This window comes from Mauremys reevesii, linkage group 1, assembly GCF_016161935.1.
Source record: "Mauremys reevesii isolate NIE-2019 linkage group 1, ASM1616193v1, whole genome shotgun sequence".
Taxonomy (NCBI): domain Eukaryota; kingdom Metazoa; phylum Chordata; order Testudines; family Geoemydidae; genus Mauremys; species Mauremys reevesii.
In genome coordinates, this window is record NC_052623.1 from 203,623,956 (window position 1) to 204,146,791 (window position 522,836).

The window sequence follows — 522,836 nt, forward strand, 5'->3', positions numbered from 1 at the left end:
GAATGTATGAAGAGAAGTGTTCTTACAAATGCCTTCAACCCCATTTTCAGTAGCAGCAATCACTTTGGAGTAAGCAATGGAAAGTTATTGACAGTGAAGAAACTGGACAGCCATAAAAGCAATGTCATAAACCCGTTCAACAGGTCACTGCGCTGGTAACTATAATCTGTTTATTTTAAACTGTATGACTGGAACAAATGTGTACTGGTGCATCATCCTAATAAGAGAAAAGCTGTTCTTCTGCAGAGCTCTCAGATTTCCTAAGTCTGCTTTTGCATCCAGAAACTGCCTTATTAGCAGCCAGGATTTGTGTATTCCTTTCTCTGCATATTGACTGAGGCAACATAGACTTATTTGGATTGAAATAAAGATTAAACTGGGGAAGGGGGGAACCTGTTGCTCTAAATCTCCTGGATATACTAGGAAGTAATCAAAGGTGCCCAAGGCACAGTCTGTGGAATCCCAAAGTGCAGCCACAGATAACCTTTCCATGTAACTGCTCTGGGAAGGCCAAACTGAATTATGGGACTGATCTCGCAAGAACCACCACAAGGCATAGTGCCAATAGAAGAGCTGGTTGAAAAACAGAACTCTCCTTCTGCAAAAATATTTGTGATTTCAGCAATTGTTTTCATTCCAAATTGATATAAAAACAAAAATCAATTTTCTGCAATATGGAATTTTCAAAAAAATGCAGTTTGATTGGAACATCATTCTATTTTGACCAAATCAAAACATTTGACTCCAGCTTTTCACTTTATATTTATAATGGAATTGCTTAAAATTTAAAATGCTTCATTTCAATTTTTTCCAAAGAAAATTTCCTCAAAAACAACACATTCCCACTGAAAGTTTTGATTTCAGTAAAATGGTATTTTGGGACATAAAGTTTCATCAAAAAAAATTTTGAACAGCTCTACCTATTACTGTGTGTTGGCTCAGGGAGACCATAATAGGTAGAAATTGCTGTTTGGCTGAATTCTCCAGAAATAAAAACCTACACGTGGGTGCACTGCTCAAGTCAGTGAGCCTACCTACAGTAGTAAGCACTGCATACAGTAGTGAGTGTGTTTTCAGGTTAGTGCTCCAACTTAGTACTATTTTCTCTCTCGTTGGTTGCTAGTTTGGTGCAGTGGGTAGAGCACTGGACTGGGGGTCAGGACTGGGCAGAAAATAAAGAGATGTAACTGATTACGTGATGCCTTCTCCCACCAATGAACTCTGTTTTGCAGAGTGTGATCTGGCCTAGAATAATTGAAAAGTCATAAAACTGGAGTTGGATAGAAAACTGGCTTACAAGCAGCACACAAAGATGGCCATGAATGGGTTCTGTACAAGTAGGAAAAAGATTACAACTGGAAAAAGTTTGGGAAGGGAATATCCTATGTTCTCACCCACTACACATAAATGCTTTATAGGAGGTTATTGGAAATAAGATTTCCAGGGTTACATTTGGAGTAATAGCGTTTGAGTCTTGAGACAGACAGAACTACGGGGTCCATCTGTGTCCTATAGCCACAATGAAGAGTGACTTTTGTATTCTGTAGAATTGTGTCCTGCCCCCTCTGTATGACCAGGGACACAATGAACTGACCACGTTAGTCAGAAGGTGACTTCATAATCTTACCTCTATCTAGAGGAGAAGGCTTGGAAGCAATGAGTTCTCTGGAAGTACCATCATCCTTTTAACTTCCCTAGCAGGGTGCTAATGGCTTGTCTTCACTGCCGTGCTACATCAGTGCCGATGTTGTGTGTCTGGTGAAGATGTGCTACATTGACAGGAGGGCACTCTCCCACCGACATAGCAGGGTGTGGACACCACTTTAAATCTCTGTAACTTGCATCATGCAGGGGTGTCATTTTCACACCCCTGAGTGACGTAAGTTACATCAACTTAAAGCAGCAGTGTAGACCAGCCCTAGGGCTGGTCGCTGTCCCAAAAGACGACTGTTACTGCATTGCAACTAGGGCAATAAAGATAAGTCTTTAATATTATTTGCATTCCAGTAGCAGGTAGAGGCCCTGACCAGCAGCAGGGCCCCCCTTGTAGTGGATGCTGAACTACACACAGATACTGATAGATGGTCCCTGCTCCCAACATAGCTTACAATATAAATAGACAAGACAATGGGTGGGGAAAAGGGGAGAATAGATGGGGAGCTGAGGCAGAGAGAAGTTAAGTGATTTATCCAAGGTCACACAGGAAGTTTGTGGCCGAGCTAAGACTTGAACTAGGGTCCCAGTTCAATGCCTTACCACCCAGACATTCATCCTTCCTGAGACTGAAGAGTCAACATGAAAGAGTTTAAAAATTTCTGCAGAGGAACCTTCAATGTGATTATTCCCCCCACCACCCATTTCTCTGATTCTTTTAGAAATGACTATTTATAAACCTACTCAGCTAAGTTGTTCACTGGGGTGAAGGAACTGAACCACTAGGGACACAAATTAGAAATTCAGCGTGAAGCAGGGAACTCAGGCAGATCTGCTTCAGTCAAAGGGTAATAAACATTTGGAACAACAGGGAAAGTATCTGAGATGTAATAAAGGAGATCAAGAGGAAGCAAGGTTGGCTGCTGGAGATAGAGGGGATTAAGGGGTCTGATGAAAAAAGTGGGAGGGAAGGATTAAGCTAGAGCATGTTAGACCAGATAGCAGGGTCCCCTGCCTCCAATTCTTCTCTTTCAACAAAATAAATGCTCATGTTGTGCATTTTTATTCCTCGTCCAAGCTGCCTTATTTTGGTGAAAGGGAGTACTATCCGGCCAGCTTGCTCCGAGGAACCATGTTGTGCCATTTGTGTGTAATGACATGTTATCTCTGTACAATGATCTCCCCTCCATGCATTTCATTTAAGGGCTGTTTGTAAGAACTTCACTAGTTAAACCCAAAGCCAGACTGCAATTGCTATAATGCATAATTTTGTGCTGACAAACTAAAGAATGGCGCAGTGTGCATCCCTCGAGAGGTGAAATGAGGACTTAAATCACTGTCCCGTATTGCACAATTCCTACTGCAACAATAGCACAGTTATTTCATAGCCCTACCTTAGTTTACCCCACCTATGCACTGCGGTAACAATCCAGATGCTACCTGACTATCTCAGCTGTTCTTGAGAACTGGAGAACAATCACAAACTAGTGTGCTATGACAAAAATCAGCCAGTTCCAAAGGGTTACATAAAGAATCAACAAAACTGCAGTTACCCACAAGGAGTTACATTCATGATGAGAAACAGAACCACATTGTCTGACAATCAGAGAAGAACAATGAGGTTCAATGAGAAACCAAGTCCTAAACCAGTTCTGCCAAGGGGCTGGCATGCGTCCACGCCATGTAACCTTACCTCTTTCCTCTCCCTGTGCACAGAACTGTACGCCTCATTGGAGCATATGAGCATCTAACAAAACTCATCCTTCCCCTCCCAGGCATTCTGTGCCAGGAGAGAAAAAGGAACTGCCATGACCGTGCCATTCTCTTTCCCATCCTGTCCTCCTTCATCAACCCAGCTAATACTTCATTAACCATCCTTGGGAGCTACATTAGGTTCCTTACCATCCAGTATTAGTAACCTTTTTATTGCAGTAATTCCTAGAATCCAGCCAGCCCTCGTTGTGCTAGGTGCTGTACAAACACCTAGTATATGATAGTCCCACCCAAAAGGAGTTTACAGTCTAAAGACATATCAGGTGGACGAACAAGCAGGCTGGAGCGAGGGGCGTGAGACAAGGTAACAACAATAAGAGGATATAGGCAATTCTTAGCCAATTGGGAGCCATACTTTTTCTATATACTTCTCCTGCATTTTAATTCCTAAGGACTCTGCAGCTTGGATGATAGGCATATTCCACCCCTTAGCATATCACAGGTCCATCTATATGATGTATGTAGTTAGATGTCGTCACAGAGTCAATACTGATTGTCCATTATAGTGCACATTTATGAATGCTATCAAGACACTCCAAACTTTCCAGTAGTAGGCTGTTTTATTCTTTTGAATGGATTGATGGCTTCAGAGGAAAGCAATAATAAAACCAACAAACTGGCTGACTGAGTGTTGCTAATGCGATCTGGTTTTTCATTAACAGAGGTCCTTGGGATTAACAGCTAATGCCTATTGCTAGGAGAGGGGGAGGGTGTGTGGAATAGCTTGGGGAAGGGAACTGCCCATAGAGTATTATAAGTAGAGAAGGGAAAATACTTTTAATTATTCAATATGCAAGTCTCTGAAGCTAGCCCATACATACTTACCACTGTTTCTGGAGAGAACCTGTTTCAGTTTGCTGCACTATGTGTCAGGTTCTGGTATTATCCCTCCAGATTTCTCACTAAGCCATTGGAATAACCAAAGAGCTAGCTCCCCACTTCCTTCAGGAATTGTTTCCAGATTTTGCACAGAGATCAGTGCAAGCTGGGATAGGACTTGGGTTGCCACAATGTGTGTGAATATCTATGCGGTGCAGACAAGGGGTGAAAACTTGGCCCTGTTCATGCCAATGAAAAAACTCCCATAGACTGCAGTGGGGCAAGCATTTCACCCAAGGTTAATAAGCTATTAACTTTATTAATACTTTATGTCCCTCGCTATTGAATCTCAGTGCCTTGATTTGTAGCAGGTCTCACCCTGAGGCATAACTTTATGTCAATATAAAACTAACAGCTGTAGCATATAAGGGTGTGATCTCATCACATCTCATCAACTAAACAGTTTTCAGATTGGTCAGTGCTTGGATGGGAGACCTCTGAAAATGTGGGTGTTGCAGCAGGAAGTGACACTGATTCAGCAAGTGTCACTTCCTCTCTGAGACAGTAATAAGCCAATACCTCAGCAGGGTATTAAGCTGCACTCTGCTGCTAGAGGTGCCATCTTTCTAATGAGCAAGAAAACTGAATACCATTGATTATTAAAGATCTGAAGACACTTTTCTCAAGAATAGCAACCCAAACCCTGGTCTCTTGGCCAAATTCCATTTTGAATAATTGCATTCTGTAGACCTAAATTCTCCTTGCAGTTACAATATTCTTCATTTACTGCACTAAACTGTTATGTAGTGTTATTAACAGCTGCCATGTTCTACCCCTAAGACAGCTGCATTTTTTGAAGGATGGTGGGGAAGTGATCCCTCAGTGAGGCCATTTGGGGAAGGGAGGCTTTTTCTGTGCAAAAAATCTAGCATCAGTGCAGCATTTAAGTTTGAAAAGCAAGCACTTGGAAGTCAAGAAACACTGTTAATAGTGAACGCTTAACCTTTCAATAACTCTGCCCTTTGTACCTGTGCCTTAAACATCTGATGTCTTTATGTACTGTTAAATTATTTGTCAGTTAATACAACCTGAAATTCCTTATACAACTTTATGTACACTCAAGTCCAATTTCATATTGGGCTGGATTAAACTCTCTGTGAGAGCTGCAAATCAAGCCAACTTTGAAGAAAATTGGGTCTGTGTTTTCAAAGCCATGAACGTTCTGAGTCAATGGCCCAGCAATTGTTTGAGACATCCTAACATTCAAGGCTTTTCTAGCTTTGAAACAAAATTTAAAAGCCAAACAGAAGTTTAAACTTGCTAATTTTAAGGAAGGCATTAATGATGTCCATCAAGTGGGATGATACTGGATCCACTGTTGTGTGGGGTTTTTTTGTTTGTTTGTTTTTCGGATTCAGGAGGATCATGAGTCTAACTAACACATAGGAGCCAGAAGCTCTCCAAACACCTCTCTCCCCACTCCACCTCATAGTGAGTGAAATGACTTGTAACTCAACCAGAAATGACGTGGTTTTCTTCCCTTGTAGATAACCAGTGCAATCTAAAGACTGTGATCAGTCTTATCTGTGAAGAATTGTTGATTAAAATGTATTCCTTTGACATTTATATAGTGCCTAGCACAATGGATCACTGGACGCTACTGAAGTACAGATAAATAATGACTTATGAGTTCAGTGTATCTATCTAAGATTCTTGCAAGGGCAAATCAAGGCCTTGAAAGAGATAGGCTTGGCAGGGAAAAAATAAACTTTTCCCCTTTCTTTAAAGGACACTGTCATAAGGTCAGTCTCAAACTAAGGCTTTAGGTTGGGACTTTTCAAGGAAGCCTATGAAAGTTTGGTACCCACCTGTCTTTGAATTTCAGTGGAAGATGAGCACCCACCTCCCTTAGGCTCCTGGAAAATCCCAACCTTAAATAATATGGCAAAGGAGGTTTAAAGAAACCAATCTCTCAAAAACCGCCATCGCATTTGAGAGTGATTTGGTCCCTGTGAGGGGTAATCTGTGAAAAGATTGTATGGGCCACGGAGAAGCAGCTCTCCACGTGGTTTGGGCAGGTTGCGAGGGAAATTCACAGTGGTGCTGTACTGGTTCTAAAGATAAGCAGAGAACTTTAGCTTCCAGCGCTGCCAGTCCAGACCCCCTTTCAATCACTGTTTACACACAAAATGCTGTTGGAGGTAAACACCCTGATAAGAATAGAAGTGTTTCACTATTTTAATTTCAATGAAAACTTTAAAAATCTTTCTTTCTTTCTGTCAGAAGCCCAGCAGCACTGAGCTAGGGCATGAGAACCAGGAAATGAAATCAACTAGAAACAAGTGAAACTGACCTGCCTATATTAACAGTCCAAGATGAGTGAGGACCAAAAAGAAGACAAAGAGCATACAGGTCAGCTAGACTCTTCTTAATTATCTAAGGGATGAATATCATGTATAAGGATTTTTTTAAAATATGTACCTTGTGGGCCTGACTCTGCTCTAACATTGGTTTTGCTGCAGTGTAAACAGCACTGATTTAGTAGAGTTACACCAGTGTAAATGAGAGCCCAGTGTGTTGTTTTGACATATTGCCTATATGTCACTCTTTGAGTTCCCATAGTTTTCCTCCCTCTGAAGCTAGTTGCTGACTGGGTTTGTATTTTTGTGTGCCAGTGCTTTTTTCAAAAAGATTTTGGACCTGGAGAGGTTCAGGTTCATAAACAGAAATGAGGAAGCCTGCGACTCTTCTCCAGAAAAGCCTTTGAGCTCACATGTTTAACTTCAAGCACTTGGGGCTCAGTGCTGAGCACATGGGACCCAGCCCAGCCAATCACTTCAGGCATGTGCATAGATAGTCCCGTTGACTGCAGTAGGGGAATGTTTGCATGGGTAAAGTTAAGCACATACCAGGAGATTTGCTAAATCAGAACCTATAGGAGTAGAGAAAGCCAATCTGATTCTGATCTTGTTTTTAGCCGTTTTAATTCCATTGACTTCAGAGGAATTGCTCTGATTTACACACATATAAGTGAAATCGGACTCAGGTCCATAAAGTCATTTCTCACTTTAGACTCTAGCCAGGAGAGCAATCTCCCTCTCACCTGGGATAGCAGCAATTAAATTAATAGCAGATACTTGGCCTCCAGTTTATTGCATTGAATAGCTCGCACAGCTGTACAAATTCCTACTTTTGATTTGACAAAATGAGATTAACATAGCTCTTCCAGTTAAGCTCATTGTGTACACTGCATGTCTAAAGTCTACAAGGGTGAAAAGAATTGGCTCAGTGGCACTTCTGTTGTTAAAGGCTGGGAACGATGGGCTGTGTCGCCTATTTGATATTAGTTTCGTGGGTCTCAATCCACTTCACAACCGCTATTTGGCCTTCTCACAACTGGCACTTGTTGGTGGGCATCCCAGAAAGGACCAAGGACTGAGTGGGCTGTAGAAGCTGCACTACCATCTCAATATTAGAGGCAGTCCCTTTTGCATAGAGTTGAAGCACATTTACCTGGGGGGAAACTACAGTTGCTGCTACCCCTGTTGTGCACTTGTTCTGTGCTGAAACAGAGGACTTGACTGGGATACAATAATCCCTTTTCATGTGACTCCTCAGCTGTTATCAGCTTTGCTCACTGTAGTCATAGAATCTAAAGCGGGAAAAGAGCAGTTGAGTCGTGTGGTCCGTTTCCCTGTCAATGCAGGAAAGGATCTTCCTCTGGGTTTAAAGGGCTAGCAGAGGATCACCGATAATACACTGCAGATCAGGCATTTGCTGAAGATAATTCATCTTGGTTCTGTCTTCGCCCCTTTCATACATCACAGTGATAGTGCAGCAAAAAGAAATATTGAAAACGAAGCCTTAAAGCAGGCTGTGACGCTGCACTCCCTCTGTTTTATGGAAATATGCCAATGAGTGTGAATATGATGTAACTAGAATATGCTTTATGCAAAAGGTCTCTTGTAAGGTATCATAACAAAGGTTATAACCTACTGAATATATTCCTCCTATTTGTATGCATGTATCATTCTTGTATCTGAAGCTAGAAATATGAAGTATAACTCTGAGGTCCTATTGTAATTATGCAAAGTGTGGGCCATTAATGGTGGTTTAGTATGTTGATGGCTCCCATTGACCCAGACAATTGGTTGTAAATGGTTTATTTGCCTGTAATCCTTCTTGTCTACATGTGGGCCAACCCAGGAAGAATGGAGACTAGGGGTCTTACAGTGATATGTGACCGTGTCACATGATACTGGAAGCCATCTTAATCCTTGTACTTTTCCATTGATGAGGTGGGGGTGGGGACAAGCACAGACAAAAGAGTCCCGCCTTGTGCCAGAGCTATAAAAGGGGATGAAGCGGGACAAAGGGGGCTGCCAGTCAAGAGAGAACCCCTGCTTACCACCTGAGATGTCTGCTGGAACTAACAAGGACTGTACCAGGGAAAGGATTTGGCCCAGATTAGGAAGGCATCTAGTCTGTGAAAGAAGCTGATTGGAACATCTCTGAAGGTGAGATATTACCTGTAATCAGTTTCTTAATGTATTAAACTTAGACTTGCATGTTTTGTTTTATTTTGCTTTTTGACTTACTTTGCCCTGGCTGTTATTACTTGAAACCACTTAAATCCTACTTTTTATACTTAATAAAATCACTTTCATTTATTAATAAACCCAGAGTAAGTGATTAATACCTGGGGGAGCAAACAGCTGTGCATCTCTCTCTATCAGTGATATAGAGGGCGAACAATTTACGAATTTACCCTGTATAAGCTTTATACAGAGTAAAACAGATTTATTTGGGGTTTGGATCCCATTGGGAGCTGGGTGCCTGGGTGCTGAAGACAGGTAACCCGCTGAGATGTTTTTAGGATAGCTCAGTGGTTTGAGCATTGGCCTGCTAAACCCAGGGTTGTGAGTTCAATCCTTGAGGGGGACATTTAGGGAACTGGGGTAAAAATCTGTCTGGGGATTGGTCCTCCTTTGAGCAGGGGGTTGGACTAGATGATCTTCTGAGGTCCCTTCCAACCCTAATCTTCTATGTTTCTATGACCAGACCCTGGGTCTGTGTTGCAGCAGGCTTGCATGTCTGGCTCAACAAGGCAGGATTCTGGACTCTCAAGCTGGCAGGGAAAACGGGCTCAGAGGTAATTTCAGCACATCAGGTGACAGTCCCAAGGGGATCTCTGTGACTGAACCCATCATACAGTGCCAAACGTCTTGGTTCAGAAAAGGGCCCACTGTTCTATTTCCTCCTGCCTCTCCCATGCGCTCAGATGCTAAGCTGCATTTCCTGGGTCCCATCTCTTGTCAGCCTGTCCAGATAGCAGCTTCCTGTAGTGATTAAACCTCTTTTTTAAAAAAAAAAGACATAATTTTCTGTAGTAGCTGAGGGCCACTGTCAGGAGTGACCTCAGTGGTGATTATTACACATGTTGGGATGCAGATATAAGTGACATGTCGGGGGGGAGGCATAGCAGGAATGACCATCAATATGAGGATGTGAGGTAGTGCAACATACATTTTGTTGGGAGGGGCACTTACTCTTTCATGCTCTCCTACGTTCTCCTGTTTGTTGCTTTTCCTGCTATCCGCTCTCTCTTGTGGCCCCTTGGCATGTAAGCTCACAATGCGTAACTCACACCAGCACTGACGTCGCTTTTGAATTGGGGGCTTACTCTTTGTTTTTAATTAGATGGAGTGATTATAACGTGAGCAGTGATTAGCGTCTCTTCTGGGTTAAACTGTAGCTTTCCTCTTACAAACTAAGTGCCTGCTTGCTTGCAGGTGGGATTTTCCTTGTATTGGTTAAATAATATGTGTGAGAGAGCTGTCGAAATTGGGAGGAGGAGGGAAAAACTGATCCGAGTTCTTAAAAAACACAAAAACCTGATCAAATGATTTAAGGCCTGCCAAGCTCCACTGAAGAGTTTTATGGCTATGGGAAATAAACAGCTTGGAGGAGAAACTAGCAAGGGTGGTAGAGGGCTCAGGGGATTGGTAATGGGATATGAAGCGTCTCAACTTCAACTCATTGATTCAGATTCATCCCAAGTCTTGGTAAAACTGCTCTTGCTGAGTGCTCTAAAGGCTAGTGCAGGTGGGCTCAGATTTTAATGCACAGTTTTCTCAAATTGGGGATTGCAAACAAGGCTCAAGGGGGTGATGCCCACTCTCCATTTCTTTATGGCTAGATGGGAGGGAGGTCCCAAAATTCTGTCCTGTTGTAAGAGGGGGCCATAGTATGGAAAAGGTTGACAAGCACTATTCTAAGGTGCACACACACACCATGGGCCTGATTCTTCTCTCCTTTATGCGGGTGAGAATCAGGAGTAACTCCACTGAAGATTGGGGCTACAGCCCCTCTGTGCACACTGGTCTTGCTCATTAAGTGTTGATTCCCTGAGCTCATTGTTGGATGGTGTTGGAGCCATTCACCATATGAAGAGCTCTCTGAAAAGGGTCAGCTTTCCCCTTTGCCTAAAAATAATGTCACCCACACCCACCCTTCTTTATGTCTCCTCGGTGGATTGGGGGAGGATGGCAACAGGGCCAGAGAAAGAATGGGAGGCTTTGTGACATGCAAGTGCCTGAAAATTCTTTATTGTGTCGATTTCTGGTGGTATGAGAACCACCCCCAGCAGCAAAGTGTCAGGATGCACTCGCATCATGTACAACGATTATGTCATTTTTAAGTTCACCCTAGATATCGTGCACAGTCACTTACTCACTCTTAATTATTTACTTTAATTTAGAACTGGCAGCCTTATAGGTGCCACACTGACAGTCCTCGGGGTGGACCAATTCTGTTTATCAGCAGACCAGGCAAAGCAGAGGCATTGCCAGTGTGAGTTTCTACCCACCATCCTAGCAATGGGTTTATCTACACAGGGGAATTTACCAGCATTGCTATTCCACAATAGCTCCCCGTGTGTACATTCTTAGGTTCTAGCTACACAAGGACACTCAGGAAACATAATCCAGGCAAACTAGAGGTGTGAATTCTAAGTGGATTAGTTAAGCCACATTGAACCTGTGTGAGGAGACTCTCATTCAGAATTAAAGTGGCCTTAATTTCGTTTTAGTTTAATTCATTTCCAAAGTGATTTAAACTAAATCAAAGTATGGTCACTTTAATTCTTAATAGAAGCATCCACACAGGGGGTTTAATGTGGTTTAACGAATGTACTTTAAAAACTAATTTGGATTTACTTTCCCAACTATCCCCAGATAAATAAGCTCTTATTCTGGAATAAGTGTGTCCATACAGGGAATTATTCCAGAATAGCTATAGCACTTTAAATTCATACCTACCTCAACCACACCATAGCTTCCCCATGTAGGCAAGCCCTTATCAGTTACCTAGAGGCAGGAGAAAAAATTCTGTCTCCATATTTGTTCCAGTCACAGCCTTTTTGCTAAGAGTGCCTTTTATGATGTGAACTTCTATGATGTGGCCTCTTGCCTACTAGAAAGTGGATTGAAACCTTAACACTTCTCGTATTGGCCACTAAACAACCTGAACCTCATAAGATTTTCAGTCTTTACTGATCTTGGTGTCATATTTGACTTGATGACTTGGAGGTGAGACACTCCACATCCTACTACCAATCTCTGAGCCATTCAAGGCATCTACTAGCATCTTCCTTAGCCTGAACATTTCCCATTGTTCTGCCTTAAGGCCTGAAGAAGAGACCTGAAGAAGAGCTCATCTCTCTCATCAACAGAAGTTGGTTCAACAAAAGATATTACCTCACTCACCTTGTCTCTTACGGCATTTCAGGCTTTTCAGAAACCAAATCATCTTTATTTTTCACCTGATAACTCTTCTATGAGTATTATTTAGCCAGCATAAGGGTAAGTGTGGGATGTGGATATATTTTTCTGACAGTCTAGTAAAAGGACAGTTTGCTATCAAATATACCTCTACCCCGATATAACGCGACCCGATATAACACAAATTTGGATACAACGTGGTAAAGCAGCACTCCGGGGGGCCGGGGCTGCGCACTCCAGTGGATCAAAGGAAGTTCGATAGAACGCAGTTTCACCTATAATGCGGTAAGATTTTTTGGCTCCCGAGGACAGCGGTATATCGGGGTAGAGGTGTAGTTCCTGTATCTTCATTTCTTTACACAGTGGGGAAGCTCTGAACAGAAAGAATTTGTAACACATGAACCATCTGCAATTTAAATCTCTGGGTCAAATTCAGCAGAATTATGACTTACACATCAAGTGTAAATTGGTCAGAATGCTTGCATAAATGGGTGTCTGAGGTAAAGCAGAGTTGCAGTGATTCAGTATTTAGTGAGGTATGTAAAAAGAATGTAAATTATATGCTGACAGAATGACATGGGGTGAAGTGGGGGAAAAGCAACAGAACACAGCATATAAGACCATGTTTCCACTACGTTATCTCTCACTCTTACAGTTGTTGCTTTTCCTTCTGGACCCACTTCTCCCCTCCAACCAGTATAACTCGACTGACCACAGTTAAGTTACTCCTGATTTGCATGTGAGTGAGAAGGAGAACTGGTCTCTCTGTGTTTAACATAATTCTTTCTAGACATCTACATGCTGAATTGGTGCAGGTTCCACTGCTTTTTCCCCCCACTTTCTGCAATTGCCATAGTCTATTTTCCATTGTTCACAGGAGGGTGCTTCCCCATACGTATAATAGTTATGGAATAAATTACGGATGCCCTTACTGTGTTTCCATTCAGACCAATAATCCTCACATGTTCGTGGAGGCCTCCACATGCCACGGTCAGCCATGCCGCTGCCCGGCACAGTGAGCTGTAGGCACAGACACCCACTGATACCTGCTTTTCTGACCAACTTAGCTCAGTGGGATAACTTATGTGACTATTATGACACAGATGACTCACCTATGCTTACCCATGACAAATGAGTGGGCCCACCCACAGAGTGTGTGTAAGCCCCAAATTCAGCATGGTGTAGGGGAATAGGCACTTGACTAGGAGTGAGGCGCTATAGGTTCTATTCCCAGGTGGCACTGACCTGTGTGACCTTGGGTAAGTCACTTACCTCTCCCATTCTTTGTCCACCTTGTCTGTCTGCTTAGACTGTAAACTCTTCAGGACAGGGACTCTGACTCTAACTCTGGGTAAGTCTGCACTTTGAGCTGGGGGTGAAATTCCCAGCTCAAGGCAACACACCTGTGCCAGCTGTGATAATGCTAGCACTCAAAAATCAGGTATAATTGCAGTGACACAAGCAGCAGAAGGGGCAGGTACGTGGGCATCTAGCTCCTCGTACGACTGCATCTACATTCTGTTTGTAGTGCACTAGCTTGATCAGAGCCAGTGTGGGTGTGTCTCATACAGCTCCAAGCACAATGGAGCCAGTAGTTGTATTGCAAATAATACATTCCCTGTGCACTTATCTGATGTGTGTCCATGCATGCCAGTTCATAAATCCAGCAGGTGCATGTTCACCTCTTTGGGAGACATAATCTAGGAGTTCAGATTTCAAAATAGGTCCCATTACACATTCTTTGTTCTTTGCCATTCACAGGTATTTTAATGTAGGGCACCCACAACTCACTTATCAAGTCAATTTCATTTGCCATTTTCTCCTCTCTTTCATCTAAAGAAGAAAACAAAATGCAAACAAAAAGGGCCAACATTTTTGAAAAGTCAGTAATTACAGGCAAAATGCAAAGCTTAAGGCTTAAGAAGAAAATTAGCCTGTTGAGCAATACAGCACTTAGAGTTTGACTCTGTTACGCAAGAAAGAAACTTTCCAGGCTGGTTGGCAACTGTTCCACTAGCGTCTACATAGTTATTGATTAATTTATCTATTGTCACACACTTCTTCCATTAATCAGCATGGTTCTCTACACTTCTCTGTCCCCGTGTAGCCTTTGTTTTAGTTTCTTTACAGCTGTTTCAGAATAGGCAGCTTTAAATATCAGGTTACTTTGTTAAAATACAATCTCTTCTGGTCCTGGCGTGGAAATTTCCAGGGTGTGGCATTGTGTATCTCGGAGAGAAATAAGAGTACAAGATTTATTTTTTGCCTGTTTAAAATTAGAGATGTGTCCATAGTTCAAATCCAGGGCTTTTTGTTCACCCCATGATAGTGACTAGGACACACAGAGCCAGATCCTGAGGTGGTCTCACTTCATTGACTTCAAGGGAGCTACGTCCATAGCATGTACAGGGCTCTCCACTAGGATCCATATTTTAGGGATGTTGAGAGCCAGTGTTCTAATTCAGAAATCTCTAGCGGAATCACATGCAGTACAGATTTGCTTTTTTGCCTTTACCTTAATGCATATTAAAATTTTTAGACAGCCCTGAAACTTACAGTCCTCTCTTCATGCTCACAAAAAGTGGGGCACAGACAGCAACGGGCCTCAGTAGTCACGTGAAGGGACTACACACAGAAGGCAAAATAATAGTTCAGCCTTTGCTAACCCATTCAGTCCCTGGTGCAGGGGTCCCCAATGCGGTGACCGCGGGTGCCTTGGTGCCCACCGGGGTGTCTAAGTGCGCCCGCCTACTGGCCAGCAGACGAGCATCCACTGAAATGCCGCCGACAAGCTACGTCATCCAGAGGCATCGCTGCTAAAATGCTGCCGATTTTCAGCAGTATTTCGGCAGCGACGTCTCTGGATGGCGCTGCTTGTTGGCGGCATTTCGGAGGAGGCGCCTATTGACATTGCCGCTTGTCGGCGGAATTTCGGCAGATGCTCGTCCGCCGCCACGGTCCTCCGTGGCTCGTCGTCTGGCGCCCACCAGACGAAAAAAGGTGGGGATCACTGCCCTGGTGCATCTGCTGAAATTGCCAGTTCGGATAGTGATTGTTGTACTGCAAGCACCTGGCCTGGACAGAAGCCACTGACTCACGTGGCTGGACTTTACAAAAACTAGACAAGCCATTTACAACACACATTTTGCATCTCTACAGAGGAAAAAGGTCAGTAAACTATCTAAACTCCTACATGCCACAAGGGGCCACAACAGTGTTTCCCTTAACTTACCTAACAATACTGTTAATCTATCCAGCTATACTCTTAGCCCAACAGAAGAGTCTGTCCTATCTCGGGGTCTCTCCTTCTGCCCCACCACCCCCACAAACATGATACAGTTCTGCGGTGACCTAGAATCCTACTTTCGACGTCTCCGACTCAAGGAATATTTCCAACACACCACTGAACAGCACACTAACCCACAGGAAGCTTCCTCCCAACACTACGGAAAGAAGGATTCTGCATGGACTCCTCCTGATGGTTGAAACAACAGACTGGACTTCTACATAGAGTGCTTCCATCAATGTGCATGAGCTGAAATTGTGGAAAAGCAGTATCACTTGCCCCATAACCTCAGCCGTGCAGAACACAACGCCATCCACAGCCTCAGAAACAACTCTGGCATCATAATAAAAAAGGCCGACAACAGAGGTGCTGTAGTCATCATTAATAGGTCGGAATATGAACAAGAGGCTGCTAGACAACTCTCTGACACCACATTCTACAGGCCATTACCCTCTGACCTCACTGAGGATTACCACAAGAAACTACACCATCTGCTCAAGAAACTCCCTAAAGAAGCACAGGAAAAAATCTACGCTGACACACCCTTAGAGCCCCGACCAGGGGTATTCTACCTGCTACCCAAAATCCATAAACTTGGGAATCCTGGACACCCCGTCATCTCAGGCATTGGCATCCTGACAGCAGGATTATCTGGCTATGTGGACTCTCTCCTCAGGCCCTATGCTACCAGCACACCCAGCTATCTTCGAGACACCACTGACTTCCTGAGGAAACTACAATCCATCGGTGATCTTCCAGAAAACACCATCCTGGCCACTATGGATGTATAAGCCCTCTACACCAACATTCCACACAAAGATGGACTACAAGCCATCAGGAATAGCATCCCCAATACCATCACAACAAACCTGGTGGCTGAAATTTGTGACTTTGACCTCATCCACAACTATTTCAGATTTGGGGACAATTTATACCTTCAAGTCAGCGGCATTGCTATGGGTACCCACATGGCCCCACAGTATGCCACCATTTTTATGGCTGACTTAGAACAACGCTTCCTCAGCTCTCATCCCCTTATGCCCCTACTCTACTTGCACTACATTGATGACATCTTCATCATCTGGACCCATGGTAAAGAGGCCCTTGAGGAATTCCACCAAGACTTCAACAATTTCCATCCCACCATCAGCCTCAGCCTGGACCAGTCCACACAAGAGGTCCACTTACTAAACACTACAGTGCTAATAAACGATGGTCACATAAACACCACCCTATACCGGAAACCTACTGACCGCTATACTTACCTACATGCCTCTAGCTTCCATCCAGACCACATCACACGATCCATTGTCTACAGCCAAGCTATAAGATACAACTGCATTTGCACCAATCCCTCAGACAGAGACAAACACCTACAGAAACTCTATCAAGCATTCTTAAAACTGCAATAGTGAAGTGAAGAAACAGATTGACAGAGCCAGAAGGGTACCGAGAAGTCACCTATTACAAGACAGGCCCAACAAAGAAAGTAACAGAACACCACTAGCCGTCACCTACAGCCCCCAACTAAAACCTCTCCCATGCATCATCAAGGATCTACAACCTATCCTGAAGGATGATCCCTCACTCTCCCAGACCTTGGGAGACAGGCCAGTCCTCGCTTACAGACAGCTCTCCAACCTGAAGCAAATACTCACCAGCACACAACAAAACACCAACCCAGGAACCAAACCCTGCTACAAACCCTGGTGCCAACTCTGTCCACATATCTATTCAAGGGACACCATCATAGGACCTAACCACATCAGCCACACCATCAGGGGCTTGTTCACCTGCACATCTACCAATGTGATATATGCCATTATGTGCCAGCAATGCCCCTTTGCCATGTACATTGGCCAAACTGGACAGTCTCTATGCAAAAGAATAAATGGACACAAATCTGACATCAGGAATCATAATATTTAAAAACCAGTAGGAGAAAACTTCAATCTCTCTGGTCACTCAATAACAGACCTCAAAGTGGCAATTCTTCAACATAAAAACTTCAAAAACAGACTCCAACATGAAGCTGCAGAACTGGAATTAATTTGCAAACTGGATACCATCAGATTAGTCCTGAATAAAGACTGGGAGTGGTTGGGTCATTACAAAACCTAAACTTAATTTCCCCAATATTAATTTCTCCCTACTGTTACTCACATCTTCTTGTCAACTGTCTGTAATGGCCCACTCTCTTACGACTTCAAAAGTTATTTCTCCTCCCTTGGTATCCTGCTGTTAATTGATTTATCTCATTAGACTGACTTAACACTTGGTAAAGCAACCCACATCCTTTCATGTATTTATACCTGCTCCTGTATCTTTTACTTCATACATCTGATGAAGTGGGTTCTAGCCCTTGAAAGCTTATGCCCAAATAAATTTGTTAGTCTCTAAGGTGCCACAAGGACTCCTCGTTTTTTTTCACATAGGATGTTGAACACATGTCAGAAGTAACAACTTCTGGTCACTATCTATAACAATCATTGGTGCTAGTGAACTAGAGGTCCTAATTTACAAACCCTTGCAAAGCTCACAGACCTCTGCCTTTGTGATCCTGCAAGACAATTACTGACGGCTCCGCAAGGACAGTGCATCAAGGAAGAGCCAAGTTTAGACAATCAAGGACTGAGAGCAAAGCATTCTATTCTGGGACTCTGATGGAGCCTTAACTAGTCTATGTTAAAACCCAAACCTAAGATACATCTTTGTTCATGGGTAACATTTTTATCAAAATGTCCACTAACAGACCCTCCAAGACACTGGGTCTGATTCACCACTGTTTTGCTCCTGTTTCACACCAGTGTTGCTCCATTGAAATAAAGGAATTACACTTGTGGAAAACTAGAATAATGCAATAGTGAATCAGATCAACAAAACACATTTGAACATCTCTTTAACCCAGGAGATAGAGAGGAAATGTCATTGTTTTGGACACATTTGTTACTTCATCATTTGGTTTAGCACCTAGATAGTGAAGTGGCAGGCCTCTTCTACTCCCACCCCAGTTAGATAGAAAGATGAAATTATCTGTATTATTCTTGACTTTTAAACAAACAAGCCAAAAATATAAATAAAGCCTTTGTTTGTTGCTTCCATGCTCACAGCTGTAAGTGTTGCAGATGAAATACCGAGCAAGTCCTTTCTTTCCTCAACCTTTGTTGTTGATGTTCTTTCTGCACAATCCTAAGCCACCTATAGCATGGTATCTAGGTGCATTTCATATGATTTAAACTGGGTCATTAACATTTTCTATCAGAAGGGCAAGGATGTTTCTTCCTGTACTTTAAAAGATAGTTGTATCCAAGAGAATGCTGGAACAGGGAGAGGTTTTATTAATATTCATTCTCACCCTATGCACAATGAGTTGAGATTTCTTAATGATAACGATTAACACAAACTCCAGGCATAGTTAAGTGTCAGTCTCAATTTCCAGTGGCAAATTCAGTGTGTCTGATGCTTGCGAGATTCTTCATTCAGGTTTTAATGGTGTGCATAACCCATGTGTGTGTTTGCCTTCCTATATAAACAGGACTGACACAACTCACTGTGAAACTGGGACTCTGGAAGTTAAAAATTCTTACCAGCATCTGAATGATGCTCTCAGTTATCTGTCATTTTAATGGATTGGATATCACTCAAGTCATCTTTGAAATATATCAGAGTTACTGAGAAGACAGGGAATGAAGCAGAAGGAGATACATTCATGTTACCTTTAAAACTGCCATTGAAGGAGGATAGACACTCTAATCAATATGGTAATGTAGGATCGCACATCATGCTTTAAAGTGACCAAAGAGTGTAACTGGGGGGCATCTCCTGAGAAGAGGAGGTGGCTGACATCAGAAGCTGGGAGATGCAGACTGACAACAACAGAAGGATGGGACTTGCACAGTTTGAAGAACAAATCCAGGTTCTCAAAGGACATGAACATTTGGTTCTCCAGTTTATTTCTTCTTAAATGTTTGGGGCCTACCTAGGTGAGGCTGGTAGGAGACCTAAGGATGTTTCACACAATTTATCTTTTTGGTTTTTTTCTCTCAATTTTTGAATAAACCTTTTTCTTCATGTTGGATATTTTCTTAGTCCTGGACTGCTCTTGGGAAATGTCACTGTCATTTATTCTTAAAAATGAGGAGAAATAAGTTCTGACTTCTAGTGAGGACAATGGCACCTGACCTGGGCCATTTGCTCAAAAGTACATACCAAAAGACTGCCCATCCCCCTGATGAGCTGCCAACATTCTGAGGCACCTAGTGAAATGCACTGGGGAAGCCTGAGGGCTGCTTGTTCCAGAAAGACCAGGAGGGACATCTGAGCCCACTCGGCCTTTCCTGCCACTCCCCAAAGAGAGTTCTCGGTATGGATTACTTCTGGACTAACATCAACTGCCTGTTCACTCTCCTCAAGACAGCTCCTTCATCCTAAGGAAGCAAGCAGGATAATAATATTCCATGGCACCTGCCCATTCAATTTCACAATTATCCAAGTTTCAAGCGATGCTTCCAAGTTACATTACAGAGCTGCTGCTTTTAGAATTACTAGAGTGCTGGTAACCTCGCCAAGTATACTTCATTCTTCCTTTGAAAAGGAGCAAATGTGCAGCCAAAACTGCACACTGGTCATTCATACTTCTAACTAATTGAGCTATGCAGTAAGGAGACTCAGATAACTGGAGAGCTAGTTCACTGATGAAGCCGTTTTTGAAAAGTCCTTTGCACATTCCCTTTAAAAAATGGGCCAGTCCAATAATTCAGCTGGTTGCTGTCTTGATCTTGTAAAGATATGGAAGTGCATTAGTTGCTGTCTCGTGGACCTACCTGCTTCTTTATTTTTTTAATTATAATTTGATTTCTTTTTAATACTGTTTTTCACCTGTTTGACACTTGGCTTTTGTGATCTTCACTGGAACATTAACTAGTGATACTGATTCTTTGGTACTAAAGGTGGCTGGACTGCTGAGTAACGGCAGCTCCTTCTGACCTCAGTTACAGTTGGGTACTCTCAATTCTTTTGAAAATCTGGCCCTATCTGATTCTGTTCCAGCGGGCATGTGATGTGAACAGCATAGTCTAATAGTACAACAGTTTATCGCTGATGTACTGGACAGTCTGCCTTTTTTGACCTGTAGGGGAGTTAATCAGACCTCTTGCCCCTGCTTTTGCCAGCTATCATGGCTTGATTTCCATTCAAAGACCTGTTGGTGGAAATCAATTCTAATATGAAGCACTATGAGCAAGGGACTGACTAAGCTGATGGAACGGATGTTGAGGAGGTGTTGTTTTGTTTGTGTGTTTTTTAAACAGTATAAGCATGTCGAACATTGGCCACAGTTAAAACTGAATATAAACAAAATAATGTATTTCATTATAATTAAGCTAATTATGATGGGAAGTTGGTTTTAACTAAACACCTGTTACCTTTCTCTGATTGAATTAAATAGTTGTAAATCTCAGGGGCTCTCCTTCTTTCTTGCTAAAATCTTTCTGTACCTGAGGATTTTGCAAAGTCTTTCTTCAATAGGACTAACCGTGTTTGTAATGTCTTGCTCTCTGGAGCCTTGAATATACAGGGGAATGTTGCCAGCAAATTCCAACTGATACACTTTACGTATGACCCTCATGACAGCCCCCCAGGTTTACCTACACTCTCCATAAACTTGGTGCCCTCTTCACTTGTATTGTTGTAAATGATTTACATTGAAAATAAAGATCAGCCCTGATTTTATTTCATCTGTCAGTAGAATCAGTTGATGTATTGCTGCCCATATCATGGTCTCTGTCTGGTATCTAAGGACCAGAACTCTCCTGGTTTAGGTCTTCTTTTTCTGATCATTCATTTTAAATGGCTTGTGGTTCCAGTGTTGTCTCTCGTGACTTAAAAATCCTGTGGAATGTTATTTTGTATTTTAGGTCCCCTTCTTTTTACCTCATCTCCATCCTCACCGTGCCTTTACTCATCAGAGCTGTTAATATGCAGATATGTATTTCCAATCCAAAATTTCAGACCACTTTTTATGGAAGTGGGAAGAAAATTTTTGGGGGAAAAAAGTGATCGTCAATATGGGCCTGATGGAAAGATTCCCATTTATTTCAGTGGGCTATGAATGTGCCCCTGCATCATAACTATAGCCCCATGCTGCCCTATCAATATTTATGTACTGCAGTCATTTTGCTATAAATAGATCAGCACATCTGAAAGAGACCAGATGTCTAAACTTAAAATTCTAAATAAGCAATCAGTTCTAACCTGGGAAAGCTCTTACCGCGTACAGTAGAGTAGCTTATAAATAGAACTTCAAATGCTGATGATGTCATGAACCAAGAGAGCTCTTGACTTGTAATTTATTATGTCAGAGCATGGCATATTCATAGCCTTGTAACTTATAGTCACTGCCCCTATTATTATTCCCAAGCCATTGTTGTTTCCAGCGGATACACATTGTAGTAAATACTGACCTGAATTGAAACTCTAAACAACCGGTCAGGTCAGACTCTTCATTTTAAATTCTTCTTTGTGAATAATAAATTAGCGTACTATTGACTTAATTAGGGGGTATGTAAAACATTCAGAATGAAATATGAGATTTTGTGTCAAGTCTGCAGCCACCAAATTTGCACATTTTTCAGACTCCTTGCTTAAAAAGCAATTTCCAAAGTTTGGGATGAAGATCAGATTTTTTTTCACTGCAGCACATGATGTTTCTCTTGTTTCATAGAATATAAACGTTGGAAGGGACCTTAGGAGGTCATCTAGGCCAACCCACTGCTCAAAGCAGGACCAATCCCCAGACAGATTTTTACCCCAGTTCCCTAAATGGCCCCCTCAAGGATTAAATTTATAACCCTGGGTTTAGCAGGCTAGTGCTCAAATCACTGAACTATCCCTCCCCCACATACAAACTGATTATTTTTCAAGCTTTCCTGGAACACAGTTGTGAATATTTATTTACAAAATTTAATAATAGAATAATTGTCATTTTTTGCTTAGCTCTCATCCCTGATTCTGCACACACATGTGTGTGAATCACTTTACACACATGCAACTCTTTGCAGAATCAGGCTCAGGGAGAGTAATCAGAAAGGTAAAAAGTTCAGTATACAGAAAACATAATAGCATTGGAATTTAAAACCACACACTTAGGGGAAAAAGTCTTTTTCATTTTAAATATGCTTTGGAATAGGAAGTTGCAGTTACGGACATAAAACTATTATGAACCATCATCAAAAATTCAAAGTGAAACAACTCTTTTTAAGATTTGTGAATTCTTTTAACTTCTAATTATTTGTCAGTTTCATGCCCCTCTGCACTTATGAGTTCCAGAAAGAGCTTTATTTCCCAGTACTCTCACCAGAGCAGGAAGTCCTAAGCCAGAAAACTCATGAAACAGCTTGTGCTTGCAGTCTGTTCCAGTCCAATATGCACATCTTAAGATGTTCAGAAAAGCCATTAAACTTTTGGGTGCTTATCTTCTGTCCATCTAAAAACTCATCTGAAATTGTCATGCGTGGCTGTATTATTCACAAATGGCAAAGCTGTAAATTATGTACATTTAAAGGAGTGACAATAAAACATGTACACTACACCATCATGTATTCTTCATAAATCACATATTTTATTTTAGAAATGTTTGAGAGAGCTCTCAAATATTTTATTTGGACTAATTTTTTGTAAAGCCAGGCTGTCTGAGATGAGTTCAATTCTAGCAATAATTTTTCCCCTCTAAGAGCCCTCTAAAATTGCTTTTACCATATCTGTCTGGCAGCTTTATGGTTTACTATCTTGGGACCTTCAAGGCTAAAACCAAGCATTGTGTATTCCACTGGGATGCTGGGAATCTACCATTTCTAATGGACATGAGCTTTGCTTGCTAGCCTCTCTCTATATAATGAGATAATGGTCCTTAAACCTGTTACTGGGGCCGGATCAAATGTTGCTAGTCGGTGTAATTTGAGGATAAAGGAATAATTTCTCTAACAAGTTGATTTTCTTTTGCGACAGCTAAGTAGCTTAATGTTAGTCCTTGCTGGATCAAAGACATTTAGGCACCTAATTCCTGTTGAAATAGGTGTCTAGATACCTTTTGAGGATGTGGGCCAGAATGCAGGTGAGGTGGTCAAAGGTAAGTGAGCAATCCAATTTATCACATACATAACCTACCAGGGGATGATATCTATGCATATACCTACCCACATTTAATAAATATTTATTTAACTATCTCAGGTACAGTGACTGCTATTTAAAGAGGCATCTACTGCACAGGAGTATTTACCTTCACTGTACTAACTGCACTATTCCTTGTACTTAACTTGGCTAAAATTTTCAAATGTGGCCACTTCTTTAGTGTGCCTCAATACTTGAGTGCCCAAATTATTAAATGGGCTGAACACCCACAAATCTAACTGAAGTCAATGGGCGCTGTGGGTGCTGGACACCTCCTGAAAATTAGAGTGAAGCTGTCTCAAATTGGTCACTCTACAGTCTAAATCAATCAAATGAATGCCTAGGAATGTGTGTGTATACGTGCAGAGGGAGTGTATTATGGATTCAGTATTGCCAGCCCCAGACATGCTAGGTCCCTCCACAATCCTGAGATTGGCTTGAAAACTCTGGGATTTTAAAAAGTAACAACAAATATTGGGTTCTTTTTATGAACCTTTTGGATATGTTCAGGACACATTTTTCAAGCTTTCCTCCACAATCATAAAAGCTAGAAATTTGCAGGGGGGTTTGTTCTGTTTTGTTTTAAAATGAAAGCAGAGAATCTTGTAACCATGTGGCCCCAGGAATTGGGACTTTAAAGAAAATATTGACTATCACCAGACTGGCAACACTTTATAGTTTCTAAAGCATTAATCATTTGATTTCCCACCTCCACTCCCTTCTTAATTTGATCAGTAAGGAAAAACTCAAAGAACCTCAACTGTTTCCTTGATCACACTGACAGTAGAAACCATTCCAGAACCTGAATATCTGTACGGGACCAATTAGCCCTGGACTGCCAATGAGAACCAGACTGCTAATTTGAATCCAGCTCAAGATGGCAGTGATTGACAGTTTTTACCAAGTGACAACTTTTAGGTGCCCTATACGAGGTGGTTAGCTGGTCTCAGTCAAGCTCCCACTGGCCAATACCTGTTTTATAAACTACCAATGCATCTTGCACCAGTGTTGATGCTCTCAGTAGAGAGGTCAAGGACCGATGATGAGCCATAGAGAGTGAAATACTGTCCCAGTTCCAGGAAAACCCACATTCCTCCAGGTGTGTGGGGTGGGGGGAAGAGTGTGTGGAGCACTGAACTGCTGTCACCCAGGTTATTCTATAGACAGAGGCCTTAATTTGCCAGCACTAAAAGCTCTTTTTAACCCTATATTCTTGTGTAAATAATAGCCACCTGATAAGTCCTGAGGTAGGCTTAAAGAGATAGTTGTCTATCCTTTGTGTGTTTAGGACTCTGTATCAACAGAACTAATATTTGAAACCATAATATAAACCCCACAAGCTCAGCTAACAGCAAAAATACAAACTGTGTCTTTACTCTGCAGATGTGGCTTTTATTTAGTAGCAAGCAAAGATCTTGTAAATTCAGACCAGGGGCTTCTCTGAGCACCCACAATTCTAACTGTAGTCAACCTCTGAGCATTATAAACTAAAATGTATGTGTACTCTGAGTTCATAACAATGACGGAGAGAAAATCTTGTTAAAAGCGTCCCAGATACACTGACCTAACCTCCCATCAGAGGCTGCAGAACCAGCGGCGGGGGCACCCGGGCCATAGCTTGAGCACTTTTTGGCTGGGCCAAACCTGCGTGGTGCTGTGACTCCATGTGCCTGGTCACACCACCACTCACTCAGATTTGGAGCAGGTGGATGTAAGGGCTCATGGGGTACCTGAGAGAGGAAGAAGAAGGTCAGGTGGGGGAGAGGGAGACCTATGGGACCTCCCCACTTTAAACTGTGCTCTGCAGCCCTTCTCTCTCATCACAGTATGACACTGCAGTGCTTTGAAGCTGCGAGGCTAAGCAGCCATAGGCGATATAAGCCCAGGAAAAAAGGTGAGGCAAGAGGGGCATTTATCATTCCTCTACCCCCACTCCCTCCCCATCATTGGGCCTTGACAAAACAAGAACGTATACTCAGTCCTGGATACTGAATCAATAGCCAAGTACTCCCTTTGCAGAAAACTGACTAGCCAAAAAGGAAAACAAAGAGGCTGCCACAAAATAATGAAAGAAAAATATTTAACATAATCAGAAGGAAAACTACTGTATCCAGTCATCTCCAGTTTAATACATTTTCTCCATCCCTTTGTTTCCTCTTTCAACGCAGGGACTTGTCTCCCACTGTCAACCTGATACATGGAAATTGAGCTTGTTACCTTGTTTTGTTGTTTTATGACTAGGGCTACGCAAGGTGGTCATGGAGGTCATGCATTCCGTGATTTTACGTGACCTCCGTGACTTCTGCCCCAGGCGGTGAGTTCAGGCTTCAGCCCAGCACCACAGAGCTCCATGATTTATTGTTTATTGCCCGCGTCCTGTCCGTGACTTTTACTAAAAATACCCGGGACAAAATCTTAGCTTTATTTTATGACCTATAAAGAGCACCTGAAAGTTTCTGTTTTTTCTATAGGGTTTTTTGGGGGAGGAGGTTCTTGCTTGTTTTTCTCTGCTTACTTTTTCTCTTAGAAGAATCAGGCATATCAAGTTTTGTTTTCCCTGTTTGGCTGGAGGACTCCTTTGGAGAACTCAGGTATGTGGAGTGAGAACTCTCTGAGCTTTAGAGTATGTCTACACAGCAATCGGGCAGGTGAGTGGCTTGAAGCTAATTAGCTCAGGCACCAGTAGAAGTGAAGCTATAGCAACACAGGCTTCAGCACTGACTGTACAAGCCCGCCCAGGACCTTAGATACTTACTTGGGCTGCCACCCTGCACTTGGATCTGTGCTACCACAGCTTCCACTGCTCTTGGTGTTCCTGCTCGCTAGATAATGATTAAAGTGATCTCGGGTATGTGAACTGCGCTCACATCTCCGATTGCAGTGTAGAATGGAAGGAGTTGGATTCCTTCCAACAGTTTGTTTAGGCATTTTGATCAAACAGATGTTAAACACCGTGGTGAAAATCTGCTTCTGAGCTACACTAGAGCTTCCTCCGTTGGTAGTTCAAGTGCAACTTTTCCTGTTTTTCAACAACAAAAAATATCTCATGTAGGTTTGGCCTTTGGTGCTCTTCTGCTCTGGTCTTGTCACAGCGATTGATTGCTGGTACGTGTGGTGCATAAACCATTCCTGCCTGACTCCTACATGCCCTGGTATGTCCTGGGAGACAGAAATCAACGAGCTCAAATAGATCAGGTCTACGCTAGAAAGTTTTATCAGCATAGCTATCGCAGTTAGGAGTGCGGAAAAAACCACATCCCAGCTGACATAGCTTTGCCAGTAAAAGGCCTAGTGTAGACATAGTTATACCAGCAAAAAACTGTTTGCTGATATAGTTTATTCTATTTGGAGAACTGGTTTAAGGTATACCGGCAAAAGAGTTCTTTTGGTAGTATAAGTTGTGTCTCTGCTAGGGGAGGTTGCCAGTGTAACTTTACCGTATATCTATGCTAGCAAACCCTTTTAAGTGTAGACAAAGCCAAATTAGATTTGCTAGAGCTGGAATGCCCAACTACTGGGATAGGGAAAGGGCTGTTTAAAAACGGCAGCATATTATCAGCAAAAGCGAGAATTACAGAAGATGAATTAGGTGCATGGTGGGAAGGCGCTAGTCAGTAATTTGGACTTTTATCTGTGGCCTGTACATGTGTTGGAGGTACATTAATGAATTAAGTCTCACATTCTCCCTCAGGTGTATGGACTTTTATCCCCATTTTCTTAGATTGGGAGACTGAAGCCTTGTTCCTGCCCTGGAAGCAACAAGGGTGGGAGGGTCATTCAGTCTCTGGGTATATCTACACAGCAGTTAAACACCCATGGCTTGTTCGCGTCGGCTGACTCAGGCTCGCTGGGCTCAGGACTGTAAAACTGCTGTATAGACATTCAGGCTTGGGCCCAGCCCTGAGGTCTGGGACACCACAAAGGGGAAGGGTCCCAGACCTAGAGCTCCAGACCAAGCCCAAATGTCTACACAGCAATTTTGAGCGCCTCAGCCTGAGCCCTGCGAGCCCGAGTCAGCTGACCTGGGGGTGCCAGGAGTGTTCAATTGCTGGGTAGACCTACCCTTTGTGACCCAATCAGCTCTTGACCTCTTAGCTGGGACTGTCACCAAATGCGGAGTATGATGGTGGTTTTGTAATGTGGGCATCTCCCCAGTCAAGCGCAGATTGAGGCACCAACTCACGTCTCGCAGGCCACAAACAGTCAACAGATGGGAATGACTTTGGGTCACTATTGACCTGAACTGAATTTGCAGTGTGTGAGAGGGTTCGTATCTCATGATCAATCCCCCTAAGCTCTCCAAAACTCCTGAAAGCACAGAGATTTAGTTTTATGCCACTGTTTCAAATGGTTAATGTTTTACAGCAGTCAGTGCTTGACTTCCCCTTAATACCACACTTCAAAGGGAAGCAAACAAAGCATTACTCTCAATCAGCAGACATCTGCCATCCATCCCCTTATCTCTTCTAGTGCAGTAACCTTCCCTGAGATAGCTTTGTCTTGTCTTGTAGCTTAGATTGTCTCATAGGGACAGCTCAGGGATTGAGGTTTGGCAGCTTGGTCTCCTCTCTGCAGGAGCTACGGGGGGCCAGTTCAGGTCCTGGCACAAGCTAGAACAGTTCTGAGGGCTTCCCTAAATCACACCCCAGCTTCAATGGTCCTGATGTGCCACTGCAGAATCACTAGAGTGCAGGTTGGCCCCAGCCATGTGCACACACTTCACTGGCCCGGCCTCTGCTCTGCCCCCTATTCTTGCTCTGGAATGCCCCTGCACCCAAAGCTGCTGCTGAGGTATCACACCTGGCTCTCTACTGTGTTAGGGGCCTTCTGTAATCCATGGGATATTCCCTGGGGAGGTTTATGCTGACTTACAGCTGGGTCCTAGTTTCTTCTTTCTTTAGAACCTCCTTTACAACGCAAGGCAGTATTGTTTGGTAGTTAGAGCAAAGGACTGGGACGTGGGAGATATGGGTTTTCACTTCAATTCTGGGCTTTAGAGAGCATGGCCCCTTTAAATCTTTTTCCTAGGGGAGAGGGGGAGAGTGAGAAAAAAGGAGGGAAACTCCAGGGGGTGGCTCTGGAGCTCCGAGGGAGAGAGAAGGGGAGCAGCCCGCAGGCCCTCGCAAGGTGAAGCAGCAGAGAACCTGCCTGAAGCCTGGGAAGGACAGGGCAGCCGATCGGGGACACCCCAGGACAGGAGCCAGGAGGAGCCCTGTGCCGGGGGGAATCGCCTGAGAAGGACAGGCCAGAGCTGGATCCAGTATCACGGCTGCCCAGAGTTGCATGGGGCTGTGAGTACTGGGGCTTGTGACTCTGCATTGGGAATGAGGAGGGAGGTTGTAGCTAGTTAAGTGGGGAGGGGGTCGTTCTGTGGGGCTTTGCACAGAGCGGCAGAAGAGGCACCGGAGGGGTTTGTTGGGGAAAGTTCACTGGTGCCAAAGACGACCAGGAGCACCCAAGACTCACCACTGGACTGGAACTTTGCTCAGGACTCCTGAACTCTGTGTGCAGACACACTGCTCGGTGTCTGCCCTGTCAGACTGTGCTACCACTGGGCCCATGGGGCCTTGGCTTGGATGCAACCCTGTTCTACAGCTCCCCCTATATTTCCCCTCGTTGTATTTCTCATCTCATCCCTCTGTAAATAAATATCTCCCTTTGTTATATCCATTGTACTTTTCGTGTGTGTGTGTGGGGGGGGGGTGTTCACTCTGGGGGGTTTGGAACAGGTGCCGCTGGGGTGGAAGGGATTTCTCCTGCTGCATTCCTGCACGCGCCTTCTCTTGGCCAGAGCTGCCTGCAGAGCAGACTCCATCTTGGCCATGAGGGCGCTAAAGTTACATCTGTGTGCCTCAATTACCTAATCAGTAAAATGGGCAGAATCCATACGTAGGGGGATGATCCTTGGCTAAAAGGTGCTAAATCATTGAGGGTGGTAGCTAGATCTTATCATATGTGTTACCCACCTGCTTTTCAGTAGCAGTGTTCAGCCTCGACTATGCCACTGCTGAATGGTGCCAGGGCAGGGCCTAGGTGGCATGCCACACAGACCTCTCAACCCACGTGGAAATGTATGATTCTATACCTTTTATTTTCTCTCCTTGGAGCAACACAATCCCATCCAAAGCACCGTTCCAGCTCCTAAGTAGTCACTTTAGTTGAAATGATAAATAGAATTATGAAGCACCCAGAGTACCATGATATGATGGGAATAAATTGGCCTGGCTTCTGTTAAGGAAAACTGTGCCTCATTAATGAGTTAGATCATCTCAGCAAAAGTGTGATTAAACAAGAACTAATTGATGCAATTTATTTGGACTTTAAAAAAGCTTTAACTAAATTAACTGAGGCTATTAGGGAAACTAAGAAGTTATGGGGCGAGAGGTAAAATACTGTCATGGATTAGAAACTGGCTAAGTGACAGAAAAAGGGAGTAAGAATAGATGATCCATTTGAGATCAATAAAAATTGATGTTGTTTGTTCAAGTCACATCACAGAAACGCATGCCACCAAATGCTGCAGCATTTAGCACCTTTTACAGGAACCCATTCTCTTTGTGAATGTAGACAGGACTTGGTAGAAAACGGAGCACAGGTGTTGCATGTCCTTTTGACCACCTAAAATATCTGATATTTTTGGACATTTTCTATGTTAACCCATCCTAGGTCAGTCTTTTGGATTATCAGGTGGGGATAGGTTGATCTTCCAGCACAAACATAACGGCTTCATTGAGATATTTTCAGAGACAGCCGTGATCCTCAGGCATGCAGATGACAGAAAATTAAAGGAGTGTGTTTTTCATTTAGCAGCTGGGAAGGAAAACAGTGCCTTGAACCAAAAACACATGCTTACATCTAGCCTGCATATGAGTCTAGCTACTGACTGCATGTTTCCCATGAGTGTTAAGCAATGCAGATCTGGAAATACTTCCCACATCCAGATCTCCCCAGTGAAAACCATCTTGAAGGCAGGTGAGGTTTTGATTGCTTTTATTGCCCTGCTCAAGGAAATCCCAATGGTAGAAGTTAGCCACCAGACTAATGGGGGCCTTATTAATAATGGGACTGCTTTCTTCTGTAGCAATGAATGGGCATTTAATGGCCTGCACTGCAGTCATACTGCCTCTGGCTGTGATCGTATCACATCTCATCAACTAAAGTGGAGCCTTGTCAGTAATTGGATGGGAGTGGAGAGTCCAAGGCAGAAAATCTAGGGTGCTGGACAGAGTAGGGTTGGTTGATCAGTAAGTGGCAATCTTACGTGTGAATCAGTAAAATCCCAGCATGGTGCTAGGGGCCTTGTACTGTTGAAGGAGCCATCTTCCAGATGATATGTAAATCTGAGGTTCTGATCACTGGTGTTTAGTAAAAACCTCATGGAATCTTTGGAAGGCGTGGTAACCTTGCATCCTGGCTGAATCCTAAATCCACTAACTGCATTTCCCCTTCCTAACTTCTCCCTGCAATTCTGATTGGATGTAAAGCATTCTCCTTTATAGTAGCATGGGGCCAGAAATGTAGCATTGCTCTGTGTTGTTAGACAGCTGCTGTGGGTGGGATGAAAGAGGCTGTGCAAATGTAAGTCACTAATTATCATTAACTGCATCTGCCATTCATAATTGTGAGCAGAGGTAACCTCAGTCAGTCCTCTCAGAAATGAATGGCTGACTGGTAGAGTTATTCAGACCCCATTCATCTCCACTAGAAGAGGAGACAGCAGCAGCTCTTCATTATACTAAACTTTTCAGCATAGGCAGGTTCCATCGCACCTTGCTGACTTGAGAAGTGCTGTCGTTTTTATATTTTTACTTAAGGAGAAACCCCCTAAACCATTTCCAGGGCATTTGACCCATTTTGCAGCACATCAAGGGAGAGTTGGGTCCCCAAGCTGATGGAAGGCGGAAGGGGCTGGGCAGAGAGCAGGGGTACCACTGAGAGGGAGATCAGGAGTCAGCTAGTCTTGCTAAAAGTAACAGAGGATGGGAGCACTGGGGGCAGCATGTTGCTGCCTTTCCTGCATACCCATTCTTTGGTTCCCACTGCTGGAGCTGAGGTAAGCCCTAAGTTCCCCCATTGTTTGTGTTTATTGTGGTGTTTTGAGGACTGTGGTGGAATTGCAAGCTATCACTTTGAATGTGTGTTGTGGGGGGGTGAGGGGGTCAGGTCCTGATCCTGCTTGCAGGCTCTGTCGGGAAATGTGCAATCCACCTGGGCCTAGATGGAGAGTCAGTCTGCAGACAGATAGCCAGCTTAGAGTCTGTAGGGTAAGTAGGTAGGGTAAGTTGTTCCTCTCTGTTTTAGGGAGCAGCCTGCTTTGTCTCCCTCTGTTGGTTCTTGTGTTTTATTGTTCTGATTTCTAAGAAATAAAGTAGTGCTACATTGCACCATTCCGACAAGAACATTTTATGTTTTTAGCTAACCCCTCTGTGTATATGCAATAACACTTATTGACCCAGCCATTTTATAACCTTTAGCAATCGGCCCCCTGGCTATAGCCAGAGAAGCTACAAGTAGCTCTGTGACTACTGGGGGCCATTAAGCTAGAGCAGCTAAAGACACTGGAGTTAACCTCAAGGAACAGAGGTCACCAGTAGGAAAGGAATGTCAAGGGGAGCAGGGAAAGAGGAAGCAGGTCAGGCTTGCAGAGGGAGCTTCCAGCTGGCTGGGGAGCATGTCCAAAGTAGAAAGGAAACAAGTATGGGGAGAGGTGGTGGTGATCACGTAGCAGACTAGCATGTAGATGGGAGCAGAGGGAGAAAAGCTGGTGTCTTCAGATTCCCACGGGCTAAGTCCTCACTTTGGGGAAATGGTGTTTGCAGGTGGCTTGCTCAAATGGCAGGATGGGGGCTGAGGGAGGGATCTGTCAGAATTGATCAGGTATCTGCTGGCTTTAGAACTTTGAGCTGAGACTAGGACCACATACAGTGACTGGTGGCATAGGGTGATACTGGAGACACGGCTATAGAAGGTCTGAATGAGGAAGGAGATAAACATGTGAGGAGTTTCCTTTATCACTATGGAAGTTCTACTCACTGTGGATACTGGTAAACCCACATGAGTGTACAGCTCAATAAGAAAAACTGGGGGCTGAGGGAGCTGTGTATGGCAATGCATATAGTCATGTAGGGGTGTGTGATCAAAATGAAAAATGTCTCTGAGATGCAGTACTGGGTATACTATGGCACCAATGGCACTGCCACACCAGGCCCACACTCGGAGCTCACAGTGACTACATAGGGGCCCACAAAAGGTTAATCCGGCTCTGGAGATGTTTCACTGCTAGAGGTAAACATGACTGAGGTTTTCTCTTGAGCATCTAAGCACCATGCTGCGACTAGACTGAGGCCTTTGCCTACCTTAGGATTTCGGCCACTAGTATAGCTGCACAGATGTAAATCATATCTACGCTAGCGGTGGTATGCAGATGGTGCAGCTACACAGGTGGCCAATTGGCCAAGCCCAAGCTTTCTCCAGCTATTGTGTCAGGAGGAAAGAGATGACCTTGTTATGCATAATTTGCAGCACTAAAATCACTTCCCAAATGGGAAAAAAATCTATATCCAAGAATGAAGACGCAGGAAAAAGCCAGATTTGCCTAAGTGTAAAGGCAACATTTAAAGGAGACAATAAATTCGAACAGTTAACTACCTTTGAAATCTGTAGGGCATGATTATTTGGAGAGACTAATGCCAGTATTTCTGTTCAGCAGGACTCCACCCTCTTACCTGGAGATGGGCTAAACTGGGGCTTGTTTTGATTTGACATAACCACATCAGTCAGGATTTGTCTTCATAAAACAACAAGCGGGTTTGATTGGATCCTGGTCCCAGTTTATCCAGACATCTAGAATTCAGACTAAACTGTCCCAGTATTGACCCATATCAGCTAAAGAGGGACAAGTTGGTCTGTATGGAAAACCTTAGTCCAGTTTCATCCTAGACTAGACAGAAAATGAGAATAAAGAGGCCAGGCTCAGGCTGGTAAAAGGCAGGGGTGGGAAGGGAGCAGAAAGCTTTGTTTGTTTAAATTAAGTGCCTTGATTCCATTTGGTTGTTTATTTTTTGATAGCTGAGTTTAATGGCCCAAGCTAGGTCTCTGAAGTAAACACCTCATTGCAGTGATTGGAGGCTGTGGGTAGGTCTAGGGATCACAGTTTAGTGCTGCTGTTTTCCATGGCCGGGTGATTAACTGGGCGGCAGCAGCATGGTGGCTACAATCTCAAAGCTCTTTTCAGGGAGACCAAACAGAAAATTAACTTTCTTTTAGTTTACACTGAAAACAAGGTAGCAGATTTTAGCCCTGTGCTTTGATTGTAAATGGAAAGTAAGTAAAGAATAGACAATATAACAAGAAGCGAGGGGGGAGCTAGGGACTAGAGCATGTGACCAAGAGTTGGGAATTCTGGGTTCTCTTCCTGGTTCTCCCATTGATTAACTGCATCTACTCAGACTTTTGGGGGCAATCTCCCAGCATTTCACTAGCACCACTAGTGAAGCTCCACTGGTCAAGAACCGTTGTGTCCACACAGCACTGCTGTTTTTAGCCATTGGGTAGGTCTACACTGCAATTAGAAGGTGACTGCAGCACAGGCTAGCTGCTCAAGTACATACTGAGGGTCCTAGGTGGGTTTGTACAACCCATGCTGCCATGGCATCACTGCTATTAAGTATCAGAGGGGTAGCCGTGTTAGTCTGGTTCTGTAGAAGCAGCAAAGGATTCTTTGCTGCTATCACTGCTATTGTTAGTCAGGCTAGCTAGATGAAAGCTAGCCTGGGTACATCTACAGGTCACACTTCTGATTGCAGTATAGCCATACTCTGTATCAGATTAAGTCTAGATAACACTTTGTTCAATATGCCAGTGGCCACCGGAGCCCTGTCTATACTAGCACTTCCATCATTGCTTGCACAGGGGGAGCTGCACTGGTGATACTGTAACTGCAGATTTCCCCAAACAAGCCTACTGTAGGCAGAACTACTGTGTGACCATGAACAAGTCGCTTAACTTCTGTGTCCACTCGCCCATTTGAATAAGGTGAGAATAATATTTGAATCTTGCAGAAGGGTCGTGAAGTTTAATTTTAATTATTTTGTCAAGTGAGACCCTTGGATGAAAGATGCATGACTAGACACACAATGTTATTACTTGCATTGTGGATTCTGTAAAAACCATGACAACCCTAAAATTACAGGATCTGAGGGGGGGGGGTTATGTATCCTTGATTTCCCGGCATCCTTTTCCATTAGTCCACCACCTTCTTTGTATAAGGACCATACAGTATAAAATACAATATGTAATTATGAAAGGAAATAGGATAAGTGTTAGCTTAACAAAGGCAGCCTTCTCTTAACTAACATTTCCTTCAGTAGGTTACGTCAGTGGATTCTTGGATACTTCAGTCACTAGAAAAAAAGACTTGAGGACACGTCTTTTAATGTGAATTTAGTGTTGGTGAAAGTGACATGTTCGCAGCCCCTAGAGACTTCATTTATCCACAGAGCAGGTATAGAATCAGTAGCCGTGGATCAAGCTTCCTTCATGCTGTTTTGCCACTGTGCCAGCCCTGTTCTAGAGAAACCCAGGGCTTGTCTGCATTAGGATTTTAGCTACTGATGTAAACTGTGATTTGTAGGAAATGCCTAGCTGTCAGTGTAAGAAGTAATCTATCTTCTATAGGTCCCATTACCACAATGTCTGAGCAGCTCATCGTCTCTAAGGGTCTGTCTACACTGCACTTAAACATCCGTGGCTGGCCTGTGTCAGCTGACCTGAGCTCAGGCTGTGGGGTCGTAAAACTGTGGTGCAGACATTCAGCCTTGAGACAAAGTACTGGGACGCTGTCTCCTCATGGCATCTCAGAGCCCAGCCTCCAGCCCATGTCTGAATGTGTACACTGTAATGTTATAGCCCCATGCTCCTGAGTCAGCTGTGGGAGTTTAATTTCTTTGTAGACACACACTAATGTATTTACCCTCACACACAGGTGCTGACTCTGTGGGTACTCCAGGGCTGGAGCACCCATGGAAGAAAATTAGTGGGTGCTTAGCGTCCACTGGCAGCAAGCTTTCCCCCTTCTCCCCAGTGCCTCCTGCCCACCGGCAGCCCCACTGATCAACTCCTCCCCCTCCCTCCCAACACCTCCTGCACGCTGCAGTCAGCTGTTTCAGGTCATGCAGGAGGTGCTGGGAGGGACCGGGGATGGGGCGTGCTCGGAGGAGGGGAAGGGGCGGGGGCCAGAGGCAGAGCAGGGGATTGAGCACCCCCAGGGCCTGGAAGAAGCTGGCACCTGAGCTCTCACAACACCCTTGTGAGCTAGGGAAGTGCTATTATCCCCATTTTGCAGCTGAGGCACAGAGAGGCTAAGTGGCTTGCCCACAGGAAGTTTTGGTGAAGCAGGGACCTGGACCCTGGTTTCGCTAGCCCTAGGCTAGCACCTTAATCACTGGGCTATGCTTCCTCTCAAGACCATGGAGTCTCAACAGCCTGTTCAAATCTTGGGGTCTATGACAAAGTAGCTAGGGATGGATTGTGAGGGTGGCTTTTGTGATGTGAACATTTGAGACCGAAAACTCACTTCATTTAGACCACCAAATTGACCATTGGATGCTAACGACAACCACACGTTAACAACCTGTGTTTGTAGCAGTCAACCTAGTTACAATCCAGGTCAATAAATATAGATGCTAGAGGGGACAGACTGCAGCCTACTACCATGCCCCAAAGCCATCTAGACACCATACCAGCTTGATTTTGAAATGCAGAACTATTTCCCTTCCCTCCATTCTGTCCGGTAAACCTGGGATCATCCCATCACATGGATGTCACAACACGCAACCATGGTTCTAGGTTAATACTGAAAGGAGTTCAACAAACCATTGCTTGGAATGCATCGCATCTGCAACATTTGTACAGTACCATTTGTCAATGCAGAGTTGGCTGCTGCAGGTCCTCTGCCAGCATTGGTTGTAATGTTTGGTGATGCACCAGTTCTTTAGCTCTGGACCAGCTGCAATCTAAAATAGTTTCTTCCCAATGTAGATTGTAAATTCTTCCGAGCAGATACCATGTCTCCTGGTGTGTTTGTCCAGAGCCTGTCACAAGGAAGCCCTGTTCCTGGGCCAAGGTAACTAATAACACTATGTGGATGGGAAACATCAACTGTCATGACTCTGGCTCAACGGATCCCTCTAGCCCCATCCCACAATGCAGTGCCTTACAGCTGGAAGCTACCCAAAGCCCCTGTTCCCAGCAGGTGCTGGGAGAGAAATGTTTCAGGATTTACTTGCACTACACCAGTTACTAGGTTAGCTGCATGCAGAGGAAAATGGGTTGCCAGGTACATTGTTGCAAGGACAAGCCAGCACCTACATATTTCATGTAACTCATGCCCTGGCAATGTTTTTCTTGCTTAGTACAAACACCATTTAAGAGAAGAGGTTTGCCCTGATGTTGCTAAGCAAAATATCCTGTGCCCTGCTGTGATGGGGTCCCGGGGGTGTAAACTGGACTGTGGGATCGCTGAGACCTCCAAACCCACTAGCCTGGGCTATCTCGATGCTAAAGTCAAGCTATAAGCCTCTGACAGGCACTGCACTTACACAGCCACCCACAGGTAGGGACACACTCAGAGGAGTTACATCGAAGGTCAGCTGTAGGCAGGGGGAGGGGGCGCTGAAGATGCTGTGCGTATGGGGTGTGTAAGGTGTAAATCCGTCCCTGACTCAGACCAGCCAGGCCAGTTATATCTGCATGGTTCTAGAGGTCCTGTCACTCACAGCAGCTGCACTAAAGTGTACAGTGAACCATGTGCCAGGCTAGGCCTTGGGCAGGGGTGAGACCCCCCACTAGTTGCCATGGTTACTGATGTACAGAGAAAAGCTGTGTTTAGAGCCAGCCATGCCAGCAACTGGTTAAAAACTGAGCTTATTAAAGTTGCAAAGTAGACAGGGCCCTAGAATGCTGGCATTGCACTGAATAATTAGCATAATTAAGCACAGGCAATCTAAGAAACCAGAGCTGGGGCTCTTTATAGAATGTCCTCTTTATGCTTCACCCGCCCCCCTTTCCCAAGATGAGCCTTTTGTTTACTCCTTGTTCACAACAACAGTAGCACTTAGCAATTCTCAGCTTCAGAATGCTTTCCAAACGCTCATCGATTCAGTCTCTCCCAACCTGGCTTTGTCAGAGGCTTTCTGTCCATCCATTTTCTCTCTCTGGTCCCTTTTCTCCATATTTCACTTTCTCTTTTCTGTATATTTTCCTCCGGGGAGCACTTTTTCTTGCTTCCCCTGTACATCTCAGAAATATTGCCTAGAAATGCTTGGGGGATCTCCGCTCAGGTTACAAAGGCTGGCGCAGGTCCACTTTCCTATGAAGAAGTGGTGAGCTAAGTAATGAGCTTACAGTGGCCAGGCCTCACTTCTGGTTCCCACCATGTGCCTGCTCTGTGCCTGATCCCTGCTTCTCCTCCAGTTCCTGCCATATGCCTCATTTCTAACCATCAGTAACCATTCCTGGCGCTGACCCCTGGCTCCAACTTCTGACGCTGGCTTGACCCTTGGCTCTGGAATTTGGTATCTGACCCCAGCTCTGAGCCTCAGCCTCAATCACTAGTTCAAGTCTTGTAATTGGCACTTGACTCTGATGCTGACCCTCGTCTCTGCCTACATCATGGTCCCTGACACAATGGTGGAAAGGCTAGTGTAGATGTGCCACTGGACTTTTTACCACTCTGTGTCTTGAACTTGCTCAGAGCAGCCCTCCATGACATAGTGGTAAACACACTGGCACTGGTTTCACTGGTGCTTTCACCATTACTAGCCCCTGCAGAGCTGCCATAGTGGGAGAACTTCACAAAGACCTGTGCGGACAGTGTCTATGTGTTACTGAAAACTGGGAATGTCCCTGTTTTCTGGCTCTGTCCCAGAGTTCCTGGGGGTGGTTTTGAAACCCTGCAGAAGCCACCAGGCAGCTGTGCTGCTGAAAAGGCCACCAAGTTGGCTGAGTGCATATCCAGGGATCACCCCCCACCAGGCCTGGCATGTGTTGTCACCCTCCACAGCCTCCTCGTGAGTTCCCTCTCTTCACAAGTCCTGGAGCCAGCCCTCTCCTCACACAGAGGGAAACCCATTAGGTGGCAGGCTACTGTCCCTACCTTTTCTCTCACTGCCCAAAGGCTCCTGAGCAGGGACCATCGTTCCAGTCTGTGTTTGTAAGGCGCCTCATACAAAGGGGTCCCAGTCCACAAGTAGGGCTCCTATGCACTATGGTAATACAAATAGTATATAATAGTGGAGAAAGACATTTTCTTTAGCAGAAAGCTTAAAATTGGGGAAATAGAAAAAAACTGGGGGGAGAGGAGCCTTAAAATCCTTTGAGAAGGGACTGCCTTTTTGTGGGCATGCGCCTCAGTCTGAGAATTTGTTTCAGGGCCATGAGCAGCAAAATGCAACACAGGAGACTTACGCTGTCTTTTTAGCTCTGCCATTGATTTGGCCTCTCTGTTGCTCAGTTTCCCCATCTGCTAAATGAAGATAATACTGACCCCTCCCCCCGCATGAGCATTGGGAGAGCCAATTAATGTTCATAAATGTTTGGATACAAATATGGCTTGTTGTTTCCTGAAAAATTTGGGTTTCAAACTCACAGCAACCATCTTCCTCGTTTGAAGGTAAAGCCTGTGTGGGATCAATTAGATGGTTACACCACCACAAAGTATAAGCCCATACAATTGTGGCCTTCTGCGAGGATTGAGAACATAGAGGACAGTTTGATTTCCCACAAAAGCTTTCAGATAAGTTTAATGCCCTGAAATAATTACATTAGTCCCCAAGACAGAACTGATCCTCAAGCAAGCGAAACTGAGAGGCTCTGCTTAAAATGATCATGGAGTCATTTATCTTTAGGTTGCTGCAACCATGTCAGTAACCATTGGCCTATATGAAATGAGGTGGTAGGAATTTCAGTCCAGTTCCTAATGGAGAAGCATCTGTCGCTTAAAACAATTATGATCACAGCTGGCAACAGCTGTCCCCTTTACTGTCTCAGCAAAGAGGTCAAATGTTGAGTGTGCCTGGAGCCTGAACTCATCTTTCACACACATCCCTAGAGGTGGCCCCTTGAATTCAGCAGGAGGTCAGCTGAGGTGGGAAAAGCCAGGGGAGAAGTCACTTTATGTGGCATGTTCCCCTTGCACTCCATCAGAAATGTTGATGCTATTGTAAGTTTAAGTTACCTTACCATTGCCTCAAGCTTCAGTAACAACGCTTTCCCTCCACCCCTCAGTTGTGAAGTAGGAGAGGAGAGCTACATATGTACAGTGGCTGAGTGTTTTGTGTGACAAAGATGTATAGTCAGGGCCAGCCCACAACATTTTGGCACCTGAGGCAGGGATCTCAAATGATGCCCCCATGCCCTCTTGCTCGGGACAAAACTTTGAAAGGTCTCAGTTCTGGGTCCTAGTGGCGCCCCCCCGCCTCCCAGTCTGGCACCTGAGGCAGCCACCTCAGTTTGCCTCATGGTAAGACCACCCCTGTGTATAGCCAGGGTTGAGGCCTAGTCCTGCCAGGCAGGAGGCCAGAGATCTGTGGTAGGGTTGCCAGGCATCTGGTTTTTTACCAGAACACCTGGTCGAAAAGGGACCCTGGTGGCTCCAGTCGGCAGCACAGTGGGGCTAAGGCAGGCTCCCTGCCTGCCCTGTCTCTGTGTGGCTCCTGGAAGTGGCTGGCATGTCCCTGTGGCCCCTAGGCAAAGGGGCAATCAGGGAAGCTCCACGTGCTGCCCCCACCTCAAGTGCTAGCTCCACAGCTCCCATTGGCCGGGAACCACAGTCAATGGGAGCTGTGGGGGCGGTGCCTCCGGGTGCAGGAAGTGCGCAGAGTCACCTGGCTGCGTCTCCGCCTAGGGGCCGGACATGCCAGCCGCTTCTGGGAGCAGTGCAGTACCAGGCAGGCAGGCAGGGAGCCTGCCATAGCCCTGCTGCACTGCTGACCGGGAGATGCCTGAGGTAAACACTGCCCAGCCGGAGCCCGAACCCCAAACCTCCTGCCCCGAGTTGGAACCCCCTCCTGTGCCATGAACCCCTGATTTCTGACCCCACCCAAGAGCCCATACCCACAGCTGAAGCCCTAACCTCTTCCTGCACCCCAACCCAGTGAAAGTGAGTGAGGTTGGGGGAGAGCAAGTGATGGAGGGAGAGGGGCTGGAATGAGTGAGGGTTGGGCCTCAGAGAAGGGGTGGGGCCTCGGGGAAGAGGCAGGGAAGGGCGGGGCAAGGGTGTTCGGTTTTGTGCAATTAGAAAGTTGGCAACCCTAATCTGTGGATGTGGCCTTTGTCCCTTCCTCCTCGTGCATCTGCTCTGCCAATAGCCCTGAAGCTGATGCAGGGCAGCAGCAGGCAGGGCTCAGGAGCAAGGGGTCTATCAGGGCTGGAAAGGGACAACTTGTGAATCCAGTTAAATGCTTCACAGAGATAAATAAGTAATAGAGGAGGGGGAGGGGAAATGCAGAGACAGAGAAGAATTAAGTTACCTTTTCATTTCTTACCAAGAGGGAAAATTCTACTAGGGATAAATGGGCAGGAAAAGGCCCCAATTTCCTTCCAGTCACGGTTGGCTGACAGGGGATTCCTGCTCTGAAGGCGAGGACTAAGCAAAGGGAGTCTGCTGGGGAAATGGGGTGGAAGAGGCACAATTGAAGACAATGTCAGAAGTGGAGCCTGGACTCCAGCCTAATTGTCCTGCCCCAACTATCTCAAACAAGTCAGTTAAAGATACGTTTTTAGTGGTCTCAGCTAGGTCTTATGGTTGGCACCTCATCAAGGTGAATGGGGTAGGTGGGCAGGTTTCTGTTGTGCTGTTTGGCTGGAGACCGTTTGCTGCAGGGCTCCGATTACATTGCTGAATAGTCTGCACAAGGGGTGAAACACAGAAGCTTCCTTTTTCCTTTGGGAAAGACCAAGCCACTGGGGGGAACAGCATAAATGCTGGCCTCAAAATCCCACTTTGTGCTTGTTCCCATGCTGCCTTTGCACCTGGGGGAGCCCCTTTCTCTTGCTCGTCCTTCAAAGCATTACATAAACCCACATCTTTTCGATGATACATTCCCAGGAGAGCTGCTTCTTTGTACTGCATTGTCTTATATTATTGTGCCCTGTACCAGCCAGTACCTGTGAGACGGAAGCCCTTTGGGGTGGGGAATCTGTTACTTGCTTGGCACAGCTCTCCTGCTGTATGGTGCTCTATACTCTTACAATACTGCATGCCTGTGCTTTTCCACTAGTCCTGCCTGTGAGCTCCTTCGTTCTGTGTGCTTTCGAAAGAGGATGTTGCTTCAGATGTCCCACCTGCACTGTGGGATCAACCATGTACGGGCAGCTGATTGCAACACTCACTGAACAAACGTGCCAACCAACCAAACAAACAAAAAATGGTTCTGTCTTGTACCATAGATGAGATCAAGCTTTGTATTAATCACAGGTTTGGATTGGGCTAAAGTGAAGCTCTGCAGCACATTTCCAGGGAAGTGGTTAAAACAAAGTTCAGTCATGTCTGTGCGACAAAATCAAACTGATGTCATATTTTTTTAATTAATTTTAAGTTACCATACCAGAAATAATATACTTGGTATACAGTTCATAGCAAATAATGGCACACAAATCACAGCTATAGAGATGTGAATTTGATCAGCTAAGACCAAAGTATATTTTATGGGCTTTATTATGTCTAAAATAAAACATTTTCTAATGGAAATGCCAACAGACCCATCATTACATTGTGGTTGCTGGATGACACTATAAATATGTCTTTGGGTGCTACAGCAAGAAGTATCACTATATTTTAAAATAATTCCTCTTTTACAATGAGAGGGGTTTTTTGTTATTACTCATTTATATTGTGGTAGCACGTAGGAGCTCCAGGCATGGACCAGGTTCCCGTTGTGTTAAGTGTTTATTTTCTGGAACATTTCTAGCTTTAAAAATAAAATAAAATAAGTAAGACAAATCTTTGTTGTCATATATCCTTTAGTTTATTTCCCATTTAAGATCCTCGATTTAGAACCTCAGAGCTTATCCTCGGTATTCAAAGAGCAGCATAGCTTTGGTTCCTATTGAATGTTCCTTGTCTAAATATACATAATAAAAGGCATTTATATGTCTAAATATTTAATCTTGTTTTTGTCTTCCTTCTTGGCATACCCTATTCTGATGAGTAAGCTTTCTCATAGCAAGGGTATCCCATACTCCAGTGCAGCATGCTCAGATGTTAGGGGGATTGACCATGTTTAAACCAGATCCTGACATGGCTGATTTTACAGGATCAAAGGAAAAGAAGAGATCATCTCATTAAAGAAGTTCCTCTTGTAATGCTGAACTAAATAAAAGCTGTCACTAAACTGAACTCAGAACATCAGAGAAGCAGTTGACTGTATCCCTATAACAAATAAGTGGGAGATGCTGCTCTATAGTGCTTAGAATAGGGGACTGGGAGTCAATACTCCAGAATTTCAGGGACAGAATCACTGAATTCCTTAGCAAATCACTTGACCACTCTGTAGCGTAGGGCTTGTCTGCACTAGAAAGTTTTGCCATACTACTATACCAGTATACTTAAATGTGATTGAGAGCTTTAGCGACTTCCTAAGGGAAAAAAACAGAGAATCAAATTCAGTATTGGTGTAATTCCATTTGATTTGGTTATTTATTTAATTCCTTAGGACAGCGATTCTCAAACTTTAGTATCTCGAAGACCCCCATTTTGATTTACAATTTTTCATAGACCCCCAAGTCCCCCGCTCAGCCCCAGGCCCTGCCCCCACTCCACCCTGCCCCTCCTTTTCCCTGCCTCTTTCCTCCCCTCCCCCGAGCATGCACCGTCCCCCGAATATGCCCCATCCCGCTCCTCACTCTCTCTCCCAGCACAGCACCTCATGCATGCCAGGAAACAGCTGTTCCCCAGTGTGCAGGAGGCGCTGAAAGGGATGAGGCAGAGTTAAGGGAGGGTGGATGGGGAGTTGATCAGTGAGGTCTGCGAACCCCTGTTTGAGAAACGCTGCCTTAGGAAGATTCTGAAGATTAAGGCTGGTATTTTTCAGGGTGCTTAAAGCCTGGCCTATGCTAGTCAATTTACCAGCATAGCTATATTGGTTAGAAGTATGAAGAAAATCCTACTCCTAACTGACATAGTTATGCCCGTAAAAGCCCTAGTGTACGTGAAGTTACACTGGCAAAAAAGTCCTTTTGCTGGTATAGTTTATTCTATTTGGGGGACTGGCTTAAGCTACGCTAGCAAAAGCACTCTTGCTGATATAAATTGTGTCTTCACTAAGAGGGTGTGCCAATATAGCTCTACTGGTATCTCTATATCAGCAAATCCTTTTAAATGTAGACAAGCTCTAGACCAATTAGGCACACAGCTCCCGATGAAGATTAGTGAAAACTAAGAGCCTAATTCTTTTAGATGTCTTTGAAAATCCAGCCTAAACCAATATCAGAGATAGAATCATAGATTATTAGGGTTGGAAAGGGCCTCAGGAGATCATCTAGTCCACCCCCCTGCTCAAAGCAGGGCCAATCCCCAAATGGCCCCCTCAAGGATTGAACTCACAACCCTGGTGGGCTGAATCTTTCCCTTTGATGTGCTGGGGAAAGAGGGTGGAAAGAGCTACTTCTTGCTTGTGAAGTATCCAAGCACAATACCCCCTTGTCTACTCTCCTCCTCCTTCCTCCCAAAGCCAAGATGGCCTGCTTCCCGCTCACCCCAGCTGCATATAAACATCAGCAGATCAGCACACACCTGGCAGCAAAATGTCCCAAATGGCAGTGCCCTGTGACAGCTCACCTTGAGCAGTCCTCTCCTGCCTTGGTAGGGTTCTTTTTGGAGAGGAAGTGCCCACTAGCTTCTGATTAGGGTAGCATTTGGCTTTTTAATTTCAGGCAGCAAAGCCCATGTTTTTAACTGCCACCTGGAGGAGCATCCCCTTGAGTGAAGGAACCTGTCCGTGCAATGCAAATGAAGTGGAGGCTTTACGATGTTATACCCGTTGGTGAGGATTTCATTCCTGTTTTAAGATGTATCTTTCTTAAGCTTTTTTCCTTCTGAGCAAATGGATTTGACTCTCAAAGAGCCAGCCAGCTGGTTGTTAGCTTCAGCTCATCTTGACGTTCATTTTCTTTTTGAATGAGTTTACATGTTATTCAAGCTTAATTATATCACTGTGCAGATAAATTTATTGGAAGCTTTCCCCCCCCATCTTTCTGCTAAGTTTTTAATGATTCCCCACTACCTCCCTTCAGCTCATATAGATCCACTTTTTATTTGAATTATAGGTGTCTTTTTAATTAAAGGCATCTTGATTGCTTATTCATATTTGCAAAGCTGGCTGGCAAGTGCAATAAATGGTGAATGATTGGCTGAACAAAGGGAACAATGTGGGGGTCTTATTAAAGCCTGGTCAAACAGCACAGTTAGAACTTCAACCATCACCCTTATGATAGTCTGGAGTTGGTGACTTTTTAGGTCCTAAGCTGTAATAGGAGACTAAACAGCCTTGCTGTGTCTGGTGATAGACTGGCTCCCCGGAGCTCAGAGGGGAATAAAATAACAGTGGTGGCTGGGGGTGAGCTGGCTGTTCTGCAATGCACAGTTATACTATCATTTGAAGACCTTTTGTGAGACAAAGTCTCTATTCCTGGTGAGGAAATGAAACCCTGCATGGATGCCAATAATCTTCACCATTATACTGCGTGTCTGATTCAGGGCTGCTCACAAGTTAGTTAAAATACTGAATGGTACAGAACTGGGAATGGGAGATGGACCCTCTAGATCAGCAGTTCCCAAACTGTGCTACAGGAGTTCAATGTTCCATCCATTCACTTCACAACAGTTTTTTAAGAAGGTGTTATGTGAACCAATAAAGCTTGGGACCCACTGCTCACTGGTTCAAATTATCCAGACTGGTAGTGGATTCAAGTGGCTATCATTGGGTGACTTCAGTATAGTTTCTAATGCACCGCCATAGCAAGGACTGAATGGGCCACAGAGACTCAACAGTCCTCTGACCCATAGAGGAGATATGATAGGACAGGGTGAGGAAAGCTTTGTCTGCTGTATGTATCAAGAGAGCAACTTGTTTCCAGAGCTGTAAATCAGGCATCTTGTCTAATGTCTTGTCTACACTGGCAGAGGAGTCTAGCGTACAGGCACTACATGTGTAGCTACATGCTGCAGTGGTAGTCAGGCTGTGTCCACACTTGTCACTGCAATGTGTAGCTACATGTGGCAGTGAAAGGCTGGCAGTGGAGAGCTTTCGGAGACTATCCCCGCTGCTGGAGCTTTTCACTGAGGCAGGGAAAGGCTCCGGCAGGGAACAGGCAGAGGGACACTACACTGGTAAAAATGGCAGTGTAGACATGGGAAGCACTACTTAGGCATGTAGAGACACATGTAAGGTATATATACCCTAAGGGTTCAGGCGTGTAGGGCACTCTACTCACCTAAACGGTGCCTTACCACCTGTGCTGCTATTTATACCCTTGCTAGCTGTGCTTGCATTGTATGTACTCTCCACTCCGCTATAAGTGTAGACGTACCTTCAGGTACTCGCATGGCCCCTGTGAGTGTAGTATCTGAGCACCTTACAATCTTTAATGTATTTATCCTTGTAACACCCCTGTGAAGGAGGGCGGTGCTATTACCTCCATTGTCCAGGTGGGGAACTGAGGCACAGAGAGACTAAGTGACTTGCCCAAAGTCACACAGAAAATCTGTGGCAGAGCTGGGAGTTAAACTCAGGTCTCCCAAATCCCAGGCTAGCGTCTTAACCACTAGATCATCCATCCTCTCTGTTTATAATACCAAAAGACCCATTCACACAGACATAGCTACAGTGCTGGGGGATCGTGTTACAGCAAAGTAGTCCCCTAACTGTGTTACAGTCCTAGGGCCAAATTCTCTGCTAAAACATGGTTGGGTCTCATGTGGTCAAGCCAAAACAAACCGTACTGTAACAGGCTCCCCAGCCAGGGTCAGGTTGCCTGTGCCGATGGACCTGCCAGGAGTGAAGAGGAAAGATGCTGAAATAGAGTGTGCATTGTAGGGTGTGATCTGGGGGATTATGTACTGAGACCTTTCTAGTATTCACTTTGTTAATGTCTGAATTATTTTTTGCCTATGGACTGCTTTACCATTCATCTCGTAATCGCTGCTCGAACTGAGAGGAAGGATATTCCAGTGTCACAGCACTAGCCAACGACTTGAGAGGCCTGGATCCAGTTCCTTGCTTTAACGTAGACTTCCTGTGTGAGTTTGAGCAAGTCACTCAGCCTCTCTGTGCCTCAATTCCCATCTGTAAAATGGGGATAACAGCACTGCCCTACTGCACAGGGGTGTCATGAGGATAAATATATTAAAGACTGTGAGGTGCTCAGATACTATGGGGATCATGTAAGTATGTAAGATAGATAGAATGTGCCATGACCATCTTTGATTTGCTACGGAAGGACCAGAGTCTGCCACCCTTCAATAGTACCTTACTCTGCAGGCAGCTCCACTGAAGTCAGTGGAGTAAGATATAACTCCGTATGAATCAGAATGGCAGACTCTGGCCCAAAGAGACAAGTCCCAGATTCCCACTAGCACAACTGGAGGTTTTGTCTGAGTAAGGACTGCAGGACTGAGCCCAAGGGGGGCCTTTTCTGGTGTCTCTCATGGGAGAGAAGTTAAATTAGTGTAGATAGGGGTGAGGTGGGGAATGGGGGTCTCCAAACATCTTTAGCTGAGAACGTGGAACAAAACTGTAGAAAATATTTTAAACGTGACATCATGTTTACAGTTGTCCATGAAATGACCCCTATTTTCATGCACTGTATAAAGGGTTCAGGTGGAGATTTTCAAAGGAGCCAAAGAGAGGTAGGCACCCACTTCTCAGTGAAAGTCAGTGGGAGTTGAGTGCCTAATTCCTTTTGAAAATCCCAGCCTCAATCTTGCAGTCATTACTCCCATGGGAGTTACAGAAAGCTGAGAGTGCTCAGTCCTTGCAGGCTTTGGGCATTCTGTGGCATGGGAGTGACAGTGGAACAGGGAATGGTAACACCAGAAGTTAGGTTAGCTGGGACAAGGCGAGTTGCTATTGTAAAGTTGACAATAAAATTTCCTTCCAGGATTTTTTCTTCAGATTTATTCTATTTTCACCATAATATCCTCTGTAAAAAAAATTAAAAGTTCAGGTAGACTTCCACTGGCTCTCTTGTTCTTATCATTTCTCTTGTCGTTTTTTTCCCTGGGATTCTTTTTGTCAGTCACTGTGTCTATGCGCGTCTCTTGTGTCCCACACACAATTTCTCCTTTTCTTCTGTTGCTGTCCCACCAAAATTCTTCCCACCCATTCACCATCTTTCCGTCCCCTCCATGCACACCATTCATCTTCCTTAATCCTCTCCAACCTTCCTCCAGACTTATCTCACCTTCTGACCAGCCTCACAATGTCCCATCTCTAATCTTCTCAAACCTTTTAGCAGTGTCAGACAATAATGCTGCAGAGACACAGAAAAGAGTGTTTCTTCTAACAGTGAACATGGAACTTTATTAGGTTAAGCCTTGGTCTACACACACTATAACTTTGTTGATTAGGGATGTGATTTTTTTTTAAACCAAAATAGTTATAGCAGTACAGCCTAGTGTGAATGCAGTTATACCAGTATAAAAGGGTCTTATACTGGTGCAGCTTATTCCAATTCCCACATAATAATAGCTATAGCAGTATAAGCACCCTTTACACCAGTATTACTGCATCCACTCTATGGGAGTTGTATTGGTTTAACTATACCAATATAGTCAAAGCAGTACAACTTTTGTGTGTAGACAAGCTGTAGTGGGATTTACTCCCCACACTGGCCCTGAGAGAGCTGAATTAAGCCAGGTGGGCCCAATGAGCCATTTAAGGACCAAGTGAGGGAGAGCCTTGATTAGAAAGAAGCTCAACTCTGAGAGAACAGGTGGGAAATTCTGTAAAGCCAAGAGGCTGGTAAATAGTGTAGGGGGTGGGGCAGAAGCTTGTAGTTTCTCCTCCTGGAGTAAGGGAGAAGGAAGTAATTGGGGATAGGACCTGCTGAGATCTAGTGGGTCTGAGAAAGGGGGCTGACTAGCAGGACTGGAGAAACACAGTAGCAAGGAGTCTAGGGACTAGAGCAGTAAGTGATGCAGCTGTGGACTTTAAGTGCTTGCTCCAGGGCCCTGGACTGGAACCCTGAGCAGAGGGTGGGCCTGGGTTCCCCTACCAGTCACTGCAGAGTGGTACTGCTTGGGGCAGTGAACTAGAAGACTGCCTGGGTCATGGCAGGAGTGACAGAGTCAGGGCAGCAGGCCTGAGGACTGCATGATGCTGCTTGAGCAGAAAGACTCTGAAGAGCTCCCACCTCTTGCTGGGAGGGGAATCACAGTGTGACCTGGTTGGAGGGCTGAGTCACAAAGCTGCTGTGCTGCAATGCTGTGAGAGGGAGGAGAGCCGCAGCTGATGGAAGAGGAGAAAGAGGGTGCTGAACTGGACCGAGCTAGTCCTCAGAATTGCCCAAGAGAAGTGCCACCCAGCGGTGAGTAGAGTGCCCTGTGACACAAGCCCAAGGGAAAGCAGGATTGTCCCTAAAGCTAAATATCTTCCCATGTAGGCGCTTTCCACATCAAGTGGAGTCACACTGGAGTAACTCCATTGATGTAGTTCTCGTGGCTCCAACAACTGATCTTGTCACAGTGCACTGGTGCAAAGTGGTGAGATGCCTTATGCAGCTTAATTCAATAACACAGAAGTATGCTGCACCTGGTAAGCCCTGTGTTGTGCCAGTGCATTGTGACTACATTAGGGTCTGCCCTGGCTGTCTACACTGGCATTGTTAACACTGGTGGAGCTGAACTGGAGTGAGCAATAGGGGGGACTGGTTGAGAGAAAAATACTAGTATAGATTAGGCCCATCAAACAATCTAGCTAGTACAGTGCATAGGGGATGCCTACACTGCCATCACAGGGTTTCACTGCAAGTCATGTAGACATACCTGAGCTAGCTTTAATCTAATCATCATGATACCACAGTACCATAGGCTTCAGTGTGGGTTAGCTGCCTGAGTAATTAGCCAGGGCTCAAGACCATGCTACTGTGGCTTTGTTGCTCTGGTACCCAAGCTAGTGTGGCTGTTTCTACACAGCCATGATTGCACCCTGAGACTGCAGTGTACACATACCCTTAGTCAAAGGAAAGGCGCATATACCTATATCCTTCTCCACAACGGTAAGGGAAACCACGTTAGAATCCTGCTACCAATCACTTAATCATGGGTGCTGCTAGAGCATTTCTGATCCCTGTGTGAAAAGAGATCATGAGGAAAGGGCACCTTGAATTGGTCCAACGTTTGGCTCATTGAAGGCTTGAGGCCAATATTTGCACACACAAAATGGTACCTAAAGTTAGGCTCCTAGGTCCATATTTAGGCACCTCAATAAATGACTTGACTTTGAAAAGTGCTGAGCTCTCATCCACACCCATTTAAAAACAATGGGAGATACTGGGTTGTTAAGGTTTTTGAAAGTCAGACTGCTTTTTTGGGAGCCTAAATATGGGCTTAGGACTCCATGACCTTTATCTTGGGTTGTTTTTTAAAAGCATATGTAATGGCTGGAAGAAAATTGCCACTTCAGTTATCTAACTAAAATAACAGTGACATATTTAAAGTGGAATTATCAAAGGGTCACAGACATGAACTGGAAACCTCCAGTCTGAAATCAGAAGTAGTAAGAATTACTGATCAGTTTTAATCATATCCTTGCTTTATCGCCTCCTGCTCTGCACTTTTCAGTCAGATCTGCAGACACATTGGCTCATATTTAATTAAAAACCGTGGCTTCACTGTGAAACCTGCCATTCTCAGTTCCAGTTTAAAAGAATTTAGTCTTGGGACATGCATCTGTTTAATGGAGGTGATGCTGAAGGAGGATAGATCAGTTGTACTTAGCTTAGTTTCATTAACACAATTCAGTGGATCCACAGATGCACATCTATGTTGAGTGGACTTGCTGTTTCGCCCACCCCCATGTTAGGTCAACATTCAGTTGAGTCAGCAGCACTGACTTCTGTCCATGTATCCCAATGTTGTGAGCACCACTCCATGTGGTGCACTGTGGATGATTCTGCTGAGTGGGAATGTACGGCTGTAACCTTCAACTAATGTTCCAAATGTTCTGACAACAGGTGCGGCACTCAAAGCTGTCTGTCCATGGAAAACTTTGACACCTCTTCCAACCACCAAGAACTGGTGCAAAATAAAATGTCGCAATCTATGAACACTGACCATTAGATGCTGTAATTTTGGTCAAATATGCTCATATACATAGGACTGGCGGGCTCAGAGGATTTTATAATGGGGTATACAACTGAAAGTTGTAACCATCTGATGGCTGTTTAGCCTATGTAAAAATAGTTTAGTGATCTCAGTCCAGTTCCCATTAGAAAAATACTTGTGTCACAAAATCCAGGCTTGGTTATATCCAAGTTTTTAGTCTACTCAGGGAATATAGTTAAGGCCCCACCTATGCTAACAAGATGGGTAACTGGATCACATGTGTATTGTGATTGAGATTGATGGGGCCATTCATTGGCGGCGGTGGAAGGAAGTCTTGATCAGGCTTGTTTTGGCTAGAGGTTGGCTACATTTAGTGCTCGTGGGGCCAGGGCCTGAGGTCTGGGCTTGTTTTCTTTATCAGGATCTCATGGCCACTATTTCTTCTGAATTTAAAAAAAAAATCTATCAAAAATACCTCTACCCCAATAAGCTTGACCTTCCATCTGGTATATTACATACATCTGATCTAGGCCTAACTTAGGCTGTAAACTTCTTGGGTCAGGGACTGTGTTGCCTTTTATGTTTGTAAAACCCTAAGCACATGATGGTGCGCAGCATTCCCATGGGAGTCAGCAGCAGTTAGCGATCTGGTGATTGGTGCTGTATAAATATCTTAGTCTCTTACTCTTTCAATAGAACAGGAAAAATATGATGCAAAGACAGAGAATGAAATAAAAGATTAAAAGAAATAGGACAGCATATTAAGGGCCTGATCAGAACTGCTCTGTGGTGGTTGCTTTAGCTTTTCCCATCACCCATCCTGCATGCCACCTGTGCACTGTTCCCCAATTCATTTCTAGCCTGGAGCTATGCAACAGAAGCAACCATAACATGCATAACAGTATCAGTTGTTTTACGTTAGATCACCCCCATCTCTCTAATGTCACAACTCCAGGTCAAAACAGCTCTCCCCTCCTCCCCTCAAACACTAGGGGAAAACTGATTTAACTCTGTAACTTGTGGATCAGGCCCATAGCTAGTGATAAGAGTTGTTTTTGAAGTTCTTCATATTCTAGTTCTATCAAGGCTGGTAGAAGCAGGTCTGAAACCTCTATTCTACCTCTGAGTGTAGCGCATGCACCCTCAAGCTTATTTTAGTATTTGGCTGTTTCAACTGAAGGCCCAGCTTTGCCAAGTGTCATCAGTATTTGTCAGAATCTCTGCTACCACCCTTCCTGCATGACAATGATTACAGACTAATGATATTTTACTTATCTAACAAAACCCAACCCTCTCCCTTGGCAAATGAGAGAATAGAACAATTGCAATATATTTGTCAGAGACTTGGGTTGAATTTCCTACTCTGCAACTTATTTTATTTGCCAGTCAAGATTCCCTGCATGTAGAGTGCTGTAGTAGAAGCATAGGATACTGATATATTAATGACTCCCTAAATTGTTTTTATGGGGCTTCTCAGATTCCTGCAGTGTTACCGCAGAGTGGAATGTAGCAGATTTTTTTGGGGGGGTGGGGGGAGTCTGGCCCCCAGGAATTCCTGCTGATCTAGTGACATTTATGGACACCTGCAAACATTAACAGAGTGGCCCTCATTACAGATCATATATGTCCAGCTAGGCCCGACTCCCACTGAAGTTGGGCTAGATATTAGGAAAAGCTTTTTCACTAGGAGGGTGATGAAGCACTGGAATGGGTTACCTAGGGAGGTGGTGGAATCTCCTTCCTTAGAGGTTTTTAAGGTCAGGCTTGACAAAGCCCTGGCTGGGATGATTTAGTGGAGATTGGTCCTGCTTTGAGCAGGGGATTGGACTAGATGACCTCCTGAGGTCCCTTCCAACTCTGATATTCTATGGTTCTAAGTTTCTTTGAGAGACCCCACACTAATTGTATGTTCTGTGATTAAGTTTTACCAACCCAGTAACAAATGGGAATTCCTGAAGCACTAGAACAGTCTTACCATGGAGTCACAGTTAGACTGGAATGCCCAAGGGGACTATCTTGTCACCCAGGCAAGCTGGATTTAGTGATAATTGGTTGCTATACGCCAAAGATCACAAAATAGTCACGTTACTCCCAGTTCCAGGAGACCAGTCACTTACCCCAGATCAGTTTGTACCTGGGATCTCACACCAAAGATAATGCTTGTAGTTAACTATAGGATTGGCTATCTACAGATCTATTAACTAAGAAAAGAAGTGAGGTATTACAAAGCTAAAGCAGGCAAGCATATATACACACAAATGAGTTAGTCTATGGGTTTTGAAAGGTCACAGAGTTGTAGTAATCTGTCGGCTCCGAATGCCTTTTAGGCCTAACTCAGGTTGACCCTGGGATCTCAGCTTCTGTTGCATAGCTCCTCGGCCCTGTGAGAATCCAAACAGCAAAAAAGATGAGAGAAATTTCTCGTTTTTTATTTCCTTCTTCCAGAACTCAAGCCTCTTCATGGGTACAAGGGGGCAATTAACCCAAGTCTTTGCATTGTGATGTCCCACAATGGCTCACTTAGTTTTAATAACCCTTCTTGATGGGCACGAGACAATCTCTCCTGACTGCGTTCACAATTTCAGAGCAAACATATTTTTTTTACAGTTATACAGCAAAACATTAAATATTACTGTATAGCCGGTGATAAAGACATTATAATTGAGATTAATACATGCAACAACGTAGAAGTATTTCATAAACTCTAAACACATTGTTATAAGTCCAATACCGTTTTAACTATCCTAACACACAGGTGAAATTGACTGGCTTCCAGCAACAAGTTTGTCAGACAGTGTTTGGCTGAGTCCTAAAGCCTTTGCAAGAGCTGTTCTCTAGTCTGCCAGAATCACAGCCATCTCTGTCCCTGACTGTGACCTTAGGTTAAGTGTCCATGTATTTTGGGTACCGATCTTGACCCTGATTTTCAGCAATGCTGAGCAGCCACAGCTCCAGGTAATGGCAGCAGGAGTTGTGTGTGCTCAGCACCTCTGTCAATCAAGTCCTCGGTGTCTCAAGTTAGACACTCCCAAACGAAGGCACCCCAAATCAGAGTCCTCTCTTTTGAAAATGTTAGTCTTGGTCTCTGTCCTAGTTCTCCCATTTAAAAAATGGGGAAACTAAATGGATAGGGGTCAAAACCCACACCCTTGATGTGAACATCTCTGGATTCCAGGGGTGTTTGACATTTAGTCCAAGATTTGGATTCAAATTTTGCAAATGGCTCCAATCTCTGTGTCAGACACTGGATCCAAACACTTCTAAACTTTGGCATCCAGACCCACATTTCACCGCCTTACCCTCTCTTAGAAGAAGAATAATTACTTTTCTTTCAGTTGGTTGTGAGATAAGAGCACAGGGGTGGGAATCAGAAGACTTGGATTCTAACCCTTTTTCTGCCATTGACTCTGACTTTAGCTTCTCTCTGACCTGCTAACACATGTTAAAATGACAACTGCCTTGGCCACACTAGAATTTTAACACATTAGCTAATACAAGGTGTGTGTTTAAAAAACAAACCAACTCTTTCCTCTCTTCACCCTCCACCCCCCCCACATGTGACCTTGGATGTTACTTCTCCTCTGGGACTCGGGTTCTACACTGGTAAAACGTAGTAAATATTTTTCCTTTGTAAAGTGTTTTGAGATCTACAGTCAAAAAAAACCCTGTATACATTCTAGGTATTACTGGTGTTCACAAGGAGTTCTGAAGATGCAAAGTGCTAAGTTTTCTCTGATAAAGGAGTAAAACATTTATAAGAATGAACTATCCATGGCATCCAACCCATTCTGTGTGCAGCTGTTAAACCAGCTGCTCTTAGATAACCCTTATCTGACTTGTTTAGTTTAAATTCTTCTGGTTGGTTGGTTTATGCTTAATTCCATGTTATTGTTTGACGGTCTCAGGACTCTCCAACACCAAACTCCCTATCCTGGGGAGAAAGGGGCCAAATTCCTTAATGATATAACAGCATTGAAGCTGTCCATCGGTTCATTGTTTTGACTCCACTCCAGTGATTGTTTCTCTGGTTCCCCTGTAATATTCCTGGGCTTTGAAGTTTCGGTTTCAATAACATTATTTGCAGGGCAAGGTAGACAAGCAGTGCCATAGTTAATACATCAAGTACCTAGATACCATGGTGATAGGGGATCAAAGTGTCTGTGTCTAGGAGCAATTTCGTATTTGCATTGTGATTGATATGCTAAAACCCGATGGGGAGAAATGGTGCTCATCATCTGCATCAAGAAACAAAGCAAAGGAGGTACGCATCTCCAAAGCTAGGTTAAAAAAGGCAGCAGTGCCTCTGTTTAAACAACAGTATCTGCCTGTACAAGGGGAAAAGGCTAGAAAAGGCAGCTTTATTAAACAAAAGCTTAGTATCTATAGAAGACACAAACAAATAACATGTTAAGGGCAATCAGATTGCAACAAATGCTTGATTATATGTTTTAGTCCCACTCAAGTTACTGAGCTCACTGCAGGAATAGCTGGGTGAAATTCTATGCCCTGTGTTACACAGGTCAGACTAGATGATCTAATGGTCCCTTCTGACTTTAAAATCTGCTTCTTCCAAAAGCTTTCCATGAAACTGTATTTGTGCTGGACAATACTCCTACTCGCCTCCCCTTCCTTCCCTGCCTCCATTTTTCAGATTTTCTTCTTTTCCCTGGCACACAAGTATCAGCTGGGGTGATCAGATGTAAAGAGGTTCATGACAATGGTGAATAGAATGTAGAGTACAATCCTGCACTGGCCAAAGGGGTGGTCTAGCTACTTTTTTTCCCCCTCTCTCTGATTAGGGATCTGGGGGGCTACTGTCACTCAGATACTCAGGCAAGCAGATCCCTGTTGTGGAGTGGGGAATGCACGGCAGGCAAGATGGCAACATAGGGTTTATAGTTAACTTCCAAGTTGTGGTGTTTTGGTTGATTGTGTTCAGTAGCTGATGCTTATTTTCATCCCCTTGTACAATACTCTTATTGTATCTGTTGCAAAGTGTGGTAGGACAGGGTGGATGAAGATTATAGTGAGGCTGCAGCCACAAAAAACAGTCACCACCCACAGAACCAAAAAAAAAAGTCTTCAGCTCTGAGTCCCTGTCCATGTGTGCTGTGAATGTAGGCTGAGGCCCTGTCTGCAGTGTAAATATAACAGTCAGAGGGCCTGGTTAAAAGCTATAGTCCACAACCCAGTTATAAGCAATAATGTAGTGTAGTGTTCCTCATTATGTCGTCCTAATCAGGTTAAGGCCATGGGCTCTCTGTATCATAAAGTCCACTTGCTTCGTTATAACTATAGTGTACATATGACTCCACTCCACCTCAGGTCCTGACACAATCTGAAGTATTTGGGAACTAAGATTCCCAGGGCCCATGGCACGTGAGGAGAAGGATGGTCTAAAGCACTACTGGGACCCAGGACTCTTGGGTTCTATTCCTGGCACTTCCACGATCTCAGAGGAGGTGGGAGGAAGACCAGTTGACAGTTTCTGGGTAAAAATAAAAGTGGCAAAAAATAGAAGTGATGTCATGGTAGAAGTTTACCACAGACCACCAAATCAGAAAAGGATGTGGATTTTGAGAATACACAACAGAAATACTGAAAACACAAGACCTGGTAGTAATGGGGGACTTTAACTACCCAGACATCTTTCAGGAAAATAATAAAGCAAAACACACAATTTCCAGTAAGTTCCTAGAATGTGACATATTGGGAACAACTTTGAGACAAAAAATGGATGAAGTAACCAGGGGGCCAGCCATTTTAGACTTGATTCTGACCAATAGGGAAGAATCAGCAGCAAATCTGAATGAAGGTGGAAGGCAAATTGGATGAAGAGATAATCATGAAATCTATCACTTCATTCTAAGAAAAGTAGGGTATGAGAGCAGCAGAATAAGGATAGTATTTTCTCTAAGGAAAAGGATAAATGGACACAAATCAGACATTAGGAATGGCAATATACATCAGTTTAGGACTAAACAAAGACTGTGAATGGCTTGCCAATTACAGAACCAGTTTCTCCTCAGCTGCTGGAACAGGGCCCCATCCTCCTGATTGATCTAACCTCGTTATCTCTAGCTTGCTTAGCTCATGCTGCAAAACATCTGTTAGTCTATAAGGTGCCACAGGATTCTTTGCTGCTTCTACAGAATAAGGATAATAGACTTCACAAAGGCAGACTTTAACAGATTCAGAATTGGTAGGTAAGGTCCAGTGGAAAGAAAATGGATGGGGGCGGGGGGAGAGGGGAAAGTAGTTCAGGAGAGCTGGCAGTTTCTCAAGGAGACGATATTAAAGGCACAACTGCAAACTAGCCTGATGTGAAAGAGAGATAGGAAGACTAGTATGAGGTCATTATGGCTCTTTCGTGACCAGAAAATCAAAAGGGAGCCCTACAAAAAATGGAAACATGGAAATTGCTAAGGAAGAGTGCAAAAGACTAGCACAAGCATTTAGGGACAAAATCAGAAAGACTAAGGCACCTTCCAAAGGATATAAAGGGTAATATGAAGATGCTCTCTAAATGTATGAGGGGCAAGAGAAAGATGGAGAATGCAGGTCCTGTACTTAGCTGGAAAGGAGAGCTAATAACCGATGACATTAAGGAGGCTGGGATGTTTAATGCATATTTTGCTTTAGTCTTCACTAAAAAGGTTAATGTGACTAGGTACCCCACACAATTAGGGTGACCAGATAGCAAGTGTAAAAAATCAGGATGGGAGTTGGGGGGGTAATAGGTGCCTATAAAATCGGGACATCTGGTCACCCTACACACAATTAATATTAACAAGGGGAAAGGAATGAAATCCAAAACAGGGAAAGAACAGATTAAAGAATATTTAGATAAGTTAGATGTATTCAGGTTCTCAGGGCCTGATGAAATTTATTTTAGGGTACTTCAGGAACTAGCTGGAATTATCCTGGAACTGTTACCAGTTATCTTTAATAACTTATGGAGGATGGAGGAAGTCCCAGAGGACTGGAGAAGGGCAAACGTATCTGTCATTAAAAAGGGGAACAGAGAGGACCTGGGGAATTAGACTGGTCAACCTAACTTCAATACATGGAAAGATACTGGAACAAATAATTAAATAATGAATTTGCAAGCACCTGGAGAATAATAGGGTTATAAGGAATAGCCAGGGTGGATTTTCCATAACAAATCATGCCAAACCAACCTAATTTCCTTCTTTGACAGGGTTATTGGCCTACTGGATGGAGGAGAAGTAGTAACCATGAGACATCGTGATTTTTAGTAAGGCTTTTGGTGCAGTCCCATGTGATGTTCTCATGAGCAAACTAGGGAAATGTGGTCTAAATGAAATTACTATAAGGTGTGTACACAACCGGTTGAAAGCCCATGCTCAGAGTAGTTGTCAATGGTTCGTTGTTAAACTGGGAGTGTGTATCTAGTGGGGTCCCACAGGGGTCGGTCCTGGGTGCAGTACTAGTCAATATTTTCATTAGTGACTTAGATAATGGAATGGAGAGTGCTTATAAAATCTGTAGATGTGACACCAAGCTGGGAGAGGTTGCCGGTACTTTGGAGGACAAAATTAGAATTCAAAATGACCTTGACCAATTGGAGAATTGGTCTGAAATCAACAAGATGAAATTAAATAAAGTAAAAATCTGTACTTAAAAAGAAAAAAATAAAATGCCCAACTACAAAATGGGGAGTAACTGGCTAGCTGGTAGTACTGCAGTAAAGTATCTGGGGGGTTATAGTGGATCACAGATTGTTGATTTGTATTCAATGTGGTGCAGCTGCAAAAAAGTCCAATATCATTCTGGGGGTGTATTAACAGGAGTGTCAGATGTCAGATACAGGAGGTAACTGTCCTACTCTACTTGGCACTGATGAGGTCTCCTCTGAATCATTGTGTCCAGTTCTGGGCACCACACTTTTAGGAGAGATGTGGACAAATTGGAGAGAGTCCAGAAGAGAGCAGCAAAAATGATAAAAGGTTTACAAACCTGACCTACGAGGAAAGGTTAAAATAAATGGGCATGTTTAGTCTTGAGGAAAGAAGATAATCGGGTGACCTGATAACAGTTGATAAATATATTAAAGAGGATGGGGATCAATTGTTCATGTCCACTGAAGATAGGAGAAGTATCTGTTTCAAAAAAGGTGGCAAAGCCCGCCCCATACCCGACCCCCCAGCCTAAGGGGAGGTACCACAGGGCCTCAGAAACCCACTAATTGCGGGGGACAACTAATAAAAGAGTAATGGACTTAACCTGCAGTAGGAGAGATTTTAGGTTACATATTAGGAAAACCTTTCTAAGGATGTAGGGTGTTTAAACTCTAGAATAGGCTTCCTGGGAGTTTGTGCGATCCTCATCATTGGAGGTTTTTTAAGAACAGGTTGGACAAACAGCGGTTGGGGATGGTCTAGGTTTACTTTGTCCTGTTTCAGCATTTGGGGTGGGGGGGGAAGTGTGTGTGGTGGTGCTGGACTTGATGACCTTTTGAGGTCCCTTCCAGACCTACATTCTATGATCTTGTTGTATGACCCTACATAAGTCATGCCTCTTTTGTGGGTCTGTGTCTCCCGCTGATAATGTGGAGATAAGTTAGCCTCCTAACCCTACCACTGTAACGTAGGGAGGTATTAGCTAATATTAAGTGCTTTGGTAACCTTGGATGGAAGGCACTAAAGAGGAACAAAACTATATACACCTCTACCCCGATATAACGTGACCTGATATAACATGGTAAAGCAGTGCTCCAGGTAAGCGGGGCTGCGCACTCCGGTGGATCAAAGCAAGTTCGATATAATGTGGTTTCACCTATAACATGGTAAGATTTATTTATTTATTTATTTATTTGTTTATTTATTTTGGCTCCTGAGGACAGGGTTATATCAAGGTAGAGGTGTATTTACCTCTCTTCTTCTCCTTCCTGCCGTTTCTGGGTCCTGTAGCAGCACCATTCAGCCAACTGCAGTCAGCTGTGTGTGGCTCTGGCTGAAGCTCTGTTTTCTGCTGCATCCCAAGAATCATGTGGCAATTCTCACCTTGTGACACGCTACCATGAACTGGCCTGTGAGTGAACTCTGGCTTCTGTTCCCATCGCTTTCATCATTTTGCTGTGTCCCTCAGTTCCCATATCCAATATCTCTTATCCACCTTTTTAAAAGCACTTTGAAATGTCTAAGTATATTGTGAACAGATCTGGGTGGCTTTCCAGTGTCAGTATAACCTCTGGGTGTAACAGGAACTGAAACAAACTTGGCAGATGCTTGGGAACTTGATCTCTGAGAGATAAGCACAGAACTGAACTAACAGTGATTTTTTCGGGTGCTCTAGATTTTTTTTTCAGTCAGAAGTGGTCAGAAGCTCCCTGCCCCTACGTGGTGCATATCTCTCAGTATAAACACATTTATTCTAAATCATAGACACCCAGTGGACTTGGGCCAGGGCAGGAGTGAGAAGCTATTTTAATAGCTAGACAGAGTGGAGTTAAAAAAGAGGGAGACCTGCTGAACATGCGTTTTCCAGGAGACTAACTAAAGTTAGTTGAGAGAACCACTTGAAAAAGTGTTAACTTCAATTTATATAGGAAATATGGCCAGCTACTCATCACAGGAATGCAGCGTCAAAAACCATCCAAGTGGTCAAACATTTACCAGGTCTTAAGTCTTCCCTCAAAAAGGGGGGGGAAATGCATCGTAATTTCTCAGTATTCTCTCACCAACAGAGCTGAGGAAAGTTCTTCTACAAAAGTGTTAGTTGGATTTTACTGAGCTCTCGCACTATGGATCACACCAGCCTGGTGGCAAAAGGGTCCTTTCTGTGTCATATGGGTGTCATGTATATGCCACAGTCTCTAGTAGACATCTAATGTTACATTGGTTATATGCATTATTTAATGTTGCTGTTAACACTGGGACAAGTGCTCAAATACCATGGTGATAGATGTGGTATTAAAGCCTAGATAGGTGCCACACCCATCAAATAAGGCATCCCAGCTAAGTGCTTGTTGTAGCTCTCAAAATGGAGATGGTAACATTCTGGATGAGTGCTGGCGCTCATAAAAGTGGGATACACGTTGCATTGGGTGCTTGAGTCGGTCACTAGCAGTGTGGCTCTGCCAGGAGAAGGAAAGGTGGAAGCTGTAGTGTAGACAAGGTGTAAAGGCTTTTAACACTCATCTCACTGCATGGTGATTTTAAAAAAACATCCGAGACCTGCTTACACTATCACCAGTGGAGATTCATGGGTCAAAGTCAGTAACTGTAGATAAATTTATTGCATAAATGTAGAAGTGTAGTCAGTGGTTATAGCAGAAGATTCTAATGTGCTCTGCCACTGACTTGCTAGGTAGCCTTGGGGAAAGTCACTTAATCTCTCAGTGCCTCCGTTTACCAACTACAAAATTAGTATTATAACGATTAGCCAGGGATATTTTGAAGTTGTTTGAAGTGCTCTGAGCTTCAGGTAGCAGTAGTAGCTTTGTAAGGACAAATAGTATCTGATTACGGATAACTGCTGCTTTCCCTAAAAGTATTTAGAAAAAAGTAAGGAATCCTCTCAAATCCCCCTGCCTGGAGTTGAGCAAGCCCTCAATTACGACTGTCCAGGCTCTGCTTCAAACTTTGGTAGTTCACCCCCAGCCTCCTTCCTGAAAGCAAAAGAACAGGCAAAATTCTCATTTAGTTCAATCCCAGTCTTGGTCCACACGCTACACCCTCCATTGCATAAATATAAGGAACCAAGTTTCAAATAGAAAAAGTTAAATACAAGAATAGAATTTGCCTAGCACAATGGGGCCGTGATCTGGCTGAGGCCTCCAGGTGTGACTGCAATCTAAATGACTGCAAGGCATGTCCCGTGTAAATGACGGCAGCAGGTTAATACCATTTGCTTGATTCCTCTGCTGCGTCCTCATTAAACTCACGACTGAAGGGTTTGTTAATAAGATCTAGTTCCTTCTGCTTCCAGGTTATTGGTTCTTCAGCTCTGGTTGGGAGTACCTGAAAGTCATCCCCATGGTGACTGCTGTGAAATGAAGTGGTCTCAGTCCAATTCATAGTGGGCAGGTATCCAGGTAAAGGAAAAACCCACCATCACGCAACTGGCACTAATCGGCTCTGTTGCTAGCTGTCTCAGCAGAGAGGCCAAGGAGGAAGTGAATGGACCACAGAGACTGTCTATGGGCCAAGTTTTCGAAGGTATTGAAGCACCTAAAGATAGTGCCAAGTGGGATTAGGTGCCTAACCTGCTTTGATGCTTTGGAAAATCCCACCAGGCACCAAGCTGTATCTCTAGGTGCCTCAGTATCTTTGAAAATCTGGCCCTATTTGCATATTCCATACAAACCACTCCTTCAGAACTGAGATGAGGCCACTTGTCAACAGGTGTTGTGTAGGGAAACAACCACTGCCTGAGCCATAGTGCATAGAGAACTTCAATCCCGTTGTGACAGGTTGGATCACAGAAACCCTCTTGGGAGCTGCCACCTGATGTGCCCAGACTACCTCTGCTCGTGCTTTCCCTGCCAGCTCCGGACCCCAGCACCCTGTCTTGCTGACCCTGACACGCCCGTCTGCTCCAACAGACCCAGGGTCTGAATTACTTGCCCCAAAGCTGGAGGTTTACCTGAAAGCAGCTAACAGAAGTGTGCTTGTCTCTAACACTCAGATGCCCAACTCCCAATGGGGTCTAAACCCAAATAAATCTGTTTTACCCTGTATAAAGCTTATTCAGGGTAAACTCATAAATTGTTTGCCCTCTATAACACTGATAGAGATGCACAGTTGTTTGCCCCCCCCCCAGGTATTAATACATACTCTGGGTTAATTAATAAGTAAAAAGTGATTTTATTAAATACAGAAAGTAGGATTTAAGAGGTTCCAAGTAATAACAAACAGAACAAAATAAGTCACCAAGCAAAATAAAATGAAATGTGTAAATCTATGTCTAATCAAACTGAATACAGATAATCTCACCCTCAGAGATGCTTCAGTAAGTTGTTTTTTTCCCCCTCAGACTGGACACCTTCCAGGCCTGGGCACAATTCTTTCCCCTGGTACAGCTCTTGTTCCAGCTCAGGTGGTAGCTAGGGGATTCTTCATGGGGGATTCTCTCTCCTCTTTGTTCTGTTCCACCCCTTTATATATCTTTTGCATAAGGCGGGAATCCTTTGTCCCTCTCAGGGTTCCCACCCCTCCTTCTCAATGGAAAGACACCAGGTTAAAGATGGATTCCAATTTAGGTACCATGATCACATGTCACTGCAAGACTTCAAGCCTTAATTCCTCCCAGCCTGACTCACAGGAAGGCCAGCCTGCAAACAGCCATCCAGTCAATTGTCCTGGTTAATGGGAGTCATCAAGATTTCAAACCATCATTAATGCATAAATACAATAGGCCCTCAGAGTTATATTTCACATTTCTAGTTTCAGATACAAGAGTTACATTTATACAAATAGGATGATCACACTCAGTAGATTATAAGCTTTGTAATGATACCTTACAAGAGACCTTTGGCATGAAGCATATTCCAGTTATATTATATTCACTCATTAGCATATTTTTATAAAATCATATAGATAGGGGTTCTCAAACTGGGGGTCGGGACCCCTCAGGGGGTCATGAGGGTATTACATGGGGGGTCATGAGCTGTCAGTCTCCACCCCAAACCCCGCTTTGCTTCCAGTATTTATAATGGTGTTATAAATTAAAAACACTTAATATATATATAAAAATAAAAGGGGGGTCGCACTCAGAGGCTTGCTATGTGAAAAGTGTCACCGGAACAAAAGTTTGAGAACTACTGATATAGACTGCAACGTCACACCCGTGACCTGTCAACTCATCACCTTCCATCAACACCAAATCTACTTCAGAGAAATGTAGCCAAGGCTACGAAGCAGACCTACCTGAGGTAGCTTTAATCTCCTTACTCAGGTCCCAGAATGGTGAAGCTGCAGCAACGCACACTTCTGTGCAGGCTGTACGAGCCCACCTAGAACCCTGGGTAATTACTTGCTGGCATAGCCTGAGCTGAAGTGCATGGTGCTGCGGCTTCACCAGTCTGGTACCTGAGCTAGTAAAATTTAAAGCTAGCTCGGGTATGTCTACATGAGCTGCAGTCAGACCCCATGCTTGCAGTCTAGACATGCTCCGAGATAGAATCCTCTTGGCGGCAGCATGAGATGATGTAAGACATGCTGCCCTATGGAAACTAGATTATGACATCTCAAGAGGCAGGTAGTCCAGTCAAATCTTACTGCCTTCTCTCTTTCTCCCCCCTGGCTCTTCCACTGGGGTGTCAAGCAACTCGGGTCATTAAAGAATGGCATGGGAATCAGGCTAATCAGACAGAGTCAAAGCCAGCTTTCTGTTCTGCCGCATTCTCAGAGTTCACAAGCTAAGAACTGGGCGCTCTTCTTTCTTACCATGGGTAGAACTGAAAATAAAGCTTTTTAACTATAATTGGCATTCTTTTTAACCTCCTGCTGGTGGTGACCAGCCTGGTGGGAGGGAAAAGTCTCTGAAAGGATTTGTAAATCACATTGCCCTCCTACTGTGCTCCTGACTGAACAATTACAGGAGGTTTAGAGACAAGTTGTGCCCTGATGGACCCCTCCCATCCCCAGTTGCTGTGTGGGCTGCTTGGATAAGTCAGCGCCTGATAGCTAATGACAGAAATCATTCCCCCCCTCCCATTTTTTTTAAACCTCTGTTAGATCAGATTTCAGAGGTTTATTAGTTTAGTTTTTTTGTTCCCAAATTTAAGTAGTTTAGTGCTGGTGAAAGGAGTCAGATTATTGGTCCCTGGAAACTGGAGTCTTCTGTACATAACAGCATAGGCAGCAGCAAGGCAGGCTTCGGCTAAGCTTTCTGCTGCTGGTGTGCATCACCACTGCACCCCTTTAGGAGTGAGCGGGGAGTTTAGTCTCTATGTGCCAGCCAGTCTTATTTGTCTCAGCAGCAAAAATCAAACATGGAGCCAGGGGTGCTGGACCAATTTGTATAGTGAGGGTGCTGAGAGCCATTGAGCCAAACTAAACCCTGTGTATATAAAGGAAACCACTTCAAGCCAGGGGGTGTGGCAGCATATATGCATGGAGGCTAGTTGGTGTCTGCAGTTTGGTTTGTGGTGAAGCATTTTGTCCTGTAGGAATTGAACTGAGATCCACCATTCATGCTACATAGACTTCAGATGGCACGGTTTCTACCAAATCTGGGATGAATTTGAACCAATGCACTAGAACTGAAAGACTCTTTCTTCAGCCTTCTTGCCATTACTTGTATAGTTCACATGGTGATTGCTTATTAATCAGTACGTTAGCTGCCATCCTCACAGAGGCTCCAGAATGCCAGCTGTAATGAAACACATTGTATTTTTCCCAGTTTCATACTTTATTCCTTGGGAGACATGCTTTTCCCTGAGGGATGTTCACTTTATGATGGGCCAAGCAAAATGGGGTGGGTTTCCTATATTTTTATCCAACTATTTTCATTGAGGAGGCAAAAATCCTATTTTCCTGCATTGTCAAAGAAAGACTGGATCTGGAGAAATGGCTTATTTACTACATCATAGTTTTCTATTGCGTTGATCAGAATGTTGTTTGGGTTTCTGCTACTAATGGTTGTGTGTGTTTAGCCAGAGGAACAATACTCAGTCCCAGTGACGTAGCCTGGTTATTTAACATCCAGCAGTGAATCTCTTTCCTGTTACATGCAGTCCTGTTGCATCCCCAAAATCCTGCCTGCCCACCCACAACACACTCATACCTTCCAGAGCTGTGAATCCTGCGCCCTACTGTTCTGTACTGAATTGGAAACTGAAGCCTGACCAGTTCTGCCCAGCTGAGCCAATACACCTGACTCTGCTGAGACTGGCATAAGCTAGGAGTAAGTCAACTGTATTACACAGGTGTGAAACTGGCATAAGCAAGAGGAGAACTGGGTTCCTTGATGGTTTTCTGCTGATCTGATTACTAGTTGTCACCTCCTAGAGATGGATAGGCACTTTTATTAAACCTACATAAATAAAATCTCTGTGCTCAGAGGACTAAATGCATGTCTGTAGGCCTCGTTCTCAGATACGCCATTCCTGTGCTTGGGACAGGAATGGGGAGCAAAGGTTGGTTGGTTGGTTGGTTGGTTTGTTTGTTTTTTAAGCCACTTTTGGATGCTCTGTATTCTGGGGCTATGCAGACCTGCCTGTACCCTGGTGTAATTTAGAGCAGCTTCTGTCCTGCTCCAAAACGTATGCTCTGCTTCTCATGGACCCTTATGGGTCCTGGAGGCAGAGAATCAGGGAACAGTCACAGTGCAGTGTGCTGCAGACATGATGCTCCTTACTTACAGCTAGGGCTGATGTAGAGCCCATATGCCAGCTTTACACTGACTGGGGTGCAAGGGACCAGGGGCGGCTCTAGACCCCAGCGCGCCAAGCAGGCGCTTGGGGCGGCCGTTTCCCGGGGGGGCGGCATTTGGCTCCGGTTGAGCTCCCGCCGGCATGCCTGCGGCAGGTCCACCGGAGCCCGGAACGAGCGGACCTGCCGCAGGCATGACTGCGGCGGGTCCCGTCTTCCCGCGGCTCCGGTTGAGCTCCCGCAGGCATGACTGCGGCAGGTCCGCTGGTCCCGGGCTCCGGTGGACCTGCCGCAGGCACGTCGGCAGGAGCTCAACCGGAGCCGCGGGAAGAGGGGACCCGCCGCGGGACCGGGGAAGGGCGGCACAGCGCTCCGCGCTGCTTGGGGCAGCGTCATTTCTAGAGCCGCCCCTGCAAGGGACATTCTCAGGGGCCATTCCTAGCCACTCTGAGGCTACTTTATGCTGCCGGTGTGGTGTGAAATGCCTCAGCGTCACTGAGAATCAGGCCCTGTGTCTCCTAGTTTTTCCTGGGACAATTAACACAGCACATGTGGCTTGTGACCTTTTGCACTATGGTGGCTGATTGCCCCCCTTTGTTTCTTTCTCTCACCTGCTTGGTGTGGGTATGGTGCCAGGCTTCTGAGCAGCTGCCCCTTCCTGCTCTAGGCCTGACAGACAGATGAGACCCAGCCCTGCCTGTTTGTAGCAGCAGCCCATGAATGGTAACTAACTAAGGGCATTTTACACACTTTCATCTTTTAAGTAGTGCTTGCTCTAGCAGTTTGAGGTTCCACCCTAGCCTGCTCCCCTCTCCCCTCCATCCTTCCAGACGTAGAGTGTAATGCAAGTTATTTGCAGACCTGGAGAAGGGCTCTGTAACAGGGCCGGCTCTAGGTTTTTTTGCCGCTCCAAGCAAAAAAAATTTTTGGCTGCCCCCCGTCCCAGCCCTGGGCTCCCCCCCCATGCCCCCCTGAAGCCCCCGCCCTGGGCTTCCCCCTTTTTCCCCCCCCCGGGCCCCCCCCCCCCCCCTGGGCTCCCCCCCCCCCCCCCGCCCACCTGCACCTAGGGGCAGCTCTAGACATTTCGCCGCCCCAAGCAGGAGCCGGAGGGACCAGTCCACCGGAGCCGCGGGACCAGCGGACCCTCCGCAGGCACGCCTGCGGGAGGGCCACCGGAGCCGCCTGCCGCCCTCCTGGCGACCAGTAGAGCGCCCCCCACGGCATGCCGCCCCAAGCACGCGCTTGGCGTGCTGGAGCCTGGAGCCGCCCCTGCCTGCACCCTCTTTCCACCGCAGCCGTGGGTCACTGGTAACTTGTTCCCAGGGCGGGTCATTCAGCAGGAATTTTGGATGTGCACAGAACACAGACAGGATTGGTTCTCATATGGTTACAGAGCTGCAGTAAAGTGGAACAATGTTCAGCTTGTGTGACTGGAGGATATCTGGATGCATGTTATAAGACTGTCCTCCATAAATGAGGAAAAGTTGAGGTGCCTTTATTCTTTTGTTCCACTCTTTCTTTGTATGGGGAATTTGCCAATGCAATATCACTGTCTTCCTTTCAAACAAACAAACAAAAAAAAGGCAATGGCTGTTGAAAATAGCAATTCCAGTCCTAATAACCACTGGGAAACATTTCTTGCTCAATTTTATCCTACTTTTTCTACAGGAAGTTACAGTGGATCAGTATACTTGATTTGAGAGAAATGAAGTAATAGCTGCCCAAACTGAGCTTGAGCACTCCTGAATTTTGAGGTGTTCAAATCTGGAAGGCAGGTGCTGTGTGTGTGTGTGTGGGGGGGGGGGGGGGCTGTGGGCTCCGCGGGGAAGCACAGCAGCGTGTCCGGAGCTGCGCGCAGCCAGACACGCTGGTCTGAGTGGCACGGTAAGGGGTTGGGGTTGGAGAAGGGGTAGGGGTTCTGGGGGCAGTCAGGGGACAGGCAGTGGTTGGATAGGCATGGGAGTCCCAGGGGTTTGTCAGGGGACAGGTAGGAGGTGGGGTCCTGGGGAAGTTGCGGGGGCAGTTCTCAGGAGGGGCAGTTGGGGACAAGGAGAAGGGAGGTTTAGATATGGTGTGGGGTCCTGGGGAGCAGTTAGGGGCCGGGGTCCGGGGAGAGAGTGATCGGGGGGCAGGGGGGGTGGGGTGGGTGGGGTTTCTGTGGGGCAGTCAGAGGGAGTGGATGGTGGCGGGGGGGGGGCTTCCCTTCCCCTGGAGTGTCCTGTTTTTTGAATATTAAAATATAGTATCCTTACCATTCACAGCATGCTGCTGCATGACGTCCCCCTCCTTCCTTTCCAGTTGGTAGTGGCCAAGGGAATGCTGGGAAATGTAGTTCTTTCCCTACTCCAAGGCTGGCTCTATAGGCAGGGAGCTAACGAAGGAACTACAGCTCCCAGAGCCCCCAGTTGCTTCTCAGCTCTCATGCCACCCCTGCAAATGGGCTGCCCCAAGCAGGTGCTTGCTTTGCTGGTGCCTAGAGCCGCCCCTGCTCTGTAAGCTCGAAAGCGTGTCCCTTTCACCAACAGAAGATGGGCCAATCAAAGAGATTACCTCACCAGCCTCACTTCAGTGCAAGTTACTTGGGTTTCTGTGGGTGGGAGTCAGCCAGGTGGCAAAACTACAGCTGGAGGAAATGGGGGTAAAATCCACATTGCTCCCTCACTGAGAGCACGGCACTTTCCCTGCCCAAAGGGCAGAATAATCACCTCCCTGGGCAAAACCCTGCTTCTCCCCACTCCCACCTCTCACTGCAGGACAACCTGTACCATCTCCTTAAGTGAGAACAACTCTTGAATCCCTTCTCCTCTCCCACTGCAAGAAGATGCTTCACCTCAGCCCTCTGCCTTCACCCCATTCAAATAAGAAACAAATTCTCATGAAACTGAGAGTAAATACCATCCTGCTAAATCATTCTTCCCTAGGCAGTGTGGAAGTGGGTTTCCAAAACTCCTTCCTCCTGCAGGTAAACTTGTAGACATGGTGGATATCTTTGCATGTTTTGTCCTCAGCATTTTCCAAGGTCATTGTAGGCTCTTACTGCTCTTTTGAAAATCCGATCATATAGTTGTGTGCTCAGACTGTCTGGGCAAAATCTGAATGGCCAGACGGGACGGGTGAATTTGTACCTAACTTGGGCCCCCATTCTGCAAACATGGAAGTAGCTGCTTAACTTTACACAACAGTAAAGTGGAACCATTCATGTAATAAACAGATATAAACATAAGCATGTGCATAAATGTTTGCAGGATTGGGGGGCCTTGGAGTGAAAGTTGGGTGTGTGCCCTTTGAAATTATGCAGTGTTGGTCCCAGGATATATATATGAGAGAGGCTTTTGAGCCACACAGTTCTTAAGGTTTGCTTGTCTCTTACCAACAGAAGTTGGTCCAATACAAGATTCCTGGCCTTTTGAAATGCATTTTTGGGTGGTTTTGTTTCCCTTTGGTTCTAGGTTTGGGATATGCTGTTATGGTTTCTACAGCCCTGCTTGATGCTGCTTAAACCAACAAAGGTTTTCTTTGTAATAAGGCCTTGCTCTTGTATAGCGTTTTTCAGCAGTAGAATTCAAAGTGCTTTACAGATAGGGAAACTGAGGCATGGGGAAGTGAAGTGACTTGTCCAAGGTCACTCAGCAGGCCAGTGGCTTAAGCTGGGAATGGAACCCAAGTATCCTGAATCCTACTCCAGTGCTCTAACCTGTAGGGCAGATATGTACAGGGATACTGTAATTACCCAAACCCAAGCATTACAAACACAGGAAATTCAGAGTTAAGGTTATTTAGAAGAAATCCAAACATGTTAAGGCATGAAATGTACATGTAAGGCACCCAAACCACCTTAACTCTGCCCCACAGTGACACCATGCAATAACCATCTTTATGATTAAGGGCTATTGATATTTGTGGTTCCATAATATTGATTTTTTTATGATATGTTTGATACTCTTTCCCCCCCCTCCACTCCCCCACGGCATCACTAGAGAGCAGAGTTAAAGTTGGTTGGAGCAGGTGTGGGTGCTATGTTATTGAGGCAACATGATATGATGCACAGAATGCTGACTTGAGACTCTGGGTCCCTGTGTCCTGTATCTGGGTCAGCCATTGGGTGAGTCACTTGACCTTTTTGTGCCTTTGTTTCCCCATCTATAAAATGGCCACAATGATACTGACCTCCTTTGTAAAGCATTTTGAGGCCTAAGGAGGAAAAGCTCTTATACAGAGCTAAGTTGTGGTGTTAGCTATCGGTAACACAGTAAAGGAGTGAGTACCCAGAGTGATGGGCCAGAAATTAATGCTTAGGTTTTGTAGGGGGCCTGTCAATATTGAATACTGGGCTACTTACCAAGGGAAGATGGGTGTCAGGAGAGTGGTGGTGTTCAGTAAATGGTGGGGTGGGGTAGGCTACGGGTGAGCCAATAGTTATTGCTGAGCATGGATACACAGGGCAATTGGCCTAGCACTGGGGTATGGGCAGTGATTGCTAGCCCCCACCTGCTCCATAGTGGTGGTTCATTGATGCAGTCTCGGCTTACAGGGACCCAGCAAGCTGAGATATGGCTTTGAAAAACAAACAAACAAAAAATCTAGTCAGTAGCTGTGGGCAGCTCATTCTTCTCCCTGGCTGTGCTTAGTTTGACCATGTGCTCTCCTCTTTCTTCCTCCTCAGGGAAACTAGAAAATAGTGCATATGTTCCTGAAGGTCAAACTGGGAGGAAATACTATGGCCTGGTCCTTGCTGCTTGCTCCCACCCCTCAGATGGCATCCCCCAATCTCTTCCCGATCACTATCACCCATTGGTCTGGTCTGTTCATTGCAGAACTCTACCCCCTGCAATGCCTACCATCCTGTTGCAGACATTGTAGCTGGCACAGCCCCTTTCTCTCCCCCCCTCCCCAAGCAGGGACCCATCCTTGCCCTGGGGCAGGCTCTGCCTTTCTCCTCCTCCTCCTAACAGGTGTTCCCAGCACAAACCCAGCATGGGGCATGTTATTTGCATTAAATATGCAATAGCTGTGTTTACCCTTGAGTGAGCTGGAGTGCAGTGTGATTTCAAATGGAGGGTAGGAATGACAGATGGGAGGAGAAACTGAAAAAGAAAAGTTACCCAGTGTATCTTTGCTCTACTATACATTTTACTCAGCAGTAGGGCTGCCGCACAAGTAGAGGCTCATGCAGAGGAGGCTGCATAGCAAAGAGAAAATGATTTTAAAGGGTGAGGCATTTCTCCTCCTGCTGTCAACTGATAACAGCCCTCTTCGGCCTTCTCCTAAACCCAGACCAGTCTGCAGCTGCTGCCAGAGACAAAGGATGCCCACTAGTCGTCACCCCCCACCTCTCATGAGTCATAACTTAAATACCCCAGTGACAGGCACTAAATAAAAACCTAAGCCTAGGAGTTCTTGGCATAGACTCAGGTAGGACCCATTTCTCATTCCAGCTAAGTGGGCTGCTATCCTGTGTTTGCATATTCATGGAAAGGGGGATTCCCAGGGCAGGGGAGGGAAGTTACAGTTGGGGCCAGAAACAAGGAAGGGACTTGGAGGGGAGGGAGGGGAATACTTTGTATGGGAGCTGTGGGCAGCCAGCAGGTGGGAGCCAAAAGCAGAAGTGGCTCCAGACCCCAGCACGCCAAGCGCGTGCTTGGGGCGGCATGCTGTGGGGGGGGCTCTGCCGGTCCCCGGGAGGGCGGCAGGTGGCTCCAGTGGACCTCCCGCAGGCGTGCCTGTGGAGGGTCTGCTGGTCCCGCGTGGCTTCGGTGGCTGCGCGGGACCAGCGCACCCTCTGTAGGCATGCCTGCAGGAGGTCCACCGGAGCCGCGGGACCAGCGACCGGCCAAGCACCTCCTGTGGCATGCCACCCTGCTTTGGGCTGCGAAATGTCTAGAGCTGCCCCTGCCCAAAAGGCTGTAAGAATGCGTTGGAGGCATGTAGGGCCCACAAAAAGGGGTGGGGAGGGGGGGTCAGGCTCTACTAGCCCATGGCAGGATTAGCTGCTGTCAAGTTTATGGAGGGTGGTGCTGGGGGAGGTGTGGAAATGGTACGAAAGGTATTTCTCCCTCTCCCCTCCCCCTTCGCAGCGAAGCTCCCGTCTGCAGCTGGACACGCCCTTGACCCCTTATCCCGCTCCCCAGCTCCTCCCCCTTTACGTACAAGGGCTCAGGTGTGCGGCTGGCGCCAGCTCTCACCCCCACCCCCCCCCCGCGCCGGCCTCCGCCTCCCTTTGTCTAGCAGCTTGTGCCACGCCGCCGCCTTAAATGGCCCGCACCCTGCTCTGAGCTTCTCTCCCCCCCCCCAATCCCCGGCCTCAGGGCTGCAGCCGCCCCGCCCCGCTGAGCTGCGGGGCCCCCGGGCGCGTTTTCTCTCCCCATCGCCTGCCCCTCCGCCCGCAGGGCTCAGCCTGGCGGCCACTGGCCTGGAGCCCCTCCCCCTCCCCCTCCCCCTCACAGGCGGGGTCTCCCCCAGCGCCCGCTCTCCCTCGCAGGTGCGCGGGGGGGGGAGCTACAACCCGAGACGCCCCGCAGCTCAGCCACGTGCTCCCCCCCGCCCTCCAAGCCACGCCCCCGCCCCAAATCCCGCTTTCATTGGCTGCCGGCGTTCGGTGGGCGGGGTCAGCCGCGGGAGCCGGCAATATAGCGCGCTGCGGTGCCCGGCTCTCGCCGAGCCCATGTCCCCGGCCGGTGCGGTTCTGTGAGCGGCCCCTCGCTGCGCCCGGGAGCCGCCGGCCCGTCTGCGTCCCACCCTCCATCCCGCCTGCAAAGCAGCCGCCGCTGCTGCTGCCGGGGCGTGCGCGGGAACCCGCTGGCAGGGCAGCCCGCGCTCCCCGCTCCGCTCCGCTCCCAGGGGGCCCGTAGGATTTTCCCGTGTCGCCCCTGCGCCCAGGCGGGGCCGCTCCCTCCTCCCGCCCCATGGCTCGCGGCAAGGCCAAGGAAGGCGATGGCAACTGGAAGAAATTCATCTGGAACTCGGAGAAGAAGGAGTTTCTGGGCAGGACCGGCGGCAGCTGGTGTAAGTGCGTCCGTGCGCGCCAGCCCCCGCCGCAGCCCCCCGCTCCCACGGCGGGCTGCGCGTCTCGGGTGGGTGGGTGCGTGGGGGGGCAGGGGGGCTGCGTCCCCTGCTCCCGGCAAAGGCTCGCGCGGACCCGCAACAACTCGAGTTAGGAAAGGTGGCGAAAGGCGGGTGGGGGCGGGGGCAAGGAATTGGATCCCTTGTTCATTGTAATCGGTTTAGCGCAAAGTGGAGACAATCCCTCTCGCATCAGGATTAAAAAAATACCCCCCGAACTTTCTTCGCTGGTCTCACATGCTGCTTCGATGGTGGTGGTGATTTGAGTAACACCCCCCCCCCCGACTTGGTTACGCTGGTGTGGATTTAATTTGTGGTTCCTTTCGGTGTTGCCTGGAGCGATTAGCTGATTTATGGGCGGCTGGTTCCCTTCCTTCCTTTCCGGAGGGGATGCGGTATCTATCGCCTGGGGAGAGAGAGTGCGTATTGTTCCGGGCGGAAAGCGGTTGTGTGGTGTCTGAGCTCGGAGGAGGAACCTTGCCTCGTCTTTGGGGCTTGCCCGTACCCCGTTGCCCAGCCTGTTGCCTAGATTTGTCAGCGATGCTTGAAATCGGAAAGGCCGAGCTCCTTCCCTGCTGGAGAAAGCTGCCTTGGTGTCTCTCTCTCTTTTTTTTTCTTCCCTCCCCCTGCAAAAGGTCACGCTGAAGGGCACTGATGTAGTTAAATCTGAGTCGTGACTGCGGTAGGGGTGGGGTGGGCGGCTGTGTGCGCGGGGGCGAACAACCCTACACATACCTCTCGCTGTTTCCCACCATCCTCCTCTGCATCAGACCCTTTGTAGAGGAGCCAATGCGGCTGGCATGGTGTCTTTGGAGGAGGGCGAATTGTGGAGAAAGCCAGGCAAAGGGCCTCTGTTTAAAGGTGTTACAGGGATGGCCTCTGAAATTGGTGTAAAGGCTTTTGTGTTACAAAGAGAGACACCCCCCGCCCCCCCTGGAATCCAGCAAGCTCGGTGGGGCTGCTTGGCTGGGGAAGCAAAGGGTTAATAATGCATCAGAGCTCAAGGTTAGTCAAGGTGACACCTGAAAGCAGGAGGTAACTGGAGGCACTAGGCTGTCTGGGCAAGGCCATCCGGTGGTAGGACATTAGGGTTTGGTTTTCCTGGATGTGTGGATGGTCCTCTTGGGGTTTTATTTATGTTTCCCTCCCGGTCTCCATTTGGAGGAATAACCTGCCTGAGCTCCGGGAGAGAGAGGAAAGGGCTGGGTCGGGAGGAAGCAGGGGAGACTCAGGAACGAGCAAGTCCTTGAAGCCAGTCTCCTAGCAACTAAATGTAACTTGAGTGAGACCATGAGGTGCACAATGGCTCTATAGCCCTCTCCTTCCCTTCTCCCTAGTGTGGTTCTCCCCACTCCTCCTCTGAAGTCAGAGGCAAGGAGGACCCCCACTTCTAGGTGCATCACAGCCTGCATTGCACTAACCAGATAAATACAAGGGGCATTGTGAAGATAGGGCATCACTTCCCAGTTTTTCCCCTCTCCATCTTTTTGGCTCGTCTCTCTCTCCCCCTCTCTGTTCTCTATACAGCCACATCTATTTGCTTTGGATTCTAATAGTCTGCAAGCTCTAGTTCATTTTGAGTTGACCCCGGGGAAAGCAGCTCTAGTTCTGTACAATAAAACAAACACGAAATACGCAGTGATCTATAATTTGAGAAATGGTGTCTCTGGTTCCAGCTTGCGTAGCATGTGGCTGTTAGTCACTGTGTTTCTTCTCCCCCACCTCCCAGTCAAAGTTACAAAAAGATACTGTTAAAATATTTCAGTTCACTGATTTTTTTTTTCTTTTAAACAACCAAGTATCAAGGATGGCGGTGACCCTCTTTTTGACTTAAACAAGGAATGCATCTCTCAGTGCTGAAGCGCTAGGCATGGTTGTCCTTGGGGAGAGGGCATTTTGCCCTTGGGCTCATTTTTGCCTAGCTGGGTTTTAACCTGCAAACATGAGCTCCGATTATGAATTGTGAAACTGTAGAATTGGGAAGACTTTTTATAAATCCTTTCCTTCTTCCTTTTTTGGGGAGTGGGGTGGGTGGGTGGTTAAAGGAAGCTGAGTTTACATCAGAACTTGGGAAACAAATGGGAAGAAGTATCACGTATAATGTACTGATTACATATTGTACTATTACAAATAGTACTTGGAAAGTTGTCTATTTATATATGAATTTTACAAGCCTTAGTCAGACTTCCACTTGCTGCCAGCCAAAGCTGGCCTGCCACCCTCATTGTTGAAGTCAGCCCCTGTTGACTGATCAACCGGATGTGGAGTTGCCATCTTCAAATTTGGCAGGCAGAAGCATTAGGACACACTGTAGGAGGCTCTCGCTATATATATTTGTGTGAGTAGAGAATTAAAATACGTTAACTGTTTTGGTTTTTTTTTCTAGCACCATGAATCTGTGTGGGGCTTCACAGGTGTACAGAATGTGGTCCCTGCCACAAAGAACTTGTGCCTAAATATCCAGGGCTAGATCCCCATTGGTGTAGCTCCCTTAAAGTCAGCCAAAGCTCTGACAACTGTACATTAACTAGAGTCTCTGGCCTAGGTATTATGCACCAACCTGTAGCAGGCACCTGTTTCTCACCTAAGCACTTGTGCTTTGTTGGTGGATTGCTGGATATTTTCTATAACCCAGGCTGTGTACCTTGTAGATGTCTTTTTTGTGCTGTTTAATGTATCTCCCAACCAGGATGTTGTCAATGCTACCTCCTGGTACTGCCCATTTGATGTGATCCAAAAAAAAATCAAAGGCAGCAAGCACATTGCAGACAGCAACCTTCTTGTTTGGTGTATTACAACAGCACCTCCTTTGACTGGTCTGGAAAAAATTTCCAAATCTCTTGTGACATCACAACCATTTGCCTAGAGCTGCCTGGATACCAAAGAGTGTGATTAACTCTGAGAGTGCCAAAACATAGTGCTGCTGAGTTTAACTTCATGAACTTCCTGCTGTCTCACCCCAGTGGGGAAGGAGAAAGTTTGAGGACAAAGGCCAGCTATCTTAGTTTTTTCTGTTGTCTGTCCCACCCCTTCCTGTTGCTCTTTCTTTCTTTAAGAGACTGAAAATAACTAAAACCAAGGAGAAGAGAATTGTATTTGAATTGGGCTGCTTTTCTGTGGTAGTAGAGCACAGGAAGAAAGTGCAAGAGGAAAAAAAGCTTTCTGTCCTTCCCTTCCCCCACATCTAATCTCACTCCAGATGGTTCAGAGAGTCTTTGTTTTAGGACTTGTCTACACTGGCACTTGCTTTCTCACTGGGGTGTGGGGAAAAACACCCATGGGGGGGGCCCCCAGCACTGCAAGTTTCAGTGCTGTAAAGTGGCAGTGTAGACTGTGCACCAGAGCAGCTGGTAGCTATTCCCCTCATGGAGGTGGGTTTTTTTTATAGCACTGGGCCAGCACTATGCCTGACTACACAAGCCACAGCACTGCAACCTGGTTTAAAGTGACATCAGATTAGGGCATTCTGAAGTCAGATAGTCTCTTCTCAAATCTGTTGCCTCTAATTCTAGTTCACTTGCTTGTGCTTGTTACTGTTCCCTTGATTAGCATATAAGTTGCTTGGCATAGGCTGGTTTATCCTTCCTGTAGGCTGCCTGGTGATGCCTAGTACAGCATGTTACTATGCAGTTAATCATCTGAGATAATCCTTGTAAACTAGTAACTGATATCCAGATTCTGAGTAGTGTTGTGTTTCTTTTTATTTTCTTGTGTGGTTATTCCAGTCCCCCCTTTCCTTTAGATCAAAAATCTGGTTATATAATTGGCTGCTTCAGCTGGATGATCTGGTAATGCTGTGTGGTTTTTCTTTATATAGGAATTGTCAAACTACAGTAATACAGGTGGCTTTCAGCACCTGGAATCAACTAGACAATAGCCAAGATGAAGCCTAACTTTGCTCCTAGCAACCTCTCATTGGCTTTCATGTGTGGGATTAGGTCCACAGTTGAAGATTGGGGTTGTCAAAAGATCCTAAAAGAATTAGACACCCAACTCCTAGTGGAATTCAGTTGGAATTGAACTGCTAATTCATTTGGAATTTCCAGCTCCAAGGCTCAATGCTAGTGAGTGGGTGTTGGGAAAGTGCTGAGCAGCCTAAGGACAGGCACTTTAAGGATGTCCTTTATTACCACGCAGGCTTGCTTCACTGAAAATCAGTCCCTTATAATGCAGCACAGAGTGATATTTCCTGGTGAATCCAGTAACAAGTCACAAGTATTAACCTTTATGTGTGTTGGTTTTTTTAAATGAAAAAGTTGGCTCATAGTATTTAATGTGTTAGAATGTGATGTGACTAAAATCAGAAAATTGCTTTGTGTTTGTACAGTGCCTAGCACAATAGGGTCCCAGTCCATGACCAGGACATCCAGACACTAATGTGATACAGATAACCATCTGCTACTTCCTAACTGTTGTAACCAAGATACCTAGCTCAGTCCTCTTGGGCAATTTCAGCGTCACACTTAAGCATGCTGGGTTTTCCTTCAGCGGTAGAAAAGGATGAAGTTTTGTGTTGAAACATGGCTGCTTCAAGGGCTTGATTATTTCTCTGTTCTCTTGCAGTTAAGATCCTTCTCTTCTACCTGATCTTCTATGGCTGCCTGGCAGGCATATTCATTGGGACCATTCAAGTGATGTTGCTCACTATCAGTGAATTTGAACCCAAATATCAGGATCGAGTGGCACCCCCAGGTAATTTAAATAACAGGCCCATGCCTGACTGTGCAAATCATTTCAAGAACAATCATTTTATTACTCACCTGGGAGTGATGATGGAATAGCATTCCATCGCGCTTCTAACAGGATTGGTGCCTTATCATGAATATCAGTCAAGCATGTTTAAAAGTTGTGGGTATGGTCTCAACCTATCTTTACAGCATTGTTTTTTTGCCGTTGAGTCTTAATGAGAATTAAATGTTACATCAGCTAGAACATTTTCTGAAGTGAGAGATCTGCATGTGCATGATTGGTTTTATATTAAAACCAATTAATGGAATGTGGTTTAGATGTTGCAGTAGGTAAGTGGGTGGAGTGAGGCTGTCAGGACTCTGGGTTCTATTTTTATCTCTGCCACCTGATATGGACAATTTTCTCCACCTTTGTCTCTTGTTTAACTCTCTTCTGTGAAATGGGGGAAAAAATACCAATATCTGAGGGTTTTTTTTAGACACTTCTATAAGTAATGCTCACAGTGTCTTGGAAAATTTGGGGGAGGAAAAGAAAGGGGTGTGTGTGTGACACATACATGCCTTTGTTGTTCTCTTGTTTGAATGAATGGTAGCAAATGAACAGCCTGTCCGTACTGGATGAAATACAGCAGCAGTGTAAAGAGAGAGATCAATTAGGCAGCATCTCTGACCAGTCTGCATGAAGTAAAAGCAGAGAGAATGCCTTGGCAATGCAGCAGATTCCCCTCTTTGTCATATCCAGTCTATTATGCTGTCTGGCTCTTGCTAAAAGTCAGTGACTGGTAGGCCATGAGAGTGTAGGGGGAGGAGTCTTGCAACTGCTGCTTTCCCACATTACAAATGACCTTGAGGCTGCTTGGCATTGGGGATGGTAACGATTTGTCTCTGTCTCTCACTGCTTGCTCTGAAAAACAGCTCAGAAGCTTTTAATAACAGTGGTATTTAAGTGACAATTGTGAGGTTGCCGGCAAGGCTCTGGTGTCAGAGCATGCTGCAGCCCCACCGGTTAGCAGTGCAGTAGTAAACTGTGTGGCTAAGGAAGGACTATTATTCTAGCCAAGGGGTACATGTACCCCAGGTCTTCCAGGGGGTACTTCAACTCCTCTAGATATTTGCCTAGTTTTACAACCGGCTACCTAAAAAGCACTAGCGAAGTCAGTACAAACTACAATTTCATACAGACAATGACTTGTTTATACTGCTCTATATACTGTACACTGTAATGTAAGTACAATATTTATATTCCCATTGATTTATTTTATAATCGTGTGGTAAAAATGAGTCAGCAATTTTTCAGTAATCGTGCTGTGACACTTCTGTATTTTTATGTCTGATTTTTGTAAGGAAGTAGTAGGTGAGGTGAAACTTGCGGGTATGCAAGACAAATCAGACTCCTGAAAGGGGTACAGTAGTCTGGAAAGGTTGAGCTACTGTTCTAGCCTGTACAATATCACCCCAAGCAAAAATCAAAAGGCAGATCTTCCAGAAAGCCTCACCACCACCATTTTAAAGGAAGTTGTTTCCAAAGGATGAAACTTGGAACGAACTGATGCTTCAGAAGGGGGTAAATGCTGCCCGAGGTGCTGTAACATTGGCCTGAACCCATCTGGCTTTGACATCTGCAAGAGAGAACTGATTGCTCTGGTCAACATCAGCAGCCCTTTTTTTGGTAGGGCACCAGAGGGGAAAATGGATGGTATAGCATTATCTAGCTACTAGGATAATTAAGCTAGAGCAGGCACTACATACTGTATGCATTACTTTTGGTGGAGCAACCTGCTTTTAAAGAAGAAAAAATATTTGCCCCATGAAACTACATTACATGGAAAAATACAAGGTGGAGAAATGTTGATGTGCAGAGTTTGATATTTTTTTTTCAGGTTACGTCCATATTGACTTGCTGCACGGTCTGATATCACATGATCTACTTGTTGTAGCTAAACTTTTGTCAGTGTCTTCACTTTAATAGTAATTTTGGAGGTCTACCTCTGAGTTGAGGTTGAGTTGAAATTTTTTCATAAAACCTTAATCTGTAGAGCATTGAGTATTTTTTTTTTAATGTTGACTGGATGTTGCACAAATTAACCTTCAAAAATAAAATAATTGGAAGGTGGATTCGTTTCAAGACACCATTTTAATGTGTCATTAAAAATAAATCTACTTTGATTCTATAAACACAACAGTTGCAGGCACTGATTTTTCTGAACATTTGGGAATTTGAGCATGCAGACTAGACTCCCTGGGCATGCAGTGGGACCAGCATGGCAACGTTTTGCTTCACAGTCGAAATGAACTGTCCTATAAATCTGTTTCTTCCTTCCCATCCCCTACTATGGATGTTCCAAGACTTTTAACCCATTCAGTGCACTAGTGTCAAAGCCCCTGAATTTGGGGCAAGCATCCTTCTGGCTCTTGGAACCAGTTGATATTTGCTCTTCCTTGACTGGACAGTAGAGGTCACTTGCACATTGGTAAGGAGTGAATGTACCTATGCCTGAAGCCTTTCCATCCTCATGCAAGCCCAGAGATAAAGTGTAGCTCTGTCTCAGACCTCCTCATACCATGGTGCAGTAGCCACTAGTTTGGCCTCTGAATATACCTTTTCAGTTATGGAAGTGAGAGGTTATCTCACATCAGCTTTCAAAATGGCCATGAAAGCTGACCAGCCCAGGCACAAAATTTCACTGGATCTTGTCGCAGTGGTGATGAATAAAATGTATTCCTGTCAAACAAGAAAATGGACAAGTAGAATTTTGTGTATTCGAGAGAGGGAGAATAGACAACGTAAATTGCCTCTCACTGGAACCACTGTAGACTATTGGCTACATAAAATACAAATCAATATGTGAACGGCATGTGCCCAGGAGTTTTTATGGTATATGTGGGGGGAGTGGTGCCAACTTTAACTATTAAATGTACTGGTAATCCAGGAATGACAGGGTTAAAGGACTGGGAGCTAGAAAAACTAGACTTCTGTCGCAGTCTCTGGCTGTGACCCCTTGGGCAAATCACTTAACCCCTTTGTGCCATTTTGCAGATTGCAGAGGGGAGAATAAAACGTGCCCTTGTAAAGCACTTCTTCAGAAGAAAATGCTATATAAATGTTGTGCATTAGCCTCATTGCTCTGTAAAAATGCTATTATGAAATGAGAAGTCATGCTGCCATTTACTGGGTGATACTGATGTGGGTATAGCTCCATTTCTTTACCAGATGGCATTAATATGCTAATTACTGCGTGCATTTAACACAACAGGGCTATTATGCTCACTTGAAGGCTAAATTACAATTTTGTACTTTTCCATCAAATATTGCTTTTCTAGGGGGTTGTGGTGGAATCAAAGGCATTCAGATGTCCCAACACTGCAACTACAGCAAACGCTGATTAACTTTAAAAGTACAAGAAGAAAAATGTCTGGAATTCTAAGCCCTATTTAAGTGCGGTATTTGGTTAAAAATTCAGATATCTGTGTGATGGAATAGAACGTTTTGTCTTACTACTTAGTGTAGAACATTGTAAAAACGTTTTTATTAAGATGTTTTAAAAAAATGTACGGTACAGAGTTTAGGCATAGAAGTTTCTGGTGATCAGGGAATAAAGTACAGATTATCGAGGGGGTGCGAAGTTCGGTTTAAATCAGATGGCGTAAGGAATACATAATCTGCAGTAGTCCCGATTGGGGGTAAAAGGTTAACGGGTCAAAGTACAGACACTGAGATAGGAGGGTATGTTGTTCATATGATGGCTATGTTTGGGTGTGGAGTATGAGTGGATATGAGGATTGATTGACCCTCATTTGGTGAGATTTAATGTTCAGTGAGTTTATGGTTCCGGTTCATATGGTCCAACAGGAAAAAGTCTCTCGATCGCTGTGATTCTATCTGCCAGCCGGGGTATGACCCAGCATTGTACCTGCTGCTTGGTCTGCCTCTACTATAAAAATATCATCAATTGGGCCGTGTATTTCTGTTCTTGCTGTTTGATCTTGGCTGCTGGGGTTGGGGGTGGGGGAAAGCCACTCCACACCTCACAGAGGAAAGACCCTCTTCAGAAACTGGCAGAAAGGACTCTTCTGTCAGATCATAGTGTTTAAAAATGGCTCCTACCCCTTTAAATGGCTTCCTCCTGTGCCTGTGAGGTGGTGTAATGGAAAAGGCTGTTCTGGTCCATAGTAACTACTTGGCTCACTTAGCTTACATAGCAGCAGCCAATGAAATAGAGGTCAGTGTATTTTAGCTGGCGAGTCTGCAACTGTCCTGGGGACAACGCTCCAACATCTTCTCCCTCTGCCTCTCACCTCTTAAGAGTGGAATCCGTTCAGCCCAAACTGCAGAGGGCACCTGGTCTCTCAGCCCTGCAGATATCCTATGTTGAGAAAGGGCACACGTTTTCCTCAGAGGGGGTGGCTAGAGTGACACCAGCACATCAGGCTTTTAAATTAGTTCCATCTTGGTGTGGATTTTTTTTAAGCTTACTAAACTAACAGGACCTTGAGGGTGGTAGCTTGCTCAGAATGACTGTAGGACTGTCTTGTGAATCTGTGTATGCCACATCCATCCGCACTTAGTGTGTCCCCTAAACCCAGGATTGTCTTTAACTGGAAATAACATGGTATTATGAAGCAACACTACTTACAGCCAAAGTTCCTCATTTTAAAGCCTTATTTCCAAACTACAGTGTTTCCTTCTTGAGTTGTTCTGCAGAGGAAAGGCCAGCACTTTAGACATGCTGCTTTTCTTCCCTTGCCCTTTAATTTTGCTTCCCATCCCAGGTGTGTACACTGCTCTCTTGCGGGGATGTTCATGAGGGCTGGGCTGCTGGCCATGCTGCCTGCTCTTTAAGAGGATTGAAGTATTTATTCTGGGTGGTTGTAGGTTCGCAAAAAGTAGCGGGATGGCACACAAAGTGGGAAATGGTAAATCTTAAGTTTGGGCCTCAACATTGTGTCAGTAAGATGGGGAAGGGGAAAACCAGTGACTTAAATAATTCTCACATTATCCCTGTGAAATTAACAGTAGTATTCCTATTCCTCAGATAGGTAAAATGAGGCACGAGAGAGATTAAGGTCCCGAGTGACAAAAGCACATAAGCCAGCCTTGGGGCAAGCTGGGGTCTGGCCCAGACACTTCCTCCTCGCCCCCCCCCCCCCCCCCCGCCCAGGTATCCAGAGGGAGAAATAGCCTGATGCTTGGCCCAGGCTTGCACGGGGTGTTCTGTGTGCCACTGCCTCCTTCCTTCAGGGTATGCTGGAAACTAGAGCTGCTGGGAACCCTGCAGTTCCTCCCCCCGGCCTTGTCTTCTGTTTGTGAACTGAGCTCTTCTGGCTCCTGTTGGTAGCCAATATCTCTGCAGCCCATTTCTGTGGAAGGGGAAAAGGGAAATTCTCTGCACACATCAATTTCCGCAAAATTCTGCGGTGTGCAGAATTCCCCCAGGAGTAAAAATGTGCTTAAGTGCTTTGCTGAACTGGGGCCTAAGTGACTGGGGCCACAGGATGAGCCAGTAGGAATAATTTCTGGTCTCCCATCCTATCCTCCCTAATGTACTAGCCACTCGGTGCCCATTAAATATTGGAAGTTGGACAGAAGAGCCAATGGTGTCTTTTTTTGATGTAGGGCAGCGGCTCTCAACCTTTCCAGACTACTGTGCCCCTTTCAGGAGTCTGATTCGTCTTGTGTACCAAACTTAAAAATCACTTGCTTACAAAATCCAACAGAAGTGTCATAGCACACTGTGTGACTGAAACATTGCTTACCTTTATTTTTGCTATATAATTATAAAAATAAATTTGGAATATAATATTGTGCTTACATTTCAGTGTATAGTATATAGAGCAGTATAAACAAGTCATTGTCTGTATGAAATTTGAGTTTGTACTGACTTCACTAGTTCTTTTTCTGTAGCCTGTAGTAAAACTAGGGAAATAGCTAGACAAGTTGATGTACCCCGGAAGATCTCTGCGTACTCCTGGTTGAGAACCACTGATGTAGGGCTTATAGGCTGCCCAATCTCATTCTCTTGGGGATTCTTCAGTGTGGGTGGTCAACAATGAAACAAATACAACTATTTTTCTCATGTGTGGGTGTCTTGTGGCCAAAAGTGAGCTCAAATGGTGGGCTTGACTGACCACTAGCGTGCAGCTACATTGCCATCCCTTTGTTCAGTGGCTTTAGCTTCATATTGGGTGGTGGGGGTTTTGTGTTGTGTGTCTTCTCTTTCCTCTTTTCTTTCCTTCAGCAGATGTACAAAAGGGGGGCAGGACTTTGCTGTGAGTCATGTGCCCTAAATAAAGTACATGGCTTAAATTGTCTGACAGACTGTAGCGTGTACTTTACAGCTTCTATACAAAGGCGTTTCACAATGTTCTGCTATTCTTCATGTGTTCTCAGCTCCCTGGGTTGGGGGAGAAAGGGAGAGGTGAGACTTTCTACAAGCTTAAATCTGAGAAACTAATGGTGTTGCCTGAAGCCCACATACAGAGGACCACCTTAAATAACTAGTGTTAACATTCACCAGCTGACAAGGAGGAGGACTGGGAGGGAGGGGGTTAAAAGCTACTTGCTATCGCACACTATATTTAGCAGTGAGGGTTTTGTGTGGAGAGCAAAGTTAAAGGTTCCTAGAAAACAAATGATTGTCAGACTCTTGTAGAAACAATTGTAATTTTGATAGGATTTAATTGTTAGTGGGGAAGGTAATTTAGTTCTCAATTTGCAACAAAACCCAGACCAGGGAAAAATATATGAAAGGGAGAACTAAGAGAAGGTTTGAACTGTTTCCTGAAATAAAACTTGAAACCATGAGCTCTACTGTTTGGCTGTCTAGCTATCTTTGGCTGCTGGGGACTGCCCTCAGGGAAACAAAGCAAATCTTTGTCTCCTAGGTTACAAATTCCAACTTTGGGAGGAGGTGGGGGGCGAAGAGGAGGAATGGGGGACCCTAAGCAGTAGTACTTAACTGGCTTTGAAAGACCTGATAGAATTGTGAGCCCATGTAGGCAGCTGAGTAGCTTCAGCCTGCACTGGAATAAATTGTTGTTGTTGGCAAAACAATTGTTTGAAAGTTGTCAAAGCAGATGCCACTCCGCTGCTATGCTGTGCTTGCTAAAGCGAAGGCAACAGACTGAATGCAACCTGGACCCCTAATGATCACACAGTTTGCAGCAGAGACCGCAGCAGAGACCACCGCAAAAGCAGCATGAACTCTAGTTCCCATTATTTTAAACTTCAGCATTAGTCATGCATCAAGGCATTCAATTAAAATGTGACCTGGACCTCATGCAAGTGCAACTATTTATTAGTTTTTTGTAATGACTAAGGGAATGCTTTTCCCTTTGACTGTACGGGTAACTTCCGTATATTAATTGTCTGCTCCCCGCCCCCCAAATATCCTTGCCTCTTGGGTAATAGACAGAATAGAGCTGGTTATGGAATCCAGAATTCTGGCCCCCAAGGCAGTGTTCTAACCAGGAGATGATTTTCCCATTTACCCCATTCAATGAAGTGTGTCTGATCAAAGAGGCAATCAGCGCTGATTCTGTGCACAAAGCCCAGAAGAGATGAGTAAGGGGGAAAGCACAATGCTTTCTAGAGAGCACAGATAACGATTTGACTCTGCTCTGAGCTCACAACGTAAGTAAATTTCACTTGGTGGCTAGCCTAGTAATTCCTGCACAGCATAGGAGGGGAGATGGAGGGAGGTGAGGGTTCTAAAGTGCAGAGGCCACGTGGGAGTGGAGAAGTGTCCTGGATGCCTGGCTGTCATCTGCCCTCTGATCCTACACTATGTGATCGTAGTGATGTTGCTGGGATCACAGCAGCCTTGCAGTGTGGCATAACCTAACTTCCAACTCAAGTGCTACAGTAGCACAGCTGGATCCCTGTGGCTGCAGCGCTACAATGTTGTTGCTTCTGTTAACCTGGCTGCCTCTACACTGAGGGTTGGTTCAACCTAACCTTGGTACTTGAGGTGCAAAAACTTCAAAGCCCTCAACGACACAGCCAGGTTGATCTTATTTTTAAGTGTAAACCAATGCTTAGTAGTGAAACATTACCATTTAAGGCTTGTAAAAATGAAATTTCTACTTACCCAAAGAATGGAACCTTATCTGGTACAGATTTTCCTTCTGTACGCCATCATTCACCATGGGAGGGAGATTTTTGTCCTGATGTCAAAATAGATCTTCCCAGTTTGGTTTAATTCAAGGCTGCAGTCCACATCTCCCTTCATGAATTAGGAGTGTGCCAGGGATGTGTGAAGCATTTTGAGCTGAAGTTTGAGAGCAGTTACACTGAGACCACTTTTTCTTGCTAGATGTGAGAGGACAATGATCAATCTTCTTTGTTCTACCTCTCCTTCTGGGCCAGTTTCCGAAGGCTGTAACCCAAAAGCCAAGTGTGTGTGTTTTTGAAAATGCGCCCATCTATCTCCAGGCTTGGGAGCTGTTCTTGAAGGGCAGAAACAGAGTAGTGGGTTCTTCAGTTCCCTCAGGTAGTGTCTGATTGACTCATGTCTCTGTCTGTTAGCATAGAGGCACCCCCAAATCACTAGCTGCATCTGAAAATCTTGGCTTTGGACTGCTAGCACTACCCACTAACCTGCCTTGTTTCCTAAGTCTGTGATTTTCTTAGAAACCTCACCGTCTTCCAAGCCTTGAATTGTTCTATCTGCTGGAGCATTGTAACTATTAAATAAAAATCTCAAGAGCACCTAAAGGACACTAAAACACAGTGGGACTTTGGCTCCTAGCTCATTTAGGCACTTTTGGGAACTTTACCCCATGTCTAGAATCCATTTGAGGTATCTCAGAGCCTAGGACAACTCTGCTCCGCACTGCCTTAGGGCCCAGTTCAGGAAAGCACGGAAGCACATGCTTAACTGGAATGCTTTCCTGAGTTGGCGTGTTTGGGAGGTGTCTTGAGCCAGCATGCTTGGGCCCTGCACCAGCTGCTCATGTTCGGCTGTACGCTAATCCACATCAGGCTGCTTCCAGCCTCCATCTTGTACAATTGACCCAGGTCTGTGCTGGATTAGAGCGTACACAACTGGTGGGCAAGTAACCATGCAGATACAAATGAAGCCTTAGTCCAGCAGGCTGTGTACTGCATGTTGGAATGTTGAGAGTATAGTTAAAAAAAACCAACCAAACTTGTGCAGTGACCCAAAACACTGCCCTTGCCACTAATGTGGGGACAGTGTTTTGGGCCATAATTAGAAGAATGGCTTAAGCACATCACCTCCAAGTGAGCTAAAATCCGAAGGAACTTAAGCGTGTGCGTGTGTTGGTTGTGCAGACTCTGAAATCTGAGTCACGTGGCAGTTTCTAGAAGAACAGACTGGTTCATGCATTATACATGGTGTCTTGAAATCATGTGACTTTTGGGTTTGTGTTAATCTATTCTCTCCCCCCCTCCCCCTTCTTCTTGCCCTTTTAGGACTGACCGTAATCCCCCAAGTACTAAAGACAGAAGTTTCCTTTAGTATTTCTGATCCCAAAACGTACGAAGAGTATGTGGCGGGCATTAACAAATTCTTGAACAACTACAACGACAGTCAACAAACCGATGAAATGACATTTGAGGATTGCCCTGGTAAGCAGACTCCTGGATATGAAGTTCTGACTGTTTTCACATAACTGGAGGCTGTATTAGCCACCCTTCTTCTAACTGCATCCATCAAGAACCAAGAGAATACTGGCCATCGTTGATAGTGTTGGTATAAGCCCCACATGATGGTTAGCTTTAGACTCTCAGGTTAATTAGCTGGTCCTGAAGTCACTCATGACTGCCTGTTGTCCAAGTACAATGCATTACACAGTGAGCTTCGCTGTCCAAGTCTGACAAGCTTCTGGGTGGGATTGTGAAAAGCACTGAGCATTGGCCTTCCTCTGTTCCCATCAGAGACAAAAGGGGGTTTTACTGTTGTCTTCAGTAGGAGCAGAATTAGGCCAGTGCTGAGCAAATTTGACAGTTCCACCCTATGTGCCCAAATCAAGTTAAGAATTCAAGTCTCCAAAAGCTGTTAGAGTGGGGAAGTGTCCCTTTCCATGGCCCCTGGGGTGTAATAATGAACTACAGAGGCACTGAAAGCACTGTTGAATCTCTTTGGAGAAGGAAAGGCAGGTCTGAAGGAAAATCTGTATTCAAAGCATTTCTTCTAGACTTGCTCCTTCTCCTCTGCTCCAACAGCCAGACGAGAAGAGGAGAGGTCGTTACCCGGAAGCCATTTAAATCACGACACCAGCTGAATATTTTCCTCCTAAGTGGAGACTGTGTGTGGGCTGCTCTGGGTCTGGACCCAAACCAGATCACTGGGCTCAGATGCATAGAAAGTAACACTAGTGTATTTGTTTCTGTAAGTCCAAAGGCCTAAAACTCCAGTCATTGTCTTTCCATTGGCATAAATGGAACAGGTGTCAAATGATCAACAGATGGTCAGTACGTTTGTTTTTAACGTGGGCTTGAAATGCTTGTAAGTTGTTTCAGATCCCCACCCTCCACTAGAACATCTCAATTACAGAATCCACATTTGTGTCCTTTGCAGTCTAATTTTAGGGGCCAGATCATGCATCTGGTGTAAATCTACACAGTTCCATGGACTTCAGTGGTATTATGCCAGTTTACACCTGCTGATCACCTCTCCCGCGGGTCAGAGTCAGAACGTTTTGAGATTCCTTCCCTTCTGCAGTTGATGGTTTCAGCTAACACCTAAAGCATTGCTCTAAATGCATCTCCCTGTTCTGATTTTAAGTGTGATATCCACTCTTGTAGGGGAGAAAGCCCTGACTTTTGGTCCTGACCACTTAGCGGCGACCCCTTCCCCCCCCTTTTTTTCTCCTTCTAATGTAATTCAGCAAAGCACCTATAATGGACTGCATGTAGTGTTGACTTGAAGGGAGATGCGTGTGTGTTGGAGGGAGAATACATTTCTGACAATCCCCACTGTGACCCAAAACATTACCAATAAAAATCAGAGAAGCAGCCCCCCCACACGCTTCCATTTGAGGAAAAAAGGCCCTGTAGAAAACAGACTTGCAGTGATCAGTAGAGCACTTGTCACTGAATGGCTTGGTGCAGATCCATGAAGTCAGTCTGTAGAAGGTGGTGTCTGTCTCTGTTTTGATTACTACTAGACCTGAGAAAAGGGATTCCAATCCCAGGGAAATGCTCACAGGAGTGTTGCTTTTCTTCTCAAAGCTTTTACATGCAGCATGAACTCACATTTGAGTTTTTTGGGTTTTTTTGCCCCCCCCCTCCCCCCAGATAAACCTTATGACTACATAACCCGAGGAGCATTTAATAATGGCCAAGGTCAGAAGAAAGTCTGCAGGTTCAGACGTGAATGGCTGGGAAACTGCTCTGGAATGCATGATTCCAGCTATGGATACAAAGATGGAAAACCATGTGTTGTTGTCAAGCTCAACAGAATTCTAGGCTTCAAACCAAAGGCAAGTGCTTCTTTTCCTTTCCTATTAATTTGGGGAAGTGATTTTTATAGCAGGAGCAGAGGACTGGTCTTGGAAAGTCCATTTACTCTGGACTCTTATCTGTAAAATGGGGATATTAATGTCTACCTTGCAGGGTAGACATGAGGCTTAAGTAATTCCTAGAAAGTGCTGTAAGAGCCTTCAGTGATAGGTGCTATGGAAGCACACTGTAAATCGAGTCTCTTGAGAACATCACCTTGGTTCATGACTGCCAGTTGCCTTCCCCAGTTCAACCATTCAAGTTCCAGGCTGACTCTCTGGGACTGTTCCTAGAAAGTAAACTCTCATGTCGGCTGTGCCACTCCTCCATTATGAGTGATGCATATGCTTTTCCAGAATACCTTTAGGAGACTTGCTTTGCCCTTTGACCACAAGCATTTATTTGGGGCGGGGGGTGTTCTATTGGGCTGTCAAGCCTTATCTTTTATTAAATTCACTAACAGGATGATGATTTTTTATTTATTAAAAAAAGTCCCCTGAACTGTATCTACTCTGCCCCTGTCAGGAAGTTGTCTGTAGAGCTTCTCTTGTTGGCAGATTCAGATTACTGCTGGTGAATTAGTGGCTTCCATGTCCACTTAACTTGCTGACAGTAATGACTGAAAATCATTGCCAACCTGAGCTGGCTTTGAAACTTTGACCTAGAAGCAAATCTGGCTCCTCCAATGAATCTGCCAATAGTCCACCTCCCTCCCCCACCCCCTGGGACTTTGACACACAAGGATGGGGCCACTTGTTGGCACAGTTCTGAACTTCAGGAAGACGTGCTGGAAACTAATCAATGTGCGTATTTTCAATGGCGTTAGTCTGAAGAGCAGAGACTGTCCAGTGTGAAATGTAACGCTTGTTCTGGGTTTCTTTTAGCCTCCACTAAATGACAGCCTCCCTCCTGAGATGATGGGAAAATACAATCAATATGTCCTCCCTGTTCATTGCTTTGCTAAGGTAAGTGGGAAAGCGTGTCCATGCCTTTTCTGACATGTGATCAGTCTTTCTTGTGAATCAGACTTCCTCAAAAGCTAACTGTTGTAAATGTGCAATGAACTCTGCCCATCAAAGGGCTGAGCAAGTCAAAACCATAACCTACACCATGCCAGTTTTGTATAAGCAGAGACTCAGGATTCTAAGCCATGGCTGTGGGAGGACATACATACATTCAGTGATGCTGTTTATTATCCAGGACCACCTTTCTCTGGCCCCAGTTCTCTTAGATTGGTGCAGATTGACTTTAAAAGGATATTTAAAAAAGTGAGCATGCTTCAATCCTGAGACAGGAGTCAAGTCTTGGTGCTCATTCACTCCTTGACCTTTCTGCTGACAAATGACACTACCCCCCCCCCCCTTGCCAATTCCTTTTGAGAAGGATATCTTCCCATTAGGAACAGGATTGAGGCAACTCATTTCACAAAGGTCAGTGAACTGATGACTGAATGTTGTCACTGACCCCATCTCTGGAATGGGTGAACTAAAAATAAGTAAAAGCCTCTCCTCCCCCTCCCCCCCGCCCCCCAAATCCTTTCAGACATCTATGCCTCAAAAGCAAGGTCTCTTCCAAGTAGCAGTATCGTCTTCCCTGGGTAATTCACTTACTCAGGCAGGAAATTTGTATAGATTAATGCTAACTGAAAAAGGCAGATTGATTATTGTTCAATTTAAAATTTTTGGACAGAGGCCCAGCAAGCTTTGTCAATTCTGGGGCCAGTTCTAAGAAGGAATAATTGTTAGAATTCAGGATTTTCCCATACCCTCTGCTGTAGATAACAATGAGTGGCCAGGGAACAATGATGCTGATCTTACCAAGCTGCTGGAAAACAACTGGAAGTTCTGTGGTGACCATAATTTGAGTGTTTTTGTGGAACCTGCTTCCCTAATCCATTGACATAATGCAGGATGATTTTCCTATTTACTTTTTAATTGCCCACATTCTACTACTGTGCACCTGTCCTCAGGGATCCTGAATTGGTTTGAATGAATGAAGATAACTTTATTGTACTGTCCAGCACAGAAGTCACATGGTGATGGCCAAGTATGGCTCAGATAATTAGGTTGAATGGGTATATAGTGGTGGTAATATTTACAATGGGGCTTGTCCAAGTGATTTTTTTTCTTTTTTTCTTGTTTAGAAAGAAGAAGATGTTGACAAAATTGGCACCGTTGAATATTATGGGATGAGTGGCTATGCTGGCTTCCCTCTACAATATTATCCATACTACGGCAAGCTACTTCACCCTAAATATCTCCAGCCTCTCATGGCAGTGCAGTTCACTAACCTGACCTATGACACAGAAGTGCGTGTGGAATGCAAGGTCTATGGTCAGAACATCGGTTACAGTGACAAAGACCGTTTTCAGGGACGTTTTGAAGTGAAATTTGACATAAAGAGCAGCTGATCATAAGCATGATTTTCTTTTCTCCCCTCCTAGCCATTTAAAAAGTAAAAAACAAAACAAAAAACTTACTAGTCTTGAACAAACTGTCATACGTATGGGACCTACACATAATCTATATGCTTTACACTAGCTTTCTGCATTACTAGGTTAGAATGTAAACTTAAAGTGTAGCAATAGTGACAAAATATTTATTCTACTGTAAATGACAAAAGAAAACAAAATTGAGCCTTGGGACATGCCCATTTTTACTGTAAATTATGATTCCATAACTGACTTGTAGTAAGCAGTGTTTCTGGCCCCTAAGTATTGCTGCCTTGTGTATTTTATTTAGTGTACAGTACTATAGGTACAAACTCTGGTCATTTTTCAAGCCATGTATTGTATCTGTTTTCTACTTTCTGTGAGCAAAGATTTTGCTGCCTGAGGTGTAAATACTCAATGGGACTAGAACTGGCATGGTACTTTAATTTTTTTTCCATTTAAAGATAAAGGCCCACCTGTGAGACTATTTAACAGCACTCCATAGATCCTTTTTATTTTCCTGTGGTGTAAGGGTATTTTATTTGGAGAGGTGGCAGGGGAAACTAATTTGAGTTTATGAATAAATAAAAAAAGGTGATTGTGTTCTGTGCTCTGTAGTGAATGCGCTCTTTCCACCCTCATCCTCCAGTATGTTGTGTGAGACCTGAGTCAGGCTATCCCTACCACTGATGACTGATAATTATTTGCTTTGTATATTTTTTTTTTCTGCTGGCAGCATCACACTGTGTGGTGCTAATGTCTTTACTGAATGTTTTAACCATTTTCATGGTGGAAGATTTTATATTTATGCAGTTGTACAATTTTATTTTTTCTGCAAGAAAAAGTGTAATGTATGGAAAAAAACCAAAGTCACTTGTTTGAAAATAAATCTTTATTTTGAACTTTATAAAAAGCAATGCAGTACCCCATAGGATGGTGTTAAATGTTGTCTAAAGTGCAAAACTCATGTTCTAACATATGTAATAAATAGCCAGGAGCACAGTGCTCTTGCTCTTGTACTTCAGTCAGGTTAAAACATTGGACAATAAATTTAATGAATACATCATCGCTCCTTGTCTGTCTTTTTCCTTTAGAACTGGAGATAGTTCCATGTTCTGCTGTCAGTTGTCCAGAATCTTGAAGAAGTACTGGACCTGTAAAAGACATATTACAGTGCATCTTCTAGGTAGTTAACCATTGCAAAGTGACTAAAAATAGCATCAGTGTGAATACAGCTGAACAACAAATCAACTGTATGGCACAAATAGAATCTGGCTGTATTGTGGGGGGGGGGAGAGAAGAGAACCTTGAGCGTTCCTGCAGTTAGCACTTTATAGAAGAGTACCTGACCTTTCTAGCTGTAAGTACTCTTTTTAGCACTCTTATTTTTACTGTTGCTGGGAATTATGGACAGTCAGACATTTTGAATATCAACATCTATTGTCAAAGTTAAAGCTTTAAAACCTAAATCAAAGCCAAGTTCTGAAGCAACACTTTGTCAAATGATGATGAAATCAACACTTAGAGAAATCTTAGCCTTCCAGGCCTATTTGTTTTACTTTGAAATGCAACTTAAAGATGGCACTGAGCTCCTCTAAGTGTCAGCCTGCATTTTAATTAGGTGAAGGGGGAGCCTTCAGCTTCCTCTCTAACAGGTCTCAGAAACCCTTGAGCTTAGGAAAGGCAAGGGTTACTACATATCGTAAGGTGTGGGTACATTGTGTTTCAGGGCTGGTCTACACTAAGGGGAAAAATCGATATAAGATACGCAACTTCAGCTACGTGAATAACGTAGCTGAAGTCGAAGTATCTTATATCGATAACTTACCCGTCCTCACGGCACGGGATCGATGTCCGGGGCTCTCCATGTCGACGCCGCCACCGCCGTTCGGGGCGGTGGAGTTACAGAATCGATAGAAGCGCGTTCAGGGATCGATATATCGCGTCTAGATGAGACGCGATATCGATCCCTGAAAAATCAATCGCTACCCGCCGATACGGCGGGTAGTGTAGACGTAGCCTCAGACAGTTAACACAGCTGTAGGAGTTGTGCACTAATCTAACTTCTGAGAGGAGTGGCTGAAATGAAAATGTTATGCTTACTGAATAACACACCTGTATGCGAACTTTTGTTAATCTGCTGATGTCTCAAATGCCCTTCTAAAAATGTGGCTGAAATCTTCTGTTTAAAAGTTGGACCACACTGGCTGCTTCAGCCACTCTGATCAGGGCTTCAGGTCAGATGCAAGAAGACAACAAACTGATTCACAAGCAATAACAGTTTATACAAAATTGAAGTACATTCCCATTAAATGGAGGTTTCTGGTGATTACAAAGACAGCAGTAACTGACTTATTCGTGGGTGTTCACACTAGTGAATGTCACTGTGATGCATGGTAGTACCAGTGATTTTCTTTTTTCCTTTGGCAGGAGGTTGGCATGCATTCATTTTAAAGGAGAGAATAGATTGCCTATGGCTCCTTCCATATACAGCAGCAGTTTGAAGAAATGCACGCCTGACTAGCACGGCTTTTTTTTCTGGGGGGGGTGGCCCCTTAGATGCAGAGGTGAAAGACTGGGTCTTGCTCCTACCAGTAACAGACATTTTTGTGAACCCCACCAGCTTGAGAACAAAGAAATGCATGCCTTTCACTTGCTTTATGCACACCTCAGGCCCTGCTTGAAGAATCTTACTGTGGTAAAATCTGAGCTCATACCACAGGCCTAATTAGGCTTGCATGCCATTTTGCAATTCATGACAGACTTTTAAAGGTACCTTAAGTGTTAATAGAACAGCACCTTAACATCACACACCACAGAACTTCTATACAATGGCTCCTGCTTTTCTATGCATTCACAAAGAAGTTTCATTCCCTGAGCCAAAGACATCAGCTGAGACCCACTACTGAGGCAAATCAGTAAAAAGGTAGCACAGTGAGACCTGACTCCGTTAGTCACAGGTGTTCTAAAGACTAATGGAGCTAAAGAAAATTGCAGTGATTAAAGTGGCATGTGGAAAGTGTTAGCAGAAAGAAGCCTCCCTAATCAATCTGCATTTTCACAGTGGGGTACCTGTCCCCCTCACAGCTAGCAAAGCAAGCCCCACAGACAGAATCCATGTCTCAGTTTAATTTCCTGTGTCACACTACTTATCTTGATGCACCTCTAAAATCAAATGTGAAGCCCCTCAAACCTAGACTGCACTGTCAAGTTACCACCACAAACATGCCCTTCCCCCAATATAAAGTATTTGCAACTGGCAGAAGCCAAGGGATTGAATTAGACTTTCATAACAGGGAAAGTACCTTTCTGTATATTTCATGTGTTGCATAGCAAAATGTGGGTCCCTTGAAAAGTGCCCAAAAAGCATTTAAGAAAGATGATATTGATGTACCTAAAACCATCCCAACAGCAAGCTCTTCTGCATCTAAACAATCATCTCTAATGGAGAGCCTAGACTTGCAACTAATGACAGGCCCTCATTTTGCATGGTATGAGCTGGTACTTAGATTACAGTGGTGTTGCCATATACTCAGCACAACAGTAAAACAATCATTTGTCAGAGACAATGCTCTTAGTCACAGAGTAAAATCTAGCCCCAGTGAAGTTAATTAATTTTGCCACTGACTTCAGTGAGGCCAGGATTTCCCCCCCAGGGCAATGAGCTGAGAAAGAAGCAGCATAGTTAAAAAAAATGAACTGTTCTTATGCTGTCACTTATAGACTCAGGGACACACTAAGGCCACCTTTTATCGATTTTAATGGCTTAAACTTAGAGAGTCTTGTCTCCTCCGCCAGTATAAAGTATTCGGGATTAGTTCAAGTGGTAACGTAGATTAGATATTAGTGTGGACGGCTGATCTTGATGTGGGCCACCATATCCCATCTGCACCAACTGGACCCTCATGGAGTGTGGTGGAACTTTCGGATGCAGTGGTCAGGTAAACAGGAAAAGCCCGCGAACTTTGGAGCTCCGCTCCGATCAGCGTCAGAGCTGTGCGAGACGCAATCAAAGCAAATCAATCGCATGCTAAAAATGAAGAGCATGGAATGGACCAGGCGGATCGCATCTGCCAGGCATATCCGCGCCCAAGAAGCAGGCATTCAGATTAAAGAAGATGAAATTCAGAACAGAAAGAAAAAATTCAGAGCCGCAGCACTGCAGGGAGAGAAAGCGCAGGAAAGAGCCAGACGAAAATGGAAATCAAAATGACGCAAAGGACGTGGGATCTCATGGATCCACAGAAGCTAATATCAGCCTCTTCCTGCCTGCATTGCTTGCTGGTCAAACACATCTTCCTCTTGGGGCAAAGGTCAAACCACAGTCTACTCACCCACCCATGGCCACCCCCCAGAAGCACCCACACCCAATCCCCCACTCGAAAGGTAAACTCACCTCTCTTCTTTTCTGACTCTTGCTATCTTTACTGAAGTGTTGCAGAGACGCGGTGCAGCAGTCCATGCTCACACATCCTGTCAACATCATGGAAATCCATGCTCAATATCATGATATATGATCAATATCAAAGATCAAATCCAGCCTCATGATCAAATTCAATGATCAGCATCAGCATGATCAGCTTCAGCTCATGACTGGGTACAATCCTCTTACATTTTTCTATTGGCCAATTTTTTGCTGGGATTTGGATTTGGATGGATGATGCAATCATGGGTGGTCATCAGCCCAACATCTTCAAGCTCCATCAGCCCAGCCCATCAGCCCCAAAAGTTCAGCAGCCCTGACTGGCTTCTGCCTGGGATGCTGGGCTCTCCTGTGGCTTCTCTCCTCCTACAGCTGCTATCCTGTCTCTTCTATGCTTCCAGTCCCACTCATTTTCCACATTCATTCATTCAAGTCAGTGTGTCATCTTTATTCATTTTTTCTACAATGTTCACAACAGAGTGGGGGGGACAATCACAAGTGGGGACAAGGGGGGGAGAACAGAGATCAACAGGTGGGGTTGTTACAGGAGCACCCCTGCTCTACAGCAGAGCAGGTGGTTCAGAGCATCTGGTTCTTCAGCACTTCTGTAGCACAGCCTATATTTAGCCTTACCAAAGCAAGAGAAATTTTAGAGGGATTGACTCAGGATTTGCTCAGGAGTCAAGCCCAATTTTGATTTAGCGGGCACTTGGCACTTATGCCAGCATGCAAGCTAACAGGAGCATGGCATGTGTAATAACAACTTGATATGGCTTTTGCTTTGGCTCCCTGGCTGATTTTTGCAATGGTACAAAGCAAATGGCACAAAAGGACATCACCTCAATTTCATTCCCTCAGTCCAATCCATGGAAGGGTTTTGAAGCAAATGTTGGATGGTGTCATGCTGTGCATGCAAAAAAGCAAGCAAAAGCAAAAAGTGCTGTGAGCTGAATCTGAATCGCATCTGCATCTAGTACACATACGTGAGAGTCACAACAACAACACAAGCTCCATGGTTGCCATCATGGCAGGCAATCCAGGGCAAAAGCCAAAAAAAAGAGCTGTCCTGCGTTGCTTTGACAGGCACTGAAGACAGACACTTACGACATTTACCCAGACGACAATGATTTTTGCCCCATCAGGCACTGGGGGATCTGGGATCTCAACCAAGAAGGGGGGGAGGCGGAGGACTATGGAACCATGGGAAGCTAGACCCACAGTGCAACCTCCCAGAAATCGACGCTAGCCTCGGACCATGGGGACCCACCACCGATTTGTGCTTAGTGTGTGTGTGCGGCGCACATTTTTTATAAAATCTGTTTTACAAAACCGGTTTATGCAAATTCGGAATAGTCCCGTAGTGTAGACGTACCCTCAGACTTTAAGGTCAGAAGGGATCATCCAGTCTGACCTCCTGCACATTGCAGACCAGACCCTCATCCCCTGCTCCTTTAATAGACCCCCTAACTTCTGGCTGAGTTACTGAAGTCCTCAAATCATGGTTTAAAGCCATCAAGTTAGAGACTCCACCACTTACACTAATTTAAACCTTTAAGTGACCTGTGCCCCTTGCTGCATTCAACCCACTTCTGAAGTCAGTGACACAATGGAACATGAGAAGTCTTTACAAACTTTCATGCCAAATTTGATGGTGTCATGTTTCCAAATTAATTCCAGTTCTGCAATTTCTCATTGATGGCAATTTTTCAACAACAAAAAACTTCAAAAACAAACTCTGAATAAAGACTGGGAGTGGATGGGTCACTACAAAAAAGAATTTTCCCTCTGCTGATACTTGCACCTTCTTGTCAATATCCACCTTGATTGCATTGGCCTCATTAGCACTACAAAAGTAATTTTCCTTCCCTTGGTATTCACCCCTTGTCAACTGTTGAGAATAGGCCACTTACTTCTACCTTAATTTAATTGGCTTATTAGAACTGACCCTCCCTCCCCCCACGTGGTAAGGCAACTCCCAACTTTTCATGTGCTGTACTATATATACCTGCCTACTGTATTTTCCACTCCATGCATCTGATGAAGTGGGTTTTAGCTCACAAAAGCTTATGCCCAAATAAATTTGTTAGTCTCTAAGGTGCCACAAGGACGACTCCTTGTTTTTTGCTGATATAGACTAACACGGCTGCTACTCTGAAACTTGTGAACCAGTGTTGCAAAGGAGACAGAGATGGAGAGATATTTTCTGCCCCACTGTCAGAAATACAAGGGAGCGGAGAAATGTTAAGTCCTCCAATCTATCATACACAACAGAGACTTTCCATTAAAAAATCCGGGGGGGGGAGGAAAGAGAGGAGAATGTTTGAGAGAAACATTGAGCTAATGAGAATAGCTGTGTAGCTGCAGTGCCAGTGAAAGCATGGCTGAGCTGTGCAAAATACAAAGCCACCAAACACTGATAGATATTGTGGTAGTGCGAGCATGTGTCCACAGGCATCACCTGCCCAGCTCAGACAGAGCCGGAGTCAGAGGTAAACAAGAATGACAATGGAGATGGGATACAAATCCAAAACATGACTATGAAGCCTGACGGGATACTTGATGCTTAAGCTGTTTGGGAACTGGAATTTCTGTTCCATGGGATGAACAACCAACATTTTGAAATGTCCCACAAAATTAAAATTCCAACATGTTTCAATTCAATAGCATCAGAAAATTTCAAAAGGCCATTTTGTTTGGACTTATTTCACTTTAACTTTTATATTAACTAGCTAACATTAAATCAACGCTGACTGGATATTTGATATCACATGTATAAGTAAAAACATTTCCATTGCTGTCAAAAAAGTTTACACTTTTTTCTATTGAAAAATCGGTACTTTTCCCATGCATTGTTTTGATGTTGACAAAGCTGCATATTTCAATGGGAAACTGTTTTGTCAATTTCTTTTGACCATCTCTAATTGTAAGCTCTTTGGGGGCAGGGACCATCTTACTGTTTATGTTTGTACAATGCCCAATAGCAGGTCCATCACTAGGGCTTTCATGTACTAGCCCTACTTTTCACAAATACCCAAGGGTTGTGTCTTTTTAAAATGTTAGCAGCATTATGTAACTTGTCACACTGATCAGAATTGTGAATTCAGCTCGACTTATGGAGAGGCCTATCTGCCATCAACTTCACATTTCAGGGTGGCTTGTGACTTTGTGAAAGCTTCCATTGCACGCAGGAGAGCTGCTACTTCCTTATTGCTTACATGGTATATTATCAGCTGTCTGTCTGAACACTCTGTTCGTGCTGCCAGATTGACTCAAGTGTAATTTTCTACATTAAAATGCTTTCTCTCTCTGCTCTGGGCGAGACAGGCTCTTAGATTCCAGAGTGAGATGCACATTAAAAACACCTAAGAAATACAGAGAGAAACACTTAAAGGCAAACTCGTAATAGTTGAATTTGAGAGCAAGCAAGCTTATGAATATACATAATGTCAATAAGGTGATGTAGACCCCTGATTAGAACAGAGGTTTAAGCCTTAGAATGTCGGGGTTCTTTTCCCACCACTGCCCAATCCTCCCAACGTGCGAAGATGTAAATGTGGAACACAACATGCGTCAGAGAACCAAGATGAGGGGGACAAAAAGCAGGAACGTGAAAATGCATGGAATCTATTCCTGCCGTGTAAATAACTCTGTTTAACCTTGGTCACATGATTATGCATTTCTCAATTAACTAATTTTCAACAATAAAAGGAAGGAGACACCAAATGGGGGTGGAATACAGATAACTTGGGGATTTTGAGAGGTATAGCTCTGCCACTGACTTGCTGTGACACCCTGGCCAAAGTCACTTAATCCTTCTGGTCCCGTTTCCCAATTCATTAAATGTGAATAATACTTCATTAATGATTGCAAAATGCTTTGATCTGTCTAGATGAATGGCACACTTGAAATCTACACGACTAGTACTAATCAAGAGTGCTAACTACAGCTGCCCTGTTTATTGCAGCCTGGGCCTCCCTCCACCTGCACAGCCTCTCTGGAAGGGAATTCTCTCTCACTAATGGCTCACCCCTGGTTTGGAGAATCTCTCTCTTTTAAAAATAGCTTTTATTGCATTGTCTAAACCCCATACAGAACGTACTGACAAACTTCAAAGGCAGAACAAGCACAATAAGTACTGTATAACCTACAAACTGTGTGCCATTGTGTTCTTTCCAAATACAATCATGAGGATTGGCTGCCACAGACTCACAGTAAAATCTGTTAACAATTTACATGTATATAGTACGGAGGAAGGATTTGCCTTTCTAAAGACTTACTCTCAGGAGCTGTGCATTGCTGGGCAAGATGCTACAATGATAAATGTGGCTCGTGTAATCAGTAGCAAACAGTGCCCATCTATTTCCCCAATTACAATAATCTATTTCAGGGGCCGGCAACCTTTCAGAAGTGATGTGCCAAGTCTTCATTTATTCACTCTAATTTAAGGTTTTGCGTGCCAGTAATACATTTTAATGTTTTTAGAAGGTCTCTTTCTATAAGTCTATAATATATAACTAAACTATTGTTGTATGTAAAGTAAATTTAGGTTTTTAAAATGTTTAAGAAGCTTCATTTAAAATTAAATTAAAATGCAGAGCCCCCCGGACCAGTGGCCAGGACCCGGGCAGTGTGAGTGCCACTGAAAATCAGCTCGCATGCCGCCTTTGGCACACGTGCCAGAGGTTGCCTACCCCGATCTATTTAATGAATTGGTGCTTGTGAAAGATGGTGCATTGCTAGCTGGAGAGTGAGGCCAAGGTTGTCAAAAGTAACTAGTGATTTTGGGTGCCTCTGTTCTAGGCCCTTTGAGGTGGCCCAATTTTCAGAAAGCGCTGACCCATGCCACTGGCGAAACAAGCCCCTTTAAGATACCTCTTATGGGGCATCCAAAGATGGAGTCAGACAGATCACTACTCACTTTGGAAAATCTCAGCCTGCAGTCACCCTTTACTCAGAATCCTGATACAGCACAAACAGCAGGAGAGAAAGCTTCCCCCACACAACACGAATGTGCCTCAATCTTGTCTCTATGGTCTATTCAAAACTTTCGCCCCTTTGCTATCAACAAGGGGGCCACTCAGTGCCAAAGACAGTGATGATTTTTTTCTGTGGACATTTGTCCTCCAGGGACAACAGTGAGACCAACCAACCAAACTCATTTAGCATAGGCCATCCAATAGCCTTCAATGTGTGGTAACTTTTAGTTACACTCACTCCTCCCTTGGGATGGGTTTGAAGGAGAAGATGAAAGGCTCTGTATGCCATTACTAATCCCAGCAGCCACCCAACCTCCAAGGAAAACTGGGTTATAACACGCAGATAAGCCCACTCTGCTTCCTGCTCCTATATAACATGGAAAAAGAACTGAGACCCTCTGAGTCCAACAAGACCAATGACCTCACCAGGGAAAGCTCTAAATCTGCGGCATTCCACAGTGGACACAAACTCACTGCAATCCTAGGACTAGCGAAGATGATAACGCCATCTCTTAAGCTTTCGAAGTGCACAATAAAATAGCTGTTTCCAAACTTTCTACTCCCGAGCAGCTTCAGTTTACACAGTCGTGCAGGCAATAATAAAATCCAACAACATCCCGATTGTCTGACTCATGCAAACACTTCTCTTTTCAACAGTGTTCATCCTAAAAACAAGGAGGGGGCAGACAGAAAATTAAAAAGGAAAGCGAGCCGACCAACCCAGCATCCCAAGGAAAGAGAAAGGTCTCAAGTGCAAGACACAGCAGAGGAGTGAAAAAGTAGAGAAATTCACAAGTGAGGATATTCCCAAGAAATGGAAACGCTCCTAAAAATAAAGAGGAGCTTACTGCTAATGCAAGGTGGCAGCTAGCTACCCAGCCTCAGAGAGCAGTGCTCTCTGTTTAACCGTGGAATAGGTACAGGATGGGCAGTAGTAGTACACCTTGGCACAGAGGCGGATGACGACTTATTGGGGCCCTGGGGCCCAACGAACATTTGGGCCCCTCATGTCCTGGGGGCCATGGGGCACTGGAACCAGAGGGGTCATGGCCCCCCTACTTTTTAACATGGGCATAGTAGCCTCAGGCAGGTGTGGAGCAGTGGTGGTGGCAGGGACTGCGCTTCACAGCGGGGGGGAGCTGGTAAGGTGATTAACTCCCCTGCCGTGAAGCATAGCCCCTGCCCAGGGCAGGTGGAGGGTCCAGGGCTGCCCACAGCGGCCTGGGCAGCTCTTACCATGGCCTGGCTTCTTGCCTGGCCAGAGGGCAGGGCCACAGTTCCAACGCCAGAGGTTCCCCCACTTCTACACAGCTTCCAGAGTTCCTGTGGGGGCCCCCAAATTGGCCAGGACCCCACAAGGCCCATGTGTTAATCTGCCACTGGCTTGGCAGAATGCCTCAACCCTGCCCTAGAGTTAAAAGGGTACTTTGTTATTCATGGGCCATTCATCCTTGGCCTCTCAATCTGAAACTGCTAAGCCCAGGGGACCTGCCAGTGTCAGTTTTGGTAGAGGTGGCTTTAGCAATGTAGACTCTTTCCCAATGGAAACTAGTCTAAGGCCCCTAACTCATTTCACAAGCGTCACCAAAAGGGTGATAGTAATGTTCAGTCATTTCTAACCAGTGCTGAATTAGCGAAGAGATGGAAGGCTCCATAGTCTGTTATTAATTCAGAGCCAGCCAGTCCTCCTCCAACTGGCTGAGAGAAGTGCATGCAATTCATCAATGCTGTCTCTCTGAAGCCATTCTGACACTGTACTCGCGCTGAACCAGTGACAGGGCTCCAGGAACACGGTCCAGGTGATAATGTGACTTCTACTGACCCATGGCACTGAGGTTTTATAACTCTAGGAATATCTCAATTTGAAATCACTAATGGGAACACAAATACCATTTTGGCCATTAAAACTGCTCTCTACATCAGTATAAACCTCGCTGAGACCTGACTGCACTTTTTGATGGCTAAGACTGAGTTCTGGTTTAGCTGCTGTTGATTCAGTGCAGTATTAATACAGCAGCATGGATTAAAACACTCAAAAAAAATCTTGCATTTTTACGACACCTTCCATCCCAAAGGGTTTCATAAACAAACTGATGTACAAACAAGGGAGTCATTTTATCCACCACTTACATGCAGTCACCTATGGGGTGACCCAGCAGCTATTTAACAGTTTACAGCAATACGCTCAACCAACAAGGAAGTGAGGAGTAGCTTTTCCAGTGAAACTGCAGAGAGAATTTAGTTCCCTGGTGGACTTTGGTCAGAACATCAAAGTTACACCCCTTTCCTTCTTACCAAAGTTCCAAGGAATCTGTAAGGAACAAAACTGATCAGGAAGGGCCAGTTTGAACTATTCACACATACTAGCAGGTTCTAAATCAACTTTAACCACCGACATAAAAGACCTGGGCTTCATGGCAGAGAGCTCATCGAACAGCTCTTTTCAATGCATGATCATGATGAAAAACAAACAAACGAGGGTACTCTGCTTTAAGCACTAGAGAATAACACTGAAAATATTGTAATGTTATAACATATGTTGGTGGCACGCTCTCATCACAAATGTGTGTTCAGCCAGGATTAGCCCATCTCAAAAAGTTATAGCTAAAGTAAAAAAAGAAGGACAATGGTAGTTTTTCCATGTCTTACTAATTTTAACACTAGGACAGATTAAAAAGATTAGGTCAACATCTTAGATGGGAAACACATAAGAACGGACATGATAGCAATACATGAAAATAATGAAGGCTACAGTAAAGGTAAATTGGGGCTGCTAATTTACTCTCTTAAATAGTACAACAACAAGGGGATATAGTCAATGAAATTAAAAAGTAAATTTAAAATGGATATAACAGTACATAGCTAACCAGTGGAATTCACTGACACAAGATATTGAATTCAAGAGGAGTTCAGACATTTACAAATGTAGAATTTTTTTTCCATAACTGCAATAAAAAAAACCCAAACAATGTAAAACTTTAGAGCAGGGATCGGCAACCTTTCAGAAGTGCTGTGCCGAGTCTTCATTTATTCACTCTAATGTAAGGTTTCGCGTGCCAGTAATGTTTTAGAAAGTCTCTTTCTACAAGTCTATAATATATAACTAAACTATTGTTGTATGTAAAGTAAATAAGGTTTTTAAAATGTTTAAGAAGCTTCATTTAAAATTAAATTAAAATGCCAGACCCCCCCCCCCCCCAGACCAATGGCCAGGACCTGGGCAGTGTGAGTGCCAATGAAAATCAGCTTGCGTGCCGCCGTTGGCATGCGTACCATAGGTTGCCTACCCCTGCTTTAGAGCTTACAAGTCCACTCAGTCCTACTTCTTGTTCAGCCAGTCGCTAAGCAAAAAAATTTGTTTACATTTACAGGAGATAGTGTTGTCCAGTTCTTATTTACAATGTCACATGAAAGTGAGAATGGGTGTTTGCATGGCACTTTTGTAGCCGGCATTGCCAGGTATTTATGTGCCAGACATGCTAAACATTCGTATGCCCCTTCATGCTTGTAGGCTCTAAAGTTTTACATTATTTTGTTTTCGAGTGAAGTTATGAAAAAAAATTCTACATTTGTAAGTTGCACTTTTACATTACATACAGTACTTGTATGAGTTGAATTGAAAAATACTATTTCTTTTGTCTTTTTACAGTGCAAATATTTGTAATAATAATATAAAGTGAGCACTGTACACTGTGCATTCTGTGTTGCAACTGAAATCAATATATTTGAAAATGTAGAAAAACATCCAAAATATTTATAATAAATGTAAATTGGTATTCTATTATTGTTTAACAGTGCGATTAAAGCACATTTTTTTTAATCGTTTGACAGCCCTAGAAGAAACTACTCCCATGAGCATGTTATTTCATAAAGGTCCAGCCTGGGTTTTACTTCTCTCTCTGAAGCCCCTGGTATTGGCCACTGTTAGAGATAGAACATTGGACTAGACAGGCCTTTGATCTGGCAACTCCTAAATTCACAACTCATTTTAAAGAGCACAGCACCCAGTTCCCAACATCACTCTGGGATATTGATTCAGTACCAACTCAAACCACCACTTCTTGCAACATCTAGGCATATTTTAAGAGGACTCATCCAAATACTGACTCAGTATGTCCCTGCTTAGTTTGCGCAAGCACTAAAGGAATCATAGCCCAAGGCTGCAGGCAAAAATAGTTTTAAGGCCCTTATTTGAATGGCTGTAAAATGGCTAGCAATAAAAAGCAAGGGCCAAATGTAGTTCTGGGTGCTCAGCACTTCCAAAAATCGAGTCGCAGAACTCCCTGCAGGTGAGAGACACGTGAGAAAGGAGACAAAGCCTGGAAGGTTTCCACACTGTAACTGACTGGGCTGCCAACAGCTCACGGGTGTATGCACAGGGGCAAATGAGAGCGTCACTGGAAAATGGAGAATGGGAGAGTCTGGCTCAGAGCGAAGTCACCACACCAGTGATTTAGGGATCTGCATACTGTTCGCTGTAGCAGGTAAACATCTATATTAAGTACCTGAGAAGGCAGAAGTTAGTAAAGGGCAGTAAGGTGAGATCACTCCCATTAGAAGTTAAAATGATACATCAAGAGGCAAATCAATTCACTGGGAGCTGTACAGCTCACAAGCTATCCCTGAGCAGCACGGCATAGGTGCGAAGTAACAGCTATCCAAAGGGCCCTGCTAGGGGACGATATATGCTACAGTTTGTGGCGCAAGAAGGATTATTTCACACACAAGAAAATGGTCGGTAACATTTTATTCATTGGAAGTAACCTCCTCTTTCAAGTGGGTTATTCAGAGATTTTGAGTGTCTGTGCTATTCAGCTCACTGCAGCCCAAGAGATCTCTCACGATATGATTATTTTACACATCTGTGGCACTCAAAGTGCTTTACAATCTAATTACACCTCGGGACTTCCACACCCCTGTGGAATGGGTCAGTGCTATCACCGCTATTTACATTAGTACATGGGGAAACCAAGGCACAGCAAGACGGAGAGACTTGCCCAAAGTCCCACAAGTCAATGGCAGTCTCCTGCACTAACCACTCAACAAGCTCTGCTTAAAATGAAAGAGGTTTGCCTAATACATATATATGGAGAAATAACGTCTTGTTTTATATTTAATTTATAAAAGTGCATCTATTCCACACTCACTCAGTATATATAAATGACTACCTACCCAGAGTTAGGAAGTGAATTCCTGTCCCCACTAATGTCAATAGTAAAATTTCTAATGATTTCAATGAGGTCAGGATTTCATTCAAGTTTCCTGTGCATTACCTAGATTGCAGGCTCTTTAGGTCAGACACCCTCATTGTGTTCTGTGTTTGTGCAGTGCCTAGCACAGAGGCATCCTGCCCCTGCCTGGGGCGTATATCTGGGAAATATTACACATGACAGGGGAAGCGATTTCTAAAGTTTGTGAACGAACCTTAGCTCAGGATTTCCTGTATTTGTAGTGATTGTGCTAGCTAGGAAGGGATGTCAGCAGCCTTCACTCCATGTTACCACAGTGTTTTGTGATGTGTGTGTGTGTGTGTGTGTGTGTGTGTGTGTGTGTACACACACACACACACACACACACACACGAAAACTTACTGACCTAATTCAGTCACACCAGTGTACATTAGGAGTAGCTCCAATGAAGTCAATGGAGTTAAACTGATAAGAGAAGAGTGAGGCCCTACACAGTACAGGTATACTTAATAATTTGCCTAGGGGAACTCTGGGAAGGATGCTATTTAGACAAGGGAATAGTAATATTTCAGTGTGTTCCTAAAGGTGTATTAGTGGACAGAAAACAGCCTTACAGTCACACAGCTCTATACACCACAGGGTATGTCTACACCAAAGCTGGGATGTGTCATTTTCAGCTTCAGTAGACATACGCATGCTAGTTCTGATTCAGCTAATGAGCTAAAAATAGAAGTGCAGTTGCTACGGCATGAGCAGCAGGAGGGACCAGCTGTCCCATGAGAACGTGCCCACTGTTTCAGATGGAATCTGAGACAGAAGCCAGGCCAAGAAAGCAGGCCACACAGGCTATTGAGAGGTCAAAATACACAAAAAAATAAAAAAATTCTGTAGCTCAGCAAAGCCTCTCTCTCTGTGTGTGTATATATGTATATATCTCAAAAGCCCATTTATCACATAAATCAATTACTCTCAACCATTCCAGACTACTGTACCCCTTTTCAGGAGTCTGATTTGTCTTGTGTACCCCCAAGTTTCACCTCAATTAAAAACTACTTGCTTACAAAATCAGACAAAAAATAAAAAGTATCACAGCACACGGTTACTGAAAAATTGTGGACTTTCTCATTTTTACTATATAATCATAAAATAAATCGATTGGAATATAAATACTGTACTTACATTTCAGTGTATAGTATATAGAGCAGTATAAACAAGTCATTGTCTGTATGAAATCTGAGTTTGTATTGACTCTGCTAGTGCTTTTTCTGTAGCCTGTTGTAAAACTAGGCAAATATCTAGATGAGCTGATGTACCCCCGGAAGACCTCTGTGTACCCCCAAGGGTACACGTCCCTCTGGTTGAGAACCAGTGACAGAGATGACCTCTGGGATATGGTGAAACGAACAGAGCTTGTTGTCTGATCCACTCCCAGCTTGTTAACCTCTCTCCTCTAGTGCTTAGAAATACCCAAACTTGGCAGAATAGGTATGGTGACGAGACAGGAAGTGTGAAAAATCAGGATGGGGCTGGGGGGTAATAGGGTTGTATATAAGAAAAAGCCTCAAATATTGGGACTCTCCCTATAAAAATCGGGACATCTGGTCACCCTAAGAATAGGTGGCATTTGGGTCTGATCTTCCCTGGCAGAGAAAGCATGTTAGCTGAACTGTTTCTAAAGACTGTTTAAACACAGTTTCAGCATGGTTTGTTTGGCCAGTCTAGAGCAGGCATAACCATTTTACTCACCATGTTCGAAGGTAGGCAACAAGTGAATCAACAATACCTCAGGCTTTACGGAGGAAAGATAAAGCCCCAACAGAACTAAAAGTAATCTATCTACATTAGGCCTCCTATTTTCTTTTTAAGTTCTTTTCCACACACAAAGTCCTCTTTTATTCTTTGTGCTGAGCCACCTCTTCGTACCAGATATGTACACAGCATCAGGAAACATTTTGAGACAAAATTCCAGTGCTAGCGCACATGTGCATAACTGCCACCGAATTAGATACAAAACATCGACCTGCACTCCAGATTCTTTCTATTCCGCTCCCACACCTCCTGGATATCCAAAAGTCAACATGGTAGAAGACTTAAATCACAATCTTTATCATCTCACAAATCTTTCTGAAAATTAATTTATATCAAGAGCGACAGTCAGATGCAAATTTCAGTCTTTCAAAATGCCTATTGTTTTCATGAAAAGTTCAAAACATTTTCCCCTTTTCATCTGAGATTATTAAAACCATCTTACTATGGATTACGCAGCTCAGTACAGGCCCCTAGTAAAAGACTTCATTGCAAAATTGCCATATGATTGGGAAACAATGGCTTCTTTATTAACAATTTAAAGACTCTTGAAAAGAAATGCTGTACGAATGAAACACCCTTACAGAAAGGTTCATTGCCACATTCTGCGCTTCTGCTGTGTAATGTTTTACAAATTGCATCACCTTGTGAATAGTAAGAGTTAGTTCTCAGAGGCTAGAGGCTGCTTGCATGCCAGAGAAGTTAATATGTAACAAACAATGCAGGAGACCTTTGTTCAGAATGTGACACACTGAAATTTCACACTAAGAAAATGTACTCTTTTTAGCATCTCTATGCTTTCCAGAGTTATTCATTCACATACTTAATTAGCATGTTTGTCATGCAAAGTTTGAGGCACCAAAAAGATTACTTTTAACATTTGCATCTTTTAACAAAGAACTCTAGTTTTACTACTTATTATTGCTTGGTGTACTGTTGCCAAATAGTATGAAATAATAAATCAAATCACTAATGTTTTACACTCATATAAGGTCTTTCATCCCGCACTGTTACACAAACCATACACAGCAATCAACTCATCCATCACTAAAATCAACCTCCTCTGGGGTGGAATGTGACAGCAATTTGACAGCACACCAGAATCCCTATGCAATGGTTTAAGATAGGAAGAGAAGTGTCACACTGAAATTTCAAGTTGGCATTCAACAAGACACTGCATCAAACATACTTCCCCTTGTGAAAATTGCCACTAGATATTTAATGACACCACATGGGCAGTGTTATGTTTTTCCACACTCAAAGAGCAACCACACACCGTTACTCTGAATGACTTATTTTAGATCAAGAGAAACAACAGAACAAGAAAGAACAAAAGTAACATTTCTATGAGAAAGCACAATGTGTGCTGCCTCCTCTGGACCCGGTGTGACAATTCTGCATCACAGATTGGCAGCAGCCCCTATGGACAGCAGACTCTTACGGAATTACAAGTGCAATACATCAAAAACTCAGCCAAACAATTATATGCATCACTGGCATGATCTCCAGCTGCACAGCAGCTCCAAAAACCATTGTGACACTAAGCACCCCTGTAGTCACACCCTACACACTATTGTAATTACTTTTGTACAAAATATGCCTTGTGAGGTACCATTTGAATACTAATAACTCACTGATCATTAATACTCTTGTGTGACGTATGTACGTGATGGGTACTAAGAGTTATGAATATATGCTGGAATTATAACTAAAATGTGTTCAAGCCAGGCATGCAGTGGGAGTTGGTAAACAAATCTGCCCAGGTTTTGAATAAAAATGAGGCAGGGTTGACCAGAGACAATAGGACTGCAATTTACATATATGGTAAACAGAACCAAAGCTCACAAGGTGGCTGGGGGTCAACATGTCTGCACCAGCTTGGCCATCAGGCAAAGACAATGAAGGTGCATTGGCATGCCAGATAACGGGGTGGGCGGGGGGGGAGAAGCATGTCTACAGCCAGTAGGAGAGAGAAGCTTGGTCTGGGTTTTACTTTTCAAAAGAATCCCTTTCAAAGGTTTACTGATCTATAAAGATGGAGGGTGGGGGGCTGAACTTCAAGCGATAAGCAACTGAATTCACTGATTGCGTACAATATTATTGTGTTATACAAGTGTATCGAGTGAGGTCTTTCCTGAAAGTTAATGACACATTGGTGATTAACATCATTGTGAAATGTATGTACTAACATTATATAAGGAATTATGACTACTCATTGATATGAGGCTGTACGGTCTGTCCAGACAGGAGGGGATGTCACAGCTATCTCCTATGTACCTGTCTCCTACGTAAATAAAGCCTGGTGGAATGAGAAACAATGGAAGCCCCATTTACATGGGAATCACACAGGGGGGATGGTCAGTGCACAGGAAGGGAAGAACAGAATGACATCATCATCCTGCCTCATGAAACAAAGTCATTGAGCTTTGGGAGATTGAAGTTTCTGGAATTAAATATAGGTGAGAAACCTGCAGAAGCAAACATCATTCCCCCTAAGACAACAAGGGAAACAGCACCTTGTAGTTTAGTGGAAGGTCCTGACTGACGGAAAGTCAGCCCTGGCTGGGAAGAAGAATGACTGGTGAAAGGAACCACCTTGAACAAAGCCTGTATCTTGCTAGATTAAGTTTTAGACGAGTGTTTTCACTTTTATTTGCTTGTAACTCTTTTCTAACTTTATTACTTTCACTTAGCATCACTTAACTTATGTCCTATTGTTAATAAATGTTTTATTTTGCTATAAACCAGGGGTAGGCAACCTATGGCATGGGTGCCAAAGGTGGCACGCGAGCTGATTTTCAGTGGCACTCACACTGCCCAGGTCCTGGCCACTGGTCTGAGGGGCTCTGCATTTTAATTTAATTTTAAATGAAGCTTCTTAAACATTTTAAAAACCTTGTTTACTTTACATACAACAATAGTTTAGTTATATATTATAGACTTATAGAAAGAGACCTTCTAAAAACGTTAAAATGTATTACTGGCACGCAAAACCTTAAATTAGAGTGAATAAATGAAGACTCAGCCCAGCACTTCTGAAAGGTTGCCAACTCCTGCTATAAACCAACTCAGTGTGGTGTTTAAAGGAAAGGATGTATTCACCACAGGTAAGTTAATAAGATGTGATGTGTTTTTGTCTCTTTAGAGGAACAGATGACCCTACTATTACCTCAGGGCACACAGTTCTGGGGTAATTTGGGACTGGCAGTCTGTTGGGATCACCCTGCAAGTAGTGACCAAGGCTGGTGGAAGCCAGAGCAGGGCTGGAGACAGGCTGCTGGGGTCAGAGCTGATGACTCAGGGCTGTCTAGCACACAAACACTTGGGGCATAACCTGCATATGTTGGTGGGCTGGTTGTGAGCGACCCAGTTTAGGAGCTACAACAGCAAAGCACTGTGAGGCAACCAAGGTTACAGAGCAAGTGATGACCCGACCCCTCACTGCTCTGGATTGCACCCCTGACTGTGACAACCATATTGCAGTATTAGTTTAAGTATTGACTCCGAGGGATCAATGCTTCCTTTGAATCTCCAACAACATGACCTGTAGGACCTACTTGATGAGAGTCATCTATGGAACGTCCACAACGTACCTGTCCAGCCCGACAGTGCTCAGCTTATGAGATGATCACGGTAAAAGGTGGTACCTTCAATTTCTATAAAGTTGGATCACAATTAGCTGAATTTCTGCTGTCTGAACCTTGATAACAATTGTATCTGTGTATCCCACTGTCTATCAAGCAATTGTAAGCAATTTGTATAACTAAATGGTGTTACTTATTGTTTCTAAGCCATTTAACCAAGTCATTTAGTTTCATTGCTGTGATGCTGGGCAAGAGAAAGAAAGGTTATTTGTCAGTAGCAAAGATTCATGTAGATTGTCAATACCCAGCCCCACAATTGGGGATCTCAGGGCATACTTGAAATTAAAGATAGAAAACACTGTAATAAATGGCTCTCTCAGTGGACAAATGAAGAACACCACTGTATGAAATCAAGGCATCCCACTTCAAGAGGTCATTTACATGCCTGCCAGAAACCTTAAGTATGGGGTGAGGACAGGGAGGAACAGAGGCACAGACAGGGATTGAGGAGGCTGTGTTCAAATCCAGGCTGAAAACCTGCTTGAGACAATGAAAAATCCCATGTCTTCCTACCCAAGCTCACCAACCAAAGAGAAACACAATTAACTCTCTGATGAGTCAACTGTGACTGGAGTGAGGTGGAGAGAGGGTGAATGGGAGGCTGTGGAGGAAGCCAGCACAATCCCCATTTTAGGCAGCTCTGAGGCTGGAAAAATGTACATTTGGAAAAATGTAAACTCAACATGGAGAGCAGGGGTAACTGTGATACTATTCAGCTAATGCTCCTACAAACTCTAACAAAGAGGCTGACAGGCTGCTTCAGATTATGTTGCCAAACCTGCAGCTACAGGAGATTATGGACAGTAGGGGCACTCATGCTAGTGTATTATTTACTGATCACACTCCAATACTGTGCGGTATGAGCTCTTTCATGTTGGCAGAGCTCTGAGATGCCTGGAACCCCATGATGAATAAGGACATCTCCCTTTTATAATCATGGCACTGGCTGCAGCATACCACAGATTCTACCCCTCTTCTTCTTGGTTAAACTGGAAATTTCCACCCACTGTCCTCCTAAACTTCCTTTACACTCAGATCACTTCTGAGCATACTCTCACCACCACCATGGTCCTGTCCACATGTCTACACTAGAAAAATTAGCAGCCTTATTACAGAAGCTGCACCCGCGGTAGCAAGAGCATATAAGCTAATTTTTTTACACAAGGTTGAGATGTTTTTACTCAGACCCAGACAACCTGCTCTGATGCATGTCTTAGCATGGACATACTTGCATCATTGCTACCAGCGTCTCTAATATGGCTAGTGATTTTCCTAGCATGGACAAGCCACGAGAAGCTGAATCCCTTCAGATGCCACAGATAGGAGTTTAGAGCAGGTGGTGGAGAGATGCTCTGACACAAAAGCGTGAGTCTCAATGGAATGGCCAACGGCCCCAGATTTGCATGAACTAGCTCCAGAGAGACGTACTTTACAAAAATCCCTTATGCAATTGTTCATAAAATACTAACTACTTGTACTATACCGGTTTGGTGACAGCCTGAGACATAAAAGCTGCAGTACTGGTCTGCGGGTCTAACACGGCAGTTTTTCAAAAAGACTGCTAATTATACAGACTCCTGAGCAAACCCCCTTTAGAAAGCTTGTCTCTTTACCCTTCTGACAAGAATCTGGGGAATATACGTTTTGGGAAAAGTTAGGTATTGAATAGTACTATTCATATCATAGTTATTCATGTAAGAGGATTTTACTCAAGTTGGGTTTGTGGCAAAAGCTTTAATGAATCTTAAAAATTACAAAATAACTCAAATGTCAGGGGTTCACTGAATATGAAAGCAGAATCTGGCCTTTTACGAAGTTGAAGATGTGTCTTAGTTATATACAAATATTAAATAGCAAGGTATTTTTGGATAATAGCTGTGTAACTTGACAACTAAGGGCCCTATTAAGCAAAGTGCTGAGCATCCCTGACACCCTCTGAAGTCAGTGGGAGCAGAGGACACTCAGAATCACCTTACAGGATCAGGACCAAAAATGCTAGTGTTTTTCAGATAGAATGTGCATGTAGAGTAGACTTCAAAGTGCACTGTTCATGTAGTTTGCTGTTACACATTCACTGATTATAGACAGACTAAGGGCCAGATTTTCAAAGGTATTTAGGCACTTATAGAAGCCGATAGATGCCTAGTGGGATTTTCAAAAGCACCTAGGCACCTAACTCCCAATGTTTTTAATAGGAGTTAGGCACCAAGGCCCTTTTGAAAATCCCACTAGGCACCTATCTGCTTCTTTAGGTGCCTAAATATGTTTGAAAATCTGGCTCTCCATAACTACATTTTTGAAAATGGGAGTTAAATGTTTTTGAAAATATTACTCAATGTGTGTAGAAGGGCTCAAACCCGAACTGTGAGTCTGAATGCTCTCAAAAGGCAGGCATGTGCTTTGCATTTCAATCCATATCAAGATCCAAACTTCCTATCTGAAGCCGAACCTTCACCAAGAAGCTAACTTTGCCCTGAACTTTTTGAAAGGTTGATCCCAGTCTGCATCTAGATCCTAGCGCAGTGGTTCTCAAACTTTTGTACTGGTGACCCCTTTCACATAGCAAGCCTCTGAGTCGACCCTCCCGTATAAATTAAAAACATTTTTATATATTAAACACCATTATAAATGCTGGATGCAAAGCGGGGTCTGGGGTAGTGGCTGACAGCTTGCGACCCCTCAGGTAATAACCTCATGACCCCCTGAGGGGTCCCGACCCCCAGTCCTAGCGCTTCTTCTCACTCCCACCTCAAACTAAAATACTTAATTCGTGAACTTTGTGTAACTCAAAGTTATGTGATATGTTTGTCAATGGCTCTCTCCTTCTCATCAGTGGGCAGAGTTAAGGGCTGTTGGATATTTCTGAATGCTTGATTGTTGGCATGTCTAGGTTTCTTTAAGACTGCATGAACCGTAAAAGTTACATTCTTATCTACATCACCTTAGCTGAGTATTAACATACATTTAAACACTTAGTTTTATTAGTCGTACAGTCTTGGTATGTATTTTTTGTAACTATTTTACAGTTCAGCAACCTTACTTTTAAAGAAGCTACGTTTTTTGTCTGGGAATGTACTCTAAGCTGTATATCACATAAGCTAACAAGCAAGTTGAGATACAAATTTAGATTATTACAGTATGGAAAACAAGATTTAGTTTCAGCTTTTTTACCTGTCAAAAAATTCCCTGGTTAGCACATTACCACATAAATGGCTCATGTCCCTCAGTTACATTGGTGCTACCCCTTGACTTCAAAGAGGTAATCGACAGCAAAATTGGGTCTAGTTTTTCTTTTTAGGTCAATCTTTGGAGCCACTCCTTGCTGTATGTTATCACCAGTAAATATATACTGATGCAAACGTGCAAAGATATAAACACATATACAGAGGAATAATTAAGGTCCTGAACCAGCAAGGTGAAGAGCACTTTAGACAGATTTAACTGCACCCCTCATCACCCAAATTATACCAGAAATAAAAACAGAAGTTATAATTTTATGAATGAAAGTGTGCTGACTCTCATTACGGCCAATGTTTCAGGCTAAATTGCAACTCCACCCTCCTGACTTAGTCACCAGAGTTAATCATTAACTCTGACGTGCTTAGTGACTGGCTAAAATGTGGAGTAGTTTGCAGAACGAAGCCAAGAGGTCAGGGTCAAACTACAGGGAGCCTGTGACAATGAACTTTTTTTTTTTTTTTTTTTTTTTTTTTTAAAGCTGCTTCCTCATTTTTCAGCCTCACAGACAGAGTACTACCAGGCAGCAATGAAAAGTTGGTGTGCAGAATTAAACTTGACTAAAAGTTATTTTATAATAATGTTTGTTGCAACACCTGGGATCTAGTTGGTCTCTCAGCTTTCCCTGTGTCTACAATTGTCCACACCTGTAACTCTGGGGTGCTATTTGTGGGAGGAAGGCCATAGTCTGCTCCACCCCAGTGGCCTTGGACTAAGTCAGGATCCTGCATCATCCAAGTCAGTGAGAGATTTGCTATCAACTTCAATGACCTGAGATCCGGCAGCCCTCAGTTACCTACTACCGTCTCTCTTTTAAAGAGGTTGAAGTACTTTGTTCTATCTCTGGCAAGCTGAACAGCAACTGCCCTAAATAACACTCTCCAAATCCAGTTCAGGTCACTCTTTAACCAGAGGTGATTAGTAATTTTGCAGAGGCTGGAAAGAGAGATCTTAAAATAACCAACACGTGGAAACAGGAATACCTAAATGAATCCTATTGAAATCAGGATAGCCTGCTACTAAAGAGCACTCAAATATCAGGTGAAGAGCCTGTCACAAGGCAGAAAAGTTCTTCCTCACTCTCACAGCCTAAAGCAGTCTCTTCCACTCAGCAAATACTGAACACATACGCCCAAGGACAAGGTGACAGGTAATCACATGCCCCTTCTCTGTCTCAGTTTGGCTATACAAGGGCAAATGTCACAAGTCTGTATTAGGATTTGGGGATTTGCAGTTTTCCCATCTGCAAAATGGGAACAATACTCCCTCTGACCGTCTTGTCTATTTAGAATGTAAGGTTTTTGGGGCATGGATTGTCTCTCATTATGTACCTGTACAATGCCTAGCACAATGGGGCCCCAATCTTGATTGGGACCCCTAGGTACCAGGGTAATACAACCAATGAGTAATCCTCCTCCTCCTGCTTTGGTCAATAACACATAGGATTAAAGTTGTCCTTTTACATACATACTGGGACAAATTTACTCTTCCCAGAGCAGAAGGCCACTTTCCGAGTCCCTTGTGCACACAGGATATTTGCAATAGAATCAAAGAATCATAGACTTTAAGGCCAGAAGGGATCATTATGATCATCTGGACTGACCTCCTGCACAATGCAGGCCACAGAATCTCACCCACCCACTTCTGTATCAAACCTGTGTCTGAGCCACTTAAGTCGTCAAATCATGGTTTAAAGACTTCAAGGTGCAGAGAATCTTCCAGCAAGTGATCCGTGCCCCATGCTGCAGAGGAAGGCAAAAAACCCCAGGGCTTCTGCCAGTCTACCCTGGAGAAAAATTCCTTCCCGACCCCAAATATGGCGATCAGCTAAACCCTGAGCATGTGGGCAAGACTCACCAGACAGACACCCAGGAAAGAATTCTCTGTAGTAACTCAAATCCCAACCCATCTAACATCCCATCACAAGCCACTGGGCATATTTACTGCTAGTAGTCAAAGACAAATTAATTGCCAAAATTAAGCTATCCCATTATACCATCCCCTCCATAAACTTATCAAGCTTAGTCTTGAAGACAGATATGTCTTTTGCCCCCAATACTCCTCTTGGAAGGCTGTTCCAGAATTTCACTCCTCTAATGGTTAGAAACCTTCGTCTAATTTCAAATCTAAACTTCCTAGTGTCCAGTTTATATCCATTTGTTCTTGTGTCCACATTGGTACTGAGTTTAAACAATTCCTCTCCCTCCCAGGTATTTATTCCTCTGATATATTTATAGAGAGCAATCATATCTCCCCTCAGCCTTCTTTTGGTTAGGCTAAACAAGCCAAGCTCGTTGAGTCTCCTTTCATATGACAGGTTTTCCATTCCCGGATCATCGTAGTAGCCCTTCTCTGTACCTGTTCCAGTTTGAATTCATCCTTCTTAAACATGGGAGACCAGAACTGCACACAGTATTCCAGATAAGGTCTCACCAGTGCCTTGTATAACGGTACTAACACCTCCTCATCTCTACTGGCAATATCTCGTCTGATGCATCCCGAGACCGCATTAGCTTTTTTCACAGCCATATCACATTGGCAGCTCATTGTCATCCTGTGATCAATCAATACTTCGAGGTCCTTCTCCTCCTCTGTTACTTCCAACTGATGCCTCCCCAGCTTATAACAATAGCTCTTGTTGTTAATCCCTAAATGCATGACCTTGCACTTTTCACTATTAAATTTCATCCTATTACTGTTACTCCAGTTTACAAGGTCACCCAGATCTTCCTGTAGCTTTCCTTGCTGATCACTCCCATCTTCCATTCCTTGTTGGCTTTCTGCTTTTCCTTAATCACCTCTCTGAAATGCTTGCTCATCCAGCTTGGTCTACAACCCCTCTCTATGAATTTCCCCCCCTTTCTTGGGATGCAGGCTTCTAATAGTTTCTGCAACTTTGACTTGAAGTAATTCCAGGCCTCCTCCTGGGATTCGTCAGGGAAGGGCACGTGAGATGTAACAAATACGACAGACTCTAAGCTAGGGCTCCTTGGCAGTCTGGGCTATGAGATGAATGAGCACATATGCTCTCAGTTTGGCCCTGCCTTCTTTTGGGACAGCAATAGCTGGCTCCAGACCACCCCTCGGACAGACCAAGGGCTACAGGTAACTCATTCCAGGCAGACTTACTGCCTCTGGGCTTGCAGCCTATGTTCCAACAGCAAAATCTGGCAGAACCCAGGAGGTGGAATGAGTCAGCACAAAACAAAATGCAGTTATATAAAGCAGGGCAAAAAAAATGAAATAAAAGCTCATAAATTTTTCCCACCATTATTTTTAACATTAGTTTTGTGGTTTGTTTTGCAAAGTCTTGGTTGCACTTAACATTTCACTTTTTGCCAAAAATGTAGCAGAAAACTTTGCTACAAGATTTTCACATTTTGATACACAACTTCTGGAAGTGACTCAGCCGAGAGATAGAGAGACAGACAGACACACGCAGGTCAGAGCTGGAGGTGAAACTCAGGAGTTCCTGTGTCTGTACCCAGATCACTTCAGCACACCTCTCTCAGCTGGATGGAGTGCAGGAATTTGCACACTGTCAGGTTATAGAAGCCAGGGCCTTGTTGGTGGCCAGAGTAGAGGGGCATGCATTTGGGGAGCTCATTTTCTAAACAAGGATCCCAGGGAGATGATGCAGTGCAGAAATAATTCTACACCAAAAGGTCTTGCTTTTATTCAGGTAGAAAAGTGACTGCTAGGGTCAAGTTTCTCCTCTGTTTGGAATTACAAGGGATTGTTCTCATATTGGATGGGAACACAATAGGCCAAATTTATCTCTGGCATAATTCCATAAAAGTTAATGGAGTTATACCAGTGATGAATTTAGTCCAGTCTCTCTCTCAACTAATCAAGTAGCCAGCAACGGCACACCAAGGTTTCATGGTAGCAACGTCTACAGCATCATAATAGTGGCAACGTAAGCAAATTTCCCATTGAAACGTATGAAACTGACTAGATCCTGCCAGCTTCACTATATAGTGACAGGGAACCATGAGTGGGACCCACAAATCTGTCTTCCTACTGGAGAGTGAATTCACTCTCTCTGAAGTTCACCTAGTCTGAGGCCCAAAATATTTGATATTATGTATTATTAAAATGCTAAATTATCCACACACAAAAAACCCATCACCATCGCACTTTTCATAAGATCAGTGGTTTGCCTCAGAGTCTTGACCAAAATTTCCCCCTGCTTGTGTTGTGTGTCATTTGGTTGCTACACTCCACTCCAGCAGTGGCTGCACAGTATATAGAGATTTAAAGCATTTTGAGATGAAAAGTGGTACATTAATATTATTATTACAGCAATAAAGGTCTAGTCTGTGCTATTCAAAGACAGAGACTTCGGGGATTTGCTATGAGGAAATTTGTACTAGCCCTCTCCATCTCATCCTCAATAAGCTTTTCAGTGCAGTCCTTCTCTAGGATCAAGCGAATGCGTATTACATCACTACTATTTCATCAGGTATGACAAGCGAAGTGGCTGTATGTATTAGGACCATAAAACCCTTCAGAGGTTCTTTTTTATTTCTGCTTAGCTGCGTTTTCAGTTAATTACAAAACGGAGATTAAAAAGAAGAGTTAGAAATGTACGCATTCTAGGAACCCAAAAGCTCTAGTAATTTATAAAACAATGTCCGCTTGCCAAGGAATCAGAATGCCGTATTCACTGTTTCATTACATTAATTGATGGTCTTCGTTATTGTTGCTTTAGCTTAAATTGTCATAGGAGAAACAATTGACAGCTGCAAAGCCATGTTGTGGGGCCAAATGCACCAATGATAAAAATGTAATTTAGAAAAAGAGGAATGTTTATGGACTGCAAAGCACATGCTCAAAAGAAGAATGAACATGCTATGAAAAAGCATGCACAAGTCTGTAAATGCACTGTGGATTGACATCATCAATCACGACAGTGGTGTTTGACTTCATGCAATTAGAACACTGAGATAGAACTTCAGCCTTAAAATTCATTGGGGAGAAGCAGGGCCAGATTCACTAGTATTGTCCAGCTTCTTTGTGCCACTTCTTTCATGAAAAGCAGCCAGGGTGCATTGGTGAATCTGGGCCATGTTGTTTAACAATGTACATGGAAGTCTGCTAGATATACTGAAATGCCTGTCAAGACTGGGTGGTTTATCCTCAGGGGTTAAACTCTTTCTCTGCTGATCATTTAAGGCTTTGGCCGCCCCCCAATCTTGGGGGGGGTGGGATGATACCCTACTCAGTCTCTGCTTGTTAAAAATTTCACTGATGTATGGCTGGGTGGTCCAGAGCATTAGTATTATCATGGAGACTTTCATTTCTAGTCACCGGTTCTAATCCAGCCCACATAAGCAGTGACCAACAGCTACCATTTGATAACTGACTGGTGCTTTATGACAAATTAGTTTGCTGTCTTAGGGCTGGTATACACTTGAAAGTTATAACAGTCAGTTACAGGTTTGATTTTTTTTATATTTTATTTCTTTTTTACAGATATACCAAGACAAAGCCATAGTATAGCAGTACAGTTATTCCCCTTCCCATATATAGGAAGAGTTCTATCAGTAAAAGCACTTTTATGCCGGCATAACTGGTATGTGTACTGTACGTGTACACACCACTTTAACTATACTGGAAGAGTTAATGCAGATGTCTCAAACTCAAATGACCACGAGGGCCACATGAGGGCTAGTTCATTGGCCTGAGGGCTGCATCACTGACACACACACCCTCGCTGCCCCCGGCCCTGCCCCCACTCTACCCCTTCCATGAGGCCCCGCATCTTCCCACCCCTTCCCTGCCCCGTTCCCCATTCCCGGTCAATGGGAGCTGCGGGGGGGGGAGGGGGAGGCGGTGCCTGGAAGCCAGGGCAACACACGAACGGAGCCCTCTGCTTCTCCCCCTCCCAGGCCACGGGGACATGATGCCAGTCGCTTCAGGGAGCAGCGCGAGGCTCGAGGGGGGCAATCCTGCAGCTGTAGTTTGCCCACCCCTGGCCTGGAGGTAGGCCGGGGGGGGGCGGGCACGGGCTGCTTAGCAGGCCGCAGGAAATAGCCCCGCGGGCCGCCACATGTTTGAGACCTCTGAGTTAATGGAGTACAACTTTCTAGGCCTTGCCTACACTACACATGCTTTGTCAGTATAGCTATACCAGCAAAACCTCCTAATGTAGATGCAGCTTTTATGCCAACAGAAGGCATTTTTCCATTAGCATAACACCACCACCTCCCTGAATGACACTCGCTATGCTGAGAGAAGCATTCTTCTGGTATAGCTGTGTCTACACAGGGGTTTTACCAGCATAGCTTGCCAGCATAGCTCCCCCGACCAACAGAGCTATGCTGACAAAACTCTAGCCAGGTGTAGACCTGGCTAGAACAATGCCTTAACCAACTCCCAGTGGATAGGTGTTGAAATCACAAAAACACCACTATGACTGATTGAATGAATCACTGAACTGTCCTCTCACCCCTGGACCTAGCCTTCACTAAAAAAAATGAGGTCATGTTAGAACATGACCGTGAGTCATGCTAACCAACATGATGTTAAAGCATGACTTCATAATCTGTGTAGACAAGAACAAATTGTGTTTAAAATTGTGTCAGCTGACCAAGTGTAAGCCCTACTGGATAAGTACTTTGCTACTTGCTGTACAAAACAAAATTCACCAAATAAATAAATCTAGTACAAAATTCACATGTACATAAAAAGAAAAGGCTTTAATTCTCCTGCTATGCTTGGTTGTATAGTTTGCTGTTTCATAGTGTTTGCTTTGGTTTCATACGTTGTCAGTTGTATTTTGTCTGAAGTGAGCTCTCTTTAATTCTAGCTTTTTAATTTTTATTGAATTTTAATGAAAATGTTAAAAGCTGAAACCAGACACTTATTACAGAATTAACATAAAGCACAGAATAGACCTATTGATACACATAGTCACCCCTTGAAAAGAGCCGCCCCAAGCCCGTGCTTGGAATGCTGGTGCCTAATGCTGGCCCTGGCTCCAGAAAGTGCTAGGTTTATTTTCTAATTTAAAAAAAACCAGCTATAAAAAGGGTTTACATTTGCTGAACCTTACCTCCAAAAGTCCATCCTCTGGTAGATCTGTACAGTGGACAGCATTCTGAATCTTGTTTTTACCAAAGATGGCACGCAGGGTTCCAGGTCGGAGGTGACGGGCTATTTCCTATTGAATATATTAAATATGAACCTTATAGCCATGTTACATCATAGACAGTACAAACACACATCAAGTAAAGAATTCATTGTATGTTGATTAATATATGTACAATATACCAAAAATGAAAATTAAGAGGTAAGTTCCAACTTGGACTTCATGTATGCATTGTGTGGCTGAAAAGCCATGACCAGGATGGGAACCGAAGGGTGAAAACAGTCTGACATGAATCTAGTGTAATTCATAGATTCCAAGACCAGAAAGGACCATCTAATCTGACCTCCTGTATAACACAAGTTACAGAACATTCAAAAAATAATTCCTAAATCATTTATTTTAGAAAAAACATCCAATCTTGATTAAAAAATGGTGACTGAGAATCCACCATGACCCAATGCTGAATTACTCTCACTGTTAAAATTATTCCTTATTCCCAATCTGAATTTGTCTAGCTTCAACTTCCAACCATTGGCTCATGTTATGCCTTTCTCTGCTAGACTGAAGAGTACATTATTAAATATCTGTTCCCTAGGTGGATACGTCTAGATTATAATCAAGTCACCCCATAACCTTCTGTTTGTTAAGCTAAATAGACTGAGCTCCTTGAGTCTATCACTATGAAACCACCAGGGATTGTCAGCAGGGATAGAACTCAGGACCTTTCACAATATGTGCCTAAGCACCTAACACTTGAACTAATGGAATTAGCTGTGCATATGTAGCAAGCTCTTATCCACTAGATGGACGAGTCACTAGAGATGAAACACGATCACACACACTTAGCTAATGCAGAGTGCTACACTAGCTCTCCTCCAACCTGAAGAAGCAGATTTTCACTTTAAATTTGACATGGTCAAAACTGAGCTCCTGATCCACCCTCAAGACCCTTCCTCTTTTCTCTGTCACTGTGGACACCATCATCTATATTCCTCCTTATCATTCAGCTCCATAACCCCAGACACCAACATATTCAGGCTATATCTAAATCTTGCCCTTTCTTCCTTCATAACATTTCAAAGATCCACCTTTCCTCTCAGTCCACACCCCCAAATTGCTTATTCAGGCGCTCATCTCACATCATGACTCCTGCAACCGTGCCCCACTCTAGTCCATTCAAAGCTTTGCTGCTGAGATCATCTACCTGTCCCATTGCTCTGACCATGTCAATCCCTCCGACCTCATATGAGTCCTGTCTCAACCATACCAAATAAAAGTTTCTTGCCCTTACCTTCAAGGCCTCTCACAATGTAGCCCAGCCATACCTACCTGCTCTATTATCTTATTGTGTTGTCATTTGTCCCCTTTGCTCTGCCAACAATGCAGGATTGACCACCCACTTGTCTGTCTCTCCCACAAACACCTTTGAGCTTCCTTCCATTCCATCCCGTAGGCATGGAATATCTTCCCTGAAAAAGCCACCATAATGCCACTGCCCTGTCCTCCACCTTGATGACTACAGAACACCACCAGCTGAGAGGGGTCACGTAGGTGATGAGCTGAGACTATTGCTACTGAATGGCTGATTTGTCTTAACAACAAAATATACACATACCAATCAACTGTGCACACAGCTAGTCTCTGGAAAAAACATGCTCATGCTACTCTTACCCTGGCTTTTCACACTCCAGTTTCATCCACCTGTTATGTCTTGTCTTGAACTAAGATTGAAGGAGGGACGGCATTCAGCCCAACCACCCCCAATCTGACTGAGGCCTGCACATACTTCTGTAATATTAATGGTAATTTAGTTAACATGTACCCATCTGAAAAGCAATTAAGCCATATTATGGCTGGATTGAATCTGGCCCAAACCACTTTCTTATGCGAAGCTTCATGTTCCCATTGTTACTGTGTGTATGCCAGGGTTAGGTTATTGTTTACTTGTCGTTATTGCTTTACTCTTTAGTTGTGGACACAGGAGAACACATGATGAAGACACTCTTCATCTCAATGGTATTTACAAGGATTTGCTTCCTAGTAAAGTCATGGGAGTAGTTGAGAGTAGGCATTGCCCCCCCTCCCAACTGCAAGCCATGGGCAGATGCAGAATTTGCCCCCTCTCTCCCCCACACAGCCCCATTGGCCTGACTGGAGCTGCCCCCCCAAATATAGAAGTCAAACTACACCTATGAGTAAAGTCCTAGAGATTCTCTTAAGAAATAAAAACCTCCTATACCAGATCATGTATTGGGATCGCCAATAACCTGAGATTGAGGAGGGTACAAAAATCACATGCGAGTTTACTGCATCTGCTTTGTACTTAAGTGAAGCCTGGCTTGAAATGACTGCTGATCCCAGTTGGCAGAGAGCGATAACAATTTGGCTGCTAGAAGCTTGAAGAGAGCTCCAGGCTTTCTGTCTTTTCAAGTAAAATTTAAAAAGACATTACAAATATTTCTGTAGCCATAAAATGTTAGCTACCACTTCAGCAAGAATTAGCTTAGAGGCAGACTTGAAAGTCAAAGTTTCATGTTCACACCTTTTCCCCTCCAGCTTATCTAAAATGCTGCTTTTAAAATCATTTTCCCCTCCCACTGTTCCAAACACATCCCTTCTTTCTCTGAATTCCTTCAGCACTTTCCCCTCACTTTTTTCATAAAATTCAATCTCCTTGTCCTCACTTTTACATCCCTGCAGAGTCTTGCTGTAGCCTACATCTCAGCTTTCTTTTCTTCCTACTCCACTTCCCAAGCCTCCCTTCTAAGTGCCTCGCATCTGTCCTTCTCCCATACTGCCTCTTATACTTGGAAGTCTGGTTTTCCTTTAGCATCCTGAGACCTCCCAATCCTTCTCCAAACTTCCTCCAGGAAGCTTTCCACAGTGGCTGCTTGCAACACATCTCTCATCTCATCTCTTTCACAAACTCATGGCACCTATTGTACTAAGTCTGATTTTCCTGTGCCTGCATTAGATCATAGTTCACTGAGTCAAGTTTTGTGTCACCTTGTATGTTTAGTATAAAATAAAAAGAATACTTCTTGAGCAATCTAAATAGATTCCTATTGCCTTCAGTTACTATATGTGACCAGAGATAAGACAATTTGCACTAAGTAGCCAAACAAGGGACCAACAAAGAATCAGTTCCCTTTTAATTATTAGTTCTTCAGTCTATTGCAGAAACACCAAAAAACCCACCTCTGGGATCAGAGACCCAGTATACTAGGCACAGTATAAAGAACCAACACAAAAACAGTTGATCTTTAGTTAAACATTTAAAAAAAGTATTGGAAATCCTGAGGATACTTCCTAAGTGTCATTTCAGACGGGTCATTGTCTGTAGAACTCAAGCTACAGCTCCGCTACAGAGCTTACAGCGGCAGGGCAGCACTGCTAGTGCAGACGTTCCAAGCCAATGGGAGAGAGTTCTCCTGTCAGCTTTGTTACCCCAGCTCCTGCAAGGGGTGGTAGCTCTGTCAGTGGGAGAAGCTCTCCCACCAACATAGCATGGTCCACACCGGCACTTATGTCGGTGTAAATTACATTGCTCAGGGGGGTGGATTATTCACACTCCTGTACGACACAGGTTATGTCAACATAAGCTGTAGTGTAGACATAGCCACAGTCCTTAGTGCAGATCTTAAGGTATATGCTTATTGCTTCCTATGTTTGTTGTTATACAATACATTTCTATTGCCTCTTTAGTACCAAGAGAGACACTCAAGTATATGGTCCTCTTATTTTTAATTAAGAAAACCAAAAAGCATTCTATTTATTTCAGTTCTCAGAGTTTATATTTTACACGCTATATATGCCTATTTTCATATTCTCTCCATTATATACATATATATGTCTTTTCACTGTGCAGGAGTAACCTTGCCCATGTGGAATAATTTGCAAATTCTATGGACTCATTTCTCCTTGATGAGCATTGGGCATTACGGAAGGCAGATTTTGCATTTTTCCTCTTGCCTTTAGTAGTGATAATTGTCAAAAACAGACTGAAAACAATAAAAATCTTTATGATGAGAGGGCTGGTTACTTTTGCTTCAACACTTCAGGTTAAATGGCTTTGTAGTTAAGAATGGAGGAAGCATTTTTTTAAAAATTCAGAATTGTAACAAGTGTCAGACAAAGTGTTCCAGCCATAATGCAGATTCCAAGCAGATTAAGCATTCAGTACAGATGAGCTAGCCCAATGTAGCCAGAAAGGCAGGTGGTTAAAAGGATTGTTAAACGTGCATGTGTACTGCCATTTGTTGTGGACATGAGATGGTCCTTAAGTGTAATTCTAGAGGCAGCCACTGACATCAGGCACTTATCTTTTCCTTCTCATTCAAGATCTGTATAAAGTGGTCTATCCATAAAGGGTCCTTTTTTAAAATAATCAGGCCATCATGCGGTTTCACTCCTGGCGAATGGTGGTTCCAATACCCTGGTGAACCAAGCACCAATTTGTTCAATCTCAATGTCAGGTTTACAGATAAGATGGGCAGAATTCAATTTGAATTTTTTAAAATGCGTTGACAGATATAAATGTTTCTTTAAGCATTTTTTCTGTTTTGATTGTTTTAAAATTTCACAGTTATAGGAAATTATGGGGGGGGGTCAAACAATTATTTAACATCAAGATTCAAAACATTAAAGCTTTATAACCATTAAAAGACAAATTGCCAACATCATACGCAAAATATACAAAACAAATACTCGAAATCAAACTCTAAGTTCTCAAGCAGCATTTATCCTACTTTGCCTATCTGTCATTGATAGAAATAGTTGTCATTGGTTTGTATGTGTACAGTGAAATTAACATTTACCAACATTGACTAAAAAATCTAATCCTTCCAAGCCTAGTTGTAGATCTAATTTTTCACCGCTTTGCCCCTAATGATATGGAAATGGTTGCCCCTTCAACTTTGCCACCCACAAGGATAATTAAGAAGACACAATGACCACAATTGTCTTTCAATGCCATGAGCTCCAGAATAGACTTTCTAGCTTTTGTAAAGTTTAAAAACTCAGGAGATCATCTCCTTGAAAAGCAAGTGACTTCAGTATCAATGGTGATTAAGTCCATCATGAAAAACACCATGCCCACAAATATGCCTGTCTTGATCTCTTTAAGAATGGCCCTATCTCAAGTGGCAACATCCTGACTTAGTTTCTGCAATATATTCCAAATGATAATTTTTGACCATAGTCTTCATTGCTCTAGACACCACTCCTTGTTGCCTCAAAAGTCTCAGCAAGGAATAGAATTAATTCATGTATTATACTTCAGGTCAGACTAGATGATCAGTGGTCTCTTTTGGCCTCATAATCTTTGAAAGAGCTTGAAGTTCCTGTCATCTTTTGGGACTTAAATAGATCAACTTGAAATGTCTTTGAAAATAAGGTCACATTTTAAGATAAAGATAACCCTTTCCAAGTCACAGAATACCAAGTTAATGCTTACGACTGATGCAATGCACGACACCATGAGGAGTAGTTTGTCTGAACTCGCCCTGCATGCCATTTGAGCAGCCCATATCCACCTCTGCTCCTTCTAAATTCAGGTCAACCAGTTTTGAGATATGCTCTTCTATTGTGATCACTATCATGCCTAAACTGGTTTTTATTCCACAGGGTTATACCATCTGCTACGTAAGCAGAGCCTAAGGTTTCCCAATCTGCACAGATCTGACGTCAATTTAGCCATCAGCAACTGTAAGCGATAAGCTTTCTGTTTGTATTCCTGAGATACTTCCCAAGGAGACTAATTTGTTGTCTTTATAAAGTCTTTCATTTGTTTGGGTGTTAGCGTAGTTGCTCCAAGATGCTTCAGCTCTGGCCTGTCAGTTGAAGAATATTTCAGAAGTCCGAAAACCTGAAATCAGGCTCCATGTTAAACACTTGGTTCTCTTCCTTTATTTTATGAAGTAATTAGTAATAAGAGCTTGTTGACAAAGTGACGCATTTTCTGTTTACATGCACTCCACGTGAGCAGCAGAGAGGTCAAATACAGATAGGGAATCAATACTAAAGGTCTAATACCCACTTCCAAGTCTTACCAGAAAATTTCCTGTGCTTTCTGAAAATTGCAGTAAAAACTTTTAATTGTTTTGACATGTAGCCAACTGATATGTAGATTATCATAAATGGAATGAGAGTTTATATCTAAGTTCCTTATATTCTTTAGCATAATCTCCTATCCCGTGCATATTAAACTTACTTGGCTTTAGGCCCTCAGTATTGCCCTCCACTGATTCAAGTTAATTTTTTTAAGCTCCAAAACACCCAGCCGAGGTGGTTTGACATGTTCCAGACATTTTTCATTTTTTTTTAAATCAACCAACTCTGTGCACATATAGTTGTGTGTTTAAAGCAATGTGTGAGTCAAGGATTGATTTGCAAATTAAATTGCCTGGCCCAGGGAGCAGCAGCCAAGTATGCAATTGCAAGGCAGTAAAAAATGTATCAGATCGTGTTTGGCAGCAGTAGCAGCAAGTAATCAAACTGGAGTTTATTTTACTACGAAGTCTGCTCTGACTTGGTTGACAAATTCAACTATTGCTTGCCTTGCTGGTTAAAAAAAAAGGCAGCGTTTGAACTCGGATTGAAGCCACGTCCCTTTTGCGAGCTATATTCACCCACTTAAAATCAAACCATGCTCTGTATTGTAACCTCAGCAGCTGCTGCCTAAGCTTGCAAAGTCTCTGAAAAATTGCTACACAGCCTATTCTCTTCAGCTCGGCCTTTTCTTTTTCCTCTTCCCTGAGGCAGTTCAATTCTCATTGCTTCACTCCCACTCATTCCCTCTAGCCAACCTTCCCTCTGACTGGCAGCCGAATGGTGCTGCAGGCTTGATATCACTCAATCCGCCCACAGACTTCCTATTCTGTGGGCAGGAAACTTGACACACTTACTAGCCCAGACAGCATTTCTACTTGTCCTGGACTTTTCTGGTCTACACTTGAGCACAATGCTGGTGCCTAAATGACTTCTCACAGAAAGTTATTCCATTGCATTATTTAGGAATGCATCTGCCATAAACAATGGCCAAATTCAGATCTGGGGTAAACAGGTGTCATTCGTATGCAAGTTTCTGGGCTAGATTCAGTGGTGATGTAAATGAAAAGTTACGTATGAGGTGTAAGTTGGTCAGAAAATGCATGTAAATGGTAAAATAACTCGATTTGGAATTCAGTAGGTCTGCAAAACGTGTGTAAATTACATGCTGACAGGTGGAAGGGGAGTGTGCAGCAAAGAGCAATTAATATGAGAGTGTAAAAAAAAAAAAAAGAGGTAGCCAAGCTTCGTGTACTCACAGTCTTCAAAAAATAGATTAGTTGCTTTATTTGAGTTCCATTCCCAGATCTGTTTTGACTCAATGTATGACTGTAAGCAAGACAAGATGGGTGAGGTAATCTCTTTTATTCTGTTGGTGAGAGAGAGAAGCTTTTGAGCTGAAAAGGAGCTCTTCTTCAGGTCTGGGTCCTGAGATCTGACAAAGAGCTCTGTGTCAGCTCAAAAGCTTGTCTCTCTGACCAACGGAGGTTAGTCCAATAAAAGATATTATCTCACCCACCTTGTCTCTCTAACATCGTAGGATCAACATGGCTACAACCTTGCATACAATGATGACTTTAAGCAAGTCACTTAAACTCTATCGCTGAAATCTGGCCCCAGTGAAAGTCAGTGGCATTTTTGCCATTTACTTCAATGGACCCAGGATTTCACCCTGTGTGTTTATTTATCCACCTGTAAAACGTGGACAACAATACTTGCCTATGTATCAGGGGACATTATGGGGTTTTACTGATTAATGCTTGTACAGCACTTGGAGGTCCTCAGATAAAAGGAGCTATACCGGTGAAACACAACATTACTCTGCAAGCATTCTGACTGAATATTACCCCAGCAGAACAAATGGGGCAGGTATTTCTTCCTCCTGAATTTTAGGAGAAAGAGAAAAGCAATTTACACTCACAAAAACAGTTCAGATAAAACTGCTTCATTGTACACACATGCGTGCGCACGTACAGTTAAGTTCAAAGACGCTGTTCCTGAAATCACCACAAACTTTACTCATGCTGGGAAAATTCAGAGTTTGCCCAGTGTACAAAGATAGCAGGGTCCAAGATGATGAAAGTTACGTCTGGTCATTTCTGGCTTCGATTCTCCCATCACACACATGAACAAAGAAAGAAAGAAATGCAGAAGAGGAAAGAACTACCACAAAATTCTACAAGATTTACCTAGCTAAGCCACCTTACTCCCTTCAAAGGGAGTTTGCAGCCTTGCTGAGGTGCGCAATGTACATATCCTGGGGATGATGCCAGAGATCCATCTCACTGATTCTGGGCCACCCCCAGAGATACCCTTCTTCTCTTATCTAGCAATAAGTCTTCCTTTGGAATAACGAAGGTATTGGCTGCTTTCCACATGGCAGTGCACTGCTCCTTTCTGAAAGGGGTGCAGAAGCCATGGGGTGGAAACATTACTATTTGTATTACAGTAGTTCTTTAAAAGCCTCAACTGAGATCAGGATCCCATTGTGTTAGGTGCTGTACATGTATATTAAGAGACAGTCCTTGCCCTACGAGCTTACAACCCATCTTGACACAACAGACAGAGTGGGAGAAAAGAGCATCATCTCCATTTTCAGAGCGAGAACTGAGGCACAGGGAGATTAAGTAACTTGCCTAAGGTTACCCAGGGATGTGTGACAAAACTGGAAAATGAGCCTAGGTCTCCTAAATCCCTACCCAGTTCCTCAACTGTCCTTGCTCTCTGGGTTAATGTTGCTTTAATTCCTGAGCAGATTTCAGATCAGGTGTCTGCCCAGTCCCCTCCCTGGCACAGAGAGCCCCTCAATTCCATCTGGGCATCTCCCAAAACCATTCCATCCAGAGTCTGCACAGAGGGGCTTCGTGTGGGCTTTCCCTCCCTTGCTCCCTATCACAGTGCTGTTCTGTGCACTCAACCATTTCAGTTTTTAAAAAACAATCCAGTGTTTGGTTACCGTACATCTTCTCAGACTATAAGTAAACGAAACTGCTAAAAATTCTGCTCAGGTTGCCTTGCAGTAGAAAGGAGAATGTGAGCATATGCTGAGCAGAGCAGTGAGAAACACCCTAAATTATTCATCGACAGCGTGTTTATTGAGTCACTCATTTCATATCCAGCTTTTTAAATGTCTTTGTTTAATTGATGGTTTCAGAGATAATGAGACTGATGCTACAGAGTGAAACCTGGTATTGCAGCTGCTCGTGCTTGCTGCCGTCAGCTACAGCAGAGGTGAAAGGATGGAAAACCAGAGATCACCTGCTTCTTTCTGATACAGAAGGGTAGCTGGCTCAGCTTGCGACATATTTCTGCCCTTCTAAGCCACTGACAATGTAACCTAAGCAGAAGAGACTGGAGAGACTCTCAGACAGCAGTAGTATGCATTTCTTGTGTTATTACAATGGCACAGTATGTGATGTGGTATGCAAACCCCACTAGGGAAACTCAGCCCATATGTACTCTGTCCCAATTCTTCCACTGGGAACAATCCCATCACGCCCTTAAACAATGCAAGCATATAGCTAGGTCACAAGCAGTTGTCTAGGAAGCCAGCTGCAGCTTCCAAGGAACCTGTGTAGATTGGTTTTAAATCACATTCCATATCCTAGCCAGTTCTTGTGGTTCCACTGCAGCTGGGAGTCCTATACAGAGTGGGTGAGCTTCCCCCAGAGCGGTCTACAGCACGAGTGACAGTTCCTCACAGACCTGCCTCTTCGGGGTATTTCAAATCCACACTAATAAAGGGTATATGAAGAAGGCTGTGATCTGCAACCCCTCTTCTGCGTGGCTATCAACTGCTCTATCACTCACTCATTAAATTTTCAAACAAGCACCTTTGTGCTTTTTCCCATACCGCCCCTCAAACTTGCGAGGTGCTCCACAGAAACATCTGCAAAGCTACCTCATTATCCTCCTTCAAATCCCTCTGTACAGCTCTTGTTTTCTGTGATGCTTGTAAAAAAAAACTTGACAATGGCTAGGCTGCTGGTTGCAGAGACGACTGCCTATCATGCTGACCAGTATTGTCTCATTGTTTACTTGTACTTTTGTCTGTCTGTATCCATCTGTTATCTCTCGCTTATACTTTGACTGCAAGCTCTTTGGGGCAGGGACTGTTTTTTTGTTTTGTGTTTGTACAGCACCTAGCACAATGGGATCCTAGTCCATGGCTGGGGTGCTTACAAACTACACATATACATAACAACAGTCAAACAGTATTCCTCACTGGCAACAGACATTCTGAGCGTTAACTACAACTCAGCATCTTACAGTAACCAGGGCACTGTTCTGGAAACCCGCCCCCAACAGATTCTGAGCAACACAAATGACAAACGCGGAAGGTGCTATATGCACCTGATCATGCCACTCTCTAGTCCTATTGATTTCAAGGGTGTTGGAAAATGCTCAGTACAGCCCAGCACTGAGCCCTATACAAGCAAATAATTATCATAGAATGTCAGGGTTGGAAGGGACCTCAGGAGGTCATTTAGTCCAACCCCCTGCTCAAAGCAGGACCAATCCCCAGGCAGATTTTTACCCCAGTTCCCTAAGTGACCCCCTCAAGGATTGAACTCAAACCACTGAGCTATCCCTCCCCCACCTCTGAGTGACTGACAGAGGTAAACCACTGTATGAAACTTTTTGGGGCAATCATAATTGACTCTTACCCACAGCCACTGCTGACCCTTACTACAGATCTCCTGTGGCACTTATGGAAAGATAAGGCAGCTAGCCCTACAGTCCTAACAGAGTTAATTACATTCTGCTTTCTTACACTCTCCTTGCACTTTCAGCTAGATATTCCTCTTCACTTCCTGACCTAAACACCACCAACACTGCACATCTGCGGTGTTCCAACTCAGAGCAGGGAGCATTTCAGTGATGGATAAAGCCATTTCTGTTTGTAAACAAATTACAGAATCAGAAGATTGTGAGGTGCTTTGGAATCTATTTAGATGAAAGTTGCTATGTAAATACAAGGTCATTGTGACCAGCCATCTATCTTTAGCTGAGGAACTGAAGAGAAGGGAGACAGTAGTTCACTGCTTTGCAATATCTTTTCCCCTTCTAGACACTGTGACTGCAGCACTTCCCTTATCTTCTGAAAAAACACTGCTCCCTTTCTCTGTGGGAGGACTGGTATCACAAGAGACTTTATTTTGGTAAAACGCTCTCTCAGGGTTCGGGCTTTTAATCATTCAAAAAATATCCCTGTCTCAACTCATAGAGCATAGCCTCCCCATTTTTCCAAAATTCAACACAAGCCAAGCAAAGAAACAAACATCTTAGACAGAAATTAACCCAGATACCGAGTGCACTTCTAAAGCACATTCTATAAATGGATCTCACATAATGCTGTATAGACACTAATGAATTTAACCTCAAAAACACCACTGATAGGCAGGGAAGTCCTATTTTACAGATGGGGAAATCTAGGATAGAGAGATTGATATATTTGTCCAAATCAAACAATGAGTCTGTAGGTAGAGCCAGGAACAGAATAGAACACAGATCTCCTGACTCCTAGTCCTGTGCCTTACTCACGAAAGCCATGTCTTTGCTGGGGAAAAAAAGTGTGGCTTTAAAGCGTGTTAAAACCCCAGCATAGACAGGGAAAGCAGTATTTTTAACATGTGAGCTGGCAGGGGTCAAGCCTAGAAGGAGCTAGCACCAACAAGTTTTAAACTACAACTTGCTTTGTCTACTCTAGGATGTTAACATGCATTTAGCTAATGTGCCAAAAACACTACTTTTCCCCTATTGGAGATGTGGCCAAAAAGAAAAAAGCTTCTCTGATCTTACCAAGACCATGTTTACACTAGTAAAAAGACATTGTGTTTCAAAATGTGTTAGCTAACATGGTTTTTAAAAAGACTTTGCACCAAGATTAGACAAAGCAAGTGGTGTTAAAAAAATCATTAGTTGGTTGTCATCATCTAGTAGGGGAAGCAAAGGGGTGACCACAACTATTCGCCACATTTTTTAAATATAATTTGCCGTGTCTACACAAAATGCATAATATTGTTTAACATCATCTCAGCTAGCACACTGTGAAACATGACCTAATCTTCCCAGTCTAGAAAAACCCATTTATGCATAGTAAGCTCTGGAGCTGCAGAGTTAAAGATCAAGACAGGCTACCAAAAATATTTAACCTTTTTGAGGCCGAGCACTCAAACCATACAATTCTATACAAATGATTCAATTTTAGAAAGATCTATATTAGCTACAGAGAGCTTAACACATTGTGTATTTCATTCCACACAGGTAAAGAATGTGCTGCTTTTGTATCATTATCATTTTGAGTGTAAAGAGAGTTATCTATGATATGGTTCATCCCAGCCAACCTGTTTGGGTATGTCTACATTACAATCAGAGGTGCGACTGCCGCACATGTAGACATACCCATGCTAGTTTAGACCTAGCTAGCTTGGATTACAAAAGCAGTGAACCCATGGCAGCACGGGCACCAGAGCAACCTGTACAAGCCTGCCCAGGACAGGCAGTGGCTAGTCCTGCTGTCATGGCATCCAGTGATGTGGAGATGGGGGAGAAAGGCCAGCAGTTGAGACAGACAGGTAGGAATCATGAGCTTTTCTACCTGTTGGCACAGTCAGCTTCCCGAGGTGATGCTAGGTTTTTGAGGGGGCTTGTGAGACCTCAGGCAGACTTCTATAACCTACTTAAATGTATTCAACATTAGGAGTGCTTGGAAGCTGGATGGATCAGGGCCCTTATTATGGGGATGCTACAATGCCCATCATGGTGATGGACGGTATAGGAAAAATAAATAAATAGACTAGGTAGGTGTTTCAGCAACTGGGGGGGAGGATGAAAAAGAATTCTAGCAGCAAAAAGGGGGATGGACCCCAGTTCCAGTCTCCCCGCACAAGTCACCAGAGACTCTGAAGGGAGACAAGGAAGCAGAGTTTTCTGAGCTCTCATCCCTCACTGCAGACAATATGCTTAATATCAGCTCTTCTCAGTTAGGTTTAACACTTAGCTCAATGCAATACCTTTTTATACCTAATTGCGGCAGTTTTATGACTACTGAACCTAGTTCAATGACTATCCCACGCAAGACTGATTTATGTAGAGGATTTAGTGCTCCTGAAAGGTTCTGGCCTGAATGTTCTGGAGAATATAAATCTCTATGCATGAGACAAGCACAGCACAGAAAGAGGCAGTGCCAGCTGTCTCTACGCTGTGGCCTTGTCAACGTGCCTTAGCCATGACTTGGAAGATCCACCTCTAGGATTTAAGTATCAGAGGGGTAGCCGTGTTAGTCTGGTTCTGTAGAAGCAGCAAAGAATCCTGTGGCACCTTATAGACTAACAGACGTTTTGCAGCATGAGCTTTCGTGGGTGAATACCCACTTCTTCGGTATTGCTGCTTGCATCCGAAGAAATGGGTATTCACCCACAAAAGCTCATGCTGCAAAACGTCTGTTAGTCTATAAGGTGCCACAGGATTCTTTGCTGCTTCTCTAGGATTTAGAGTAGAATTTGATGTCCATGACCAGTCTTTGGCCTCTCTGCTGGGACTGCCAACAAATCCCGATTGATTTTGCACGTGTGCACATCTGTCTATTAGAAACAGGACTGAGTCAACCAACTCATTTCACCGAACAGATAACACATGGCAAAATCTTTTGGGCGCTGCCAAGCTATGGCAGAGCACATTCAAACCAGCAGTTGAAATTGAAAGGATCTATATCCCATCACTAATTCCCTAACTGTTCTAATCTGCACAAGAAGATATTTTCAAGTGACAGTGGTTGCTATAGAGACCTCTTAATTAAAAGCACTTTGTTCTAATATAGTAAACTCTGTTGTCTGTCCAGGATGATTTTCATATGAAAAAAAAAAGATATCTGAGCAGGTCATCCCCAGATGGTGGAGGTCTGCATTTATGAGCTTCATATCCATAAGGTAAAAAACAATGTACTTATCTTTCATTGTTTGGTTGGCTGGGTTTTATGAAGATACCTTCAGAAGCATGTAGAATATGTCACAGAATTAACATTATGAACACTGAATACATGCCTATTAGACTTAGACATTGGGGGTCTAGATTCTCAGCTGCACCCAATACACACTGGACGCAGTTTTGGCAGGGGGCACAAAGGAGGTAGTTCTGCACCACACTGGTGACTATGTAGTTTAGAGCAAACTCAGGGAGCACAATGGAGCGCTGGTCATATCCTGTTCCTTTTGGGTACATCCCCTAATGAGCCCGCTACACTAGGGGCCAGGCAGAGAGTGGCATAGGGAGGTGTTTAAGGTAGAAGGGAATCCTGAACTGGCTAAATCTGTTGGCTTTATGGTTCTACTATTGTATTATCAGATCAGCACAAAGAGGCAATATCATAGAGAAGAATCTGACTCTGGAAGTTTACCCTTATAAGGAAATCATTAAACCACCTAGCTAATAGGCCTTGGCACAGTCTGTACCAGATTTTTCATTAGATCTGCAATAGCTGATATGCACAATTAAAACTGAAAGGACAGAGTCAGATGTTTGACCCTAAATAACATTTAAGCAATTCAATCATGTCCTTTCCATTACAGGCCTCCACAGACAGCATGACATAGTAACTGCTGCCTGTTATTGATCTGTTTGCTACTCTAGCCGACAATGGTCTGTGGCTGAATGAATTTTTTTTTTTTAATTTAACTTGTGCTGCTTCAAGGGGTAACTGATGATATAAATTTCTTCTTCATCAAAAAGTTATAATTGCCCTTCCTAGATGTTAATGTGTCTCTCTGTAGATGTGTAAGCAGTGATCATTAGGCAAATCAATACTAAACAAGGAAGACAACAAGCTTAGTTGCTTGAAAGAGTCGTACATTCTATGATTATATATTCTAATATTTTATATGGTCATCTTTCACATCACATAAAAATGTCACATATGTAGTTTTATACTGTCTTATAACTGCACTGCCTAAGTATTTAGCCTTCAAATAGATCTAATAATTCTTTGCACTTTCATAGTATCTGCTACAGACATGCTCCCAGCCCTGGCAGGTGGGTCATGTCATTGTTCCCATTCAACAGATGTGGAAACTGAGGCACAGACTAAGCAATTTGCCCAAGGCTACATGAAGGTCAGAGACAGAACTGAAAATAGAAGTCAAATCTCCTTGCTCCCAATCCTGTATTTTAAACCATAAGGACTATCCTCCCTTTCAGTTGTTAAGAGTAATAGAGTTTAAGAGCAGAAGGGACCATTATATCATCTAGCCTGACCTGACCTCCTGTATAACCCAGGCCACTAATACCCACACACTAAACCCAATGACCAAAATGAGAGCAAAGTAAATGAGCCCTGTAGTGGGGCGGCTGCCCCACTCCTGAGGAACAGGGGGTTAAAAGCAGCCCTGGAGAGGGCTGCGGCTGTGAAGAAAGCCTCGGCTGATTGGGGAACCAGCCACAAATGCGGCCATGCACCAATCAGGGCCCAGCTGGCCCTTATAAGAGGGCAGTGGGCCAGGAGCACACAGAGTCTCTCTCTAGCGGTAGAGAAGGAAGGGCCTGGCTGCCTGGAAGCTGAGAGGGTACCAAGACTGGAGCAGGGCTGGGAGAAGGCCAGAGGAGCTGGGGAGCTCCAGCCTAGAAACCCCCCAGGCTGCAGGCCTTGTTAAAGGCCAAAGATGGTACTGGGGTTGCAGAGGACAGCCCAAGGGCAGGCAGAGGCAGCAGGTCCAAAACCCCCCTTGCCAGTGATGAGTGGCAATTATACTGCAGTCCGCCCCAGTGAACAGGGGCTAGATGGTGACTGGCAGTAGCCACTGAGGTGAGGAGGGGCTAGAGGGTGGGGATTCCCCGGGAAGGAGAGATCCAGATCTGTGGGGGTACTGCCAGGGGGAAGCACCCCAGCCTGAAAGGGGCACCAGGATCCAGGAGGGACTCGGGCCCAGCAGCAAGTGGGATACCGGCCCGCAGAGCGGCCAGGTCCTGGCAAGTGACCTGCACAACCACGTTGCAGAGGAAGGCAAAAAAACCCCAAGGTCCCTGGCAATCTGACCTGGGGGAGAATTCCTTTCGAACCGCACATATGGTGATAAGTTAGACCCTGAGCATGTGAACAAGAATCAGCCAGCCAAGCACCTGAGAGAGAGAATACTTGGTGCCACCTCAGAGCACCAGCCCACACTGCCTCATCTCCAGTTGTGGCCATGCCTGATGCTTGAAAGGAGAGGGAAAAAAGCCTCCTTGAATACATGGTGGGGGGTGTCCCCTTCCTGAGTCCTGCCACTGACTCACTGAAACTCTGAAGCACAAGGTTTAGGAAAATAAGAGATAAACAAGAAGTGAGCTCCAGGGCTGTTGAGCCTTGTCCCCTAGCATTACAAGCAATCCTGTCATACAATTGCACTCATACTAGATGATCATAATGGTCCCTTCTGATCTCGAATTCTATGATTCTATGATTTGTCCAGCTCTCTCTTAAAACTAATTAAGTTGTTTTCCCCCACAACTCCTACTGGGTGGCTGTTCCAGAATCTCACCCTTCCGATGGCTAGAAACCTTCTAATTTTCAGCCTGAATTTGTTCATAGCCAGTTTGCATTCATTTGTTCTTATGAAAATATTGTCCGTTAAGCTTAAATACTCTTCACCCTCCCTGGTATTTACCACCCTAATGTATTTACAGAGAGCAATCATATCCCTCCGGGTCTTCTCCCCCACCCCCGAGACTAAACAAGCCAAGCTCTTCCAATCTAATCTCATAAAATAGGCCCTTCATTTCCTTGATCATCCTAGTAGTGCTTCTCTGCACCTGTAGTACCAGTTTCAATTCATCTTTCTTGAACATGGGAATTGCACACACCAGTGGCTCTCAACCTTTCCAGACTACTTTCAGGAGACTAATTTGTCTTGTGTATCCCAAGTTTCACCTCATTTAGAAACCACTTGCTTACAAAATCAGACATAAAAATACAAAAAAGTGTCACAGCACACTATTTTTGAAAAATTGCTCACTTTCTCATTTTTACTATATAGTCATAAAATAAATTGATTGGAATGTAAATATTGTACTTGCATTTCAGTGTATAGTATATAGAGCAGTATAAACAAGTCATTGTCTGTATGAAATTTTAGTTTGTACTGACTTTGCTAGAGCTTTTTATGTAGCCTGTTGTAAAACTAAGCAAACAACAAGATGAGTTGATGTATCCCTGGGAGACCTCTGCTTACCCTCAGGGGTACACGTACTCCTGGTTGAGAACCACTGGCATATAGTATTCCAAATAAGGTCTTACTAGTGCCTTGTACAAGGGCATTAATGCTTCTTCTCTCTACTGGTAATGCCTCGCCTAATACATTCTAGGATCACATTTGCCTTTTTCATAGCCACATCTCACTGGTCATCTGTGACCAACCCACATACCCAGGACTTTCTCCTCCTCTGTCACTTCCAACTGATAAAGCCACAGCTTGTAGCAGACATTCTTATCAGACTAAGTACATGACCTTACAATTCGTAATATTAAATTTCATCTGATATCTGTCGCTCTAGTCTTCAAGGCCACCCAGATCTTCCAGTAAAATATTCTGATCCTCCTCTCTTCAGGGGCGGCTCCAGGCCCTAGCACGCCAAGCGTGTGCTTGGGGCGGCATGCTGCGGGGGGCGCTCTGCCAGTCGCTGGGAGGGCGGCAGGCGGCTCTGGTGGACCTCCCGCAGGCGTGCCTGCGGAGGGTCCACTGGTCCCGTGGCTTTGGTGGAGCAACTGCAGACACGCCTGCGAGAGGTCCACCGGAGCCGCGGGACCATCCGACTGTCCGCAGGCACGTCTGCGGGAGGTCTACTGGAGCTGCGGGACCAGTGACTGGCAGACCGCCCTCCGCGGCATGCTGCCATGCTTGGGGCTAGAGCCGCCCCTGCCTCTATTGATGCCTCCCACCTTTGTACCATTAGCAAATTTCATTAGCACACTGCTACTTGTTGTGCCAAGGTCATTCATAAAAATATTGACTAAGATTGGTCCCAAGACAGATCCTTGAGTAACTTTGCTAGTAACCTCTCTCTAGTCCGATAATTCACCTTTCAGCACAACCTGTTCCTCCTTTTCCCTTTAGCCAATTCCCAACTGTTACCCATCTCTGTGAAAACACAAACTGTTAATGCAAAATTAAGGTTGAGATTTTAAATTCTGAAAGTAAAGGAATTTAGATTACAATTTCCCACAGCTATCTTAAATTCCTCTTAAACCTGCTGCACACTGGCATTCTACCAGGGTCTATCACTGAAACAATATTCCATAAGAGGGTGTGCATTGGCACACACCACTTCAAGTGCATTGTGAAGCACAAACTGAAAAGCTTTCAGCCACTAAGCAGTATGCAGGAAGCGAGAAACACAGGCCTGATCTAGGCTACTTGATAGTATATGCTATACCAAATTTTTTGTTTTTTTTATGCATATGAGAAGACTGTTCGAGAAGGATAAGAGAAAAGAACAATAAAGCCTGGTACTTCTGTAGCATTTTACATCTTAGAAATGTTGTAAAAATATTAACTAATCACCACAACACCCACGTGTAAGCAGTGACTATTTTACGGATGGGGAAACTGAGGCACAAAGAGGATAAAAGTGAAGTGACAGCCTTAGGCCTACCTAGCAACAAAAGGCCCTACTCTTCTAGAGGCCATATATAAACAGCCAAACAGCCAGCAGGGAAATCTAACTCCAGTCCCAGCGCAGAGTTCAAATTCCCCAGCTGCCATCCACCAGCTCCAAAACCGAGTTTTTGTTCTAGCCCCTTGCTTCCCTAGTCACTGAAAACGCACACCACCACTGAAAACTTCCTTTTGCTCTCACCCCCTTTGCTCCTTTCCCCTCCCCAAACTCTCTGTGAAAAGGTTTTCTGGATGGCACTTAAACAGAACAACTTTACTGAGAAAATATCAAGTACCTTCTCAAAGTACTATAATTTCTCATGAGCAAATGTGTACATTTTTTTTTTAATTTGGGTGATAGAAACTATACTGCTAACCTCTTTCCTTTCTAGGTGATATCGAGGCTGTAGATCCATGCTTTGTGTTCTGTATAAATCAGCATTTTAATTAACATTTTAACCCATCCTTCTAACTCTGTAGAGTAGCTACCTCTTTGCTGCTGTTACATTTCATTGATTTTGTTCACAGATTCATAGATTCTAAGGCCACAAAGAACCATCATGATCATCTAGTCCGACCTCCGGTATAACACAGATCATAGAACTTCCCCAAAATAATTCTCAGACCCTCTCTCTTAGAAAAGCACGCTATCTTGATTTAAAAATGTGTCAGTTATGGAGAATGGTTAATTACTCCCAACATTAAACATTCATGCCTTATTTCCATTCTGAATTTGTCTAGCTTCGACTTCTAGCCATTAGATCGTGTTAGACCTTTCTCTGCTAAACTGAAGAGCCCATTATTAAATTTCTGTTCCCTATGTAGATACTTATTAGGGATGTAAAATACTAAAGGGTGAACTGGTTAACCGGTAAGCATTAATCTTACCGGTTAACCAGCCGTAACCGTTAGCTCCCAGCCCAGACTGGCTGGCCGGAGCAGCCCCAGCCCAGCTGACCGGAGCAGCCCCAGCTATGCAGGCCCCAGCCCCGTCTCCCTTTCATTGGTTAACCATTTAAATGACATAATTTTAATCATTTAAACAGTTAACTTTTTTAATGGATATTTACATCCCTAATACTTATAAAATACAATCAAGTCATCCCTTAACCTTCTCTTTGTTAAACTAAATAGATTGAGCTCTTTGATTGGGGTTTTGTGGGGCCCCTCCCCACCCCTTCCGCCTGCAGTCCCCCCCACACTCCTGCTGGGAAAATGGGGTCAGGGCATGGGGCCGTGTCCCGCTGAACAGGGTTGGGGAGCAGGGCCTTGTCCCCCTCTGCCCGCCTGGCACTCTTGCCGTGGAGCAGGGTCAGGGCGCGGGCGCTTGTCCTGCTCTGCCCGCCTGGTACTACTTCCCCCGCATCCCGACCCTGCTTCCTGGCTAGAGCGCCGCGCAGGCAGGCAGAGCCGGGCAAGCCCCCTGTGCCCTGACCCCAATCCCCAGCTGGAGTGCCGGGTGGGCAGGCAGAGCAGGGCAAGACCAGTAAGCCTCCAAGCCCCAACCCCGCTCCCTGGAAAGGGTGGGCAGAGCATGTCGGGTGTGGGGGTGCCCATTGTTCCAGGGCCCCCCAGTTGGCTGGAGCCCCTGGGCACGGGCCCCGTTGACCCAGTGGCTAATCCGCCACTGGCTATAAGGCATGCTTTCTAATCCTTTAACCAGGCCTTCTTGAACAGTCATGGGCCTCTTCCTACTTTTCTGAAATACGAATGTTAAATTTCTTTTTAAACTTCACTCAATTTATGAATATCTTCCTAATACATATTTTTTAAATGATACAATAAAGCCTAAATTTTTATATCAGAGTTTAAAAAACAAAACAAAACATTTCTTGCTTTGGAAAATGGAACCAAGTAACTGACATTCTATTGTGGAAAACAAGTCCTTTTAAGAAGTAACTACACTTCCTGATTTTGGAACGTGCTCATATACACTGAAATTTATTTTTTTTCCTGGTATAGATCTTCCTCTGAATGTTTTCCTCTTGTAGACAATGAGGCCTAATCATTTCACAAATGTCCTTTTAGAAGGCATTGCTGTACCGTAATTATAGTCAGTCTGATTCTCTTCTATGATAACTCAGTTGTACAACAAAGCAGTCAGAAAACCACTGGACCATAGGCCCATTGGCCTAGGGTGACCAGCTGTCCCGATTTTATAGGGACAGTCCTGATTTTGGGGGCTTTTTCTTATATAGGCTTCTATTACCCTCCATCCCCATCCTGATTTTTCACATTTGCTGTCTGGTCACCCTACACTGGCCACCCACTACCAGATCAAATCCTCAGCAGTGACTCGTTTAGGCACAAAAGGATTGGTTACATGAGTGCTCCCTGTAGTGTGCCCTGAAGCCTTCCAAACTCAGGTGCTGAAAAAAGGCAGGAAGTAGGAAGTTTCACAGATGTGGGCATTCAGCTAAATATGCTGGCTGTCCTCTAGAGTTTACACTCAGGGGCCAAAAGTAAGAATTCCCCAGCCATTCTTAACCATTCACGATGGGACATGAGAGGAGATGCAGACTCTCAGGAAGCCGTCCCCCTGACCATTTAGGGCTTTAGAGAACACAACCGGCACCTTGAATTGCACTGAGAAACCACATGACCAGTGCAAAGCACAAGTGTTATACGCTCATGGTGACCCACCACACGTAGGAAACAGGCAGCAACGTCCTGCACAAGCTGAAGCTTCCAGGTGGTTTTCAAGGGCCGTTCTAAGCGTAACATATACAGTAGTCCAGGCTGGAGGAGACAAAAGCATGGATACCTATGGATATTAAAGAGAAAAGATGGTCTTGTGGTTAAGACACACTGGACAGAGACTTGAGAGATGTGGGTTCACGTCCCAGCCCTACCACAGACCTCCTGTGCAACCTTAGACAAGTCACTTCATCTCTCGATGACTCAGTTTCCCATCTGTAAAATGGAAATAATATTTCCTTTCTCCCACCATTTGTTGGTATTGTCTATTTAGACTGTAAACTCTTTGGGGGCAGGAACCATTTCTTACTACATGTACGTACAGTACTCCGTTTAACAGAGTCCTGATCTTCACTGAGGCATCTTGACAATACCACAGTACAATTAATAAATCTGTGGTAAGCAAGGGCACCAGAAGGACTGCAAAAGGAGAGGTGGAGGAGAAGGGAAAGAAACCCACACGGGCCAAATTTGTCCATGTTTCCACTTTTTGTAGGATTCCTTTATGATGTTCAGGTAATTAAAGAGCTCCTGATGGAGCCATATTGGCCTCATACTATTCTTCATATCTTTCCTTTATGCTTATGACCAGCAAAAAAGCTATAGAGGTTTGTGCTCCTTGGGGTTGAACTACCAGTGTTTGCCTGACATGGACAAACCAAAACTAGCGAGGGGAAACTGTTGCTTTTGAAGAGCAAAGGGTTACAAAGGGTCAAGAGCAGGGTGACAGTGGGAATTTTCTGACATTTTTATGACTCCTAGGCATGCCACAGTTTCCCTCCGTACAGCGCATTGCTACCCAGTGGGTACAAAAAGGTTAGCGCTGCTCTTGGAACAGGGCAGGAAACCAGAGGTGTCGTCTGTGTCACCCAGCTGCCGGAGGAGGGGGGTAGAGGAATGAGTAGAGTCATTAAAAAACTGGCTCAAAACAGAGGGTCCAGCAAGACAAAGATGCCCCAACCACTGAACAATCAACACCTAACAGTGGGAAACCCCAGCAAGCAGGATTTGCTAACTGAGCTGGAGAACAAGGTGTCAGGTGACTGGAAGAAGGGGGGTATTTTTGGAGGGACGCAGGAGCCCAGACCAGAGGAGACAAAAGGAGGCAGGGGGAAGAGCTGGAGTTGTAGTCCATTAAAAGATGTCCGGCTCATCATGGCACTCGCTTGGCCAGGATGGACTATGACTTCATTTCCGCCTCTCTGTGCTAACCTAAGGCCTTTCAGATTCTGTTCCCAAGTGACTAATAAATTGTTACCTTGTTCTGAACAGACTGCCTGTGTCATTGCAAATACTCACTGAGAACATTGCGCCCTGAAGGGATACAGTCCTAGCCTCCCGCAGAACTCTGAGTCAGCTGGATTCACTGCAGGGAGCCATGGTGAGAAACAGGGATTGGTCCTGGAGTCTTGGAGGCCAGGGACCTGCCTCTGTGGAACTGTGTAGGTCTGTGAGGCCTGGAACACTAAAGGGGTCATTCCCAGGAGATTGAGTATAGATTGGGGCATAGACCAGCTCCTGGGACTTCATGACAAGCAGAAATTAAGAACTATGTATCTGTTAAATTCCTGTGGTTGGCAACGTCTCTTTAGCTGCTTCCTGTTACAGTTCCATCCCCATGTTCTGGGGTTATTTATTCTCAGTCTGGGAGAATTTTCATGCTATCAAAGCAAGGAAATGAGTCAGGTAATCTGGGGTTCTACTCCCAGCTCTGTCATGGACTTGCTGTCACTTAACTCCTCTGTGATGTACTGTCTCTATTCACGACGTTTTTCCATACACGAAGGACAGCCATGTATGGTACTTTCAGCACAAATGGCTTATTTTAGATTAAGAAAAACAGGAAAAAAGATCAAAATGAAAGCCTCCCTGAAAGCCTGGTATGTATCTTTGGTGCAATATGTTACATCAACTCAGTATTCTAGAGTGGCAGCTGTCTTGCATGACAAATATTTAAAGGTGTAGTACATGGGAAACAAAATCGTAAGTTACACAGTTATATGCACCACAGTCACAAAGCCTGCTCTCATTTATATAACTTTTTGAGCACTTCCCACTATAGGTGCTGGTAATACTGCTGAAAAGGATCTATGGGCTATAGCAGACCACTAAGTAATTGTGAGCCAACAATGTGATGTGGCTGCAAAAAAGGGTAATATCATTCTTGATGTATTAATAAGAGTTTTGCATGTAAGATATGGGAGGTAATTGTCCCTCTCTACTCAGCACTGGTGAGGCCTCAGCTAGAGTACTGTGTCTAGTTCTGGGCGCCATGCTGTAGGAAAGATGTGGACAAATTTTAACAGCATGAAGAAAAAATATTAAAATTGGCATTGTAATGAACTTGCTGGCCTCTGATTGGGCAACTCACTAGTCTCCTAGACCAAGCAGAAGGGAAAAGATTGGGCTGTCTGTCATTCTAAGAGCTGTAGAAACACATTTCAGTATCCATAGATGGCAATCTGTTACCTAGCGTGACCAAGAAGTGACAGAAGATCAGACTCAAGGAGACAGACAGAGGGTTGGACTGTGACAGCAGCTGGTTGTAGGCAACAGCCTGGCAATTGACTGTGAAGGAAAACCCAAAGTAGAGCAGTCCAAGCAGACAATGAGAGGCAACCACTGTAGCTGGCTGGCAGGAGAACAAGGAAAGGCCCCTAATGAGACAACTGATGAGGGAGCTGAACCCTGACTGTTGTATCACAGCACTCCCAGTGATCCCTACAGTTAGGTCAGTTACAGTGGGTTGGTTTTAGCCCCGTTCCTTGTAGACAAATACCTATATCACAAAATCCACTAAAATCTTTGGCAACGCTGTCCCAGCATACAGACTACGCCAGTATACAACAATAAAACAGCTCAAAATAGCAAGTTTTCTGTCTGAAATCTTCCCCTATGGCAACAAGAAATTCCTTTTACAATGAGAGAGTGTCTTTCCTTTGCAGAAGTTTACTCACTTGAAGTGTCACCAAAAATAATCCAGTCACAGCAAATGGCACACACTTCATTCCGGTTTTAGCACTGTGCACTAATCACTGGTTTTGTGCATTTAGAGCTCTTCCTACCTTTTCCATGTTGGGGACCAAGGAAAGTTAATCACTTGTCCTCACTCCTCCTCACTCCCAGAGTTTGGGGGCTCAGACAAAATGAGACTCAGTTCCCAACAACAATCTCATTTTGATTTTGTGAAACCCAGGCCACATGTGTTTTTGTCCACCACTGCTGACATCATAGAATTCAAAGGCCAGTAGTCTGACCTCCTGATATCACCAGCCACTTGACACCACCCAGCACCTGCATGCTAAACCCAGCAACCAAAATGAGACCGAAATATTACAGCCCAAAGACGACTAGACTATTATATGCCACAGGCAGAGAATGTGCATGACTGGCCACCATTCTGGATGCCTACGCCAGGCTCAGGGAGATGTTATCATTAGAGTCTTTAAGACCCACTTTAAAAATGTGAATTGCCACATTTGTAGTAATTATTACATTCGTTACATACCAGAGAGAGAATTTGCCATGTATAAACTAAGGCAACATCCATATGAGTCACAGTCCAATGCCTTTACTCACCTTGAGTAGCACCTTACTTCAAGAGCTGTCTCATTGACTTCAAATGAGACAACTAGTGGAGTAAGGGACTATTCAACACGAGCAAGGGTGGCACAATCTGGCCCTTTGTGTTTTGTGCCATAATTCCAGACTTTGCCCTAGTCTTGGTTTATAGCAGGCTGTATTTTTATATCAGGAGGCAGTGCATTAGATATGAACATGTGTGCACAGCATGCCACAGCGCATTGTTAACATCAGTAGTTAAGAACATGCTGCATAAAATGCTTGATTGGCTGTTCTCAAATGCCTTTAAACTTTGGTATTTATATACCAAACTTCTTCACACATGTTAAGGTCACTAGACAACATAAATCAGAGTCAATTTAGGTCCTCCTGTCCCGAGTCTGTCAAAGGACATTGGCACTATCCCAGGATTTTAGAATTGCTCCAGGACTTTATCTCCTGAACAGCAGTGCTGATTGAAAGTTACCACAGTAAGTTTAAACAAAAAACATCTCATTGATCAGAAACATAACAACTAAATGGGAAAGGTGCATTTATATGAGAGAATAAGAAAAACACTTAAATCTTTCCCAGTCAACAAATGTTAAAATTAAAAAAAAAGCTATTTTTACATCAAAACTGAAACACCACATTGAGCAGAAAACTAAATATAAAGTAATGAAGCTTGAAACTAACTCTTCAAGATAATTGAACCGTATAGGACAAAAAGATTTTTTTTATATATATACACACACACACACACACACACACACCTCTGAATGACAATGTACGATTTATGGGACAGTTTAAATATTTACCCTCTCTTTAAGCACTAAAATATCAGCTCATGAATCTCTAAGACTCTGTACATAACCTTGTTAGACAGGAAATTGCTTTTCTGGTTTCTACTACCACTACCCGAGGCAGATATTGCAACCACAATGTTTAGTCGTTAGCTTCCCTGACTATGTAGATTGGGGATGATAAAAAATGTGATACTTTAACCACGTTTTGTCAAGGACAAGCTGCACACATCGTCTAACTAGTCAGATAAATTGCAAGCAAAGACACTCCTGAAAGCAGCTCTGTCCCTGTGCATTTATACTGTATGTGGATAAGGAATTGATTTAAGGTGATTCTTATAACAAACAGTGGAGATGGAAGTACACAACATATCTAACATACCATTAAAGCAAGTAATATGAAGCCCATGTCCAAAACCTAAGACATTTGTTTCTAATACATGTAGAATCATGCTTATTTTCACTCTACACATAGTGTTGCTACCAGGTGAAAAAGAACCACACAAACAAATATGCGAGATGATCCAATGGTTAGAGCACTAGCTTGGGACTCAGGAGATTAGGGTTCAATTCCCTGCTCATCTACAGGTTTCTGGTGTGTCTTTGGGGAAATCAACTGGTCTCTGTGCCTCACTTCCCTGTCTGTAAAACGGGGATAATGACACTTCCCTACCTCACAGGAGTGTTGTGAGGATGAATACATTAAAGCTTGTGACTCACTCAGGTACTATGGTAATGGAAGCTATGTGAAGACCTTAGATAAATAGTTTCATAGAGCTTCAGGCCAGAAGAAATCATTAGATCATCTAGTCTGACCTCCTGTATATCACATGCCATTAAATTCCACCTGAATTGAGCCTAATGACTGCAGTTAAACCAAAACATTTTACTCCTCAGGAGAGTATACAGATGTGTACCACAGGCAGATAATAGGAAAGACTGAGGCACAACCAATGCCCGGAGCCCTATGATGGCAAGGAATTGAGTAGATGAAATATACCCAGATGATCCTAGCAGGCAATTCACAACCCATGTTGTAGAGGAAGATGAAACATAGCCAAGGTTCCTGACAATCTAACCTGGGAAAATTCCTTTCTGATCCTAAATCTGGCAACCAGTTAGATCCTGAGCATGTGAGCAAGAGACACCAGCCAGCCATCTAAAACAGAGGATTTTCTGTACCGCCTTATACCACTGGTCTAGCCCACCCTCACTAGCCATGGCAGATCTCTGATGCTTCAGAGGAAGGAGGATAAAAAAAACCCCCAACAAAACTCAAAAACAGAGATTATAATTGTGCACTGGGGCAAAAAATTCCTTCCTAACCTCTGCTGGAAGCCCAGAAACAGGAGATTACATTATAACCATTATCATCATACAGAACTACAAGTGTTATGAGCACGTTGGATTTATCTTTAATAACTTTAAGACTGCTAGTTTGTGGATACCTTCCAGTATCAGCAGTATCATGCCAAGGGTTAAACAAAACCAGCATAAAAATGAAAAAATAAAAACAAAATAAAATGACCACCCCTATCTTTCAAAGAGTTCAAGTGATTAGAAACCTGCCATTAATGGCATTTGGGACAACCATAGGAGCAGTATACTGTGTGAACTGCTATTGAGAGACATGACTGACCTGCATTTAAATATAGGTCAAATAACTGGGGTTATGCTCTGCTCATACTAGAGTAACAGAGTACAAGAAATGGAACATTTAACAAAGCCAAATGGAAACATAAATTAGAAATTAGCAAAAATATTTGAATAATTCCCCAATATTTGCCTTCTCTAATGTTAAATGTGACTCTACAGAGCAATAAACTCTAAAGAACTTGTTCTCTTCTTCAGGTGTAAATCTATAAAATACTGAGCATTGGAAACTGCCAAATTACAACGAAAACATCATACCATAATACACCTCTACCCCGATATAACGCGACCCGATACAACACGAATTTGGATATAACGCGGTAAAGCAGCGCTCCGGGTGGGGGCTGGGGGGCTGCACACTCCGGTGGATCAAAGCAAGTTCGATATAATGCAGTTTCACCTATAACACAGTAAGATTTTTTGGCTCCCGAGGACAGCGTTCTATTGGGGTAGAGGTGTATTAAAATACAAAGCCCTGATTGCATTGCCTAGGGACTGTCATTTTGTCTTCTGGATGCTATCTGGTGTATTTTTGTCTGCACCTTATTGTCTGGTTAGTCAAAAACGGCAAGATCTTGGGGATAGGGACTATCTCTACCTCTCTGTTCTGTACAGCATCATGTACATTGATGGCACTCAAACAAATATATAATAAAGCCTATAACAATAATCATATTACAAGCAGGGCTACGGAATGCAAGCTTTTTGTTTCCTACAATGAGCATGGGGACTGGGAGTATGTCTACACTGCAATGAAAGCCCAGGCATAGACGAGACAGACCTCCTGATACTGAGGGGAACAATCTAAAGGGGGAGGACATGTGATTGTCCCATGCATCTCCTCTGCCCAGTGACCTGCCCCGCCCCGGCCCTATGCCCAGCCGGGGGTCAACATGCTCTTCCTACTCCCCCCGGTTACCTGTGGGTGGGAGGGGCTCTGTCCTCCTCCTGCTGCACCTCCACCCCAGCACATTTGGCTGCTCTCCCTGGCAGTCGGGCCCAGGCAGGGAATGGGACAGAGCCGCTCACTCTCTGCAGCTCAGTGGCTCCCTGAGAGAGAGCCTGGTTGGGGAGGTGGCAGCAGTGAGCCACCCTGCCCGCCCAGGCCTGGTTGCCGGGGACAAGGGCCAAGCAAGCCAGAGTCCCCACTCCCCGGGGCATGTTTCCAGCTCGCTCGGCCTCTGTTCCCGGCAGCCTAGCCTGGGCGGGCAGGGTGGCTCACTGCTGCCACCTCCCCAGCCAGGCTCTCAGGCAGCTGCTGCGCTGCACAAAGCAGCGACCCAGAGCAGCTGGTGTGAGAAGTGGCTGGTCCTGCCCCTTCCGCTCCCCGCCTGGCCCTGACTGTCAGGGACACAGGCTGAGCGTGCTGAGGGGCAGGCGCAGTGGGAGGAGGACAAAGCTCCTCTCCCTCCACCCCTCTGCCCTCCAGGCCAAGCAGAAATCGGGCAGGGGCACTTGACCCCCGCATGGCCCCCCTACTCATCTCTATGAGCCCAGGATTAGTGGGACTTGAGTCAGCTGATCTGTATTAGGGAACTCTGTGCTTAAGCATCTACATTGTATTTTAACCCTATGTTAAGACTTTTCTAACCTGTGCTACAACCTTGGGCTCTGACATCCACACTGCAGTGTACAGACCCAAGACAAAGTGACCACATCCCAGCACCCTCCCTTCCCCCCAAAATGTGGTTACTCTAGCCCTAGGACTGTTGTGCACTGTGGAAAAACTTTATGGCTCAGACTCGGGTCCCAGCTTAACTCAAGCTCGGGCCTTCCAGCCCCTCCTGGGACCCTGGGTCCAAGCCCTGGATTAGTGCAATTGCAGTGTAGACACATGGAGGGTTAGGCTTGAGCCCAGGCTCAGGCATGGGCTTACATTGCAGTGTAGACATACCCCAAGAGTTTCCTCTCACCAGTTAAGATACCAGGGGATTGCCACAGACTTCAGTGGAGTAACACTGATTTACTCTGGCCTGAAAGGAAAATCAGCCCATTTTTTTTTTGTTAACTATTGTAGTGCTTTGCCGTCCAGTGAAAATTGATGAAAACAATTACCAAGATGCCTTTTATCTTGACACTGTATTTTCACATAAGTATTCTTTTGGTAATTGTATTACTTTGTTTACCTAGGATCGGTGGATTACCTACAGTTTGAGACCACTGATCTACCTAGTCTAGTATTCGGCCTCAAGCAGTGGCCAACGGCTAAATGTTTCAAAGAAAAGTGAAAAACACATACAGTAAACAGAGCAATGCTGCAATGTTTCAGTTTGACATATAGAATATCACCTTTCAAATATTTCTCTTTAAATAAGTAACTTACAGGATCAGAAGGCCCGCAGAAGTCTCTGAATACTTTTTGAGGATCAAGCTGCCTGATCTCTAGTGCTATACAAGGCCCTGAGCACAGTTCTGTAACCATCTCCTGGAAGAGGAAAAGATTAAAACAAATTTCAGTTTGTTAGTGTGTTATTGAGAGTTGTATTTCACATCAAAGTTGGATCCAAACACAAAAAAGAAGAAATTATTAGGAAATGTTGGGGGAAACAGCAGGAAGAAATGGCAGAGGGTATAACCAGCACCCTTAGTTGAGAGAATTTACCCATATTTTGTTATTCAGGTTCACAACATGGAGGATAAGTTGGATCTCTAATTTCTTCAGGATGCCCAAGTACCAGCAGTTGCCAAAGTACGTTTATTTCTCTGCATTTAGCCTGAGGTTGCAACCTTTTCATTCCTCACATGGATCTTTCTACAGAGAGCCATAGTTTTGTCACCTTCAGACTAAGTTCCTGCATCTTGCTGTACTTGGGTTTAAACCTGAAGAAGATTTAGGCTATGTCTACAATGGCACTTTCGTTGCTAAAAAATTGTTGCTTAGGGGTGTGAAAAAAACATTCTCCACACGACAAAAGTTTTAGTGACGAAAAGCGCTGGCGTGGACAGCGCTTCGTCGGTGAAAAGCCGTGCTCCCGGCGACAAAGCTACCACCCCTCATTGGAGGTGGTTTTATTTTGTAGCTGGAAGAGTGCTCTGCCGGTGATAAAGAGTGACCACACAGCGCACCTCACCGTTGTAAGGTGCGTAGTGTAGAAATAGCCTTAGAATCTTCAGCTGGTTCAGAATGGAGCAACCTATTTATTTAGCAGCATTTCCCACAGGGGACACGTTAAACCTGACCTATGTAGTCTGTATAAACTAAGTTGTCAGTTTTAGCTGACAAAAGCTTACATCATGCTTTAGGTCCTACCTCCCTTAGACACTGCCTCTTTCTATACGGAGAGTTTTAACTATAGACACTGGTGCCAATTTCTAGTTTGCTAACAAGATTAATAGGGGTTCTTGTGATCATTTAGTCTGACCTCCCTCATAACACAGACTAGAGATTGTGTGTGCACCTAGAGCTCTGAGCAGACACTTTTTAAACAAATCAAATGAAAGGACTTGAAACTGATGGGGAAAAGGGAAGACAGGAATAGGAAATGGGCGAAGGTGGTGAGAACAGGCTAAGATGTCACCATTCTGGCACTCAGCAATTAGCTGCTCATAGGTCAACCCAGAGGCAAGCAAAGAACAAGAAAGAAAAGGGTAACAAGGAGATGAAGCAGGTGGCAGAAAAACCTGGATCATGCCTATCCCAGCATGTAAGAATTAAGATTAAATGCGAAGAGAATTAAATTCAAATGCTATGTTTCCAGAATGAGAGCAACTTCCCAATGAGATCCCTTTTGAGATCACTGATGAAATCCTGCCCCACTGAAGTCACTAGCAGGCTCCCTTTGACATTAATGGAGCCAGGATTTCACACCAGAACTTTTATTATTGGGTGTTCACAGGAAGACAAGCACTCAACAAGGAGTGAGATTATTCCAGATTACTAGGTTGCGTTATGAGGCACAAGGTTGAAGACCAGATGCCTTCAGCTATAGTGCAATGCTAGATGGTATTACTACTATGAAACAAGCTCTAGTGCAGCTGCTTCCAAAGTTCATTGGTTCATATACCACCTTCTTAAACAATGGCTGTCAAGTGAATGGATGGAACATCAAGCTCACCTATCACGGTTTGGGAATCCCTGCTCTAGCAGTACACAGCATAATGGCACATCCCAAAACGTGTAACTGTGTTTACAAAGTGATCATTTGTGGTTTGTTTTTTTCTAACAGTTATCTAAGGACTCCTGCCCTAGGCAGTTAGAGGAAACACCAGCAAAGCTGGAATCTTTGGCAACTATTTCAATTTCTCCTTTCATGAAGGACCATTTTATAGTTGTATGCCAAGCTCACTTCTGAATGACTGATGATGATTCCTAGGAAATGAGGACAAGACCTTTGAAAAGGAAGCTGGGATTTGTATATGAAACAACTTCTGCCCTGATATTTCACCAGTCATGATGATTAATTTTTAAGTCATTAAAAATTTAAAATAAAAAAAAACCCCAAACACCACAACAGGATGGAAAGCCTTAGAGACTGGAGTCACATATATAGAGGTCATATCCTGACTTAGGTCCTCCTCCTTCTTCCCTCCTTGCTCCTTTCAGTTGCCTAGCACTGGCACTACCTCACTGCTCTTGGTGGAAGTGCCTTCTCTTACCATCTGGACTAGATTTCCTGTATCTCTCTACCTCAGAGAAGACCAGACCTCCAGCTGGGGAAATCCTGTTTCCTTCACTTGAGTGCTCCAGGCACAGAGGGCTTGTAGGAGGTCTTGACTCAAAATTTTAGCTTCAAATCAGGGTGGATTAAAAAAAATAAAAAAAATCGGACTTTTTTTTAATTTAAGTTGGATTTTTTTGATAAAATGCTTTTTTTGACGGAAAAACCTATCTAAAGATAAAGAAGGGTCCGGTGGCACCTTTAAGACTAACAGATTTATTTGGGCATAAGCTTTCGTGAGTTAAAAAACCCCACTTTTTCAGATGCATGGAGTGAAAATTACAGATACAGGCATAAATATACTGGCACATGATCCACTCCCAATAAGTGATGAGGAGGTGTCAATACCCAGAGAGGGAAAATTGCTTTTGTAGTGAGCCAGCCACATAAACACCACCTTATACTGGAAACCTACTGACCACTACACTTACCTACATGCCTCCAGCTTCCATCCAGGACACATCACACAATCCATTGTCTACAGCCAAGCCGTAAGATACAACCGCATTTGCTCCAATCCCTCAGACAGAGACAAACACCTACAAGATCTTTATCAAGCATTCTTAAAACTACAATACCCACCTGGGGAAGTGAGGAAACAGATTGATGATCCCTCACTCTCACAGACCTTGGGAGGCAGGCCAGTCCCCACTTACAGACAGCGCCCCAACCTGAAGCAACTACTCACCAGCAACTACACACCACACCACAGAAACACTAACCCAGGAACTAATCCCTGTGACAAACCCTGTTGCCTTCTCTGTCCGCATATCTACCCTAGCGACACCATCAGAGGACCCAACCACGTCAGCCACACCATCAGGGGCTCATTCATCTGCACATCTACTACTGTGATATATGCCAACATGTGCCAGCAATGCCTCTCCGCCATGTACATTGGCCAAACTGGACTGTCTCTACATAAAAGAATAAATGGACACAAATCAGACATTAGGAATGGTAACATACAGAAGCCAGTAGGAGAACACTTCAACCTCCCTGGACATTTAATAACAGATTTAAACGTAGCCATCCTTCAACAAAAAAACTTCAAAAACAGACTTCAAAGAGAAACTGCAGAGCTACAATTCATTTGCAAACTTAACACCATCATTTTGGGCTTGAATAGGGACTGGGAGTGGCTGGCTCACTACAAAAGTAATTTTCCCTCTCTGGGTATTGACCCTTCCTCATCAGTTATTGGGAGTGGACCACATCCACCCTGAGTGAATTGGCCCTGTCAAGACTGGTTCTCCACTTGTAAGGTAACTCCCTTCTCTTCATGTGCCAGTATATTTATGCCTGTATCTGTAATTTTCACTCCATGCATCTGAAGAAGTGGGGTTTCTTACCCACGAAAGCTTATGCCCAAATAAATCTGTTAGTCTTTAAGGTGCCACCGGACTTCTCGTTGTTTTTGTGGATACAGACTAACACGGCTACCCCTCTGATATCTAAAGATAGTTTTAATTAAGATACATTATAGCTCAAAGCTATCTCATCATGGAATAGGGATTATAAATTCTAATTCTAGAGTATGAGACAATATATTTATGTAATGGTTAAGAAAAGTTTTGTCAATGAGTTCCAATGGTTCATGGATTAGGGACCCAATCTTATGGGGTTCCAGGGGCTTCTGTATAGATTATTTAGATTAATCTTTCTATCTACCCAATGGGTCTCAGTGCTCAGTCTAGAAGATACCATCAGAGATGCTTAGTTTTGCAGTTCTCAAACTGTGGATGCGTGTCTCCAGAGATAACATGCCTGTTAACAGCAAAAATGTTTTTAAAATAAATAAATAAATAATATCCAGAGGTGAGAAATAACAGACCTCAGTCCTATTGTCCCTCTACAAATGTGCACACAGAGTCAATCCCTTTCCTCTCTCTAAAAGTGCAAAGTTTCAAAAAGTTCAATGAATAGAATGTTGGGGGCAGAATAGATCTGGACAAGGAGAAGTCTGGAGATAAATGTGAGAAGGGAAGGACAGACAATAGAAACAAAAGTGAAACTGTTTGAGCAGCATATTCCAGAACTCTTGAGGTCTTTCTGAGTGTAGCCTTCATTGATTTGAGATCTACCACATCACTCTCTCACTAGAAAGGAAAATCAATAATGTCAGCAGGCCATAAAAGAGACCCATTTTGGGAATATTTTAATGAAGTTCCTCTACCTGTGAGTAAGACAGGCATGTGTGCAAAATGCAAACAGTGCAACAAAGAAATGCAAGACCTGGTTGCCCGAATGAAACAACATCATGAGAAGTGTCCTTCTCAGGAGGAAGCTGCGTTGAAGATGATGAAAGGAACATGTCTGAATATGCAGGATCTTCAGGTTGGTAAACTTTTTTATGTCATACTTCTTTCTTAAGGACTGCCTGTCTTCTTCCTAGACCATTCTTGAATTCTCATGTTTGATCAAAAAATATAATTGTTACTCTATGGTACTATCATTTTAGATGCAGTTGTGATAAAAGATAAATAGCTGAAATAGGCAGATCTTCCTTTTACAATTTCACCTTTAAAGTAGTACTGAGTGTCAGTGAATGCAATGAGTAATACTAAATGAGCAGTATGGTAATAATAACAACAACTGCATTGACTTATTTTGTTTAGGAGAAACCATCCTCAACATACAGGATTCTGAAGACTCTCCACCTTCAAGATCACCATCATTTTATATAGTTTAAGAGTTATCTGTCAATGATAGTGTTTCAGTCACATCATGTATGTCACAGTCACAGTATATCACCTGTAGCAAAAAGAAAAGAAAAATCTCCATCATCCAAAAACAACCATAGATAAGTTTGTGATAAGAACCAGGAGATTACAAAAAGAGGTAATTGATGAAAAAAATTCCCGGTTTATTTATGCAACAAACTCTCCTTTCCGTATGATTGAGAACTCACACTTCATTAACATGGTTCAGTCATTAAGACCAGGATACAGTCCACCCAACAGAGCAGATGTCACAGGCAAACAGCTGGATAAAGTATATGAAAGAGAAATTGAGCAGTGTGAAAAAGGTCTAGAGGATAAAATTGTTAACCTGAGTCTTGATGGGTGGAGCAATGTCCACAATGATCCTGTTGTATTGTGCTGGTGTGACAACAGAAGAAGGGAATGTCTTCCTTACAGAAACAATTGATACATCAGGAAATGCACACACAGCAGAATACTTACAAGAAGTAGCTGTAAAAGCTATAACAAACTGTGAAAAAAAATTCAAACGTCTAGTATGCAGCTTGGTTACAGACAATGCTGCAAATGTATCTAAGATGAGAAGAAATTATTTAGAAGAGAGTCCCAAGCTAATAACATACAGTTGCAGTGGTCATTTGATGCACCTCCTAGCCAAAGATTTCAGTATTCCAGAAATAAAGGCTAATGTTGTTGAAATTGCAAAATACTTCCGTAACAACCACTTTGCAGCAGCTGTTCTGAAAAAAGTGGGAAGAACCAAGCTAACTCTCCCAAAAGACATGCGATGGAACGCAGTAGTGGACTGTTTTGAGCACTAGATCAAGAATTGGCCTAATCTGATGACATTTTGTGAACAAAATCATGAAAAAATAGATAGCACTATCACAGCCAAAGTTCTCAACATTGGGCTTAAGAGAAATGTTGAACACATGCTGAGTACTCTGAAGCCTATATCTGTAGCCTTGAACAAAATGCAGGGAAATTGCTGTTTTATTGCTGACTGTTGAAATTTGGAAGGAACTGAGTGAGATCTTAAAAAGAGAAATATGCAACGACAGAGTTAAATTACAAGCATTAAAAAAAACGAATGGCACAAGCACTATCGCCAGCTCATTTTCCTGCAAATATTCTCAATACTCGGTACCAGGGTCAAACCTTAACTGCTGAAGAAAGAGTCGGTTATGACATATGGACATCCAGCAATCATCCCTCCATAATGCCAACTATAATAAACTTCAGAGCTAAGGGTGAACCATTCAAGAAATATGTTTGCTGATGATGATTTAAAGAGAGTCTCACCAGTGAACTGGTGAAAGTCACTTAAGCACTTGGATTCAGAGACGGAAGTGATAATCTCACTTTTAACAGCAGTAGCACTCCCTGAGGCATAAAAGTCAAATGGCCAGGTCCCTTTGGAGTGCTGGTACCTTAATCCATATAACTTACATACTTCACAGGGACATTGTAAGACTCTTTGCATTACTGTTTGCACAGTGCACTGAAATCCTCAGAGGGAGGGTGTTGCAGAAATACAAAGTCACCTTATTATATTCCCATTGGTCCACAAGCACCCAGGAAGCCTTCAGTGCCAGTGCTCAAAGGCATTACAATGTACACAGACATCAAACCCCACTGAGGTTACAATATGCCTATTGGACCACAGTGATTTCACAGAAATTCAAAAGACAGATCAACTTACATATGACGTTAACCATCCGACCATCATAAAAATACTCAAACACACCAGGACCCACTGAGGAGAAAGGAATAAATACATACAGAGTTTCTAGGCCAAACCACTTTTGAAATAGGACATTCAACAACAATATAAAACTAGACATTACACCAGCTCTGCTAAAGTGAAATAGCTCAGTTCTGTTTTTCCAACCTGTTCTATTTCATAAATATCTTGGCCCAATGGTCCTTCACTTTTCCCACAAAAAATTCTCCTGTCTCAGAGTATACATGAGGAATTTCAGATGGATTAGTTCATTCTGGACCAACTCAGGGAGTATTCAAAATCAGACTCTTGATATAACTCTAGGTCACAATCCTAAGTACAGAGAGAAATGACCACCTCTCTTTAATTGCGATCTTATTTTTTAGTAGATTCTTTTCTAGTTTATACTTACAGCGTATTCAGCAACAACACCTTTGTAAATCTCATAGAATTCTTCCACATTCGCACGTTCCATGTTGAACTATGCAAAGGAAAAGGGTGAAAATGTTAGCCCAGGGGTTCTCAGACTTTTGTACTGGTGACCCCTTTCACAAAGCAAGCCTCTGAGGGTGACCCCCCTTATATATTAAAAACATCTTTTTATATATTTAACACCATTATAAATAGTGGAGGCAAAGCAGGGTTTGGGGTGGAGGCTGACAGCTCGCGACCCCCCATGTAATAACCTCACGACCCCCTGAGGGGTCCTGACCCCCAGTTTGAGAACCCCTGTGTTAGCCAGGAGAAAACTCAGGAGAAAAATCCAGCAAGCATTTAGTATACTCTTTATTTACCCCATAAAGTATTTTGATGGGTTCCCCTGTAATAGGAAGGAAGGCTTTGAAGAATTCTTTTGCTGATGGTGCACGGGGCAGATAGGTTCCAGATCATTCTTCAATAGCCCAGCAAGCCCATACAGCTAAGCAGTAAATATTGTATTTTCTCCATGAAGTTGGCAGATGCCACTTAAAGATAAATCAGGAGCAGGATGGATTCAATAAAACCATTTTTACACAGTTCCTTTGCTGACCATAACTGTACTCTACATTCCAAATTTGATTAGAAAGCCCAGAATGTCAGCTTGCACTAATTGATTCCATTAATGGAGTCTCAATGAGCAAGCAAATAGGCCAAGGACGCTGAATGACCTTCTGAATTCTAGTGTGTCCCCTTCCAGGTCAGAATTGAGGCATATTAGCAGGGGGTTATGTGGAGGAAACGTTTCCTTTGCTTCTTCCCATGTTGAAACTGCTCTGTGGCCAAATAGATGATTTCGGTCTCAAAGGCTTTCACAGGTATTAAGGGTGGGATTTTCAAAATCCCTTAGGCAACTTTGAAAATCCTATCTTAAATTCACACTAAATGTTATATAAAAAAACTCTAAGCAGATTATTATTAATACCTAGCACTTTTCATGAGTAGATCTCAAAGTGCTTTATAAAAGACATCAGTATTATTACTGCCATTTTACAGATGAAGAAACTGAGGCACAGAGAGGCAAAGTGACTTGCACTTGTCCAAGATCCTCCATCAGCGATACACCAGCCATAAATTTAAAAGAAAAAAATCCCAATGTTGACAACCTTGACAACACATCTACAAAAATAACTGTCCCCTCAAAAAAATGAAAACACAAAATGAAAACAATCCTCCCTCAAAATCCAGCAACAACCATATCGCCCAATCAAACAGAAACAAAAACATAGTCCCAAACAGTTCTGATCCTAAACAAGGGAGAGGCACCAGAGACTCCATGAAGTCCACTAGGGACTCTGTTATTGCTGTTGATTTTATGTGGAAGGCACTCACATACTACGATGAAAGGCAGCAGTATAAAATCTTAAGACAGAGACTCATTCTGCATCACAGATGTACATAGAAGTGCCAGGCTTCAAACATTCTTCCCAATAAATCTTTAATTTGATAGTCCACATTCCTATGTTGAGATTTTTTTTTAATTAAAAGAAAGTGGCAATCATGCAACTTTGCTCTAGATCCAGTTAAAATGGGAAACGGAAACATATGAAATGCAAGAACATACTTACCAACTGCAAAGCCGAGATTTCAAAACCCCCATCGAGGATGGCTTTTATGATCTTTCCAGTTAGCCCTTTGGAGATACAAACACACACATTCATAAATGAATTAATGAAATTTACAGTATATAAGTATAGCAGGTATTTCATATACTACCTGTTTTCTTGTCAAAACACAGCATTTATGTTATCTCTATAAAGCTGAAATATGCAGCAGAGCAGAATTCAGATATCCTAACCTTTCTGAGATCCTTTGGAAGTGATTCTCCGAGTTTTCATTCAGTTGTTGAAATAACTTTTTGCAGCAATGTATGAATAATGTGATTGGTGAAATCCTGGCCATATTGAAGTCAATGACAAAACTCCCATTGACTTCACCCTATATTTGCACCCAAAACTCCATTTATATAAACATCTATTTACAATATTTAGATTGCAAGCTCCTCAGGATAGGGACTGTCTACTACTCTGTGTGAGTACAGCACAGTGGGGCCCCACTCTTGGTTAGTCTCTAGGCACAACTGTAACAAACGTGATCAATTAAATGTGTACAAAAGGTCATCCCTGATGTACCTTCATGGAAGTCCATGAAGGTACAACAGAGAAAAATTTGGTCCCATACCTTTTAGGAGCTCGTTCTTGAAAACACTTACTATTCAGTATACCTACCCATCAACAAACCCACTGAAGTGGAGTGGGATGGGACTTGTGTTCACAGGATCAGGCCCCTTAAGAAACTATGTCAGTCTAGCATACAATACAACAGTAGGCAGAACTTAGTAGAAACACCGTATCCACAGGATAACCCAGCCTGTGCTCCAGAACTTCCTGCAACTCTCAGGAGCACTTCATATAGTTCTTGGGGTTTCCAGACATTTGTTCAAGAGCAAGCAGAGATGATCATAGAGATGTCCCCATACTGAAGACCAAATGATGTACTGGGAACTTGAAGTAAATGAACTGGTGCTCCCAGGATTTCTTCTTGTTCCAGGAAGGCATAGGGAATGGGAAAGAAGAGAGAGGGGAGAATGCCTCCCATTCTCTTCTAATAGCCTGTCTTAGGGGCAGGGGAGGGAGAGGATAAGGTGTATAGCCACAGAATAACCATACTGAGACATCTTGCCATTGTGTGTGATGTTTGTACTGAGGTATTGTTATTTCTTTAGATGAGTATACTGTGGCACACTATGGTGATGGATGCAATATAAACACCTAGACAGTCAATAAGACAAAGAGATGGGGCTTACGTTTTGTCATTCAAAGTCCAAGAAAGATATTTGGTAAAAAGTTTACCAAAAAGCAGAAAGCGCATGGAGTACAATGGATGAGAGTTACTGAGCAGAAACCATCACTCAATCTATAGGCATTCAATGTAAAGTATTTGCTCAACAATTGCAGATATGGGATGAAGTCCTGCTCCTATTGAAGTCAATGGCAAAACTTCCATTGACTTCAACGGAGCAAGGATTGACTTGGTCATTAAATACCTTAATTAACAATTCTCTAATATGAAAGGGGTTTTTTTTAGCACTGTACAGAATAAGCTCAGTAACTAAGACTATGACTGAAAACTAATACTCAAGTTTCCTAAATGCTCAGGACCTGAATTCTGCAGGACCCACAGATTTCTCCAGCATAGGGGCACTGAATTCTGAATCACATTAACATATTGACGGCAGCTTCAGCTAAATTCAAGAAGAGGGGCAAGTTCTTTAATTGATTTAGTGCAGTACCTCCAATATTGTCTTCTGTTGTTTTCATGTTAAAGTCAATACAAATTGCAATTTGAGGAAGCATTTCAATTTATGCTTTCCCCCAAAATTTCCCATTTTCAAAATGTGACCTATTTTTGTTATTGAGGGAAATCTGGAGGTTTTGGCATCTGGCTGGGGGCCAGCTGTTTGGAATTTTGGCATTTAGAAATGAGTGGAGACCGAGTTTTTGGTGTCAAGGTATGTTTTGATATGGTGCCTCACAAACATTAATAAATGTATCGTCACAATACTCCTGTGAGATTAGTAAAATGGGATAACATCTACTCTATGAGGACTGTTTTCAGAGTAGCAGCCGCATTAGTCTGTATCCACAAACAGAACAGGGGTACCTGTGGCACCTTAGAGACTAACAAATTTATCTGAGCATAAGCTTTCGTGGGCTACAGCCCACTTCTTCGGATGGGCTGTAGCCCACGAAAGCTTATGCTCAAATAAATTTGTTAGTCTCTAAGGTGCCACAAGTACTCCTGTTCTTCTTCCTATGGGGACTGAGGCACAGACAGATGAATGTGCCCAAGGTCACACAAGAAACCTGAGGTAGAATCTATCTTAATTAGTCATATGGCCCCTCCCTTACCACAGTATCTAAGCAGCTCCTAATTTTTAATGTATTTAACCTCACAACACCCCTGTAGGTAGGTAGATATTATCCCCATTATACAGAGAGCTGACCGAGGCACAGAGATATAATGGGTATGTCTACACTGCAATGTAAGCTCAGGCTCAGATTCAGGTTTGAGCTCAAACCCCCTTTCCATCTACAAACAAATCTCTCAGATTGACTTGGACCTAGGATCCCAGGACTGAGTCAAGACCAGACCCAGGGTTCGAGCCCTATTGCTTTGCAGTGTAGACTCAGCCTAACTGACTTGCCCAAGGTCACTCAGGAAATCTGTGGCAGAGAAGGGAATTGTCACTGTGACATTGCACCCCATAATGCTTTATGGAAATATGCTTATGAAAGTAAATATGACATAACTGGAATGTTACCTGGCCTATCTAGCATAAAATATATGTCTGCAAAGGTTATGATCTACTGAATATCTTCCGCTAGCCTCTCCACCCCCAAAGGATACCCGAAAGAAACTGGAACAAAGGACAGTAACCACGGGGGTGTGAGCGATTGCTGGACCCAGACTAGAAAGAGGCTAGTCTGTAAAAGAAGTTTACTGGAACATCTCTGAGGGTGAGGTTTCATCTGTATTACTGTATTAGGCATAGACTTGCGTATTTTATTTTATTTTGTTTGGTAATTTACTTTGTTCTGTCTGTTACTAGTTGGAACCACTTAAAACCTACTTTTTGTATTTAATAAAATCACTTTTTACTTATTAATTAACCCAGAGTATGTATTAATACCTGTGCGGGCAAACAGCTGTGCATCTCTCTCTATCAGTGTTCTAGAGGGTGAACAATTTATGAGTTTACCCTGTATAAAGCTTATACAGGGTAAAACAGATTTATTTGGGGTTTGGACCCCACTGGGAGTTGGGCATTTGAATGCTGGAGACAGGAACACTTCTTAAGTTGTTTTCAGTTAAGCCTGCAGCTTTTGGGGGACGTGGTTCAGACCTGGGTCTGGGTTTGCAGCAGGCTAGCGTGTCTGGCTCAAACCAGGCAGGGCACTGGAGTCCCAAGCTGGCAGGGAAAACAGGTTAGAAGTAGTCTCAGCACATCAGTTGGCAGTTCCCAAGAGGGTTTCTGTGATCCAACCCATCACAGTCACCATTCTACATTCAACAATTAAGGGATTATTAGTACAGTTGCAGAGAGAAAAGAGGAAGGGATCCTCCATCCCCTAAATTCCTGCAACCAACAGCCACATTTTTTGGGGGAGCCAAGGAAGAAAGAGAAGAAGCAAAGGAATAGCAAAGGCTGAACTACTTGTTGTGAAATGGCTGCTATACCATTGGCTGAAGAGCTCTGTTTTTAAACTTTATCATAAATAACGGTTAGCCATTCACCAGTCTATCTGGTTGGCACACGCACACTGATTAAAATATTCATCATGTATCTGGGCCTGTGGGTAATAAAGACTTGCTCTCTACTGGACTTTTATACTCACCAGTTTTAAATGCGGTTAGTAAAATCTATGTTGTAGAGGAATAAAGGATACCGGAATTCTACCATTCAACTTTTTGTGTTTCTTCTTTACTAAGGTTATTAAGATTTTGCTCATCTGGGGGAGAGAAGACAGACTACTCTGTGAGAGGGGATCAGATGTGTTTGGGACACTTTAACCCAGTTCCTTTGGCACCAAGTTCTTTAAATAATGAACCACGATAGATCTATCAATATGTACTTTTCTCCCATGGAACTTTCTGATTTCATCCTAGCTGCAGAATCTCTTGTGCTTCCAGAAAGATCACTCAGTACTACAGCGATTCAAAAGCTGAACCAATGGAATTCATTTCACTGGCCCATGTCATCCTCTCCCATAGCAAAATGTCTGGGAGAAGAATTCCCCCCCCCAAAATCTCCTCATGATAATCCTCCTCAACTATTCAGAGTAAGAGGGTTAGAACTGCCCCCCCACTGAAAAGGCCACTGGGCAAATTTATAAATCTGGCTAGGCAGGCCAGTCATCCAGTTCTAAGTTGGATAGTCCTGTTTTTTCAAGGTCTATCCTGTCCGGTACGGATATAAAACCGGTCATGTTTTGTCCGATATCACGCTGCACAGGATGGAGGATGCTATTTTGAAGAGTTCGCTACTCCGCCCCCGCATGCATGCCAGACAAGGCCAGTTTAAAATCTCAACAGAATAATCTACTGTTAACACCACCACCCCCGTGCTTATATAGCAACTCATCTCATCAGAGTACTTCACAAACAGATATCAAGCCACACGCCACATCTTTGCTGGGGGGATTATCATCTCTACTTCCCAGGAGTGGAAACCGAGGCCCAGAGAGGATAAGTGATTTGCCAAAAGCCTGATAGCAAATCAGTGGCAGAGCGGAGACTAGAACCCTAGAGTGCTGGCTCCCACTGCCCCGCTTTAACCAATAGACAGGTGCCCTTTTCCTAATAACAATGCACTTGCAGAATATAAATGGAGCAATACAGAAAAAAAAACCCAAACAGATGGCAACCCTAGAGCAATAGAGTGGCAAACTCCCATAGTCCAGGTCCACGGTTTCAGCCAATTGCAGTAGTGGAAGGGGTTATGTGCTCACATTTCTGAGTATATAGGGATGGGAAGGAAGAATTAATTAGACAGAGTCATTTCAGCAGCTTACAATAATTTATGACTTAAAAAAAAAAAAAAGAGTAACCACTTTAAAATCCAGGTGAATAGTATAACGAGCTACTTCTTAAAGACCCTCCAAACAGGGATAGTACATATTTAAGTGCAGTAAGAAGCCAAAGCAAATCAAAGCTGCAGATTAGGGGCTAGTTAGGATTAATTTTCAGTGACAACGTACAAAAGAAATCGCAGGCATTACTAAATACAACTGGAGGAATTTAACGCTAATCCTAGCAAATATGCATAACAAATAACCTTCGGCATAAAAACGGAGAGAGAAAGCTTTGTGTCTCCTAGACAGCATTAGGTTACTAGGCACTAACACTGGACAGATAATCTTCAAGCATATTTTAATCAGATGAACAGATGAGGCATTAGATCTCACTGGCTGCAGTGCTTTTCAGCAATTTGCTACCTTGTAATATGCACAAATAATTTTTCAATCATATATAATAAGAGTAGTGAAGAACATCAGGCTTCACAAGATGATACAAATGCTTGCAAAACAATTGACTGGAGTGACATGCCTGGTTTACAGATTCCACATGTTCATTTAATAATTGATTTATCAATTCCCAGCTCTATTAGCCAGTAGCCCAACTCTGGACAGTAATGGGTAGAGATGCTATGTTCCCTTCACTTCTCCTGGGATTTGCCATCCTACTTGAGCTTTTCAGAGAGTACTAAGTCATCAGTTGGGGGCAGTGTGTCATCTAGATAAATCAGAACACTGGCTTCCCTTCTCCCTCCTGCATTAATTCATCTGCATAATGCTCTGCCCCTAGTTAAACACATTTCACTCCTGCAGTGTGTCTTTTAAAGGGGAAAAAATAGTTTCTGCACAGGAACATGAAAATTGCCAAATTGGTTCAAACAATGATCCATCTAACACAGTGGTTTTCAAACTTTTTTTTCTGGCGACCCAGATGAAGAAAATTGTTAATGTCCACGACCCAACAGAGCCAGGGATAGAATCATAGACTTTAAGGTCAGAAGGGACCATTATGATCATCTAGTCTGACCTCCTGCACAATGCAGGCCACAGAATCTCACCCACCCACTCCTGTATCAAACCTGTGTCTGAGCCACTGAAGTCCTCAAATCATGGTTTAAAGAGTTCAAGGTGCAGAGAATCCTCCAGCAAGTGACCCGTGCCCCACGCTGCAGAGGAAGGTGAAAAACCTCCACGGCTTCTGCAAATCTGCCCCAGAGGAAAATTCCTTCCCGACCCCAAATATGGCCATCAGCTAAACCCTGAGCATATGGGCAAGACTCACCAGCCAGGAATTCTCTGTAGTAATTCAGATCCCACCCCATCTAGTGTCCCATCACAGGCCATTGGGCATATTTACCACTAATAGTCAAAGATCAATTAATTGCCAAAATTAGGCTATCCCATTATACCATCCCTTCCATAAACTTATCAAGTTTAGTCTTGAAGCCAGGTATGTCTTTTGCCCCCACTAAACCCCTTGGAAGGCTGTTCCAGAACTTCACTCCTCTGATGGTTAGAATGAGGGGTTTGGGGTGTGGGAGGGGGCTCAGGGCTAGGACAGAGGGTTGGGGTGCAGGAGAGAGTCAGGGCTCTGGGCTGGGGCCATGGATGAGGAGTTTGGGGTGCAGGAAAGGACTTTGGGTTTGAGGGGGCTCATGGCTGGGGTAGAGGGTTAGGGTATGGGATTGGGGCGTGGGCTTACCTTGGGCGGCTCCCAGTCAGCAGTGCAGCAGGGGTGCTAAAGCAGGCTTCCTGCCTGTCCCGGAACTGTGGACCGTGCTGCGCCCTGGAAGCAACCAGCAGCAGGTCTGGCTCCTAGGCGGAGGCCCGCAGGCACCAACCCCCCCAACCGGCCAATGGGAATGCAGAGCCCGTGCTCGGGGCAGGAGCAGCACCTAGAGCCCCGTTGCCTCCCTGCCTAGGAGCCAGACCGCCTGCTGGCCATTTCCGGGGTGCAGCGTGGTGTCAGAACAGGTAGGAACTAGCCTGCCTTAGCTGGGCAGTACCACCGACAGGACTTTTAATGGCCCGGTTGGCGGTGCTGACCAGAGCCGCTGCGACCCAGTGCCTTCCATTCCACGACCCAGAACTGGGTCACAACCTGCAGTTTGAAACCACTATTCTAATCCAATCTCCAGTATTGGAGGATATGGAGAAATGATTGGAGGACAACAATTCCATTTCACTGCAACTTTTGAGGTTCTGCTTGTTTTGTTTTCATTAGGCAGTGGAATGAAATCAAAACCTTTTGAATGTTTTTGTGCAAACAGAATTGTGTTAGAAAAGAGGAGGTGGGTGTACATCTCTCTCTCTCTTTCACCTGGCAGTTAGGGTGCTCACCTGGGATGTGGGAGACCCAGGTTCAAGCCCCTGCTTTACCTGATTCAGAGCAGCACTTTTCATCCCACCACTTCAGGCAAAGCAGGGCCTAAAACTGGATCTCCCAAAAACAATACATCTTCAACAAAACTGAACATTTTCCTGAAGATGTTCCAACCAGCTCTATGCTTCAGAGCAAGGTACAAGAAACCCTGCAGTAGGAAGGGAGTTATGGGCTAACATGCTCATGGGGACTGTGATGGGGTGTAGTCTTCACACTGGCTCTGAGCAGGCTCAAGTAGGCCCAATCAATCAATTAGGCTCTAAACTGGGGGAATGAAGGGTGGGAAGAAAACCCTCATTAGGAGGAAGCTCACCTGAGCTGAGGGGGGGCTGGGCTAGTATAAACCCAGGAAGCTGGCAGCCAGAAAGAAGTTTGCAGTCACCCTCTGTTTAGTACAGAGGGAAGGAAGGAACCTGGGGAAAGCGTAGGACCCTGGAGGCCTGGCCCAGAGGGAAGGGTGTACCCTGAAGAGAGCCGGGTGAAGAAGAGAGCCTGTGGCATGTGGGGTATGAAGCAGCCCAGAGATAAGCAGCAAGGTTGGGGACTACACAGACATTGGCTGTGTGTTGTAGGGTCCCTGGGCTGGAACCCGGAGGAGAGGGCAGGCCCAGGTTCCCCTCCCTGCCACTGAGGAAGTGGCACTAGCGGGGCAGTGAACCAGAAGAGTGCCTGGGTCACTGTGGGAGTGATGGAGACTTGGATGGACTATACCTCAAAAGGGGCGAAATGCTGAGTGACCAGACAAGAGGGCAGAGTCACAAAAAGAAGGCTGCATTTCCTGGAGCGAGAGGATAACAGGGAAGACACCACCAGAGGAGGGCACAGGCCTGGCAGAGCTAATCCCCAGAACTGCCAGGAGGCAGTGACACCTGCAGCGGGCGGACCCCATGACAGGGACATTTCTTCCCAACTCATATTAGCTGTGGTCAGTTTCTATCCTGAAGACTGAGGTTTTCTATCCCTTCCAAACTTCTGGATGTTTCCTTAATTCTTACTAATACAACTGCAGAGTCTTATCAGTCATATAAATATATACTTTTTTCTTACTCTTGCTAAGATCTTGGCCTCAATGCATACCTGAGGCTATGAATTCCACAGGCTAATTGTCTATTGTATGAATATTGCTGTAGCGCCTAGAAGCCCCACTTATGGATCAGGATTCCACCGTGCTCACTGTGCAAACACAAAACAAGGATTGTCCCTGCACCAAAGAGCTTACAATGTAAAGTATAAGACTAGACACAACAGATAGATACAGACTTACAGATGATGGAGTCCAAGGAAACAAACAATGAGACAATACTGGCCAGGATGAATGCCAGTGATCTCAACACACCAGCGGCCTAACCATTGTCAAGTTTTTTTGTAAGCATCATAAAAAGGAAAGTTTGGAGGAGGGATCTGAAGGAGGATAATGACGTAGCTTTGCAGTTGTGTGTGTAGAAGATGCTCAGGTTATGGGCCTGAATGACAGGCAGGATGGTGATGTTGTCCACATTGATTGAGAAAGGAGATGGGAGGACGCTTGAGGGGAAAAACTGAGCTGTGTTTTAGCCATGTTGAACTTGCGCTGACAACTACAGACACCCACAAGGAAATATTAGAGAGACAGGCTGAGATTTCGGTTTCATTTTCACTGAACATGCCCTTGCTCTTGTATTAGGAGAAAGTGGGACAGAAACCTCTGGTCTACCTTCCCTGTGCCATTCATTATTATGTGTACCTTTATTATGTCCCTTCTTACTCCTCTCTAAAGTAAATAGTCCCGTTCTTTTCAATCTCTTTTGTGATAACTTTTTTTAGTTAGGGTGAACAGAACTGAACACAGTATTCAAGGTGAGGGTACACTATTGGTGTATATAATGGTATTCAAATATATTCAATATTATAATATATATTATTTTTCATCCTATTCTCTATGCATCCTAACATTTTATTTGCAGATTTGAATGCTACTGCACACTGAACAGAGAACTTCATTGAGCTGTGCACAAAATGAAACCCAAGTATCTTCCCACAGATAACATATTGGAAGGAACAATTTGAATTATTCATTGACCTTACTTTATTAAATGTATTACCTTGCATTTGTCAATAATGACTCTCATCAGCTGTTGTGCTGTCAATTAACCTAGCTTTGTTAGGTCTCGCTGAAGTTCCTCACAGTTTTCTCTGGTCTTCACTGCCCTAAATACTTTTGCATCCTCTGCAAATTTTGCCATCTCATTGTTCACCCACTTTTCCAGATAATTAATAAATATATTATAAACACTGATCTTAGTAGTGATCCTTGTGACACCCCTGTTCGTTTCTTGGTATGGTAAAAATTAACAATTTATTCATAGTCTCTGCTTTCTGTCTCAGACAATTTCTGATCCAGTATTTTGCCTCTCACCCTGTAATTTTGGCCCATTTAAAGCAGATACTTAAACACACACTTGAGTCCATTCTTTTCCAGCAAAGCAGTTAAACTAAGCACATGCGTAGATTTAAGCACATGCCATGCTTCGCTAAATGAAGGCCTTAGCTGCCTAATAGCCTCTTGAGAAGGACTTTGTCCCAGGGTTTTTGGAAGTGCAGATGAATTATGTCTGCTGGTTCTGTTTTATCCACCCTCACAAAAGACATATTTAAAGGATTTAATAGATTAATGAAGCATAATTTTCCTTAGCAGAAGTCACAGTGGTTAGTCTTGATCATTTTCTGATTAGCTAGGTGTTTGTTTGTCTTTTAAATTGTTTCAATCAGTTTTGCTAGTAATGAACTAAGGCTCACTAGTCTGTAATTCCCAGGATCACTCTTGGCACCTTTGTTTAAAAAGAGCTACATGCTCTCTTCTCTAATGTCTTGCACCTGAAAATCCCAAAGTGCTATATAAACATTAATTCGTTCTCAATGTCCCGGCTTAAAAGATTTTTATTTTAAGACCTTCTCCCTCACATATACTAAAAACATTAATCTTCACTGAGGATGCAACCAGTATTCTCAGGGCCGGCTCCAGACCCCAGCGCGCCAAGCACACGCTTGGGGCGGCATTTTGCCGGCAGGGCGGCAGCCGGCTCCGGCGGACCTTCCGCAGTCATGCCTGCGGGAGGTCCACCGGAGCCGCGGCTTTGGGGGATCTCCCGCAGGCATGCCTGCGGAGGGTTCGCTGGTCCCGCGGCTTGGGTGGACCTCCCGCAGACGTGCCTGCGGAAGCTCCAACGGAGCCGCGGGACCAGCAGAACCTCCGCAGGCACGTCTGCAAGAGGTCCCCCGGAGCTGCGGGACCGGCACCGCCAGAGCGCACCCAGCGGCGCGCTGCCCTGCTTGGGGCGGCGGGATTCCTAGAGCCGCCCCTGAGTATTCTCTATATTACATTAGGCCAATTATAATAAAAAAACGGGAGATAAATGGCATCTTATTGTGCCACAGTATGACAGAATATGGATATTTTGAGTTTCAGCAAGGAGTGGCTAAGGCCACAAGATCAGTTACAATCCTCGGAGGTATGTCTGCCTTTCAAATGCCTCCTCCCTCCGCCCACTCATGAAAGCTGTCAAAAGTTAGAGAGAAGAGCAGATTGAATTCTTTGCTCTGATGTCTGGGTCACTTAGTATTCAGAAAAAGAAGAGAAGGGTTACTCATCAGTAACTGTTGTCCTTCAGAACCAACCTAATCATGAACATCTACCCAGAGCTAGTAAGACTAAATTACTAAAACAAGTAATCTAGAAACAACATAGGTTTGGCCTAAAAACCAAACAAAATACTTCAAGCATAGAGCAATGGATCCTCATGTCCACAGGTAACCGCAGAAAAAAGGGACTGAAGCGGTTGAGACAGCTCATCTATTTCACAGACTTGGATAGAAATGTTCAGATCTGTGAGGGGTCACTTACATGGTCTGAAAGAGCATGGCTTTTCTAGATGGCTTTGAAAACTCAGCAGCACTCTACTGTCTTGAAAGTGGAAATATCAATTACCTGAGGTACTGATTTACAACACCTGCACAGATTTGTATTAATCCCACTTCCATTTTCTTTTGGCTGCTATTTTCCAACAAATATTTATTGATTTTTAAATTGCTGAATACTTTGAGTTCCTCACTGACCTTTCCATAACCTCACATCTGTATAGCTTTAGTCACACAGTACAGGAATTCTGACTCTTATTATTATTATTATTAATATTATCATAGAACCTAGGTTTCTAGGATTAGATCAGTTCACAATGTAGTTGCCACTGACCTATTCATAATGCACACTTATCATTTGTGGAAAATATCTTTTGGGCACAAAATTTCTTGCACTTAGTCTGAATCCAGAAATGACTTTTTTTCTTGGGTGGGAGAGAAAATTTCAGAACAAGCCAGTTTTGAGTTATCTGAATATTTTTTTTAAAAGTGTCTATTTAAAAATATTTTCCAGACACATTTTCTCACACTGAAAACTGAAAAAGATTTTTTAATTTGGCATGTACCTAGTCCTGAATGAGAACTGCATGGTTTTCAGTCTTTGAAGAAAAACAGTTTTGAAATAATATACAATGCTCTCACATTATTGCAGCGTTTTTTCCTTTGGCGAAAACATATTGAGGTTTGGTGCTCTGTATAGTCATGGGAATATCCTTTCCAATTGCATCTTCATTTTATTTTGTCCAATTACACAAACCATTTTATTTTTACTATGTTAATAAAGGCAGAATTGTCACAAACCAATGAAAATTGGCTATTTTTGCAGTGGTGGCTTATCTCTTTTTCAATACATGACACATCTATGTAATATGCCAGTCAAGTGTACAATCTTGCTCTCATTTTGATACAGCACTGTTAACAGATTAAGTGCCCCTCTCATCCTCCAAAATCCTCTTTAAAAACCTACTTTATTTGCAAACCCCTCTCTACGCTTCCTCCACAGACCATATTTCTGCACATGCTTGAGATTCAATTGTTGTCCTCTGTATTGTTTCTATCTGAGTTAGACTTGTCTTTGGAGTAGCGAACTACTCAAAATAAAAATAGAATAAAATAAAATAAAATACACTTTCTGCTTAAGTTTGCCCATCTATTAAATGAAGATAATACTGATGTTTACCTGCCTCACTGTGTTAGGAAGATTACTTAATATACAGTTCTATAAATGTGTAAGGCATTAAATAATTATTTAATCCATAAAATTAAGCAAGAAGGTTTTGTTGATGTTCCTCTTACGATTTATTGTCTATTCAAAATAGGCCAAAGGTGAACTGATGTCACCTTATTACAGAGCATCTTCTTCAATGTGTGAGAGAGATTCTGCTCCCTTTGTTTTCCATTAGATTGCATTCTTAGTTGAAGACTATCTCATAGATTATAAGGCCAGAAGGAACCATTGTGATCATCTAGTCTGACCTCCTCTATAACACAAGCCATAGACTTCCCGGAATTAATTATTGCTTCAAGTCTAATAGCTGATGTTGAACTAAAGCATATATGTTTGAAAAACAGATTTTAAAATGGATTTTAAAATTGCCACTGATGGAGAATCCACTACTTCCTGTAAGTTATTCCAATGGTTTATTATCCACACTGTTAAAAAACTTGCACTTTATTTCTACTCTGAATAAGTCTAGGTTCAACTTCTAACCATTGGATCTTTAGACCTTTGTCTTCTAGACTAAAAAGTTCTTTATTATCCATCTTTTGTTCTGCATTTAGATACTTTTAGACTGATCGAGTCACCTCTTAACTGTCATTTTGTTAAACTCAAAAAGCTCAATCTGTTAAATTTAACACTATAAGGCATATTTTCCAATCCTTTAATCATTCTTGCAGCTCTCCTCTGAATCCTCTCTTATTTATCAACATCATTTGTGAATTGCAGACACCAGAACTAGACAAAGTATTCTAGGAGTTGTCGCACCAGTGCCAAATACAGAGGTAATATAATCTCCCTACCACTACTCAAGATTCCCCCATTTGTACATCCAAAGATTGCATTATCTTTTTGGGCCACACATTCACACTGAGAACTCATGTCAGCTGATTATCAAGCATGACGCCAAGTCTTTTTCAGAGTCTCTGCTTCCCAGGATAGGGTCCGAGATCCTGTAAGTATGGCCTGCATTTTTGCTCCTACACATCACTTTACATTTAGTCATATTAAAATGTATATTGCTTTCTTCCACCCAGCTTATCAAGTCATAGAATCACAGAATATCAGGGTTGGAAGAGACCTCAGGAGGTCATCTAGTCCAACTCCCTGCTCAAAGCAGGACCAACCCCCAGACAGATTTTTGCCCCAGACCCCTAAATGGCCCCCTCAAGGATTAAACTCACAACCCTAGGTTTAGCAGGCCAATGCTCAAACCCCTGAGCTATCCCTCCCCCCAGATCATTCCCTTGCCCAGCGAAGCATAATCATGCTATAAAAGACCTATTGTTATGCACACAGACAAAGGACAGGGGTTAATTATTATAGGAAACAAACAAGAATTTCCTGCTCTTTTTCTTTTATTCTTAAGAACAAAATTTCAAAATCTGACGTAAGCATGGGAGCTCAGCTCTGTGTGGCTTCCCACTCAAATATCAGATAGTCCTTTAGAGCTCTGAATCTACGGGGTGAAAGCCTTCACTACTCTATGGCTTTCACCCCTGGAGATTCACCCCTTATTCAAGCCATTCATCCAGGTAAGTCCCATGAAATCCCTAGTTCCATCAGGAAATGAGCTGGTTTGATGATCTATCGAGTTTTGTTCAATAAACAAATATTTAATATTTCATTAAATATTTGGATAATGGTATAGAGCAGGGATTCTCAAGCTTTTTCTTTCCAAGGCTTCCCCACCCAACAAGCTATAAAAACTTCACTGCCCACCTGTGCCACAACTGTTTTTTTTTTGCATATAAAAGCCAGGGCCAGCATTACAGGGTAGGAAGCAGGGCAACTGCTCAGTGCGCCATGCCACAGGGAGTCCTGCGAAGCTAAGGTGCTCAGGCTTCGGCTTCAGCCCCGAGTGGCAGGACTTAGAGCCCTAGGCTTCAGCCCCAAGTGGTGGGGGCTTCGGCTTTCTGCCCTAGGCCCGAGCAGGTCTAATGACAGCCCTGCTTGACAGACTCCCTGAAACCTGCTTGCGGTCCCCCAAGTGGACTCCAGACTCCTGGCTGAGAACCACTGGTATAGAGAGTACACTTATAAAGTTTGCAGATGATACCAAGCTGGGAGGGGGTAGCAAGTGCTTTGGAGAACAGGGTTAGAATTCAAAATGATGTTGATAAACTGGAGAAATGGCTGAAATAAATAGGATGAAATTCAATAAGGACAAATGCAAAATACTACATATAGGAAGGAATAATCAATTGCACAAATACAAAATGGTAAGTGACTGCCTAGAAAGAAGTACGGCAGAAAACGATCTGGGGGTTACAGAGGATCACAAACTAAATAGGAGTCAAAATGAGATACCATTATGAAAAAAGCAAACATCATTTTGGGATGTATTAGCAGTTGTGTTGTAAGCAAGACATGAGAAGTAAATTCTTCCACTCTACTCAGCACTGATAAGACCTCAGCTGGAATACTATGTCCAGTTCTGAGCAGCACACTTCATGTGGACATACTCGAGAAGCTCCAGAGAGCAAGAAAAATTAGTAAAGGTCTAGAAAACATGACCTACCAAGAAAGACTGGGGAAAAAAATGGGTTTGTTTAGTTTGGAGAAGAGAAGACTGAGGGGGGAACATGATAACAATCTTTAAGTATGTAAAGGTTGTTATAAAAAGGAAGATGATTGTGACACTGCACACCATATTCTTCATAGTAATATTATTACGATATGGTTATGGCATAATTATGATGAATTTTGTACAAGAGGGGTAATTGGAAAAGTTATGATTTGTTGAATATGATGATCCTATTTGTATGCATGAATCTTTTTTTATCTGAAGTTATGAATATTGACTATGTATCTGTATTTCACATGTAGTCATACGTGGGTGAGACCCACTAGATAAAATGCTTCCAGTCTAGATAGTGGGCTGTATAGGGCCTATTCAAGGTAATGGGCCATTAGGAAAAACAATAGGCCTTAGGAGAAGCTTATCCCCCACCTGGTGAACATTCCTTGTTGGTTCATGCAGTGGCGGGCCAAAGCCTGCATATAATTGCAGCTGGGTGTGTCTGTGTCTGTGTGAATGCTGTTGAAAGTGCAAGCTTGGAGGGCTTTGCAGCTTGTCACAGCAACACAGTGTGAGAGAGAGCCCAGGCTGGACAGACCGAGGGCTTAGTGGCACCCTAGCTCCATGTTGCACCCCTGGGGAATCCCTCACATTGATAAACTGTTCTCCTTAACCACTGAGGGCAGGACAAGAAGTAATGGGCTTAAATTGCAGCAAGAGAGATTTAGGTCAGATGTTGGGAAAAACTTCCAAACTGTCAGGGTAGTTAAGTACTCGAACAAATTACATAGGGAGACTGTGGAATCTCAGTCGCTGGAGGCTTTTAAGAACAGGTTGAACAAATACCTGTCAAGGATGGTGTAGACCAGTAGTTCTCAACCAGGGATACATGTATCCCTGGGGGTACTCAGAAGTCTTCTGGGGGTACATTAACTCATCTAGATATTTGCCTGGTTTTACAACAGGCTACATAAAACGCAATAGCAAACTAAAATTTCATAGGCAATGATTTGTTTATACTTCTCTATATACTGAAATGCAAGTACAATATTTATATTCCAATTGATTTATTTTACAATTATATGGTAAAAATGAGAAAGCAAGCATTTTTTCAGTAATGTGCGCTGTGACACTTTTGTATTTTTATGTCTGATTTTGTAAGTTTTTAAGTGAGGTGAAACTTGGGGGTACACAAGACAAATCAGACCCTTGAAAGGGATACAGTAGTCTGGAAAGGTTGAGACACACTGGTGTAGACAATACTTAGTCCTGCCTTAGTGCTGGGGACTGGACTAGATGATCTATCAAAGTCCTTTCCAGTCCTACATTTGTATGATTCTACGATTTTCTAAACCCTTGGCACTTCTGGGTTTAAAGTTCTGGGCTGAAATCCTAACCCCAAAGAAGTCAAAGACAAAACAACCATTGACTTCAATGGAGCCATGGTTTGACTTCAAGGGGGCAGGATTTCTCCTTGGTGCCTGTTAGACACTGCACTCTGAAGCATCGCGCAAGTGGTTCCCTCTGGCCTTGGAATCTGAGGCCATGTCTACACTACTGGCTAAATTGGCACTGCTACGATCAATGCAGCGGTGTCGATGTAGCGGGTCTGGTGAAGACATGCTAAGCTGATGGGTGAGCACTCCCACCGATGTCTGTACTCCACCTCCCTGAGAGGTGGAAGCTATGTTGACGGGAGATCGTCAACCATCAACATAGCGAGGGTTAGACACCACTATAAGTCAACCTAAAGTACATCGACTTAAGTTACGTAATTTACTGAAGTAGCGTAACTTAGATTGACATAGTGTTAGTATAGACCAGCCCTGAGTATGCAAAACTTGAATTGACTCACATAGTCAAATAAAATACACCGGCAACATTTTAACCACCAAATTTAAGTTTTTATTTTCTCACTATCTTTTTTTCTTGTCCCCTTGCAAAGAAATTAGATTAAAAATATTGTGTTCATGAAATAATAAGATTTTAACAAGGACAGTCAGAAAATTCCAAATTCTGGTTCTTACAGCAAAATATAACTAGGCTACATTGCACAAATACATGAAAAAATTCAAGTCTACCCTATTATATAGTAATACACAAGATACGATTTCTATGATAAATATGGCTAAGTTACAGTAGCTATAAAACCCTGATCTTTCATAGACTCATAGACTTTAAGGTCAGAAGGGACCATTTTGATAGTCTATTCTGACCTCCTGCACAACGCAGGCCACAGAATTTCACCCACCCACTCCTGTAATAAACTCCTAACCTATGTCTGAGCTATTGAAGTCCTCAAATCATGGTTTAAAGATTTCAAGGTGCAGAGAATCCTTTCAATTCACTCCCTTTCTCTTCACCCCATTCAGAACAGCAACATTCAGGATCCTGCTTTTTACTGATTGCACTGGCTTAGGTGCTGCTGTTACAACTTTTTGGCCAAAGTTCAAGACTATATATTTCCTTGAAAGTCGACATCATGGCACTACAAAGACCAAAGCTCTTAGTTGGGGCATTAATTGATTTTTCTAGTAGGACTTATTTGCTCTTCCCCCTAACCTTTACCTATTCTATCCATGCTTAGCTTGAGAGCTTCTTGAAGCAAGGACCATTCTTCTTGGATGATTGGAAAGTGCATAGAAGATAGTGAATATTACAATAAGTGAATACAAAGTATTAATAATACAACTTTATAGTGATCAGAATCGAATTTAACAATTCTTTGAAGAACCTGGCCATGCATTTTCATCCAGTTTTGTTCCTGGAACATCATGAAATATCTATCATTTATGCAACATTTCCAGGCTTTGATCCCAATTGTCTTGGCCTCTACTTAAATGGTGATTAATGTTAGACAGAACTGTGGCAGTGTCTGGAAGTAACTCACTTCCTGGTGGATCCCTGCACAGATTGTTATTTGTACACCATTCCATAGAACAGAGAAAGTATTTTTAACACAATATTTTTCCCTTGCTTCTCAGCCCTGACTGACTCCTGATTAAATTTTATATTTCTTAATAACTTATTCCTTAATTATAGGAAGACATTGTACAAATTTGGTCTCTTATCTTTATGAACTTTTCATTTTTAATTTTCCAGAAAAAAGCTGATGCATCAACAGCTCTGGAAACTGAAGGCCTCTTCCATCACTGCTGAAGTACAGCATGGCCAGTAATAGTGAATCTTCCCACACACTATCTCCTGCCAATGTGTCTCAAGCCAGAACTAGAGGAACCCACTTTGGCACAAGGTGGAACCTGAAACTTACTCTGTGCAATAAAAAACTGCCACCAGGAAATGATCTTCCATATAAGAAATCTGAGCTCACTCAGAACATCCAGTGGTTCAGAAGGAACTTTCATCAGCTTTGTCAGGACCCACACTGATATCTCATGACCCTGGGGAACTCCTGAACAGGAGAAACTTGGGGTAGTGTTTGTCACTTGTTCTCTCATGCCTGAACTAGCAGAGGCTCCAAACACAGAGTGGAGACAGGAGAAAGACACATGCACTAAGCACCTTATCATTAAACAGTGCCCCATAATGCTAACCAGGAGATTGAAGAACTAATACTAATTACCATCCTTCTGGCTGAGGAGGACATCTGGGGAGAAGGTAGGACAGATTTAAAAGAACAGAGACATCTTTGGGACTCTTAGAGGAAGGTGAATCTCTATGACTCCCTATTCCCTCATTGAAATGGTTATTTCCTATGCTGGCACAATCACAAACAACATAGCTTCCTAGAAAAACCACGTACTCTGTCCTTCCTCTAGCCTCACTTCTATGAAGAGAAAATGGGATGCTTCTATAAGCCCCCTGCAGAATACAAAACCACAAACACCTCACCACCTTTCTCAAAACACTGAATCATGGTGACGTTTCTTCCAACCCTCCAGTTCACCCCATTAGCCAAAGCAGTTCTTTGCTTCAGCCAGAGGTAGAAGGTTGCTAGAATGATGCAAGGCACTCTCTATCCTCCAAGGCCAGAATAATTGCCTTCAAGGCACTCCCAAACTGGGAGCCAAGGACCCGAGCTCTGATCCTATAGCAGGCAGAGTATTATGTGGACAGTAGACTAAAACTAGTGAGTATTTTGCTTTTTTAAAAAACATCTCATGATACACTCTCCTTTTGTGGATCATGACACTATCCCCCAAGGCCACATCTCTATCCCCACTCCAAGTGTTATATGTTACTATCGCTCTTGGCGCTGAAGTTAAACTTCAGCTAGCTCCCAATCATCCCTTTATCTGGCCCCTAGGGTTTCTCTGCATCCTGGCAGACATTTACAGAGCTCTCACTCGCACTACATATCACATGCCTTTGATCACTGCGTCATGTTTCTGCTGCAGGTACTACCGTTGCTAAGTTCTGGTGCTTTGGCTGCCTAGCAACAGATGTTTCTTTATTCCAGTCAGGAGTGGATCAGTGAGTCCAGAGATAAAAGCAACAGTGATTTTCCACTGCTTTGTCATAGGATAGGAGCCCTATAAATGATCTACTGTAATCAGAGTCAGCTTCTAAAAAAGGACTCTGTCCTAAAATTAACTGGGTGCAAACTAGAGATTAGATTCAGGACTCTGATAGCCACTCAGCTCACAGAAAAGCTCCCTGACTCAGTTATGGTTAAACTGTGCTGTGTCTTGCAGCACAGGGCTAAGTGTGCCATTTTTCTGCAATGATCTATTATGATATGGAGTTTGCAGAAAAAAAATCAATTGGAAATAGGATCAGAAAGCATATCTTAAATCATAAATTCAGTCAAAGATCACGGGGGAAGGGAAGATGGAAAGCTCTCTGTAAGCTCAAGCACTTAACTGCGCATAATTGTACACATGTAATGAGCTGATTATGTTCATGGAAATTAGATAATCATGTTCAAAGCCTGGAAACTGGAAAGGGTTATTTTTAGTTGCTCTAGATTAAAAACTTGTACAACTCAAAATCCAATCTTTCACTGCTGTTTGAAAGCTTCTGCTGTTCTGATACCCCATCAATTCCTCTCCAAGCTCCTCTGTCCATGCCACCTCTCACACTGACTGATGGCTCTACAATATTTCATTTTTTTCTAACTGTCATATTTCTACTCTCACTCTCCCTGACTCATTAGAAATGTTAGGGGGGTTTGACAGATATAATTTATAGGCATTGATTTTTCTGCTAAAAAGCAAACTGCTCACTTGAAAAGTATCACACCCTCTCACACATGCAACTTCACCAATCAGACCACATTCTATTTAGTTTCCCATGTTATCTGCTTCCACTAGTAAATGATGAGAGATGCTGCTGGCCTACCCATAATTTCTCAGGTTACTAGCAGTGTTACATGAGGAAGGGGTGAGCCTCTTACTGCCGATCGTCGACACCTCCCCAGCCAGGCTCTCTCAGGGAGCCACTGCACTGCACAGAGTCAGCAACCCAGAGCAGCCAGCTCCAGCATGTGAGAAGTGGCTCCGTCTCGTTCCCCGCCCAGGCCCAACTGCCAGGGAGAGCAGCCAGATGGGCCAGTGTGGAGGCACAGCGGGAGGAGGACAGAGCACCTCCCCCCACAAGTAACTGTGGTGGGGTAGGGAGAGTGCAGTGGCCCCGGGCTGGGCGCAGGGGGTCGTTGGGCAGACACATGTGGGGCAGTCACATGTCCTCCTCTTTAAATTGTGTCCCCCGCTATCAGGAGTCACGAGTCATGTATGGGCTCAGTTAAGTGGGCTGAGCACAGGTGAGTTCCCGTGGGGCATTTGAGGAAAGATTCCTTCCTTCTCAGGCTGCACAATAGAAGTAGAGTTGCTTTGCCTCAGCTATTCCAAACTAAAGGTATAAGGCGACTCCATCATGGCACGAGCAACTCATCCCTCAGCCGCGTCCAAATTCCTGCCTAATCCTAAACTTCTGGATGGTTTCCCAAACCTCCCTCTAAAATCTCATGACTTTCTAGGTTGTAGTATCTATGGTTTTTGCACCACTATAACTGACATTGGAGAGAACAGAGAGGAAATGGAGAGCCTAGTTAGGCTCCAAAGGAGATAGTTACTGAATCCCACCATTCTCATATGTTTTCCTAGTTTAAAATAAAGTAATTCCATTTATCTAATCCAGGGCATAGGAATGGGTGAGAAGTCACAGAGAAGATATTCGTAGGCTGTTCAATTTAGCTGTGTAGCAGCTGTGCTCCTGCCTTACCAACCACTCATGGTGGGAAGGAAAGGACTAGAGAAGTTGAATGGATCTTCTAGCTCAATCCTAGCCTAATCCTTGTATCTTTCTGGCTGCAAAGGTGGATTCCACCTCACACCAAAGTGCACACACATTCTGTGCAACCCCAAAAATACCTCCCTGCCACCCACACCCAGTGGAACCACCCCAATTCTAGTGCTTATGGAGCCCTGTAAATTGGCGAAAATGGGGGCAAGATGTGTCCAGTAGTGACAGAGAAAGGCCTGGAGGAGAATAAGAAAGAAGGCAAAAGGACCTGGGCGGGGATTTATGAAAAAGATGCAGAAAGTCAGAAGAGGACTGAAAAGGGGAAAGGGACTCCTGATGTCTCATTAAAAGATAGTTTCGAACCACTTTAGGTAATAACAGTTGTGCATTAAAGTTAAAAAAAAGTCCAGCTCAGGATCTTCATTTTGTAATTTCAAACTCAATTTCGGGTGTCTGACAATTTTGCCATCTACTTTTTTCATCCTCATCAAAACATTTACCATAGTAAATGCACCAACTTGTCTATGATCAAATCCCAGGCTGCTGCTGGTGCCAAATCACTCTGTCTTGGCTGCACAGCAAAGCTTTCAACAGCAGATATTATGCAAGGCCTCACAGAGATAAAGAGCAAGAAGTTAGCAGCAGTAAGTTCAAGAGCTTTCCATGGGAAAGCCATTGTTTGAAGCAAGCTCTCCAGCTATCCCACTTGAGGAGTGAGAGACCTGGAGACCACTACTGCCCCTCCTCTGCTTCCACTTCAACTTTCACAAAGGAGGTACCTAAAACGCTGCAGTGCCCTACAGACTGCTTGGGAAAAATCTCTGCTATATCCCACATATTAGTTCTTCATACAAATATATTTTAGACTTTAGAGCCAAAACACTGCATTATTATACTATAAACAGTGCTCCTATTTGTGCTCTTGCATCTGAAGGCTAGGGAATGATGTGGAATTGTCTATCTGTGGTTATGTGTGGATATCAAGCTTTTCTAATAAGCATACGATGAAAGGACACAGCATTCCACAACACAGATGGGGCAATGTGCTTGCATTGAGCTACAAAGAACAACAACGTAAAGTATTTTTTGTTCAACAGGGGCTACATCTTCTGCCATAGGATTCAAATTTCCTAACTACTGCAATTAAAGTATAAAAAAGAAACAGTGGAAGAACTGTAGACATAACTATGGTATATGTAGATAAGTAGATATAGGAGAAATGTTGTAAGTCTGTTTCCTGTGTAATGCACCTTTCTCCTCTGGTGAAGACTTTTAGGCAATTTGAGATGGCTGTTACAGAGTAAGTGACACTCTTTCATGGAGATTTGTATTTGGTTTTTGTTTTCCTTATTCTGAAATATAATTTAGTCAAACAAAGTACATGATTTTCTCTTTGATGGAAATCACAGCAGTAAACCATCTAAAAGGCCGCGATTGTGCTATACAGCACTTCCGAGTCAGTAGTGAAATATACATCCTGACCCTGCAAACTTTTATTCCCCCAAATTAGTAATGTCAGTGTGATGAGACTCATGTTACTCACCTTCATTAACAGCATGAGGCTTAATAATGCAACAAGTACAGTTTGTAAATTTTGCACTATTGGCTGGACCACGACCTCCACTTGAGGGAAAGAACAACTCCAGCTCCTGGGGGTATAATTTAAATTGAAAATATTTTAGTGTGAAACAGTTGCACATCTCAGATCGTTAGCACACACAGTATTGTTCTGTGATAGCCACAGCCTCATTTATTTAGATACTGCTATATGAACACCTATATTTATACTTCTCTCTCTAGCACCATTGATACAATGATTAGCCATGGCCTGGGTATCTCCGACCTTGGCTGCTGTAAGCATTTCTTTTTCACTTTACTTCCATCTATTCACATTCAGTCTGTTCAAAATGTTGCTGCCATAATCTCTTCCCTCAAATTGGCTCTTCCTAGTTTTCTGCATTCAGGTCAAGCTTTTTTACTCTCATCGTAAAATTGCTCCATAAATCCTCTCCCTTATTTATATCGCTGATCTCCTCCCCTCGCCTCCCACAGTCCATCCCTTTGCCTGTGGGAATGGTTGTAATCCCCACTCAGTTCTCAATACGGCACGCACAGACACAAGGCTAGAGTCCAAACAGACCTCCTTCCCACTCATCTTGGGATCATCCTTAACAACAAACAACGAGCTTGAGCCTGAACTTCTTGTTTGCCTTCTCTAAGCTCTTTTCTTGCCTTAAAGACACCAACTTTTATGTTCCTGAATGTGAGCTAATGAGACCCATCTGCTCTGGCTGCCAGAGTGAGTAAGCAGAATAGATCTGCACCAAAATGCAGTGCCCTACAAACCTGACATTTTGTCACACATGTTCTGATCAAGCCTCTTTTCCAATTGCTCCTTTTGTTTCCTTTGCTCACTGTCAACTCCATGCCTTCCTTCCATGCTATTCATTCACTGTGCTCAGAACAGCCTGCCAATGAACATTAGCCAATCACCCTGAACATGGCCTCCAATAAGATGCGTTATTCAACTTAAAAAAGGGAATTTGATTAATTTCTTTTTAAAAGGAAATAATAACCTGGAGATGTTACCACTAAATTCATCTGATTTTTCCTTGTATAACAGTATCAGGGGTAACGCTCATCTCCTTGAGTTCCCTCTCAGAGCTTGTCTACACTTACCGGGGGATCGATGTGCAGCGATTGATGCATCAGTGGTCGATTTAGCAGGTCTAGTGAAGACCCGCCAAATCGACGGCAGATCACTCTCCCGTCGATTCCTGTACTCCACCTGAACGAGAAGCGCAAGGGGAGTCAACGGGAGAGTGGCTCTCCTGTTGACTCAGGGATTGCTCAGTGGTTTGAGCATTGGCCTGCTAAACTCAGGGTTGAGAGTTCAATCCTTGAAGGGGCCCTTTAGGGATCTGGGGCAAAAATCTGTCTGGGGGTTGGTCCTGCTTTGAACAGGGGGTTGGACTAGATGACCTCCTGAGGTCCCTTCCAACCCTGATATTCTATGACATAGCTTAGTGTGGACCCCACAGTAAGTAGGTCTAAGTACATCAACTTCAGCTATATTATTCACATAGCTGAAGTTGCATAACTATGATCGATTCCCCCCACCCCACCCCCATAATGTAGACAAGGCCCCAGTTATTTAGTACTGTGTTTCAGAAGAAATTAAGCTGAACTTAGATTTTCCCACTCCATAGCTCTTGTCCCTGTAATGACTTGTAATCCCTATCTAAACAATGCAATTTAGGGGCTCTTTCAATAGAAAAGAAGAAATTACTTCTGGTTTTGCTGCTACCAAATGTACCCTTATTTTAAGTATTTACACCTATCTGAGGCAAAGGGTCAACTTCTTGGATCTTTTTATAGATAATGAAGAGCATGTTTTAAAGACTCTATTCTGGTCTGTTGCCATTGACTTTAAATAAATAAAGCAGTCCCACAACACCAGGAAAAAACAAAATAAGAAAATATTTACAAGTGTAGCACTTGTAACTGGCTATATACAAAACAGATTCCTGAAAGAACAATAAGAAAAATGACTAAAAGAACCAACACTTCAGATACAGGAATATCAAACTAAAACTATGTGGAATTCTAAAAATGAGAACCGCGTCCCTACCTATATGCTTAAACTAAGATTACCCCAACTTTGGCCTGTAAAAATGGAGATGTTATCCCTGGATAGCCTAGTAGACAAACCCTCAACTTGATCTGCAATTCATTCTGTGAGAAGGACAATTCAACCATCATCAAACGAGCCCAGGACTTTGTTTCCCTTTCAAAAGATTTTTCCCCATATGCTTTAACTGACTTTTCTTTCTTCCCAGGAAAGTTTCTAAAAGCTTCACCCTACTAATTTTGTTGGCATCTGGTATGTAGCCACCTACCATTGTATGGCACCTGCCCATTAAATTCATAATCCCAAATGCTGTGTCAGAGATAAACTCCAGTACTCACAAGGTAAAGAGACACCGCCCCCTGTGGGAATTTGGCAGATGGGTATGTTAGAAGCTAAGTGTTTAGATTTCTAGGACGGGCTAATTAGGCTGTGAACTGTGTTGTGAGATGCTGGCCTTGGGCTGGTTCTCAATCTGCCAGTAGGCAGTAAACAGGATAATAAATCAGAAAGCTGTACAGGATGACAATTACCCAATGAAGTTATAGCTGTGCCTGTGTGTATTTTATTAACCAATTAGCAATTGCTTGATTGCCTGCCATAATTGTATATAAGAGCATGCTGGAGAGAAATAAATGACTTTGCTACCAATCACATTGATTGTTGGGCTCTGTCCATGCCCGCCTGAGAGGCACTGCGACGCAACAGCCCCCCACCCCCACACACACAGAGAAATAAATTTATATGCAAGTCTACCAAAATAGTGAGCTAAACATTTACAGTCATAGGATCAGTAAAAATTAGCTAGACTTTCAAAAGTAATTGCCATAATATTACAAAAACCAGCATTTTTAAAATAATTAAATGCAAGTATAGTAAAGCAACAATCTTATCAATAGAAAGCGCACACTTTTTGCTCTAACTAAAATCCTGCGTTAACAGATTTTTTTTTCCCCACAGCCCCTTTCTTCCGAAGCTGCTGTTCAGATATGCTGGCAGTATGCCAGAGCAGAAATACAGGGTATAGTTACAGTACAAGGGCTACAGCAGCACAGCTACGCCATTATAACGGACACTTGCTACGGAGGTGGAAGGGGTTTTTCCGTCACAGTCATAAATTCTTCCATCAACCTAGTGGTGTCTACACCACGGCTTAGGTTGACCTAACTACATCTCTCAGGAGAGTGAATTTTTCACCCCCCCAAGTGACATAGCTAGGTCAACCTAGGTTTTAGGCAGAGACCAGACCACACTTTGACTCTTACCTTTCCAAGTGAAGACATCTGTATCTTTCAATCTTACAGACTCAGCCCATGAGCATGAATAACCACTGTGACCCTAACAGCATCCCAATGCAAGAGGACAAGGGGCTTATTAGTATCTGGTAGTGAGTTTCAGCTGGCCTGACCTATTCGGTGTATCCACCTCACTAATATCATAACCTGTACCGAAAAAGTGTCATGAAAGATATCAATAGAAAGCTAACAACATACTGATCATTAATATTATTGTGTGGTGTATATGTGGCAGACTAATGCAAAATTATAAACATATTGGAAGTTACATTCTTAAAGTGTGTCTACCAGGCAAGGTTGAAGTTACCCCCACCCTAGACAGAGGAATGTGGTTTCATCACCTAAGAACAGTGGTCCCCAACATTTTTGGCTGTAGGGCGCCAGCTGAAGGACCACTGCGGCAGTGGAGCACCCGCCAAAATGCCGCCGAATTTCGGCGGCGACGCCACTTGATGACGTCACTTGCCATCGACAAGCAACATCATCGAGAGGTATCCCCGCTAAAATTCAGGAGCGATGTCATCGAAAGGTGTCGCCGCCGAAATTCGGGGGCGACACCTCTCGATGACATCACTTGTCGGCGACAAGAGTCATCATCGAGAGGCGTCCCTGCTGAAATGCCGCTGAAATTCGGCGGCATTTCGGCGGGTGCTCTCCCAGGGGCTAGGACGAGGGCGCATTAAGATGCCCCCCGCGGGCGCCACTGCGTTGGGGACCACTGCCTTAGAAGTACTTCCAAGGTACATTAAGAAACAAAGGGAATGCATTTACATAAGAGGTAAACAGAAGCATCAAAAGGGAAAAGATAACGACTCAGCATCATGGCAGGGGAAAGAGATTGCAGGAAGTAGATCGGTTTGCATTGTAGATAACACCTGTCAGGACCCTTCTCCATCAGACACTATGACCCCTTTCCTCACAGCAGGGGCAATTAACTTTAAGAAAGATTCATTTTCAAAGGTTTAATAAAAGAGAAGGGCAAAGAACCCTCAAGTGATCTTTCATCTAAGACGACAAAGGAGCTGAGCACTTTGTCTTTGTGGGAGATCCTGACCAACAGGGTGATCAGCCATCTTGCTGGAAGGTAGTGTGGTAAGTATCTGACCTTGAACGAAGATGGTAGGTTTCTTAAGTCGTAGCCTCTAGAAAGCGTTTTTCATTTTGATTTGCCTGTAACCATTTCCAGCTCTATCCTTCATACCTGGACTTACTAACAAAAGGAGATAGGGTTTTAAATCAACTTGTTTTACTTTTAATCTAAGCCACCACAGTGCTGCATCTGGATTGAAGTGATTGTTAATGCAAATTAAAGGGATAAGCTGTGCACTCTGTCTCCTTAGAGGAGCAAACAAATCTTCTTATTCCTCTGAAAGGTCAGGGAAAGAGCTGGACATTGCAGAGCATAGAGATTTGGGACTGGGAGTGTGTTGGGTCACTTGGCTAGTAGTAACCACGGCTGGTGGATTCCAGAGTGTGGCTGGTGTATAACAAACAGGCTGCTGAAATCAGAGTTGCTGAACCAGAGCTGCTTAACACAGAGACACTCAGTGAATGCTTGTCTGCTGGTGTCCAGGCTGTGAACCACAGCAGCAGAACGTCTAAGGCACCCAGGGCTAGAGGGCAAGTGGTGCCAAAACCCCTGACTCGTCTGGATTGGACCACGGAACACGACACGCAGCCTCACTACTCCCTTTCCTAGGCCCCTTCCAGCCCAAATTCCACTTCTCCTCTAAACGTATCATATGCAACCCAATTTTCCCTGTGCCCTCAACAGTCTCACTCACCATGACTCCTTACAGTGCCACTATCCCACAGATTTTCCCCATGTCCCCTGTGATGTTGCATTCAATATGTTCCATGGAAATATGCTTATGAATATGACATAACTGGAATATGCTTTATGCTAAATACCCCTTGTACGGTATCATTAGAAAGCTTGTAATCTACTAAGTGTGTTCATCCTATTTGTTTGCATGTATTAAAAAAATCAAAAAATAATTTATTTTTAGTTAGAAAAATATGATATAAACTTGTATTACTGATGTAAACATATTAAGTGGAAGCCATTAACGGTGCTTCAGAATCAATGAACTGTGAATGGGCTTATTTACCTGCAAGCCTTCCTGTGTATATGTGGGGCAGCCCATGGGTAATGAACAATGAGGTCTCATAGGGACATGTGACTTGTCACCCGATACTGAAATCCATCTTAAATCTTGTACTTTTCCATTCAGAAGGAGGTGTGGGGGCCAAGCACAGACAAAAGATTCCCGCCTTGGACCAAAGCTATAAAAGGGTGTGGAGCAGGACAAAGGGGGCTCCCAGACATGAGAAAACCCCTGCTTACCACCTGAGATGTCTGCTGGAACTAACAAGGACTGTACCGGGGAAAGGATTGGGCCCAGACTAGGAAAGAATCTAGTCTGTGAAAGAAACTTATTGGAACATAATATCTCTGAAGGTGAGATATTACCTGTAATCAGTTTCTTACTGTATTAGGCTTAGACTTGAGTGTTTTGTTTTATTTTGCGTTGTGACCTACTTTGTTCTGTCTGTTACTTGAAACCACTTAAATCCTACTTTTTATACTTAATAAAATCACTTGTTTATTAATAAACTAAGAGTAAGAGATTAATACTTGGGGGGGAGCAAACGGCTGTGCATATCTCTCTCTCAGTGTTAATTTATGAGTTTACCCCGTATAAGCTTTATACAGACTAAAACAGATTTATCTGGGGTTTGGATCCCATTGGGAACTGGGTGTCTGGGTGCTGGAGACAGGTAACCTGCTGAGCTGTTTTCAGTTAAGCCTGCAGCTTTAGGAGCATGGACCAGACCCTGAGTCTGCAGCAGGCTAGTGTGTCTGGCTCAACAAGACAGGATTCTGGAAGTCCCAAGCTGGCAGAGAAAACAGGCTCAGAGGTAATTTCAGCACATCAGGTGACAATCCCAAGGGGATCTCTGTGACCGAACCCATCATCCCCGCCACAAGTTCCCACTCAGACCCCACCTCAGACACTTGCTCCCCCATAGCACCCAAAGCTCTCAACATGTCACTTATCAGAGCCCTGCTCCTTAAGCATGCCCCTATACTCCCCTAACACATGCACATCAATATTTTTAAGCTTTGGCAATGTTTACATCTGCCAGTGATAATATGTAGCAATATGTATATATTGATACATATAAACTTTTAAAAGCTGAGCATGGTAGGAATGAAGAGGGGCATGTTAGGGAACAAAGTATGGGGGAGCATGTGGTGAAGCTGGCAGTGAGGATGGTTAAGGGCGAGCAGGGTTATGCAAGGTGAAGCCTGGGGCAATTCAGGATATGCACAGAAGAGTAACAATCTGGGAATTTGTAGGGGATATAAAGGGGAGAGAGCCATCTACATGATTAACTGCTAACATTGATACAAGCTTATTAAAACATGGGAAATGTCCACACGGAACCTCTGTTAACTTTGAGTTAAGGTTGTTCAGCTACAACTATTTATTGCCGTATTTCAGTTTGTGTTAAGTCATTCAAACACCCCATTTATTTCACTTCACAGCACACACTCATTCTGATCAATATGCAACCACATATCTGTAACACCAACATGCATTCACAAATTTCAACTCTAACTTCAATGTAAATATTTATAAGAGATCACCCAATCCTACAGCTTTTCCTAAATATTACAGAAAAACAGGATTGCAAACAGTGATTGCAAAATGACATTTTACCTCACTTACACACACCAGTCCAAAGCCACATACGATGATATTTATGAAAGCTCTTACATTCATATTAACCATCAAAACACAGGACTATAAGCTCTAAACATGGTTGGAATTCCAGGGTGCCTGCTGATTGTTCAGGATGACGGTTGAGATATGTGGGCTGTGGGTAGCGGAAAGGAAGTAATTATGGTTGGGAAGGGATGAGTGGAACATTGATGGGGCGTTGAATGATTTAACTGCTTATTTCCTTGCTTTTTAGAATTTGCATTTCTAAGCCATGCAGTCTACATAATTAACTCAAAGTTAAAGCATCTGTATTATACATAGGCTTGGAAGGATTACATTTTAATTGGCAAATGTTGATTTTAGCGCACACACACAAACCGACAAAAATATTTTCTTTGGTAATAATCAAAATTTACACATATACATAAAGTAAGACTTTAGGGTCAAATCCAGTGATTCAGATTTTTGAATCAGGCTTGTTACAAATGGACTAACGAATGAATAGTAAGAGCAGGTATTAGTTCATTTAAGGATATTTTACTCTATCTATTTTGACATGTGATGTTGACAGTGAGTGTTTGCAGTTTATAAAGCTTTAATCTTTTGAATCTCAACGTCTTCTGTCATTAAAGAATTACCTGACTGCCTCTCCATAATTTCCTGCAGCTGTGAACATTAAAATAGATTAAAATCTTAAAAAAAAAAAATCTTACAAATCTCAATATCTGCTGAAATTATAAAAAAAATCATCAAATTCTGCCAGAAAGTGGTATAGAATGTGGCAGATGGGTTAGTCTCACTGTCCTTGGCCACATTTTTTAAGGTTAGTCCCTCCAGGCCGGGGTGGAAGTATATAGGCAGTATAGCTTGCACAGTCACTATTTGCACTGTGGATAAAGACTCTGTCTCCAAACGTGTCACTGTAGAACATTTAAATCAGCACTAAATTCAAATGAAAAAAATAAATGGGATTTCTGTACTGATTGCAGTCTGATCATCAGATTAAGTAAAAATACAGCTTAGCAAATGAACAAATGAATAAATATATTTAAAAACTTACTCTAGCAGCAGAAGCAAAGGAGTCAGGGCCATGAGCTGCATTTCTTATGCCATCTGTTCCAAACATTGCTCTGATGCTGCCCGGGGCATCACAACGAGCCACGCCAGAGTTTGCAGGTCCCAGTAACTTTTTCCATTCAGACACAGCATCATCTCCTAAAATCTCCATGGCAACAGCAGGACCACTTGTAATAAAGTGGAGAAGCTCACTGTAAAACAGACAGAGCAGGCAGGGAATTCATTATACAGAAAACAACAAAATCTATGGACCGGTTCTTAACTCTCACTAGTGTCACAGGAAAGGATAGCAGTCCACAGCACAAGTTATCACACATGATGGTCATAGGCGGCAGGTTTGTATAATTTTTGGTGGGGCCCAAAATGGTGGTGCCCCCCTACTCCCGCCCTGTAAGCCGATATAAAATGAAGCTACAACGCGTCAGTGCCACAAGATTACAAGGGTCAATTAAAAGTGGAAAGTCAGAAGCAGCACTTGCCTACTTCAATATACAGTATTGTATTTTGTTGCACCTGTTGTGATGAAGTGGGAATGTTCTTAAGATTTTCTCTGAATACTGTGTGGGTGCCTCAGTTTCCCCTGCAAGATGCCAACTGAAGGTGTTGGGGACAAAGAGATCAGGTGGCCTCCTTGTCCGGAAGAGACACAGAGGCCAGAGGAGGGAGTGTCAGTTTGGAGCTGGCTGGGGAAATGGGGACAGACCTCCCCACCCCCCAAGATGGACCTGACAGAGGGGTTCTGTTTTCTGTACCAACAAGCTCTGTTTAAACTGTGTTCCCGTCATCTAATAAACCTTCTGTTTTACTGTCTGGCTGAGAGTCACATCTGACTGCGGAGTTGGGGTGCAGGGCCCTCTGGTTGCCCCAGGACCAGCCTGGGCAGACTCGCTGTGGAAAGTGCATGATGTGGAAGGGCATGCTGAATGCTCCGAGGTCAGACCCAGGAAGGTGTAAGCTTCTTGCCCTGGAGACAGTCTGCTCCGAGAGAGGAGGCTCCCCCAGAGTCCTGACTGGCTTTGTATGGAGTTGTTCCAAAGCATCACAGCATCCCCTTCCACACTGTGCACTTCCCAGAAGTCCGCACAAGCACTGACACTCCCTCCTCCGGCCTTTGTCTCTTTTCCAGGCATTAGGAGGCCACCCGATCTCTCTGTTCTCCAACACCTTCAGTTGGTACCTTGCAGGGGAAACTGATTTGGGAGAAATGAAGTAAAAGCTGCCCAAACCGAGCTTGAGCACTCCTGAATTTTGAGGTGTTCAAATCCGGAAGGCAGGTGCTGGGGGCTCCATGGGGGAGCATGGCAGCAACTGTCTGGAGCTGCACGGAGCCAGACACTCTGGTCTGAGTGGCACAGTAAGCGGTTTGGGGGTTGGAGAAGAGGTAGTGAGTTCCGGGGGGCAGTCAAGGGACAAGGAGCAGGGGGGGTTGGATGGGGCAGAGGTTCGAAGGGGCAGTCAGGGGACAGGCAGCAATTGGATAGGCATGGGAGTCCAGGAGGTTTATCAGGGGACAGGTTGGGGGTGGGGTCCTGAGGGGAAGTTGGGTGGGGTCTCAGGAGGGGGCAGTTGGGGACAAGGAGAAGGGAGGCTTAGATAGGGGCTGAGGTCCTAAGGGGCAGTTAGGGGCAGGGGTCTCGGGAGGGGGTAATCGGGGAACAAGGACCAGTGGTGCTTATATAGGGGGTGGAGGTCCTGGGGGTCAGTTGGGGCAAGAGTCTGGGGAGGAGGCAATCAGCGGCCAGGGGCTGGGATTCAAAGGGCTCTGGGCTTCTGGCAGCCACGGGGATCCCAGAGCCCTTTAAATCCCGCAGCGGGCAGCCCAGAGCCTCCCTGCCCGCTGCGGTGGGGAGCCCAGAGCCTTTTAAATCCCAGCTGCGGCCGGGAATCAGAGGGCTCTGGGCTGCCCGCTGCGGCGGGGAGCCCAGAGCCTTTTAAATCCCAGCCGCGGCCGGGAATCAGAGGGCTATGGGCTGCCCGCTGCGGCGGGGAGCCCAGAGCATTTTAAATCCCAGCAGCGGCTAAGATTTAAAGGGCTCTGGGCTCCCCGCGGTTGCAGGCAGCCCAGAGCCCTCTGATTCCCAGCCACGGCTGGGATTTAAAAGGCTCTGGGCTCCCCGCCCCAGCGGGCAGCCCAGAGCCCTCTGACTCCTGGCCGCGGCTGGGATTTAAAGGGCTCTAGGCTGCCAGCAGCGCAGAGCAGGGGAGAAACCTAGCTCCAAATATTGCTGGAGCAGAGCCCCTGTCTGTGAATATTCCTGGGGCTAAAGCCCCAGGAGCCCATATAAGTTGGCGCCCATGATGATGGTGTGTAACACCAGGCTCTTGAGGAATACTGGGTGGGATAAGGCAGGGAAAATGGAGGCAAAAGACCACGGGTCAGCCATTCCTTCTTTCCAGTTGTGCTCCTTCGACACTGGAGACACATTGGTGCCCATCTAACAGACTCTATTCAGCCTGTAAATTTTTCCTCATTAAGGCAACATGAACACTCCTATTAGAGACCTCTGCCTCCTTCATCCACCTCTAAATCCTCTTATCCAGTACTTGCCATCCTCTCCTTAATTCTGCTCCAGTGAACATATTCATCATGATATAGCTTTCAGTTACACAGTCACATACTATCATCTCTGCAGCAACCCACCTCATTCAGTTTGAAGGCTGGATGCTGCACAATGAATGAAAAAGTTGTGCGAGATTTTTTTTTTATTCAGTTATTGTTAAGGTTATCTTTTTTATGGCTTATAGATAAATACAGACACACAGAGACAAAAATAATTTCTGGAAAGCTCCTTATTTCTTAAAAATAACTGCTGCGCAAACTATTTACGTTAATGCATATGTAAAATATGAAATTTAACATTCTGAACATTTAATCCCCAAAAAGTTAATAGCTACTTTTTCCTGCTATTCAGTAAACTTTCATTAACTACTGATCTTGCCAATTAAATCTGTAAGTCCTGTTTATGAAAAACCATAATAAACCTCTAATAAAATGCTATATATAACTGAGTGTGAGAATTTAAATTTTATCAGCGTGAGGATACTTTTTCGGTTCACTTACTATAGCAAAATCTCATACTACAGGTATCAGGTACTGCTGGATGGCAGACAGAGTACATCATAGTGAATAGAGGGTTTACAGTTTCTCAGCCGGCCATTAGTTTAGCAATCCATGAAATAACACTGCAGACGGAACTCTTGTTCATTTATAAATTTATTCAAGCAGACTTACTCAGCAAAGAAAAAATGACAACTCTTTGTTTTCCTATAGTTTTCTATACTATGGTCTGACATTTCCTAGGGTCATTTCTCTACAGTGGACAGAAGGAAACAACCTGCACCTACACAAACCAATTGCTGGTCCTAGAATTAGGTGGCGATTACTATATTCGCAATGCTCAGGAACCTCACAACAGCGCTCCACTTGGCTCTCTGTCAGTTGCAATTTCTTGTTCTGCATGACCAAAAACGTAAGTATCTCTACACAGCTGACGTTAAAGCGCTGCCACGGCAGTACTTTAAGTAGCTGTGTAGTCACGGTTCCAGCACTGGAAGAGAGCTGTCCCAGTGCTGTAAAAAAAACACACAAAAAAAAACAACACACCTCCGTGAGAGGAATAGCTCCCAGCACTGGTGCACCATTTACACTGCCACTTCACACCCCTGAGCGAGGAAAGTTTCAGCACTGTAAGTGGCAGTGTAGACAACCCCTAACTAGAGTTGTCCTCGACCAACTACGCTGTGCTAAGAGCTGTTAGCCTGGGTCCAGACTCAGGAATAGATTAGCTTCCCCACCTTCTTTGCTAATCAGATAAAGCCTACATATAAACAACAAATAGCATTTATCCATTATGCACCCTAATTAAACTTGATGCATGAGTGTGAGGTTATTGACATAATCTGTGACTATATAGAACATGGTTGCAACTAAAGTCCTGTAGTGGCACCAAATCTTGTATAAAGGGGGTCAAATGAGGTGTCTAAGACAAGGTTATGGTTTGCTGGTTATAATTATGGTGTCTATATGTGTGTATCATGTTTGTAGTTGAAGTTATGAATATTGGCTCTATACTGTCTGTACTTCAAACTTATGCTACGCTTCTAGGTAACATCCCAGACAAGTTGGTGTTAGGTCTGCCTAGCCTGCTTGATGGCCCATTAAGGACCATCAGCTATACAACTGACCCAATGAGAGAAGGCAGATATGCCTTGTAACTCAGCAAAGTATGCAGGAACTTGCCCATGTGACTCCAGACTCCTTTTTGCTGTAATTTTCCACAGTAAGAACAAAGAGGTGTTCTTACACCTGCAAAAGACTATAAAAGGCTGACGCCTCATCTCCATCTGGTCTTCAATCCTGCTTCTTACCTCTGGAGGGACTTTGCTACAAATGGAAGCTCTATACAAAGGACTGAATGACCCATCCCAACGGGGGATGTACTCCAGAGACTTGATTTGAACCTGCAGTTTATTCTATCACTGCTACAAGCCTGAACCAAGAACTTTGCCATTACTGTATGTAATTGATTCCATTTAACCAATTCTAGCTCTCATCTATATCTTTTTCCTTTTATGAATAAACCTTTAGATTCTAAAGGATTGACAACAGTGTGATTTGTGGGTAAGATCTGATTTGTATATTGACCTGGGTCTGGGGCTTGGTTCTTTAGGATCGAGAGAACCTTTTTTTCTTTTACTGGGGTGTTGGTTTTCATAACCATTCATCCCCATGACGAGTGGCACTGCTGGTGATACTGGGAAACTGAAGTGTCTAAGGGAATTGCTTGTGTGACTTATGGTTAACCAGTGGGGTGAGACCAAAGTCCTCTTTGTCTGGCTGGTTTGGTTTGTCTTAGAGGTGGAAAAACCCCAGCCTTGGGCTGTAACTGCCCTGTTTTAAGCAATTTGTCCTGAATTGGCACTCTCAGTTGGGTCCCGCCAGAACCAGCATCATTACAATGAGGAAACTGAAAAAGATTTTATACAGCTACATACACAAATATATAAATATTTTCATCCAGTGTTTCTGAAGAGATCAAGTATTTCATAGTTTCATGCAATACGAAACAGCAGAGCCACACACAGGTTTTAGCCCACCAAAGCTTATGCTCAAATAAATTTGTTAGTCTCTAAGGTGCCACAAATACTCCTGTTCTTTTTACACAGAGTTCTGTATCTTGTCCAGGACCAGCCATACATAAGACATGTGCCACAATTTTTTAAATACTTGTGCTTTTGTGTATTTGCTACCAGAAGAGTATCCAGGACTAGATGGTACTCTGCAATTCTCACTGATTGCAAACCATATTCTGTATCTGGAGAGTCTCCCTCTCATGCTTCTTTTTAGCTAGGGTCCTTTTCATATCTCAAAGGGTGGATGCATTCATTAGGACTTGATGGGGCATAATTGTGGAACTAGGCACCAGACAGCTAGGTCCATCTTAGAAGGAAGTTGGATGGGGTCCCCACACAAAACTTTGCATAGGCTCCCTTGAAACTTAAGCTCAGTTCTGGGTTTGCCACATTCTTGTAGTGTCACAGGCATGTGAAATGAATGCCATGCACTGTAAAGAAAGTTCTCCAGGACAATCTTTTCCTGTATAGTAAATGAACATAACCTCAAAAGTATGTACTTACTTGTAAAAGGGCTTTGACTGATGGTCTACATGGAGATCCATTGCTTCTTTCCTAGAAAAGATTTTAAAAAAATCCTTTCATGAATAATTAATGTATAATTGTTCATTAATGTGCCTAAGTGGGAAGTTTCTCCCAATATCAGGTAGTTTGTGTTTATGCCCTAAAGCATCAGGGTTAATATACCTCATACATTTTTATCATAACAAGTGCAATTCTGAATACTCCTTTTACCCAGAAAAAATGATAATACTCTGAGTCCTCTTTTGAATTCTACTAAGCTCATGGCTTCTATGGAATCCTGTAGGCAGGGGCGGCTCTAGAAAGTAGGCTGCCCCAAGCAGCGCGGAGCGCTGCGCCGCTCTCGGTCCTTGGCGGGTCCCCTCTTCCGCGGCTCGGTTGAGCTCCTGCCGGCATGCCTGCGGCAGGTCCACGAGCCCGGGACCAGCGGACCTGCCGCAGTCATGCCTGCGGGAGCTCAACCGGAGCCGCGGGAAGACGGGACCCGCCGCAGTCATGCCTGTGGCAGGTCCGCTCGTTCCGGGCTCCGGTGGACCTGCCGCAGGCATGCCGGCGGGAGCTCAACCAGAGCCAAATGCCGCCCCCCCCGGGAAACGGCCGCCCCAAGCGCCTGCTTGGCGCGCTGGGGTCTAGAGCCGCCCCTGCCTGTAGGAATGAGTTCTACAGATTAATTACATGTTGTGTAAGAGTATATCCTTCCAGTAGTTCTAAATGTGTTGCTTTTCAACTGCAAGTATCTGACATTCAAAATTTGAGCCATTTTAATTGGATAGGTCTTGTGGTATGTTTCTGTTTATTGATTGGAGGAGTGATGCTTTCAGAAGGAAGCTTTTCATGTGAATACTCATTATGTCAAATCAAAAACTACTTTCCATAAATATTCTAAATATTTGCTTAAAATTCCCTATTTCAGCAATAATTCCTACCAATAACCTAATTCACTAGAATATTCATGGAAAGTGTACAGAAAGGGGGCATGAACCCAGTCTAAGCTGCATAATGCATAAATCTGAACAAATATTTGTGGATATTTCTTCAAAATATTTGCTCAGCCCTACTGCTTAGTCAAAAATCTCCTATGGCATTAGATATAAAGACAATCTTGCTAGTTCCCATTCTCTGTCAGCAGATCCCCACTTGTAGAACATAGAAAGTTGCATTCATCTTGGACAATGAGCTGATTTGAGAAGTGATTAGCTGACGAGACTGGAGAACTGACCTATGAAAGCAGGCATCTGCCCTTGCTTTCATATGTAAGCAATGGGTTTTACAAAAGGTGTGAATCAAGTTAACAGGGTCTGCCAGGCAAATGTCAGCAGAAAAAACAAACAAACAAATAAATAAATAAAAGCAGAAGCTGATCTGGACAAGCCAACCTAAAGGGATATTTTGGATTAGGACTTTGGCATTACTATATGCTATCACTAAAAATATGGTGCAAGTCCAAGGGACAAAAGTAGAGGTTACCGTGAAAACCACAGATACCCAGCCACCATTTTAGATTCATCCCACATCACTGTCCAATATGGGTTCGTTAATAATAATCTTTCATTTTGCAGGGCAGGCAAGGGACTTTTCTGAACAGAAGGTAATAAAAATTTACATCTTATATAAACTGTTTGGATTTATTTTCCTCAGGGTAAACAAAATCCAAAATATATAAAGTGATTTAACAGAGATTCAGTTATCATCAGACAAACTGACATATAAAACCAAGGACGCACCCAGAGCTCCAGGAGCAACGCGCCAAGACAGCAGACCTCGTGCTCCTTTTGGCCTGGGCATCTGTGGGAGGTGGTGATGGAGCAGGGTGGCTGGGAAAGGGATTCTCCACATACAGTTTCAGAAGGGACACATGGAACTCTTCGAACTGTCTCATTACGGAGGTAGAAGTCTCCAGGAGGGGAGATGCCCAGACCAGGCCTCCCTGGTTAGCAGACTAATAATAAGTCCTACTTGGGTCTGGCCAGTGGAGAATGACTGGGGCCAATGTAGGAACAGGAGCCAGCACTAGCTCATGAAATCACGGAATTTGTTATGGTCCCCCATCAAACTTATCCTGAATTAAAATCTCCAACTCCCTAGAAGCCAGGGCAGCAGATATGGGTGGGACAGCTTCAGCCTGTAGCTCTGCGGTTTGTACTGCATAACCTGAGACCGTAGGGTCTGCAGGATTCCCAAAATGTCCTGCAGGGACATGGTTGCCTCTGAGGAAGCCATCTAAAGGGCAGTCCAGCCACTTACCCACCCTTGTTCAATCTTTTGGGTTCCTCAAACTATCAGTGACCGAGTTGTGGGCAGTCTTGCCTAATGGTTGGAGCATGACTCTGGCATACCAGTTTGAGCTGACTCCAGACGTGAAGTCAAGGATCACAGCCAGGTGTCAGAGTTCAAAGCCTAAGGGTCAATCGGATTTACAGACAGAAGGTGGAGTCGAGGATATGAGCTGGGAATCAGAAGTGAAGAAGGAGTTGGGGGGGTGGAACAGGAGCAGCCTGAGGCTGGAGCAAGAACCAGGCTAGAGGAAGTGGAGGCAAGGGCAGCACCAAACACAGCTATGGGCTAAGAATGCATTGAGCAGCAACTGAACTGCTACTGAGCATTAAGTATCGGCCTGTTCACTCCTTCAGTCAATCAGATGGCTCAGTCAGACAGCTTCTATCAGAGCCAGCTGCATTCACTGGATTGCCAGGAGACATGCTCTGCTGCAGGCTAAGTCCAACAAACATCCTGAATTATGCATCATATGAGAAACCTAGATTTGATTATGAAACAGATTATTCTCTTTGCTACTCAGTGGAATAGCTCTAATGTTCTGAATGACATGGAATAACTGTGAGGATACTCTTCAGTTCAAAATAATCAAATCCTACAGGAAACGTTAATAGAGCCTTACCGTGAAAGTACCATCATTTTGGCTTTAGTTATTGTAAACCCAGCATTAATGATGATATCAACTAGTTCGCCAATCTTGGGTACTGCATCAGGTTTAACCAAAGCCAGTGTTCTGAAAAGGCAGGGGGGGGGAAATTTTGAATGTTCATTCTTTAGGAAAAGACAAAGTTAAAGTTACACTTAAAGAAAAAAGTCTCACACAAGGAAATACAGAAATGCAGGTACAGTCATCCAACAATTTTACCTCAGTCTTTTACTGACCTTCCAACCAGCACATGCATATCTTTCATGTATGATGGAGGCATTAAAACCTTAAAAAAACGGTTACCTACCTTTTTGTAATGGCTGTTTTGAGATGTGTTGCTCATGTCCATTCCATTCTAGGTGTATGCGTGTCCACATGCACAGTCATTGGAGATTTTTGCCTTAGCGATACCCATACGGTTGACTGTAGCACCCTCTTGAGTGCCGTGATCATGCGCTAGTATATTAGGTGCTGCTGACCCTACATCCTCTCAGTTCCTTCTTACCGGCAACTCCGACAGAAGAGCAGAAGGGCAGGTAATGGAATAGACATGAGCAACACATCTCGAAGAACAGTTACGAAAGTGTAGGTAACCATTTTTAATTTGAGTGCTTGCTCATGTCAATTCCATTCTAGCTGACTCAGAAGCAGTATCCTCGGAGGTGGGCTTGGAGTTCACAATTTAGCAGCTTGCAGTACTGCATCGTTCCAGGCCTGCTGGGTAAGTGCATAATGGGACGTGAACATGTGGACGGACAGAGGGCCAGCTGGCCGCCCTACAGATGTCCTGGATAGGCACTTGGGCTAGGAAAACTGCCAAAGAGGCTTGCACCCTGGTTGAGTGTGTGGTGACAATCGCCCAAGGTGGCACCTTCTCCTGATCGTAACAGCAGCAAATGCAGGCAGTGATCCAAGAAGAAATTCTTCGAGGGGACACTGGACGACCTTTCATCACGTCAGCCACTGCGATGAATTGCGTCAATTTGCAGAATGGCTTGGTCCTTTCAATGTAGAAGACTAGCACTCTCCTGTCATCTAGGGAATGCAATCTACACTCCTCCTCCAACTTATGTGGCTTTGGGAAAGACAGGTAAGTAAATGTCCTGGCCCATATGAAACTGCAAGACCACCTTGGGCAGGAAAGCCGGGTGTGGCCGCAGCTGGACCTTGTCTTTGTAGAAGACTATATAGGGTGGTTCCAAGGTAAGCACTCTAATCTCAGAGACCCGGAAGATGGATGTTATCACAACTGGGAACGTGATCTTCCAGGACAGAAGGAGGAGAGAGCAGGAAGCCAGAGGCCTGAAGGGGGTGTCCCATGAGCCATGACAGCACAAGATTCAGGTCCCATGGCAGAACAGGGTCCCTGACATGTGGGTAGAGGCACTTGAGACCCTTGAGGAACCTGGCAGTCATATCCCGGGCAAAAACGGACCTACTCTCAAGCACCAGACAGAAGGCCAAAACAGCAGCCAAGTGGACCTTGACAGGTGAAAGGGACAGACCTTGGCACTTGAGATGCAGAAGGTAGTCCATGATCAAATGCAGCGAGACCCACTTCCATTTGGCCAGGTAAGTCACTTTGGTGGAGGGCTTTCTGCTGCCAAACAGGACCTGCTGGACAGAGGCCGAGCAATCTGGCTCCTCTGCATTTAACCATGCAGCAGCCAAGCCATCAGGTGCAGCACCACCAGGTTCAGATGGGGAAGACTGCCATAGTTTTGAGACAGCAGGTCCGGCCTGAGTAGCAGCCATAATGGACCAGCCAACGAGAGGTCTAGCTGCGTGTCCAGTGCTGGTCAAACCGGAGCTATGAGGATCACCTTCACCCTGTCCTGCTTGATTTTGACGAGGACTCTGAATCAGCAGACTGGAGGGAAGGCGTATAACAGAGCCCCCAAACATGGCAGCAGAAAAGCGTCCGACAAGGAGCCTCTGTTGATCCCCAAATCTAGCAGAAAACATGGCATTTCCTGTTCTGCCTGGACGCGAACAGGTCCACCTGGGGCATTCCCCACCTCTGGAAGATGAAGCTGGCCACTTCCGGATGGAGGGACCACTCGTGGCGAGACGAGAAAGTCCTGCTGAGGCGATCTGTCAAAGCATTCCTGGGCCTCGGGGAGGTGTGAGGCTACAAGATGGATGTCATGTTATACACAGAAGTCCCAGAGCCTGAGGGCTTCCTGGCAAAGGGCAGACAACCTGTCCCTGCCTTGCTTGTTGATATAGAAAATAGTCGCTGTATTGTCCATTAGGACCTGGACCACCCTGCTTTTTATGTGAGGTAGGAAGGCTTGACAGGCCAGGCAAACCGCTCTGAGCTCCCTGAGGCTGATGAGCAGGGAGCGATCGTGATTCGACCAATAACCTTGCGTGCTGAGATCGCCCAGGTGGGTTTCTCACCCCAGGTCTGAGGCATCAGAGATGAGGGTCACGGATGGGGATGGAGCCACAAAGGGAACCTCCTCGAACACCAATGCAGGATTCCGCCACCATGTGAGTGATGACAGTACATGGTCCGGGACCCAAACCACATGATCCACACTGTGTCTGTTGGGGATGTAGACCGACACCAGCCATGCCTGCAGGGGCCTGAAGCGGAGCCGTATATGCTAGACCACGTAAGTGCAGACCGCCATGTGGCCCAACAATTGTAGCCACATGTGAGCGGTGGTGAGAGGGTGGGCTTGCATGCATGAGATCAGGTCCACCATGACTTGGAACTGAGCTTCGGGAGGAAGGCTCTGGCCTGAGCAGAGTCAAGACCGCTCCAATGAACTCTATGAACTCCAATGAACTCTATGTGATAGAGATCTGCACCATGGCGAACTCTGGTGAGAAGCCAGACAGTACCATGGGTACAGGGATCGGCGTCGTGACTCAGGTGTTCCATGCCTTGCAGGCAGAGACCTTGGCGGCAGGGACCTGTGTCTTCTAATTGGGGACCAAGGCCGCGGTGATGGGGATTGACGCCTGCGGAGAAGGGATGCGCTGCTGCTTTAGGGAGCAGTCCCATAACCAGCTTGCCCGTAGATGCTGAGGCCTTGGCCGGTTCCGTCACCTGGCTTGGTGTCTGTGGTGCTGGCCAGCCTACTTGCTCTTTGGCCGCCAGGCTGGCTTCAGGCACAGATGATCCTACTAGGGGACAGGACCCCCTGCTGCTCCCAGGAGTCGGACGCGGGTCCCTGGCTGGACTAGGGGGTCTGACCGTAGCAGTACCCCCGAGCAGCTCCGGTGCAGGCACGTGGTCTGACAAAGGTCCTTTGCCCGAAGCCAGCTTTTTCTGCGGTGCCAGCAGGCTTGTTGAATTCAACTACTTAGGCACCGGGGAGGGGGCATGGTGCTGGTAGGGTTCCAGTGCCAGTGGTGTGCTGCATGCGGGCACCAAGGTGCTGGGCATGGAGTCCGATCGGGAGGGCTCCAAGGTAGGGCAAAGTGCAGCCTCCATGAGGAGGGCCCTCAAGTGGATATCCTGCTCCATTCGAGTTCGAAGGCAAAATTTTTGCAAATCCTCTACTTGTCCTTTCTGTGGAACTGCCCCAAACACTTTAAACAGCTCTCATGGGGCTCACTAGTGGGCATCGGCTGGCTACATACCGAGCATGGCTTAAAGCCTGGGGAATGGGGCATGCCCTGCTCTGATGGGAAGTCCCAGCCAAGATTTAACACCTAAACAACTACTCGAGCACTTAACTTAAAGGTCTAACTAAGTACCTAACAACTAACAACAAAGGAGAGAGAACAAGGGACTGTAAAGAACTGCTAATGTTCTTGCAACCGACCAACTCTCATGGGCTGTAAGAACGAACTGAGAGGGTGTAGGGTCAGCAGTGCCTAATATACCAGTGCATGAGCATGGCACTCAAGAGGGCGCTACAGTCGACTCTATGGGTACTGCTAAGGCAAAAATCTCTGATGACTGCACATGGGCGCGCTCACACCTAGAATGGAATCTACATGAGCAAGCACTCGAAGAAGAAGAAGATGATTTGCCTGTGGCATGGTCAGCAGTACGTATGGAATCTCTGTGTCATCTAAAATGTCTGCAACTCCAGATATGGTAGCATGTATCTATGCTAAGTCTCACAATCGGGCAATCCTTTATAAAAAAAGGCCATGTATCTTTGTGAGGCTGTCCTGAATGTGGTTACTGCTGAGAATGTGAAAGCCTAATTTTCTGGTGAACGCACAGCACGTTGAGATCCTTAGATAGAAGGGGCTACAGAAGTGCAAATAGTATATTTGATTTATAAAGTGAAACTATTTCATGCTGGAGGTTGAGATATTTTTCCATCATGTCCTCCCACCCCCATCACACTCCAGCAAAGCAAACCTTAACATCCCATTTGTTCCCTTTTCCCTCTTCCATTTCTGCCCGTTTATTCACACTGCTCTTTATGCACAAAGTGGCCTCCTGATCAACAAGCAGCTATGCTCTTCCTATTCAAATCCTTCCATAAAAATTGTGCTTCTTCCACAAAGCTTGTAAATAAATAAATAAATAAATAAATAAATAAATAAAAAGAGAGATCCTTATTTGTATTCTAGTACTGCCTAGAGGTCCCATCATGCTAGGTACTGTACAAACACAGGAGCTCTCTTCCAAAGAGCTAATAATCTAAAAAGGCAGGATAAAGGAAGCATTATCTCTATTTTAATGGATAAGAACTATATTATGAGAGAAATCAAAACAAAAACCTCTACGCTATCCAGTTCATCTTGTCTTCTCTGCAATTATCTTTTATACTCTAAGCACTTGGGAGCCAGGATTCTTTTTATCATTCTGTTTTGTACAGCACCAAGTGCACGGTCAGTACTAAATTCATTATTAGTCATAAATAGTAAGCAGCATAACAGGAACTCTGTAAAACGACACTGTGTGCTTCCATTATTTATTCTCACAGTGAGTCAGCATCAAATGTGCTCAAGCTTACAAATCAACAGATTTAACCACCTGTACCACAAACTCTGCCTGGAATCTGAAAATCCAGTGGGGCTCTTCTGTCTTTTACATCATCCCCAGCAATGGAAGATTTTCAAGACTGAATGTTTCCTTTAGAGCAGTACATCTATATAGAGAAGGCAGATGCTGCCAGTTTGCTCGTTTTATTTCCCAGCATACTGGAGAAGACAGCTTCTGTGTACTACAATTTGTTCTAACTGGAAGTAACATGCTGAAATTAGGGGAAATTGACAAAGTGCCATTCCATTTGCTCTGATCACTAAAAGATGTCAAAGTTGCAGATGCTGTGGAGAAAACCATAACACTCCAGCCATCACCCAAGGCTTTTACAGAGAATGGACACAGGAAATGTTAGAAGGGAGGTGGAAATGAATCTGATACTCCTGGTGGGGCAGAGGAAGGGAGAGACCAGGAGTCGGCAACCGTTCAGAAGTGATGTGCCGAGTCTTCATTTATTCACTCTAATTTAAGGTTTCGTGTGCCAGTAATACATTTGAACGTTTTTAGAAGGTCTCTTTCTATAAGTCTATAATATATAACTAAACTATTGTTGTATGTAAAGTACATCAGGTTTTTTAAATGTTTAAGAAGCTTCATTTAAAATTAAATTAAAATGCAGACCCCCCCAGCCCAGTGGCCAGGACCTGGGCAGTGTGAGTGCCACTGAAAATCAGCTTGCGTGCCGCCTTCAGCACGCATGCCATAGGTTGCCTACCCCTGGGATAGACCTAAGCTGCAAAATTCACAGTCGAATGTGAACTTCCCCAAAGATCAGGATGCTCAGATCTGTGGATCTGATTAAGGTGCATGTCTACTGGAAACAGTGCAATGATGCAAACAAGATTGATTGGTTAAGACGCTAGAAAGAATCAAGTTCTTTGACCAGGAATTTCAATTCAGTTTGAAGCTAGCATTTCCCTTCAGAATGTTTGTCTAGAGGTTGTTTTTTGTTTGTGTTGTTGTAGTTATAGACTATCAGAGAGGAGGGGTTTAACCCTAGAATAATCTGTTGTTTACTTTGCCAATTTCAGACTTTGATAGTAGATCCTCAATTGCTAGAAACATGCAGTGAAATACTATATGGTGAACCCATTATCTTCAGTACTAGCTGAAATAAGCATCTGTCAGGGGTGGTTTGTAATAGTATTTTCAGTGTGTTTTTCATGGAGGTGTGCAGGGTAGAAAGTGCTATCATCCAGCATGCTGAGGGCTGTTCCTGAGATTGGATTTTGGATCCATGTGATCTATTTGTAGTTTTAATTAGCAATATGTTTTAGGGTTCTGACAGGTGAGTCCACACAAGTGCATTAGGGAGCAGTTACATCTGGGAACAAAGGAAAAGGAATTAAAAACTAGACTTAGCTACTTTGTGTCACACAGTAAATCTGAATGCGAATCTCTTGTGCAGGGCCGCCCAGAGGGGGGGGCAAAGGGGGCAATTTGCCCCGGGCCCCGGGCTCCGCAGGGGCCCCCAAGAGAACAGCGGGGGCTCCCGCCTCCGCCCCTCTCCTGGAGCCTCAGCGCATCAAACGCCGAGTCTCCGCCGGGGCCCCTGAGCCCCGCCCCGAGTCGCGTCGTCAGGGGGAGGGGCTGGGAGCTCTGGGCTGAGCTCGGCTCCCTCCGCTCGGCGTGGAGCTCCAAGCCCCGCTCCCTCCCCACGCGGCTCTGAGCGGGACGGAGCTCAGGCCCCGCCGGCCACACGCTGCGGCTGTTCCGGCGAGGCGCTGAGACTCCGGGTGAGGAGGGAGCCGGGGGTAAGAGGTTGGGGGCGGGGCGGAAGCGGGGGCCGCCGCCAAAGCACAGCCCGGTCTTCGGCGTTAATTCGGCGGCGGGGGGCCCTTCCGTTCCGGGACCCGCCGCCGAAGTGCCCCGAAGACCCGCGGTGGGGGCCCCCCGCCGCCGAATTACCGCCGAAGACCAGGCTGCACTTCGGCGGTGGGTCCCGCCGGCGTGGGCGGCGGGGGTCCCCGGCGGTCTTCGGGCACTTCGCGCGGGTCCCGGAACGGAAGGGCCCCCCGCCGCCGAAGACCCCGGGCCCCCGGAATCCTCTGGGCGGCCCTGCTCTTGTGGTTATTGAAAAGAGAGATTGTAAGTGATCATAAGAACGGTATCTGGTGCATAAAACAATGTATGTTGTGGCTAAGGCTGGTGTTTATTTTTAATAGAAGGCCTATTACAAGTACAAAATCTTATGCTGTGGAGGGGAGGAAATGTTAAATATGGTAAATAATTGGAAGCACATTAATGATTTACTAAATCAATAAAATAATCTGGTATTTCTGGTTTGTCGTGAGCATTCTAATAATTTTTGTAAACCAGTTATGGTAACTGAATACACTGAAAGGCTCACGGTCCTCTTAAAAAAAAAAAGTGTCTGAAAAACGTTTAGCTAGTGTTAAGCGCCATCTAAGATCAATACAAGTGAAAGATTGGGGGGGGGGGGGGATTCTCTATTTTTTCCAATTTTATTTACTTTGTGCATTTGACAGCACTGTGTGTTTAGTTAAGTTCCCTAGTGACTAGTCAGTTTCCTTGTTTGCCTGGGTCTTTCAGTTAACAGTGGAAAGGGGGAAAAGAAAAAAAAAGCATTTAAATAAACAAACATGGCTGTAAAGCTAATAAATAAATTGGCTGGGGGACTCAGAGGCAAGTGTAGAACCTGAAATTACTTTAAAGTCACTTTTTGGAACTGGATAGATTTTAAGTTGACTCAGGGCCGCCCAGAGAATTCAGGGGGCCTGGGGCAAAGAAATTTTGGGGGCCCCTTCTATAAAAAAATTGCAATACTATATTCTCCTGGGGGCCCTTGCGGGGCCCACGGCAAATTGCCCCACTTGCTCCCCCCCATGGGCACCCCTGGGAAAAATAAACCTTCCGCATTTCGACACAAACCCAGTCTTGAGAAAACTTCTTTACAAGGTATCACTGGTTCTCAGCATCAGCTAGTGCTAAAAGGCACTAAAGCTCATTAAAAGGGTTGGACAAATATTTTCCATCAAAACTTTTTCTGGATCGAAAACTAGGGGGTTTTAAAAAGCAGAAAAAAAATCACAGAATGTCTGCTTTCCTTCAAAATTTGTTGTGGTTTTTTTAATTGAAAAGCTGAAATTAGTCTGCCAAAACCTGAACATGGTTTGAGGTTTCAGAAGTGTGTGGCCAAATATTTGCTGCTTGCTGTGTTTGATTGTTTAAAGAAACAATAAAAAAATTCTGCTTAAAAAAATCCAAAACTTTTGAACCACCTCAGCTTGTAACCAAACACCTGAGCCCATCCAGGCAGAGATTTTTCCAAGTTTCTGATACTCTGCTGGCTTCCTTGACTCATATCTGTCTCCATAACTTTGGGTTCATTTAGGTTAGAACATAAGAACAGCCATACTGGGTCAAACCAAAGGCCATCTTGCCAAGTATCCTGTCTACTGACAATGGCCAATGCCAAGTGCCCCAGAGGGAGTAAACCTAACAGGTAATGATCAAGTGATCTCGCTCCTGCCACCCATCTCCACTCTCTGAGAAACAGAGGCTAGGGACACCATTCCTTACCCATCCTGGCTAATAGCCATTAATAGACTTAATCTCCATGCATTTATCTGTTTCCTAGAGACTGGCTCCATGTGGTCCCTCACAAACTGGAGACGGTTACTGTGGGTTTGTCTTTAGTATAGCTTATGTACATACTCCACGAACCGAGCATTTGAGCTTGTTCCAGAATCTGGGATGAGCCTATGTTGTCAAAACTGAAATGCTCAAAATAGCACATGCATGTGAATGGACACAGGGTGCTAAAATTAAATTAATCCAGGGGTTCTCAAACTGGAGGTCAGGACCCCTCGGGGGGGTCACGAGGTTATTACTGGGGGTCGCGAGCTGTCAGCCTCCACCTCAAACCCCACTTTGCCTCCAGCACTTATAATAGTGTTAAATATATAAAAAAGTGTTTTCAATTTATAGGGGGGAGGGGTCACACTCAGAGGTTTGCTATGTGAAAGGGTCACCAGGACAAAAGTTTGAGAACCACTGAATTAACCCCTCTGAAGCCTCAGGGAATGCAGGGGAGAGGGGTCTCCCTTGGTAGGGTTGGGAAGGATATTGCTCTTCTCATGTGATCCCTCCCCCCAGTGGCTAATTTTAAATGAAGCTACCCTCCCCTGACATGAATCTCCCTATGGCACTGAAATTACATATAGACTATAATTTGGCATTTGAGAAGTGAAAGCTTTTCCATTAGGGCTACCATCCCTAACAGCTTGGCTCTTCTGCAAGCCTCAAACTGCTGAATGAGCTTTAGGGTAGGGAAGGCTGTGCCTCCCCAAACAGCCTGGCCCTGCCCCCATCCAACCCCCACCCACTTCCTGCCCCCGACTGCCCCTCTTAGAATCTCCGACCCATCCTGCTCCTTGTCCCCTCACCGTCCCCCAGAGACCCACCACTACCACCACCACCACGGGACCCCACCCCTGCTCCCTGTCCACCCCCCCTCGCTGAGTCCTGACAGACCCCCCCGGAACGCCCCCAATCCAACCCCCCCATGCCCTGCCCCCTGACCGCCCCCCCAAACTCTGCCCCCTCCCTGTGCCCTGACTGTCCCTGGGACTCCCTGCCCCTTAGCCAACCCCCCTGGCCCCAGCCTCTTACCCCCGGCTCCCTCCTCACCCGGCGCCTCAGCGCCTCGCTGAACAGCTGCAGCGAGTCTCTGGCGGGGCCTGAGCTCCGCCCTGCTCAGAGCCGCGTGGGGAGGGGGCGGGGCTGTGAGCTCCCCGCCGAGCAGAGGGAGCTGAGCTCAGCCTGGAGCTCGCAGCCCCGCCCCCTCACCACACGACTCTGAGCGAGGCGGGGCTCAGGGGCCCCGCCCGAGACACGCTGCGGCGCTGTCTGAGGACGCCGCTTGATGCGCTAAGGCTCTAGGAGAGAGGCAGAGGCAGGAGCCTCAGCTGTTCTCTTGGGGGCCCCTGCGGAGCCCGGTGCCCAGGGCAAATTGCCCCACTTGCCCCCCCCCCCTCTGGGCGGCCCTGAGTTGACTGTTCATACAGGAAAGTTTTAACTTAAAGTGCAATTATAATTAGAAAAAGGACTATGTAAAAAATCAGCCTTTTCTTCCCCCCACCCCAGATCAATTCCCTGTAGGTGTCTGGAGTCATACTGGCTCATTTTACTGACAAAAACAAAGGCCCCAGTTTCAGAAAGTGCAAGATGCTTGATGTGCAGATGCCAGTCTAGCCTGGAGTACTCACTGAGCATTTTGCACATGCTTCTCTAGTGACCAAAGTATGCGTAAGTTTTACAAACTTGAGCCTATTTTTCCTTCTGCTAGCTGCATGGGCTATGCAGGACTATTACAGAACAAGGTGAAGATTATTCTGCCTCGTGCATCAGCAACAAAATTGTCCAGTTGCACATTCTTTATCTTTGGTGATGCTCATTTCATTCTCTGTTGCAAAACTCCTCTTTTTCCCCTTCTGTTACTGTCATGAAATCTACACTAAGGACTATCCCTAACAGGCAACTCCCCATAACCAGCCACTTGCCCTCGTGCAATATAATCTTGTTTAACCATCGAAAGCCAACCTCTGCTTGAACTTGGATTTTGCTGATCCCTTTGATGATTGCCTAAGGTAGATTTCAATGGAAGTCATTTGGTCATTCTGAATAAATTATAACACTGTCTGTTCTACAGCTAAAGATGGGCATGGTAAGTATTATTAACCTCATTTTACAGATGGGGAAAATGAGAGATTAAGGGCTTGTGTAGGCACAAAATGTGTACTGTTTTAAAATATGAGAGTATAAAGCAGTACAATACTCCTAGTATAAACAGCATCCACGTTGGTATAAAGCTGTTTTATACCAGTGTAGTGTGGCAAAGTACCTGCTTCTCCTCGGCTGGCTCAGTCCCTTTTAGCCTTGGAGACACAGGCTTGGGCAAAGCAAAGTCTTTCTTGGTCACGCAGAGTCTGGCTGATCCTTTTCTCAGTCAGTCCCTTGCTGTTTTTCTCCCCTTCTGGGGACAGAGTGCAGTCTTCCTTGCTGGAAGAGGTCAGAGTCTTGCTGCACCTACTCGCTGGCAGCTTCTCTGCTTCTCTCATCTCACCCCACCCCACCCCACCCCACCCCCCCGTTTCCCTGCCAGGGAGGGTTTAAAAAGGTCTCCAGCAATTGGGGCCAGCTGAACCTAATTAGCTCCCTGGTAACCCCTGTTCCAGCTGAACCTAATTTCTCCATGGCTATCTCTCCTCAATGGATAGGGAGAGGCCTTTTAACCCCCTTGGGACTAATTCCTACCCCTCCCTTTGTAGCCATTTGTCCTGGGTTTGCCACAGTAGCTATTCCTATATGAGAAGTGGAATAAACAATTCCCATGTAAGGCACCTTTATACTGCTGTAATTGCACCCACGCTAGGGCTTATTCAGTAAAAATTTACCCCCTAAGGCCTGGTCTACACTATGATTTTAGGTCAAATTTAGCAGCGTTACCTCGACTTAAGCCTGGACCCGTCCACACGACGAAGCCCTTTTTTTCAACTTAAAGGGCTTTTTAAATAGATTTCTTTACTCCACCTCCGATGAGAGGATTAGCGCTGAAAACGGCTTTGCAGGGTCAAATTTGGGGTAGTGTGGACACAATTTGACGGTATTGGCCTCCAGGAGCTATCCCAGAGTACTCCATTGTGACCGTTCTGGACAGCGCTCTCAACTCAGATGCACTGGCCAGGTAGACAGGAAAAGGCCGGCGAACTTTTGAATCTCATTTCCTGTTTGGCCAGCATGGCAAGGTGCAGGTGAGTGCAGATCTTATCAGCACAGGTAACCATGATGGAGTCCCAGGATCACAAAAGAGCTCAAGCATGGACCGAACGGGAGGTACAGAATCTGCTCGCCATATGGGGAGACGAATCCGTGCTAGCTGAACTCCGTTCCAGTAAATGAAATGCCAAAACATTAGAAAAAGTCTCAAAGGGCATGAAGGACAGAGACCATAACAGGGACGCATGGCAGTGCCGCATGAAAATTAAGGAGCTAAGGCAAGCCTACCACAAAACCAGAGAGGCAAACAGAAGGTCCGGGGCAGAGCCGCAGACATGCTGCTTCTACGCTGAGCTGCATGCCATGCTAGGAAGGTGCAGCCACCACTACCCCAACCCTATGCTTTGACTCCGTCAATGAAGAATCACGCAACAAGGAAGCGGGTTTTGGGGACGAGGAAGATGATGACGAAGAGATTGAAGATAGCTCACAGCAAGGAAGCGGAGAAACCGGTTTCCCCCAAAGCCAAGACATGTTTCTCACCCTGGACCTGGAGCCAGTACCCCCCGAACCTACCCAAGGCATGATCATGGACCCTGTAGGCGGAGAAGGGACCTCTGTTGAGTGTACCTTTGTAAATATTACACATGGTTTAAATGCAAGCGTGTTTAATGATTAATCTGCCCTGGCATTCACGGCCAGTACAGCTACTGCAAAAGTCTGTTAACATATGGGGATCGAGCGGAAATCCCGGTGTTTGCTGGCATTCAGACAACATCCATTCCTTATCTCTCTCTGTGTTATCCTCAGGAGAGTGATATCATTCACGGTCACCTGGTTGAAATAGGGTGCTTTTATTAAGGGGACATTCAGAGGTGCCCATTCCTGCTCTGCTGTTTGCAGGTGGCTGAACAGAAATGTTCCCCGCTGTTAGCCACGCGGTGCGGGGAGAGGTGAAGTGATCATCCCAGAGAATAGCGTGTGTGGGGGTGTTATTTGGGTTTGTGCTGCATGCTAACCCGCAAACCGCAGCCCCTCCTTTTAAATTGCAAACCCCTTTTAAATGGCCAACCCAACGGCTGCTTGGTATGGGAAATGAGGGCGCTGCTGTTTGAAACCATTCCCACATGTTATGAAGGTTAAAGAAGCCAAAAGACTGTGGCTTACCATGGCTGCCTGCAAGCCGAATTCTGTTGCCTGGCACTGCGTGAGTGCTCTCACACCACACCGGCAGTCCCTCAATATAAGAGGCAAAATACTACTTGTAACAAAAGCACATGTGCTGTGTAATGTGAACAGCAAGGTTTAACGAGAAAGAGTGATCCTATTGTTCTCTAAAATGTGTCTTTTTCACCACCAATCTCCCTTTTCCCCCAGCAGCTGCAAATGTTTCTCCTTCGCAGAGGCTAGCGAAGATTAGAAGGCGAAAAAAATGCTCTCGGGATGAAATGGTCTCAGAGCTACTGCTGTCCTCCCACACTGACAGAGCACACCAGAATGCGTGGAGGCAGACGATGTCACAGTGCAGGAAATCACAACAGGAATGCGAGTAGAGGTGGGGGGCTGAAGATGACAGGTGACATCAGCTTGCTGACAGAAGGCAAGAGTTGATGCTCTGACTGCTGGAACATCAAACTGATATGCTCCAGCGTATGGCTGAGCTGCAGGAAAGACAGCAGGAGCACAGACTGCTGCTACAGCCCCAGTGTAACCATCCGCCCTCCTCCCCAAGTTCCATAGCTTCCTCACCCAGACGCCCAAGAACGCGGTGGGAGGGCCTCTGGCCACCCAGCCACTCCGCCCCAGAGGATTGCCCAAGCAACAGAAGGCTGGCATTCAAATTTTAAAGTGTGGTGTGGCCTTGTCCTTCCCTTCTCTCCCACCCCACCCTGCGGTTCCCTCTGCCCCAACCCCTCCCGGGCTACCTTGGCAGTTATCCCCCTATTTGTGTGATGAATTAATAAAGAATGCATGAATGTGAAGCAACAATGACTTTATTGCCTCTGCAAGCGGTGATCGAAGGGGGGAGGGGAGGGGAGGGTGTTTAGCTTACAGAGAAGTAGAATGAACCGGGGGGGTGGTGTTCATCACGGAGAAACAAACAGAACTTTCACACCGTAGCCTGGCCAGTCATGAAACTGGTTTTCAAAGCTTCTCTGATGCACGGCGTGTCCTGCTGTGCTCTTCTAACTGCCCTGGTGTCTGGCTGCGCGTAATCAGTGGCCAGGCGATTTGCCTCAACCTCTCACCCCGCCATAAACGTCTCCCCCTTACTCTCACAGATATTGTGGAGCACACAGCAAGCAGTAATAACAACAGGAATATTGGTTTTGCGGAGGTCTATCCGAGTCAGTAAACTTCGCCAGCGTTCTTTTAAACATCCAAATGCACTTTCTACCACTATTCTGCATTTGCTCAGCTTATAGTTGAACAGCTCCTTACTACTGTCCAGGCTGCCTGTGTATGGCTTCATGAGCCATGGCATTAAGGGGTAGGCTGGGTCCCCAAGGATAACTATAGGCATTTCAACATCCCCAATGGTTATTTTCTGGTCTGGGAAGAAAGTCCCTTCCTGCAGCTTTTGAAACAGACCAGAGTTCCTGAAGACGCGAGCGTCATGTACCTTTCCCAGCCATCCCACATTGATGTTGATGAAACGTCCCTTGTGATCCACCAGTGTTTGCAGCATCATTGAAAAGTACCCCTTTCAGTTTATGTACTCGCTGGCTTGGTGCTCCGGTGCCAAGATAGGGATATGGGTTCCATCTATCGCCTCACCACAGTTAGGGAATCCCATTGCAGCAAAGCCATCCACTATGACCTGCACGTTTCCCAGAGTCACTACACTTGATATCAGCAGATCTTTTATTGCGTGGGCTACTTGGATCACAGCAGCCCCCACAGTACATTTGCCCACTCCAAATTGATGCCCCACTGACCGGTAGCTGTCTGGCATTGCAAGCTTCCACAGGGCTATGGCCACTCCTCAGCTGTGAGGGCTGCTCTCATCTTGGTATTCTGGTGCTTCAGGGCAGGGGAAAGCAAGTCACAAAGTTCCATGAAAGTGCCCTTATGCATGCGAAAGTTTCGCAGCCACTGAGAATCGTCCCAGACCTGCAACACTATGCGGTCCCACCAGTCTGTGCTTGTTTCCCGGGCCCAGAATTGGCCTTCCATGGCATGAACCTGCCCCATTAACACCATGATGTGCACATTGCCGGGGCCCATTCTTTGTAAGAAGTCTATGTCCATGTCTATGTCCTCATCAGTCTCGTCAGCGCACGGTCGTTGCCTCCTCGCCTGGTTTTGCTTTGGCAGGTTCTGGTTCTGCATATACTGCAGGATACTGTGCGTGGTGTTTACAGTGCTCATAATTGCCGTGGTGATCTCAGCAGGTTCCATGATCCCAGTGCTATGGCATCTGGGCTGAAAAAGGGCGTGAAACAATTGTCTGCTCTGACGGAGGGAGGGGCGATTGACGACACGGCTTACAGAGAATTACAGTCCACAAAGGGGGTGGCTTTGCATCAAGCAGAAACACAAACAACTGTCACACACAGAATGGCCCCCTCAAGGATCGAACTCAAAACCCTGGGTTTAGCAGGCCATTGATTTCACGGAGGGAGGGGGGAGCACATGAATACAAAACAAATCGAGTCTATTTCTTGTTTTGATCCACTCCATCTATCTTTTACATCTTTAGGGTGGCAGCAGATGGTGCAGTTTGACTGCTAGCCATTGTCGTCTCCTGGGTGCTGGGCAGAAGGAGTCTGCCCAGGCGCCCATGACTGACCTCACCAAGGTCGGTTAAAAGAGCACCCAGGAATACGACGGCTACCAGTCATAATGCACCATCTACTGCCAAAGGGCAAGGAGCTGCTGCTGTGTAGCAATGCAGTCCCACGTCTGCCAGCACCCAGGAGACTTACAGTGACGGTCAGCTGTGCGGGTTCCATGCTTGCCGTGCTATGGCGTCTGCACAGGTAATCCAGGAAAAAAGGCGCGAAACCATTGTCTGCCATTGCTTTCATGGAGGGAGGGAGGGAGAGGGGGCCTGACGACATTTACCCAGAACCAACCGCGACACTGTTTTTGCCCCATCAGCCATTGGGATCTGAACCCAGAATCCCAATGGGCAGCAGAGACTGCGGGAACTGTGGGATAGCTACTCACAGCTACCCACAGTGCAACACTTCGGAAGTCGATGCTAGTCTCAGTACTGTGGACGCAGTCTGCCGACTTAATGCACTTAGAGTATTTTTTGTGGGGACACACACAATCGACTGTATAGAAACGATTTCTGAAAAAACGAGTTCTATAAATTTGACCTAACTTCGTAGTGTAGACATACCCTAACCAAAAAAATTATACTAGTATAAAAGTTGTATGTAGGCCAGGCCTAAGTGACTTGCCCAAGGTCACAGAGTCGATTCATAAAACCAGGAACATAATAGAGCTTCATGTTTTTTGCAAATGCAAAACAACACAAATACCAAAAAACAATGTATAAAATGAAATAAAGTGCCACTCACTCAACTCCGGCCCAGCCGTCCCTCCATCATGATGACAGAAAGGTAATTGGGCCAAGCCTGAACTGTGCTGTGACCCCATGTGCCAGGTCGCAACACCTGCAGTGGGGAGCCCGGCCAGGCCCTGCAGCAAAGCAGCTGCCACTATGGGGTGAGTGCAAGGGGCGGGAGTTCACTCTGCAGACTTCCTCCCCAAGCCTTCCACCTGCCCCAGTGGGAGGATTCCCTCTCCCCGAGCCTTTTCCCCCAGACCAGGGCAGGACCCGACCCTCCTCCACCCCCAGAATGGATAAAACAAACACAACACAAAATTCCTGAAAAATAAAACAAAAAAGGAATGTCATAGGGCTCTAAATATAACCCAAGAGTCCTGAAACACAATCTTTCTCTTTCATACCCTCTCTCCCACTACTCCAGTTCCAACCACTAGGCAACATGCCCAGAGACCTTATTTTGGAAGGCTGTAACTGTAGTCATCTCAGTGGCAATATTTTTTAGGGGGTGAGGGAATGGTAAATGTTCAACTTTTCAATCTTATCAGTGTCTTTTTAGTGTTATTTTGATTAAAATATAAGTTTTAAAATCCTGCTTATAGCTCTTTAAAAACAACACACAAAAACAGAGCTAGTAGAGGGCTTACTGGTGTTAAGAACAGCAATCTAGAAAGGGTACTGAGTGTTTTTCTTAACAATACTGGGCTAAACTCTGATCTCAGTGATACTGATGCACATTCAGAGAGTAACTCCACTGAAGTCAATCCAGGTATGTAGCAACATAACTAAGAGCAGAATTTGGTCCTTATGGTTTTTTCAGGTGTGTTCCCCAAAGCAAACCTCTCCTGTCATGCTGCCTCAACTGGAATGAGCTTATGAGCCTGATCCTTAGGGTATGGCTACACTTACAGTTTGCAGCGCTGGTCATCCAGCTGTGTAGGAGCAGCGCTGGTGTGTGGCCACACTCACAGCTACCAGCGCTGGTGTGTGGCTACATTTGCAGCATTAGCAGCGCTGCTGAGAGTGATGCATTATGGGCAGCTATCCCAGCATTCAAGTGGCCGCAACGTGCTTTTCAAAAGAGGGGGGTGGAGTGGGGTCTAGTGTGACAGGGAGCGGGGGGAGAGAGAGAGTGGATTTTTGGAGCCAACACTGTGTGTTTAGCTTCCTGACTTGAAAAATCAGAACATGTTTCCAACTTCTTAGTCTTAACTCTTAATTGCAAACAGCCTGCAGCCAACACGACTCCCCGCTGTTTCATTCCCTCCCTGCCTGCAATCTCATTTGATTGTTTACAGCCAGGTACAGATGATCACAGCAAACAGGAGCTCTGTTTGTTTTTTAGATAAGCGGCAACTGCAATGGCAACGGAGCTCCGCACGGAGCTCGTTCACAACAAAACAAAGAGAGGCTGCATAACAAAACAAAGAGTAATTTATAAACGCATTCTGGGATACACCTTATACCCTGGAGGCCAATCACAGCGCTGGTGTGTGGCCACACTTGATGACCAGCGCTGCAGCACTAGCGCTGGAATCCTTATTCCCCATGCCGAGTGAGGTGTACGGCCAGCGCTGCAGCCAGGGAGTTGCAGCGCTGGAAGTGCCCTGCAGGTGTGGCCACTTACTAATTGCAGTGCTGGTGGAGGCTTTCCAGCGCTGCAAATCGCCAGTGTAGCCATACCCTCAGATAGTGTAAATTAGCATAGCTCCAATTTTCACCGTAAGTCTTCTTGCCCCCACCACCACCCAGCCTTGGAATTTTTCTTTGAAATGTTTCAGTATCTCCTTTACTGCAGGAAAAGCAGTGGACGATGGATAACAACAATAAAAAGAGAGATGCTTGTAATTGCTACTACAAATTGATGTATAAAAAACATCACTTGGTAAAGAGTTGCTGCTGGATCACAAGGCCTGTGTTTTGTCCCCGAAAGACACAGGGCTTGGCTACACTGGAGAGTTGCAGCACTGGTGGCGGCTTTACAGCGCTGCAACTCACTCACCGTCCGCACTTGCAAGGCACATACAGCGCTGTATCTCCCTGGCTACAGCGCTGGCTGTACTTCACCTCTGCCTGGGGAATAACGACTGCAGCGCTGGTGCTGCAGCGCTGGAGTGCCAGTGTAAACAGTGATTAATCTTACTACGCTGTACCTGACCTCTGGAATTTTCCCATAATGCTTTTAACTAAAGAACTCTCTTTGTTTTGTTGTGAACTCGGGGCTCCCGGAGCTGCTTATCTAAAAAACAAACACAGCTACTGTTTGCTGTGAATGAGGCAGGCAGAGGGATGAATGTGCACAGCTAGTGTTTGCTTGAGGAGAGAAACAGCACGGCGGGGGAGGGGGGGAGGGAGTCCGTCGGAGCAGCTGCTTATCTGGTCTGCAGGCTATTTGCATTTAAGAGTGTGGGGGAAGTGGTAGGAATTTGCAAGGCAGGGAGCTGACACAGTTTCGGCTCCAAAAATCCACTCTCTCTCTCTCTCTCTCCCCCACGCTCCCTGTCACACTCCACCCCACCCCCCTCTTTTGAAAAGCACGTTGTAGCCACTTGAACACTGGGATAGCTGCCCATAATGCACCACTCCCAACACCGCTGCAAATGCTGCAAATGTGGCCACACTGCAGCGCTGGTAGTTGTCAGTGTGGCCACACTCCAGCGCTTTCCCTACACAGCTGTACGAAGACAGCTGTAACTCCCAGCGCTGCACACCTGCAAGTGTAGCCAAACCCACAGTCAATGACTTTTCCGAGGTTCATTCCCTGTAAGCCCGGCACATACTAAGGTTGAAATTCTGCCCCAAGCCACACCCATTCAGCTCCACTGAAATAACATTAGTGCACATCACTGGGGTTACACAGCTGTAACAAAGCTTAACTGTGCTCCAGAATTGGAGTGGGGAGCAGTTTACATCTATGGGAAGGTATGATCTGGAGGATGTAACAAAAAACAGGAAAGATCATAGGTTTGACGACAGGGGGATAGACGGCTTTTTCTTGCTTCCAGTGATCAAACCAGCCAAATCCCCTTGCCCAAAATGCAAACCAGCAGATATACCCTCCCATCATCCCACCTCATCAGCCATAGAAGCCCTCTCTGATCACTCCCGAGAAAGACAATTAGTTTGAAAAACTCACTTGCATAAACAGTTTTGTGGATAGCAAATACCAAAGGAACTTCAGAGACCACATCATCTTACCTTTCTTTGCGGCTACCCAACTTGCGGGCTGTGTATTGATCCCCATAGTCTACTAGGGAAAGGTGACGTGAAAAGACAGTAATTTTGTTGCCTACAAACAAATCTTCTAGGTGTAGGTCATCATATTTTGTGCGTTTCAGAAAGGTGCGATGGTTCTTCACATCATACTGCAGAGAGAAGGAAGATCACCAAGAAGCTAAAGAGGGTGATTAAATGATGAGCAAATTCAAAATAAATTCTATTCTATTTTAGAACAGCCTCAAAGTATTATGGGATCCAGTGAGGTTGATAGATTCACTGAATTTCTAACCCTTTGAGTTTGCATGTACAATAGAGAAGGTCATGAGATGAAACCAACTATTATAAATTTGTTCCATTTTAACTATCAGTCGCTGACACTGGGAGCCCCTCAATACCAGTTGGAAGGAGGCACAATATACTATAAATCATATCAGGACTGACATGCTCATTGCCCCCAAAATACTGGTGTCAAAGTGTCATGTAAGGTACCATGTACACGCCAGTAACACTCTGGTCCCAAAAATCATTCTGTGGTGTGTACACAGGGTGTATACAAAGAGTTATAAATGTGTCCTGGAAATATGTTCTTAAAATATGTTTGGGAGGCAGCATATAAGCCCACCCTGTCCTAGACAAAGGAATGTGTATTTACTTGTCTGATCAGCTTGATAACAGACAGAGGCAATTACATGTACATTTACATATAAGGTAAACAAAGACATCAAGCTAACAAGCAGGGGACCAGACCACTTAATCACAACAAGGGATGTAATCTGAACCCCAGGAAGCATTCCTGGCTCTTGAAACAGAGTCAAGGAACTTGGGGGAATATAAAGACAAGCAAAAAGCCATTTTGGTTGTCCATCATTGAGGATATTTAGGGTTCAGTGCCTTCAGAGCCTATGAAAGCTGGATCCTCTTGGCCTGGAGGCAGGGGTGAAAGTAACTTACAGAACTTACCGGTACTGCTGGAGTCCTGAGGGGGGCGTGGCCTCAGCCAGAAGAGGCATGGCCTTTCAAGATTTAAAGGCCCTGGGGAACCAGCTGTGGCTGGGAGACCCAGAGCCTTTAAATCAACCAGGGGCTCCCAGCTGCAGAGGTGGCTGGGAGAAGGGCCCAGGGCTCTTGCCACCAGGGGAAACCCCGAGCTTTGCGGGGAGGGGGCAGGGATTTAAAGGGCCCAGAGCTCCTGCCACTGAGGGAAGCCCAGAGCCCTTTAAATCCTGGCCCCAGCCCGGCCGCCAGAGCCGTGGCCAGGATTCAAAGGGCTCTGGGCTAGCCCTTTAAATCTCCGCCCCAGCCCAGCCGCTGGAGCCGCGGGCAGCCCAGAGCCCTTTCAATCCCCGCCGTGGAAGTCGATGCGGTCCAGCATGGCGTACTGGCTCTTGCCAGTATGCCGTACCGGACCGGCTTACTTTCACCTCTGACTGTATGTATGTGTATGTGTATGAATGTGTCACAAACAATGCAGCTGCAGCCTGCCACCGACCAGCAGCAACCCCAGGAACCGGTCCCTATGGGCTGCTGCCTGCAGAGAGCCAGCAGGTGCCGCTGGGCTGGGTCTGCCAAGGAGTAAGTAACCAAGGCAAAAACCACAGCAGCCAGCCATGGAGGGAGCCGGGGGGGAGGGGGGCAGGGGAAGTCAGGGGTGAATGAAGGACAACTGGAATAGCCTTCATGAAATATACAAGATATTTAGAGAAAGTTTTGTCAATTTCAGCCTCTGCACTCTGCAGGCAGTACAAAACAAAAAGAGATCTGAGATTGCACTCGATGTCCTAAGGACATTTCAGGTGTTTAAATCAATATATAAAGAGGGTGGATTGGAATGAAAACTACTATTTCTTTCAAAGGAGGCACAATAATTTCCCTGAATATTCAGTTTTCCCCTCCAATCCCTTTGTGGTTTTGTCTATGGGGGCTATTTGCTTTCCCTGTGAATCTTTAGTTGCTTTAGTAAAATTGCTTTGCCCAAAATAAACCCTAATCATCATGACACATCTTTCCACCATGTTCTCCATGTTTTTTGTGTTGTTTTTTTTAAACAGTAACATTTCAAAGAGGATCTGCAAGCAGTTTGGACATCACAACCATGATCCTCTGCTGGGGAGGGAATGGGATAGATTTGAACTTGGAAATGGTTCCTGATTTTGATTGTGTTTAGGAGATCCCCTCATCCTGGGGGCAGAAAAGAACTGCCCCTGCCATGGTCACACACACCCAACAACAACTGGGAGTGAAATTAACAAGGATGCCAGAAACGGCTCCTAACTCTGGGCACTGAACTGCACAGGGAACAGCTGAGTTTAAACTGTTCTTTTGCAGGCAGCAGCAGCAGCAGGCATCTCAGCCAGTGTCCCTACTGCAAGCTAGAGCCTAGAGGAGAACCACTGCTGGGGAGGGAGGGGGGGCGAAGGGGTGGAGGAATGCAGAGCCTTGTCTGCAGCCTGGCTGGAGGAGGGGGAGGGAGGAGCCGAGAAACCAATGTGATAGTGAGTTTTCCCCTTCCACCTGCTTTTATTAGCTCTGGATTTAAGCTGTGCAGCCAAATGCTTGTATTTGTTGTGCATATTAGTATTGGACAGATCCCCTCATCCCGGGGGCAGAAAAGGACTGCCCCTGCCATGGTCAAACACACTTTCCCCTCGACCCCCTCCCCCCAGCTACTGTGAGTGAAATTAACAAGGATGCCAGAAACCTAGCCCTGGGGGCTGAATCATCAGGGAACAGCTGAGTTTAAACTATTCTTATGCAGGGAGCAGGCTTCTCTCTCCCTCCCTCAGTCAGTCTCCTTTTCTTACCGGTCCTCTGTACCGGCCCGTACCAGCTTACTTTCACCTCTGCCTGGAAGACAAGAGTATCTGGAAACTGACTATAGGCAAGAAACCTGCTTACACAAAGATTAATTTAATTTTAGTCACTAGAAAGCATATTTTGTTTTACTTATAACCATGCTTATTTCTTGTATGTTTTCTTATGATCACTTAAATTTCTGTTCTTTCTTAATAAACTTATTCTTGTTTTATTACAAAAATTATGTGAATGCTGTGTAAGAGTCTTCAGCTAAACTGACAGACTGGTGAGTGTTCTGTCTCTTTGGAGCTAGTGAACTTAACTTCTGTGAGTATCCAGTGAGAGGGACTGGCCCCTGCAGAGAGATGTTTCTGGGGACCTCAGAAACTGGGGTTCACTGATTGTTAACTGCAAGGCAAGGTTTGGAGTGGCAGAGTCCTGAAAAGTTTGCTGGCAAGGCAGATGAGCTGGTATGTCAGGGAGCTGACCGCATAGCTTAGCTGCAGCAAGGGTCTCACTTGCTGAGTCTGAGAGGGATAGCACAGTAGCTCACAGTTCTGGGTACCCCAAGCAAGACATCACTCAGCACAAGGGAAAGATGTCTTAGAATTTGCCAATTTTTAACTTGCTTGTGTTATTCTGAGTTGCAGTAAGTGGCTCTGGTACCCTGTGTGTATCTCTTGTCCAGTCTGAATTATAGGGAGTCTCAATGACAGTTGGCCCAGGAGAACTACACTCTGCCACAGTTCTATAACCCAAACTACAACTGCTCATGTCACCTGCTGTAACACGTATCTTCAGAGCATCATCTCAGTGATGTTACACTATCAGTTTGTATAGTACAAGACTCAAAGAGGGGAGGGGGCAGAAGAGTGGATTAAGGACCTTAGAAGTGGGTTCGAAACATTCTGACTCACTAAAAGCACAGTTGAAAAATCCTAGTAATGTTAACTCAGCACTTCATCTTTCTGAGGAAAATGCAGTAAGTTCCATGAAGTTAATTGGCTGAGCTGTCAAAGCATCAGAGGACATCTTAAAAGCAACAGCTTCCTTTCAGCTGCGTGTGGATATTAACAATCCCAAGGCACTTCTGTAACAGTAGGAGTCTGGCCTGCTGTTCTCAGCCAAAACTTCCCCTTCCCACCCTTATATATCATGTGCCACCCTCCACCACAAAGCTATATTATATGAACCATCAGATTTTGTGAAAATACAAAACTTTTGCCCATTTTTAGAACCAAAGTGAATCTTTTTTATTTTCTGAAGTGTTTGGATACATTTTTCTCCCATTTCCAGATTCTGACTGGACTCAATAGAAGTCTCACAGGACAGCCTGCTCTTGTGAAATTCACAACCCAATTCTGCATACTGAAAAGGTCAGAATAGTTCTGATAAGCACCCATTTTGGGAAGGATTGGGTGGACTATCTCATTCTGAACTTTTTGAGGTTCCTCATCACTATTCAGAATGAAACCCCTCTTTGAGCTTTGCATTAGTTGACATCCTATATTCTAACAGTTGATGAGATGGTAAAATAATAAAATAGTCCCTTGAATTCTGCTGTATATTATTGCCTGACTCGTTCAAGACTTGTATTTTCAGATGTAACTAAATCAATAATCTTCAAAACCCTGACACTTACATATTTCCTAGCTCAGTTCAACCCTAGCAGAGAAAAAAAAACGTGTTCCGGTTATTTTGCACTCATTACCATGTAGTAGAAGTGACATGGATGAAAAAAGCCTGAAGACGATATTTCCTCATCCACCTGTTAGGGGGTTATTTTTTGGCATGAATGCCTGGATATATTTATAAACCCTATTTAAAACATAATGATGAGCTACAAAGTGGGTAAACAATAGATCAACGTTACTTAGATTTGGTAAATACAGCTTGCAGTTTTATTTCTCCCCGTCTCTCACACTTTGCCTGAAGAAGCAAGTTTAGCGAAAATGAAATAATGTCTGCTAACAATCTATGTTTTCTTCTGAGTTTTTTAAAAAAAAATAAGCCTTCTCTTATTAAGGCAATCATCTACATAACTCCTATTCCAAGCAATACATTCTTAAGGATTAACCTGTAAGGTTTCAAATGATGTCAAATTCTGAGAACCAAGCATGAATATTTGCCAACAGATCCAATTTGCTCACAGCACTCCCCGGTATCCTTTTCTGTTGTGGGCTACTGGGACAAAAAACCCTGCCAAACTCTTCCACAGCCAATACAGGCCACTCCTCCTGCTATGTAGCTAGAATCTGCCTCTCCAATATTTTCACTGCTTCCTCTACCAGTTTCTCCTTTTTCCCCAGGAACAGCCAAGAAGCATAGCATAGTAAGGAAAAGGAGGAAAGAAAAGCTGAGAACTAGAAGGCCTCATTTACACACAAACTCTCAGCAGTTTCAGCCCCATACATGACATAGGGGTGGTTAAGGAGAGGTATCGGTGGTGGTGGGGATCCTTACAAGCAGGGATGAAGAGATCAAATAATTCATTACCTCCAAAAGGAAATTTGCCTACCGGCTGCCACCTATCCTCTCTCCAGATATGCCCAAGGGAATAACAAGCAACCATCCATTTCCTCAGAAAGACAACAATAGGTAGAGATGAGGCAGAGCCCATTGACAGAAGAGGTGATTCAGTGGGGATTGGTTACCGGACATAGTAGGGACTTATATAAATTCAGAAGAGCATCCAAATGTTAAGACACTTGTAAAGGAGTCCCCTGAGGTTTCTCTCTCCAATGGTGAGAGAACCTGTCCACACCCAGTTACTTGCACTGTGTGGCTCCGGCACAGATCCTAGTTCCTTGCTTCTTACAAGAGGCCTCTATCCCTTGTAGCCTTCTTAAGTCTCTCCCTGGCAGCTTGCGGCACTCCCTGTAGAGCTCCAGGATGAGAGTTTCCCCTGTGGCTCCAGGAGTCAGGCCAGCTGTCTACTGCTTGGCAAACAAGCTCCGTCCCCTCATCCGACTGCAGTTTCCTCTCTTTTACAGGCCTTCTGCCTATCATATGTAATTGACAAAGCCAGAGGGGCGGGAAAGCCCTGCCCCCAGGGTCTATCTGGCACCTTCCTCATGAGTGAGAAGTCCATACACCGTAACACAACACCTGTCCAAATTGATCCCAAAATCTGAACAGCAGAGTGTGACGCATGGCCATAAAGGGTTAAACATCCTGCAAAACAAAATGATTCAAATTCAACCCTTAAAGATGTGGGGGAGATAATGTTTGTGGTTTTGTGTATTTACATATATATATGGATAGTGGTTAACAATGTAATCAACAGTCCCTGTCTATGCTGTATTCTGATAATTCAGAGATGAAAAGAACATCCTAGTATTTAAATGAATTGTAAATAAGGGATATCATTGTATTAATCTCTCTTTGAAATGTATAGCAAATTATCTGTGAATGGTGGAAAAACAGGCAGTTGCCTTATGTTAATTCGTATAGCTAAGTACCGGTGATGGACCTGCTTCAAAGTCGCCCTAATTACCTATTGTTCCCCAAGGGACTCCGACTTATCAATGGTGGCTTGAAATTGTATAAAAGATCCCCGGGTCCTGATCCTATTTCATCTCAGATCTGCTTAAGTTTCATCAGGGGAAGTCTGAGTTGCAAGATGAGATCCTAGTTAAGCTGGTACACCCTGGATATGATATTGGACTAGAACCTATGGACTAAATTCTTTGCAACTACAAAGCTCACCATCTCTGCTATGAATCTGAACCTCAAGAATTGAACTCTATATCTGTGCGTATATTGATCTTTTAACCATACTCTCGCCCTTTTCTTTTTAAATAAATTTTAGTTTAGTTAATAAAAATTAGCTGTAGCGTGTATCTGGGTAAGATCTGGAATATTCACTAACCTGGGAGGTAATGTGTCCGATCCTTTGGGATTGATAGAACCTTTTCTTTTATATGATGAAATAAGATTTTCAGAAATCTTCATCATATTTGACTTGGGTACCTGGATGGAGGCCTGAGGCTGGGTTACTTTAAGGGAACTGTGTTGTTGGTTTCTGGGCAACCGGTGAGGTAATAAAGAAGCTGTTTTGTGCTGGCTTGGTAAATCTAAGTATTGAAATATCCACCAGCTTTGGGGATTGACTGCCCCATTCTTTGCAATTCACCCTAATTGAGTGACCTCAGCTGGCCTCCACTGGGATCCCGGTCACACAGAGCTTCTCCCACCACAGGTTATATATGGGCATTTTTGCTTCCCCAGTTCCCATATGGATGGCGAGTTGAGCACCCACTCTGACATTTGTGTCTGTGTCAAGTTATCATCAAGTATTGACAAGCTGTCAAAATGCAGAACTGTGTGGCTGTTGGGTGTGCTAAGAGCTAAGATGATTAAAAACACTTTGGAAATTTTCAGTTTAGAGACCAAATATTCCTATACAGTTAACCTAATTTCACCAGCATCTGCAGGAAAGGTTATTGTCACCCCGGGCCAATTAGGACAATTCTCTCTGGATACATTTTCAAATGTTGGCAACTGTGCAAACTTTACAAAATAAATCAATAAATAAGGAGATTACTCCCTAGCTTCCCCTGAGTTTGTTTAATTTTAGAAACAGAGCAAACAAATTAAAAAAAATCTCTTAAAATTTACCATTTCCAAATTAAAACCAACTTCCAAACTGTGTAGCTGAAAAGTATGCTTATGATAATATTAAAAAGTTTTTACCATTTCAACTGAACCATCTTTCGGATAATACAAGAGTTCGTAACGTCGAAAGAGTGAAGCATTCGGGTCATACCATTCTGCAATGAAAGCAAATCTGTCGTCTTGACTCTGGAAAAGAAGGGTTAGAAGGCTATGATAGGAGTCGTACACAGAACCATTGCATTATATTTATTTCCCAAATGAAAACACACTAGTGAACATGCTTCAGCACTACTATCTGCTCACCAAGGGTGACAGCATCCTTTAACTTCTGAATTCACTTTGATCTCAAAGGAAGCCTCTTAGAAATGTGGAGTTGGCCTTTTAAATAAGTATGATCAAAACATATTGTTCTCGTCTTGCCTAAACTACAAAAATCAATCATGTTGAGGGGTCCAGTTAAAACACAGCTACTGTTATAATTCAGTTCAGTCCCACCTAAAATGCATGATGAACAGTTAGGGAGGCAGCTTCAGCCTCTCAATTTTCTGAGGTCAAACTCATCTGGGCCTGCTACCTTGCCCACTTTCAATTGCTATAAAATGTTGATCTGCTCATAGCTAACCACAAAACCTTTCCAAATTTCACATGTCCCAAAGGAAAACATATCCCTCTCTTGGTGGTGGTGACAATGAATGACATATTTTAATACAAAGATAAATTCACTCAGGCTGGGGCAATATGAATGTAATCTGTAAATTAATCTCCTACTAGTTGTAAAAGGCCTGTGCACCTCAGCCTCATCTATAACTAATTTCCTGTGAGTGGGCAAGGATAGCCAGGTTGCAACATTTCTGAAATTAACCAAATTTAGCTGGATGTGCGGGACTTCATCACTGCTCACAATCTTACCCATTTGAGCCCTTGGATCCAAAGCACTGGAGAAAGGAAGAGAGTCCTGAAGGTTTTCCAGAACATAGGTAGACCCTCAGCTTTGAGATGTTAGCACTAGATGATTTTCAGAGATGGCAATGACTGTCCCTCTAGCACCTATGGCATCTGACTGGCTCGAGGCAGCCTCACCAAAAGTGGGTCCAGAAGGATGCCTTAGGTTGGATCTGGCATTGAAGGTTTGATTTGCTCACTGAGGAGTAGGGTGACCAGATAGCAAGTGTAAAAAATCGGGACGGGGTTAGGGGTAATAGGTGCCTATATAAGAAAAAGCCCCCAAAATCGGGACTGTCCCTATAAAATCGGGACATCTGGTCATCCTACTGAGGAGGTTTAGAAGTGAAAGACTCTCCTTCATTAAGAAGGCTTGGAGCCAGGTTTGTATATCTATACTGACTCAGGGTGTGAAAAGTCTGACAGCAAATCGGGAGAATGGGCAAGAAGAATGGCATTGCCAGGCACATGAGGCACTAGCTGTGCACAGACTCCAGAAAAAAGGAAGGACACAATACACATCTCAAACCTTGGCCTGTGGGTTTGCTGTAAAGCCCAGAACAAAGCCAATGCCAGTTTGAGATTCAAACTGTACAATGATGTGGGCAGAGTCTCAAAAGAACCCAAACTACCTAAAAACCTAACTACCAAGAACTATTCAGAGAAAAAATTGGCAAGAAGTCTGGCTGAAAACCAAATTCCAGAGACAGAAAGGTTCCTATGCCTATTGCTGGCTGCCAAAAAGAAGAAACGGAGGTGCTTTGGATTGCACAGACATTTTATAACCTCAGCTCTGAATGTTTAGTACTGTGAAAGGGCAATGGGGCAATACCAAAGGGTGCTGCTTTCTAAAAGTTTCAGAGTTCTGGTGCTGGTGGACACATGCTGCAAGTGGAAATATGCACAGGCCACCCTAAAGTAAGTGGTATCACTTCACCACAACTGTTTACCAGTTCTGTAGTAGAACAATGGTAATAAGATGAACAGTTTGCTACTACCGGGGGCATTAAAGGAAACAACAGAGAAATCTGCAGGCATTTCATATGCTTCTTCAAATGATTATTTTATTTTTACTTCACAAATAAAGTATTTTTAACAAACATTTAGAATTGTAGGGGGTGACGGATGCTGTTTGATTAGTTATACAGCTTCCATTCACCACTGCTAGAGACAGGCCTCAATTAAAACCCTGAGAGCTATACACCACTGATCTTTGGGGAAATTCAGGTCTAGATTCTGGGGCTCAGCCATGGCTCTCTAACATGATTAATCAAAACCCTGGACCCAAATGCTTCCAAACTCTGTGCATAATTGGATAAGAACATTGTAACTCAGTCCAATCTCTGAACAGTGCAAACATTTACAATAAACAGAAATTCAGAACTACAATAAACTGATTTCCCTCCCCCCCCCCCAAGTACTCATCCCCATCCCCACCCTGATCCCAACCTTATTGAGCTTTCTACATCAATAAGAAGCTACAGGTTTACTGTTGCTCAGTTAGTTGATACTGGTAAAAGAACATGTCCTTTAAATAGTCAGCACACTGAAACAGCTGATGGTAGTCATTTCCCAGTGCTGCAGAATGTGTTCTGTATTGTGTCATTGTGTCTCAGATTACATCCAGCCTCCGGAGGAAAGCTCTTCCTAGTCAACTGGTTTAACAAAAAAACAAGTGCTTCTAAACTGCTAATATAAGAGGAAGGGTAACTGAATGTCATTACCATCTGATGTGTGTCAGTTGTCCCTGTGAAATAAGTGGTCAGTCTTACTCTGGTTCCAAGTGGACAGATGTCCATTAACTGCCTCCCTAATTTGCATTCTCAGTAGAAAAGACAAGACCTGCACTCCTCTCTCACCCTTAAGAGTAGCCTCTCTACTTTGAGGCTGAGCCATGTTAGCAGGACAATGGATAGAGGACAGCTTGCACACACTGCCACTGCTATGTGATTCTCGCTCCATGGGACAGAGGTCTCCAACTCCAAGGCTGTCCACCCTGCACTTCTCACTCCCCCACAGGCACATTTGTGTTTTCCTTTTGACGGCCCTACACCTTTGTTTTTAATGTCTCTCATTTAGTTCATCACTATTCCTTTTTGGCCTCTACTTCTAGGAAGGGGGGGCATGTTTCAAGGATCCCACCCCCCTAGAAAGCTCAAACAGGCCATCTCCTTTCGCTTTTATACACCTTTTGAAGTCTAGCCTACATATATATCAGATAAAAGATTAAGATTAAGATTTTCAAGTTAGCACAAAGTAGGACTTAACTTTCAAATTTTGGAAAACAGTGGCACTTCAGTTGTGTCAATCACTGCAGTGGAACAGAACAAATGCACATCAGCTTCTAGAGCAGTGCAGAAGCATGAAGGGTCTGGTCCTGCTCCTACTTAAGTCAAGGATAAATTGTCCCAAGAGGAAGGTGATTAGACTGGTGCATGTGGGCCAGAAACTATCAGCACTGAATAAAATGGTCACTGGTAGGCAATTTGCTGCATTATCCTTTCCCCTCCTTCTCCCAAGACAGCATGATGTGATGTCCCTGCTGGGACATCACTGCGAAAGCTACTAAGTGTAGATTCTGAAAATACAATCCAGACAACAAAGCTAGCACTTTAGAAGCTGGCCAGTGGCAGCATATGTACAGCTAGACACAAAAAAACATTACTAGGATCTAAGGCAGCGTCTCTCATATGCGGCCACTGTGGCCGCATGAGGCCACCAGGGGACTTTTTTTTGTGGCCACAGCCTCCTGGGCTGTGATTGTGGGGGGAGGAGGCAAAGTAGCAGCCATTCCTGCTCCCTGTTGCTCTTGGATGCACTGCCTTGGTGTGGACACCTGGGGTACAATGAGGAAGGACCAGGCAGCTGGTGAGTTCCCACCTTCCCAGGTGTGGTAGGGCTCAGCCTTTGGCTTCAGCCTAGGGGTGGCAGGCTCTGGCCGAGGGGTGGCAGGCTCTGGCAGAGGTGCTGCAGGCTCGATCCCTGAGCTCCAGCTGTGCAGTGGCAGGCCCCAGGCTCCAGACCCCCACTTGTCACCCTACCCCCACCCAGGGCTTAAATTTGTCCCCAGGCTTGGCAGGGCTGAGTAAATATGCTGTAAAAGTGATACTTGTATGTTTGTTAATATCACTTTTCACAGCAGACTTCCTAGCAATAAATAAATTACAATGATTTGGACATGTGTATGTGCATATTTTTGTTTTTCCTAAAGCTAATTAACTAGTTTAGGAAAAAGTGTGAGAGTGGCCACCAGCAAGAGTTGGCGGCCGCATTCTGAGGCCACCAAAAATTTTGTCCTGAGAACCCCTGATTTAAGGCCTCAATTCAGCAAGCCATTTAAGCAGAGGTTTAAATCCCAGGGAATTCAATGGGATTTAAGGACAAACCTCAGCACTTTACTGAACCAGGTCCTAATATGAGAAGCAATGGGAAAGAATGAGATAATGAAGAGTAATTCCACAATTTAAGTACAATATTGAACTTTGCAGCTTTGTTTCCAAAAACATATGGAGTGTAGTATTGTAGATCATAGTATTGTAGACCAAGTTGTCTAACAGATAGAGCCCTGGACTGGGACTCAGGAGACCTGAATTCTGTTCCCAGCTCTGACACTGGCTGCTGAGTGACCTTGAGCACTCATCTCACCTCTCTATGGCTCAGTTTCCCTATCCGGAAAATGAGGTTAATGATACAGATCTCCCTCGTAAAGTACTTTTTGCTCTACTGCTGAAAAGTGCCATAAGAACTAGGTATTATCTATTAACCCTTTAACACTCTGTAGTGATGCTGGAAAGAAAACAAATGAAATTGCTTGAGTTATTTGCCTAGCAGTGACTAATATGGCAAAGCACGACAAGTCACTTTATAGTTTAGGTTGCAGTGAATTTCCATGTGGCCTTCTTTGAACGTCTTTTACCATGTTGTTTTGATTCTTAAACAAACAGTGCCAGTTTTAACAGCTGAATAATTATCTATGAATAAGAACAAATAGTAAAGTCACATGGTTGTTAATCAGATCCTTCTTTGTATTAATACTGCACATAGTTGTATTTTTCATTGCTGCACGTTTGTAAAATAAATTAGTCACTAGAGATATGCTGCCAATTTTCATTTTAATACAACCCTGAAAATTTCCACCTCAAGTTTCCTCAGGCAAATGAATTTTTAACGATAAAAAAAACATTTTTCATTAGAGTCATCAGCATCTTCATGTAAAAGTTGAGCAAATAAACTTTTTGCCTGGACTGGTCAACTTAAATGAGGCTTCTGCAAGCCATTTCAACATGATATTGATTTTAAAGTGCCTCAAGTAAATTGTATAAGATTTCACACAAGTTGTCTATTATTTATATTTATTATTCAGCAGATATTGTAGGCCATCATTGGTTGTTCAGCTGAATGGCAAAAATGACTATTCCTCAGCATGCACCTTTAACACAGTGCCCATGGCAAGGTAAAAAATGCAATTTTGGTTTGAAAAAAAATCATGAGCACTCCCTCACAAAAGAGACTCATTTACAAGTTTAGGAAGCACAGGGTAAAGAACAATTTGAAAGAATTAACATTATTTTAAGGATAGGAAACAGTAAGAGCTAACAGCTCCTGAAAATAACAAAATGGAAATAACTAAGCTTTATCAGCGGTGAGGATTACAATTGCTTCTGTGCATTCTACACATAAAATTGTCATGAAGAGCTATTTTAAAAAGGCTAAGGACCCAAACCAGGAGACGACAATAGTTCATACAAAACAAACAGTCAAACCTAATTTAAAACAGATTAAGTTTATGGGCAGATAAAAATGTTTCAGGACAATTTATTGTAAAGTTAAGAAATGAGGTATCAGAAATAACCAAGGAAGTTTAGGAAATGAGCACAATGCACATACAAACTGAAAATCAGCACACGACAGACTGTAGCTATATGAAAATCATTTGCATAATATCAGCTGTACAATGGCAAATAAGATTGAGTACAGTCATGACAGGAATTAATTTATGTAATGTGATTGATGTAATGGTAGCTACTTTCAGTTGTAATTGTAGTATTGCCAAATCCAAGCATTCAAAAAATCATGAGCCAAGCCCCAAAAATTATAAGATTATTAAAATACATTTTGGGTTATTTTTCTTTGCCTTCTGGTTTTTAAGTCTTGAGGGTTTGTGTTTTCAAGCTTCTCTCTCTGCAACCAGGAGGGCTAGAATTTTTTTTAAAATGAAAGCTAAGAATCTCATGTAATCCCCTGACTCCAGGAACAAGGTCTTTTAGAAAAAAAACAAATATTACAATACTTGCAAATAACATCATGACAGTTGGCAAGTTTACCGCTGTTCCCTAGAATATTCATTTATTTTTGCAGTTAACTGCGGGCTGGTGTAGTATCTTCATTGATTTAGATAATGGCATAGAGTACACTTCTAAAGTTTGCAGACGATACCTAGCTCAGAGGGGTTACAAGTGCTTTTGAGGATAGGATTAAAATTCAAAATGATCTGGACTAACTGGAGAAATGCTCTAAAGTAAATAGGATGAAATTCAATAAGGACAAATGCAAAGGACTCCACTTAGGAAAGAACAATCAGTTGCATACATACAAAATGGGAAATAACTGCCTAGGAAGGAGTACTGCAGAAAGGGATCTGGGGTGATAGTGAATTACAAGCTAAATATGAGTCAATAGCGTAACACTGTTGCAAAAAAATAAGCAAACATCATTCTCCCGGATGTATTAGCAGGAGAGTTGTATGCCAGACATGAAAAGTAATTCTTTCGCTCTACTCCGGGCATCGCGCTTATTAGGCCTCAACTGGAATATTGAGTCCAGTTCTGGGCATCACATTTCAGGAAAGATGTGGACAAACTGGAGGAAGTCCAGAGTAGAGCAACAAAAATGATTAAATGTCTAGAAACCATGATCTATGAAGAAAATTGGGTTTGTTTAGTCTGGAGCAGAGAAGAGAAGATATGATAAAAGTTTTCAAGTACATAATAGGCTATTACAAGGAGGAGGGACCAAAATTGTTCTCCTTAACTTCTGAGGATAGGACAAGAAGCAAGGGCTTAAAGTGCAGCAAGGACAGTTTAGGTTGGACATTAGGAAAAAAAACCTTGCTGTCAGGGTGGTTAAGTACTGGAATAAATTGCCTAGGAAGGTTGTGGAATCTCCATCACTGGAGTTTTTCAAGATTAGACAAACACCTGTCAGGGATGGTTCAGATCACTGGTTCTCAACCTTTGCAGACTGCTGTACCCCGTTCAGGAGTCTGATTTGTCTTGCATACCTCCAAGTTTCACCTCACCCAAAAACTACTTGCTTACAAAATCAGACAAAAATACAGAAGTGTCACAGCACACTATTACTGAAATATTGCTTACTTTCTCATTTTCACCATATAATTATAAAATAAGTCAATTGGAATATACATATTGTGCTTACATTTCAGTGTACAGACGCTCCCTGACTTACGCAAGCGTTCCGTTCCAGAACACCTTGAGTAAGTCGAATTTTGTGCAAGTCAGGAACATGCACCAGACAATTACGCCAAAAAAAAAAAAAAAAGCGTGCATAACCCGGGGAGTGTCTGTATAGTGTAGAGAGTAATACAAACAAGTCTTTGTCCGTATGCAATTTTAGTTTGTACTGATTTCACTAGTGCATTTTCTGGAGTTTGTTATAAAACTAGGCAAACATCAGTTGATGTACCCCCCTGGAAGAGATCTGTGTACCCCCAGGGATTTGTGTACCTCTGATTGAAAATCACTGGTCTACAGAATACTTAGTCCTGCCATGAGTGCAGGGGACTGGACTACATGACGTCTTGAGGTCCATTCCGATTCTGTGATTGTTCTGAAGACTGAAAATCCTCTATCTACAGAGCAAGTATAGCATGGGCAATCTGCTCCGCATCAGTCCTATCAGTGTGCTTCATACCCTTACCTGGATGAGACCCGGTAGAGATGAGAGGAGTGTTCATTATTCATAGCCAATCCTTGGCTTCTGTCAGGAGTCCCAAAAAGGGGGTTAACTGTTATGTGAACACTTGTACCAAAGGGATTAGACAGAGACAACCATCAATTTATTTCACATAGGCCTCCAAACTTTTAACAGCTAGCAGTAACTTTAAATCATTACTGATGGGTTAGATTTGACTCGTGTCCTATACACGAAAGGCTTCACAGCTCTTACCCAATCCCCAAAGTCATGTAGTCTTCCTATGAAATATTTTAAATTATTTAGGCAAAAGGTGACATCAATTAGTTGTGAACAGTTCAGGTAAAAACTATTCAGGTAACCCTAAATATTTCTCTCTACTTCTCAAAACAAATCCTCACTTTTTTTTAGCCCTTTCAATAATTCCTACTCCACATTCCACACACCCCACTGCAACAATATATATATATATATTTATAACATCTGCTACCACCCTTTTCTAATTCACCAGTGAAAACCAATGGTACAATAATGACTAGTACTCATGATTTTTCCATCAGTGAAACCCTGTTATAGTTATGACAACAAAATCGTGTAGGTGCTTTACAATCGCATACTAATAGTTTTAGGTTCTCTATATCTATTAAGGTACTTATATTGCCCTCTCCCCATAATATCCAAGGCCTTCCAAAGGAAAAATCCTGGCCCTATTGAAGTCAATGGAAGTTTTGCCAGTGGCCTCAATGGTGCCAGGATTTCACCCATAGTATTTAAAGACAAAGAAAAAGATTTCTTTCTTCCCAGTCTGTAGGATACATAACTTGGTTAGTTGATAGGTTTTGCTTGTTTATATTTATGTACGTGTATGTGTGAGTGAGTGGATGGGTTTGGTGTGCGACTGTGTGCACACATGTTGAATTTAGTGAGGGAAAGCTAAATTAAAAATATGAATCTTGTACTTAGTTCTCAAAGTGGTGAAACCAATGGTCATTGTTAGCTTGAGTGGGACTAACTTTCATAGTCTAGGTTCAGGTCTTGTGATAGTTCTGTTTCTTGCACTGACTGGTTGAAAGTCTCATTGTCTCAGTGAAACGCAATTATCATGGAAGGTCACAGACAGAAAGGTAGTGAGGACCAATCCCAAAGAGGGCTTTCCAGATTAGGATAGGGCTCTGCATTCACTGTGAAGCCAATACAGAGAGTTGAGGTTATGTTCACAATGGGCCACAATCTTGTAGCCAGTCAGGGGGAAAGATACGTTCCTTGCCATCATGGCCATTTGGGTATCCAGCAGCACTGATGTGTCCAAACTGATGCCATGGCTGTGGATTGTTATTTTGCTCCAAGAGCACATACGATCCATAATGGGGGACATTACATCGGAGGCAGGTTTCACAAAGCACTTAATTCTTTATACCAGCATCACCTCAGTATTTCTTGGGTTCCTCTTTAGGAGTAACACTACTTTGCAGATCCTATTCACCTTGTCTTGTGCCCTGTTATTGCATGGGACAGATTGTGGTTTCAAAAACATCAGTGCAAATACAGAATAACTTAATTGGCCCAACAGGTATTACTTTGCCTTTGCAAATGCAATATTAACAAATTCATTACCACTGTATGTCATTTTTATTATACATTGTCTGTCTATAATACCTGAAAAACAAGTATTTTTTTACAACATTAATACATTATCCCTCACAACACCTCTGGGATGTATTATACCCATTTTATAGATGCAGAAACTGAGGCCGAATGAGGTTGGTCCAACTCTCATTGGGAATAGTATCAGGCCTTAAGTGACCTATACAGGGTCAAACAGCAAGTCAGTGGTAGAGCTGGGAACAGAAATCAGGTCTCCTGATTCATAATCTCCTGCATTCCTTGGAGACCCTTATTAAAATTTCACCACCAAACTGAGTAGAAAGGAGGGGTGATTTTTCCAACCTGTGACTGAATTGATCCCCCTCAGACTAGTATTAAATCATCTCTGGGAGGAATGATTTATCCCTGGGGCTCTCAAACCCACTGACAAAGAGCATTTTTTTGCCTTTGGAATGTGCCACAATGCCCCAAGTAATAGATAATTTCCCACATGAAGATACCTCAAACCACCACATGCACTTCAAGTTACAAAAGCTGAGCTCTGAGCTATACCATCAACATAGTATATTTTTCAGGCACCATATAAAAACATTTCTAAGTGTGCTTACTAGATGCTATTGCTCCTCTCCTTTATTAGGTTGTAGCAATAAGAAATGTTCTTTCAAAATGTGAAAAACAAAATACTGGATTCCCCAGTCCCTGATCCCTGTTTCCTGAAGGCACATGCACTCCTGGGCTTATCACAGGCTAACAGGGGAAAAATGCGTACAATCCCCTTCTTATAATATTGACAATACATCATTGCTTCTAAGATCTTATCTTTACATCCCTTGCTCTTTGTCCATTGAACAGACAATTCTGTCCCATCAGCAAATGTAAGGTTACTGTTTCTTGTCCTGATGGTTTATAGATCACACACAATATAATGCTCTGAGCAGTAACCTTCGTGATATACAACTGCATTGGTGGGAACAGTTATCTCTACTTTCGCTACTTATCAGCCTCCGTGTACTATGACCCCTTCAATTCTGGCTTAGGCAACTATCTCATGTGGGACGCTATCAGTAGGTTTCTCAATATTGGAAAAGTGTGCAGTACTATATAACACTGCAGTGAGTGTATCTTACAGTTTTATTACATTTCCAGTCTCTTTTCAGTTCATATTGGTCACCAGGAACTTCACCTTGTGTGAAATATTTGACACCAGTCTATCATCTCTTCTTCCTATATTTACCAGTTTGGCAGTCAAGAGAATACTATTAGGTTATAAGAGAGTAATTTTTGTCTGTTGCTCCCCGTACCCCCTTATCCAGTTATCTTCAAATAGGGGCAACGTTAAAAGGAATCAAAAGGCTTGATTTAACTCTCATTGAAGCAATGGAAAGATTCCTACAGACTTCAGTGGAAAGTGGATTAGGTCCAAAATCTCCATTTTAATGTTCTGATGGCTGTATTTCTTTTACTCTCTGCTGTGGGAAAGCCCTGAGCATAAAAGCACAGACATAGAAACCAACTGCTTCTTGGAAATTGCTATGTGCAGCAGCAGCACCAGAAGAGCAGGGAACAAGTCTCCCACTGGAGAAGTGTTTTATTTTTTAAATGAAGAGAAATTCAATTCCCAAATGCAAAGTTTCATACCTTTATAAATAGTATAAACAATTTGCAACTAAGGGAATGCTCCCTTTTGCAATTACCTTACCATGACATATCATCATCAATACAGTATTTCACACTTGACTTGAAGAATGTGTCAGTGGAGCCTGACCTTTTCAGAATGTATACTGCCTAAATAAGTGATGAGATGAGAAGCAACCAGGATGTGGAATTTTGCCCGTAGTACACCCAAACAGATTTTAAAAATATTTGGCACAGACACATGCAGTCTCAAATTGCTCATTCACACTGGTATATCCTTGCTGCTGTTATTAATTTAATGGTCAATCTTGACTGATCTTGGAACATGGCTAATACACACAGAAAAAACTGCTGAAGGGGGCTTCCTGGAATCCACTTGTTAAAATTCTTCCAACAAACTGAAGGGAAGGTTTCCTCGCCTCTGATGGAATTCCTACCCTAGTCCCCAAGCCATGCCAGAGAACTTGTTCTTGGGGCAAAATAAAAATACTGCATAAGAGCAGTACTATTGCCTTTGAAATAGATGAGATTGTATCTTTGCCTTTTGATACTTTTCTTCCTCCTTTAATTTCCCCTGGGAAGATACCTCTAGGCTCCTCTAAAAGGTCTCCACTCACTTCCTCCCTGTCAACGTACACAAAGTAAGGATCATGCTACATATACACTAAGTACACCGTTACCTCGATATAACGCCACCCGATATAACACAATCTTGGATATAACGCGGTAAAGCAGTGCTCCGGGGCGGGGGGGAGGGGGCCTGCGCACTCCAGTGGATCAAAACTGGTTCAACATAACATGGTAAGATTTTTTGGCTCCCAAGGACAGCGTTATATCGAGGTAGAGGTGTATATATTGATAGTGTATTTCAGGAACAAAACAAACACTTCCAGAAAATATAAGTCTGTCATGTCCTGTTGCCTCCTTCCTCGGCAATAGTTAAAGAGTATTTGTTTAAATAGGATAATAAAGTAATAGATTCCTCAGCTCATCACCATTCTGTCTACAGGATCAGACCCTGTATCAGGCTTGGAAGGATTTATTTTTTTTATTGGCAGATGTTGGTAAACATAAATTTCACTGCACATACTCAAACCAACAAAAAATATTTCCATCAACAATCTAAATATACAGACAGGCACAGTAAGGAAAATGCTGCTTGAGAACGTTGAGTAAAAATCCAGTGATTTATACTTTTGAATTAGGCTAGTTAAAAATAGATTAGCAAACAAATAGTGCAACCAGGTATGATTTGTTGATTTACAGATATTTACTTTGTATATTTTTACCTGTGAAATTGACAATTTGTATTTTAATGGATTATACAGCTTTAGCATTTTAAATCTCAGCATCTACTATCATTAAATAATTGTCTGCCACCCCCCATAATTTCCAGCAACTGTGAAAACTTAAATCGATAAAAATAGAAACAATGCTTAAAAGTAAAAATTGGTATTACAAATCAAAATCAAACAAAAATAAAAATTGAATGCTGCCAAGCCTACCTATAACAGATTAAAACAGAGAACATAACCACTTCGTAATAAAATAAAATAATCATAAAAAAGAATGTGGTGTTGTTTTGAACAGAGATGCTTTAGGCTGAGCATATTATACTGCTCTCCAGATAGAAGGCTGAAGTGAAGGACCCTTCCTTGGAAGCATTATTACTCAGTATCAGATTAAATGGATCTTTCTGTGGATGTGTTTTCAGCCTCTAAAAGATGACTAAGTCTTCCTAGTAGAGAGACAAGGCGGATGAGGTAATATATTTTATTGCAGTGGCTCTCAACCTTTCCAGACTACTGTACCCTTTTCAGGAGCTTGATTTGCCTTGTGTACCCCCAAGTTTCACCTTATAAAATCAGACAAAAACAACAGTGTTACAGCACATTATTACTGAAAAATTGATCACTTTCTCATTTTTACCATATAATTATAAAATAAATCAACTGGACTATAAATAATGTATTTACATTTCAGTGTACGGTATATAGAGCAGTATAAACAAGTGATTGTCTGTATGAAATCTGAGTTTGTATTGACCTCACCAGTGCTTTTTCTGTAGCGTGTTGTAAAACTAGCCATATAGCTAGATGAGTTGATGTACCCCCTGGAAAACCTCTGCATACCTCCAGGGGTATACGTACCTCTGGTTGAGAACCACTGCTTTACTGGACCAATTTCTGTTGGTGAGAGAGACAAGCTTTCGAGCTTACAAAGAGCTCTGAAGAACCTTGAAAGCTTGTCTCTCTCACCAACAGAAGCTGGTCCAATAAAAAAAAAAATTACCTCACCTTCCTTTTCTCTCCAAAATCCTGTGACCAACACAGCTACAACACTACTGCCTATAAGCCTTCCTGTGAATGACAAAGAACCATTCCTCCAACTGGGAAATCACAAAGTGTTAATTTCTAAAAACGCCCAGTATATTAATCAACTGAAATTGCATCACCTAATGAAACATCTATGAGTCAACTACCAATTCCAATCAGGCCCCTCTTACTATGGTGCTTCAGTGCCAGGAAGAGGAGAAGGTTGCTGACAGACTGCCTACAGCCTCTTGAAGAATGCTCATGACCCAAAGGCAGAGCTAAAACCACCTCCCCCAAACGCAGCTTCATTCATGCATACTCTTCCCAAGTATGCCCCAGGAGTAAAGCTCATCCTTCCCCCAATGGGGCCACGATCACCCTTCTAGCAAGACCCACAAGTAATAGCCTTGGACCACTGGAAGCAGAGGTGTTACTAGCCTTTCTCCATTGCTCTTCTCCAGCAGGGTGCCATCTGCCTTGCCTTTTCAGAATATTGAGCAGGCCAGTCCCATAGTCCCAGCAACAGTAAGCTCAACAGCCTTCTGCCCTCTTGCAGCCAGGTGAAGTGAACTCAAAGGAGACGTGCAACAAGTCAGTGGGAAAGCAAAGGAATAAAACCTAGGAGTGCTAATTCCACTCATTCCCGGCCCTCACTGTTAGACCACACTGACTCTTGACATGCATACAAAAGAAATATGAATAAAATATTCGTCACATCCCTAGTTCTCACTGCAAAGCCTGAAGTTAAATCTCAACTTTGGATCGTCTAATAATTTTTAGAGCAACGCATTACGCCATCATAAACACCATCTCTCTATCAGCAGTATTGCAGGCCCAACACACATGTTACTTGCTTCATTATTTTGTTGCGTGTAAGAATTTAGGACACTGGACTAAAATATAGGTTTTTAATTGTCTATTAAAGGTGGTCACATTTAACCATAGGTATAGGAACATTTCCCCCTGTTTAATGACAAACAGACAAAATAGGACATGAACTTCCCCCTCCCCTCAGCCTGCCCTCCATTCACCTCTCACAATTCTTGCTGTCTCCTCCTGTCACCGATGGAAAAGTTTCTTATCTGCTCTCCTCTTCTAGCCTCCCACTGGCACCAATGATTCCATCCCATCTCCTGATCTCCCCAGCACCCACACTCATTCCCTCTCCAACTCTTCTCCTTAACCTCTCACTCTCTTCTGGCTCCTTCCCTTCACAATACAAGAATGCTTTAAATCTCTCCCGTCTTAAAAATACCCATCCTTGACCCCACTTGCGTCTCTAACTACCACCTCATCTCCCCGCTCCCTTGCATCTCTAAGCTCATTAAATGTGCTGTTTGGAGCTCCTCTCCTCCAATTCCATCCTATACCTTCTCCAATGACACTTCCAGCCCCTTGCATTCAACTGAAACCACTCTTGCCAAAGTCTCTAATGTCCTTCTCCTAGTTAAAGCTCACACCAGTACTCCATCTTCACCCTCCTTAACTTGTCATCTGCTTTTGACACCATCAACCATTCTTCAAATGTTGTCCTCCCTTGGCTTCTGAGACTCTGTCCTCTCCTGGTTCTCCTACCTCTCTAATTGCTCCTTCATCATGTGCTTTGGCGGATCGTCGTCAGCCACCTTCCAATCTTCTCTGCATGTTCCATAGGACTCTGTCCTTGATCCCCTTCTTTTCTCATGCTACACCTTGTCTCTGGGTAATCTCATCCAGAAACACAGTCAGACACCATCTCTATGCTTATGATTCACAGATCTACCAATGTCTTCTCTAGACCTGTCTTTTTGGTCCAAACTAAACTCTCGGCCAGTCTCTGACATCTAGTGATGTCTAGCCATTACTGCACACTCAACACAGCTAAAATAGCTCATTCTTCCCCCCTAAACCACCCCACTACCTTTGTTCCCAATCACTGTGGACACCACCATTTTACCTGTCCCAGCCAGCCCAAACCGGGGGAACTAATGATCCAGCCAGTGGACCAAATTTGGTGATGAATCTTGATCACATGCCACCTGAGGCACATTGCACATATGCTAAGAAGACAGGCCCATAACCTGGATATTGTCTTTGACTCAGACCTCTCTTTCGAGAGTCTCATATTCAAGGTATGCCAATTCTTTTTGCATAACATTTCTAAGATACCACCTTTCGTATCCATCCACACAGCTAAAACTCTCATCATCCCACAACTCAATTACTGCAACATCCTTCTCTCTGGCCTTGACATACACCATCTTGCCCTGCTCATATCCATTCACAATGCTGCTACAAAGATCATTCTCCTAACCCATTGCTTTGACCATGTCACCCCTTATTTGAATCTGTCCAGTCTCCCCCTTCTCTATTGCGTCAAAAACAAGCCGATCGTGTTCACTTTCACATTCTCTCCCCACTCAACCTGTCATCTTTCACTGGCTACTGAACTGTTGACTTCCACCTCCAGTCGGCCTTTGATACCAGCCTCCATCACCCACTTGTTAGATTTTTTTCATTGTTTCCTTGTACTCCCCTATCTGTCTGTATCCATCTGTAGTCTCATCTTATGGTAAGGACTTGTCTATACAGAGAGTTTGTGCAAGTTGGGGTGGAAATGTATAGCACACTAGCTCCCACACAGTAACTGGCCATGCGGCCCTTGATACCACACATTAAAAGTTCCGCTGCATGATTTGATCTACTGCTGTTTCAAACAATAGCAAGGTGTGCATGGGCGACTTAGTGCATGGAAGGCTAAAGAGCTGTAGATTTACACCCCAGCTTGCCATACATTAAGTCTCCATACAGACATGCTCTTACATTTCAAACTCTTTGGGACAGGAACTGTCTCTCTGTTCTGTGTTTGTACAGTGTCTAGCACAATGAGTCCTGGTCTATGACTTGGAGTCCTAGGCACTATAGTAATGCAAATAATAATAATAATAATAATAATGAATCAAAATAAATAAGGCAATCAGAATCCCAGGTGGCTATCCTACAGAGTTGAAGAGATAGCAAGATTATATAAAATACCAGCACTTGGAATCTTTACAAAATGGTATGGAAAATAATAAAGCAAAGAATGGAGACAGAACATGTCAAGCAAAGTTACATTAGAAAATGCCAATGCACCATCTGGGAATAAGTGTTCCTCTTCTACCCCTGTAGTCAATTTTCAGCAAAAACAGAAAAGAAAGTTAGATTAGTCTTCTGTTAAACATCCTGGTTTGCTAAATAAAATGATTAATCAAAGACAGGAAGTGGGTGTGGGGCCAGGACTCCTGAAGTCTGTTTTCAGCTATTTCACTGATTTGCTGATCAACTGTGGACCAGTCACTTAACATCCCTATGCCACAGTTTCCCCACCTAAAAGTAGAGATAGTACCTAATCTGTTGGGGTTCTGTACAAACACTTATCCTAGCTCCCTGAGATGAAAGGCACTACAGATGTGCACAGCCCAATATTTGCTACATCTGCTCATTGTTCAACCATATTTGTGCTCTGTTTGGCTGAGGGAGAAGAGGGAAAATAAAGTCTCAGAGAAGAGATACTGCACATATACAGCAAGACTGCCAATAGTCAAAAACATTCCTGCCTCCAAGACCAATAAGTTTCTTAGAAAGACACAATCAGATGCTTGCTCCATAAAACAGAGAGGGGCTCTTCTGAGTAAGGCCTGTGTCTTCCTGTGTCTACATAGTGCCTACTGTTAGGATATAGATATTCAGGCCTGTCTGCAAAGGCCTATGCTTTAAGAATGTAGGTGTATTCTTATCACTTAGCTCGTTATAGAGGTATAAAAGAAAGAATCAAAATCACTGTCTGTCTGTGTAAGGGCCTTCTCTTACTGTGACAGTCTGAGGCCTTGTTCTTAGGCTAAGGCCTTCAGCTAAGTAGCAGAGGCCAGCCATAAAGTGGGAAGTTTATGGTCACATCCTTACATTCCAAACTAGTCACACTGAAATAAGGTGCTATGGGCTGTTAGGAATACAATCCTGTCCTGATAGGACTATCACCTCCAGAGAAAGCGAAGAGACTAGAAGATGTAAAAAGGATGCTATCAAACTAAGTTTCCATCTGGCAAGAATCAGAGGGGTAGCCGTGTTAGTCTGGTTCTGTAGAAGCAGCAAAGAATCCTGTGGCAGCACTAGACTACAGATGTTTTTTTAGCATGAGCAGCATGGTGAAATACCCCTTCTTCTGATGATGCAAGCAAAATTTCAGGGGCAGGTGTGTATATATAAGCAGCAAAAAGCAGGCATAAGAGAGATAGTTTAGATCATCAGGGAGGGGGGGGCCTGTTTCAGCAGCTGAGGTGAAAAAAAAGGGAGGGAGAAACTGGTTCTGTAATTGGCAAGCCATTCACAGTCTTTGTTTAGTCCTAAACTGTAATAAATTTGATGCAATGTTAATTTAGCAGTTTCTCTCTGTTTTTTTGCTTTTCTTTTTTTCTGGTGGAAAGTTTTTTTTGGAGGATGGCCACTATTGTGTGGCCAAGTGTTTGCCAGTGGGTTGTTTTGTTGTTTTTACAGGTTTTTTTTTATTGCCATCTTTTCCTGTCCTTTTATCTGTTTATCTTTTCCTTGAGACTGTCCAGCGATGGCATTGCAGAGGGCATATGGCAGCATATATGGCATATATTACATTGTGTGGATTGCAGGTGAATGGTGGTGTGATGGTGTGGCTGGTCTGGGTGTGGTGTGGATGGGTGTGATGGGTGTGATGTGTTGTGTGGTTGCAGTTGGCAGGTTTGTTTGTTGGGTTGGTTGGTTCCTGAGAGAGAGTGGTGCAGTGTGTGTGCAGTTGCTGGAGAATATGCTTCAGGTTGGCAGGTTTGCTGTGGCGAGGACTGGCCTGCCACCACCTGCTGGGTGTAGTGTGGGATCATTGTCCAGGATGGGGAGATCCTCTGATGATGATTGGTGGGAGGGGGGCTGGGGACTGGATGGATGGTGCAGTGAGAGTGGTGTGTTTTTCTTTCTTGGGCTTGTCTTGCAGGGGCTTCTGGGTACACACATCTGGCTCTGTTGATCTGTTTCTTATTTCCTCATGTGGGTACTGTAGTCTTGAGAATGTGTTGGTCTCTCTCGGGGGGTTAGAGCAGACAGGTTGTACCCTCAGTCAGTGGCTGTAGACAATGGATCTTTGTGGTGTGCCGGGATGGAAGCTGGAGGCAGAAGAGTAGGCATAGGGGTCTGGGTAGTTTTCGGTATAGGTGGGTGTGTGGTGTGACCACCACCTGCACACTGGTGGTCTAGGAGTGGGACCTCCCTGTAGATAGGTCCAGCAGGCTGTTGTTGATGAGGTGGAAGCTGTTGAAAATCATGGTGGAATTTTTCAGAGTCTCCTTCCCATGGGTCCAGATGATGAAGATGTCATCAATGTAGTAGGAGAGAGAGAGGCGTGAGTGGGGAGGAGAGCTGAGTTTGTTCAGGTCGCCCCAAAAAAAATATGCATATATTTGGGGGGGCCATGGTGCCCATAGCGGTGCCACTGATCTGGAGATATATATTGTCATTAAATTTGAAATAGTTGCAAGAACTCACTTATCAATAGCTGGGATGTGAAATCCTCATTTCTGTATTGTTCTATCACTGTAGTCTCCACTTCCCTATTGTTTGTCTGTATAATCTGTCTGGTTCTGTGATTGTTTCTGTCTGCTGTATAATTAATTTTGTGGTGGGATTAAGGTGGTGGGATATAATTGGTTAAATAATCATGTTACAATATGTTAGGATTGGTTAGTTAAATTTCAGTAAAATGATTGGCTAAGCAGAACTCAAGTTTTACTATATAGTCTGCAGTCAATCAGGAAGTAAGGAGAGGGGACAGGGAATGGGGGGGAATTGGAATCATGTTTTGCTAAGGGGGGAGATGGGAACAGGGAATGGGAACAGGGACACAGGCAATGCTCTGTGGTGTCAGAGCTGAGAAGGGGGACACTGAGGAAGGAAACTGGAATCATGCTTGCTGGAAGTTCACCCCAATAAACACTGAATTGTTTGCACCTTCGGACTTCGGGTATTGTTGCTCTCTATTCATGCGAGAAGGACCAGGAAACTGAGAGGGTAAAGGAATAAGCCCCCTAACACCTACTACACTCTGCTTGTTAATAAATAAGAAGGGCAATTACATTATTGCAATTCTAATACGAGTTTAGTCTATAAAAAATAAAGAGAGTGTTTACTTTTCCTTTTATAAAGCCTATGTCTGACCTTCCACAAAGATGCACCTTGAGCAATGGAGGCACCTATTTGGAAAGGTTAGGACATAGATAGCATCATTTTATCATAGAATACAATTATTGCTACCTTATTTTATAATATGCCCATCACTGCGGTTTCTAAGTGTCACCTACTTTCCATTCACATTGAGCAGAGTCTATTTGCATGATTATAATGGTCAATAAGCCTAAGTAAATGCACTGCTAAGAGACTTTACTCCACCTTTCTTTATAACTTTTATTTGATAAAGACAGCTATATAAAAAAAATCTACTTACCCACTGCAAGTAATTTTCCATTCTTTTTCATTTGCTTAAGGGCAAGGAAAATTTCATTCATATTTCTCTGAATGCTGAGGCTGTTCAAAAGCCATGGGCCTGGGTTCTGAATTCTGCACCAACCCCACCTGAATCCAATTCCATACAAATTCTAGAACAGGGGTCGTCAACCTTTCAGAAGTGGTGTGCCTAGTCTTCATTTAATCACTCTGATTTAAGGTTTCGTGTGCCAGTAATACATTTTAACGTTTTTAGAAGGTCTCTTTCTATAAGTCTATAATATATACCTAAACTATTGTTGTATGTAAAGTAAATAAGGTTTTTAAAATGTTTAAGAAACTTCATTTAAAATTAAATTAAAATGCAGAGCCTCCTGGACCGGTGGCCAGGACCCAGGCAGCGTGAGTGCCACTGAAAATCAGCTTGCGTGCCGCCTTCGGCACACGTGCCATAGGTTGCCTACCCCTGTTCTAGAAAGTCATTTGAAACTAAACAAATATTGGCAGACCAGGTAATAAAAGGTAATAATTGGAGATATACCAATCTCCTAGAACTGGACGGGACCTTGAAAGGTCATTGAGTCCAGCCCCCTGCCTTCACTAGCAGGACCAATTTTTGCCCCAGATCCCTAAATGGCCTCCTCAAGGATTGAACTCTCAAGCCTGGGTTTAGCAGGCCAATGCTCAAACCACTGAGCTATCCCTCCCCCCTTTGTTAACAGATTAAAATCCTAATCATGGGAGTTCAATTAAACAGGCCAAATTCAGTCCTGGCATAAGTAGGTGTAACTCCATTGAAGTCAATGGTTTTACACTAGAACCAAATTTGGCTCAGTAAAATTTGGCCTCAATGTTGCTTGTGCATGAACTTTTTTATTTCTACTAGATTAAACAGGCACACCACCATCTGCACTGTCTATTGCCAGTTACATGAGGATACTGCAGTTTTTGTGTTATTGACCAAACAGGTCATGCTTCCTAACAAAGGATTTAAGCACATAGTTGGGTGTTTTTACTTCTTTGGGGTCTAGGAAGCTTGAAGCCTACAACTTTCTCCACAACTCTCAGGACATGTAGTCCCAATCTATTTTAAACAAGTTACCCATTTTTTTGTGTCAATCTGCTATAGGTAAGAAAATATGTTTGTAAAATTTACATCAAAGAGAACTTCCTATATGAAACATTTATGAACGGTCTCTACAATACATTATTTCATTTTTTAAAAATCTCATTTTAAAAGAGCATTCGGTTTGGGCAGTTAGACACGCAGAGGTCAGGAAACCTCAAAGTTGTATGCAGAACCTTACCTCTGCCCTTTGTATGCATGCTTTACAATGAAGTCTAGTTATAGTATCACACACTATAAAGTCAACATGGTTTCTGTAAAGGGAAATCATGTCTTACTAATCTATTAGAGTTCTTTGAAGGGGTCAACAAACATGTGGACAAGGGGGATCCAGTGGATATAGTGTACTTAGATTTCCAGAAAGCCTTTGACAAGGTCCCTCATCAGAGGTTCTTATGTAAATTAAGTTGTCATGGGATAAGAGGGAAGATCCTTTCATAGATTGAAAACTGGTTGAAAGACAGGGAACAAAGGGTAGGAATAAATGGTAAATTTTCAGAATGGAGAGAGGTAACTAGTGGCGTTCCCCAAGGGTCAGTCCTAGGATCAATCCTATTCAACTTATTCATACATGATCTGGAGAGAGGGGTAAACAGTGAGGTGGCAAAGTTTGCAGATGATACTAAACTGCTCAAAATAGTTAAGACCAGTGTTTCCCAAACTTGGGACACCGCTTGTTTAGGGAAAGTCCCTAGTGGGCCGGGCCGGTTTGTTTACCTGCCGCATTCGCAGGTCTGGCCGATCGTGGCTCCCACTGGCCGTGGTTCGCTGCTCCAGGCCAATGGGAGCTGCTGGAAGCGGCGGCCAGTACGTCCCTTGGCCCGCGCCGCTTCCAGCAGCTCCCATTGGCCTGGAGCAGCGAAGTGGAGGCAATAGGATTTTCGACTGTAGAGTGCTGCTCACCGCTCCTCTTCCCTACCTTTAACCAATCTTTTCTTTAATGAGTTTTTCTTGTATCATGTAGAGAGACATGATCTCTTGCTCAGAAATGAAATGTCTTTGCTCCAGTCCTTCTATTAAATTTGTTGCCAATTGAATATACAAATTTTTTCTGCGACATCCTCATCATCTTCATCACCATCACTGGCTTCTTCGTTATCTTCGTTTTTTCCCTGCTGTACCATTTGCACATTTCTTCATCCGTCATTTGACTAGCATTTGGTGCATCTTTGTCGACTTCCAACCAGTCTAGAAATTTTCCTCTCCCAAATCCTTGCTCAGCTCAAGCACTACAGGGTGGGACATAACGCTGGCATACTCCATTAACTCACTAACAATTTTTTTTGGTTTTCAGACACTTGAAATCCAATGAACTCAGACTCATCATTGATGTCAGGACTGTCCTCAAACATTAGGGCTGGTCACAATTTGTGCCTTCCATTCTTCAGAGTAGATGGAGTTACTCTTTCCCAGGCTCTAACTAGTGTCCAAATCATATCCTTGAGGTTAAATTCTTTCCTAAATGTTGTCAAACTCTTCCCATCATTAAACGATACTAGCAATTGGTAAATAAACTCAGACTTGTACATATACTTAAGATATTCTGATCACAAGGCTGAATCAGTGAGGTACAGTTTGGGGCTAAATACAATCCCATCACATTATCTTTGACAAGCAGCTCTGCTTTAGGGTAGGCAGAGCAATTGTCAAGCACAATTTGGCACTTTGGATCCAGACCTACTGAGGTGCAATGGGCTCTTGCCTACCGTACAAAATATTTCTCAAAATACTTGAGACATAGATTAGTAATTATCCAACTCTTTTTGTTGCTATGGTACAATCACTGGGAATATTTTCACCCCTTTGAATGCCCTTGGGTTCACTCTTTCCCCAATAACCATGAGCTTGCATTTGTGCATGCCTTCTGCGTTGCTACAGCCAAGGACAGTTACCCTGTCCTTCAACTCCTTTGTACCAGCTGGTGGCCCTCTGCATCAGTAGCCAACATTTTTTTAGGCGTACAATGCCAAGAGAGCAATTTCATCAGCATTGTATACCTGCTCTGGGGATAACTTTTCATTTGTAACTAACTGTGCAAATACATCAATGTACTTAGTGGCAGCTTCCATATCTGCACTTTTTTTTTTTCCACCGCACACACGACGTAGACTAATGCCATGCCTGTTTTTAAATTTCTGTAGCCATCCTTGCGAATAGTCACACTCATGCTGCAGGTTAAGTTCTTTGTGGAATATTTTTGCTTGTGCCATCATCATCTCGCCTGAAATGCCAACACCTTCGTTCCTACAAAGACTGAACCAATGTATAAGCACACTATCTAAATGTCTGCTTTTCCCCTCCTTCAATGTCTTACGAACACTCGTACTTTTTTTTACCGTCACTTTTGGCAAAAAAAGTTAAGGATTTGATTCTTTTTGCTTCTTCAAATCATACACTGTAGATGACCCTACCTTGTAAAACTCACACAAGGCACGTACAAATGTGCCCTTTTCCAATTTCTGCAACAATTACACCTTTTGTACACCTTACGCTTAGCAGCATTACCAACACTTCCACTGCTTGCTGGTTTCTTAGAAGACATATTTAGGGGTAAATTAGAGCTAAATAACAGCACAGAGCCCTGAGAGCCAGGATTGGCAGAACTTTGCTGGATGGCAGGAAACTTGCCCCCGCCCCGTGATAAGCGGACATCCGGATGACGGATGTTGTGGACCAGAGTGTGCCGGACTAGAGAAGTTTAGCCTGTACTAGTGCACTGCTCTGTATACACCACTGAAGCAAGGTCTTCACAGGAGCCCTACCTCATTTACTGCACACATTACAAGACGCATCTTACTAAGGCTGTAGAAAAAAATTAACTATAATGTATCACTTGAAAAACTAAATTTGATGATATAATTAAAGACTATAGGGAGATTTCCAAAAGTGCTCAGGATTGGCCTAACTCTGCTCCAACTGAAGTCAAGTAGAGTTTTGCCATTAATTTCAGTGGAAGCAGAGCTAAGCTCTGATCCAGCAAAGCACTTTAAACATGAGTCATCCTGTGACTTAGGCTACTCACATGATTAAAGTTGAGCGCATGGCTTTTGTGTTTTGCAAAATCAGAGTCAAAGGGGCAGAGTTAAAAATACTGCTGTCATTCAGTGTTAAACATTTAGGCCCTGATCCTGGAATGGGATGATTGCAGGCAGACCCTCAAGCTTATGTGGCACCCCTGTGAACGGGGCTCTGCACAGGGTGTTGCTTGCACGCATTTCATTGAGGGATCATGCACTTACTATGCATGTAACTATTTCCAAAGCTCAAAACTTGGCCAAATCAAAACGAGTGTTCATGGTAACCCTCAAAGGAACTCGTCTTCTATAAATTCTCGGTCAAATTTCAGCATTCAGCCTCCAACCTTTTCAGCACTAAAGCTGTTCAAAACAACACTGAAAGACTTTCTTTTTTTAATGCTGGCAACTGTGCATTTTCTCCCCACTATCCTTACTTTCAAAAGTAACAGCCCCATATTTACTCAAATTTGCCACTAAATATTCACCCTCCAGTAAAGGACAAGTTTGGAAAATTTCAGAAAGTTACCAACAACTGAAAACAGAGTCTTTGAAAGGAAACAGTCTCAAATCCTGAACTATAGCTGTCAACAGTGTTCCAAGCTATAATTAAAGTCTAATATGATATTTAAAGTTTCTTCAATTTATCCCAGCTCTTAATAATCTTTTGCAAGATATTTTAGCAAGAATTGCCCTGCTTGGAACCAGAGTCAAGACAAACAGTGACCTTCAGCCAGCTGATTCCAGAGAGTGCTACTACCAAGTAGTTTGCATGAAGGTTCCAAGGAGCACACATTCTGCATTTACCTTGAACATTCTGAGTATATAATGGCCTATTAAAGATTTATTACCCTATTTATTACCCAGACAACGCTGCCAACACTTCTCTTACTCACCACAGTGGGCATATTGAGCAAGCACTTATTCTGCACTACTGTTTAACCACATGGGCTCCTCCCAAAGCTTAAGTTAAAAATACTCATTTTACCTCGAGTTGTGGTAAACATTAACTTAAGTGTAGTTTAACTAAATCCAGATTTTAACCAGCACAGACCACATTCTGTGGACTACTCTGCAGCCATAAATCTTTTCTCAACCTCTTTAGTGCTGGCAACCCCCCCCCCCCCTTTGGACTTTAAAATAATTGAGACCCCACCCCCCACCCTCACTAAGACCTGAAAAAATTGGGACCCCCTACCTTAAATATCATTAAGTAAATTATGAATAATATTCAGGGCCGGCATTAAGGGGTGGCAAGCAGGGCAATTGCCGGGGGCTTCACACCACAAGGGGCCCTGCAAAGCTAAGTTACGTGCTTCAGCCTCAAGCTCACCACCCAGGGCTCAAGCGCGAGCCCCACCACCTCAGGCTGAGGCATGTAATTTAGCTTTGCAGGGCCCCCTGTGGTGTGGGGCCCTAGGCGACTGCCATGTTTGCCACCCCTCAACACCAGTCCTACATTTGCGACCCCCCTAAACCTGTCCCACGACTCCCCTGACGGTCACAACCACCAGCTTGAGAAATACTGCTCTATTATAAAGACAGATGAACCACAAGTTAAATTTGAAATGGATTTCTTATGATGAAACCTGTTCAGCATTTTCCCATTATCACGTTATAAGATAAGTAAATTACTTCAGAGGAAAAAAGAAGGAAGTTAAGTGGAATTACAAAAACACTATTAAACCTTGCTAATCCTAATCAGCTCAAAGGCTAATTTTATTAAGATTTCTTTTTTAAAATGATTTAATACAGTCACTTGCCTCCTAGAACTTAAGACAGTTTATACTAGACTGTTTTCCCTCTCAATTAAGGCAGGGTGTTTTCTAGTGGTTATCAGAGGAGACTGGGCAACAGAACTCTGCCATCAACTTCCTGGGTGACCTTGAGCAAGTTGCACGGGTGATTTTCAGAAGAACTGAACACCCACAGCTCCCTCTGAATTCAAACGGAGATTTAATGCTCAGCACCTCTGGGGGAAAAAAATCAGTTTATTTGTACCTCAGTGTCTCAATGTGTAAAATGGGGGTACTAATATTGACCTACTTCAGAGGGATTGTAAGGCTTAATTAGTGAATATTTATGAAGTACTTAGAGATCCTAAGATCCTGTTGTGGCCATACATAAATCCTCCCAAAGCCCTCCCCACAACCTCCTCTCTCAGGCAGGGCAGGGATCTTGTTCTGAGTGACTGTCACTCAGGCCCATCACCTGGGCATCATCTTTGACCCAGAACTCTCGAGAATCTCATATTAAGTCTACGTTTAAATGGTGCCAATTCTTTCTGCATAACATTTCTAAGATACAGCTTTTCCTAGCCATCCACTGCTAAAGGTTTTATCCAGCCTCTCATTGTCTCGCATCTCAATCACTGTAACATCCTTCTCTCTGGCCTTGACAAATGCCATCTTGACCTGCTCATATCCACTCACAATGCTGCTCCAAAGATCATTCTCCTAGGCCAGGGGTCAGCAACCTGCGGCTCTTTGGCTGCCCCCTTGCGGGCAGCTGTATTTTGAGGGAGTGTGAGGTACAGGCTCTGGCCGGGAGGCGCTTACCAAAGACAGCTGCCAGCCGGCAGCGCAGCACGGTTCTGGCTCCACGCAGCTCCTGGAAGCAGCTGGCTGCTGACACATCTTTGTGTTCCCCTTGTGGGGAGGAGGGCAGTGGGTTGCCATGCACTGCCCGCGCCCACAAGCACCGCCCCCGCAGCTCCCATTGGCCGGGAACCATGAGGAGGGCGCTGGGGGCAGCGTGCGGAGCCACCTCCCCACCACCAGGGGCATACAGAGACGTGCCAGCAGCCAGCTGTTTCCAGTAGTGGCATGGGGCCAGAGCCCTGCTGCCCTGCCGGCCGGCAGCCGCCTGTGGTAAGCGCCTCCCGGCCAGAGTCAAAACCCCCTCCTGCAACCAAACTCCCTCCCAGACCCCGTGCCCCCTCCTGCACCAGAACAGAGCCCCCTGCTGTTTATATTCAAAATCAATTTCCACTGAATGTCAGGCTCACTCAAAAATCCAATTACCCACAATTTAATAACTCACCCACCCAAATAAAACCTCATATATGCCCACTCTCAAACTCTAGGGAAGTTAGACTCTGGAACCAACCTTTGCAGCTTTCACCCATCATTTCTAGTCTCCAACCTCTTCTTTAGAAAAAGGTTTCTCCCTCACTTCTGAGCAACAGCAACTAACTGGCCCTGTCCTCAATGGAGGCAGAACCATGCTACCTTCAGCCTAGCAAAAATGCACGATAACCCTGTTCGACAAGGTTGCACCCAGTACTGTTTTTACACAATGTCATAGTACTTAGCGGAAAGTGGATTCTTTCAAAATGAAGTGGTTAAAATTAATAGAGACACTGTACACAGAACTCATAATACGCCACTGGACAACAGACCTGTATCTTGAACAAACCTATCAAAGCCATATCTCAGCAAATAAAGGAGCGCCATCTAGTGTTCATAGTGGGGCTGAATGCTTCATTTAAATATTGTCAAATTAGAGGCGTTATCCAATTTCTTATTACTTTAAGACATTATATTTAGCATGTGGGTAGTAGCAAATATTGTATAATAAACTATACTTAACTTGTTGTTTTCTAATAGGAGAAAATCAAAGATAAAGGCTTTATAAAGCCAACATTTAGACATGTAATGTACACAAGCATTCTAGAAATTATAAGTGGCATGGACTGGGGTGTGTGCCCTAGCAGTCAAGTCCTCTTTACCCAGAAAATGTTTGAAACACTGGGGATGTGGTTGATTACATCCTGTCTCCAAAAGTGCCAGTACCACATGCTTCAGAGGAAAATGTGAGAAATCCTATGATAGTCACGTTTGGAGTAACCAACCGATCACGGAAATTTCTTTCTTACTCCAGGCACACAACAGTTACCATGAGTTCTGGAACAGAAGGATTTTTACTTTTTGTATACATTTATCCTGTGTAAGGAAACTGTGGATGTTCTTATTATCCAAATTGATATCTGCTAAGCTCCCAGACTTAATTATGTCATGTGACCATGAGTCCCATGTGTCAATTATACTTTCTTTTAAAACTATTTCCTTTTGTCAGTTTTTAATTTGCCACCTTTCAATTTCATTGACTATGCCTGGACTACTGGATTTCATTCCTGGATCTTCCATGAACTTTCTGGGTTACCTTGGGCAAGTCACTTAAACATTTAATAAACAAAAGCACTACTGAGAGGTGCTTGTACTCCAGAAGTAATCACGGAAGTTCAAGGTATTATTAGCACTACCATATAAAAGTAAAAAATGTGTTATTCCAAAAGGAAACTTTTAAAAAGGTGCTAACCAGCATGGCATCTAGGCACAAGTGTTAAAAAGACAGATGAGCTTGAACATCCTCAAGTTCTAGAGTGTTTAAAAGACAGAATATACTTAGACTTATACATGCATCCATTTAAAAGGAGCATGTATATCTCATGTTTTTGATGCTCCTTAACAGTTTTTAAGCACACAATCATAACAGAGACCATTCCTGTAACCAATGTTTTGAGGCCTGTGCCCATCTCTAATTAAACACAAAATATTAAACAGCCCACAGTACACAACCCAAAGGGATCACTTTCAGCACAGCCTTTTTTAGAGCTACCATTCAAGGGACTTTAGTTAGTTTATCTGGGAGCCATATGGTATTGCACTGTTTGTAGGTGAGGGTTGTTTTATTTTCAAGTTCCTTTAAGCTGCAGGTCCAATTATGTGCATATGATTTTAAAGTTTGTAAACATGCAGAGAGTTGATAGCCACAGTGCATAATGAAAGGCATAAAATTAGGATAACATTGCTCTTTCCTCTTTGATTTGGGACATCCCACTCACTGGTTTCCTAAATCTTCATACCACACACACACAACTGCTATTTCTGAAGGTCTTTCATCCAAGAAAGAACACAAGCCAACATATTTTAAACACCATACATTAATATGGGGATAAGGAAGGATGACTAAAACAACTGAGAAGTTTTGGAGGTAGGGGACAGCTAGGGGAACGCAGCTGTATAAAATATAGAAAGGATCTCAAGTCACATAACTCCAATCAGGATATCAAAAATTGCCTCTCAAGTAGTGGAGTGTTTGGATCACTTATACCGTGATCACTAAAACAAAACCAGACAATCACAGAACCCACTCCTGCAAATACCACTAGGTACAACACTTATTTCCATGAGTAGGCACATTTGTACAAAAGGAGCCTAATTAAACAGAAATTTAAGTTAGTACCCTCCTGAGTAGGCTCAGTTAGCAGAAATATTTCCATTCAGTTCTTCCAGGGTTGCTCCCTCCTTCTCTTCAGCCCTTTATATCTCCTAACGAGGGTAATAAAGTCCAGATGCTTAAGCTGACTGGGGCAAAAATACAGCTGTCTTCCCTCAGTCCACGAAAGCTGTAAAGGGAAGGAAGAGCTGCATCTCCTTGACCACTGTGGCCTGTATCTGTGCCTGACCTATTTACATACCTGCTTGGGTTTTCTCTAGTGTAAATAAGGGGCAGGGTGTTTCCGGTCCACAAGGATCTCCTTCAATGAGCCCCAAAGGGTTTGTACAATCCTTCAGAAACGAAAGGAGAGAAGTCACTTTCAGCACAATGAACATAGTGTGAAAGGCTACTGTGGAGGCAACATGTTAGGAGACTGCTTTGGGAAAGAGTTGATTTTTGTGTAAAGATAATCAGATCTTAAGAAGGGAAGTAAACAAGAGAGTGGATTGCTCAGGGGGGTTGATAATTTCAGGGTATAGAGCAGTAATTAAAAAGTTGTTACCACCTGATTGTCATTTGGCAGCCTACATGAAATAAATTAATGGTCTCACTCCAATCCCTAATGGACAAGTTTCCCCATGACAACTGATACAAACTAGCCCTCTTGTTGGCACGCTCAGCAGAAACTCTAAGAACTGAATAGACTATGGAGACTGAACTCTCTTCTTCTCTTCCCTAGGTCAATCTTGGAGAAACATGGCCAGGGATTGTTCATTAAAGCTGGAAGTGTGCACTCATACGCCCACACAGCACCTGTTCTGTGACTAAATAGAGGATTTCAGACTCCTAGGCTGTCAACCTAGCATCTTGCAAAAGTACCACATTCACCACAAATAAAAAGGAAAAGGAAAAGTTAATCACTACAGTTGCTGAAGCTATGAAGTATGTTGGTAACAGACATTATCTTCCCCAATATCCAGAGGGAATGCAATCACATCCTTCACAACACTTTCAAAAGACTAGTGATTTAGGTTCCCTACTTTTCATATACCCATCTTGAGATACCTTGGACACACAAAAATTAAGGCACACAATATAACTAGCTACTAAAGAAAATTTTGTCTCAATAGTCTGTTCTTGTGAGGTCCTATATGCCCTCAACTGATGTCCATGGCACATTGCAGGAGGTTCTTAGTACCTCAGTTTCAGCCTCCAGACCACATTTGTGCTATTTTTAATTCCTATAGCAGCTGACTAGTATTGTTAGCTGCCTATTACCCCACTGTGCAATATCACTTGGGGATTAACAGGATAGTGATCTCATTTCAAATACACCATCTGCATAAAGTATGTTATTGTCATTCTTTGGCAACTAATATTTTAAACTATCAATTATACATCTAATCACTTTTATGGACTCAATAGTTCTCTTCCCTGTATAAAATTGGATGCCTTCAATCTACTATTTCACCAGTCTCTTCTTATCGGCTAGGCAGCCCTTCACCCAAAGGTAATTGACCGTCTTCGTTTCTCCAGAGCTGACAGTAGATTTATTGAAACCTATACAATTGCAGTGTCCAGATCCTGCTTTTGACAAACAAGAAATAGCTCTGTGATAAGACAGCCTTAAGTACAAATATTACCCACACAAAATCTGCTGGGACAATTTCTCTGTAAAACCACTGACTTTGGCATCAGACCTTAGGTTAAAATAACTAGTCAGTCTAGACTTTGCACTGCCAATTAAACTCCATAAGCTTCTTTTACTTTCAGTGATGGCTCACCCAGCAAATCCTGGATCTCTTTCACTTTATCACAACACTTGAAATGGATTTAAAGTAATAAAAATGATCTGACAAAGTTATTACAAATAAAGAACTGCACCAGGAGTCTGAGAACTCCCAAGAGACAACTTATAGGTGACGCAATGGGAATTTATTAATACAGGATTTAACCTTAGCAGATGTCTACTTTGTCTCCTGTGCTGGCAATTACTTTACACACATCACTCAAACGAACCATAACTTTGGATGTATTAAAAAGATTTTTTGGAGGGCATCAACTTCTGCAAAGCTGAGCTATGATTTGGCCCATCCGGTAAGTTATTTGCATGTCACACAGGATCTTGATTTTGTCAACTTTACATAGGCAGAGTAGTACTTTACTTGACGTGTACTATAGTCCCATAAGGGTGGCAGTATGGACCCAAAATGAGTAATTGGAACAAGTTTTCTGTGGGTCAATCAGACAAACATAATGGGAAAGGTTGTTTTATTTTGCATTACTGCACCTGTCTTTTTATCTGATTGGATGCCAAGGGCAGAAGCCTGTATCTTTGTATCAGTTTATTTTCTAATTACACAGCCCAAAAATTCCAGGATATTATTAGCCATATCGTCTACAGAGTACAAGGCCTGTCTGCCCAAAGGGTAACTTAGCAATAGTGGAGCACATTAGTTCAGCAAGGATCCCAATAAATTCTCCTAGGTTCTTCATCTGAAGATTTACCAGCCAATGAGCTAGATAAGGCCCACAATTATGACATTTTCTTTGTCTGTAATGGCTTTTTTTAGAATATTGCACATATCACTTTATTTTCATTTGCACTGAAATGCTGCAGACAGGAGTAGTCATGAAGCCAATGAGTTAGGAAACTCCTCTTTGTGGCTCATTTAGTCACAGAGGTTTCTAACTGAGAACTGGAGGAGTCAGCGGCCATGGCTCACATATCTACACTCCTGTTAGTATTGAGATCCTGCTCTGGTACATCAGTTGTGCTGAGCCCATGGATGCAAACCATGATCAGGCAATAGAAAAGCACCTTTTCTTTTTATACCTTTTTAAAGAGGCCTCTTTGAGAAAGGAAATGCCATCCTTTTAAATTACAGCTGGCTGTTCCACAACAAAAGCACATAGAGCTGAGAACAATGTTGAGTCAAGTCTATTATAGAAAAGCTGGCCCTTGTCATACAAAGAGTTTTTACAGGTTCTATAGGATGGAAATAACCTTAGATGCTTTTAAAGATGCAAACAAATGGCCAGATCCTCAGTAGATCTATGCCAATTTATACCATCTGGAGACTCCTGCAATGGCGGGAATTCCAAGTTTACTGCTGCTGTAACACATTGCCATCTAGCTTTAGAAATTTTCAAGAACACTGCAGTTAAAATCAAGTCAGAACTACAATGGTGGAAAAAGCAAGATGGCAATCAGAATGACAAGACAGTAAACTCTGACATCTCTATGCCATACAGAGCTAGGTTGTGATATTTAAAGGAACCTAAGGAAGTTGGCACCCAACTTCCATTGAACGTAATGAGACTACTCATAGGCTTAATATTAAGCATGTGACTAAGTGCTAGCAGGATGGAGGGCTTGCTGTGTAATATTGGACAAGTCACTTTGTCTCTGTGTGTCTCAGTTTCCTCATTTATCAAATGGGGATAATATCTGCCTACCTGAGTGTTGCTAAGATTGTTTGCAATGAACTTTGAAATTGACAAGCACTAAGAACTATTATTTTAAGGAGTAAAGAAAATGAAGGCCCCAGTCCTCCAAGTGACTGCACGCAAGCAGACTACTGCACCCATCCAGAGGTCCATTGATGTCAAAAGACTGTGTGTATACACCAGAGCACTTGCACGCAGTCACTTGCAGGATCAGGGAGTAAACCAGTTACTCCTACCAAATGGCATGCTACTGCATCTGGATTTGCTTTCTAGATTCACACAGAGTGTGACAGAGACATTGTTAAAAAGACATTTATATTTTAAGAGGCATATAATGTTCCTACCCATCCTTGTGTGAGATTATATCAAAGCGTATAATTTTTATTAAAAACAGTCAAGTAAACACCACACTTGACACCTTCTGCTGATACACGAGACGATTCCTTTAGGGTGTTCACCACTGTATAATCTACAGCAGGTGCAGATCACACATGTAGACAATGAAATCCACAAATGTAATTGAGTTACTTCTCTTTGCCACTGGAGGGCAATGTTTCAAACTGTTTATTAATATTAGCTGATCTCTAAACCAATGCACTAGCACAGAAAGGCAAGAATTTAAAGAATATTTCAGAGATCCTCCGCTTTCCTTCGTTCACATCAAAATTATGGGCCCAATTCTACAATTTATAAAGACACAAATCCTAATGTACTGCCAGAAAGGACTGCATCACTGGTCCCAATATAATTATACTCTGAATATTTTTGCATCATAAATAAGACCAGTGTGAAACTGATTCAGTTAGAAGAACAGGAGTACTTGTGGCACCTTAGAGACTAACAAATTTATCTGAGCATAATTTGTTAGCCTCTAAGGTGCCACAAGTACTCCTATTCTTTTTGCAGACTAACACAGCCGCTACTCTGAAACCTGTGATTCAGTTAAGATTTTAATTTTCATGGTTCCACAGCGACAGTGTGATTTGTAATAGTTTCTCTTCAAGGAGTTCTATAAATGTTTTAATGAATGTCATCATAATTCTTATATACAGTGTTGTTGCAGCTATGTTGGTCCCAGGATATTAGAGAGACAAGCTGGGTGAGGTAATGTCTTTTATTGGGCCAACTTCTGTTGATGAGCGAGACAAGCTTTTGAGCTTACAAGAGCTCTTCTTCAGAAGTTGGTCCAATAAAAGCTATTACCTCACTCACCTTGTCTCGATCATAATTCTTTGTTTATACTGCTGTCTGGGAGCAATACTGTAGCAAAGGGTCTGTCCGACTTTCTGTCCGATTTTCAGGATACAATAATTACCTTCAGGATGAATTTTGGTTTAGAGTATAAGGTCTGAATCTACAGGAAGGAACATTTTATTTTTAATTCAATATTCTTGAGACAAGCTGTTTTTGAAATGAAAGTTGCAGTTATTAACACCCTTCTGATGTTCAGACAGAACATTCACTTTTTAAGCAGGACCAGGTGTATAATGAGTTACAAGGTGTACAATGGCCACATAATTTACCTTTCTGCTAAAATGCTGCATGAATTTCAAATAATCCAGATACATTCCTAAAATGGCTATTTTCACATCATCTAGTTTCTTAGCTTGTCCTCACACTATTTCATGACCACTGCAGGAGGAGGCTATGTATGTAAGTGGCTGGGGCAGCTGGTAACATACAGAAGTATGAGGGACAGAAAGAATTTAAATATGCTCCTGGAAAGGGTTGTGGGAGGCTTGTATAAGCCAGGGGCTGCCATCCTGAAGCTTCTACCTATTTATACAGCCTTCATCACAATAGTATCTGAGCACCACACAATCATTAATGGATTTTTTGTCCTCACAACACTCCACCGAGGTAGGCAAGTATTACCCCCAATTTATAGATGGGGAACTGAGGTACAGATTAAATTAAGTGCCTAGCCCAAGGTTGCACAGGAAGTCTGACTGAGTGGGGAACTGAACCACTAGCCCGGTGCCCTATCCATTAGAACATCCCTCCTTCTACACAGTGGAGTTCTGCTCATAGAGGGATTAGGAGTTCACCACAGCAGGCACCTTCCTCAGATGCATAGCTATTAAACTCTTCTCCCACAGAGTTTAGGAGCTCAGCATGACAGACATCTCCCCTGCTGTATATCTTCTAAGACTCACAAGAGTACAACTCTGCACTGGCACTGCTTAGGAGCCTCTTTCCTCCTTTTCCCCCTATACAGCGCTCTACCTCCTTCTGCCACTGCCTATCCGATGACACCTTCATTTTAGCAGTCACACAATTTAACAAAATTGTTTTGTAATTAATATTGTCACATAATTCCATGGAATTCAGTGCCGTTCTCCCACATAACTTGACACAAAATCTAGGGTTAATGTCACACATAATACAAGGGCCTTGCTTATAAGCATTACGATGTAAACAGAGTAACTCTGCTTCTCGTAACAAATATGGACTGCAGTGAGAAACTGGTCTTTTGTTAGAGGAAACAGTAAAAAAAAATCCCACGTTTCTTAAAAACAATTTGTGTGTAACTGATTCCACCTTACAGATAAAGGGATGCTTGGAAGCACATCACAGTCATAACAATTACAGATTGCTACAAAAGGGTGGGTTTCACTAAAATACTTTCTACGCTGATTGGTGCAACAGGACTGCTGCTGACACAACTTGTTTATCCATATTTCTCCTGGGATGATCCAACAGAATTTCAAGATTTGAAGATTGACAATGACTTTGCCACTGAGGTGGGGAAAACTGATCCTACATTATGTTCTGAATTTTAGTTTATAAACAAAGCTTCTGACTAGGATGGGGAACCACAAGAGAAATTGGAGCTGTTTTAAGCAGGCATTAAAGTCCAAATTATGCCTAGAATACATAAACAGGGCTCTCATTAACAGAAATAGGAATTTTGCATTTAATCATACATATTAGAGGACAAAATTGGGTCTAAAGTTTCTTATCAGTATCAGTCTTGTGTTCTCTTTTAGACAGTGAGATTCAGCATTTTATAATCTTCAGGTGCTTGTTCATCAAAGTCCCTCAAAAAGCATTCTATAGTTTTGTTTGCATTATTAAACATGAGCCAGGCACTAATGGAATCAAACTGCAATTGTTTCTTTTTTTAATCCATTAATTGCCTCCACCTTAGGCCTGGTCTACACTGGGGGGGGAAGGAGCGGGGAGGAGAATCGATCTAAGATACACAACTTCAGCTATGAGAATAGCGTAGCTGATGTCAACGTATCTTAGACTGACTTACCTCCCATCCTCACGGTGCAGGATCGACGCCCGCGGCTCCCCTGTCGCCTCTTGCCCTGGTGGAGCTCCGGAGTTGATGGGGAGCACGTTCGGGGGATCGATTTATCGCGTCTAGACAAGATGCGGTAAATCAATCCCTGATAGATAGATTGCTACCCGCCAATGCGGACATACCCTTAGAGAGGGGGTTTACACTGTCTCTTGAGTTTCTGTATGAAACTCCAACTACTTGTGCTTAAGGTCAGCCCTGCATTAAAAGGCCAATAAAGCATTAACAACAGATCTGCTCACAACCTCAAGAAACTTACCCAGTTAGGTACCCAATAATATTTTGCAATTTCCTAGTACCATTTATTGGACAGTTTGAACATAATTTATAACCATTAACAGATTAAGCTTCACAACATCCCTGGGAGGAGGTAAGAAAGACCAATGGAGAAATTAGCCACAGAGAAGAGAAAGGAATTTGTCTAAGGTCACGGAGCAAGGTATACAGGAGGACTGACTAAATGATCACAATGGCCTTGGAATCTACTAAATCCAAGATTAGCAATAGAAATAACAGATCTCAGTGGAGTTACACCAGGATCAAATTGGTTCACTAACTGCACACTATTTCTTGCTTTCTCCTCTTCTTTATTTTGTAGCATACCCAACACCACACATTCTAAAGGCTAAAATTGGGCCTTAATTACTTTGTCAACACCAGGAAAATCAGTGCTTATATTAGAGCAAGGGTGGGCAAACTTTTTGGCCTGAGAGCCACATCTCGGTATGTAAATTGTATGGAGGGTCAGCATGGGATTGGGGTACACGGGGCGGGGATGAGGGCTCCAGCTGGGGGTGCAGACTCTGGGGTAGGGTTGGGGATGAGGGGTTTGATGTGCAGGAGGGTGCTCTGGGCTGGGATCAAAGGGTTTTGAGGGTGATCAAGGCTGGGGCAGGGGGGTGGGGCACGGGGGGGGCTCAGGGGTGCAGGATCTAGGCAGCACTTATCTGAAGCGGCTCCTGGAAACAGCAGCCTGTCCCACCTCCAGAGGCTGGGCCACGCCGCTCTGCGCACTGCCCCCGCAGCTTCCATTGGCCAAGGTTCCTAGCCAATGGGAGCTGCAGAGCTGGCGCTTGGGGCAGGGCAGTATGCAGAGCCCCTTGGCTGCTCCTGCTTCTGTGAGCCACACAGAGTGGAGCAAGGCAAGCCCCGAACCCTGCTCCCCTGCGGGACCTCGAGGGCCAGATTAAAAAGTCCAACGGGCCAGAAGCGGCCCGCGGACTATAGTTTGTCCACCCCTGTATTAGAGCAACTGACACCAAGAGTGCAGCAGCAACAGTCATTGCAACAATGTCAACTCTGCTGTAGAAAGGGCTGGAACATTTTTACTACCATGCCATGCTAACAGCTTAACACAGGGACAGCTGCCTGGTGGCTGGCAATTATTGAACTACAGGTACTAACTTTACCAATCCAGATGCACTTTATGTCACAACACAACTCTTCTGCCTTGGAAGAGGATGCTTGAGAGGTGGCAAACCAAAGCTCAAGCCGGGGCTGGATGCCAAGGCTCCTGCTTCACCCAAGGTGGTGGAAGGATGGAGACAGGGGTGGGGCCTGCCCAGCACCCATTAGCCACACATGTTCTCCCTGGGAGTGGTTTGCAGTGGGCTGGTTCTGCTGCCAACACCCCGCCGGGGCCCCTCACCCCACGTCTGCTGCCAGGCAGAGGGAGAAGGGGGCTCGGCCACAGGGTCAGCGGTCTGGGGCCGGCGTGTCCTTCTGCCCTGAGTTTGTACAGCGCCTAGCACCACGGGGCCGGGGGCCGCTGCTGGGCGCTACGGCAAGAGAGGATGCGCCCAAAACGAGAGCAGCCCCCGGGAGCCGCAGGGCGCGCGCTGACCAGCCGCCCCGCAGGGCAGAGACACACACACCCCGCCGCCACCGCCCAGCCGGGTCCCAGGGAGCGGAGCGGAGCGGAGCCAGCCCCCCCCATCATCAGTGGCGGTGCCGGGGGCCGCGGGGGCAGAGGACTCCCCCGCTCCATGGGGTCGGGGCGGACCATGCGCCAGGAAGGAGGGCGGGGGAGGGTTGCAACGTCCATCCCGAGTACAGCCCCCCCCGGGCCCTTGCCCCTCACTCACCATGGTACCGTCCGCCCCCTCCGCCTCCGGGCTCGGGCGCAGCTGCCGCCTAAACTCAGCGAGACACCGCCTCTCACCAAGCCGCTTCCTGGCAACCGAAGCCCCACCCCCGCGCATGCGCGCGCGCCCTGACTAACCCGGAAGTGCCTCGGAGGAGGTGGCGGAAGTGCGGGGGCGGGGGGAGGGAGCGTTGGTGGGCTGGGGGCCCGCGAAGCCCTGACTGGGGGGTGACAGGCGGACCCGGCGCGCGGCGGCCCGGTGAGTGTGTCACGCGCCTCGCGGGGAGGGCGGGGCCGGTCGCGCTGCGTGTTGCGGGCTCGCACCGCCCGAGCGGCCCCTAGGTGACGCCGCAGCCGGGGACCCTGCGCGCGGGGCTTGTTTTTAACCCCCCGCCCGGCCGGCCGCGGCCGCTCGGGCGACGGTAGGAGACTCGCGGCCCCGCAGGATGGGCGCAGTTACCGGCGGAGCCTGCTGGGCCTCGCCGGGGCCGCTCCGGGACCTTCGCTCTGCCAGAGCCCAGACCCCCCGGGCGCGGCCTAGCAGCCCCCCGGTGCCCTCCGCCCGTAGCGCGTGGGCGTGACGCGCCGGCTGGCGGGGCCAGTTTTGGTTGGCGGTTTTCCTGGAGAGCTAATCAGGTGACTTAATCTTTAATTCCTGGAGACTCCCGGCCAACCCTGGAGGGTTGGCAACCGTGATACCGGCCTGTGCCCAGCTGCTGCCGGGAGTGGGGAGTTTGGCCCGGGCCAGGCTCCCCCGGAGTAGCGGGGTCACATCTCTGCTGGCCTTGCGGAGCAGACAGCGTGAGAAACAAACCCAAACTGCCTCAAAACACAACGTAGCCTTGGCCTTCTCGTCAGGTTAGTGGTGTCATGGAGAGGGTGATAGCTCCCAAAACGTGCTAGCCCCTTTCCAGACACAGTGGAGTTACTGCGCCATGTCCTAGAGGGACAAAATAGAGTTCAGAAGAAACATTAGCAAAATTCGCAGGCACGTTTTAGAGGACTAATTATTGTTTCACCCTGGGCGTTTTCTTTTTCTTTAGATTTGGTGGTTCTCTCTCCCATCCAGCTCCATCAGCCAAAGGGGAACAATGACATCTCTGGGGAAGAAAGGTAAGTGTTCTTCCTTTACTAAAGATATACATTCTGGTAATTCTGTATTCACTTGGGAGGTGTTTAATTACAGAACAGTATAACTTTAGGGGGGAAAGATTGTGGGAATCTTCATTGTTGCAGTGAAAAGCAGAGATATAGTAAAGAACCTGGGTGGAGGTGGTAATGAAATGTTTTCTTTTACATTTGGATCCCTAGTTCAGATCAGGCCAGGACAGTAACAACTGAAAGTTATTACTCTTTGATGGCTCTTTGGTAGCCTGAGATGATGGTCTTCACCTAGTTCCTAGCAGATAGGTGTCTAGCATTTATTTGGCTCCCTTACTTTTATTACAGTAGAATAAAGACTTAAGCATTAAGACCCCACTTCTGCAAACAGACCTGCACAAGTAGACTTTTGTGCTGGCATAGATCAATTTGTAGGCAAAGTACCTAAATCTGCAAAAACTAGGAAATTCAAAATTAAGGATTCTCTCTGTCCTTACCTCACACTGTAGTGGTGAGGCACAGCAAAATGTATATGGTCTGTTCTTGGACCTGCCTATTGTGCAACAATGGTAAGAAGTCAATCTCTTTTACACCTTAATGGACATGGTTTGCTGGGAATATGCTAACCCCCTACGAATTTTATTCTCTGAAGATACTCTTTTCTTAGTCCCACCTTTTCTCAATGTTGGTTTAGGCTGGCATAATGTGTTACTTCAGGTGGGATGTGACAAAGGCCTTAATAACCAGGGAGAGATTGGCATTGGCAAGGAAGAACACAACAGACCCTGTTTTACTAACTGTGAGGCAATTGAAGTTATTGAAGATATTGTTTTACATTAGCAAGAAATCAATTTTCTAACAAAGATTTCTTGACTAGACTTGAAAACTAAATTCTAAAAAGCTCTTCTCTATTATCTGTTAACTAGTTGAGCTCTTGAGTTATTTCTGGGTTTACATATGTGACAGATGTAGCAATTTCCTGCAATATCTTTGGGAGATCTTACTGTATTAAATTTATTTATCATTGTGGGCCAAGGATTGTATGTCATCCTCCCCCATGGAATTACCACAGCTCCTCCAGGAATTGTGGGGTGTGTGTGTGTGTGAGAATTACCACAGCTCCTCCAGGAATTAGGGGGGATGTGTGTGTGTGTGTGTGTGAGAGAGAGAGAGAGAGAGAGTAGGCAAATTCACTCAGGTTGTAACACTGCTAGAGAGGTACCACCACCTGGAGAGGCTCACATATGCTGGTTCAAACTGGATTCTCCAGAGACCAACAAAGAAAGGTCCTATGGATAAATAGCCTGATTGTAAATGGACTCAAGGCCTTCTTTCTGATCCAGCAAATGGACAGGACCTTCTGACCAAGGGAGGCCTGGGAAGGTTGGAAGGACTTTGGCCACCTGAGGCCCCATAAGATAGATGGATGACCTAGTAAGCTTTTAGCAGGCATACAGGAACTCATTGTTCTTTACGGTTTTTTCTGTAATGCTTTCATCTTAGGAATAAATGTGTTTGCTTATAAAAGGCTGTGCGGTAACTTTTAACTGCTGGCAATTAAACTGTTCATAAGCCTTCAGAGAGAAAGCAATGCACAGACGCTGGCCAGCTTAGGCAGGTCTGATTTACTGGGAATACCATAGTGTAGGCAGAGAATTGTGAGCCTGGAAAAGCCTTGGTCAGAAGGGAGAGAAAAACAGGTTTTCGCCCAACCAAGGTAATGGTTGAGAGGTGGAAGCCTAAAAGTGGGTGCCCTTGGTGGACCAGCGACAGGGTGCAGTTCCTCTGAAGTGTGACAACATAAATTGGGTCATATGATTAGAAGGTCAAACATCAGTCTTCGGGATTCTGGAGCATCTTTCACCAATTTAGACTCATACACGTTAGAAATGGAAAAATATCATTGAAGATCAACCATTCCATGTCCCTGCAGTGTGGTAGTACTTGGAAATTCTTGTTTTCTAGGCAGGAAGTGTGACACAGTGACAATTTTACAACCAGTTTAGGGTTGTGTGCAATTTAATAAAACCCAGCATCAACAGAAATGTTTGTTAAATGTTTGTGTTTAGATTTTTTTTTTTTTTTTTATTAAACATTGCTCTGCAGTGGTAGAAACCCAAACATGCCAGCACAGGGGGAGAGGATTGCAGGAGAACCAGAAACAGGAAGTGATTAGTTAATTCCTCTTTCCATTCTCCTCTCTCCCTCTCCCCCCCCTTTTTGGACAATGAAGTAAAACAGCACAAATAGTGAAAAGTTAATTTTTTTTTTTAATTTTTCAGGATTTACAACTAAGTTATTACTAGACACAGTTAAGGAAAAAAACTTATGAATGTATTGTATTGACAGTATCTCTTTAAAGTTGTTGTGAAGCAGTCTAATGCTTTTCAGCAGGGAAGGAGTGAAATCCTCTTGGCTTTAAAGTCAAGGTTCAGTGGCCAATGTAGTGAGTTCATATAGATTTCCTTCAAAGTGGCTGCTGTTGACATTTTTATCTATATAGTCTTGTTTGTGCAATGAACATGTAAATATAAATAAAACTAAAAAAAAAAAAGTCCTGATGAGATAGATGGCTGGATTTTGTATTACTGACCTTACTGATTAACGAACACACTTATTTGAGTGCACTTTCCCTTTTGAGTCCTAACTGAATCAGTGCCCTAGCACTGTGCTGCTTTGCAGATGCATTGTAAAACCAAGTTCCTCCCAGAGTTTTGTTGCCATTCTCTTTGAATTTCTGCAACTCCCAATGGTGTAATAAAACACATATATGTTCTTCCCATTGTCTCCAAATTAGCCGACTATGCCTCGTCACCCATCCGTGGACCTGGAGATGGCATGGAAACTGAGCAGCCACCTAAAACTGTGGAAGTAGTTGCTGGAGCCCACAATACAAGTCGTCATGCCCATCACAGTCCACACAAGAAAGCTATCTCTTCCCTGAGTCCTGGAGTTCTCCAGCTAGGGAAAATACACAGTGATAAGTCAGTGGAGATTGAAGCTGTTCGAATACTGGTTCCGAAAGCTGCTATAACTCATGTTGTTCCTACCAAAAATGCTAAGGTGGCTAAATCCCTGGGACACCATAAAGGAGAGGACTTCAGCCCGTCAGATGGAGTCACAGAACCCAATAAAGAGCTGTTGGAGCTAAAAAATGCAGTAGAAAAGCTCAAAAATTCAGAAAGGAGATTGCTACAGGATAAAGAAGGTCTTTCCAACCAGTTACGTGTACAGACAGAGGTAAGACATTGAGGACTGTTTTTGTGACAGTAGATTTGTAGCTTTATTTTGTTTGGGAAGCCTGAGGAGACCAGTATGATGGTATGTATAGTCTGACCTTCTACATAAGAGAGGCCAGAGAAACTTGCCAAGTAATCTCTGAATCAAACCCATAATTTCTGTTTTGAGCTATAGAATATATCATAGAAAGATATCCAGCCTTGATTTAAAGACGTCAAATGATGGAGAATCCACCACTTCTCTAGGTAAATTGTTCCACTGGTTCGTTACACTTGTTCAAAAAAATCCACCTTTTTCTGAATTTGTCTAGCTTTAGCTTCCAACCATTTGTTCTCTCTAAAACCTACTACATTTTGTTTCTGTGGTGTTATGACTGCAGAAACACTCATTACTTTAAAAATGTAATCACAAGGGGAGTCTTGATATCATTAACAAAGACAGTGGGAGCATGCAAATATAGAAAAATTGGCCTGCTGCACTGTATAAAGTACTCTGCAAAGGGCAACACCATAAACTCAGCTACAAAAATAATTTTTCCCTACTGAACATAGAAATTGCTATACAGAGAATACCAGTGTTCTATCTGGTCTAGTATCCTTTCTAAGACAATGGCTTGATGCATCTGTCAAATGCTTCAGAGGAAGGTGGAAGAAGCCCCATAGTGGATAACTATCAAATAAATCACCCGTAGGGCAAGTTTCTTCATAACCCCTTTTAGCTAGTGGTTGGGTTATGCCCCGACACAGATGACTGGATGTCCTGCCTAATATAAACTGCAGATATCTAAATGGCTACTCCTTCTGTAAATTAAGCCTGCATGCTTCCCTCTGTTCACTTCTCAGTGTAGTAGACAAATGTGCTTATTCTTTCAGACATTAGTTATACAGGCTTATTTAAGCAACTACAGTTATAGCAAATAAGTTGCATGCCTTGAACCTTTTAGTAATCATGAGGCTTAAAACACTTGTCCTTCAAATTCCCCAAAGGACATGTATCTGCCCTAGTTGCAGTTCAAGTGTCTTGTAATTATTTCCATACAAAAGCCTGACATATTGGGAAATCAGTCTGAATCTTTGTTAGCTAATGTGCTTTCTAGAAGCACACTGCGATTAGAGAGATGATTTATAATAGGTGTTCTATCCTTGGCCTATTCTAGGTGAATCGAGAGCTGAAGAAGTTACTTATTGCTTCGGTTGGGGACGACCTGCAATATCACTTTGAACGCATGGCGCGTGAGAAAAATCAGTTGATCCTAGAAAATGAGGCCCTAGGCCGGAATATGTCTCAGTTGTCTGAACAGTTAGAGCGGATGTCTATACAGTGTGATGTGTGGCGCAGCAAATTCCTAGCAAGCAGGTATGGTTTTACAGTAGTCTGTGTCACTATTGTCTTAGGGCTCCCTTGGTAAATTAGTATAATGAAAGACCCTTTTGAAATACATACACCTCTACCCTGATAGAACGTGACCCGATATAACACGATAAAGCAGCAGGGAGCCCCGGGCCCTTTAAAGCGCCACCTGAGCCCCGGTGCTTTACCGCATTATATCCAAATTTGTGTGGAGCCCCGGACCCTTTAAATCACCACCTGAGCCCAGCGGTGATCTAAAGGGCCAGAGGCTCTGGCCGCTGCAAGGAGCCCCAAGCCCTTTAAATCCCCACCTGAGCCCCGCTGACAGAGCTCTGGCGGTGATTTAAAGGGAGCCGGGCTCTCCACAGCAGCTGGAGCACCGGGCCCTTTAAATCACCGGGGAAGCCGGTCCAGTCCGGCACAGCATACCAGACCGAACCTGATATAACTCAGTCTCACCTATAAGGCAGTGAGATTTTTTGGCTCCCGAGGACCATGTTCTGTTGTGGTAGAGGTCTATATGCAAGGGAATAGCTGTAGGAATCCCTACTCTGAACTGGAAATCTACCATGAGATCTGGAAAACTTCAACCAACGCAGCTCTACTTTCTTATGTTTCCAGCCCGTCTGCACAGTTTTGAATAATTATTCAAAATTATTCATCCCTCTGTACACTTGTGTATCTTCAGTGTCCTTATTGAAAATTGTAATACCATAAACTTTACCTTTTTTTATATAAACAGCTGTGCAGATGACAAGCTGAAAAGGGGTTCATGCTGCTAGTAAAGCAGGGTTCCAGCGTGTATGACGATAACATTTATTGGCACAGAAAAGGATTTAAAAAAAGATAGTTTGCTGAGCTTTTGAGCATGGTGCCAGGCACCTTTTATCTATCAAGCATTTGTAATGGAGCATTGCTGGAGAGGGTGTTTGTTTGTTTTTACATTGGGTTGATGCTCCAGTGAAGGGGAGGCTATCTATTTTGGAGATTTTAATTAAGACATGTTGCTTTTTGTTTGTCAAGATCCCAGATGTACAGTAAAATACACAGGAGCAGGCCTGTTGAATACAATTTTCACAAATGGGACTTCGACTTAAGAATAGAGTAGACAGAGGATCTGTGGTATACCTGGTATGACCAAATTAAAGACTTTACAAATGCGGTGCTCTACAATTTATATTTAATCTACTCTTGAATGCAGAATATATATATATGACTAAACACAAGTTGGCTACATTTAACAAAGCACATTCAACAGAGGCTCGGCGGATCGGCGATGGAATATAGAGCCTCTTACCTGAGGTTGCCAGTTTGAATCCAGCCCAGGTCATTAGTAACTGAAAGGTGCTACTATAAACTTAAGTGGTGGGGACTTATGTACCATGAATTCTATATTCTTAGTTCAGTTATGTCAAATAACCACTACCACCACAGTTGGTACCTTTGTTGGCAATCCCAGCAGTGAGGCCAATGATTGGATTCCAAAAACACCCTCTCTCTCCTACAGCGACTGTAAGGTAAGGGTTGGAGTACCTTGGCACGATAGTATTTGAGAGGCTTACGTTGCTGATTCCTATACTGTTCCTTATTTTTGGATGGCTAGGCCTCTCAATCTGGCAATTGCCATCTCTCCCTCCTCATTTCAAGTCACACAAAGTAAGTCACATTAAGATAACTGTACCCTTAATTGGTATTTAGACAGTGATATAGCAACGTGTATTAATGCACGTGGCCATAATGGTAGAAAAAAATGTCCAATTTAAAATAACCTGTCAAAAAGAACTGCCACTTGCAAGTGCAAAATGAATAAACCAACTCAGATTACTTGCACATGAACTCAAAATAAACTACTGGATTTATAATGTTTCCTTTCCCTTCATCCAGTATTTAATGATTGATGGCAGAGGGACCTACTCTAACATGAACCTGAGACTCAGATCAAGATATACATATTAGAGAACACCAACTACTAATGACAATTTAGAAACTTTCTTCTCAAATTTTAATGTGATTGCAGGATTTGACAGGCCATAGCCCTTAAAGTGTGAGCCATGTTGATAATGCAATGACAGGACCACACAGTATGATGGTGAATGCTGACTTTGGTTTTAGTGTTCGTTTTTTACTAGGTGAATTTTCTGATTCAGCCAGTGAAGAAGAATGTGAAATTTTTTTATGTTCCTACAACTAGAGAATGAGGAATTCCATAGTTTGTGTAGTATGTGTCTGTGAGTGATGGTCGGATAAGTGTTTTGCATTTTCTGAGGACTGGAAATCGAATCCTCCTGGGCTCTATTCCAACTCTTCCTGTGTGACCTTCAGTAAATCACCTGTAACTGAAATGCAGGGTTAAGAGAACTGATCAGATTATCCCTTCCCTAATTCATAGGCATGTTGTGAAGCTTAGTTTAATACTTCTTCATCAGAATATTTTACAAACAAGCTTCTCATTAATATTGAAACCTATAGTATATGCTTCCTGCATTGGCTTTGTAAATAAATATTTAATATATGAGGGACTGTCTCTGAAATATGGGTTTAGTCAGTCAGGTGTCACCATTCCTAATTAATTTGGCTCTTCAGCATGATTGGTGTGCCTGTGTCATGGGCTAAGAGTAACACTTGTGGGGACATCATGTGACAATGGATTGGTACTTGCTGAGTTGTCTGTAACCCACTGCTCTGAGTCTTTTGGTTTGTCCTTTTTTGAAAGAGGCAATGAGGTGATATTTTGAGAGATGTGTATATTTACATGTTGTATCTCCTCTCTTGTAATGTTTTTTAAAGGAAAATCTCCAATGGAATCAGCTGTCTGGGGGATTAGAGACAATCTCTTTCCTCTAAATTGGTAATTGAGAGTGACCAAAAGTGGTTGGGATCTGATAGCTATTAGTTTGTTTCTAAGGGATCTTTGTCTAGATCATCTAACCATACATTTGTTAGTCTCAACAGAGAGGCAAATAAATGAGCAAGAAACTGAATGGACTTGCTATTCCCCTTGATTTATTTCCCAGAGATGACTTCCCATAGGCCATTCTTGAGGCATATTAGTGGGGCAGCCTGTGCAGTCAATGGTCCTTGCTTCACCTTGCTCTTTGGTAAAAGAGGACTTTATGCTCCAGTGCTTTTACTTACGACATTTGTCAATGGCATTAACTTGTCCCAAAACATTTTTTAAAAATTTTGAGAGAGACTTCCTGTTGATTTTTTTTCTTAATCAAACACCACATACTGGGCATTTTGTTTAAACTCAAAGTCTCAATCACTTATTACGAAGCTGCCTGTTTTGTATTAGAGACCTATAAGCAGCCCAAGGGTTGTGCCAAACAATAGAGACTAGAAACAATCTGCACTGGCTAACACAAGAATCCCTCTTCCTGGATTGCATTTTTTCAGATTGGTCTGTAACAAATTTTGATAAAATAAAGTCTCAGCTGCCTGAAATGCCCTTTTTTCAGGCAACAATCAAATGTATATCCAACCCAAAATAACAAATGAATTTCTGCAACAACAAAAAAGTCCAAAAAACTCCTCCTTTTTAGCTTAGTCTTTGGGAGTCACTCAGGGAACCATTTTCCACAGTGCCTTCCATAGCTCCCCCTCTCCTAAAAAAAGTCACTTTTTTTAAGACTATTAGGGAGCATAGATAATAAAATATCATAATGCCACTATATAAATCCATGGTAAACATACTTGAATAGTGTTTGCTGTTCTGGTCACTCCATCTTAAAAAAAATATTTTTATATATATATATATATATATATATATATATATATATATAGAATTGGAAAAGGTAAAGAGAGGGGCAATAAAAATGATTAGGGGGATGGAACAGCTGCCATACAAGAAGAGATTCAAAAAGTTGGGACTGTTCAGCTTAGAAGAGATGACTATGGCAGATACGATAGAGGTCTAAAATCATGGATGGTGAGGAGAGAGTGAGTAAAGAAGTGTTATTTACCCCTTCACATAACACAACCACCAGGGGCCACCTGATGAAATTAATAGGCAGCAGGCCTTGTTAAAACAAACAAAAGCAAGTACTTTTTCACACAACACACAGTCAACCAGTGGAATTTGTTGCCATGGGGCATTGTGAAAGCCAAAAGTATAAATGTGTTTTAAAAAAATTAGATAAGTTCATGGAGGATAGGTCCACCAATGGTTATTAGCCAGTATCATCAGGGATGCAAAAGCGTGTTCCTCAACCTCCTATTGCTGGAAGCATCTAGCACTGGGCACTGTCAGACAGGATATTGGGCTAGATGGACCATTGCTCTGACCTGGTATGACCATTCTTATCTTCATCTCCTCTTCCCGGCTAAGTCCTGGTACGAAAACAACTGCATTTCTTGATTCCACAGTTGAGAATGGAGGAAAGGAAGCAACTGTGCCTTGCTAATAGTCCTGTCTTTCTGCTATTTGTGTTAGTTTGGTCCTTACAACCTTGCTCACATCATCTAGTGTGCCATGCGGCTTCCCCTGTGAGCCCCAAAAGGCCTCCTTATTACAAAACATTTCCTATTCCTCAGTTTTAAAAAAAAATAAGCCAGGCAAACATCAGTTTTAATTGACTGCTCTTAATCCTTGAAATATTTGATCTGCTAAAACTATCTGCAACAGAACCAAAAGTGAAAACTAATTCTATTTCTAACTTGCCTGTTAAAAGTAGCTGATTTATTGGGGATTTCCTCTTTTGCAGAGTCATGGCTGATGAGCTAACCAACGCCAGAGCAATTCTTCAGCGCCAAACCCGGGATGCACAAAGTGCACTTCAGGATCTGTTGAGTGAACGTGACCAGTTCCGTCAAGAAATGATTGATACACAGAAGTATGATTGCTCTTTACATTCTTTTCATCCTTTATATTGGTTTTATTTTCCTGCCCTAAATGTTACTCTGTGCATTTTTTATTACTGTGGTCTCAGTTTAGGTAGTCTTCTGACCTAGAATCAAATCTCAACACTATTTCTGATATTTACAAAAAACATTGTTGTGATCGCTGTGCCTGGCGCCCTCTTGTTGGCGGTCTCTCAGCAGAAGGGTTGAGGATTGAAGGAGTCATATCAGTTGAACTTCTTCTCTTTTCACCCAAAAGAGTTGTTAGTCCTAGGTGAGGGTTGAGATTCATCGATTAGCAAAAGATAAATGTATGGGACCTCAGTCTTCCTGACTCTTAATCACCCTCTAATCATGATGGGCTCCTCAAGCCTTGTATTTTATTACTGGGCTACAGTCTCTGGCCATATGTCCTAATCTTGTTTAAATATTTCTTATTTGTATGTTTCCTTGAATGTTTTTATATCCCTTGTCCAACTTGAATTGTAAGTTCCTTGGGGCAAGATGGCCTCTATTTGTACCGCACCATGCATACTGATTGCACTGAATAATGATTTACACATCATTATTGTAACAATTCAATTTTTCCCTGAACAGATTGTTAGAAGAGCTGCTGGTTTCTCTACAGTGGGGGAGGCAGCAGACTTATTATCCTAGTGCTCAACCCCACACTACAGCAGAGCTAGCAGCAGTGAACCATAAACTGGCTAAAGCAGTGAGCTCCCACCTTCTTGGAAATGTTGGCACTAACACTCTAAAAAAGACTTCCCCACCGACAGAGTTCTGCAACACTCCTGCTGAGAAAATGGCTGAAATGGTAAAACCCTTACTAGAGCTCCAAGTTTGTGTCCCGATTAGCACTGCATAGGTCCAGCTTCCAGTTCACTTCCAGGAAAGGCAACTTTCTGGTGCATGAGAACTAATTACAATCTAGAGTGAGTAAAGTGTATAGGCAATAGAGAGCTTTTTCAGTACATCTAATCTAAAAGACCACTCCCTAAGCAAATATTTAAAAACTGGAAAAACTCTTTCCCCGAGGCACCAGGAGGTAGCCTACATCACCACTGTATGTCTTTTCAGTAGCACCCCTTAGTATAGTGTCTAATCTCTGTACTGCTAATTTAGATCTGCACAGTGATCATGCATAGAGGCTCTGTTCTTGTGTCTTCCTCATGTTCCAGGAAACTGCAGTAGGATTTTTTTCTACCTCCTTTTCTCTTAGACTTTGGCTCTAATAGATTTTCCCCCCCCCTCCCCCCCAAATATATAGTCTGGACTTGAGACTGTATCCCTGCCAGCTATAATTTTGGGGCATACCTGAGGACTGGGGGTTCCATTTCAAAATAAATGGCTTTATATTAGGACAAGGAGATCATTAGAACATTAAGACTGAAACAATGACCTAATGAAGATGTAGATGAGCAAATTCTCCAGAGACCATGAGCAGCTGGGCTAGAATAACAAGCAGGAAGACTAATGGGAAAGTACTGCTTCCCCTCCCAGCCTAGCTGCTGCACTCCAGAAGTGATTGGGACAGCATTTCATTTTAGGCTAGGGAACTAACCAGGGAGCCTCAACTTGAGAAGTAGGACAGAGAGGGGAAAAGATGAGGAAGAAAAGGGAGGTGGGGCAGAGAGGCAAAACCCATACCATTTTCAAAGTAAGCTCCCCTACCCCCAAAAAAATCCAGTTACTGTAAGTCCAGGTGGAAGGAAATTTGGGGAAGATAAGTAGTGGAGAAAGTGTTTAGCTTTTCTCTTTAGTATTTGGTCATCATTGTAGTATGAACCATTTCCAGAGGAGTAGTATCCCATGCATAAAACTGCCAAAAAACATATTTTAAAACTAACAAGCTATCCTCTACTAGAACTGAACCCCGCCAGGAGTGTACTAGGTGACTGTCAGTACACTTCTCAAGCAGCTGAAGGCATAAAGCACTGTGCACATAGTTGTGGTACAATGTTAAGAATTACAATTCAAGGTAAAAACTGACCAAAGTATGAGGATTGATAAAATTTACATTCACCTCAACAGCGGCCACCAGCTGCTGTATGTAAATGGAAGTCACAGATAAAGCATCTTGAATTAAATAACATCCAGTCCATGTCTGATACTGAAATTCTCTTTTAGGTGCTGCGAGTGTTGGATCCAGTTGCCTGTACTGAAGCATCACCAGAAGTTCCCTTTTCTGAGCCTTCCTCACCCTCCTTCTTTTCCACAAAGAAGAACATTGGTCGGTTTCACCCATACACCAGATATGAAAATATAACTTTCAACTGCTGCAATCACTGCCAGGGAGAACTGATAGCCCTTTAAAATCATTGTGCTGAAGACAAAATAAAGCTAATGTATCTGTGGATATGCTAACTTTTCCCTGAATGACACTAGTGATTTATCCATTCTGATTTCCTTCTTTGCTATTATCTTCTTGGGGGTTTGTTATGCTAGAAAATGTACTTTTTACTTCCTATAACTCATGCTTAGGGACCATCTACAATAATCTGTGGTGGGATCATAGCTTCTACAGGGCTGGAATATGGTTAATGCTCCCATTTACAAGGGCAAGACCAAAATGTTACAACAGTACAATTTGTAGTGTAAATAGCGCCTTAGATATGTAGGATTTGTAATTATATTATGAAATCTTAATGAATTTCTGCTCAGGGAAGACAAAACCATGAAACTATTTATTTAGGTACATAGACAAGTGATGCATCCACTTGAAACCTCTGAATAGCGCTTCCTTTAAAAGAGAGTTGAAATAAATGCAAAAGTGAGAAACATTGAGTTATTTAAGTTTTCATTTTAAAAAGGGCAATAGAATGCACAATCATTTCTATGTGGTTTAATTTTTCTCTAATGTTACTCAGTTTGCTGTGGTGCTATGGTCAAGTATTTATAGTCCTAATTAAGTTACAGGATCAGGTGCAATTAATGTTATGGGTCTTCAAGTTCAGAAGGGGGCAGCAGGGCACTGTTCAGAATTCTTACCTTGATGAAAAGGGGTAGAGAAGCCTCTTTAAGAAGACACTTGAATGAAATTGAAAGGTGTTTAAGTAGGAGTTGGTGCTGAATGGATTCTGGAAGCTAGTGTGCATGAGGTTGAAACAAGTGAATTGGAAGCATTTTAACTCCTAGAACCAAGCTGCTGCTCAGCAAAGATTGATGTAGCTCCTTTAGTGCATAGTTTTAAAAACTGAAACGTACCTTATGCTTAGAGGCAAGATACTACACATGAAAATCTTTCATAGGTATTATACCCATGGAGGGGCGTACATCATCAAATACTAGGTATGCATAGGCAGTGACAAAGCATACTATATTTCTACTCATCTGGCTTTACTAGGTTAATGAGATAAGTTCAAAGTATGTACTAGTAACCAGTCTGCCAAATACAGCCTGAAAAGACAGCTTGCAGGGTTCTTCTCTGCTTGCTTATTTACAAGTTAGACAGGATACAAGTCTTCTACCATATGTTAGGGAGCTTATGAGCTCTTTTTGAACAAAAGTCATTCATAGAAAAATCATGCTAATATCTTACAGCACTCTGGCATCCTGCCACCCCCAACAGATACAGTATACATAGGCTTGGTATGTAATTAAGGAAAAGGTCTCTAAACCAGTCACTAACATTTTTGTTTGGTAAATCTAATACTGTATACAGGGTATAAAAGGCATACGTTTTTGACTGCTACTTTTGGCCATGCTTTGGCCTGTGCAATTAATATGCTATAATAAACATTCTCTACCTACTTTTATCATGAAAGAAGGTTTGGATTTTGTATACTTGTGACAGTCTTTGATTCCACACATTCTTTGCAGAATCTAATTCTTCAGCGCCAAACCCGGGATGCACAAAGTGCACTTCAGGATCTGTTGAGTGAACGTGACCAGTTCCGTCAAGAAATGATTGATACACAGAAGTATGATTGCTCTTTACATTCTTTTCATCCTTTATATTGGCTTTATTTTCCTGCCCTAAATGTTACTCTGTGCATTTTTTATTACTGTAGTCTCAGTTTAGGTAGTCTTCTGACCTAGAATCAAATCTCAACACTATTTCTGATATTTACAAAAAACATTGTTGTGATCGCTGTGCCTGGCGCCCTCTTGTTGGCGGTCTCTCAGCAGAAGGGTTGAGGATTGAAGGAGTCATATCAGTTGAACTTCTTCTCTTTTCACCCAAAAGAGTTGTTAGTCCTAGGTGAGGGTTGAGATTCATCGATTAGCAAAAGATAAATGTATGGGACCTCAATCTTCCTGACTCTTAATCACCACTTGTCACCAAATTCTCTAATCATGATGGGCTCCTCAAGCCTTGTATTTTATTACTGGGCTACAGTCTCTGGCCATATGTCCTAATCTTGTTTAAATATTTCTTATTTGTATGTTTCCTTGAATGTTTTTATATCCCTTGTCCAACTTGAATTGTAAGTTCCTTGGGGCAAGATGGCCTCTATTTGTACCGCACCATGCATACTGATTGCACTGAATAATGATTTACACATCATTATTGTAACAATTCAATTTTTCCCTGAACAGATTGTTAGAAGAGCTGCTGGTTTCTCTACAGTGGGGGAGGCAGCAGACTTATTATCCTAGTGCTCAACCCCACACTACAGCAGAGCTAGCAGCAGTGAACCATAAACTGGCTAAAGCAGTGAGCTCCCACCTTCTTGGAAATGTTGGCACTAACACTCTAAAAAAGACTTCCCCACCGACAGAGTTCTGCAACACTCCTGCTGAGAAAATGGCTGAAATGGTAAAACCCTTACTAGAGCTCCAAGTTTGTGTCCCGATTAGCACTGCATAGGTCCAGCTTCCAGTTCACTTCCAGGAAAGGCAACTTTCTGGTGCATGAGAACTAATTACAATCTAGAGTGAGTAAAGTGTATAGGCAATAGAGAGCTTTTTCAGTACATCTAATCTAAAAGACCACTCCCTAAGCAAATATTTAAAAACTGGAAAAACTCTTTCCCCGAGGCACCAGGAGGTAGCCTACATCACCACTGTATGTCTTTTCAGTAGCACCCCTTAGTATAGTGTCTAATCTCTGTACTGCTAATTTAGATCTGCACAGTGATCATGCATAGAGGCTCTGTTCTTGTGTCTTCCTCATGTTCCAGGAAACTGCAGTAGGATTTTTTTCTACCTCCTTTTCTCTTAGACTTTGGCTCTAATAGATTTCCTCCCCCCTCCCCCCCAAATATATAGTCTGGACTTGAGACTGTATCCCTGCCAGCTATAATTTTGGGGCATACCTGAGGACTGGGGGTTCCATTTCAAAATAAATGGCTTTATATTAGGACAAGGAGATCATTAGAACATTAAGACTGAAACAATGACCTAATGAAGATGTAGATGAGCAAATTCTCCAGAGACCATGAGCAGCTGGGCTAGAATAACAAGCAGGAAGACTAACGGGAAAGTACTGCTTCCCCTCCCAGCCTAGCTGCTGCACTCCAGAAGTGATTGGGACAGCATTTCATTTTAGGCTAGGGAACTAACCAGGGAGCCTCAACTTGAGAAGTAGGACAGAGAGGGGAAAAGATGAGGAAGAAAAGGGAGGTGGGGCAGAGGGGCAAAACCCATACCATTTTCAAAGTAAGCTCCCCTACCCCCAAAAAAATCCAGTTACTGTAAGTCCAGGTGGAAGGAAATTTGGGGAAGATAAGTAGTGGAGAAAGTGTTTAGCTTTTCTCTTTAGTATTTGGTCATCATTGTAGTATGAACCATTTCCAGAGGAGTAGTATCCCATGCATAAAACTGCCAAAAAACATATTTTAAAACTAACAAGCTATCCTCTACTAGAACTGAACCCCGCCAGGAGTGTACTAGGTGACTGTCAGTACACTTCTCAAGCAGCTGAAGGCATAAAGCACTGTGCACATAGTTGTGGTACAATGTTAAGAATTACAATTCAAGGTAAAAACTGACCAAAGTATGAGGATTGATAAAATTTACATTCACCTCAACAGCGGCCACCAGCTGCTGTATGTAAATGGAAGTCACAGATAAAGCATCTTGAATTAAATAACATCCAGTCCATGTCTGATACTGAAATTCTCTTTTAGGTGCTGCGAGTGTTGGATCCAGTTGCCTGTACTGAAGCATCACCAGAAGTTCCCTTTTCTGAGCCTTCCTCACCCTCCTTCTTTTCCACAAAGAAGAACATTGGTCGGTTTCACCCATACACCAGATATGAAAATATAACTTTCAACTGCTGCAATCACTGCCAGGGAGAACTGATAGCCCTTTAAAATCATTGTGCTGAAGACAAAATAAAGCTAATGTATCTGTGGATATGCTAACTTTTCCCTGAATGACACTAGTGATTTATCCATTCTGATTTCCTTCTTTGCTATTATCTTCTTGGGGGTTTGTTATGCTAGAAAATGTACTTTTTACTTCCTATAACTCATGCTTAGGGACCATCTACAATAATCTGTGGTGGGATCATAGCTTCTACAGGGCTGGAATATGGTTAATGCTCCCATTTACAAGGGCAAGACCAAAATGTTACAACAGTACAATTTGTAGTGTAAATAGCGCCTTAGATATGTAGGATTTGTAATTATATTATGAAATCTTAATGAATTTCTGCTCAGGGGAAGACAAAACCATGAAACTATTTATTTAGGTACATAGACAAGTGATGCATCCACTTGAAACCTCTGAATAGCGCTTCCTTTAAAAGAGAGTTGAAATAAATGCAAAAGTGAGAAACATTGAGTTATTTAAGTTTTCATTTTAAAAAGGGCAATAGAATGCACAATCATTTCTATGTGGTTTAATTTTTCTCTAATGTTACTCAGTTTGCTGTGGTGCTATGGTCAAGTATTTATAGTCCTAATTAAGTTACAGGATCAGGTGCAATTAATGTTATGGGTCTTCAAGTTCAGAAGGGGGCAGCAGGGCACTGTTCAGAATTCTTACCTTGATGAAAAGGGGTAGAGAAGCCTCTTTAAGAAGACACTTGAATGAAATTGAAAGGTGTTTAAGTAGGAGTTGGTGCTGAATGGATTCTGGAAGCTAGTGTGCATGAGGTTGAAACAAGTGAATTGGAAGCATTTTAACTCCTAGAACCAAGCTGCTGCTCAGCAAAGATTGATGTAGCTCCTTTAGTGCATAGTTTTAAAAACTGAAACGTACCTTATGCTTAGAGGCAAGATACTACACATGAAAATCTTTCATAGGTATTATACCCATGGAGGGGCGTACATCATCAAATACTAGGTATGCATAGGCAGTGACAAAGCATACTATATTTCTACTCATCTGGCTTTACTAGGTTAATGAGATAAGTTCAAAGTATGTACTAGTAACCAGTCTGCCAAATACAGCCTGAAAAGACAGCTTGCAGGGTTCTTCTCTGCTTGCTTATTTACAAGTTAGACAGGATACAAGTCTTCTACCATATGTTAGGGAGCTTATGAGCTCTTTTTGAACAAAAGTCATTCATAGAAAAATCATGCTAATATCTTACAGCACTCTGGCATCCTGCCACCCCCAACAGATACAGTATACATAGGCTTGGTATGTAATTAAGGAAAAGGTCTCTAAACCAGTCACTAACATTTTTGTTTGGTAAATCTAATACTGTATACAGGGTATAAAAGGCATACGTTTTTGACTGCTACTTTTGGCCATGCTTTGGCCTGTGCAATTAATATGCTATAATAAACATTCTCTACCTACTTTTATCATGAAAGAAGGTTTGGATTTTGTATACTTGTGACAGTCTTTGATTCCACACATTCTTTGCAGAATCTAAGGGCAGGTCTACACTACAGCTGGGATCGACGGTCTGCGATCGATTTAGCAGAGTGGGTCTCACACTTTTTTACTGGTGACCCCTTTCACATAGCAAGCCTCTGAGTGCTGCCACACACACCGCCCCCCAATAAAACCAACACATTTAAATATATTTAACACCATTATAAATGCTGGAGGCAAGCAGGGGTTGAGGTGGAGGCTGACACCTCATGACCCAGCGAGGGGTCCCGATCCCCAGTTTGAGAACCCCTGATTTAGCAGGTCTAGTAAAGACCCACCAAATTGACTACAGATCACTTTGCAGTCAACCCCTGTACTCTACCCCTGCCGAGAAGAGTAAGGTAAGTCAACAGGACATTTTCTCCCACTGGCCCCCTGCAGTGTAGACCACACGGTAACTCGATCTAAGGTACGTCGACTCCAGCTACATTATTCATATAGCTGGAGTTGCATAGAGTAGGTCAACTTACCTCAGTAGTGTGGACATAGTTTTCTTTTCACTCGTGTGGAGTTCAATCTTTTATTTCTTAGGCTAACTGATGGGCATTAGTTATTGTGCCCTGGTGTACCTCATAGGGACAGAGATTCCTCTCTCCACCCCTTGCAGGCTGGGAAAACACTCAAACAGATATTAAATTGATGGATTTGTCAGCGTATCACAGTGGGGAGAATAAATAAAGGTTGGTCACCTGTAACCAGAGTTCAAGATGACCTCTGCCCAGTCATGCGTTTGATGTGCCAGTGTTGCAGCTTGGAACAGCAGAACCTTCTACTAGCAGTGCCCATTGGAATGCTCTTGTGCCCTGTTCTCCTCCTTCCCTCTCACCCCTCTCCCCCCAATAAAAAGGAAGCATGGTATGCAGACTGCCTCTGTTCCTTCCACTAGCTCCTCAGGTCCAAGTCTGTCACTAAGACTGAGAAGGAAGGGAAGGTGGACAGGGAGCGTGAATTACCTTTGTGAAAGTAGAACAAGTTCTAGTTCTGTCACTATGGCATTTTTCACGATTGTTAAACTCTTCCCCTACCACTTAAACAATTTTAAAGCTGCAAAAGTCAGTTATACTTTGAAGCCTCGCATTTTAAGCAGGAAAAGAATAAGCCTAATTTTTTCCAATGGAATAATCAACTCCCATTTAGTCTTAGCTAGTGTAGCAAACTAAGTGGTGCTTTAGGAACTTTTCCTGTACTATGGTAGACACACCTAAAGGTTTTAACAATAACTTTTTAAAAAAATATATAATTAGTTAACACACAGGTGAGCTGTATCTACTAAACAGGTCTTTTCCCAACACATCTGTCTCAAACCTACTATACTTCCTAGCCACACTTGCAGCAGTGCATTTTTTGGAAATCTACATGATTATCCCATAATGCCTTACTGAGAGCACCCAACTGCACTCTAGGTAGCTGAAAGGAAGGCAGACCAGCAAAACAGGTTACAAAGGCACAGTTAATGTGTATAGAGGAACCCCTCTACGCAACAGGACAGCTATGACTTAGTTGCAGAAAGACCCATGTTCCATGTATGCAAGGCTTGAAACACTGTTAGTAAGAGTTAACTATATTGGGTATGGATACACACCATGTTTAGAGCCAGCCAGTTAATAGTAGGTTAAATTATTAAATAGCGTAGTGTAGACCAAGCTGAAGAACTGTAAAGCCAATATCACTTGTTAGCATGCATGCTTATGTGCTCACTAAAGGTGTGGGCAGGGAACTAGAATGAAAATCAGTTGAAACTGTTAGTGTAAATATGAACCATTTTTCACTTTAAAAACAAACAAATACAGCCATTCCTACATCTGTGGTGGAATAAACAGCATGACTTAGATTATCAAGACAGGGACACAGAAATTAGAGCCAAAGTTGTTCCAGCTTGGTCTGCTTCAACAATTAGATTAATAGATTCTAAAGGTAGAAGGGAAAGAACACTGATTTGAACCTCTTGCATGACCAGCCATGGAACAAATTAAAGCACCCTTGCAAAACTGTTGAACTAACGAGCCCTGACACAGAATGTTCTCCCCTGCCCTTACCAGGATGGGTGGCAAGGAAAGAACTCATCTTTTACTTCCTGTCAGTAAGTACAATTTGGAAGGGTTAATTAGGAAGGTAGTTCAGAATGTAATCTGTGCTATATGAGTGAGGTGTTAATCAGCCCAGAAATGGAAGAATGAAATAGAGTGAATCTTCTGTGAGATAATGTCACTTTGTCCACTGTGGTCTCTTCAAAGATAAATATAGATTACACTGCCCCCTGCATGAACATGCCAAACACAACTGAAGCAAAGCAAACTTGCCACAGCTATATGGATATTTATTCTCACTTTGGCTCAGTGGGACCGAGAGCACCACTGAGTCATACACACAACAGAATCAGGTTTGTCATTTCAAATTCTAAATAAATAAATAAATAAATAAAAGGTAAGTAATAAACACATTGTCAGTTAAGAGAAATTTTTTAAACCATTATTTAAAGATTTTCAAATACCACAAAAGGGCAGCGTCTGTAAAGAGCTGCAGCTCAAGCCATATAAGGTATGGCAGCTGACACTAATATTCAAGACACATCAAACCTTCAGCTGTAATGGTCCGTGAAGCGGAAGGATTTCGGTTCAGAAATGGTGCAGAGGATATTCTGGATTTGTTTTGCTCTTCTGGCTTCTAGCCTAAGTTGCCGGGATCGCTCTTTGGCAGCCAGTTCCTCTGCTCGCTTTTCCTCTCTCTTTCTTTTTAGCCATCTGTGGAGAAACAAACAAGTTTGGAAGCACTGATAGTGAGTGGTCAGAAGCTCTTTCTTTAATCACTGGCCATCACTTCTGGCTTACTCAAAGCAGGCAACTGTTCTCTTCACAGGGACTCAATCTAACTAGTTAACTAAAGCCACTTCATCACTTAGCAAAGAGGCTACATCTGGGAATTAATTGTTTTTTAGGGTCCAAGCACATGGGGGAAACTAGTGGGACAGATCTACGAGAGCGTCAGCAGTGAGAAGGGAGACTGGGACCTTTGCCTGAAGCAAATGCAGTCCCTTTTCCAGAAACCCTTACTGATCTACAACCTATGTTCCCAATACAACTTCCTACTCTGGAGTTGCACCTTGATCAGCAGGCTGGGAACCAGCAGGAGTTGGTGATGTTGAGAGGGGGCGGGGGAGGGCATTAGCTGAAAGCTTCAGTTGGATGAGTACAATAAGGTTGGGAGGCGGGTCAGAGGAACTGAAAGTGAGTTCACCAGACTCTAGTCAGGGCTGGCCCTGGGCATCTGTGGATCCATCTTCAGACTGCTGAAAGATACAACATTCAGATTTCCTTGCTCCGTAGGAAATAAGAGCCATAGACCTACTGTTTAAAGGCTCTGTCACGTTCTTCTGTTCTTGGAAGGAAGTACAGGCACTCTTCCTGGCGTCTAAGGATTTCCATTTGTTTTTCTTTCATTTGATCTTGGTGCTTTTTTTTAAGCCATAACCTGAAAGCTTCCTCTGGATCTCTGTTCTCCTGCTATATAAAGCACACACACATGTAATTAAATATGCTGTTTGTCTTTGAAATTAATATAACAGTACTACTTTGAACTTCTCCAGAACTTTCCATCCCAGTTTATGAAACATACTTTATAAATAATGCTGATTTTAGCCTCACAACGTTACTAAGTATTATTGCCCCCATTTTAGAACTTGAGACAAAGTCCTGGTCCTAAGACTAGAGTTTTTGCCTGCATTGTAATGTGTAAATCGCTTGATAACACAAGTGTAAATAAATGCTAGTGGAGACACTTCACAAACATTAGTTCCTAGTTGTGGTTCACCATAAGGCAACACTAAATCATCATCATATTAAAATGCAATATAGTAACCATTTCTCATAAGTGATCCTAGGACCATAAAGGTCACATGAGCATAGCTTGTTGCACTGTGCAAGTTCATCCTGTTAAAACTGGAAAATTCTGATATGTGAGCAGCTGTAGCACTTTTAAGAGAAAACAGTGTGGCAAACATGGAATATTCCTTGCTATGTTCATTTTTATAATGCTGAGCAAAATGGATGTAAATTTCAATTTTTCTGAATACCTAGAGCACCCTTAACATGTATGGGATGGAGAGGTCTTAACTTACTCTACTATGTGAGCCTTCTAGTTCCTTTGCACGCTGAATTCGCTTCTCTTCCTGCACTTGTTCTTTTTTCTTCTGCAACCAAGCTCTAAAGACCATGTCATTCTCTCTCTTCTTTTCTTCTTCCTGTTGTTTTTTCTGTGCTGCTTCCTTGTGTGAAATTGAGGATTAAGTAATATCTTACAAGAAAGGTATTAGTCTGACACATGCAAAGGGCTTCAGCATCAGAGCAAGCAATACAAATAGTCTGAATAACACATCCGCCTTGCCCTAAAACGTACCGAGAGAACTGGGAATAATCAACAGACACATCAAGTCAATACTATCTTGAGGAGAAAACTAGGCTTGACCACCTCTATGATTAAGGTTATATTTGGAGGCTTTCATTCTAACCATTATTATTACAACTTCAATTTCCAGAAGCCTTCCATGCTTTGTCTCAAATCACTGGAGGTTCAGTAGAAATGGGTCAGGACACTTTAAACCAGATCTACCCCATGGTTCTAAGTGGTTTAAAATGAGTTTCACTGACCTGTTTCAAAACTCGTTACAAGATTTCTCCTGCCTAGACAGACACTAAAAATCAAAAGTATGTGTGACTGCAGGCATTGGCCTATAACAGAGGTTTCTGGAGTGTGACCATGCATTGGGGTTGAGGAGAATGTCATTTAATTATGGAGGCACTGATAGCTTAACACTTCTCTGAAGCTAACATGGTGGATTGCTTTTTTTAAAAAGTAGAAAATAATCTTTGAGAGGTCTTTAAACATTTGAGGATATTTTGGTCATTGCCAAGCATTCCAATAAACTACACTATTCAGAAATTTTGTCTCATGAAATTTTGTTCCTCTTTGCACAAAAGCCATGCACCCATCAAATTCAAAATACCAACATGCACCTCCTTTGAAGTCCAAGTATCTTTTTCCCTGAAATATTTTAGCAATTGTCTTCAAAAACTGACAATTATTACACATTTTTGAGGTCTCTGCTACACACTTAATCTTTCAGAAACTTACTTTTCCTACTATTTTCCTGAGGGCTAAGAGGAATCGTAGTACAGTTTCTTCTCTTTAGTATATGATTATAAAATAAAGGCACAGATCTGGCCTTCTAAAATAGGTCTAAGGCCTCTCTACATGATGAAATTCGATCAGTAGAACTACGTCTCTCAGGGGTGTGAAAAATCCACACCCCCAAAAGATGCAGTTAAACCGACCTAACCCCCAATGTAGACAACACTAGGTCAACGGGAGAATTAGCTCCCGCTTCTCGGGGAGGTGGATTAATTATGACAATAGGAGAAGCCCTCCTGTCAGTGTAGGCGGTATCACTGAAACATTTCAAGTGTAGTCAAGCCCTATGTCTTGTTTGAAATTGCTGTCCTACATAATGGTGTTGAGAGTTGAGTACCTGAGTTGTTTTCCATTTAACCCTTACATAAAAACCCAGGTAATTCCCACAAAGGAAACTTTTGAGGTTGCTTGAGGGTAACACTCACCCACACAAACCTTTAAAACAAGGAAATGTCCAGTTACAGTAGCCTTCTTTAACATACTTTCATCTCCACACACCGCATTCACCAAAATACTCTGCCGCTCTTTAAATCAGTTCCATATACTGCCAACATATACATCAACCACTACACACACATTCCTTACAATCACACTTCAATGCAAACCTTTAACTCCCAAACACTTCCCCATGGGAAAACCATATAGCACATACTTATTCAGCATACAGATTCTAACAACATCACAGAGGTCAGAGTTAAGGTTTTGGATTGTAATGTGATGGTGTGTGGGGCATGTGTGTGTACTCTGTTATTGTACATGTTGGAGGTGTATGGGACTTATGAGCAGAAAGGAAGAGTCTGTCAGTGAAAATGGTGAATGTGATGGGGGTAGGCATGTTTATGGATATATTAAAATGGAGGTTTCCTTGCTTTCCATGCATGAGTGTTGCCTTAACTAGTTTTTAAATAAAAGAGTATCAGAGGGGTAGCCGTGTTAGTCTGGATCTGTAAAAGCAACAAAGAATCCTGTGGCACCTTATAGACTAACAGACGTTTTGCAGCATGAGCTTTCGGGGTGAATACCCACTTCTTCGGATGCAAGTCTTGCATCCGAAGAAGTGGGTATTCACCCATGAAAGCTCATGCTGCAAAACGTCTGTTAGTCTATAAGGTGCCACAGGATTCTTTGTTGCTTTTAAATAAAAGAGGGTTTTTTTGTGGATTTGGTTTATAAGTGCAAAGTATTATTATACCATTGGGGCAATGAAAGAAATGATCGACTGAATGGCTTTTGAGAAGCAATATTTCCCAGTAAGTTTGAGAAACACAGAAGGTCTGGTGGTCACTATGTTCTAGTTATTTCCTTTGTACTCTCACCTCTTTCCTTAGTTTCTCTTTCCTTTGTTGCATCTGTTTTTGCATTTCTTTTTGTTTGGGTGAAAGACCGTAGGTGGAGCTTCTCAAAGGAACATTTGCAGACTGCACCCTGCGGGGAGTTCTTCCTATTCCCACACTTCTTGCAAGGTTGATGGCTGAGTTTGGGCGATACTTAGGGTTAGGTGGAGGCTTAGGGAAACAGACAAACTCTTCTCCAATGGGAAAGAAAGCATTTACCCCTGGCTGCACTAGAGGCTCTTCCGTTGTTAGACTGGGAGTGCCAAAAATAATAGAATGGGAAAATTTAGGAGAAATAGGCTGAGCTTCAATGTCAGTGAAAGAAACACTTATCGGGGGCAAAAAGCCATGGCTTTCAATATCACGTAAACTCAAGAGTTCAAATTTCCCATCTCTCTCTACTAGGATCTTGCCATCCTTGTGTTCCTCATCCTTCCCACCATTAAGTGAAAAAGACATGCTTTGAAGTCCTGCCTCATTAGAAATATGCAGTTGAGACAGCCTACTTGAAACATCCTCTTCACTTTCAGGATCATTTTTATAAGCTTCCGTATCTTCTAGAGGGGGGACTTCCAAATCTACCAATTTATCTTTGAATTTTAGTTTCCTTTCTCTATTCTCATCCAGAGGTTCTTGGTTCTCCAGCAGCTTGTTGGCTTCTTCGATCTTTTCCAAAATATAACGTTTTATTTCTTCATCATCTTCCTCATCCAGTTCCTGCTGGTTTTCCAGCTTGGACTCCTGGATGGAGCTTTCACTGTCAGTATCAGATGTATGATCCAATGGTTTAACTTTGGGTATGGATACAGATTTTTCTTCATTTGGTGGACTCTCCTTCAGATCTGCATCAGGCTGAGGAAGCTGATCTACACATTCTTTTGTTTCCTCATTGTCTTCGTCAGTATTTGCTTCAACATCCTCTTCATTCTAATCAGGATTTTAAAAAGAACATCAGTCCCCCTTTTAAAATTGTATAAGAAATAACCTCTCTAATAAGTTAAAAATTAACACAATGTAGTTTATACATACATAATATATAATTGATGTTGAGACTTTAAAACCACAGAAATCAGGAAATTTACAGTTTAGGCTCCCATGGCAAACAACTGAATATGCCCCTTTCAGGGGTGAAAGTAACTCACAGGACTTACCGGTATGGCCGGAGTCCGGGGGGGGGGGGTGGAAAGGCGGTTAATCCGGAAGAGGCGTGGCCTCAACCGGAAGAGGCCGGGCCTCAAAATTTAAAGGCCCTGGGGCACCAGCTGTGGCTGGGAGTCCCAGGGCCTTTAAATCACCCAGGGGGCTCCCAGCTGCAGAAGCCAGAAGGGACCATCATGATCATCTAGTCTGACCGCCTGAGCATTGCAGACTACACCAACTCCTGTAAAAGACCCATAACCTCTGGCTGAGTTACTGAAGTCCTCACATTATGATAAAGGCTTCAAGTTACAAAGAATCCACCATTTACAGTAGCTGAAGCCTGCAAGTCACCAGTGCCCTATCCTGCAGAGAAAGGTGAAAAACTCCAGAGGCTCTGCCAACCTGACCCAGAGGAAAACATTTTCCTGACCCCAAATATGGCAATCAATTAGACCCCGAGCATGTGGGCAAGACCTAACAGCGAGATACCTGGGAAATAATTCTCTGTAGTAACTCAGACCCCTCCCCCAGTGGTTTCCGATCACCGGCCGTTGGAGATATTTGTTGCTAGCAGTCACAGATCAGTTACATGACATTGTAGGCAGTCTCGTCATACCATCCCCTCCATAAACTTATCAAGTTCAGTCTAGATAAAAGTTAGGTTTGTTGCCCTCACTACTTCCCTTGGAAGGCTGTTCCAGAACTTCACTCCTCTGATGGTTAGAAATCTGTCTAATTTCAAACCTAAACTTATTGATGGCCAGTTCATATCCATTTGTTCTTGTATCAACATTGGTGCTTAACTTAAATAACAACTCTCTCTGTGATATTTATCCCTCTGATGTATTTATACACAGCAATCATCTCTCCCCTCAGCCTTTGTTTGGTTAGGCTAAACAAGCCAAGCTCCCATAAGGCAGGTTACTCTTCTGATCATTCTAGTAGCCCTTCTCTAAACCTGTTCCAGTTTGAAGTCATCTTTCTTAAATGTAGGAGACCAGAATTGCACATAGTATTCCAGATGCAGTCTCACCAGTGCATTGTAAAATGGTACTAACACTTCCCCATCTCTACTGGAAATACCTTGCCTGATGCATCCTAGGATTGCATTAGCTTTTTTCACAGACACATCATATCATCCTGTGATCAACCAATACACCCAGCTCTTTCTCCTCTGTTGCTTCCAACTGATAAGTCCCCACTTTATAGTTTTATATATATAATTCTTGTTAGTCCCTAAGTGCATGACTTTGCACTTTGCACTATTAAATTTCATCCAATTTTTATTACTCCAGTTTACAAGGTCATACAGATCTTCTTGCATGATATTCCGGTTCACCTCCATATTGGCAATATCTCCCAACTTTGTGTCATCCGCAAATTTTATTAGCACACTCCCACTTTTAGTGCCAAAGTCATTAATAAAAATGTTAAATAAGATAGGTCCCAAGACCAGTCCCTGAGGAGCTCCACTAGTAACCTCCCCCCTCCAGCTTGACAGTTCACCTTTCAATAAGATCCCCATTGTAGTTAGCCAGTTCCTTATCCACCTTTCAATTCTCATATTAATCCCCATCTTCTCCAATTTAACTAAATTTCCCATGTGGAACTGTATTAAATGCCTTGCTGAAATCTAGATAGATCAGATCTACTACATTTCCTTTGTCTAAAAAATCAGTTATCTTCTCAAAGGAGAGCAGGTTCGTCTGGCACAATCTACCTTTTGTAAAACCATGTTGTATTTTATCCCAATTACTGTTTACCTCTATATCCTTTACTTTCTCTTTCTACATTTGTTCTAAGACCTTGCATACAACTGAGGTCAAACTAATAGGCCTGTAGTTTACTAGGTCACTTTTTTCCTTTCTTAAAAATAGGTACTATAGCAGCAATTCTTCAGTCATAAGTTTACAGATTGATTAAAAGCCTTGCAATTTCATATGCCAGTTCCTTTAATATTCTTGGATGGCCCCCCGATTGTTTGAGTTTGACTTTCACCTTCCATATCCTCATTTCTACTTCCATATCCTCATTTCCATTAGCCACCCTGCATTGTCCCTAAGCTTCTCATTGCCTCAGTTTTTAATAAGGGTAAAGTATTTGTTTAGATGTTGGGCCATGCCTAGGTTATCTTTAATCTCCACCCCATCCTCAGTGTTTACCGTTCCCACTTCTTGGTTTCTTTCTTTTTATTTATATGGCTATAGAACCTTTTACTATTAGTTTTAATCGCCTTTGCAAGATACAACTCTACTTGGCTTTTGGTAGTTTTCACTTTTTCCCTACACTTTCTGACCTTCAAGACGTAGCTTTCCTTGCTGATCCATCCCCTTGCTTATAGGCTGTTTTCTCTTAACCATGTTTGCTCATCCAGATTGGTCTGCAACCCTTCCCTACAATTTTTTTCCCCTTACTTGGGATACAGGCTTCAGATAGTTTGTGCAACTTTGACTTCAGTAATTCCAAGTGTCCTCCACATTCAGTTCCTTGAGTTCTTCAGTCCAGTCCACTTCCCTAACTACTTCCCTTAATTTTTTAAGGTTTGCCCATTTGAAATCAAGGACCCTAGTTGCAGATCTATTTTTGTTCAAACTGAATTAGCTCATGAACACTTGAACCAAGGCTGCCTCCTACAACCAGATCTTCTATGAGGTCCTCACTACTCATTAATACCAAATCTAAAATGGCCTCACCTCTTCTTGGTTCAGTAACTATTTGGTGAAGAAAAATGTCAGCTATCACATGCAGAAAAATCTGGGCCCTACTATTAGTAGTAGCACTTGTCCTCCAATCTATATCTGGAAAGCTAAAGTCTCCCCTAATTATACAATTGCCGGTAGTCTTTATTTCATTAAAAACATTAAAGAGGTCTCTATCCATACCTAAATCAGATCCAGGGTGTCCATAGCATACCCCAAGAACTATCTCGGAGAACCTCTAATAGTTTTCTTCCTGAAAGTAATATTGACACAGACTGTTTTATCCATTCCATTACTTCTAATTTCTTTACAGTCTACCTCATCATTAATATACAATGCTACTCCACCACCTTTACTTCTGTCTTTCCTGAACAGCACATACCCTTCAATACCTGGACTCCAGTCATGATTACTATTCCATCATGTTTGTTATCCCTATAATATCTGGTTTCACTTCCTTCACCAGTAGTTCTAGTTCCTCCATTTTGTTACCTTAGTTGTTTCTGCTTGACTTTGCCCAGATTCTTCACCCAATTGGTTACAGTCATTCTACTGCTAGTATCGCCTACCTGACTGTTGACTTCATTGGCACTGACACTACTGTACTCCTTGCTGGAGCCGTAGACATAACTAGCAGTGTGAGCCAAAGGCTATGAACCAGAGTAGGCCTGGCCTTGGCAAAATAACACACTAGGTATCAGCTAACACCAAGTAAGCACATTCCTGACTGGAGAGAATGGTACAAAAAACCCACAGATCTCTCAAATAGCTACATAAACACATCCCTAAGATACAGTACAAGAACACACTGACCCTTCATAAGATAAGGATGTGATGAACAGGATAATGGGATAAGGATGTTTTGGTCAAACTAGCAGGCACAAGGATAAGGGTGGAAACTAACAAGGTCTGGAGTATAATACGTAACATGTTTGTATTAATGTATAAAAGGAGGAGAAGTCATAGAAGGGGCAACTTTGTACTCACCAAGGCAACAGCATCCTGGTGTATTGACTGAGGGGGTACCTTGTCATTGGCATATGTGCATTAGTATACCTGTAGCTCCTATGAGGTGCTAGTACCATGCTTTGTCGACAATAAGCCTGGCCACGGGCCTTTGCCACTAAACTGAGCCTGTGGTCTTTCTTATGAACAACATTGAGGTCTGCTGAATTAATATGCTGCACTGTGTGCTAGTGCAGCTGACATTGGAGCTCCAAGAACAGCAACACTTGCAGAAGCAACAACATGCCACAGCACTAACAACAATGATCTTTCCTCTTAATGTCCATTCTCCTACCCACTGCTGTTACTTTCTCCACTGATGTATTCTCTTTCTTGATTTTCCTCCCAGTCATTAGAATCAGGCATGGAGATTACATAAGCGTCTTCCTCAAGTTCCAAGTTTAAAGCTCTTTCAATCAGTTGTGCCAACCTCCATCCCAGGAGTCTATTTCTCTCCCTACTCGGGTGGAGTCCATCCCATGAGAACAGCCCTCTGTCTGTGAATGCCTCCCAATGGTCAAACATCCCAAAGCTTTCCACCACTTCCTGAAACAGCTGTTGATTATCATAATCTTGTCTCGTCTTCATTCTCATCCTCTAGGAACAGTCAGAATCCCACTGAAGATCACCTGACCCTCTATTTCTTTAAGCATCTTCCCCAGCCTAGCAGAGTCTCCCTTAATGCATTCCAGCAAGAATCTAGCAATATCATTTGTTCCCACATGAAGGACAAATCAGTGGATTCTTTCCTGCTCCTAGCATCCTCTTCAGCCTCAGGTCCACATCCACTATCTTTGTTCCCAGCAGACAGCACACCCCTCTGGTTCTCCAGATCATCTCTGGCAACACACCTGTCTGTTGTTCTTATTAGGGAGTCACCAGTCACATAGACCTGCCTCTTCCTGGTGTTGAAGTGAATCTCTGGCCCACCTCCTGTTCTTTCCGGCCGCAAGTCCTCTTGTCTTTTGTTCTCCCTTGCAACCTTCTGCAAGTCCTCCTGTATCCTCCCGAGGCTCTGAACTCAGGCTTTCTTACAGGATTAGCCGATCTTTTCTTCCTTGCCCTCCCACCTTGTTACTGCCTGCTGTGCCCCTTCTTCATTTTCCAACTCAGCAAACCTGTTCCTGAGCTCTATTTTTCCTTCACTGGCCTCTTCCTCTGCCTAGTTCTCATAGTCACATGCTTCCACTAACCACTTTCCAAACCCAGTCTACCACTTCAGCTTGCATCCGTGACTCCTGACTTTTCCCTTAAGCCTCAAGCCTTCCCTCAATCATCTGCTCGAATCCCCTTCAAAACTCAACCATAGTTTCCACCTGCATCTCCAAACCTCAGATCTTCTCTTCCATCACCTCTATTAGCAAGCACTTCATACAAAGCAAGCTCTTTTTGGGTACCTGCTCTAGAACAATGTACATCCCATAGCATCCAGTCATCTTCATTGTTTCTTCCATTCCTTGGGTCATTACCACTGCTTCCTCTGTATTTGTCATAGCATTCCCTCCTAAGGTTCTGTCAAGGAGCAGAAAAAAACCCAAACACCACACCCCCACTTCCACAAACTTCCCTTACAAACTCCCCTGTTTTCAGCTGGGTGTGCCAGCCTGTGCCACTGGCTGGCTTGCTCATTCGCTGCCTTTATACGCCCTCTCTCAGGGAAGCCCCGCTCCCTAATCAGAGTCTCTCACAGCACACTCTCCCCTACCAGCCTCCACAATTTGAAAAACATGCACATGCGCGCACACACCCAAAAAAACACAAGAACTCACTCATAGTCCCTAAGTAACAGGGGCTTGTCCCCTCCCACTGAACTCCCACTCAGACTCCACTGTTTTCAGTTCTGTTTGCTGGCTCCTGCGCCTCTGTCTGGCTCCTTTGTTGCCTTAACAGGCCCCCTAATCAGAGAAGCCTCACCCCCTAATCAGGGCTTTGCTTCTCTCACAGCCTCTGCAAATATTCATTAGAAGAGGACCTTTTAGTACATGATGACATAATAAGGTTGTAACTCAGTTTTCATGGCATGCTTATTTTGCTCCCTCATTAAAAAAATCTAATGTCATCAGCTTCAGAACTGGTATATGAAGTATGTGCCCAAGGCACAATTTTTTGACCATGCTTAAACAGGACAGCACTCAGAAGTGAGTCATTAAAAATACAGGTGTTAGTAGTGTCCAAAAAGTTCATTTTTGTCACTATGTAGCATAAAAATAGAAAGAGATAAAACTGTTTAGATCTGGACAGATAAATCCAGTAATGTACAGGATTAAATATGAAGGAATACAAAGTACTGTATGTGCATTCATAGTTATCAAGAAAAATGTGATTTATCAGCACTATTAAGCCAGGTTCATGGCTCGGCTTTTAAAGTTGCAATCAGCTCTCCATTACAAGCCCTTATTTTTGACCCCCATGTATATTTGTTAAAAATAGTCCATTTTGTCTGAAAAGTCCAAGTTGTAAGGATAAATATTTGAGGATTTGAACACAAATGCTTTTTTTGAACTCCAAGTTTATTGACATGTCCCATTCTGCAGATTTCTCTAAGCCTTTTCGGATTCCTATAGCTCAGAAAAGAATTGTTATCTTACAGTAACTGGAATTCTTTGAGATGCATTGTCCCTATGTATATTCTACTGTTAATGCACGTGTTCCATGTCCCCGAGATCAGACAAATCTTGCTAGCAGTGTCTTTCTGACCCATGTATGTGCCCTGTCTATCCTAGTGCCCAGTACCAGCGATATATAGGTTAGTGCAGGACTAACTAACATTCTAATTCCTTCTCCACATAGTTTAAAAGTAATCTGAAGCAGACAAAGAAGGGTGAGTACTGGAATACACATAGGGACAACACGCCTCAAAGAATGACATTTACTGTACGGTAAGTAACTTCTTTTTTGAGTGCTTGTCCCTATGTGCATTCCACTGTAGGTGACTCCCAAACTGCAGGTAAAGCAAGGAAGGGGAGGCCTGGAGCCCCTACACAACTACAGACCCTGAAGGACTGATCTACCAAAAAGAGGTGTCTGAAGCAGAAGCCTCTACTAAAACATCATGTTCCAAAAGTATGTACAGAACTCCATGTAGCCACCTTACAGATGTCAACAATATGAACATTTCTAATGGAAGCTATTGTTGCCTGACCCCTGGCTAAGTGCCCTCTAATATGAGATGGCACCAGTGGTTTGGATAATTCATAACAAGGTTATACAGCCAGATATCCACTTCGATAATCTGAGTGGAAATCGCATAATTTTTCATTTTTTTAGTGAACAAAATGAATAGTTGGAATGTTGGAAAGGTTTTACACTCTGAAGATAGAAGGCTAATGCTCTCCACACATCTAGGATAGGGTAATTTCATCTCTCCCAATTAGCATTTGGTTTAGGATAAAACACAGGTAAGTGAATTGTTTGATTAATGTGAAATTCCAAAACAATTGTAGGCCTCACCCTAAATTCATACCTAAGAGATACTCTATCATGGTGAAAAGCTGTATAAAATAAAAGGAATCTTACATGAGTGCTCCCAATTCTCCCACTTTCCTAATTGATATTATTGCCATAAAACAGTCTTCATGGAAAGGTGAAGCTAACCAGGCGAACAGTGGTCTCATTAAGATTGACAAAATTAGGTTGAGGTCCCACATAAGCATAGGATTAAACACTGGAAGAAATACTCTCCCTAGCCCATTCAGTCATCTAGATGTGGTAAGGTGAAAAAATATAGAAGAACTGTCTATAGATGGATAGAATGCCCTAATGGCTGCTAGGTGCACCCTAAGAGAACTGAGTGAAATATCCCAGGTTTTTAAACTATCAAATGTAATCCAAAATCTCTGATATACTAGATTAAAGGGGTAAGAGTTGACATCAGTCAGATACAAACCTCTTCCACTGTGCATCATAAAATTTTCTTGTAGAATATTTCCTACTACTGATTAGGATTACTTGGATTTCAGACAAATATGATCTCTCTAACTCAGACATCTGTCTAAATACCAAACTGTTAGGTGAAGGGTGGATGGATCAGGATGGCCAACTGTTCCTTTGTCTAGAGAGTTAAAAGGTCAGATGTTAGAGGCAGATAAATCAGAGGACGGATGGAAAAATGAAGCAGCTCTGAAAGCCAAGATAACCGTGGCCATCTCAAAGCCACCAAAACAACTTTTGCTTTGATTGTTCTCAGTACCCTTGGAAGAAGAGGAATTGGCAGGAATGTGTACATTAGGGTTTCCGACCATTGAAACTGAAAGGCAATCCATCAGACAACCTGGACTCTGTCCTTTCCTTGCACAGAACTTCTGACATTTCTTGTTTGTGTCCATTATAAACAGATTTACTACTGGCTGACCTCCACAGCTAAAAACAGCTTCTATTGCCTAGTCAAAAAGCATTAATTCATGATCCCTGAAAAAATGCCTGCTGAGATCATCTGCTAGTGTTTTGTACACCCAGTAAGTGAACTGCTGACAGAGTGAGCTGATGGCATGTGCACCAATTCCAGAGTCTTATTACTTCTTCTCACAGCAGGGAAGAATATCCTTCTCCCTGTTTGCTTATGTAAACTGTTGTGTTGTCTGACATAATTTAAATGGACTGATTTGGAATAATTGGCAGAAATTGATTGCATGCATTGTAAACTGCTCTGAGTTCAAGTATGTTGATGTAACCCAGATCCTTGTGGAATCCAAGTTCCTTGCACTAGGGGTCCATCTAGATGGGCTTCCCATCCAAACAACAAAGATGGAGTTTGTCATGTGGTGTTACATAGGTGCATAATGCAATGTGACCTGGCAGACAGCTACAATATCCTACGGCTGACTGCAGTTGATTTATTCGATGGACATGGTCTGAAACCTCTCACAAGGCAAATGAACTTTGACTACCTTGGAGTCCAATCTCACTCCTACAAACTCTGTACTTTGCATTGTTCTTATTCTAAACCCTGTATTTTGGAAGAGAAGAGGTAGTATAGACATACCCTTAGTCATTAAACTCAGGTCCATGGATGAAAGTAAAATTACCATATTTGGTATTACCGGTTACTCTATCACAAACAAAATAGATTTTTGCCATGTTTGTGCAATAATTAAAAAAGGAAAAAAATGTCACATTACTGATATTTGAAAACCAGTTATGTAACTGTTACTTTAGCAACTTCTGTGTCATGCTCAGGAGCTTAGGTCTTGAGGGACCTCTCTACCATCCCTTCCCAGGAGCCCCTGCCACCCCCATTCCTTATCCTTTCTGGCTGGCCCTGAGAAGCAGGAAATGAGATGTGCTGTCCTGCTGGGGATAGGGGTGGAGAAGCCCATCTGTCAACTATATCCAGTGGTGAGCTAGAGCCAGTTCGCACGAACCAGTTGTTAAATTTAGAAGCCAGTTTAGAACCAGTTGTTAAAGTGGTGGGCAAACTCCGGCCTGCAGGACCGTCCTGTCTGGCCCGCCTGAGCTCCCAGCTGGGGAGGCTCCCCTGACCCCTCCCCCGCCTTCCCCCCTCTCGCAGAGCCTCAGCGTGCCACGCCACCGGCGCTAGCACTCTGGACTGCTCCTGGGCAGCTCTGCAGCTCCTGCCACTTTGAGCGGCATGGTAAGGGGGTGGGGCTGCGAGCTCCAGCGGGCTGCGCAGCATCCATTCACGCTGCCCTGAACAGCATGGTAAGGGGGCCGGGCCAGGGCTGGGAGGAAGGGTTGGATGGGGGCAGGGGGCGGTTGGAGAGGGAGGAGGTTCTGGGGGGGGTGGTGATCAGGGATGAGGGGAGTTGGGTAGGTGTGGGTGTTCCGGGGGTCTGTCTGGGTAGTGGTGGGTGGAGTCGGGGCAGTCAAGGGACAGGGAGCGGGGCAAGTTGGATAGGGGGTGGGATCCTGGGGGACAGTTAGGGTGGGAGGGGTCTCGGGACGGGGTGGTTAGGAGACAAGGAACAGGGGGGTTGATGGGTTGCGGGTTCTGAGGGAGGGCAGTCGGGGGCAGGATGTGGGTGGCGGTCAGATGGGGAGGGGGACAGGCTGTTCTGGGAGGCACAGCCTTCCCTACCCGGCTCCCGATACAATTTTCAACCCCAGTGTTCAGGACCAGCTTTAAGAAGTGTGGGGCCCGATTCGAACAGTTTTGACAAGGCCCTGGCAGGGATGACTTAAAAAAAAAAAAAAACACACATGTAAAAAACACACGTGGGACTTGTAGTCACCAGGCGGCGCTCCGAGTCTTCGGCAGCACTTCAGCAGCGGGTCCTTCACTTGCTCCAGGTCTTTGGCGGCACTGAAGGACCACTGCCGATGTGCCTCCAAAGACTTGGAGCAAGTGAAGGACCCGCAGCCGAAGTGCCACTGAAGAACCGTTTGTTAACTTTTTGGCAGCTCATCACTGACTATATCCTAATTCTGCAAACACTGCTCACCCCATTTGGGGTAACTTTCATCCTCTCTGCCCCTCACTATGCTGGTGGCTTCCCCTTCTGCCATGTTTGGCAGTGCCTCTACCCCTTTCTTAACCTCGATTCTACCCCATCCCTGATTTTGCCTATCTGCCCCTCTCCCTCCCCTGTCTGTTTGACCTCCCTGTGTATACAGTTTTTCCCCCTGCACAAATTCAGCCCATTGATCCTGTCCAGTGTGCCCCCTCTGCACCTTTTTAGCCCTTATGAACAGAAGGCAGCACACATCATGATTCCAAATGAGAGCAGAGTAAGGGCAGAGGCTTCAGCAGATGTTACTGAACATGCTCAGATTTCTTAAACAAGTTCAGGAACAGAAAAGTAGCAAATTGCGCCAGAGAGCAGTTTGTGCTACACTCCCAGCTCCTGGCTGCACTCCCAGCCATGTATCGTGGGTAGTGGATACAGGACAGATGCACAGCTATGTGGCCACACAGCCCTCAGGGAATGTTGATGTAGCATAGCTATGTTTGCTACCAAAGGGCCAAGAGGAGGGCAGCTCAAACCTGTTTTCCATACACAAAAAGCAGCCATTTACTCTGTCTGATCTGTTTACTTTCATTCTCTCTTTTTTTGTTTAAGTCTCTATGAGAGAGCACAGTGTGTTGCCTCCCCCACCTATTACAGTCTGCACTGAACTGAACACAAAATAGCCCTCCTTCGAGATTTAAAGGTGCCGTATATAGAAAACAGTCACATAGCTAAAATATACCACACAGATGAGATGCAAGCTACAGGAAAAGGCCCTACTCTTATGAGCTCAGCCTTCTATTAGAGCTGATGGCCATGCTTCCAGAGGTGACGATGTGAATGAGCTGTGGTCTCCAAAAGGCCCAGCAATAGTAGGACTTGAGTTCTATCCCATATGGTTTCACATTTGAATAGGCGGATGTGGCTCTCATTTCTGTTGTCAGAGTCCCACTCACCCTCCACCTTTCAGTCCCTCCACCCAACGGAGGCCAGAAAGAGAGCAAAAGGAAGGAGAGAAGAATAGCAAGAGTGGTAGGAGGGCAGTATCAAACATAGCCTGTCTCAGGCAGGCTATCAAATAGTGAATTTCATAATCAGCTTCCATTTTGGCACTAACTCCTCTCTCACCGTGTCCCTCTATATTCCCATCTTCACGTAATTTGGAACAAACCAAAGCTTGAGTAGCAAAGTGGTATGAGGCAAGATAAAAAAAATCATAATGGGAGTTGCACAAATGCTTAAAGACACCACCTTGGAAATGGAAGAAGTACTTTTTATCCAAGCGCATTCTCTTTGTTCCTATAGGGAATATTGACTTTTATATTTTAAAAGACAGGAATGATCTGAGTAACTGGAAAAAGCCATGGTGAACTGCATCTCTTTTCACTAGAATCCCAAATACCTTTTTCCTAGTTAAATATCAGCACGTTTACAATTACATACATATTCCAAACCAAACTTTGCATTGATTGTATCTGGGGTTCAAGTTGTTAAATCTCCAAGACTACTGTAAAATAACTAGCATTTTCCTAATCAAATACCTCTGTTTCCCCAAGGTCGTCGTCATCATCTTCTTTTTCTTCATTAATAAACCACTCAAGATCCTTTTCAAAATCATCCTCATATTCTGCACTTTCTGTTGAGTCACCAGCCTCTCTTAAGTCATTAGTATCTTTCTTGTCACTCATTTTGGCTTTGTGTTACAGCAATGCTACAAGAGGGGAAAATATTCTTATTTTCATAAGACTTTTATTGACACACAACAATATACTGTTGATACCTGTGGCATATAGGTAACGTGGTGAACAATACCACTGCCTGGCTATTTCTATAGCACCTTACAAGAGAGGATCCCGGGGGGGAGAGGGGGGGGGTGTTCCATCGTGAATGGATGTAGCCTTTCAACCCCTGTAAAGTAGAGAGGTATTTTCATTCCTACCTGTAAAATGGGTATCTGAGGCACTGAGAAGCAAGCTGACTCATCCAGTCTTAAAGAAAGTCATTGGCAGAGGTAGGAACAGAACCCATGATCTCCTAACTTCTAGTCCCTATTCTTTAACCATTAGACCATTTTTCCATGTGTACCTACAGCACTGGTACCAGATAACATCTCTCCTACTGCTTTGTTGTTTTCTCTCTCTCTCAATAGCTATAAAAACAGCAGGGGAGATGTTTCATTTATTATAACAATACCGGGGAGGGCAATCCTGCCTGTGGCAGTGGCAATGGCAATATATTTATTCCCTTAACATGTTAGCAGCATAGGCACCACCAGTTCATTCAAAAAAAGGTCTATCCTCTACTGAAACAGTTCCCACAGGTTAAAGCCAACACAGCAAAGAACTGGGGCCCACAAGTCCTAGAAGAGCCCTTTCATAGCTTTCCATAGAGCAGAGTATTCAAAACAAGAAGAGCCTGATGCATCAGACACTTGACTGGAGCCATTAGAGTCCTAAATCCAAAGCAGCTGTAGAATCAAACTCTAAATAACTGGTTCCCATTTAAAATATGTATTTAAAAATGCCTGTTTCCTGTGTAAACAACAGGATTTAGGTGTGGGGGTAAAAACGTCTTTCAAAGAGCTGAGTGTGAGGTAATTTTAAAATTAGATCACCAAACTATCAAAATCGATAAATCAGAGAAACAACAATTGCACGGAATTATTAACTAATCGTTTCTCATCTGAGTAGTTCAGGGAATACAATAGCCAAAAATAGAGTTATTGATAGCTATTAATTTGTTAGACTAGGGAGGTGGTCCCATATTCTACCACCAAGAATTCTTTTCTAATGCATTAGGGGATGCCAACCAACCAAAGAAACAACTCTAAAATAAATGAAAAGTTTTTATTAAAATTAGTTATGGAAGTAAATTAAAAACAAAAGAAAACATTATTATTCAAAAATAATTAGCAGGTAAGGATTACATAAAGGTAAATAAATGAGTGATACAATACATTGACTGTGCAAAAGAAACCATATTAAAATAGAGTATACATTCTAGAACTACATCAAAAATCAAAGCATCAACTAGGTCAAAGGAAACAATACCACAAAGCAAGTATAAGTTAAACAAATAACCACAATTAAACATCTATGTCACTCCATTAGTCATTCAGGATACAATACCACTTTGAAAAATCAACTAAAAGAGTACAGCATGACTGAAAAAGGCAGCACTACAAATCCTTAATATAACACAAAAATCATACTTAAACAAACATTACTTTATGGGTAAATACAGATTTGAATGAGGCAACTGAGTCACAAAATAAATGCAGGCAAATCCACTTCACATCACCAGGTTTCTATGAACTAACATACTTGAGCTATATCACAGTCTAAACTGAATTAGGACTTGAATAAAACAAGGCAATACAATTTTAGCATTTTAAACTAAACAAGCTTTAAAAAAGCCAAGTAGCAACTTCTTTTGAATACTCTCAGGAAAATGCTTTTAAAAAAAACTTACTGGGAGAGTCAAGAGAATAACTTCAAATGATGTGACCACTGTAAGTTCAATACTAATGTTTAGTGTACACACATGCATAATTATTGTTACAATTTTCACAAGACATTTCAATAGCAAAATAGAATAGCTACAATAGCATAAGGATTAAGCTGAGTTAATTAGGAGATGAAAGATGTGAAAGGTATAGTTACTATGAAATGCAGCAGTGTAAAGTTAAGGCTTAAGTCAAGAACGGTGAAGTAAGGTGTCTTTAAGAAGCAATGTTGGATGCAAAAATTCAGTCCCAGTTAATTTATCTAGAGAAAGAGCATGTTGTGAAAATGTTTAAGTCTAGAGTGAATGCTGGAAATTTAAGACACAAAAGGAATATCAAAATTCAACTTGCTCTCAGAGCTTGAGTTAGACAAAAATTTCATTCAAAGTTGGAGGTTTCTCTCAAACTAAAAGACAGACAGCAATTGGTAGGTTTTCATAATTTTAGAATTTTAGATAGGGCCTTTTTTAAATAGGATAAGTATAGACAAAGGTGTTCCAGACTACACTACAGTTGAAATGAAATGAAGAGTATGAAAAGTTATTCTCTCTCTCTCTGCACACACAGCAGCATGAACAGCAGATTTTGGAGCGGGAGGGTGAAATAGAAATTACCTGTCACCTGCTCTCTCACACAGACACAGCCAAGAGCAGTGACTGTTAGTTTGGCAAAGTAGGCATGAAAGGGAAATAGACAGAAAGGCAGTCAGAGTATGGGTTTAAGGCGTTAAGCCTTTAAAGCAATTTAAATTGGAATAAAAGGCAGCAGACTAGTAACACTAATTCTAAAAGGTACAACACCACAGGAAAGGCTCAGTTTAAAGCATATAGCATATAACCAGATGAAATTATAAGCATTTGGTTAGCATCTTTAAAGAGTTGCCAACATATTTTTAATAAGCATGGGCAATAATGAAATAAGCCTTAAAAGCATATGAATACAACCGTATCTGTGCATAAACACAGTGCTAGTTAAAACAGTACTTTAGGTGCTACAGCAAAACTTATTTCTCACAATTCTAAGAACCTAATTTTTGGTTGTTATCATGGAAAGGAATTTAGGTTTCTATTATGCTGACCGCAGTAAGCTTCTTGTTCTTTGGACTTATTCACAATCTGTCTTTCAGTTATTGGAACACAATAGTTTGGCAATATTCCGATGGAAGTTATAAACCTGGAATTATGTAACACAGGGATTTGGTCCAATTGGTTGATTATATGGGAAAGCAACATAGTTCTTTCCCCAAGGAACTTCTGGTCTTCCTTCAGAGTCCAGAGTTCACCTATGGGTTTGCTGAGGGGAAAAACAGTGATTGCTCAACTCTCTATACTGAAGCAGGACTGTTTTATCTCACCATTCAGTTTAGAGACTGATAGCTCTTGAGCAAGATAGATTTTCGTGATGTCGCCATTTCTTTAGGAAGACAACCTCCTTCCTAACCTGGTTTCTGGTAGGAATGTATGCCTGGGACCTAATATTCCCCAAGGATGTTATCCCTGAAGGACTCAATTAAAAAGAGTACCTCTCTCTCAGGAGATGAAATGTTAGACTTACGCTAAGGTGACTCACTTCAGCTAGAGGTGACAACAGTTCATGGGATCAGGCAGCTTCTTTGTAGTAGGAGCATTAAGCTTTGGAAGGTCCAATTATTTCATAGGTATTGTTCCCCATTGAAATATACAGATGGAGGTGGTTCCTATCCAAAAACGGTCAGATCTGACGGTTCACCCTCCCACTGAATAGTTGCAAGTTTTGGGGGAGCAATGTGCTGATCACATTGTTGGAAATCTGTCTTTTCAATGACAGGTTAGGAAGAGCTGCCCTATATGTGTGCGCCCAGGAGAGCGCGCTGTGGTCTGGCAAAAGTCTATCTTTCAGTCACAGAATCAATTTAAACCAGGGGTGGGCAAAGTTTTTGGGCCGAGGGCTACATCAGGATGGGGAAATTGTATGCAGGGCCGGGGCAGGGGGTTGGGGTGCGGGAAGGAGTGTGGGAGGGGGTTAGGTGTGCAGGAAGGGGCTCACGGCAAGGGATTGGGGCAGAGGAGAGGTGTGGGTTTTATGAGGGGGCTCAGGGAAGGGGGTTGGGGTGCGGGCAGGGAGTTGGGAGGCAGGGTGCAGGAGGGGTTTGGGATCCGAGATGGCAGCGGCATGCACCAGGACCAGGGCAGGCTCCCTGCATGCCTGCCCTGACCCGCGCCACTCCAGGAAGCGCTGTGGCCCAGGGTGGGGGGGGAAGGGGAGAAATGCCACACCTCCTGTTACCTCCCCCAAAGCTCCCTTGGCCGTGGTTTCCCATTCCCAGCCAATAGGAGCTGTGGGGGGTGGTGCCTGGGGGGCTGGCTGCTGCTGAAAGCGGTGCAGGGCCTGTGGTACCTGTGGGGCTGGCTGCTGCTGAAAGCGGTGCGGGGCCTGCGATGCCACGGGGGGCAATCCCGCAGGCCGGATCCAAAGCCCCAAGGGGTCAGATCCAGCCCGCAGGCCATAGTTTTCCCATCCCTCATTAATGTATTTTTAGTAATTGTACCGTTTATTCTTCTCATAAAGTTCTACATAGTTATAATAGTCCTTTCACATTCTGTGATATGTTGGTGCAGCTTTCTTAAAATTTTAATTCTGGAGTTCAATATTCATTCTTTACTCAAAAATTTTCCAAAAGGAATTTATCTATTTCTGCTTTAAATATAGGAATGTTATCACACAAAATTTGATTATATACTTAATCAACTTCAATAATTTATTATTAAGTTCAACTTTCTATTCCTAATAATCAGAAATACTGCTTTAATACTTCATATTTTATTCTGGATAATTTTACATTTACTAGGTAAGTACAACCAAGTAAATCAAACCACAATCTAGTAAGATGAAGTAATAATATTCAACTATAAGTTAATTCTTAGTCACAATCTCATACTTAAGAACATAAGAACGGCCATACTGGGTTAGACCAAAGGTCCATCTAGCCCAGTATCCTGTCTTCTGACAGTTGCCAATCCCAGGTGCCCCATGGGGGGGATGAATAAACAGGTAATCATTAAGTGATCCATTCCCTGTCGCTCATTCACAGTTTCTGGCAAACAGAGGCTAGGGACACCATCCCTGCCCCTCCTGGCTTTACCATTAAACTTCTAACCCAATATTTCATGTTAACATCTTATTACAAATTGCAAACTACTGAGTTATGGACCCCAACATAGAGTAGAGATACTTTGTAAACTAGCTGGTACATATGAAAAGAGCATAGAACTAGGATATCAGAGACATCCCATTCATTCTTTCCTTCCCATCCTGTTTCCCTCCATCCTCATTTCCATCTGGTACTACCGCCTTGTGAATAACATAGCTCATTGCTGAGGGTTGGTGTTTTGACAATGGAGCTAATTGAATAACAGTGAATAAGATGGTGACACACAGATATGTTACCCTCTGGTTAGAAAGAAGCAGATTAAGATTACTATTTGAATTTATTAAAACACTTTGCACACAAGGCCTTACTGCACATTTACACATTTGTTGCTAGCTTTCAGATAACACCACCCACATCAGTATTAGAGGAGAAATGACATCATTTGGATATCAATTCAGAGAAACTGAGGCTATGTCTCTACCACCCGCCCGGGTCGGCGGGAAGCGTTCGACTTTTCGGAGTTCGATATATCGTGTCTCATCTAGACGCGATATATCGAACTCCGAACGCGCTCCTGTCGACTCCGGAACTCCACCACCGCGAACGGCGGTGGCGGAGTCGACAGGGGAGCCGCGGACTTCGATCCCGCGGCATCTGGACGGGTGAGTAGTTCGAACTAAGGTAGTTCGAGTTCAGCTACGCTATTCGTGTAGCTGAACTTGCATACCTTAGTTCGAAACCCCCCCCCCCCGTGTAGACCAGGCCTGAGGAAAGGGTTGAGAGCCAAAGTTACAATTTTTCTGAGGAGAGGCAAGAATCACTCATATGGTGGGAGTTACCAGACTGTCAGCAAAGCACAGAGTAAACAATTTATTAATGACAAGATTGGGCCATCCCTTTGAGGCTGCACATGTTGCAGTATCCCTTCACCAGCTACTGGGCAGCTGCTGACAATGCAAGAAAAACAGTCTTTTTACGGTTTTGCCTACACATTCTAGCTCTTCAGTTCCTTGTTCCTTATTCCTAATGATATCTGTATAAATGCAGGATATTGTGATTGTTTAAAAGTTTCTTTTCTGCACCTTGTGGCTTCTGCTACAACCTGGAGGTTGCCCCTGAGTGTCTCATGGTATTGCAATCCATTAACAGATCTCTAAGTAGCAAAATTTTGCAATGCAATGTAGGCTACAAGAATTAGCTGTGACCCTTTCATGCCCCAAGAAGATCCTGGAAATAGTGAGATGGCTATTACTTCCTCCTCACGTTCAGTCAAAATCCTCAGTTTCTAATATCAAAATTTGTTGCGCTGGTGATTATGTCAAAGGATTATGATTAACTGAAGAAAAAAAAAAGGGCAAGACAATCATTATCCTGCTTACTCGTGTATACATGTCTCTAGTTCAATGCAAATAAAATAAGAATGTAATTTTCACCTTGAGATATTAACAAACATTAGGGATTTCAGGGTTATGCTGTATTCATATCCCCCTACGCACAGCACATTACAACAGGACTTTTCACAACATGACCATACATCTCAGGCACAGAAGTATGCACACACATTGGCCTTGGTTGGTTCACATTTGAATGCTGGAGTTCAAATGAAGTCCAAAACTCAAAGTGGAGCTCAGCCAAAATAAACAGAGTTTTTTCGAGTTTCACCCAAATGGGCACTAGGCTTGTGTGAAACTTGCAGTGAACCTGGCCCAAGTTTCCAGCTTGTACAATTCTGCATAATCACAGTACAAAATGCTGCATATGTTCACTTTAATGAGAGGTGTCACTCACAATACTGTGCAAAATTCAGCTTATTTATACAGTGCCTTTCGAGAGGAACAAAATGTATTCTATTAGAAAGGAGCACAGCATTGATCCTACATTCACGATTGAGAGGGCACTTTCAATCTAAGGACCTGATCTCGCAAGAACAGATTTAAAAATTTTATTAAAAAGCTAATGTTTAAAATTAAATATTCACAAGTTAAGAGGGAAAGTATTGTACATTTGGGGCCAGGCTTAATTTATGAGGGATTACAGGTATCAGTTACAAGGATCATGAGATACACACATATCACATAACCAGCAGAGACCCAGATTGGGGTGTGGGAGTTTTTAAAGCAGTGGATAAGTGGGCTCAGGTATGCCACCCATGGACTGTATTACTACATGTTCTCAACTCCTATTCAAGTTCTTACTCCACACCCATTGCCATAGTATCCAAGTGTCTTGGCTTTAATGGGACTTGAAAGTACTCAACAGATCCTAAATCCTTATTTTCATCTCTTTAGACTAATTTTCTGGAGAAGTTACCTTGGGCCGAAATATCTTATGCTTGCTCTCTGACCAAAGATGAATTATTCTGCACTGTTTAGTAAAATTGCATTAGGCTATTTGAGTTATCCAAGCCTGGGTGAAGAAGCTGTAATTATTAAGAAATTATTTGGCTGCGTCTTTTGTACTTGTCTACATTGCCATTCTATAGAACCATATGAGAGACACTCAAAATGCTTTATAAACAGGAATGAAACCTTTCGAGTCTAATGTTCAGAAGGCAAATTTTACCTCTATTTTACAGATGAAGCCACAAGGCAATGAGTCAGGAATAGCACCTGAACTCCCATCCTCTGCTAACCACTAGATGTTGCTTCTGATCAAAAAACAATTTTACTTTAAAAATTAAATTTGAGAGCTAAGCGGTCCCAAATTATGTATGGTGCTTTATTCTTGGACAAAAAGAACTGATTGAGAAATTAAGAAATAGAACAAATGAAAACAGTGCACTACTCATTCAATATGTTCTATTCTTCTCCATCACCTGATGTAAATCGGCATAACTCCACTAACTTTCACTAGAACTAGGCTGACTTACACCAGCTAAGGATCTTGCCTTCAAGTACAGTTAGCTAGCACCTTGCCCTGCAGAAGGGTGAACTGGATTATCTAGTGAGACTTCTCTGTCTCTATTGTACTGTAATTCTCAAACAACACAGTAAAGTAAAAAAACAAACAGTTTTCATTTAGTTGGATAATAATCATTAACAAAAAAGTTACACACAGACCACCACATTCAGCTGTAAAATCTCACCATTTAGGCCAGGTCTTTATTTAAAAGTTTTGCTCGCTTAGTTATGCCTGTTACAGGTGTGATTTTTTTATGATTCAGTATATAAGCAAAACTGTGCTTCTGCCAGTATATTTTATTCTTCTCACCAATATAGACGTACTGGCAAAATTTTCATGCATAGACAAGCCTCTACATGGTAATGTCTTCAGATTACTGGCTGTCTTTGTTATATGTTTGTACAGTGCTTAGCACCATAATACAATTAAGTAATAAAAATAAAATCATACTAGGGACTTGACATGCATAAAAAAAGGGAATTCAACATTTATAAAGTTGCAAAGTTCTAAGCAAGACCTAAACGCTATCACACTGCACACAGAGTACACAAAACAAAAAAGTTATTGTCTTAACAAAAAAATTACTATGTATGAATGAACTAAGGGGCATAGAGGGGAGAGTAATCATTACCATAATTTTGCATTAAGTTCATGAGACTAACCCTTTAGTAGACTTTGCAAGTTATTTGCCTCACTAATACAAAGCAGCTGTAACGTCTGTAATGCTCTGGACAGTTTTAAGAACATTTCCAGTCTGCCTCTCACACATTTTTTCTTCTGGCTCCTAGAAATGAAATCACAAGACACTATATGTTTATAACACCTTCCTACCAAGCTATTGCAATGTGCAACAAAATCATTATCAAATTAAGAGCATCCCCCTGCGAAGTAGATTAATACTATTAACTCCATTTTACCTATGTGGGGAAACTGAGGCACGGAGCGCTGACAGTGGCTTGCCCAGCACATGAGCTGCAATGCAAAGCCAAGCACGGACCCCTGTCACCTCCTCCAGCCTTGTGCTGGGACTGGCAGCACCCGGCCGCGGCGGGGATCTCCGATTTACCTTTCTCCACCGTATGAATGTTCACACTGCAAAGCAGCCAGTCGCCACCCCGCAGCCGGAGACAAGCCGCCTAGTTCTGCCCTGCGGCTAAGCGCATTAGCGGACAGGGCTGTACCGCGCAGCCGGGGCACGGCGGCGGCCCGGAGCGAAGCCCCCCGGCGCCTCCAGGCCGCCCCGCCCCGCCCAGCTCAGCTCAGCTCAGCTCAGCTCAGTGAGCGGCGCGGGGCCGGGGGAGGGAGGTTCCCCGCGCAAAGGGACCCGGGCCGAGGGACGCGCTGGGAGCCGGGACTCCGCGGTTCTGCGCCCGGCTCCGGCGCGCGCTCGCCGGCTGCCGGTCCCATCAGCTCCCTGCGCTCTGACCCCGCCCCGGCCCCCCCCTGACGCCCCGGCCCCGGCCCCTCTCTCGCCTGCGCTGCGCACTGTGCCGGGAGCCCTCCGGGACTGCCGTTGCCATGGTAGCAGCGACCAGCCCCAGCTCCCCTCACTCACCTGTAGCGCCCCGCGCTGAAACGGCGGGTCAAAAGGGCCAAACTTCTCTCTCTGTTCCGTTGCCTAAGCAACAAGGAGAGGACGGGGGAAGTCTCGTGAGAAAATAGACGAGAATTCTGCTTGTCCCGGTTTCCACGGAGACCTAGATCACTTCTCACCTGGGGAGAGGCTGGAGTGCCGCCATCTTGGATGCTGGCCAGGGCCACCCAGAGCAGGTGTGTTAGCGCTATCGCTAACACAGGCTGTGACCTCCCCTCCAGCTGCCCAGTGCTGGGGCGCTGCACCTTCTGCCCGTGTTCCCTGCTCTCCTAGGGAAGCCCCCATCCAGCCCGACATGCAGCCACAGGCTGACGTCTCACACCACACGCTACATGTGGCACTTGAGGCCTTTGCCTCAAGACATGAGGTGACCAAGCCCCATTGACCATTTGTAGACGGTCTCCAGCACAGCCCACACAAATCAAGAGTCAGGGCCCAGAAATCATGAGATTTAAAGTATAACCAGCACTAGTATCCCCCCCCCCTCAGGTTTCTGAGCTGTTGTTGGGTTCCACGGTGGGCATGGTTTCACGCCTCTCTTCAGGCAAGGGGCACAGAAAATTACTTTTTCAAAGAAAAAGAGAAAAGCAAGCCGAATCTCCCAAAATTGCAGAAGCTGGGGCTTTAAGGAAACCTCAAATGTTACAAGACTGGTGATAAAATCCTGTGACTTGGTAACTGGCCTAGCAGCCTTCCCTCTGCTTCTGGACTCCTTTGCTAAGGCCCAGCCCACACAGCAATTTAATTGACCTGAAGAAGAGCTCTGTGAGCCTCCAAAGCTTGCGTCTTTCACCAACAGAAGTTGGTCCAATAAAATATATACCTCATCCACCGTGCCTCTCTCATATCCTGGGACCGAGATAGCAACACCACCACAAACAGCAGTTTAATTTAATATACATACATATATACAAAGATGGGATGGAACGTAAGGGAGAAGGACAACAATGCAGAAGTTCCATTAAATATTTCTACCACCTACACTATCACGTCATTATTTATAAATCAAATCACTTCACAGCTGTCTACACACTGAGTTAATTTCAGAGCACGTTTTTAAAATGACAGTTTTTGGCAGCATGCTTCATAGATCAGTGGTTCTGAACATTGTGGTTTATGCAATTCGGCCACTCAGACAATGGCCCAGAATCCCACAATCTGTTGGGGGTCATATGAAGAAACAATTAGAGGCTTCTGGGTACTGCAGGGGGCTAGGACTTCTAATGGAAGTGCCTCTCCTCACCGTGCCCACACAGCTCTGGATAAGATCACCCCAAAAGGTGGTGAGGTTATCTCCACAGGCCCTGATGTGCTACTTACATTGCCCTGAATCTGATACTTGTCAAGTGGGGAAAAAAAAAAAAAAAGAGGTGTGAAGATCTGCAGTAGGATTGAGAGAAGGGCTGTAGAGACTGCAGGAACAGAAGGAGGGGGAGCTATTCCTTCCCTCCCTTGCCCAGGTTCTTTCTGGGCCCCAGTAGCTAAAAGGTTTTTCTGCTTTCTCATCAATGAGATGTGTTCCTGTTCCACCAACCACCCTCTTCCAATCTACTTCTAGGTCACATTCCAGCCCTTGAGAAGTACTTATCTAAAGAATTCCATGTGCCTTTGGGAGCCTGGAGTTCCTGAGTTCTAACCCTGGCACTAACACCAACTCACGATGGTACCCTGGGCAAGTTCCTCCCCCGCCCCCAACTCTTTCCCCACCTGTAAAATAGGGGAGCTTAGCTGCTTCAGAAAGTGTGTGTAAGGCATCTCATTGTTTGCGAAGGCTGTTGAGCTCATCAGATGTAAGGTGCTCAAGCAGGGCACAAAAAGCACACTGAAAACGCTTAAATGGAGGAAAATAACACTTTCCCATTCACACATCTAAACAAACGACCAAAAAAAAATATATAATGACTCAAAAAATTCTCCTTTCAGCCACTACTACTAAACATGATAAAATGCCTTATGGGCTGAAGTTTATGCAAAATTTTGAAAAACAGTACCATGTAGTGAGAGTGCTCTCTATTATTGGCAATACTATAATGTTTAAACTGCCACTGCAATGTAATAGTTCTTAAATAAACTATGAATATTATCTAAAGTAGGGTTTGAAAGTTAGACAGCAAGGATTCACATTTCTGTCACTGTCTTCTTGCTGTGTGATTTTGGGCATGTCACTGAGCCATTCTGTGTCTCATTTGGAAAAACACTGTAATTCATAGATTCAAGGACTGGAAGGGACCTCGAGAGGTCATCGAGTCCAGTCCCCTGCCCTCATGGCAGGACCAAGCACTTATATGGTCTAGACAGTATTAAGTCTAAGTGCTAAGTATTCTTAAAAGTGAGGTACTTATTTACCCGCTTTAAACACTTATAGCTAGGATCTTATCTTCCACTGCTTTAGTCATTTTAAACCATTGCAACATGGATTTGCATAATTGCTACAAGTGCAGGGCAGTGAAAAAATCAGGTAAAGATGAAAACTGTTGAATGCTAAGTATAAGTATTCCAACCCAACCAACTGGGTTAACATGAAGTGAGTTTTTGATGTCCATTTCTAAATTGCACTAACAAAAAGTCCTGAGTTAAGATTTTGAGAAACTTTAGAAATCACTTCCTTTTTCATACACAATATTCCAATAATTATGTTCATAAGTACAAATAAGCCAACTGAAATAAGTTCTTGGTTAGATAGTTACTTTTTTATGAGATATCCCTTAATAGACCTCTGACTGAATTTCAGTGTAGTAAGTTTTGTTATAACTGTATGACTTACTGTGGAAGTACACATATTAAGAGAAGACCATTAGGGTATACATTTAAATAGTTTTAAGAAATAGTATTAAATGATTTATGATTACATCTGTGTTTGAGGTTATGAAGGTTACATTTGTCAGATTGTGTATTAAACATGTTTTGTTTAGCAATGAACACTGATCAAATTCAAATGAAGTTAGGAGTAGAATGTTGACGTTAACACAAATTAATAACTTCCACAAATTTTAAGGAGCTTCATATCTCATTTATGACTAGGGGTAGAATGGAAAGAATTCAAAGAGATCTTTAAGTATAAAAACATCTTACAGTTAAATCCTGGATTGTCTGATGTTTATAGAGTGTAAAACAAATAATACCTGTAGCTTGTAGAACAGTGTATCTTTGTGCTTAGCAGGCTCTAGTAGCAGTTGCATGGCAATGAACCCAGCCTTAAAATGTATAAATAGAAACAGGTTATTATGAACTAGAAACCCTTTTGTTTGAAATGGTGGCTATCAGCAGCATTCTTAGATGGCTGGGAGCCTGTCACTGTTACTAAGCACCTGTCAACACCTTGCAAATAACGTAGGGCTCCACTACTAATTCTGACAAATGTTATAGTAACATTTAAATAGCCAATTTAACTTACTGTATTACTTCTTTTCTGAAAGTCTCCTAGCACTTATGGTAAACATGCCATTAGTTTTCAAAACACAGTTTTAATGGGCAAGTGATGACAGCACAGAGAACCGTTGGTTAGATATGTCACCTTTAGCTAGACTGAAATAGATGCTTATTGACCAGAACACTTAAGACAGACTCTGTTTTCACATGACAACTCACATTACAGACTTTTCATCAAGCCTGCTCTAATTTCCACAGGCAATACTAGACATACCAAAAAAGAAAGGAGAAGCTTGGGATTATAAAGCCTTAGCAAAGAATCCATAGCAAGTAATAGGTGGCATAGGTGGTGCAGAGAAGTTCATGTTGTACCTCCAGATTTACTTCAAGGGAGGTGTTTCCACTCCATCCCCCTGCCCACTAGGGTTGGTCCATTGGAGATGTTAGTTTTAAGTTCTGCTGGGGGCTTCTAAGAATGCCCTCACTGGCTGCTGGCTCATTGCAAACCTAGCCACCCCCATGCACTTTTGGAGCTTCACTATCTCCAGGGCACTCTACCAATGGATAGTTGTGGCTGCAATTATGACCTCCTGCCTAGCAAACTGCCTTCTACTGGGAGTCTTGTGCCAAGTAGAGACACATCACTGAGTGAATCTCATCTTTATAATTCACCATCACAGCTGAATCTTGCTGTAAGCATCAGGTTTTAATCCCCTGGATTGCCTGGAAATCCAGCTAAATCAGCTCATCTAGTCATCCAGGTAAGGCAGAAGGGTGATCTATTGTCATCAATTTTCAGATTAAAGATAAGGAATTAAGTTCTGCCACTGGCCTGCTGGGTGATCCTGCACATCACTTCATCTCTGCACCTGAGTTTCCCCCTTTGGAAAATGGGGGTAATGATACTGACCTTCTTTGTAAAGTACTTTTAAGATCTCGGATGAGAAGCACTTTGTAAAAGTGAAGTACTAGAAAATGTGTTTCAACCTTCCCTTATTATTGGCCCAAACTTGCATATACTTGCTACCAAGCATAGTGCCCACTGCCATGTGTATTCCGAGAGCAATAAGTGTTCCGGGATCTTTTTTTTTTTTTTTTTTTCCCACTTTGTAGGTGTTGTTTGATGTCTCAGTAATTTGGTTGGTGCTCTAGGTGGCACTAGGATACAACAAATCAATACAGTCCCAGACCAAAGCAACCCTTTTCCAAATTAGAGGGACACCACCAATTTGGGGCAAAACATCCACACACGATTTAAAAAAAGCATACTATTCTGCATTATATAGATTTCTTGCTTTTAATGGCACTGTGTGTGCTGTCAATTTCACCATTTTGCTTGTATAGTGGAAGTTTGCCTTGTTTGTTCAGCTCTTCCATACATTAAATATGAGAGAGGAGACTTTCTGAAACGAGATAGCATCTGTAAAGCCAGAAGCCTTGGCAGGGCGAGGTGTAGTACATAAAACTAATTAAAAATACTCTAGATCCCAAGGCAATTATCTTTAAGAGTTGGTTATAGAGAAGACACTGTGGTAGCATTACTCCTTTTTGCTTGCTGGTGGATGTAGTGGTGGTGGCATCAGCAGCACTATTTTTGTCTCCCTACCCCTTTAACCTAATTTTCAGATGTGGACCCAGAAATCCTATTTTAAAGTATTTCCCCTTCATGGCTGTCCTCTACTTCTTACCTGGGATATTTGCTGTTTGATTCTCAGGCCTGTGGCTCATGTCTTCAGTACTTACATCGATGCAAGAGTCCTTCTGTGTGACCATTGCTGTATAATGGCCACATGAGCAACAGCTACTCTTCGAGCGCCTACATTCTCTCTCAAACCTCACTCTACTGGATCAGGTTTCGCAAAAGCCAAGCCAAACCAAGCCATACTGACATCTACAAAGCTACCAAGAACAGTAAATAGTTAATTGCCATCCACCAAGATTTGTTGTAGCTGTGGTTCCTTTTTAATTAATTATGCCCCTCCCCCCGCATTTCCTGTTACATAAGAACTATTAGAAAAAGCCATGTCCATTGCTGTAGCAATGCTCAAGATAAGCAAGGTGTTGAAATACAGATAAGATCATTTTAGGAAATACTTTGTAAAATACTTTATTTGATAAAATTGCTGTAATATCAGAACAAAACCAAATAAAAAAGTCCTATCCATGATTATGTCTTGTTTGCAATATTTCATATGTATGTACCTTTGCTTCCACAAACATCACTCCCTCCACAACAAAATCTCCATCTAGGTTCTTATACTACTCTATCACTGCAGCATTTGGATACCACAGTCATGGCATAACATAAGAACTTGAAAAGGACTTCCAGGCTTAAGATACCTACATTCATTGGTTTAAATAAATACAGTGTCAAGTGACCATATATTTAAAACAGACATGGCAATAACTTTTTTACTACAGACATTTTGATCTTGCCACAATCCATTAGTAACATCACTCTGTAACAGAGGTCCCCAAACTGTGGGGCAAACACTCACGGGACAAGGGGAGGGCATGGTGGGGCCCAGGCCATCCCCCATGGGAGTGGGGACGGAGCACCACCCAGGCCTTTCGCTCCCACCTCTGCTCCAGCCCCAGCCCCAGCTTCAGCCCCCTTATCCCTGACCATGTCTCTTCTCCCACCTCCCCACCCTGAAGTCACAGCTAGAGGTTCAGCTTCCTCTTTTGGTTATTCATCCCCATGCTCCTGTATCATCTACAACCAGGCTGAGGTTATATCACAAGGGGCTGCATATGAAATGGCCATCCGTTTTCCAAGAACAGTTATCAAATTATGTTTAATCACTATTTCTCCTAGCCTAAAACCTACCCTCTAATACTGCTTGAGAAGTTTTCTTAAAACACACACTTAAATGTTCCTTTCAAGTTTCTTTTTCAGGATATGGCAGCTAAGTTACATACAAATAGATGTCAGCAAAAAATGGCCCCAGGAAACATTAAGAAACCAGATTTCAAACATCAGGAAGTTTGGGGAAGTCCAGATCCTGGGATTTTTGCCTGAAGTCCATCTATACTTGTTGGGCTTGTTAAAGTAACTCAAACCTGAGATGGATCAGGTCCTGGACAGCAGGAGAATAATGAGCTTACACACACAATTCTGTGGCTCACTTTGTAAGAAAAGCATTCTCTCATGGAACTATCTCCCTTCCCAACATCCCCCCATGGACAATTCTCAGATCTCAGCAGGAAAAAAAAAAATCTTTGGCCCTGTGAAACCGCAGTTGCATTTAAAAATAAATAAATAAAGGTAGAATCAGCTGGATAGGAAGCATACAGCATAGCAACTGACCCTCCCCAAAGGGCCAATTTAGATACAGCAGTGCAATCTTTTGTGTATTTCCTTTTCCAAATTACTCAGGCGAGTCCCAAGTGGTCCAAACTGCAAAACAAAGGCAGGATTTAGGATGCATTGAGTTTTCTTGTCCAGTTAGAAAGGGGGAAGGGTTTCAGAATGGACAGATCTGATCAAAATAGGATGTCACCAAGTGTTTTAAAAGAAAAAATGCCAAAGAAATGAGTATTTAAATGAAAAAACTGCAGTAACTGCAGTCAGTCAACTTCATTCCCAGTACTAGTGTACTACAGTAACAGCATTCAGGGTCAGTGGCCTTTGCATCACAGGAGTCGAGTCCTAAAAGGACATCCATGATCCCACAGACCAGTATTCTGGACAAATAGATAGCTTCTTCGGTGCTCTCCAGCATTATAGCCCTTTTTAAGCAAAGGGCAGCATGGACTTTCCCAGAACAAGATGTATTTGCCAACAGCCAACTCACTGGTGTCAGAAGGCTAATCCAGAACACATTTTAGCTTTCAGGGGAGAGAACCAAGGAAAGGTACATCTGATATTCTGACAGACGGGATGGCAGACCAGGTAGAAATAGTACAAGCGATATGAAGAAACGTGCAGACATACAAACCTCAAATTTAAAATATATTCAGAACTCAGAAGTGTGCGTCTAACAGCATGGGTAAGGCACAATGCCAGCTACAACATAGCTCAGCCAATGCACCTCCATTCTGACCTACAGCATGCCCCCTGCTATTCCAGCCCCAGATCTCCCCCTCCCCACAGCTCTGCTAGTGAACCTCACATTGACCTGCAGTAGCTCCAGGCTTTTCATGCTCAAACACTGACAGGTGGACAGAGGGCGCATTTATACACACAAAGCCTTATTTGCATTAATGATCTTCAGAGCCCCAGGTTTCACTAGCCTTTCACCTTTTGAGCAAACTTGTGATAACTCAGTGCACCTCCGTACACATGGAACTGAACAATAAAAAAAAGGCATTTGAGAAGGAATGTCTATTCTTACTTACATAAGATCTAATTAAATAATTTCCCCTCTGATGTGTGCTACTAATATAGTATAAATTACACTTCAGATGACTGCCTTTGAAAACAAGTGGCAAAGACACTAATAAATACTTCATCTTCATACATGACAGCTGAACATGTCCTCATTCGCTGCACTAAGAAGAGCTTGTAGTAGATCTGATGACAGGAAGAGATGCCATTCTGTAATTCTTCATAACACTGTATATGCCACTGACCAAGAACACCAGCGATATGGCTGCAAAGTAACTAGCGTAGATCATGAACTGCAGAGTGGGAGAGAAAATTGGTAAGTTAAAGGTTAGCAAATCCACTCCTCTCCATCCTTATATGAAAGGAAAAATATTCAAGGTTTTTAAAAAATAAGATTGGTGAATAAAGTGTGCAGCATCTAGTTCATCATCTGGATTTCATCATTAGAACTGATGAAAGACTCTAGACAAATGGAGTTTAGTCTCCAAGACTGCTTACCTAAAAGGGACCAATGCCACAGTGTGCACACAGAAAAACCTCTCACTGAACTAAACAGGAGCTTCACTTGCACAGGGCTACAGGAACAGGTCTATAATGAACAGTGGCAGCCCAGCTCTCCCATACACCTGTGACTCAAACCCTGCCTCAATGGGGTAAGATGGGAGCTCAGCCTCCATCCATGACTACTCAGAGAAAATTAACAAGGCAGCCAACTGGTGCTAAGTGTGGTTGTGGTTGTGGACATAACTGTCAGTTAGCAACAGAACTGAAACACTTTCTTCTTCTTCCCTCTCCACACACAAGGTCACAGCAGGCCACTGAACACCCTCTGAACAGCAACAACCTGGACCAGAATCACACACAGATGACAGAGGCAGGAGAGAGGCTCCACATCCTGATTTACATCCCTTCCTTCTTCCCCAGTTAGTAAAGATAAAGCAGTGATCTTGCCTGTGTGAATATGTTTAGCCCAAGACCACTGGAGTCGACAACAATCAAGGTGAGCAAAGTCTGCAGAGCCAAGGCAATGAAAGTGTTGATACCAAACACCAGGGCGTACCGCTCCATGCTTAGATTGGTAGCAATCTGGAACCTAAGCAGAAAAACAAAGGGAGAAATGTGAATACAGGAGGAAAAGGGAAGAAGGAACTTTTCAGGGTAAAACAACGTTTAGATAAGCAAGCTATGTAGGGTGAAAAGTTAATTCATAAACTGGCTAAATATTTCCACAGCCATATCATTTGGCACTGTGATCTTACACATCTCACAAGATAAGCAGGGTCAAAGCTGGCTAGCACTGGGGAAAATGTCACAGGGAAACCCAAACTGCTGCAGAAAATAGTTTCAGAAGTTCAGTAAGTTGCACTCTTTATCTGAGTCAGTACTGAAATACTCTCTCCTGGTACCTGCGTGGCACTGTGCCATTGGAAGGGGCCATCTTTCAGCAGAGATACAGAAGACCCACCAGCACGGGGTGTATGTACTCCACACTGGCCCAGCAACTAAAGGGTTAATACAGGCACTGCCAACCACTGTTGACTGGAGGTCTCTCAGCAGCTGGGGGGATACAAGGGCTGGGAAGCAGGGGCTATCAGAAGAGTAAGCAGGCTGGAGAAAGGAGTTCCTGTCAGCAAAGTTCTAAAGAGTTGCCCAGGGATGAAGGGACCAACCCCCTGTGGTACCTGAAAACAAAGAGGGTATTCAGATTCCTGGACACTAGAAACAGACTGACCGCCCCGCTGAGTGAGCTGGGCCCATGCCCTGCTTGGCAGAAGGGGGCACGCTTGCACTGACTCACACCCTCCTCCTTTAAGGAGAAGACTTGTTATTGGAATCTGGCCAAGACAACGAATTTGTCTTACCGAGGAAAACTCCCTCGGCAGTTTACAGTGGATTATAGTATTTCCTTCACTTCCTAGCTAACCTGTGCTGTAGTGTTTGATTAAACAGTTGCTGCATTCCACTCCCGGGGCACTACCCAATATTTATAAACAATGACTTTAGTATCACAAAACCTCTGTTCTATTCCCAGGTCTGCCACTGAACTGCAGGCAATTTGTCAAAGCTCAAGTGTAAAGAAATGTAAGATCCTGGCACAAATGGTACTGCGTACATGCAAAGCATTAAGCCAGTTTTGAGACAGACAGCTATAATCTTGTCAAGTTTTTTTTATTACTTTTTTTTTTATTAAAATACCTACGTTGCTATTGTGATGAGCAGCATGTAGACAATTCTGAAGATTACATATGAGGCGTAACACAGCCAGATGTTACGAACAGTGTCCATGACATATACAGCAGCAGCAATGAGGAGGGAGAACAGGGCCAATGCCACCTCACCCCAGGTAGCCCAGGACACTTTTATGTAACCCACAGCAAATACAGCAACAGCTCCTGTAAGTAGAAAGGAAAACAAAATACAATTTGATAGCTGCTCAGACATTCAGCTTAAGTCTTCTGTGCATTAGATTAAGAGAAACCAATGTCTAAATATATGAGATGTGTACGAGGGGAGCTCCACTACTGTGTACATTTGAAAAACAGAAATTGTAGGGCCGCAAAGAACCTACAAGGCCATCAAGTCCAAACCCTTGCCGGAGGCATCCTTGACAGGTGTTTGTCTAATCAGTTCCTAAAAACCTCCAATGATGGGCATTCCATAACCTCCCTTGGAAGCCTATTCCAGTGCTTAACTACCCTTAGAGTTAGAAAGTTTCTCCTAATATCTAACCTAAATCTCTCTTGCTGCAGACTAGGCCTATTACTTCTTGTTCTATCTTCACTGGACTTGGAGAACAATTGATCACTGTCCTCTTTATAACAGATCCTAATAGATTTGAGGCTGATAAGACTTTTCGCGAGACTAAACATGCCCAGTTTGTTTAACCTTTACTCATAGAAGGTTTAGAAAACCCAGTCTATCATTTTTGTTGCTCTTCTCTTGACTCCTTCCAGTTTGTCCACATCTTTCCTGAAGTATGGTGCCTAGAACCAAATGCAGTATTTCAGCTGAGGCCTCCCCAGTGTCAAGTAGAGCAGGACAGTTACTTCCCCATGTCTTACATACAGCACTCTTGTTAAAATACCACAGAATGTTAGATTTTTTTGCAACTGCATCACATAGTTGACTCATATTCCATTTGTGATCCACTATCACCTCCAGGATCTTTTCAGCAGTACTCCCACCTAGTCAGTATTCTTTAATTTTGTAGTTGTGCATTTGAGATTTTCTTTCCTATGCTAAGTATTTGTCTTTAATTAATTTAATCTTGTTCATTTCAGACAAGTTCCCCAATTTATCAAGGTCATTCTGAATTTTAATCCTGTCCCCCAGAGTGCTAGCAATCTCTCTGTTTGGTGTCATCTGCAAATTTTATAAGGACACTCGCCACTCCATTAGCCAAGTCATTAATGAAAATATTGACGAGTACCAAACCACAAGAGTGGCCCTCATGGGATACCCTCTCAGTTTGGCAGTGAACCGTTAATAACTACTTGGAGTATGGTCTTTTCAACCGGCTGTGCACCCACCCTACAATAATTTCACCCAGACCACATTTTCCCTAGTTTGCTTATGAAAACGTCACGTGGGACTGTGTCAAAACCCTTATTAAAATCAAGAGAGAGTAGGATTCTCAACAGTACTCAACATTGGCCTAACTCATCTCTAGTTGAAGTCTATGGTAACCGCCTACTAGACTTCAATGGGAATAAAATCAAGTTAATACCAAGTGTTTTTGAAAATCCCACCCTAGGTCTGCAAGAGAGCAACCTGGTGCCTCAGACTGTAGCTGTTTCACTCGTTCTCATACAATCTTCCGGCTCAGACCTGAATGAGCTATTCTGACCCCATCATCGGGAGGTACTGTACTCGAGCAGTCAGGTTTGTTCTGTTACTGATTTAAACTTGTCCGAGCACTATGGAGGCAGGTGGTCTAATGGTTAAGACAGAGAGGTGGGAATTAAACCTGCTGGGTTCTGTGCTTAGAACATGATGGTCTGTACAGCGCCAAGTCTCTTATGATCTAGTCCTCACAGGTGCTGAGCAACCCTTTCCCACTGAACCCCACACAAGTGCTCAGCACCTCTGGGGAAGGGAAGGAATACAAGGCCATGCATATTTATTGCCTCAGTTTCCCCAACTAGGCTAGGAGGGCAATACTGCATTAGGCTCCATAGCTGTGTATCATTTAGTGCTCCTCTGAGTCAGCACATTAGAGCAGTATTAAAAGTATCCCCACAGCTGTGACAAATAATGTCCAGTAGACTTCTCCTATTACACAAAAGTTTTTCACTTATGCCTTACCTGACCCTTTCAGTCAAGCAAGACCTTTGGCAACTGAGGTTACAGGTCAGACTACTTTGAGGCTCACAAGTTTCTTCCAATACTTCCAACTAAAAATGGTGGCAGCTCTTTCTGCTTGATCAATAAAGCCATATATTTTAAACTGGCAGTCATGTTAACACCTAATAGTACACAGGGAGTCTGTCATACACCTGGAGAGTTTTGTTAAACATTCCAGAGCTGCAGCTGCTTTGGGAGGGTTATGTAACACTGCACATCGCAGGTAGAAAGACCAGGTATTTCAACATTTCAATACCTACCTCTTGGATTACAAAATCAGTGCAGTGCAGCTGAGTCACCCTTAGACATTTCACATGAAACTCACCCAATGAAAATCTGATTCAGTGCCATTCTCTCGCCTATACATGGTAGGAAGCACTTCAACCACAGACCTGTTTTGGCAATACTGAGTTTGAAGGATGTAACATGCTATTTCTATGGTTTGTTATACTGTTTAGATGCCTTGTGACATGCACCCTTTGAAACTGGAGTTAAGTAGATAGCTTACCTAGTAGTGTGGAAACTGCCTCCACGCCACCATTATAGATCTCGAACCTCTGAGAAGGCAGCACCATTTCCCACAAGCCTTGTGTGTAGTTTATTACCTGGAAGTAGCCACAAGTTGAGAATGCCCACCACACAGACCAGCAGAGCATAGGCCGGGAGGAATAGCACTGCAGGAAGTCCCGCCATAGCTCTCTGAGCACCTTTGAGATATCCACTTTCTCCTCCTGCACAGATTTAAAAAACAAACAAAAACAAAAAAATTCAAAATCCCACTTCTGAATGATTCACCTTACTCCACAAGTGCACTTACCACTGGCAGGAAGTGCCAAAGCAATAGCCCTGGATACTCCACAACTGAGTCTGTCACAGAGCAGGCAATAAAGCATCCCCACCAGGCTGTCCCAGCAACACGCTTTCCCACCCTAACCCTGCACAGGTGAAGAAATAGTTCATTCTCCATGATCTATGTAAACCTTGGCCTCTGTGCTCTAAGGGCACAGTTGTGGTGGAGAAGAGATTGATTTCCCCACCCTATTCACTGGAACTGGACAGAAGCGACCACCTTACTTCACACAGGCCACAGAGCCATCAAATAACAGCTTCAAGTCATTGCCAACCTGACCTGGATTTGAGCCAGAGACCAAGTAGTAAGAGTTTGAGAGCAACCACGGAAGTTGTTTCCCACAAAATCAGTTTTCAGAGATTACAGTTATTCAAATTAGTGGTCCTATTACATAGCTTCATACCCCATTTATCAAGAGATGCAATACAATTACATAAGTCAAAAGGCTCAGACAATCAGATATGTTGTCTGGAGAAGATCTGAAGAGCGATGGAGAGTCTGTGAGCAAAGATAGAAGAAGATTGTTTCAACAGACATAGGAGCTGCAAAGCAGAAGTTTTGTGCAACCACAGTTGCTGCACCATATGAAGAAAAAGAAACTTAAGTTCTCTTCTCATGCAGCTCACCTAGAATGAGGTTGGGTAGAGACAGATTTTTTTAAGTGTTTGCCTTGGGTGGGGAGAACAGAAATTAATTATCCATCAGAGAGGCTGGTTACTTTAGTATCTAATATGGAATTATATTCCCTACTGCTTTATGTGAACAGCACTAGAGAAAATTAAAACTGGTTTGCTTTGTAATAGAGATGCTAGATTTCAGACTCCTTTGGTTCACTAGCAGATCGAGCAACTCCTCACACCAAATGAAAATAACAGTATGCAGGAGCTGTACAGAGTAATTTGTATTGTACCAAGACACTGCAGGGTTCTTCCCAAAACCATTAAGGGTCATATAAGCACCATTAGGATTTCTCCTTCCCAAACCCCCTGCAATGAACATCAGCAGCCCCTTATGCATGGAATGCCCTTCCTGAACTAGTTTGTGAAGCTCCTGCCTTGTCCTTCAAATCAGTCCTCAAAACCCAGTTCTACTGTGATGCCTATTAGCAACTGGAGGCTTTATATGCAAGTTACATTTATTTAAAAAAAATGTTGAGAATGTTAAGGTTGAGAAGTTAAGCCCCTGAAAGTCAGGAAAAGCCATATTTATGGTGGCCTGTGCAATCTTAATTTTACCCCAGTATACACCCATTCTGTACACTGAATGAAGCAGGGGTCCTGTGGGGGAAAAAGCAGTATATGATCATGCAATTAGACATCATCATAATGTGTCAACACACGAGGGCCAAATTAAGGTTACCCAGGCAATTGTAAAACTGGCATTTCCCTACTTTCGAGTGCTGGACTCTGCAACCTAAATAATATTATTTTCATTTAATTTGAGTTTTTTTGTTTAAAAAGATAACCAAGTTCTACTGTGGACAGCCCTCCTCCCTGAATCATGCTATGCTGAATGTGAACGAGACTAGGTGTGGGAGGGGGATGTTAGCTTTCTGACGCAAAAAATACCTCACCGATGCCAGCTTAATGTTTACTGTAAAAGGAGAGAGTAGCTGCTCAGTAATGACCAGCTTCTCTCACTTTTCAGGAATGACCAGGCCAGGATTCTCAGACCCACATGAATCAGAGCCCCTGAAGACAAGAGTTTTACAGACTACCAGCCCTTCCAGCCACTCTCTTGAGCCTCCAATACTACAAAGTGAATGGCAACTGGCATGCTTGGTTTCACTCAGTCAATAGGACAGTAAATAACACCGGTCATCCAAGGATCACAGAGCATTTACCAGTGGACATTATGGTTAGGTTAAGTGACTTGCCCATGGTTCAATTCATGGCAAGGGCCCTACTAAATTCAAGGCTGTGAAAAATGTGTCACGAACCATGACATCAGATCCCCACCATGAATTGTAGCTATTGTAGGGGAGAAGGAGGGGCATGGCTCTTACTGTGCATCAGGGTCCTGCTGATAGCTCCAGTGGGGCTGAGCAGGGACAACACTTCCTCTTCCCTTGCACGACTGTTCTCAGGGGGAGATCAGACCCACCATTGGACATCTCCCAAAGCTGCAGGAAGCTCCGTGGCTACGCTGCCTTCAGAGCGTGGCTGTGAAGGCAGCAGCCATGGAGCTTCCTCCAGCTGGGGGAGGCTCCTGGAGGTGGGTCTGATTTCCTCCGTGCTGCTAGGAGGGCCCCAGCCGGGCTGAGGAAGGACGGAACTTCCTCATGGGGGGGAGGGAGAGAACGGGGAACTGCAGTGAATGGGAGCTGCAGGGGCAATGCCTGTGGGCAGGTGCAGTGTGCAGGGCCACCTTCCCTTCCCCACACCAGGAGCCGCTGCCAGACATGCCAGCTGCTTCCAGGAGCAGCGCAGGGCCAGGGCAGGCAGGCAGCCTGCCTTAGTCCCACCGCGCCACCACTCGGGAGCTGCCTCAGATAAGCGGCGCCTGTAGGAGTGTGCACCCCAAACTCTTCTTGCACCCCACACCCTCTCCTATATCCCTAACCTCTGCCCCAGCCCCCTCCCAGAACCCACACCTTGCACCCCAACCCTCTGAGCCCCCTCCCTGAGCCAGCACCCCATATCCCCACCTGCACTCCAATCTCCTGCCCCAGCCCTGAGAGTTCTTCTGCACCCAAACTCCTGCCCAGAGCCTGCACCCTAACCCCCTCCTGCACCCCCAATCTCAGCTCAGAGCCCCTCCCACACTCTGAACCCATCGGCCCCAGCCCAGAGCCTGCACACCCTCCCAACCCAGTGAAAGTGAGGGAGGGTGGGGGAGAGTGAGCAACAGAGAGGGGATGGAGTGATTGGAGCGGGGCTTCAGAGAAGGGGGAGGTCAAAGGTGTTTGAGTGTGTGTAATTACTGTTATTTCTACATTTTCTTTATGGTAGATTCTGGGTTGCACTTAAATTCAAAAAGTGATTTTGTGCTTAAAAAGGTTGGAGACCACTGCTCTAGTAGCTATCAGACACTCCCTATGGAATGATTTCTTGGTGCTCGGCCAGTTGCAGTGAGTTCAGTAATTGTCTAGATCCTTGTTCTCTGGGTGGGTGCAAACAAATGTAATTTTCTAATGACAAAACACAACCAGTTTGAGGACATATCAGCACGAAACAGTGGATGCTGTTTCTATTCTTGCTCTGAGCAGAGGATTTCAGGTAGAGCATGGATTTAGGCGTAGGAAAGTTAGGGAACAGATTTGCTATGTAGGAAGCAGCCACTGATTTTTCAGGTCCAAAGTGGCAGGTGTTGGATGCTTCAGAAGGCAGGATCCCCTAAACATTTTTTTAAATTGTACAATGCTGCACGTGGAGATATAAAACTCTTCCCTAAACCCTGTAGCCATCAGTTTATGCTCCTGAGATTCAACTGCCATTATCTTAACATGCAAACCATTATAGAGCAATGTTATTCAGCTCTACTTTGGTTTTAAAAAGTTATAATAATGGAGCCTCAGTATTTAAGTATCTGGTGTAATTTAACTTCTTAGATGACTGTAGTTGATCTCAGAGAGCATTCCCTTTATTTTAGATTCTCCATCAAGGTCTCCTTGTTCTTGTATTACAGGACTTTTTTTTTTTTTCTAAACTAACTGGTATTTTTTTCAGTAAATCCCTCAAACAGCACAGAATGACATGTTTTTATTACTGAGTGTTTTCAGCATATTGAGTATGCTGCAATGGAAGACAGGATCCTTGCCTCAGGTAGCCCACACTCAACTGCCTCAACATATCCTTTCCCCCCAAGTAGAAGAATTCTGAAGGTGTTTACAGCTATTGCTAGATGAAATGATCAGTGAAACTGACAAGGAAAGTGCTATCCTATTGCTGATGCCACTGTGGACAAATAGTCCAGATACTGGTGGGACTGACTGAACAAATCCCTGGGCTGAAGGTCAGAAAGGAGGAAGGCTTTTGATCAAGATCACTTGTTCAACAGTCCATTACATATACTTGAGTGATCCAGGAACTCTCCCACCCCATCCCACTAAAAGCAGTAAAATAAAAGAAAGACTTCCCTTCATCTATGCTCAGCGGTTCCTCCAGTTCTCTCAGTAAAGGGGCCTTGCAAAACTGTTAGATTGGGTAAGATTAATTCCCTGGAATGTTAATAGGTTTAATTCTCAGCGGTAGCCTATGAAAGGATAAACCTTTCTGGTTAAAATGAAGCCCAACATTGTTGCCCTCCTTCCACTCATTGCTAGGGATAATATTTGAAGAGAAACCTGGTTGGGGAGACTGACACATTATATAGCCACACTGGCTCTAGCTCTGTTGAAATTCTCATGCAGGATTTTATTTTACCTTGCAACTCCCTTTTGCAGGGACTTCTCACGTCGCAGCTTTCCAGCATGTGCAAGAGTGATACGGTCCAAGTTCTTGTGCTTGCTTGTACTACTGTGAATCTTGCCCCAAACTTAACTTCACTGACTCTCCATTCACTTCAGGATCCAGCTAGTGAGTGATTTATTTGTATTAAAACTCTCCATGGACTTACTCTAACCCATCTTATGGACCTGGTCTCTCCATACTCCCCTCAAATTCAGCATCAGCCTCTGCCCGATCAAAGTTGTGACCAAATGCACCCCTGTATTCACACCCTAGTGCAGGGGTCTCAAACTCAAATGACCACGAGGGCCACATGAGGACTAGTGCATTGACCCAAGGGACGCATCACTGACACACACCCCTCCCTGCCTCTGGCCCCGCCTCTTCCCACCCCTTCCCCATCCCATTCCAACCCCTTCCCCGAAGTCCCCAACCCAACGCTGCCCCAGGGGGTGCAGAAAAGGTGCAGGGTGCACCAGGGGCTCAGGGCAGGGAGTTGAGGTGCAGGAGGTGACGGTGTGGCAGGGGGCTCAGGGCAGGGATTTGGTGTGTGGGGTGCAAGAGGGTGAGGGGTGCGGCACAGGGTCAGGGTGCAGCAGGTGGCTCAGGGCAGGGAGTTCAGGAGGGGTGCGGGATATGGCAGGGGGCTCAGGGCAGGGAGTTCAGGAGGGGTGCGGGATGTGGCAGGGGGCTCAGGGCAGGGAGTTGAGGTGCAGGAGGTGATGGTGTGGCAGGGTGCTCAGGGCAGGGAGTTGGTGTGTGGGGTGCAAGAGGGTGAAGCACGGGGTCAGGGTGCAGCAAGGGGCTCAGGGCAGGGAGTTGGGGTGAGGGATGCGAGCTCCAGCCTGGCGCCGCTTACCTAGAGTGGCTCTGGGGTCGCAGCGGCACACACCGGGGCCAGGGCAGGCTCCCTGCCTGCCTGCCCTGGCCCCCGGCCCCACGCTGCTCCGTTCCAGGAAGCAGCTGGAACCGTGTCCCTGCAGCCCCTGGGGGAGGGGCTCAGGGTTCTGTGCCCGTCTGCTGGTCTTGCCGCTCCTCCAGGTACCTCCCACGAAGCTCCCATTGGCCGCGGTTCCCTGTTCCTGGCCAATGGGAGCTGCGGGGGGCAATGCAGGAACCCTCTGCCCGCCCGCCCTCCCCCTCCTCCCCCCTCCCGGACCGAAGGGGCGTGCTGCCAGCTGCTTCAGAGATCTGCTCGGGACTCACAACGCTGCAGGGGGCAATCCCGCGGGTAGGCAGAGGGGCGGCGGGGGGGTTGGGAGGGAACTTGGCGGGCCACACGCAAGAGCCCCGCGGGCCTTATGCAGCCTGCGTGTTTGAGACCCCTGTCCTAGTGTAATCATTTTTGTACAAAATATGCTTTTTGAGGTATCACATGAAAACTAAAAACTCACTGATCAATAATATCATGGTAAAGTGTACGGAGCTACATTATATGTCAAGTTACCAATTCCCCCTGTATGATGTTGGTAGCACATTATCAAACCCATGCCGCTGTGACTAGAAAGCAATGGTCATCAGGTCTGTCCTAAACAAAGGAATGTGTTTACCTCCATTTACATTTACCATTGAGATGGTGCAAGGCTGCATTTCAGCATACACAAGAGAGAAGAAAGAGGATGGGAACACCTTCACCCCCAGACTCCACGTATCCACATTTACTGTTTGCATAAACTTTGCTTTGAAGGCTAATCCTCAGAAGAATCTACTTCAAAGAGGGACTGGACTATAAAAGTGAGAGGCAAATACACACTTGGATCTCTCTCTCTCTCTCTCTTTCACCTAAGACAACAAAGGAACAAACCTTTGGACTTTTGGGAGGGGTTTTTACCTTGAGCCAAGTCTAGCTTGTTTAGTTTTAATTAAAGAATAGAAAGTTTCTTTACATACAAAGTGATTTTGAGTACAAATATAAGGCATTAAACTCAGAAACGGTTAAAAGAGAAACAAAGATAAGTCTTAGTTCCCAAAAAGCATTTTATCTAATATGGCGTTTAAACTGAATTGTTTGGTAACTCCAAGTAGCAAACCGTTGTACATTGACCCCTTACTTGGGCAACAGACCTATAATATCTGGAGTGTCCAGGAGAGGGCTGGGCAGCGAAGAACATATTTTTGGGGAAAATTTGGGAGTGGGAGCGTGTTGGGGTCAACCTGCAAGTAATAATGAAGGCTGCTGGAAGCAAGAGTGTGACTGCAATGTTCCTGACAGGCTCCTGGGGTCAGAATTGCTGGACCAGGGTTGTGACTACACAGACACTCGGGGTGTGATCTGCATGCTGGCAGGCTGATTGTGAGCGACCCAAGATTGAAGAGCAAGCAGTGACATCCCCTCACTGGTTTGGATTGCCCCTCAGAATGTGATACAAATAGCACCAGCAACAGTGCAAGAGTTTTCTCCTCTATAGCTCCTAATATCTTTTCATTAAGCTGACTCTCCATCTCATATCAAGTCCCTCCTGAAGGACTTCTTTATCGATGAGTCCTTTGTCACTTACTGATCTTATACCTGTACCACAGTGTATACACACAAGCATTTGCTGTGATTTATTGTCACTCGTTAAAGAATTTCAGCAGAGTTAGTACAAAAGGTACTCTAAGATACTTCTGAGATCAAAAAATAGGACTAAGTTTGTTGTAATCCAGTTACAGCAACTACATATGCCAAGTGGTAATAAGTTAATTATATAACTGGGCAACTGGACAAATGTAAAATACTCCCACAGGCTTGCGTCAGAACTTAGTGCACACAACCCTAAATTCTTGTACTGACTCAGTATCTTCCTGGCCAGATTAAATGATTAGCAAATTCACCCGCAATGAAACTCTATAGTTCCTCAGTTTTTCCCCCCTCACTCAGTTATTGAGGTGGCAGCTGCAAGCTGCATATTGTGATGCCATGGGGGTATATTAACTGTACTTTGGGCACCCATAAGGTTCTTACCCCCCGCCCCAAAGTGTTTCATTTCTTAAATAACTAAATAGGAATTTATGAATTTCCTCTTTGATAATATAAAGCACTAGAGAATTTTAAATAAAGTGACCAGGTACCTGCAGGAATAATGCACTACATGTGTTTTTCAAAGTTCGGGTCGTGAGCCAGTACTGGATCGTGGCATGTAAGGCACTGAGTCGCCTTGCTCAGCACCCTGGGACATCAGTGGTGCTGCTCAGGTAAGGCAGGCTAATGCCTACCTGCTCCGACACCGCCCAGGAGCCGGGCCTGCTGATGGCTTTTTCCGGGGCACAGCACGGTCCGTGGTGCCAGGACAGGCGAGAAGCCTGCCTTAGCAACCCCACTGTGCCGCTGACCAGGAGCTGCCGGAGGTAAGTCCGCGCCCAATCCCCTGCCCCAGCCTTGAGCCCCCTCCAAACCTGGGACCTCTTCATGCACACCAAACCCCTCACCCCCTGCCCCACCTCAGAGCCCGCACCCCCAGCCCAGAGACCTCACCCCCCTCCCACACTCCAACCCCCTTCCCCAGCCCAGAGCCCTCGCTCACATCCTGAACCCCTCATTCCTGGCCCCACCCTACAGCACTCACCCCCATCCCACACCCTTCATCCCCAGGCATCAACAGTTTTCTTCAATTGGGTCCCCAGAAAAAAAGTTTGAAAACCACTTCACTACAATACTGTGTGATCAAAAGGAAACCAGGAAAGCACTTTCCTGTGCCATGCATAGGTGAGGAGGTGGAGAGGGATACTTTTTGCTGTCAGGTAATTGAGACACACAGTTCACTACATATACAAGGTGGTCATGATAGTGACACATTCCAGGGAAATGGAAGACAACAGGATGGCTTACCTGTGTCTCTGCAGAATGCTCTTCTACATTTAAGGGAACTTTCGATTCAATATCTTCCCACCCAGGGACCCTTTTTAAGGCAGGATCATCTTGGATGACAGCTCCATTTTTACAATCTAGAACTTTCATCTCCCTACTGACCTGGCTTCTCAAGACGTGGTGAAAGAAAAGACTTTTCTGTGGCATTGGCAGAAACCAAGCTGTGGCAAAAGCCACAGACACAGAGGTCAGGGAGAGGACATTCAAGCTGAACAGAGACCAATTGGCAACCGATACCAGAACCTGTCCACAGATGGAACCCACAGTGTAACCCACCAGGGTGGCACTTCGACAGTAGCTGGTGACTTTCTGGTACAAGTTCAAATCCACAATGCTATAGATGTAGGAATAATAGGCAATCTCTGTAGCTGTCACCAATCCATAGAAGAACTCGAGGAACTGAATAGCTAGCAATCCTTGGGCGTAGAGCAGCATGAACCACGTCACTATAAGGCTCAGTCCCTGGAGAAGGATTACAGGTTTATACCTGAGATAGTCTGTTGCAAGGAATACAGGAAACAGCAACACCAAATAAGAGTAGGTCCATACCGGATAAATTTCATTGAAAACCTGTAAGAAGAAAAGCAAGCCATTAACCAATCACCTGGGAAAGTAAACTCTGTGTATTTGAAAGTTCAAAGAAAAAGATTCCTAAACACACACATTTAAGAAACAGCAGGTTAAACCATTTCTCAGCAATGCCAACAAATGATCTCTACAATATACTGAATCAAATGCAACATCACTCCCTTCTACTTCTAGTTAGTGCTGTACAGGGAGCTAGAGGTAACAGTGGAATTGAGTTTGGTTACTTAGAATAAAAATCTTAAATGTATACATGTTCTTCCATCCCCAGAATTCCCAGAGTGCTTTACAAATATGGTAGTTTTCATCCACTAGTGAAATGCAACACCTGTTTACCAGAACATCAGACTACTATGTAGATGCTTAAGTACTTGCATAAGGCTTTCCAGGTGTAGATCACAGAGTACTTTACAGAAATGGGTAAGTTACTTTATAATATATTTATAAATCACTATACATTTTACATCCATGGAAACTGACTTGTCCAAAGTCACACAACAGATCAGTGGCAGAACCAGAACCCAGGAGGTCCTGCAACTAGTACATTTGTTCATTCCTCCAATGAAGAGGAACATTATTATTATTATTAATGTTATTAACCAAAAAGTGATCATGCTTTACTGCTCATTTGTTAGTGAAGAGATAGTAGTAGCTGTTGCTTCTCTACTTTGCTTCTCTTACTACTTTGCCATGTCACCAACTGACATTTACTTTAAATCAGTAACAAATTCACTACCAGTTATAGTGGTCGGTATCTACATGAAACAGTTGACATACAATTTTTTTTTTTTAAATAGATTCTGGATCAGTGCATCAGTTAAAAAGCCTGCCCTGAAGTTAGTCTTTAGAAAATTCCTTTTAAGATTATTTGTATGGGTTTTTCTGGTTCCCTGGTGGGAATATCTTTATAAACACCAACAAAGGGGAAATTGACTAAACACCAAGTGCTGTCAAACACTCAAACTATTTTATGTTTATACATTATGACATTCTCCTAAGCAAACCAAGGAAATGTGGTCTAGATGAAATCACTATAAGGTGCGTGCATAACTGGTTAAAAGACTGCACTAAAAGAATAATTATCAATGGTTCACAGTACAACTGGGCAGGATTTATCTAGTGGAGTCCCACTGGAGGCTCCATGGGGGCTATTACTATTCAACATTTTAATTAATGACTTAGTTAATGGAGTGGAGTGTATCCTTATAAAATTTGCAGATGACACCAAGGCAGGCAGGGTTGCAAACACTTTGGAGCCCAAGTTCAGAATTCAAAACAACCTTGACAAATTAGAGCAGTGGTCCCCAACCTTTTTCGTCTGGCACATGCCAGACAACGAGCCACGGAGGCCAATGCTGGCGGATGAGCATCCGCCGAAATGCTGCCAAGCAGCAACGTCAATAGGCGTCGCCGCCGAAATGCTGCGGAGAAGCAACGTCATCCAGAGAGGCATTGCTGCCGAAATGCTGCCGACGCCTCTGGACGACGCTGCTTCTCGGCAGCATTTCAGCGGATGCTCGTCCACCGGCCAGTACGCGGGTGCACTTAGACGCCCCGGCGGACGCCATGGCGCCTGCGGGCACCACGTTGGGGACCCCTGAATTAGAGAATCGGTCTGAAATCAACAAGATGAAATTCAATGAAGACATGCACTACACTTTGGAAGGAAAAATCAGTTACACAAACACAAAATGGGGAATAAATAATTAAGCAGTAGAACTGGAGGAAAAGATCTGGGGGATACAGCAATCACAAATAAGGGTCACTGACCTTGAATAGATTACCACAGATTTGTGGAATCCCTGTCACTAGAGGTCTTTAAGAACAGGCTAAAGAAGAATGGACTAGGAATACTTGTTCCTGCCCCAGCGTAGGGCAGGGGTAGCTAATAGGCAGACCACGTGCCAAATTCAGATCACCAGATGCTTTTGAACAGACCGCTAAATCTTATTTATCTATCATGATCATTGTTATTATTTTTGTATTATTTTCTCTAGAGTCTGGACCTCAACTATATTTTGACCAAGAAATTTGGACCTTGACAAAAAATTACCACCCCTGGCATAGGGGGATGGACTACTAGATTACCTCTCTAGGTTTCTTCCTGCCCTACATTGCAATAATTCCCTGTAAATATTTATAGCAATCTTAAGTGTAATTTAGAATTATAGTGCATACATTTTCAGACACAAGTGTGACATGTGACGGTGTCCCTTTAAACTGCTAATTTTTAGGCCATGGACATTAGGATTTTGGGAGAGCAGGTCCTCCCATGAAGATTTTCTTCCCAATAACAGCTACTCTCAATTTGTACTCTGGCACTTCCAATTGTGGGGGGTGGCCAAGGTTAGATAAAACCAAAATCCACCAGGAATACAGGCATTTCCTACAAATCAGTGACAGCTATCTCACTGCTTATAAAACCCACCTGGGGGGTAGAGAAAGACCTAGCCATACTCTCTCCAGCTTCAAGTTGAGGCATGTTAGGAGGGTAACATAGGACAAGCTTACGCTACTAACCCCTGCCATCCCCATCCTGCAGAACAATGATACATTGAATGTATACAATGCTCTTAACAGGATGATATGAAGCATTTTACAAAAGCTATTACCCCAATTTACAGAAAGGGAAGGGGAGGCATACATTTAAGGGATTTTCCCAAGTTCATAGAAAGATTCAGTGGCAGAGCTGAAGTCCTGACTCTTGCTGCCCCAAGCGAATATGTAGGCACCACTGCCTCCCTGAAGCCTAGCTTAAAAAAATTAACAAGGAGTCACATTGCAGCAGAGGGTGCAATAGCCAAACTCCACCGGGCTGATTCCATTTCGTCTCCCTACAACCCCCCGCCCTCAGACAGTCACCGCCTGAGCGGTGCCATGGGTGGGGGCGGCTGCTGTGCACAGCTGCCCTCACGCACCCCCGCAGGGGGATACTCTGTGGGGGGGGGTGCAGTTCCGGGAGCTCTGCGTGAATCCGGAGTTTGGGGGATCCCCGCATGGGGCGCAGAGAGCCCCAAACACCCGCCCCCCCCAGCAGCCCCGCGCCCCCGGCGGGCCGGTACCTGGGTCTCGGTGAGGTTCTTGTCCGGCCCCAGCAGGTAGCGGGTGAGGAAGGGCTCCGAGGGCCGCAGGCTGGCGAAGAAGCCGTACAGGCAGAGCAGCGCGGTGGGCAGCACCCAGCAGCGGCCCCGGGGAGCCCGCGCTTCCATCCGCCGGGGGGCGGCTCGCGGCTCAGCGCGGGGCGCCCCAGGGACTCGCGCGCAGAGGAACCGCCATGGGCCCGCACGTGCCGTCAAAGGCACCTCCAGCCCAGCGCCGCCGATCGAACTTACCTCCCATTGGCCAGGGGCGGGAAGGGCGCGCGGGCGGGCAGGCTTGCAACCGGCCCTCCCCTTGGACAAGCCAATGACGGCGGGCAGAATGCTGTGACGTGCGAGAGGAGGGGGGGGCGGGGGGAAGGGAGATGGAGCGCGCGCTGGCTGTGGGGACTGGGGAGGGTCCTTCAGGAGCCTGGCTGGAGAGGCCTGTGAGCGGAAACAGACTCAGTCCCGGGGTCCGTTTATTTGTTCTCTGCGGTTTGAGCCTCAGGATCAGATTTTCCAGGTTTTTTTCCTCCAGGGCCACAAGTGCTAGAAACTTGCTGTTTTTAAATGGCAGGAGCTGAACTTCTCACCTAGTCAAATGAGAAGCGGGTCACATAGTTCCAATAAAATCACAAGGGTTGGTAATGTTGCAAACCCTGCGTCTGACACATCACCCCATGACGTAGCCCATGCACATCCCCAACAGCAGCCTGCGCTATGCCACACCCAGCCAGGCACTGGCCTGTAACATAACCCGCAGTACATCTTGTGCTTACTGTAGAGTGGCCGTTCACGTGTTCCCTGAATACCAGACATTCCAGCACGTTAGGTAACAGCATGGGCCCACCTCTGCCTGCATGATGCTCCCATCCCCCCACCAGCATGACCTTGTCATAGTAATCCTCCAGCATTGTCCTGGAGTCTCAAGGAATTAAAGAATAATCTTTAATTAAAGAATAAGTCATGTGATGAAACCTCCAAGAATACATCCAACGAAAATTGACAACCCTACCTTGTATGCACGGTGCGTGCAAGGTCATGCTGCATGGGGGATGCCATTTCCAAGAGCATGCCTCCATGCCCTTCCAGCGTGACCTTATATGTACCATGAGCACAAGGTCATGCCAACAGGAACAGAGAAGAGGACTGTTCAAAATGGCATTCCCCATCCAGTACCAGACAAAGCCACACCCTGTTTTGTCTCAGTAGCAGACAGGGCACAAACCAGATAAAAAAGAGGATTGTTCAGTATAAAACTGGATTACTAGCTGCACCAGTGGCAATTTGCAGTGAAATACCCCCATCCTCACTAGCAGCACTCAGTGTAATATCATCACTTGCTAACAATGAGCTGTACAATTATATGCAATGTGCCCCATTCACTGGCAGCATACAGTGTAAAGTCTTTGCACCACCAGTATTGTGCACTGCAATATTTACTTATATTATTGTTTATTATATTGTGGTAGTGCCTACCAGACCCAATGATGGCCCATGACTAAAGTGACCATACGTACTGGTTTTACCAGTACAGTACTGGTTTTTTGAACATTGGTCTGGTTAGTCGTGAGATGTAACCAGTACAGTTTAGGACTACAAAATCAAAAATTATTAATTTATCAAAAGATTGAGTACATCAAATCAATCCTTGATAAACCAGCCTAAATCAATTTTATTAATTTATCCTAGTTTTAGTTTTATTTTACACGACGGTTCTCGTCGTTGGATCTCAGCAATATTCGGCATTCAGCACACGCACTCTCACTATATTGTGGCCGCGGCGACTCTTCGATAATACTCCCGCGCATTACGTACAGCCCGACCGTGGGAACTCGATGATGACGTCATCACACAGAGCCCGCCAAAATCGACCAATTTTAAATGTCCTGATTTTATATTTGAAAAAAATGGTCACCTTACCCATGACCCCATTGTGCTAGACGCTATATGAACACAAAACAAAAAGATAGTCCCAAAGAGACTACAAGCTAAGTATAAGATAAGAGACAATAGGTGGGGGAGCACAAGGGAACAATGAGACAATACTGTTCTGCATGATGGGCAGTGGTCCCAGCATACCAGCAGCCTAACCCTTGTCAAGACTTTTGTGGGTGACTTTGCAGAGGAGAGTTTTAAGCAGGGATTTCCAGGAGGATAATGAGGTAGCTTTGTGGAGGTTTCTTCCAAGTGGGAGGGACAGCATGGGAGAAAACACAAAGGTGCTTGTTTGAAATTTGGATGGAAGCTGGCATCATTGGCAGAGCTGAAGCAAGAGCTGACATCTCGGTAACATATGAGACATGATCAATGGGTGGGGTGGGAGTAGAGTGTGAAAGTCCTTGCAAGTGCAGACAAGCAGCTTATGTTTCAATAGAAAAGGGGGAGCCGGTGGAGGGATGCAAAGAAAGGAGTAACAGGGTCCAAGTGATGAGCTAGGAGAAGGATCTCTGCAGCATCATTCTGAATGGATATGAGCAGGGCGAGACTGAATTTGTCAAGGTCAAAGAAGAGGCTGTTGTAATCAGGAAGTGAGATGATGAGAGCCTAGGTGAGTTTTAGCTGTGTGGGTAAATAGGAGAGGCCATGTCTTAGAGAGGTTATGCACAGGGGCGGCTCTAGACACCAGCGCGCCAAGCAGGCGCTTGGGGCGGCCGTTTCCCGGGGGGCGGCATTTGGCTCCGGTGGAGCTCCCGCCGGCATGCCTGCGGCAGGTCCACCGGAGCCCGGGACGAGCGGACCTGCCGCAGGCATGACTGCGGCGGGTCCCGTCTTCCCGCGGCTCCGGTTGAGCTCCCGCAGGCATGACTGCGGCAGGTCTGCTCGTCCCGGGCTCCGGTGGACCTGCCGCAGGCATGCCGGCAGGAGCTCAACCGGAGCCGCGGGAAGAGGGGACCCGCCGCGGGACCGGGGAAGGGCGGCGCAGCGCTCCGCACTGCTTGGGCCAGCCCGATTTCTAGAGCCGCCCCTGGTTATGCAGAGAAAGAATCAGCCACATTTTGACACAGTCTGGATGTGAGGATCTAGAGAAAGGGCTGAGTCAAAGATAGCACTCAGGTTATGGGCCTGAATGACAGGGAGGATGGTGGTGTTGTCCCCAGTGATCAAGAAAGGAGGGCAGAGGGAGAGCTGGGGGGGCGGATAATTAGGAGTTCTGTTTAAGCTGTTGTCTGGACATCCATGAGAAGATGTCAGAGAGACAGAGGCTGAGATTTTAGTTAGGACAGAAGGAGAAGAGTATGGAGTAGAGAGGTAGATTGGTGAGTTGTCAGCATGGCAACACGGTACAGCAGCCATGTTGTGCAGTAATTGTACAAAGAACTTGTTAGGGCAATTACTGCACATCCAGAACAATATCAGGCATTATTGATGTCAAACACCTAATCTGTGGGTTGGATCTAGCCAATCTGATGTATTTTTGTGGCCTTGATGGCATATCAAGATTGCACAGCTTTGGGGGTTTTTTAAAGTAAGTTTCTAGGCCTCCTGATTACAAAACTAGCCTTCCGAATGTGACCTGCGTGTAAACCAATGATGTGGTGGTGTTCTCCTGATTCTGCAGGCAGTCTGAGTGTCTGAACTACCTGCACCTCATTAATCTTATTGCACATGTTACTCTGAAGCATAGTAACGACACTTCAGTGTCAGCATTGACTATGTCATTGCACGTTATTTTAGCAGGTCAGTTGCAATAGAGAGTGGGAATGAAGCCCACAGTGTGGAAACAGGAAATTACTAACAGAAGGGAAGGTAGCAGGAAGAAAGGAGGTGAGCTACAAGGATAGAGAAGAGGCTGAAAAACAGGAAGGAGAATGGGGACGGAGGAATAACTGTCCAGAGATAGTGGTCATCCTAAAGGTGAACATATTTGCCCCTGGAGTGATGTGGATCGTGACAATAAGTTGTTGCAAATAATTATAATAACTAAAAATTTAATTACTGTATAAAGATTGTGTTCCACCCTTGAAAGTTGTGGACTAAGGGGACTATGTAGGTTGCTGGTGTGCAGAGACCACTGCCTGTCATGCTGACCAACTTTATCTCATTGTTTCCTTGTATGCTCATACCTGTGTATATCTATCTGCTGTCTCTTGTCTTATACCTAGATTGTAAGCTCCTTGGGGCAGGGACTGTCTTTTTGTTCTGTGTAAAGCACCTAAGAGACAGTGTGATAGTTACCACCTCTCATAGAGGTGGTTTTAATATGCTGATGGGAGAGCTCTCTCCCTGTCTCCCGTCAGCATAGAGCGTCTTCACCAGATGCACCATAGAAGCCAGCTTGAGCTTCTAGTGTAGACCTGCCCTGAGTCACAAGGCTTCAACAAAGGGATCTTTTATCTTCCATTGTGTCCTCATTCTTTTCCAGCAGGGTGCAACCTGAACTTCAGAGTGTGGGTTCCAGCAATTTTTCCCCCCAGGCAAGATCAGAGCTGGCAGCATTCCTTAAATTCAGTAAAAATAGCTCCTCACTATCTTATTAGAACAAGAAAATATTATGCAGAGAATGAAATAATGTTCACATGAAACAATATTTCAGAGAGAGAAGAAAGGAGGAAAGAGAACAATTCATTCTAAGCATTAATTGGAGCTATTCTATAAAATGTATACATTCTATAAAACTTACACATATTTCCTAGATAATTTGCTGTTCTCTACTCTTGATTCAGATCCATCCTGCAGTATAGCAGGCAGGGGCGGCTCTACCTTTTTGGCCGCCCCAAGCAGTCATGCGCGGGAGGCGCCCCGGAGCCGCGGGAGCAGCGGACCTCCCGCGGGCATGACTGCAGAGGGACCGCTGGTCCCGCGCGGCTCGGCTGGACCTCCCGCGGTTCGCAGGTCCGGCGGCTCCGCTTGAGCTGCCGCAGTCATGCCTGCGGGAGGACCAGCCGAGCCGCGGGACGAGCGCCCCCTCCGCAGTCATGACGTCCCGGGGCTCCGGTGGACCTCCCGCAGGCATGACTGCGGCAGGCCGGCCCAGCCTGCGGCCCCCCCGGGAAAGGGCCGCCCCACGCGCGTGCTTGCCGCGCTGGGGTCTGGAGCCGGCCCTGATAGCAGGAACTCCCTGTTTTTTCCATCTCCCCTTGTGCTCTGCTTCCTAGCTCACACCTGCATTGCTGCAGCTCCTCTACTGTGTTACTTTTCATCCACGCTTTGCTCCCCAAAGAGGGAGCTGCAATGTAATAGGATGATTTAATAGGCTTTACCAGTCTGAGTCATACCATTCATCCAGGCAATCAAGTATTCTGCTTCTAGCTAGGGTTAATACCTGACACGTGAAAGGGAAGTAGCAGAATAAACCTCCATAATGAACCTACTGTATCTTGATGACTCCTGTAATAAGTTATTTTCTTATGCCTAGAAGCATGGTTTTTTCTCACCCTCTCCATCATTATATCTTAACTTGCATAGCTGCAAAAGTTATTAGTGTCATAATATTAGCCAGCTCTTTATAGCGCCCAGCCAAACATTTTGTCACCATCCACATCCTCCTATGGCAGTGATTTTTGCAGGCTGTCCGTCTTCTGTGAGCGGCAGAACTTTTTTCAGAAGAATTTTTTTCTATTGCCTCTCGATATCATCGCATCCCCTTGTTCCTGTGTATGAGACATGGGAACAAGGAGGGAGCGATCCCTTTTCACCAGGCCATTCTTTAATTTGGAATAATTCCCTCAAGCCCCAAATAGATGGAATGAGCTCACAGGTCCATTAAAATAGGCACTTATCCCCTCTGTTTTTAAGAAACCTTTGATCTCTTAAGGCTCATCAGTGTGAAACAAAGTGAAATTGTGACTGAAGCATGAGCTGTAATACGAGAAATGAACAAAAATGTGTCCTCACTGTCACAAAGCCATAAACGCCCTCTCTGCACCCTGTACACATGGTCTGAGTAGCAGGTGGCATAGAGGCCTGCCCTGCTGGAATGAGGAAGGGTTGAGGATGTAGGTGCTGGCTGGGATCATCTCCTCATACAGAAATCAGCAGACTGGAGGTAGGAGTTTGAACTTCGTGAGCCTCACACCCTTACCCAGCAAGTGAATAGCAGTTCTATCACAGATCCCACAGGACCTGTGCCCCCACTGATAACCCCTGCTGCTCCCCACAGCTCCCTCACTGGGTTACTTCATTGAAGCCAGACTACAAGGGATCCACTCAGCTGCTGTTCCCCAGTGCTTCCCTTTAGAGGGGTTTGACTAGAGTGTAGGGGCCTGTTGAAGAGTTAATTAAGCCCCATACTACATCATCTGGCTGGCAGCTTTTCTGCAGGGTTTTGGAGGGGACTATATGCATCTCCCTCTTTTCCGGCCACCCCAGACTGCCCCTCCAGAGCTATGGATCCCTCACCCTCTGAAGGGGCCTCTGGGAGGACCAAGGTAGGAGGGACTAATGCAACAGATACAGCTGAGACCCTCTATGCTAGGAGGAGGAGGTGGATCCAGGAGGAGACCCTCTGTGACCCTAACACTAGGCAGGCATTTGGCCTAGTACATTTCCCTCTCAAACCAGCCACAGGAACTTAATGCTCCTCTGATCAGCACTGACATTTCCTGTACATGATTCAAATCCCACCATAGCAGCCTCATTGACAGTAATTTTTCTCAGCACTCTTTAAATACAATATATTGTTACTTCACACACAATAGATTTAAAGGTACTGACATTTTGGGGAACATTTGAGAATGGGAAGCTAAACTGATCCAAAGAAATGTAGAGCTAGCAGGTTTTATTAGGAGTCAGAAATGAATTCAGAAGAGTAATTGAAGCTGCAGAAGGAAGGTGGTGAGAAGGTGAATTCCCATTCTGTCTGGGTCTACAGAAACTCCACCTACCAAACCACTTTAGTTTGGTTAGAGGTTTATCTATCAGGTTAGAATCATTACATCATGACTTTTCTGGATTTTTGTTCCCACTGTATTTTTCTCCCTTTTTAATTTTTTTCCTTCTTTCCCTGGAAAAAGGAGGGTAAAGGTTAAAAAGTGTCAGAAAGTAGGGAAAAAACACAATATTCTCACTTTTGTTTTTTTTACCCTTTTTTCCAGTTGGAAAATAGAAACAATCTTGTGCCAATGGAGGGAAGCCCCCACTTTTCACACATATTTACTAATTTTTCAGTCAGAAATTTGACTGCTCTATTGGTTGATCCTATTATGAGCACCGAACACTATTACAGATGCCCCCCGAGTTATGTAAACCCGCCGTATGCAAATCCGAGCTTACAGAAAAAGTTCCGTAAGCTAGAAATAGGCGGGGGGAGGGGGTTGTTTTGTTTTGTTTTGTTTGCAGAATGATCAGAGAGACATTTCCAACTTATGCAAAATTTGAGTTACACAAGGCATTCCGGAACGGAATGCTTGCGTAAGTCGGGCATTTCTGTGGATGTAGTAGCTCTGCACAAATGAACCCTGTAATAAATGAAGTGTGATGGGGGGACTCCCTTTTATGGACACCCAGCCGGCCAGTTATCTACAAAATCCCTGTTAGTAGCTGTTCGTTACTTGCTTTACCTGTAAAGGGTTAAAAAGCCCATAGGTAAAAGGAAGGGAGTGGGCACCTGTCCAAAAAAGCCAATGGGAGAGCTTTTTAAAATTGGGAAAAAACTTTTGCTTTGTCTGTCTGTTGTTCTGTGTACAGCATCAATGCTGTAAGAAGCTTTAAACCAGGTATGAAAATCATCAAATCATACCTAGGAATTACTTATCCAAAACCTCAGATATGTAAGTAGATCAGGGAATGGCTAGGAAGACGCGATTAGGTTTCTCTCTTTTATTTCTGTAAGGCTTGTGGACTCCGCTCTGCTAACTCCCAAATGCTTTTTTGTTTTCCTTGTAACCATTAAACTGGACCTCAAGAAAGCCATTCTTGATGCTTATTATTTATATTTGCTCTTTTTAAATCTAGCAATAGTCTAAGTTCCAAAAGTATTTTCTTTCTTTTTGTTTTTAATAAAATTTACCTTTTTTAAGAACAGGATTGGGTTTTTGTGTCCAAAGAGGTTTGTGTATATGTTGTTTCATTAGCTGGTGGCAACAGCTGATTTCCTTTGTTTTCTTTCTCAGCTCTTCCCCCCTCTGGGGGGTGGGGAAGGGGTGAAAGGGCTTGAGTGTACCCAACAGGGAGGAATTCCCAAGTGCGCCTTCCTGGGTCCAAAGGGTTGGGTTTTTTTGCACTTCGGTGGTGGCAGCATCTACCCATCCAAGGTCAGAGAGAAGCGGTAATGTTGGGAGTTTAATACAAGCCTGGATTGGCCAGTATTCATTTTTAGAATCCTTGCGGGCCCCCGCCTTCTGCACTCAAAGTGCCAGAGTGGGGAATCAGCCTTGACAAACCCTTTCCTAACATTCTAACATGTAGCATGAGGCTTACCAGGGAGACTGTTTCTACATTGTGTCATATGAATCCTGGCTGTCACACCGAGCTAGCATAATGAATGTGTGATGCTGTCTATTGGGATCCACCTAAAGTGTATGCTGGTAATCTCCTGAGCATATCCTTGTGAATAATATTTTATATAAACAAATACATCATATAACATAAAGAGGATATGACAGGATACATCACCTGGTTCAACATGGAAATGGGAGGAAAGTTGCCAAGTGTAAATGGATGTGATTTTGAAGATAAGAACTTCAGTACAGGTGGAAATCCAAGGGTATTCAGTATTCTGGCCATAACCCTTTAAGAGTGTAGGGCTCAGTTGTGATCTCAATTACACCCATGTAGTTCACACTGAAGTCATGGGGAATTGAGTGGACATAAAGCACAACCAGGTCCTTGAATTTCAAATGTGAAATTCACTTCACCCATATATAGTGCAAATAATTGGGTGGGGAAGGTCACAGACTTAGGGAGGCAAAAATCTGCCTCCAAGCCTGAAGCCTGGTGAATGTAGTGTAGCTCTCCCCCACTTGCTACTGTGCCAGGCCCTCTCAAATGGATCTACATAGATGTTGGATCCCATGGCCCCATCCCTATCTCACCTCTGTGCTGGGCTATGTGGCTGCACAGAGGAACCCAGGGCCGGTGCAACCATTTAGGCGACCTAGGCAGTCGCCTAGGGCGCTGGGATTTGGGGGGTGCCATTTTCTTCGACAGCGACAGCGGCGGCCAGATCTTTGGCTGCCCCGGTCGCTGCCGGCATTTAGGTGGAGGGAGCTGGGGCAGGGGAGCGCGGGGAGGGCCGCCTGCAGCAAGTAAGGGTGGGGGGGCGGCACGCAGGGGAACTCCCTGCCCCAGCTCACCCCTGCCCTGCCTCCTCCCCGAGCACACTGTGGCTGCTTCACTTCTGCCGCCTCCCAGGCTTGCGGCGCCTAAGCTGATTGGCGCTGCAAGCCTGGGAGGCGGGAGAAGTGAAGCAGCCACAGCGTGCTCAGGGTGCTCGTGCGCGGAGCAGGGGTGAGCTGGGGCGGGGTGAGCTGCTGCAAGGGGGGCACCTCAGGGCGGAGTGGGGGAGCTGCCACGGGGGAGGAGGGCGCCTCAGGGTGGGGGCACAAGGTGGAAGTTTCACCTAGGACGCGAAACATCCTTGCACCAGCCCTGGAGAAACCTCCACACTCCCCCTCCTCCCTCTTCCCCCCGCAAGTGCAGGGGCTGCCTAAACTTCCCCATGCCACCCCACCAGCACCTTGACATAGGGCTTCAGTGCTGCAGAAGGCCTTCGGGTGACCCTGCACACCAGGGTGAATTTAATCTTAGCTGTGTGAGATGTTGAACTAGGTCAGCCCAGAACTTGGCAGAGCTTGTTCAGCACTCACATGGTTTTAAACAATTCTCAGAAATTGCTGCAGGCCTATTGGAAGGCAAAATCACATCAGCCCATTCTGGTTCCATCTTGTCTAGTGCTCTTAGTAACTAAGCAGCATTTCTTGTCTGACATCCAGGGTGCAATCACCCCTAGGGGATGTTCTTAGTTAGCATGAAACCTGAATAACTCATATGAAAGCACAACGCTGCAAGAGGGACAACAACAACATAGTTGTAATTTGCATCTTACCCAGTTCATGAACTGCTTCTGGGTTCATTGAGAAGTACATTAAAGGGGAGGCTGTCAAGTTTAGGTCTGTGGTTTACAGCAAGGATTTACAACAAAATCTCACATGTGCTGACACGTTCTCCTGAAATGTCTCTCTAGAAGTTGTCACTACAAAGATTTTTGTATTTAAAGCGTCCTGTGCACCGTTGTGAACCAGTACACAACAAAACTCAGCTAAAAAAGTGAAATGAACTATAAACAGAAAGACAATGTGGGTGAGGTAATAGCTCTTTATTGGATCAACTTCTGCTGGTGGTAGGTACAAGCTTGCGAGTTACACAGAGCTCCTTGTCAGGTCAGGGGAAGGGAACAGAGGGTCTGAGCTAAACAGAAGTTAGAAGAGATTGTTAAGCAGAAGGGGTAACACATGTTGGAGGTGATCACTTGAAAAGAATGAGCAGTTAGGAGCTAGATCAGGGGTAGGCAACCTATGGCACGCATGCCAAAGGAGGCACTCGAGCTGATTTTCAGTGGCACTCACACTGGCCGGGTCCTGGCCACCAGTCTGGGGGGCTCTGCATTTGAATTTAATTTTAAATGAAGCTTCTTAAACATTTTAAAAACCTTATTTACTTTACATACAACAATAGTTTAGTTATATATTATAGACATATAGAAAGGGACCTTCTAAAATGTTAAAATGTATTACTGGCACGCGAAACCTTAAATTAGAGTGAATAAATGAAGACTAGGCACACCACTTCTGAAATGCTGCCGGCCCCTGGGCTAGATTGTTATGCATAAAGTGTTTGAAATGGGCAATTAAGGAGAGCAGGCAGTGAGGTGTGTCACAAATTGTTGCAATGCGCCATAAAACCAGTGTCTATGTTAAGCCCAGGGTTTTGAAGGTATTGTGCAACTTTCCTTTGAGGACAAGTATTGAAAGATCAGCTGTGGCGTGATCGCTTTGTGAAAAGTGTTCACCACAGGTGATGTGATGTTTGTGTCTTTTGTCATTGTTCTGTGTGAGTTCATTTGAGAGCATAGTGATTGTCTGGTTTCATCCACATAGTTGTTGTTGGGGCATTTGATGCACTGTATGAGGGGCACCACGTGTGTTGATAAGCATGTGTGGGGCCCAGGGATCTTGAAAGGTTTGTTGAGGAGGTGCTGATCATTGTAGCAGTGGAGATACATCTACAGGTTTTACATCTGTTGTTCAGGCAGGGCCTGGTGCCCCTCTGAGTTGATGTATCCTAGCCTGTGGGGAATTTGCTTCTGATGATGAGCTTGCCAAGGGTAGGGAGTTGTTTGAACGCCAGAAGAGAGGGTTCAAAAGAAGATTTTTCAGGATATCAAAATGCTTAATAATCTGTCTCAACTTGTATTTAGTTCACTTTGCTTCCTGGCCTGGTGTCCTGGCCAAATTTACCTAATTATTTTCTGCCTACCCAAAATTCCCCCTGCAGTGCCGTGTTGCTTAAGGTTATGTCATGTGAAGTGCCCCAGGGCTTTCTCAGCTTTGCTTCTATTTAAAGTGCATATGAGGAGGCTTCTGGGAGGGTTAGTAAGGAGACATGGCCAACATTGTCTCTACTACACTGGTCATACCTAGCTCTATGTCTCCATAACATTCATTTCTTGCTTTTGTAGTAAATAGTAACATACATAAGGCAGCAGGAGAACACTTCAATCTCCCTGGACATTCTATAACAGATTTAAAAGTAGCCATACTTCAACAAAAGAACTTCAGAAACAGACTTCGAAGAGAAACTGCAGAACTACAATTCATTTGCAAATTTAACACCATTAATTTGGGCTTGAATAAGGACTGGCTCACTACAAAAGCAACTTTCCCTCTCTTGGTATTGTCACCTCCTCATCAATTATTGGGAGTGGACTACATCCACCCTGACTGAATTGACTCTGTCAACACTGGTTCTCCACTTGTAAGGTAACGCGCTCTTCTCTTCATGTATAATAATGCCTGCATCTGTAATTTTCACTCATGCATCTGAAGAAGTGGGGTTTTTACTCAGGAAAGCTTATGCCCAAATAAATCTGTTAGTCTTTAAGGTGCCACCGGACTCCTCGCTGTTTTTGTGGATACAGACTAACACGGCTACCCTCGGATATAAAATGATGTGGTCTAAATTAGCTATTGCCACTCAGGAAGGATCATTGTGCATAGTTGTCTCAAAAACATCCACTCACTGTGCAGCGGCAGTCAAAAAAGCGAACAGAATGTTAGGAATCATTAAGAAAGGGATAGATAAGACAGAAAATATCAAATTGCCTCTATATAAATCCATGGTATGTATGCCCACATTTTGAATCTTGCTTGCAGATGTGGTTGCCCATCTCTAAAAAAATGTATTGGAATTGGAAAAGGTCAGAAAAGGGCAACAAAAAATGATTAGGGGTATGGAACAGCTTCCATATGAGGAGAGATTAAGAAGGCTGGGACTTTTCAGCTTGGAAAAGAGATGACTAAGAGGGAATATGATAGAGGTCTATAAAATCGTGACTGGTGTGGAGAAAGTAAATAAGGAAGTATTATTTACTCCTCATAACACAAAAATGAGGAGTCACCAAATGAAATTAATAGGCAGCAGCTTTAAAACAAACAAAAGGAAGTATTTCTTCACACAACCTGTGGACCTCTTTGCCAGAGCATGTTGTAAAGATCAAAACTAACAGGGCTCAAAAAAGAACTAGATAAATTCATGGAGGATAGGTCCATCAGTGGCTATTAGCCAGGATGGGCAGGGATGGTGTCCCTAGCCTCTGTTTGCCAGAAGCTGGGAATGGATGACAGGATGGATGACTTGATGATTACCTGTTCTGTTCATTCCCTCTGGGGCACCTGGCATTGGCCACTGTTGGTAGACAGGATACTGGGCTAGATGGACCTTTGGTCTGACCTAGTATGGCCGTACTTATGTTCTTGAGACAGGTTCATCATATAGAAGCCTTGTTAAATCTCAGGGCACTTCTGGATACCCAGGTAGAAGCTGTGTGGCCAAAAGTGTTTTTTTTCCCCCACCAGTGTCTGGCAAGAAAAGCGTGACCCTTGCTACACAGTAATCCATGCCATCACCTTGGGCTCTACAAAATGTGAAAAAAGAGATCACCCCGAATCTGGAGCTGGTATAAAGTGTAGCTGCTCGATTATTAAGTATTTTCATGACAAGAGCATGTCACACGGGTGCTCTGCTTTATCAACAGACAATAGGTGTGGCGCACCCTACAGATTTCCATGGAAAGAGGCTATTGAGAGGGCTACAAAGAGAGCAAATCTGGGCTCAGGATTAAGCCCAAGGTCCCTGCCCTCAGGAGATTTAATCTAAAATTAGGCCAGGACCAGGACAAAAGGAGAACAGACCATTGACGGTGAATGGGGGAAGAAGACAGCGATAGAGAAATGGAGGGAATGCATTCAGGTGCACAGATTCCCATGAAAAAGGGCATGTCAAAGTTGCACGCTTTGTGGATTTGATGTTTGTTGCTTTCTCTTTTTAAGGGTGGGGCTGCACTGCAGCAGGGACGGTGCAGGTGAACAGACATGTGCTAGCTCTGCTCCAGCCTGCGTGCTAAAAATAGCAGTATGGCTATGGCGGCTTGGGCTAGCCACCTGAGAACAATCCCACCTCTGCATCCATACGTGGTTGGCCAGCCAGAGCTGCTGCCCACACTGCTGCTGGAGCACGCAAGATCAAGTGGAGCAAGCAGCGCCAGCTCTAGGTTTTCTGCCGCCCCAAGCGGTGGGGGGGAAAGCCCATTGGCGGAGCGGGACTTTGGCCAGGAGTTCAAAGAGGAAAAGGAGGACCTGCTGCCGAATTCCTGAAGACCTGGATGTGCCACCCGAATAGCGGACAGAGTGCCACCTCTTTCTACTGTCCACCCCAAGCACCTGCTTCCTTAGCTGGTGCCTGGATCTGGCCCTGGGAGCAAGCATGTCTCTACCCACCCGCTCTGGGAAGCGCCCTCCCCGCTGCTGTGCAGCTGTATCCTTAATGTACATTTATATGAATGAAATGTCTGCCACTGAAATTCTCTTTTAATTCACGTTGGCAGAACACTAAGATCCTTGGAGGAAAGGCACTTCAGAAGGACTAAAAATGACTACAAAATGCACTTCTGCATAGTGACTACTGAAAGGTGTAAGGCTCCCAGACTTGGGAATCCTTTGTTCATGTGTACTCTGTGTATCCAGCACCTAGGAAGGATCACAGCCAAAGAGTTCTACCCGAAGAGCAATGCTTCGATTCCAGGTTTTAGGAACAATGCGGATGAACCTGGAAAATATGGGTGGATTTAAGAAATGTTTGACGTGTCCGCTGCTGTCCTCATTCCCCACAAATACCTGAAAGTAAACAAAACAATGAATTAGTGGGGAAAAAAATTACCTTACAAAAAAAAAAAGCAGCAGCATTTTTAATCTAAATGCTACAAAGTTGCTGCGTCAGGGGACAGGGAGGTGGACTGGACACTCCAGTGGTGTATATACAGCCTTCCCCCTCTAGGTCACTGCTTCAAATCCAGTCAAATCCAAACTGTGGTCTGTGTGAAATGATTTCGTGGTCTCGGTTTCTGTCTACATCACAGAAACCATCACCACAATTGGTGCTAACTGGCCCCCGTGTTGGCTGGGGATTGATAAATCTCCCCTCTCTTATCCCTAGATGTGGTCCCTGCAGGTCGGGATTGAAGCACATCTGTCAAGGTGGTTTGGGGGATTTTGTAAGTGCTGTACCTGCTGCGTGGATGTAGGGAGGTCTCAGCTCTGTCAATCTGGGACCTTCCACCAGCACTAAATTCACTTAAAAAAAATTAAAGTAAAAACTATTTTGCAGTGACTTTTGGCAGAGGCTTCCGTGTACACATTCTGTGCATTCCTTTGACATGTTCCTCTGTAAAAGGCATGCCACTGATTTCATCCCAGGTTCAACGGCATTCCACACAAATTTAGCATCCCCTCCCTTTTATTGTTGAAAATTATTTACATCAGAAATAAAGAGCCATGAAAGGGAAGTTCTAGAATCCTCTATAAGAGAAGAACCACTCCACCAGCATTTTAAATTCAACTGCAGGAACAATTTTTTGTGCCCCTCATTCTGGGGCTGTCCCTCATTTGGGCCTGGAGAAGTATGACAAAGTGCTCGGGATTCAGAAATGGACAGAATTCTCCGAGTTTAAAATGGTACCTTTCCCACTGAAGTGGACTCATCCATATAAGGTTTCCATTCTGTGCCTTCATCACTGTAAAGGATGACATAGGTTTTCACAAACTGCTCCATAGACATGGACTTGCAACCCTGGGTTGTGATAGCGGTTATCTTCTTCGCTTTGAGGAGATCAATCTGCAGCCACTGCTGGTTGTTGTTTGACTACAGTCAATACAAAGAGTAATGTGTGAGCAAATGTGTGTTTGTGCCAATATTAGCACAACCAGAAACTTTGCTCAATGACAGTTAAAGTTCTATGAAAACATCCAGCGTTCTCTGCTGGCCACACATCACTTTAATCACTGCAGAGGATACACGCTGACCCTCCATCCAGCATTCACTTCCATCGCCAACGCAGAATGAAAAGCAATACAAATTCATCCCTGGTGAATTAATGTAGCTCTTATAAAGCGCTTCTCATCAATCGATTTCAAAGCGCTTTACAAAGTATCATCATCATTCCCATTTTACAGATAGGGAAACTGAGACATGGGGGGGGAACTGACTTGCTCAAGGTTATAGAACCCAGGCCTCCTGAGTCTCACTCCAATGCTCTAGTCACTAGGCAGTACTGCCGATCAACAGTAAAGCCAACAGAACTGCACCAGATGAATTTGGCTCATAGGCCACCAACCTTTAGCGCTTACTCATCCACTGGCTGAAGAGCCCACTCCCATGAGTAAGAGCTGCAGGGGCAGGCCCATCAAGTTGAGCATGCTGGACCTGCTGCCAGTCTCCACATAGTTTCATTGCTTTCCACTTCACATTATGAAATTAGCAAATGTTCTTTTTTTTTTTTAAACGAAAAAAAAACCTCTTTGTGAGCATGTCACACAGGGCCGCCCAGAGGATTCAGGGGGCCTGGGGCAAAGCAATTTCGGGGGGCCCCTTCCATAAAAAAAAAGTTGCAATACTATGGAATACTATATTCTTGAGGAGGCCCCTGCGGGGCCCGGGGCCTGGGGCAAACTGCGCCCCCCTCTGGGCAGCCCTGATGTCACAAACCTCCCACTGGAAGTGAATTAAGCAGGCTTTTCTGGATAGAACAAACCAGAGCACAGTGTGGAGGGGGCACACAGTGCAGGCACAGACACACACCAGAGCAGCAGCACATTCGCTAATGGCAGCAGCTTTGACTTAGCAGTTTTTTCTTTTGTTTGCTTGTTACCTTCGCTTGCCAGGCATTCACCCTCCCTTCCTGATTGAGACGCGCGAGGGAAGGCTCCCATGAGTTATACCAGGATTTCTTATAGGAAGAAGCTGTAATCTGAGCATTCTTGATCTCCCCATTTTCCATTCCCAGTGGCAGAGAGCAACCTGTTAAGAGAATAGCAGTAGGTCTTCATTTCATCTCGAGCAGCAGCGGACTAGAGGAATAAGCAACCGACTAGGAACGCCCGTTTCTGCCACTGACTTGCTATGTGGCCTTGCTCAAGTAATTGTAATCTCTCTTGTGCCTCAGTTTCCCCATCTTTAAAGCAGGGGGTAATGCAGAGGTGTTGTGAGCATTCATTAATTTAAATGTGTAACGCACTCTGAAGTTGTGAAGTGCTCTCTAAATTCTAACTGCTTGGGGAGTGGCAGAAGAGAATACATTTGCAGCAGGGAGTGGAGCTCTCTTTGCCCAGTCAGCATTAAAACCAAGTCCAGCAGATCTGTGAAATAAAAGGTTTGTGCGTCTGCCTATTATGGGTGGGACTGTCAAAAGCACCCAGAGTTAGACCAATTCTGAGCGTTTTTGAAAGTCTCACTTTGTAGTCTTACGTTGCCATTCAAATAAACTAACCAGGGGCTTGTTGTCCAGGGAACTGGTGAAAGGGGACCCACAGCCTCTCATTTCTAGGTTGCAGGTTTGAATCCAGCCCAGGGCAGGCGCAACTGCAAGTCACCCATGCGATGACTGTGCAATGACTGTTGTGAAATGAGTTATTTCACACAGTCCTGTTCCTGTTGGCCATGAGCTCACATCACCACTTCAGGTAGTGCTGACTGTCAGCACGCTAATGGCCGCTTTGTTGTTCTTGTCAGAAAGGCCTATGACTGAATGAGACATGAAGAGTAAACTCTGCTGCCACCCACTCCCGGAGGAAGTTTCCCCAGGTCTGTGTTAAGGCACATACATAAGGCAGTGTGCAGGAAGCTGGCACTGCCACTGATCATGCCTTGCCTGTTCTGTGGCTAAACAGAGAAAAGCCAGAGCTGTCAATCCAAATACAAACACCAGTACTAAGAGTGGGCTTTTCAAAAGCACTGGATGGGAAAAGACCCCTAACTTCCACTGGCTTTGAAAGGGAGTTGGGTACCTAGATGCTTTTAAAAATCGCACCCTAAATTCATTAAGGCCAAGGATTTCAGAAGCATCTTGTGATTTTTGGATGTCCAACTTGAGAAACCCAATTTTCAGAGGGTGGGCAGAGCTCTGTCTGAAAATCAGGCCCCTTTGAGGGGTCTCATGGCAGGCACCAAAAATCATGAGTTGATTTTGAAAATAATAATGGGGGATTTCAATTATCCCCATATTGACTGGGTACATGTCACCTCAGGGTGGGATGCAGAGATAAAGTTTCTTGAGACCTTAAATGACTGTTTCTTGGAGTAGCTGGTCCTGGAACCCACCAGGGGAGAGGCAATTCTTGATTTAGTCCTAAGTGGAGCAGAGGATCTGGTCCAAGAGGTGCATATAGCTGGACTGCTTGGTAATAGTGACTATAATATAATTAAATGTAATATCCCTGTGGCAGGAAAAACACCACAGTGGCCCAACACTGTAGCATTTAATTTCAGAAAGGGGAACTACACAAAAATGAGGAGATTCGTTAAAAAAAATTAAAGGGTACAGCACCAAAAGTAAAATCCCTGCAAGCTGCATGGAAACTTTGTAAAGACACCATTATAGAGGCTCAACATAAATGTATACCCCAAATTAAAAAACATTAAGAACCAAAAAAGAGCCACCATGGCTAAACAAAGTAAAAGAAGCAGTGAGAGGCAAAAAGGCATCCTTTAAAAAGTGGAAGTTAAATCCTAGTGAGGAAAATAAAAAGGAGCATGAATACTGGCAAATGAAGTGTAAAAATACAATTAGGAATGCCAAAAAAGAATTTGTGGAACAGTTAGCTAAAGACTCAAAAAAATAGCAATTTTTTTTTTTTAAGTACATCAGAAGCAAGAAGCCTGCTAAACAACCAGTGGGGCACTGGACGATCGAGGTGCTAAAGGAGCACTCAAGGATGATAAGGCCATTGCGGAGAAACTAAATGAATTCTTTGCAGGGCCGGCTCCAGACCCCAGCGCGGCAAGCACGCGCGTGGGGCGGCCCTTTCCCGGGGGGGCGGCAGGCTGGGCCGGCGGACCTGCCACAGTCATGCCTGCGGGAGGTCCACCGGAGCCCCGGGACGACCGGACCTCCCGCAGGCATGACTGCGGACGGTTCGCTGGTCCCGCGGCTCGGCTGGACCTCCCGCAGGCATGACTGCAGCAGCTCAAGCAAAGCCGCCGGACCTGCGAACTGTCCGCAGCCGCGGGAGGTCCAGCCGAGCCGCGCGACCAGCGGACCCTCCGCAGTCATGCCCGCGGGAGGTCCGCTGCTCCTGCGGCTCCGGGGCGCCTCCCGCGCATGACTGCTTGGGGCGGCCAAAAAGGTAGAGCCGCCCCTGATTCTTTGGATCTCTTTTCATGGCTGAGGATGTGAGGGAGATTCCCAAACCTGACCCACCCTTTGTAGGTGACACATCTGAGGAACCGTCCCAGATTGAGGTGTCAGAGGTGGTTTTGGAACAAACTGATAAATTAAACAGCAATAAGTCACCAGGACCAGATGGCATTCACCCAAGAGTTCTGAAGGAACTCAAATGTGAAATTGCAGAACTACTAACTGTAGTTTGTAACCTATCACTTAAATCAGTTTCTGTACCAGATAACTGGAGGATGGTTAATGTGATGCCAATTTTTAAAAAGGGCTCAATAGGTGATCCGGGCAATTGGTCTGACCGAGTAGGGCCATTCTTTATGTTCTTAAATCCTGGCCCATAGAAAAAAAGGCAGAGTGTATTTTCCGAAGGAGTAGAGGGGAAACAAGTACCAGTGAGTTCTCCTTGCTCACCTTCAACTTCACAGCCCAGGAGTTCCATGCGAAGAGTAGGCCTGTTGTAGGAGTCAGTTGGATAAACCCTAATATACCTAGCAATGATAGGTGGATCAATATGGTTGTCTTTTATCCCATGGGCATCTGAATTACCTTCAAACAACTAGTAAAACAGAAAAAAAGCAATTAAGATTTCAGAAAAGATAATGCTATTAATTCAAAGCAATTACAAGCTTGGCCCTGCAAACCCTATGTCATGAGATTAAGTCTTTACTTATGCAATTTCAATGGGGCTACTCACATTATAGCAAAACCTAAAAACACATCATCCTTAGCTTTGCCTTACTATAGCATCCAGAGGCTAAACCAGGGACCCAGTATGTTAAATCCAGTACAGACCCTTATTAGGATATTAATAGACAGACAACTAAGACCAGTAGAGACCTAACATGCATTAACACCTATCATACAAACACCATGACACTGTGGGTATGGCTACACTACTGCAGCTACAGGTGTAGCGTGCTAGGGCTGTACCAATGTAGTGCTGTAGCATTCACCCTTCCTTTGACGCTGGAAGGGGGTTTTCCATCAGTGTAGTTAATTCTCCTCTCTAAGAGGTCGATGGAAGAATTCAGCATTTACAGTGGGGCGTAGGCTGAGCTAACTACATTGCACAGGGTGTGATATTTTTCAGAGCCCTGAGCAATGTAACTAGATCAATTTAATTTGTAGGTGGAAACCAGGCCTAAGAGTTGAGCTCCAGCTGGCAGGGGAGCAGGGCCGGCTCTAGACCCCAGCGCGCCAAGCGCGCGCTTGGGGCGGCGTCCTGCTGGAGGGTGGCAGGCAGCTCCAGTCGACCTCCCGCAGACATGTCTGCAGGAGGTCCACCGGAGCCGCGGGACCGGCGACCGCCAGAGCGCCCCCCCGTGGCGTGCCGCCCTGCTTGGGGTGGCGCAAATCCTAGAGCCGCCCCTGCAGGGGAGGAGAGTTTGGGCACAGATAGGGGACCCCTGGAAGGTGCTATATGGACACTTGGGTTGCACGTGTTAGGTAGCTACTGCTAATATTAGCAGTACTACTGTGCCAGGGTTGGCCCACACTGAACAGGGGCATGAGTTCAGCCCAGCATCCCACTCTCCTTGCACATGTGCTCAGGGGAAGGGCCGTGAGCCAGAAGTGGGGACAGAGGCCTGTGCAGAAGTGGAGCTGCACAACCAGGGTTACGAGGCTGGGTTGAAGCCCAGGCTGGGGAAGATTCCTTATCTCTTATTACGATCCTGTATTCTGCTTTGTTATATACACCAGGCCAGACTAGTAAAGAGATTTAGGTGCCTCATGAGGCAGATAGGCATTTAGTGCGGTTTTCAAAAACCCCTTCAGGCACTTAGGTCCTTTAGAATTAGTGGGATTTTCCAATCTGCATCTTCATGCACCTAAATACCTTTACAAATCTGACCCCTTATTCCTTGAGAAAAGCCCCTGGTGGCTGCCTGTGTGGTACTTTCTGCTGAGCCATCCCACCCGCTTACAGCTGCATAAAGCCGGGGAGGCTGTGGTGATTAACGAGCAGGCAGACCTTCTGTCCCCCAGTGCTGTTTCCTACGAAGGTGATCCACTTCCGTTTGTCCTTGCTGTAAGTCACAAAGAACTCTTTGACATACAAGGACTTCATCAACTGCTTGGCTCCCTGCGTCTGTATCCCTGTGATCAGAACTTGCCTTTGCAGGTCCACCTGTAGAACAGCAAGATACACAAACTGTAAGAAAAGCTGCAGCGTGAACCCAATTTCACCCTCGGGCACATAGGGCGTGGGGCCTGGCCTGCATTTAGGCACTCAGAATGGCACTTCATGCTCAAGATGGGTAACGGGGTGTCTAAGCTGGTGCAAGAATCCAAATGAGGAGTTGTGTCCTAACCTATTTTACTGAGGTGTGTATTTACTTGTAGACACCTTTGGGGTGCCCATCACCACAGTATCTGGGCACCTGACAAACATTAATGAATCCATCCTCACAGCGTCTCTGGGCGATGCAGTGGAGTGTTGCTATCTCCACTGTACAGACGGGGACAGCGAGGCACAGAATGGGTAAGGCTACATTTCCAAAGCAGCCTCTGGTTTTGAGCGTCCAGCCTGAGATAACCAGCGCTTGTTTTTTGGGGATGTTGAGCCCCCACAAACTCCAGCTGAAGCCACCGGCGGCCATAAGTGCTCAGCACCTTTGAAAAATTAGAACCTGCTGTCTCAAGCTGGGCACAGAAGCACCCTCCAAAAAAAAAAAAAAGAGTCAAGCAACGTTTGAAAGTTTTTGCACACGGTGATTGTGTAGCAGAGCCAAGGTCTCCTGATTCCCGGGAGCGAGTGCCTTCACCAGAGGACCCTTCCTCCCCCCTTAGGTCTTCTGATGCAGACAGTGGAAAGGTCAGTGATGTTGTTTACTAGCGAAGCTGCGCAGGAAAAGAAAGATGCTCTTTCTGCAACTGATCAGAAGCACCCCCCCCCCCGCAATTATTTTAAAGGGAGTTTTCAGCCCCACTTCATCAAGCACAAATGGATTATTTCTCTCCAAGTTTTCTGCCCTTATAAAAGAAAATTCTTTTCATGGATTTCAGGGGGATTTGGAAGGCATCTGTAACCACAGACCCTGGTTTCTACTGAGCAAGTCACATGAGAGCCATTAACTCCTTCACAGCTGCTAGACTGTTTGTGTATTTTTAATAAATAAATAATGTTGACTATAATCACTTAAAATGTGTTGGGGGGGGGAAGGAAGAGGAGAAGAAAGGTGTTGGGCTGAGAGCTCGGGGGAGAGTGAAGACTGTTATTTATCCACCCAACATGGGCAGTGACAGGGCAAGCTTCCCCCACGCTAGCCCAGCAACAGGCCACCTCCCTGAGCCGCAGGTGCCATCCCCAGGGCTCACAGGGGTGTTCAGTCTCCATGGCCCATCCAGTCCTTGGTCTCTCTTCTGAGAGTCCCAGCAAGGGGCCCAGTTAGCACCAGTTTTGGTGGGAGAAGGGATGGGTTTGTGATGTGGACTGAGAACATCAGCTCATTATACACCGGTCTCTGGATCAAGGCTCATACTGCTGTGATTTTCTGGCTCCAGCAAAACCAGGCAGGATTCAGACAAGCGACATTGCAGAGAAAGCCAGCACATCCTGTTATCTATCCTGTGAGCTGTCAGGTTCCTCCTTAGCAGCAGTTTTAATTGAACATCCATAATAACCTGCAGCTGCTTATAGAAAGTTTCTCTTTGATCCAGTAAGATGAGCCAAGAGGCAATTTTTAGAGGAGATAGGCTTAGCACAGCTCTGACTGGCTGAGCAAGGAGTCTAGGAGGCTCCCATCTGCCACACCTGGCAAAGCAGCTGCCTAGGGATCACTCATGTCCCATTTAAGAGCATGAGCTGCAGTGGCATGCAGGACATACTGTCTGTCAAGCTACAGAGAGTGGGGGCCTGATTTTCAAAACAGCTCAGCTACCAGTTAGGCACCGAAACAAAGTGACCAGATACTCAGAAGTACTCCGCACTCAGAAGTCTCCACTCTTGAACATCTGGCCAACTCTTTAGGGGCCTAACAGGTCGCTGAGCTTCTCCAAGATCCTGGCCACTTGTTCTGGGGGTATCTGGAAAGCCACCAGAAGCTGAACAGGAAGAGCTTAAAGTACAAAACAACTTGTAATGCACTAATCACCCCCACCCCACGTAACAGTTTGTGTAGTGAAGTAGAAAGCAGATGTTCAACCCATGACTAGACTGGAGGATTAGCTGGTCACGCAGCAAGGGGTGAATACATGTACACATTGAGAGACGGGGACAGCAAAAGGACAGGCTGTTTATCTACAGTATGATTATACCCTGGGCAGCGGCATGGCAAAATTCTCCGCAATTCCCCCCCGACAACAGGCCACGACCCTGACACAGTACTGGGGCTGTGGCTCAGCATTCACTTGAAGAGGAGCATGTGACCTACTGAATCATCAGTACCACTTCCTGCAACACCTGAGTTTTCCTGGGCAGCCTCTTTGGGAAGGTCTAGTTATAGTTTGACCTTGTTTAAACACACGAGACCTAAAATAAACCCAGCATGTGTGTGGTGGTGTAGCTGCAGGCATCACCTAACCTGTCCGGACATCACAGTGGGCGAGTATGTATTATACCAACCATACCTGGATCCATGGAAATTCACCTCGCTCCATGTCAGTGCTCCAAGCATTATATTTTCCAGCGTTGTTTAATCTAGCTAATTTAGGTTCCCAATAGTCTAGGTGGAAAGAAGGAACAAGGATATATGGTAAAAATCAAGGAAAACTAGAAAGCCACTGGCTTCTCAGCATGCATATTTCAGTTCTTTTTTGGTTTGTCCTGAAGAAAGAGACTCCAGCACAAATACCTGATAAGCTGTAAAGCTGACAAAAGCTTCAGAGACATTGGACTTTATCAGCAAATAAAAATTCATTGATCTTTGAAAACATGGTTATTGTCAGAAAAGTGGCTTTAAAAATAATATAATACCTAGCGCTTATCTAGCGCTTTTCATCAGCAGCTCTCAAAGCACTTTGTAAAAAAAGAGATCAGTATCATTATCCCCATTTTACAGAGGAGGAAAACGGAGGCACAGAACAGTGAAGTGATTTCCCCAACATCACCCACAGACCAGTGGCAGAATTAAAAATAAAACCCAGGTCTCCTGAGCCACAGTCCTGTACTCTAGCCACTGGGAAACACTGCCTTCCATGGCACCCTTTCACTGAACATATTATTTGCTTTAGCTTTGTCAGCATTAGGAGTTGGAGTCAGATTACAACATGCAGCAATCAGAGCTAAACAGAGTTTGGTTACTAGCGGTGGAGGCAGAGTCAAACCACGTTCAACATTCACTGTAGAAAGCAACCCCTCATGAAGGGCACTGTGTTAAAAATCAATTGTTTCTCTTGTGATAGATAATTTTGAAATGTGTGTGACGTGATTACTTCTAAAGCAAATGCCTTCAGAGGCATCTGTCCCTCATAGAGGGCTAAATCCACAGGAAGTTTGAAGTCACCAAAATAAGCCATTTGTTTATTATCTCGGGGAGGAAATAGCATCTGAAAAGAGTATCCATCCATGGGTATATGGAACATTACCAAACTCTCCAGCAAAAGCTCACCTTTGGGATGGGAATAAGTGTGAGAAAAAGGACCCCAACATTGCTTGGCATGTCATTTTGCAGCATTTTACTCCCTTATAATGTTCATACACTGCACTTCTACCTCTCATTCCCCTTAAAAATAGCAATACTTTCTCAATGTCATTTCACAGCTGGAGAAAATGAGGCAGTGGGGGGAGAAGTGATGTGTCCAAGGCCACCCAGCAGGCCAGTGGCAGAGACAGGAATAGAACCCAGGTCTCCTGACAACCCTGTCCTGCACATTAGCCAGCAAGTAGAACAGGAGTAGCAGAAAAGCCTACCTCACTGTCAGAAGACTACAGTGATATTGGCCTGGTCTACATACTTAAGTTTTGCCAGAGTAGTTCTGTTGATTAGAACGGGGGAGAGGAGGAGGGAGAGAATCACATCTCCTAGCTGACACAGTTATGCTGGCAACCTCTCCCGTCCCCCCCCCCCCGCCACCCCGATCTTCTATAGGTATAGATAATGCTGTTCAGGGAGGCAGTGTAGCTATCCCATCAGAACTCCTTCTGCCAGCCTATGCTGCATCTCCACTAGGGTGCTCTGCTGGCATAGCTATGCCAGCCAAGCTCTGCAGTGTTCACATGGCCTTGGGCTGCTCAGTCCTGCTCCGACTCCGGGCCTGCAGAACCGAGAGCTTTCTGAAGTCTGGCAGCCTGTTAATTACTGAAATGATGCCATAAGACATTCGCATGTATGAAACAGAGAGGCAGAGAAAAATCTACAATTGCACTGCCTGGTGCCAAGTCATATTACTGAAGACCATGTCTGACCTTCTCAAATAATAAAATGTTCTTCTACCATGTGTTTAAACTCACTTATGTGACGAGAAGCACTGATCTGTGAATCAAGTATAAGTCCATTCATTAGGCCCATTGGTAACTTGCACTCTAGAGAGAACACAAAAATGGCTGATTACTGATGAGCTGCATTCCATAACTTATCAGCAAAAAGAGGGTCATTCAGAGTCATGTTTGAGGAAGTGGCTGGGCCTTTCTGATGAGGTCACCCTTTGTACCAACTCCCAATAGGGCACATTTGGGACTTCATCACTGTTAAAAAAAGAAAAGAGAGAGAGAGAGAGAGCGCGAGAGATAGAGCTCTGTATGCCCACAGGATCAAAATCATCTCTGCATTCAATTCCCTCAATTAAGGATTCATAGGTGGTTTTAGGGAATCAGCAAATGTAAAGTTAGTGGTTTGAATGTTATACAACACTTCTTTTAAATTCAATTTACTATAATCACCCCTTTATAATACAGCCATTTCCTCAATTCAGATTCTATTCCATCATTACTGTCTGTAATGGGTCAGACTCACCCCTGCAGCGCCTCCTGCTGGTGACTCTGAGAATTAGCTCATTCCAGCACTGGAGTGCCCTCTGCAGGCCAGTGATCCACCTGTCCTCTGGCCCCGAGTCCCTCCCTGGACCCCGGTGCCCTTTTACATGGGGTGCTGCCCCCTGGCAGTAACCCCTTTCTCTCTGGGTCTCCCCTCCTCAGGGAACCCTCACCCTCTCTCCCCACCTCGCCTCAGTATATGGCTACTGCCAGTCATTGTCTAGCCCCACGTCCTGGGGCAGACTGCAGTATCAGCCAACTCATCACTGGCAAGGAGGGTTTGGACCTGCTGCCTTGGCCTACGCCTGGGCTGCCCTCTGCAACCCCCAGTACCTATTAGCCCTCTGCTAGGCCGCAGCCTGGGGCTTTCCAGGCTGGAGCTCCCCAGCTCCTCAGCCTTTCCCCAGCCCTGCTTCACTCAGGTCTCCAGTCTCAAGCTCCCTGCAGCTAGGCCCTTCTCTCTCTGAAGGCAGAGAGAGACTGTCTTGACTTCTGGCTTCCCTGGCCTTCTTATAAGGCTCTGTGTCTCAGTTTGGGGCGTGGCCCCAGCTGCAGCCACTTCCCCAATCAGCCCAGCCTAAAGGCTGTTTTCTCCTGCCACAGCCCCTTCCCAGGGCTGTTTTTAACCCCTTCAGGGCCAGAGCAGGGGTCCACCCTGCTACACTGTCCCATGCCCTGAAAGAGAGAGAGAACTTTTTAACTAGAATCCTGTATATTAGAATGATCATGATTAGACTCAGTACCTTTTTCTACAACGATAAAGGAGGCCTGCATTCCAGCTTGCTGATATTCCCCCACTTCGGTGTCTAAAAGCCACATACCAGCTTTTGGTGGTGTCATTTCAATAGTTCGAAATGAGCCTTTAAAAGTGAGAGGAGAAAAACAAATCAGAGCTAATCTACTGAAAAGTTAGCAGGAGATTGGCTGACAGAACAGTGAGGCTGGATAAACCAAGGGCTATCTATCCTGCCCATTTCTGGTGGCTTCACAAAGTGAGAGTCTAATATCCTGCACCTATTGGAAAGCACAGCAGATCCCAACATCATTCTCCTTTTAATAAACAGGTTCTAATTAGAGACATGCGGGAATCAAAAGTTCAGATCTGAATCCAAGCTTCACCGCTTTAAAATTTACCTTTTCACATAACCTTGGATGCATGCACATATTTTGTATAATACTGCATACACAGTATTTGGTCATGTGGTGAACGACCTAACCTTTTACACGGATTCATGCTGTGGTAACAGTAACTTTGAGGGGCTGATGCTGGCCGCTGCTCCAGCCATGGCTCTGGCAGTGTGTAAGGGTTGTAAAGGAGCCACAACAGACCATGCACTAGAGGGGAATTCTCCATGAGTCACAGCCTTATGCTGCCCCCACCATCCTGACACGTTCTTAAAAACCTCCAGTGACGGGGATTCCACAACCTCCCTTGGAAGCCTATTTCAGAGCTCAGCTACCCTTAGAGTTAGAATGTTCTTCCTAATGTCTAACCTAAATCTCCCTGGCTGCAGATTAGGCCCATTACTTCTTGTAGGCCCTTCAATGGAAAAGAATTGGCCACCGTCCTCTTTATAATAGCTCTTAACATACTAGAAGATTGTTAGCAGGTCGCCCCCTCTGGTTTCTCTTCTGAAGACTAAACATGTCCAGTTTATTTAACCATTCTTCATAGATCAGGTTTGCTAACCCTTTCATCATTTTTGTTGGTCTCCTTGGGACCATCTCCATTTTGTCCACATCTTTCCTAAAGTGTGTGCCCAGCACAGGTTCTGGCTTTTAATTTTCCCCGGTGGTGCTCAACCCCCACTCAGCCCCAGGCCCCACCTCCACCCCCACCCTGCCTCTTCCCACCCCCACTCCACCCCCTCCTCTTTCTGACACCTCCCCTGAGCGCACCCTGTCCCCACTCCTCCCCCTCGCAGCGCCTCCTGCACGCCGCGGAACAGCTGTTCAGCAATGTGCAGGAGGCGCTGGGAGGGAGGGGTAGGAGTTGATCAGCAGGGGCCAGCAGCAGGTGGGAGTGGAGCTTAGCTGCTGGTGGCCTAATTTTTCTCCGTGCCCTGGAGCACCCACAGAGTCTGCACCTATGGTGACCAGAGTTGGACACAGTACTCCAGCTGAGGCCTCACCAGCGCTGAGTAGAGCAGGACAATTACTTCCCAAGTCTTACATACAACACTCCTGTCAATAGACCCCAGAATGATATTAAGCCTTTTTCACAACTGCATCACATTGTTGACTCATTTTAAATTTGTGATCCATTATAACCCCCAGATCCTTTTCAGCAGTACTACCATCTAGTCAGTTATTCCCCATTTTGTAGCTGTACATTTGATTTTTCCTTCCTAAGTGAAGTATTTTGCACTTGTCTTTATTGAATTTCATCCCATTGATTTCAGACCAATTCTCCAGTTTGTTAAGGTTGTTTTGAATTCTAATCCTGTCGTGCACCCCTCCCACCTTGGTACCACCTGCTATTTTACAAGCACTCAGTTATCCATGTCATTAATGAAAATATTGACTAGTTCTGGACCCAGGACTGACCCCGGATGGACCCTAATGGATAAGCCCTCCCAGTTTGTCAGCAAACCATTGAGAACTGCTCTTTGAGTACCATCTTTCAACCTATTGTGCACCCACCTTATAGTAATTTCCCTGGTTTGATTATGGGAATGCCTTGTGGGACTGTATGAAAAGCATTTTGATGGCAACAAAAAAGAGCTCTATTGTGATTATTAACTAGTTATTCATGGGCTCTTTCTTTTCAGTATGAATACTAAGCTTTCTAGCCACAAGTCTCCAAGCACTTTACAAAGGGAAATCAGTATTATTGTCCTCATTTTGCAGATGGGGGAAACTGAGGGACAGAGCAGGGAAGGGACCTGCCCATGTTCACACAGCAGGTCAGTGGCAGACTGCCTCCCACCTCCCCTATACAAACCTGCTATGCCTGATCAGGACATCAGTCCATGCACTTCATATCCCATCTCCAGCTTTGCCCAGTAACTTACATTTCAGAGGAAGGCGGCCTCCTCTCCAGTCCCACCTCCCCAACTCAATGAGGTAGATGATGCTGGGGAAGTCCTTTCCGACCTCACAGGAAATGAACAGCTAGTACCTTGCAACACAAGACTTGATCATCACTATCTTAATGGGCCCAAGCCAATTTCTGCTTCTGCTGCTCTAATGACACTGAATTTTAGTAGAATCACTCCAACATTACCAAGTGTAGGGTTTAGCCTCATAATTATGAGTATAAATGACAAGACACTGAGCTGATATTTACCTGGAAGGAGAGGATAGACACCAAGCTGATGCCCAGGGACTTCTGTGAAGGTCTGACCATGAAAGTGAACCACGTGAATATCTTTTGACCCGCCCATATTCAACAAGTGCCATCGGACCAGTTCATCTTTATACATCCTCAGTCCTTGCAAGTGATATCTGATCCCATTAATGGCTGAAAAGAAAAATATTACAAGGGATAAAAAAAACTACAACCACACTCCAGCTGAGCGGCAATAAAGATGTCAACTAGAGTTGGACCAGAGGATACAGATTGGCTTTAGATCCAAATGTCCCCAAAGCCTATAGAATTTCACATCTGGTGTCCTGGTCCATGCCAATCTCTAGTGTCAACATATAACAAGCGAGAATGCTTTCTACCTTCCTGGTAGAAACATAATGAACAAAAGCCCCAGAAAATTTTGAACAGTCAAAAGTAGATAGTGTTGAAATGTATCTGTTTGAACGAGTTGAACATGAGGCCAGCTTGATTCATATTAGGTTTGTGAGCCAAACTAACCCCCTAAAGCCTATATTAGGGGGGGCCTACATTAAGTTGATTCCTCTTAAAGAGTCATTATCAAGTGTGTGTTGCAGCTCTGAAAATTTCAAGGGAAACCCCCCAAGGGTCCCTGCTGGCAGTGGAAAAAAAAGTCTAGAAAACATAAATCAAGTGTTAAGCAATACCCAAATGTCTGCCTGAAGGTACGTCCAGACTACCTGCCATATCGGCAGGTAGCGATTGATTTTTCGGGGATCAATATATCGTGTCTCATCTAGATGCGATATATCGATCTCCAAACGCGCTCCCGTCGACTCCGGAACTCCACCGGAGCGAGCGGCGGTAGCGGAGTCAACATGGGGAGCCGCGGACGTCGATCCCGTGCCATGAGGACCCGAGGTAAATTGATCTAAGATACTTCGACTTCAGCTACGCTATTCACATAGCTGAAGTTGCGTATCTTAGATCGATTCCCCCCCACATGTAGACCAGCCCTAGGACTGCAGACAGCCTAAAGCAATAGCTCTGAGAGGTGTGAACTACCCACTTCATCTGAATAGTGCACTGATTCTGAAATGTAAAAGTGATGATTTAAATGTCAACTTTGTTAACTATTTCACTACTGATCATTTTAGTGGAAACATCCAGCAAATGTGCTTATTCCAATCCCAAACTGCCTCTCATCTTCTCAGTTGGGGGATTTAATATTAAAATAAACTAACAGAGGTTCCTGTGTTGATTGCAATATTCATTATCATATTACATTCAGAAAAACTCCATTTTTCAAATTTAAATGGAAGTGCCACAGAATTCACAGCCTGCTGCACCTGAAGGCCAGAAAATTCAGAGACCAGGCCACAGGATTTAAGCACTGCTTGCTGTAGAGTACAGGGGGCTTGAATATAATGAGACAGACTCTATTAATGTCAACAGATCTGACTTATGCCTGACTTTAAGGACCACATTTTAAAAACGTGGCTTCCATTTTTGTGTACAATCACTTATTCACATGAATAATAGCACTAACCGGCCAAGTTTCCAAAAGAGGTCTCCCATTTAGGCACCTAAATGAAGTGATCAGATTTTCATAAGTGTGTATCACCCAACAGCTCTCATTGTTGTGAATGGGGGGAGCTGCTGGGTCCTGAGCTCTTTGGAATAATTGGCCACTTCTTTGGGTACGTAGGTGGGAACTGGACTCTTCTGAAAAGCCAGATTCTGTTGTGGGTGCCAAGCACATCTGAAAATCCACCCCCTATGCACAAACTCCCGTCTGTGCCAATTAGAGCTGGCTGAAACCTGGATGTTCTGTTTCATGGGGAATTTCACAATTTTTCTGAAACATAAAAATGTATTTTTTGTGGGAAATATAATTAAAACTGATGCAATTTTGCAAAAAATTTTGGTGTAATCAGATCAGCATTTTCAATTCAATTGAAAACTGTTTCAGTTGAAAATTTTCTACCAGCTCTCCTGAAAAAACAAACCACCAACAACCAACAGACAGACAGACAGGGCCTGTGCTATGCCTGGCTGAAAATTCTCTTGAAACTGCTTTTTGATGGAAAATTGATTGTTTTTAACTGAAATTCTCACAGAAAGGTTCCATGGAAAATTTCAACTTGTGTTGAAAAACTGAAGAATCGTGAGTTTATGGTTTTCAACCCAAAACTGAAAACTTCCTGTCCAAAACCTGAAAACTTAATTGGGGGGGGGACGACATTTTCTCTGGAAAATTTGAACAAAAACATTTTTTCTGTTTTTGTCAATATTTTCCAACCAGCTCTAGTCTATATTCATATTCTATTTTTATATGCACAAGGAATAGTGCAAAAAAAAAAAAAAGAGATGCATGCAAATGATGTATGCGCGCAAATAGACAAGTGCACCAAGAGAAGCTGGGGTGAGGTCTTTTTAACGCCTCCCTCTTCCCTCCCAACATGGATAACTGACAAAGGGAAACATTAGTACCATGGAATTTATGGTATTTTTGCACTTCTGAGGTCTTCTCACTGTAAGTCCTTTTGGAATGCTTATTGAAGTACCAGCTTTTCTCTTCATCAAAGACCATAAAAAGCAGGACAAACTCTTGGGTATCTATTGGCCTGTTGTTACTTGTACTGAGGGTTCCCTTTTGACAGATCAAGATTGGACCAATCAAGCCTGAGTGAATATCTTTCTCCTGGAAGGCAATAAATACAAATTACAAGTAAAAGGTAGGGTTTCCCAAAATACGTCATTAATAAAAATTTGCACATTCACAAGGGCTTTCATTTGAGGATTTTCCCTTACAACCAATTGACCAGGAACAGAAGTAAGACTTTATTAATTAATCACATCACATTGCAAACATGGGGGCTGGGCGAATCTCTCAGCTATGCTATATTCCTAACTAAGGGCCTGATCCAAACGTCTACTAAACTCAACAGAAGAACTTTGGATCAGGCCCTAAATTTGGGATAGAGGGCCAGATTCCACATTGCCTTGCGTAGTTACTGAACTCTATGCAAAGTGGCTACCAAATCAGAGTTCTCCACCCACTCATGCCAGTGGCAGCAATTTATATTTACTTTGCATAGGCATAAACGATTAGATGAGGAACAAGAGAGTGGCGAATCAGGCCCAAAAGAATAGGAAGCAAAGCCAGTATTTCAGCAACAAGACACAGTAGTTGTCATCCAGCAGATTGTAGCAGCCTTCTGCTTAGATTTCCTTACCGGGTTTACAGCAGAGTAATAGGCCCAGGACCTACAGGCTGCTCCAGGTTGTATAGGTCCAGACCGCTTGGTTGCAAACCATACGTAGGTATAAGTGTCATTTGGCTGAACTGCATCATCCTTTTTGAACCAGTCTGGAGACTCATCTTCATAACTTCTTCCCTCAGAGGATTTCTCATAGAAAAGCCCATGGGAATGGAGGGAATATGGTCTGGATGCCAGATTTTTAAAATGAACCTGGAAAATAAATACAGGCAGATTCTTGATTAGCAGATTTGGGCCTAAACCAACCCACCAGGCATAAAACACCCATGAACGGTGTAAAGTAAAAATTCAGGATTCAGATTTGGCTACTGATTATGGGCTAGATTGTGCCTGGTTGGAGGTGGGGAGTGTAACTCCTGACACATCTTTATGGGGTGCAGCAGACTCCACTGTGCACAGCTAGGAGTATGTGGGGAGCAGGGTAATGGCTCTGCCTACTCCCTGCCCCCTTTCCAGCATTGTTCCCAAGAGGGAACAAGTTGGTAGAAGCCCCTGCGTTCCTGTGAGAATCCCAATTCCAGGCAGGTCTACCCAGTGGTGAGCTGGCAAAAAATTAACAACCGGTTCCCTCCTCCTCACCCAACAAGGTGGTCGTGGCTCCCCACCGGGACTCCTGCCCCATCCAACCCCCCACATTCCTTGACGCCACACACCCCGGGACTCCTGCCCCATCCACCCCCCTTCCCTGTCCCCTGACTGCCCCCTGCCACCCCATCCAATCCCTCCTCTCATTCCTGATGGCCCCCCAGGACCTCTGCCCCCATCCAATCCCCCTGTTCCCTGCCCTCTTACCGCCCGACTCCTATCTGCCCCAACCCCTATCCACCTACCCCCGAACTCCCCTGCCCCCTTCCAACACCCCCTCCTTGCTCCCTGCCCCCGTACCACGCTGGAGGCCGGGCCAGGAGTGCTGGGCCAGGCGGGAGCCGCTTGGCCAGGGCTGCTCATCTGGGGGGTGCCTGGCCGGAGTCGGGGCCAGGCTGGAGCCACACTGCCCAGCCAGCCGGAGTCAGGGCCGGAGCCGAGCTGGGCCAGGACTGGGCCGTGCCGCCAGGACCAGAGCTGGGCCACGCCGCCGGGGCCAGGGTGCCGGGCTGGGGCCGCGCCGCCGGAGCCGGGGTGCTGGGCTGGGGCCGCGCCGCCGGGGCCGGGGCCGGGGCCAGAGGTGGGCCAAGCCGCCGGGGCCGGAGCCGTGCCGTGCCACCGGAGCCGATCCTGGACTGAGCTGTGCTGCCTGGCAGGAGCTGGGGCTGGGGCGCCCGGCCGGAGCCAGGGCCGTGCCATGCCACGCCACCGGGGCCAGAGCCGGGCCACACCACCGAGCCAGGACCGAAGACAGAGCCGGGGCCGGGGCACACCGCCTGGCCAAGGCCAGGGAGCTGGGCCGCGCCGCGCCGCCCATCCCCAGAAACCTCCTCGCTCCCCCCGCTACCTGCGCAAAGCCGCCCTTCTCAGCCCTCCCAGGCTTCCCGCGTTCAGGGGAGAATGCAGAGGTGACCTGGGGCTGGGGGCAGGGCGGAAAGCTGCTGGAGCTTTACCAGTTGTTAAATTTAAAAGCCCTTTTAGAATCAGTTGTCCCGCGTGGGACAACCGGTTCTAAAAGGGCTTCTAAATTTAACAACCGGTTCCCGCGAACCGGTGGGAACCAGCTCCAGCTCACCACTGGGTCTACCATGGGTTGCACAAGGGTGATAGGGAGTCTTTATTCTTTCCTACACCCTTGGGTGGCTGTGTTAGACAGGGCACAAGCTAGTTCTACAGTAATACCAGATCCCAGTGTATGTAATTCCCACTGGTGTCAATGGGAGTTTCTCTATTATGTATCTCCCTCATCCCAGAGGTGGACTGCCAGGGCAAGGAGCTGGTCTTTTCTCCCTCACTCAGAGGATGGAGTTCCAAGAGTAGGGTTGGCTTTTCTCTCCCCTTTTCTTGTTCCTGATTTTTATGTAACTCATCTGTTCCCTTATGTACTTGAGAGCCTGGTCAAAGAAGTTCGAGATAATGAACAGGTGGCTAATGGTTCGAATGGTGGTCCAGTGAGGCATTTCAGTACCAGGTTGAGGTCCCATGTTGGTGCAGGTTGTCGCAGGTCTGGGTAAACATTTCTGAGACCCCTGAGGAAGCGTGTTGTAGTTGGGTGTGCGAATGTCGAAGTTCCATCGATCTCTCTGTGAAATGCTGAAATGGCTGCAAGATGGAATCTGATTTAGCTAATCATTAAGCCAGTGCTTTTCAGCTCCAATAGGTATTCTATGATTAATGGTAGTGCTACTGAATGGCCCATCAAGTGTCTTCCTTGACACCAGGTGGAGAACCTCTTCCATTTTTAAGGTATGTATTTCTCATACTCAGTTTCCTGGTATTTAATAACACATTTGACTTGTTCCAAACAGGTTATTTTGTCATGGTGGAACCATTCAGAAGCCAGGCCTGTAGGTGAAGTATCTCCAGATTCAGGTGGAGAGTGTGACTGCTGTGTTGAGACAACAGATGCGATTGGCCCGGGAGAGCTCACGGGGCGCATATCGCCATGCATAACAGGTAAGGATACCATGCCTGCGTCAGCCATGTCGGGACTGTAAGGATAACTTTTGGCACTGTCTGCTCGTATCTTGCGTATCACGTGTGATATAACTGGTATTGTGGAATCACATACATGAGTTGTGCCTCCCATTTCATGAGGAAGGCATCCCCTAATGACTGTAGTCCGAGTCCTGCTCTTGAGCAAAACATTGCGTATTTGTAATTCGTTGGGGATGCAAACAGATCGATGGTGGGAGTTCCCCACCATTTGAAGATTGAACTCAGGACCTCTCCATTGATCTCCCATTCGTGATCCTGGGAGAAGTACTTGCTGAGCAAGTCTGTTGTCGCATTCGGACAGCCTGGCAGGTAACACGCTGAGATGTTTACATTGTGTAGTTTGCACCAATTCCAAAGTCTCACAGCTTCTGTGCATAAAGAATGTGAGCGAGCTCCTCCTTGCCTGTTGATGTAGAACATGCAGGCGATATTGTTGGTCATAATTCGAATGGATTTGTTCCGTATATGAGGTAGGAAGTGTCTGCAGGCATTGCAGACCGCTTGTAGCTCTAGCAAATTGATGTGCAGTGGAGTCTCTCCCAGAGACCATTTGCCTTGTATCGTGTGTTGACTCAAGTGAGCACCCCAGCCTATCAGTGAGGTATCTGTGGTGATCACTGTTGTCAGGGTTTTTGTTGAAAAGGGATACCTATACGGATATTTTGTGGCCTTGACCAGCATTGTAATAAGTTGAGGATATTTGGTGGAACTATGAGCCGTTTGTATAGGTTGTATTTGCATGGTACATATACCGTGCTTAGCCACCCTTGTAGACTTCGCATATGTAGTCTTGCATGTGGTACCATGAATGTCATGGCTGCCATGTGTCCTAGTAATTGTAGGACCGTGCAAGCCCAAATTTGAGGACTGACTTGTACCTCTGAAATGAGGTTCATGAGGTTTGTGCATCTGGTAAGGGGTAATGACGCCTTGGCTTCTATGGCGTTGAGGTGTGCCCCGATACAAGTCTAGTTGTTGGACTGGGTTTATGGTTGATTTCCATTCATTTATTTGTAGACCCAGCTCCCGGAATAGTGTGATAGTGGATTGGACTGCGTCCATTGTGTCTCGTAGAGTTGGGTCTTTGATAAGGCAATCGTCCAGGTAGGGGAAAATCATTTTCCCCTGTTTGCACAGATGAGCCGTTACCCCCATTAGAGTTTTGGATAAGACTCTTGGTGCCATGGATAGGCCGAATGGTAGTACTCCATATTGGAAGTGTTCTCGTCTACCGTGAATCTTAGACATTTCCTGTGAGCAGGATGAATGGTGATATGGAAATAAGCATCTTGGAGGTCGAGGGCTGAAAACTAGTCTCCCTGTTGCAGCACTGGGAGTATCGTACCCAATGTGACCATCTTGAATATTTGGGATCTGACAAACTTGCTGAGCTTCTGTAGATCCAGGATGGGTCTCCATCCCCTGCTCTTTTTCTGGGTCAGGAAGTAATGGGAGTAGAATCCCCTCCCTCTGAATTGTAGTGGTACTTGTTCCACAGCACCTAGTTGTAGAAGATGATTGACTTCTTGTCGTAGTAGGTGCTCTTGAGAAGGGTTCCTGAAAAGGGACAAGGTAGGGTAGAGGGGCAGGAGGTAAAGGAGATAATGTATCCTGACTTGATAACTTCCAACACCCATTGGGTCTGATGTTATGGTGGCCCAGATGTGATAAAAGGGCTGGAGTCGATGGCCAAAAATTGTGGATGGGTCAGGCGTGAGCACTGTTTCGTGAGGGAAGTCGTTCAGACCCTCAACCAACTTTTCAAAATTGCGATTTTTGAGATGCTGCCTGAGAAGTCAGCACCTGAGATTGAGGTGGTTGCCGGCTTTGTGATCACTGATGCTGGCGTTGTTGCCTGTTTAAGGAGTCTCTAGATCTCCTTTTCTTTGCAGGGGGGGTGTAAATCCCCAAAGTGCGGAGCGTGGACTGAGAGTCCTTCAGTGAATGAAGGATGTTGTCTCCTCTACTTTTGTCTGGAGTTCTTTTGGTATCCCCGAGGACGGAAGCCATGAGGCTCAGCACGTTACTGAGGCTGTGGCTGTTGTTCTGGCTGCTGTGTCTGCTGTGTCCAATGCAGCCTGAAGGGCTGTTTTGGATCTGAATTGGCCCTCGGTGACGATGGCCTGGAATTGTGTATTTTTCCTCTGGTAGCTCAGAGGTGAACTGGGCAAATTTCCCATAGTTGTCGTAGTTGTATTTGGCCAGTAGTGCAGAATAACTGGCCACCTGAAACTGAAGGGCACTGGAGGAATATACCTTGCATCCAAACAAGTCAAGTATTTTGTGGTTTTTGTCATGAGGTCTAACCTTGAATTGTGGCTGTTTGTTACAGTGATTTACTGCCTCGACAACTAGGGAGTTGGGAGACGGGTGCGCAAATAGAAAGTCTGCCCCCTTGGATGGTACGTAATATTGTCTATCCACTCTTTTGCAGGTGGGTGGAATAGAGGCAGGCGACTGCCAGCCTGTCTCCGCAGGATCCAAGAGGGCCTCGTTGATGGGAAGGGTAATCTTGGAGGTAGATGCGGGTTGCAGTATTTGTACCAGCTTGTGCCCATTTATCTTTATCTCCTCTAGCGGGATGTCTTGGCTTTGCGCGACTCTCTCAAACAGCTCTTGAAACTGTTTAAAATCATCCACTGAGGTTTGCGGTGGGGGCATAAACACCTCATCTGTGGAGAAGGATGAATTGTGCACAGGAGATGTATCATGGTCTGTGCTGGCTCTGTGTCCTCTCTCCCTTCCTGTGTCTCCAAGGGTTGTGATGTGGAGATGCTGGGTTAGAGCGCAGTTCACCTCTAGAATGCTGACCCCTATATGCACTCCAGGGTTCCCAATGCACTCATTGCATTGGGAAAGCCATAGGAGAGTACATCTATGGAGGTCCGCACCATGATTGGTTCATCTGGTGTTTAGGACCCATGTGGCTCTACATTGGTTGGTGGGCCTTAGGTGAGGAGTGATGTGGAGATAGGGGGTATTTTCCCCTGAATCTCCTCCTTCTCATCACTGGAGAACCGTGCCATGTCTTGTGGGCTGTGATCTCCTCTGGAGCCTGTGGGGGAGCCCTCCGCACTGAATGAGTGAATGTGGTGCCAACGAGATTTCTAAGTCTCTCTGGTGCAGCAGAGATGGTGCAGGTGCCCGTTTCTGAATAGTCAGTGCCGGAGGTGCTTTCTCTTTTGTTGATGGAGTCGGTGCCAACCAGTGTTGTTGTTTGGCCAGTGCCCTCGGTGCTGACTTGGTAGTGTCTACCAGTGCCAACTGATTTGTCGGTGCCAGGGGTGGAGGCGTGGTGCCTCAGACACTCGGTGCCAAGTCCCGTACCGGTAAGCTCGGTGCTATGGAGGAGGCACGTTTTTGTCGGTGCCTCGACTCCATTTCTCTTGCTCAGACCTCGGCAGTGCCAGAGGTGCCTGAAGTGTTATAGGTGCTCACCCAAGAGTAAGATGGCATCAGGGGCAGCATCCTGGCAGGAGACCACCTCTGTTTTCGCAGACCTCTCTGCGGAGACGTTTGAGGCCGCTTTTTTGGTTTTTCAGAGGGTAGGTCTCCTTTTCCATCTTGAGAAGTGCCCAGAGAGTCTGTTTGCTTGTCCTCCTCAGGCTGGAGGGACTTCTCCATCAGGATCATTTTAAGCTGGAGATCCCTGTCCCGCTGGGCTCTGGCTTTCAGGTTGTTGCAGTGGGAATATTTCTGGGGAATATGCCCCTCACCCAGACAGCGTATGCATGAAGAGTGTCCATCTGAAACGGGCATGGCATAATGGCAGAAGCCATCGTTTGAAGCCTGGAGACCCCAACATTTTAACTAGTAACCATCCCTTAAGGGTGTGTGTGTGGGGTGTTGTCTAACGAACTAACAAGACATTTGTTTTTGTTTTATTAACACTAACTCTCTCTCTAACAGCTTATCTAAATATGTATAAAAAAACTATTTCTTAACGTTTTTTAGGGAGAAGTGCTAACACTGCCCCTTTGCTCCATTTTCAGCAGAAGACGGTTAAGAAGGAACTGGAGGGCTCGGTTCGTGTGCATGCTACACACAGCATCAATGGTGCCACAAGACACCTACTGCACACCCGCGACCCACACGGACACTGCTACCATACATCTCCAATCGATGGCGCTGGGACACACCGTCACTTAAAGTGGAATACCCACAGGGACACTACTCAAAGAACTATCCCAGTGGTTCTCAAACTTTTGTACTGGTGACCCCTTTCAGACAGCAAGCGTATGAGTGCGACCCCCCTTATAAAGTAAAAACACCTTTTTTTATATTTAACACTATTATAAATGCTGGGAGCAAAGTGGGGTTTGAGATGGAGGCTGACAGCTCGCGACCCTCCACGTAATAACCTCACAACCCCCTGAGGGGTCACAACCCCCAGTTTGAGAACTCCTGAACTACCCTGTTTCATTCAGTCCATCCCACGGGGGGTCAACACCTTCCTTATAGTAAATATTCTAATACATTGCCTAGTTTTAAGTCCCAAGCAATGGAGACCGCTTCTCATGGGGAAGACTATTCTACTGCCTCAAAGAGCTCATTCACTTGAGTGGCTACAACTTGAGCTAAAGCTCCATAGCTGGCTGAGTGTGTGGAGGGACTGTAACAACTCCTGTCCTCTGAGAATTGGCTCAGAGGGGGAACCTATAACACATACTGACCAGCGAGTTACATTTACACTAGAACTGCTCAACATTTTACATCACAATATTTTTAAGACAAAAAAGGACTTTTCAGACAAATGTAAAAATTTTCATTTTTATCTAAAGTTTTAGGTTTTTCATTGAAAAACTTTTTTCAGTAAAGAATTCATGTTTCAGTTGAGTTTTGGGGAAAATTTTCAGTTTTCAAACAGCAAACTTTTGTAGAACTAAAAACTGTTTTTGAAAAATCTCTCCCCCCCCACCACTTTTTGGTTTTGTGTTAAAACACAAAGCTTTTTTGGGTGGGAAGTTAGAAAAAAATGAATTTTACAAGTCTAACATCAGTACCGGGCAAATTAGTCGAAACAATAGTTAAGAATAAAATTGTCAGACACATAGAAAAACAAACTGTTGAGCAATAGTCAACATGGTTTCTGTAAAAGGAAATCGTGTCTTACTAATCTATTAGAGTTCTTTGAAGGGGTCAACAAACATGTGGACAAGGGGGATCCAGTGGATATAGTGTACTTAGATTTCCAGAAAGCCTGTGACAAGGTCCCTCACCAAAGGCTCTTACGTAAATTAAGCTATCATGGGATAAAAGGGAAGGTCCTTTCATGGATTGAGAACTGGTTAAAAGACAGGGAGCAAAGGGTAGGAATTAATGGTAAATTCTCAGAATGGAGAGGGGTAACTACTGGTGTTCCCCAAGGGTCAGTCCTAGGACCAATCCTATTCAACTTATCCATAAATGATCTGGAGAAAGGAGTAAACAGTGCGGTGGCAAAGTTTGCAGATGGTACTAACTGCTCAAGATAGTTAAGACCAAAGCAGACTGTGAAGAACTTCAAAAAGATCTCACAAAACTAAGTGATTGGGCAACAAAATGGCAAATGAAATTTAATGTGGATAAATGTAAAGTAATGCACACTGGAAAAAATAACCCCAACTATACATACAATATCATGGGGGCTAATTTAGCTACAACGAGTCAGGAAAAAGATCTTGGAGTCATCATGGATAGTTCTCTAAAGATGTCCACGCGGTGTGCAGAGGCGGTCAAAAAAGCAAACAGGATGTTAGGAATAATTAAAAAGGAGATAGAGAATAAGACTGAGAATATATTATTGCCCTTATATAAATCCATGATACTCCCACATCTCGAATACTGCATACAGATGTGGTCTCCTCACCTCAAAAAAGATATGCTGGCACTAGAAAAGGTTCAGAAAAGGGCAACTAAAATGATTAGGGGTTTGGAGAGGGTCCCATATGAGGAAAGATTAAAGAGGCTAGGACTCTTCAGCTTGGAAAAGAGGAGACTAAGGGGGGATATGATAGAGGTATATAAAATCATGAGTGATGTTGAGAAAGTGGATAAGGAAAAGTTATTTACTTATTCCCATAATACAAGAACTAGGGGCCACCAAATGAAATTAATAGGCAGTAGGTTTAAAACAAATAAAAGGAAGTTCTTCTTCACGCAGCACACAGTCAACTTGTGGAACTCCTTATCTGAGGAGGTTGTGAAGGCTAGGACTATAACAGCGTTTAAGAGAGAACTGGATAAATTCATGGTGGTTAAGTCCATAAATGGCTATTAGCCAGGATGGGTAAGGAATGGTGTCCCTAGCCTCTATTTGTCAGAGGATGGACATGGATGGCAGGAGAGAGATCACTTGATCATTGCCTGTTAGGTTCACTCCCTGTGGGGCACCTGGCATTGGCCACTGTTGGTAGACAGATGCTGGGCTAGATGGATATTTGGTCTGACCCAGTATGGCTGTTCTTATGTTCTTACAAGATGTCCCACCAAAAATGACTGATATTTTTCAACCAGTTCTAGCTCAGTCCCTTCAGATCCTTGTAAGAAACCTTCATGCACCAAACACCTGAAGCCTTGACTTACTTGGATGACATCATCTACCTCAGCCCTGATAACAGGACCCAGGATACCCAGGTGTTCTTCATACTCCCCTTCGGGCTCCCGAGTTGTAAAGGTACTATCCACATAGCTTTGGAAAATAACTTTTTTGTATATGGTGTTGCCCCCATCATGGCTGGTTCTGTCATTCCTCATTGTGCTGAGGGGAACATAATGAAATTAGAAAAATTATGGAATTAGAACATAATGGAACATAAACATCATGGAATTAGAAAAATTAGAAGGGGTCGTGGCCCAGCCTCCACCTCCTATCTGCCCCCCCCTCCGGGACTCCTGCCCCATCCAACACCACCCCCCCATTCCCTGACGGCCCCTCTGGGACCCCTGCCCCATCCACACACACCCTGTCCCGTGACTGCCCCTGGACCCCTGTCATCCCATTCAACCTCTCCTCTCATTCCTGACGTGCCCTCCCCCACCCGGGACTGTTGCCCCATCCGACCATCCCTTCTCCCTGTCCCCTGACTGCCCCCAGGACCCCTGCCCCCACTCAATCCCTGTTCCCCCCGACCACCATCCACACCCCCAGCCCCTGAGCACCACCCCGAACTCCCCTGCCCTCTATCCAACCCCTCCGCACCCTGCCCCTTACCGCACTGCCTGGAACACTGGTGGCTGGCAGTGCTACAGCCGTGCCACCCTGCTGGAGCCGGGCCATGCCGCTGCCGCCGCCACCACCACGCAGCACAGAGCACAGGGTCAGGCTGGGCTCTGTAGCTGCACTGCCCCAGGAGCTTGCAGTCCTGCTGCCCAGAGCATTGCGCCAGTGGTGAAGCGAGCGAGCTGAGGCTGCGGGGGAGGGGGGGGATAGTAGAGGAGGGGGCGAGCCTCCCAGGCCAGGAGCTTGAGGGTCAGGCAGGACAGTCCCGCGGGCTAGATGTGGCCCACGGGCTGTAGTTTGCCCACCCCTGGGCTAGACCAAAGGCCCTGGGATGACCGCTTCCTCATGTGGCTCTGAATTATAGCTGATAACTAATTACATCCTTTATTCCCATTAGCTCTCCAGTGCTGATACATCTGTGGGAGAGGGAGCTGGATTCTTATTGCCTCACCAAAACTCTAAGTGCTGATTCAGTTTTTTATGGATGTAGGTTCTATTCTCAACTCTTCCAAAGACTCAGGGACAGATCCTCAGCTGGGGGAAGTTGTCACAGCACCATTGACTTCAGTGGTGCTATGGTCATTTATATCAGCAGCTGAGTATCTGCCCCACAAACGGCAAATCATTTCAATATTTGAGCTTCAGGATTTTTACACATGGAGAACTCAGAGCCCTCTGGGCACTCTTGCAAATACAAATAATGAAGGTGGAACTGAAGCAGGGGTCTGCATGGGGAAAGTTGGGAAGGGGGAAATAGACAAGTTTGTCAAAGAACCTGGAAATACAATTTGAAAAATACACAATTCGGAGACTGAATTTGCTCCTGTCCTAAATCACCCAAAAATGAAAATTCAGGCTGTGCAAATATTTTTGTGGGTAGCAATTTTAGAATAAAAAGGCAGATTTTGCACAGAAATATGCAATCACTGGTAATTTTGCATGGTTTGATTTAAGTGTTGATGTTCATCACAGTGAAATTTCAAATTTCTAACAGGTTGAATTTCTCTCTCGGAAAAACTGGATTACAAATTCTCGTTGGGAGATAAAGCCACTTTTTTCAAATCAAAACAAAATGTGAACATCTCAAATTTGGGGTTCATGCGCGATGGTCCAATCAACTCTTGATCTCTGCTAAGACTAATAACAAGGGGGTTAATTAGAATCATCTATGGTGGTGGTGGTGTTTTGCATGATGTGGATACTTATCTGCTGGGAACTAGACTGGGAGCCAAACAACTCATTTTGTACTGGAGATTGAATAAAACTTCAGGTGGTGGGAACTATAAGGCTGGAATTTTCAGTGGGGCCAAGCTCCCAGCTCCATCAGGTCACTTTGAAAAATCTCCACCTAAGTCCCTACCTGCCCAAGCTGGATTCAAATTGGCAACCTATAGGCTCTCTCTTGACTGAGTTCCAAACCATCCCATCCACATATACTTAGATACCAAGCTGAGGTATTGACATGGGCCTCATTACTGTAGCATCTGAGCACCTCCCAATCGTCAATGCATTTATCCCCACAAAAGAACCTGTGAGGTAGGAAAGGGCTTTATCTCCATTTTACAGAAGGGGAACTGAGGCACAGAGAGACTAAGTAACTTGCCCAAGTTCACACACGAAGTCTCTGGCAGAGCAGGGAGTTAAATCCAGGTCTCCTAAATTTCAGGCTAGTGCCCTAAAGCTCTGGTCCATCCTTTCCTCCTCTTCACCTACTGCATTATAGACTGTTAAATTGAACAGCATTTGTGTGATTAAGAAATCCTATAACCCTTCAACAACAGTAGCTTTGCTGTGGGACAGCTATCTGAATCAATGGCCTGGTATTTAGCAACAGGGTGTGAGGCAAGATAGAGGAAGCATTTGGCCCAACCTTTTCTTTAATCCTGCATAGTCCCAGAAGACCTCTTCGGCTGCGATGTAGTATCTCCTCATGTTCCCTCTGCTGCGTAGATAATGCACAGCAATGTCATCAGGGTTACGGACATTATTAATGTTGAATCTGGGGTCCTTTGTGTATGGATCATCGAATTCTACGTATGCATATGAATATGGGTAATCTGCAATTTCCTCACTGTCAGAGCCTCCTGGAACATACTCCTTGTAGTCCCCATTCCCACTGGGAAGCCCTATGATGACTGGCTTAAACTGTCTTGGGGTCAGCGTGTAGTTAGACCTGCTTGGCAAAACTGGGAGGTTGGCCTCGCTGGGCAATGCTGTATTGTTGGCCTCACAGAGGGACACTGTGTGGTTGGCCTCACTGGACAATAATGTGCAGTTTTGCTCTCCAGGTATCTTTGGGGGTCTCACACCTCTGGGTGTCAATGAGAGACTACTATACTTTACATTATCCTTTTTCCTCCTTCGGGTCTTGATGAGAATCACAGATGTACTCAAGGTGCCATTCACATTTCTCTTCTCCCCTTTCAGAGTTGGATGCTTGCTGCTTACATTCCAATGACCCTTTGTAAACTGTGAGTAGCCTTTGAATTTCCCTTGCTTCTTCTTCAGGGATACACTCTCTCTTGTAGGCATTGTAGCATTTCTGGAACGATTCTGTAACTCATCAGTAGCCTGAGCTGAATTTGTCTCCATCCCATAACTCTCCTTCCCAGAGGCCAAATTCCTGTTCTCATTCATAATTTTAGATGAAGACTTGATATCCCTTGGCGACAGCTTTCCAAGCATGTCCTTTGCCACCACTGGACTGCTAGTAGCAATTAAGATATCCGATGCATAATCTAGAGTAAAATTTCTTTCTTGTTTATCTTTGGGTAGTTCTAAGTCAGAGAGATTGAACATGTTTAACTGTTCGTTTTCTGCTCTGTGTCCCACAGCAAAAGGTAAGTATTCTGCATGTTTGGGAAATTGAGCATTTACTTTCTTGGTTTCCTTCTCCTCTTCCTCCTCCACGTCCTGGTCTTCAACATATTCATTTGGAAGTTGGTCAGTCCCTAACATATCTGAACTGGAGATATTCTCTGCATGGTGAGCAAAAAGAGGTGCTCTGTCTGAACTGGTGTTTCCAAGAGAGGAAAGACTTTTATTTTGCTGTATACGATCGAAGAGGGCTTGCATCTTTTTAATGGCATAAAACTTAGTCTTCAGCAGGTCTCGCCTTTCCCTCTTTCTACTGAAATTGTATTCTCCTCCTGAACTTTCCTCTTGAGGTTCCTCTGAATAGAGTGTTGCAAAGGAGGATTTCATGCTGTCCCCTCTGTCAGATAACAGTTCTGCTGCATCTTTTGTGTGGGCTTCTTCCCTGGTCCTCAGTAGTTCACCTGCAAGTGTTTTCTCGTAATTTCTTGACATCTGACTCTGATTTGCTTCATAGTCACTTTGGTTTCCAGCTTCAGATGCCAAGTCAGGACTTACTGCTGTTGTGGTGACTGGAAGTGAATGTTCTTCTGCTGCCACTGTGCAATTTTTATGGAGGCACCCAGCCTCAGTTGGGAGAGGAGCAGTGCTTTGTGTTTCCAAGAGCTCATCAGTGTCCAAGGTATCACTGTTCTTCATGAATGGCAGATCTGAGCCAGCAGCCACATCAGCACTCTTAGTGATGGTGCCAAAGTACTCATCTATGGCCAGAGCAGTAAGATTCTGCATTTCTTCCTGGACCATTGATTTATTCCCAAATGTCCGAAGTCCCAAACTTGAGGCCAGAAAATCTTGATAATCAAAATCATCAGAAGACTGCTGGTTTTTTTCTGATGTTTCTTCTGTTTCTCCTCCAGTTTGGAGTGAGGTTACAGGCACATTTTTTAAAGTCTTCTCAGAGGAGAAATGTACGATTTTGTAGGAGTCCTCCTCATCAGAATAATAATCTACATCTTTTTCACAGTTGGCATCTCTAAACCTCAGCCTCATGCCATGACTCATCTCAGGGGAACCCCAGGATGCAAAAAGCCACGTACCTGCAATTGGGAAAAAAAAAGTGTAATACATATTATTTGTAGATCTTGACCCCCACCTATCACGTCCCATCTAGATTGTAAACTCTCTAGGTCAGGGGCGGTCTTCTGTGTTATTAGTCTGTACAGCACCCCACAATATTGCTCTGGTCCTTGATTGGGGTTCCTAGGCATAACCGTAGCAATAAATCATGAATACTAAATACAAATGACCCATAAAGCTCAGAGACAGATCTGGATCTCAACTTCCTTAAAGTTTAGGGTCATTTGGTTTCCGGTGTTTGGTACAACCCATGATAGAAAGGGAGATGAGAAACCAAAACTAGATGGAAACGAGAGGTCAGTTGTGAAGTTTAGATAGGGATCCAAACTTTGCAAAGTTTGAACTGGGAGTTTGGGTTATATTTCTTGAGTTATGTGTATAAACCTATGGATGAGAGAATACTGATCGTGATAAAAATCCTCACAGGCATTTTAAACCATTGCAAAATCAGATAGGTTACAATAATTTAAAACCCTCGGGAGGGTGAAGGTCTTTAATAGGATAATGAAATTCCACATTTGGACCTCTAGATTGGCCTACATGAGAATAAATGGGCACAATGCACCAATTGACTCCAGCCTCTTTGCATTTCATGGCATGTCCCGAAATAAAACACAGAAGAGATGGACAAAAATGGCTTTTTCCTGAAAAAGATGCCAGATGTAATTTTCTACCTCCTCTATATTTTAAGTGACATAAAATTGCATTGCTTTCCTTACATTATTTCCAAAGTCACCAACAATGAACACATTTTACAAGAACTGGAAAAGAAGGTCTAGAGAGGGAAGGAGGCGATCACATACTAAGACCAAACAATAATGACGGAGAACTACAAAAGTACGACTTTGGAGATTTCTGTTAAGTCTGATGGAGGTTTACAGCTTCAAGTAAACATTTTCCTTTAAAAAAATAACCATAATGCATAATTAGCCTGTGGAATTCACTGCCAGAAGGTATCACTAGAGCCAAGAAGTTAGTAGGATTTAGAGAACTAGCCATTTATATGGACAAGGAGAATATTCACAGGTACTTTAAACAGGATAAATAATTAAGGGATCTAAACCCTTCTACTTCAAGGCATCAAGCCTTCTGGTTTAGATGTGGACATTTTTCCATTTCTATAGATTTTTACAGAGAACTTCAATACCGTGCCTCACATGACAGTTATACAACTAGTCCCACAGTAAGGACTTTTTTGGGGAGTGCTCAAGAGCAGAAGAGAATCATCAGTAAGTATAGCATATGCAACAGCACTGCTGTGTCACATGCTGCCAGCATACATATACCCCATGTGTATCAACCACTCTTGCTGTAATCTAGGCAAAGATTTAGATGGGCTGAAATTTTGTATGCAATTTATACAAAGCTTTTCTATATTTATGAGTCCTTATGGACTCTAGCTACGAAATCTTTTAGCAGATCATTAAACAAATACAGCAGTCTTGCCACTTACCAGCGTTGTCCATTTCTACAGTGACCGATTCTCCACTCATGGGAAAAAGATTCAGTACATCTTCATATTTCCCCCGAGTCAAAAAAGTGTGACCAGAAAAGCGTATGGACACTACCTCATCCTGGGTGCCAATACTGGAGATGTGCCACTGCACAATTTCGTCATGGCAAAAGCTAGGGATTTCAGTTCTGTCAGACATGTAGCCATTTATTGCTAAAACAAAGAACAAGATATGATGTTACTGCACCTTAAAACTTCATGGGCATGCAAGACGGTAAGCTAAATTCATGCCTTCAGTGGACGGACATCAGGGATGGAACTGACACATCTTTGTATCCAGACGGAAAGATTATTGGCACTCTAATGAAACTGGGCTGCAATCCAGTCACCTTCATCTGAAGGGACACCATTAGGTTTAAAAAAAATCACATATTAAAATAACATGCCCTTACCTCTGTTCCTAGTCACCCTATATTGGATTCAGGGTGAAAGAATTCAAATATATATATTTTTAAATGGTTTATTTTGTACATTTCTCTCAGCTAGCTAGCCCTGAAAATAGACTACGAGTCAATTTCACTTGTGTTCACTTTTCTGCATTACTCACTGTGTAACACAGGCCTGTGGGTGACCTGGGCCGGGTACAGTGGGGAGGGCGAGAAATGGGCTCCCAGTGCTTGTGCAATCATAGTCACCAGCTATTGTGGGAGGGCATATGCCTTCAGGACATATGCAAACTAGAGTCAAACACTGGAGGGAACCCCAGAGGTAGGGTGACCAGATGTCCCGATTTTATAGGGACAGTCCTGATATTTGGGGATTTTTCTTACATAGGCTCCTATTACCCCCCCCCCCCCCTCCGGACCCGATTTTTCACACTTGCTGTCTGGTCACCCTACCCAGAGGCTAGCGTTGCATCAGCAGTTTCTCTGGCTGCTCTGCTATCCTGTGTTACTGGACCACATGTTCCCTTCTGATTCCCTTGTGCTGTGGCTCTGGGGATTATTCCGGTTTGCAAATTAAAATTTTTTAAAACATTGCAAATAAAAAATGGGTCGAATAGGCTCGCCATTATTTAACATTGGTCGGTGGTGTGCATGGTGGGTGGTGTGCCTAGCGTCGATTTCTGGAGCTGTGTTCTCCTATAGCTATTCTCCGCCATCCTCCGCCTTCCCGAACTCCTCCGCCCCTGCTCGTGGGGGCAAGATCTCGTGAGAATGGGAGTGGTCCTGTGGTTTCGCGGGTGGTGCTGGGGGTCTGGCTTCTTTCCTGGCAGCCAAGCATTTTTTTCCTTTTTTTGCAGCCTTTTTGGCAGATGCCCCTGGCAGCATGGCATGCATGAACTTTGCGCAATCATGGAGCTTTTTTGTGTACTGTACTAGATGCATGCTCATGCCTACGTGATGTCATGCATATGCGATGCAGCAGTTTGCAGAAGCATGCATTTTGCTTTTGCATGACAGCCATTACTATTGCACCATCCATTGCACCTCCAAACCCTTGCAACCATAAATGAGTCCTTTTGAGTCCTGCTGCTAGTGCCCCTAGCCCATGCAGCTAGGCGCCCAGCCAAGATCAGCCAGCCAATAATTGCACCATCCATTTTTACCACCCCATGCTGTCATGATAAAGTTTAGCCATGATTCCCTGCCAAGTGCCAAAAGCAGGGAAGGACTGCGAAAAAAGCTGCCTCCTGAGTCAATCCCTCCTAAATAAAAAATCTTAAAATAGGCAAAAATACTACAGTGCTGCAGAGTAATATAACCAGACCAGAACCAGAAGTCAATCTGAACAGAGAGCCAGCTCTGTATATGATCAGAGAAATAATCACAGGTTATGATCTGTACTGCCTGTCAGCCTTGTTCTTCCGTGATCCCCCACCTTCCCCAGCCTTTCTTCCCCTTCCCCTGTTTGTGTTGTTGTGTGATGAAGGAATAAGACAATGAATACTTGTTAATTGTGATGACAAGCAAGTATGCCAGCAGCTGCTATGATAGTCCAGACAGGACCCAGACAGGCAGTGGAGAGAAGCCCAGCCAGAGACCAGTGTGCCAGTCCAGGGCACTATTTTTTCACATGAAGGGTGGGTGGGGGCTTTTGGCTGGGCTGATGGGCAGGGAGTGATGAATATGAGCCATATGGTTGCCCCCCCATCCACCATAAAAATTTTAAAAACCAAGGATGATGATGGATGGAAAGGATGGATTTTATTGATGTACCATCTGAGGAGGCTGATGGATGAGATTTGATCATCTGATGCTGGAGATGAATTGCATGGCCGGGGAGCAAGGGAGTGTGGGTGTTGAGTGCTGCACTTGCGTCTATCTGCATCATTCATTAAAGATAGGTAACATGTAAAAGAATAGAAGAAGAAGAGAGTTTACCTTTCGGCTTGGGGGTGGGTGGGGGTGGGTGGGTAGATTGCCCAACCTGCTGGGACTGGGTGACCTGACACCCACTTGGACCTGAGCATTTGTGAGATCAGCCACTTGGAGGAGTGGTTTGAGACTGGAGCCAGAGGAACTGTGGGAGTCCTCCAGTCATCATCCATCCTTTGATTCAGCACTCTCTTTTGCGCTCTTGCTTCGCGCGCTGTGCGCTGCTGTCGCTGCTGTCTGTCTGAGGTCTTTAAATGGCGATTCTCTGAATTTCATCTTCTTTACGGATCTCTCTGTAGACGGAGCTGGACTGCCCCTACAGCCTTTGCCTGCCCGCCAGGCATTTCCATTTGGTCTTTTTTTTTTTTCTTTTTCTTTTTATTCGCGCCATGGGGAGCTCTGCTGATGGAGCTGCGGCAAAAAAAAAAAATTCAAAAAAAGCAAAGCCCTTTCTCCCTACCTACCTCCACCCTGCATCAGATTCCAGACCGGTCGAGCGGTCACACTGTGGATGCAGGGGATGGAGGCAACCCCGATCAGCGCCCGCACACTAACTAAACCTATGTTAATACCGCATACTACGTATTCTTCTTCTCTCGGGGAGGAGGGAGTACAGAAACCGGTTTTTAGCCATTAAAATATAAGGTGCCTAAGTGTGTGTGTGTTTTTTGGTTAAAAATCGGTTTTTTTACTAAAAAAAACGATTTAAACGCCTAGTGTAGACCAGGCCTCTGAGAAGGCAGCTTTTCAGAACTGCATGCACTGAGGCAACACACAGGGCCATGTGGCCAGGCTCCCCTCCCCACTGTCAAGTTAACAGACTCATTAACACTTACAAATTGCTTAGTGCCCGCCCTGCTAATAGCTGCAGCTTACTCCAAACTCAAAAGCATGCAGTAGGAGGCATGCAGCTGCTTGGCTGACTTCTGGATTCTTCACAACTTCCCTCCTGATTCCTTCCCCCATCTACCCCAGGGCAAACAGGTGCAGCATCACAGATTGTTCTTGGTCACCACCTCAGGAACCCTGCCAGCTCACTATAACCACTCACCCCCAGTATCCATACCCTCTGCCAAACTCTACACAGACATTTACCAGAACCCCACTCCCTCACCCAGGTACTCTACCTCTCTGTCTCCCACAGTCACTGATACTTCCACCTCCCACCTCCAGGTGCTGCCTCAGTGGACTGCAGTTGGCGGCCCAGAAGCCCATGCAGGGCTGCTGAGACCACCGTCACTTTCCCTTCTCGGTTTACATTTGCCCGGCTCATGATGAGCTTCTTTGTGCCTAAGTTGCCCTAATCATGCCCTATGAAATTCTGGAAATAGCAGATCCTTGAAGCCAGAATCAGAACTCTGCTCATTTGTGCTCTCAGCACACATTCATCCTTCAGCACGCAATCTCAGGGGCCAGTTTCTGCCACTTGGGAAATTCCCAGGCCTGCTTTGCACTTGAGAATAAGCCCCCATCTGGGTACTTGCGCTCACATGAGCTTTTGCAAACTTGGGCCTAGTTTCGCACTCACTGTGCATTACGTTAGACTTGTAGAACTTGGGATCATCCCTTTTAACGCTGGAGGGGTTGCTGCAGTACTGCTTGATGTTATCCTCTAAGTACCAACTCTTGTTTTCATCAAACACGGCAAACACGGCCTGCTGCTCTGCATCCGCCTTTTTCTGAAAGACAGCAGACACGGCGGGGTAAGTTTTGCAAGCAGCTAATTGATACATAGTGTGGTATATTAAGGGCCTAATCTCGCTATCCCTCCAGAGGCAAAATTTCCATTCAAGTGAACAGAAACACAGTCCAGTGGTTAGAGCATGGTTAGGCAACCTGCAGCACGCGAGCTGATTTTCAGTGGCACTCACACTGCCCGGATCCTGGCCACCGGTCCGGGAGGGGCTCTGCATTTTTATTTAATTTTAAATTAAACTTATTTACTTTACATACAACAATAGTTTAGTTATATATTATAGACTTATAGAAACAGACCTTCTAAAAACATTAAAATGTATTACTGGCACGCAAAACCTTAAATTAGAGTGACTAAATGAAGACTCGGCACAGCACTTCTGAAAGGTTGTCGACCCCTGGGTGAGAGCAAGGGACTGGGGTTCCGGACTCCTGGGTTCCATTTCTAGTTCTGCAACAGGGTACGTCTACACTACGGGATTATTCCGATTTTACATAAACCGGTTTAGTAAAACAGATTGTATAAAATCGAGTGCACGCGGCCACACTAAACACATTAAATCGGTGGTGTGCGTCCACGGTCCGAGGCTAGCGTCGACTTCTGGAGCGTTGCAGTGTGGGTAGCTATTCCGTAGCTATCCCATAGTTCCCGCAGCCTCCCCCGCCCCTTGGAATTTCCGGGTTGAGATCCCAGTGCCTGATGGGGCAAAAATCATTGTCGCAGGTGGTTCTGGGTAAATGTCATCAGTCACTCCTTCCTCTGGGAAAGCAACGGCAGACAAGCATTTCACGCCTTTTTTCCCTGGATTGCCCTGGGAGATGCCATAGCATGGCAATCATGGAGCCTGTTTTGCCTTTTGTGACTGTCACCGTATGTGTACTAGATACCACTGACAGAGGCGATTCAGCAGCGCTACACAGCAGCATGCTTTTGCTTTTGCATGACAGCAGAGATGGTTACCAGCCATACTGTACCATCTACCATACCATAAATTGGTAATAAGATGATCATGGTTACCAGTCCTTTTGCACTGCACCATTTGAGATCAGCCAGGGGCACAAAAGCCAAAATTGGGAATGACTCCCTGAGTCAATCCCTCCTTTTTGGTATCTAAAAATAGAATCAGTCCTGCCTAGAATATGGGCAAGTGTACTAGAGAACCACTGTATCATAGAACCAGAGAGCACAGCTGCTCTGTGTCAGATCCAGCAGAAATTATGAGCTGTATGCTATTCACAGGGGGTGCTCCTGCAACAACCCCACCTGTTGATTCCGTTCTCCCCCAGCCTTCCTGGGCTACCGTAGCAGTGTTCCCCCACTTGTGTGATGAAGTAATAAAGAATGCAGGAATAAGACACAGTGACTTGTTAGTGAGAAATGAGTGGAAGGCAGCCTCCAGCTGCTATGATAGTCCAGACAGGACATTAAGCAGTGTGGGGGAGAGGAGCCCAGCATCCCGCTGCTAGTCCAGGGACAATTGAATCTTTTCTTTACACATGAAGGGTGGGGGCTGATGGAGCTCAGCTCCCTGTTCCTATGATGAAGACGGTTACCAGCCATACTGCACCATCTACCAGGAAAAATCAGGAGCTTTTTACACAGGCGCCCATGATTGACCTCACTGAATGCTAGTCGGCATGGTTACCAGTCCTTTTGCACTGCCCCATGTGCCAATAGGCTGATGACGATGGATAGCAGCCATATTGTACCATCAGCCACCCATGGCGGGGGGGGAGTGAGGATGTTGGTGTTGACTGCTGCAGCATCGCGTCTATCCGCAGCATTCAGTAAAGATAGGGTGACATGTAAAAGAGTCAAGAGAGGATTGTTTTCCCTTTCACTTCTGGGGGTGGGTGGGGGGTGTGCGTAAATTGCCGAGCTATGCCCTGAACCACCGCGGACACTGTGTTTGACCCTAGAAGCATTTGGAGCTCAGCCAAGAATGCAAATGGTTTTCGGAGACTGCAGGCACTGTGGGATTGCTTGAGTCCTCCAGTCCCCGCTCCAGTCCCCGCTCCATGAGCGTCCATTTGATTCTTTGGCTTTCCGTTACACAGCAGTGCGCTGAGTCCCTGCTATGGCGTCCGTGTGGAGATTTTTTTAAAAATGATTTTGAATTTCGTCTTCTGTAACGGAGCGCTGATAGAACAGATTTGCCTGCCCTTACTGCAATCACATCCGTACGGTCCATGCTGGAGCTCTTTTTTTATTTTGATTTCGGACTGCATCGCCACCCGTGCTGATCGGAGCTCCACGCTGGGCAAACAGGAAATATTCAAAAGTTCGCGGGGCTTTTCCTGTCTACCTGGCCACTGCATCTGAGTTCAGATTGCTGTCCAGAGCGGTCAATGGTGCACTGTGGGATACCAGCCGGAGGCCAATACCGTCGATCTGCGGCCACACTAACTCTAATCCGATATGGTAATTCTGATACTAGCGCTACTCCTCTCGTTAGGGAGGAGTACAGAAACCTGTTTAAAGAGCCCTTTATATCGATATAAAGGGCCTCTTAGTGTGGACGGGTGTGGCATTAAATCGGTTTTACGCTCCTTAAACCGGTTTAAATGCGTAGTGTAGACCAGGCCTCACAGAGTGACACTGGACCAGCTACTAGCATGGCTCTTATGAGCTGGGCTCCCCCTAGTGGACCACTTGTTACTGTATGTGCAGGCGCTTTAGTCACTGCTTCCATTCACTACTGGTTGGTGTCTGAGCCACTATCAAAGTAGATCCCTTCCTTTGGCCCCCATGGAGGGGAAGTGGAAGAAGAACTCTCCCAGCAGCCCCCTTGCAATGCTTCTGGATCCGCAAAGTTTGGGGTTGCCAGACCTAGGTTAAACCTATGATAGATTGGGGTCAGAAGCTATCAGAGATTGGGGTCAGAACTTTCTCCCTGCATACCTTCAAACTTTGGGGAAGTTTAGGGTGGTGTCTATAACCAGGATTTTGCAATTTCTTGTCTTGGCAAACAAAGCACCATGAAAGAAATCACTACCAGCCTGATCTTTCTAACTGAAAGCCCCAATGAGCACTTTAAATCTGGGCCCAAATATGCCAGCACACAGCTAAAAGCTATCACTGCAAGCAGCCCTTATAGAAAAGTCCTATAGAATTTAATAGAAAACAATCCCCTTATTTTAGGTTTTTTGACTCATCCTATAGAATTTAATGTCCCAACTAGTGAGTTCTGTAGGGTGGTTCAAAGAACTTATCCAAAGGATCTCATACCTCATTACATTCTACAGGTTTTTAGACTGACTTCTACAGAAGCCTAGTGATCCGATCCCAGTTCAGTTCTAGAGGCCTTTTCTCTAAGGGAACAATCAATGAAACCAAATTCCCCTGTAGTTCAGACACCACACACGGACAGAAGCCTCTCTCTCTCTCTCTCTGAGGCTGTAGAACATGATCATACCTGCACACCCCTCTTGTCCAGTGCTTCAGTTTTACAAATCAGAAGTGGGCCAATCAGTCCAGAGGCTATATCCCTGGTTACATCTACAGCACTGTGATATAATCTCGTTAGACACTGGGCATCCTGTGCAGTGGGCTGATCGGTGTCCACGACGCTCCATTGATACGTGTAAGTTTCCCCTGGTTGAACTGCTTTACTCAGAGTGCTGTTCTCTGAAGGAGAAATTAAAAGAGAGAAACATTAATCGGAGTTACAAACTAGAGCCAGATTCATGGCTGGTGTAAATTGGCATAGCTCCAAGGAAGTCAGTGCACTTCCAGGCATGTGAAGTCCAATATGTACTTCAGAAAGGTCTACACTTTGAAAACAGCTGAGTACGGTTACCTAGATACAGCATGGTTGTCCCATGTGCCTTACAACAGAGTTCCTGTTTGCAGTGCAGAAAGGAGCTTAACTATGCTCTGTTATTAAGTTAAAGCCTTGGACCAGACAAAGGTTTAGCACAGCCTGGAGACATGCTTCATGTCCACTGCCCAATGAAAAACGTACTGTCACTGCGGTTTCTGACTGCTAAGATCCCATGTACTAAATGGGAATTATACCACTTACTTTAGAGACTTGTCATGAAGCTAAATGAATGATGTGTGTAAATCGCTTTGAGATCCATGGATGAAAGGCACTACAGAAGGACAAAAAAACTGTTGAACAAGGACTGTTCATATCCAGGGCAGAAAATTCTATATTTTAATTGTGACATTTGAAGGTGACAGTGAACTGCACACTGGTGGGGAAGCAGATTCAGAAGGAATTGCCTTGGCTCTAACATATGTTCTGGCTAAAGCCAGCTCCATTCTATTTCTACAACAAACCTGCTACTGAACTTTGGCGCCCAGCACAGGACACAATACTCCAGTTGAGGCCTAATCAGCATGGAGTAGAGCAGAAGAATTACTTCTTGTGTTTTGCTCATAACACTTCTGCTAATACATGCCAGAATGCTGTTTGCCTTCTTTTGCAACAGTGTTACACTGTTGACTCATATTTAGCTTGGAGCTGGGGGTCACAGTGGATCACCTTTCCGCAGTACTCCTTCCTAAGCAATCATTTCCCATTTTGTGTGTGCACAAGTGATTGTTCCTTTCTAAGTGAAGTACTGTGCATTTGTCCTTATTGAATTTCATTCTAGTTACTTCAGACCATCTCTCCAGTTTGTCCAGATCATTTTGAATTTTAATCCTATCCTCCAAAGCACTTGCAACCCCTCCCAGCTTTGTATCAGCCAGAAACTTTATAAATATAGTCTCTCTGCCATTATCTAAATCACAGATGAAGATATTGAATAGAACCAGACCCCACTTGATACGCCCTTCCAGCTTGACTGCAAGCGAGTGTGAATGCTGCTTCCTGTCTGACTCATACAAAAAAGTGCAATCACATCTTTCCTGTCCTTGAACAAATCCACTGACTCCCCCATTCCTTACAGGAATCAGGAGATAAAATGTCCCCTCTTCCTTCTTTAAAGCCTTCCATGGACTGGCTACAGCTTATTACAGTGGTCCCCAACCTTTTTGTGGCCAGTAGCACATTCATGTTTTCAGAAGAGTGTGGCGGGCACCAGGGCTGGCTCTAGGCACCAGTGGAGCAAGCACAAGCCTGGGGCAGCACATGCTACAGGGCGGCATTCTGTCCATTCTGCAGAGTCGGGATGTGGGTTTTTTTTTGTTTTTTTGCGCCAGTGCTGGGCAGTGCAGAGAGAAGCCAGGAGGACAGAGAACACTGAGGCCCGCAGCCTGCAGCCCCATAGTACTCTATCCCCAGCAGGCGCAGGGCCCTGGCTTCTCTCCCTTGCTGGGCATTAGGCGGGCCCTGTGCCTGCTGGGGACAGAGAACACTGGCACCCACAGCCCGCAGCCTGCAGCCCCAGAGTTCTCTGTCCCCAGCAGGCGCGAGGCTGTGGCTTCTCTCCCCTGGCTGGGAACTAGGCAGGTGCACATAAATGCCCTGGCGGGCACCATGGCTCCTGTGGGCACCGCGTTGGGGACCACTGGCTTATTTCAGAGCCCTTAACTTCTGTGTAGTCTCTCGTTTGCTCGCCCAGTACGAGTATCCTCAATATCCAAGATTGTGGATACACAGTCTTGCCCCTGTTGATGACTTTTCCTGCTGCTATTTCTGCTCTTTCTGTATCTCTCAGCCCCATCTCATTTCAGATCACAGCAGAAAACATTTCTCTTTTCCCCTTAGCTATTGCTTCTTAATATTTCTTCTCCTCTGTTACTATTTCACCATGCAAAGAATATGAAGATATAGTGTACTTGGACTTTCAGAAAGCCTTTGACAAGTCCCTAACCAAAGGCAAAGTAACCAAGTTGTGGGATAAGAGGGAAGGTCCTCTCCTAGATCAGTAACTAATTAAAAGATAGGAAATACAGGGTAGGAATAAAGAGTGAGTTTTCACAGCAGAGAAAGATAAATAGCAGGTTCCCGCAAGGATCTGTATTGGGAAATGTGTTGTTCAACTTATTCATAAATGATCTGGAAAAGGGGGTGAACAGAGAGGTGGCAAAATTTGCAGCTATACAAAAGCACTCAAGACAGTTAAGTACAAAACTGACTGTGAATAGTGAGAAAGTGATCTCACTAAACTGAGTGACTGGGTGACAAAATGGCAGATTAAATTCAGTGTTGATAAAGACAAAATAATGCACATTGGAAAAAATAATCCCAACTATATATATAAAATGACGGGGTCTAAATTAGCTGTTACCACTTCAGAAAGATCTTGGAGTCAACGTGGATAGTTCTCTGAAAACATCCGCTCAATGTGCAGCAGCAGTCAAAAAGGTGACCAGAATGTTAGGAACCATTAAGAAAGGGACAGATATTAAAACAGAAAATATCATACTGCACTATATAAATCCGTGATACACCCATATCTTGAACTGTGCGGTTCTGGTCACCTTGTCTCAAAAAAAAGATCTCAGAATTGGAAAAGGTGCAGAGAACAGCAACAAAAATGATGAGGGGTGTGGAACAGCTTCCGTACGAGCAGAGATTAAAAAGACTGGGACTGTTCAGCTTAGAAACGGGACAACTAAGGGGGGAGGGATATGATAGAAATCTATAAAATCATGACTGGTGAGGAGAAAGTGAAGAGGGAAGTGTTATTTACCCCTTCACATAACACAGGAACTAACGGTCACCCGATGAAATTAATAGGCAGCAGGTGTAAAACAAAAGTAAGGAAGTACTTCTTTGCACAACGCATAGTCAACCCGTGGAACTCAATGTCAGGGGATGTTACGAAGGCCAGAAGTATAACTGGGATCAAAAAATAATTAGATAAGAAATGGAGGACAGGTCCATCGATGGCTATCAGCCAAAATGGTCAGGGACCCAACCCCATGCTCCAACTACCAGAAGCTGGGACTGTACGACAGGGGGATGGATCACTGGAAATTGCCCTGTTCTGTTCATTCCCTCTGAAGCATCTGTTACTGGCCACTGTCAAACAGGATACGAAGCTAGCTGGACCATTGGTCTGACCCAGTAAGGCTGTTCTTATGTTACATTGGGTGAGATCCTTGGCTGGTGTAAACTGACATTAGCTCATTGAAGTGTGGACGTGTTCAACAGTTTAACAAAATAGTGCTACTTAGCATATTTATATTTTATTTTTCATCTGTAGATCTCAAAGCACTTTACATAAGTGGGCATTTAACAAAATCCCCATTTTACAGATGGGGAAACTGAGGCATGGAGAAGAGACACAACCTGCCCAAAAATCACATAGCGGGTCAGTGGCAGAGCTGGGAACAGAACCCAGGTCTCCCACTCCTGTGCCCTAATCAACTACATGACCTCCTAAAGGCAAAGAGAGACTCTACACGAAGTAACACTTTTGATATTGTGCAAATGTGAACAGTTTCTGACCTGTGGAATCCAGGGGGTCAGTGGCTCCTTCTGCATCCTTTGAAAGCGTCACTCCATGGAGGTAAATGCTGTAGGGTCGACTGGCCATATTTTTGAACACAATCTACGTAGATATGAAGATGCAGAAAGTATGAGTTCAACATTCAGTGAATCCTGGTCTGGGTACATTGCTACCAGGGCCGGCTCCAGACCCCAGCTCGCCAAGCATGCGCTTGGGGCGGCGTCCCGCGGGGAGGGCGGCAGGCGGCTCCGGTGGACCTCCCGCAGTCATGCCTGCGGAAGGTCCGCTGATCCCACGGCTTCAGTGGAGCATCCGCAGGCATGCCTGCGGGAAGTCCACCGGAGCTGCGGGACCAGCGGACCCTCTGCAGGCACGTCTGCAGGAGGTCCACCGGAGCCGCAGGACCGGCGACCGGCAGAGTGCCCCCCGCGGCGCGCCGCCCTGCTTGGGGCGGCGAAATTACTAGAGCCACCCCTGATTGCTACAAATCCCAGTGAGAACGAAACTTGAAGGATTTCAGCACTGAAAGTGCTCAGGGAAAGAAACGCTCCTTAAAAGAAAAATCTGGGGATGTTAAAGCAGAAGCTCTACTGCAACATGAACATTTATGGAGCCCACGGATTGGGGTTGCTCTTGTTCTGCCTGGTCTCAGGCAGCCGATGAGAATGGCTGATGGGGACACATCATTTGTAAGTAACAGAGGAGGAGAAGGACCTTGGAGTTATTGGTTGATCACAGGATGACTATGAGTCGCCAATGTGATATGGCTGTTAAAAAAGCTAATGCGGTCTCGGGATGCATTAGGAGAGGTATTGCCAGTAGAGATGAGGAGGTGTTAGTACCATTATACAAGGCACTGGTGAGATCTCATCTGAAATACTGTGTGCAGTTCTGGTCTCCCATGTTTAAAAAGGATGAATTCAAACTGGAACAGGTACAGAGAAGAGCTACTAGGATGATCAGAGGAATGGAAAACCTGTTTTATGAAAGGAGACACAAAGAGCTTGGCTTGTTTAGCCTAACCAAAAGAAGGCTGAGGGGAGATATGATTGCTCTTTATAAATATATCAGAGGGATAAATATCAGGGAGGGAGAGGAATTATTTAAGCTTAGTACCAATGTGGACACAAGAACAAATGGATATAAACTGGACACTAGGAAGTTTAGATTTGAAATTAGATGAAGGTTTCTAACCATTAGAGGAGTGATGTTCTGGAACAGCCTTCCAAGGGGTGTAGTGGGGGCATAAGACATATCTGGCTTCAAGACTAAGCTTGATAAGTTTATGGAGGGGATGGTATGATGGGATAGCCTAATTTTGGCAATTAATTGATCTTTGATTATTAGCAGGTAAATAGGCCCAATGGTCTGTAATGGGATGTTAGATGGGGTGGGATCTGAGTTACCACAGAGAATTCTTTCCTGGGTGCTGGCTGGTGAGTCTTGCCCACATGCTCAGGGTTTAACTGACCGCCATATTTGGGGTCGGGAAGGAATTTTCCTCAAGGGACGATTGGCAGAGGCCCTGGAGGTTTTTTGCCTTCCTCTGCAGCATGGGGCACTTGCTGGAGGATTCTCTGCACCTTGAGGTCTTTAAACCATGATTTGAGGACTTCAATAACTCAGACATAGGTTAGGGGATTGTTACAGGAGTGGGTGGGTGAGAGTCTGTGGCCTGCATTGTGCAGGAGGTCAGACTAGATGACCATAACGGTCCCTTCTGACCTTAAGTCTATGAATCTATGAAAGCGTCCCACACTGCCAGGCACACGAAGCCATGGAGAGTGCTGAGCACTGGGTTGGAATCACTGGGATCCCTTAAAAACAACAAAGAGTCCTTGTGGCAACTGCCATCTTTTCATGTGCTCTATATTTATACCTGCTTACTGTATTTTCCACTCCATGCAGCTGATGAAGTGGGTTATATCCCACGAAAGCTTACACCCAAATAAATCTGTTAGTCTCTAAAGTAGAGATTATGGGTTCATAAAGTTCAGACACAGATCCAAACTTTCCCAAAGTTCAGGTGTGTTTGGAGCTGGGGTTTTGGACCAGCTATTCTAAATATTCTTTACAAAAAGCAAGTGTCAATGCAAAGTTAAGATTGATAAACCCAGCACCCAAAGTCAGGGATGGCAGAGATAAGATTGCAAACTCAAACGTAACTCTGTCCCCTTGTGCTCATACCTTCAGATATGGCTACCCCTGTATCCTTACACATTATCTGACAAAGAATACAACACCAGCTGTTCCTTGTTCACAGTAAGTTAGTTTACATTTACAGTAAGGTACATCACAGTACATACGGTCTTTGTATTTGGCCCTCGCCACTTACCTTGATTATGTCTCTAACCTGAGCTCTGATAACAGGGCCCAGAATTCCCGTCTCCTTGGGCCGGGGAGTCTCCAGACGCTTATTGAAGTTGGCATCTGTATACTGCCTGAAAACGGCCTTTTTATACTTCTTCCCAATGAGATTTGAGAAGTTGTCCAAGTACTGAGATTTATATTGCCTTAAAAAAAAGGGGGAAAAGTATCAATAACATCTTCTTAATGGTGAGAGCCATTAGATGGTAGAATACTCTCCCATGGGAAATAGCAGAAGCCCTATTGCATGGGAAAAACAGAGCTAGATTAGACACAGCTCTATAAAATATGTTATTATGATTTGTGCTACAGTAGCAGCTAGAGACCCAATCAAGGTCAGGGTTCTCATTGTGCTTGACACTGTACAAACACACAGTATGAGATAGCTTCTGCCTCAGAGAGCTTCCAATCGAAATTTTCAAGACAAACAAAGGAGGGGAGAGAGGAAGTATTACTTCTCCCATTTTACAAATAGGAAAAGGAGGCACAGAGGGACTGAGTGACTTGCTCAAGGTGTCACAGTCTGTGGCAGAGCCAGGAATTGAACTCTGATATCCTGAATCCAAATCAAGAGACTTGACTTAACCAACGTTACATCAAGGTTTCAAAGACAGTGGAATTCCCAATGGTGGCTAAGAATAGGTAGCGTTGATGAAGTGAGGTGAGCAGTTGTGGTTTAGCCATGAGCTGTGGTTGTTTTGTACCCGGACCCTTTTGAGAAAGGCTGTAGAAGCATGATAACAGCAAAGGTAAGATTTATTCCCCTCTCTCTCTTCCCTTCCTTCTCCTCTCAATCCTCCCTCTCTTCTGGTGCATCCTGGGAATTGTAATTCCTGAACTCAAAGCTACAGGAGCCAGCTAGGAACAAATTTACAAACACACACTGTGATAGCTATCTGCATCTAACTAGATACAACACGCGTTCCCCCTTTAGAATAACCATTGTAAAACTTCAGTCACTTCCAGACCATCACTTGAGTCCAGTAACAAAGTCTTCCAATCTTTTAGGCAGTCTCTTTTGTCTCACACTTCTCCTAATACCCGGAGAGACAGGAACAAGACCAGGTAGTGGAGCAATTCCTACTACTATATATTGTCCATCATTATTATTGGTGTCATCAACGTTCTCTGGTCCAAGGTGGAAATCAGCATTCTCTTCTTCAGCTGCTGGCTGATGAGCTGTGGACAATCTCGAAATGTTCCATTTCTTTTGATCTATTAATTCAGCAGAATCTTCTCAGATTTCTGTTATCTGCAAAGGAAAGGAATATCTTGAACGTTCTTTTTTGACTTTGTATGACAGCTTCACACGAACAAGATCTCAAATTTCAAATTTGTGAGGTTTAGAACCCTACAGTATACACACTGCCTATATTTCTCCTGATTGTTCTTAACACATTCAGGAATAGTTTCATCAGAAGGTTTGGTTGAAAAAGGAGAACATGTAGGCCCTTGACAGGTAGTAAATCATTTACCAGCCTTGTGTCCTGTTAACAGTTCAAAGGGTAATATTCCTGGTGTTAAATGTAGAGTGGTCCCATAAGCAAACAGTGTTTCATATAAAGCTTCTTTCCCTGGTCTCGCTTGAAAACTGGTAAGTTGCAAACTTTCTTTCACCAGTCTGTTCATTCTCTCAAGTAGATCACTGGCTCTTGGATGGTATAAAGAAACCGTTTTGCGTTTGATACCACTGCTAATGAGGTAGCGTTGCCTTTCAGCAGAAGTTATTTGCATTCCATTGTCAGGCACCAATTCCTTGGGAAATCCTTCTCAGGCAAAAACTGATGACATTAAACTTATTTACTATTTCAGCGGTAACCTTTTCAGTGAATGTACCTTGTGGCCAATTTGAATGATAGTTTACCATTACTATGACAAACCTCTGTGTAACAGGCTGATCTTCAAATGCTCCCATTAAGTCAGGAGCCAGTTTCTCCAATGGACAATTGGGATAATGAACTGGTGTGAGAAGGAGACTGAAGGTTTTCTGTGACTTCTCACTTCTAGCACAAGCCATACAATTCTTGATTATTTCCGAAACTTGCTTGTCCATCCCTGGCCACCAGAAGTCTTATCACAGTTGTCTTTGGGTTAGACTCATCCCCATATGTCCTCCATGTGCCAGATGAATTAATCGTTGTCTCAGAAGTGTAGGCACAACAAGATTGTCAATTCTCAAAACACATTCATTTACAAAGGACAGCTCATGTGACACATGTCTATATGGTTCCAAGTGTTCTGCTGTCATTGTCATTTAAGACCATCCATTGACTATGTAAGTCTTTAGATCCTTGTGATGGGGTGTGTGCCCCACACTGAAACTGCAAGAGTTGCATTAGGTCAGGTGGGCCCAATCAGCTAATTAGGTTGCAAACAAGGGAGCTTTGGGTTGGAGGTGGCTAATCAGACAGAAGCTCACTTGTGAGAAAGAGGTGGGGCTTCTACAAAAGACAGGAAATTAGCAGAGAGATATGTGCAGTCACTTCCCAGGAGAAGGGAGATGTGGCTGGGGCTACAGAGGCTGGTAGCCTATGGTTACTCCCTGGGAGGAGGGAGTGAAGAGACTGGCAAACCCAGAGGAGTGGAGCAGGCCAGGAGGTATGGAAGCAGCTCAGGGAAAGGCAGCAAGATGCAGGGAACTGATCTTGGCTGTTGTGTAGAGCTGGAAACTGAAGAAGAGGATGGGCCCAGGTTCCCCCACCAGCCACTGCAGGAGTGGCACCGTGAGCTAATGAAGCAGAAGACTGCTGGAGAGCAGGAAGGAACATTGATTCACTCCAGCACCTAGAAGGGGAAACCACAATAGTGACCTAGCCAGAGGGCTGAGTCACAAAGAGGACGCTGCAGTTCCTGGAAGGGTAGGGGGGAGGGGAGGTTGCAGAGGAGAAACTGACAGGGTGTAATTGCCAGGAGGGGCGTTGGCCTGACTGAGCTAATCCCCAGGACTGCCATGAAGCGGCACCATCGAGCGGTGAGTACAGCAACCCCATCACAGTCCTGAAGTATCTTGTCTTCTCTCATGGCTGTTACCCACTCTGAGATTGAGTTGTAGCAGAAATTTGTGCAAGGACAATCTCTTCATCATCTTTCTCTATTGCACCCTCATGGGAAGGTATGGGCAGGCGAGACAGAATCTGCAGTGGTGTTGTTGACGCCTGGAAGATACACTGTCAGCAAATCAAAGTCCATTAGTTTGGTGGCCCATTTGGCAATTCTTGGAGTTGCTTTTCCAGAACCTCATGTGGTGAATAAAGCTGAAAGATCAGATCTTAAGATAAATCTCCCACCACCCCATAAGTAAGTTCTGAAGCGGCTTACTGCCCAGAAACATGCCAGAACATCTTTCTCAATGAAAGAATAAGATTTTTCAGAATCAGTCAGGATTCTGGAGGCAAATGCAATAGTGACTCCTGTCCATTTTTAAACTGAGTCAAGACAGCACCAAGACCTTACTCACAAGTTTCTGTTGTGACAATTGTTTGTTTCACAGAATCAAAAGGGCTTAAAGCCGGGATGGTGGACATTGCATATTTGATCTGGTTAAAGCTGTTCTTGTACACTTCAACCCATTCAGACCTTATATGTCCTTTTTTAGGAGATGACTCAATGGAACTATTTTCACAGCAAACTTCTTCATAAACTTTGAATGGTATTTGCATAATCCAAAGGAGGACTGAAGATTGTCCTTTTTGTCAGGCTGTGGTGCATCACAAACGGCTTTCGCTAGGTCTGGTTCTCTCATGAAAGATTGCGTGCATCAGTCTCCGGAATACTGATGCTGCAGAGGCTAACCCCAAACAACAACATCTTTTTGAATTGGAAAAAACCTTCTGAAGTGATGAAAGCTGTGTATTTGTGGGATTTTTCCATTAAGGGGATCTGGTGGAAAGCGGAGCATAAACAAGAGTCAAAGACTCTTGCCTCCTCCAAGGTAAGCAGCATTTCACTGATGTTGGATAGAGGATGACAATACACAGCTATGCTGGAGTTTAAATTTCTCAAGTCCACATACATGTGGATAGCACCGTTGGGCTTCGTGGTGAGAATGATAGGAGAAATCCATTCTGATGAATCAACTGGTTCAATTGTATCTGCTTTACGTCACTTCAGAATCTCCTCGAGTGGTTGTCTCACTGCAACTGGTATGTTTTGCATTTTATGCACCACAGGCACCACATTATATTGTAGCTGCATTTTGTGCTTGAACTTTGGTGCAACACCTGCAGTATCTGTGAAAACTTCTGCAAAGTCCGATTCCCACACTCTAAGTGATCTGCTCGTAGATATTTAAGTTTCTACAGATGGATTGGGGCTGTTCCAGACCAGCCTCTTCTCCCCACAGATCCAGGAGATCCAACACCTCCAGTGGAGTTCAAAACGGTGAGAAGTCAAGAAGGGCATTGTGGGACACCTGCTGGAGGCCATTAAGTTGATTTAAGTAATGCAGTGCCTGCATTGACACTTTATCAACCTAACTACATGAACCTTGACTCTACTCCGCTCATGGAGGTGGAGTTTAGTTGGCATAGCAGTTACATCGGCGGGATTGAAATTTAAGGGTAGACACTTCCATAGTTAGGTCAACATAAGATTCCTTGCATTGAGCTACCTCTGTAATGTACACCAGGCCTAACTTGAGGCTCTGGCACTGAGAGTGAAATACCTGTGCCTTGGGGTTATCTGACCTGGGGCCTGCCCAGGAATAGGCTGCGTGAATTCATCAATTTAACAGATGAAATGATCAGAGATCAAATTGTTATGAAGACAACAAGGTCCCCCAAGATTTGTGAACAACGCCTCATGGTAAAAGGCCTTACCTTGGGGAAAACCACAGAAGCTGTCTGACAATTGGAAAGCACCATCCACCGTGTTAAGTTGCTTTCTGCAACACCAGATGTCTTCCAGCCTATAGGTTAATACAGTCTGAAACCTGCAAAGCTCCTAAATCTACATTCTTTATTCCCAACCAACTCTACACTCTGCTATTTGCCAACTCCCAACCTGAGTTGCATGCTTCAGACATACCCCAGAGGCTATGGTGGGTCTCCCATCCCAATCAGTGACTATTTTACAGCTACCGTAGAGTACAAAAGCTGTTATCCCAAAGGGAAAAAAAAATCTATGTAGCCCAAAAGGGAGTTTCTGTTTTAGGATGGAATCATCAAAGGGGGCTTCAAATAATATTAGATCTGAATAGTACAGAACATGTCCTTCAAACTGAGAGAAAAAGGGCTACACAAGGGACCCACAGCAGTGCTGTGCGAACGCCAAGGAGCTGCAGCAGGCCTACCAGAAGGCAAGGGAGGCCAACAATTGCTCTGGTGTGGAGCTGCAGACCTGAGGCTTTTACAAAGAGCTGTGTGCTACCCTCGGTGGAGAACCCACCACCACCCTCAAGAGCCCTGTGGATTCTTTAAAGGAGACTGAGTCACAGCTTCCTTCTCCTCCTTAAATGGCTGAGCTGCTCCGCTGGTGTGGATGGAGAGATCCTCCCAAGGCCACATTTTTCAGTTAAGAGTCAACACTGATCACAGTTCCACAGTACATGGAATCAGCAATAGCTGAACAGGCAGTTTACAAATCGGGGCAATTTGCCTTTACTGTCTGCATCAATATTGTAATTTTGAACAGCGAGGAGGAGGAGGAGTACGGGAACAGGTATCCAGCGGTGCAGCAAGCCAGGACATGTTTTCTGAGTCCTGAACAGTCCAGCTAGTCCCTGCTGTCCAACACAGGCAAGCCTGATGCCGGGGAAGGAATGTCTTGTAAGTATGCAGTTTGCTTTGAAATTGCAGGGATGGAATGCCCAAAGTTGCAGGACACGTCTGTTGATTTATTTTTTTAAACAATGCTAGGTGAGGTAATGAAGCAACCAATAGAGGCAGAGTTGCTATCTGCTTTTCATCCCCCTCTAGAGTTAGGCAGAGGGTCCCTGCAGAGCAGTTTGTGCGCACCAGGATGTCCTGTGCATCCTCCATAGAGATTGTGAGGAAACTTCTCTGGATGTAGTGTGCAATCCTCTGCCAAAGGTTTCTGGGGAGGGCTTCCTTATTTCTTCTGCTGCGGTAGGACACTTTCCTATGCCAGTCAGCAATTACTTCAGCCGGAACCACTGCAGCACACAGGCTGGCAGCATACGGCCCTGGTTTGCAGCCAGACGCCTGCAGGATCTGTTCCCTTCCAGCCTCCATTACCCTCAGGAGTGAGAGATCAGCTAAAATCACCACCGCCTGTGGAAAACAGTGCCAGTATGTTCCGTTCAATTGCCCTATATGCATACACTCGTGCCTGTGAGCTATCCCCCTTCATTCCACCCCAATCCCTTTCCCTTCATGATTGTACTCACCATCACTGGACTGCAGCCAGGCTATATCAATCACAAGGAAAAATGAGAATCTAGTGCTTGCAACTTGTGTGGATGAAGGGGAGTGAGTTCAGTATACCCAGTTTCCATTTACTTCGTGAACACACTCACAATAGTACCTCTGTGCATTGTACCCTTTGCAGTTGGAAATGTGGCCTTGGGGGGGGGTCTCTCCATCCACAGCAGCGGAGCAGCTCAGCCATATAAGAAGAAGGAAAAGGAAGACGAGGGATGGAATGTTCCAAGAGATCCTGCAAGCCTCTGCTGCTCTGGATACCAAGCACGGGACGTGGATGTTCACCCTCGCAGACAGCAGGCCGGGAATAGAGCAGAGAGGAGAAAGGTGCAGGAAAAGGACACGTGCAGCAGGAGATGCTAGTGCTTCTCAAGCAGCAAACAGACAAGTTGCAGACTCTCGTTGACCTTCAGGTTGAACCATCTTGTGCTCACCTCCTTCTGCAGCCCATATAGAACTGTATTCTGGGACCTCTGGGGCCACTGCACTATCCTACCACATCACCCTAGACAATCACAGCTGCCCGTACACTGACCTGTGAGAGACCCGGTTGGTGTATGTGTTTCTGAAATGGAAATGACTGTTCTTTCCCCTTCAAAAATTCTTTTCCCTTTATTTAAGTTTTATTCAATTATAATTTTGTTTTCTATTTGCATAGGTATGGAATAAACGTCTATTTTTGGCAACTTGGTGGATTTTCCAACTCCAAACTGAGTCCCGACTGATCGGTAGCAGTTGGTCATTGCAAGTGTCCACAGTGCAATTACCACTCACTTCTCCACTGTCAGTGCAGATCTCATTTTGGTGTTGCTGCACAGGAGGGCTGGGGTGAGTTCGGCACATAGATCCAAGAACATCTGAAAGTTCTGCAGTCACTGCTCATTTTCCCAAACCTGATGTGATCCCACCCATCAGTGCTTCTTTCTCCGGCCCACCTCCAGCTCCATCATCAATGCCATCAACAACTTGAATTGTTTCTTTCTATGTCCCAGAGCAACCTAGCCTCCCAAGAAATTGTCATGTTCCCTGCAGCTTCTCTGGCGGCTCTGCAAATACTGCAGGATCAGGCATGCCATTCTCACAACACTCATCACAACAGTGCAGAGCTGTACAGGATCCATGCTTCTGACACAGATAGTGGACAGCGAGGAGGGATGCACAGGTTTGTGGGGATTTTGAAAAGAGGCACAGAACATTATGGCATGCAGATGAAATTATGGGATGGAGAACACTGCATTATGGGACGTTGAAATCGTGTTCCTAGTCACCCCGCGTGACTCGTTTTCCATCGATACAAGCGCTGCTTGTGAGAACGCGCACCGCCGACAAAACAAGCGTAGTGTGGACACGTAAAAACAATGTAATTACTGCAGCGGCTGTTTGCTGATGTAACTTAGGTCGACATAATTTTGTCGCATGGACATGGATCTTAGTCTGCGCAACAGCACCACTCACCTAGGAAACCTCCTGCTGCCTCACAGTGTCAGACTCCCTAGGCTTCCAGCCTGCCCTTGATCCTGTCCCTGTTCCGGCCCTAGCCTTGCCTGGGATTTGTTCCAGCCTGCTCCAGTCTTCTCTGTGCCCTACTCTGACTCTGCTCCAGACATGTTCCTGACCCGCTCTAACCCTGTACCCACCTCCTGACCCCCTTGGACTGACTCCAACCTGGCTTCAACCTTTGGCCTGCTTCTGGTATCTGACTGGGATCCTGACTGGGCTCATCAATGGACTCTGACCTTGGTTCTAACCCTCCGCCTGTCCCCGGACCTTAGTTTGAGCACTGCCCTGTGCCGACTCTATGTCCGGCTTCGAATACTGCTCCAAACACCAGGCTTGACCACCTAGAACCCAGAGCCTGACACCTTCACTTATTCAGCCTGGTAGAGGCCTTCAGAAGCCATGCACTATATAGTGTATTCTATAAATACCATGCAACCCTCCCTTTAACATTCCTCCTGTTCTACAAGATTGAGTTCCTGTGAAAAATATGCAGAAGAAGTTCTTAAGGGCTAGGACTTTACATGATAGAACGCATTTCCTAAGGTGCCTCAAGTTAATATTTCATCAACAGGGTACAGTTCACCATTTTACCTATCAATGGTCTCTGGAATTTCTGGAGCATAATCCCAGGTGATTTCTTCTGCAGCAATGAAATATTCCCAGTCCTTAATCATACGCAGTTCCTTAAAGGATAATTTCTTCTTGAGCACGTCTTTCCCCACATGTTCTTTTATGTTGAGGTAACCGTGCATTCCAGCTGGTTGAAGAGAGACACAGTACAATGGTTACTGTTAGTCCTATGAACAGTGCATTCCTACAACCCATCAGCTCAGGATGCATGAAAACATTCACTCACTGACCTGAGTCTATTTAGGTTTAAAAAAAAGAAAAAAAGAAGAGTGCAGGCACTAAGGGTGGTATTTTCAAAGGGGCTTGTGGGAGTCAATGAGAGCTCAGCAACTAACTCGCTTAGCCTCCTTTGAAAATACCAGCCTAACTGACAGCAAGAACTTCCCCTTTTCTGTTAAATGAGCCCTCCAACCTTTCACAAGAGGGAATCCATTGATCCATTACAACAGAGACCTGTTCACTCGAGGGGGAAACTAACATCCACTGTTAAAGACGAGCAGAAAAGATTTTTTGCCCACTGAACTGCAAAAGTTCTCTGTTTCTCCTGAAAGAGTTGGTCAATCTCCAGGTTTTTTATAATGAGGCTCATCTGAGCACCTCCCAAAGAATTAAAAACTAAGAGTTAGATTCATTATTGCCCTGTAGCCCCTTTGCAGCAGTAGTCCTAATGAGCCTCATCTTGCAACCCTAATTCAAATAAAATGCCCTGTTTCCACTGATTTCCTGGGATGATCTCAAATGCGTTAGCCACCACATTTGACAAAGTTAGCAGCACTTTAGGAGATAGGGAGGAAGAGACAAGTATAACACTCTCTGCAACTGCACAACTGCCTCCTGAACAGATGTTCCCTTGCCTTGCAGATGATTCTGGACAAGAGAAGATATCAGCCACCTTCCTTTCTGGCTCACAGTCATGTTTGCTGTGGTCGATGCACCTCCCACAAGGCTGACGGTCGAGACCTTGCGACGATTTTGTTCCAGGACTTGCCCATTGAAATGGATGGAGAATATCTCTGGTTTGGAGCTCATTCCTATCAAATGCCAGCTAATGTTATCATATGTGCAAGCTTCGAGGTCTGAAACAGAACAGCAGGGTTAAGAACACAGGTGAATCATCCCAGAATCACAGGATGGTTAATTAATTCCCACTAGCAGGTAAAAAGTGAATACCCACTCTGCACTTTCAATCAAGTCTCTCTGATATCTTGATGGCCATGTCTAGGATGGATACTGTATAGGCCATGGGTGGCATTTTCAAAAGTACTTAAGTGGATTAGGAGTCTAAATCCCATTGAAAGTCAGTTGAGTGCCTAACTCACTTAGGTGCTTTTGAAAAACCTCACTCCTTATCCAGCGAGTGGCAGGAAGAGATTTAATTCTCTCTCTGCACGAACAGCCACGGCCTTGGAAGCCATGTGCTCTCGGCACCAAGGTCAGACTGCAGGGGAAAGTGGTGGTGGTTGGGAGTGCACACATGCTCCCTGGTGGAACCAGATGCTCATCATATGGTTATACACGAGGCTGTGCCACTCTACTTCTTCTGTTCGCTTTCTACAGCTCACTAGTGTACACTGCAGTGAGGAGTAAGACACAGATTGTGGACTCTGGCTGGATGCCACGAGTACATACAGTACCTGGCAAAGTCCCATTAGCGTAACCATTAATCGTGTACAGGAGAGAGGTTGATTTTTGCCAGCTTTTGCTTTCATCGAACACAGCAAACATCAACACATATTCTCTGTCAAACAGCTTCTGTGTCCCATCTTCCTTCAGGCTTCCTGTGGGAGGAAACAGGAGGTATCAGATGAGGGCAAAAAGAAAAACAGCTCACATCAACTAAAAGGCATCCAGATCTATTCCATGAGCTTGCCGCACGTGCCAGCTGCACCTGGCCACATAGGACATTTTTTCAAAATGTGTTTGAGGTGAATTTAGTTCTGGGGAAAGGTGCTGGATTGGCAGCTTTGGAGACTGAAGGCCTCTAGCATCCACAAAACAGGTTCAGCACAGGGAGCATTTTTAATACGGGCAAAACAAAGTGTTTTTTCCTAGCCTCGTTCTTGGAAACAGTTTTGGCTACAACTTTCCAAAATAATTCAATCCGAGGCAGACACCTGGAATGGTAAATTCCAGCCTGAACAGTTAACGTTTGACAATGTTATAAGCAATTGAAGCTGGGGGTCTCAAAATGGGAAATGTCAGGCAACTTTACTATAAGGCGGTGTTACCAGCCCTACCTACAATTAGAATTACTCAAGAAACTAGTGTGCATTACAGCTAGTCCAGAACACTGTAACCCAAAGGCCTAAAATAAAGACAGAGGAAACAAAAATCAATTTCCTCTAAACTGCCTGCACAGAAACACGAGAAGGAAAGAGGAAAATGAAATGCCTTCTCACATTATGATACAATCTTCAAGCTTGATTTTGATGTTTTTTAGTTTTTATCGTTACCATAACAGAAAACGACACTATCAGAATGCGCTAGGCCACTGAAACAGTAGACCAGCTGACATTTTATAGCTTTTGTCTACCGAAAGCATTTTAGTTACCTTTTTTACATATAAGCAATGCTCCAATCAGACCGGAGTTAAAGTCCATCACCATGTTCTCATGTGAGTAATAGATATAGGTGAGACAGGGAGGGTCGGCTTCTTTAGGCCCAATTTCTGCTGTGATCTCCCACGTGTATTTATACACCAGGCCTGGAGGCACAGAATCATCCAGTTTTTCAAAAGAAGATGTTCTGTCAGCATACAGGGAACCTGCATAGGTAGAAGTCGAGAGAGGGAGGTAGAGGTGGCATTGAGGGAGGGATTGATGAATGTGTGCACAGGGTTTTTACTACTCTTGCCGTCCATACACAGAGAGCTTGATTCTTCTCTCACCTATACCAGCTTTACAATGGTGCAGTCATTGGCACCAGTGCACAGGGAGGGTAAAATGCTACCGTTTACATTCACTTTGCACTGGTGAAAATGAGACACAAAGTGCAAATTGGGCACATATTAAATAATAAATAACCCATTACCAATGGTGGCAAATGCCTTGAACTCTAAAGCTTTGGAACTGAAAGACTATAAATACATTTTCTTTAACACACACATTAACCATTTACTGTATGGGAGGATAGTTCCCAATCTTTAGGATAAGGTGCTTTCTGAAAACATTGTAGCTATTTGGAGTAAACAGCGTGTGAGGAGGCATGACAATGTTGTGCAGTTCATTTAGTGCACAAAACAGCCACAGACTGGATTCAAAGGTCACAGAACATCAGTCTTGGGGGGATTTTCTGAGCATTTTACAGCACATACCTTCTGACAGTTTGTTGTAAGCTATGCCTTGTGGATGAATGCTCAGAGGTTTGTTGGCCATGTTCTTAAAGTGAACTACTAAAGTGTCTCCCACTTCAGCACGCAGAGTTGGTCCCAGAAGTCCTGCAGAAATTCAGCATTAAAAATAAAAAGAGTAAATGAGTATCAAATGGTGCATCTTAGTGAAAGGGAGAGAGTCACCTTCTCCTGAGTGGGAGAGTGAACTCCTGTTAAAGGACAAGTTGCACAAAATAAAGGCATAGGATTTAATGCCAGTGCAATGAGGATTAATGCTATCCAGTGATTTAGCTGTGAAATACCTGGATGGTGGAAAGGCACTCAAGGATCTAACAGATGGGGCCCAATGTAAATAAGGTTGTGAATGATCTATTCAGCAAAGGACACTGAAAATCGTAGGAAAATTCTGCACATGAAGCGAGAAGGCTGTTTCCCGGCTATGGAAAGTTTTGTGAACAGACAGCTTAAAGGTTGGGGAAGGGATTTCTCCCCTTACAAATTAGTCACGAGTACAAGCATAGTTTTAGGAAAGCAGACAGAAGTCAGGGAGTGTTTAATGTGACATCCAGAGCAACAGCCTTCACAACACAAGGTATGTCTCCACTGCAGTGGGACATGCAGTTGCAGCTCGGCAAGGCATTCCCATGCTAGCTTTAATCTAGATAGCACAGATAAGAAGAGCAGAAAAGATGCACCAGTGCAGACTAACAATGTAAGTACATACCTAGGAGGAGCCCACACTGAAGCCCATGCTCCTGCATCTTCTTTGCTACTTTTAGCCATGTTACCTAGATTAAGCTAACATGGGTATGCCTACCTGTACTGGTATCACACTTCCCAGTGCAGTGTAGACATACCCACAATCAGTCACAGAACTCATGCTGTGGAAATGGGGTTGGTAAGAAAGGTATTGTAGTGATGGCATGAGGCATCTTCCACTGAAGTCAAAAGGATTTTTTCCATTAACATTAATGCAAAAATGGATCAAGCCCTTGCAAAGGAGGTTTCTTTTTATTTAACTAGAAGACATTTACCTGTAAATACGCAGGGCTTGATTCTCCACTGCTTTGCCTTTGTTTAGTCATTTTCCCCTGTGCAAAATGGGTGTGAAACACTCTTATTGATGTGTGTAAACGGAAAATTCAGATTAACACTCTATACTCCACTTTGCCCAGGTGTAACTGATCAGACGTTTCTATAATTAATAAAGATATGGCCAGTTTCTGTTACCCTCACTCATGCTGAGCGGCACCTGACTCCACCCACTGACTGCATCCTAGGGAAAAGGCAGTTTTACCCATCCTGTCTGAGGGGAGGGCTTTTATGGAACAAGGAAAACTTAGCAAAAGATAGAACAAAGGAAGCCAAGTATTGGAAGGGGGCATATCAATGCAGAGAGCCGCACAAGAAGGGGAAGCACTGTGCAGGAGACAGCAAGGTCACAGGGGCTGGGGGAAGGAAACTCCATGTGGGATGAGCCACCCAGCATATAACAGCCTGCATGAGGCAGGGGAAACCTTCCTGGACACAGGTGTCCCTCCAAGGACTCTCAAGGAAAGAGTGAGCTAGTGAGGCGCATTGTGATTAGGATGGTTCTTGTGTTCTATATGATCTGTATTGTCTTGTGCTTTATGTGATTAAGTAAAAGAGCAATTGTGCTAGGCTCTGTGCAAAGCGTGAGAGTGTGTTATCTGCTTCACAATTATCACATGCCTCCTGTTAAACTATAAACCGGAAGCTTTTCACCTTGGAGGAGTGGAGTGTAGGGAGAGGGGGTATTTGAGTACAGTGGAGTCTGAAGAGTCACCATTGTGCCCAGGGACTCGGCAGCTCAAGAGTGGGTTCCAGCTCTCATAAGGAGGTGCCAGATAGAAAGTCTGCACCCTGAGTTCGTGTCTGGGGACTCCAAGATCAGGGCAGGGGCTAGACTGTCTTCAGGCCCAGAGCCTTAACATAGCCAGGGATCCAGAGGCTTGATATAGGTGAGACAGGGATCCAGAGGCTTGGATTCCCCTCACAGCAGTTTAGTGGGTGGCCAGCAGGGGGTTCCCAACCAGATCTGTGACATTCTTCCTGCCGTGTTACAAATTGCTTTACAGAGAGAGTGCATTGCTCCCCACTTTGTAACGATTGGCCCTGTCTAACAAGCAACCAGCCAATTACTCACTTCCTTTCCTGCTGTGTTATTGAAGGAGAGGAAATGAGTCAGTGGCTCCAAAGGAGAAGGGAAGATGAGTTCCCAGAGACTACACTGTCAGCCCGGGAGGGATCTAATCACAAACTCGACCCTGCAGGTTGGATCACGGCAACTGGACGCCAGCAATCTGGTCAGCCCATTTATTCTCTTTAAATACTGGCATAAATTTTCTTCCAGTCTTCTGGAACTTCCCCAGTGTTCCAAGACTTATCCAAAATCAATAGTGGAGGTTCAGGGGTGCAGTCCCCCATGCAGGCTTGCTTGAAAATCCAAGTCAAAGGGAACGACCCCACCAAGCCACTACTCCACTTCTACCCCCCTACAGCAACCCACCCCACCCACTAATACACCCCAGAACCTGTCCCCCTGGTGACCTAAGATCTCTTCCAGGAGGAGTGATGGAATCCATAATGGGAAGTTCTAAGGGGGAAGCCTCTGCAGCTGTGCACTGATCCATCATGAGCCCAGGCAGAGGATGGCAAATGGTGTCAGACAGAGCCTGGGGTTGGAGGATTGAGTGTGATCAGTGTGACTGTTTTGCACAGCACTACACGTGTGGGAGATCGATAGCAGTGGAAGTGAAGGGAGCAACACCCACATTTTTCAAGCTCTGGAAATATACAAAACTAGCCTCCAAAAATGGGTGCCCATATATTCTGCAAAGGCTGCAATAGTGTGCGCCTGTATTCTGGCCAGCAATGGCACCACATACAGACCCATCACACAGATGACCTTGGAAACACACAATAAGGAAGACAGTAGAAATCTCCTGGTTATGAAGCTGCAAACAGTCAATGACTTACCTTTTCAAAGGTGGCTAGTGATTTTGGGTGCCCAGTTTGAAATACTGTAAAGGGGCCTGATTTTCAAAAAGTGCTGAGTCCACCCTACTCAGAAAATCAGCCCCTCTTAAGGCATCTCGAATCAGTGACCCAAAAATGGAATAACTCCAATTACTAGTCATTTCTGATCCATGAATTCCAAGGCCAGGAGGAACCATTGTCATCAGCTAGTCCAGGGGCTCTCAAACTTCATTGCACTGCAACCCCCTTCTGACAACAAAAATTGCTACATGACCCCAGGAGGGGGGACTGAAGCCTGAGACCCCCTTGGGGGGATGGCAAATCTGAATCCCAAAGGCTTCAGCCCCAGGCAGGGGACTGTTACCTGAGGGCCTCCCCACACACTCAGGGCTGGGCCCCAGCAAGGCTAAATGCCAGACCATGGCGACTGCATTGATACAGGGTCATGACCCACTTTGGGATCTCAACCCACAGTTTGAGAACTGCTGATCTAGTCTCACCTCACAGGCCATAGAACTTCTCCAAAATAATTCCTAGAGCAGATCTTTCAGAAAAGCACCCAATCTTGATTTTAAAATGGCCAGTGATGGATAACCTAGTACAACCCTTGGTAAATTGTTCCAATGGCTAATTACTCTCACTGTCAAAAACGTACAGCTTATTTCCAGTCTGAATTTGTCTAGCTGCAACTTCCAACCATTGGCTCCTGTTATACCTTTCTCTGCTAGACTGAAGAGCCCATGATTAAATATTTGCACCCCATGTAGATACTTATAAACTGTAATTAAGTGACCCCTTAACATTCTCTTTGTTACACTAAATAGAAAAAAGCAGCAAAGAGTCCTGTGGCACCTTATAGACTAACAGACGTATTGGAGCATGAGCTTTCGTGGGTGAATACCCACTTCGTCAGATGCATGTGACAAAGTGGGTATTCACCCACGAAAGCTCATGCTCCAATACGTCTGTTAGTCTATAAGGTGCCACAGGATTCTTTGCTGCTTTTACAGATACAGACTAACACAGCTACCCCTCTGATACTAAATAGACAGACTCTGAGAACTCAATCACATGTTTTCTAACCCTGTAGTCCTTTTTGTGGCTCTTCTTTGAACCCTCTCTAATTTAATCAATACTGATAATGGAGGCCAATATTTTTAAGGGATTGGGCTTTCGGCTCCTGCGCTATAGAGAAGAGCCACCTAAATTCTCTCTCTATTTGCTTGGCTTGCAGTATATGCTGGCGATGGGTATACAAATACAGGCACATTTTCCTGCACATAGAAGACACTGGCTTTGACAGTTATTTTCTGCTTACCTGAGAAAGTATCTCTTGGTTTTGCTTTCTGAAAATCTGCTTCATACTCTCTATAGGCAATTTTCTTAAACACAGGCTCAGAATTTTCTAATCTGCAATAGGAAGTATAAAAAATAAATTAAATGTAAAGCTTCTTTGCTATGCAGTGTGGTCCAGCCGAGTGGGCTCTAGACTGGGCTTCTGGAGACCTGGCTTCTATTCCTGGCTCTCACTTGGGTAAATCATTTCATCTGTTTCCCCTCCCACCCTGTGTCCATTTAGAGTATAAGCTCTTTGGACAGGGACTCTCTTATTACATGTTTATTCAGCACTTAGCACAATGGAGCCGCCGATAGCAGCTGGGGCTTCTAGACACTATTGTGATACAGTTTAATAAAGTAACCACCTTTTGCTATGCTGTAGATCCTTTTGGCTCTACTGCGAGGTTGGTATTAGTTGACTCACTTCACAGTTGGGGAAATAGGAACCCAGAGAGCTGAAGTGACCTGCCCAAAGTCACACAGGATGTATATTGCAGAGCTGGGAGCAGAACCTGGATCCCCCATCCCTGTGCTTCAGTTTCAAGATCACCTGCAATGATCTCAGCACAATCATTCAGCGTGGCAATTATCTGTAAGTGCAGTGACTTTTAAGTAAAATAGAAAATGTGATTTGTTCCCCTTTGAAAGAGCAAACTGGCCTCTTATAAGGCAGCCCAGAGATCAAAACCATTCAGGACACTGCTTCTTGGGCAATGTGGCAACTGTCTTTACCTTTTGATACAAAAAAGTATTTCCACAAATGGATCCCATGCTATGTGCTGTAGAAGAAACCCAAGCAGGCAAAAGGAAGAGAGCACATGGCGGCTGGACGATAGGTGTTGAGCTGAAACGAAGGTTGGAAGGGCAGAGCAGCTACATTTTGTGTCATGCATCCCTAGCTGATTGGTAGATTTCTTGATAGCTATTGCAGGGGGGGTTCAGCAAGAACTCCCCCTCAAAGTCTCCCATCTTCCTTTCAGGCTTGGTAGGGGGAAGCTGATGACATTGCACAGACAGGGAGGCAGGGCAGCTGGATGAAGGGGAGGTCAGCCCATAGTGATGGCTCAGGATCCAGCCTTTGAGTTCAGAGCAGATCTGTTGCCTTGCAAGGCTGTGGATTACCCTAAGTCACTCTCCTGCAAGGAAAGAATCAGGCAGAAACGCCACAGGTTTCTACTCCATAGGGAGCAGAATTGGGCCCCCTGAGTTAACAGGAATTTTGTCATTGACTGCAGCAAGAGAAGGCTCTGATCTATGGAGCTCACTGCGGAGTTTTTCCCTGCAACAGTTTGTCCTCACGAAGGTGATATGTGACCTCGTGTAATGATGTTAGATGGAACATGCCTGATCGACCCTGGGGCGTAGGAAAAAGGAAGTTATTACAAAAGGATCATTAGAAAAACCTGACATTTTTTCATTAAAATGTTTAATTGAAATTTCAAAAATCTGAAATGTTTCTGCCAGGATTAGTAATAACGTACAGCCAGAAATAATCTTTGACCAGCCAGGGTGTGTAAACAGAGCGAAACCTCTAGCCAGTTTGGTTTCTATACACAGAGATGAGTGGGAGACATATACCTAGCAAAAAAAAAAAAACAAAAACAAACCAAAGAGCAGCTTGGAAACGTCATGGACATGTGAATGCAAGCCCAAACGGTGTATGTTTGGAGGGCAGGGGGCTCTGAAAAATTACACCTGGTTATATCATATACAGTACTGCCAGCCTCAAATGTTCAAAAACATGAGATTTTGTTTTAAAAAAAATATTTTTTAAACAAAATGGAAGCGTAAGCTTATGCCCAAAATAGAGCAGTTGCGTATTCAGACCTGAGTTGTTTTTAGTGTTGTTGTAGCCATGTTTGTCCCAGGATATGAGAAACAAGGTGGGTGAGATAACATCTTTTATTGGACCAACTTGTTTCTGAGTGAACAGCCAATAAAAGAATAGGTTATCACTTTAGAGATCAATTAAATGCATTCAAAGAAGTTTTGGGTCCTCTAGATATATTTGAATAAAAAACATTCAAGCTGCTCAAAGAATGTCAGACTTCCATTCTACCTAACTCCTCCACCGTTTCTCTCCTGGGTCCTTCCCTCCTCTCCCTATTCACATAGGTCTCCTATATTATAACTGTAACCTCCACCCTAATGTGTTATGCCTATATAGTACTGTCTGGATTTGTATTGTCTGTTCTTGCAGCTTTGAAGAGTTGTAAAATTGCATAGTTCTGTTGGAGATCCCATGAAGCCTGTAGTATTCTGCAGCATATATGAGCTGTAAATCATTTACCTTTTGGTACCTTTTATTGGTTATTTTTTTAAACCACAAAAAAAATCAATAAAATACTAATCACAAAAAATTTGTCAATGCTGCCATGGAAACCTGAAAGTGGAACTGAGCGGAAAGCATGAACATGGTGAAACTGATTATTGTGTATTCATCACCCCAGCTGAAGAAATGTACTTAGTATGCAACCATAAAGAAAGTAAACTAGATTATTCATTTACATTTTTTAAAATCTATGGGTTTTTTGTGTAAGGACCTTTTTTTATTTAAAAATAGATGTAGTATTGCCAACTCTGATGATTTTTTTTGGTTAGTTCTGCAATATTTGATATTTTTTTCTTAAGGCCCCAGTCAGTTGAATCAAAAGTTTGCATGAGAATCTCAGCTTTTAAAAAAAACAAAACAAAAACAGAAAACAGTAGATTTCTAGTGGTTGCAGAGAAAACTTGAAAATGAGAAGAGAGTGTGACCAAAAAGCAAATAAATAGAACTCCAAATTTCCCCCCAAATGATGAGATTTTAAACAGATAATAATGTTGAGTATTTTTTTTATTTGCCTTGTGGCCTTTGAGCTTTTCTGCACAACTGTGGGGGCCAGAAACTTTTTTTTAATTGTTGAAATGAAAGCTGAGATTCTGATGTGTTCACCTAGCCGCAGGAGCTGAAGCTGTGAGAAAACACCAAATTTAAAGAGAGACATGCAAAAATCCTCAATGTAGGATTGACCCCAGTGAGAGTTTTGGGGGCACAGAGGATGTGGATGTGAGCCCAAGTTTGCCTTTGTCAAAATAACATTAAAAAAATCACGTTGTGTGAATTTAACAGCTGACAGCATTGAACTGAATGAAGGGCTTCATCCAACTGGAGTCAATGCAAAGACTCTTATCAACTTCCATAGGCTGGATCAGGCCCTAAGCCCAGCTGTGCACAAACTCCTCAGGAGACTCAAGTCCCTTTCAGCCCAGGAGGGGGCTGGCTGCCTCCACATCTTCCTACTCTTACCTGGACTGTTCTTTGGACTGGGGTCTGTAGCTCCAGCTGGTAGTCTCTGCGGCTATGTAGTGCTCCCGGACCTGAGCTGCTTCCACTCGATGCCACGCCAAACCTGGCCACCACAAACCAAGCAGCATCAAGAGAAGGAGGCGCGTGCAGGAGAGCCCCATGGTGCAAGCTCCTGCTGATGCCACACTGGGAGACACATGAGGCAGTGGCTGCTGCTTTTGCTGCTACTGCTGGGAAAATACTTTCATTGTGGTTAGTGATGCAAGAGGTGGTGGTGGTGTTAGTGACATCCAGGTCATTGCTCTTCACCGTGTCCTGCTGCTGACAGGAATCAGATGAGAGATAAACAGCTGCTCAGGCTGCCTTTCCCTCCCTCCCTCCCCCACATCTTCCCTGCTGCGAGCCAAGCACAGAGGACAAGCAGCCTCAACCACATAAGGCAGAGTTGGTTGGTTGGGTCGTTGCCTACTAGGGCAGTAGGGTATTAGGGACAGCAACCCAAATAGAAACAGTTTATGTGGCTGACTTGCAGGGTGATGAAGCATAGGGGCAGTGCTGGCACTGGGGGCAAGGACCTGGCTAGGGATGCTACATGTCCTTGGATTTCAGGGATTATTCCAATTTTGAGGGGGAAAGATCCTGTATCCTGCAAACCTGGCATGCTGGGTGATAAAGAGCAAGAAATAGTTCAGGACCTGGGGACTGATAGGCTCCAGAGACTTGTACTAGTTCAAATCCAGTCCAGGTTAGTAGGAACTGACAGCTGCTACCTCAGGACAGCTCTGTGGTAGCCTGTGAGAATCCGGGAGCTCCTAGTCGACAAGCATCCACATAATCAGATAAATGACATTAAATACTCTCTTTATTAGCAGTCAATATGCAGAGCCGGATTAACCTTTTGTGGGCCTGGCGCCAAATTTATTTGTGGTCCCCCATGAGAACAATGGAGCATGGCGTGGGCAGGTCAATCCCCAGAGCAAGGGGCCAGCCGGGGGCAATGGGGCATGGCATGGCAGGGGCCTCCCTGTTCTGTCCAGCCCAGTGCCAGGGCACTATTTACAAACTGGCAGTTGCAGACACACAGGGGCCCACCTGGGCCTGTGCTGCCAGCATGTCCCTTCCCCTTGGGGGGCGGGCACATGCCACGCCACACAGCCCCTCCCCCACAACATCCTCTGCACTCCTTATGGCCAGAGCTCCCACAGACCCACTATGCCCAGCACCCCCAAGCCCCAACACACAAATGCATAGTGCCCTGAACACCACCAGCCCGGCCCAGCACCTCCCCGCCCACAGCCCCACCCCAACTGCCCACACCCCCCTCAGAACCCCCACTACACATCTTCCCTGCCCCCTCACGGCCCAGCACCCACTCCCCGCCTGCAAGAAACCCACTCCCCCATACCCTGCCTCAATCCACACTCACTGGCCCTGCTGGGAGGCAACCGTGTCTGTCTGCTAGGCTGAGACGGCGGCGCAGAGCTGGTCCCGGGGCGAGGAATCACTCCGGTCCCTCGGGAGTGCCGCGATCAGCCAGGCCAGGGCCTGCCCCGGCCGGGCTCCCTCAAGACGCACTTCCCCTAGAGGGGCCCAGCCAAGCTCCCCACACTGTCCCCTCCCCTCCACCCCCAGGCTGAGACTGGCCAGGCTTCTGCACCAGTCCCAGGCAGCTCAGCTCTGGGGAGACAGGTGGTGGGAAGCAGAGACTGCTGGAGCCAGAGGTGCACTGGGGTCTGGCCAGGGGGCAGAGAGCAGGGGGGTGAGGCTGAGGAGGCAGCAGGCGGGCAGGCCAAGAGGAGCAAGTGGTGGGCGGGGGGAGCTAGAGGGGTCTCGGGGAGCAGTGCAAGTGGAGCAGGCCGAGGCTCCTTCTGAGCATGGGCCCAGCTCCATGGATCCACTGGCGCCATTGTAAACCCAGGACTGGCAATATGCCAAACCTGAAGGAGCCAGGGAGACTTGACTCCTCTTTTGTCCAGAGTGAGAGTCCCTCTACCTCAGCTTTGAGTAGAGCTGGCTGAAATATTTTGAACATTTTTTGGTTTAAAAAAAAAAAGTCTCTAAAATGATTTTCTTGTGTGAAAATGTGTTGACATTGTTGAAATTTGACATCAACACTTTCATGCCTTTTTGGATATTTTTGGTTGTTTTTTTGTTTTGTTTTTTACATCAAAAACAAATCAGAAACATTATCAAAATGGTAATTGACTTTTTTTGGTTTTCTCCCAATGTCAGTTTTTTTGGTAAAAGAAAAATAGTTGATTTAGGTTTTTAGTAAATGCAAAGTTTCAGTAATCTTTTTGACAGTGTCTTCGTTACAAATTAAAAACAAAACAAAAAATCACAAAAAGTAAAAAAAAATTAAAACAAAGAAAATTAGGTTCAATTTAAAACACTTTGAAGCAAAAACATGTTGGCAATTTCCCCAAATTAATTTTGGATGTAACCAACCAACCAACTCTAGGTCTGGGATACATTTACAGGGCACTGGAGGGGAACTTGTCCATGCTGTACTGTTCTATTCTCTGGCTCTCACAGATGCATAGATTTTAAAGCCAGAAGGCACCATTATCATTATCCAGTCTGACTGCCTACAAGACACAGGCCATAGGACTTGCCTGAATTAACTCCTACTTCGAGTCTAATAGCTGTGGTTGAATGAAAACACATCCTTTAGAAAAACATACAATCCTGATTTAAAGATTTATAGTGACAGAGAATTCACCACATCTCTAGTAAGTTGTTCCTGTGGTTAATTACCTTCACTTAAAATGTGCATCTTGTTTTCAGTCTAAAAGAGTCTCGCTTCAACTTCTAGCCATCAGATTTTGTAATGACTTTTTCTGGTAGATTAAAGAGCTGTCTGTGTTCAGAAATCTCTTCTCCATGTAGGTACCTGTAGAATTTGTTATAACTTCATCTGTTAGATTGAAGAGCACTCTATTAGCACATTTTTGTTCCCCATATAGGTTTTTCCAGGTCATTGACAAAAATGTTAAACAATAGAAGAATCGATCCCTGTGGGATTCAACCAGAAATACATCTGCTGGCTGATTCCTCACATTTACAATTTCATTTTGAGACCTATCAGTGAGCTATGTTTTAATCCATTTAATGTGTGGCATGTTCATTTTGAATCATTCTAGTTTCCTAACAAATTAAAGTATCACATCAAGTGCCTTACAGAAGTCTAAGTATGTTACATTGGCACTAATACTTTTAACTAAACTTGTAATCTCATCCAAAAAGATATCCAGTTAGAAAACAGATTTTGTCACCCTATAAATCCATGTTGATTGTCATTAATTATATTATCCCTCATTAAGTCAAGTCCCATGTCAGCCATTCTATTATTTTGCTCCGGATCCATGTCAGACTGACAGGCCTATAATTACTTGGTCATCCCATTTATGCTTTTTAAATACTGGCATAACAGTAATTTTCTTTCCGTCTTCTGGAACTTCCCTAGTGTTCCAAGACTTATTCAGAATCAATAGTAGGGGGCCAGAGAGCTCCCCAGCAGGTCTTAAGATTCTTGGATGAAAATTTTCCAGACCTGCTGATTTTAAAATGTCTAACTTTAGTAGTTGTTGTTTAACATCTTCCTTAGTTACTGTTGGAATAGAAAGTATTTTATCGCAATCATATGATATGAAAATACAATCATGCTTTTCCCCCACAAACATAGAACAGAAATATTTATTAAACACACATCTGCCTTTTCTGCGTTATTATCAGTGGCAGCTCTAGGCATTTTGCCGCCCCAAGCACAGCAGGCAGGCTGCCTTCGGCGGCTTGCCTGAGGGAGGTCCCCGGTCCCGCAGATTCGGCAGCACGCCTGTGGGAGGTCCACCAAAGCCGTGGGACCAGCAGACCCTCAGCAGGCATGCCGCCGAAGACAACCTGCCTGCTGCCCTCCAGGCGACTGGCAGAACGCTCCCCACGGTTTGCCGCCCCAAGCACGTGCTTGGCATGCTGGTGCCTGGAGCCGCCCCTGGTTATTATTGACAATTCCACTATTTCCTCTAGTAATGGACCAGTTACCATTGTAGGATTCCTTTTGTTCCTAATGTATTTAAAAATTCCTATGGCAGCAGAAATAAGAACAAGAAGATCTCTCTTTGTGTCCTTTTGCTTCTTTTACTACGTTTCTACCATTGCTAACTTGTGATTTATGTTAATTGCTATTAATTTCCCCTTTTCCCCCATTTGTCATTAGAACAAATGGAAAAAAGGGGAAGCTGATAGCAACTAATATAATTTATATATAAAATTTTACAGCTGCTTTTACTTCTTCTCTCAGAGTCAGGCTGCTTTCTAACCAGTGTAGTCTTGCACCTAAACAAACAGTGGGGGATTTAGAGTTGGTGGGCCCCTGTGTGCAGCTCCATTTTTGGGGGCCCCACCTCGGTAGTGGCAGCTGGGAGCCCTGGGGCAGCTGCCCCTTTTGCCCCCCCCCCATCAGCAGCCCTGGGTTCAGGGGATGCTGCAGCACCCCCACTTTTATGTGGGGCTTCACTGCCACCCTGTGCCACTTATGTTAAAACATATTGTTAGAAGCACAGAACTGCAGGGGCTGCCAAAACTTCCCCATGCCACTCCACCAGCACCTTGACATATGTTACAAATAATTAAGAAAGGGATAGATGATAAGACAGAAAATATATTGCCTCTATATAAATCCATGGTATGTATGCCCACATTTTGAATCTTGCGTGCAGATGTGGTTGCCCCTCTCTAAAAAGATGTATTGGAATTGGAAAAGGTTCAGAAAAGGGCAACAAAAATGATTAGGGGTATGGAACAGCTTCTGTATGAGGAGAGATTAAGAAGGCTGGGACTTTTCATCTTGGAAAAGAGATGACTAAGGGGGAATATGATAGAGGTCTATAAAATCGTGACTGGAGTGGAGAAAGTAAATAAGGAAGTATTATTTACTCCTCATAACACAAGAACTAGGAATCACCAAATTAAATTAATAGGCAACAGGTTTAAAACAAACAAAAGGAAATATTTCTTCACACAACGCACAGTCAACCTGTGCAACTCTTTGCCAGAGGATATTGTGAAGGTCACGACTAACAGTTCAAAAAAGAACTAGACAAATTCATGGAGTCTAGGTCCATCAACGACTATTAGCCAGGATGGGCAGGTATGGTGTCCCTAGCCTCTGTTTGCCAGATGCTGGGAATGGGCGACAGGGGATGGATCACTTGATGATTGCCTGTTCTGCTCATTCTCTCTGGGGCACCTGGCATTGGCCACTGTCGGAAGACAGGATACTGGGCTAGATGGACCTTTGATCTGACCCAGTATGGCCGTTCTTATGTTCTTGAGACAGGTTAATCACATAGCAGCCTTGTTAAATCTAAGGCCGCTTCTGGATACTCACATAGAAGCTGTGTGGCCAAAAGTGCTTTTTTCCCCCCACCAGTGTCTGGCAAGAAAAGCGTGACCCTTGCTACACAGTAATCCATGCCATCACCTTGGGCTCTACAAAATGTGACAATAGGAGATCACCCTGAATCTGGAGCTGGTATAAAGTGTAGCTGCTCCATTATTAAGTACTTTCATGACAAGAGCATGTCATACGGTGCTCTGATTTATCAACAGACAACAAAAGTGGAACACCCTCCAGATTTCCATGGAAAGAGGCTACTGACAGGGAGGCAAAGATCCCTCGGCTCTGGAAGTGACTTTTCCCATTTCCCACATTAATTTAGATCTGTTAATCTTCAGGACATGCCTGCAACATTTACCTCTTTTCTTGGGAATGGTTTGAGAGACATAGGGTGATGTCCTGGCCCCACTGAAGTCAGAGTTTTATCACTGATGTCACTGGAGCTAATGACTTTAAACAAACAAAAGTTCTGGAGTGAACAAAAATGTTTTTGTCTGGGAAGTCATGGCTGGGTTGAACATACAACCGTATTAAAAGCTGTTACAAAATGTTTTAACAACTGATCATTTAACAATATGCAGTTATTAAAACTGTTTCACAGTATGAAAGGATCTCAGAAATTAGGAAATTTTAGCTGCAATCAACTTGAAAACTTTCACATGAACACTTTGGTGATTTTGCTCCAGGACATTTTGTGATGCAACCATTTCATTTTTGGTGATGTTTTTGTCACATAGCAAAGTTGCTTTTGAAAATATGGGAAACCAGAATGTTCACATTTTGCTCTACACTCCAAAAATTCAGCTGTACTTTCAAGTGGAAAATGGTGACAGTATGAAATATTTTAAAAAGGCAGAATAAAATGTGAAAATAATATTGATTGAAAAACCTCAATTTTATTTCACTTTTTTTATATATCTTTACTTGGAAACGCATACATTTTTTGATATAAGAACTCTAATTCTCTTGAAACAGCTTGAGACAATACTTTATAAGGTTATAGACCAAAACATGGCCCTGGGTTCTTGATGATATTCCACCCCAGGCCATGAGGACCCATGTGAGCAGAGGGAGTCCTCTGCTGACAAGACTGGAGCCTAGGACAGTACTAAAAGCTTAGCTAAAACTCCGCTGAAAAGATATATTCAAGGACAGCAAATATATTCTCACTGAGTGCATCCATCCTGCGAAAATCCATAAATGTTTTCTGCACCACAGCAGCTCCACCAGAGATAATGTTGGCAAATGCTGTAGCATAGATAAGATGTAGGTGTCTTTACCATAGTGTTATCTAATCTTATTTTATTACCATCACGTTCTGTTTCTCATCAACAGCCAAGAAGGCTTATTTCTTCCAGTAGGGATAACAAAACAGCATTGCCTAGCTTCTAGAGGTTAGAGCATAGGACTGGAAGCCACGAATCCTATTTCTGGTTCTACCACTGACCTGCCATGATTTTGGGCAAATCACTGTCTCTCTCTATGCCTCTTTCCTACCACCTATAAAAAAAACTGTTGATTGCCCACCTAGGGGTGCTGAGAAGATTAATGGTTATTTGCGATATATAGAGTCAGAGGCATGCGTGACATTTAAAAAACAAGTATAAAGATGAGGGCTCTAGATTCTCAGAGAAGGGGTTGCAGATCCTTGATCTTGAGAGGCTACTTCTATGTCAGCCCCAGCAGAGATCAGAGCAGAGTGGAGGCTTCTCTTCTCTACACTGGCTGGCTATGACCCTCCAAGGGACCACCTACCAGCCAGGGATTGCTGGAGTGCAGCATCACACCCACTTTCCAGCCCCAACATCAGCGGCTACTGGATGGTGGTGCAGACAGTGGTTTTGTGTGTACTGGGGACTCCCCCTTCAAGGGGAATGCCTAGGGAGGGACATCTGATAGCTTTCAGCAGTGAGAGGGCTACAAAGAGAGCAAATCTGGGCTCAGGATTAAGCCCAAGGTCCCTGCCCTCAGGAGATTTAATCTAAAATTAGGTCAGGACCAGGATAAAAGGAGAACAGACTGTTGTGGGTGAGTGGGGGAAGAAGACAGCAGTAGAGAATGGAGGGAATGCGTTTGTGTGCACAGATTCCCATGGAAAGGGGCATGTCAAAGTTGCGCACTTTGTGGATTTGATGTTTGTTGCTTTCTCTTTTTAAGGGTGGGGCTGCACTGCAGCTGGGACGGTGCAGGTGAACAGACACGTGCTAGCTCTGCTCCAGCCTGCGTGCTAAAAATAGCAGCATGGCTATGGCAGCTCAGGCTAGCCACCTGAGAACAATCCCACCTGACCTCTGCGTCCATACGCGGTTGGCCAGCCTGAGCTGCCGCCCACGCTGCTGCTCGAGCACACAAGCTCAAGCGGAGCAAGCATGTATCTACCCACCCGCTCTGGGAAGCACCTTCTCAGCTGCTGTGCAGTTGTATCCTTAATGTACATTTATATGAATGAAATATCTGCCAATGAAATCTCTCTTTTAATTCACATTGGCAAAACACTAAGATCCTTGGAGGAAAGGCACTTCAGAAGGACTAAATAGGACCACTAAGAGTTTTTAAAAAAATGTAGTTCTGCATAGTGACCGCGGAAAGATTTAAGGCTCCCAGACTTGGGAATCCATTGTTCATGTGTACTCTGTGTGTCCAGCACCTAGGAAGGATCACAGCCAAAGAGCTCTACCCGAAGAGAAATGCTTCGTTTCCAGGTTTTAGGAACAATGCGGATGAACCTGGAAAATATGGGTGGTTTTAAGAAATGCTTGACCTGTCCGCTGCTGTTCTCATTCCCCACAAATACCTGAAAGTAAACAAAACAATGAATTAGTGGGAAAAAAATATTACCTTAAAAATGCTGCCGCTTTTTTTTTTAAATCTAAATGCTTCAGAGTTGCTGCGTCAGGGGACAGGGAGGTGGACTGGACACTCCAGTGGTGTATATACAGCCTTCCCCCTCTAGGTCACTGGTTCAAATCCAGTCAAATCCAAACTGTGGTCTGTGTGAAATGATTTCATGGTCTCTGTTTCAGTCAACATCACAGAAACCATCACCACAATTGGTGCTAACTGGCCCCTGTGTTCTCTGGGGACTGACAAATCTCCCCTCTCTTATCCCTAGATGTGGTCCCTGCAGGTCGGGATTGAAGCACATCCGTCAAGGTGGCTTGGGGGATTTTGTAAGTGCTGTACCTGCTGCGTGGATGTAGGGAGGTCTCAGCTCTGTCAATCTGGGACCTTCCACCAGCACTAAATTCACTTAAAAAAATTAAAGTAAAAACTATTTTGCACTGAAGTTTGGCAGAGGCTTCCGTGTACACATTCTGTTTATTCCTTTGACATGTTCCTCTGTAAAAGGCATGCCACTGATTTCATCCCAGGTTCAACGGCATTCCACACAAATTTAGCATCCCCTCCCTTTTATTGTTGAAAATTGTTTACATCAGAAATAAAGAGCCATGAAAGGGAAGTTCTAGAATCCTCTATAAGAGAAGAACTACTCCACCAGCATTTTAAATTCAACTGCAGGAACAATTTTTTGTGCCCCTCATTCTGGGGCTGTCCCTCATTTGGGCCTGGAGAAGAATGACAAAGTGCTCGGGATTCAGAAATGGACAGAATTCTCCGAGTTTAAAATGGTACCTTTCCCACTGAAGTGGACTCATCCATATAAGGTTTCCATTCTGTGCCTTCATCACTGTAAAGGATGACATAGGTTTTCACAAACTGCTCCGTAGACATGGACTTGCAACCCTGGGTTGTGATAGCGGTTATCTTCTTCGCTTTGAGGAGATCAATCTGCAGCCACTGCTGGTTGTTGTTTGACTACAGTCAATACAAAGAGTAATGTGTGAGCAAATGTGTGTTTGTGCCAATATTAGCACAACCAGAAACTTTGCTCAATGACAGTTAAAGTTGTATGAAGACATCCAGCGTTCTCTGCTGGCCACACATCACTTTAATCACTGCAGATGATACACGCTGACCCTCCATCCAGCATTCACTTCCATCGCCAACGCAGAATGAAAAGCAATACAAATTCATCCCTGGTGAATTAATGTAGCTCTTATAAAGCGCTTCTCATCAATCGATTTCAAAGCGCTTTACAATGTATCATCATCATTCCCATTTTATAGATAGGGGAACTGAGACAGATAGGGAACAGACTTGCTCAAGGTCACCCAGCAAGCCAGTGACAGAGCTGGTTATAGAACTGAGGCCTCCTGAGTCTCACTCCAATGCTCTAGTCACTAGGCAGTACTGCCAATCAACAGTAAAGCCAACAGAACTGCACCAGATGAATTTGGCTCATAGGCCACCAACCTTCAGCGCTTACTCATCCACTGAGTCCGAAGAGCCCACTCCCATGAGTAAGGGCTGCAGGGGCAGGCCCATCAAGTTGAGCATGCTGGACCTGCTGCCAGTCTCCACATAGTTTCATTGCTTTCCACTTCACATTATGAAATTAGCAAATGTTCTTTTTTTAAAGAAAAAAAAACTCTTTGTGAGCATGTCACAAACCTCCCACTGGAAGGGAGCTAAGCAGGCTTTTCACAGGAGGACTGGATAGAACAAACCAGAGCACAGTGTGGAGGGGGCACACAGAGCAGGCACAGACACACACCAGAGCAGCAGCACATTCGCTAATGGCAGCAGCTTTGACTTAGCAGTTTTTTCTTTTGTTTGCTTGTTACCTTCGCTTGCCAGGCATTCACCCTCCCTTCCTGATTGAGACGCGCGAGGGAAGGCTCCCATGAGTTATACCAGGATTTCTTATAGGAAGAAGCTGTAATCTGAGCATTCTTGATCTCCCCATTTTCCATTCCCAGTGGCAGAGAGCAACCTGTTAAGAGAATAGCAGTAGGTCTCCATTTCATCATATATTTGCAGTCAGGGAGTGGAGCTCTCTTTGCCCAGTCAGCATTAAAACTAAGTCCAGCAGATGTGTGAAATAAAAGGTTTGTGCATCTGCCTATTATGGGTGAGACTGTCAAAAGCACCCAGAGTTAGACCAATTCTGAGTGTTTTTGAAAGTCCCACTCTGTATTAGTTTATTTGAATGGCAATATAAGAAGAAGGGGCTTGTTGTCCTGGGAACTGGGAAAAGGGGATCCACGGCCTCTCATTTCTATGTTGCAGGTTTGAATCCAGCCCAGGGCAGGCGCAACTGCAAGTCAACCATGCAATGACTCTGCAATGGCTTGTGTGAAATGAGTTTTATTTCACACAGGTCTGTTCCTGTTGGCCATGAGCTCACATCACCACTTCAGGTACTGCTGACTGTCAGCATGCTAATGGACGCTTTGTTGTTCTTGTCAGAGAGGCCTATGAATGAGACATGAATAAACTCTGCTCCCACTCCCGAAGGAAGTTTCCCCAGGTCTGTGTTAAGGCACATACATAAGGCAGTGTGCAGGAAGCTGGCACTGCCACTGATCACGCCTTGCCTGTTCTGTGGCTAAACAGAGAAAAGCCAGAGCTGTCAATCCAAATACAAACACCAGTACTAAGAGTGGGCTTTTCAAAAGCACTGAATGGGAAAAGACCCCTAACTTCCACTGGCTTTGAATGGGAGTTGAGTACCTAGATGCTTTAAAAAAAAATTGCACCCTAATTTCATTAAGGCCAAGGATTTCAGAAGCATCTTGTGATTTTTGGATGTCCAACTTGAGAAACCCAATTTTCAGACGTTGGGCAGAGATCTGTCTGAAAATCAGGCCCCTCTGAGGTGTCTTATATGTTAGGCACCGAAAATCATGAGTTGCTTTTGAAAATCTTGGCCCATAAAAAAAAAAAAGGTTGAGCCTATTTTTCTAAGGGGTAGAGGGGAAACAAGTACCAGTGAGTTCTCATTGCTCACCTTTGACTTCGCAGCCCAGGAGTTCCATGCGAAGAGTAGGCCTGTTGTAGGAGTCAGTTGGATAAACCCTAATATACCTAGCAATGATAGGTGGATCAATATGGTTGTCTTTTATCCCATGGGCATCTGAATTACCTTCAAACAACTAGTAAAACAGAAAAAAGCAATTAAGATTTCAGAAAAGATAATGCTATTAATTCAAAGCAATTACAAGCTTGGCCCTGCAAACCCTATGTCATGAGATTAAGTCTTTACTTATGCAATTTCAATGGGGCTACTCACATTACAGCAAAACCTAAAAACACATCATCCTTAGCTTTGCCTTACTATAGCATCCAGAGGCTAAACCAGGGACCCAGTATGTTAAATCCAGTACAGACCCTTATTAGGATATTAATAGACAGACAACTAAGACCAGTAGAGACCTAACATGCATTAACACCTATCATACAAACACCATGACACTGTGGGTATGGCTACACTACTGCAGCTACAGGTGTAGCGTGCTGGGGCTGTACCAATGTAGTGCTGTAGCATTCACCCTTCCTTTGTCGCTGGAAGGGGGTTTTCCATCAGTGTAGTTAATTCTCCTCTCTAAGAGGTCGATGGAAGAATTCAGCATTTACAGTGGGGCGTAGGCTGAGCTAACTACATTGCACAGGGTGTGATATTTTTCAGAGCCCTGAGCAATGTAACTAGATCAATTTAATTTTTAGGTGGAAACCAGGCCTAAGAGTTGAGCTCCAGCTGGCAGGGGAGCAGGGCCGGCTCTAGACCCCAGTGCGCCAAGCGCGTGCTTGGGGCGGCGTCCCGCGGGAGGGCGGCAGGCGGCTCCAGTGGACCTCCCGCAGACGTGTCTGCGGGAGGTCCACCGGAGCCGCAGGACCGGCGACCGCCAGAGCGCCCCCCATGGCGTGCCGCCCTGCTTGGGGTGGTGCAAATCCTAGAGCCGCCCCTGCAGGGGAGGAGAGTTTGGGCACAGATAGGAGACCCCTGGAAGGTGCTATATGGACACTTGGGTTGCACATGTTAGGTAGCTACTGCTAATATTAGCAGTACTACTGTGACAGGGTGCCAGGGTTGGGCCACATTGAAAAGGGGCATGAGTTCAGCCCAGCATCCCACTCTCCTTGCACATGTGCTCAGGGGAAGGGCCGTGAGCCAGAAGTGGGGACAGAGGCCTGTGCAGAAGTGGAGCTGCACAACCAGGGTTACGGGGCTGGGTTGAAGCCCAGGCTGGGGAAGATTCCTTATCTCTTATTACGATCCTGTATTCTGCTTTGTTATATACACTAGGCCAGACTAGTAAAGAGATTTAGGTGCCTGATGAGGCAGATAGGCGTTTAGTGCGGTTTTCAAAAACCCCTTCAGGCACTTAGGTCCTTTGGAATTAGTGGGATTTTCCAATCTGCATCTTCATTCACCTAAATACCTTTACAAATCTGACCCCTTATTCCTTGAGAAAAGCCCCTGGTGGCTGCCTGTGTGGTACTTTCTGCTGAGCCATCCCACCCGCTTACAGCTGCGTAAAGCCGGGGAGGCTGTGGTGATTAACGAGCAGGCAGACCTTCTGTTCCCCAGTGCTGTTTCCTATGAAGGTAATCCACTTCCGTTTGTCCTTGCTGTAAGTCACAAAGAACTCTTTCACATACAAGGACTTCATCAAATGCTTGGCTCCCTGCGTCTGTATCCCTGTGATCAGAACTTGCCTTTGCAGGTCCACCTGTAGAACAGCAAGATACACAAACTGTAAGAAAAGCTGCAGCGTGAACCCAATTTCACCCTCGGGCACATAGGGCGTGGGCCCAGGCTGCATTTAGGCACTCAGAATGGCACTTCCATGCTCAAGATGGGTAACGGGGTGTCTAAGCTGGTGCGAGAATCCAAATGAGGAGTTGTGTCCTAACCTATTTTACTGAGGTGTGTATTTACTTGTAGGCACCTTTGGGGTGCCCATCACCACAGTATCTGGGCACCTGACAAACATTAATGAATCCATCCTCACAGCGTCTCTGGGCGATGCAGTGGAGTGTTGCTATCTCCACTGTACAGACGGGGACAGCGAGGCACAGAATGGGTAAGGCTACATTTCCAAAGCAGCCTCTGGTTTTGAGCGTCCAGCCCGAGATAACCAGCGCTTGTTTTTTGGGGAGGTTGAGCCCCCACAACTCCAGCTGAAGCCACCAGCGGCCATGAGTGCTCAGCACCTTTGAAAAATTAGAACCTGCTGTCTCAAGCTGGGCACAGAAGCACCCTCCAAAAAAAAAAAGAGTCAAGCAACATTTGAAAGTTTTTGCACACGGTGATTGTGTAGCAGAGCCAAGGTCTCCTGATTCCCGGGAGCGAGTGCCTTCACCAGAGGACCCTTCCTCCCCCTGGGGCCTTCTGATGCAAACAGTGAAAAGGTCAGTGATGTTGTTTACTAGCGAAGCTGTGCAGGAAAAGAAAGATGCTCTTTCTGTAGCTGATCAGAAGAAAAAAAACCCCCGCATTTATTTTAAAGGGAGTTTTCAGCCCCACTTCATCAAGCACAAATGGATTATTTCTCTTTCCAAGTCTTCTGCCCTTATAAAAGAAAATTCTTTTCATGGATTTCAGGGGGATTTGGAAGGCATCTGTAACCACAGACCCTGGTTTCTACTGAGCAAGTCACATGAGAGCCATTAACTCCTTCACAGCTCCTGGACGGTTTTTGTGTATTTTTAATAAATAAATGTTGACTATAATCTCTTCAAAATGTGTTGGGGGGAAGGAAGAGGAGAGGAAAGCTGTTGGGCTGAGAGCTCGGGGGAGAGTGAAGACTGTTATTTATCCACCCAACATGGGCAGTGACAGGGCAAGCTTCCCCCACGCTAGCCCAGCAACAGGCCACCTCCCTGAGCCGCAGGTGCCATCCCCAGGGCTCACAGGGGTGTTCAGTCTCCATGGCCCATCCAGTCCTTGGTCTCTCTTCTGAGAGTCCCAGCAAGGGGCCCAGTTAGCACCAGTTTTGGTGGGAGAAGGGATGGGTTTGTGATGTGGACTGAGAACATCAGCTCATTATACACCGGTCTCTGGATCAAGGCTCATACTGCTGTGATTTTCTGGCTCCAGCAAAACCAGGCTGGATTCAGACAAGCGACATTGCAGAGAAAGCCAGCACATCCTGTTATCTATCCTGTGAGCTGTCAGGTTCCTCCTTAGCAGAAGTTTTAATTGAACATCCATAATAACCTGCAGCTGCTTATAGAAAGTGTCTCTTTGATCCAGTAAGATGAGCCAAGAGGCAATTTTTAGAGGAGATAGGCTTAGCACAGCTCTGACTGGCTGAGCAAGGAGTCTAGGAGGCGCCAATCTGCCACACCTGGCAAAGCAGCTGCCTAGGGATCACTCATGTCCCATTTAAGAGCATGAGCTGCAGTGGCATGCAGGACATACTGTCTGTCAAGCTACAGAGAGTGGGGGCCTGATTTTCAAAACAGCTCAGCTACCGGTTAGGCACCGAAACAAAGTGACCAGATACTCAGAAGTACTCCGCACCCAGAAGTCTCCACTCTTGAACATCTGGCCAACTCTTTAGGGGCCTAACAGGTCGCTGATCTTCTCCAAGATCTTGGCCACTTGTTCTGGGGGTATCTGGAAAGCCATCAGAAGCTGAACAGGAAGAGCTTAATGTACAAAACAACTTGTAATGCATTAACCACCCCCACCCCATGTAACAGTTTGTGTAGTGAAGTAGAAAGCAGATGTTCAACCCATGACTACACTGGAGGATTAGCTGGTCACGCAGCAAGGGGTGAATACATGTACACATTGAGAGACGGGGACAACAAAAGGACAGGCTGTTTATCTACAGTATGATTATACCCTGGGCAGCGGCACGGCAAAATTCTCCGCAATCCCGCCGACAACAGGCCATGACCCTGACACAGTACTGGGGCTGTGGCTCAGCATTCACTTGAAGAGGAGCGTGCGACCTACTGAATCATCAGTACCACTTCCTGCAACACCTGAGTTTTCCTTGGCAGCCTCTTTGGGAATGTCTAGTTATAGTTTGACCTTGTTTAACACACGAGACCCAAAATAAACCCAGCATATGTGTGGTGGTGTAGCTGCAGGCATCACCTAACCTGTCCGGACATCACAGTGGGCAAGTTATACCAACCATACCTGGATCCATGGAAATTCACCTCGCTCCATGTCAGTGCTCCAAGCATTATATTTTCCAGCGTTGTTTAATCTAGCTAATTTAGGCTCCCAATAGTCTAGGTGGAAAAAAGGAACAAGGATATATGGTAAAAATCAAGGAAAACTAGAAAGCCACTGGCTTCTCAGCATGCATATTTCAGTTCTTTTTTGGTTTGTCCTGAAGAAAGAGACTCCAGCACAAATACCTGATAAGCTGTAAAGCTGACAAAAGCTTCAGAGACATTGGACGTTATCAGCAAATAAAAATTGATTGTACCTGGCCCCTGATCTTCTGTAGGTATAGATAATGCTGTTCAGGGAGGCAGTGCAGGGCCGCCCAGAGGTGGGGGGCAAGAGGGGCAATTTGCCCCAGGCCCTGGGCCCCACAGGAGAGTTTTTCGGGGCCCCTGGAGCAGGGTCCTTCACTCGCTCCGCGGGGGGGCCGGAAAACTCTTGCGGGGCCGGGCGCAGGAGCTTCTTCCGCTCCCGGTCTTCGCCGGCGGGGGGTCCTTCCGCTCCGGGGCGGAAGGACCCCCCACTGGCGAATTACCGCCGAAGCGGGACCCGCCGCCGAAGTTCAGCTCGGTCTTCGGCGGTAATTTGGTGGCGGGGGGCCCTTCCGTTCTGGGACCCGCCGCCGAAGTGCCCCGAAGACCCGCGGTGGAGACCCCCCCGCCGCCGAATTACCGCCGAAGACCGGGCTGCACTTCGGCGGCGGGTCCCGCTTCGGCGGTAATTCGGCGGTGGGGGCCCCCCCCCGCGGGTCTTCGGGGCACTTCGGCGGCGGGTCCCGGAATGGAAGGACCCCCCCGCTGCCGAAGACCCCAGGCCCCCGGAATCCTCTGGGCGGCCCTGAGGCAGTGTAGCTATCCCATCAGAACTTCTTCTGCCAGCCTTCTTCTGCCACCACTAGGGTGCTCTGCTGGCATAGCTATGCCAGCCAAGCTCTGCAGTGTACACATGGCCTTGGGCTGCTCAGTCCTGCTCTGACTCTGGGCCTGCAGAACCGAGAGCTTTCTGAAGTCTGACAGCCTGTTAATTACTGAAATGATGCCATAAGACAGTAGCATGCATGAAACATGGAGAGGCAGAGAAAATCTACAATTGCACTGCCTGGTGCCAAGTCATATTACTGAAGACCATGTCTGACCTTCTCAAATAATAAAATGTTCTTCTACCATGTGTTTAAACTCACTTATGTGACGAGAAGCACTGATCTGTGAATCAAGTATAAGTCCATTCATTAGGCCCATTGGTAACTTGCACTCTAGAGAGAACACAAAAATGGCTGATTACTGATGAGCTGCATTCCATAACTTATCAGGAAAAATTGGGTCATTCAGAGTCATGTTTGAGGAGGTGGCTGGGCCTTTCTGATGAGGTCACCCTTTGTACCAACTCCCAGTAGGGCACATTTGGGACTTCATCACTGTTAAAAAAAGAAAAGAGAGAGAGCGAGCAAGAGAGAGAGCTCTGTATGCCCACAGGATCAAAATCATCTCTGCATTCAATTCCCTCAATTAAGGATTCATAGGTGGTTTTAGGGAATCAACGAATGTAAAGTTAGTGCTCTGAATGCTATACAACACTTCTTTTAAATTCAATTTACTATAATCACCCCTTTATAATACAGCCATTTCCTCAATTCAGACTCTATTCCATCATTACTGTCCCATGCCCTGAAAGGGAGAGAACTTTATAACTAGAATCCTGTATATTAGAATGATCACGATTAGACTCAGTACCTTTTTCTACAACGATAAAGGAGGCCTGCATTCCAGCTTGCTGATATTCCCCCACTTCGGTGTCTAAAAGCCACGTACCAGCTTTTGGTGGTGTCATTTCAATAGTTCGAAATGAGCCTTTAAAAGCGAGAGGAGAAAAACAAATCAGAGCTAATCTACTGAAAAGTTAGCAGGAGATTGGCTGAGACAGAACAGTGAGGCTGGATAAACCAAGGGCTATCTATCCTGCCCATTTCTGGTGGCTTGACAAAGTGAGAGTCTAATATCCTGCACCTATTGGAAAGCACAGCAGATCCCAACATCATTCTCCTTTTAATAAACAGGTTCTAATTAGAGACATGCGGGAATCAAAAGTTCAGATCTGAATCCAAGCTTCACCGCTTTAAAATTTACCTTTTCACATAACCTTGGATGCATGCACATATTTTGTATAATACTGCATACACAGTATTTGCTGTGTGGTCATGTGGTGAATGACCTAACCTTTTACACGGATTCATGCTGTGGTAACAGTAACTTTGAGGGGCTGATGCTGGCCGCTGCTCCAGCCATGGCTCTGGCAGTGTGTAAGGGTTGTAAAGGAGCCACAACAGACCATGCACTAGAGGGGAATTCTCCATGAGTCACAGCCTTATGCTGCCCCCACCATCCTGACACGTTCTTAAAAACCTCCAGTGACGGGGATTCCACAACCTCCCTTGGAAGCCTATTTCAGAGCTCAGCTACCCTTAGAGTTAGAATGTTCTTCCTAATGTCTAACCTAAATCTCCCTGGCTGCAGATTAGGCCCATTACCTCTTGTAGGCCCTTCAATGGAAAAGAATTGGCCACCGTCCTCTTTATAACAGCTTTTAACATACTGGAAGACTTATCAGGTCGCCCTCTCAGGTTTCTCTTCTGAAGACTAAACATGTCCAGTTTATTTAACCATTCTTCATAGATCAGGTTTGCTAACCCTTTCATCATTTTTGTTGGTCTCCTTCGGACTGTCTCCATTTTGTCCACATCTTTCCTAAAGTGTGTGCCCAGCACAGGTTCTGGCTTTTAATTTTCCCCGGTGGTGCTCAACCCCCATTCAGCCCCACGCCCCACCTCCACCCCCACCCTGCCTCTTCCCACCCCCACTCCACCCCCTCCTCTTTCTGACACCTCTCCTGAGCGCACCCCGTCCCCACTCCTCCCCCTCGCAGCGCCTCCTGCACGCCGCGGAACAGCTGTTCAGCAATGTGCAGGAGGCACTGGGAAGGAGGGGTAGGAGTTGATCGGAGGGGGCCAGCAGCAGGTGGGAGTCTAGCTTACCTGCTGGTGGGTGCTAAACACCCACTAATTTTTCTCTCGGGGGGTACTGGCCCTGGAGCACCCACAGAGTCTGCACCTATGGTGCCCAGAGTTGGACACAGTACTCCAGCTGAGGCCTCACCAGTGCTGAGTAGAGCAGGACAATTACTTCCCAAGTCTTACATACAACACTCCTGTCAATAGACCCCAGAATGATATTAAGCCTTTTTCACAACTGCATCACAGTTGACTCATTTTAAATTTGTGATCCACTATAACCCCCAGATCCTTTTCAGCAGTACTACCACCTAGCCAGTTTTTCCCCATTTTGTAGCTGTGCATTTGATTTTTCCTTCCTAAGTGAAGTACTTTGCACTTGTCTTTATTGAATTTCATCCTATCGATTTCAGACCAATTCTCCAATTTGTTAAGGTTGTTTTGAATTCTAATCCTGTCCTGCACCCCTCCCACCTTGGTACCACCTGCAATTTTTACAAGCACTCAGTTATTCATGATAAACCAAGTTCATTAGTGAAAATATTGACTAGTTCTGGACTGAGGACTGACCCCGGATGGACCCCAATGGATAAGCCCTCCCAGTTTGTCAGCAAACCATTGAGAACTGCTCTTTGAGTACCATCTTTCAACCTATTATGCACCCACCTTATAGTAATTTCCCTAGTTTGATTATGGGAATGTCTTGTGGGACTGTATGAAAAGCATTTTGATGGCAACAAAAAAGAGCTCTATTGTGATTATTAACTAGTTATTCATGGACTCTTTCTTTTCAGTATGAATACTAAGCTTTCTAGCCACAATTCTCCAAGCACTTTACAAATCAGCATTATTGTCCTCATTTTGCAGATGGGGGAAACAGGGACAGAGCAGGGAAGGGACTTGCCCATGTTCACACAGCAGGTCAGTGGCAGAGCTGGGAACAGACCCCAGACAACACGGCCTCCCACCTCTATCTCTCCTATACAAACCTGCTATGCCTGATCAGGACATCAGTCCAAGCACTCCATATCAATCTGCAACCTTGCCTAGTAACTTACATTTCAGAGGAAAGCGCCTCTTCTCCAGTCCCACCTCCCCAACTCAGTGAAGTAGATCTGTGGTTCTCAAACTTTTGTACTGATGACCCCTTTCACACAGCAAGCCTCTGAGGGAGACCCCCACATATAAATTAAAACACTTTTTAATATATTTAACATCGTTATAAATGCAGGAGACAAAGCGGGGTTTGAGGTGGTGGCTGACAGCTTGCAACCTCCCATGTAATAACCTCGCAACCCCCTGAGGAGTCCCGACCCCCAGTTTGAGAACCCGGAGGTAAATGATGCTGGGGTTGGGGAAGTCCTTTCCGACCTCGCAGGAAATGAACAGCTAGTACCTTGCAACACAAGACTTGATCATCACTATCTTAATGGGCCCAAGCCAATTTCTGCTTCTGCTGCTCTAATGACACTGAATTTTAGTAGAGTCACTCCAACATTACCAAGTGTAGGGTTTAGCCTCATAATTATGAGTATAAATGACAAGACACTGAGCTGATATGTACCTGGAAGGAGAGGGTAGACACCAAGCTGATGCCCAGGGACTTCTGTGAAGGTCTGACCATGAAAGTGAACCACGTGAATATCTTTTGACCCGCCCATATTCAACAAGTGCCATCGGACCAGTTCATCTTTATACATCCTCAGTCCTTGCAAGTGATATATGATCCCATTAATGGCTGAAAAGAAAAATATTATAAGGGATAAAAAAAACTACAAACACACTCCAGCTGAGCGGCAATAAAGATGTCAACTAGAGTTGGACCAGAGGATACAGATTGGCTCTAGATCCAAAAGTCTCCAAAGCCTATAGAGTTTCAGATCTGGTTTCCTGGTCCATGCCAATCTCTAGTGTTAACACATAATAATGACCTTCTCAGTTAATGAATTAAGTGTCATTGCAAGCGTAATTGATGGTCATTCAAATAAGCGAGAAGGCTTTCTACCTTCCTGGTAGAAACAAAATGAACAAAAGCCCCAGAAACTCTTGAACAGTTAAAAGTAGATAGTGTTGAAATGTATGTTTGAACGAGTCGAACATGAGGCCAGCGTGATTCATATTAGGTTTGTGAGCCAAACTAACCTCATAAACCCTATAATAGGGGACCTAAATTAAGTGGATTCCTCTTAAAGGGTCATCATCAGGTGGATGTTGCAGCTCTGAAAATTTCAAAGGAACCCTTTCCAAGGTCCCTGCTGGCAGTGGAAAAAAAAGGTCTCGAAAATATTAATCAAGTGTTGAGCAATACCCAAATGTCTGCCTGAGACTGCAAACAGCCTAAAGCAATAGCTCTGAGAGGTGTGAGCTATCCACTTCATCTGAATAGTGCATTGATTCTGAAATGTAAAGGTGATGATTTAAATGTCAACTTTATTAACTATTTCACTACTGATCATTTTAGTGGAAACATCCAGCGAATGTGCTTATTTCAATTACAAACTGCCTCTCGTCTCCTCAGTTGGGGGATTTAATATTAAAATAAACTAACAGAGGTTACTGTGTTGATGGCAATATTCAATATCATATTAAATTCAGAAAAACTCAATTTTTCAAATTTAAATGGAAGTGCCACAGAATTCACAGCCTGCTGCACCTGAAGGCCAGAGAATTCAGAGACCAGGCCACAGGATTTAAGCACTGCTTGCTGTAGAGTACAGGGGGCTTGAATATAATGAGACAGACTCTATTAATGTCAACAGATCTGACTTATGCCTGACTTTAAGGACCACATTTTAAAAACGTGGCTTCCATTTTTGTGTACAATCACTTATTCACATGAATAATAGCACTAACCGGCCAAGTTTCCAAAAGAGGTCTCCCATTTAGGCACCTACATGAAGTGATCAGATTTTCAAAAGTGTGCATCACCCAACAGCTCTCATTGTTGTGAATGGGGGGAGCTGCTGGGTCCTGAGCTCTTTGGAATAATTGGCCACTTCTTTGGGTACGTAGGTGGGAACTGGACTCTTCTGAAAAGCCAGATTCTGTTGTGGGTGCCAAGCCAAGCACGTCTGAAAATCCACCCCCTATGCACAAACTCCCATCTGTGCTAATTAGAGCTGGCTGAAACCTGGATGTTCTGTTTCATGGGGAAATTCACAATTTTTCTGAAACACAAAAATGTATTTTTGTGGGAAATATAATTAAAACTGATGCAATTTTGCAAAAAAATTTGGCGTAATCAGATCAGCATTTTCAATTCAACTGAAAACTGTTTCAGTTGAAAATTTTCTACCAGCTCTCCTGAAAAAACAAACCACCAACAACCAACAGACAGACAGACAGGGCCTGTGCTATGCCTGGCTGAAAATTCTCTTGAAACTGCTTTTTGATGGAAAATTGATTGTTTTTAACTGAAATTCTCATAGAAAGGTTCTGTTTTCCATGGAAAACTTCAACTTGTGTTGAAAAACTGAAGAACCGAGAGTTTATGGTTTTCAACCCACAACTGAAAACTTCTTGTCCAAAACCTGAAAACCTTTTTTTTTTTTGGGGGGGGGGGGATTTCTCTGGAAAATGTGAACAAACATTTTTTCTGTTTTTGTCAACATTTTCCAACCAGCTCTAGTCTATATGCATATTCTATTTTTATATGCACAAGGAATAGTGCAAAACAAAAAAAGATGCATGCAAATGATGTATGCGTGCAAATAGACAAGTGCACCAAGAGAAGCTGGGGTGAGGTCTTTTTAACTCCTCCCTCTTCCCTCCCAACATGGATAACCGACAAAGGGAAACATTAGTACCATGGAATTTATGGTATTTTTGCACTTCTGAGGTCTTCTCACTGTAAGTCCTTTTGGAATGCTTATTGAAGTACCAGCTTTTCTCTTCATCAAAGACCATAAAAAGCAGGACAAACTCTCGGGTATCTACTGGCCTGTTACTTGTACTGAGGGTTCCCTTTTGACAGATCAAGATTGGACCAATCAAGCCTGAGTGAATATCTTTCTCCTGGAAGGCAATAAATACAAATTACAAGTAAAAGATAGGGTTTCCCAAAATACGACATTAATAACAATTTGCACATTCACAAGAGCTTTCATGTGAGGATTTTCCCTTACAAGTGTTAACATTGGTGCACAGGAATTGCCAGACTGGATCAGACGCAAGGCCCTTGCAGTTCAGCATCGTGTCTACAACAGTGGCCAGTGCCAGATTTTTTTCATGTTTTTTAAATGCCCCTAAAACGTATGCTGCCAGTCCCTGATCCCTGTCTAGTTCTGCATGGGTGGCCAATTCCAGAGGAGGCATTATAATCATTTCTGTATTGTTCCCCATCCTATTCCATATGCATCATAACATTTTGTTTGCTTTTTCAACTGCAGCTGCACATTGAGCAGAGGTTTTCATTGATCTGTCTGCAGCGATGCTCAGGTACCGTTCCTGAGTTGATATGTTAATTTAGAACCACATAAGGTGCAAGTAGTTTAACATTTTCTGTCTAATATGCATTATTTTGTATAAATCAATACTGAATTTAATCTACCATCATGTTGCCCATTCAACTAGCTTGGTTAAGTCCCTCTGAAGTTCCTCACAGTCTTCTCTGGACTTGGCTAACCTAAATTAATTGTGTCATCAATAGATATTGCTACCTCACTAGTCACCTCCCTCTCTTTCCAGGTCATTAAAAAAAACAAAAATCAAACAAAAAAAACCCCCACAACAATGGAGCTAATACAGAACCTTGTGACCCCTTGCTGTTAGCCTTTTGCCATCATGAAAACTGACCATTTAATCCTACTATTTGTTAACTCTTAACCAGTATTTGATCCATGACTATACTCAGCCTTGCATTGTAGGACTAATTACTTTCCACAGTAGCCTCCTATGCGTGACCTTTTCAAGGGCCTTTTGAAAGTGTAAATAAAATATGCCATTTGATTCTGCGTTATCTGCTATTTTACTGACACATTAAAAGGATTCTAACAGATTAGTGACACAACTTTCCTTTACAGAAACCATGCTGGATAGACCCTATCATACCATGATCTTCCAGATCTTTTATTCTATTTGAATGATTATTTCAACCAATTTACCAGGTAGAGAAGTAAGACTTTATTAATTAATAAAGGTTGGGTAAAGGTCCCATTTTACAGACGAGGAACCCAGATCCAAGATGTATTTGCACATCACATTGCAAACATGGGGGCTGGGCGAATCTCTCAGCTATGCTATATTCCTAACTAAGGGCCTGATCCAAACGTCTACTGAACTCAACAGAAGGACTTTGGATCAGGCCCTAAATTTGCGCTAGAGGGCTTGATTCAACATTGCCTTGCGTAGCTAATGAACTCTATGCAAAGTGGCTATGAAATGCTACCAAATCAGAATTCTCCACCCACTCATGCCAGTGGCAGCAATTTATATTTACTTTGCATAGGCATAAACAATTAGATGAGGAACAAGAGACTGGCGAATCAGGCCCAAAAGAATAGGAAGCAAAGCCAGTATTTCAGCAACAAGACATAGGGCTTGGCTACACTTGCAGCGCGCTGGTGGAGGCTGGCTTTCAGCTGCAACAACACACCCACACACACTTGCCAGCCAGCGCTGCCGCTCCTGCTCCTGCTGCTGGCTGAAAAAAACCCCCCCGCAGGGGGTATAAGGAGTGCGCTGGTGGATCAGCGCTGCTCTGCTCAGGTGTGGACACACACCAGCTTTTAATTGTCCTCAGGGATAAGGAGTTATCCCAGAATTCCTGTTCAGCCACTCTGCACATCAGTTTGCACTACTGCTCTTGCCTGCTCAGTGTGACGCTTTTTAAATGCCCCGGGAAATTTAAAAATCTCCTTCCTGTTTGCTGCAGCCAGGTGTGGAGTGCAATCAGTTAATCAGTTACAGGTGTTATCCAGCAGATTGTAGCAGCCTTCTGCTTAGATTTCCTTACCGGGTTTACAGCGGAGTAATAGGCCCAGGACCTACAGGCTGCTCCAGGTTGTATAGGTCCAGACCGCTTGGTTGCAAACCATACGTAGGTATAGGTGTCATTTGGCTGAACTGCATCATCCTTTTTGAACCAGTCTGGAGACTCATCTTCATAACTGCTTCCCTCAGAGGATTTCTCATAGAAAAGCCCATGGGAATGGAGAGAATATGGTCTGGATGCCAGATTTTTAAAATGAACCTGGAAAATAAATACAGGCAGATTCTTGATTAGCAGATTTGGGCCTAAACCAACCCACCAGGCATAAAACACCCATAAACGGTGTAAAGTAAAAAATTCAGGATTCAGATTTGTCTACTGATTATGGGCTAGATTGTGCCTGGCTGGAGGTGGGGAGTGTAACTCCTGACACATCTTTATGGGGTGCAGCAGACTCCACTGTGCACAGCTAGGAGTATGTGGGGAGCAGGGTAATGGCTCTGCCTACTCCCTGCCCCCTTTCCAGCATTGTTCCCAAGAGGGAACAAGTTGGTAGCAGTCCCTGCATTCCTGTGAGAACCCCAATTCCAGGCAGGTCTACCATGGGTTGCACAAGGGTGATAAGGAGTCTTTATTCTTTCCTACACCCTTGGGTGGCTGTGTTAGACAGGGCACAAGCTAGTTCTACAGTAATACCAGATCCCAGTGTTTGTAATTTCCACTGGTGTCAATGGGAGTTTCTCTATTATGCATCTCCCTCATCCCAGAGGTGGACTGCCAGGGCAAGGAGCTGGTCTTTTCTCCCTCACTCAGAGGATGGAGTTCCAAGATTAGGGTTGGCTTTTCTCTCCCCTTTTCTTGTTCCTGATTTTTATGTAACTCATCTGTTTCCTTATGTATTTGAGAGCCTGGTCAAAGAAGTTTGAGATAATGAACAGGTGGCTAATGGTTCGAATGGTGATCCGGTGAGGCATTTCAGTACCAGGTTGAGGTCCCATGTTGGTGTAGGTTGTCGCACATCTGGGTAAACATTTCTGAGACTCCCGAGGAAGCGTTTTGTAGTTGGGTGTGCGAATGTCGACGTTCCATCGATCTCTTGGTGGAATGCTGAAATGGCCGCAAGATGGACTCTGATCAAGCTCATTGTTAAGCCAGTGCTTTTCAGCTCTAATCTGAGGGTACGTCCATACTACCCGCCCGGGTCGGCGGGTAGCGATCGACTTCTCGGATTTCGATATATCGTGTCTCATCTAGACGCGATATATCAAACTCCGAACGCGCTCCTGTCGACTCCGGAACTCCACCACCGCGAACAGCAGTGGCGGAGTCGATGGGGGAGCCGTGGATTTCAATCCCGCACCGTGAGGACGGGTAAGTACTTCGAACTAAGGTACTTCGAGTTCAGCTATGCTATTCGCGTAGCTGAACTTGCGTACCTTAGTTCGAACCCTAGTGTAGACCAGGCCTAAGATTAATGGTAGTGCAGCTGAATTGCTCATCAAGTGTCTTCCTTGACACCAGGCAGAGAACCTCTTCCATTTTTGAAGCGATGTGTTTCTCATAGTCAGTTTTCTGCTGTTTAATAACACGTTTGACTTGTTCCGCGCAGGTTATTTCGTCATGGTGGAACCATTCAGAAGCCATGCCTGTAGGTGGAGTATCTCCAGATTTGGGTGGAGAGTTCAACCGTTGTGTTGAGACAGCAGATCCGACCGGCCCGGGAGAGCTCGCGGGGCGCATATCGCCATGCATAACAGGTAAGGATACCATGCCTGCCTGGGCCATGTCGGGACTGTAAGGATAACTTTGGCTCTGTCTGCTCATATCTTGTGTATCATGTATGATATGACTGGTATCGGTGGAAACACATACATGAGTGGTGCCTCCCATTTGATGAAGAAGGCATCCCCTAATGACCGGTAGCCCCGGTCCTGCTCTCGAGGAGAACACTGTGCATTTGTGATTCATTGGGGATGCAAACAGATCGATGGTGGGAGTGCCCCACCATCTGAAGATTGAACTCAGGACCGCTCCATTCATCTCCCATTCATGATCCTGGGAGAAGTAGCTGCTGAGCGTGTCTGCTGGCACATTCTGACAACTTGGCAGCTAACACACTGAGATGTTTATGTTATCTTGTATGCACCAATTCCAAAGTTTCATGGCTTCTGTGCATAGAGAAAGTGAGCGAGCTCCTCCTTGCCTGTTGATGTAGAACATGCAGGCAATATTATTGGTCATAATTCAAATGGATTTGTTCCATATATAAGGTAGAAAGTGCCTGCAGGCATTGCAAACTGCTCATAGCTCTAGTAAATTCATGTGCAGTGGAGTCTCTCCTGGAAATCATTTGCCTTGTATCATGTGTTGACTCATGTGAGCACCCCAGCCTATCAGTGAGGCATCTGTGGTGACCACTGTTGTCAGGGGGTGTCTGTTGAAAAGGGATACCCATAAAGATATTTTGTAGCCTTGTCCAGCATTGTAATGAGTTGAGGACATTTGGTGGAACTGTGAGCCGTTTGTGTAGGTTGTGTTTGCTTAGTATGTATACCGTGCTTAGCCAACCTTGTAGACTTCGTATATGTAGTCTTGCATGTTGTACCATGAACATCGTGGCTGCCATGCATCCTAGTAATTTTAGGACCATGCGAGCCCGAACTTGAGGACTGACTTGTACCTCTGAAATGAGGTTTGTGAGGGTTTGTGAATCTGGTAAGGGGTAATGACGCCTTGGCTTCTATGGCGTCGAGGTGTGCGTGCCCCAATAAAAGTCTAGTTGTTGGACTGGGTTTATGGTTGATTTCCATTCGTTTATTTGTAGACCCAGCTCCCGGAATAGTGTGAAAGTGGATTGGACTGTGTCCATTGTGTTTTGTAGGCAATCGTCCAGGTAGGAAAAAAATATTTTCCCCTGTCTGCGCAGATGAGCTGCTACCCCCGCTAGAGTTTTGGAGAAGACTCTTGGTGCTGTGGATAGGCCAAATGGTAGTACTCCATATTGGAAGTGTTCTCGTCTACCGTGAATCATAGACATTTCCTATGAGCAGAATGAATGGTGATATGGAAATAAGCATCTTGGAGGTCGAGGGCTGAAAACCAATACCCCTGTTGCAATGCTGGGAGTATCATACCCAATGTGACCATCTTGAATTTTTGGGATCTGACAAACTTGTTGTGCTTCTGTTGATCCAGGATGGGTCTCCATCCCCTGCTCTTCTTCTGGGTCAGGAAGTAATGGGAGTAGAATCCCCTCCCTTTGAATTGTAGTGGTATTTGTTCCACAGCACCTAGTTGTAGAAGATGATTGACTTCTTGTCATAGTAGGTGCTCTTGAGAAGGGTTCCTGAAAAGGGACAGGGTAGGGGGTAGGGTATATGGGCGGGAGGTAAAGGAGATAGTGTATCCTGACTTGATAACTTCCAACACCCATTGGTCTGATGTTATGGTGGCCCAGATGTGGTAAAAGGGCTGGAGTCGATGGGCAAAAATTGTGGATGGGTCAGGCGTGAGCACTGTTTCGTGAGGGAGGTTGTTCAGACCCTCGACCAACTTTTCAAAATTGCGGTTTTGGAGGTTCTGCCTGAGAAATATGCCCCTGAGATTGAGGTGGTCGCTGGCATTGTGATCGTTGATACTGGCATTGTTGCCTATTTGAGAAGTGTCTAGGTCTCTGAGATGGTTGGTATCTCCTTCTCTTTGCAGGGGGGGTGTAAATCCCCAAAGTGCGGAGCATGGCATGAGAGTCCTTCACTGAATGAAGGACCTTGTCTGTCTTCTGAGAGAAGAGTTATTCCCAGTCGAAAGATAAGTCCTCTAACTTTTGTCTGGAGTTCTTTTGGCTTCTGGCCTCAGGGATACCATGAGGCTTGGCGCATTACTGAGGCTGTGGATGTTGTTCTGGCTGCCGTGTCTGCTGTGTCCAATGCTGCCTGAATGGCTGTTTTGGATCTGAGCTAGCCCTTGGTGATGACGGCCCAGAATTGTGTGTTTTTCCTCTGGTAGCTCAGAGGTGTGTTGGGCAAGTTTCCCATAGTTGCTGTAGTCGTATTTGGCCAGTAGTGCAGAATAATCGGCCACCCGAAACTGAAGGACACCGGAGGAATATATCTTGCGTCTGAACAAGTCGAGTCTTTTGTGTTCTTTCTCATGGGGTGTAACCTTGAACTGTGGCTGCTTGTTATGGTGATTTACTGCCTCAACAACTACGTCCTGGCAGGAGACTGCCTCTCTTTTCGCAGACCTCTCTGCAGAGATATCTGAGCTCACTTTTTTGTTTTTTTTTCAGTGGGTAGGTCTCCTTTTCCATCCCAGAGAGGCTGTTTGCTTGTTCTCCTCAGGCTGGAGGGACTTCTCTATCAAGATAATTTTAAGACGGAGATCTCTATATCGCTGGGCTCTGGCTTTCAGGTAGGTTGCTGCAGTGGGAATATTTCTGGGGAATATGCCCCTAACCCAGGCAGTGTATGCATAAAGAGTGTCCATCTGAAATGGGCATGGCATCACGGCAGGAGCCGCATTGTTTGAAGCCTGGAGACCCCAGCACTTTAACTAGTAACCATCCCTTAAGGGTGGTGGAGGGGTGTTGTCTAATGAACTAACAATAAATTTGTTTTTGTTTTACTAACACTAACTCTCTAACAGCTTATCTAAATATTTACCTAAAAACTATTTCTTAACGGTTTTTAGGGAGGAGTGCTAACATTGCCCCTTTGCTCCCTTTTCAGCAGAAGACAGTTGAGAAGGAACCGGAGGGCTTGAGTCGTGCACATGCTACACACAGCACCAATGGTGCCACGAGACACCTACTGCGCACCCGCGACCTATGTGGACATTGCTACCATAAATTTCCAATCGACAGCATCAGGATGTACCGCCACTTAAGGTGGAGTACCCACAGGGATACTACTCAAAGAAACCACCCTGTTCCATTCAGTCCATCCCACGAGGGGTCAACAGCTTCCTTATAGTAAATATTCTAATACTCTGTCCCAAAAGATAGTGACCGCTTCTCTTTGGGAAGACTATTCCACCGCCTCAAAGAGCTCATTCACAGGAAGCGTGCCCTTTTGTAATATTCCCCTGTTACTACTAGCTATAATCCCTTGTATTGTATTTATTATTTGTATTTCTTCCACGTCATCCTTAGCATTTATGTGATGGCCGGCATCTTGGCCACCATGCAGGGATTGAAGTGAGAACCTCCAGAACTAAAAGCTTGAGTGGCTACAACTTGAGCTAAAGCTCCATAGCTGGCTGTGAGTGTGGGGGGACTGTGACAACTCCTGTCCTCTGCAAATTGGCTCAGAGGGGAGACCTGTAACACATACTGGCCAGCGAGTTATTTACACTAGAACTGCTCAACATTTTTACATCAAAGTATTTTTAAGACAAAAAGGACTTTTCAGACAAATGGAAACATTTTCATTTTTGTCTAAAGTTTCAGGTTTTTCATTGAAAATTTTTTTCAAGTAAAAAATTCATGTTTCAGTTCAGTTTTGGGGAAAATTATGTTTTCAAAGAGCAAATCTCCCTCCCCTCCCCCACTTTTTAGTTTTGTATTAAAAAACAAAGTTTTTTTGGGTGGGAAGTTAAGGAAAAAAATTATTTTTTACAAGAAGTCCCACCAAAAATGACTGATATTTTTCAACCAGTTCTAGCTCAGCCCCTTCAGATCCTCGTAAGAAACCTTCATGCACCAAACACCTGAAGCCTTGACTTACTTGGATGACATCATCTACCTCAGCCCTGATAACAGGACCCAGGATACCCAGGTGTTCTTCATACTCCCCTTCAGGCTCCCGAGTTGTAAAGGTACTATCCACATAGCTTCGGAAAATCACTTTTTTGTATATGGTGTTGCCCCCATCATGACTGGTTCTGTCATTCCTCATTGTGCTGAGGGGAACATAATGAAATTAGAAAAATTATGGAATTAGAATATAATGGAACATAAACATCATGAATTAGAAAAACTGACATCTTATGATGAAAATTAAAGACCTACACATAAAAATGCTTCAAGATGTAGTCTGAGAAACAGTACATTTACCGTTGGAATGCTTTGGAGGAAAAAGAATCAGCACAAACGTCAGTGATTCCCACTGAAAATGTGTGATCCAGGGTATTAAAGTGGCTACAAAATGATATCGCTATATTCCATTTTTCTCCTCAGTGATTCCACACCAAATTTGCTCAGTTTGCAAATCCTGAAATAGTTTTTCTAACCACCATGATGAAAATTTTCTCTAATACTTGAAAATCCATCTGGGCTATTTATACCTCTTACACCCTCATCCATAAGAAACTGAATCAGAACTTAGAGTTTTGGTGAGGCAATAAGAATCCAGCTCCCTCTCCCACAGATGTATCGGCTCTGGAGAGCTAATGGGAATAAAGGATGTAATTCGTTATCAGCTATAATTCAGAGCCGCATGAGGAAGTGATGCTGACAGCTCAGTGAGAAGGTGTCATCTTTGCATATTTGCCATCTGATCACAACCACATTTAAAAATGCAACTGAACTGTGGAGAAATAGGAGTTTAGTCCCTCATAGTCACCTAAGGTACATCTACACAGGCCACAGCAGACTCGGGCTTGCACTACCCAACTAAAAATATCTGTGTAGATGTGGCTTTGGCTTTGAAGCCTAGGGATGGGGGTGTCAGAGACAAAGTGCCAGCCTGTGCTTCAATTTCAACGCATTGTCTACACAGCTACTTTTATAGTGTTAGCAAAAGGCCAAGTATGTTGGGCTGCACTTGGAAGGCTTGCTGCTGCAGACTGTGGAAGAGCACTACTCCTCTAGTGCCTAGAGCAAAGGCCTGGGGATCATCTCTTCCTCATGCAGCTCTGAATTATAGCTGATAACTAATTACATCCTTTATTCACATTAGCTCTCCAGTGCTGATACACCTGTGGGAGAGGGAGCTGGATTCTTATTGCTTCACCAAAACTCTAAGTATTGATTCAGTTTCTTATGGATGTAGGTTCTAGTCTCAACTCTTCCAAAGACTCAGGGACAGATCCTCAGCTGGGGGAAGTTGTCACAGCACCACTGACTTCAGTGGTGCTATGGTCATTTATATCAGCAGCTGAGTATCTGCCCCACACAGGGCAAATCATTTCAATATTTGAGCTTCAGGATTTTTACACATGGAGAACTCAGAGCCCTCTGGGCACTCTTGCAAATACAAATAATGAAGGTGGCACTGAAGCACGGGTCTACATGGGGAAAGTTGGGAAGGGGGAAATAGACACGTTTGTCAAGTAGCCTGAAGATACAATTTGAAAAATACACAATTTGGAGACTGAATTTACTGTAGTGAAACTATTTCCGCTCCTGTCCTAAATCACCCGACAATGAAAATTCAGGCTGTGCAAATATTTTTGTGAGTAGCAATTTTAGAATAAAAAGGCAGATTTTGCACAGAAATATGCAATCACTGGTAATTTTGCATGGTTTGATTTAAGCGTCAATCTTCGTCGCAATGAAATTTCAAATTTCTAACAGGTTGAATTTCTCTCTCAGAAAAACTGGATTACAAATTCTCGTTGGGAAATAAAGCCAGTTTTTTCAAATCAAAACAAAATGTGAACATCTCAAATTTGGGGTTCATGCGCGATGGTCCAATCAACTCTTGATCTCTGCTAAGACTAATAACAAGGGGGTTAATTAGAATCATCTATGGTGGTGGTGGTGTTTTGCATGATGTGGATACTTATCTGCTGGGAACTGGACTGAGAGCCAAACAACTCATTTTGTACTGGAGATTGAATAAAACTTCAGGTGGTGGGAACTATAAGGCTGGAATTTTCAGTGGGGCCAAGCTCCCAGCTCCATCAGGTCACTTTGAAAAATCTCCACCTAAGTCCCTATCTACCCAAGCTGGATTCAAACTGGCAACTTATAGGCTCTCTCTTGACTGAGTCCCAAACCATCCCATCCACATATACTTAGATACCAAGCTGAGGTATTGACATGGGCCTCATTACTGTAGCATCTGAGCAGCTCCCAATCTTCAATGAATTTATCCCCACAAAAGAACCTGTGAGATAGGAAAGGGCTTTATCTCCATTTTACAGAAGGGGAACTGAGGCACAGAGAGACTAAGTAACTTGCACAAGATCACACAGGAAGTTTCTGGCAGAGCTGGGAGTTAAACCCAGGTCTCCTGAATTTTAGGCTAGTGCCCTAAAGCTCTGGTCCTTCCTCTCTTCCTCTTCACCTACTGCATTACAGAGTGTTAAATTGAACAGCATTTGTGTGATTAAGAAATCCCATAACCCTTCAACAACAGTAGCTTTGCTGTGGGACAGCTATCTGAATCAATGGCCTGGTATTTAGCAACAGGGTGTGAGGCAAGAGAGAGGAAGCATTTGGCCCAACCTTTTCTTTAATCCTGCATAGTCCCAGAAGACCTCTTCGGCTGCGATGTAGTATCTCCTCATGTTCCCTCTGCTGCGTAGATAATGCCCAGCAATGTCATCAGGGTTATGGACATTGTTAATGGTGAATCTGGCGTCTCTTGTGTATTGGTCATCTGCAATTTCCTCACTGTCAGAGCCTCCTGGAACATACTCCTTGTAGTCCCCATTCCCACTGGGAAGCCTTGTGATGACTGGTTTAAATTGTCTTGGGGTCAGCGTGTAGTTAGCCCTGCTTGGCAAAACTGGGAGGTTGGCCTCACTGGGCAATGCTGTATTTTTAGCCTTACAAAGGGACACTGTGTGGTTGGCCTCACTGGACAATAATGTGCAGTTTTGCTCTCCAGATATCTTTGGGGGTCTCACACTTCTGGGTGTCAATGAGAGACTACTATACTTTTGATTATCCTTTTTCCTCCTTCGGGTCTTGATGAGAATCACAGATGTACTCAAGGTGCCATTCACATTTCTCTTCTCCCCTTTCAGAGTTGGATGCTTGCTGCTTACTTTCCAATGACCCTTTGTAAACTGTGAGTAGCCTTTGAATTTTCCTTGCTGCTTCTTCTTCAGGGATACACTCTCTCTTGTAGGCACTGTAGCATTTCTGGAACGATTCTGTAACTCATCAGTAGCCTGAGCTGAATTTGTCTCCATCCCATAACTCTCCTTCCCAGAGGCCAAATTCCTGTTCTCATTCATAATTTTAGATGAAGACTTGATATCCCTTGGTGACAGCTTTCCCAGCATGTCCTTTGCCACCACTGGACTGCTAGTAGAAATTAAGATATCCGATGCATAATCTAGAGTAAAATTTCTTTCTTGTTTATCTTTGGGTAGTTCTAAATCAGAGAGCTTGAACTTGTTTAACTCACTGTTTTCTGCCCTGTGTCCCACAGCAAAAGGTAAGTTTTCTGCATGTTTGGGAAATTGAGCATTTACTTTCTTGGTATCCTCCTCCTCTTTCTCCTCCACGTTCTGGTCCTCAACATATTCATTTGGAAATTGGTCAGTCCCTAACATATCTGAACTAGAGAAATTGTATTCTCCTCCTGAATTTTCCTCTTGCGGCTCCTCTGAATAGAGTGTTGCAAAGGAGGACTTCATGCTGTCCCCTCTGTTAGGTAACAGTTCTGCTGCATCTTTTGTTTCGGCTTCTTCCCTGGTCCTCAGTAGTTCACCTTCAAGTGTTTTCTCGTAATTTCCTGACACCTGACTCTGATTTGCTTCATAGTCACTTTGGTTTCCAGCTTCAGATGCCAAGTCAGGACTTACTGCTGTTGTGGTGACTGGAAGTGAATGTTCTTCTGCTGCCACTGTGCAATTTTTATGGAGGCACCCAGCCTCGGTTGGGAGAGGAGCAGTGCTTTGCATTTCCAAGAGCTCATCAGTGTCCAAGGTATCACTGTTCTCCATGAATGGCAGATCTGAGCCAGCAGCCACACCAGCACTCTTAGTGATGGTGCCAAAGTACTCATCTATGGCCAGAGCAGTAAGATTCTGCATTTCTTCCTGGACCATTGATTTCTTCCCAAATGTCCGAAGCCCCAAACTTGAGGCCAGATAATCTTGATAATCAAAATCATCAGAAGATTGCTGGTTTTTTTCTGTTTCTCCTCCAGTTTCGGGTGAGGTGACAGGCACATTTTGAAGAGTGTTCTCAGAGGAGAAATCTATGATTTCATATTGGTCATCATCATCAGAATAATCTACATCTTTTTCACGCTTGGCATTTCTAAACCTCAGCCTCATGCCATGGCTCATCTCAGGGGAACCCCAGGATGCAAAAAGCCACGTACCTGCAATTGAAAAAAAAAAGTGTAATACATATTATTTGTAGATCTTGACCCCCACCTGTCACGTCCCATCTAGATTGTAAACTCTCTAGGTCAGGGGCTGTCTTCTGTGTTATTAGTCTGTACAGCACCCCACAATATTGCTCTGGTCCTTGATTGAGATTCCTAGGCATAACCGTAGCAATAAATCATGAATACTGAATACAGTTGACCCATAATGTTCAGAGATAGATCTGGATCTCAACTTCCTTAAAGTTCAGGTTTTTGGTGCAACCCATGATAGAAAGGGAGATAAGAGACCAAAACTAGATGGAAACGAGAGGTCAGTTGTGAAGTTTAGATAGGGATCCAAACTTTGCAAAGTTTGAACTGGGAGTTTGGGTTATATTTCTTGTGTTATGTGTATAAACCTATGGATGAGAGAATACTGATCATGATAAAAATCCTCACAGGCATTTTAAACCATTGCAAAATCAGATAGGTTACAATAATTTAAAACCCTCTGGAGGGTGAAGGTCTTTAATAGGATAGTGAAATTCCACATTTGGACCTCTAGATTGGCCTACATGAGAATAAATGGGCACAATGCACCAATTGACTCCAGGCTCTTTCATTTCATGGCATGTCCCAGAATAAAACATTGGAGAGATGGACAAAAAATGGCTTTTACCTGAAAAAGATGCCAGATGTAATTTTCTACCTCCTCTATATTTTAAGTGACATAGAATTGCATTGCTTTCCTTACATTATTTCCAAAGTCACCAACAATTAACACATTTTACAAGAATTGGAAAAGAAGGTCTAGAGAGGGAAGGAGGCGATCACATACTAAAACCAAACAATAATGATGGAGAAGTACAAAAAGTACAACTTTGGAGATTTCTGTTAAGTCTGATGGAGGTTTACAGCTTCAAGTAAACATTTTCCTTTAAAAAAAATAACGATAATGCATAATTAGTCTGTAGAATTCACTGCCAGAAGGTATCACTAGATATGAACTCTAGCTACGAAACCTCTTAGCAGATCATTAAACAAACACAGCAGTGCTGCCACGTACCAGCGTTGTCCATTTCTACAGTGACCGATTCTCCACTCATGGGAAAAAGATTCAGTACATCTTCATACTTCCCTCGAGTCAAAAAAGTGTGACCAGAAAGGTATATGGACACTACCTCATCCTGGGTGCCAATACTGGAGACGTGCCACTGCACAATTCTGTCATGGGAAAATTCCAGGATTTCAGTGCTGTCAGACACGTAGCCATTTATTGCTAAAACAAAGCACAAGATATGCTGTTACTGCACCCTCACAGGCATGCAAGACAGTAAGCTAAATTCATGCCTTCAATGGACTGACATCAGGGATGAAACTGACACATATTTGTATCCAGACAGAAAGATTATTGGCACTCTAATGAAGTTGGGCTGCAATCCAGTCACCTTCATCTGAAGGGACACCACACCATTAGGTTTAAAAAAAATCACATATTAAAATAACATGCCCTTACCTCTGTTCCTAGTCACCCTATATTGGATTCAGGGTGAAATAATTCAAATATATATTTTTTAAATTGTTTATTTTGTACATTTCTCTCAGCTAACTAGCCACTACGAGTCAATTTCACTTGTGTTTACTTTTCACTTTTGGGTTCTGCATTACTCACTGTATAACACAGGCCTGTAGGTGACCTGGGCCAGGTACAGTGGGGAGGGCGAGAAATGGGCTCCCAGTGCTTGTGCAATCATAGTCACCAGCTATTGTGGGAGGGCATATGCCTTCAGGACACATGCTCAGATTCACAAGCTAGAGTCAAACACTGGAAGAAACCCCAGAGGCTATTCTTGCATCAGCAGTTTCTCTGGCTGCTCTGCTATCCTGTGTTACTGGACCACATGTTCCCTCCTGATTCCCTTGTGCTGTGGCTCTGAGAAGGCAGCTTTTCAGAACTGCATGCACTGAGGCAACACACAGGGCCATGCGGCCAGGCTCCCCTCCCCACTGTCAAGTTAACAGACTCATTAACACTTATGAATTGCTTAGTGCCTGCTAATAGCTGCAGCTTACTCCAAACTCAAAAGCATGCAGTAGGAGGCATGCAGCTGCTTGGCTGACTTCTGGATTCTTCACAACTTCCCTCCTGATTCCTTCCCCCATCTACCCCAGGGCAAACAGGTGCAGCATCACAGATTGTTCTTGGTCACCACCTCAGGAACCCTGCCAGCCCCTGCTCACTATAACCACTCACCCCCAGTATCCATTCCCCTCTGCCACACTCTACACAGACATTTACCAGAACCCCACTCCCTCACCCAGGTACTCTACCTCTCTGTCTCCCACAGTCACTGATACTTCCACCTCCCACCTCCAGGTGCTGCCTCAGTGGACTGCAGTTGGCGGCCCAGAAGCCCATGCAGGGCTGCTGAGACCACCGTCACTTTCCCTTCTCGGTTTACATTTGCCCGGCTCATGATGAGCTTCTTTGTGCCTAAGTTGCCCTAATCATGCCCTATGAAATTCTGGAAATAGCAGATCCTTGAAGCCAGAACCAGAACTCTGCTCATTTGTGCTCTCAGCACACATTCATCCTTCAGCACGCAATCTCAGGGGCCAGTTTCTGCCACTTGGGAAATTCCCAGGCCTGCTTTGCACTTGAGAATAAGCCCCCATCTGGGTACTTGCGCTCACATGAGCTTTTGCAAACTTGGGCCTAGTTTTGCACTCACTGTGCATTACGTTAGACTTGTAGAACTTGGGATCATCCCTTTTAACGCTGGAGGGGTTGCTGCAGTACTGCTTGATGTTATCCTCTAAGTACCAACTCTTGTTTTCATCAAACACGGCAAACACGGCCTGCTGCTCTGCATCCGCCTTGTTCTGAAAAAGACAGCAGACACGGCGGGGTAAGTTTTACAAGCAGCTAATTGATACATAGTGGGGTATATTAAGGGCCTAATCTCACCATCCTTCCAGAGCAGAATTCCCATTCAAGTGAACAGAAGCACAGTTCAGTGGTTAGAGCAAGGGACTGGGGTTCCGGACTCCTGGGTTCCATTCCTACCTCTGCAACTGACTCACAGAGTGACACTGGACCAGCTACTAGCATGGCTGTTATGAGCTGGGCTCCCCCTAGTGGACCACTTGTTACTGTATGTGCAAGCGCTTTAGTCACTGCTTCCATTCACTACCGGTTGGTGTCTGAGCCACTGTCAAAGTAGATCCCTTCCTTTGGCCCCATGGAGGGGAAGTGGAAGAAGAACTCTCCCAGCAGCCCCCTTGCAATGCTTCTGGATCCCCAAAGTTTGGGGTCGCCAGACCTAGGTTAAACCTATGATAGATTGGGGTCAGAAGCTATCAGAGATTGGGGTCAGAACTTTCTCCCTGCATACCTTCAAACTTTGGGGAAGTTTAGGGTGGTGTCTAGAACCAGGATTTTGCAATTTCTTGTCTTAGCAAACAAAGCACCATGAAAGAAATCACTACTAGCCTGATCTTTCTAACTGAAAGCCTCAACGAGCACTCTAAATCTGGGACCAAATATGCCAGCACACAGCTAAAAGCTATCAGTGCAAGCAGCCCTTATAGAAAAGTCCTATAGAATTTAATAGAAAACAATCCCCTTATTTTAGGTTTTTTGACTCATTCTATAGAATTTAATGTCCCAACTGGTGAGTTTTGTAGGGTGGTTCAAAGAACTTATCCAAAGGATCTCATACCTCATTACATTCTACAGGTTTTTAGACTGACTTCTACAGAAGCCTAGTGATCCGATCCCAGTTCAGTTCTAGAGGCCTTTTCTCTAAGGGAACAATCAATGAAACCAAATTCCCTTGTAGTTCAAACACCACACACGGACAGAAGCCACCACCCCCCCTCAGGTTGTAGAACATGATCATACCTGCACACCCCTCTTGTCCAGTGTTTCACTTTTACAAATCAGAAGTGGGCCAATCAGTCCAGAGGCTATATCCCTGGTTACATCTACAGCACTGTGATATAATCTCGTTAGACACTGGGCATCCTGTGCGGTGGGCTGATCGGTGTCCATGACGCTCCACTGATACGTGTAGGTTTCCCCTGGTTGAACTGCTTTACTCAGAGTGCTGTTCTCTGAAGGAGAAATAAAAAGAGAGAAACATTAATAGGAGTTACAAACTAGAGCCAGATTCATGGCTGGTGTAAATTGGCGATGAAGTCAGTGCACCTTCAGGCACGTGAAGTCCAATTTGTACTTTGGAAAGGTCTACACTTCGAAAACAACTGAGTACAGGGACCTAGATACAGCATGGATGTCCCATGTGGCTTACAATAGAGTTCCTGTTTGCAGTGCAGAAAGGAGCTTAACTATGCTCTGTTATTAAGTTAAAGCCTTGGACCAGACAAAGCTTTAGCACAGCCTGGAGACATGCTTCATGTCCACTGCAGAACACAAAACGTACTGTCACTGCGGTTTCTGACTGCTAAGATCCCATGTGCTAAATGGGAATTATACCACTTACGTTAGAGACTTGTCATGAAGCTAAATGAATGATGTGTGTCAATTGCTTTGAGATCCATGGATGAAAGGCACTACAGAAGGACAAAAAAAACCTGTTGAGCAAGGACTGTTCATATCCGGGGCAGAAAATTCTATATTTTAATTGTGACATTTTAAGGTGACAGTGAACTGCACACTGGTGGGGAGGCAGATTTAGAAGGAATTGCCTTGGCTCTAGCATCTGTCCTGCCTAAAGCCAGCTCCATTCTATTTCTACAACAAACCTGCTACTCTCTACATTCTTCCTATACCAAACAATCACCCATAAAGGAGTATCTAATCAGTTGAAGTTAATGCTGCAGAAATAGAATCAAAGGATTGGAAAGGACCTCGAGAGGTCATCTTGTACAGCCCTCTGTACTCAGGACAGGACTAAGTAATATGTAGACCATTCCTGACAGGTGTTTATCTAACCTGCTCTTAAAAATCTCCAATGAAGGAGATTCCACAACCTCCCTGGCAGTTTATTTCAGGGCTTAACCACCTTGACAGTTTGGAAGTTTTTCCTAATGTCCAACCTAAACCTCCCTTGCTGCAATTTAAGCCCATTGCTTCTTGTTCTATCCTCAGAGGTTAAGGGGAACAAATTAGTTCCTCCTCCTTGTAACAACCTTTTATGTACTTGAAAACTTATGTCCACCCTCAATCTTCTCTTCTCCAGACTAAACAAACCCAATTTTTTCAATCTTCCCTCAAAGGTCATGTTTTCTAGACCTTTAGTCATTTCTGTTGCTCTTCTATGGACTTTCTCCGATTTCTCCACATTTTTTCTGAAATGTGGTGCCCAACAATGGACACAATACTTCAGTTGAGCTCTAATCAGCACACAGTAGAACAGAAGAATTATTTCTTGGGTTTTGCTTACAACTCTCCTGCTAATACATGCCAGAATGATGTTTTCCTTCTTTTGCAACAGTGTTACACTGTTGACTCATATTTAGCTTGGATCTGGGGGATCACAGTGAATCACTTTTCCACAGTACACCTTCCTAGGCAGTCATTTCCCATTTTGTGTGTGCACAAGTGATTGTTCCTTTCTAAGTGGAGTACTTTGCATTTGTCCTTATTGAATTTCATTCTAGTTACTTCAGACCATTTCTCCAGTTTGTCCAGATCATTTTGAATTTTAATTCTATCCTCTAAAGCACTTGCAACCCCTCTCAGCTTTGTATCAGCCACAAACTTTATAAATATAGTTTCTCTGCCATTATCTAAATCACGGCTGAAGATATTGAATAGAACCAGACCCCACTTGATACGCCCTTCCAGCTTGACTGCAAATCAGTGTGAATGCTGCTTGCTGTCTGACTCATACAAAGAAGTGCAATCACATCTTTCTCGTCCTTGAACAAATCCACTGACTCCCCCATTCCTTACAGGAATCAGGAAATAAAATGCCCCCTCTTCCTTCTTTAAAGCCTTCCATGGACTGGCTACAGCTTATTTCATAGTCCTTAACTTCTGTGTAGTCTCTCGTTTGCTCACCCAGTACGAGCATCCTCACTATCCAAGATTGTGAATACACAGTCTTGCCACTGTTGATGACTTTTCCTGTTGCTACTTCTGCTCTTTCTACATCTCTCAGTCCCATCTCATTTCAGATCATAGCAGAAAACATTTCTCTTTTCCCCTTAGCTATTGCTTCTTAATATTTCCTAATATTTCTTCTCCTTCGTTACTATTTCACTATGCAAAGAATATGAAGATATAGTGTACTTGGACTTTCAGAAAGCCTTTGACAAGTCCCTAACCAAAAGGCAAAGTAACCAAGTTGTGGGATAAGAGGGAAGGTCCTCTCCTAGATCAGTAACTAATTAAAAGATAGGAAATACAGGGTAGGAATAAAGAGTGAGTTTTCACAGCAGAGAAAGGTAAATAGCAGGTTCCCGCAAGGATCTGTATTGGGAAATGTGTTGTTCAACTTATTCATAAATGAACTGGAAAAGGGAGTGAAGAGAAAGGTGGCAAAATTTGCAGCTAAACAAAAGCGCTCAAGACAGTTAAGTACAAAACTGACTGTGAATAGTGAGAAAGTGATCTCACTAAACTGGGTGACTGGGCGACAAAATGGCAGATTAAATTCAATGTTGATCTATACAAAATAATGCACATTGGAAAAAAATAATCCCAACTATATATATAAAATGACGGGGTCTAAATTAGCTGTTACCACTTCAGAAAGATCTTGGAGTCAACATGGATAGTTCTCTGAAAACATCTGCTCAATGTGCAGCAGCAGTCAAAAAGGTGACCAGAATGTTAGGAACCATTAGGAAAGGGACAGATATTAAAACAGAAAATATCATACTGCACTATATAAATCCGTGATACACCCATATCTTGAACTGTGCGGTTCTGGTCACCTTGTCTCAAAAAAGAGATCTCAGAATTGGAAAAGGTGCAGAGAACAGCAACAAAAACGATGAGGGGTATGGAACAGCTTCCGTACGAGCAGAGATTAAAAAGACTGGGACTGTTCAGCTTAGAAACGGGACAACTAAGGGGGGAGGGATATGATAGAAATCTATAAAATCATGACTGGTGAGGAGAAAGTGAAGAGGGAAGTGTTATTTACCGCTTCACATAACACAGGAACTAATGGTCACCCGATTAAATTAATAGGCAGCAGGTGTAAAACAAAAGTAAGGAAGTACTTCTTTGCACAACGCACAGTCAACCTGTGGAACTCAATGTCAGGGGATGTTACGAAGGCCAGAAGTATAACTGGGCTCAAAAAATAATTAGATAAGAATATGGAGAATGGGTCCATCGATGGCTATTAGCCAAAATGGTCAGGGACCCAACCCCATGCTCCAACTACCAGAAGCTGGGACTGTACAACAGGGGGATGGATCACTGGAAATTGCCCTGTTCTGGTCATTCCCTCTGAAGCATCTGTTACTGGCCACTGTCAACAGGATACAAAGCTAGCTGGACCATTGGTCTGACCCAGTAAGGCTGTTCTTATGTTACATTGGGTGAGATCCTTGGCTGGTGTAAACTGACATTAGCTCATTGAAGTCGAGGAACACGTACACACAGTTTAAAAAAAATAGTGCTACTTAGCATATTTACATTTTATTTTTCATCTGTAGATCTCAAAGCACTTTACAAAAGTGGGCATTTAACAAAATCCCCATTTTACAGATGGGGAAACTGAGGCACGGAGGAGAGACGCAACTTACCCAAAATCAAACAGCAGGTCAGTGGCAGAGCTGGGAATAGAACCCAGGTCTCCCACTCCTGTGCCCTAATTAATTACATGACCTCCTAAAGGCAAAGAGAGACCCTACACAAAGTAACACTTTTGATATTGTGCAAATGTGAACAGTTTCTGACCTGTGAAATCCAGCGGGTCAGTGGCTCCTTCTGCATCCTTTGAAAGCGTCACACCATGGAGGTAAATGCTGTAGGGTCGACTGGCCATATTTTTGAACACAATCTACGTAGATATGAAGATGGAGAAAGTATGAGTTCAGCATTCAGTGAATCCTGGTCTGGGTACATTGCTACAACTCCCAGTGAGAGTGAAACTTGCAGGATTTCATCACTGAAAGTGCTCAGGGGAAGAAATGCTCCTTAAAAGAAAAATCTGGGGATGTTAAAGCAGAAGCTCTACTGCAACATGAACATTTGTGGAGCCCATAGACTGGGGTTGCTCTTGTTCTGCCTGGTCTCAGGTGGCTGATGAGAACACCATCCTCAGAAGATCTTCCCACACTGCCAGGCACACGAAGCCATGGAGAGTGCTGGGCTCTGGATTGGAATCACTGGGATCCCTTAAAAACAACAAAGAGTCCTTGTGGCAACTGCCATCTTTTCATGTGCTGTATATTTATACCTGCTTATTGTATTTTCCACTCCATGCAGCTGATGAAGTGGGTTATATCCCACGAAAGCTTACACCCAAATAAATTTGTTAGTCTCTAAAGTAGAGATTATGGATTCATAAAGTTCAGACAAAGATCCAAACTTCCCCAAAGTTCAGGTGGAGCTGGGGTTTTGGACCAGCTATTCTAAATATTCTTTACAAAAAGCAAGTGTCAATGCAAAGTTAAGATTGATAAACCCAGCACCCAAAGTCAGGGATGGCAGAGATAAGATTGCAAACTTAAACGTAACTCTGTCCCCTTGTGCTCATACCTTCAGATATGGCTACCCTTGTATCCTTACACATTATCTGACAACGAATACAACACCAGCTGTTTCTTGTTCACAGTAAGTTAGTTTACATTTACAGTAAGGTACATCACAGTACATACGGTCTTTGTATTTGGCCCTCGCCACTTACCTTGATTATGTCTCTAACCTGAGCTCTGATAACAGGGCCCAGAATTCCCATTTCCTTGGGCCGGGGAGTCTCCAGACGCTTATTGAAGTTGGCATCTGTATACTGCCTGAAAACGGCCTTTTTATACTTCTTCCCAATGAGATTTGAGGAGTTGTCCAAGTACTGAGATTTATATTGCCTTAAAAAAAAGGGGGGAAAGTATCAATAACATCTTCTTAATGGTGAGAGCCATTAGATGGTAGAATACTCTCCCACGGGAAATAGCAGAAGCCCTATTGCATGGGAAAAACAGAGCTAGATTAGACACAGCTCTATAAAATATATTATGATTTGTGCTACAGTAGCAGCTAGAGACCCAATCAAGGTCAGGGTTCTCATTGTGCTTGACACTGTACAAACACACAGTATGAGATAGCTTCTGCCTCAGAGAGCTTCCAATCGAAATTTTCAAGACAAACAAAGGAGGGGAGAGAGGAAGTATTACTTCTCCCATTTTACAAATAGGAAAAGGAGGCACAGAAGGACTGAGTGACTTGCTCAAGGTGTCACAGTCTGTGGCAGAGCCAGGAATTGAACTCTGATATCCTGAATCCAAATCAAGAGACTTGACTTAACCAATGTTACATCAAGATTTCAAAGACAGTGGAATTCCCAATGGTGGCTAAGAATAGGTAGCGTTCATGAAGTGAGGTGCAGGGCCGGCTCTAGGTTTTTTGCCATCCCAAGCAAAAATTTTTTTGGCTGCCTCCCGTCCCAGCCCTGAGCTCCCCCTCCCATACCCCTCTGCTGCCCCAGCCCTGGGCTCTCCCCCCTCCACCCACACCCACTGCCGCCCCAGTACTGGGCTTCCCCCCCACCAATGCCCCCCCCACACCTCCTGCCGCCCCAGCCCTGGGCTCTCCCCCTCCCCCACCTGCACCCTCCTTCCACTGCAGCCCTGGGTCACTGGTAACTCGCTCCCAGGGTGGGTCATTCAGCAGGAATTTTGGATGTGCACAGAACACAGACAGGATTGGTTCCCATATGGTTACAGAGCTGCAGTAAAGTGGAACAATTTTCAGCTTGTGTGATTGGAGGATATCTGGATGCATATTATAAGACTGGCCTCCATAAATGAGGAAAAGTTGAGGTGCCTTTATTATTCTTTTGTTCCACTCTTTCTTTCTATGGGGAATTTGCCAATGCAATATCACTGTCTTCCTTTTAAACAAACAAACAAAAAAGGCAATGGCTGTTGAAAATAGCAATTCCAGTCCTAATAACCACTGGGAAGCATTTCTTGCTCAATTTTATCCTCCTTTTTCTACAGCAAGTTACAGTAGATCAGTATATTTGATTTGGGAGAAATGAAGTAACAGCTGCCAAAACTGAGCTTGAGCTCTCCTGAATTTTGAGGTGTTCAAATCTGGAAGGCAGGTGCTGTGTGTGTGTGGGCGGGGGGGAGGCTGTGGGCTCCGCGGGGGAGCACAGCAGCATGTATGCAGCAGTGTGTCTGGAGCTGCGCGGAGCCAGACACGCTGGTCTGAGTGGCACAGTAAGGGGGCTGGGGGTTGGAGAAGGGGTAGGAGGTTATGGGGGGGCAGTCAAGGGACAGGGAGCTGTGGGGGCTGGATGGGGCGGAGGTTGGGGGGGGCAGTCAGGGGACAGGCAGCAATTGGATAGGCATGGGAGTCCCAGGCGTTTGTCAGGGGACAGGTAGGGGGTGGGGTCCTGGAGGGAAGTTGGGGGGGTCTCAGGAAGGGGCAGTTGGGGACAAGGATAAGGGAGGCTTAGATAGGGGGTGGGGTCCTGGGGGGAAGTTAGGGGCAGGGGTCCCGGGAGGGGACAATCAGGGGACAAGGACCAGTGGCATTTAGATAGAGGGTGGGGTCCTGGGAGGGGGTGATCAGGGGACAGGGAGCGGGGGAGGGGCTGGATGGGTTGGGGTTTCTGGGGGGGGCAGTCGGAGGGAGTGGATGGTGACGGGGGGGCTTCCCTCCCCCTGGAGTGTCCTGTTTTTTGAGTGTTAAAATATGGTCTCCCTACCATTCACAGCACTCACAGCTCACTGCCGCATGAGGTCCCCCCTCCTTCCTTTCCAGTTGGTAGTGGCCAAGGGAATGCTGGGAAATGTAGTTCTTTCCCTGCTCCAGGGCTGGCTCTATAGGCAGGGAGCTAACCAAGGAACTACAGCTCCCAGAGCCCCCTGTTGGTTCTCAGCTCCCATGTCGCCCCTGCAAATGGGCTGCCCCAAGCAGGTGCTTGCTTTGCTGGTGCCTAGAGCCGCCCCTGGTGAGGTGAGCAGTTGTGGTTTAGCCATGAGCTGTGGCTGTTTTGTACCTGGACCCTTTTGAGAAAGGCTGTAGAAGCACGATAACAGCAAACGTAAGATTTATTCCCCTCACTCTCTTCTCTTCCTTCTCCTCTCAATCCTCCCTCTCTTCTGGTGCATCCTGGGAATTGTAATTCCTGAACTCAAAGCTACAGGAGCCAGTAGGAACAAATTTACAAACACACACTGTGATAGCTATCTGCATCTAACTAGATACAACACACGTTCCCCCTTTAGAATGACCACTGTAAAACTTCAGTCACTTCCAGACCATCACTTGAGTCCAGTAACAAAGTCTTCCAATCTTTTAGGCAGTCTCTTTTGTCTCACACTTCTCCTAATACCCGGAGAGGCAGGAACAAGACCAGGTAGTGGAGCAATTCCTACTACTATAGATTGTCCATCATTATTATTGGTGTCATCAACGTTCTCTGGTTCAAGGTGGAAATCAGCATTCTCTTCTTCAGCTGCTGGCTGATGAGCTGTGGACAATCTCGAAATGTTCTATTTCTTTTGATCTATTCATTCAGCAGAATCTTCTCGGATTTCTGTTATCTGCAAAGGAAAGGAATATCTTGAACGTTCTTTTTTGACTTTGTATGACAGCTTCACACGAACAAGATCTCCAATTTCAAATTTGTGAGGTTTAGCACCCTACAGTATACACACTGCCTATATTTCTCCTGATTGTTCTTAACACATTCAAGAATAGTTTCATCAGAAGGTTTGGTTGAAAAAGGAGAACATGTAGGCCCTTGACAGGTAGTAAATCATTTACAGCCTTGTGTCCTGTTAACAGTTCAAAGTGTGAAACTCTTGGTGTTAAATATAGAGTGGTCCCGTAAGCAAACAGTGTTTCATATAAAGCTTCTTTCCCTGGTCTCACTTGAAAACTGGTAAGTTGCAAACTTTCTTTCATCAGTCTGTTCATTCTCTCAAGTAGACCACTGGCTCTTGGATGGTATAAAGAAACCGTAGTGCATTTGATACCACTGCTAATGAGGTAGTGTTGCATTTCAGCAGAAGTTATTTGCATTCCATTGTCAGGTACCAATTCCTTGGTAAACCCTTCTCAGGCAAAAACTGATGATGTTAACTTATTTACTATTTCAGCGGTAACCTTTCCAGTGAATGTAACTTGTGGCCAATTTGAATGATAGTTTACCATTACTATGACAAACCTCTGTGCAACAGGCTGATCTTCAAATGCTTCCATTAGGTCAGGAGCCAGTTTCTCCCATGGACAATTGGGATAATGAACTGGTGTGAGAAGGAGGCTGAAGGTTTTCTGTGACTTATCACTTCTAGCACAATCCATGCAATTCTTGATTATTTCCGCAACGTGCTTGTCCATCCCTGGCCACCAGAAGTCTTATTGCAGTCATCTTCTGGTTAGACTCTTCCCCATAAGTCCTCCATGTGCCAAGTGAATTAATCGTTGTCTCAGAAGTGTAGGCACAACAAGATGGTCAATTCTCAAACCCCATTCATTTACAAAGGACAGCTCATGTGACACATGTCTATATGGTTCCAAGTGTTCTGGTGTCATTGTCATGTAAGACCATCCATTGACTATGTAAAAGTCTTTAGGTCCTTGTGATGGGGTGTGCACCCCACACTGAACTGCAAGAGTTGCATTAGGTCAGGTGGGCCCAATCAGCTAATTAGGTTGCAAACAAGGGAGCTTTGGGTTGGAGGTAACTAATCAGAGAGAAGCTCATTTGTGAGACAGAGGTTGGGCTTCTACAAAAGACAGAAAATTAGCAGGGAGATATGTGCAGTCACTTCCCTGGGGCTACAGAAGCAGGTAGCCTATGGTTACTCCCTGGGAGGAGGGAGTGAAGAAACTGGCAAACCCAGGAGGAGGGGGGCAGGCCAGGAGGTATGGAAGCAGCTCAGAGAAAGGCAGCAAGGTGCAGGGAACTGATCTTGGCTGTTGTGTAGAGCTGGAGCCTGAAGAAGAGGATGGGCCCAGGTTCCCCCACCAGCCACTGCAGGAGTGGCACCGTGAGCTAATGAAGCAGAAGACTGCTGGAGAGCAGGAAGGAACACTGATTCATTCCAGCACCTAGAAGGGGAAACCACAATAGTGACCTAGCCAGAGGGCTGAGTCACAAAGAGGACGCTGCAGCTCCTGGAAGGGCGGGGGGTGGGGGGAGTTGCAGAGGAGAAACTGACAGGGTGTAATTGCCAGGAGGGGCATTGGCCTGACTGAGCTAATCCCCAGGACTGCCATGAAGCGGCACCATCGAGCGGTGAGTACAGCAACCCCATCACAGTCCTGAAGTACCTTGTCTTCTCTCATGGCTGTTACCCACTCTGAGATTGAGTTGTAGCATAAATTTGTGCAAGGACAATCTCTTCATCATCTTTCTCTATTGCACCCTCATGGGAAGGTATGGGCAGGCGAGACAGAATCTGCAGTGGTGTTGTTGACGCCTGGAAGATACACTGTCAGCAAATCAAAGTCCATTAGTTTGGTGGCCCATTTGGCAATTCTTGGAGTTGCTTTTCCAGAACCTCATGTGGTGAATAAAGCTGAAAGATCAGATCTTAAGATAAATCTCCCACCACCCCATAAGTAAGTTCTGAAGCGGCTTACTGCCCAGAAACATGCCAGAACATCTTTCTCAATGAAAGAATAAGATTTTTCAGAATCAGTCAGGATTCTGGAGGCAAATGCAATAGTGACTCCTGTCCATTTTTAAACTGAGTCAAGACAGCACCAAGACCTTACTCACAAGTTTCTGTTGTGACAATTGTTTGTTTCACAGAATCAAAAGGGCTTAAAGCCGGGATGGTGGACATTGCATATTTGATCTGGTTAAAGCTGTTCTTGTACACTTCAACCCATTCAGACCTTATATGTCCTTTTTTAGGAGATGACACAATGGAACTACTTTCACAGCAAACTTCTTCATAAACTTTGAATGGTATTTGCATAATCCAAAGAAGGACGGAAGATTGTCCTTTTTGTCAGGCTGTGTGCATCACAAATGGCTTTCGCTATGTCTGGTTTTGGTTGTATGCCGTTCTGAGAGATTCTATGTCCTAGACATGTCACAGAGTTGGTACAGGGTTGACATTTCTTCTTGCTAATGGTAAATCTGTATCAAAGTTTTTCTAGAATCTTTTTTAGCATGCCATCATGTTCAGATACATCTTTACCATACACTAGAATGTCATCTTGAAAGTAAGTAACACCCATTCTCTCGTGAAAGATTGCGTGCATCATTCTCTGGAATTCTGGTGCTGCAGAGGCTAACCCCAAACAACAACATCCTTTTGAATTGGAAAAAACCTTCTGAAGTGATGAAAGCTGTGTACTTGCAGGATTTTTCTATTAAGGGGATCTGGTGGTAAGCGGAGCATAAATCAAGAGTCATAAAGACTCTTGCCTCCTTCAAGATGAGCAGCATTTCACTGATGTTGGATAGAGGATGACAATATACAACTATATTGGAGTTTAAATTTCTCAAGTCCACATACATGTGGATAGCACCCTTGGGCTTCGTGGTGAGAATGATAGGAGAAATCCATTCTGATGAATCAACTGGTTCAATTGTATCTGCTTTACGACACTTCAGAATCTCCTCGAGTGGTTGTCTCACTGCAACTGGTATGTTTTGCATTTTATGTTCTACAGGCATCACATTATATTGTAGCTGCATTTTGTGCTTGAACTTTTGTGCAACACCTGCAGTATCTGTGAAAACTTCTGCAAAGTCCGATTCCCACACCCTAAGTGATCTGCTCGTAGATATTTAAGTTTCTACAGATGGACTGGGGCTGTTCCAGACCAGCCTCTTCTCCCCACAGATCCAGGAGATCCAACACCTCCAGTGGAGTTCAAAACGGTGAGAAGTCAAGAAAGGCATTGTGGGACACCTCCTGGAGGCCATTAAGTTGATGTAAGTAACACAGTGCTACGCTGACACTGCATCAACCTAACTACATGAACCTTGACTCTACACCGTTCATGGAGATGGAGTTTAGTTGGCATAGCAGTTACATCGGCGGGATTGAAATTTAAGGGTAGACACTTCCATAGTTAGGTCAACATAAGATTCCTTGCATTGAGCTACCTCTGTAATGTACACCAGGCCTAACTTGAGGCTCTGGCACTGAGAGTGAAATACCTGTGCCTTGGGGTTATCTGACCTGGGGCCTGCCCAGGAATAGGCTGCATGAATTCATCAACTTAACAGATGAAATGACCAGAGATCAAATTGTCATGAATACAACAAGGTCCCCCAAGATTTGTGAACAACGCCTCATGGTAAAAGGCCTTACCTTGGGGAAAACCACAGAAGCTGCCTGACAATTGGAAAGCACCATCCACCGTGTTAAGTCGCTTTCTGCAACACCAGATGTCTTCCAGCCTATAGGTTAATACAGTCTGAAACCTGCAAAGCTCCTAAATCTACATTATTTATTCCCAACCAGCTCTACACTCTGCTATTTGCCAACTCCCAACCTGAGTTGCATGCTTCAGACATACCCCAGAGGCTATGGTGGGTCTCCCATCCCAATCAGTGACTATTTTACAGCTACCATAGAGTACAAAAGCTGTTATCCCAAAGGGAAAAAAAAATCTATGTAGCCCAAAAGGGAGTTTCTGTTTTAGGATGGAATCATCAAAGGGGGCTTCAAATAATATTAGATCTGAATAGTACAGAACATGTCCTTCAAACTGAGAGAAAAAGGGCTACACAAGGGACCCACAGCAGTGCTGTGCGAACGCCAAGGAGCTGCAGCAGGCCTACCAGAAGGCAAGGGAGGCCAACAATTGCTCTGGTGTGGAGCTGCAGACCTGAGGCTTTTACAAAGAGCTGTGTGCTACCCTCGGTGGAGAACCCACCACCACCCTCAAGAGCCCTGTGGATTCTTTAAAGGAGACTGAGTCACAGCTTCCTTCTCCTCCTTAAATGGCTGAGCTGCTCCGCTGGTGTGGATGGAGAGATCCTCCCAAGGCCACATTTTTCAGTTAAGAGTCAACACTGATCACAGTTCCACAGTACATGGAATCAGCAATAGCTGAACAGGCAGTTTACAAATCGGGGCAATTTGCCTTTACTGTCTGCATCAATATTGTAATTTTGAACAGCGAGGAGGAGGAGGAGTACGGGAACAGGTATCCAGCGGTGCAGCAAGCCAGGACATGTTTTCTGAGTCCTGCACAGTCCAGCTAGTCCCTGCTGTCCAACACAGGCAAGCCTGATGCCGGGGAAGGAATGTCTTGTAAGTATGCAGTTTGCTTTGAAATTGCAGGGATGGAATGCCCAAAGTTGCAGGACACGTCTGTTGATTTATTTTTTTAAACAATGCTAGGTGAGGTAATGAAGCAACCAATAGAGGCAGAGTTGCTATCTGCTTTTCATCCCCCTCTAGAGTTAGGCAGAGGGTCCCTGCAGAGCAGTTTGTGCGCACCAGGATGTCCTGTGCATCCTCCATAGAGATTGTGAGGAAACTTCTCTGGATGTAGTGTGCAATCCTCTGCCAAAGGTTTCTGGGGAGGGCTTCCTTATTTCTTCCGCTGCAGTAGGACACTTTCCTATGCCAGTCAGCACAGTACTTCAGCCAGAACCACTGCAGCACACAGGCTGGCAGCATATGGCCCTCGTTTGCAGCCAGACGCCTGCAGGATCTGTTCCCTTCCAGCCTCCATTACCCTCAGGAGTGAGAGATCAGTTAAAATCACCACCGCCTGTGGAAAACAGTTCTAGTATTCCATTCAATTGCCTATATGCATACACTCGTGCCTGTGAGCTATCCCCCTTCATTCCACCCCAATCCCTTTCCCTTCATGGTTGTACTCACCATGACTGGACTGCAGCCAGGCTATATCAATCACAAGGAAAAATGAGAATCTAGTGCTTGCAACTTGTGTGGATGAAGGGGAGTGAGTTCAGTATACCCAGTTTCAATTTACTTCGTGAACACACTCACAATAGTACCTCTGTGCATTGTACCCTTTGCAGTTGGAAATGTGGCCTTGGGGGGGAGGGGTCTCTCCATCCACAGCAGCGGAGCAGCTCAGCCATATAAGAAGAAGGAAAAGGAAGACGAGGGATGGAATGTTCCAAGAGATCCTGCAAGCCTCTGCTGCTCTGGATACCAAGCACGGGACATGGATGTTCACCCTTGCGGACAGCAGGCCAGGAATAGAGCAGAGAGGAGAAAGGTGCAGGAAAAGGACACGTGCAGCAGGAGATGCTAGTGCTTCTCAAGCAGCAAACAGACAAGCTGCAGACTCTCGTTGACCTTCAGGTTGAACCATCTGTGGGATTGAATGTGAGATGCTGAAGGCTTCTGGATTGAGAATTGTGTGTGAAGGGCTGGCTTTGGGCTTGTTCTCATTGGCCAGCTAATTGTGAATAGGTAGACAGGTGTGTAGAATGATAATTACCCTATGAGTTACAGCTGCGGCTGTGTGGGTTTAATTAACTAATTAGCAATTGTGATTGCTTATCATGTTGTATATAAGAGCATGCTGGGAATGAATAAAGATGGATGCATACACACACACTCTCTCTCTCTGCTTGGACTTCGTTCCTGCTCTTGCGATGCAACAAATGGTGACCCCGATGTGATACAGACTTACAGTGCAGTGAACTAGTCAGAACAAGCTGGATCATCATTGAAACAAAACACAGTGAGAGAAGTACAGCTGTGGATGCTTCTCTTTTGAAGGTAATCATCAAAAATGAATTTAAGGAGCGTTACTCGCTGAATCCAGAGTATATAACTGATGTTGTGTATGAAAACCTTATATCACTATTGAACTGAAACAAAATGTTTCCCAGAAGTCTGCCAAGAGTGTGGATATATCTGACGTGGCTTACTACTTTGAAAAAGATGTCAAAGGTGACTCACACTACAGATAAACATCAGTGAAGAACCTCTAAAATTTGATCAAGCTCTAATCTACTATGTTGATGAAAAGCCCCCAGAGTTTTCCATGAAACGTCTGACTGCTGGTATTATTGCAGCCATTGTAGTGGTGGTACTAGCAATTGTTGCTGGAATTATTGTACTGGTTATCACTAGGAGAAGGAGAGGAAAGTATGAGAAGGCTGAGGCAAAGGAAATGAATGAAATGCAAAGAGAACTAAACCCATAACTGAAGTCACTAGAAGACAAATCGTGAACTATCAAGAAGGCAAACAGAACTAAAACAAGATAAGTACTAGTACCACTGTTGCCAATCTTGAATGAAGATAGTGTAGGTGGCCTGAATTGATAAAAGAAAAGAAGGACGCACCTGAAGTCCCAAAAAGAAAAAAGCGAGCAGCTGCTGGAGCTGGAGAAGGAATTCCACTGCAAGAAGTCCATGAGCCTGACGGCGCCCTCACGCTCAGCGGTACAGGTCAAGATCTGGTTCCAGAACGCATCAAAGCTGGGAGCTGCGGCGTCGGCGAGCAGCTGAGAGCTGCAGGGCGTCCGAGAGTGACAAGCGGCTGGGAGACGCAAATGAATCAGGAGGGGTACCTGGACAAGCGGAATCAGGGAGGCGTGCCTGACAAGCGGCTGGGCGGCTGGGGAAAGGAGGCGTACCTGACAAGTGGCTGGGAGCCGCAGGGCATCTGACAAGGGAGGCACAACCAAGAAGTGAGCAGCTAATATGGGAACTGCTGCGTCAGCAGATTTGATACGCATCACGGAGCGGTGGGGAGAAAAGTTCCCCTCTGATGCGTTATCCCGCCTGTTGCGGTGGGGACGAAGAGGGGGACTTTCCGTTCAATCGAGTAGTAATACTGTTTGGGAGCGGTTGGGCTGTGAGCTCTGGAAATCAGTGGCTCAGGGCGATAAGAAGGTTTTCTCCTGAGTCCAGTATGGCTCACCGCAGAGACGATTGGAGGAGTTTGAGGATGAGAGAAGACAACTTCAGAAAATGGCTGATTTTGCAGTAACACTGGAGCAAGAACTGGAACAGGTTAAATTGATTCTGCATCAGCGAGATCTACAGTTTGAATCTTTACAGCAAGAGCATCTAGTGCTCATGAAGCAGCTCACCTTAACCCAAGAATCATTGCACACCAAAGAGCAGTCCCTAAATGACCTACAGACTCAATATGATGAGCTGGTGGCCATGGAAGTGAAAGAATTAAAACGGGAGTTACTGAAACTTCGAAGTGAAAAGCAGTCCATTGATGTTGAATGCTCAAGACTTCAGAAGGAAGTATCCCAGGTTCACCAGCAGATAGTGGAGTTAGAAAGCCACCTCCAGTCAGTGCAAAAGACCGGGATGCACAACTCGCTGATGGAGGAACTAACCAGGCTTCCCATGACTGGATTCAAGCTTTGGAGAGAGAGCTGCAGGCTGGTAGCCACAGTAAGATGATGTCGGAGAAAGAGCTGCAAGAAGTAATTTCACTTACCAGCCAGGAGCGAGAATCTAGGAGAAAGATAAAACTTTTGGAAGAAATAAACAAGAAGTTGGCCCTCAAACTGGAACATGAACAGGGAAGCTCACTGGTTTTGGTCAGTCTAACATTGCTGAGCACAGCAACATCCTCGAAACAGTACTAGCAGAGAGAGAGGCAGACCTGGTGCAGCTGAATCTCCGGGTTCAAGCAGTCCTAAATATTCAAGCTTTACAGACTGCCTTCGAAAGAGAAAAGTCAAACGTTAATAACCTTCAAAAGCAGGTTGCGGCAGCCAAAGTAGATGCAGCACATAACCATTATAGAGCTGCGGTTCTTGAGCTGAGTGAAATTAAGAAGGAGCTACAAGCCAAAGAACTGCTTGTCCAAACCCTTCAGGCTGAAGCAGACAAACTACACGCTATTATTGAATGTGCTCATGCCTCTTTTAAGGCGCTCCTTTTAAGACAAAAAGGGGGGAGATGTGGGATTGAATGTGAGATGCTGAAGGCTTCTGGATTGAGAATTGTGTGTGAAGGGCTGGCTTTGGGCTTGTTCTCATTGGCCAGCTAATTGTGAATAGGTAGACAGGTGTGTAGAATGATAATTACCCTATGAGTTACAGCTGCGGCTGTGTGGGTTTAATTAACTAATTAGCAATTGTGATTGCTTATCATGTTGTATATAAGAGCATGCTGGGAATGAATAAAGATGGATGCATACACACACACTCTCTCTCTCTGCTTGGACTTCGTTCCTGCTCTTGCGATGCAACAACCATCTTGTGCTCACCTCCTTCTGCAGCCCATATAGAACTGTATTCTGGGACCTCTGGGGCCACTGCACTATCCTACCACATCATCCTAGACAATCACAGCTGCCCGTACACTGACCTGTGAGAGACCCGGTTGGTGTATGTGTTTCTGAAATGGAAATGACTGTTCTTTCCCCTTCAAAAGTTCTTTTCCCTTTATTTAAGTTTTATTCAATTATAATTTTGTTTTCTATTTGCATAGGTATGGAATAAACGTCTATTTTTGGCAACTTGGTGGATTTTCCAAGTCCAAACTGAGTCCCGAGTGATCGGTAGCAGTTGGACATTGCAAGTGTCCACAGTACAATTACCACTCACTTCTCCACTGTCAGTGCAGATCTCATTTTGGTGTTGCTGCGCAGGAGGGCTGGGGTGAGTTCGGCACATAGATCCAAGAACATCTGAAAGTTCTGCAGTCATTTCTGCAGTCATTGCTCATTTTCCCAAACCTGATGTGATCCCACCCATCAGTGCTTCTTTCTCCGGCCCACCTCCAGCTCCATCATCAATGCCATCAACAACTTGAATTGTTTCTTTCTATGTCCCAGAGCAACCTAGCCTCCCAAGAAATTGTCATGTTCCCTGCAGCTTCTCTGGTGGCTCTGCAAATACTGCAGGATCAGGCATGCCATTCTCACAACACTCATCACAACAGTGCAGAGCTGTACAGGATCCTTGCTTCTGACACAGATAGTGGACAGTGAGGAGGGATGCACAGGTTTGTGGGGATTTTGAAAAGAGGCACAGAACATTATGGCATGCAGATGAAATTATGGGATGGAGAACACTGCATTATGGGACGTTGAAATCGTGTTCCTAGTCACCCCGCGTGACTCGTTTTCCATCGATACAAGCGCTGCTTGTGAGAACGCGCACCGCCGACAAAACGAGCGTAGTGTGGACACGTAAAAACAATGTAATTACTGCAGCGGCTGTTTGCTGATGTAACTTAGGTCAACATAATTTTGTCGCATAGACATGGATCTTAGTCTGCGCAACAGCACCACTCACCTAGGAAACCTCCTGCTGCCTCACAGTGTCAGACTCCCTAGGCTTCCAGCCTGCCCTTGATCCTGTCCCTGTTCCGGCCCCAGCCTTGCCCGGGATTTGTTCCAGCCTGCTCCAGTCTTCTCTGTGCCCTACTCTGACTCTGCTCCAGACATGTTCCTGACCCGCTCTAACCCTGTACCCACCTCCTGACCCCCTTGGACTGACTCCAACCTGGCTTCAACCTTTGGCCTGCTTCTGGTATCTGACTGGGATCCTGACTGGGCTCATCAATGGACTCTGACCTTGGTTCTAACCCTCCGCCTGTCCCCGGACCTTAGTTTGAGCACTGCCCTGTGCCGACTCTATGTCCGGCTTCGAATACTGCTCCAAACACCAGGCTTGACCACCTAGAACCCAGAGCCTGACACCTTCACTTATTCAGCCTGGTAGAGGCCTTCAGAAACCATGCACTATATAATGTATTCTATAAATACCATGCAACCCTCCCTTTAACATTCCTCCTGTTCTACAAGATTGAGTTCCTGTGAAAAATATGCAGAAGAAGTTCTTAAGGGCTAGGACTCTACACGATAGAACGCATTTCCTAAGCTGCCTCAAGTTAATATTTCATCAACAGGGTACAGTTCACCATTTTACCTATCAATGGTCTCTGGAATTTCTGGAGCATAATCCCAGGTGATTTCTTCTGCAGCAATGAAATATTCCCAGTCCTTAATCATACGCAGTTCCTTAAAGGATAATTTCTTCTTGAGCACGTCTTTCCCCACATGTTCTTTTATGTTGAGGTAACCGTGCATTCCAGCTGGTTGAAGAGAGACACAGTACAATGGTTACTGTTAGTCCTATGAACAGTGCATTCCTACAACCCATCAGCTCAGGATGCATGAAAACATTCACTCACTGACCTGAGTCTATTCAGGTTTAACAAAAGGGAAAAAAAGAAGAGTGCAGGCACTAAGGGTGGTATTTTCAAAGGGGCTTGTGGGAGTCAATGAGAGCTCAGCAACTAACTCGCTTCGCCTCCTTTGAAAATACCAGCCTTACTGACAACAAGAACTTCCCCTTTTCTGTTAAATGAGCCCTCCAACCTTTCACAAGAGGGAATCCACCGATCCATTACAACAGAGACCTGTTCACTCGAGGGGGAAACTAACATCCACCATTAAAGACGAGGAGAAAAGATTTTTTGCCCACTGAACTGCAAAAGTTCTCCGTTTCTCCTGAAAGAGCTGGTCAGTCTCCAGGTTTTTTATAATGAGGCTCATCTGAGCACCTCCCAAAGAATTAAAAACTAAGAGTTAGATTCATTGTTGCCCTGTAGCCCCTTTGCAGCAGTAATCCTAATGAGCCTCATCTTGCAACCCTAATTCAAATAAAATGCCCTGTTTCCACTGATTTCCTGGGATGATCTCAAATGCATTAGCCACCACATTTGACAAAGTTAGCAGCACTTTAGGAGATAAGGAGGAAGAGACAAGTATGACACTCTCTGCAACTGAACAACTGCCTCCTGAACAGATGTTCCCTTGCCTTGCAGATGATTCTGGACAAGAGAAGATATCAGCCACCTTCCTTTCTGGCTCACAGTCATGTTTGCTGTGGTCGATGCACCTCCCACAAGGCTGACGGTCGAGACCTTGCGACGATTTTGTTCCAGGACTTGCCCATTGAAATGGATGGAGAATATCTCTGGTTTGGAGCTCATTCCTATCAAATGCCAGCTAATGTTATCATATGTGCAAGCTCCTAGGTCTGAAACAGAACAGCAGGGTTAAGAACACAGGTGAATCATCCCAGAATCACAGGATGGTTAATTAATTCCCACTAGCAGGTAAAAATACCCACTCGGCACTTTCAATCAAGTCTCTCTGACATCTTGATGGCCATGTCTAGGATGGATACTGTATAGGCCATGGGTGGCATTTTCAAAAGTACTTAAGTGGATTAGGAGTCTAAATCCCATTGAAAGTCAGTTGAGTGCCTAACTCACTTAGGTGCATTTGAAAAACCTCACTCCTTATCCAGCGAGTGGCAGGAAGAGATTTAATTCTCTCTCTGCACGAACAGCCACGGCCTTGGAAGCCATGTGCTCTCGGCACCAAGGTCAGACTGCAGGGGAAAGTGGTGGTGGTTGGGAGTGCACACATGCTCCCTGGTGGAACCAGATGCTCATCATATGGTTATACACGAGGCTGTGCCACTCTACTTCTTCTGTTTGCTTTCTACAGCTCACTAGTGTACACTGCAGTGAGGAGTAAGACACAGATTGTGGACTCTGGCTGGATGCCACAAGTACGTACAGTACCTGGCAACGTCCCATTAGCGTAACCATTAATCGTGTACAGGAGAGAGGTTGATTTTTGCCAGCTTTTGCTTTCATCGAACACAGCAAACATCAACACATATTCTCTGTCAAAAAGCTTCTGTGTCCCATCTTCCTTCAGGCTTCCTGTGGGAGGAAACAGGAGGTATCAGATGAGGGCAAAAAGAAAAACAGCTCACATCAACTAAAAGGCATCCAGATCTATTCCATGAGCTTGCCGCACGTGCCAGCTGCACCTGGCCACATAGGACATTTTTTCAAAATGTGTTTGAGGTGAATTTAGTTCTGGGGAAAGGTGCTGGATTGGCAGCTTTGGAGACTGAAGGCCTCTAGCATCCACAAAACAGGTTCAGCACAGGGAGCATTTTTAATATGGGCAAAACAAAGTGTTTTTTCCTAGCCTCGTTCTTGGAAACAGTTTTGGCTACAACTTTCCAAAATAATTCAATCCGAGGCAGACACCTGGAATGGTAAATTCCAGCCTGAACAGTTAACGTTTGACAATGTTATAAGCAATCGAAGCTGGGGGTCTCAAAATGGGAAATGTCAGGCAACTTTACTATAAGGCGGTGTTACCAGCCCTACCTACAATTAGAATTACTCAAGAAACTAGCGTGCATTACAGCTAGTGCAGAACACTGTAACCCAAAGGCCTAAAATAAAGACAGAGGAAACAAAAATCAATTTCCTCTAAACTGCCTGCACAGAAACACGAGAAGGAAAGAGGAAAATGAAATGCCTTCTCACATTATGATACAATCTTCAAGCTTGATTTTGATGTTTTTTAGTTTTTATCGTTACCATAACAGAAAACGACACTATCAGAATGCGCTAGGCCACTGAAACAGTAGACCAGCTGACATTTTATAGCTTTTGTCTACCGAAAGCACTTTAGTACCTTTTTTACATATAAGCAATGCTCCAATCAGACCGGAGTTAAAGTCCATCACCATGTTCTCATGTGAGTAATAGATATAGGTGAGACAGGGAGGGTCGGCTTCTTTAGGCCCAATTTCTGCTGTGATCTCCCACGTGTATTTATACACCAGGCCTGGAGGCACAGAATCATCCAGTTTTTCAAAAGAAGATGTTCTGTCAGCATACAAGGAACCTGCGTAGGTAGAAGTCGAGAGAGGGAGGTAGAGGTGGCATTGAGGGAGGGATTGATGAATGTGTGCACAGGGTTTTTACTACTCTTGCCATCCATACACAGAGAGCTTGATTCTTTTCTCATCTGCACCAGCTTTACAATGGTGCCGTCATTGACACCAGTGCATAGGGAGGGTAAAATGCTACCGTTTACATTCACTGTGCACTGGTGAAAATGAGACACAAAGTGCAAATTGGACACATATTAAGTAATAAATAACCCATTACCAATAGTGGCAAATGCCTTGAACTCTAAAGCCTTGGAACTGAAAGACTATAAATACATTTTCTTTAACACACACATTTAAACATTTACTGTATGGGAAGATAGTTCCCAACATTTAGGATAAGGTGCTTTCTGAAAACACTGTAACTGTTTGGAGTCAACAGCGTGTGAGGAGGCAGGACAATGCTGTGCAGTTCATTTAGTGCACAAACAGCCACAGACTGAATTCAAAGGTCACAGAACATCAGTCTTTGGGGGGATTTTCTGAACATTTCCTCCCTCACCACTCTATTTTCTACCCCCTTGTTGCACTTGCAGCTCTATGCAATCTAGCTGATTTAGTGCCAGTTAGAAGAAGTTAACATCAAATTGGATTCCATCCTTAATTTTATTAATGGATGTTGGTAAATCATTTGGCAGGATAGACTGGCACTGTCTTAAATGGATAGCTTTACTCAAGTTTGATTTAGTCTCTATGGCATTCTAGGAAACCAGCAGGATATATTAGTACCATGCCTCTAAGAACTGACAGCCAAAGGCCAGATCCTGCAAGAAGCTGAGCTCCTACTGGGAGATAGTAAATACCCTTTGTCATAGTCCCTGGGCAGGCCACCCCTTCTGAGACCCTGTTCCAGTCCCCTGACTGCATCTCTTTCAAGTGGCAGGGCTGTGCCTCCACTTCTTTTTGGGGTGAGATCCCCTGATCCACCCACTCCCCGACTTGGTCTCTGGATCACACCTGCCTGGTTGCCAACCATGATATCTAGCAAGCCCAACGGCTTGGCACCTGCAAGAGTTTCTCCTTGGAAGCCTGTGGTCAGTGGTAGTACACAGTGACACAGAAGCAACCTCTTCAAAACAAAGTATGATTTGTTTGTCGAAAGGCGCGCTACACTGAGAGAGACAGATTGAAAATAAGAGAGCTATACACATACTGTCTTACCTACCCTAGGCATTCCCCTCAAGCCTCTAGGTAGCCTTGGAGCCCATGTTTTCTTGGGGACCAAATTACATCCTGCTTGCTGCCCCTGACTCTCTTCTGGATACATCTGCATTGGAGCAGCACAGCTACGGTGCTGCTGCTGTACCGCTGAAGTGTAACGCTTCCTTATTGACACTAGGGGATTTCCATTAATATAGTTAGTCCATCCTTCTGAGAGGCAGTAACTAGGTCGACGGATTAATTCTTCCATTGACCTAGCTGCACCTACAGTGAGGATTAGGTTGATCTAACTATTTGTACAGAGTGTGAAATTTTTCACAGCCCTGAGCGATGTAGCTAGCTCAAAGTAAATTTTAGGTGTAGACCAGGCCAGTCAGTTTGTGTCAGCCTGCAGCAGCTGACAACTTCCCTCCTCCCTTTCTTCAGGGCGGGTATTTTAATTGAGCAGTTACCTTTGTTCTCCAGCTTCTCAGCTTTGGCAAAACAGCTATGTCACCAGCATAAGGGAAGAGTCAACCAGCAGTATACACATCTCAGACAACAGGGCTGTCACATGGCTGATGTAATAATAGATGAGGTTGGGCCACAAAATGTAGATTCAGATCCAAAGATCAAAGGTCGATGGTGTCCATACCCTGGACTTGGTTTTAGGCCCTTCTCTATCTAAGATTATATAGTCTTGAGTAGAAAAAAAGAATAGATGGCATTTTACAGCACATACCTTCTGACAGTTTGTTGTAAGCTATGCCTTGTGGGTGAATGCTCAGCGGTTTGTTGGCCATGTTCTTAAAGTGAACTACTAAAGTGTCTCCCACTTCAGCACGCAGAGTTGGTCCCAGAAGTCCTGCAGAAATTCAGCATTAAAAATAAAAAGAGTAAATGAGTATCAAATGGTGCATCTTAGTGAAAGGGAGAGAGTCACCTTCTCCTGAGTGGGAGCGTGAACTCCTGTTAAAGGACAAGTTGCACAAAATAAAGGCATAGGATTTAATGCCAGTGCAATAAGGATTAATCCTATCCAGTGATTTAGCTGTGAGATACCTGGATGGTGGAAAGGCACTCAAGGATCTAACAGATGGGACCCAATGTAAATAAGGTTGTGAATGATCTATTCAGCAAAGGACACTGAAAATCATAGGAAAATTCTGCACATGAAGCGAGAAGGCTGTTTTCCGGCTATGGAAAGTTTTGTGAACAGACAGCTTAAAGGTTGGGGAAGGGATTTCTCCCCTTACAAATTAGTCACGAGTACAAGCATCGTTTTAGGAAAGCAGACAGAAGTCAGGGAGTGTTTAATGTGACATCCAGAGCAACAGCCTTCACAACACAAGGTATGTCTCCACTGCAGTGGGACATGCAGTTGCAGCTCGTGTGACGTTATTGATATAATCTGGGACCAAATAGAACATGACTGCAACCAAGGTCCTGTAGTGGCACCAAATCTTATGTAAAGGGGGTCATATAAGGTGTCTAAGACCAGGTTATAGGTTGCTGGTTATGATTGTGGTGTCTATATGTATGTATCATTTTGTAGTTGAAGTTATGAGTATTGGCTCTATACTGTCTATATTTCAAATTTGTGCTGTGCTTCTGGGTAACATCCCAGACAAGTTGGTGTTAGCTCTGCCTAGCCTGCTTGATGGCCCATTAAGGACCATCAGCTATACAATTGACCCATTGAGAGAAGGCAGATATGCCTTGTAACTCAGCAAAGTATGCAGGAACTTGCCCATGTGACTCCAGACTCCATTTTGCTGTAATTTTCCACAGTAAGAACAAAGAAGTGTTCTTACACCTGCAAAAGACTATAAAAGGCTGATGCCTCATCTCCATCTTGTCTTCAATCCTGCTTCTTACCGCTGGAGGAACTTTGCTACAAACTGAAGCTCTGCACAAAGGACTGAATGACCCATCCCAGCAGTGGATGTACTCCAGAGACTTGATTTGAACCTGCAGTTTACTCCATCACTGCTACAAGCCTGAACTAAGAACTTTGCCATTACTGTATGTAATTGATTTCATTTAACCAATTCTAACTCTCATCTATATCTTTTTCCTTTTATGAATAAACCTTCAGATTTTAGATTCTAAAGGATTGGCAACAGCGTGATTTGTGGGTAAGATCTGATTTGTATATTGACCTGGGTCTGGGGCTTGATTCTTTGGGATCGAGAGAACCTTTTTTCTTTTATTGGGGTGTTGGTTTTCATAAGCATTCATCCCCAGGACGAGTGGCACTGATGGTGATACTGGGAGACTGGAGTGCCTAAGGAAATTGCTTGTGTGACTTGTGGTTAGCCAGTGGGGTGAGACTAAAGTCCTCTTTGTCTGGCTGGTTTAGTTTGCCTTAGAGGTAGAAAAACCCCAGCCTTGGGCTGTAACGGCCCTGTTTAAGCAATTGGTCCTGAATTGGCACTTTCAGTTGGGTCCCGCCAGAACTGCATCGTCACAGCTTGGCAAGGCATTCCCATGCTAGCTTTAATCTAGATAGCACAGATAAGAAGAGCAGAAAAGATGCACCAGTGCAGACTAACAATGTAAGGCCTGGTCTACACTAGGCGTTTAAACCGGTTTTAGGAGCGTAAAACCGATTTAACGCCACACTCGTCCACACTAAGAGGCCCTTTATATCGGTATAAAGGGCTCTTTAAACCGGTTTCTGTACTCCTCCCTAACGAGAGGAGTAGCGCTAATATCGGTATTACCATATCGGATTGGGGTTAGTGTGGCCGCAGATTGATGGTATTGGCCTCCGGGCGGTATCCCACAGTGCACCACTGACTGCTCTGGACAGCAATCTGAACTCGGATGCAGTGGCCAGGTAGACAGGAAAAGCCCCGCGAACTTTTGAATATTTCCTGTTTGCCTAGTGTGGAGCTCAGATCAGCACGTGTGGCGATGCAGTTAAAAATCAAAATAAAGAAAGAGCTCCCGCATGGACCATGCGGATGTGATCGCTGTAAGGGCAGGCAAATCTGTTCTATCAGCGCTCCGTTACAGAAGACGAAATTCAAAATCATTTTTAAAAAATCTCCAGACAGACGCCATAGCAGGGGCTCAGCGCACTGCTGTGTGACAAACGTAACGGAAAGCCCAAGAATCAAATGGACGCTCATGGACTGGAGGACTCAAGCTATCCCACAGTTCCTGCAGTCTCCGAAAAGTATTTGCATTCTTGGCTGAGCTCCAAATGCTTCTAGGGTCAAACACAGTGTCCGCGGTGGGTCAGGGCATAGTTCGGCAATTTACGCACCCCCCCCCACCCCCAGAAGTGAAAGGGAAAACAATCCTCTCTTGACTCTTTAACATGTCACCCTATCTTTACTGAATGCTGCAGATAGACCCGATGCTGCAGCACTCAACACCAACATCCTTGCTCCCCCCCGCCATGGGTGGCTGATGGTGCAATACGACTGGTATCCGTCCTCGTCATCAGCCTATTGGCACATGGGGCAGTGCAAAAGGACTGGTAACCATGCAGACTAGCATCGGTGAGGTCTATCAAGGGTGCCTGGCCCTAATTTTTCCTGGTAGATGGTACAGTATGGCTGATAACCATCGTCGTCATAGCAACATGGGGCTGAGCTCTGTCAGCCCCCACCCTTCATGTGTAAAAAAAAGATTCAATTGCCCCTGGACTAGCAGAGGGATGCTGGGCTCCTCTCCTCCACACTCCTTACTGTTCTGTCTGGACTATCATAGCAGCTGGAGGCTGCCTTCCACTCATTTCTCACTAACAAGTCACTGTGCCTTATTCCTGCATTCTTTATTACTTCATCACACAAGTGGGGGGACAATGCTACAGTAGCCCAGGAAGGCTGGGGGAAGAACAGAATCAACAGGTGGGGTTGTTGCAGGAGCACCCCCTGTGAATAGCATACAGCTCATAATTTCTGCAGGATCTGACACAGAGCAGCTGTGCTCTCTGATACAGTGGTTCTCTAGTATACTTGCCCATATTCTAGGCAGGACTGATTCTATTTTTAGATACCAAAAAGGAGGGATTGACTCTGGGAGTCATTCCCAACTTTGGCTTTTGCGCCCCTGGCTAAGAGCAGCCAGGAGCACTTATGACAGCAGCAAATGGTGCAAAACGACTGGTAGCCATGCTCATCTTTTTACCAATTTATGGATTGGTAGATGGTGCAGTATGGCTGATAACCATCTCTGCTGTCATGCAAAAGCAAAAGCATGCTGCTGTGTAGCGCTGCTGAATCGCCTCTGTCAGCGGCATCTAGTACACATACGGTGACAGTCACAAAAGGCAAAACAGGCTCCATGATTGTCATGCTATCGCATCTGCCAGGGCAATCCAGGGAAAAAAAGGCACGAAATGCTTGTCTGCCGTTGCTTTCCCAGAGGAAGGAGTGACTGACGACATTTACCCAGAACCACCAGCGACAATAATTTTTCCCCCATCAGGCACTGGGATCTCAACCCAAAAATTCCAAGGGGCGGGGGAGGCTGCGGGAACTATGGGATAGCTACGGAATAGCTACCCACAGTGCAACGCTCCAGAAGTCGATGCTAGCCTCGGACCGTGGACACACACCACCGATTTAATGTGTTTAGTGTGGCCGCGCGCACTCGATTTTATACAATCTGTTTTACAAAACCGGTTTATGCAAATTCGGAATAGTCCCGTAGTGTAGACGTACCCTTAGTACATACATAGGAGGAGCCCACACTGAAGCCCATGCTCCTGCATCTTCTTTGCTACTTTTAGCCATGTTAGCTAGATTAAGCTAACGAGGGTATGCCTACCTGTGCTGGTATCACACTTTCCAGTGCAGTGTAGACATACCCACAATCAGGGAAAAAAAGATCCTTCAGTCACAGAACGCATGCTGTGGAAATGGGGTAAGTAAGAAAGGTATTGTAGTGATGGCCTGAGGCATCTTCCACTGAAGTCAAAAGGATTTTTTCCATTAACATTAATGCAAAAATGGATCAAGCCCTTGCAAAGGTGGTTTCTTTTTATTTAACTAGAAGACATTTACCTGTAAATACCCAGGGCTTGATTCTCCACTGCTTTGCCTTTGTTTAGTCATTTGCCCCTGTGCAAAATGGGTGTGAAACGCTCTTACTGATGTGTGTAAATGGAGAATTCAGATTAACACTTTACACCCCACTTTGCCCAGGTGTAACTGATTAGACCTTTCTATAATTAATAAAGATAGGGCCAGTTTCTGATACCCTCACTCATGCTGAGTGGCACCTGACTCCACCCACTGACTGCATCCTAGGGAAAAGGCAGTTTTACCCATCCTGTCTGAGGGGAGGGCTTTTATGGAACAAGGAAAACTTAGCAAAAGATAGAACAAAGAAAGCCAAGTATTGGAAGGGGGCATATCAATGCAGAGAGACGCACAAGAAGGGGAAGCACTGTGCAGGAGACAGCAAGGTCACAGGGGCTGGGGGAAGGAAACTCCATGTGGGATGAGCCACCCAGCATATAACAGCCTGCATGAGGCAGGGGAAACCCTGCCTGTCTACCTTCCTGGATACAGGTGTCCCTCCAAGGACTCCCAAGGAAAGAGTGAGCTAGTGAGGCGCATTGTGATTAGGATGGTTCTTGCGTTCTATATGATCTGTATTGTCTTGTGCTTTATGTGATTAAGTAAAAGAGCAATTGTGCTAGGCTCTGTGCAAAGCGTGAGAGTGTGTTATCTGCTTCACAATTATCACATGCCTCCTGTTAAACTATAAACCGGAAGCTTTTCACCTTGGAGGAGTGGAGTGTAGGGAGAGGGGGTATTTGAGTACACTGAAGAGTCACCATTGTGCCCAGGGACTCGGCAGCTCAAGAGTGGGTTCCAGCTCTCATAAGGAGGTGCCAGATAGAAAGTCTGCACCCTGAGTGTGTGTCTGGGGACTCCAAGATCAGGGCAGGGGCTAGACTCTCTTCAGGGCCAGAGCCTTAACATATCCAGGGATCCAGAGGCTTGGATTCCCCTCACAGCAGTCTAGTGGGTGGCCAGCAGGGGGAGCCCAACCAGATCTGTGACAGTCTTCCTCCCTTGTTACAAATTGCTTTACAGAGAGAGTGCATTGCTCCCCACTTTGTAATGATTGGCCCTGTCTAACAAGCAACCAGCCAATTACTCACTTCCTTTCCTGCTGTGTTATTGAAAGAGAGGAAATGAGTCAGTGGCGCCAAAGGAGAAGGGAGGATGAGTTCCAGAGACTACACTGTCAGCCCGGGAGGGATCTAATCACAAACTCGACCCTGCAGGTTGGATCACGGCAACTGGACGCCAGCAATCTGGTCAGCCCATTTATGCTTTTAAATACTGGCAAAAATTTTCTTCCAGTCTTCTGGAACTTCCCCAGTGTTCCAAGACTTATCCAAAATCAATAGTGGAGGTTCAGGGGTGCAGTCCCCCAGGCAGGCTTGCTTGAAAACCCAAGTAAAAGGGAACAACCCCACCAAGCCACTACTCCACTTCTACCCCCCTACAGCAACCCACCCCACCCGCTAATACGCCCCAGAACCTGTCACCCTGGTGACCTTAGATTTCTTCCAGGAGGAGTGATGGAATCCATAATGGGGAGTACTAAGGGGGGAGCCTCTGCAGCTGTGCACTGATCCATCATGAGCCCAGGCAGAGGATGGCAAATGGTGTCAGACAGAGCCTGGGGTTGGAGGATTGAGTGTGATCAGTGTGACTGTTTTGCACAGCACTACACGTGTGGGAGATCGATAGCAGTGGAAGTGAAGGGAGCAACACCCACATTTTTCAAGCTCTGGAAATATACAAACTAGCCTCCAAAAATGGGTGCCCATATATTCTGCAAAGGCTGCAATAGTGTGCGCCTGTATTCTGGCCAGCAATGGCACCACATACAGACCCATCACACAGATGACCTTGGAAACACACAATAAGGAAGGCAGTGGAAATCTCCTGGTTATGAAGCTGCAAACAGTCAATGACTTACCTTTTCAAAGGTGGCTAGTGATTTTGGGTGCCCAGTTTGAAATACTGTAAAGGGGCCTGATTTTCAAAAAGTGCTGAGTCCACCCTACTCAGAAAATCAGCCCCCCTTAAGGCATCTCAAATCAGTGACCCCAAAATGGAAACACTCCAATTACTAGTCACTTTTGATCCATGAATTCCAAGGCCAGGAGGAACCATTGTCATCAGCTAGCACAGGGGCTCTCAAACTTCATTGCACTGCAACCCCCTTCTGACAACAAAAATGTCTGCATGACCCCCGGAGGGGGGACCGAAGCCTGAGCTCGCTTGAGCCCACCTGAGCCCTGCCGCCCCAGGCGTGGGGGACAAAGCCAGAGCCCCACTGCTCTTGGTGGGGGGGACCAAAGCTGAATCCCAAGGGAGTCAGCCTGCCTGTTACCTGAGGGCCTCCCCACACACTCAGGGCCGAAGCCTTTGGGCTTTGGCCCTGGGCAGTAGGGCTCTGGCTTTGGCCCTGGGCCCCAACAAGGCTAATGCCAGCCCATGGAGAATCCATTAAAATGGAGTCATGACCCACTCTGCGGTCCCTAACTACAGTTTGAGAACTGCTGATGTAGTCTGACCTCCTGTATAACACAGGCCATAGAACTTCTCCAAAATAATTCCTAGAGCAGATCTTTTAGAAAAGCACCCAGTCTTGATTTTAAAATGGCCAGTGATGGATAACCCAGCTCAACCCTTGGTAAATTGTTCCAATGGCTAATTACTCTTACTGTCAAAAACGTACAGCTTATTTCCAGTCTGAATTTGTCTAGCTGCAACTTCCAACCATTGGATCCTGTTAAACCTTTCTCTGCTAGACTGAAGAGCCCATGATTAAATATTTGCACCCCATGTAGATACTTATAAACTGTAATTAAGTGACCCCTTAACCTTCTCTTTGTTACGCTAAATAGACAGACTCTGAGAACTCAATCACATGTTATCTAACCCTGTAGTCCTTTTTGTGGCTCTTCTTTGAACCCTCTCTAATTTAATCAATACTGATAATGGAGGCCAATATTTTTAAGGGATGGGGCTTTCGGCTCCTGCGCTATAGAGAAGAGCTACCTAAATTCTCTCTCTATTTGCTTGGCTTGCAGTATATGCTGGCGATGGGTATACAAATATAGGCACATTTTCCTGCACATAGAAGACACTGGCTTTGACAGTTATTTTCTGCTTACCTGAGAAAGTATCTCTTGGTTTTGCTTTCTGAAAATCTGCTTCATACTCTCTATAGGCAATTTTCTTAAACACAGGCTCAGAATTCTCTAATCTGCAATAGGAAGTATAAAAAATAAATTAAATGTAAAGCTTCTTAGCTATGCAGTGTGGTCCAGTCGAGTGGGCACTAGACTGGGCTTCTGGAGACCTGGCTTCTATTCCTGGCTCTCACTTGGGTAAATCATTTCATCTGTTTCCCCTCCCATCCTGTGTCCATTTAGAGTATAAGCTCTTTGGACAGGGACTCTCTTATTACATGTTTATTCAGCACTTAGCACAATGGAGCCGCCGATAGCAGCTGGGGCTTCTAGACACTATTGTGATACAGTTTAATAAAGTAACCACCTTTTGCTATGCTGTAGCTCCTTTTGGCTCTACTGCAAGGTTGGTATTAGTTGACTCACTTCACAGTTGGGGAAACAGGAACCCAGAGAGCTGAAGTGACCTGCCCAAAGTCACACAGGATGTGTATTGCAGAGCTGGGAGCAGAACCCGGATCCCCCATCCCTGTGCTTCAGTTTCAAGATCACCTGCAATGATCTCAGCACAATCATTCCGCGTGGCAATTATCTGTAACTGCCGTGACTTTTAGGTAAAATAGAAAATGTGATTTGTTCCCCTTTGAAAGAGCAAACTGGCCTCTTATAAGGCAGCCCAGAGATCAAAACCATTCAGGAAACTGCTTCTTGCGCAATGTGGCAACTGTCTTTACCTTTTGATTCATAAAAGTATTTGCACAAATGGATCCCATGCTATGTGCTGTAGAAGAAACCCAAGCAGGCAAAAGGAAGAGAGCACATGGTGGCTGGACGATAGGTGTTGAGCTGAAACGAAGGTTGGAAGGGCAGAGCAGCTACATTTTGTGTCATGCATCCCTAGCTGATTGGTAGATTTCTTGGTAGCTATTGCAGGGAGGGTTCAGCAAGAACTCCCCCTCAAAGTCTCCTATCTTCCTTTCAGGCTTGGTAGGGGGAAGCTGATGACATTGCACAGACAGGGAGGCAGGGCAGCTGGATGAAGGGGAGGTCAGCCCATAGTGATGGCTCAGGATCCAGCCTTTGAGTTCAGAGCAGATCTGTTGCCTTGCAAGGCTGTGGATTACCCTAAGTCACTCTCCTGCAAGGAAAGAATCAGGCAGAAACGCCACAGGTTTCTACTCCATGGGGAGCAGAATTGGGCCCCCTGAGTTAACAGGAATTTTGTCATTGACTGCAGCAAGAGAAGGCTCTGATCTATGGAGCTCACTGCGGAGTTTTTCCCTGCAACAGTTTGTACTCACGAAGGTGATATGTGACCTCGTGTAATGATGTTAGATGGAACATGCCTGATCGACCCTGAGGCGTAGGAAAAAGGAAGTTATTACAAAAGGATCATTAGAAAAACCTGACATTTTTTCATTAAAATGTTTAATTGAAATTTCAAAAATCTGAAACCTTTCTGCCAGGATTAGTAATAATGTACAGCCAGAAATAATCTTTGACCAGCCAGGTGTGTAAACAGAGCGAAACCTCTAGCCAGTTTGGTTTCTATACACAGATGAGTGGGAGACATATATCTAGCAAAAAAGAAACTGAAGAGCAGCTTGGAAACGTCATGGACATGTGAATGCAAGCCCAAACGGTGTATGTTTGGAGGGCAGGGGGCTCTGAAAAATTACACCTGGTTATATCATATACAGTACTGCCAGCCTCAAATGTTCAAAAACATGAGATTTTGTTTTAAAAAAATATTTTTTTAAACAAAATGGAAGCGTAAGCTTATGCCCAAAATAGAGCAGTTGCGTATTCAGACCTGAGTTGTTTTTAGTGTTGTTGTAGCCATATTTGTCCCAGGATATGAGAGACAAGGTGGGTGAGATAACATCTTTTATTGGACCAACTTGTTTCTGAGTGAACAGCCAATAAAAGAATAGGTTATCACTTTAGAGATCAATTAAATGCATTCAAAGAAGTTTTGGGTCCTCTAGATATATTTGAATAAAAAACATTCAGACTTCCATTCCACCTAACTACTCCACCGTTTCCCTCCTGGGTCCTTCCCTCCTCTCCCTAGTCACATAGGTCTCCTATATTATAATTGTCACCTCCACCCTAATGTGTTATGCCTATATAGTACTGTCTGGTTTTGTATTGTCTGTTCTTGCAGCTTTGAAGAGTTGTAAAATTGCATAATTCTGTTGGAGATCCCATGAAGCCTGTAGTATTCTGCAGCATATATGAGCTGTAAGTCATTTACTTTTTGGTACTTTTAATTTGTTTTTGTTTTTTTAAACCACACAGACACACACAAATATAATACTAATCACAAAAAAATTGTCAATGCTACCATGGGAACCTGAAAGTGAAACTGACTATTGTGTATTCATCACCCCAGCTGAAGAAATATACTTAGTAAGTAACGATAAAGAAAGTAAACTAGATTATTCATTTACATTTTAAAAAATCTATGCTGTTTTTGTAAGGACCTTTTCTTATTTAAAAATAGATGTAGTATTGCCAACTCTGGTTGTTAGTTCTGTGACATTTGATGTTTTTTCTTAAAGCCCCAGTCACTTGAATCAAAAGTTTGCATGAGAATCTCAGCTTAAACAAAAAACCAAAAAACAACCAAAAAACAGTAGATTTCTAGTGGTTGCAGAGAAAACTTCAAAATGTGAAGAGTGTGTGACCAAAAAGCAAATGAAAAGAAGTCCAAATTTCTCCCCAAATGATGAGATTTTAAATGATAATAATGTTGAGAGGTTTTTTTATTTGCCTTGTGGCTTTTGAGCTTTTCTACACAACTGTGAAGGCCAGAAACGTTTTTTTTATTGTTGTAATGAAAGCTGAGATTCTGATGTTTTCACCTAGCCGCAGGAGCTGAAGCTGTGAGAACACACCAAATCTTGTGAGACTCATGTAAAAATTCTCAATGTCGGATTGATCCCAGTGAGAGTTTTGGGGACACAGAGGACGTGGGTGTGAGCCAGGGCCGCCCAGCAAGGGGAGGGGAAGTGGGGCAATTTGCCCCAGGCCCTGCAGGGGCCCCCACGATAATATAGTATTCTATAGTATTGCAACTTTTTCTTATGGAAGGGGTCCCCCGAAATTGTTTTCCCCAGGTCCCCTGAATCCTCTGGGAGGATTGGTGTGAGCCCAAGTTTGCCTTTGTCAAAATAGCATCAATAAAAACTGCTAAAAAAAATCACATTGTGTGAATTTAACAGCTGATAGCATTGAACTAAATTAAGGGCTTCATCCAGCTGGAGTCAATGCAAAGACTCTTATCAACTTCTATAGGCTGGATCAGGCCCTAAGCCCAGCTGTGCACAAACTCCTCAGGAGACTCAAGTCCCTTTCAGCCCAGGATGGGGCTGGTTGCCTCCACATCTTCCTACTCTTACCTGGACTGTTCTTTGGACTGGGGTCTGTAGCTCCAGCTGGTAGTCTCTGCGGCTATGTAGTGCTCTCGGACCTGAGCTGCTTCCACCCGATGCCACGCCAAACCTGGCCACCACAAACCAAGCAACATCAAGAGAAGGAGGCACGTGCAGGAGTGCCCCATGGTGCAAGCTCCTGCTGATGCCACACTGGGAGACACATGAGGCAGTGGCTGTTGCTTTTGCTGCTACTGCTGGGAAAATACTTTCATTGTGGTTAGTGATGCAAGAGGTGGTGGTGATGCTAGTGACGCCCAGGTCATTGCTCTTCACCTCCTCCTGCTGCTGACAGGAATCAGATGGGAGATAAACAGCTGCTCAGGCTGCCTTTCCCTCCCTCCCCCACATCTTCCCTGCTGCGAGCCAAGCACAGAGGACAAGCAGCCTCAACCACATAAGGCAGAGTTGGTTGGCTGGGTCATTGCCTACTAGGGCAGTAGGGTATTAGGGGCAGCAACCCAAATAGAAACAGTTTATGTGGCTGATTTGCAGGGTGATGAAGCATAGGGGCAGTGCTGGCACTGGGTGCAGGGACCTGGCTAGGGATGCCATACATCTTTGGATTTCAGGGATTATTCCAATTTTGAGGGGGAAAGATCCTGCATCCTGCAAACCTGGCATGCTGGGTGATAAAGAGCAAGAAATATTTCAGGACCTGGGGACTGATAGGCTCCAGAGACTTGTACTAGTTCAAATCCAGTCTAGGTTAATAGAAACTGACAGCTGCTACCTCAGGACAGCTCTGTGGTGGCCTGTGAGAATCCGGGAGCTCCTAGTCGACAAGCATCCACATAATCAGATAATTGACATTAAATGCTCCCTTTATTAGCAGGCAATATGCCAAACCCAAAGGAGCCAGGTAGACTTGACTCCTCTTTTGTCCAGAGTGAGAGTCCCTCTACCTCAGCTTTGAGTGAGCTGGCTGAAATTTTTTGAACATTTTCTTGTAAAAAAAAAAAGGGAAAAAAAGTCTCTAAAATAATTTTCTTGTGTGAAAATTTGTTGACATTGTTGAAATTTGACATCAACATTTTCATGCCTTTTTGGATACTTTTGGTTGATTTTTTTTACATCGAAAACAAATTAAAAATTTTATCAAAATAGTTATTGACTTTTTTTGGTTTTCTCCCAATATCAGTTTTTTTTTGGTAAAAGAAAAACAGCTGATTTAGGTTTTTGGTAAATGCAAAGTTCCAATAATCTTTTTGACAGTGTCTTTGCTACAAATTCAATCAACCACAAAAACAAAGAAAATTAGGTTCAATTTAAAACACTTTGAAGCAAAAATATGTTGGCAATTTTCCCAAATTAATTTTGGATGTAACCAACCAACCAACTCTAGGTCTGGGATACATTTACAGGGCACTGGAGGGGAACTTGTCCATGCTGTACTGTTCTATTCTCTGGCTCTCACAGATGCATAGATTTTAAAGCCAGAAGGCACCATTATCATTATCCAGTCTGACTGCCTATAAGACACAGGCCATAGGACTTGCCTGAATTAACTCCTACTTCAAGTCTAATAGCTGTGGTTGAATGAAAACACATCCTTTAGAAAAACATACAATCCTGATTTAAAGATTTCCAGTGACAGAGAATCCACCACATCTCTAGCAAGTTTTTCCTGTGGTTAATTACCTTCACTTAAAATGTGCATCTTGTTTTCAGTCTAAAAATGTCTAGCTTCAACTTCCAGCCATTGGATTTTGTAATGACTTTTTCTAGTAAATTAAAGAGCTGTCTGTGTTCAGAAATCTCTTCTCCATGTAGGTACCTGTAGAATTTGTTATACCTTTGTCTGTTAGATTGTCTATTATCAAATTTTTGTTCCCCATATAGGTTCTTCCAGGTCATTGACAAAAATGTTAAACATAGAAGAATCGATCCCTGTGGGATTCCACCAGAAATACATCCACTGGATGATGATTCCTCACATTTACAATTTTATTTTGAGAGCTATCAGTGAGCTATGTTTTAATCCATTTAATGTGTGGCATGTTCATTTTGTATCACTCTAGTTTCTTAACAAATTAAAATACCATGTTAAGTGCCTTACAGAAGTCTAAGTATGTTACATTGACACTACTACTTTTAACTAAACTTGTAATCTCATCCAAAAAGATATCCGTTTACAAAACAGATTTTGTCACCCTATAAACCCATGTTGATTGTCATTAATTATATTATCCCTCATTAATTCTTTAATCATCAAATCCCACATCAGCCATTCTATTATTTTGCTCGGGATCCATGTCAGACTGACAGGCCTATAATTACAGCAACTCCTTGCTTAACTTTGTAGTTATGTTCATGAAAAATGCGACTAAGCAAATCCAATTTCCCCATAAGAATTAATGTAAATAGGGGGGGGTTAGGTTCCAGGGAATTTTTTTTCATCAGACAAAAAACTATATATTATATAGATATACACACAGTATACTTTTTAAACAAACAATTTAATACTGTTCACAGCTATGATGACTGGTTGAGGTGGTGAAGTTAGAGGGTGGAAAGGGGTGGGATATTTCCCAGGGAATGCCTTACTGCTAAATGATGAACCAGCACTCGGCTGAGTCCTCAAGGATTAACACATTGTTGTTAATGTAGCCTCTTACACAAGGCAGCACGAACACGAGGGAGGTGAGACAGCATAGCAGACAGACAGACAGACACACACCTTGTGTGTGGGAATGAGAGAGAGAGATGCACACTGCCCTTTAAGTAAGCTGACCCACTCTTAAGTGCATTGTCTTTTTCAGTGGATCAGGAAGTTGAGACAGCATCTGCTGCCCCAAGCTCTCTCTGTTTCTCTCCGTCCGTGTCCCCTCCATGCTCTATATGGAGAAGCGGTAAGCAGGGTGCAGGAGCAGGGGGGAGGGGGACACCCTGACATTAGCTCCCCTTCCCCCCATTTCTCACCTGCACAGCAAGCAGGAGTCTCTGGAAGCAGGGGCGGCTCTACCGTTTTGGCCGCCCCAAGCAGTCATGCGCGGGAGGCGCCCCGGAGCCGCGGGAGCAGCGGACCTCCCGCGGGCATGACTGCAGAGGGACCGCTGGTCCCGCGTGGCTCGGCTGGACCCCCCGCGGCTGCGGACGGTTCGCGGATCCGGCGGCTCCGCTTGAGCTGCCGCAGTCATGCCTGCGGGAGCTCCAGCCGAGCCGCGGGACGAGCGCCCCCTCCGCAGTCATGCCTGCGGCAGGTCCGGTCGTCCCGGGGCTCCGGTGGACCTCCCGCAGGCATGACTGCGGCAGGTCCGCCGGCCGAGCCTGCCGCCCCCCCCGGCTGCAGGGGACGGGCTGGCAGCGGCAGGATGAGCTGGGGCCCCAGCCTTTTGCCGCCCCCTAGATTTGGCCGCCCTAGGCACCAGCTTGTTTTGCTGGTGCCTAGAGCCGCCCCTGTCTGGAAGCAGCTCCAAGGCAGAGGGCAGGAGCAGCACATGGCAGTGGGGGGAGGGACAGTTGAAATGCCTGCAGCACAGGGAATTTAGGGGAGCGGGGAGCTGATAGGGGGGCTGCTGGTCCACCCTGGTTCCAAGCCCCCACCAGCTAGCTGCAACGGACTGCTCTTCCTGCAAGCAGTGGACAAAGCAGGCAGCTGCCAAACGACGTTAGAAGGGAGCATTGCACAACTTTAAACAAGCATGTTCCCTAATTGATCAGCAACGTAACTACGTTAACTGGGACGACTTTAAGTGAGGAGTTACTGTACTTGGTCATCCCATTTATGCTTTTTAAATACTGGTGTAACATTAATTTTCTTCCCATCTTCTGGAACTTCTCCAGTGTTCCAAGACTTAGTCAAAATCAATAGTAGGGGGCCAGAGAGCTCCCCAGCCAGCTCTTAAGATTCTTGGATGAAAATTATCCAGACCAGCTGATTTTAAAATGTCTAACTTTAGTAGCTGTTGTTTAACATCTTCCTTAGTTACTGTTGGAATGGAAAGTATTTCATCACAATCATATGATATGAAAATACCATCATGCTTTCTTCCCCATAGAGCAGAAATATTTATCAAACACACATCTGCCTTTTCTGTGTTATTATTGACAATTCCACTATTTCCTTTAGTAATGGACCAGTTACCATTGTAGGATTCCTTTTGTTCCTAATGTATTTAAAAATTCCTATGGCAGCAGAAATGAGGACAAGAAGGTCTCTTTGTGTCCTTTTGCTTCTTTTACTACGTTTCTACCATTGCTAACTTGTGATTTATGTTAATTGCTATTAACTTCCCCTTTTTTAACAAATGGAAAAAAGGAGAAGTTGATAGCAATTAATATAAATTTATATATAACATTTTACAGCTGCTTTTACTACTTCTCTCAGAGTCAGGCTGCTTTCTAACCAGTGTAGACTTGCATCTAAGCAAACAGTGGGGGATTTAGAGTTAGTGGAGCCTTGTGCGCAGCTTAATTTTTGGGGCCTCTGCCCTCAGTAGTGGCAGCTGGGAGCCCTGGGGCAGCTGCCCCTTTTGCCCCCCCGTCTGCGGCCCTGGGTGTGGGGGATGCTGCAGCACCCCCACGTTTTATGCAGGGCTCTGCTGCTGCCCCACGCCACTGATGTTAAAACATATTGTTAGTAGCACAGAACTGCCTGAGCTCCTGGGGAGACAGACAGGTGCCCAAGCCCGGCCACGGAGGCTACAGCACGACTGTGGTGGTTAAGAGGGAATCGCAGCTGCCTGCTTTGCAAGTGCCCAGCAGACAACAGCGGGCAGAGGCAAGGTGCTCAGGTGGCCACCGATAGAGCCTTGCTCTCTCCCGCCTTCAGGTGGGTGTTCAGCCCATGCAGGCCTCTGCCCACTTCTCTGGGCCGGACAGAGCCCCGGATGTGGGGTGGCAGCCGGGACCCTGGGCACCCCGGGGCCCTGCACTGACCGGCTCAGAGAAGTGGGCAGAGACCCATGTGGGCTGAACACCCACCTGAAGGGGTGAGGGGGGCTCCATTTGTGGCCACCTGGGTTCCCCACTGCCTCCATGCACTGATCTCTGCTCACCTCCCCTGGCCGCTGTGATCCCCCTTAGCCACTGCGACTGTGCTGCAGCCCCAGTGGCTGGGCTCGGGCACCTCCCTGTCTCCCCAGGAACCTGGGCGGTTCTGTGCTCTTAACAATATATTTTAACATCAGTGGCGCAGGGCGGCAGAGCCCGCCGAGCCTTGAGTGCAAGGTGGCAGTGGAGCCCTGCAAAAAATGCAGGGGTACTGCAGCACCCCCATACTCCTAGTCCCCATGCCTATGTTTTCAGGCCCCCTGTCATTGGGGGCCCCATGCCACGGCACGGTATGTTTCAGGGTAAATCTGCTCCTGTAAGCAAACAGCAATTTTTAGTTATGTGATCAATTCCTCTCTATTGGTTAAGATGAAGTCTAATATAATGTTGGATGCTACACTTTTTGAGTCATAATTTTTAGACATTTAGGGGAACACGAGACTTCCAGTGTATGTCACTCAAGTTGAAGTCCCTCAGGAGCACACAGCTTTTTTCCCTTCACATTATAGATAGGTGGTCATCCTGTTCTCTAATGTGATTTGATGGTCTGTAGTAGACACTAGTTAATACCCCATCTTGAGCTTTGTTGGTTAGACCATTGATCCATAAGCATTCAAGATAATTTGCTTCCAAACTGTCAGTGACTCAAACAGGTAATGCCATTTTTGACAGAATGCCACTATCTCCCCCTTTTGCCCACTGAATCCTTCCTAAATGCGTTATAACCATGGATTTTAATATTCCAATGGTGTGACTCGCCCCACCAGGTTTAATGAATACTAACCAGATCAAATTTTTCTCTCATAAATGAAGCAATTCCAATTTTTCTTGTTTATTACTCAGGCGCCTAGCATTGGTGTATAGGCAATTACAGAATTTCTTCTCTTCACGTCCCTTGATTACATTTCCCCCCCCCATAACATCCCAGTTTTGTTCTGAGTGCTCATATCTTCCCTCTTTTTACCTTCCCCATTTGTTATTAGCTTAAATCCCCTCCTAACGTCTGTAGCCAGCCTGTCTCCAAGGAGATTGGGTCCCATTCTACTGAAATGGAGGCCATCCAAATTGTACAGCCCCCTCCTTACATAGAAGGTGGACCAATTTTCCACAAACTAAAATCCTCCACTAATTTACCTAGCCAACAGCTCACTTCCAGTGTCTTCTGTCTTCCTTTGCTCCTGGACAGGAAGGACTTCAGAGATCACTTGGACATTCCTCTTCTTCAGCACGCTTCCAAGTTCCCCAAAGTCCTCTATAAGCTCTGAGGTATCATGTGAAGTGGTGGTGTTAGTGCAGATCTGCAGCATGACCAGTGGATCCTTATCTTTGCCCACCAACTTCAGAAACCTATCCAGTCTTAGAGTGACATCTCCGGTCTTCTCGCCAGGAAAACAGCACATAGTCCACCTGTCTCAATCCAGCATCTTTCCCTGATGCTAAATCAGTTCAGAAGAAGAATTTTAAAAGGAGTGACCTGAAAAAAACAAAAATAATGTGCCATGTTGGTCTGTTTGAGTATCAGCTTGGCTTGTGTTCTACGGGCTTGCAGGTATCATGGTACTGCCACTATTTTGGAGAGAATGCCACCTGCCTAACATACAGCCTTTTCCCCAGGAACAAGAAACAAGTAGACATGGGTCTGTCTCCTAGTGTCAAGGTACAATCCTTGCCTGGGATGTCTGTCACTTTATGTTTAACAGAGCATCAGAAGTTTTGCTGCAAGGCACTGATGCAATGTCATGACCTTTGTCTCACTGGACTAACTTTAAATAATGGCAGCCCTACATCCCACACCATTCACATATGGGATGGGAAGAGTAGGAAAGAACCTGCTGCCCTGGATGTGAAATGCAGGTCACTGATATTTAGCACAAAGCATCAATCATTAGATGCACTTACATCTCAGAGTAGGGCTGACACACAGTGACATCTATGAGAGAAAGCTTTGTGTAGCTATTGTGCGCATTTGTTGGTTTCCCCATCACAGTCTTACTCTCCCAGCAGAGGGCTTAGGACTGCTTGTTCCCAGACATGATTAAAACACATTAAAGAGACCCTGCTGTGTTATAATCACTCTTTCTTCTTGCCAATATTCCTTTAAACACCATTGAAATCTCTCCTACCAAAGTCAACTACTTATGCAAACTTAGGAGACACAAGGAGCAGAATCAACTATGAAGTCCTGTATGGATTATGCCATGTGGATCTGTATTACTGTGTTCAGTGCTTAGTTACTATAGACGTGTGTGAAAAGATCGTAGACAGATAGCAGGTACAATAGATACAGCAAACAGCGTAGAAGCAGTATTTTTCCTGCCACCTCTTATTTCTACCCTTTTAATGACTTTTAAAAAAATATACTAAACAAGCAGAAGGGAAGGATGGCCTTGTGAGTAAGGCACTGCATTGGGACTCAGGAGATTGGGAACTTATTCTGGCTCTGCCACAGATTGTGTGTGTGACCTTGGACAAGTCACTTAACCTCTCATTACTTCAGTTTCCCCATCTATAAAATGTGGAGGATAACCCTAATGACTGCTGAATGGAGAAAATGACTGTAGTATTTTTCATGAACAGTGTGCCTCACTTTCCCTATTACAGGTTTTGTTGCTGCCTGACTTAATGCCTAGAGTTACGTTAAAGGAGGCTATAAAAGGGTTATTAAAAAACTGAGCAGAAAAGGCAAAACAATGACAAAGATGAATCAGCCTCTGGTAAACACCTTCAAAGCAGCTAAGATAACAATGGCTGGGCCATCAATGAGGGAAGGTTCCACCTGTGTGGCTCCATCTATGCCAGAATGGTTTACACTTCCCAAGACTAACGCTGGGATCAAAGGAGACATAAAATCTGAAGAGACTGTAGAAAAGGGAGTGGGGCTGGATGAGCTGGGAGAGGCTACTCGGTATATCTGAAAAAGCAGACATGTTGGAAGACTCCCTGTGACGCACAGGGAGCATGCTGCAAGCAGCGTATGCTGTTCTTCCCAGTTCCAAAATGGGAATAAGCCAGACCAACCTGAGCTATGGCTAGAGAGGTTAAGCTTAGGTAAGGAAATATGCATGTAAGGCTCTGTTTGCTTTATATCCTTGCTTTGTACCTTTGAGTGGAAGACTAAATGATGCTTTGTTTTAAAGAAGCCATTTCTGTTACACTGCAAACTTATGCTGCGTCAGGCTCCCAGACAAAAACAACTTGCAAGTGCCAAGCACAGTTGGACTTGCTGAATTAGTCCTGGTTGGCACCTAGGGGGTTAATAATCCAGGGCCTGGGATCAGTGAGCCAACTGAAGAATTCCACCCCAGGAAAGATAAAAGCACTTGTGGGGGATGGACTCCAAAGGGATAGTGGTGCTGCTAGCCCAGTTACCGTGACACTGACCTATCTCATAGGGACACTGTAAAGATAAACCTATTCATGTTTGTGGAGGGCTCAGATAGGAGAGCAATGGGAGCTATTGGAAAGCTTACACGTGTCGGGGTGCGGGGTTTAAATACCATTACCTAAAATTCTGTGTGAAGATTCACATTTGAATGTGTGTGTAATGCAATAAAACTTAAGGGCCCAGTTTACTGTAGCCCTGCCCTTTGTGAAGTTATTTATACTAGTGCAAAATGGGTGTAAAATGTAACCATCCTGATGTGTTGCAAACCCACCTCACACTAGTGTAAATTACTGCACAAAGGGCAGGGCAACAGTGAACAGGGCCCAAAGTTCTTAATCATGGGCCTAATCCTGCCCACTGGAATCAATGGCAAAGCTCCCACTGACTTCAACAGGGCAGGAGGTGGGTAGTGCATGAGAAAAGCAGTGGCACGTACTTTTATTGCTTCTCTTAAATGAATGAGCTCACCTACCTCTATGGGCCAAAAGAATAACTCAGGGCAAGATTTGACCTTTCATGTTCCACAGACCTCTCTCTGTTCTGTAGAACATTTAAACAAATCCCAGGAAAAATTCTCACACAGATGATCAGATATAGTAAAACTGTGGCTTCCACACAAATCAAAATCCATTTCAAGGGTGTGTGTTTAGAAGCCACAGATGGCTTTGTGTCTGAACCACACATGATTACTAGAAAATGCCCTTCTTCGCTTAAATTAGAAATGGTTAATTTTATTCTTAGATTACAAATTCATAGAATCATAGAATCATAGAATTCAAGATCAGAAGGGACCATTATGATCATCTAGTCTGACCTCCTGCAAGATGCAGGCCACATAAGCCGCTCCACCCACTCCTTTAGCAAGCGACCCCTGCCCCATGCTTCGGAGGAAGGCGAAAAACCTCCAGGGCCACTGCCAAAACAATCTTATTTAATAAAAAAAAATGTCCTTACCTGTGCTACTGTTATCTAAGATTAACACAGAAGGCTTCCTGAAAGAGAAAAATCCTAAATTACCTTTTCCCCATTTATGTTGTCTATGTGCTGCATGTCCCTCAGCTTGAACAGTGAAACAAAGCTCTTCAGTTTCACCTTCTGAGTCTAGAAAGTTTACTCTTCTGGGTTTTTTTTGCTACAGCATCAGGCTATTAGGTTTGTGTTTCCAACATTATAGGGAAATGTTTAAATGCCCAAAGAAGTTCTAATTGAATTAGTGAAAAAAAATGAAAATATATATACATATTGGTTTTTTAAAATATAACAGCTTTTTGGCCTAGTATTTGACAGTGTCCCTCAGAGCGCTTATGCCAACATCTCATCTTAGATATTTTATACTCTACTAATGAGAAAAATCTAAATTCACAGATTAAAAAGACAAAATCAAAACCATTTTAGGAAAATCCTAGATGGAAAGGACCATGTATGCCTTCATGTGTGCGTCACAGATTCAAGGCCGGAAGGGATCATTATATAATCATCTGGTCTGACCTGTGTAACTCAGGCCTGGTTTACACTAGTCTGTTATTTCAGAATTAGCAGAGTTAATTTGAAGAAAAAAAAAAGATTCCGTCCACATGACCAAACTGGCTTTTTCGATTTAAAGGGCTCTTTAAATCGATTTCTGTACTCCACCTTGGCAAGTGGAGTAGCGCTTAAATCGAGACTGCAATCCCAGGTTAAAGGTATTGTGGATGCAGTTCAACGTTATTGGCCTCCAGGAGCTATCCCAGAATGCTCCCTTGTGACCGCTCTGGATGACACTCTCAACTCCAATGCACTAGCCAGGTGGGCGGGAAAAGCCCTGGGAACTTTTGAATTTCATTGCCTGTTTAAGCAGCAAAGAGTCCTATGGCACCTTATAGACTAACAGACGTATTGGAACATGAGCTTTCGTGGGTGAATACTCACTTCGTCGGATGCATGTAGTGGAAATTTCCAGAGGCAGGTATAAATATGCAGGCAAGAATCAGGCTACAGATAATGAGGTTAGTTCAATCAGGGAGGATAAGGCCCTCTTCTAGCAGTTGAGGTGTGAACACCAAGGGAGGAGAAACTGCTTTTGTAGTTGGCTAGCCATTCACAGTCTTTGTTTAATCCTGAGCTGATGGTGTCAAATTTGCAGATGAACTGAAGCTCAGCAGTTTCTCTTTGAAGTCTGGTCCTGAAGTTTTTTTGCTGCAGGATGGCTACCTTTCAATCTGCTATTGCATGTCCAGGGAGATTGAAGTGTTCTCCTACAGGTTTTTGTGTATTGCCATTCCTAATATCTGATTTGTGTCCATTTATCCTTTTACGTAGGGACTGTCCAGTTTGGCCGATGTACATAGCAGAGGGGCATTGCTGGCATATGATGGCGTATATTACATTGGTGGACATGCAGGCGAATGAACTGGTGATGGTGTGGCTGATCTGGTTAGGTCCCGTGATGGTGTCGCTGGTGTACATATGTGGGCAGAGTTGGCATCGAAGTTTGTTGCATGGATTGGTTCCTGAGTTAGAGTTACTATGGTGCAGTGTGTAGTTACTGGTGAGAATATGCTTCAGGTTGGCAGGTTGTCTGTGGGCGAGGACTAGCCTGCCACCCAAGGCCTGCGAAAATGAGGGATCATTGTCCAGGATGGGTTGTAGATCACTGATGATGCGTTGGAGAGGTTTTAGCTGGGGACTCTATGTGATGGCCAGTGGAGTTTTGTTGGTTTCTTTCTTGGGCTTCTCTTGCAGTAGGAGGCTTTTGGGTACACGTCTGGCTCTGCTGATCTGTTTCCTTATTTCCTTGTGCGGGTATCGTAGTTTTGAGAATGCTTGGTGAAGATTTTGTAGGTGTTGGTCTCTGTCTGAGGGGTTGGAGCAGATGCAGTTGTACATCAGTGCTTGGCTGTAGACAATGGATCGTGTGGTGTGTCCGGGATGGAAGCTGGAAGCATGAAGGTAGGCATAGCGGTCGGTGGGTTTTTGGTATAGAGTGGTGTTAACATGACCGTCACTTATTTACACCATGGTGTCTAGGAAGTGAACCTCCCCTGTAGATTGGTCCAGGCTGAGGTTGATGGTGGGGTGGAAGCTGTTGAAATCGTGGTGGAATTTTTCCAGCGTCTCCTTCCCATGAGTCCAGATGATGAAGATGTCATCAATGTAGCATAGGTAGAGAAGGGGCGTGAGTGGACGAGAGCTGAGGAAGCGTTGTTCCAGGTCAGCCATAAAAATGTTGGCATATTGTGAGGCCATGCGGGTGCCCATAGCGGTGCCATTGGTCTGGAGGTATATATTGTCATCAAAGTTGAAATAGTTGTGTGTGAGGATAAAGGCACAGAGCTCAGCAACCAGTTGTGCTGTGGCATCATCAGGGATACTGTTCCTGACAGCTTGTATTCCATCTGTGTGTGGGATGTTTGTGTAGAGAGCCTCTACATCCATGGTGGCTAGGATGGTGTTTTCTGGAAGGTCACCAATGCATTGTAGTTTTCTCAGAAAATCAATGGTGTCACGGAGATAGCTGGGAGTGCTGGTGGCGCAGTGTATGAGTAGAGAGTCCACATATCCAGACAGTCCTTCAGTGAGAGTGCCAATGCCCGAGGTGATGGGGCGTCCAGGATTTCTGGATTTGTGGATCTTGGGTAGTAGATAGAATAACCCCAGTCAGGGCTCTAAGGGTATGTTGATTTGTTCCTGTGTTAGTGTAGGGAGTGTCCTGAGTAGATGATGCAGTTTCTTAGTGTATTCCTCAGTGGGATCTGAGGGAAGTGTCCTGTATAATTTGGTATTGGAGAGTTCTTCTTCGAGTGATTGCTCCTATGCATTCCAGTTAGGTGTGCGTGCCGCGCGTGCACGGCTCTTCAGAAGATTTTTACCCTAGCAACACCGGCGGGCTGGCTGGGCACCCCCTGGAGTGGCGCCACTATAGCGCTAGATATATACCCCGTCTGGCTCGTCCGCTCCTCAGTTCCTTCTTCCTGCCCGTGACTGCCGTTGGAACAATGGAGTGCTCCTTTGACCTCCACATCCCTAGCTCACCTCTGTTTCTCATTTTGTATTTAGTGTATGTAGTTAGTTAAATAGTTAGTTAAGTTAGTTATTAGGTAGATTAAGGGGAATTAAGGGGGCTTAGCCCTCTTTTCCCGTCCGGTGCGGGCTTATGCCCAAGACACCGGGGTTCAAGCCCTGTGCGGCTTGCCAGCGGCACATGCCGATTGGGGATCCTCACGACTCCTGCCTGCGTTGTCTGGGTGAGGCCCATCGACCAGATAAGTGCCCAATTTGAAGATCGTTCAAACCTAGAACGAAAAAGGAGCGGGACATTAGATTGAGACAGCTCCTAATGGAGTCGGCGCTTACCCCTGTGGTGCCGACACCTTCAGCTCTGCCGTCGTCCTCGGCACGGAGCGCTCCAGCGGTCCCTGACCGGTCCAGTACCGAGACTCTTAAGAAAAAGCAGCCGGCACCGAAGCCCCGGCACCGTTCCCTCTCACCATCGGGGAAACAAAAGCCGCAGCAAAAGTCTATGAAGTCATCGGCATCGGGACCGCTTGTCCAGCGGCCAGTGTCGGCCCCTTCGGCACCGACCTCGACAGCGCATAGACCATGCGGGGTACCGTCAACTCCGGCACCGTCAGGGCCGTTGAGTCCAGTACCTCCGTGCTCCCCGGTGCGAACCGTGGTCGAGCTGCCTCTCCCGTCCACGCCCGAGACTTTCTCGACGGTGAGGGAGCTCATAGAGCTCACAGAGGCACTGAGCCTCTGGCCCCCAGCACCGCCGGTGCGGGCTGTACAGTCAGTGGGTAAACCGGCCATGACGAGGCCTCCTTCCCCTGACAGACGGGATAGAAGGCGATCCAGGTCCCGCTCCTGATCCCGATCCCGGAGACGGTCACCTGCACGCCGATCCAGGTCCCGGCACCGGTCACCATCCCGGTACCGCTCTCCTTCTCGGCACTGGTCGCACTCCCGGAGACGATCCCAGTCCCGGTCTCCGGACCGTCGGCACCGAAGAAGGTCCGGATCCCGACACTGCTCCCGTCACTGTTCACGGAGCCGCTCCTGTCGACGACGGTCGAGATCGCGGTCGACCTCCCAATACTCACACGGTCGATGGTCCCGCTCTTGCTCCCGGCACCATGTTGACCGGCACCGGTCCCCGGCACCGTCCACGGGCAGAGTAGCAGCATCGACGGCGCAGTCCCTGAGCGCCTCTGCCCCCCCGTGACCTTCCCGCCAACCGTCGGTCGCCTCGCACGAGGGCAGCGGTGGAGAGCACCGGGCAGACCCCCAAGGGCAGGACCACGGTCCACAGCAATGGGGCTTCTGGACGAGGCTCACGAGGCTCAAGGCGTCCCCTCCCTGCAGCGACCCAGGGCCTCTGACCACAGGGTGCCGGACGCCACTGTCAGCAGGCCCCCTCCATCACCTCCGGCTGAGGCTCCACCGCCGCCTGTACCAGCGGAGCATCCTGTAGAGGCGGAGGCTTCGCACCCCTTAGACGAGCCTCAGCTTCAAGCCATGGGCCAGGGCCTGTCCTCGTCTTCCTCGCCAGATGAGGCGGTGGCGGGGTCTTCATCATCGGATCCCCCTTCGATTGACTTGCGTGCCCACCAGGACCTCCTTCGTCGGGTGGCACAAGCCATCGACCTCCCGGTCGCAGAGGTCACTGAAGATGAGGATCCGTTTACTAGGGTGCTTGGAGCTGAGGCCCCGATGCGAGTGGCCCTGCCCTTCATTCGCACCATCCAGAAGAATGCCACTACAATCTGACAGTTGCCTGCATCCATCCCTCCCACTGCTCGAGGCGTGGAGCGAAAGTACTCCATTCCCCCGACCGGGTACGAGTACCTGTATACGCACCCGACCCCAGACTCCCTTGTCGTGCAGTCTGTGAATGACCGGGAGAGAAATGGGCAACCCGCGCCGGCGCCAAAGTCCAAGGATGCGCGGCGGATGGATCTGTTGGGCCGGAAGGTCTATTTGGCGGGCGGCCTTCAGCTACGGATAGCCAACCAGCTGGCTCTCCTTGGCCGCTACACATCTGACAACTTCGTGGCCCTCTCTAAGTTTACGGAGTTGATTCCATCATCCTCCAGGCAAGAATTCTCAGCCCTGCTTGAGGAGGGCAAGAAAGCCTCCAGGTCTTCCCTCCAGGCCTCGCTGGACTCGGCAGATTCCGGAGCCAGAACTTTGGCATCAGGAGTGACCATGAGGAGGATCTCCTGGCTGCAGTCTTCCACCTTGCCGCCAGAAGTCCAGTACACCTTACAGGACCTGCCCTTTGATACCAAGGGCCTATTCTCGGAGAAAACAGACTCCAGAATCCAGACCCTGAAAGATGGCCGTATCGCCATCCGCACCCTGGGCATGCACACGCCAGCTACCCAGCGGAGGTCCTTCAGGCAGCAGCCGTATCGGCCCTTCAATCAGGCCAGGCCACGGCCTGATAATGGGCATAGAGGCAGGCTGAACCGACGTAGGTCATCCGGCAACCGCCGCACCCAGTCCCAGGCGCCCCCCAAGGCCCCTCAAGGGCCGAAGCAGGGATTTTGATGGGACGCCCGAGGACGGCCCATCAGTCTCATTACCGGATCCTTCCCCGTTATTTTTCAACCGGCTTTCCCATTTCCTCCCGGCGTGGGCCCAGATTACAACGGACAACTGAGTGCTACGCACGGTAGAGTCCGGTTACCGTCTTCAGTTTGTTTCGCCCCCTCCCTCCTACCCACCCACCCCGTCCCTCTTCAGGGACCCCTCTCACGAGCAAGTCCTCTCCCAAGAGGTCGAGACTCTGCTGAGTTTGGGTGCCATAGAGGAGGTGCTGAGCGAAATGCGAGGCAGGGGATTTTATTCCCGATATTTCCTGATCCCCAAAGCGAAAGGAGGTCTAAGACCTATACTAAACATCCGGGAGCTCAACAGATACCTGCTCAAGCTCAAGTTTCGCATGGTAACACTGGGGACTATCATTCCCTCCCTGGATCCGGGAGACTGGTTTGCCGCCCTCGACATGAAGGACGCGTATTTCCATGTCGCGATTTACCCTCCTCATCGACGCTACCTGCGTTTTGTCGTCAACAGCACACACTACCAGTTTACGGTGCTTCCCTTCGGCCTCTCCACCGCGCCGAGGGTCTTCAACAAGTGCATGGCAGTGGTTGCCGCAGCCCTTCGCCGTCATCGTATACACGTATACCCGTATCTCGACGATTGGCTGATCTGCGGACCATCCCGCCAACTGGTAGCAAGTCACATGACCATGACCCTGGCCCTGTTTCAGCGCCTAGGACTTATGATAAATGCCGAGAAGTCCACGTTGACTCCATCGCAGAGGGTGGAGTTCATCGGAGTGGTCCTGGATTCCAATTTGGCCAGGGCCCGCCTCCCTCAACCTCGGCATCAGTCTCTAGTCTCCTTAGCTCGGGACCTGCAATCCTTTCCCACAACAACGGTGCGATCCTGCCTCCGCCTCCTCGGCCACATGGCATCGTGCACGTTCGTCACTTCATACGCGAGGTTGCGCCTTCGCCCGTTTCAAACTTGGCTTGCGTCGGTGTACCGGCCACACCGCGACTCCATAGATATGGTGGTCACGCCCACGAAGCCGACCCTTGCTTCACTCAGCTGGTGGCTGGACCCGGAAGTCGTGTGTGCCAGAGTCCCATTCCGCCCTCCTCACCCATCCGTCACCCTGACCACGGATGCTTTGGAGCTGGGGTGGGGGGCGCACCTGGCCGACCTGCACACCCAAGGTCTCTGGTCGCCCCGAGAGCTCTCCCTACATATCAATGTCAGGGAATTGCGGGCGATTCGCCTTGCGTGTCAAGCCTTCCGCTCCCATCTCCAAAGGCGCTGTGTGGCGGTGTGTACAGACAACACGACGGCGATGTTTTATGTCAACAAGCAGGGCGGGGCCCGATCCTCCCTGCTTTGCACTGAAGCGATGCTCCTGTGGGACTTCTGCATAACCCACTCGATTCACCTGGTAGCGTCCTATCTTCCGAGGGTGCAGAACACGCTGGCCGACCGTCTCAGCAGGTCGTTCCTTTCTCACGAGTGGTCCCTGCGTCCAGATGTGGCACGCACAATTTTCCGAAGGTGGGGGTTTCCCCAAATAGACCTGTTTGCCTCCAGAGAGAACAGGAAATACCACCAGTTCTGTTCTTACCAGGGTCGCTCCCAAGGCTCCCTGTCGGACGCATTCCTCTGCTCCTGGACGGATCACCTCCTCTACGCCTTCCCTCCGTTCCCACTCGTACATCGAGTGCTGCTCCAACTTCGGAGGGACAGGGCCCGCCTCATACTCGTCGCTCCGGCCTGGCCGAGACAGCACTGGTACACTCTACTGCTCGAGCTCTCAGTACGGGATCCCATTCCACTCCCGTTGTGGCCGGATCTGATAACGCAGGACTTCGGCAGGCTCCGCCACCCGGACCTGCAGTCCCTCCATCTTACAGCCTGGTACCTGAGTGGTTCACTCACGCGGAGCGTGACTGTTCGGCGGCGGTCCAGCGAGTCCTGCTAGAGAGCAGGAAGCCTTCCACTCGCTCAACTTACCTCGCGAAATGGAAGCGTTTCGCACTCTGGTGTGATCACAGAGACCTTAGTCCATTCGTCGTCCCTATTCCAACGATCCTGGACTACCTCTGGTCGCTTAAGGAGCAGGGTCTCGTGGTCTCATCGTTGAAAGTACACCTAGCGGCCATATCCGCCTTTCGACCGCCGGTCGGTCACCGGTCTATCTTCTCCGATCCGACGGTTTCCCGCTTCCTAAAAGGCCTAGATCGCTTGTTCCCGCCAGTACGACGTCCTACCCCATCCTGGGATCTGAATCTAGTTTTGGCCAGGCTCATGGGAGCACCTTTCGAGCCCTTGGCCACGTGTTCCCTACTCCACCTGTCGTGGAAAACGGCTTTCCTAGTTGCCATAACCTCAGCGAGGCGAGTTTCCGAGCTTCATGCACTGACGGCTGGTCCACCGTATACCATCTTTCATGCAGACAAAGTTCAGCTTCGGACACACCCGGCCTTCCTCCCTAAGGTGGTGTCGGCGGCCTTCCATTTGAACCAGGACATTTTTCTTCCGGTTTTTTTCCCGAAGCCTCATGCCTCGAGTCAGGAACAACAGCTTCACACCCTGGACGTCTGCAGGGCCCTCGCTTTCTACATAGAGTGAACGAAATCTTTCCGGCGTTCGCCCCAACTATTCGTAGCGGTTGCGGAGCGTATGAAAGGCAAGCCGGTCTCCTCTCAGAGGATTTCCTCCTGGGTAACGTCTTGTATCCGGACATGTTATGAGCTTGCTCGAGTGCCAGCTAGCCACCTCACCGCTCACTCTACGAGAGCGCAAGCCTCGTCTGCCGCCTTCCTGGCCCATGTCCCCATCCAGGACATCTGTAGAGCGGCCACCTGGTCTTCTGTCCACACCTTCGCTTCCCACTACGCGTTGGTGCAACAGTCCAGAGACGATGCAGCCTTCGGCTCAGCAGTCTTACACTCTGCCACGTCTCACTCCGACCCCACCGCCTAGGTAAGGCGTGGGAATCACCTAACTGGAATGCATAGGAGCAATCACTCGAAGAAGAAAAGACGGTTACTCACTGTTGTAACTGTTGTTCTTCGAGATGTGTTGCTCCTATCCATTCCAGACCCGCCCTCCTTCCCCACTGTCGGAGTAGCCGGCAAGAAGGAACTGAGGAGCGGACGGGCCGGACGGGGTATATATCTAGCGCTATAGCGGCGCCACTCCAGGGGGCGCCCAGCCGGCCCGCCGGTGTTGCTAGGGTAAAAATCTTCCGAAGAGCCGTGCACGCACAGCGCGCACACCTAACTGGAATGGATAGGAGCAACACATCTCGAAGAACAACAGTTACAACGGTGAGTAACCGTCTTTTATCTGGCAGCCTCCTTTTGGTAGTCAGACCTCTTCATGATGACAACAGCACCTTCTTTATCAGCCTCTTTGATTATTTCCTATTTGGTCACCATCAGCACAGGCAACCGTCAGCACAGTCCACCATCACAGGCGAGCATGCAGAGTCCACCATCACAAGAAATCACGCAGTCCCAGATTCGCAGATGAGCTCCAGCATGATCCGAACGGGAGGTACTGGATCACATCGCATGTTGGGGAGACAAGTTTGTTATGGCAGAACTATGTTCCAAAAAATGGAACGCAAATACGTACGCTAAAGTCTCCAGGGCCATGACGGAAAGAGGCTACTCCAGGGACACAGAGTAGTGTCATACAAAAATCAAGGAGCTCAGGCAAGCATACCAAAAAGCTAGGGAGGCAAATGGGTGCTCTGGGTCACAGCCCCATACATTCCGCTTTTACCGTGAGCTGCATGCAATTATGGGGGGTGATGCCACCACTACCCCATCACTGTCCATGGACACCTGCAAGGGGGGAGTTGCATGGAGCGAGGAGGAAGAGTCCTTGGAGGAGGAGGAGGATGACGAGGAGGACAGTGCACAGGCGGCAAGTGGGGAATTTGTTTTCCCCCCTAGCCAAGAACTATGCTTAATGATGGAGCCAATAGCCTCCTCAACTACCAATGCAGGTGTCCCGACCATGATCCTGGAGAAGGTACTTCTGGTGAGTGAGAGCCTGATCGGAGCCATGCGGTGGGGGGCGGGGAGGAAACCCAACTGTGCTGGGCTGTTTGCGTATAGTTTAAAAGGCTCATCCCTGCTCAGAGTCTCATCGGAGCCACGTGGTGGGTGTGGGGGGCGGTGTGTGTGTGTGTTGTGTGAAGTGATCATCCCAGATAGCCCGCAGGCCCTCCTTTATGGCAAACCCACCAGGCATTGCTTGCTATGGGAAAGGGGTCCTAGTTTGAAAACATTGAAATGAACGTAGAAGAAGCAGAACCCTACATGCCCCTAGGCTGCCTGCAAGCTAAATCCTGTTGCCCGGCTGTGTGTGATGGCCTACTCATACCAAAGTATCCCTTTTGTTCTCTGAAATGTATATTTTAAAATACTACCCACCCTTTTTCTCCTCCTGCAGGTGCAAATATTTCAACGCTGCCCCTATCTACTCCATCCCAGAGGCTGGTCCAGATTAGAAAGCGGAAAAAACGAACTTGGGATGACATGTTCACTGAGCTCATGCAGTCCTCCCGCACTGATAGGGCCCAGCTGAATGTGTGGAGGCAAACAATTGCGGAGTCCTGTAAAGCATTACAGGAACACAAAGAGAGGAGGGACGCGCGTGATGAGAGCAGGCAGGACACTATGGTCAAGCTCATGGGGAAACAAACGGACATGCTCTGCTATATGGTGGATCTAATGTGGGAAAGGCAGCAAGACCACAGACTGCCACTGCAGCCCCTGTATAACCTCCCTCCCTCCTCCCCAAGTTCCATAGCGTCCTCACCCAGATGCCCAAGAACACAAGGGGGGAGGCTACGGGGACCCACACACTCAACCCCAGAGGATCACCCAAGCAGCAGAAAGCTGGCATATGCGAACTTTTGATTTGGTTTCTCGACTTGTCCTTCTCTCCTCCTCCACTCTCCTAACCCAACCCCCCCCTCCAGTCTGCCTTCTGATTTCTCTCAATGTGTTGTGCAACAAATAATAAAGAACAGTTTTTAATCAATTTAGACTTTATTTCCTTTCATTTATATAGGGGATGGGTAACTTCAAGAGAAACAAACACATCTGTCACACCGTACCCTAGTCACTCATGAAACTGGCTTTCAAAGCTTCTCTGATCCGCAGTGTGCCCTGCTGCGCTCTTCTAATCGCCCTGTTGTCTGGCTGTGCAAAGTTGGCCGCCAGGCAAAGTTGCCTCAACCTCCCACCCCGCCATAAACGTCTCCCCCTTACTCTCACAGATATTGTGGAGCACACAACAAGCAGCAATTACAGTTGGAATACTGGTTGTGCTGAGATCTGAGTCAGTAAACTGCATCAGCACGCTTTCAAACATCCAAAAGCACACTCCACCACCATTCTGCACTTGCTTAACCTATAGTTGAACTGCTCCTTACTACTGTCCAGGGTGCCTGTGTACGGCTTCATGAGCCATGGCATTAAGGGGTAGGCTGGATCCCCAAGGATAACTATAGGCATTTCAACATCCCCAACAGTAATTTTCTGGTCTGGGAAGTAAGTTCCTTCCTGCAGCTGTTCAAACAGACCAGAGTTCCTGAAGATGCGTGCATCATGCACTTTTCCCGGCCACCCCACATTGATGTCGGTGAAACATCCCTTGTGATCCACCAGCGCTTGCAGCACCATGGAAAAGTACCTCTTGTGATTTATGTACTGGCCGCCCCGGTGTGTCTGTCGCCCCGTCACAGTTAGGGACCCCAGCACATTAAAACCATCCACAATGGTCTGCACATTTCCCAGAGTCACTACCCTTGATCGCAGCTGGTCAATGACTATGTTGGCTACTTGCAGCACTGCAGCCCCCACAGTAGATTTGTCCACTCCAAACTGATTCACGACTGACCTTTGGCTGTCAGGCATTGCAAGCTTCCACGGTGCTATGGCCACTCACTTCTCAACTGTGAGGGCTGCTCTCATTTTGGTGTCTTTGCGCTTCAAGGCAGGGGACAGCAAGTCACAAAGTTCCATGAAAGTGGCCCTACGCATACGAAAGTTTCACAGCCACTGGGAATCATCCCAGACCTGCAACACTATGCGGTCCCACCAGTCTGTGCTTGTTTCCTGGGCCCAGAATTGGCGTTCCACGGCATGAACCAGGCCCAATGCCACCATGATCTCCCAATCGCCACATGCCGTGCTTCTAGGAATGTCTGTGTCCATGTCCTCATCAGTACAGTAATTGCGTTGTTGTCTCTTCCTCGCCTGGTTTTGCAGGTACTGCACATAATGCTGGATAATGTGCGAGGTATTTACAATGGTCAAAACTGCAGCGGCGATCTGAGCGGGCTCCATGCTTGCTGTGCTATGGCGCCTGCACGGGTAATCCTGGAAAAAGGGTGCAAAACGAGCTGTTTGGTTCAAGATGGCCAATAAAAGGCAGTAAATGGTTGTCTTCTGTAGCTTTCACAGAGTCGGGAAGCTCATTAGAGCTGCAAGAGCGGGAGAACAGAGTTTGCGGCGGAAACGTGAGCAGAGTTTGTGGCGGAAGCTGTGCGGCTCTGTTCATGATGGCCAAAAAACGGTGGGGAATTGTTGCCTTCTGTAGCTTCCATGGGAGTCCAGGACAGACAACATGGGAAAAGCGGTGGAAGCTGTTCATGGTAGCCGAAAAAAGGTGGGAAATGGTTAGATGAAAGAATAGATAGAAAGACGAGAGGACATGTGAGGTGGATTCATAATACCAGGAGACAGGCAGTGCACCGTGCTGCACCATCTGCTGGTAGTATGGCGTCTGCCGTAGCTTTCACGGAGGGAGGAGCGAGTGACGGCACACACCCAGAAACACCTGCGAGAATGTTTTTGCCCCATCATGCACTGGGAGCTTAACCCACAATTCCAATGGGCGGCAGAGACTGCGGGAACTGTGGGATAGCTACCCACAGTGCACCGCTCCAACGTTTGATGCTAGTCTTGGTACTGTGGATGCACTCCGCCGAATTCACGCGCTTTAGTCAGGGACAACACTGAATGTATAAAATCACTTCCAAAAATTCGAATAAAATAAGTTTGAATTAATTTTGTACTGTAGATGTACCTTCAGGCCATAGAATTTGCACAGCACCTAGTTCAATGAAGCCCCAGTCCTAACTGGGGCCACTAGGAGCTATTGAAATATAAATATTAAACAACAATGGTACAGAAATGGAAAATAAAATGTCACTTTAAAAAGAGTAGTAAAAGCAAATCCATATTGTCTTATGAAAGCGGTTGCTAGATGATCTGTTACACACAGTAAACAAATTCTTGTTTACTCTCACAGTTCCCTGGTCTTTCACAGATTAGGGTCACAGATTCAAATCCTTCTTAGCACAAACCTCAGAATTATCTAATAATAATCCCAGCAAGAGAAAAGTCTCTTGGAGAGGTTATGGGCTCACAGGCTTGCAGGAGATCATCTGCAAAAGATACAGTTTGCACTACAACTTCAACAAGCAGCAACCTTTCACAATACCTCTGTCTGATGGTAGATCTGGCATTATATGATGCTATTATAAAAACATTCATGAAGCACTGTAAAATTAGAGTACCTTATAAACACAGAAGACAAATTCTGTGCCCTAAAAAGTTTATATTCTAAATAAGGTAAGGGAAAACTTAGGAGAACATTTCAGAAAAGGAATATCCATGTTTGTGCCACGCCTGAAGAGATTCCTGTAATAAATGATAAGAATCTTCCATTGCACCAGCAAATTAGGTAAGCAAGGTTGGAAGAGAAAGAACTGTAGAACAGTTATTAAACTGCCTTGAGACAAAAAGAATTGAGAAAAAAAACAATTTAAAACATGCGTCCAGCAAACATTTCCCATGGGGAAGGGGATGCGCTTTTCTGGGCAAACAAAGGAGTTAATTATTTAGCTGCAGCAAATACCAGATTTTGAACACAGATAAGAGAGAGAGAGACTGACTGACTTACCAGGCCCAGTGGATGCATTTCAAAACTGGGAGTGGTGAAACAACCAGATGGGTATAACCATTTCTACAGAAAGGCATTAAAAACAAGAGAGGTCTGCAGGGTCTTTCTCTGGGAATTAGTGAAATGGCTCCTTGTGGAAGTAAGTTGAAAACAGGATGCTAAAAATCACAAGGGCAAGCAAAAGGTAGCTGATGGCAGACAAGCTGTAATGGATAAAGCTTCTTTTTAGAAAGAAAAAACTTTTATTAGAAAGGGGTTTGAGTTTGGTTTACCTATTTGTTAACCATGTGGCCCAATGGGTAGAGCACTGCCATGGAACTTAAGCAATGTGGGTGCTAGTCCTTGCTCTGCTAGGTGACCTTAGGAAAGTCACAGCCACTCTTGGTGCCTCTGTTTCCCCATCTATACAATGAGGATGAACCTGACCTCCTTTGGAAAGTGTTTTGAGATCTACTGATGACAAACCTGCACCTAGAATCATAGGGTTAGAAGGGACCGCAAAGATCCTCTAGTCTAACCCCTGCCAAGATGGTGGTTTAGATGCAAATCCTGCAAGACAGATGGCGATCCAGCCTCCTTTTGAAAACCTCCAGTGAAAAAGCTTCCACAACCTCCTGAGGCAGTCTGTTCTGTCGTCCTACTGTTCTTCCAGTTAGGAAGTTTCTCCTGAGATTTAATCTAAATCTGCTATACTGTGGTTTGAATCCAGTGCCTCTTTTCCTGCTCCCTGTGACAAAAGAGAATTTCTCCATCTTTTTTATGGCAGCCTTTCAAGTATCTGAAGACCACTATCATGTCCCCCCTTAATTGCCTCTTTTCCAAACTAAACCTTTTGCAGTCATTTACATTGGTGCAAAGTGTGAACAAATTAGAATAGTAGCATTTCACACTCACTTGGCCCTGGTGTAAAAGGGTCCACAAAGTACAGTGCAGTGTAGAATTAGGCCCTAAAGTATTTAGGTGCTCAAAATTTGTGTTAATTCCCCAAAAGAAGTAATAGAAATCCACCACTGTGCTGTTCTGAGAGAGTAACCAATGCTCTCACGCTCACATGCCAGGCCAGTCGATAAGCAGACTCCCAACTAGATGTGCTCTCAATCTCTGATGGAAAAGATAGTCGTCATGAACGGTAAGAAAAACCAAAACAGTACAGCAGTCAACATCCACACTGTCAAAATCATCCAAAGGATGAGAGACACCTAAAGCAGCTTGCAATTAAGGTAACATGTATTATCTGAGATACAGCCTTTTGTAAATTGTGGGCGGATTATCAAAAAATATGCTCTAATTTTGCAATTTCATTTCTGACACACATACCAAGTACAATGTTTTGTGATCAAACTTTTGGTCTTATTCAATTTCACAAGCTGAGCCCATGGGACTTGTATTCCTAGATAAAAAATGTGGGTGTTGAATTTTACTTACATAATTACTGGCAAATGGAACATGTATGGGCACAGCGGGGAATGACTGCCTTTGTATGCTATTGGTCAAATGAGACCTTTATAAGAGATCTTTTCCTGTGGACTCTGTAAGCCTGTATGACTGAGAGCAAGGCTTTCTAGTTTCTACAGTCATTGATTAGATTAAGTTGCTTGTTGTGGACAGATAGACATTTAAAAAAAAATCATCCCAAGGCAGTATTATAAGGACAAAGTTAAGAACCCCCACCTAAACTTCAGGTCTGTATTTCTATACTTCCACCTGTTGGGGTTTTACATTTGCCTTCTGGGCTGAATTTCATCATTTCCAAAAGTTGTTATTTAAATGTAAATAAAAGTTACAAGAATATTTGTAATAGTTAAATTACTGATATACTCTTACCCTTGTCTGTGGCTAATGATTTTTATTTGGGAATGTGTGTGTGTCTTTTTTCCCCTTTCCGTTTTTGAAATGTTTGACATACATTAAAAGCTAGTGTGCCACCCAGTATAGGAGCTCTCTATGGTTTTAAGCATTCCAGCTTCTGCAACACAGCTTCCTTATTTCATTCCTGAATTCCTAGGGTGAAATGTTGACTCTGCTGAAGTCAGGGACAACTCCAACTGACTTCAATGTAGTAAGGATTTCACCACTGGTCTCCCTCAGTTTTAGCTCTCTGTGGAGCATATGCAGAACTTAGTACATGGGCAAAACACTGGAGACCCAATGCAGATGCTATTACAATCCACAGCATCACTGTTTCTTAACTTTTCTGCTGGCATCAAACTACATGTTCTTCCTGTATATTTGTGAAAATTCTGTTGCCCGGCTCTTGCTGGTGGTGTAGATTCCGCCACTTACATCCAGTCCCAGAAAAATGGGATCATTGTCAGCCTCTAGTGTACCTGGGGAAGGTGCAAGTGAAGATTTTGCTGCCACCTAACTCCCCATTGCATACCACCATCTTCCCTGCAGAGGAAGGCACTTAAAGATTCTGCCACTGCAGAAAAACAGCAGCATCAGCAGCTGGCTGCTTCTAGGGTATTACCCTACTAAGGGTATGGCTACACTACAAAATTAGGTCAAATTTATAGAAGTCTTTTTTTAGAAATGGTTTTTATACAGTCAATTGTGTGTCCCTCCACACAAAATGCTCTAAGTGCATTAAGTTCGTGGACTGCATCCACAGTACCAAGGCTAGCATTGACTTCCGGAGCGTTGCACTGTGGGTAGCTATCCCACAGTTCCTGCAGTCTCCGCCGCCCATTAGAATTCTGGGTTGAGATCCCAATGCCTGATGGGGCAAAAACAAGTGTCGCAGGTGGTTCTAGGTACATGTCGTCAGCTCCCCCCCACCTCCATGAAAGCAACGGCAGATAATTGTTTTGTGCCTTTTTTCCTGGGTTACCTGTGCAGATGCCATACCACGGCAAGCTTGGAGCCCACTCAGCTCACTGTCACTGGGTGCTGGCAGATGTGGTACTGCATTGCTACACAGCAGCAGCTCATTGTCTTTTGGCAGCAGACGGTGCATTACAAGTGGTAGCCATCGTTGTCATACTCCTGGGTGCTCTTTTAGTCAACCTCAGTGAGGTCGGTCAGGGGCGCCTGGCAGACATGCGAGTGACTCAGCCAGGCCATTCCCATCTTCTGCCGAGCACACAGGAGATGACGATGGCTAGCAGTCATACTGCACTGTCTGCTGCCAGCCTAAGATGTAAAAAAATAGATGGAGTGGATCAAAACAAGAAATAGACCAGATTTGTTTTGTATTGCTCCCCACTCCCTCTGTGAAATCAACAGCCTGCTAAACCCAGGGTTTTGAGTTCAATCCTTGAGGGGGCCATTCTGTGAGACAGTTGTTTGTGTTTCTCCTTGATGCAAAGCCACCCCTATTGTTGATTTTAATTCCCTGTAAGCCATGTTGTCAGTCGCCCCTCCCTCTGTCAGAGCAGACAATTTTTTCACGCCTTTTTTTGGCGCAGATGCCATAGCACTAGGATCATGGAGCCTGCTGAGATCACTGTGACAATTATGAGCACTGTAAACACCATGCACATTATCCTGCAGTATATGCAAAACCAGAACCTGCCAAAGCAAAACCAGGAGAGGAGGCGACGGCAGCGTGGTGACGAGTGTGATGAGGACATAGACATGGACACAGACTTCCTACAAAGTATGGGCCCTGGCAATGTGCACAGCATGGTGTTAATGGGGCAGGTTCATGCCATGGAAGGCCAATTCTGGGCCCGGGAAACAAGCACAGACTGGTGGGACCGCATAGTGTTGCGGGTCTGGGATGATTCCCAGTGGCTGAAAAACTTTTGCATGTGTAAGGGTACTTTCATGGAACTTTGTGACTTGCTTTCCCCTGTCCTGAAATGCCAGAATACCAAGATGAGAGCAGCCCTCACAGTTGAGAAGTGAGTGGCCATAGCCCTGTGGAAGCTTGCAATGCCAGACAGCTACCGGTCAGTTGGGCATCAATTTGGAGTGGGCAAATCTACTGTGGGGGCTGCTGTGATCCAAGTAGCCAACACAAAGAACTGCTGCTATCAAAGGTAGTGACTCTGGGAAATGTGCAGGCCATACTGGATGGCTTTGCTGCAATGGGATTCCCTAACTGTAGTGGAGCGATAGATGGAACCCATATCCCTATCTTAGCACCGGAGCACCAAGCCAGCAAGTACATAAACCGAAAGGGATACTTTTCAATGGTGCTGCAAGCACTGGTGGATCACAAGGGATGTTTCACCGACATCAATGTGGGATGGCTGGGAAAAGTGCATGACGCTCGCATCTGCAGGAACTCTGGTCTGTTTGAACAGCTGTAGGAAGGGACTTTCTTCCCAGACCAGAAAATAACCATTGGGGATGTTGAAATGCCTATAGTTATCCTTGGGGACCCAGCCTACACGTTAATGCCACGGCTCATGAAGCCATACACAGGCAGCCTGGACAGTAATCAGGAGCTGTTTAACTATAGGCTGAACAAGTGCAGAATGGTGGTAGAATGTGCATTTGGATGTTTAAAAGCGTGCTGGCGCAGTTTACTGACTCGGATAGACCTCCGCGAAACCAATATTTCCATTATTACTGCTTGCTGTGCGCGCCACAATATCTGTGAGAGTAAGGGGGAGATGTTTATGGCAGGGTGGGAGGTTGAGGCAAAGTCACCTGGCTGCTGATTACGCGCAGCCAGACACCAGGGCGGTTAGAGGAGTACAGGAGGGCACAGTGCGCAGAGCTTTGAAAACCAGTTTCATGACTGGCCAGGCTACCGTGTGAAAGTTCTGTTTGTTTCTCCTTGATGAACACCCCTCCCCACCTTGGTTCACTCTACTTCCCTGTAAACTAACCACTCTCCCCTCCCACCTTCGATCACCACTTGCAGAGGCAATAAAGTCATTGTTGCTTCACATTCATGCATTCTTTATTAAATCATCACACAAATAGAGGGATAACTGCCAAGATAGCCCGGCAGGGTTGGGGAAGGACAAGACCACGATACACTTTAAAACTTAAAAAAACTTTAAAACTTATTGAAGGCCAGCCTTCTGTTGCTTGGGCAATCCTCTGGGGTGGAGTGGCTGGGTGGCCAGAGGCCCCCCCACTGCGATCTTGGGCGTCTGGGTGAGGAGGCTATGGAACTTGGGGAGGAGGGTGGTTGGTTACACAGGGGCTGTAGCGGTGGTCTGTGCTCCTGCTGCTAAACCATACGCTGGAGCATATGAGTTTGATGCTCCAGCAGCTTGAACATTGACTCCTGCCTTCTGTCAGCAGGCTGACACCACCTATCATCTTTAGCCCGCCACTTCTCCTCGTGTTCATGTTGTGCTTGCCTGCACTCTGACATTGTCTGCCTCCACGCATTGTGCTGTGCTCTGTCAGTGTAGGAGGACAGCTTGAGCTCAGAGGACATTTCATCCAGAGTGCGTTTTTTTCACCTTCTAATCTTCGCTAGCCTCTGGGAAGGAGAAACATATGCAGCAGGTGGAGGAAAAAAAGGGAGAGTGGTAGTTACAAAGACATTTTATAGAACAATGGATACACTCTTTCACGGTAAACCTTGCTGTTAGCATTACATAGCACATGTGCTTTTGTTACAAGGTTGCATTTTGATGGCTTCACCCCTCCCCCCACCGCATGGCTAACAGCAGGGAACATTTCTGTTCAGCCACAGGCAAACAGCCCAGCAGGAACGGGCACCTCTGAATGTCCGCTTAATAAAACCACCCTATTTCAATCAGGTGATCATGAATGATATCACTCTCCTGAGGATAACACAGAGAGATAAAGAATGGATGTTGTTTGAATGCCAGCAAACACTGGGACCATACGCTGCAATGCTTTGTTCTGCAATGATTCCCGACTACGTGCTGCTGGCCTGGTGTGGCAAAGTGTCCTACCATGGAGGACGGAATAAGGCTGCCCTCCCCAGAAACCTTTTGCAAAGGCTTAGGGAGTACATCCAGGAGAGCTTTATGGAGATGTCTCTGGAGGATTTCCACTCCATCCCCAGACACGTTAACAGACTTTTCCAGTAGCTGTACTGGCTGCGAATGCAAATTAATAATTAAACATGCTTGCTTTTAAACCATGTCTAATATTTACAAAGGTACACTCACCAGAGATCCCTTCTCCACCTGGCGGGTCTGAGCGGCAGCCTTGGGTGGGTTCGGGGGTTACTGGCTCCATATCCAGGGTGAGAAACAGATCCTGGCCGTTGGGGAAACTGGTTCTCTCTGCTTCCTTGCTGTGAGCTATCTTCCTCGTCCCCAAAACCCACTTCCATGTTGTGTTCTACTCCATTGATGGAGTCAAAGCACAGGGTTGGGGTACTGGTGGCTGCACCCCCTAGAATGGCATGCAGCTCACCATAGAAGCGGCATGTCTGGGGCTGTGACCCGGAGCGGCTGTTTGCCCCTCTGGTTTTTTGGTAGGCTTGCCTGAGCACCTTAATTTTCACATGGCACTGCCGCAAGTCCCTGTTATAGCCTCTGTCCTTCATGCCCTTGAAGACTTTTTCAAATGTTTTGGCATTTCGTTTACTGGAACGGAGTTCAGCTAGGACGAATTCATCTCCCCATACAGCGATCAGATCCCATACATCCCGTTTGGTCCATGCTGGAGCTCTTTTGTGAATCTGGAACTCCATGGTCACCTCTGCTGATGGGCTCTGCATGGTCACCTGTGCTGATCAGGTCGCCACGCTGGCCAAACAGGAAATGAAATTCAAAAGTTCGCGGGGCTTTTCCTGTCTACCTGGCCAGTGCTTCTGAGTTGAGAGCGCTGTCCAGAGCGGTCACAATAGAGCACTCTGGGATAGCTCCCGAAGGCCAATACCGTCCAATTGCATCCACAATACCACAAATTTGACCCGGCAAGGCTGATTTCAGCACTAATCTCCTCGGAGGTGGAGTAAAGAAATCGATTTAAAAAGCCCTTTAAGTTGAAAAAAGTGCTTCGTCATGTGGATGGGTCCAGGGTTAAATTAAGGTAACGCTGCTAAATTCGACCTAAAATTGTAGCGTAGACCAGGCCTAAGACAAGGCTACCGCTGCACACATGACAGACGTTTCTTTCTCTTTCCAAATGTAGCAGCAGGGTCTTTCCAGGAATCGTCTCAGAAATGCTTCAGGGGATACCCCTCTCAGGGAACTCTAGTGCTTGAGGGAAGGTGTCATGGCTTAAGTAGTGGGGACAGAGGAATTTTGACAGTTTCAGATGGTATTATGGTTGACTTACGTGACAAATATTTGAAGAGGGTGAACAGGGAAGGAGGACTGAAAAGACCAGGAAGAGCAACAACAGAATTCAGAATGGTAGTGGCTTGAGAGGATAGAAACTACAGCACTGGACAAGTTTAGCCTCTGTCTGCCAGGGGGTATCCACTAACTGCACTTCCCCCATGTCCATAATCCATAGTTAATGTTTTCACCTAGGATTTAATCTGGAAAAGCTATGTTAATCAACTATTGCAACTAGGAGTATCTCAGGCACATAGCATTGTTTCAATGTTTGGGTGAGTATATGAGTACTCATAGGTGAATTTAACAATTGTTGGGCCCAGCTTCATGCAGTTGCAACTTTGAACATCACTTCCAATGAGCAGTTAGGAATGAAACACTTAAGTATTTGAATCCAGGAAAGAACAGAAAAGGAACACAAGCACAACCAGAGCAAATTCACTTACAAATAGTGGTGGAAGTTTATGGACTACTGGTGGGCAAGACTACTAACTACTAACCCACCAGGGGACAGAGAACCACATTAAAAAAGCTAGTTAACATTTGAAATATTAGCATGGAAAATAAGCTTTTTAAAACAAAAGCTTAAGGCACTGAGTTTGTTCTTCATAGAATATCAGGGTTGGAAGGGACCTCAGGAGGTCATTTAGTCCAACCCCCTGCTCAAAGCAGGACCAATCCCCAACTAAATCATCCCAGCCAGGGCTTTGTCAAGCCTGATCTTAAAAGCCTCTAAGGAAGGAGAATCCACCACCTCCCTAGGCAACCCATTCCAGTGCTTCACTACCCTCCTCCCCCACTGCAACTTGAGACCATTCCTCCTTGTTCTGTCATCTGCTACCACGGAGAACAGTCTAGATCCATCCTTTTTGGAACCCCCTTCCAGGTAGCTAAAAGCAGCTATCAAATCCCCCCCCTCATACTCTCTTCTGCAGACTAAATAATCCCAGTTCCCTCAGCCTCTCCTCATAAGTCATGCACTTCAGCCCCCAATCATTTTTGTTGCCCTCAGCTGGACTCTTTCCAATTTTTCCACATCCTTCTTGTAGTGTGAGGCCCAAAACTGGACACCATACTCCAGATGAGGCCTCACCAATGACAAATAGAGGGGAATGATCACGTCCCTCGATCTGCTGGCAATGCTCCTACTTTTACAGTCCAAAATGCTGTTAGCCTTCTCGGCAACAAGGGGACACTGTTGACTCATATCCAGCTTCTCATCCACCGTAAACCCTAAGTCCTTTTCTGCAGAACTGCTGCCTAGCCGCTCAGCCCCTAGTCTGTAGCAGTGCATGGGATTCTTCTGCCCTAAGTGCAGGACTCTGCACTTGTCCTTGTTGAACCTCATCACATTTCTATTGGCCCAATCCTCTAATTTGTCTAAGTCCCTCTGTATCCTATCCCTACCCTTCAGGGTATCTATCACTCCTCAGCTGTCATCTGCAAACTTGCTGAGGGTGCAAGCCCTGCCATCCTCCAGATCATTAATGAAGATTTTGAACAAGACCAGCCCCAGGACTGACCCTTGGGGCATTCCACTTGATCCTGGCTGCCAACTAGGCATGGAGCCATTGATCACTACCCGTTGAGCCCGACGATGTAGCCAGCTTTCTATCCACCTTATATAGTCCATTCATGCAGCCCATACTACTTTAACTTGCTTGCAAGAATACTGTGGGAGACCGTATCAAAAGCTTTGCTAAAATCAAGGAATAACACGTCCACTGCTTTTCCCTCATCCACAGAGCCAGTTATGTCATCATAGAAGGCAATTAGGTTAGTCAGGCATGACTTTCCCTTGGTGAATCCATGCTGACTGTTCCTGATCACTTTCCTCTCCTCTAAGTGCTTCAAAATTAATTCCTTGAGGACCTGCTCCATGATTTTTCCAGGGACTGAGGTGAGGCTGACTGATCTGTAGTACCCCGGGTCCTCCTCCTTCCCTTTTTTAAAGGTGGGCACTACATTAGCCTTTTTCCAGTCATCCAGGACCTCCCCCGATTGCCATGAGTTTTCAAAGATAATGGCCAATGGCTCTGCAATCACATTTGCCAACCCCTTTAGCACCCTCGGATGCAGTGCATCCGGCCCGATGGACTTGTGCTTGACCACCTTTTCTAAATAGTCCTGAATCACTTCTTTCTCCACAGAGGGCTGGTAACCTCCTCCTCCATACTGTGCTGCCCAGGGAAGTAGTCTGGGACCTGACCTTGTTTGTAAAGACAGAGGCAAAAAAAGCATTGAGTACATTAGCTTTTTCCACATCCTCTGTCAGTAGGTTGCCTCCCCCATTCGGTAAGGGGCCCACACTTTCCTTGACCACCTTCTTGTTGCTAACATACCTGTAGAAACCCTTCTTGTTACTCTTAACATCCCTTGCTAGCTGCAACTCCAAGTGTGATTTGGCCTTCCTGATTTCACTCCTGCATTCTTGAACAATATTTTTATATTCCTCCCTGGTCATTTGTCCTATCTTCCACTTCTTGTAAGCTTCTTTTTTATGTTTAAGATCAGCAAGGATTTCCACTGTTAAGCCAAGCTGGTCGCCTGCCATATTTACTATTCTTTCTACACATCGGGATGGTTTGTTCCTGCAACCTCAATAAGGATTCTTTAAAATACTGCCAGCACTCCTCCTTGTACCTTCAAGATT

At 44.7% G+C, this 522,836-nt stretch overlaps 8 protein-coding genes and 1 pseudogene across 23 annotated transcripts; 3 read left to right on the forward strand and 6 right to left on the reverse strand.

Moving 5' to 3' along the window:
- Positions 1–12,812: 12,812 nt before the first annotated feature.
- LOC120409290 (UPF0545 protein C22orf39 homolog) lies at positions 12,813–13,025 on the reverse strand. The gene has a single exon (XM_039547118.1). It carries the CDS (start codon positions 13,023–13,025, stop codon positions 12,813–12,815), a length of 213 nt encoding a protein of 70 aa, XP_039403052.1.
- A 31,439-nt stretch (positions 13,026–44,464) lies between these two features.
- Positions 44,465–92,846, forward strand: ATP1B1 (ATPase Na+/K+ transporting subunit beta 1). Of its 2 annotated transcripts, none has more exons than XM_039527518.1 (6): positions 44,465–44,519; positions 77,764–77,892; positions 87,322–87,477; positions 89,149–89,333; positions 90,237–90,317; positions 91,496–92,846. In XM_039527518.1, exons 1-6 carry the CDS (start codon positions 44,480–44,482, stop codon positions 91,760–91,762), a joined length of 858 nt encoding a protein of 285 aa, XP_039383452.1. In that variant the 5' UTR covers positions 44,465–44,479; the 3' UTR covers positions 91,763–92,846. The 2 variants fall into 2 exon arrangements, with proteins under 2 accessions (XP_039383452.1, XP_039383444.1); XM_039527510.1 differs by lacking the exon at positions 44,465–44,519 and adding an exon at positions 72,796–73,143.
- On the reverse strand, positions 92,661–265,280 carry NME7 (NME/NM23 family member 7). Of its 3 annotated transcripts, none has more exons than XM_039527483.1 (12): positions 265,180–265,280; positions 227,141–227,248; positions 219,632–219,798; positions 200,184–200,294; positions 197,270–197,320; positions 191,616–191,823; positions 183,445–183,550; positions 160,671–160,735; positions 159,038–159,106; positions 151,866–151,967; positions 122,119–122,226; positions 92,661–92,937 (listed from the first exon to the last, which is right to left on the reverse strand). In XM_039527483.1, exons 1-12 carry the CDS (start codon positions 265,180–265,182, stop codon positions 92,905–92,907), a joined length of 1,131 nt encoding a protein of 376 aa, XP_039383417.1. In that variant the 5' UTR covers positions 265,183–265,280; the 3' UTR covers positions 92,661–92,904. The 3 variants fall into 3 exon arrangements, with proteins under 3 accessions (XP_039383417.1, XP_039383423.1, XP_039383430.1); XM_039527489.1 differs by lacking the exon at positions 265,180–265,280 and adding an exon at positions 256,360–256,437; XM_039527496.1 differs by lacking the exon at positions 122,119–122,226.
- A 66-nt stretch (positions 265,281–265,346) lies between these two features.
- On the forward strand, positions 265,347–283,419 carry BLZF1 (basic leucine zipper nuclear factor 1). 4 transcript variants are annotated; one of them, XM_039527469.1, is made up of 8 exons: positions 265,347–265,437; positions 266,222–266,291; positions 269,077–269,519; positions 270,676–270,875; positions 275,573–275,648; positions 279,579–279,631; positions 280,251–280,470; positions 281,783–283,419. In XM_039527469.1, exons 2-8 carry the CDS (start codon positions 266,270–266,272, stop codon positions 281,966–281,968), a joined length of 1,200 nt encoding a protein of 399 aa, XP_039383403.1. In that variant the 5' UTR covers positions 265,347–265,437; positions 266,222–266,269; the 3' UTR covers positions 281,969–283,419. The 4 variants fall into 4 exon arrangements, with proteins under 4 accessions (XP_039383403.1, XP_039383381.1, XP_039383396.1 ...); XM_039527447.1 differs by lacking the exons at positions 279,579–279,631; positions 280,251–280,470; positions 281,783–283,419 and adding exons at positions 276,306–276,525; positions 277,839–278,372 and having other exon boundaries at positions 275,573–275,701; XM_039527462.1 differs by lacking the exons at positions 265,347–265,437; positions 279,579–279,631; positions 280,251–280,470; positions 281,783–283,419 and adding exons at positions 265,583–265,814; positions 276,306–276,525; positions 277,839–278,372 and having other exon boundaries at positions 275,573–275,701.
- Positions 279,705–312,454, reverse strand: CCDC181 (coiled-coil domain containing 181). 5 transcript variants are annotated; one of them, XM_039527383.1, is made up of 8 exons: positions 312,342–312,454; positions 311,449–311,570; positions 302,792–302,961; positions 289,985–290,929; positions 287,599–287,745; positions 286,830–286,984; positions 286,061–286,225; positions 279,705–279,908 (listed from the first exon to the last, which is right to left on the reverse strand). In XM_039527383.1, the coding sequence occupies exons 3-7, from the start codon at positions 302,936–302,938 to the stop codon at positions 286,063–286,065; spliced, it is 1,557 nt and encodes a 518-aa protein (XP_039383317.1). In that variant the 5' UTR covers positions 302,939–302,961; positions 311,449–311,570; positions 312,342–312,454; the 3' UTR covers positions 279,705–279,908; positions 286,061–286,062. The 5 variants fall into 5 exon arrangements, with proteins under 5 accessions (XP_039383317.1, XP_039383312.1, XP_039383324.1 ...); XM_039527378.1 differs by lacking the exon at positions 279,705–279,908 and having other exon boundaries at positions 285,781–286,225; XM_039527390.1 differs by lacking the exons at positions 279,705–279,908; positions 312,342–312,454 and adding an exon at positions 311,853–312,006 and having other exon boundaries at positions 285,781–286,225.
- Positions 312,455–317,840: 5,386 nt separating this feature from the next.
- Positions 317,841–337,452, reverse strand: SLC19A2 (solute carrier family 19 member 2). Of its 3 annotated transcripts, none has more exons than XM_039527421.1 (6): positions 337,156–337,452; positions 333,611–334,078; positions 324,932–325,154; positions 322,280–322,472; positions 321,031–321,172; positions 317,841–320,372 (listed from the first exon to the last, which is right to left on the reverse strand). In XM_039527421.1, exons 1-6 carry the CDS (start codon positions 337,300–337,302, stop codon positions 320,244–320,246), a joined length of 1,302 nt encoding a protein of 433 aa, XP_039383355.1. In that variant the 5' UTR covers positions 337,303–337,452; the 3' UTR covers positions 317,841–320,243. The 3 variants fall into 3 exon arrangements, with proteins under 3 accessions (XP_039383355.1, XP_039383365.1, XP_039383349.1); XM_039527431.1 differs by having other exon boundaries at positions 333,785–334,078; positions 337,156–337,451; XM_039527415.1 differs by having other exon boundaries at positions 333,470–334,078; positions 337,156–337,451.
- Positions 337,453–349,953: 12,501 nt separating this feature from the next.
- LOC120399365 (coagulation factor V-like) lies at positions 349,954–419,518 on the reverse strand. 3 transcript variants are annotated; one of them, XM_039527554.1, is made up of 26 exons: positions 419,397–419,518; positions 417,971–418,288; positions 414,662–414,753; positions 410,326–410,448; positions 409,564–409,776; positions 408,647–408,790; positions 407,867–408,088; positions 406,974–407,139; positions 398,471–398,648; positions 396,135–396,237; positions 392,202–392,413; positions 388,619–388,769; positions 384,713–384,925; positions 381,179–383,219; positions 378,672–378,846; positions 369,480–369,716; positions 368,734–368,944; positions 366,262–366,435; positions 363,716–363,832; positions 362,451–362,522; positions 360,629–360,723; positions 358,032–358,187; positions 356,471–356,615; positions 353,537–353,685; positions 352,348–352,530; positions 349,954–351,506 (listed from the first exon to the last, which is right to left on the reverse strand). In XM_039527554.1, exons 2-26 carry the CDS (start codon positions 418,129–418,131, stop codon positions 351,360–351,362), a joined length of 5,880 nt encoding a protein of 1,959 aa, XP_039383488.1. In that variant the 5' UTR covers positions 418,132–418,288; positions 419,397–419,518; the 3' UTR covers positions 349,954–351,359. The 3 variants fall into 3 exon arrangements, with proteins under 3 accessions (XP_039383488.1, XP_039383496.1, XP_039383506.1); XM_039527562.1 differs by having other exon boundaries at positions 417,971–418,291; XM_039527572.1 differs by lacking the exon at positions 419,397–419,518 and adding an exon at positions 415,414–416,035 and having other exon boundaries at positions 417,971–418,078.
- A 4,726-nt stretch (positions 419,519–424,244) lies between these two features.
- Positions 424,245–490,309, reverse strand: LOC120399378 (coagulation factor V-like). Of its 2 annotated transcripts, XM_039527584.1 has the most exons (25): positions 490,088–490,309; positions 486,666–486,757; positions 479,244–479,366; positions 477,103–477,315; positions 476,187–476,330; positions 475,412–475,633; positions 474,518–474,683; positions 461,380–461,557; positions 460,428–460,530; positions 456,450–456,661; positions 455,278–455,428; positions 453,612–453,824; positions 450,724–452,557; positions 448,058–448,232; positions 442,359–442,595; positions 440,212–440,419; positions 437,970–438,143; positions 435,132–435,248; positions 434,582–434,653; positions 433,369–433,463; positions 430,787–430,942; positions 429,220–429,364; positions 428,054–428,202; positions 427,002–427,184; positions 424,245–426,162 (listed from the first exon to the last, which is right to left on the reverse strand). In XM_039527584.1, the coding sequence occupies exons 1-25, from the start codon at positions 490,246–490,248 to the stop codon at positions 426,016–426,018; spliced, it is 5,670 nt and encodes a 1,889-aa protein (XP_039383518.1). In that variant the 5' UTR covers positions 490,249–490,309; the 3' UTR covers positions 424,245–426,015. The 2 variants fall into 2 exon arrangements, with proteins under 2 accessions (XP_039383518.1, XP_039383519.1); XM_039527585.1 differs by lacking the exon at positions 475,412–475,633.
- On the forward strand, positions 470,279–470,910 carry LOC120399387 (annotated as a pseudogene).
- Positions 490,310–522,836: the final 32,527 nt, after the last annotated feature.

What these genes read in the sequence shown, in the direction of transcription:
- LOC120409290 (XM_039547118.1), bottom strand. Translation starts at nt 13,025, where the DNA reads ATGGCTGACCGTGGCATGTGGAGGCCTCCACGAACATGTGAGGATTAT.
- ATP1B1 (XM_039527510.1), top strand. Translation starts at nt 73,044, where the DNA reads ATGGCTCGCGGCAAGGCCAAGGAAGGCGATGGCAACTGGAAGAAATTC. An exon ending in GGATCGAGTGGCACCCCCAG is followed by an intron (nt 77,893 to 87,321) that starts GTAATTTAAATA and finishes TTGCCCTTTTAG; the next exon opens with GACTGACCGTAATCCCCCAA. An exon ending in CTGTTCATTGCTTTGCTAAG is followed by an intron (nt 90,318 to 91,495) that starts GTAAGTGGGAAA and finishes TTTCTTGTTTAG; the next exon opens with AAAGAAGAAGATGTTGACAA.
- NME7 (XM_039527483.1), bottom strand. An exon ending in GCCTCATGCTGTTAATGAAG is followed by an intron (nt 160,736 to 183,444) that starts GTGAGTAACATG and finishes GTATCTCCAAAG; the next exon opens with GGCTAACTGGAAAGATCATA. An exon ending in GTGTTGTTGCTGAATACGCT is followed by an intron (nt 151,968 to 159,037) that starts GTAAGTATAAAC and finishes TTCCTCTTCCAG; the next exon opens with GAGATGGTTACAGAACTGTG.
- BLZF1 (XM_039527469.1), top strand. Translation starts at nt 266,270, where the DNA reads ATGACATCTCTGGGGAAGAAAG. An exon ending in AGTTACGTGTACAGACAGAG is followed by an intron (nt 269,520 to 270,675) that starts GTAAGACATTGA and finishes GGCCTATTCTAG; the next exon opens with GTGAATCGAGAGCTGAAGAA. An exon ending in AGCAAATTCCTAGCAAGCAG is followed by an intron (nt 270,876 to 275,572) that starts GTATGGTTTTAC and finishes CCTCTTTTGCAG; the next exon opens with AGTCATGGCTGATGAGCTAA.
- CCDC181 (XM_039527383.1), bottom strand. Translation starts at nt 302,938, where the DNA reads ATGAGTGACAAGAAAGATACTAATGACTTAAGAGAGGCTGGTGACTCA. An exon ending in AAGAGAAACTAAGGAAAGAG is followed by an intron (nt 287,746 to 289,984) that starts GTGAGAGTACAA and finishes ATTTCACACAAG; the next exon opens with GAAGCAGCACAGAAAAAACA. An exon ending in CGTGACAGAGCCTTTAAACA is followed by an intron (nt 286,226 to 286,829) that starts GTAGGTCTATGG and finishes GTTTCTCCACAG; the next exon opens with ATGGCTAAAAAGAAAGAGAG.
- SLC19A2 (XM_039527415.1), bottom strand. Translation starts at nt 337,302, where the DNA reads ATGGAAGCGCGGGCTCCCCGGGGCCGCTGCTGGGTGCTGCCCACCGCG. An exon ending in AGAACCTCACCGAGACCCAG is followed by an intron (nt 334,079 to 337,155) that starts GTACCGGCCCGC and finishes TTCTTCTTACAG; the next exon opens with GTTTTCAATGAAATTTATCC. An exon ending in AGCATTCTGCAGAGACACAG is followed by an intron (nt 325,155 to 333,469) that starts GTAAGCCATCCT and finishes AAATCTGTGCAG; the next exon opens with GAGGAGAAAGTGGATATCTC.
- LOC120399365 (XM_039527554.1), bottom strand. Translation starts at nt 418,131, where the DNA reads ATGGGGCTCTCCTGCACGCGCCTCCTTCTCTTGATGCTGCTTGGTTTG. An exon ending in ATTCCAGAGACCATTGATAG is followed by an intron (nt 398,649 to 406,973) that starts GTAAAATGGTGA and finishes CTTTTTTTTAAG; the next exon opens with GCAATATAAATCTCAGTACT. An exon ending in TGTAGAAATGGACAACGCTG is followed by an intron (nt 383,220 to 384,712) that starts GTAAGTGGCAAG and finishes TCCCAATTGCAG; the next exon opens with GTACGTGGCTTTTTGCATCC.
- LOC120399378 (XM_039527584.1), bottom strand. Translation starts at nt 490,248, where the DNA reads ATGGGGCACTCCTGCACGTGCCTCCTTCTCTTGATGTTGCTTGGTTTG. An exon ending in ATTGCTTATATGTAAAAAAG is followed by an intron (nt 476,331 to 477,102) that starts GTACTAAAGTGC and finishes TTCCTCCCACAG; the next exon opens with GAAGCCTGAAGGAAGATGGG. An exon ending in CCTGGGCTGCGAAGTCAAAG is followed by an intron (nt 428,203 to 429,219) that starts GTGAGCAATGAG and finishes TTCTCTTAACAG; the next exon opens with GTTGCTCTCTGCCACTGGGA.